Below are 576,716 nucleotides of genomic sequence, written 5' to 3'. Positions count from 1 at the left end.
GGGATCCTGGGCTTTATAAATAGAGGCAGAAAGTACAAAAGCAAGGAAGTTATGATGAACCTTTATAAAACATTGGTTCGGCCACAACTGGAGTATTGTGTCCAGTTCTGGGCACCGCACTTTGTCTAAGGTCTTCACATCCTTCCTAGAGCGCAGAAGAGATTTATTAGAATGATTCTAGGGAGTGGTGGAGGCAGATTCAATCATGGCCTTCAAAGGGGAACTGGATAAATACTTGAAACGAAAAAATGTGCAGGGCTACGGGGATAGGGCGGGGCAGTGGGACTAGCTGGATCGCTCTTGCATAGAGCCGGCGCGGACTCGATGGGCCGAATGGCTTCCTTCCGTGCTGTAACCTTCTATGATTCTATGGTTGCCAAAGACAAGTGTATTTCTACATAATTAATGCACCAAAATATTTTACTGCTCCCCTTACGTGATGAAAATTGCATGCTCCATGGAATGTAAATAGGCTGGGAGTTGGATGAGGTGATTAAATTGCTTTTGAGGCAGGCAGAATTAATCATATACGGCCAACCACCTAGTTCTCAGACAAATCCAGCCATTGATCCAAAATGTCAGCGTTCCTTGCCTGAGCATATTGGATCACAGTGTCTGCCACTGTGGCAGTAAAGAACGCAATTTAAATCCTCCACATGCCACCATGTTCCTAAATTCAGACCTGCTTCTGTGAGGAAGGAATAGGCACTTCTCCATAATTGCTGGTGGAGGCATAGAGGTGGTTAACAAGAGGAGAAAGGACACGATTTCAACCCTCACTAAAAAGTCATTGTTTGCATGCATTGTATTATCAAGAGTGGGGTGCCTATAATGTCCATAGAAATAAAAATAATTTATTTTCTTTGGAAATAGAAGAAAATTTCATTTACAAACGCTGAAATTATGTAGATCAAATTTTTATCTTTTCACAACATTAATGAAAATTTCATAGAACCTGAGATTCTACAATTCCATATGTTTCAATTATAGATATAATTCCTTTCTTTCCTCTATTTTTTTCTAATTGCCTACCTTCCCTCCTCATATAGTTATGATGAGAGACTTAAAAAAAAACTAGGAATGCAGTCATTGAAGCAGAGAAGTTTAAGGGGGATCTAATATGAGTGAAAGGTTATTTCCATTGGCCAACTGATAACAGGGGGTGTAAACTCAGGATGAGTTTGAGAAGCATAATGGGAAAGAATTTTTGTTATACAAAGAGCTATTAGGATATGAAATGCCTTACCACAAGTGGCTGTTGGAAATGAGTCAACCACAACATTTGAGAGAGAATTAGATAAACACTTGAAGAAAAATATTAAAGAGGTGGACTAGGTCACCAGATCTTACTTTAGTTTCCCTGGCTTAGAAAGAGTTAATATCAGCCAGCTCCTGATTGTTATCCAGTGTCTCTTGTGGGTGTATGGGTATCGGGTAAAGATAGGCTGGGGGTTTGGCTGTTGTGCCTCCCACAGTTGAATAGGCCTGTTGACACCGACTCTAAGGGCCCAAGTGTGGAGAATGGGCACTTGAGCAAGGTACTGGAGGTTTGCTGGCACTCATTGAACTGTACATATCAGTCAGCACCTTCAAGCGAGTGGAAGAGCAAATTGTGGAGAAAACAAAATTGTGTCTTCTGTTAGTGGCATTAATTTGCTACCATCTCTGATGACTCTGCTAGCTAAGGCAACGAGTAACTGAGTCATACAAAGCAGAAGGTCCCAGGTCTGTGCTGAGCCTGCTGAAGCAACAGTTGGTGTACTGCAATTGACTGCCTGGGTTGTGAAACCTGGGTTATGAAAGGGAAAATCGGTCAGGATCCTGGGTCCTGATCACTATCCAGTAACTCCTGCTGGAAAATACTCACATATGGACAACAGGCAAAGACAGGATTGGTTTTCACTTTTAGGTTCAAACAGTCTACCGTTACTTGGGTTTAGGTAACTCAAAGAATAGTCAATTGGGACGGGTATCAGAAGGTGCCGATGGCACCATATCCCAGCAGGAGACAATCCTTCAGGAGAGGAGAGAAAATATCAAAAATTTTGAAATGAAAAAATAGTTTGCCCCATGTAATACAACTGAAATGTTAATCGCTGCGCCTTCAGCTGAAAACAACGAGAGACATTTTGAAACTTCTGCGTCCTTGAAATGCTTGAGATTTATTTTCCACATTACTTTGGGAGATACACATGTGCCCTCTGCTGGCCTACAGAAATAACAACATTTGGAGAACTAGTGCCCTCTGCTGGGCTGTAGGGAATGAATTAGTAAATTTACCTGAATGTATATATACACCCTGGAAGACTCTCTAAAAACAGTCAACTGATCTTCGCAAGACATTTGGCTTGCAGTATCAGACTACATTTGGGGAACGTAATGGCTGAAGGACCCAGCCATTTCAGAACACACTGAATCTAAATAGTACCTGATGGAGCTGAAGGCAAGCTCCGTAGAGCTGACCAGAGAGGAATTGTTGATAGCACCACTTTAAAATGAGTGAAAGTACAGTGTCTCTTACAATTTGCTGCCATCAATACAATGTAATCTTAGGGTTTTAGACCCCTTCTCCTGTGGAACAGTCCGCTCACACCTCCTGCAAGTAGCTCTCGTGTTCTACTATGAACCAGGGGCTGCAGCCTTGTGGTTTTATACGCCTACAGAGACCTCACCCTCTAGATTGCTGGCGCCCACTGCACTTTAATGTCTCTCCAAGCCACTTTTGAGGACAGTATCAATATGCCACACTCGAGCTAGCGTCAGATTCCGAATTAAGTAACTCTATTCATTTACAGAAATGAAACACGCAGGACACAATGTTAAAAATGAATATAAATGCATCTTTAAAAATGTCATTTATCAGGAATAAATGCCTTGAGGAGAAGAGGGGAGAAAACTGGGGCAAGTGGGAAAGTTATAATAGGAAGGTGCAAGAAACATTACTGCATTTCATCTTCATTTTTGTAATGTGACAGGATCAAATGATGGGAGCATTCTATATCTGCAATTACTTCCAAGGATTCAGGTTTGAAAAAGCTTAGAAGAGGGTCTGTTGAAAAAAGTAAGCAGAGTAGCTTTTTAAAAGCCAGTTATGTGACAGGATTGGCAATGAAATCTGACAATCTATTAGCAAATGATGGAATCAAACATTGGTAAGTGCAAATTTCCATCCATTGTAAGAAATGTGAACATTACTGATGGATTTTATACCCAATCATGCATGATGCCAACCAGCTGCTCTTGAAGTTCATCTTTTGCACTATTTCTTCAGCCTTTTCAAACCAAATCTGGTAGGTACCTTATTTATCTTTCAAGGAAATGCCTTCGAGTGTGCGTGTGCATGTACATGAGGTGTCCTGTAAAGGAAATTTATATTTCACTAAAAAAAGTAATTTTTAATATGTTAGCTGAGTAGCTTTTGTTACAGAATCACAGACATGTTTTGGCTCAATATGCTGCTCGAAGTAGAAGAATGGTAATGGTAGAGAAAAGAGTGACGAAAAAAATAATTAACGAGGGAAAAAACATCCCCAGCCCCACATTACAAAGAGGGAAATGAAATAACAGACAATATACTACATAACATTGGTGCCCATGACAGGAGATGTACAGAATAAGGATTCTACTAAATTCTATATATACACCTTAGCATCAAGATCAAAACAAAAACACTTGATCAACTGAAAATAAATGTAAGGAATCTTACGACATCAGGTTATAGTCCAACTGTTTTATTTGAAAATCACAAGCTTTCGGAGGCTTTCTCCTTCGTCAGGTGAGTGTGACGAAGGAGAAAGCCTCCGAAAGCTTGTGATTTTCAAATAAAACAGTTGGACTATAACCTGGTGTCGTAAGATTCCTTACATTTGTCAACCCCAGTCCATCACTGGCATCTCCACATCATAACTGAAAATAGAACAGTCATTAGATATCCCCTATCTTAATGAAAGGTAACTTACCTTATGCCCACTCCTCCAGTAAAGGTGAGGACTCCCATTTACACAGTGCCTTTTGTGTCCTCAGGTTGTCCCAAGGTGCTTCACCATCAATGAAATACTTTTGGGAGTATTGTCACTGTTATAATGTAAACATGATGTGGAGATGCCGGTGATGGACTGGGGTTGACAATTGTAAACAATTTTACAACACCAAGTTATAGTCCAGCAATTTTATTTTAGATTCACAAGCTTTCGGAGGCTACCTCCTTCCTCAGGTGAACGATGTGGATTTCCACATCGTTCACCTGAGGAAGGAGGTAGCCTCCGAAAGCTTGTGAATCTAAAATAAAATTGCTGGACTATAACTTGGTGTTGTAAAATTGTTTACAATAATGTAAACAAACATAGCTCCCAATTTGCACACAGCAAGTTCCACAAACAGCAATGAGATAAATGGCCAGTTAATCAGTTTTTGGAAGTGTTGGTTGAGGGATCAGTGTTGGCCAGAACACCATGAAGCATGTTCTGATTCTACTGGGGATGATGGTCTCTCAATTGATAGGAAGAGAACAAACAATGCGGTTTGACTATGAGGAATTCAACATCTCAATCCCATAGAGTTGACTTTTCTTGGGATCCATTTGGCATCTAAGTGACATGAGGTTTTGAATGCAGAGACACCTCTTAATTTGGTGAAATTATAAGAACAGCTTAGACAATAATTTGATAACGTGCGCCATATACTCATGCCAAATGCCAGTGTGGTACCTCGCTTCTTAATAACCCTCCTCAGTGAAATCAAAGATTGTAAAATCATTTTCCATTAGTGACAATAGCTTTAAATACGTAGTAGCAGCAATAGCCTGAAAGTGTAAACAAAATGACCAGATCATGAGCCATGAAAATGCTATGGACAGTGAATATTATTTTTAAAACTGTGAAATTGAAGCAAATTGAGAGGTCCTTTATTTTGAACCAAGGGAGAAGGACTGGAGAACACCAAGCTAAACAATGGTCAACAACTTAAAATTAAGCTAATTTAGGGAATAGGCTGCCACTGAATGTGAATTCAGTTGAAGCATTCAAAGAGGAAGAAAAAAATTGTAATTTGACAGTTGCAATATTAGATTGACTGAACAGCCTTATTTCTAGATTAAATCGTAATGCAATTGAGTTTAAACTCTAAAGATAATAGGAACCCTGGTTCACACAACACAGTTTCAAAGTCATGACCATTGTACCTAAAGGCAAATCGTTTACATCAGGTTCACAGAAAGAAAATCACAAGATTTCAGCTTTTCCAACTTGCCACCAGTATCAAGCAGCCCAAGCTTTGTGTTGAAATAAAAGGAACAGACTTTGGGAATGCTGGAAACTAACAAAAGCCTAGGCTAAACGTGTTCTCCCTGAACATTGTTCCCTTATAGTTCACTCCTATCAGCTCTGATCTTTTATGGTTACATTCCTGAGAATAATAAAAACCTCAAGCATCCGACTTCACTGCTTTTCATTTTAAAAATGAAAACAGCTGACTACCCCATCAGCTCTAACTTTAGAAATCTGACCAGCAATCGGAGGCTGATGGCCATCGCCCAACATCCAAATACATTAATTTTCCAGCGAAGGTCCCTGGATAACAATCATGATCATTGTCTGATTTATTTCCCCTCTCTCGCCTAGAGGTGTATGTCACATTGTAGCCTTTACATTCCCTGCAATAGCTCTCCTCCAGTGCTCACTTTGTCACCTTCCTTAGTCCCCTCGTTTTTATCATTTATGTGCCTCCCCTTGGCAATATCATCCAAAATATGAGGTCAGCTTCCACATACTGACAACACTCAACTTTACCTCTCAGCTTGTTCCATCAACCTGAAGGCCATTACCATTCTCTCCAATTGCGTATTCAGCTCCCATAGGTATCTACACACCTTGGCCGTAGACTCCATTAACCTCCTTGGTTGCCATTCATTAGGCTTATGAAATGTGCAACTTGTGTACTGCTTGGTCCAGAGTTCCACTCCTTCCACCACACCCAGTCTATTACCAAGGTTGCCTATGAGACATCAACTCTGCTCCTACTAAAACCCTAATCCATGCCTTATAACCTCCACATTCAATTTCTCCAATGAAACCTGGGCTGGCCTCCTGGCTTCTACCCTTCACAAATTGCAATTCATCTAGAATGTTATTGTATGCATTGTATCACACGCAAAAGCCTGCTCCCCCCTTCATCCTATCCTCACCAACCGCCCTGGCTTCCCAAGCTTCAGCAAATTGACTTTCAGAGCCTGGTACTGTCCTTTCAAATCCCCCCAGGGTTTCACTCCACCCTACCTCAGCAATCTCCTCTACCTATACATCCCTGTATCTAAGCTTTGCTTCACTTTCTCTGCTCCCTCTTCTGCACCTTTAGTAGCCATTACACCCCCCCAATCACTGGATCCCCCTCCTTCAACACCACCTCATCATCTGCTTTCAAAGGACCTGCTAAACAAGACGTTTCCACTCCCATCCCTTTTCTCCCCCCTCCTGTTCTGTTCAACGACTGCACTTTTTTGTCTAATGTCTCAAAGCATTCTGATGTATTTTGTAGGTAATTTAGAAACTCAAGTGGTTTCTTAGCTCTGGGCCACTAAGTCCAATCCATCTGGTAGGAAAACTCCAGAACAGACAAAAATATCAAGGTTATTATAGTGGCCTTAAGGTAACTTCAACCAAGTAACCCCTAATCTTTATTATATTCTTTGAGAACACCAAAAAGCATCACTTGCCTTGGAGATTTTCCAGTTAAAGCACTGGTTTTTTGAGTTCTAGAACTTAAGAAATCTGCCTAGTGACCCAGGCTCATCTTGAAGTAGGAGAGGACAAAAAGATTTCCTACGTTGTAGATTGGTCTCGACTCTTCGCACTAACATCATCCACATAATAGAGCAGACCAGTGCCAGAATTGAACACGTGCAGGGGGTGGGGGGAGAAGAAAAAAAATCACAGGAAAACTTCTCTAACTTATTTATCACAGGACATCAGCCCACACAATCCCCAAATATCATACAAGGCAAATCACATCCACAGAATATAAAAATAAAACCGAATAGGCTGGAAATATAAAACAGATCTATCAGCAGTTGTAAAGCAAAAATGCAGTTTTGGACATGGATCCTACATCAGAACTGGATCAATAAAGCAAAACACTAAATGGAACTAAACAAAACAATGGGAATCAAAAAGGAAGCAAGATAATGGTTGAATACTCAAATGGGTTCCATTCAAAAGCAGGAAAGAGGTCAAAAGTAATTCTCAGAAAAGCATGATAAACTTAAGAGCAGGAAAATAGCTATAGGGAAAAACTGAACACAGGAAAATAAATTTTAAAAGGCAATATTGGGAATACAAAACAGGTGATCAGTAGCTAGAGAAAGGAAAGGCAGGTGAACACTACCAGTGCTGAGTTTGTGATGTAAGCCCACCTTCCTCAGACCCTTGCACAGCCCCAGTACCTGGCTTCTAAAAAAGTGATGTCACTAAGTCAATGTTTAGATCAGAGGGCTGCAGAGTTCCCAGGAGAAAGATGAAATACTTATACTGCAATTTGCATTGAGCTGGTTTTAAACAGTGTGGAGCAGAATGAAAGGGAAGATCAGGATCACACTTACACAGGTCATCAGTTAAATTTTCCCCTACCAGTTGAGAACAATCCACTCAGTGGAGGTCAAATTAAAATTCACTGGCCCATGTGGCATTGTGCACTGGATGCCCAGAAATAGGACAAAAAACTAGTTTTGTATGGGAACAATGCATCTAATTGTTACAAAATCTGATTGCAGGATCAATCATTGATTAAAGATAATATAGTACCAGTGCAATTTCCAGGATATATTTGCAGACTGATTTTGAATTTTGTAGGGATCATTTATCTTGCTGTGGTATCAAAGCATTTCCCCCACCACCAAACTACAACTTTGCTCAAAATGTAGACATGTTTTCATTTTTGCAAAAAATGAATGTACTCTATGCTGCTATTTGAAATCTTAACCCTAGAACCAGGGGATGGTTATTGACCCTTTGATTCCACAAGGAAATTGGCAGAGACTGATCACAATGCTCTGTTTTCCTCTGCTTCAAATATTTAATTTTCCTTAACAGTCTTCAACTATTCCGTGGCAAAGTATTTCATATTTCAACTATACAGAAATTTCTCCAAACCTCATTTAGTTATTAACCATCCCTACTCCAACCACAATATCTCTTCACCCCATCAAAATTTTTCATAATTTAGAAACTTAAATTACCTCAGCCATTTCTGTTCCAATGGAACTAGTTCCACACCATCTGGCTTAAAAATACTTAATGATTGCTCTTAGACTACAAATCTCTGCTCTTGTACAAAACCAAAATGCTATTGGCCCTTGACTAGTCCTCATTTCCTCTCCCAAAATGTATTCATACTTCTCTGCATTAAATTGCATCAGCCACTTGTCTGCCCATTCTGCTAACCCAAGTCTCAAGATCCACTTATTTGTCAAATCACCTATTCACATCAAGTTGAAATGTCCATTGACTGACTTTACCACCACCCCCACACCACAGATGCTGTTTGACTGAGGATTTCCAGCTTTTTTCTGCTTGTTTTTTGATAATAGATTCAGTGTCTGCTCAAATAACTTCACCAACCTTAGAGAAGGGGAGGAAGAAATTACCAAAGGGCAGTAAGGAAATGAAGGCTCATCAGCAGCTTGCCAACTCATTTACAAATGATAACTAAAGGTTGCAAGTCTGGTAGCATCTGCAGAACCATGAGCCTACAGGCTATTGCCTGGAGGAAGAGATTGGGATGGTATGTAATTGTAGCTGGAACAATTTCCTGCTGAATCATATTGGAGACTTTGAAACTCTTTGAAGACAGTGATTCAAAATCCATTACTCAACATTGGTGGAAAGTACAAGCTCAGTTCCCCCTTGAACCAGTCACAAAAATCAATATTAGGCCAATGAAAGTAGCCTCTGAAATACAAACTACAGTTGCCCCTCAATTCTTGGTTGCATTTTGCACATTAACATGGAATTTCATGAGGCAATTTGAAATAAGATTTCATTTATTTCTTCAGGACTTTATTAAAGTTTTATTTGAAACCAAAGGCAAATGTTTCAACAAGGTGTCCTAATACACCCAAACCAAAGATGGCAAAATAGTTAGATATTAAGACTGTTCTTAAAAGTATTTACATTCTATCAAAATGTAATTACAAAAGTTTACAGACAGGCAGTGAATAAGTTTTATACAAATGTACATGGAAGAGTCAGATGTTTTAAGTGCCAGGTGCTAGACTAAGTTTGACAGCCAGAAGATAGGAAAAGTCACTAAACAGGAAACAAAAACATGGCCAACACTGATGTTAGGAAATGGTCATTCAAAAGTCAAAGGTTACAGCAGGGCTCTCAGTCTGAAATGTAAAAGCATCTTCTGTGGCATCTGGTACAACATTCTGGTCTTCCTCCACCTATGAGAGAAATAAATTTAGAGCTCATGCAATGGATTAACTTGAAGCCAAGTTTAACTTTTATAGAAAGCTTGATTGAGACACCACTACAGTTACATGCAAGAGCCCAATTTTATATTGAAGCTGCCTCTTCACATCTTATTGCAGCTTAAATCAAAATCCAGCATGTGAAACAAATACTTGTTCTGGTATCCAGGAACAGGCCAAGTTACAAATACTGCATTTCACGAGCCACTGATGCATGCAATGGCAACAGACATTGCAAGCTGGTCAAACCTCAAGTGAAAGGCCCACTTGATCTGGATTAGTTTTCATTGCTAATTTGTTCCAACCTCATTCCACTCAGATTTATGCTTCTGCTGTGATTGTGGATGGTTTGTGCCATATCTCCAATACCTGCATTAGTCAGCTGCTGAGGAAAGTTACCATTCAAGTAGGACTAATGTAGTTGTCCTTTATCATGTATGGCCACTAGTGTCCTGATTCCCAGCTTGGTGCAGCTCAGAACAGGAAGAAAACCAACACTGTGTCCCATGCTCAGTATCAGCAGCAACACCGTCACATTTGGTAAATTAGTTTAATTCCTTCACCACTCAAGCTGAATTTTCAATAGGTTAAATTAGGATTGCAATTCACCAATAAGGCCAATAGACAGTGCATTAAAACCAGCCCCCACATCTCAAGTACTTTAACTTACCTCTTCTGAGAAGTATTTCTCAATCAGGTTCAGGGAAGCTTTGTACACAGATTCATTTTCATGGGACTGCAGAGCTTCAATCTTGTCAAGCCCACCACATTCTTCTATCATTAGACAAAGCTTATCTGTTTCATCAACTTTTTCTGCAGTCTGGAGTAAACAAATACAGCAATCTGAAAATTAGGTTGAGGTACAAACTGACTGCCTGTCCAGTATGAACACTGGCTCAGCTTTAGCACTGCAGCCTTTCCAAAAGGTTGCAAATTATGAGGTTGGCTGATCATTCCTTCTAGTTTTTGGGGGGTGCTCATTCTTCAAATTGCTGAATTTGAATCCAATTTTGCCACCTGGTCCAACTAGATGAGCAGTTCTCTAGTTCATTGCCCCCTATTGCTTAGTTATGTAATGGAGCATATATTCCAACTAAATTTCACATCTGAAATTTTAGCCTCTTAAAAGCACCACTAACCAGTTATAACTACAATTTAAAGATACCAGTGAAGCTTACTACTTCATTAGTTTGCAAGACTTCCCATGCAGTGTATTGATAAGATCAAGCTGATTTACAGTATTCATGTCACTGCAGCAGACTAAAGTTTTCCTTACACTTGTAACCATCTTGCACATCAGGAAAAAACTTGTGCGTTAGTTTGAAATTACATCTTAAGTTATTAGTTCAATAACTAGGATGCAGCCAGCTTGCACAGCACTGATGTTTAAATGTACTAAATCAATTAAATTTGTACAAATTGAGATCCATTAAGCCCTTTTAGCACACTAGCTAATATGCTATTCAACAAAGTCCTTATCCAAAAACAGCAACTTAAAAAGTACCATAGGAATTTTACATGATCACAACAACCAGTGCTCTAAGATCACCAATTCCAGCTTTACATTTGGTATTGTAGCTTCTCAATTTCACCTGCTAGGGAGTTACAAGAGGCCAGTTCCTGGGTCTCCATACTACTCCACATCTGACTGAGGTACCCAAGATAATGTAAAGCACAGGGAATTCATTGAGAATTACAGATGAAAAATTGCCTGTGGTTAGGCACATTGGACTCCACTCATACAGTCCCACCTAGTGGCTGTGTTATAGTATTAACATGCTATTGTATTAAACAGTTGCCCTTACCAGGAAGATATTAGTAATAGCATCTAGAATGACTTGGATGGTCTTGCAGTCTTTGACTGCTAACAGGGCCACTAATGGCTCAACAACTCCAGTCTGAACAAGATAGATGATTTGTGGAATTGTTCCACCACTGGTGTAGTTAGTCACAGCCCAGACAGCCTCTTTCTGGGATTTAAAGTCACCCTGTGAAATAAAAGTTGTGAATAAGTTACACAAGTTAATAGAAATGCTGTATAATACAGTAAGGCAGTGCATCTTGTAGATACACAAGAGTCCTGGTTAAGCAGGGGTGGTGGGGGGGAACAGTTTGGCGACAGGGACTCAACATCTCATAAGGCACTGAAGTGTCAGCCTAGATTACATGCCCAAGTCTCTGGAGCGAGGCTGGAACTCAACCTTGTAGAGAAGAGGGCACTCCCATTGATCCACTGCTGACAATAGCTGGTCCAGTTAAGCAGCTCATCAGTGGTAACCCAGGATGTTGATGGTGGGAGAGTTCATTGGTGCCACTGGGGGTTGGGCTGCTCAACACTTAAGCACATTACCTGCCATTTGTCAGACCAAGCCTGGATGACATCTAGGTCCTGCTATAGGCTGACATGCACAGCCCCAACCACCCTGTCTTCATTCAAGGCTTTCTGAATGAGCTGTAGAATTGTCAAACAGCCCTGCACCTAATATGACAGAGGGAAGATCATTGATGAAAGCAGCTAAAGATGCTTGGGACAAGGCTACTGTTGAGGATGCAGTGATGTCCTGGAACAGCAAAGACTGGCCTGACAACCAGGTTCTTGACCCTTCAAGGTTCAAATGAGGAGCATAATGGAATACTCACTAAACACTACTCCTAGCATTCAGTTCTTGCCAAAATGTCTGGATCAAGGCTGATGGTTATTAAATCATTTGTCCACACAGACTTTAGATGGAAATTCAGAGAGGCAGAGCAATCTGATTTTACAAGAAACTGTACATGTTCAAAATCTGAACTAGTTTGTTTCAGGGGCTTATCTAGAAAAGGTGATCCCATGTTGAGAAAATAGTTTTCATAACCAGGGGCATAGGGAAATTGGTTGTACCAGAGCTGTATACTGTTCATTCCTGTATTGTTGTAATTATTCTGACACTGCTGCATTTCAGTAAAGTGCTTTTGTCTCCTGTAGAGAACAATTCATATGATACATTATTTCAGTAAGTAAGCATTCTCAATCCCTGAGTCAACTAAATTCAGGAGAAAATGTGCACTTTGGATCCTAGGGATCACAATGTCCATTTAAGGGAGTAACTGATGTCACTAATGAAGAATATTTTGTGGAAAAATCTGAAAATTCCTTGCTATTCAAGTTTAATGATGCAAGGGTTGGGCAGCTGGAGGGACCCTCTCCTGCCTGAAATAATTGTTACTATGTCAGGATGTTTACTATATTGATTTAAGCAATCACTTCTGTAATGCTGGAGATTAGTTTCCAGCCCAGTTAATTTTAGACTGACTACATTAGCCAAGACTACAGATAATTTACATTACTCACCTTTCTAAGCAATTGAACAAGGTGTGGAACTAGTCCATTGTCAATAACTGCTTGGATTTGTTCTGGCTTCCCAGCTGTAATGTTTGAGATTGTCCAGGCAGCTTCCTTTTGGATATTGGTCTTTGGGTGGACAAGCAGAGCACTAAAATAGTTCAGCACACCTGAGTCAATGACTATCTGTGTCTGGTCATCGGTACCAGTCACTATATTGCCCACTGCCCTGAGCCCAGGAGTCTGAAACAGAGGATTGGTTTAGAGATCTGGAAAAACATTTGCACGAATAAGTGAATCAGTACATGACTATCCTGACTCAACAATTCTCTTATGAAGGCTGCAGCCCAAGAACTGGCTAAATATATCCAAGCACCAGCCTCTCCCAACACCAAATTATTCATTTACCTCCAGGACAAAGAATCAATAGATATCTAACTACCAATTATACATATGTCTGCAGTCCCAAGACCCATTCAGTAGAAGAGTTTCCATTTAATGGGCACATTTGATTATTTTTTTGAAGAAGTCACCAAGATGATGGATGAGGGAAGCCCAGTAGACAATGTCCACTTGGACTTCCCAAAAGCTTGACAGGGTACCACACAAGAGGCTTCGCTACAAGATTTAAGCCTCTGGTACAAGTGGTACTGTATTGAGCTGAATTGTGAACTGGCTGGAAGGCTGTAGGCAGAAAGTAGTTAGATAGATTGGATCAGTTTGGTGACTGGTCACCAGCAGTGTCCCACAGGGATCAGTGTCAGGACTGTTGCTCTTCACTATTTTTATTAATGATCTAAGTGTAGGTGTTTGGGGACAATCGGCAAATGATACCAAGATCTGTGTGCATGTTAGGACTGTAGATAATGTTAATCTGCTTCAGGTGAATTGGGTTCATGGCTGGCAAATGTTTAATTTGAAGCAGTGCAGTGTTATCCATGTGGGCAAGGCAAATGCTTAACAGACAACCTTCAGGAAAAACATTAAAGCAGGTGGAGAAATAAAGATCTGGTGTAGTGCACAGATCTCCAAAGGTTTGATTAGTGTAGTGAAGCAATAGCTAAAGAAAATAGGGTGTTGTGATGCATTTATATGGCAACTGACAAAGACAAAATACTTTGTCCTTGTACAAGACTTGGTCAGGCCTCAGTTGGAACACTGTCCAGTTTTGGTGGTCTCATGGTGGGTGATAGAGGTTTTGGAATGTGTGCAGAGGAGGGCCACTAGACAAATTTCCAATTTAAAGCATCTTAAGTTATCAAGATAGGCTAAACAAGCTGGGACTTTACACTTTAAAGTGTAGAATATGGGGTGATCTGATCAAAGTTTAAGATTCAGGGACAGATTGTGTTCTAGTTGACAATTTGTTCCAATAAGTTAGTGAGGACATGGGGTCACAATTTTAACAATCCCTGTAATATCTTCCAATTCTGATGAAAGGTCTTTGACCTGAAATGTTAACTTCCTTTCTCCACAGGTGCTGCCTGACTTGCTGAGCTTCTCCAGCATTTTCTGTTTTTATTTTATAATTTAAGTTTTATAAAGCCAGATCTAGGTTAGATTTCAGGAGGTGGTTCTTTTCCCAGAGAATAGTGGATGCCTGGAACAGGCCGCCAGCTCATCCAGTGGATGCTGATTTGCTGAATTTCCTTCAAGCAGGAGCTGGACCTGTTTCTGGCTGGGGCAGAGATCAGCTCTTACAAGAAAAGGGTAGGTAATGCATAGAAATCAGGGCCAGAGTGATCTCCCAAGGGGTTGGAGGGGAATTTCCTTCCTCTCCCCAAATTGGCCTGGGTTTTTAGCCTCCCAGGAAATTACATGGCTTATGGGCGGGGAGTGGATATTGATGACATCACATTGGGGGAGACAGGGTGGATAGACCAGAAGGTTTTTTCCTGTCTGCATTCATAAGATTGCTGGAGAGTCCATGACTTAACTTGACTGCACAATTGTTAGTTAACAAGTTTACAATTAAAACATCAACATTGACACTTTTGATTTGGCAGTTCATTGATGCAAGTCACCTGGTGCAGTTTTATATTCAGCTAGACTGGCTTTTACAATGACTGCCAATTTCCAAGTAGGAAAGTATAGACTTTGGAAATGTTGTCACCATCAGTAAGGCATCCTTTAAACTTGGCAAATTAGCAGCAAGGTCATCTGGGAGAGATGCCCACTGAATTACCACAAGCAGCTATGCAACACCGCGACAAGCTACTGGTACTCAATACAGCCCAAGAGTTACTTGCCACTGGCCTGTTCATATCTCATTTGGCTGAGGAATGCTGAAACTCAGTTCATGCTCTTGTCAATTGCACTCCAGCAAAAAAGGTAATGTTTGAGGTTGAACTTTGGCTGTATCCAAGTCCAAGCAACACTCAGCAACTTCCACAATTGAAACAGGTTAAAGAAATGATGCAAGTGCTGCTCAAGTGGTCTGTTCTCAAATAAAGCACTTAGAATTGTAGCCCTTCAATAAGCACAGATCTCCACTGATTCACCCAACAATTCACTGCAACCATCCAGCATACTGATTACATTTTATCAACACCTCTGAATATCCATTTGCTATGAATTTTGTCATTAAGTGATGGTTGGCACAGCACTGTACAGTTAAGATTCTCCTTTAAAATTGCACTTACCAGTATAGTGATTTCACATGATGCCAGCAGCTGCACCAAGCGTGGCACAACCCCAGTATACACCACCACATCAATGCGGTCATTGGAACCATCTGTTAGATAAGAGATAGCCCAGCATGCATCTGCAAGAACTTCTTTGTCATCATGGTGCAGAAGGCGTACAAGGGTTGGCAGAATCTGCTTTATTGCTTCTATTGGTGGAGATGGGCTCTTGTTACGGCAGAGATTTGACAATGTCCAAGTTACGTTTCTCAGATAGCTGGACTGGAATGAGAAATAAAAAATGTTGGACAAAGCACCAACTCAATGCTACCTTTTGTGAAAACTTGTTCATATTTAAAATGTAACACTAGGTTACTACTACATCTAGCAACAAATGCAAGACATTAGTGAACCCATTTTATGGGCCAAGCAAACCTTCTGATTGCAAAATAGGCTAAATTTACAAAAGTGTCCAGTTTATTACATTAAGTTATGCTCCAAATTTAGGAGCAGCAAATAACAATGTTACCATGACACCAGAGACAGCTTAGCCATTTAATTGTTAGCATTAAGTTTAAATAGCAAGCCCACTATGACAAAGACAAAACTCACCGATAATGCTGATAATTCAGGAACAGCCAATAATGCCAGTAATGGGTCAATAGCTCCACACTTGATAACCAAGTCTCTGTAGTGTGATCCATCACCTGAAACAAATAGCTAGGTCATGCTCCAGACAAATTTGAAACAAAGTTGATCTTGTAAGTATTCAAAGCTAATTAAGTAGTAATGTTTTAATGTCCATTTAGTTTTGTCCCCTATTAAAGATAACACTTGTAATTTAGTTGTATACATTTGCAATTAAGTGTGTATGTCAAATTAAATTTCAGGAAAGATGGGGACAACTGTTTGTGGACTTTTGTAGCTTGTGGGATTCCATGATAAACAAACAATTACAAGGATCATGAGAAATGGGGCTAGAAATAGCCACAGCCTTAGAAATTGTGGTCTCGGGGTTCTACTGAGTATGCATGCTGGAGGGCTAGAGTTGCCATTTCCAAAATGGAAGTCACAGATTGGTAATTACAGGCCAGTTGGTTTAATATCTAAAGGCAGGGAGTTTTGGAATCTGGAAAGATGAAGTGACTAATTATCTGGAAGGAGAGATTTGGCCAATTTATCAAACCACTCCCACTGACAAACCTAATACAAAAAAAATCATATGACTTGGTACCATATCACAATGAGTACCAGTACCCCTTCCAAGTGGTCTTTCATGTGTCAGCAGTACCTGGTACTTAATGGCAGGGGGTGCTGCAGCCAAACATGCTATCCTCTGGCAGGACCATGAGTAAATCCTGGCTTTGTCCTGCCCCCTCAGTCCATAGTCTGAGGTGGGAGGAGGAGTCTATTTCATACTGGTTAAAAATATTTAAGGCCAAGTTTATGACATACAACCAAATTAAAAGTCACACTTCATAAATGAACAAACTACAAACAACTTGGTTTTCAATGGTCAAGTCATAACTACATGATAGTTACCTGCAATGTTTCCTAAAGCCCATACTGCTTGTTCACTGATGTGGGGATGTGGCGAAGCTAGCAAATTGATGAAGGCTGGAATAGCACCACCATCAACTACTGCCTTGGTCTGGTCAGAGGTTCCAGAAGCTATGTTGGTGAGGGCCCACGCAGCTTCAAACTGGATGGGGCTACAATCAAAGTTCCCAAGGAATGCTACAAACTTGGGGATGAGCCCAGCCTGAATGATTTTGTCGATGGGAGGATGTTTCTCTCTAGACAGTAGCTTCCTAGAAGAAAAAATTAACAGTTAATTCTAAAGACCCGAGACTACATTACTGTGCTGCCACTTAACAGTCAACACTACAGCTAAATGTCACTCAAGAGAACCATATGTAAAATGAGTGTGCATTCTGGAGCAGCCACTGATGTTACTTCATGCTGCAATACAAACATTTTGGAAATGTTTTGTTTTGGGAGCTACAATCAGTCTGTCCTAGCTAGAGGGCAGTCTTCCTGTTCTAGATAGGTACTGGAGTAGGCCATTCAGCCCCTCAAGCCTGTTCCACCATTTAATGATATCATGGCTGATATGTATCCTAACTCCATTTACCCACCTTGGCTAGCAAAAATCTATTGACTTCAGATTTAATATTAACTGAACTAGCATCTACTGCTTTCTGAGAGAGAGTGTGTACTCGAGGTATCTTTCAGTATGGAAGGACCAGGCCAGAGTAAGGGGGGGTGCAGCTTGTAAAATTAGGGAATGCTAGAGGCAGGAGTTAATTATGAACAGCCAGCATGACTTGTGAAGTGTAGGTTGTACATAAATTTAACTGGATTGAGGAAATGAGTATATAAAGGATGTTACAGATTTACATGCAAGACTAGTTAGAAAAATGGAAGTCATGGTGTGTTTTGGGGAACCTGTACTGGGACCTCTTGCTTTCTAGAGGTATTTGGACATGGGCACAAATATTTAAGTATGGCTAGCAAATAGTGGGTATGGCAAACTGAAGTATGCAAGAAAACAGTTAGGGAGCAGGTACAAGATATGGTCCCATGGGTTCGAGACTATCTAGGTAGAGATGGGCAATAATGCAGCTGTATCAATTTCACCTAGATCCCAAGTGTGTGTAGACATCAGGTGATGACAGGGTAGGGCTCAATTACACCACTTCCTTGGTCACTCAAAACAATCACTGGACAGTCTCATTGTCTATACTCACTGGCCATTTGGACAAGTGCAAAATACCAATTTCCACTGAAAAGCATTTCCCTGCTGCTAAATTGGTAAAACCCCCATTTCCTTCAACCAGAGAGCCCACAAACAAGCCTGCATTGTAGCTATGCTGACAACTCCAAGCCCCATTATGATTATATTCTCTATGCCAAAGAAATAATTCCAGTTATCCATGAAGCAGGGACAGCAGTACACTGGCAGTTACAACACTGAAGTCAAAGGCCATAAAAGCCAACAATCTTTACTACATCATTGTGATGGTGACTGGAGCCACTAGCACAGGTTCTTCGGTTTTATTTTTGAAGGACTCAGGGTTGAGAGTCTGATGTGAGCTCTATAACTGGTGCCGGAATTGTGTATTTGTGCATCATTTGGCACTTTTCTATTTTCGGATTAAGCAAAAATACTCAAAGTAGCAGAGAGGAAAAAGTTCGCCAATTTAAAACAGTCGGATAATTTGTGTTCTAGAAATATATTTACCAATAGCCAATCATATCTAATGCTGCTTTTGTAGCACCATTCTGCTTAAACCTGTAACCAAAATCTAACTCTAGGCTCCGCATTAAGTTTACAAAGGCTACTAAAAACTTTACAGGACAAGAATTCTTCAAATGCTTCAAATTCCCAACAACGCTAGCGGGGGAAGAGGTCTTACCTAGCAGCCTGAGTCGCTTGGAGTTGAGTTTCCAAATAATTGCACTGGATCCCTTCGATTATTTCTTCCAAACGCATGTGCACCTAAAGATTTTTTTTAAATGTTAAATGACGTTGAGCAACCGAAAGCAAAGCTATTAATTCAATGGAACCGCATTACAATTTTTGAAGTATACGGTACCTGAGTGTTGTTCTTCTCCTGAAGGGGAGATACAGCTTCATCAGGAAAACTGTTCACATTCCTCCTTTTAAACAGCTGATCGTCCTTTTTAGCTTTCCGCAGCTCAACGTTGGTTTCGATTCTCCTGCGTCTCAACTCCTTTAAACAGGATCGGAGCAAATTAGGCCATTTGCAAACATGGAACTGCTGCAACTTACAGGCTTGTCACAAAATTGCAACTTACGTTGGCGTCTTTACCCCTGTTCTTAAACTGTGTCAGGCGGGGAGAAGCGTTCTCGTTGGCCGTGGTTGACATCTTCCAACTTCAAGCAACTCGATCAAATCAACTGTATGTAACAAAAATATAGACAGGAGCTCGATACATTGAACAAGGTGCTTCAACGGTCAGGGCAGATTTTGTTCTTAAAGTTAAACTTCAATTAAAAAAAATGGTTTGCAAATATAGGAAAACTTTTACAAAAAAAATATTTCTTGTTAAAAGGGAAACTTCTGCATCCAGTTTAAATTAGCAACCAGCGCTGTTTTTTAAAAAAAAAAATCAGCTTAGCGAATCGTCCGGTTAAACAATGAATGGTTTAAGTAAAATAGTTAAGAAAAACGAAAATTGATTTTAGCTCCATGCAGATGTTTTAATAGGACAAAGATTTAGACGCACACCACGTTTGAATGAGGAAGTGGGGGGGAGGGGAGGGGTCGTCCCCTCGAGTTGTAATTATTAGTAAAACTTTCGATAAATGCTGAACAATAACTTCGATAAATTTAATACACGAGATACTTTGCAACAAAAACACCATTAGCTGCTACTCACGGAAGGCTGTATCTGCGCCGTGCTCACACTCGCTCTGCTCACACTCCTTCTGCTCACACTCGCTCCAACAGAACTGTGCGCGGAGCGCCGCTCCGGCCATTTAAATGTCCCGGATTGCTGCGCTCCTATTGGCCCATTCGATTCAAAGCAATTTTTCAATTGGCTGTTTTGAAAGAAGCCGAGGACGCATTGCCGTGACAACCGGACAGCCAATCCTGGGGAGGCTAATAACAAAAAAATTGCTACTCTGCTGACAGCGCCGTCCCTGGAGGGGCGGCTTGGGTTTTTGCTGTCTTTTTATATATTTAAATCATCATCGTCTCACTTACCCCCTTTCTCCTCTTGTTCTTCCGTGTGGAACTTTGCAATATAAAAATATTTGTTTTTGTTTCGGTAGCTAAAATAAACACTATTCCACCACCCCACCCCACCCTACCTCAACCCAGAAAATGCTGGAAAACACTCAGCAGGTTAGGCAGCATCTGCGGAGGGAGAAACAAGAGTTCGCGTTTCAGGTTTAACAGGTTTTAAGCAAGTACAGAGCCAGGGAAAGGTGGGTGTGCGGTGTGCGGTGAGGAAAGAAATCAATTTTACAACACCAAGTTATAATCGTTTCACATCGTTCACCTGACGAAGGAGGAAGCCTCCGAAAGCTTGTGAATTTAAAATAAAATTGCTGGACTATAACTTGGTGTTGTAAAATTGTTTACAATTGTCAACCCCAGTCCATCACCGGCATCTCCACATCGTGAGGAAAGAACAAAGGGGAAGGTCTGTGAGTGTGGAGAAGTTGTGGGCCGATGCTTGGAGTGGGGATCCCCTATCAATACACGGCCGTCTGGGTGATCTGCACCCCTGGGTCACTTTCCCTTGCCACGGGAACCTTCTCCTCTTTGCCAGATTTCCCATGCTGTAACCATTTGCACCTCCTCTGGACCCATTTTTTGTTTCTATACTTGTCCCATTACCACCCCCTTTTGCCTTACACCACCATTCCTTTTATCATTTAATCACTCCTGCCCTCCATCCTATCACAGACATTTTCCCCTTTGTTCTCCCCACCCCCCCACCTGCACTCCCACTTTTCCCTGGCTCTGTAATTGCTTAAAAACTGTTAATCTCTAACATCTTCCAGTTCTGATGAATGGTCATCGACCTGAAACGTTAACTCTGTTTCTCTCTTAACAGATGCTGCCTGACCAGCTGAGCGTTTTCCAGAATTTTCTGTTTTTATTTCAGATTTCCAGCATCCACAATATTTTGCTTTTGTACTATCGGTTTAGGATTTTTTTTCATGAGAGTTACTGTATTTTCATTTGCATAATTACAATTGTGGGGCAGGAGTGAGATATACTGAAGGGCAGCCTCCCCCAGAACAAAACTCAGTGTAAACCAGAGTTGTGCCATAGTATTTGAACTAATATGGCGGGTGAAAGGAAAAGCAAGAGAGTAGAATATGCAACTTGGAAGGGAAAGTAATCTTTAGATGCTGAAAGGTTGAAAGTGGTTAAACAGGAGACAATAGTAAAAAGAAATCAGGATGGGAGATGGCAAAAAGGAAAATTTGCCAAGCCAAAGGAATTCATTAAAAACCTATGTTTATTAATGCACAGAGTACAAGAAACAAAATTGAGGAACTAAAGTCATTGATTAAAATAGAAAATCATGAAATAGTAAGGACTTGCACAACACCAGGTTATAGTCCAACAGTTTTATTTTAAATCGCAAGCTTTCGGAGCTTACCTCCTTCGTCAGGTGAGTGAAGGGGTCTGAAAATGCATAGCATATATCGTTAGAGAACAATGCCTGTGCAAGTCCTTACAATTGTCCACCCCAGTCCATCACCGGCATCTCCACATCATGAAATAGTAACAACTGAAATGTGGCTCCAGCTGGGTCAGAATTATCAATTAAATATTCCTAGGTATAAAACTTTCAGGAGGCACAGGGATAGAGGAAAAGGTAATGGTATTTGCAGACAAATTAGAGTGTTAACAATATAGTTTTAATTGTAGGAGATTTTAATTATCCAAAATAGGCTTGAATAGGAGAAGTATTTGTGGTGAAAAAGAGGAAGGTTTTTTTTGCTATGTGTTTCGAACTGTTTTCTTGGTTACAATGCTATTACTACAACAAGGCAGCATAACTTGACCTTGTTATGGATAATGAAGCAGAGCAAGCAGGAAACCTAAAAGTTGGGAAATCCTGACCAGAATATAATTAGGTTCAGTGTAAGAATAGAAAAAGAAAAAGAGTACTTGACTGTAAAAAAAAATAACATTTTGTGAGAAATAAAAGGACCTTGCCCAGATCAAACGGCCAGAAAAATACCAAATGGATTTATAGTTCAGTAATGGCAAACAGTCATCGATCTGAAACATTGGGGGTAATTCTAAACCCCAAGAACGGGGGTGGGGTTGGGGGCGGGTGGGAGTTGAAAACAGTTGTTTTTTTGCGTCGCAACTGCAAAATGTTCTGACTTTGTATTCCCAGTGGGAAGCCTGTACTTTTACACGCCGACGTTAAACCCGGAAATAAAGCCGGGTTGTGGTCACGGCCCAAAAAACAACTATTTTCAACTCCCACTCGCCCCCAACCCACCCGTTCTTGGGGTTTAAAATCACCCCCATTAACTCTGTTTCTTTCTCCACAGATGTTGCCTGACTTGCTGAGTATTTCCAGCATTTTCTGTTCTTATTTCAGATTTTCAGCATCAGCTGTATTTTGCGTTTGATATTATATTAGTAATAAACAGGAGATGGAAAGGGTAAAAATCAAGTACATTCCAATAGGGAAAAATGGGAGTGCATTGAAGGCTGGGGTTACATGGACGCCTACAGAGATTAGATCGAATTTGAAAGTAAAAAAAAAAGAAAAATTTAATGCTTACAGGACAGATAATAAAAATGAAAGCGAGAACAAGTGTGAAGTTTACAGGAAAGCTACAAAAAGATTAGAAAGTATGACAGCAAGGTAGCAAAAAGCATATAGGGCAATAAAAGGCCTTCCATAAGCACATCAGTAGTGAGAGCATGATCAAGGTAGGAGGACACTAGTTAAAAGATGAAGGAGGCAAGCTAATGGTAGGGGGAATAGAAGAGATTTTAGACTTTGTACTTTGGCTCATTTTTCACTAAGGATATTGGGATAGTAGAATCAGAGGTGGGTATAGAATTGATAGTGGAGGTTATACTTCAAAGAGAAATGGTACTAAAGTAGTTACTCAAACTTAAGATAGATAAACCACCGGGACCTGATAGTCTAATCCAAGGATCCTGACTGAAGCTAGGGAAGAATTAGCAGAGGCTCTGACTATAATTCTCCTAAAACTCTGTGGAAAATATAATTGTGCCTGAGGATGGAAAGGCTGCTAAATGTGGCGAAGGAGACAGGGATAAGCCAGGAAACTGCAGACCAATTAGTCTTACTTCAGTTGTTAAACTACAATAATATAAGATAAGATAGCTAAGCACTTGGAGAAACATGAAATAATCAGGGCCAGTTGGCATGGCGTTCTACAGGACAGGCTTGACCATCCTTATTTGAAAAAATAACAGAGGTCAGATAAAATAAATCCAGTGGATGTGATTTACATGGATTTTTAAAAAAATATTTGATAAACTACCATGTAAGAAACTTATAGCAAAGATGATGGCACACTGAATTACAGGGAATGTGGCCAAATAGATAAAGGGATGTAAAGAGTTGGTTGGAGGGTAGAAAACAAAAGATATATATAAAATCGGTAAGATTTTAAATGGAGTAGACAAATCCTGGTGTCCAGATACACAGGTCATTAAAGGTAGCACCGCAAGAAGATACAGTCAGAAAAAAGGCAAAGGATTAGAAACAGAGACTACAAAACCAAAGTGGTAATGTTGAGCAGTTTTGGGTACCTGTTATAGAAAGGTTACAAAATCAATGGAAAGGTGCAGCCAGAATTCACTATGATGCTACCTGGGGTGAAAGGGTACAGTTACTTCTTCAATATCCTCCTCAAAATATCTCTTTGACTGTGCTTTTGATTATCTCCTCTAACTCCTCCTCTGTGTCCTGCTTAGTGTCAACTGTAGCTCCTGCAAAGCGCATTGGGACATTTTCTTTTGTGAATGGTACTATATAAATGTTAGGGTAGCTATTGTTATAGCACTGTGTCTCCCAAATACACATATACTCTGTATTTGCTGTTTACTGTATGCTCTCCCATTATTAAAAATGCACCAAGGGAATACTGTGGATAGGTGGGCTAGATGGACCAAAGATCATTTCCTGCCTGAAACTGTTACAATGGGCTCGATTTTCGGACGTCCGAGCCAGCGGGTTCATGGCGGGGTGGGGGGGTGCTCCGAAAATCAGGGATTCCCGAGGCGGGGCCGGAGCCCGGTTCCAACCCGCCCACTTCCGGGTTCCCCAGTGATGCGCGCGCAGCCCCCACCTGTGAGCTGACAGGATCCCACTTAAACCAATTAAGTAGATACTTCAGGTCGTTTGCAGACCTGATTGAAATGATATTTTAGGAGGGGTGGGATTTTCAACTAAACTGAGACTGTTTCCCGTACTGGGGGAAACACTCCCAGTTGAAATGGACGTGTTGCAGCCATCAGCCTGAGGCAGCTGTAAAGGTCCATTTGACAGGAGGTGGGGGGAGACCCTCACTCATTGCAGGAGGCCAATCTGTCACCTTGGTAAAAGTTTGGCCTCCACCACCCTCCTCCTAACAATAAAATTCACAACCTTGCAACCTCAACCCTGGTGTGCAGACACATTTACCTACCTTGCGGACCCCCTCAAACGTACATCTTCCGGGTGGGGGCCGCCATAGCTGCAGTCATGACCTCCTCGGAGGACGAACAGTATCACCAGCCTCGCTGGCCACGGCGTCCACCTCTGACACGTGGAGCTCCACAACACAGTGTTGTGACACATCCACCTGCACAGCAGGAGGGAGGGCAACGGCAGAAAGAGATGCGTCGCAGAAGGCACTACCCTCACCACAGGGTCTACAGACCGAGGCTCAACTTCCTGGACCTCTCTGAGCAGCAGTGCACACGGAGACTCAGAGTCACTCGACATGTAGTCGTGGACATCTGCAGCCTCCTTCATGCCGAGCTGCTCCCGGCTGGCCCGAGCACCATCTTCACCATCTTCTTACCTGTCGCTGTCAAAGTCACCACTGCCCTCAACAACTTCTCCTCCGCATCCTTTCAGTGTGCCACCGGGGACATGGCCGGCGTCTCTCAGCCGTCTGCACAAAAGAGCCCTGCAAATACACCTACACCCACTCTGCAGTGACACAATGGGTGGCATCAGGTGTGGGTCTTCATGGTGATCCTCAGGAAAGGGCATTATTGCACAAACCAGATAAGATTTTCAAAGACGTGGCAGTAGTGGTGATAACAATTTTTATGATTTTTTGCAAAACAAAGGAAAATAAATGAAAAACATGACATGTCGTCTTTCACCCCTGTGCATCCCCTTTGTGCTCACAAATCCTTCGCCTTACGTTTACGGGAACCCTTAGGTGGTGGCTTCAGCAGAGGTAGTGGCAGGTTGCTCTTGTCCATGCCCTGACCGATGAGATGCTTTGCGCGGACGCCCTCTGGGTTTCGGTGCCTGTGAGGGCCCCTCCAAAGACTGCTCCACCTGCACCTGTGCAGGGGCAGACCATGGCCACCTGGAGTGGGGGCAGCATTGCAGGTACTGGTTGAGAGGGGGGCAACGGGTGAGACGTGGGAGCGCTTTGAGTGGCGTCCCCACTTCCATGTCCTCTTTCACCATCATCCCTCTCCTGGCCCAGGCCCACATCACTCCTTCCACCCTGCTGGACGACAGTTTGGAGGACATGCGTGAAGCCTTGGAAGGCCAGTTGTAAGGTATCTGTCAGCCTGTTTAAGGCGGCAGAATGTTGCTCACCCTGAATCCGAACGGCCGTTGTCAGGGCCTGAATGGTCTCATTGTTGAGCTGTGCTTGACGCTCGATGGAGGCTAGCCTTTCCTCCACGCAGACATTCCCGCACCTACCCGCGACACTATCTCAGAGATGCCTTCACATCCCTGTGACAGTATTCTTTCTTTTTATATTCGTTCACGGGATGCGGGCGTCGCTGGCGAGGCCAGCATTTATTGCCCATCCCTAATTGCCCTCCATGCAGGAGTTGGACTCCTCCATCCTCTGCGTGATTGTGGAGAGTGCGCGTGGCAACTGTTCCAGTACCTCAGCAACGTGCTGCTGCCCCTCGATGACTCTCCTTTTCACGGCTGGCCCCTAGGGTTCAGCATCTGGGTCCAGCTGAGCAGAGCCTGGAGAAGAATGCTCCCACCGACGCGGACTCTCCACGGCTGCCCGTGCCACCAGGGTCTGCTTGTGCTCACATGTGCGTGGTGACTCACCATGTGCAAGCCCAACTAAGTGACCAAGGTGTGTGTATCTGCGCTGGTGGATGGCTGGCTCAGATGTGACGATGGACCCCCAGAGGACGGCAGGTCCTCTGAGGAATCGCCCTCCACAGTCACGGCGGTTGCAGATGGCCCTGCAAGAGAACAGAAAGCAATATTAAGCATGTGGACAGATGTTGAGGTGCTGTATATGCCAAGTGATGCTAAGATCATTCACTATCATGAATGCTGAGTGTTAGATTTCTGTCACCAGCCGCTTGTGCGCTCCCAGTCTCGGCGTCCGTCATGGACAGGCACTCCAGCGTGCAGCTTATCTCGAGTGCCTGGTGCTCCGCATCTGTTAATGCCACCTGGTCCTTGCCCTCTCCCGGGCATTCTGGCATCTCTTCTCCTATCAAGGCAAAAAAGAGGCGTGATTGAGTGATGGTTGCATGGTGATCCGCTGCATGCATTGGTGTAGGTGGGGGGTGACCGTGAGGGAGATGCATGGGAGGGTGTGTGTGAGACATAGCCATGAGATTGTATGAGGATTGGGTTGCGTGGTAGTGTTCGAATGGGAACTGGGGCGGTGAGTACGTGCGGGCAAGGTGAGGATGATAGTTGAGTGGATGTGAGGAGTGATGCGAGAGCGTTGTGGTGGCAGTGCAGAAGGGGTTGTGTGGTGGTTGGGGTGATGTGGAAGACAGAGTGTGGGAGAATGCGTAAGTATACTCACTTTGGCTGACCTGGTTAGGTCATTAAATCTCTTCCTGCACTGGACCCAGGTTCTGGACACATTGCCACTGTTGGTGACCTCCTCGGCCACCTCCAGCCAGGCCTTCTTGGTGGTGGAGGGAGGACACTTCCTCCCATCCGATGGGAAAAAAATTTCCCTCCTACTCCTCACCCCATCGAGTAGCACCTGGAGCGAGGAGTCAGAGAACCTTGGAGCAGCCTTGCCTTTGGCCTGCTCCAAGCTCCTAAATTGGTTGTTTGCTGCATGAGGAGCTTTGGAGGACTGCCCCTTTAAATAGGGCTCCTCCTGCTGACAGCCTGTGGTGCGGCTGCGCAGTGCACCTGCTGCGCAGGTCTCGAACAGGAAACCCGGAAGCCAAGGTAAGTGCCTTCAATTAGGCTGCGATCGCGTGCGGAGCACCCTGAATTCACTGTGTGCGTTACCCACGTGCCCAGTCGACCCCTCGCTGCCAACCCACCTCCTTCCTAAAATCGAGGCCTATGTTACTGTATATGTATCCATGCTGCCACATATATGTGCTCCACCACTCCTCCAAGTATTTATTTTACCATATTTGCTATGTGCAGTATACCACCATATGTGTATATACCACCAAAACAACTTACATTAATACCACACTGCCATGTGCATATGTTCTTCAAGTTAGTCATAATTTTCCAAATCTCTCTAGATTCAGAAATTGTGCCTTTGGGTTGGAAGAATGCAAATGTCATTCCATTATTTAAGAAGAGAGGGTGGGTGAAACCAGGTAACTGCAGACCTGTCAGTCTAACATCAGTTGTGGGGAAGTTACTGGAATCTATCATCAGGAACAGATTGAGCTGTTCAAAGAGAGTCAGCATGGATTTGTGAAGGGTAGGTCATGTCTGACTTATCGAGTTGAATTTTCTGAGGAGGTCGCTAACATGGTTGATAGGTAAGTGTCTATATGGACTTCCAGAAGCATTTTATAAGATACTGCAAAAGACGTTATTAGCAAAAATGAAAGTACACAGAATTGGATGTAACCTTGTGATATGAGTTTGTAATTGGTTGGGAGGTAGGAGACACAGAGCAGAGATAAAGAGAATGTTCTCTGATTGGTAGAATGCAACAAGTGGTGTTCCCCAGGAATCTGCATTGGAGACTCAGCTTTTCACCATATATATCAATGACTTGGATGAAGGAATAGAGAATTGTACACTAAGTTAGGAAGCATAGTAAGTTGTGTAGATGGGGGCAGGATGTTACAAAGGGCTAAGTGAGTGGACCAAACTGGCAGATGGAGTTCATTGTGGGGAAGTGTGAGGCCACCCACTTTGGATCGGAGAAAGACAAATCAGAATATTTTCTTAATGGTGAGATGCTAGGAACTGTGGAGGAACAAAAGGATTTGGGTGTCCATGTTCACAAATCACTAAAAACTAGTGCACAGGTGCAAAAAGTAATCAAAAAGGTGAATGGAATGTTGGCCTTTATCTCAAGGGTAATGGAATACAAATGTGAGGAAGTGATGCTTCAGTTTTATAGAACATTAGTCAGGCCTTATCTAGAGAACTGCGTTCAGTTTTGGGCACCAAACCTCAGAATATATTGGCCTTAGAGGTCGTACAGTGCAGGGCTTAAACAGTTGAATTATGAGGACAGGTTGCATAAGTTGATTTGTATTCCCTTGAGTTTAGAAGGTTGAGGGGTGATCTAATCGAGGTGTTTAAAATGATAATGGGACTCAATAAGGTAGATACAAAGAAACTATTTCCCCTGGTGTGGGAATCCAGAACAAAGGGGAGTAATCTTAAAATTAGAGCTAGGCCATTTAGAAGTGAAATCATGAAGCACATTTTACACAAAGGGTAGTGGAAATCTGGAACTCTTCCCCCTCAAAAGGCTGTGGATTCTGGGTAGGGTTTCCAATTCTGGTTAGAAGCATTCCTGGAGGTTTGATCATGTGACACTCTGATCATGTGACATCAGATCACATGATATCTGCAAATGTTATTGCATTTACTTTATAACGGTTGGGTTCCCTGTAGTTGAGTATCTTTGCACGTGGTTTTGTGGCAGTAGCTGTTGTGCGAGAAGTTCAGGAGGCCACCTGTGAGCGGGGAAGAGGGGAAACCAAAGGTGGGGGGAGCGATTCGCAGATAGGAAACCAGAGGTGGGAAGAACTTTGATTCCACCAGTAAGTAACAGTAACTCACTGAAATTGCACCAATAACTAATGGTAATACTGGTAACACTCAGGTTCCCCTCATAATCAACTGTGATAAAACAACTCACTCAAAGTATAATGTAACTGATGGTAATGGGTGTAACCCTCCGATATCCTACCTGTAACTAGTAGTAATCCTATAACCTGCTGATAGAGACCCAGCCACATTCTTCCTGCACTGCACAAGGTGTAGTCAGGCTCCCCAGTCAATGCCACTTTTAATAGGCCCTATTTCCTTGGACTCTGGCTTGGTTTCTGGTTCTGTGTGAAAGGAAGAAAGACTTGCATTTCTACAGCACCTTTCACGACCTCAGAACATCACAAAGCGCTTTGCAGCCAATGAAGTACTTTTGAAGTGTAGTCACTGTTGTAATGTAGGAAACGCGGCAGCCAATTTGCACATAACAAGGTCCCACAAACAGCTGCGTGATAATGACCAGATAATCTGTTTTAGTGATGTTTGTTGAGGGTTAAATATTGTCCAGGACACTGGGGAAAACTCCCCTGCTCTTCTTCGAAATAATGCCATGGGATTTTTTACGTCCACCTGAGAGGGCAAACAGGGCCTCGGTGTAAAGTCTCATCTGAAAGGTGACAACTCTGAACATGGAACCTCAGTCAGAGCCGATCCATACTTGACTTCAGACATCAAAACCAGTTGGCACAGGCCGACCTGATCCAAACCGAGAGATCGCACAAAGGGCAGCCGGCTGGGTGTTTGATGCACTTCTCACAGGGCACGTTGTCCCAATCACAATTCAGCACCAACGTTTCTAAATCAGTCCCTGGGCTAGGACTCAATAAAGGTGATTTTTCATAGAATGATAGAAATTACAGCACAGGAGTAGGCCATTCGGCCCCTGGTGCTTGTGCTGGTGCTAGCGCTTTCTCCTGTAACACCATTACCTTCAGATCCTTCTATATTCTTCCTTTTCAAATATTTATCCCATTCCCTTTTATGATATTCTAATATATACCTCAATAGCCACTCGCTTTGAAGAATCCCCTGATCTAATAGCCATCAGGTCAACAACTTTCCTTCTCTAAACCCCCTTGGTTCTTCCTGTGAGAATCCTTGGTCTCCATCCACTTGTCCCACATTTGCCCAAATAGTGGAAACATGATTTACCCACAGTAAAGTCCCCGGGTTACACTGACCCCACGACTGGCTACTCCTTTCTCGGCACTCACCACGTTACTGTTGCTTCTGGCTCTGCAAGAAATGCTGGTTTCACACCCACCCATTCCCCATTCTGCCTTTCTCTCCTCTCTCCGCTCAAACCCTAATTCCCTCTACTGCCATCCCAGCCTCTCTCTCGCCCCGTCCCCTGTACCCAAGTCTCCCTCTCTCTCCGACCTCCATTCCTGTCACCCTCTCTCCCTGACCCACATTCTCCAGTCCATCTCGCCCCATCGACTCCCGACTCCCCTCTTCGACTCCCAAACCTTCCCCTCACGACCCACCCGACTCTCGATCATCCCCCCAACTCCCATGACTCTCGAGGCCCCCGCCGACTCCCAATTATTCCCGGCACACCTGGCTATCTACAGTGGCAGCCGGTGACGTCATGGAGTGGGAGGGCACTGCGGTGGCGGGCTGTGAGCAGCAGCGCCCAGGAGATACATGTCCCGTTCTGGGAGGCTCCTGGGCAATCCGGGTGGGTTGGCAATCCTAATGCTGGGTCAATTTAAATTTTCAAGACTGAGATTGATAGATTTTTGTTGGGTAAGGGTATCAGGGATCATATAGATTTGAGGTACAGATCTGCCATGATCTAATAGAATGGTGGAACAAGTTGGGGTCATTGAATGGTCTACTCCTGTATGCTCTCTCTATCCTATGTATAGCTACTCTTTCTGTCCTGTCGCTGTATAAGTACCACATGTGCTCTCATATATGTGTGTGTATTCATATACAAATATGCACAGTATATATAGTGTGCTGTTAATTATAGTATATGCTCTATGCATCATTATTCTTTCCTGGATAACTGCGCTGCCACATGTATATTATCTGCCTTTCTTCCACATGTTCACCTGCCCACAGTTTTTACTATGTGCACAGAATCTGTTGTATGTATCCGCACTGCCACGTGTATATGTCCCACTGCCGCTATGCAGCCCTCGTGATGACCCAGTGGCCTAATGGATAAGGCATCAGCCTCCGGAGCTGGGGATTGTGGGTTCGAGTCCCATCTGGGTCGCACTGTTGCACCTTTTTGTAACGCCGCCCCGTTCCCAGTCGGGCTGCTCAGCCCCGGGTACTCAGTCGCGGGCAGCGGCTTACACTTTAAGCGGAGACGCTGCCGGGGCCTCCAGACCTCAAAACCCAAAGAAAAGCGGCGTTTCAACGAGGGAACCGTCGGTTCAGAGGCGTGTTTTAGTGGCGGTGCGGGCCGAGTGCCAGCAGAGGGCGATAGCGAGACCGGCTCAGCGCATAAGCACGGACCGATCCCGCGTCAGCTGGGTGCAAATCTGCCGGCGATTGCCTGGTTCGGTTTAACAAAGCAAAAATAAACCACGAAATTATCATCCTCTGAATAGATGCAATCGTTTTTTAAAAAAAAAGTCAGTACCTTCACAGGCCTGCAACACTGTTCAACCGAGTAGAATAATCATATTGAACCTGATTCAAAGTTTAATTATTGTAATTTTTTTTTAAAAATCGTACAATCCGATGTCGACAAGCAGATTCAATTTTCATTGTTATTAATTGCACATTGTATAGAAAACGACGGATTTCCAAACCCTGCCAATTCCCAAGGTTAAAAAAAATACAAGCAGCTCATCCATCAAACAAAAATGAGTTGATTGTGATTTTTGCAAGTAGCTGCCAGCCTTTGCAGTGTGTGTTTCACTGGAAGCAAATAAACATGTAACAGTCTCGAGCGGTTATACTTTCGGAAAAACTGTAATGAAATTACATTTCGCTCTGTTTTCTAAGGCTGTGAATACTGAATGTAGCATCGTTACTTCTGCAAGAATTTCTTATAATAGAGCATTCGATGAATATGTGAAACAATTCAGATTCTCGAGCCTTTTTGAAAATATATCTAAAATCATAATTTTTAAATATTAAAAAAGCTGTTGAAAATCGCTATTATGTTTATTTAAATATTTTTCGTTATAAATCTAGGGATATTTTTGCATTGTTCGATAGAAATGACAAAAAAAAACGTCCAGGTCTCAGAAGAATAATTCTGAAGTGGAAAACAGAGTGAAATTGGATCGTTTGGCGAAGGTTTATCCCAGGCTGCGTTGTTGTCCCTTATTAGCATAGCTCAAGAAGGGTATAAAACGGAGGGGCTCTTCTCTCCACCTCAGTCACTGGGTTTCCGTTCCAGCTTCAGTATGAATGGGATGTTATTAATGCAGATCTTCTCGATCGTGGTATTTGCAAAAAATATTAATGCAAAAAATAAAGGTGAGCAGAATTTTATCCAATTCACTACGTAAAACAAATTTATATTAATTTTACGATTAATAAACGCTGCTCTGTATTTGAAATTTTACAATCTGCAAGGATTATAACAATTTGCACTACAAAATGTTTGAAGATTTATTTGCTATTTAGGATATGCGAGAAAGGAAGGAGCTGTATAGTTTCTAAACAGTCTGTGAGGCATGAGAAATTGCAGCTATGAATGTAATTTGTACAAGTGTAATACCTTAAAGGGAAAGCACCTTCCTGAAAAAAGTGGTAAACAAGATTTAAACAACTTTGCCAAATGAATGGTGCAAATTGAGACAAAATGTATCAAGGCAAAATCATGATGAAAATGACACTTTGGCTGGTCTCTCTGCCTTTGGCAAGGCAGACAGCTCATTCCCTGGTTATACTAGTGATGTATTTGGAAAAATTGAACTTCTTTAACTAGATGCTGGAAGCTTCCCAGAAATGCGAGAGGGGATATGGCAAGTGTGGTGCTCAGCCATGCAGGTTTAGGAATGTCTCAGGGTCTATGAATGGTCCGTGTTGTTAGTTGATCTCGGCCAATACAATTGGGCTCAAGGTTCAAATCCCAAGGACCTGATGATCTACATCCCAGGGTTTTGAAAGAGGTGTCCATAGAGATAGTGGATGCATTAGTTGCATCTTCCAAAATTCAATAGATTCTGGAATGATTGGAGGGTAGCAAATGTAACCCCACTATTTAAGAAAGGAGGGAGAGAGAAAACAGGGAACTACAGACCTGTTAGCCTGACATCAGTAGTAGGGAAAATGCTAGAATCTATTATAAAGGATGTGATAACAGGGCACTTAGAAAATAATAATAGGATTTGGCAGAGTCAACATGGATTTATGAAAGGGAAATCATGTTTGACAAACCTATTGGAGTTCTTTGAGGATGTAACCAGTAGAATAGATAAGGGGGAACCAATGGATGTGGTGTGTATGGATTTTCAGAAGGCTTTCGATAAGGTCCCACACAGGAGGTTGGTGAACAAAGTTAAAGCACATGGAATTGGGGGTAATATACTGGCACAGATTGAGAATTGGTTAACAGACAGAAAACAGAGAGTAGGAACAAACAAGTCTTTTTCAGGTTGGGAGACTGTGACTAGTGGGGTACCGCAGGGATCGGTGCTTGGGCCCCAGCTATTCACAATCTATATCAATGATTTGGATGAAGGGACCCAAATGTAATATTTCCAAGTTTGCTGATGACACAAAACTAAGTGGGAATGTGAGCTGTGAGGAGGATGCAAAGAGGCTTCAAGGGGATATAGACAGGCTAAGTGAGTGGGCAAGAACATGGCAGATGGAATATAATGTGGAAAAATGTGAAGTTATCCACTTTGGTAGGAAAAACAGAAATGCAGAGTATTTTTAAATGGTGAGAGATTGGGAAAAGTTGATGTTCAAAAGGACCTGGGTGTCCTTGTACATGAATCACTGAAAGCTAACATGCAGGTGCAGCAAGCAATTAGGAAGGCAAAGGTATGTTGGCCTTTATTACAAGAGGATTTGAGTACAGGAGTAAAGATGTCTTACTGCAATTATATAGGGCCTTGGTGAGACCATACCTGGATTATTGTGTACAATTTTGGTCTCCTTACCTAGGAAAGGATATACTTGCCATAGAAGGAGTGCAATGAAGGTTCACCAGATTGATTCCTGGGATGGCGGGATTGTCATATGAGGAGAGATTGAGTAGACTAGGCCTGTATTCTCTACAGTTTAGAAGAACGAGAGGTGATCTCATTGAAATATACAAAATTCTTACAGGGCTCGACAGGGTAGATGTAGGGAGGATGTTTCCACTGGCTGGGGAGTCCAGAACCAGGGGTCACAGTCTCAGAATAAGGGGTAGGCCATTTAGGACTGAGATGAGGAGAAATTTCTTCCCTCAGAGGGTGGTGAATCTTTGGAATTCTCTGCCCCAGAGGGCTGTGGAGGCTCAGTCATTGAGTATATTCAAAACAGAGATCGATAGATTTCTAGATATTAAAGGCATCAAGGGAGAAGGGGATGGTGCAGGAAAACGGCATTGAGGTAGAAAATCAGCCATGATCTTGTTGCGGAGCAGGCTCGAGGGGCTGGATGGCCTACTCCTGCTCCTATTTCTTGTGGTCTTAGGTAAGAGTCTAGGGTTAAAGCGGGGGGGAGGGGGGGGGAAGCAGCTAGGGTTCCTGCTCCAGATTGTTATCCACTGACGTACAGGGGCAGGCAATTAGAGGCAACACATCCTCAAAAAAGAATCCCACATGTCACTCTAATCATCTTGATAAGAAAGTTCAGTAAATCAACTGTAAAAAAACATAAGTATTTCATAGATCTCTGAAAATGCAACAGGTGGAAATATCTCTGCAGTTCCTGTGTCTCTTACTCTGTTTTCTGTGTGTAGAGCTCACACCACAAGTTGGAAGAACAACAGGTAGAAGATCCTCCTCCACAGGACTCCACAGGGTGCTGGACCCTTCAGTAAATCTGACAAAATTGCCACACAAAAACCGGAGTCTTCCTGAGCCTATTTTACCTGCTCTCGATGCCTTTTTTGAGAGAGAAGAGGCTCATTACCAACAATACAAGATGAAAAATGAAAACTCGCATGCAGAAGTTGAACTCATGCCCTTAGTTTTCTTTGAAAAAAACAGCAAAAGGAATGAAAGCGCAGAGAGGCAGATCTACAAAGCAACAGTAAAAGAACATCCCGAGAGGCATGAAAGATGGCCACCGAGCGACCTCCGAGGCCTCGTGGCTTCATTGTATCCAGACAAGTCCAATTTGAACAGGTCGCCGGCTTACTACAGCCTTCTGGCCAAGAGCATGCAGTCAGGTTCTTCAGTGTATCCGGCCCACCATTACGAGGATGCCCGGCTCTACGGTCAAATCAGTGACACCCATCGTGCAACAAAACCAGGAGAAAGAGCGACAACCTTGGACCGCCCAGCAGGACTGGACCCTGAGGAGAATCGACCTAGAAAGACCAATCGGTACAGAACCAGTGAGATATTCATAAACGGCATCAACTCGTCGTCTGTAACCAACCGTCGCACTATGAGCTTGCTCTATCATTTTAACATACTCAGAGAAGGTAATTCTATTTCGGTACCAATGCTGATATTGCCAAGATTTTTTATCCTCAATGTTAACCTTTCCTCTCCTGAAGGCACTAGTCACTCCTGGGTACAATGTCCAGGTGGTCATTATTCATGTGTGATGCATTTGAGTATTAACAGGTTATTTGATTTTGGAGGACTTCAGTGTTGAGCCTGATTGTGTCCTCACCTGATGTTCACACATTGGCCCTTTCCACTAGGGATCTGCGCATTAACTTTCCGAATCCCTGGCTGATTTATTTTCTCTCTTCCGAGCTCATTAACACCGAGGCCAATTATAGCATGCCTGTTTCTTTATGCCTCTCAGGTGAGATCGGATAACTCAGCACAGATCTAATCCCAGACCTTCCTGATCTGTGGGGCTCAGTATTTTCGAACACTGGAGGGAGTGTGAAGAAAGATTTATTATGTAATACACCATGCTAGCAGTCTCCCACCTGACAAGGGCTTGACTTTAGCTGAGATTCTGGGTGGTGGGTTTTAAAGGAATTAATAATGACATTAACAGAAGCTGACAGCTTGTCACTTTCCTGTCCTTTTGACGACCTGAATGGATGATGCAGAGGGGAGGAAATGAACAAAAAGAGGGAGGATTTTTTTTATTTCTCTCTTCATTTTTCTCCTCTTCCCTACTCAATTGAAGATATCGGCTCCTTGGTGGGTTGTGGTTGCACCCAGTACTTCATTCAAGTGTCCATTATTCATTTCTGAGTCTTGACAGTAAGTGTCAGCGTATTATTCAATCATGGGGAATCATCACATTAGAACCCTTTCCTGTCCTCACCCAACATCCACGAGGGGGCTCTGGATAGCAATCAAGAGAGGGAATTGTGCCCGATTTCTTAACCCAGAGGATTTGCACCCGATTGCAGCATCCCTACTGTTGCCTAGGCTGAGAATAGCTAACAGCACAAACTGGGGATCAACCTGAGGCCTACACACTTTCAATGTTTAATTACTCATTGGATAACCTTACTGAGCTTCGAGGGGAGGGAGCGATTCTGCGATCTGGTGCTCCCAGCAGAGAACACCGCTCGCAGGAAGCAAGTCTTGGGAAGCCCACGAAGCCCATGATCTCCCTGGGAGCTCCCATTTGCAGAATTACCCCATATAAATCTTACAGCTTTAATAAATCCCTTTCACTTGTCCTATGGAGGTTGGAATAGATGCACCTCCTAATAGAATTTCCTTGTATCTTTGGCTTAACAGAAAGGAAAGATGAGGAACAGTATTTAATTCCAGCTTCTGCCAATCCCAGGTTTGAGCTGGCAGCTGAGGTATGTGACAACAGCTGAGGGGAGAGGGTGATACACACTCACTGTCACTCCTTCCCCATGGAGAATTACACAGCAGATGGATTCCACTACTTGCTTTGGTGGCACCATTGCCATTTCTAGATCAAATCAGTTAAAGAGGAAAAAAAATGTTAAAAATTACACAGTGGCTGTTCAGGGCCATTAACAGTCGCAGGAATCTTGGGCAATATTTGGTGTTTTTTTTCATCTATTTGCAAATTGATGCGGAAGAATAGCACTTCTGTTGTGCTGTCTCAGATGTTTATTCAGTTGCTGATCCTCGATACACTGGGGTTGATTTTAATTCCTTCCCCGTTTGGCGGAAACCAGGCAGGGGTACAGTTGAAATGGAACAGGAGACTTACCCATTCCTTTCCCGCCCCAATCGGACCGACTACAATTTTAAATTGCAGGTGGCAAGAATGCACCCACCCCAAACCGGTGGGGTCCTCTTTAAATATGCAGATCGGGATCCAATGACATCACCACGACCTGATTTTTTTTTATTCGTTCATGGGATGTGGGCATCACTGGCAAGGCCAGCATTTATTGCCCACCCCTAATTGCTATTTTAACCAGGCCTGAGTGGGGAGCAGTGATGGCTTCCCTGCCAGGCCAAACCTGCCTGGAACAGGAGCCAGAGCCAGAACAGGCCCAGCAAGGTAAGCTTTAAATTTTTTAAAAACAGGTTTCCTTGTGGGCCTGTTGGAGCAGGAGTGCACCTCCAGGCCCTACAAGGAAACTTTGGACTTCCCCTGTCTCAGGCTCCCCCCCCCGACTGGCATTCCCCTCCCGGAGCACTTCCATAAGAGCAGGAGTAGGCCATACGGCCCCTCGAGCCTGCTCCGTCATTCAGTAAGATCATGGCTGATCTTCGACCTCCACTCCACTTTCCCGCCCGATCCCCATATCCCTTGATTCCACTAGAATCCAAAAATCTATCTCGCTCAGCCTTGAATATATTTAACGACTCAGCATCCACAGCCCTCTGGGGTAGAGAATTCCAAAGATTCACAATCCTCTGCGGAAGAAATTCCTCCTCATCTCAGTCTTGAATGGCCGACCTCGTAAACTGCGACCTTGCCCTCTAATTCTGGACTCTCTAGCCTAGGGAAACAATCTCTCAGCATCTATCATGTCAAGCCCTCTAATAATCTTATATGTTTCAATGAGATCAACTCTCATTCTTCTTAACTGCAGACGGAATAGTCCATTCTACTCAACCTTGCGCTGGGGAGTGTTCCTGAGTCCCCGGCCGTGGCCTCATGCTGCCCGATATTAATAGCTGGGCAGTTGCTTACTGCTGACTTCCTGGCTGTTATGGTCGGGAAATTGGCAAGCGGCTTGTTAACGACGCCTGGCTGTTAAAATCGGCTGAGCCCTCCTAGTTACCACTCCCAGAAGGGCCGGTCGCTCACTAGACCGCGTTCCCGCCCGGGAGTTTAAATCGAGCCCGTTGTGCGTAGATTTTTTTGCAACCAGGGCAGGGAGTTCTCCCGATGTCCTGGCCAACTTTCATCCTTCAACCATCCAACACCAAAATTGGTGATTTATCTCAAGGCTGTTTGTAGGATTTTGCTGTGCACAAATTGGCTGCTGCGTTTGCCTACAAAACAGTGAATAAATTCAAAAGTAATTCATTGGTTGGGAAACGTTTTGGAACGCTGTTGAGGGCATGAAAGGTGCTATATAAATGAAAGTTTCTCATTTCTTCCAGGGTCATAACCACATCTCTTTATACACTTAGCACTGAAACAAAGCACATAAAAAGTTTAGTTAGTAAAACATTATGCTGAGGAAAATAGGGATGAGCCGCTTTAATGATTTTATATGTAAAAATTAAAATTGCAGTGGCAATTTGCTGGCTGTGAGCTCTGTATTAATTCATTAATTAATCTGGCTTTTTTTTCATAGATTACGACAAACAGCTGTGTTCAATTGAATGCAGAAAGGAAAAGAACGAAAGAGAATTCTACTGCAACAGTGAGTTTGGTAAGAACAGACTGAGATTTCCAAGAGATTTTGATTTAATTCCTGATCAATTTTTATTAAAAAATATTTTTCATGGGGAAAGATCTGCAGACGAGTGTCCCCAGTGGTGTAGTGGTGATTCCTGGAGTGAGTATACTGTATATCAGATTTTTTTTTGGGGTGGGGTAGGGCAATATATTGTGGCAATCACTGTTAGTGACACTAGGAGATGAACATCAACTGCATTTATTTGATATTCCTTTGCCCACTATTGAAGGGGTTGACCCATTTACATTAAACAGATTAAAATAGGCAAAGGAATGTCGTATGAATTTGTTAAACTTTGTCCACTGTTATTGCCAACAGTAATTCCTAGCATTTGGTCTCAAAACAAATCACTGTTAATAATAATAGTGGTGATTCCTTTAGTGAATATACTCTTATATCAGATTTTTTTTTTGGGGTGGGGAAGGGCAATATATTCCCCAGAACATTTTGATTTTTGACACATTTTTCAGTATTTTGGAGCAGACTCATATTTACCTAAATATTTATTGCTGTGCATACGACTTCACATCACTGAGCTGGACAGAAAACAACTATAATGGTGTACCAGGTATACTGTGAGAAGCTGCTTTTAGGAAAATTATGTACTTACTTCTCAACTCTTCTTTCAACTTGTTTTTTTCTTCATCACTGAATGTTTTTGAGCCTGGCAATTACTGTTAGGAGACTAGGAGATGAACATCAACTGCATTTATTTGATAGTCCTTTGTCCACTATTGATGAAGGGGTTGACCCATTTACATTAAACAGATTAAAATAGGCCAAGGAATGTCATATGAATTTGTTAAACTTTGTCCACTGTTATTGCCAACAGTAATTCCTAGCCTTTGGTCTCAAAACGAATCATTGTCAGTAAGATAGTTCAGTTATAGAAATAGCTCTTCAGTACAGTGATTGTCACAGAGAATTACAGTATTCATCATGAGATGGTCGCCCACATCACCCTGCTTGAGTCATTTGTTGTTTTGTGCTTTTAGATCCCACAAGGAAGATGGTCCAATCTGGTCCACAACTTGCAATGTTTGAGGGGAGTGGGACTAATTGGATGGCTCTTTCAAATAGCCTGCATAGGCACGATGGGCCGAATGGCCTCTTTCTGCATTGTATGATTGTATGAGGAGTGCTGTTCTATTGTCATTTCTCTCTATGATTCATCGCATTAATTCTGTGCCTTCATTAATATGTAGCTCTTCAAAACTGGGTTCAATCAAATTAAAATGAGTAACACTAGGTAGTTTCACCTTAAATAAGAGCCTTACCATCCAAGGAGGTCTGATACAGCAAGGATAAGATGTACCCAATCATTAATCAAGTGCCAGGTTTGAGCAATAAGTGGGGGAATGTCAATTTATTGGCACATACCATCCATTTAATAGTGGGATTTGGGGGTATAATTTCAATTTACCGCCCAGGCATTGTGGATCAACTGCCTGTTATAGAAACCACCTGATTTTCATTACCACTGAAATCAATGGAAATGAAAACCAGGCCGTTTCTGCAATGGGCAGCAATGTCAGTTTACGCCCAGGGGGGCGGTAAGTTGAATATCTACCCCATGGATAATACTTAAGTGTATGGGGGGAAATTTTATGTCATGAAAGTATGGACTATGTATGATTGGAGATTAAGCATAGTATATGACGGTAATGGAGAATGTACATGAATATGGATTATTCAGCGGGAGTAATTATTAAAACTTCATCTGCCAGCAGCACATATTGCAAACACTGCTCATTATTTTCTGATCGGGAAATCTTGCCCAACACATGCCTCAGATTCTGATATACACTGCGGGCAGGCAAAGCTCCTTGCCTACAGCACTGACTTTTACAAATTCGCATGAAGATAAGGAGGTTGAGGTATAAATGAGGATTTAACAGCCTGTTTTATATGTGAAAGATAGGTTAATGAGGACTAAGCATTACACACTACGTTTAATCCTTTCATACCATAGTCTCCAAAAATAGTAAGTGGGCATATTAATATGCCCTCCAAAACACCCGAGTGTCCCATATTTATTTTGTATTTTTAATCACTTTTTTGTTCACCTGGCCTGCCATCTACAGTTAAAAGGGTGAGAGCATGGTTGAGTCCCTGGCCACTATTAATGCCACTTGCCATCCCACTCACCCCTTGCACCGCTGACCCCTTGGATTCCGCCAGCGGATCAACAGTCACCGACTCTCTTCGCATCTCCCTCCAGAATGTCCGTTCACTTACGAATAATGCCCTTGCCATCCACGACCTTATTGTGGATGATTGCTTTAACATCATGGTGTTCATGGAAACTTGGTTCACAGGTGATGACACCTTACCCTATAGCCTCCCCGCCTGGCTATAGTTTGTGGCACCTGCCCCGCCCAGAACTGCCACAGTGGCGGTGTGGCCCTTATCACAATCATACCTTGGTCTCTTCCCCTACTGCTCTGACACCTGTTCTACCCGTCTCCTTTAAATTCTTGTTCTCTGCCGCCCACCCAAGCCCCACCACGTTACTTCTCCGCCTCTCTCTCCTCCTTTAAGACCCTCCCGAAAATCTACCTCTTTGACCAAGATTTTAGAAACCCCTCCTACTATCTTCTTCTTTGGCTCGGTGTCAAATTTTGTCTTATTACGTTTCTATGAAGCATCTTGGGATGTTTTACTACATTAAAAAGGTGCTACATAAATGATGCAAGTTGTTATATAGAGAAAACTGTAAGCTGATACTGGGGGTCGGGGGCGGAGGGTTAGGCACGAGTTATAAGGAGAAACCAAATTGCTTCATGTACAATGGATCACTGTTGTGCACAGCGAGGTTCCACAAACAATATGACCAACATTAATTTATTTTTGGGTATTTGGTTTAGGGAAGTTTGTTGGCTGGGACACTGGGAGAGCTCCCTGTCCCTTTTCAAATAGTGCCATGGGATTTTTTAACATCCCCACCTGAACAGGCACATGGGTCCTCAATGTAACTTCTCACCGAAGGACAGTACCATGGCAGTCTAGATTATTTGATCAAATGCTAGAGGGAGACAAAGATCTACAACCAGCTGACACAGAGGCAAGAGCGTACTCAGCTGACACTTGTAGATAAGCTGAACCCGAATAAGTTGTTTGACATAACCACAAATGTAACAACTGAAAGTATGAGCTCAACCTGAGAAGCAGAAAGATGAATAGACAGCTTAAATTTAACTACTTCACACAGAGGGTAGTGAATATGTGGAACAGACTGCCCAGGGAGACTACAGGGGCATCTCGTTACAGTCAATTCAGAGCAGAGGGTGGATAGCTTTTTGGTGAGGGAGATGATGTGAGGAGCCTTGGAGAGAGCATCAGGGAGGTTCAGGGCTAGAGTAGGGGGAGTCGAAGGGTTTTTTTGGTTTGTTGGGCATGGGGAAGTGACAATAATACAAGCTTAATTATTTTAAATTTCGAGCTCAATAGAAAGATTTGCATTTATATAGTGTCTTTCACATCCTCAGGACGCCCAAAAGTGCTTTACAGCCAATTGAGTATTTTTGAAGTGTAGTCACTGTTGAAATGTAGGAAAATGAGCAGCACGGTGGCAGGATAGAGAGGTAGGATAGAGATTCACTTTGGTGATCCACAATCTGGAATGTTCAGCCACAATAAGTTGCTGAGCAGGCACCAGGCCTTCCAGTTTTCCCACACTTTTGTCCCCATTCTGCACCTTCTCTCCCTGACAGCACAAAGATGATGTGGAACTCCCCCTTGCAGCCCACCTATCCATGGCACAGCAATAGTGAAGAGGCACAGTTTCAGATGATGCTTAGACAATGCTCCTAAACCACTTGATTTTCACATTTTAGTTCACAACATAATCTGAGTCCTGTGATTATGCTACATACAGAAATCCACATGTAATAATAGAGAATGCTGGTAATGCATTAGGTCAGTCAGAATTTACATAAACATAAGAAATAGGAGCAGGAGTAGGCCATATGCCCCCTCAAGCCTGTTCCACCATTTAATAAGATCATGGCTGATCTTCTACCTCAACTCCACTTTCCCACCCTATCGCCATATCCCTTGATTCCCTTTGTTTCCAAATATCCATCGATCTCAGTCTTGAATATACTCAATGACTGAGCATCCACAGCCCTCTGGGGTAGAGAATTCCAAAGATTCACAAGCCTGAGTGTAGAAATTTTTCATCTCCATCCTAAATCGCCCACCCCTTATCCTGAGACTATGACCCCTAGATCTAGACTCTCCAGCCAGGGGAAACAGCCTCTCAGCATCTACCCTATCAAGCCCTCTTGGAATTTTATACATTTCAATGAGATCACCTCTCATTCTTCTAAACTCCAGAGAATATAGGCCCATTCTACTCAATCTCTCCTCATAGGGCAACCCTCTTATCCTAGGAATCAATCTAGTGAACCTTCGTTGGTAGTGGTTGTTGGAGGCCAATCATCTCAGCCCCAGGACATTGCTGCAGGAGTTCCTCAGGGCAGTGTCCTAGGGCCAATCTTCAGCTGCTTCATCAATGATCTTCCCTCCATCATAAGGTCAGAAATGGGGATGTTCGCTGATGACTGCACAGTGTTCAGTTCCATTCGCAACCCCTCAAATAATGAAGCAGTCCAAGCCCGCATGCAACAAGACCTGGACAACATCCAGGCTTGGACTGATAAGTGGCAAGTAACATTCGCGCCAGATAAGTGCCAGGCAATGACCATCTCCAACAAGAGAGAGTCAAACCACCTCCCCTTGACATTCAACGGCATTACCATCGCCGAATCCCCCACCATCAACATCCTGGGGGTCACCATTGACCAGAAACTTAACTGGACCAGCCATATAAATACTGTGGCTACGAGAGCAGGTCAGAGGCTGGGTATTCTGCAGCGAGTGACTCACCTCCTGACTCCCCAAAGCCTTTCCACCATCTACAAGGCACAAGTCAGGAGTGTGATGGAATACTCTCCACTTGCTTGGATGAGTGCAGCTCCAACAACACTCAAGAAGCTCGACACCATCCAAGATAAAGCAGCCTGCTTGATTGGCACCCCATCCAACACCCTAAACATTCACTCCTTTCACCACCGGCGCACTGTGGCTGCAGTGTGCACCATCCACAGGATGCACTGCAGCAACTCGCCAAGGCTTCTTCGACAGCACCTCCCAAACCCGTGACCTCTACCACCTAGAAGGACAAGAGCAGCAGATACATGGGAACAACACCACCTGCACGTTCCCCTCCAAGTCACACACCATCCCGACTTGGAAATATATCGCCGTTCCTTCATTGTCACTGGGTCAAAATCCTGGAACTCCCTTCCTAACAGCACTGTGGGAGAACCGTCACCACACGGATTGCAGCGGTTCAAGAAGGCGGCTCACCACCACCAAGGGCAATTAGGGATGGGCAATAAATGCTGGCCTCGCCAGCGACGCCCACATCCCGTGAACGAATTAAAAAAAAACACCTCTAAGGCAAGTATATCCTTCCTTGAGACAGAAAAATAGGTTAATGATTCATCAGACACTCAAAACATTAATCTTTGTTTTTCAGATACTGACTGGCCCTCTGTTCAATTTCAGCATTTTCTGTTTTTACTGCAGGTTTCCAGCATTCCTGCTACATTTGTATTTTTTTTTAAATGCTGTTATTCCCTATAACCGGAGGTGAGGACTGAAAATAGCAGAGTGTGATACTTTAACTCATTGCCGCTTTAATGCAGTAACAGTGCCCATCTTTCAACAGCAATCAGTGGCATCATCCACGGTATAGAAACCCTTGGTAAAGGGCTGCGGTTGGTGACATTACTGGTGGACAGCAATGGATTCTACCGCATGAGTCGACTATATGTCACGCCTGATGGATTCTTCTTCAAAGCACACATTCTTGTTGTTGATACATTCAACTGTAGAAGATTGTGTCCAGACTTGAAATTTGGTGAGTCCAGCATTTATGATCGTTGCTGCACTTTCATAGGAGTAGAAATGTGTGGGTAACTGGTTGATGCAGTGGGTTAGATACATCCAGCTTTGGGATCTAGGTTAAAACTCACCTGGACCAAATGCATGAAAGTCCTCTATGTTGGTAACGAAAGTGCTACGTGAAATGAATTTAGGCCATGTCTGTCTAATTCCCACTGGCCATGGCTCCACAGCTCAATAGTTCCTCTAATTTGGTTCTGATTAGCACTGTCCCTTAGATAGGCCTAAGGACAGTGGGTATGGGAAATTGAGAAAAATGGGAGATTGGTGCAAAAATGGTGCACTTCTAAGGATAAGAGATTGAGGCACATTGTTGAAGGAGAGTAGAGGAGCTGTGGATATAGCTATGCTATAACTGACATGGGATGACTTGATGTTACCAGATGCCCAACATGGAAAGCATTCCATTCTCCAGCACAGAAAACATCCCTTATTCCAATGAGCACAAAATTAAGAAATGTGCTTTTCTGCTCCATTATCCCAAATCAACTACCTGTTCAACAAATTCAAAATCCTATTAAAAATACTTGTCAGACTCTTGTCAGAAAGTGGTTGTGTGTGGACATCATGTGATAAGTGATTTCAGGCCTGCTTGTTATGGTCTTTCTTGATGAATGGCCACTTGGGAAAGGTACTGTAGTGCTTGCAGAACCATTCCCAACATCAAGAGAAAGACTTGTATTTATACAGCGCATTTAATAACCTCAGGACCTCCCAACGCAGCTAATGAAGTATTTTTGAAGCGCAGTCATGATTGTAATGTAGGGAAACGCAGCAGCCAATTTGCGCACGCAAGCTCCCACAAACAGCAATTTGACAATGACCCGATAATCTGTTTTAGTAATGTTGGTTGAGGGATAAATATTGGCCCAGGACACTGGGGAGGACTCCCCTGCTCTTCTTCGAAATAGTGCCGTGGGATCTTTTCCCTTCACCTGAGGGGACAGGCAGGGCCTCAGTTTAACGTCTCATGTGAAAGAAGGAACATAGGAACAAGAGTAGGCTATGCAGCTCCTCGAGCCTGTTCCAACATTCATTTAGATCATGGCTGATCTGCTGAAGGGAGAGCGAAAACTGGGGGAAAAAAATGACAATGAAATGATATGGGGAAGGAGCACAGCCTTTTATTAATATTCTCTCTGTACATTTCTACTTCTCAGGTGGTAGATACATCATGATGGGTCTGATTTATCACAGGAGATACTCTCTACCCACCTGGGTCCAAGAACGTGTCTCTGGGAGATTGAAGCCAGGAGACGGACTAGTTAAAAGCAGCAGCTACGTGAGAAGATACAACAGAAAGAGGGACCAAAAAGTCCAACTAGTGCGTGACGGGAAATGTGGAGGGGCTTTTCCAGGATCTGGGCAGAAATAAAATGGGCTGGTGTGTGCTTTTTAACATCTGTATCAATAATACAGAAAGGTCATTTTTAAAAAAAACATTTGTTTAGAGCTGTTATTTGTATTTTTTTTTTAAAATGACACACTTTTTTTTCTAAAAAAAAGCATTTTATAATATATATTTTTGATTCCCAGTCTGTGCTGAGCTAGTCAATCTAAGCAGTAGGGGTGCTACAATTGGCCTCTGCAGCCCAGGGTAGAGATGGGAGAACGTCAGCTAGGGTTTCTGCTCCTCATTGCTGTCCAGTGTCATCTGCTGGAAAACATGCTTGTGCAGATGTTGGGTGATTGGGCTCCACCGCGATGCCCTCCACTACTGAAGGGCTTAATGACATATACCATCTAGGCTCACACATGCAAGTGGCCACGAGAGGCTGCTGGCACCCATGAAACTATACTGCCTTCACGAGGGAGAGGAGAAAAAAAACTATTGAACAAACTGTAGCCCGGATGAAGTATCTTCGTATTTTAGTGTAGTTACATTAAGGTTTTTCAGAACCATCGTGGAATGGTCTGCTGTCTGTTGAGCTGCAGTAAAGCCAGTCAGTGTAATTGGAGACAGAATGTACCTGGTTCGACGCACACTTTGTAATTTGCAAATTTGACACCACTCAACATTCCAGCTCCTTGCTGCCCTTTTGATAACGGCACTTAAAAAAATAAAAGAAACTTTCCCAGTGAAAGGAAGAAGATATGTAAAGTGACGACTGTGAGAAAGCGACAACCATTCCTCTTCCTCTGGGAAATTGCCGTTTCCAGGACATCAAAGCGGCCGGGATGGGTGCAGCACGACTGCCCTTTATACTGAGTTGTTTATCTAAAGGCTGAGGTTTCAGGGTCCTCCAGCAGGTCGCGATTGTAACTATTTCACAGAGTCCTTTGGGACCTGAGAGCAAATTTTCTCCATATGGATTGGACACACGAAGAATGCAGACTGTCGTTGCAGTAACCATCACTCAGGCACCCAAGTAGCAGAGTGTGTTTTATAAAGGATACACTGAAAGCTTTCAAGGAAGAGTCGTTATATTAATAGCAAGAAAAATAAATTTCTCTGAAATCAAATATCTTATTTTTCTGCTTGAGGTTTAGCTTCATTTTAATGCAGTTCAAGTAAAAAGAGGATGTTTACAATATTTCTTCCTCCTAGCCACGGCTGAGGCCCCTGCTGTTACCTCCCATCACCATTTTTCCGTTGATGATCTGGGCTTGTCTTCGTCACAGCTGCTGTTGACGTTTCTCTGGGATCAACCACAGGGTGATATTATTCCACGGGGGAGGATGGGTCACCCCTGGCATGTCTCCCTCTGGTACCCCGCTGATACGGAGCATTCCACACCTGCAGACTTCTCCATCTCACCAGCAGCTGTTCTATATCCAAATCATTGGTCTGGAGTGCATCTAATGTAAAGTTAGACAAAAAATTACAGAAGCTCTTTCCTATGCTTTGTTCATCTCTCTCCCATGCTTTGTTCATCCCTGTGTGCTGGTGACTAAAAAGGAATAGTCGGATGAACTATAGTCATAGGTGAATTTGTAGGAATGATTGTGTTGGGGTGAGATGTAAAACTTAGTTTAGATACTCAGTTGCTTTAAAGTTTAGGGGTAGGGGAAGGTACTCTCCTAAATTGCTACTAACTACCATAAAGGGAGTTATTGTACGGTTGTCACATGAATTTCCTGATTTATCTAATCAAAACCCCTCAGGAAATTGGAATATTCATTAGATCTCAACTTGCTTTTCTCTAACGAAAATTGCCCCAGTTCCTCCTCATAACTAAAATCCCTCATTGCAGGGATCATAATAAATCTCTTCAGAATCCTCCCCATGGCCTTGTAATCCTTTCTAAAGTAAGCTGTCAAAACGACAGAATATTCTAACTACAGTACAGGTTAGAGCAGCAATTCATGGTAAGGTGCAGGCCCACAGGTGCTGGCAAGATGCTTCAGGTTATGAGCCTACACAATCAGTGCGAGCAGACTATTCAACCACAAATATCAGCAGAGCTGAATCCAATTCTGTCTTCATAAACATACCCATTACCACCAGAGTCACTAGATAGTGGGAATCCTGGTTGATTTTTTCTCCTAACTGGCCCAGGGATGCTGAAGCCAACTGTATCGGTTTTTCTGCAGCTTCGGCGGAGATCAGATAACTCAGTAGATGCCAAGAATCGAACCTGGGACCTTTCTGGTGCGTACGGTTCGGCCCATCAGGTTATAAATGTACCCACTGACAGACATCTAGAAACCTATTTTGTACTCCAGGACACCAGCAGCCTATGAAAGTCTGCAGGAGCACAAATAATTTACATAATTGTTCCCCGAGTTTATCCTAATTTTCTTCCGATATCATGTGGTAGAATTGGGTAAATGGGCTGTATATTCATAATGCTGTATTATAGAGAAGCAGTGGACAATAATCTCTGGAGTAAGGTGATAATATCCATGAGTTAAAGTAGTTGGATTGGACTGGTGAACCAATAGGCAAAACAAGTGCATAGAACCACAGAAGGGGAAATGCTAAATCTCTGGTGTGATGTAGAAAGGACAATTGGAGACATGTGTTTTGTGGAATAGTGTACAAATGCAACTATTCTTTTGACAAAACTAAAAAGCAGCAGCCCAAGGTGGAGACATATACACCACAGGGAGAATGACTGTCACTGACTGCACAAACAAACATCTTAAGAGGGCAGAAAGGGTCAATTAAATTCACTTCTTTTCCCTCAGTTATTGGCCTGGCTACATCTACTGGATAATGAAAGAATTAATATCATGTGTCTCGTTACAAATAAGTCAAATGACTGTACTTCTGATACTTCAAAATTACTTGGCTTAGAAAGATCTTAATTTAACATGTGCAGTCAATTTTAATTTCAGAGATTTTACCTGCTGAGGACTGCTAACCCACTTATTTTCATGCTACTTTTTCTATATGTCAATTAACTGGACGCTAGATTTCTCCGTAAATCTTTGCTGCTTAATGGCACTAATCCAGCAACAGGAGGATTTAGTTAGATTCTCAATTATCAGAGAGGAGAATTTGGGATCATGTTCCCTTAATGTGCAGTTAATGACCCCTACTATCACATCTAACCTTTGACTGGATAAAAAGCTTGAGGTTATGACCCCCATTTCCTCCATCACTATTAAAGTGATTTAAAACATTTGAGCAAGTTACAATCCTTGAAATTATTACACCTTATGGGATTTGAGCGTTCAAACTCACCAAGATCAAAGAAAATGATACCTGATCTCTGTTTGGGAACAGTAGTCCAAGTCAAATGTAAATTGGCGCAATAAAGTCTTTTTCAATTGAGGCTTGAAAGGATTCATTATGGTCCTTGTGTGCATTCTGCTTGTAACAGTAAGAACCTGCATATTAAAGAATTCTCTTTAAGCTTACCTCAGTGGAAACAAACTATATTTTATTTATTTTGTCAGTTCTCAATCATTTCAAACTAGATTAACTCCACCACCCCCCCCCCCACCAAAATCGCACAACCCTCTGCTGTCTCATTCAAGTGGCCATTTTGCATGGATGTGTTCATTGACTAGGACAGCATCACAATTAGGCCCGAAACGGTTCTAGATACTGACACTTATCCATTCCCTTAAGAGTCTTGAAAGTTTGAATAATCTCTTGCCTGAACCATTTCTTCAGAGTGATCAATCCTACGCTCTTCAGTCTCTCCTCACAGCACCAATGCTTTAAGCTAGGGATCAGTTTGATTGCATTTTCTGCACTGTCTACAATTTCCGGATGTGCCCGCCTTTGCTCCATATCCCTCGGTAGCCTGACCGAACAAAAATCTATCGATCTCAAGTCTTGAAAATTTCAATTGACTCAGCTTCCACGATCTTTGAGGGGAGTTCCAGATTTCCACTACCCTTTGTGTGGAAAAAATGCTTCCTAATTTCACTCCTAAAAAGTACTTCACATGTTTACTTTCCAAAATTTTTGAAAAGGTACAGCAAATGTATCAATGCTCACCACCACTGGGCTCACTTCACAAGTTATTGTACTCAGAACAACATGTGGGTGATATGCCATTGCCACCACACTTATGGGAGGTATGGGGAGCCACGACAAGGATTAGGCACTTCTATCTGACCATTTTGCTCATGACACCGAGTGCAGGAGGCTTGTTTTTAAAAAGGTATACGAGTTGTAGCAACCACTAGACCTGGTCTACTTTTAAAAAAAAACTTAAGTGGCAAAATGGAGGAAATAAACTTCTGTGGAGACTTTGCAGGCTTGTGTGAATTACCAAAGAAAACCTGACTTTATATGTTTTAGCATTCAGCTGAAGTATACACCAATCACAATATAACTTTTGCATTGGTCAGGGGCCATTCCTTAGATGAAATTTAAAAAAACACAAAAGAAAATTGTGGGTTAACGAAAAATTAAGCTGCACAGGATTATTTTCAAAGTTCAAAGGGGAGCGAGTAAGTTGGGGGAAAGAGACGAGAGGGAGAAAAGAGTACTTCAAATGCAAGTTACAGGTAAGTTAGATCAGTGCTAGGCTGGCAATGAAATTTACCTGGTCGGACCTTCTTCAATCAGCATGCAGTGGTGCACGGGGTGCCGACTGGTGTTGCTCCGAGAGGGTCCTGTAACTGAAATCAGCAGAGCAATGCTGAGCGTGGACACCGGAGAGGGTGGCCTTCTGCAAAGCAACAAAAATAACTTTCAAAATTAAACCTACTCTTTAGGCAGCAGCCCTTTTAAAAAAAAAGTATCTAAATGGGGGTGGGAAGCAGCTTTGTATTTTAAGTACTTTGCTGTACAACTCTAAATGACCACTAGGCCTTCATCTCCTGAAGGTGCTAACTTGCGTTGGGAGTGCAGTTTCACAGCCAATCCTCCGGTACTTCGCCCAAATGGCCATACGTGAGCTAGCCTCGATAGCGAATAGTCCATTCAACCGTGGAACACACCACAGCCGAGTCCATCCCCATCCAATGTCCACACACAAACATGCAGCTTAGACCATGGGATAGTAATCAGGACAGGAACACTTGATTTTTGTTTTCATCTCCCCAGCGCAGGGTCACCAATGGCCCCTGCAACACTCCAGCTGCTGCCCTTGTTTACTTCAGACTGGGTGTCCAAACTTGGATCTTCTGGCCTGCATAGCTTAGTACTACACCTGGCAATGTGAGAATTCAGAGAGAATATTTGGATGGCAATTTCAATCCACTTGTTTATTTTTTAAATATCAGAACTTCAAATGCAAGAACAGTTTTAAAGCAGTCTGGAGGTTTCACACAGTCGGGTATCTGCCGTTGCAGATCGGGAGGACACCATGTATCACTATTAATTCTCCTTGTCCTTAAAAGGGGGTTTTATAAATAACCCGACCTTTATGCTCAAAGAAGTAAGGTTCTCCCAACACACTTCACAGAAATAGCAAGGAAAATTATTTTCTTACCTTTGTGAAATTGAGCGCTTCACAAAGTTAAACTGTAGACCTGGTCTCAATTTTTAAACTGCATTAGTTTCTTCTAACACCACAACCAGGGCAAACTACTGAAGTCTTCTTTCACCAAATTGCCATGAATAAAAATTAATTAATGGCAAAAAAAAGCCCCAGATTTGTGTATTCTTTTAGTGTGATAAAAAGATGACACCAAGGTTGATGTCAAAAACATTACTTTATTGTCTAGGATGAAATGTCCTATCAAGTACAAAAGAATTACTCTTCATAGTTGCCACAATCTGTTAAAAACATAGATAGCAATCTATTGCCTACAGGTAGGAAAGATTTTTTTTTGCAACATTACTCAAAACGAATAAGTTCGTAGATATGAATAAATAGTACAGAAATACTGTGATGTGGTGATGAGATGTGCAGTATTTCACAACTCGAGAGTTAGTCCATAGTTTCCCCCTTTTTTTAAAAAAAAAACTCAATACAAATGCATACAATATGCAGCATTTCAAATTTAAAGTGTCCTTACACCTTTTCCAAATTTTTGTTTCCTTTGTTGGAATTCTTGGAGACCTGAAGTCTCACAAATGGGTCATTTTAAGCACGTACAGAAACACTTGTGGGTTTTCTCTGTGGGAGATAATGGTTTCCTCCATTTATTGTTTTCATATACATCAATATTTCTGAACCGTAATACAAAAAAAACAGAAACCAAAAAAAAAATTTCAGCATCTGACAAATTGTTTACATACAAGATACCTTCAGTACACACCGTTTATTTCAATCTATCAAATTTCTGCAGAGTGATTGATAGTTTTCTGGTGCTGCCCCTTCGCCACTGTGGGCAGTCTAACTCGGAAGCCGCCAATGCTGCCGACCGCTCAGCCAGTGGTCACGCGGAGCTCCACTTCGTTCAGATTGGATAGGAAAAGAAAACTTCTTGTTGGATCCCATTTTGCTGTGCTCACATGTATCTGTATGTACGTGTGTGTTTTGTGTGTGTGTACGTGTGCGCGTGTGTTATGTGAAACGACTCCTTTCAAAGAAAGAAAGGATCAAGGGTTTATCACTCACCGTTACCTACAGCAATTACATAAAAAAAAAGACCAGCTTATCTGCAAGTGGGGTCTTTTTATATCAATAGGAAAAAAAAAAGCACATAATTAGTTGACAAACAAGGGCAGCAGATTCTAAAAAAGAAAGCTTCATCTTTTCTCAGTAATAAATAAATACAGCTGTCAAACTTAAACATGTTTGTTTCATTACAGACAGCTTGCAGCCAGCTTCTTCACTGAAGAACTGTGGTGATGAATTTCGCTGGGAAAACTGAAGCCAGCCCCCTGTCATAACTAAAGCGGACAGGACGCTTCGTGCTTCCCACCCCATGCGAGGTGAGGAGGATGCGACAGTCAAACAGGGCTGGTAAAAGGTGGGGTTTTTTTTTAAAATTATAATTTCCTTCCTTCTCCTCTTCTTTTAAACTCTCCCTTTGAGCTTCTAACAAACAGAATGGGGCTTTATCCGATTCAGTTAACTGATTGGTGCTTGAACAACAGTGCTGGTTAAGGTCAGTCAGTCAGGAAAACCCGACTAAGTGTATCTGCCTCTGGTGGCATCAACTTCTTCTCGCTGCACTCTGAATACGGATTCCTGTTATTCACGCTTTGTACGATTTTGTTCATTGTTGTTTGAAGTCTAGAGAGTGCTGCAATCTACGCAGTAGAGTGTAATCTGTTAGGAATGAGACCTACAGAGCAGAGAAGGGCACATTTCAGTATTTATAAAGTAATAATGAACAACTCAAAAGAATACCAAGGGCTCAATCAACAGAATATATGTTTAACAGAAATCCAGCACTTAATCTACATTTCAACATGGCTGTTTGCAATTCCTTTTTCAAATAAAGGAAGGTACCAAATTTATTTATACAAAAAAAGTGTCAATTCAGATTTTTGAGGTTGTTCATTAAGTTTTTTTTCCTCCCATTGCAATAAAATGGTTATCCAGTTCTGCTCCAGCAATAAACTCAATCATAATCTGACAAAGCAAAAAAAAAATGCACACTGGGATTACAAAAAAGACAATTCAATGTAATTCTCAGGTGTTTATAGATGGAAATCCACAGAAAATGCTAACAATTTTACTACTACAACAACTTATATTTATGTAGCGCCTCTAATATAGGAAATCGCCCTAAGGAACTTCACAGGAGCATAATCAGAGAAAAATGAATCCAAGTCAAGGAAGGAGATATTAGGATGGGTGACTAAAACTTGGACAAAGAGGCAGGTTTTAGGAGGGTCTTAAAAAGGAGAGTGAGAGAGATGGAAAGGTTTAGAGAGGGAATTCCAGAGTTTAGGGACTAGATGGCAGAAGGCACGGCCACCAATCAATCGAGGGGCAAAGGGAGTGGGGGTGCACAAGAAGCTAGAATGGAGGAACATAGAGTTCTTTGATGGTTCTAGGGCTGGAGGTGGTTACACAGATAGGCCTTCGAGGGATTTGAACACTAGGATAAGAATGTTAGAACTGAGGCATTGCTGGACCAGGAGCCAATTTAGGTCAGTGGGACTTGTTGTGGGTCAAGATATGGCAGCAGAGTTTTGGATGAGCTCAAGTTTACAGAGAGGGTGGAAGATGAGAGGCTGGCCGGGACAGCACTGGAACAGTCGAGTCTGAAAGTAACAAAAGCATGGATGAGAGTTTCAGCAGCAGATAAGCTGAGGCAGGAGTGGAGACAGACGATGCAATGGAAGTGGACGTAGGCGATCTTTGTGACGGAAAGGAAATGGGGTCGGAAGCTCAGCTTAGGGTTGAATAGGATGCCGAAGTTGCAAACAGTCTGTTTCAGCCTGAGACAATGGCAGGGAGGGGGTTGGAATCAGTGGCGACGGAACAAAATTTGTGGCAGGGACTGAAGACAATGGCTTCGGTCTTTCCAATGTTTAATTGAAGGAAATGGTGGCTCATCCAGGACTGCATGTCGGATAAGCAGACTGACATCAGAGGCAGCGGAGAGGTCGAGAGAGGTGGTGAGGTAGAGCTGAACCTAATGTCATGTCTCTGGATGATGTCACCCAAGGGCAGCAGGTGGATGGAAAATAGGATGGGCCAAGGATAGATCCTTCGGGGACTCCAGAGATAAATGGTACGAGAGTGGAAAGAGAAGCCATTGCAGGAGATTCTCTGGCGACGACTGGATAGGTAAGAGTGGTACCAGGCAAGGGCAGTCCGACTCAGCTGGACAATGGAGAAGAGGCATTGGAAGAGGATGGTGTGGTCAATCGTGTCAAAGGCTGCAAACAAGTTGAGAAGGATGAGGAGGGATAGTTTACCACAGTCAGAGTCACAGAGGATGTCATTTGTGACTTTGATTAGAGCTGTTTCAGTGCTGTGTCAGGGGCGGAAACCTAATTGGAGAGATTCAAACATGGAGTTGCTAGAAAGGTGGGACACAGATTTGGGAGGTGACAACACGTTCAAGGACTTGAGAGGAAAGAGAGGTTCGGGATGGGGTGGTAGTTTGCAAGGACAGAGGGCTCAAGGGTGGGTTTTTTCAGGAGCGGGGTGATGATGGCAGATTTGAAAGAGAGGGGGGACAGTACCTGATGATAGGGAGCTGTTTACAACATCAACTAGCATGGGGGCCAGAAAGGGAAGTTTGGTGGCCAGTAGTTTCGTTGAAATAGGGTTGAGAGCGCAGGCAGTAGGGTCTCATGGATGAGGTTGGAGGGTGTGAGAGGGGAGATGTGAGAGAAACTAGAGAAAGGTGCAAGTTTAGGGCGTAGGCAGGGTGTAACCTTGGCTTGGTGGGCAAAGGGAAGTGAGGAAAGCAGAGGCAGCTGAAGGAATGGTCTCAATCTTAGTAACAAAGAAGTTAATGAGCTCCTCGCACTTGTTGGAGGTAAGTGTGGAGGGCTGATCCCTGTTCCACCCCTCTGCCAATGCCACTCGTGAACTAGTTACCAGGTGGTTTCAAGTGGAACTCAAAGCTTACTTGCCCTTCAATTTTCCTTCCTTTCTTTTTCCCAAAGCACTGTGCCAACACTGACAGCACAAGTCATGATAGAGAACTCTGTTCACGTGTGGGGTTCATGGGCATAAAACCAGCTATCACTTTGTTAGAACATACATTGAAAAGACACACTGATTTGGTACTAAACTGGAGATCTGACTTATTGGGCCCATAGGATGGGCGATGAGAGAAATGGAGTTTTCCTTGCCCAGCACAGACAGCTCCCTCAAGCTGATTTGCACAAAGATATTCTCTCACCTCAAAAGATGTAAAATAAAAATATTTCATATGTTACAATGTCATGTTTTTAATCACAATATTAGGGATTCTACTCGAAACACCCTTTAAACTGGCTTAAGGATTTTCAGAGCAAAACAATCAAATAATTGCGATAGCCAAATACAGTATTAGAATGCAACTGAGCCACTCAGATCAGACAATCCCAGTCTGTGCCAAGTTAGATTCCCAGTTAGCTGATCTCAGCCAGAGTGGCAGTAGGGGCACAACTGCCTTATGGCCCCAGGCAGCAAAGGGAAAAATTTGCTGGAGTTCCCACTCCCAGCTATAATCCAGTGACTCCTGTCGAAAGAGCATGTGTGGAGACCATGGGTTAACAGGAAAGGGCTTGATTGAACACCCTGCCAACACTTACTATATAAGCTCACACATGAAGAATGCCCACTTGGGTAGAGTACTGAAGGGTGACTGGGAGCAATGGTGCGAGATCCAGCAAGCAAACAAGAATATTTAAGCAAGAGCAGCTACAGTGGCATGCCTACCATCAACCATCACAGTCTCACCTGTTTGCCTTGAAAGTCTTCAGTTTTTGTACAAAAAATGATTCTAGAACCTCTGCACATTGATAAAACGGTGAATCACTGGGGTTATAGTAGCGGCAGTTGTCAAAGATTTTGGTCATGTCACCAACAAAGTCTGTCAGTTTCTTGTAGAAGCGATGATGCACCCTTTCTTCCATGGTAGCAAGATCTGGATTGAAAAGAAATCACATGCTTGATTAAAATGTTGGGACAAAATCCAAGTATCCTCTGCTCTTTACAGCAGTGAAGTACTATAAAGTAGGTGTCTTGGAGTGATGACTATCTCCACTCCACTAGTATTTTACTCGGTACTGATGTCTATTGTCTTCTTTGCATCTTAAAATTTTAAAGATGCAGTGATCATAATAAAAATTCAGACAGCAGCGAAAGGAACTACCAGCAGAGAAGAAATATTTTTAACCGTTATAATGAATTACTGATGTGGATGCATGCAGCTGTGTGTTTATGCTACAGATGTCCATTTGTCACAGCTTTCCTGCCAATCATGCAGGCATATATCAGGAGCCAAAAAAAGATAAACACTAAGCACACAAGTAGTTCTTCATAGTTAGAGATCTCAGTTGCAAAATGTTAACTTCAAAATGGATGGAGTGAGGAACATTTTTTCCCTTTCAGAAATCTTCAACTACTTAAGAAGCTAAACAAGAATAACATGAACAAGTTACATTTGAATGCACTCCTATCCAACACAGGTCACAAGTGAATATGGAGACGGAATGACATAGAAAAATGTCCTCTGGCGCTTCTCAGAAGGGTAATCAGAGAAAAATGGACACTGAGCTGAGGAAGGAGATATTAGGAGGGGTGACTAAAAACTTGGTCAAAGAGATGGGTTTTAAGGAGGATCGTAAAAGGAGTAAATGACCACTAGGTTATTGTCAATACTCCTCTCCATCTAGCCAACTGGATTTGAACACATGTTACCCAGGCAAAGCTTTCCCTGCTCCTTGGCTCTAGAGGTTCCTATTCAACCTCTCCTCACTGTCAGACATCTAATTTGACAATACTGACAAAGAATTACAGTTCTTTTATTTTTAACCCAGCAACCTTGTTAAACATAGCAGGACGGTGAACACATTTCCTCATTGCTTAACTCCTGATTAATTTGGAATACATTTCCCCATATGGTGCACAAGTCAACCAGGTCTAATTTTGCATACATGTGACAGTTAACTCAAATAGGCAGAGTCCTGCAAACAGATTACCTGTCTATCCTTCTTGGATGAGACATGAAAGGTGCATTTCACCCGTGGGCCATTGTGGTGACTTAAACAGGGCTGTTAAAATTGGATAGCCATGTAGTGAAGGAAAGAATACTAGAGCCTGGTCTTTAGTTGCTTTCCAAGCCTTTATTCAGAGATTCCCCTTACACACACACACCACATCCTAGCTAAGCTCTCCTATAAAATGGATTTAGAGTCCCCAATTGATACCCACCACCTGAATACAATTAACACTAACTGATATAAATCATACAATTAACAGGGATGGTGGGAGTGGGCAGAAAGATGGCTTAAACTCACCGTCGCACTGCACTCAATATCTCACCATAACTATGCTTCTTAGCGTCACCAAGAGAACTACAATGCTTCTACATTTCTTACTGTGGTCAGCACTTTCAAAACACAAACTCAAACAGCAGATACAGACCAGAAGGTCCCAGGTTTGATTCCCAGTCTGTGGTGGGTTAGCTGGTTTTAGAGGGTGCATTTGGCTTCATAAGGTCACTATGAAGTTTAACTCTAATGGGTTTCAAAGCCACACCTTTTGAATAACTTCTAATTTGCTCACTAGAGGTTCAAAATGCTATCCACTGGGCAGGGCCAGCTGGCTATATTTACTCCAATATAGAAAGTGAATTCATGGCATTAATTTTCCCATTTTGCCCTATTTCTAATGGATTTTCATAGTTCTTTCAACTTCTATCCAGCAATTCCTGCTCGAAAGTGCACACGTGTTGACTTTGGGCGAGGACAGCAGCAGGCTTAACTGTGAAGCTTCCATAGCTGAATAGCCTACCAACACTCAGATGTAGAATGGCCACTTGGGTAAGCTGGCATATGGAATGGTAATCCAGCAAGAGATAGCACCTTCAAGAGAGGAGTGGAGAAACTTTCCCCCCCCAAAAATACTGAAAGACATTTGAAGGAACTTTTATGCCATGTATGAAAATTAAATTGGGCCCAGGCAATTACATGGTAATGTTTTTAACACTCGCTTTTGCAAATTCATTTGTTTTCTTTGTAAAGAGCAAATTCTCCAAGTTCTTTAAGTGTCATAAGTAATAAAGTGCTATAAAAAGCCCACCGGTTTGGATTTAACCTACTGGAAAACATTTGTTATGGTCCAAGTTCCCTTGTGCTAAGTGAGAAATGTTAAATTTTTGTCTTGTTTAATGTCCTGTGGAGGCAGATTGTTATCATTGCACGCCCTGGCCACTGCCTTCAAACAGTCATCACCCGTGAGACCAAAGCTACTTAAGTGTGAAAGACCCAGGGATTAAGCCCCTTTCATCTAGATATTTATGCCCCTTATTTGTCATCAACACAAAAACAAGCTGCTTTCCAAGTCTGTAATTTACAGTCTACTTTGTTGTTTTGATTACTCTTCCACAAATTAAATTCTGGAGACAGAGAAGGATAGGCATGCGTAACTTTAAAAAAAGTCAAAACTGTTCATGTAACAATCAGATTAGATACAATGGGATCAAATTAAGGCTCCCACTATTATACAAACTGTGAATCAGGTCTGCTTTTAAAACACCACTTTGAATACTCCATATACTCAGCTAACTATTATTACACAACCCAGCTTTCTAATCAGTTTTCTGACTAGATACATCCATCTTCCCTCTCCTCCTTGCCCCAGTAACAACCCCGAACGCCACCCCTCCCATCATTCCAATGGCTCCCAACTTTTAGTCCAAGATCAGGTGGGAAAAAGAGAATTTTTAAAAATTGCCATACATGAAATGGGTCCACTCATGCCTGAACACAGTTGTTTTAAAAATAATTCTCCCCCTTCAATTCTCCCCTCCTCTTGAAGCAGCTGACGCATAGAAACATAGAAAATAGGAGCAGAAGTGGGCCATTCGGCCCTTCGAGCCTGCTCTGTCATTTAATATGATAATGGCTGATTCTCTATCTCAATTCCATATTCCCGCTCTCTCCCCAGACCCCTTGATGCCTTTTGCGTCTAGAAATCTATCTAGCTCCTTCTTAAATATATTCAGTGACTTGGCCTCCACAGCCTTCTGTGGTAGAGAATTCCACAGGTTCACCATCCTCTCAAGTGAAGACATTTCTCCTCATCTCAGTCCTAAATGTTCTACCCCGTATCCTGAGACTGTGACCCTTCGTTCTGGACGCCCCAGCCAGGGGAAACATCCTCCCTGCATCCAGTCTGTCTAACCCTGTCAGAATTTTATATGTTTCAATGAGATTCCCTCTCATTCTTCTAAACTCGAGTGAATACAGGCCTAGTCGGCCCAATCTCTCCTCATACGACAGTCCTGTCATCCCAGGAATCAGTCTGGTGAACCTTCGCCTCACTCCCTCTATGGCAAGTATATCCTCTCTTAGGTAAGGAGACCAAAACCACACACAATACTCCAGGTGTGGTCTCACCAAGGCCCTGTATAACTGCAGTAAGACATCCTTGCTCCTGTACTCAAATCCTCTTGCAATGAAGGCCAACATACCATTTGCCTTCCTAACTGCTTGCTGCACCTGCATGCTTGCTTTCAGTGACTGGTGTACAAGGACACTTTGTACATCAACATTCCCCAATCTATCACCATTTAAATAATACTCTGCCTTTCTGTTTTTCCTTCTGAAGTGGATAACTTCACATTTATCCACATTTTACTGCATCTGCCATATATTTCATAGAATAGAATAATAGAATCATAGAAGTTTACAACATGGAAACAGGCCCTTCGGCCCAACATGTCCATGTCGCCCAGTTTATACCACTAAGCTAGTCCCAACTGCCTGCACTTGGCCCATATCCCTCTATACCCATCTTACCCACGTAACTGTCCAAATGCTTTTTAAAAGACAAAATTGTACCCGCTTCTACTACTGCCTCTGGCAGCTCGTTCCAGACACTCACCACCCTTTGAGTGAAAAAATTGCCCCTCTGGACCCTTTTGTATCTCTCCCCTCTCACCTTAAATCTATGCCCCCTCGTTATAGACTCCCCTACCTTTGGGAAAAGATTTTGACTATCTACCTTATCTATGCCCCTCATTATTTTATAGACTTCTATAAGATCACCCCTAAACCTCCTACTCTCCAGGGAAAAAAGTCTCAGTCTATCCAACCTCTCCCTATAAGCCAAACCATCAAGTCCCGGTAGCATCCTAGTAAATTTGCCCATTCACTCAACTTATCTAAATCGCCTTGAAGCCTCTTTGCATCCACCTCACAACCCCACCATCCCACCTAGTTTTGTGTCGTCAGCAAACTTGGAAATATTACATTTGGTTCCCTCATCCAAATCATTGATATATATTGTGAATAGCTGGGGCCCAAGCAATGATCCCTGCGGTACCCCACTAGTCTCTGCCTGCCATCCTGAAAAAGACCCATTTATTCCTACTCTCTGTTTCCTGTCTGCAGACGGTTCTGCAGACCAGCAGCTTACCAGTACCTCATCGAAGCAGTCATGCTTCACGTATACGCTCAGGCAGTGAGTGGGGCAGCAAGTTATTCTACCACTGGAGGCACCACAGTCCTACTAGAACAGAAACATTTGTTTTCCTGTTCACTCCATTCTCATGTCCCTGTACAATGCCCAGGTGAGGGAGGACAGGTAACCTTCTCCCATTCCTGCTTTACAGCCAGCCCTCAATGAGGTGCGTGTGACAAACTTTCATTTCCTCTCCCCTGGCGAAGCACCTTGCCTCCTTCAATGGTATGGCTGAGACTGGACTATGCACATCCCAGGGAACAATTTCAACAGTACAGGGAAAGACACACAATTGGTAAGATTACATTGCTGCTAATTTGGTACCAGGCTGAAGCACAAACAATGAATGACTTACCCATTGGCTCTTTGATGATACCATAATAATCTGGTGCATCATTGGGATCTACTGGTTCCAAGAAGGGCCAAGCCATTTTATGAGCCTATTGAGGAATCAAACAGTTCTATCATTACACTTAAAATCCTTACTGGAATCACTTTCGTATGGAGCTCCCACCTCTAGTCATTTCCATTTTCTTTAAAAACAAAGGTCAATAGCGTGAAATGGATGCAGGCAAGGAAACTGACTGCCAACTCTGAGCTTTCCGGTGAATGACACACTGGTCATTGTGTTACGAACGTCTGCTGCTCATCTCCAGGTCACTTGAAAGAAATAGTGGAGGGCTGCTAGTGCCTGTAGAAACACACCTAGCACAATCACTGCTTTCAGGCGTGCTGAGGAAAATTTTGGAAGTATGAGTTTGTGGGGGGCGGTGATGGAGATGGAAGGGAATTTGAAAGGTACATCGCTCTTGGCAAATCCACCTGTCAAACAGTGGGTGCAGCTACTTTCCAAGGATTGAACAATACACTCCAAACAAGGAACTAAACATGTGGAGCGTGATTCCACATTCTTCCCTCTTGTGGCAACACATACTGGAGCTCCTTTGCCTAACAGCAGCCACTGTTAAGTTTTCTTCAGAAAAAAAATTCAAATTGGCAGCTTGGAAGGTGCAGCAATAGAGTGATAAACTTTAAGTCTAAATCATATCCATAGTGGATATACGTCACAAAAAAACCTTACATTTTGTGTATTCTACGTACGTTGGCATTCCTAAACTTGCCCTTGTGTACAGGAATGTAGAATGAAATATATATTACTAAAGGCTCAATTTATCTACTTTCAGGTGGGGGGAGAAAGAAATAGAATCGAGAGGCACTTAGCACAATCCACAAATGCAACTTTGGGCAGTAAGGCTTTACAGAATAAGTGTCAAGTACAAGTTTAACAATATAATTGCGAAATGTGACTAATCAGAGTTTCATTGACCCCGTGAACCCGGTCTCCAAATCCCATCTCAAGGTCCAAAAGCAATAAGTTAATGTGCACCCTCCTGCAAATACAAGGTTTATTGAACCAGTGAAGCTCAACCTATGCCAGTTAATCATTTCTTTGCTGCTTCAACTCTCAGATGAGTGCGGGAGACATACTCAGACATATCGATCCAAAGTACCAAATGGCAAAAAACTGAATATATTTAAATAAATAGACAATGCGTTGGCATCTTCAACAATCCAGATATTGGTGCAGCCCAAATAAAGGTTCATATAAAAGGTTTTAAATGGATCAGATTTGAACAGAATTTGTACCTCATAATTTAGTTGTTTTACATTTTCAGTTAACACACCTTTAATTTATTTTTTATTTTAGCATGGTTTTGAAAATTCTTTTAAAAATTCACCATTTTACTGGCAATAAATGCTTTGCTGCAGATTTGTATTAAATTCCATCAGTATTTAACCAAGGCACCTTGTGCAGAATGCTCTAGTAGAAGGCCGAGCCTGAACCCTTCATGATTAAATGAGGTTTAGTACTCAGCCAGCTACCAGATGAGTTGCTTTAAATTGTACAACCCTGTCAGTTTAATTTTTTTTTTTGGAGGGGGTGTGGAGAAGTAGCAGTATCACTACTCCCACATCGCAGGAGGATTGTTAGACTATTGCAGAACATCACTATCATAAGCTACAGAAAGCTATTGCCTAGGTTAAGAACATAACATAAGAAATAGGAGCAGGAGTAGGCCATTTGGCCCCTTAAGCCTGCTCCGCCATTCAAGATCATGGCTGATATACCTCAACTCCACTTTCCCTCCTGATCCCCATATCCCTTGATTTCCTTAGAGTCCAAAAATCTATCGATCTCAGTCTTGAATATACTCAGCAACTGAGCATCCTCAGCCCTCTGGGGTAGAGAGTTCCAAAGATTCACAACCCTCTGAGTGAAGAAATTCCTTCTCATCTCAGTCCTAAATGGCCAACCCCTTATCCTGAGACTATGCCCCTAGGCTATCCCGCAGTAGAAGTAGGGGGTATGTTTTTGGTGAAAGTGGAAAAAACATAAATGAGGGAGGGAGGGAGGGAAGAAAGAAAAAGTTAAAGGTATCAAAAGTATTTATTGCATAAACTTTCTCACCTGTAAAGAGCGCAACACTCGTCTAAGACCCTCATAGTCTTTGTCTGTAAGCGGGCTGAGCACAGTCATAGCATCTTCTGTAGACTGGCACTGAGGGCAGACATACTCATCAATGAGATCTGCCTCACTCTGTAGTATGCCAACACAGCGCCCATGGTACCAGTTCTGGCAGCGGTCACAACCAATGTAAAATCTATGGGTTTAAAAAAATACACATACCATTTGCTACCAAACTTCGCAGTTAAAACAAAACAAAATACACATGGGTTAGTTATTATTCAGTTTCTTCTGTCAGGCTCTCCTGATAGCACTAAGTATTCATCGAGAAAGTAGTTGAGCCATGCAGACCAGAAGGTCCCAGGTTCAATCCCCAGTCTGTGCTGAGTTAACTGATCTTGGGAGTAGGGTGTGACAATTGGCTTCAGAACCCAGACTGGAAAGCATCAGTTCAGGTTCCCATTCCTGATAGTTATCCCGCAACCCTTGTGTTAAACAACTTGCCAACACTTCTCATCAAGGCTCACACATGAAGGATGGTCATTTATGCGAGTCACCTATGGGTTCTGGTTGCTTGTGCGCACCAAGCAAGAAGTCAGTTGAGGAGGGGAGGGGAGAAGGTTAGTAAGAAAAAAAAATTAATCAAATTCAAATTAGGACCCAATAACTTTAAAATTGCAAAGCCGTGCAGGATTACATGCAAGGCGGAGGATTAGAGAATCCCAAATTTATATTGGGAAGTTCTTGATGCAAGTCACAAAAATAATTTGCTCATTATGTTTTAGTATTCCAGTAACAAAAAAGATTAAATACTGCCACAACGACACCAGAAGTGCATTACTGCAAGGCTAAGTGATAGAACTTATATAACATTTGTTCTAGAATGCTTTATATTCTGAGACACTATTTTAGACATAATTCTGCTTTTCTTTTGACCTCAGTGCACAAGTCAAATTTTGTCAACTTGAGATTACAAGCCATAACAGAGCCTTCTGTCAACAAAGCAAGACACGTGATATTTGAAACCTGTAAAAATACACTATGTTAGACACAAACCTTCCAAAATGCATAACTCTGAATCCCTCTTGCAGAATTCAAGTTTTTTTAAAAAAAAAAGTAAAAGCACTTCAAACAGTTCAATAGTGAAATCAATAGTTTTTTCTTCTACCTGAATAACCAATTTTTTCCCCAAAGTAAATAATGTTTCTACCAGTTCCCCCAGTAGATTGAAGATAAAATACACTGCTGCAGCTCCCCACAGTGGCTCAGACAGTAACAGAGCCATACAGACCAGGAAGATGCTTGGTTTGATTTCCAGTCTGAGCAGTTAGCTGATCTCAGCTCGGATAGTGACAGAGTGCTCCTGGGTTGTGATGGAAGTGGATAGGGGAAGCCAGGGCTCTTAACCTTGACTGTCATGCCTGCTGAAAAGTGTAATGTTGGGGCAAGGCCATGATTAGGCTAGCTGTATATACCTCATATGGTTCAAAAGCCTGCCAACCTTCACTGCCTAAGCTCATAAATGAAGAGTACTCACTTGGTCAGGTTACTAGAACGCTCAGAGCCAGTGGGACTGTACCCCAGCAAGGAGTCAATGCCTTTGGCAAGGGGAAAAAAAAGTAGTGGAAAAGCAAAGAAAAAAAATTGGGCCTGCTAAGTGGTAACCCTAATTGCTGAATGGAAGAGACCGCACAGCATTATATTGCACATCAGTCCAAATTTAAGAAAAAAATACACAACACTGCAGAAACACCATGGTCTACAGATGGGAGATATCAAAAAAACTGAGCAGTAACAAATATCACAGGTAAGTTTAGTATGATTTCATTCAGTTTGCATCACAACCAGCAGGTAAGAAACATCTAAGGAGGACAATACTGCATGCCTGTCACTCAAAAGGAAAACTTTCACAGGGCGATACAAAGTCTCCGTTGACGTTTCAGCTTACTGTGATTCGTCGTATGGTGTTCTACAGATACAGTAGAGCTCCTCGCTGCTGCCCTCCTGTGCTCGTTTACACTCATTGCAAATGTACTCATCCATTTTTTTAGCCTCTTTTTCTGTGATACCAACACATTCTCCGTGATACCAGTTCGTACAGAGATCACAGCCAATGTAGAACCTGAAAAACGAACACACACATCGGAGTGTGTTTAAGTTTCTCTCTTCCCCCTCCTATCAGCCACAAACCTTTCATGTAGAGGCAACCTGGTGGTGCAGCACACTGGTGTGCTGACGTGTCGGGCCGGAGTAGGAGGATAAGCATTCCGTCCCACAGGGCAACACCCTAATCTCAGCCAGGCTGTTGGGGGAGGCCATGGTCCTCCACAGCGAAGGAGGACGGAAAACTGGAGGGAGAGTCAGCTTAGGCTGCACTGCCACACCTGCCAGTGACCAATGACAGTGGCTCTGGAAAAATATGTCATTTGTCTGTCACCTTAGTTTGGGAATGTTGCATGGCATAGAAAAGCTAAAGGAGAAAACAGAAAAATGGTGCATGGCATGGAGGAAGCTAATGAAGAAAATAGAAAATGGGGGACAGGACAATGCTTTTAAAAAAAAACATTCCAAGTATTTACAGCCCTTTGTAGTTTTGGAAATGCATGCAATTCCTATCCACAAAAAATATTTTATCCCGTTATCCACACAATCACTGAAGCAAGTGGGATGGTCCAACCTATGGATATCTCCTTGGGCAATGTCAGCACCCCCTAACTGGTCTACCAGGAGGCACAACAGACTGATTGAGCCTTATCCTCGTTAGTCCCTCTCTCCCTCTGCTTGTGTGAAATGGGGAAATAAAAAACCCTTTTAGGCTAACAAAAACATTAGCTGTATAAAGCTGGTATTTGGACTTGGGGAGCTTCCCAGATAGCAGCCCATGTGATGACATTGGTTAACAACCTTAGCCACAATTCTGAATAAGTAAAATTCAAGAGGAGTGGGCACTCTAGTCATTTCATGGTTACTGTACTTGAAGCTGCCTTTTTGTTTTTTTTGCTGAAGGTGATATTCTCTTCTACAGGATTATTTCCACCCCGTTCTCCCTGCACAATGCTTGGCCAGTAGAGTGGTTGAGCAACATACCCCAATGGCAATGTCACAAACTGGCAACTGTGATGGCAGCCGGACAGACTTTCTCCCACACTCTGGCCTCTTCTCTTCACAGTGGTACAACCGGAATCGGTAATACAATACTATAAGGAAGTCACTAGCACAGACCTTGCCCCATAACTCTAAAGCACCACGCGTTAAAGCATCACTCTTTTCCAGAAACAAAAATTGGGCATGATTTGTTTCACTGCTTAAGAAATATTCAATCTGGAAGTCTTTACAAGCATTTGTGGAGCAGAACCACACTATGCAGCAGCAAATAGGCTTGCTATTTGCAAAATTCCTATAAGGCTGAATTCCCAACCTCACCCTTCCAAGCTAGAGGTTAGATGCTTCCGCACAGTAAGGGACTGGTCGGTAAGCAACTCTCATGCTGCTGTTGCAGACCTTGGATCAACTGGGCCAAAAACAACACAGGTAGTGCGGCTTCCTACATGATGTCTTGCTTTGGGAAAAGTGCGTGTCTATTATTTTTTGGCGGGGGGTCAGAAAAATGCCAACCAAATTTAAATGAAAAGTAGTACTTGATTACAAATTATTCCAATTTCAGTATGGTTGAATAGTTTCCCTGTTACAGGATTATTAAACATGCATTACCCCTTTTACAGTGAAGTTTTACAGAATCAGAAAAGTATGGAAGAATATATATTAAACAGCAATGATTTTTGCCACACAAATTCTGATTCAACAGGAATAAGAGGATATAGATTTGACACAAGGGCAGAAGGAAGAGGGAAATGCTTGTGCGATCCCTGAAAAAGGTCTTGAACAACAGGGCTAGCTAGATGGGCGAACAACTGCTTTTCATTCCTACCTCATTTTCTTAAATGCTAAGTAGTACTATCACAGACAGATTAAATAGTGAAAAATAAACTTGGTTCATGCAAGGCTGCTGTCTCATAAAACACAGGCAACACACTGGTGCACTGTGTCAGTGTGCTGGAGCACTAATGTGTTGTGGTCCTGCAGGTTTCATCCTCCATGCCAAGTTCCTAGCACTTGCTAAACCAGTTGACAACACAGGAGGTGGCTATTCAGCTCATCGAGTCTGCCAGCTCTTTGCTGGAGCAATTCAAATCTAATCTCACTGCTCTGCTCTCTCCCCATAGCCCTGCATGTACCTCTGCTTCAAATATAAACACTCTTCCCGTTAAAATTTTCAATGGTCTCTGCCATAATTACTCCCTGTGGCAAAGCATTCCATACTCCCCAAGGAGAGGAAATAGTCTTTTTATATTCACCCTATCACAGCCGCAGCTACTTGTTTATTGAAGCCTGGAAACAAGTTGGCTGCATGTGATGTGATTTGGGGAGAAGAGGGCATTGTATCCTCAGGAGTGGGGGGTGGGGGGAGAAGAAAAAAAAGAGTGAGAAAGGGGGAGGGTGGAGAAGGAGGAAAAAAAGGTAATAAACTCCCCACACAAACACAAGTAAAACTTGTTTCATTTCTCCGGTTAATAGCAATTTTCAACTTCCAAATGATAATGGTATGTCACCGGAGATTTTTATATGTACGATGCATGCTTTCCCTTACAAGCGCTCAGAAAGGACTCTACCTTGGTGGAGATTTCAGAGGGTTGCACTGGTGCGGACGTATCAGGAGATTGTGGCCTTGCACGCTAATTTCATGCACCTGCTCGAGCCAACCGGTCTCCTGCACATCCTCTTGGAATAATGCATCAAACCTATGGCAAAAGGCCCTTAAGGAACCGGGAGAAAATTTTAAATATAGGCAGAAGAAATGTTTGTCTATCACATACTTTGATTCATCGTAAGGTGTCTTGCAGATACAATAAAGCTTTGTGTCCTTCTTGGATTCTTTTGAGGTAGTAGAAATCATCTTCTTCTTTTTCGCCTTTGCAGGCTCCTTCTCTTCGTCTCGTTTTCGTTTCTGTGTCACTGTGGTGTGGACCGCATTTGCGGTGGCAATGGCTGCAGTGTGTAGAGCAGCGGCCTGTGCCTTCTCTTTCTCTTTCCTTAATTTATTCCTGTCTTTTTTCAGCTCCTCCTACCAAAAAGGGACAAAAGTTCAGTCATCAGGAACAAATTCACATAACAACTGTGCCGATGCGGCCAAGTGCGTGAGAGCTGGGAGCAATGGCCCTGTATCAGAACACTGCTGCAAATTGTACTCCCTACACAGAGGTTAAAAAAAATCCCACTGAAAGATTTTATAATCACATCAAAAAAAATAGAAAGGTCATTTTCTCAATTTTAGATTTCACCTCCTGGTCTCCTAGCCACGAGAAGGTGGTCGGCCTGCTGCCAGTACCGATGCCTAGAATTCATAGTTTACTTGTGTAGCTTAAAGACCAATCCTGTAAATACCTACCTCCACCCTTACTGCTGGTGATGGCTGACCAACTTGTATTTCATCTAAGTATTAATGGAGATAAGTAACTTTGCGGCAGAGGTGTTGGCACTGTCTGTCTTTTGAACATGTTTGTTTCAGTTGGGCAAGCTGAATTCAGTTTGTGGTTGAACTGCCAGATAGAGCGTCCCTTGGAAGCAACGCATTCCACCCTTTGGCAAAGAAGGAAAGAACTATCACCCAATACCACCCAGCTTGAACTGTACCACCTTCTGTACAATAACAAGAAATCCATGTCCTAGACAATCAAGTGCAGAATTGGATGTGGAAGGTTGTCTGTTTAAAAAAAAAGAGACACACGACAACGCAAAATCGTCGAGCAGAAATTGATAGCCAAGTTCCGCACCCATGAGGACGGCCTCAACCGGGATCTTGGGTTCATGTCACGCTACACGTAAGCCCACCAACGAACAAAAGTTATCTGTTTTTAATACAACGGGTCATTTGCTGTCTTTCTCTTCCTTCCGGATGTTTCTGCCTCTCTCTCTCTCTGTGTGTTTTTTTGGTTGTTTGTATATTCGGTGGCCCTGTAGGTAACACCTCTCTGTCTGAACACTTTGATTGCCTTGGCAATGGGCAGTTGGAAAGACTATCTGTAATCACCAGGTATTGTTCTGTGATTTATAAATGCGAAAGGTTCGAGGATTTCATTTCCACATTCACTTGAGGAAGGAGGAAGCCTCCGAAAGCTTGTGGTTTTCAAATAAAATTGTTGGACTATAACTTGGTGTTGTAAAATTGTTTACAATTGTCAACCCCAGTCCATCACCGGCATCTCCACATCATAAAAAAAGATTTGGGAACGAAATAGGGAGAGTCAAAAAACAAAACGCTAATAGTAAGAATCTTATGAATTATTACAGGAATGCAAGTAATAACATACAAGCAAAATTGAAGCCCATGGGATTAAATGGGCAGCGGCAGCATGGATATGAAATTGGTTAAGAGACAGAAAGCAGAGATTAGTGGTGAATGGTTGTTTTTTCAGATTGGAGGGAAATATAGTGTCATATTCCCCAGGAGTCGGTATTAGGACCACTGCTCTTTTTGATATTTATTAATGGCCTGGACTTGGATACAGGGAGCACAATTTCAAAGTTTGTAGATGACACAAAACTTGGAAATGTAGTAAACAGTGAGGAGGATAACAACAGACTTCAGGAGAACGTAAACAGACTGGTGAAATGGGCAGACATATGGCAGATGAAATTTAATGCAAAATAGTGTGAAGTGATTCATTTTGGAAGGATGAGGAGAGGCAATATAAACTGAAGTGGTACCATTCTAAAGGGGGTACAGGAACAGAGACTTGGGGGTTCACATACACAAATTTCTGAAGGTGGCAGGACAAGTTGAGAAAGCTGTTCAAGAAGCAAAAGGGATCCATGGCTTTATAAATAGAGGCAGCGAGTACAAAAGCGGGGAAGTTATGCTAAACCTTTATAAATCACTGGTTAGGCCTCAGCGGGGGTATTGTGGCTAATTCTGGGCACTACACTTTAGGAAGGATGTCAAGGCTTTGGAGAGGGTGCAGAGCAGATTTACCAGAATGATATCAGGAATGAGAGACTTCAGCTATGTGGTGACCGGAGAAGCTGGGATTGATCTCCTTAGAGCAGGGAAGGTTAAGGGGAGATTTAATAGAGGTGTTCAAAATCATGAGGGATTTTGAGAGTAAATAAGGAGAAACTGTTCCCACTGATGGGTGGGTCAGTAACCGGAGAATACAGATTGAAGATAATTGGCGGAAGCACCAGAGTGGAGATGAGGAGAAATATTTTTACACACTGAATTATGATCTGGAATGCACTGCTTGAAAGGGTGATGGAAGCAGGTTCAACAATAACTTCAAAAGGGAATTGGATATATCTTTGAAAAGGAAAAATTTGCAGGGCTATGGGGAAAAGGCAGGGGAATGTGATTAATTGGATAGCTCTTTCAAAGCAAGATGGGCTGAATGACCACCTTCTGTGCTCCAAGATTCTATAATTCTAGGTACTTCAATTGTTGAGAGATTTGAGCACCACGGAACTGTGCGAAGAGCAAGTAGTTCTTCCATTGTCCTGGCCAAAATCTCTGCCTCAACATCAGCAAAAATATTAAATTGATCATTCATTTCATTGCTGATTGTAGGATCTTGTTATGTGCAAAAATGATAGTTTCCATGTTTGTCACAATAGTGACTACACTTCAAACTAATGAGGTGCTTTGAGACATTTTTGAGAGATGCAGCAACGTGATGCAGGGAGGATGTTCCCGATGGCTGGGGAATCCATAACCAGGGGTCACAATCTCAGGATACGGGGTATGTCATTTAGAACCAAGATGAGGAGAAATTTCTTCCCTCAGAGGGTGGTGAACCTGTGGAATTCTCTACCACAGAAGGCAGTGGAGGTCAAGTCATTAAATATATTCAAGAAGGAGATAGATATATTTCTTAATGCTTAAAGGGATATGGGGAAAAAGCAGGATACAGGGTACTGAGTTAGACGATCAGCCATGATAATTTTGAATGGCGGAGCAGGCCCGAAGGGCCAAATGGCCTACACTCTTGCTCCTATTTTCTATGATTCTATGAGAAACAAATGCAAGTCTTTCTTTCTTTAACACTGTAAACAAACTTAAGTTGATGCTTATTTGTCCCATACCTGCACCTCAATTTGAAGCTCTTTATCTAACAATGCCCTTTTCTTTAGGATCTCAGCCTTCAACTGTTCTTTGTGTTTGAACAACAGCGCTGATAGTTTGGTGGCATTCTGTTTACTGCGCTTCTGCTCCACATTCTCATCTCGCTTTCTTTTCTTTGCCGCTTGCTTTTCTTCTTTGTCAATTTTATCCAGAATATACTTCATGACCTGGTTACACACAATCATTCTGGATCCAAAGAGAAAGAAAAAAAAGTGAAACAGATCTCAAATGCACTTTCCAATGATTTACACCATTCGCTCCATGAAATATTTTGCAAGATATTGTTAATATAAAAAAAAATTCCTTATAATATAATCTCTTTGCATTACAAACCACCACCAGCTGATGGACAGGTTCAGAAAACTTCAATTCTGCGCTAACAACTTGCATTTCCCAGTGTCACAGGCTGATTAAACTCCTTCAGAAATTTTACTGCAGTGAAAACATCTAATTTGCTGCTGTGTGATGGATTTCTCTGACTTTGAACTATTTTCCAACAGCAAGAATATTAGCCAAATATTTGATGGGGAGAGATTATCATAGTGTTACCAACCTTGAGATTGTTTGTTGGAGCAAAATCAGGTCAAATCTATGCAAGTCCCAACAAGACAGAGTCTAGTAATCTCTTAAATATTCCAATTCAAGGTCCTGATGATAATTAATCAGGAGTCAAACAGGTCATTTTCCCTGTGATCTCCCAGGCTACTGTGGTCAATCTCAGTTGTGTTGTTGCAAGAAATCACCAAGCAGAAGCTAGACCCTTGCATAGTCCTTGCAGCTATTATCACAACTAAGGGATCAAACCTGGAACTTTCTTGGTCAGTACAATATGGTACACCATTTTAGAAAAAGCAACTTAAAGATAACATACAGGATGTATTTTTTGAAACAAGACCTCAGCAGGTTCAGGAATAGAATGCTGAAGGGGAAATCCTCACACAATTCCAAAGGGAATGAACTATACAGGCACTGGTTACCTCTCATTATTATTTTACATTTTAAATCCACTGGATAGACAACTTCAGAACAGACTTGCATTTTATGTCAATGCAGAGGGATTTCTGCACAAAATACCTGCTCACAGGTCATGACAATAGGATGTATAAGTTTATATTCTAGTCTTCCTTTTACTTCATCATCCCATCAGTGCCCAACATTCATGAGACTTACCAGTCAGACACTTAAGTCAGTGCTTAATTGTAACATAGTAAAGTTTTGTTGTTTAATAAAAAACTATATACTACTTAACACAAATACTACCTGTGAGGGACACATTAGATCGTGTAATTCAATCTCAGGATTTCAATTAAATATTATTACTGCCAAATTATAGCTGTGTAACTCCCTCAGATTTAATTTTATTTATATTATAAACATATATGCTATATAAAAGCACACAGATAGAATTGTGTCACAGCATAAAATAGAACTTCTCCTATAAGAAGCCAAAACTCAAGCTTTTCTTGCGCATGTAAAAAAAAACCCAGTAAAACAGCCATCAATACCAAGTTGTACTCTCTCAATGAGAAACTCCTTATTAGTAATGGATGACAAAGAAGGCTGGCACATTATAATCCTTAGTAATTGCTTACAGCATTTTATAGTGAATAATCCACCAGTGCATTTTGTTAGAATAAGAACAGGGTCAATTAAAGCATCAGGTTAGAGCCAAGTGCTTTAATTAGCTGTGCCCTCTATTTCACATGTAAACTTTCTGCATCGTTCAAGTCCAACCATTAATACACAGTCCAGGATAAGCCATTTTATTTCATATAAACACTTTTGTTCTGCTTTATCTCACCTTTTTCTCACGGCAATCAAGAATTTGGCATTTACTTGCAACAAAAGAGAACGCTAAGCTCTTTTACATAAATTCTAAGAACCTGTTCCTCAATCCAAGTGTCTTTGCCAAATTCAACGGGATAGATTAGGAGGGAATGAAATGGGGAAGAGTATCCTTTGCTCAAAGTAGTTCATTTTATGGGAATAAAACAGATATGAGAATTTTCTTACCCACAGGGAGACCCAATTGAATCTAGCTGCCTGCTAGGCTGCACTAGTGATGTCAGCAATTGGTAGTCTCGATAGAAAACTAATAGTGAGGGCTGCAACTTTGGATTGAGTTAAGCCACTCTGGAGCTGCAGCATCTTGGGAAACCAGGTAATCTGCATTCCCTGCAATTGCACAGCTCCGCATCAGTTTTCAGGGTGGAGCAAAGTTGCAGCCCCCCAATGTTTTCTATGGAGCCAACATCTATCAGTGATGTCAGGGGCGGCCAAACAGAGAGGCAGGCTCGACTCAAGGATTTACTCGTGGGTAAGAAAAGTAAAGTTTTTACAAAAATGTTGTGCAAAATTTTCTTCAATTATTTTACTTTGTTTCAAACAGGGGAGTACAGGGAACAAAAATATTTCCTGTCCCCTTTAATCAACACTGACCAGCCAATCAATATTAATTTTACTAAACTAAATATATTTACTGTCTATACAGATTAAAATCAAACATCAATGATGTAATGCTTATTGCAACCCACAAACAAAAACATGGCAAAAAACAAATGTTCAAATTGTGAACATGGTACAGATGGCGATTCTAAATTGCACCGATAGGCACCCCTTGAATTCTTCAATTAGTTTACAGCCTCATAACCCCCTCCAAATACCCATTATTCTCTTGGTAAATATACCTCTGGTTTTCTTCCCGTTCAGCAGGTGACATCATCCTACTCTTCGCCTTTAAGTGCTCAATCACAGCATTCTGTTTCATTACCACCTTAATAACAAGAACAAACAGTTAACTTTGACAAAAAGTACAAAACATCTTCAAACTTCAATGACTGGTAGCAAACATTTAAATAATTCCCAAGTGATGGCAGCAACAAACACATAGTAAGCATGGGAAGTGTTTGATCTCTACTGTGTGGTGGTGGGGGTGGGTGGGGTAAGAGAAAAAGAGTGAATGAGCAAAGTTTGGGCACTTTGCTAAAAGAGAGGGAAGGGGAAAGAAAACAAGAACACACCAGGAAATTCAACCAGCACGACACTCACAGGCAGTGACAGCATAGGGTGACAGGCATGAGTTCTGGGGACAAACTTCTTGCTAACATCTGGAGCACTATATCAACTCATTCATTAGCACTACAGTATGGCAGAGGTACCTAGCTGATGTCATGCAAGTGACATTCAAGTCTACAGGGCAAAACAGTTCAGTGGGCATTCTTTACCACATAAGTTCAATGAAGGGGTCACTTCCAGGTGGCTACTTTTTAGTAAAATGCACTGTTCCACTAATTACACTGAGAGCCCCCCCATGAGTGGTTGGTTCAATTTATGACTTCATCTAGTAGGTTTGAACAGAGGAAGCACCACAAACTGATCATTTGACCATCAAGTTTAAACATTAGTTGCAAAAATCTTGTATGTTTTCAGTTTACAATTATAAATTAGTTTTAATTTCTTTCACAGGTTTCATTTGAAAACCTACAAATAGCATGACTGGGTGGACAGCCATTGTGCAGTGTAGTGACAGCCTGGGGAAACCTTCTCCTAGTGTGTCATTGGAGCCTGAATATTGCATGTGGTGGGAGAAGTAGACAAGAGGGAATATGCGTAAATTAAGTAAACTAGACTGATTCAAAACATCAAACTACATCAGAAGTATGCCCATCTGAACCGCTTTTAAAATGCAGTGTTATTTGACTATACCTAGATTCATAATGACCAATATACAGTCCATTTTCTTCCAATAATTTTCATTTAAAAAGCTCATTTCAGAGAGAGATGAAACACAAATTGGTAGGTTGCAGGTTTGTAATTGTGATTCTTTATAAGATGAATTCTTAGTGCTGGCCACACCAGAGGAAGGCAATGAGTGAAGGGAATGATCTTTCTAAAAAGGGCAAGTCATCCCATGCTGTTGCTGTGCACCTGCCAGTGCAAAGGTTGCAGCACAGGTGCTCTGGAGAGAAACTGAGAAAATAAACAAGGAACTAAATTTTGAACAGCTTTCTGCTAGGGTGGCAAGAATTCCTTATTTAAAGCAGGACTATATTGCTACATTTTTCTACTTATCTTGATTTACAAGTAATGGCAGCAATTCCCAGAAGCTTGGCTGCTACACACACAGATTATGAAGGAATGGCAGAATGCAATATTTCATAAGTGGCAATGCTAATGCGATGTGTAACCAAAACAAAACTTAAGGTATGCAGTAAATACATTTCATTCTCAACCAATACGGCTATTACCTGTTTCTGAATGATTTCGTTTTGGTTTGTGGTTTGAAGCATGTGCTCCCTCTTCGCCTCTATCTGCAGCTGTTTCTTCTGCTGCTGCTGTTCACGGATCTGCTGGATTCGCTGGAGTTGCTCCTGGACACTGGCTGCTTGCACACTGACCACATTTTGGATCTGCTGGGCTGCAGTCAGACCTGGCTGCTGAATCTGAACAGGGACCTGGAGTTTGATTTGTTGTTGAACCACACCCTGAGGGAGCTGAGGCAGTGTCTGGGTCTCAGCTGCCACCTGAGTCGGAACTTGGGTTTGAGGTTGAGGGGCTATTGTCTGAACTTGGGCTGGAGGTTGCTGGGCCTGCAGCTGAGGCCGAGGTGGAGACTGTACAGTTAGCTGATTCCCAGCCTGGACTGGTGGAGGAACTTGAACTTGTGGTTGAGCTTGTGTCTGGACAACAGGCTGTGTTTGTGCTGGCGCTGGCTGTATTTGGACAGGTTGTATGGAGGATGGTGGCTGAGAGGCAACTGAAGTCTGAACTGGAGAAGGCGGTGGAGGCTGAGGTGGTGATTGGATTGGGGTTTGTATTTGTTGTACCTGTGTTTGTACCTGTTTCTGTTCCGTTGCAGCTGCAGAACAAGATTAAACATAATATATACAGCATCTGACACAAATTACATACATAATTAGAAAGTAGGTGATTGGTAATTGATACATAATAGGCAATAAAACCAGCATTCCAATTATACAATAAACAGCAACATTATCTGTACAATGATTTGGAGAAGTTAATTTCTAGCAGTGAGTGAAATTATTCAATATGTTAGTAGATATTCATCTCACACAAATGTAATGAGGAGTTAGTATTCGAGCATCATTTTGGTGCTGAGGGATATGTTTTTATTGGACCTGTGCTGTCCATGATTAACAGTAATTTGCTGACTGGCTGCATTGTGAATAATAATGTGATAGATGGTGTAGTTTCAATAAAACATTTAGAAACTGACTTTTTGAGAACATATTACATCGGCATTTATTACCAAGCTACTTCATTTAGCTAAAATGTTGAAAATAAATGACACCAATAGAATTGCCTTACCTGGTGCTGCTGTTGTCGCAGCAGCTATTGTTGTTGCAGCAACTGATGCCGTTACTGTTGGCAGAGGTGTGAAGAGGAATCTCTGAATAGTTCCACTTGGCATGGCAGCCTGCATTAGCTGTTGTCCTGGTCCAGGAATTACTGATACTCCTTGGGGGATAAGCTGAAGCTGTCCAGTAGTTTGCCCCTGCCCTTGAATCACCACAGTTAATCCCTGACCTCCACTCTGCAACAAGAACGGCAGCATGATTACCAATTGAAACATTTTTGTCAGCATCAGCGTGTACCTGCATTTTTAGCAAAATAGCCTCTGTTTACTACTCTCCTCTGTATTTCTGTAGGAGGAATTACTAAGTGACAGCATGTGGACAATGACGAATTAATAAATATACAGCATAAACCAAGAAATTTAACCCCTCACACTACTGCCAAGTCCTGTGAGAACTTATGGGTTGGCTCCATTCTCGCGAAGAAACCTGACTGTCTCACTCAATCTAATGCTGTACATCGCTGCTTAAGAGTCACACTCTCCCAAACTTTGTGGCGTATGAGGCACATCAATTTTAATAGTGGGGTGACATTGAATATCAATATAAAAGCATTTGGTAAGTTCAAAATGTTACCGAAACACATCAATTTAGCATAGTGTAGTGAGATTTTGAAGAATTCTACTCTCAAAACAATACTTAAAAAAATATTACAACCGTTTTCTGTTAAAACTATTCTATTTCCAAAAAAAAATCTTTAAAACATGGAACGGTTCTAATGATTTGGAATCCGCAGGAACTTCAACTTACATTGCAATAATTCAAAGAGAACATGTTAAATGTTGGTGTTATGGAAAAGCTGCTACGGACTAAAGGAGTGGACAGTATTGAGGGGTGTAAGTGGACTGTTTATAGCTAGTCAAAATTTTGCAGTGGTTTTGGCCAACTGGATGTGTACAAGTGAGATAGACTGCTACAGTTGGGTGCAGCAGTTTCAAGTAAATTTAAAATATACACAATCAAATTTCCCTTCCAAACAGAAACCTTAAATAAGCTACTTGCCCTCTTGATTTATAGATATGTAAAAGTTAAGCTAGCAAATCAAGATTTTATTCTTTAAAAAATGTTTTTGCACTTCATATAGTGCAGTATTCCTAGTCATGTTGAAAACCACGCAACTCTTACCTGTCCTTGTGTGAGCTGGGTGAGCTGTGCCATCGTTAATCGGACCTGTCCCTGTTGTGGCCGCTGGGCTGCCTGCTGGCCTTGTGGCGTGGCAGCCCGACTTTGGATAGGTTGCATAGACGTACTTGGAGCGGTCACCATCTTCTGGGTTGAACTTTGAACCAAATTACCCGCACTTGACACAGTTGTTACTGGCTGTGCACGGATAATCTGAGTGACTACTTGTTGGTTTTGAGCTGGAACACAAGTAGAGCAGCAATGTTAATGCCCATTATGACTGGTTCAGTCAGTCCCTTGTTATAATCAACGTTCTGTTCCTCTGCTTCCAATATTGGAAGTAGTGTTATTCTAATAGTCCAAACTTTAGCAAATCTAGTTCAACTTTGAATTAATTTAAACGTAACAAATACCCATCCTTGGTTTACACAGTATGAAGAGTGCTGACAGCCCTTTGACAGATCCCATTATGAAGCTACATCAAAGAGAACAGGAAAGTGATTAAATACTTCGGAAAAAAAAAGGGGATTGGTGAAAGGACGAGGGAATTGAACGAAGTGGATAGCTCTTTTCATAGGCACGATGGGCCAAATGGCCTCCTTCTGCACTGTAAAATTCTATGATTCTAATGAGATGGTCAGAGTCTAGATTCCTACGTCCTTGTCACTGAACGAGGGCCTATAAAGCAAACAGGGCACACAAATGAGGAAAGTGGATAAAAGCTCATTCATATAAAACAAAACCATGCATTACAATTAGTACTTCAATCACCAGTGGGTTACGGGGTGGGGATTTAAAAAACCAGGGTTCCTGCTTTTAATCACTAACCAGTGACCCTTGAGGAAAATGCACAGTTACGAATATCAGAGGAGACAGATTGAGCTTGGCCAGGATGCACCCAAAAGCCAAACAGACACTGTCGAGGCTCATTAACGAAGATCGATCACTTGGGTGTGGTACTGGCAGCCAGTGCTCAGGGAACAATTCCTAAGTGATCAACTTCAGGTGAGATAAGAGTTTGGGGAGGCGGGGGAGGGGGGGGCATTTTGGCACTGTCTTTCATTTTTTAACACTCAATCACATTGCGAAATGCTAGGATAAGCATTTCTGTTCATTGTTTTTCTAGAAAACTGCCCCAAAGGTGATATTTAGCTTCGTTCTAAGAGGCGTGGACTGCAATGAACTCTCATCAGTCAACAGAATGAGCAATTGCAATTATCACACACACTTCAGTACCAGAGAACAGGCAATCTTTCCAGAAAATACATGTACATAGTTATAATATACTCCATTCCACACAGTAAGTGTATACGCATGCCTACTCAAACGTTGGTATAGACTTGCGCATCTAAACAAATTCTTGATATGGTATATGTATTGCTCTATTTACAATTACTGTTTAAGCAGTTCTCCCCCAACCACCACCCCCAGCCCGAGAGAGCTCAGCTGATAAGATTGCAAATCCAAATATCGGTCCTAACATGTTGGTACATTAAACCACTGCACCATAATGCGACTGACCAGAATTTAGTTTAGTTGACAAATCAGACATTTTTTAGTCATATAATTCTAATAAAAACTATTAGTCTTCAGTATTGTCACTCAGTGTTCAAAGTGGTGGTGAAGTTGCATCAGAATTATTGTTAGTCAACTGCTGTAAGGGGAAAAGTAATGGGAAGTATAGCATACTTACACCATCAAACACTCAACTAGCATATTAAATATGTGCACCTGAAAGATTAGATAAAACTAAGTAGATATATCTAACTGAAAATCTCGAATCTTGTGTATTTGCTGCAGAAAATTAAACATGCTAGTCCTCAAGTAACAAGGGCATAGGTTCATTGTTGCTGAGTCACTGAGCTCAGCCAGACTGGTGTGGAGTGGCATTACGTGGAAGCCAGATCAGCAGACGGAAACTTGGAGGGAGTCTCATCTCTGGATCGCTTGTGCCTAACTTAAGGGACATGGTTGCAGTCCTTGAAGCAAGTTGCCCACCTTCTGGAAACACATGGCCCAGACACACGAAGTGGGCTTCATGTTGAGCTGTCTACTTGGAATTTGCTACTTATGTTGAATCTATATTAATGTAATACAAGCATGCTCATAAACTTGTCAAGAACTTCAATCCGAGCTGTGATTTGCTCAAGAAAGCAACTTCTTGTGCTAATATTTTTAAAAGTATAAAAATTAAAATTTGTTTCTATTAATCTCTCGCTCCTTCATCCCAACTCCAACAAAATCTGAGCTGTTGGATTATGAAAACGAAGTCAAGCCCAGAAACACATGGAGCAGCAGGCTTGCTGGCACCTACAGGTGAAGCAGAACAGAGCCACAAGGCTGCAATATGAGTAACAGCAGTGTAAAATGAGAGAGAAGGCGACAAAACAAAAACAGAACAGATGATTGAGCCTGCATGATGGATGGGAAGCACTAATTGATCGGTTGATGTATCATACTGGCAATTTGAGAAGTATAAAATATGAACCTACTGGCTGGGAGTATACCTTGCTGTACCATCAAAGGTGTACGGATAATAGTTTTCCCAATGGCTGCTGTCTGTTGAAAAGGTGCTCTTATAACTGTAACACCAGGCCGTATCTGTGTCGCTCCTCCTGTTGTGAGAACCTGGCATAAAACATTGAAATATTGTAATTTGCAAATGGTAATGCCAAAGCACAGTATTACCAGAGCATGTGCACAAAAGAACTCTTCAGAATTCTTAAGAGCAATTGCCCAACAGAAGAAATCTTAAAACCAGCCAGCTCCCACCTAAACTGCTGAAATTCTTGAAAATTTGTTGATTCCAATAACTATTTGATTGTGACAGGACGAAAATGCTCCATGAACTGTATGTCTGAACTAAAGTGAAGCTGCCTGGGGGACATCCAAAAAGACATAAGGTTATATGCCACAGGAACCACCCTGGGAGACTTAAGAATTTATTTATGAATCCAATCAGTCGCACGGCATTTCAAGTTCTGTAATATAGGATTATAGTAGTCTGGGGAGGTGGAAAGTGCTCTCAGTTATAACATCCCAAATTTTCTTTGGGTGGAGGAGAGAAAAGGGGCGAAGTGCAGCAATAATAGGCAACCTGTGTAATCGGTACATCTACATGATTCCCAGGTTCTGTTGGAGGTGCGTGGTATATTAGACCTGCTGTAAATGCCCACAGCACCACTGCAACAAACACCGAATTGTAACCCCATTTAATACTGTAGACAAAGAAGCAGCTATATTATGAAGAAAATAAAGAATCCAGTCTTATCAGTGTCGAAGAGGCCAGCCTTGACGGATATGGTACAAAAGTGATCAGTACCAAAGCCTATCATCACTGATTTAAAGGGCTGTGATACTGGAGGGGAAATGATAAACGGAAACAATAGATGGCACTTTACTGGCTCGGAATTAAGAGACCGACCAAAAAAGATGAGTTTGATCCCTTAGAAAAAAAGAAAGGATGGATAGAGGTACTTTTTCTTCAAAGTACCTTCCTAATATATTTTCAGGAGCTACTGACATCCCAGAGTGGCTCCATTCATTCACACACTAGTCATTACTAGTCTAGCCTGGGAAAAGTTTCAGAGCTACCTGACTCTGGGAAAGCACATCACTAAGTATGTATGTAGTATAAACATTTTTATAGTTTCTAGTTTTGGCTTTTCCTTTAAACGCAGTCACAACGCTGAAGCGTTTAAAAACCAGCAGCAGCTACACATCCCCAGCCTAAATCGATACAAATGTTGAGGGATTTGGTCATTTGCCTCCGAGGTTACAGGCTTGAGAGATGAACTCTCTTACATAATTCAAACGTAATGATGCTGTGTGATGGTTCAGTTGTGTATGACTGACAACTCCTTTTTGGATTGAGTCGAAAGTTATCAAAATCCAGGAAGCCCCAGCGACTGTCTTCAGGCACATTTAAGCAAATTAAATTGTTCAAATCAGGGATACCCAATTTGGAACCTTCAACAATTAGATCAGACCTGTGTAACTCCCACACTGGTGAGAAATACAAGTATCACTTCGTAAATAAAACGTGAATTCAAAACGGGCAGTCGTTTGTCAGCCACAAAGCAATAACCATTATCCATTTGCATTAATGTCAATTTCAAAGTTGTGGTTATAGCATCTTAAGTGCTCCGTTTATTTCGGGCAGAAACAGCTGTGCTAACTAGTTTGTACCTTGTAAAGGTGCACTGAATGCAAGAACAAACTTACAGCACAGAAGGAGGCCATTCAGCTCATCATGCCCGTACATAAGTATGTAACACCTTGTTAATGTTCAATTACCTTTTGTGTATTCAAGCCCTTCTAATCCCCTCTAAGTGTTGTGGGGTTACAGTTTGTTAATTGACTGCAGTATGATTAAACCTGCAGATCTGGATGAAGCGACACAGAAGGAACATTCTTGTTGATTTTCTGAAATAGCGCTACCCCGTTATACCGGCCATCACGTATAGCAGGCAAATCGCGTTCACACGACTGCGCCCGCCATAAGCGGTGGGGACTGTATTTAAAACAAAACAGATTTACATGTTGTGCAATAATAGTAAGTAAGCATAAATACCTGTACCTGCTGAGTTGTAGTTGTACCCGGTGCATTCTGTCGGAGAGTTACAGTGGCGCCCCTTGGCTGGAATGAAGTAAAGGTTTGCTGGCTGGAAGTAGTGCCTGACGGAATGATTCCCAGAACTTTCTGCTGCACCTGAACTACACCTACAAAAAAAGGGAAAAAAATTCAATATACACCAATTACGATCACCACCTATGCAAATAACAATGGTATATCGTTAGTAAAACAGCTGCACACACAAAGTCCCTGGATTGTGTTCCTGGGAAAGGGATATTACAGAAACTGAAAATCATGATTGATGTCGACCTTTTAATCAACGTCTGTTGTTGGGAAGTTACTAGAATCTGCTATTTGGGACAGAGTGACTGAGCACTTGGTCAAATACGAACTGATCAGAGAGCCAGCATGGATTTGTAAAGGGTAACTTATGTCTAATTAACCTAGTTGAATTTTTTGAGAAGGTTACTAACGCGGTAGATAAAGGGAGCGTCCGTGGATGTTATTTATATGGACTTCCAGAAGGTATTCAATAAGGTTCCACTCAAGCGACTGTTAACAAAAATGAAAGTGCATAGAATTACAGGTAACCTATTGACATGGATAGGAATTTGGTTAGAGGTTGGAACGAGCGAGAGAAGGGATAACGGGTATGTATTCCAATTGGCAGGATGTGCCCAGTGGTGACCGCCAGGGATTTGTACTGGAACCTCAGCTTTTCACTATATTTATCAATCAGTTGGATGAAGGAATAGAGCACCGTATATCCAAGTTTGCTGATGACACCACGTTAGATGGCACAGTAAGCAGTGTAAATGGGAGAAGTTGCAAAGGGACATTGAGGAATTAAATGAGTGGGCAAAACTGTGGCAGATGGAGTTCAAAGTGGGTGTGTAAGGCCAACCACTTTGGACCCAAGATAGATCAGAGCTTTTTCTAAATGCTAAGCAGCTAGGAACTGTGGAAGGAGCAGGAGAGACACTTAGGGGTCTATGTACAGAAATCACAAAGCTAGTGGACAGGTACATAAAATAATTAAAAAGGCCAATGGAATGTTAACTTCCACCCTCCTTGAGATAAAGCTATGTTACAATTGTATAACGCTCTGGTTAGATCGCATCTGGAGTACTGCATTCAGTTTTGGCCACCGCACCTCAGGAAGGATATGTTGGCTTGGACGGGGTGCAGTGCAGATTCACCAGAATGATACCGGGGCTTAAAGGGTTAAATTATGAGGCCATGTTGCATAGACTAGGCTTGTATTCCCTTGAGTAAAGGAGATTAAGGGGTGATCTAATTGAGGTGTTTAAGATGATTAAAGGATTTAATAGGATGGATAAAGAGAAACTATTTCCTCTGGTGTGGGAGTCCAGAACAAGGGGGAATAACCTTAAAATTAGAGCTAGGCCATTCAGGGGTGATGTCAAGAAACACTTCTTCACACAAAGGGTAGTGGTAATCTGGAACACTCTCCTTCAAAAAGCTGTTGAGGCTAGGGGTCAATTCAAAAATTCAAAAGATAGATAGATTTTGTTAGGTAAGGTATTAAGGGATATGGAGCAAAGGCAGGTAAATGGAGTTGAGGTACAGATCAGCCATTTCTAATTGAATGGTAGTACAAGCTCGAGGATGAATGGCCGACTCCTGTTCCAATCTAACGTTTTTCTTCCAGAAAGCTTTGTAATGGCCAAATTATGGAGAACGAAGCAAGCCACTACAACGCTGGAAGCTCTGCCGGCATTATACTCCAGGGGTCCCACTGACAAGTCCAGTTTCTGGTACCTGGACCAGAGAATTCTGATCATCTGTTCCACAATGTTCCTGGTAGCAGCCAAGGCCTCACTGAACCCATTTTCTGCCTCTGCCCTTGGATTGTAAATAGGTGTCATCAGCTGAGGCTGAAGCAGGTTCCCCTAGTTTCGTATCAGCCACTGTGTCACATTTCTGTAGCTGAGTAGTGCAGGTATCCTGGAATGCTCGAGAAAAATCATGGCTACTCTCCAGGTAGCATGCACTGACATGCATAACGAGGTGCTAGCACCACTCGCTAACCAGACATTCAGGGGATTAATTCTTTTCCTGTTCATGAAGTTGATGGAGCATCAATGGCACATTGCGTTTGTCAGCATCCAGCCACTTGGAAGAAGTTGATGGCTTTCTCTCTGCTTTGCTGTGACCGTGTGGAACTGAAGTATGCCTGAACAGGGCATTCATGACGTGTTTAATGCAGCGATGAACTGACTGATGTGACTACCGTCACCAGAGGCTGCCTCGAAGCATCTGAACGCATAAACGTTCTGTTGTCACCTTCACAGCTACAGACAAAGCAGTGCCTCTGGTGCAAAGAGGCTGCAAGTCAGGTTCCAACAGCTGGCAGGGAGGAAATGCAACCTTCTCAGACACTGCCTATAGGAAAAATCCAGATAGATCCTTCATGACCTCTACACTAGAAAAATCCAGCCTCAGGGTTCTGAATGTTGAATGAAATATGGATACAGAATACTGGTGCACCACACTGTACTGCAATGATCCACTTTGTGTGGTTTCAAAAGGTTCACTGCTCTTCAGAAACAAGCCTGCAAGTACAAATGCAGTTGTACTGCACCAATTGCTTTTACACCAGTATGATGTTGAGAGCGGTGCCATCAGGCAGCACTTATGTTCAACGGAGAGCAAGCTCGACATGCGCACGCTTAATGCACAAGCAGAGCTCTGCTCATGTGCTAGTGAGCCAAATTTTCCACCGGCTCTTCCCTTTTATAAAAAGGAGCCCAAGCAATCAGCTGGAATGCCACTGACCTTCCAAACTTTAAAAATGAAATGTAACAAGTTGGCTTTGCATCTCTTGCTGCAGTGAAAGCATTTTGCAGTGATGCTGAACGTGTTATACAAATGTAATTAGTAGCATGTGTAAACTCCTGGAGTTTGTACCCAAAAATACATAGTGAGTACTAATACTAAGTCTGTACCAGCAGCCTAATATCATAGGTCCATGTTAACACCAATGCAGTGTCAATCCAGAGTCATGAGCTCAAATCCTGGCACGGCAGCTGGGGAATTTAAATTCAGTTAATTAAATTTTAAAAATCTGGAATTAAAATACTAGTATCAGTAATGGTGGCCATGAAACTACCGGATTGTCGTTAAAAACCCATCTGGTTCACAAATGTCCTTTAGGGAAGGAAACCTGCCGTCCTTACCTGGCTTATATGTGACTCCAGACCCACAGCAATGTGGTTGATTCTGAATTGCCCTCTGAAATGGCCGAGCAAGCCACTCAGTTGTAAAATCTCGCTTAAAAAAAGTCACAAAAAGAATAAACCGGACAGACCACCTGGCATCGGACACGACAAAGGCAAACCTAGCCCAGTCGACCCTGCAAAGTCCTCCTCACGAACAACTGGGGACTTGTGCCAAAATTGGGAGAGCTGTCCCACAGACTAGTCAAGCAACAGCCTGACATAGCCATACTCACAGAATCATACCTTTCAGCCAACGTCCCAGACTCTTCCATCACCATCCCTGGGTATGTCCTGTCCCACCGGTAGGACAGACCCACCAGAGGTGGCGGTACAGTGATATACAGTCAGGAGGGAATGGCCCTGGGAGTCCTCAACATTGACTCTGGACCCCACGAAATCTCATGGCATCAGGTCAAACATGGGCAAGGAAACCTCCTGCTGATTACTACCTACCGCCCTCCCTCAGCTGATGAATCAGTCCTCCTCCATGTTGAGCACCACTTGGAGGAAGCACTGAGGGTAGCAAGGGCACAGAATGTACTCGGTGGGGGACTTCAATGTCCATCACCAAGAGTGGCTCGGTAGCACCACTACTGACTGAGCTGGCCGAGTCCTGAAGGACATAGCTGCCAGATTGGGCCTGCGGCAGGTGGTGAGCGAGCCAACATGAGGGAAAAACTTACTTGACCTCGTCCTCACCAATCTACCCGTTGCAAATGCATCTGTCCATGACAGCATCAGTAGGAGTGACCACCGCACAGTCCTTGTGGAGACGAAGTCCTGTCTTCGCACTGCGGACACCATCCAACGTGTTGTGTGCCACTGTGCTAAATGAGATAGATTCAGAACCAATCTAGCAGCTCAAAACTGGGCTTCCAGTTCTTCATCCCTCCTTTCCTGGCTCAACATCCATTTTCCATTTGCTTATTCTTTATAATGGAGTCAGTGCTGGGACCACTGCTTTTCTTGATATACATTAATGACTTGGACTTGGGTGCACAGGGCACAATTTCAAAATTTGCAGATGACACAAAACTTGGAAGGGTAGTAAACAGTGAGGAGGATAGTGATAGACTTCAAGAGGATATAACAGGCTGGTGGAATGGGCGGACACGTGGCAGATGACATTTAACACAGAAAAATGTGAAGTTATATATATATATATAAAAACTAGAGGGCACAACTCAAAGGGGTACAGGAACAGAGAGATCTGGGGGTATATATGCACAAATCATTGAAGGTTTAGCAAGGTGGCAGGGTAGATTGAGAAAGTGGTTAAAAAAGCATACGGGATCCTGGGCTTTATAAATAGAGGCATAGAGTACAAAAGTATGTAAGTCATGGTGAAACTTTATAAGACACTGGTTTGGCCACAACCCAAGTATTGTGTCCAGTTCTGGGCACCGCACTTTAGGAAAGATGTGAAGGCCTTAGAGAGGGTGCAGAAGAGATTTACTGGAATGATTCCAGGGATGAGGGACTTTAGTTACGTGAATAGACTGGAGAAGCTGGGGCTGTTCTCCTTGGAACAGAGACGGTTGCGAGGAGATTTGATAGAGGTATTCAAAATTCTGAAGGGTCTAGACAGAGTAGATAGAGAGAAACTGTTCCCATTGGCGGAAGGGTCAAGAACCAGTGGACATAGGTTTAAGATGATTGGCCAAAGAACCAAAGGTGACATGAGGAAAAACCTTTTTTACACAGCGAGTGATTAGGATCTGGAATGCACTGCCCGAGGGGGAGGTGGAGGCAAATTCAATCATGGCCTTCAAAAGGGAACTGGATAAGTACTTGAAAGGAAAAAATTTGCAAGGTACTGGGATAGGACGGGGGAGTTGGACAAGCTGGATTGCTCTTGCACAGAGCCGGCACGGACTCGATGGGCCAAATGGCCTCCTTCCGTGCTTTAACCTTTCTATCCATGAGGCACTGTGGGCCTTCAGCTGCAGCAGAATTGTATTCCAGCACAATCTGTAACCTCCTGGCCTAGCATATTCCTCACTCTACCATTAACAACAAGCCAGGGGATCAACCCTGGTTCAATGAGGAGTGTAGAAGCGCATGCAAGGAGCAGCACCAGGCGTGCCTAAAAATGAGGTGCCAACCTGGTGAAGCTACAACTCAGGACTATATGCATGCTAAACAGCAGAAGCAACATGCTACAGACAGAGCTAAGCGATTCCACAACCAACGGATCAGATCAAAGCTCTGCTGTCCTGCCACATCCAGTCGTGAATGGTGGTGGACAATTAAACAACTAACGGGAAGAGGAGGCTTTGTAAACATCACCATCCTCAATGATGGCGGAGTCCAGCACGTGAGTACAAAAGACAAGGCTGAAGCGTTTGCAACCTTCTTCAGCCAGAAGAGCCGAGTGGATGATCCATCTCAGCCTCCTCCCGATATCCCCACCATTACACAAGCCAGTCTTCAGCCAATTCTATTCACTCCACGTGATATCAAGAAATGGCTGAGTGCACTGGACACAGCAAAGGCTATGGGCCCCGACAACATCCCGGCTGCAGTGCTGAAGACTTGTGCTCCAGAACTAGCTGCGCCTCTAGTCAAGCTGTTCCAGTACATCTACAACACTGGCATCTACCCGACAATGTGGAAAATTGCCCAGATATGTCCTGTCCACAAAAAGCAGGACAAATCCAATCCGGCCAATTGCCGCCCCATCAGTCTACTCTCAATCACCAGCAAACTGATGGAAGGTGTCGTCGACAGTGCTATCAAGTGGCACTTACTCACCGATGCTCAGTTTGGGTTCCACCAGGACCACTCGGCTCCAGACCTCATTACAGCCTTGGTCCAAACATGGACAAAAGAGCTGAATTCCAGAGGTGAGAGTGACTGCCCTTGACATCAAGGCAGCATTTGACCGAGTGTGGCACCAAGGAGCCCTAGTAAAATTGAAGTCAATGGGAATCAGGGGGAAAACTCTCCAGTGGCTGGAGTCATACCTAGCACAAAGGAAGATGGTAGTGGTTGTTGGAGGCCAATCATCTCAGCCCAAGGACATTGCTGCAGGAGTTCCTCAGGGCAGTGTCCTTGGCCCAACCATCTTCAGCTGCTTCATCATAAGGTCAGAAATGGGGATGTTCGCTGATGATTGCACAGTGTTCAGTTCCATTCGCAACCCCTCAAATAACGAAGCAGTCCGAGACCGCATGCAGCAAGACCTGGACAACATCCAGGCTTGGGCTCATAAGTGGCAAGTAACATTTGCGCCAGACAAGTGCCAGGCAATGACCATCTGCAACAAGAGAGAGTCTAACCACCTCCCCTTGACATTCAATGGCATTACCATCGCCGAATCCCCCACCATCAACATCCTGGGGGTCACCATTGACAAGAAACCTGACTAGACCAGCCATATAAATACTGTGGCTACGAGAGCAGGTCAGAGGCTGGGTATTCTGCAGCGAGTGACTCACCCCCTGACTCCCCAAAGCCTTTCTACCATCTACAAGGCACAAGTCAGGAGCGTGATGGAATACTCTCCACTTGCCTGGATGAGTGCAGCTCCAACAACACTCAAGCAGCTCAACATCATCCAGGACAAAGCAGCCCGCTTGATTGGTACCCCATCCACCACCCTAAACATTCACTCCCTTCACCACCGGCGCACTGTGGCTGCAGTGTGTCCCATCCACAGGATTCACTGCAGCAACTCGCCAAGGCTTCTTCGACAGCACCTCCCAAACCCATGACCTCTACCACCTCGAAGGACAAGGGCAGCAGGCACATGGGAACACCACCACCTGCACATTCCCCTCCAAGTCACACACCATCCCGACTTGGAAATATATCGCCGTTCCTTCATCGTCGCTGGGTCAAAATCCTGGAACTCCCTTCCAAACAGCACTGTAGGAGAACCTTCACCACACGGACTGCAGCGGTTCAAGAAGGTGGCTTACCACCACCTTCTCAAGGGGAATTAGGGATGGGCAATAAATGTCGGCCTCGCCAGCGACGCCCACATCCCATGAACGAATAAAAAACACAAGGCTAATTTTATGGTATCTTGTGTGCATTGCTTAGAAATTCTGGATTTTCAATCACTAGTTGCAAGATGCATTAATGCATTGCACTGGAGACTTAAACTCAAGTTTGAAATACACTGTCTGGCAACATTCAAATGGAGGTTCTCTCTCCCTTCTTCTGCCAGAGTGGGACTGCCAATCTTTGGTAAGGAAAGATAGCAGAGTTACCACTACAAGTCACACTTCAGTCCACCCCACCACTTGCTGCTGCCAGAGGTCACAGAGAAATCAGCAGTTTTTCACATCCAAAGTTCAGTGTATAAAGTTAAAAACGAGGAGAAAAATGGAAAGAACACAATGAATATAATTTTACACAGACACATTTAAAAAAAACATTGGAGCCATAGTTATATTCCAGCAGACACTGGTGCACACTTTAAACCATACAGGTCTCTCCAAAACACAAATTACAAAATAATATCCACTCCACCCTACCTCCTTGAGTGGTTGGCACGTTGACTGTGAGGATTTTGCTGTTTGCGGGGAGTGGAAGTTTGGCTGTTATCACCTTGCCCGTCATGGTTACTGGACTGCCTGTGATCTGGAACGTCTGACCCGTGGTGGCAATGGTTGTACCTGTGGTGGCAACTGTGCTGGTGACTAGCAGAAAATGGACAGCGAGAGAAATAAAGAACACTTAGGCTTTCAGGACTTTGTTCGCCTTCTGAGACTTACTCGTGAACAGGTATCAAATGAGGAGAGGAGCCAGTTATTGAACTTTCATATTATTAAATCAGAACTCAGCTGGTATTAAAATTCTGATAAAATTAGATTAAAATTAAACAAATGGGCAAGGCATTTACTGAAAAAGCGTGTTTGCATGAGACTAACACCTATCGAGTGGCTGAACAAAGAAATGGGTTAGTATTAAAATAGCTTTTTAATCTATTTACCCACTGACCAATCTCCTACAAAAATCAAGTACTTATTTTAAACCAGGACTTTTAAAAAAAAAGTTATCCAGTAAGCAAAGTTGCATGCATTTTCCAGGTCTTCTCATTCCCAAACAATAAGGCCAATACATTCTTCATATATAAAAGAACAGGAATAAGCAAGGTGTAACTTTTCAATATCAAACTACTACAAAAAATTCTAATATCCTGTATCCTTTTGAGGGTGCAACCTGGGGGGGCTGTCTACGCTGCAGCTGCCCTTCATGCAAACAAAGTTCACTGGATGGTGATCAAGCGTTGGAATTCTGTCCAATTTTCCCCTCAGCCCCGTGACAGAGGCCAATTGTATGGCCCTCAACATCATGCCACCATGAGATCAGCTAAACTGGGTCTGTGTGGCTCAGTACCACACAGCGCCACTGTACTAACTGAAGTCATTAGCCCGAACACAACAAAAATATTTCACATTTTAAAAAATGAAGTTATCAGATTTTCCTCCTCATTTCAGTGAAGAACCACCTGGCTTCTGTTCGACCCCTCTGCTGGGTGGCACTACTGACATTCAGAACTCAGTGCGCATGCAATCACACTCAGGATCACATTGCTTTATCACTCACTCTCGAATACCAGTGGCTCTGCATCCACGGAGATACATACCTGGCCCAGTCTGGCCCTGTTTGATCCAGGTAGCAAAACTCTGCTGAAAATTCTTGTTTGGCTGGAATGTCACTGTAGTTGGTGAACCCACTTTAGTGGTAAATACCACCTTTGTTCCTGGGGTGACCTGTCCTGCCAATGAGCCTACCAGTAACTTCTGGGGAGTGGAAATAGTGGTAGCAGTACCGCTGGTTGTAGAGGCAGTGCCAGTGGAATTAGGCGTGGCAGATAGTTTTTGTTGCTCAAGACGCTTCTGTTAAGGTACAATAAAAGTTACAATGGGTTTTTACACAGCACCACCACAAATATTTTCAGAACATAAAAATGAAACATGATGCATGGCAATATTCCCGTCCCCAGGTGTAGAATACATATACAAATGAGACATTCCAATGTTCCCATTCTCTCCTCTTTAGCCCTTTGTGGAAATGAATCCCATACTTTTGCACATATGGATTATTGAACATTAAATTGCAATGTCATTATCAACACTATTCTTATGATGGGCATTCATAATATTTCCAAACAATCTTATGGGCATGAAAACGGAACAGCCAGCTTTATTGTTTTGATATTCATAAACCAATGCATGGTACAAATCAGATAACCAATTAAGCAAATGATTTATGGTATGCGGTTACTGAAAAACTTATGACATTCTATGTTTACTTGAGATAAACTTATGACATTCTATGTTTACTTGAGATAAAAAATGCCTTAATTTTAAGTGGCATTAAAAACAAAAATACTAAAACCATTGGTGGAGGTAGTAACTGCGATATCAGCATTTGAGAACTGTCTGGAAAGATATAATGGGAGATACTGCAACTGTATTTTTGTTCATTAAATGATAGAAGTTAAATAAGTTTGCTTTCAACAAAGAAAGAACCAGTTATTTTGCAGCTAGTGTGATTGCACAGTTGGGTGCTAAAATAATGGAGGATTTCAATGCGCAGCATAATCTGATGACAATCTGGTGTCAATGTCAATGTTATGCAACTGGCTAATAATTATAAAAACTACCCACATTCACCACTTTTTTTTATTGCAATTGAAGTCAATTAGACAGCATGCTCGGTAAAGCAAGAGTCTCCCCTTTTATAATATGCACAAGGTACATTTCCCTTGAAAACTCAGCCAGATAAAACCCAACGTCACTTCACCGCAAATGGTGCAGCACAACAGATCAGTTTAAACTGCCAGAAAAAAAAAATTGGCACCGTAAGTGCCAAGCATGTACGTTATAATGAATAGGCTGAACTGCATTCAAGAGAAGAACATCATGGGGTCCAAACGTTGCTGATAAACAACCACAATGCTCAAGTGGTTTCTTATGTCACCTGGATCTCTCACCACCTTGTAACACATTAAACATCTTACCCTACACGTCCTCCACTTGAAGTCATGTCTTTTTGCTGAATCAATATTTTTGAAGGAATAAACGTTTCAGGCAATTTTATTGTAAAATTAACTGAACATTTTATGAATGGACCTTAAAAAAGGTATGGTAGCATAGTGGTTATGTAACTGGACTAGCAATCCGGAGGCCTGGACTAACAATCTGGAGACAGGAGTTCAAATCCCACCATGGCAGCTGGGGAATTTAAATTGAGTTAATTTTTTTAAAATCTGGAATAAAAAGCTAGTATCAGTAACAGTGACCATGAAACTACCGGATTGTCATAAAAACCCATCTGGTTCACTAATGTCCTTGAGGGAAGGAAACCTGCCGTCCTTACCCGGTCTGGCCTATATGTGACTCTCGACCCACAGCAATGTGCCCTCTGGTTCGCTAGGCCATTTCAGTCAGGCAAGGCGGCGGCTCACCACCACCCTCTCAAGGGCAATTAGGGATGGGCTATAAATGCTGGCCTTGCCAGCGATGCCCACATGAATGAATAAAAAAAAAGTAAATTTCAAAATTCAAATGGTAGTGCCATGGCGCAGACCATTTGTGCATAAAGACGGCCAGTGATTTATCACACGAGTTTCTGATTTCAGCCAAGGCACTAGAGCAGGAGGAACAATGGAAGAAGTAGTGGGGGGGTGGGTGGAAAAAAAAGTCACCTCTTTCTATTCTTCTGCAACTTTTAAAGACCAAATTAAGATAGAAATCCAGTGGAGCAGCATTTTACCCATCCCATTGGCCCTGAGCAGTGTACAATTTATGAGACCAAATATAAATTATTTGGCGTGTAACAGAACTACAAGAGGGACTAAGGTTTATTGAGTCCAGTGTCACAACTTTCCATGCTGGGTTTTGATATGGTATTGGATGAGTAACCTCTGGGTTACTCATCCAATACCATATCCACAGTACAACTCTGCCCATGCATTGTAAGGTAACAACACTATATCCTGCGTCAAACCCACCCCAAACCTGAACTGTAGTGCTCAACCACTTTTGCTGGTTGTAAAAGTGAGAAACGTCTCCCATCAGCTTGAGGACTACAATTGCCAACAAAAAAAAGGGGTGCAAATTAGACTTACTGTGCTTATCAATTCTGCTTTTGTAATCTGTATTTTTACATATAGTTTATAGTGCAGGAAGATACAAGATGTTGTGAATGGTCTTATTCCTGAGTTTGCTTTTAAAAAAAAATCAGCACAAAGATCTTGAAAAAAGCTAGACTGGAAAATTGCCAAAAGCATCAGAACAAGAAACAGGTTAAACCAATGAACAGGGATCTGTCCAGTGTACATGAGGGTCTAAATGAGTAAACTTAACAAAAAATGATCACAGTACTAAGGGGGCATCCCCTTATGCAAGAATTTAGTCAACTGCTTTGCTTATTTTCAGAGACGTTATCACTGCATCATATTTACCAAGAAATGCATTGGTGGTTCGTTCTGATGGAAACCATACAAGACTCTTCTCCCTTCAGACAACAGATTTGCACAATATTTCAGAAATGTACCACCCCTGTGATCATGGTAGTATTAAAGCTTCTTTAGGAAACAACATCTTAACTTTGGTATCAATTGGTAACTATGCTTAAAAAGCACACAAGCCACTGGATAAATCCCTAAATTCATTATGGGAGGAGGGAACAGTCTACTCATAATGTTCATAAAAAGACTTGATATAATAAAAATGATCTCAACGCATTAACAGACCAAAGCCAAAAGGAATTTTTGTTTAAAATATTTTAACACTTCTCTACATAACCACAGAACAGCGTTCATTGAGAACATGGGTGACCTACTGTTGGGACACTGACTAGATCACTTTGGCAGAAGGTATATAATCACAACATTGGCAGTCAATTTTTCTACAGTTTCTTCAGGCGAGGCATCTTGCCTCCAAGCTGTCAGTCCCCCAAGAACCCTGACAGGAGACTGGGAACTACACAGGGATATCGGGAGGGCTTGATAGCTTTCTTACCATGACAGGTCACGGGATGCAAGCGCACTAATGCTGTACACCAGCAGCACTAACAAGCTCAAATATTTTACAGCAGTATCATAAAAACGTTAACATCTATACAAGAACCATCCGAGCATTCAAACAGTAGACTAGCTATATCGCCCTCCTACAGTCTGAAAAATTAACCAATATGCATTCCTTTAATAAGTTAAATACAGTGCACTTTAATGACAGGTGGGACTAGGAAACTTCATGCCTTCCCACCTGTTGAGCAGCCAAGCGCTGCTGCTTAAGCTGGGCCTCCAGTTGGGCCTTGAACTCTTCGGACTTCTTCTGCTCACTAACCTTTGCTTGCTGCTCAGCAGCCTGTGCCTTCTCCTTTTCCACCCTGGAATAGACCAAAAAAAGTGGTGATTTTATACAAAAAAAGAAATCAGCCAAATGCTAGGTTAGGCATTTTATTTTTCATTTGTTTAGGTTCTCAGTTTGCTGATTTTCTCCAAAAATAAAGGTACGTTCATGAAACGAATTTGAAAAATGCCATTTTAGCATTTATTAATACCAATTAGAAACAAAGAAAGGAGGCGTCAGCATACTGTCCCTCTCACCTCTGGTGTTTGAATGCAGCCAGACTGAAAGGATCCAATTTAAAAAAAGGTGAGGAATGTTAGTGCTGGTGAATGGAGCTCTTCCCATTTCAGTCACTGTCAGCATCAAGCACTTCCAAATCAAGTATGGCAAAGCTAAATGCAGAGAAAAGCTCGCCGTACTACTCTTGAGACATTTTTTCACTTTTCTGACAGCATAGGCAAATGCAGCTGTGGTCTGAGCGACACTGCCACTAAGTGCAGTTATATGCCTTTGTGAGACTGGATTGAGACTGAACAAGCTCAGTTCACAAGGAATCCTTACAACCAGCGAACAGAGGAAATTTCCATCCCATCAGTCGGGGCTGGATTTGAATTCAGTACTCGAGGTAAAAGGCCAGTGTCAAATTCACTACGCCACCCTGTTCCCTAAATCCAATTCTTAACAGTCTCAAGTCCATAGCACAGGCCTGCGCATAAGCACTAAAAGGCATATCACTAGGGTCATGGATGGTATGAGAAATGGGGGTGTAAAGAAAATATTTCATATTGATGTTCTTTTGAAGCTCAGGTAATGCACATTGTTTGCACAGAATAGGGGGAGCTGCATTTGCCTGTACTGTACGTAACTTAGTAGTACCCAATGCTGACACTGCATGCCCAAGTTGAAAAATAGTCCATTCCCACCTCAGACATCCATGAATGGGAGAGAAAAAAAAAATCATTGTTTGCAGGTACCAGCTTGCAATCTTCAAAGTACATTCATACTTACCAAGTACTTTTATTAATTTCTCTACCCAATTTACCTACACACATCTTTGGATACATGTGCCCATTTCCTCAAAACAAGCACTTCAATTTTCACACACTTATGAAGAGGTTCTGTTACCCACAAAGACAGGGGTATTTTTACCTTCCAATTGTGAATTGCACCATTCATGCTTACAATCTCTGTCACTTATACCACACAAACTGATGGGTAGCACAAACTGTTTTCTTCCCTAATACTGCGATGATATAAATGAAACCGCAGACTGAAAAAGTATCCTTTATTCACGTTCCCATCAAGTCAAAGAGACCTGAGACCCAAGACAATGTATCCTTTAGAGAGCCATTACTTCCGTGCAGTTTTAAAAAATGTACCCAAATTAGATTGACATCCTTTTGATGTCTTCCTAAAAGTTACTGTAACATGTATTGGTCACTCTAGTATCAAAAAATAAATCACACTTGCCTCATGTCAAACTTTTCCAAATTCTGCACAGGTTGAAATTTCTTCCCTCCCCGTTTACAGGTTATAAATGTTGACATTAAGCTATTCAGCCGAAACTTATGTACCAGATTCTACAGTAAAGCGAGTAGGTGTCCAAGCTATGATTTCTGAAATATTTTATAATAGAAACATTTCTTTTTTGTTCGCAAGAAACCAGCATCATGGAATTGAAACACCAGTTTGGAACACCTACTGTAATTACAAAAGCATTTTACGCTAAAGCTTTACTTCAAATGAAATTTTACATTTTTCAACATTATTAAGAGGCTTATGAAGCATAAGTTTAGGACTTCAAGTTAAAACTTGGAAGTTAAACTTCCAACTTCGTTTTAGATTCATCTTACACACTAATTAAATACACATACAAGCAAATCCAAAGTAGGGCAATAAAATGTGCCTATAGTGCCAGTTTCCTCACAAACATTCCAACTACTCACCATAGCAACATAAAATTTAATAATTTTACAGCATAATGAAAATAAGCTACATTCTACTGGAGACATGTCAGCTGCTCAGATTGTTCTGTATTTTTAAACAGAATAAGCCTAGACGTGGACGAAGTCTGCTCTACCTCTCTGCAAAACTGCGAATTTCCCACAAATCCAGTTCTTCCTCTGGGACCCAGGTCTCAATTATAACAGGACCAGTCTGCTTTGGGGCCTCAATCTTCTTTGGCCGTAAAGCACTAGATCGAAGACCTTTTCGCTGTGGTGTTGGAGTTTCTTTAAAATGAGGAGGAAAAAAGGACAAAAATCAATGATCTGTTAACCAATTAGTAACTTTTATTTATGCTAAAATCGCATCAACCGTTACAACTTGCCCAATCTTCATCATCACTTATAATTGCTCTTTTTCTGCTTCCAACCTGTCCCTTAAGCCAAGCGACCAAGGCATCGACATGGAGAAGCATTGGCAGCAATAATTCTCCACCAACAGCTGACAGATAATGTCCTCTCCAAGTTGGAATAAGTCTCACCATCACTCACCCAGGCCCCAAGTAAAGCACCCCAAAAGCACAAGAAGCACTAGTGATAGCGAAGAGCTACCAAAATGCACTGAATAGAGACAGCAATGATTAAAATATCAAGGTTATGATTCAAAAAATTTGGTTGCCACAAGCATGGTAGCCCTGCAGTACACCGATATGCCAGCTGTGTTGGTTTGGATCCAAGGTATCCTAGTTATTTTGTAGAGCACTGCAGAAATTCACTATGGAAGGCGAAATTTACTATGCAAGGAGAGACACCTGTGTCCTTACTGAAAAGGGTAAATAGGGCAGTGGGGAAAGATTTAAACTAGTTAAGGGGGCGGGAGGGGAAAATCCACACAAGGTAAAACATGCGAGAAAAAGTCCAACAGGACATGTAGTAGTAGCCATTAGAGAGATCTGGCTACAAGCAGGACATGATTTGGAGCCAAATATTCATGGCTTTGGATCTTTAGAAAGGACAGGGAAACTGGGAAAGGAGGGGGAGCAACAATATTGATAAGAGACACAATTACAGCAGTAGAAAGAAGAGATTTCAGTAAGGCTGATCAAGCAGTGAAAACAATACGGGTACAGTTAAGGAACAGCAAAGGATGCAAGACACTCGTAGGATGCTCGCTTGGATGTGCACTTGAAGTGCCGCAACCTACAAGGCTACGGACCAAAAGCTGGAAAGTGGGATGGATGGCTCTTTTACAGCCGGCACAGACACAATGGGCCAAATGGTTTCCTTCTGTGCCGTAAATTTCTATGATTCTAGCAGCTGTCCACAGACCTCTTGGTAGTAATGATGTAGTTGGGGGTGGGGGGAAGAATGTATGAACATGGAGATTAGGGAATCATGTAGCATAAACAATGTGGTTATAATGGGAGATTTTAATTTTCACAGACTGGGAGAAGCAGAACAGCTCAAGTAGTAAAAGTAATTAATTTCTATAATGCATTCAGGACAGTTTTCTCGAATATGTTCTAGAACGGACAAGAAAACAGGCCATACTAGATTTAGTGATGAGTAACAAATCAGAATTTGTTAACAATTTGACAGTAAGGGAACATCTTGCATATAGTGACCGTAATATGACTGATATTTGGTTTGAGAATCACCCTTTTCCCTCAAACCTATGTGTTAAATTTAAGTAAAGCAAACTTCGAAGGGATGAAAAATGAGTTTTCGCACTAAAATTAAACCAAAACCAGCAACATCTTCACAGGCAGAATATCCTACATTCAAATTAAAAATTTGTGTCCAAGCTGAACTCTACCTTTAGGAGTTTCAGGAACACCAATAGGACAGATAATTTTCCGAATGCAGTATTCAGAACGGATTCCATACGGACCAACATCTCTTCGCTTGATAATTTCAGTAGTAGTAATATCAGTTTCTGTAGTTTCTGCAAAGTTATAATATGGGTGAGTTGATGCTTAATTTTACCTTACATCTTTACATTTTAATCCTTACACAAAATGTGTTAAAAACATTTTCTGTACTATATTTATGCTTTTGTGCAATTAGCTTGGTCATTAAAAATGCCAAAAATGATCTGAATGAGATATGGATAAATAAATTCAGGTCCCCTACCTGCTTTTTCCCCCTTCCTCTTGGGGTATAGTATGATGGGCAATGCCAACCCTCGGATACCTCATTCTATGGCCAATACTCATGTATCAACCTAGTCTGTGAATTTTGCTCGGCTGCTGGACCACGGAAGCCCCAGTAGACATTCATATATGCACACTTAGTGATGGGTATTAATTTCATAATGACCAGGAGCTACTCACTATCTCCCCCCTCCAAGCCAAGGATGCATGTTGCACCCTGATTACTGTCCCACCTGAGAAGATTTGGTGCAGACTTGACATTGAATCTGGGCTCTTCCTGATTTGTACAGTTCTGTACCTCACCATGTGGTGCATTTGATCACTGAGGCAGCATGAAATCAGGCTGTTCTTGAATAATAACAAACACCATTTGCAATTATTGTAAAGTCTTGATTTTCTCAATTTCTAAGTTTACTCTACTTATGAGAATCTCAATGTGCAGAAATAGCTAGTGTGAAAATGAATATTTGTCCTCATCACAATCAATAAAAAAATAGAACTACTCTATAAATCATACTGGCACCTATTCCCAAAATATGCATTGGAACTACAACGTATAGTCTTACGGGTACCCAATTATACCCAGAGGCTTGAAACTGCCTTCTGGTCAGAAGTGCCAAGCCGGTTTATTTAAACTATAGAATCAAGCAGCAGCAATAATCTACATCTCAAGGACTAAAGCTTCAAATAATAGCAAAAATATAATTTTGCTGTAAGTATCCAAGGCAGTAATTCTGACCTTTCAAGTTTCACTGATTTTTAGTGGGATATAATTTTTAAGGGGAAAAAACATCACAATTCTGGGCATCTCACTTTAAAACAGTAATTTACTCAAGTGTGTATGGAATCTCTCTCATCAATATCCTCATAGAAGTCAATGTAATACTTTCAAAATTCCACCGTTTATGAATAGGGTTACTGTATGTAATTTTATTGCTGACATATTGCATTCAACAAGATTCCACTACTTATGAATGGAACATTATATAGTTTTTGGAATTCTTGAGGTCGTGAAAGGCGCTATGTAAATGCAAGTTCTTTCCCTCTCTTTCTTACTTAGATCACTATATTTTAATCACTTTTTAAAAAGTAAACTAACGGGCAACTACATAGTGGAAATTTGCCATGTTGTGAAGAACATATCAAGACTTATGATTTTTTAATTTTATGGCATCCAACAGAATAGTGCTAAAACACTAACAGTTGCAGATGCTCTTTGCCAAAACTACTGAAGAATGCAACTTTTAAGTAGTGACCACAGATGCTTTAGTGCCTCCCATACCTGTGCGTGCAGTACTGACTCCTGATGGTGGTTTAACTGCCATGTCATCCCATCGTAAGCAAGCCCACAATAACCGCAACATAAGGCTCACACCTGCTAAGGATTTCACAGTTTGCAGTCGATACCTGGGCAAAAAAATATTGGCTTAACACACCATTAATTACCAGCAATAATAAGCTTTATGGAAAATCTGAAGATCACATTACAGATGTTAAAATGCACTTAATATAAATTCATACTTCATACCACTAATGTGGTCTATCATCTGAACTCCCCGGTGTGCTATCAATTTCACGGTCCTACTTATTTTGTTCTTTACAATAGACAACGTAAATAACTGCAAGGAATTTTGACAGAACTGGCACAGATAAATAGAACAAAACAGGTGGGAAAATGAAAAACTATAACATTTTTGCTACATGTTTCCAATGGAAAAGAATTCTCTCTATACCCAAAACTGGAAAAATAGCCACCCCCACATATTAGCTTTTCAAATGCTTATATTTACCTACGTGAAAGCCTTTATGTGCTCTAGCAGGTTTGAAAAATAGTGATAAAAAGCCATGCCTCACTAACAAGGTTGGAAAAAGGAGAAAAGGATTTGAATCAAGACGTAATGGTTGGGTGATGCCAAGCTTGAGTTCTAAACGCCTGCAGATTGCAGGATGAAGGACTGAGGAAAGTAGTGAGTTCCATGGAAAAGTCACCCCCCTTCAAAGTAATTAATTGTACATGAGGTGCTGAGACATAAGGCTCTGCATAAGTGCAATTTATCTTTCTTTTCATATATCCCCATCCAATCTTACATTGAGTGCTGCCATCCTAGCCTTAAAACCCCTTATAAGGCTTTTGTTGCTTTTTTTGAACTGACCATAAATCACCCTAGTTTATTCTGAACGGTAATAGTTAAGAAGCTATTATCCAGTGGAACAATTAACAAGCAGGCACAAAAAGGGAGAAAAAAAAGGCTAGCATGGATTTCACATATAAAGCATTTGGAAATGCAATGACAGTTATTTGGCCATTTTGTGCACATTAAAACCCACAAACAGATGAATGGCCAGTTGATCTGGGGTGTTGTTTGAGGGAAATTTGTTAGCCCAGGTCACAGAACTCAGTGCACTTTATTGAAAGGTGCCACAGGATTTTTAATGTGCAGTTAAATAGGCAGGCAGCACTTCAGTTTATCATCTCATCTGAAGGACAGCGCCATTAAATTTTTAACTTCTACTGATAGTTTTTGCAGTAGAGCACAAGGAAACACTTGAGAACCCTCACTCCCTATAAGCCAGAGTGTGACTTTATACACACAATATCTGGTAACGTAGTGTTTCTATGGGCTGAACAGAAGCCCTTACTACTGTAATAATTTACTGAATTGACACATGCCCTCTTTGTTCTTCCATTATCCAAAGACTAGGAGAACACAATATTCTAGCAAAACTGTGTGACCTAGGCTATGAACTGTGAATCAGTTTTTAAAAATAAAAGTAATGTTTAAACAGTAGCATAAAATCGATGCATCAATTTTCATTGTTATAAAACTTTAACCTTGCATCCCCTTGAATACAAATTAACAAAACGCACGATGCTTCGCTAACTCTCTTAGTATTACTAAGCCTGGACCAGTGTCCATGACATAAAACTTACACTTGAGATTTCAACTAACTATCATGGAGTTTCTATGTGCCACCTCCACACAGTGGAACAAGAACAACTGAAGGATTGGATGTTCGCTGTCTGGGGTATACCTCTCTCACTCAAGTTCAAAACTGGGATACGAGAAAAAAAAGGTGTCTTCTAAACTCAACAACCACCTGCATTTATATAGCACCTTTAACGAAGTAAAAGCATCCCAAGGCGCTTCAAAAGGAGCTTTATCAGGCAGAATATGACAAGCCACAAAGGTATTAGAACAGGTGACCAAAAGCTTGGTCAAAGAGATGAGTTTTAAGGAGTGACTTAAAGGAGGACAAAGGTAGAGAGTCAGAGTTTAGGGAGGGAATTCCAGAGCTTAGGGTCTAGACAGCTGAAGGCATGGCTGCCAATGGTGGAGTGATGAAAATCAAGGATGCGCAAGGGGCCAGAATTGGAGGAGCGAAGAGATCTCTGAGGGTTCAAGGGCTGGAGGAGGTTACAGAGCTAGGGAAGGCAAGGCCATGGTGGGATTTGAACACGTTAAATTTAATGGCAAATTCCATCCATTTGAAAGACGACAGACACCTGCATGAGTTACCTAACATTTGAATGATTTCAGGACAAAGGAGTCAATGTTAAATAATTTCTACTTTTTTTGCCATGAAAATATATTTGCTTAGGTATAATGCCTTTGATGGGGCATTTTGCATACAAGATATGCATCCTTTCAAGCATGAGCAAGAACAAATTAGTGATCAAAATTAAAAAGTGACCAGCTGCATTTCCAAATAGATAATAAATATAAAGACTCTTAAAACTTGAATTATGAGAGAACTTTAATTCATCACAAGCATCTCCAACAATGCACTTGAGCAATGCACAATGGGTCAGCCTAGGTTACTTGATCATGCTTGAGTGCAGAGCTTGAACTCAACCTGCTGACTCTGAGGTGAGAGTGCTATTAACTGAGCTAAGCTGACATAAGAAGGGAGTTCTCTCTAAGCATTTTTACTATACTCTTTCACTTTATTTGATAGATGGGTCCATGTTGTGTTTGAGCAAGTGTGGAGTAAAGGGGAATCAGTAGTAAAAGAATGAAAGAATACACCGTCTAACCTGTTGCCCTGCCTCCTGGGCTTTCCACCAAAAATCTACTCGACATCCCACCTCCCCAAAACAAAACTGGTTGAACTTTGGGTTTTCTGGTATTTGCAGCAGATATAAGCTGTGTATGACTGCAGAGGGCTGCAGCACCATCCCACACAACATGGGGACAATAGCTACAGAAAACTATAAAAGCAGAAGAAAATGATTCCTATGTACAGATCAAACTGAATGCATGTCAATATGGAGATGAAGGGGCTGAACTAAGAAGCACAAGGACACATGGTAGAATTGCAATAAGCACAATAGGATGCCTTGCCATTGGGGCAAAGCACCATGAGAATGAGGAATCAGTAGAGAATAATATAGGAAAATTAGAAAATTACAAGAAAAAAAATAGAATCCTAGTAAATCAAATCCTTGTAATCCAAAAGCAAAAGGGATAAGGTGCAAAAAGGGATCAGGACAGTTTGATTCATTGACCATTTTAAGAATATTATTGCACAACTGTTTTAAAAATTGATTGAGAAAGCCAGCAAGACTGATCTAAACACAGCTTACCCATTAAGGTACACTAAATCTCAAAGCTCAAGAGATTTCTTAATCATTTAGCTTTCCAAAATTAAAAACTTAAGCTCTCTATATTAAAAAAAAGCAATCCAACAGCGTAACAGTAAACTGGGGAATCATTCACTTATGTGAAAGACCGAAGCAACTCATGTCAGAGGCTTTCATAGCCATGATAAAGCAGCTCCCTTAATGACTCAAGCTAGTTAAGTCAGTGAGTAGATGAACCAGACCACAAAGGTCTCGGGTTCAACCCACCAATTGATGCGGAGTTAGCTGATCCTCAGTTAGAGTGGATGTAGGTGCACTAAAATTGGTCTTTTAGCCATGGGACTAAAGAGGGAATTTTTTTTTCTACCCAGTGTTTGCACTTCGGCTGAAAGTGTACCTGTGAGGGGCATGCAAGGGCAAGATCAATCCTAGCAGTGAGGTTCCAGGAATCAAATAGGCTGCCAGCATTTACTATTGAAGTGCAAACATGAATAATGGCTACTTGGACAAAGTACTGGAGGGCTGTCAGCCCCAAGGGATGATATCACATCAAGAGTCAACAGTAAGCAGGGGCAGGGGGGAGAAATGAGGAGAAAATTGGCACAAAAAAATGTAACCTGTGATAGCCACCCCAAAATACTTAACATTGGTCAGGGATGGGAAGAAAGCAATGGTCTTAGCCAGAAAATGAAGTCCAAATACTACCTCTACAGTAACTACTGTTATTAACAGCTTTGAGAGTGTTAATTTAGAATACCTCCATGCAATGCCAAACGTTGGTCTCGGTGATGGATATGGCCAGATGTCCAGAGCAGGTTTTGCATTATAGTTAAATCCCGGAACCTCTCGAATCCCAGATCGCCTGGCAAGTTTCCGTAGGTCATCATTTGGCAGGACAAATATGCTCTTCTTGCTGCTTTTGGTGATAAATTTACGATACGAAGGCAGGGCTGTGCCAGACCTGGTCTTTTTGGGTCGACAAAACCGCATTAGTTTAACTTTGTCCTTGGTGGAATATTCTTTACTTACAGTCATGGTGGTTATTGACGTCCCTCCTGGAGTGGCCAAAGAATCAGTCACTGTGGTTGTAACAACAGTTTTTTCTGTGACTGTCAAGGCATCTACTGTACTGTCTAGTTTTGGTGAATTGACTTTTGTGATTGTTGTTGTTGTGGTTGTTGTTGAAGAAACAGCACAGTTCTTAATAGAGGACACCACTGATGGAATATTGCTCTGCAGAGAAGCAGCCTCAGCTACACTAACAACAGTCTTAGATTCTGTGGAAATGGTTGTAGTTGTGGTGGTCATTTTCGTAATGACCATTTTAACCTCATGATCCCCATTGACACCACCCACATCACTTTCAGATTGGATCCCGTTTTGCTCGCTGAAGCTTTTGCTCAACGTGGAGTCTGCTGCAGGAAGGGATGGAGAAACAGCTTTTTTATGCACCGGTCCATCTATTTCCAATGGTTTCACTTCATTTTCAGTCTCCAATGATTTATCTGAGGTCACATTTAAAAGTCCTGACCCTTCTGAAGAATTTACTATCTCAGAATTATCTAACCTGGGTTCGTTTACCTGTGATAGCACATCATCTAACGTGGGTGCCTTTACCTGTGATAGCACATCATCTAACGTGGGTGCCTTTACCTGTGGGACAGCATCATCTAACCTGGGTGCCTTTACCTGTGGGACAGCATCATCAAGCTCCTCTTTATCTGTTATTACATCATGAACCTTTGAATGAGCAGCTGTTAACATTTTTCCTTCTATTCTGTTGGGTTTCTCCTCTAGATCACCCATGGTTATATCTCCATTCATAACTAGCTTAACTGGTGGCTCTTTTGCTGATGATTTTATTTCATTTTCAGAGTTTACGTTAGGGCAGTTCTTTTCCTTAAGGGGTTCTACGTTATTAACAGCAGCAACAGCATCAGATGGCACCAGTTCAGAGTTTCTCATTACAACAGCCGATTTAGATTCTACAACATCTTTTCCATTAACCTGATCAACAGGGTGCCGATTCTCTAGTTTATTTTCTGTTGCTTCCATTTCAGAAATCTTATTTTCTGTACAGCCCTCGGTGTCCATTTTTTCAAGGCATCTATTTTCAATACGATTGCTTTCCTCGTGAACAGGCAATTCTTTTATACCATTTTCCTCAACAATCATTGGTCCACAGCTTTTTTCAGTAATTGCTTCATCAGTTTGCAGATCCACCTTTTCAGGGTTTATAATTCCAATAACCTCTTTATTTGCCTTAATTTCAGAGTTGCTTTTTTCACGGTTTTCATCTGTCTCCATTGGATCACCACCGCCTTCAGCAACATCCACTTCCACCTTTGTATCTGTGTTCAGATTGCTATGGTTTCCTTCTCCCACCTCTGGCTCACAGCTCTTCCCAAGACTCTCGTTTTTCACATCAGAACTATTATTTACAGAATTTTTTTCCACAACCAACTGCTGAGTGTTGCCTTCGGCACCATTTTCATTGCTTTTTAAATCCAGGTCCTTGGTTACACCACCTGTGACTACTGATTCAATATTATTCTCAGTAGCCTCCTTGGTATGTTTTTGGTTAGACTCTGTATTGTCAACACTCTGTTCCTTCAACTGTGCTAACATTGGATCCTTTTCTTGGATCAAGACTTGATTTTTCTCGACGGCACTTTCTTGAACTGATGCCATTGAGCTTGCAATGTTAGTCTTTGGAGTGATCTGGCCCTCATGTCCTTTTTCCTGCTCTATTGATTCAGGTTTTTTCTGTAGACAGTTTTCAGCCTGAACAGATTTCTGTGGTTCAGTTATGCTTTTCTGTTCGTTTCTTGGCAATTTCATTAAGGCTTCCTGTTTCAGTTTTTCTTGTCTTTGCTTCTCTTCCATTGTAAACTGTTTTACTCGACGATCCAATAGTCCATCTAATTTAGATGGTTTTACTCTCTTTTTATACCAAGTCCTCAGTTGAAAGCCCTCACTCACATTGATGAGATCAGCTGAAATAAATTTTTCCTGTTCTTTCGAATTAGATTCATTTTTGGTCTCATCCAAATTCATTGGTTCCTCCTTTATTAACTTATCACCATCAGTACCGATATTTTCAATGTTGTCTATAAATAAAAAAGTACAGTTAACAGTTGCACCAGGAGTTACATAATGGAAAACTGCCCTTTATCGACGTTCTCCCCTTCTAACATTTCCCATTTATATCATATACCAACCTGGTGACACCTGAGTGCTAACTAGCCAGCTCACAGAATGAGTCCTCTCAGTAGGCCCTGATGGAGGCAAGGAGCTTTCCACAAAGGGGTGGGGGAATAAAATAGAAGAGTGTCTATTAACTCCAAACTAGTGCCTCTTAGTGGCTAACAGAGTGCAGGAATCTTCTGGGTGAGACATTCTCAAACCGGTATTCAGCACTGAATGCCAGTAAGGGTAACGGCACCTTGAAGTGCAGTCCTGAGCATGGCATCATGAGACAAAGGACTGCATTGGGGTGGGGGGGGGGGGTGGGTTGGGATATAGTGAAGTGTAGAAATGCAGTAGTCACAGGGGATTCAATAGTCAGGGGGACAGACTGTCATTTTTGTGACCGTCGACACAAGTCCCCCTTGGTGCATTGCATCCCTGGTGCCAGGGTAAAAAGGACCTCACAGAGGGTGCAGAACATTCTTCGAGGGGGGGGGGGGGGGGGAACAGCCAGAAGCTGTGGTCCATGTGGGTACCAATGACATAGGAAAGAAAAAGGGATGAGGTCCTGCGGTCAGAGTTTCAGGAGCTGGGGAGGAAGTTTAAAAAGCAGGACCTCAAAAAAGGTAGTAATCTCTGGATTACTCCCAGTGCCACGCGCTAGTGAGTACAGAAATAGGAAGATAAAGCAGGTTAAATGCATGGCTAAACATGGTGCAAGAGAGGGGGCTTCAGATTCTTGAGGCAATGGAACCAGTTTGGGACAGAAGGGACCTGTTCAAGACGGACAGGTTGCACTTCAACAGAGCTGGGACCGATGTCCTCATGGGGAGGTTCACTCGTGCTGTGAGGGAGGGTTCAAACTAATGTGGCAGGGGCATAAGTTCCAGAATGTAGCATTAGAAAGGTGAAACAAGGTGCACAAAGGATTGGAGAGACAGATAGCACTAGAGTAAGAAATAGTACAGCATTAGGTGGGATCAGACTAAAAGAATTCGATAAAGTCTAAAATCAGTGTGTGCAAACACGCAAAGCATGGTAAATAAGGTTGGTGAGCCGCATGCGCAAATAGCCACATGGGAATATGATGTTGTGGTGATAATAGGCCACTCAAAAAAAGGCGGTATTGGGTACTAAATATTCCTGGATACACTGTGTTCAGGAAAGATACGGAGAGGAGGGGTGGTGGTGGCAGTATTGATTAAGGAGAATATTGATTAAGTGCTGGAGAGAGAGGATGTCCTTGAGGGGGTCAAAGACAGAATCTATTGTTTCTTAATTCTAACCATATAGAGGCACCATTCCACTACTGGATGTATTCAACAAGCCACCAACTAGTGGGAAGGATATAGAGGAGCCAATTTGCAGAGAAATTACAGAGAGGTACAAGAACCATATAGTAGTGATAATAGGGGTCTTCAATTATCCTAATGTAGACTGGGATAGTAATAATGTAAAAGGCAAAGAGGATCAGTAATTTCTGAAATGTGTTCAGGAAAACTTTCTTGATCATTGTGTTCCTGGCCCAACGAGGCTTTCCTGGATCTGGTTTTGGGGAATGAGGTGAGTCAAGTGGAGCAAGTATCAGTGGGGGAACATTTAGGGAACAGTGATCATAGTATCAGAAGGTTTAGATTAGTTATGGAAAAGGACAAGGAGCAATCTAGAATAAAAATACTTATTGGAGGAGGGCCATTTTCAGTGGGTTGAGAATGGATCTGGCGCAGGTAAATTGGAATCAAAGCTTGGCAGGCAAAACTGTAAATTGAACAACGGACAGCCTTTAAAGAGGAGATGGTTCAGGTACATTCCCATGAGGGGGACAGGTAGGGCAACCAAAGCCAGAACTCCCTGGATGATGAAAGAGACAGAGAGCAAGATGAAATAGAAAAAGCAGGCATATGACAGATGTCAGGTTGATAATATAAATAAGAACCAGGCCGAATATAGAAAGTATAGAGAAGTGAAAAAGGAAACGAGGGGCAAAGAAAGAATATGAGTATAGACTGGCAGCTAACATAAAAGGGAATCCAAGGGTCTTCTATAGGCATAGAAATAGTTGACGGGTAGTAAGAGGAGGGGTGGGGCCTATTAGGGACCAAAAAGGAGATCTACGCATGGAGGCAGAGGGCATGGCTGAGGTACTAAATAAGTACTTTGCATCTGTCTTTACCAAGGAAGATGCTGCCAAAGTCGCAGTTAAATAGAGGAGGTAGTTGAGATACTGGATGGGCTAAAAATTGATAAAAGGAGGTGCTAGAAAGGCTGGTTGTACTTTTTTTAAAATTCATTCATGGGATGTGGGCGTCACTGGCGAGGACAGCATTTATTGCCCATCCCTAATTGCCCTCGAGAACGTGGTGAGCTGCCTTCTTGAACCGCTGCAGTCTGTGTGGTGAAGGTTCTCCCACAGAGCTGTTAGATAGGGAGTTCCAGGATTTTGACCCAGCGACGATGAAGGAACGGCGATATATTTCCAAGTCGAGATGGTGAGAGACTTGGAGGGGAACGTGTAGGTAGTGTTGTTCCCATGTGCTGCTGCCTTTGTCCTTCTAGGTGGTAGAGGTCGTGGGTTTGGGAGGTGCTGTCGAAGTAGCCTTGGCGAGTTGATGCAGTGCATCCTGTGGATGGTACACACTGCAGCCACGGTGCGCTGGTGGTGAAGGGAGTGAATGTTTAGGGTGGTGGATGGGGTGCCAATCAAGTGGGTAGATAAGTCACCTGGTCCAGATGGGATGCATCCTATGTTGCTGAGGGAAGTAAGGGTGGAAATTGCCTAAGTGCTGGCCACTTGGGCAATTTCTAATCTTCCTTAGATAATGGGGTGGTGCCAGAAGACTGGAGAATTGCACATGTTACACCCTTGTTCAAAAAGGGGTGTAGGGATAAACCCGGCAACGACAGGCCAGTCAGTTTATCCTCGGTGGTGAGGAAGCTTTTAGAAACAATATTCTGGGACAAAATTAATAGTCACATGGACAAGTGTGGGTCAATAAAGGAAAGCTGGCATTTATTTGATTAAGGCAAATAGTGTTTAAACTGACTTGATTGAATTTTTTGATGAGGTAACAGAGAGGGTTGATGAGGGCAATGTGGTTGATGTGTACGTGGACTTTCAAAGGCATTTGATAAAGTGCCACACAATAGGTTTATCAGTAAAATTGAAGCCCATGGAATAAAAGGGGCAGTTGCAGCATGGATACAAACTTGGCTAAGTGACACGAAACAGTAGTGGTGAACGATTGTTTTTCGGATTGGAGGAAGGTATACAGTGGTGATCCCCAGGGGTCGGTACTAGGACCACTGCCTTCTTTGATATATATTAATGACTTGGACATGGGTGTACAGGGCACAATTTCAAAATTTGCAGATGACAAAACTTGGAAGTGTGGTAAACAGTGAGGATGATAGTAATAGACCTCAAGGAAGACACATGGCAGATGAAATTTAACACACAAAAGCACAAAGTGATACATTTTGGCAGGAAGAATGAGGAGAGGCAATATGAACTAAATGGTACAATTCTGAAGTGGGTGCAGGAACAGAGAGAACTGGGGGTATATGTGCACAAATCTTTGAAGGTGGCAGGACAGGTTGAGAAAGCGGGTTTAAAAAAAAAGCATACGGGATCCTGGGCTTTATAAAATTGAGGCAGAGAGTACAAAAGCAAGGAAGTTATGCTGAACCTTGAAAGAACACTGATTTGGCGACAACTGGAGTATTGTGTCCAATTCTAGGCACCGCACTTTAGGAAGGATGTGAAGGCCTTAGAGAGGGTGCAGAAAAGACTTACTAGAATGGTTCCAGGGATGAGAGACTGCAGTTACATGGATAGACTGGAGAAGCTGGTGTTGTTCTCCTTAGAGCAGAGACAGTTAAGAGGAGATTTGATAGAAGTGTTCAAAATCATGAATGGTTTAGATAAAGTAAATAATGTGAAACTGTTCCCACTGGCAGAAAGGTCAAGAACTAGAGAACACAGATTTAAGGTGATTGGCAAAAGAACCAAAGGCGAAATGAGGAAAAATGCAGCGAGTAGTCACGACCTGGAATGCACTGCATGAAAGGGTGTTGGAAGCAAATTCAATCGTGGCTTTCAAAGAGGAACTGGATAAATACTTGGAGGCAAGAAATTTGCCGGGCTGAGGGGAAAGGGACTAACTAGATTGCTCTTACAAAGAGCAGGCACGGGCTTGATGGGCCGAATGGCCTCCTTCTGTGCTGTAACCATTCCATAAAAAAGCTGTATAGCTGCTTGTCTGGTTGGACAGAGAATGCTGCATGGCATTTCATCAGATCCCTCTACTTCATTTTGATCAGCAGTAGGTCCCAATTCCACACACAAATTAAAATACCAACATTGAGCTAATTCTCCAATTTTACACCAGAACAGTGAAAATTGATTTTAAAATCAGGAAGTAGAAAGTACTAGCAGGTCAAATGGCCAATATATTTTAATTATTTGAAAATGAAAATCTTTGTTTAAGAAAAAACATGCCCTCTGCTATCTAATGTACTGAAGTTAAGGATTACTGGCATCTTGTTAAATATTCTGTTTTTAAACTTTTCCAAATTATTAAGTGAATAAGGTATTAGGTATGATAGTTTTGCAAGTATTACAGAATAAAAAACTGGCAATTATGAAGTCACTAAGGAAAACAAAAGGGTCAGATCAGTGACAAAATCAACCCAATCTAAGCAACTTCTCTGACTAAATGTTTTATAGAATTGTTACATTACCATGTATGAGTTTTACTAACCAAGACCATTGACACATTGATTTTCACTGGCACATCAAAATTCTAATGCAATTTAACTGTCATAAATTTTATTTTCTCTTTGCCCAACTTTAATTGATTTCATTACTGCATTTCTGGTTTAAAATACAGTGTGCCATTCAGTCAGAAGATACAGAGGACACGATGCATATCTCAGCTTATCATCCATTTCAATTACTTTCATTTAACTTGGTTCAGAAAATATTAATTCTAGATACAAACTACATCAATATGTGATTTGAGCAGTGGTTTCAGTGACATCACTGCATTACTTCATGCTGCCTGGTCATATGCACATATTTCATGCACACATCACAATGCACTTGAACAGAATTGCAACACACAAGTTACAAATATATCTTTCAAACAGAAACACGTACATACTTTTAAAAATTACATTTCTACATGCAGATTTATTCTTGCCTGTATTCTGGAGAATAGCGGCTTGGCTACACTCTTGTGCAGCTCACTAGCACTTTCCCAACCTGTGCCACATGGAGGTAAGATGCAAGACTGCCAGAGATTCCACACTTGGTATGTATGTCATCAAATTCATATGCATCAGCAGGGAGGAGGGGTTATTCACACGCTCATCCTCCAGCACACCATAGTGGCACATTTCTGAGAATAATCAGCAAATTCATCAACGTGGCTGGAGCTGGTGCTATGTGCAGGAAATTTGATGGGGAACGCAACGAATGGAAATAACCAGTGTTTAAAAACAATATGACTAGTTAGTAATGAGTGCTAACCTAATTATTTTTGCTAGTAATGAGTGTCCGGAACCTACATAACCCATGCGTATATACTGGTTACCTTTCTTTTCAGTTTGTTGTGATTCAGGATTTGTATCAATTTCCATCACTTCCTCCTTTTCTTCTACTTTTTCTTCCTCTTCTGATTTTATCTCAAATGACTTGTCTGTGACTGTGTCATTCTCTGGCAGATCCTTGGAGTCTTGAGATGATCGGTGTTTCTTACAGGTTTCAGACTCCGTTTTTACTGTTGAAGAGCATTTATTTTTATCCAGTTCTGAATTATCTTTCAGCACACCTAATAGGTTAACAACAGTTCATTTTTTGAATCGTGTACTTGTATCTTCGTACAAGTAACTTTAAAAATATATGGAGCCAGCTTGAATCGCAACAACAACCAGCATCAAATAGCAGCTGTGGAATAGCTGCCCTTAGAAACAACTTGCCATTATTATTTTAAACTCCATGTACTGGTAAATTTGCATTAGTTGCAAGATGTTTAGGTCCAGCTTTATCTTGGAAGGTTTGCATGCTGAAAAGTGTATCTTTTCCTACAAGAATTTCCGTAACAGGAAATATCCACATACTAGCAAAGACAAATTTAGGCTTCTAAATACCTAGCTCCGGTATAAAAATGAAAATTGTAAAAATAATACTTAAATAATACTTATGCCTGTAAGGTATGTGATGGGAGTGGCGAAGAAAAGCATTTAATCTATACATTTTAGGATAAGGCTTTTAGCCTCTCTATTCTGGGGTGCCTACAAAGAACGAACTAGCATTTTGTCTTTCACAATCTCAGGACGTCCCAAAGCCAAATCAAGTATTTTTGAAGTGTAGTCACTGCTGTAATGTAGAAATCGTAGCAGCCAATTTGCACACAGCAAGGTCCCACGAACATCAATGTGATAGTGACCAGATAATCTGTTTAGTGATGTTGATTTAGGGATAAATATTAGCCAGGATATTGGGGAGAACTCCCCTGCTCTTCTTCGAATAGTGCCATGGGCTCTTTTACGTACACCCAAGAGGACAGACAACAAACAGAGGCCTCAGTTTAACGTCTCATCTGAAAGACGGCACTTCCGACAGTGCAGCACTCCCTCAGCACTGCACTCAAGTGTCAGCCTACATTATGTGCTCAAGTCTCTGGAGTGGGAACCTGGAGGATTGAATTCAAATTGATTTAGGTGTAACAAGCAGTGATTGTTTTTCTTCAAGTCTAATAACTGCAGTTTATGACCTGTAGCTAGTTTTCCAGTTCTTGAAATTTGAATTGCCAAGATATTAAAAATGATTTATGTTCAACAGTATACAAATACTACATGACCACAATCAACCATGTATGCAACTGAAACGTACCTTCCAGCGTCTTCCTATAATGTGCATTAGTATTTCCAGGTAGTCGGGGCACAAAACGATGGACATGAGTTTTACTAATCCACATCCAGCCGCCATATCCTGTTACTCGATATTCTTCTCCCTTTTGTTTCCATACCTATGTGAATATGAAGTTGAATTTATGCCATTTAAAGAAAAATCCCTTCACTTTCTCCTCCCTACCACCCTAGCCCCAGACGATGCATCCATCCTCCCTCAGCCAGAGCGGACAAAGATTCAGATTCTGCACCCACAATAAAAAGTTTTCCAACTGCTCCAAAAGGTACGATTGCCACTCCCTTGCATAGCATTCCCTCCAGCAGCCAGCTGATAACTGACTAAACTCACAAAACTTACGGAAGTTAGACAAATTTGTATTCAAACTTGTGACTTTCAAGCGGAGGCAAGTAGTCCTACTACTGCATCCAAGGAAAACTAGGCATTCCTAACAGCTGTCTCCAAGTTACAGGCAAAACCCCTTCACAGCTACCCGACAACCTACCTGATGTTTCACGGGGAAGGTATACTTCACCCAGGTAGCTTGTTGCATAACTTCCTCTTCCTCCTGTTTTCGCTCTCGTTTTTTGATTTTCTCCTTTTCTTCTCTTTCAACAGACGTTAATCGATAGAACCTGTTACCAATGCAGGAAAATTAACTCAGCATTCCAAAGAACCAAATGGAAATACATGTCACACAGCAAGCTTCCACGATATCAACTCCAAAAGGAGCAACAGACACTCCAAATTTTTTCTTCCCCTTCTACAGTCATGTGAAACTGTTACCCCAGGTGGTTGGTATTGCAGAGATTATATATCATGGACTTGGACACTCGTCCCCAGTGTACACTTCAAATAAAATAGGAGCCTGGAAATTACACTGCAATATCATACCAATGCTTAACATGTATGTATTAAATGCATTATTTTAACCCTTTTATTTCACGTACTATAGTCCAGCTGTTTTGGAAAACAGCACCTTTTGATTTCCCCTAACTTGAATCCTCTTCACCCCATGCATTATCCCGGTCAACAGGACAGAGACAATGCCACTTTGAAGACAAATGGAAAATAAGTATACAAGAGGTAATCTCCATCGACTGATGAGGGGAAGCACCTGGCCTTTGCTCAGCACTTACCCAAGACAACATAACTGTGTTCAACAAATCACAGTGAATGGAATCCTTTTAAAGTTTTGATTCTTTTCCTCATCTCCCATTATTTTTAAGATGAGTACTTCCCTCCCTCTAAGTTTTTCTACGCTGCAAATCATTACCAAAATGAAGAGAATTGGCCAAATAACCAATGTTGTTCTATAACTGGCTGGTAGGAGAAAACAGGAGTGGTTAACTCTGGCCTATCCTTTATAGTCACTTCAGAGAAAGAAGGGACTTCTCATGATCAAGTTGAGGTCAACATTGTGTGCCATTATGCAGAACACAATCCTTAGGTCCACTTCTCCATGACACAGCAAGTAGATCGATAAATGCAGTTCAAACCAGGCCTATTTAAGATACCAAATGACCGAGTGAGTTTATATTTTGTTTATTAATGGTGGGACGATGAATTCACACTCAAATCAAGTTCTTTGGATAATCTTCCTATTTAATATAAAGAATTGACAGTACACATTTGTTAACTGGCATTATTTTTGAGAAACCTAGGTGAAGAATCAAAGCTCAGGCCAAGGTTAAAAAAGTAGGAAAGACAACATGACGAATCAAAAATCACCTGGTATGTCCTAAAGAATCCCGCCAGACTGGAAGCATGACGACAGGTTTGATTGCACACTCGAGGATTGCGAGAGCTAGTGCAAATTCTCTCGGTTTACTGCACATCTGGACTGCTTTTATCCAATTAGATCTAAAACAATTTGTTTAAAAAAAGCTGATTATAGTATTTAACAGGTGTTGCATATAAATCCTTAACATTAACAGTGCAAGTCTGTTCTGCTTCTAAAGCCTGTAATATCTGCAAAGTCAGAATTAAATGTGGTGCTCCCTGCATCAGTGGGTGAATGCACTGTGTGGCTTTGAGCCATACAGATGAGGACGATATATGCTCCAGCCAAATTAGCCAATCTCAGCTGAAGTGGCATGGGGAGCACAAATAGCCTTAATGTACCTGGGCTGAAGAGGAGAAAATAGATATAGTTCACAATTCTGTACCCCTTGTTAGAAACATGCATTTGCATTTCAAGTGGGGACAGGATCAGGTGCCAGTTGTGACTGATGGTCACTACCCACACTCACACCTGAAGCAAGTTTACTTGGATGGGGCAGCACGGGATGCTCGTGCCAAATACAAGACACCAGCTTTAGAAGAGAAAAAGGGAGACAGGGAGGAAAAAAGGATTAAAAAAGAGAAAAGAAAGCAGCAAACAATTGAAGGGGTAAGTTTTCATCACTAGGGAGAGGTACCAAAAGATCTGCCTTTGACATAAGCATCACATACGAGACAAGCAAGTTTTGAAAAAAAATTATGGACTGTTTGCCAAACACTACTTCCAACCCCTCCTGAAAGCAGTGAATGTCCCAAGATATCATTCTCCGGCCATCCCACAGGTACTTTGTCCAAGCAGTCATTTTTCACATGTAAGCTATTTAACCCACAGGGATCACAGTTGAGCCTGACCCCAGATAATGATCAGGAGTGGGTCCTGCTGGATATTTTACCTTCCCTACAACACTGAAGCCAATTGTAGTGTGTCCGCTACAATTCAGCAAGGCAACCTAACTCAGCACAGGCGATAGAAAGAATGATATCTATATGGTTCACTACTTTACCAAACCGAAACATTACCCATGAGCGCCATTGGGGGAGCTTGCTAAACACTTAAGAAAACAGTATCCCTTTAAAACTGCAGGCGTGCCTCATTTCCTAAAGGTGAAGTACAATGAATTTCCTTTATTAGGCTCAAGGGAAGGCGACGTACACTTCTTTCGCCTCCTCTTCCTCCTCATTTTTAAAAAAATTTGCTCCCATCTTTATAGATATTCCTATGTCACAAGCATCCAAGCAGCCCGTTCCCAGACACAACCTCAATTTTTTGTGTACAAGAAAAAGATAATTTGCATATATACCCTAAAAGGCAAAAGAGGCAGTTTTGGGGTGATGGTGATGCGTATAAGCGTGCTTAGAACCACTATTAAATGAAATGAGACGGCTTATATTCAAAGGTAAAGAGAAGTAGCATGAATGAGGACTGGGGTGGGGGAGTGTTATATAAAACAAAGGAGACCAAGAAAACAAGTGTAAAGAGTCGCCAAGAAAAAAAAGTCAGGCATAATTTATTTCCCTGTAAATTTTGATACCAATGTTTCCCAGACTCAAAAGGATAAATTAAGTTCAGGTCCACTATTTTTCATAAAATGCTCAGAAACAGGGAGGGAAACAGAGAGACATTTTAAAGTGTACTTTTTGCACTCATTCAGGTTGGAATTTTAATAACATTTCCATCTTTTTTTAAAAAACTGGAACAAAAATAAAATTCCATCCCAACTGCCAGTAAAACCAAATCAAAAATGGGACATGTATAAACAGATAAATATTTAAGCAAAACTTAAAGCTGCATTACCTCATGATTTTAAAATTACTCAAATTAAATTTATGAACATTCAATTTGAAATGTAATTTATTCATTGAGATACTGCAACATAAAAGTCTGTTCACTATTGATAAAAACACATTCACAATGTACTATCAATCATGGGACAAGTTTGAAACGCAGGTGCTCTTAACTCCTCTATCTGAAAACACAAGAAGTGCGTCCGGAATAACTGTACAGATGCACATATGCCTAACTTGCCTCTGGTCAAAAAGAGATCAATGAAGTAACTCCCTCTCCCCTTCTGTTTGGGCACGTGTGTCCCAGTGAAACCACTTGTCTCTTTTCTTTCAGGTGAGAAATGGACTGAAAGCCATTATATACATACATTTTAAAAAGGAGAGGGGTGCAGTTTCAAGAATTGACAGTTAATATCGTGCTGCCTCATTCCATTACACTTGACTAAATACTTTCGGAAGTCCAACATCCCATGTTACTACACTTTTATAGGATGGTACTACATCACAATTTTTGACACCAGCAGTACAACATTCCTGATGGTGGCCAAACTACAGTCTGCACAATACTCATGACATTTACTAGCTAGTTCTAAAAACATTCACCCCCTCCTGAACTGCCACTGTTGTCTTATGATTGAAAAGGGCTCACTGTTCACTGTCTCCTTTCAAAATCAAAGAAAAATTATGGCAGCACAAAAGCATAAATTGCACTTCAATATGATTAATCTATAAACACACACACATACTAATTCCATTCACCTATGTGAAGCCCAGTTAGGATGCAAGAACGAAGATGGGATATTATTCTCCAGCTGGATAATGGTCAGTCTTAAAGTAGAGATTGTAAGCACTTTTGACCCATGCACAGCACCGTTCCACTTGAACTCGCCCGCAGGGGTCATGCAGAACTTGTGTGAAAGGTGCCGTCGTTTGTCATGATCTTCTCGGTGTTGATGCTTGTTGAGTGCCAAGGTGCTCGTGCTGTATTGGTTTTGGTAGACACGATACTTTCCCTCTTGACCCAACTTAAACAAGTTATTCACAATTCCCTTCATCACCAGATCTTTTCTTGTGCTTAGGCGAGAGACTTCCCCTTGTGAATTTACCACCAGGACCTGAAAAGCAAATAAACTCTCAATATACTATTTTTATTAATACATTCCCCAAATCCCACATAGCCGTTGCTAGTTCACAAATGCTACGTTGGCCTTTATTACAAGATGTGGAGATGCCGGTGATGGACTGGGGTTGACAATTGTAAACAATTTTACAACACCAAGTTATAGTCCAGCAATTTTATTTTAAATTCACAAGCTTTCGGAGATTTTCTCCTTCCTCAGGCAAATGTTTCAAGATCTCCTTGAAGCCTACGCATTTTATCTACGCATAAAATGCGTAGGCTTCAAGGAGATCTTGAAACATTTGCCTGAGGAAGGAGAAAATCTCCGAAAGCTTGTGAATTTAAAATAAAATTGCTGGACTATAACTTGGTGTTGTAAAATTGTTTACATTTATTACAAGAGGATTTGAGTGCAGGAACAAAGATGTCTTACTGCAATTATATAGGGCCTGGAGTATTGTGTACAATTTTGGTCTCCTTACCTAAGAAAAGATATACTTGCCATAGAGGGAGTGCAACAAAGGTTCACCAGTCTGATTTCTGGGACGGCAGGATTGACGTATGAGGAAAGATTGAGTAGACTAGGCCTGTATTCACTCGAGTTTAGAAGAATGAGGGGTGATCTCATTGAAACATACAAAATTCTTACAGGGCTTGACAGAGTAGATGCAGGGAGGATGTTTCCACTGGCTGGGGAGTCTAGAATCAGGGATCACAGTCTCAGAATAAGGGGTAGGCCATTTAGGACCGAGATGAGGAGAAATTTCTTCACTCAGAGGGTGGTGAATCTTTGGAATTCTCTACCCCAGAGGGCTGTGGAGGCTCAGTCATTGAGTACATTCAAAACAGAGATCGATAGATTTCTAGATATTGAAGGCATCAAGGGACATGGGGACGGTGCAGGAAAATGGCGTCGAGGTAGAAAAATCAGCCATGATCTTGTTGAATGGCGGAGCAGGCTCAAGGGGGCACGTGGCCTACTCCTGCTCCTATTTCTTATGTTCTTATGTTCAATACAAATATCTCCAAGCACTGTTCTAAACTGAATTATTTTCATGGAACAGACTTCGAGAAGGTAGATCATTCAGGGTAAATTGACTACTTCAAAATTATCTATTGAGGAGCAAGAGGAGGAGGATTGAGGTTTTAGAGATATTAATAACGTTGCCTGTATTCCACCCTCACCCCCCGCTGCCAAGGAGACAAAAAGGACCGTCAAATCTTTTTAGTAAGAACCAACAAGTAGCAATAGGGAAAAAGTCCAGGATAGAACAAACATACATGAAATTTGGTTGCAGCAAATTTGATAGCCTAAAAGGCTTTTTCTTGCTCCACAGTTTATGTTCTTATTTTAAACTTGGGGAGGGAGCAAAGGTAAGATACCTGGAAACAATTTATAGTCCATTTTTGAAAGAAAAGCTAAAGTCACAGTGAGTTTTAAAAGCAATTTAAATAATCAATGCACATCTTATTTTTGCATAGGAAGCAACATAAAACAAATACAAATCTATTTTTTTTAAAAAAGAGTACAAGCTTTTCTCTCACCTCTCTGCCTTCCTTAAATGATTTGTTTGCCTCATGTGCTGCAGCAGCAGCCTGGGCGCTCTTCAGCTGACTCAACTTGCTGTCAGGGTTCCGTAACCTCGTGACCATCCTAGTTGGGAAAGATGAATCTTTACCAGCTCCAGAAGAATCACCATTTTCGCCATTTGTTTTATCACTGCCGAGTTCTGCTGATTCTATAGCAAATAATCATTGCAGAGGCATCAATGGTGGCGCATATCTCATAGAGCAATCCGAGATATATTGTTACACATCATTTCCCACTCATATGCATCAAGTTCAATGCCAGCCAACCAACAGTTTGTCCATTTTATGCGTTAAGAAAAAAATTTCCAATCTGAAGGAAAAAAATTCCAACCTAATCTTTCAGTATTTACTTCGTTTCTGGCCTCTCGCATGATTCAAGAGTACGGGGAATGTCACTCAATAGTAAAAAAGCAGCATCAATATCAGCCACTTATGTATAATTGCTTCCCTGAACTATTTTGGCCAGCATGTGTTGATTTTGGGGAGGAAGGTAGGAGTTTTTTATTGTTCCATTATCTTTGAAAATACAACTAAACACACATTTTAGACATAGCCTGCAAAGAAAACCTTTACAATATGTAGAAACCACTTTGGTTTACAGTATGGAGATATTACATATGCTTGTGATCTTTAACTGGGATTTCCTCTCTCTTTCGGGTCCCAATTGAACTTGGTACAGTCTAGTTTCCATTGGATGCAAGTCTGGAGCTAATCAAAAAACTTATTACAGTACTAATCTGTGAACCTCTCTTAGAAATACCAGGAGATAGTACAAGAAAATCAGTACAGATAGACGGGAGATTCAATAATCAGAGATGACACATACTGTTTCTTGAAGTTAGGAGGAAATGAGTTACATACAGAGGCTCCATATGGTCAAAAGGGTGGGGAAATCTCCAAAAGTAATCAAATCTCAGCTTTTTTTCCTGATGTATATCAGCTGTTCTTTTAAATGCAACATTAATCATATGGTCTATTTCTTTCCAGGAGTGGGATGGATAACCAGCTATTGTTCCACATTAGGAACATTCAGACGAACAATGGTGTACAGAGGCAAAAGCAGGTTTTAAAGATGGAGTTTTAACATTAAGTGACTCACTTTGAAGAAAATTAGAGAATTTGCAGAAAACCACCTCATGAACCCTTAGAGTGCGAGATTTTTAACACCTACTTGATTTTTTAAATAAGTTTTTGAAAATATTTGCAAACAGACCACAGTGAGGTGGCGAATGTTATCTGTATAACATTTACTACACTCCCCCTTTCACATCAGGTCAATACAAAAGAAAAATCACTCCGACATGGCTTTAATAATTGTATGGTTAACAATTAGATCAGGGAGTTCATTTGCTTGACAACAGTCCAGGTGCTTGTCTGCTATCTCGTCAAGCTTGATAGATTGTTAAAAATACCTCTGTCCTACTTAGGAGCACACGCCCAGGAAAAGTGCCGAGAGGGAGGGAATCAATTATGAAATCGGAAAATACTTTTAACAGCATTGTGTGTCAGTGCATCAAAGCACTGTGTCACATGGTGGTAAGATGTAGGGTCATGTCCACAATTCCCGATATATGAAGATCCTAATCAAGAAAGGACCAAAAAAAATAAACTGGGAGGGAAAAGAAGAGTGAAAAAAAGGCATATTTTTGGGGATGGGTTTCAGGAGAGGAGCTATACGATCCCTCTAATTTTCTCTCAACACAGCTCATCAAATCAGCATATTCTGCAATGTTTTGGGCAGGCAACTGAAACGCAAATTCCACTCATGCTACTTTTGAATTGGCTGCTAACAAGTGCAAAGAGCACCTCCCGCGAAGTTACCATCTCTGGCTGTGGGGAGATGCTTGCCCCAGATACAGCTGTAATCAGCAGTATGGCATCATGCACTGCGACCATGCCACCCACAAACTACTGATGCATTACACATGGAGAATTGACTCTTAACAGATGGCCCACCTTCCTCCACACCCTGTAACATGCAAAATTAAAACCACAATTTTCATCAACTGGACAGAAATCAGAAAAGGGTTCATATTATTCAATGTAAAATCAACCAGAACTTTCAAAAAGATAATTAAGGTTTTGTCCATACCAATTTTTAGGGCTGGAGTTGAATTAGCAAATATAATGTTGACTAACACCGGCCCTGACAAGATCTGTTTTCAAGATATGCCCGAACTCAAATTACTTATGTATTTGCAAGACAGCATTGTTGAAGGAAATAAGTAATGTTCACCTGTGTCGTCTTGACCATTCCCTGAAGATTGTGAGGACCCCTCCATATTCTCTAAATCCTCGGCTATCTTGAAACTGGCATCCTGAGTGGATGTCTCATTGGACAAATCCACGTTGCTGTTACTACTCTCATCAGCAGAGAGCGAGGGAGATGTGGTTTTCGTGGCAGTAGTAGTAGCATCAGTACAATTCTCAATATTATCTTCTAAGGAAGTAGAAAAAAAGCCACACATATTGGTACCTTAGACATCAAAAGCAATTTACACACTTCCCCTTCCTAACCAGCTCACAAGAATTGTCATCAAGCTCACTGGACAATAGGATCAACCATTCAAATGGGTCACCCACTGTGCCATTATGAACATGGTGTTGCATGCAGCTTAAAAATTGGTCAAACCAAGTTCAAGTTCTCATTATAATTTCCTAATTGAAGATAATATAGCTCCTAACGGCTTAAATTATGTGAGCCAAAAACAATTTTTGTTTATTCTTTACAATGCAAAAGTACTGTAAACAAGGACAACAGCAGTTCTCTCTCCAAACCCTTCCTGTTTAAACCACAAGGAAATAACAAACCAAGCTCAATATCAAATAAATCCCAACATAGTTCTAAATGCTGCTTCCCACGCCCCCCCTTCCAAATTTCACCCCTCTTTTACTGAAGTTTCAGATTCATGCTTGGATACAGTGCCATGGCCCTCTGGATCTCAACCAAATTGCCAGTCTTCACATGTAAACCTTCAGCCTGAACATCAAAGGGATATTTAACTCGAGCCTGATCTTGTCCTCACCTGTGCCCACACTTTCCAGCAGAAGTGACAAGAGAGCAATCAGGAGAGGACTACAGCTAATTTTCCCTTTCCTGGCCTGGGTACTGAGGTGAGTGAGAGCAGGCCCGCTGCCACCCCTGCAGAGACTCAATCAAATCTGGGACCTTTCTAGTCTATATAACAGTGTTTATCCACTGAGACAAGAGGAAAGAGAGTTAATTTATGATTCCCTTTAAATCTCTTCATATAAGTGAATTCTGAAATGCCGTGTATTAAAAAGTAAACAATGAAATGATTCAATCACAAGAAAAACATGAGAGGGAATATCGCTTTCTTTTTGTCTAAACAGGTGTCATGCAGCAAATTTTAAGAACATACAATTTTAGAAAGCAAGGTGCTTTAATGACAAGATCAGCGGTACAATATGCCAAGTGTTAAGGAGCAATTAAGTTTTATATTTTTGCAGCTTTGTAAACTTGTTTAAAGTGGGCATTATGAAGACGAACTCAGTGGGCTGTAAAATATCTTAAATTTTGTGATCTTGTAATAGAAAAGAAGTAAGAAAGGTCGTAAGAATATAAATAACTTCAATCAAGAAGTGTGAAATGGTGATGCATTAAGTTAGTGCTTCAACATGCCTCAGAATAGTTAGAGGTGGGTTGGTGCCCATGATTAACCACACACCACATTCTTGATCTAAACTGCTTGAGGGGACAGGTAACAAATAGAAGTTGCATAACTGGTCTTGTTCAAGAAATGGTGTATTATTTGGAGCACAACACATTTAAAAGCAGTTTTTAAAAAAAACAGAACTTAACAAAAGCCATCATAATTTAAAAACTTTATTAACTCCCCTCTTAGTTTTATCCAACAATTCCAATGGAAATAGTCCCAGTATCTCAAGTCTCCCCTTTAACTGTAGTTCCAACCTCTGGTGTCATCCTGCTGAATCTACACTAAGCTCACCAGGTACTTTGTCCTTTCTATAAAAAGAGTGCCCAAAACGACACACACTACTTAACTGATGACCTAGCCACTGTTTTGCATAAATGTGTGACTTAATTGGTCTTGCTTTTTATGCTCCTATTCATTTAAAAAAAAGCTTGCAGCAATGAGTTTTATAAACAGCTTTATCGTCCTGCTAACCTATGTACTCCAGTATTTTACAGTCCTTCTGAAATGCCGAACCTCCTAATTTTGTGTCATTGGCAACTTTTGAGCAAACTGTTCCCTATGCCTAAATAATCTTCCATTTACATTCGCTGCCTTTTGGGTGTTTCGGTCTTGAGAAAAATTAGGTTGGCCAATCTCAACCAAGCTCCCAATGGGTGTGAGCCCACTGTCAAATTATGGTCAATTTTATGCTAACTGCCTTCTTAACCAGATGAACCATAAGGATGGCTGGTGTGAGAAGTGGAAAAGTTTATACTGGTGGAGTAAGTAGTGCTCTTGAGATTGGGGCAGAGGCTTATTATTGGGCCAGAGAAAGGGTTCTTTGCTGTATGATACCTGGCCTAGGAGTGCTGGTGATGGGTGAGAAAATTTGAATACTAAACAAAGCATCCTACTTCCAAGTACCAACATCATTCACTTTGAATACACAATTTGGCAAAAAGAAACTTTGAAACATTCATGCATAAAATATACAGCAAATAAAATGGAAACAAATTTATAGAAAGTATGCCATAAAACTTATTTCACAGGTGCTAAAGACCAAGCAGCCAGTAGCAATACAAGCAAGGCACTTGCAATGCTCTTTGACACAAGTGAAAGAACCACTGTGAGACAGTCAATGGTGCAATGCTCTATTATATATGGATATCTTTCTAGAACAGGTTACAAAATACAATCACAATGAGCCGAATGGCTGCCTTCTTTGCTGTATCATTCTGTGAAAACAGCAGTTCGTAAACAATAATTACAGTTGGATATTTTAATTTTATCTTCAGTTGCTCATTGAATGCAATCCCATTCGTTTTCCCTTCTGGATTATTTAACGTGTTTGTAGTTACACCAGATAGGATTGGAATATTTACTTTAAAATATGAATACCACCAGATTAGAAAAGCAAAATATAAAATCTGATGAACTTGAAATGAATCTGGAGTCTAAGTTTAGTGGAGACAAAAATAGCATCTTCAAAAATACCAATATCCAGAAAAATATAGATACAACCCTATTATAAAAGGGACATTTCACCACTTTGTGTTTTACTTGTTGTTTAAGAAAATAAAGCAATAAAAGCTGCACACAACTTTCTGAAGCACTTTAGTGATTGTCAATTAACACCAAGTCAGTGTTTCAAGCAACATGGGTGTCAAAAAAATTAATGCATGAACAGGAAGGTTCAGATGCATTTCATTGGAAATGACACCTGCTTAATATATGATTACTGAAGATGAAAGATGCAAATTAAAATATTCTGTAACTGCTAGATATCAATTTAAGTTATTTAGGATTCATCTGGTCAGGTGTGAAAGCCATATACAAGATCTAATAGTTTTTCCTCCTCCAGGGACCATTGCTATACAGATCAATAAATTTAATTGATAATGATCATGAAGTAAAAAGTTCTAGAATCTGACAGTACATATTCAGACAGTAGTAATCATCTTCTATTATGCATCAAAGTAATCACGGGGAGAAAGTTTGGTGTGTAGTGTCAAGAGTGCAACACCAAAGGCTAACTGAAAAAAAAAATGCTCTCTCAATGACTCAATGTACTGCCTAGTATGGTACTCAGATATACAAACCAGCAAGATCTAGGTCCAATCCCTGGTCTGCACTAAGTTAGCAGGCTTCAGCCAGGATAACAATGCAAGCAGCAGTGTCCCTGAGACAGTCAGAGAAATAGTTAATCACTGTTCCTGCTTCTGCCTAATATCCAATTAGAAACTGTACATGTGCACACTGGGTGAGAACAGGAACAAACTTAGCAGGAATTTGGGCCTTAAGGGGAGAGAATGAAATCTAAACTTAAAATGAGGAAAAATATGAAGTAGCTACAATAAAAATGCAGTTAAATCACTTATGATAAATCTTATTTCACTGCATGAAAAGGTAAAGAAAACAAAGCTCGAAACTTCAAGCAGTGATTTTATCACAACCAAAAGATAGTTTATATTGTCATGTTCCAGTTTTTAAAAAAAGTTAGATGTTAATAAATACAACATTTGTACTACGAGCTTACTAATGAATAGGATTGCAAACAGCCAGAAAAGCAGCCTGTATTATGAACAAAGAACATAAACGGAGAAAAATAAAAATTGACTGTTGAATGATTCCAAAGGTGAAGGTAATTCGTTCACTTAGAATGTGATCTAGAAAATAACTGCTCCCCCCACTCAGAGGTATGATGGGTGACCTTCTGTACCTGTTCTATCCAGGGGGAGAGGTTCAGATTCGACTGCCAGTTTCTTCTCCTCTGTCAGCTTCTCAGATTCAGGGATTGCCAGCTCACCTTCTCCAGTGTCCTTCGATAGGGAAGGCTTAATTTCCTCTGTAGAAGGATTTTGGCAGCTGCCATCACTCTTCAATGTCTCTGAACTTTCAGAGCTACCGTTATCTCCACTAGGTGCGGGGTCTACAGCAAAACGTAGAACACAAGCACTACCTTTTGAATATGTCCCTGGCTCAATTGTAAGGAAATAGCTGAGAATTTTTGCATAACTGTCACATTTTGAGCAGAACATCACAATTATTTACAGCATTAATTTTCACATTTAAAAAACACTAAAACATGTACTGTAATATTTGTAAAAAATCACCAACTGCTGTCTAACTTGCAAGGACTTTTCAAAGGCTTTTTCCAAAGACCCTCACCATGTCATTTTTATTTCAGCAAAGCTAAAACTGCTACTCAAAGCAGATGAGGAGAGCATAGAAGTATTTTCCAAAAGATCAGCTTGTAATCTTTCCCAACACTGGTAATGTTTCACAAGTTCAGATCTGAACAGTTGTTTCCTTCAAACATACAACATGACAAGAATTGGTTTTGAATCTCACTTTCTATTCAAAGAGCATGCAATGTTGTCATTAGGCTTGTTTAGTCCATTGGTACCAATTTACTGCAGGTTAAAGTTGTACTTCCTATCTACTGCTCTCAATGCATCCTATTAAATTGCTCCCACCACTGTCACCACAACCACCAGTTAGACTTGTAATCACCAGTTCTTCATTCTACCATTTTAAAATGGTACACAAAATGCTCTCTCCCAACACAACCAAGGGTTGGAAGGGCAAAATCAACAATTGTACTGCTGTATGCTACCTTCTCCCTCTCCCAACAGATCAAGTGGATGTAGTACAAATATTTCACACATCCACTGTAATACTTCATCAAAATCCTCCTGACAATGCGGTTTCAATCTGGTTCCAACCGCAGCATGGTGAAACTGAGCTTCAATCAGGTTGGGTCTGACAGTTTTAACACATCACCATGTTCTCATTAAGCAACTGTTCGATAAGATAAACATAATTCAATGATACAGAAAAGTTTCTAGCCTCAGGGTCTACACAGCAAGTAAATTTTTAAAAAGTGCAACTTCAAGCCCAGTGCCTCTGCTGAGATTTCAATTTTAATCAATAAAAATGGCATGATGCACACATTTTCATTGCTTCAAATAATCTTCAATTTAAGACAGACTGGTGCAAACATGGTACAGATTGTTTAAAAAAAAGTATCTTTTGTTCCATCTGTGTATGTGTAATCCAGAACTAACTTCAGTACTATAGCTCTCAAGTCTGGCTTCAAATACTACCATTACAGACATCAAAATGAACATCACCCAGAAGATATTTGAACCCCAAATCTAGATTTAAGATTAATAGGAACAAAGTGTCTCAGTTGCATGCAATCAATTAAGAAAACTGCAGAGACACTGCATCGTAGCCGATGGTTAACTCAGCATGACTTCACAGTGGGTAAACACCATTTACCTTCTGTGCCTTTTTCCTGGAAATTTTCTTCAGTCTCTTTCCTATCCTTGTCCTTCTCTTCAGTTTGCTCTTCTGATGCTTCATTACTTCTTTCAATCTCCATCTGGCCATTATCCCCAGTCTCTCTCCTGGCCTTCTCTGCTTGTTCTGCTGTTTTTCGTTTAACTTCCTCCATCTCTGCTTCTTGTTTTGCTTTCTGCCGCTCCAAAATTTCCTCTGAGGAAAAGAGTGGAGATTTCTTTTAATACTGGAAAGACAGACTAGCTGTGCTATTTTATCTGGTATTAAAAAGCAAAAGTGCGTGTCCTTCAAAACATTAAAATCCCAACCAGACTGAATTGATGCAAGTTGAGCGTAGTTCAACATTGCTGATCTCAATATAAAAACTTGCCCTCCTCAAAAATACAGATAGCTCTTTGTTTGTATACAGCAAGGAGATAGGGGGATACTGTGCAATACCACTGCAGTTTATGTAAAGACATTACTTACTCAACTTTAGTATTCGTGCTTTTCAGGAAGCAAGAAATGTTCCTTTAAAGACGTCTCACAAATGTTTCAGTTTTGTGATTCAATTGAACATTTATTTGTTACTTAAAAAATGTTTTAATTAACTTGCCATAAAGACTATGGGAACAGTTACTGAATAATAATTACTGAATTGGAAACTTGCAACCAATCTTAACCTGTCAATTAGTTACAGATCAAATTATTTCAGAGAGTGAGCTACAGCAAACAGTGCAGCAATTGTAACTGCTAAGTCATGAACAAAGGCACAGGTTTAGAAATGTTGTGCCCTGTCAGGGCAATGCTGCGTCTTGTTGCGGGACTAGGTTTTGTGCCTTAAATGCAGGGTTTCCAACCTTATCCACATACTTCTCCACTTGGGTAGGGGAGGGAAGAGGAGATGTGAGGTGCAGTTGAGGGGGCAGCAATATAGAAAAAGAGAGTCATCCTGAGATACTCATACACTTATTACAAAGACTGAGTTCAGCACCGGAAGTAATCAGGGAACAGCCACTACTCGTGATAAATATTCAAAAAGGAAATTGTTGAAAGTAAATGCGACATGAAAGTAGAAAAAAAATCACTGGGCCCAGGTGCTGTGTGTCCCAGAATAGGGAGGAAAGTTGGAGGGGAAGTAGAGGCAGCACTAAAAAATTTGGAAACAGAAATTCGACATGCCAAAGGATTGGAAGGGCAAATATTCCACCCTTATTGACAAAAAGGGAAAAGAGTAAGTGAGGAAATTATGGGCCAGTTAGTTTAACCTCAGTTGTGGGTAAACTGCCACGGTTCATAATATGGGGTGAAATGATTGATTAATCAGAGACAGTCGGAATGGATCTGTAAAAACCAGGTGGTGCCTAAATTTTTTGATGAAACCAGATAAAGGGAATGCAATGGAGGATGTACATATGGATTAAGGCGCCATATCAGAGACATGTAAAAAATTAAGTTACATGTTATTCAAGTTAATGTAGCCACTCGGACAGAGTGATGGCTAAGGGACAGAAAGCAAAGAATAGGGATAAATGAATGTTTTTCAGGTTGGCAGGACTTGTATGCGATGTATGCCAGAGGTCTGCACAAGGACTTGTATTCCATTTGGTTGTGGGCATAAGTGGATTATTATAACTTGTTGACAATACCAAATTATGGGGTATGATCAAATGTGGGGAAGAATGAAGGAGACTGCACGACCAACAGGTTAGCAGAGTAGGCAATACGTGGCAGATACAGCTCAATGCAGAGAAATAGCACATCTTGGGGAAAAGTTCAGTGAAGGAAGTATACCTAAATGGGAGGACACTTCATAGAATACTGTTCATATTTGTCCTATAATCTACTGCAAATTGCCCTCTGGTAATATTGCTATTGCAATGTCCAAAAGGGTAAAATAAGTCAGTGTAGAGACTTGAATTCCAAAAGCTCTCCCACTTCTGTATTTAGATTTCCCCAGACTAGCAAATAGTTCGTCCATACAAATCAGGCAGTATACAAGGGGGCGGGGCTTTCTATACAACAGCTCTCCTGCAAGAGACTATTGAAAAAAAATCTCAGATGTACGACCCACTAGTGACAGCCTGAAAATCTGTCGAGACCCACCAGCATGAAAAGACCCATTTAACTCACCAGCTCAGTTTAAAAATTAGAGGCTGAATTAAATGCCAGTGAGCAGAGCACATGCTAACTGTAAGAGCAGCTGTGACACTAACAGTTACAAACTTCCTTCAATCTTAGGTGGACGAGAATGTCTGAATATCGGCACTTTAAGAGATGACTATTAAAATTCAAATGTTAGTGAAGGGAGAAACTAGCTGGAGCTGCATGAAAAGTGCCCTCCACAAATGTCTGCGACTTTAGCCATTTCCCCACCTATTGCTTACTAGTTCTGTTTCAGGGTTTAAAGGCTTTTAGCACTGTAAATCACTCTGCTCTGGATCATAAACTTAACAACTGGGCTTCGACGTCAGCCTTGGCTCAGTGGTAGCACTTTCGCCTATGTTCCTATAAGGAGTGAGAAGGTCGTTGGTTCAAATCTCACTCGAGACTTGAACACAATCCAGGCTAACATCAGCGCAGTACTGAGGGTGTACTGCACTGACGGAGGTGCCAAGACAACCAAGGCCACATCTACCCTCTCAAGTGGTTGTAAAAGATCCCATGACACTATTTTGAAGAAGAGCAGGGAAGTTCTCTCTCGCCCATATTTATCCTTCAACCAACATCACCAAAACAGATCTCACCTGGTCACCTTGCAAATTGGCTTTCCATGCATTACAACAGTAACTACACTTCAAAAGCATATCATTGGCTGTAAAACGCTTTGGGACATCATGAAAGGCGCAATATAAATACAAGTTCTTTTCTTGCTTTCAAGCAAAATAATGTCCCTTCGTATCTTGCCAATTAATATCAAAAAGTTAGTGTATGTTTCAGGGTTGTGAATCTGACCTACAACCTGGCTCTGTTAAGACTCCCGCTGGGCTTTGTCTTTGGTCCATTTCTTGTTGTGTACATAAGTAGCCTCACGAGTGCTTGTTCCATGGCTGAAGTCTGTATGTACGCAGACAAAAGTATCTTTTTAAATGTCCTATTTGCTCTCTTTACCCGTTATATGTCCTCTGTCTCTTTTTGGCATTCTCAACTTAATCAGAGGAGAAATTAAAAATATTATAGACCTACCATAAATACAGAGATCCACCATATAGTTTCTTACATCTATAGTGTTGTCCAATAGAAATTGCTGAGGTTACGGCAACACTGCTTTAGCCACAAGCACTAATTTTAGTAGAAAATACCACACACACACACACACAACCATTCAGCAACCAAGTAAAGCACTCGCAACAATCAAAAAACACTCACATACACTTCTTTGTCTTACCATTTTACCAACAAATGCACAAAAAGGTTCAAGTACACAATCATACATCGTGCAAGTTCGGGTATTAAGATCACATGCCCAACGATGGCGTCTATCACTTTTTTTTAAATTTACTATTCAAAAATGCAATTCCTATGTTCCAATTCACCACATGCAACTAGTGGCTAAAGTACTGGACAACACTGACCTAGATCACACTTAACTTAAAAAAAACCAAAATGTCAAGTCAAAACAAAAATTGCAGTCTTCAAGCTATTTGCATCTTATTACTCCAGTGTAGTACAGTGCTGTTGCAATAAGAACATTTCAGCAGCACAGTTAAAAATAACCATTCTGCTGCAATATTTCATTATAACTTCAGAGACCATTGCTGTACCTTAAATCAAAAGGTCTAACCAGCTCACACTATCAAAGAATTGGAAGTGTTACCTCAGGATTTGCACTTCCTCTCACAATCAATAAACTCATTCATCTAGATTTAGCTTTAGCCTAACTTGCTTGCTTCTTCCGATCACATATCCATGGTAAGACGAGTCCTGCATTTTCTCGAACATTTATACAGATGAGGGATATCCAACTTTTTGGAGCTAGGGGCCAGATACATATGTCAAAACCATAAATGGGCTACATGATTTCACAGAAATGCGAGCTCTGATACAGAAAATTCAAAAACCTCCATACACAAAAATTGCAATAGCCGACAAACAAAAAGCAGCACCAGAAACAAAAATTAAGGCCACCCACACACAAAATGAGCCAGATCCCAGATACAGAACCCTCATACACAAAAACTTCCATGCCCTCTCTCTCATCGTTATCGCCATCCTTCCCCGCCTGCAAACCATAAAAAGTGAGAAAAGTCGTTGCTATTCAAATTTCCCAGCTGGAGGACTTATTGGTGCAAAAAGGCTGCTCACCGATAGGTCCAAATCCACCAATAAGGAAGCAGCCCTTTCTAATCCTCCTGGCATGGGAGATTTAAAAGGGCTCCAGCTGATCCAATCAACCATTCCACATTTCTTCTCATATCATCAAGAGGACACGGCAGATTTCAACTAAAGTTACTTTCAGCACCCCATCAAGTTAACCACTGTTTAAACTAGATTTGGGCATTTGATACAAGAAGAAACATGGGCGCGATTTAGTCCGCAGGCTGCCTGTTCGATACTGCTGATATCAATCACAATCCGTTGGTGTCAACCAATGTTTGTCTTCAGTGGTGTCACACCATTCATATAGTTGCAATTAAAAAAGGGTAGTCACAGTGAGCAGATTAAAGGCTTGGTTTATTATTCCCATTTGCGCTTAGTTTATAATATTTACTTTAACTTATACGGTTGACAGTTATTCATTTCTAATCCTGTTCTAGTGAACACCAAGTTAGAATTTTTCAAGAGCAAACCACAAAAGATCAAGAAAAATGAGCCTTGTTCTGTCACAGAAGCAACCTGAGAATAAAGATAATTCAGTCTGGTGTAACAATTTTGCTCTCTTTAGGATGGGAGAGTTAAATCTAGCTGAAACAAGTTAATGTTTTTAGCACTGCTGTCCCCCAGGGACAGACCTGTTTTCTCAAAGAACTCTCACCCACATAAAATAATTACAGAATACTACCATCTGGCGTGGGGCGTTGATTCAGGAGATGTTACTTGTATGCTGTAATGGGACAGAGGAAAGATCAAGGATTTAAAATATTAAGACAGCATATAAACAGACTAAATCCATATATTTGTGTTTTGTGCTTGTAAAAATTAAGGAAAAACTTTAGTTAAGAAGGCATTCAAAACTTCACCTTCGTTTTTATTTTGGGTGCCTATTAGCATTTCTCTGCAACCTAAAGGGTGAGCGCATTCTTTTTGCCACGTCTGTACCAATGAGGTTTCATAACTGGCCATTAAGAGATGCATGAGGGCATCAGACAGCACCTTGCCTATTGATTTGTCTTTCTATCCCTGTAAAAACACTAGGCTTTTTTTCCCAGTAGCACTCCCTAGCTGCACTGATGATGCTGCAGGAAAAAGAAAGCAAAACTGCACCTATTAGCTGGCCATTTTCATTGTTAAACAACAGATTGTGTGCCCTCTTCACATTCTGATTAACCACAGCCAGCAGGCTAATAGAAATGAATGACAAGTTCTAAATTAATGATTTAATTACTTGGCATCAAAATGGGTCCAGTAAAAGTTCCACAAGAAAGTTTGTTATTTTAACAATGCATTAACTAGAACCACAAACACTTAATAATGCTCCTTATTTTTGCTTCAACATACACACATAATTGTACATTACTGTATTCAGCTGCATCTACTCTAACAAAGGAGGTCACTCCCACATATTTTCAGATGTAAACAATCTTACAACACCAAGTTATAGTCCAACAATTTTATTTGAAAATCACAAGCTTTCGGAGGCTTCCTCCTTTGTCAGGTGAATGTCAGGAAATCCTTGAACCTTTCGCATTTATATTCAGAGAACAATACCTGGTGATTACAGATAATCATTCCAACTGCCCGTTGTCAAGGCAGTCAAAGTGTTCAGCCAGAGAGGTGTTACCAACAGGACCACCGAATAGACAAACGGCCAGAACACAAAACAGAGAGAGAGGGAGAAACATCCGAAAGGAAGAGAAAGACAGAAAATGACCCGTTGAATTAAAAACAGATAACTTTTATTCGCTGGTGGGGTTACGAGTAGCGCGACATGAACCCAAGATCCCGGTTGAGGCCGTCCTCATGGGTGCGGAACTTGGCTATCAATTTCTGCTCGACGATTTTGCGTTGTCGTGTGTCTCGAAGGCTGCCTTGGAGTACGCTTACCCGAAGATCGGTGGCTGAATGTCCTTGACTGCTGAAGTGTTCCCCGACTGGCAGGGAACCCTCCTGTCTGGCAATTGTTGCGCGGTGTCCGTTCATCCGTTGTCGCAGTGTCTGCATGGTCTCGCCAATGTACCATGCTCCAGGGCATCCTTTCCTACAACGTATGAGGTAGACAACGTTGGCTGAGTCACAGGAGTATGAACCATGTACCTGGTGGGTGGTGTCCTCTCGTGTGATGGTGGTATCTGTGTCGATGATCTGGCATGTCTTGCAGAGGTTGCCGTGGCAGGGTTATGTGGTGTCGTGGACGCTGTTCTCCTGAAAGCTGGATAATTTGCTGCGAACGATAGTCTGTTTGAGGTTGGGTGGCTGTTTGAAGGCGAGTAGTGGAGGAGTGGGGATGGCCTTAGCGAGGTGTTCATCGATGACATGTTGAAGGCTGCGGAGAACATGGCGTAGTTTCTCCGCTCCGGGGAAGTACTGGACGACGAAGGGTACTCTGTTGGTCGCGTCCCGTGTTTGTCTTGAGGAGGTCTATGCGATTTTTCGCTGTGGCCCGTCGGAACTGTCGATCGACGAGTCGAGCGTCATATCCCGTTCTTACGAGGGCGCCTTTCAGCGTCTGTAGGTGTCCATCGCGTTCCTCCTCATCTGAGCAGACCCTGTGTATTCGCAGGGCCTGTAACATAGGGGATGGCCTCTTTGACGTGGTTAGGGTGGAAGCTGGAAAAGTGGAGCATCGTGAGGTTGTCCGTGGGCTTGCGGTAGAGTGAGGTGCTGAGGTGCCCGTCTTTGATGGAGATTCGTGTGTCCAAGAAAGAAACCGATTCTGAGGAGTAGTCCATGGTGAGCTTGATGGTGGGATGGAACTTGTTGATGTTATCGTATAGTCTCTTTAGTGATTCTTCACCGTGGGTCCATAGAAAGAAAATGTCGTCGATGTATCTGGTGTATAGCATTGGTTGGAGGTCCTGTGCAGTGAAGCAGTAGTCCTGCTCGAACTTGTGCATGAAAATGTTGGCGTATTGGGGTGCGAATTTGGTCCCCGTGGCTGTTCCGTGTGTTTGGGTAAAGAACTGGTTTTCGAAGGTGAAGACATTGTGATCCAGGATGAAGCGGATGAGTTGTGGGATGGCGTCTGGAGATTGGCTGTTGTTGGTGTTGAGTACTGATGCTGTTGCAGCGATGCCGTCATCGTGGGGGATACTGGTGTAGAGTGCCGAGATGTCCATCGTGGTGAGAAGTGTTCCTGGTTCAACTGGTCCGTGGGTACTGAGTTTTTGTAGGAAGTCTGTAGTGTCGCGACAGAAGCTGGGGGTTCCCTGTACGATGGGTTTCAGGATGCCCTCAACGTATCCAGAGAGGTTCTCACACAGGGTTCCGTTGCCTGATACGATAGGACGTCCGGGTGTGTCAGCTCAACAAACTGATCAAGACCTTCGATCCAGACCTTGAAAACATCCTACGTGCTCTCATCCCACGTCCTCCCCGCGTGGGAGACTTCTACTGCCTCCCAAAGATACACAAAGCCAACACACCCGGACGTCCTATCGTATCAGGCAACGGAACCCTGTGTGAGAACCTCTCTGGATACGTTGAGGGCATCCTGAAACCCATCGTACAGGGAACCCCCAGCTTCTGTTGCGACACTACAGACTTCCTACAAAAACTCAGCACCCACGGACCAGTTGAGCCAGGAACACTTCTCACCACGATGGACGTCTCGGCACTCTACACCAGTATCCCCCACGATGACGGCATCGCTGCGACAGCATCAGTACTCAACACCAACAACAGCCAATCTCCAGACGCCATCCTACAACTCATCCGCTTCATCCTGGATCACAATGTCTTCACCTTCGAAAACCAGTTCTTTACCCAAACACACGGAACAGCCATGGGGACCAAATTCGCACCCCAATACGCCAACATTTTCATGCACAAGTTCGAGCAGGACTACTGCTTCACTGCACAGGACCTCCAACCAACGCTATACACCAGATACATCGACGACATTTTCTTTCTATGGACCCACGGCGAAGAATCACTAAAGAGACTACACGATAACATCAACAAGTTCCATCCCACCATCAAGCTCACCATGGACTACTCCTCAGAACCGGTTTCTTTCTTGGACACACGAATCTCCATCAAAGACGGGCACCTCAGCACCTCACTCTACCACAAGCCCACGGACAACCTCACGATGCTCCACTTTTCCAGCTTCCACCCTAACCATGTCAAAGAGGCCATCCCCTACGGACAGGCCCTGCGAATACACAGGATCTGCTCAGACGAGGAGCAACACGATGGACACCTACAGACGCTGAAAGACGCCCTCGTAAGAACGGGATATGATGCTCGACTCGTCGATCGACAGTTCCGAAGGGCCACAGCGAAAAATCGCATAGACCTCCTCAGAAGACAAACACGGGACGCAACCAACAGAGTACCCTTCATTGTCCAGTACTTCCCCGGAGCGGAGAAACTACGCCATGTTCTCTGCAGCCTTCAACATGTCATCGATGTCGATGAACACCCCGCTAAGGCCATCCCCACGCCCCCACTACTCACCTTCAAACAGCCACCCAACCTCAAACAGACCATCGTTCGCAGCAAATTACCCAGCTTTCAGGAGAACAGTGTCCACGACACCACACAACCCTGCCACGGCAACCTCTGCAAGACATGCCAGATCATCGACACAGATACCGCCATCACACGAGAGGACACCACCCACCAGGTACATGGTTCATACTCCTGTGACTCGGCCAACGTTGTCTACCTCATACGTTGCAGGAAAGGATGCCCCGGAGCATGGTACATTGGCGAGACCATGCAGACACTGCGACAACGGATGAATGGACACCGCGCAACAATTGCCAGACAGGAGGGTTCCCTCCCAGCCGGGATAACTTCAGCAGTCAAGGACATTCAGCCACCGATCTTCGGGTAAGCGTTCTCCAAGGCGGCCTTCGAGACACACGACAACGCAAAATCGTCGAGCAGAAATTGATAGCCAAGTTCCGCACCCATGAGGACAGCCTCAACCGGGATCTTGGGTTCATGTCGCGCTACTCGTAACCCCACCAGCGAATAAAAGTTATCTGTTTTTAATTCAACGGGTCATTTTCTGTCTTTCTCTTCCTTTCGGATGTTTCTCCCTCTCTCTCTGTTTTGTGTTCTGGCCGTTTGTCTATTCGGTGGTCCTGTTGGTAACACCTCTCTGGCTGAACACTTTGACTGCCTTGACAACGGGCAGTTGGAATGATTATCTGTAATCACCAGGTATTGTTCTCTGAATATAAATGCGAAAGGTTCAAGGATTTCCTGACATTCACCTGACGAAGGAAGAAGCCTCCGAAAGCTTGTGATTTTCAAATAAAATTGTTGGACTATAACTTGGTGTTGTAAGATTGTTTACATTTGTCAACCCCAGTCCATCACCGGCATCTCCACATCACATATTTTCAGAACAGCACTGGAGGCAGCCTGGGTGTAAAACAGCAAACCTTCTCGACTTGCTAGTTCAAAGGGCTCGTCTAAAGAATATTAAGTAAAACTGGCTGCTTTAAAGGCCAAAAACTCACCCAGCTGCTTTAACTGAAAGGAGCGGGGAGGGAGAAGAGATTCAGGTGCATTTACAAAAAAGTTCAATTAAACTGTCTTAAGTTTATAGAATGTAACATCTAGATAGTTAAAGGCTGAGCTGATAAAGGAACTGGGAAGGAGGTGGTGATTTTTTCTGCTCTTACAATATCAATAGTTGGAAATAGAAGCAGGAAATGCAAAAAAAGGAAGAGGTATTCTGTATAAAAACTATTAGCATTTGACAAAAATAGTGCAGTGGTTGTTAAATATACAGATAATTATTTTTATAGTTACATTATGGAAAGGAGATTTTTTTTCTGCAATGTTCAATTAACGTGTACACTAAACTACACCCAAGTTTCAGATCTAAGTAGGCATGGAGTCAGAGTTCTGGTATTTAACCACCTGAAAAAAATACTTTGAGTTGGTTTTCTGTCAGAGGCCAACTTTCCTGTCTCCAGGTTCACAACCTGATGTTACCATACATACTATATGGTTTCTCTTATTCCTATCCCCCCCCCCAATAAGCCTGCTTGGGTTGGAAAGGTTACCCTCATGCCTTTTCACTCCATTGTTATGCATCTGACAGGAGCATTGACAAAGTACTTCATTAGATCATAAAAAATGTATTTTAATTATACATTCTAAAAGCTTAACTACATATTTCTGATCTCAAAGATCAATTAAGGTGTATTGTTTGTAACAACTCACTCTGGGGGGGGGGGGGAGGAATGACCAAGCAGATGTGATAGGTCAGAATACTGAACAGGCACATCATCACCAGTTACCTTTGTTTGCAATATGCAGACAGTGGGTAAGTTACCAGTTCCATGCTAAAAACCTTTTCTTCTCAACCCCTCCAATTTTCTTCACATTCTCTCTTGAAATCACTGACTCATGCTGGAGTATAGCCAGATAAACACCAGCATCTTTCATCTACCTTCCCCCAGTGGCCATTCTTCTTGGGAGAGCCTGGACAGTGAATATCAGTGGGGTTAATAAACTGTGGACATCACAGCAAGTCCTGCCCTCAGATAAGCCTCACATGGATTTATTTTCCAGGCGTGGTCACTGCATACTAGTCTGGAAAGGGAGCCCATCTTCTCTTAACTGGGGATTCGAAGGCCAAATTTAGCAGCCCAGATGAAATCACAAACCAGGAATTAAACTTGGGACCTTCCTGTTCTATATAACCCAAGTACGGATTCCATGGTACGCTTATCCACCGAGTCACTGGTGAACGTTATTTTGTTTTTTCATTTCCTCAACTACTTCCATAGTGTTTTCCAAGCATTAACACCTCACGTCAACACAAAGTTTAGATGAAATTCCTAAATTTCACTGGTCAACGGTCTTTATCCAACACATTGAGCCCAACACTGCCCAGTGATACCACACAGACTGATGCAAGTCTGTTGCCAAACTTGTGTAAACAGTTGTTCTCTTTCCCTCCAACCCCACCCACCCCCCATCAAAAAATAAACAAATGAGAAAAACATCAGCCACTCTTTGATGCCTCACCTTGGAAACTACTGCATTGATTCTATGGCAAATGTCCACTCCTACTGATTTATTTTTAAAATCATGCTGAAGTAGTTTACAAGTAACCCACTGCCCTGAAGATTAGTTTGTAGATTGTTGCCTACCGCCTTGTTGTGTACGAGCTTGTTTCAGAGTTCCCACAACCTGCAATCCTCCCCAGCCTGGCTCCGTGGAGTCCCCATTTCCTAAATGAACATGAAAGGGGAGAAAAAAAAAGATTGAAGGAAAAACCAAGCTGGAAACCAAAAAAGAACAAAACTATTCCGGGGCTGGGGGGGAGGGAGGGAAAAGTATGACGGAGAAAAAAAAAATTTAGAAAAAAAATTACAAAAAGTGAGATTAAGGAACAAACAAAATATGAAAAAAAGGAACAAAATGAATGAAAACATCAATAAACACAAATCTATGAACAAACGAGGTGTAAAAATGCCCTCAGTGCCCAGCTAACAGTAGTCCCCAGCAGCTGATCCCTTTACTAACCTATATCCAAGTTTCACTGGGTGAACTTTGGGTCAATCTGCAACATACTTTCATTAATCCTTCAAGACAATCCTCTTAAGGCCCTTTTTGTCTTCTACATTCTATCAACATTTTTCAGCTACATTATGGAGCAACTGTAACATTCCACCTTTGATTCCAACTCATGATGGCAAATAATTGGCTTCTTAAAAGATGATATAGTTGGAATATTCTGTTTCAATTCTGTCAGTAAACCTTCATTCAAATGAGTTTCTAAGCTAAACTACCAAAGAATTACCAGAAATTCTCCACTATTCATAAAAAGTGCTTGGCCATTCAAAACAAAATCTTTATCTCAGGATCAGACATTGACCGAATGCAATGTACTATTTGTATGCTGGACACTGCACTCTACTGAAGTTCATATCTTAAAAATTAATGCTTTTCACCTTAATGTTCTTGAATACTGTGGCACCCTTTGAATCACTCCAGATCTGCACTGTATTTGACAATTAAGTCAGAATTTGAAAAATGATAAAGCCATGAGAACATAAACTATGGATCTTAGCTAAACTCTAATAATTGCCGCACGCTTCTTCTGGTAAATTCCCCGACTCAAATCTCATTTGAAGCTGCATATGGTCTCACTGATTGAGCTAGTCTACCTGAAACCACAGGTGCAAATAAAAACCCAGAAATATCTGGGACTGGATAGCTCAGTAAATTACAAGATTATTGCTTCACTTGTGACGTAGTTTGAACCCAGCCCAGATTGGCAAGATAAAGCTCCCAGTTCCGAGTAATTTGGGTCACACCATAAGATTGTTCGCATGCTGCAGTTTTAAGTTACTCAGGGACTGCAAGGGTGGCCTGTTTACGAAACAAGTGCCTCCATGGAGCAGCAGGGGGAGCTCAATATTGGGCCCAAGCCATTTCTTGCAGCTGACTGGAGAGAGGTTTGCACTACACCTGCCCCATTCTATACCCAATTTGGGTGACTTTATGTTGACAGATATGCTAAAAGTAGTGAAGTGTCCCACTGCTTCACAATGACAGTCTTCATCTTAATGAGCACTTCTTGCTCCCCCACCACCACTCCACCTGAGTTAACTGTTGACATGCACAATACTGAAGCTACACCACATTTTTAGACAATTCACTGTTTTAGTACATTTCAGTCCCCTGTATTTTTTTAGTCAAGCATTTCTTAATAGCACAAGTACGAGATAAATTCAGGGCAGAAACACAAACTGCAGTGAGACAATGAACATCATAAAAAGCATGAAAATAAAAATTTAACCCAAAAATTACACAACAGCTTTTAATGCTGTTCTGACCCTCAGAGCTTATGGAATCTTATAAAAGTTATTTGAACCACGCTTTTAAAAAAAAAATTGCAGCTCAAGATAGCAAAAGTGGCACTGGTAACCCTGCCAGAATCATGCTGTGTAAGTGGAAATGATTGCAGGTCCATTTTTAAGGACATCGATTGGAGGGGGAGGGAAAGAGTGTATAAGGCCTTTGCTTAATACACTAATCTACCTCAAGTGCTGTTATGATGAACATAGCTTCCTATCTAATTGAGAAAACATGTTTTTTGCTAAAATGTGTATTTTGTTTGTTTCCCAAATACATAGGGGCCCTCAACGATAACTATAATAGACGGAAGATATCAGCAGAAAACGGTAATGAGCAAATAATTAAAAGTTGCATTGGCTGTTCTTGCTGATCCTGTACTCGGGCATCCTTTTCTTCCATCTACTGCCACCGCTCACCAATCTCTTTTGCACACCAACTGGGTAGTACGTTGGAAGAACACCTACGTATTGAAGTCCCAATGGCGCTGCATCTCCCCGGAGGCCATCATTTCACCTGTGCCACCACTAATCTGCATGCAGTAGCATTAGTGCCACGGCAGGCAAAACAAGTTTTAAAGATTGCTAATGATAAAGTCCAATCTGAATTGGGTTCAGATTGGACTCCCAAATGCTATGCTTCGCTCCAGGAGGTTGTCTTACACCATCTGCAGTTCACAACAAAATGTTGCATAAATCTATTCAAAGATCTGTACTTCTGTCAAAGTTCCAATGCTCTGGGGAAAGTTACAACTGGTATAACAACCAGCTGATGTTACATTAAACATTTGGACTGCTCATCAGCGTTCAAATGTGCTATGAAATGCTGGTGAGCAAAACATGCATTTAATGTATCAATTGATTATTGTAGCAGCTGGCAATATGCTCAGTGGGGAAGATTTTCTCCTTAGTCACTGTCTAGGGAAAACTGTAAACACCTTTATCAATGGGTTGCTGATTTAGTCACACACAATGCACAGAAAAAAATATTCCTCTGGCATCAGGACTCACAGCAATTTAGATCTTTCAATCTGTGCATGTCAGATTTTTTTTTTTAAAAAAGCAACCCATCAATAAAATCCTTTAGATAAATCCCTTTAGCAAATTATTTTGCTCATGCTTGTTCTAATCCAGGTGCAGCAATTGTCTTTGAAGGGCTTAAGAATCAAAACTAAGCAGGCAATACATCAATGACCATTCCCTTAAGCATCTGATGTTACACCAACTGAAAAATAATCTGAATTGCCCAAAGCTAACCAGTTAAGCAGTCAAAGATGTACCCAATGAAGTAGGCCACTGGTCTCCTAACTGTGAAATTTCTCTCATAAGTTCCAGCACTGTCTCCTCACATTACCAGCACTGATTTTTATATCTTCCCTTCTCCTCCTCCTGTACAAATCTGCATAATTTCTTGAGCTGCATATTCTAGATAAATAATTCCTTTGGCCAAGTTGCCAAAAAAAAACTTGAGCTGGCAGCACAGCTTGACGCACTAACGTACTGCACCATGAAAAAGGAAGACATGGGCTCTCCTCCCAACCTTCCTCACATGATGGTTCCCATGTAGGGTATCATGGTATTATTTTGGGGGGGGGGGGGGGGGGGGGGGGGGGAGGAGGAGGAAGGGGGGAAGGAAAGAGATAAGCGGTGACAGATTGGTGAAGTGTTTTGTGTGGGAGGAAGGGAAGAAAAGGGAAAAAAAATGGAAGGTTTTTCTTAAAACATCCAAGTCAACAGATCTTGGCCCGGTTAAAACTAACATTGGAGCAGGACACAAAAAAAAGCATACAAATAGGTGTAAGAAAAGATCAACCATAGCCAGGTACTTCAAACTACTGGATATTAGTCACAAAACCTTGCTGACTAAGCCAGAGTTGCAAAACACTAATACGCCAACTTACATTGATGCGCTGAAGCATATTAAGAGCTGAATTCAAGTTCAGACACTGATCAGGCTTGATGAGAGATGTAAAAGCGTAAGAGCACTTATATGTTTTAAACAATTAAACAGTGTATGCATCTGAAACAAAAATTCTAGAAATCTGGAATCCATCTGAGAGAAAAGGAGGGTTAACATTTTGAACAGCTCTGACGAAGGGTCTCTAGCTGAAACAAAGTTGCCAGGGTTCTCAGTCGATGGTTATCCAGCAACTCCTGCTTGAATTGTAAATTTGAGGTCATTGAACAGTTTGTCAACATTCAACGTAAATGCTCACACTTTTAACGATTGTCACTTAGGGTAGGTACCCGTGACCATCCAATACTGAAATGAAACTGCACCTGAGAAAGGAGTCAACAACTTCATGGGAGCAGGAGTGGGGGGGAAAAAAAATCATTTTTTCCACACTTAAACTTTAAGAAAACATTAACGTTCCATCATTTCTACACAGCAATATGAATTAGGGTTGTAAAACTGGTCGTAACAACTAAAAGCACAGATTAGATCTCTGCTGAAATCGGCCACAAAATCAACTCAATACAAGTAAAAAGAAAACAAGTCAAACAAAAACAGAAAATGCTGCAAAATACAGAGATCAGTCAGCATCTGCAAAGAGAAAAAAGACACGATAACGGTTCTGACTAAGGTTATATGTGAAAAGTTCATTTGTTTAGTTTACAAATGCTGACTGATGTAATCTTTATTTGCAGCATTTTCTGTTTTCATTTACTACTCTATTTTAGTCACTGCTCACATAATTTATTACACACAAACTTTATCAGTAAGCCATTGGTTCTCCCCAATGTACAACAAATCTGTATTCAACAGCTGAACAGAGTACCCTCTATTTATTCTGTAACAGATATGACAGAAGATCAACCTCCATTTTCAAATCTGAAGTATGCATAAGTAAGCAATCCTCTTCAGGTCAACTTCACTTACCATTAGCTGCACTTAGACAAGATTTATTATTGCCACGAACTTTATTGGTCAGGTCTTCTGTAATGTCCATATGCCGATGAATTTCATCCCGCATTTCTTCCAGTATTCTGCAGAGGTCATATTCCCAGTATTCTTTGTCCAGAGATTCAATAAGTTCAGCCAGCTGCATCTTTGAGCTGTAATACCACACTCTCTTATCCTTTTCATCATCTTTATCTTCCTCACTGAAAGAAAATAAATCAATTTATATAAACAAGAGCACTTTGGCATCCAGGCTGAAGTTACCAAACACAGCAAAAAGATGGTAAGATCACATTAGGGCAGGATGAGGCAGTGGCCTCAGGCTGTGATCCCATTAGTTTTGCTCCCCATATTGCACCAAGGTGGTCCAAAGTAAAATGGCCTGTTTACTTATATTACCAATATAACTGTCAAATTCCAAACTACAGCTGCATAATCTATGACAACACCATATTCTTACTTCGGTCATTCTTTTTCCTGCTTTCCAAAAGCATTTAAAAATAGACTGAGAAACTAATCTGGTTTCCCACCTCTGATGGCTATCAAGTGTGTGGACATTAGGAGAGAACACAATCAGGCTCAGCCATAACGCTCCACAGTTGAAATGCGTATGTCATAGGGCATGCTGCTTTAGTCTCCAGTCTAGCAACCTACGTAAACTCAAAGCTAGGGATTTTCACAGAAGCACAGGTCTCCAATAGACATTATTATTACAGGCATTTCAAACACAGAAGATACTATTGTACAGAAGTTTAATCATTTGCCTGCAACTCTTGTAATGTTTTACTATGTTAAGGCTACAATGAACAGCTTAGTGTAGAAACCAAGACGGTGGTCAAAAGGATTTTCAAAACAACTATTTGAAGTGATTTGATACTTGAAAAAAAAATTTGCAAATACACTGGCACGACAGTGTGGCAGAACAAAAAATCTAATAATGTATCTAGCATGCATTATCAGTGATATTAGCAGAACAGAAGGATACTAGACAGAACCTTATTGTACTCCCTTGTATCTCCCATAACCCTATTTTGTTCTTAGAAGAACTCCTGTATTAAACTGCAGCCAACGTCAGATCATATTGTGACGGCGAATGTATGACACCAGGGAGCCCAGCCCACCCAAGGAACAATGAAGTTATCCACATATCATTTGGGAGCAACTCAGTTTGTAAACAGACAACTGATTTTCCTGCACTCAGTGTGAGCTTACAATACAGACTGCAACTTCTAAATGTTACGCATAAATCAAAGAGTATGCCCAAATCCATAGTTCCCCAATAACACGTTCCCTGATGAGACCCTGCAGTAACGGCAGCAGTGTGCACCTCAGTTAAGATTAGTTTCATTCAATGCAACATCCTTCACAGCCAGGAAAATTGTTAATTTTTTTTTACTAAAACAGGTATGGAGGTATTGCAGTGTGGCCAACATGCAGGTCACAAGCTGCAAATGGTTCTTTTGTTGCTTAAATGCAGCTCTTTGATTTCAATATGAACGAATAGCATGGAAATACATCAGATGTATTTGCCATCAATTGGTCCACAGCAACATTGGAAACATAGAAAATAGGAGCAGGAGTAGGCCATTCGAGCCTGCTCCGCCATTCAATAAATATGATAATGGCTGATGCTCTATCTCAATACCATATTCCCGCTTTCTCCCCATACCCCTTGATGCTTTGTGTCTAGAAATCTATCCAGCTCCTTCTTAAATATATTCAGTGACTTGGCCTCCACAGCCTTCTGTGGTAGAGAATTCCACAGGTTCACCACCCTCTCAGGGAAGAAATTTCTCCTCATCTCAGTCCGAAATGTTCTACCCCATATCGTGAAACCGTGACCCCTCGTTCTGGACCCCCCAGCCAGGGGAAACATCATCCCTGCATCCAGTCTGTCGAGCCGTCAGAATTTTATAATGTTTCAATGAGCTCCCCTCTCATTCTTCTAAACTCAAGTGAATAGAGGCCGAGTCGACCCAATCGTCCTCATAAGACAGTCCTGCCATCCCAGGAATCAGTCTGGTGAACCTTCGCTGCACTCCCTCTGTGGCAAGTATATCCTTTCTTAGGTAAGGAGACCAAAACTGCACACAATACTCCAGGTGTGGTCTCACCAAGGCCCTGTATAACTGCAGTAAGACATCCTTGCTCCTGTACTCAAATCCTCTTGCAATGAAGGCCAATATACCATTTGCCTTCCTAACTACTCGCTGCACCTGCATGTTTGCTTTCAGTGATTGGTGTACAAGGACACCCAGGTCCCTTTGTACATCAACATTCCCCAATCGATCACCATTTAAATAATAGTCTGCCTTTCTGTTTTTCCTTCCGAAGTGGATAACTTCACATTTATCCACATTATACTGCACCTGCCATGTATTTGCCCACTCACAACTTATCTAAATCACCTTGAAGCCTCTTTGCATCCTCCTCACAACTCACGATCCCACCTAGTTTTGTGCAGTCAACAAACTTGGAAATATTACATTTGGTTCCCTCATCCAAATCATTGATATATATTGCGAATAGCTGGGGCCCAAGCACTGATCCCTGCGGTACCCCCCTAGTCACTGCCTGCCATCCCGAAAAAGACCCATTTATTCCTACTCTGTTTCCTGTCTGTTAATCAATTTTCAATCCATGCCAATATATTACCCCCAATCCCATGTGCTTTAATTTTGCACACTAACCTCTTATGAGACTTTATCACAGGCCTTCTGAAAATCCAAATAAACCACATCCACTGGTTCTCCCTTATCTATTCTACTAGTTACATCCTCAAAAAACTCCAGTCGGTTTGTCAAACATGATTTCCCTTTCATAAATCCATGTTGACTTAGACAATATCAACGGGATTAGACAGTGTCCTGGATGGCAGGACTGTTGTAGGAGGAGAGATTGGGTCGACTCAGCCTGTATTCACTCGAGTTTAGAAGAATGAGAGGGGATCTCATTGAAATATATAAAATTCTGACAGGGCTATTATCCTTTATAAACTCTAGCATTTTCCCAACTACTGATGTTAGGCTAACCAGTCTGTAGTTCCCTGATTTCTCTCTCCTTCCTTTTCTTAAAAAAAAAGTGGGGTTACATTTGCCACCCTCCAAATCAGCAGGAACTGTTCCATAATCTATAGAATTTTGGAAGATGACAACTAATGCACCCACCATTTCCACGGCTACCTCTTTCAGTACTCTGGGATGTAGATTATCAGACCCCGGTGATTTATCGGCTTTCAATCCCATTAATTTCTCCAGCACTATTTTTTTTTTACTAGTACTAATTTTTGTGTTTTTGCACCAGAAAGGAAGGTATAATTGTTGCAATTCATGCATTCCTTCCTTAAATGTTAGCCATTGCCGATCCACCATCATGCCTTTTAAATGAAGTTTCCCAATTTATCATAGCCAACTCACTCCTCATACCTTCGTGGTTTCCTTTGTTTAGATTTAGGACCAGAGTTTCGGATTGGGCTACTTTACTTTCCATCTTAATGAATAATTCTATCATGTTACGGTAACTTCCCTAAAGGACCCCACACAACAAGATTATTAATTAACCCCTTCTCATTGCACAATACCCAATCTAGGATAGCCTGTTCCCTGGTTGGCTCCTCAACGTACTGGTCTAAAAAACCATCTCGTACTCACTCCAGGAATTCATCCTCCACTGTATTATTGCTAATTTGGTTTGGCCAGTCTATACGTAGATTAAAGTCACCCATGATTACTGTAGTACCCTTGTTACATGCATCTCTAATTTCCTGTTTGACCCCCATCCCCTACATTACCACTACTGCTTGGAGGCCTACAGACAACTCCCAGTGTTTTCTGCCCCTTGGTGCTTCTCAACTCCACCCAGACTGATTCTACATCTCGATTTTCTGAGCCAATATCCTTTCTCACTATTGCTCTGATTTCATCCTTTACTAACAACGCCACCCCACCTCCTTTTCCTTTTTGCCGGTCCTTCCTAAATATTGAATACCCTTGGATATTCAGCTCCCAGCCGTTGTCACCCTGCAGCCATGTCTCCGTAATCGCAATTATATCATATCCGTTTACATCTATTTGCGCTGTTAATTCGTCTGCCTTATTATGACTGCTTCGTGCATTCAGATACAGTGCCTTTAGATTTGTCTTTCTAACATTTTTAGACTTTTTTTTTGTACTATGGCCCTATTTGTCTTACTACCATTTTTTCTTACTCAGACCCCATTTGTTGGTGCACTCGTTTGTATGCTCTGTCCCATCCTGACACAATCTGGTTATCCTTACCGCAAACAATTTCCTGCACTGCGTCCTTGTCTTTTCTCTTTAGCATTCTAGATTTCTCTCCACCAGGACCCCCACCCCCCTTAATTTAGTTTGAAGTCCTATTTACCTCCCTAGTTATTTGATTTGCGAGAACTCTAGTCCCAGCATAGTTCAGGTGGAGTCTGTCCCAACGGAAAAGCTTTTTCCCCAGTACTAGTGCCAGTGCCCTACGAATTGAAACCCACTTCTCCCACACCAATCTTTGAGCCACACATTCATCTCTCTGATCCTATTGACCCGATGCCAAATTGCTTGTGGCTCAGGTAATAATCCAGACATTACCTTTGTGGTCCTGCTTTTTAATTTAGTCCCAAGGCACTCCTGTGCATTCCTGATGTCCAGTGACGCTACGGGCAGCGAAGAAGTCACATCAATTTTAGAAGAGCTAGAAAGCCTATGTAATCAATTCCAGGATGATCAACACGCCAGGATTCGGTAATTGCAGAAAATCCAGAACTATGACTGGAATTTAGTCAAGTCTTCAACAAAAAAAGTGCCAATTGCACAAGAAAAAAAAAAAAAATCCATTGTAGAATATTTAAAGGCACTTTAACTGTAACGAGAGTGCCAGACACTGCAGACCACATGCACCAGGCATTTCCTCAAGTTTTTCCCAACTGGCCGCTGTAATTTTGGCGGAAACCCCGGGAGGTAATTCTCATTAACGGTTTTACGCTAAACGCTGTACGCCTGAATGCAAATAGCCTGGCCTTTGTAGAACAGACAGCAGCGGAGAAACTCTTTTGGTGTTACTCTCCCAAAACCCAAACTGCAATATAAACAGGTGTAACAACTGTAGTTCTTATGTCACAATAAAATCTTCAGTCAGCTCTTGAGCTTTGAAAAGTTAGCTACCCCTCATTTATAAACTGTCCACACATAGCACCACCTCACACCCCAGCTCACCCTTCCTCTTTCCAATTTGAAAAATGATGCATTCCACCTCCTCTGTCCATCAGTGGCAGAGCTTTCAGCTATTGTGCTCCGGTTCACAAATTCTCTCCAAAAAGGCCCTCCACCTTGCTACCTAATTTCCCCTACCGTCAAAAGCCTCCTCAAAATCTCCAACACTTGCCTACCTCGCCCAACTCTTCTCCAAATCCCCTCTGTGAAGCATCTTGGAACCCTCTGCTACATCAAAGACAAAAGTGTGTAGTTGTTGTTAGATTCAGAAGGTTCACAAAACTTCTACACTACTGGATATTTTATTTATTGCTTTTTAAATTTGTTTTAATAAAAAGGACAATGACTTTATTGTTAAAATTGCCAGTTCAGATCGATACCAATAACAGTCTCAAGGAATTCCAGCAAGTCTTCGAATCCTTTTTTGTTAATCATAAGCAAAACAAACATTTTGCAACTGCAAGGGAACAACAGTATTTCACACAACTGCAGTAAACACGACACCACAATACAATTTATTCATTGCAACAGCTTATATGGCCAACACTCCCAATTTTGGTAATGTTGTTTAGAAAATTATTTCACCATCAGAGCCCTAAAATCATTAAAAGCTGTTACTTCATCAGCAAACTTATAGGTCAATACTTGATGTGCTGGGTGCATAGCAATGTGTAAGGTACCTTCATCTGTAGAGTTTCAGGAACTGTCGCATCAATAAATGTTTGTTGCCTGATGTCATGCAGCAGACATCTTAATTACAAAACAATGTATAAGGTTTAAGTTTAAAATTGCCTCCCACTGACAAGGTTATTTTTTAAAATGAAGTAATTTCAATTAAAAGAACATGTTAACATGTTGCTAGCCTACCAAATACCTTCCACTTTTCAAACTTGCACTGTTCAAAGTATGTAGCTAGAGTGAATGAAACACATTCAACTATGTTGCCTCATTCACGTTAACCAGGTTATTCTTGTTACCTACAACGGATGCTCTTCTCTTCTCCGCAATTAGACCACCACTGTGCTTACACAAGTTCTATGGTATACGTACCTATGCGATTCAATGGCACTTGAGTTTGAGAAAACTGGAGCACCACCCAGTGTGTGCAGCAAGTATAACTTGGCTGCCTGCATATTTACCTACGGGAACTTTCTACTGGTTTGATGAGTCAGACTTCGTACTACTATAACAACTTGCATTTTTACAGTGCCTTTAATGTTGATAAACATCTCAGTGCTGCAGAGATGCAAGGAGAAAATGAACGCTGAACCAAAGGAGGAGGAGATATTAGGAGAGGTAACTGAAGATTGGTCAAAGAGGGGGTTTCAAGGAGGGTCTTACACTGCTAAATCAACACACAAATATTAGAAGGATTATAGAAATGGCAATGAGTAGCAACAAAAGGATTCACGGAAGCTTTGCTGGAAAGCCCTGACATTTATTTGGAACATCACACCTGTCAGGAAGGTCACAACACACTTTGCATATAATTAATGCTATTATGTAGATAAATACAGCAGTTATTTTGCACACAGCATGTTCCCACAAACAGTAATGAAGTGAATGATCAGTTAATCTAACTTTTGGTGGTGTTGACTGAGGGAGGACTGTTGGAAAGATACAAGAACTCCTTTCTCACCACGCCCCTCCCCCAAAGTATCATGGGATCCTTAAAGTGAGCCTGAACAGGCAGATAAGGCCTCAGTTTAATGTCTCATCCAAAGAATAGCACCTCACAATCCCACCAGCGTCAGTGTACTGGAATATCAACCAGTACTCAAGCCCAAGAATAGAGCTTGAAATCACAACTTTCCGACTCAGTGTACTACCAACTGGGCCAAGCTGATGCTGTGTAGGCAGTGGATTTACTGAAAGATAGATGGAACCTACAGGAATTTGGTACTCGTTTTGAGGCGAAAAAACAACTTCGTACCAACCCTCAAAAAGACAGCCAAGGACAAATTCCAAGTGCAGTCAAACTGGCTTGGGTATTACAACATACCCAGAGATCTATAAAACATGTGTTTTGAAGAAACTCAGGAATTGAATCTCCAGGGATCCTAAGCCAAATAAAAAAACATTCTAGAATCCTCAAGGAAATAATAGGGCTCAGGTTAAGATTTTGGGGACTCAGTAGATATAGGAACATATTTGAAGAGAAGAGCTGAATTCCAGAAGTAAGGTGAGAGTGACTGTCCTTGATATCAAGGCAGCATTTGACCGAGTGTGGCACCAAGGAGCCCTAGTAAAATTGAAGTTAATGGGAATCAGGGGGAAAACTCTTCAGTGGCTGGAGTCATACCTAGCACAAAGGAAGATGGTAGTGGTTGTTGGAGGCCAATCATCTCAGCCTCAGGACATTGCTGCAGGAGTTCCTCAGGGCAGTGTCCTAGGCCCAACCATCTTCAGCTGCTTCATCAATGACCTTCCTTCCATCATAAAGGTCAGAAATGGGGATGTTTGCTGATGATTGCACAGTGTTCAGTTCCATTCGCAACCCCTCAAATAACGAAGCAGTCCGTGCCCGCATGCAGCAAGACCTGGACAACATCCAGGCTTGGGCTGATAAGTGCCAGGCAATGACCATCTCCAACAAGAGAGAGTCTAACCACCTCCCCTTGACATTCAACGGCATTACCATCGCCGAATCCCCCATCAACATTCTGGGGGACACTATTGACCAGAAACGTAACTGGACCAGCCATATAAATACTGTGGCTACAAGAGCAGGTCAGAAGCTGGGTATTCTGCAGCAAGTGACTCACCTCCTGACTCCCCAAAGCCTTTCTACCATCTACAAGGCACAAATCAGGAGTGTGATGGAATACTCTCCACTAGCCTGGATAAATGCAGCTCCAACAACACTCGAAGCTCGACACCATCCAGGACAAAGCAGCCCACTTGATTGGCACCCCATCCACCACCCTAAACATTCACTCCCTTCACCACCGGCACACTGTGGCTGCAGTGTGTACCATTCCCAGGATGCACTGCAGCAACTCGCCGAGGCTTCTTTGACAGCACCTCCCAAACCCGTGACCTCTACCACCTAGAAAGACAAGGGCAGCAGGCACATGGGAACAACTCCTGCACATTCCCCCCCAAGTCACACATCATCCCGACTTGGAAATATATCGCCGTTCCTTCACAGTCGCTGGGTCAAAATCCTGGAACTCCCTTCCTAACAGCACTGTGGGAGAACCTTCACCACACGGAGTGCAGCGGTTCAAGGCGGCGGCTCACCACCACCTTCTCAAGGGCAATTAGGGAGGGGCAATAAATGCTGGCCTAGCCAGCGATGCCCACATCCCATGAACAAATAAAAAAAAGATAGCAACCATTATCCCAATATTCAAAAATACAAGTTTTAGACTAGAGGAGCAAATTGCAAGGCTCATGCAGTTAATGGCAAATTAGCTAGCTGGATTAAAATGAAAATCAGAGTTAAAAAGAACTCGCAACAGCTCTGGTATGAGGCATGGTGATAAGTGGAGTTCTGCAGGACCAATCATACACCTTTCCAAAATGTCCAGAAACAAGGGCCACCACAAAAATAAGTGTTGAAGTTTTTTCCAAACACCAACTAACTCTCCCAGTGGCCCAGCGGACAAAGGCATCGCCTGGTACAAGATGGAATACACAGAAAAGAAGGTTTCAGGTCTGAATTAATTAATTTCATCCAGGCGAGACTTGGGACCTTGACAATCAGATCCAAGTCTCACCTGGGAGAAATCTTGGGCTAGGAAGGGGGGGAAAAATGGTCAATCGGGGACTCCTGTATTAGTCAATCCTGATTCCTGTCCAGTGACTTTGCTGAGAAGTGCATGTTTCAGCCATGATGCTTCCTTTATCAAAAAGCATGCCAGTATTCACCATCTTGGCTCACACATGAAGAATGGTCACTTTTTAAAATGGAGGTCATGCAGTGGCTCACTCAGCTGTACCCCAGCAGAAAGACTTAAAATTGTCACACCAGCTGCCAAGTGAACTGCTCCACCTGGTCAGTAATTGTTTTTCCCTATTTACATAACAGCTAATTGAGTTTTGCAATCCACTAAGCAGCTGTTTCAAATTAATGGAAATCTAAGCCTTGAATTTAACCTTTTTCCCCCTCACTAGTCACAAACAAAATCACGACAACCAGATGAAGCTTGCTTACAGAGGTTAGATGATATACTGCAATTGCAAAACCAAGTAACAAGATAAAAAGATCCAGTAAGAGTTTGATAATTACCTACCACTGAATTTGAAATATAAAAAACAGGAAATGATGGCAACAGAAAGCAGGTACATCAAAATTTGAAAATAGAAAAAGGTTAATGTTTCAGATGTAAACTGTCAGTACCATTAAACGTGACCCTTGTTAAATCATGCATTAAGTGGGGAAATGGATTGAATGCTGAACCATGTAAGCGAGGAAGATAGTATGTGCTAAGTTATTTCCTTGATCTGTACTGAGATAACCAATCTCCACTTGAGCAGCATGGGAGTGGAGTGAAAGAAGGAAAAAGGATTGCCTGCTCACCATCCAGAAACCAATGGACAGGACCAGACTCAACTGCGATACCTTCCATGGTCTAATAGCCTCCCAGTACCCAACAATCAGGCTTAAACATGGAGAACAGCCACTTGCTCTAGGTACCAGAAGGCCTAAGATGGCTAGAAAAAGATAAGCAAGTCTTCAAGAGAGGAGGGGAAAAAAATTGGTTTTTTTTTTATTATAAAAGATACAAGATGTTTGTTCTTCATTTTTATACTGAACAGATGAATATAACCAGCTGGTGCAAATTTAAGACCAACAAAAAAGGTTTAAAGAAAGGCTTTAATATTTCCATTAAAAAGTTACATCTGTTTGGAAGGGTGGAAAAGGGAAAGGTAAAATTTTATTCCGTTCTCTCCCAAAGCCAAAGACTTTTCTTGGGATACAGTACCACAGATTCTGCAGCTTCCTAATACTTTACCCAAGAGGCCAGTACAGACATGGAGGCCCTGACCAACAGCACTAAGAGGCCACCGAGTGTGGCAAGCACCCAACATCCATGAATGCACTACGGATAACAAATCAAGAGCAGAAAACATTGATTTTCCCTTCCTTCATTGCCCGAGGACACCAGGATCAATTGTCGTGTCCCACCACGATTCTAGCCAAGACTCACTAGCCCATCACAGAAAAACTATACCTCAAAAATTGGAAAGAACTTTGAATTATGTCACTTCATGCACAGTTTATTACCAGTGTCACAGGCTCTTCACATGAAAATATACAGATCACAGGCCACCAGTTAACTAAATTCATCCAGCAGGGTAGCAATGACCATTTTTGGAGAAAAAGTAAAAAATACCCCATTATACAAAAACCCCAACAGAACCAGCCTTTTGTTCAATTTTTCAATTAAGACTTGTGACAACAGCTCCTCAAAAAAGTTACTATCTGGCATTGTGGCTCTTAACCAAGTCAGTGAGTATCCTTGCCCAACGCAATGAGCGTTGGCAGGCAGTTCAACTATTGGGAGAGGCAGAGGAGGGGGCATATCAGAGGAGTCCGATCCTGTCCTTACACAATAGCCGGTCAATTTCATGGGTCAGCGGTCAGAAATTGGGAGTAGGAACTTTGGACAATTTTTGCTCAAGCCTAGGGACGACGAAACTTAACAAATGCCCTCGCTGATAGTCCGTTATCTTACGCACTCAGCACTGACTAAAAATCGAACCAGGATTATCCTAGGCCTGCAGGGCACAGTACCACACATAAAAAAAAGTCCCTTTCCACGTATTAACTACCTACTTTTGCCCCAACTCCATATAAACAACAGATTTAGTAATCAGTTAGTAAACTGTCTAAGTGCATTAATGTGCATATTTTACAACTGCACATTTATAGGAATTATTAAATTTGACCCAAGGTCCATCTCTTTCACCCCCAGGCAAGACCCAACTATTTTGTTAGCAAGTAAACGAAAAGTCCAAAGGGAATAATTGTGTTAAAATTACATTTCCCTCTTTTAATTAAGAAGGATGGTAACATGCTCAGCTGTCTTCTCATCCGTGCACTACTCTCCTTCCACTAGGAGGGCAAGGCAGCCTTGGCTGTAGACTTCTTCACTGCTGCACTGTATTGTGTCCTACAGGCTTTAAAAAAGGGACAGGATGCCTCTCCCCTCAGACTATTTTGGCTGAAATCGATAACCCAGTGCATACTAAAATCATAAGAAATACATCCAACCATTCCATTGCTTGGTACATTAAAGCAACAATTTACCAAAACAAAAATATACTAATCTACAGTGGGACATGTCATCTGGTTAAAAAGGAAGGCACAACAATGTAAAAGACCGGAGCAGCGACATGTATTTTTTTTATTCATTCATGGGATGTGGGCGTCGCTGGCAAGGCCAGCATTTATTGCCCATCCCTAATTGCCCTTGAGAAGATGGTGATGAGCCGCCTTCTTGAACCGCTGCAGTCCATGTGGTGAAGGTTCTCCCACAGTGCTGTTAGGAAGGGAGTTCCAGGATTTTGACCCAGCGACGATGAAGGAACGGCGATATATTTCCAAGTCGGGATGGTGAGACTTGGAGGGGGAACGTGCAGGTGGTGTTGTTCCCATGTGCCTGCTGCCCTTGTCCTTCTAGGTGGTAGAGGTCATGGGTTGGGGAGGTGCTGTTGAAGAAGCCTTGGCGAGTTGCTGCAGTGCATCCTGGGGATGGTACACACTGCAGCCACTGTGCGCCGGTGGTGGAGGGAGTGAATGTTTAGGGTGGTGGATGGGGTGCCAATCAAGCAGGCTGCTTTGTCCTGGTTGGTGTCGAGCTTCTTGAGTGTTGTTGGAGCTGCACTCATCCAGGCAAGTGGAGAGTATTCAATCACACTCCTGACTTGTGCCTTGTTGTGCTTCCGATTGGTGCACCTAACCTTACACATTATCATCTGCCACCCACCAAGTTCCTTATCTCCTGAATACCATCATGAGGTGCTGCTGAGTGGAAATTAGGCACATTCTCAACAGGAGGCAAAGGGCATTATATAAATCAGAATAGCATTCAACCCTGGACTACTTCTAGCAATAGGCTGCTGGCTTACAGTGACAAAGGGAGCCTTGTAAAATTCCTGCCTGAAAAATAAGATCTAAATGAGGTGCAGTTTGAGGTTTTGGGTCATAAAATCAGTGGGCATGTTTCACAAATTCAGTTTCCAGCACTCTCAATGTGGATAGGAAAGTCAGAGGGGAGGAAACGATCAAGATCAGTGAAATGGGGACAAGTGCTTCTAATCCACCTGCAGTTTTAAACACACTAACAGAACTCCATCCATGACAGAAAGATGTCATGCCATGTTATTTAGGCTTCTTACAGGTATATAAATAGGACAAAGAGTTTTGTGTCCATTTTCAAAATGAATCCAGCAACAAAAGAAAAGGCACTTAAAAGTTTGGCTAAAATTCAGGCAGGCTTTTGTGTGCGTTTTTCTCCATTTCCAATTTTCTCCTCTTCTCTCTCTCGATATCAATGCCATCACTTGGGTATGGTCCCAAAATCTGTAGCCTCTCTCCAGTAGCTTGTTCAATTGGCTATTATTCGAGTGTGAGCTTCAATAGCAAGTGTCAGCCTACCATCCAACTCAGGAAGACATCTCAGAGGGAACCATGGCTGATTTTGCCCTTTCTAAGCTCGAGATGCTGCAACTAATGGTACTTTACTGCTGCCCCAACTAAGATCAGCTAATTTAGCACAAACTAGGTATCGAACCCAAGACATCCTAATTTGTAAGTCTCAGAAACTAAGACTTTACTACTTAGTCATTGGGATCGAAGAAAAATGTTTTTAAATTTGTTTAAAAAATGTTCAAAGAGATAGAACATAAATCCATCCACACTAAAATTTTAAATGGGTATTGCATAGCACTGAAGGATGAAGTTCAGACATAACACACGAACTGGCTTGGAGCTCAACAAATTGAGGATGCTAAATTATCACCTCATTGTCAGGTATTTCCTGGTTACAACCATGAAAACATGAGCTTATATTGTATTTATACACGTTCACAATTTCAAAAAAAAACTGAACTTTTGCACTTAATCCCCCTCAAAACGGTACGATTAACCTCAACTTTGATAGAGAAAAGGACAACTTCCTTTGATTGCCAAGACGTCCACTGGCGTCCATAGCTATCGCTTTTAACATTTTCTCTGAATTGTGAAGTGTACTGGGGAAGCTGCTTTATTCACAAGTTTCAAGAGTGCACATGGCAGAATAAACCTCCCAACCAAATTGCTTTTGTACTGTTGTGAAAAATATTGACAACGATGGATGTCTTTGAAATTGGCTACATCGATTCTGGAGGTAAAAGCAGCAGTCCACAAACTCTCAGACTAGGGCCCGTTATCGTCACTCAGTATTTGGCTAACGTGAACTAAAAAAGATGAATTCAACTTTGCAGACTACAGATTATTATATGCAAAATAATGTAGTATGTTACAAAGCAATAACAGAGACAGAGAATGCCATAACCAAGAGAGCAAAGCTCAAATAAGACAACACCATCTCAACAAAGATTAATACACTAGTGTTGAAGGTAGCATTTAGAATACATCCAAACGCAAGGATATATATTGTTTTTAAAAAGCCAGTGGTGTTGTGGCAGACAGCAATGTACAGCAGCCTCTCATGAGCAAATAATGTGATTTTATAAAAGGTAATGATTTAAAAGAATTCCAATGCTCTCCTGGCTGGCCTCCCATCTTTGACCCTCCATAAACTTCAGCACATCCAAAGCTCTGCTGCTTATATCCTGACTCGCACCAAGTCCTGTTCACACATCACCCATGCTCGCTGACCTACAGTGGCTCCAAGTAACTCCTCAATTTTAAAATTCTCACCCACGCGTTTAAATCCTTCCACGGCCTAGCTCCTCCTGATCTGCGAACTCCTCCAGCCCTACAAGCCTCTGAGAATGTTACGTTCCTCCAATTCTAGCCTCTTGTGCATCCCCTATTTCCTTCACCTCTCCATTGGCAGCTGTGTCTTCAGCTGTCTTGGCCCCAAGCTCTGGAATTCCCTCCTTAAACCCCTCTACTTCCGTCAAGAAGCTCCTTAAAACCTACCTTTTTCACCTGTCCTAATATCTCATGTGGCTTGTGTCAAATTTCATCCGATGACCCTCCAGCGAAGGGCCTTGGGCTGTTTTACTACATTAAAGGCGCTATATAAATGCAAGTTGTTGCTGAATGTGAAACATTTTTGCGCATAGTATATTTTGTATCATGAGGGGCCCCGGGAATTAAACAGCACAAATATTTTTAGAACTAGCACTAGGTATTTAAAGCACACAAAGGTAAAGCATTGCATAAATTACGGGTGAAGTGTCTCATGAACCAGCCAGCCAAAACCATAACATATTAACAGCTCATGAATCAGCCCAAGTATATTGACAGCTTTAAGTGGTACACAGGTTGACTTAATTAAGCAATTTCAGTACTTTCTGAAATTGTGTTTTTAAAAAAATTACCATTTGAAACCTAATTTTGGAGAGATCTGCAGGAGTGAATTACTACCAACAGGAAAAATGTTGTTCAATATGGCAAAAAAATCAAGTTTCTTCAAATTTTATTAAATTAACAAAATTTATTTTGCTAATGATAATACAGGTAAAGCCATCACCACAGCTTTCATATTTGGGGATATTATTTTGAAGGGATGCCTCGCTATGCCTCTGTTGCTTGCCTCACCAGCATCCAATTTAAAATTAATTCTACAAATTAAAAAAGATGGGATGAGCTGCTAAAACATGCATGCCAACAATTCTGTTAACATGAGCAACTCAATTAGAGTTTTTAAATATAAAAACATTTTTGCATCTTGAAATATTGATGTGCAATTGCCATTCTTCACTACAGTGGTCAGAAAAAAAAAATCACTGGTTAGTAATTGTAGTTGGACAAAACAGTCTATTAAAACATGTCAAAAACTAATTCAAGTGTAAGATCTTTATTTGAACTCCTCAAATAGCCTAGTAGGTAAACGCACTGCTTCACATAATATTAAGCCACGAGGAGGTCTAGATTGGCTTGATTCAGCTCTCAGCAACAATTTGGCACAATTGACCTTAGCACTCCTGGTCTACAGTTGCCCCTTCTAACCACAATCTAGTACGTCTTGCTAGAAACCATGCCTACACATTGGGAAAAGACAGAATCAAGCTTGGTTGCAGGGCCTTGGTATTCAAATTCACTATCTAGGCTCACACACAAAGAATAAACATGCAGGCATGGTTCGAGAAGGTTGTAACTGCTTATGAGAACAGCACCATTATGGAAGTCAGCGCCTCCTGGGAGCAGTGGGAGGGGAAAAACAACAAAAAGTGTCGCAAAAATAAATAAATCAAGTCCCTAACTGAATTACCTCAGTACTCAACCAAGTGAGAAATTCTGCAATCTGAAAGCACAAGACAATGAAGACAAGGACATTTTTCAGAGTTAAGAATTGCAACAATTAAAAGTATACTTTGATATACCTAATTCAAGCTCTACCAGTTGTATCAATCTATTGTACATTATATATACTTAATAGTGGTTTATCACGTCAAAATGTCTCCAATGGTTCACACAAAGAGTTACTTCTGAAATACAGTGACTTTTAGGCACTTACAGCTACTGTGCTGGCGACATCCCATTAAAAGCAATGAGATAAACATCCAGTTAATGTTTTTGACGGTAGTAGTTGAAGTGTTAGCCAAGACAACATGGCAATTTCCTGCTCTTCAAGTGTGCCAGCTCCACTTGAACATGCAGACAGGGCCTTAGTTTAATGACTCAACTCTAGATGCCCCATCAGAGTTGCAAGTTCAAATCGCAGCTTTGAAGGATATTAGAATTTGCTTGCCTTCAATGGAAAATGTTTGGAGTGAGCAAGACTACCAGTTTGGGCATCACATACTTACTGAGAACAGCAAACACGCCTTGGGTTCAATAACAACTAACAAACTGAAACCTTTAAGATTATGTGAATTATACTTCAAAAACTTTCAAGGAGGTTCAATTTAACTTTTGAATCAAAGTAGCCAGTTTTATTTTGGAATGTATGCTAAAAAGAAATCTATTTTTGTGCAAGTCATCTTGACACACAGTCTCTCCTAAATTACCACTATGCTGGAGCTTTTGAAGTTGGACCAAATGGATTTCTGCTTTTTGGAAAGCATACGCGGAGGGTTGTGAATCTTTGGAATTCTCTACCCCAGAGAGCTGTGGATGCTGAGTCATTGAATATATTCAAGGCGGAGATGGATAGATTTTTGGACTCTAGGGGAAATCAAGGGATATGGGGATCGGGCGGGAAAGTGGAGTTGAGGTCAAAGATCAGCCATGATCTTACTCAATGGCGGAGCAGGCTCGAGGGGCCGTATGGCCTACTCCTGCTCCTATTTCTTATGTTCTCATACACAAGAATCAATTTAGAACTGTATCAAAAGATTCTTTTTTGCAATCATTCTAACAGTGATAATTTCTTCCTGCTGCCTGAATTCGATACCACGTGCCCCTCCCTCCTCTTTATTTCATGAACAAAATATCACAGCACCTTAAAGTGAACAATACTAAACACACTACTTGATACCTAGATGTATCAAAAATGGCAACAGAAGCATGTTGTAACTACATATAAATGCTATTCTGCAGAAATGCAATTTGAACCAAGTGCAAAAGGATTTTGGCCACATTTTCAGTCGAAAATCAAAATTTTTAAAAAATGATTTGAAGACTGATGCCAAACTTGTTTAGAGGCCTATTTACACTGACCAAGACCACATATATTTCTCATCTGAATCAGCTCATGCTACAATGGTATAATAGATAGCGACAAATTGTACTTACATAACAATCCTTCTAGTCAGGAACCAATATTTTCGTCTGTGTCTGTCATATCCTATAGGCTCATGGCGAACATATGGTTTACTTTTCTGGATTTCAGGCACGCAATCACAAACACCAAGCACTTTGTGTGCCACACAGATCTCACACTGCCACTCGTCCTCTGGCACTTCTTCAAGTGGCGGTTTCACACATTCTAAATGGTATACAGCTGAGCAGGTTTCACAGCAAAGCAGATCACCGAGCTTGTGACAAACCCGACAGTGGTCATCATACTGAATCACACCCTCAGACATCAACTCCTCGCGGGCAATGTTCGTCGTCAGGAACTGATCCACTAAAAATTGAAGAACTTTGATTTTATTTTCTATTGGTCCGTAGGGGTATTCATCCTTTTCCTGATAGGGTAGTACATGATGGTATTCCCGGTCGCTTTCGCAATAGGCTCGTACCAGTTCTGGCCACGTCATCCCATCTATAAGGTACAATGTGGAATTGATGCTATCTTTTAAGTCAGCAGGACCAAAGGTGGTGTTTGATGAATCCTCTTCTCGTAAAATTGCTTTCAACAAAGCAATGTGCATTTCTGCAATTAACGTACACTGCTCCTGACCAACCAGTGCAGCACAAAAGTCTTCAAAGCGGAAAGGTGAAAGACGCAACACTGTTCCAAAATTATTCAACACCTCATAAATAGCTATAATGCTCAACAGCTCTTCACTGGGCACCAATAAGTCCTCTGAACATTTTGGAATATCAAGAGGAATAACGTCCGTCTCTTCAAACAGTGGCGACCGTGCCCGATGCACCCTTGTCTGTCTTCTCCTTCCTGTAAACACAGCAACAGAAAAAAAGTTAAAATTCACATAACTTCCCACACAAGCAACAAACTTAGTGACAGCACTATTACTTAAAGATGTACAAATAGATTCTTCCTGTTCCTCCATCGCTTTTCCAATTTTCTCCTCTGCTGGGGTACAGTTCCACATATGTTTTTAGCTCCGTGAGCCAACACTTGTGTGCTGCAGGCTATTTGACTGCAGGAACCCTGACTGCTTTTCCTCCCTCCCTAGCCCAAGACACTGATAACCCAGATGCAGTCTCAGCCAATATCAGCACAGTGGAGGCCAGAGATCAAGCTTTGGGTCTTTCCTGGGTCTGTATGACCACACCAGGACTTGCATTTATTCACTAAGCCAGCAAGAAATGTTACGTTTTACTTTTAATCCTATACTACCACATCAAACCGAAAAAGGGCTGCACCCAAACCATCAACTTTTCCGTTCCCTCCGTAAGATGCTGACTGACCAGCTGTATTTCCAGCATTTTCTGTTTTTGATTTCCAACATCTGCAGTATTTTGCATTTTACTGGAGGAGTTGCTCATTTGTTTTTGACCTGCTCCCCACTTTCTTCATTATTTATTATATCATTCCTACAATAAGTTATTTTTACCAGACACTTCCAGGATGAGGGCATCTGCTCCAAATGCTCCATTGTAGCCACTCCATAACTAGCTGAGAAAATAGGGGGAATTTTAACTCCTGAGCGGGAAGCTAGCTGGGAAAGCGGGCTTTTACGGGGAAGGGGGTGGAGAGCCCGACGCAGCAGAGACCCAGGCTTTCCTTGTGGGACCTGGCAGAGCACTCCTCCTACTCCTGGTCCCACAAAGGAAAGTTTAACACTTGTGTTACAGGGCCTCTTCTGCCTGCAGACCAGGTTTCATCGAGTGAAACGGCTTCCCCGCTCAGTCGGCAGTTAAAATACCATTGAGGTCCCATCTACGTCATAGGACCCTGATCCGCATAAACATGAGGTTCTTGCTTGCTTCGGGTTGGGGGGTGGGCGCCCCTCAGCCACATGAAGAAACAGTGTCATTGAAACTGCCGTCAGGTGGGAATGGAGCGGGAAATTGACCCGCGCCATTTAACTCCTGCTCTGCCTGGTTTCCGTCGGGTGGGGAAAGTTAAAATTCACTTTAAAATGCCTCTGATGTATGGTCCTTCATTTACCAGTTTCCTAAATGGCTCAACTGAAATCCAGAATTGGCCATGAGGGACTATTCCAATATTCTCTCGCGCTGGGATGTCCAAACTGCAGTCCGTGAACCATAGTACTCTCCATGGGCCCCATTAATTCAGCACTCAAACTCAGGCTTGAATTTTGTGGGCTCTTTGTAGATCTGTTACCTTATTGATGGATAAATCCTAGTATCAGCAGTGAGATATATGCAAATTAATTAGGAACACAAAGTTAAACTTGACATGTGGCCTTCTCCCAAGGCTCCAACTAATGATCCACAAAACCAATAAGCTTGGACTTCCCTGCTCTAACATAATGCAGCATAAATACACCAATGCATTAGAATACCATGACATTCATAAGAAATAAAATAAACATTGCTTGTGTCTTTCTCATTAACCAGCAATATGACCCTTTGTTACAAATGACTTAGGCTTTCACTGAACCAGAGAAAGCACTGCCATTCTTGTGTCAACATACCTTTTGTATTTTAAAGAATATTTTTTTGTTTCTCTTTTTTTAAAAAAAAACTACTTTTATTTTGCCCCCTTCAAGGTCTCTGGACAGCGCACATTCTGTACTCCCAAGACTATGGAAATGTTGCTGCAAATGGTTGCTAGGAGGTATATGAGAGCAGTCAGAAGCAGCTTGCCCTCAGATATTCCCTCCCTCCCTGCAGACAAACACATAGGCTCCACCTGCCACCAGGTACTGTTAGCATGACCAGGAAATCACTGGACGACAAATTCACAAGCACAAACCCACATCTCATCACACTGGGTGCAACACATTGAAACACAAAGAGGCTGTCTCATGACAAAATGTAACTTAATTTTCTTGTAGAAAGATAGGAATCATCTGCCAACTCCACAGTCGGATGGTAACAGTGAAAGCAGAGCTGTTAAAAACATACAATCTAAAATACTTAACATAACAGCAAATTATTTGTTGCTCCAAGGCAAATTTTATGTTTTGGGAACCTAAAAACCCCACATATAAATTCCATTCAAGCTATTTTATCACCTTTTCAGATTAAATCAACAACTACATGCACTTATATAGCACCTTTAACATAGTGCAGTGGTAACAGGTACTGCACCAACAATTCAGAGATCATGAGTTCAAATATCATGGTAATTTGTGAGAATGAATTCAATAAATCTGGGACAATAATTTTAAAAAATTTATTAAGAAAGCTGCCAGACTGCTGTTAAAACCCAACTTTGGCCAACACAAAACTCCAGTCCATACTTTGTGATTAACTCTTAATGTCAGTTATAAAAACAATTGCTACCAAGAAAGCAACTAGGGATGGACAATAAACGTGGCCTTTCCAGTGTCAATGTTCTGAGCACAATAAAAATAAACTATGAGACACATTGTGTGTAAAGTTACTTTGTGCAAATGCTGTAACCAGGCAGATTAAAGAAACCATACTGCACAAAAAGTGTAAAAAATGTACAATTTTGCATATTACAAAGTTCAGTACACCGACAAAGTAACATACTGAATCCTCTCACTTTCAATATGTTATTCCCCTTTAAATATGTCCAAATTTTGGATGGCTAATGTTCCTTTCACAAAGGAAAAAGCTTTACAGAAACACTCAAAGTTGGATGTTTGTATCAGTTTTATAAATTTTATTGAGTAAAATGCAAGGAACAAATTTTGGATATATATTCCAATAGCATTATGAAAAGACTTTTTCACACCACATGGAATTTAGTCTAGGGGAAACATAAGGATAGCATTGTATTAACTCTAGTTAAACACACAGCTAGCTGGCTGCTTCACCAACTGACAGCTTAGGATATGCAAGCACAAGAGCACAGGAAAAGTTTTGAGAGAGACAACTAATTACAGGATGCTTCTTTAGCCCAAAAAATTAGATGTAATGGGTGGGGGTTAGGAGAATGAGTGTAGCCTAGAAAAATGGACAAAAAAAAGCCGGCGCTGGCAGCATTCAGGAAAACCAGATCTATATGCAGCCTAAAGGGCGCTCCTTAAAAGGATGTCAAACGGGCCTCCCCCATCCCCACCCCTCCCCCCACCACCTTTAAAGGACTTACCCGAGGGCGGCTGTCGGTGACAGTGGGCCAATCTTCGAGGCCTCTTTTCCAACGAGCTGCCTAGGAATTGGGTGTCCGCAGCATGCCAATTCGCTGATAACAAGGCCCAAGGTTGTGTGCGTGTGCGTGAGATCGATCACATCACACAAAGCTTTTACTGTGTAGCTCTAGTATCTTGCCATACAAAGATAGGTTACACACTGTGAAACCAGGGTCATTATCTGTGGACACTTTTTGTAGCAAGATATTGCTTCTCTCTCAAATCAGTCTGTTTGGCTTATGTCACTAGTTCGGAATCAATCATAATTCTTGAACCTTCCTTCTATGGTATAAGGCAGATAAATTAATAACTGGCTTACGCAACAGGGCATTTCACAGATAGATTTTCTGGACGCAACCTGACATGTAGAGGCTTTCTTCTCTATCATTATTACTCTCCAATTGCTTTTTGTTATTCAATTCTTTTTGCCAAAGACCCTCCATGTTCTCATGCTTCTCATTAGTAAAACTATCATGTGGACTGTCCATTAACAAGATTAAGATTTTTGCATATATTTAAACAGTATGGTAAAACGCTGGTCTGTAATATCTGTTGAGAAATATTCATCTAGTTGCATTGAAAACAGCCCTAATCCAGTACAAACACAAGGCTGTTCTAATGCAAACGTAATGTGTAAACCAGCAGGGGTTGGTTATTTGCTCTCATCTCCTTACAAAAACATTTCTGGCACCATAAGAGTTATGATTATCTGGCCCAGTAACCCCTTTCTTGAAAAGGTACAGCATCTATAATTTGCTTAATTTATGGCATTTTTCTCAATTATTAGTGTGAACCCAACTACACATATTTCTGATTAATGGGTTAACAGTAGGGAGACCAGATCAGTAATGAAATATTCCAAAATTGCAAATTTAAGCTCAGAACAGTAATTTAAAACACTAAGGATACTCAACAGTTCAGCAGTTCCATATACTGAAATAGATGACAGATTACTATTAGCTATCAGTTTTGCAATGTTGTATATGTCTACATGAGTAAGAAACACTTGTCTTAACCAATTTAAAAACATTTTATTTTAAATTATATGGAAAAATGACTTTTTCCTTGAACAAATCCAATTGCAAATCAGTCACAATGGAGTGCAAACAATGCATTAAAATGAGTCCAATGTGAGTCCCCCCACCTCTCACAGCCCAGTGGTAATCGACAACATGGCATTTAGCCATACAAACCAGTACGATAAAAGGCTTGATATCTGGTTTCTATCTCCATTTGAATCCCATCTGCCATGTGTGGCACTATACCCCAACAGCTTAAGATTGGGGGGGGGGGGGGGGGGGGGTGGGAAAGAGAGGAAAGAAAATGGGAGGGTGAGGGGGAAGAATAACTATCCCAATTCAACTCTTTGAATGTGATGCAGATTTATTTTCAAACTATTCCACAAAATGTCAAAGCATGCAGTCAGGCTTGCCCAAAATACTTGTGGTTTCAACAGCATACCCAGTCAGAGGCATGTTTACCCAATCCAGAAGCTGCCAGGCTGAAGTTACAGACCCGCTGCAATTAATATATAACGGCCCGAGATACACAGTCAGTGATGTCACTGGAAGGACCTGGCAGTGAGGAGGCAGAATGTGGCAAATTTCTATTGGAGGTTAACAATTTTGATTATGTAACAGGCTGGGTAAATTGGGTACGAGCACTCCCCAGATTTCCCCTCCTCTACAAGGCTACATCATCCCACTGGAATTGCACAGTTTAACAGACCACTTCTGTCCCTACAGGTACGTATTTTCAGATCACAGAATATTAAAGGATATTCTGATCAGTCATTCCCTTCAGATGAATGAGTACTGCTGCATTTCTGGACTAAAGACAAAGATCAGTAACAACTATCACCAGTGTATGGCATCTGAAATAGACAGTTTTTGAATTTTGCCAAAAAGACACAAACAGTAGATTACAGCTGCTAATCTCAAATGTATCCAAGCCTGGTGTCTTCATGGGTTGCATAGAAAAGTATCTTTTTCTGATTACATTAAACTACACTGTTCTTGTATCATTGCCAACACCTCATTACTTCTCTTGTCGATCCACTTCATTTTCTCCATACATCTCCAAAACCACATCTCAAAGTGCTCTAGAAGCCTGACCACCTCTCTCCTCAGCATTTATATTTCAGCACCACACTCCATATCAAAATCTTAACTAATCTTTTCTTCAGTTCTCTGTTCAGTTGGCCAATCAATATCCTATTCATTCTATTAAATGCAGCTTTTCCCATTAAATGTAAAAACCAAACATAGGAAAAAAAGTGTTGAAATATAAATATTTTCACAACTGTATTAGAACATAAATTGTGCAAGTGTTCAGGTAACACAGGCCAGTGTTTCAGATCTAGAAAAAGATATTTCTTTTTTTTAACAGGTTTACCTTTACTTTACAGAAGCTAAAATGTGGACGTGTTGATCTCGTCATTTCATGTAGATCTTTGTTTACAAGCTAGCTACAAAATTCAAGTTTGAACTGAAGTAAATAACACAAACCGAACGCCCAGCTATCCACAGAGCCGCATTAAGAATTCCTGGGGCCCTGGACACAGAACTTTTGGGGGGGGGGGCCCCCCACCACACAACGGTCCCCGATGCTGTCTTCATTAGCTGTCATTTTTCCACACGTGAATTGAGAGCTGTGGAGACACTGTGGTCACCTACCCTGCTCAGTGGCTCCGACCGGGACTTCCCGCCTTTGGGAGCATAAGCAAGCTGCGTTGGCGTGACCACTCTCCTTAGAACCAGGGTCTGGGAATCCATTCATGCAACTGAAAAGCCAGCAGGCAGCGCCATTCCAAAAAAACAGCTGGCTACATCATTTAAACTGGATTGGTGTTCACAGGCCCCTGGCGGGGGCCCATTTGGCTGGAGACCTTAGTGTGGGCCCTGTAGGCCCTTGTGTTAATGCGCCCCTGGCTATACGACAGAATGTACAATACCACAGAAACAATGGACAAGTGGTAGGCCTTCCCATGAGTTGCTCTGCTCATGAATGCAGCACCCTCTAATTTTAAATTATTTTTCTTCTTTCCCCCACAAGCAGTCTCCCAACTCAAAAGGGAGTGGCAAACTGCTTCCAGATCTACACCAAGCCCAGTATGAAACTGGCTGCTGGGAAGTGCACAAAAGCATGCAAAATTATGACTCTCCACATGATGCCTCCCAGCAAAAACATGACTACGAACACAAAAGGATCACAAATGGTTCAGAAGGATCTCTTTCAAAAAGGTGTTGATTGATGATCAGTGTTCCATTTTGAATTTCAACACAGATTCTCCAAAGAGGAGTCCTCCCATTCTTATCACAATATTTTTTTTTAAAATGTCCTTGCTAAAGAATGATTGATGAAGATTTTTTTTGTATTTTTAAAATGTATTTAAACAGCAAGCCCAACCAACAGCAATTGAGGAAGTTAGCTCGAGTTACTGAACCTGACTCTGAATTTGCTCAATTATCATTTATCAACCTGAGGCACTTCTGCAAATCTGTCATTTTAACTGTGCACATAAATTCTGCTACCTCACTCCATCAGGCTCCCAGCCAGTCCTTCCAAGAGTTAACAGTGCTGTTTAAACAAAATTATGTCCAAAATATTTTTAAGTACATGTTTAGTTATAACTTTTTAAAAATGTTTTACACTTCAAAATTGTTTGCATTGCTGGGATTGTCCCTTCAAATACGAAGATGTTTCAAGTATTTGGACTTCTTCCGTCTACCCGAAAATATATTTTCTCATTTCATTCAATTAATATGTATCGGGGAAGAGGTAACGATCACTAATCAGTTTTGGAAATTCTATTAAGAAATAATTATGAAGTATATTTCCACTTGAAAACAATGGGAATTTTAATGTCCCTTAGCCCTTAAGATGCAGTAGAAAGTCATTTTTGTACAGCTACCAACTATTCATCTATAGTAAAAACAGAAACTGCTGGGAATATTCAGCAAGTCAAGCAGCATTTGTGGAGAAATAAACAGAATTAACATTTCAGGTCAATGATTTTTCATCAGATGTAATGTTTCATCTATAATGGTTCTTTCAAATTCTCCCTCAAAAAAAAAGCTCCTGAATGCTTAAATGCACTGCGTGGTACGATACTGACCCATACAAACCAGAAAGATTACATTTTCAAACTCCAGTCCAGAGCTAGCTTATCTAAGCATCCAGTGCAAATACTACAACTGACCTCAGCACACGTAACTTAGAGGGTGGTGGAGAAGAAAAGCAGGTTTTCTGCTCCCAAAGCTAGATGTTGAAAACTGTTTGTGGGGCGGGGGGGGGGGGCGCTGAGCAGGAACAGGATTGGGCACAATGCAATACCACCAAGGTCGAACAGCTATGGCAGTTCATACATAAAGAATGGCCGCTTGCTCAAGTTATCAGAAGGCTACCAGTGCTGCAGAATTGTACTCAAGTATAAGTCACTGCCTTCAATAGGGCAAGGGAAGAGAAAAATGATTAACTGCTGTGATTCCCCATACTGATTTGTACCAAAGCTCCAAAGAAGTCATGAATTCATTTCAAAATGTTCGGAGACCAGAATTCCTGTGAAATAGTTGTAGCATTTTGGACCTTTCACAGATACCATTGTTACAATTTCCCCACTACTGTACTGCAAGATATAAATAGAAATATTGGGGGCTATGTGATACAGTGGATTAGCACAATGCTTCTTCACCTCGCAATCACAGGTCAAATCCAGCACCAACCATTAGGATGAAGGCTTCCTCTCCCTGCCAACTATGTGAAATGAGATGCTGCAAACTCAACCAAGTTCCTACTGACAAGTCTACAGTACAAATCCACTCATTATTTGTGCAAGTGAATTAGGAATCCTTCAGGAAAGATGTCAAGGCCTTAGAGAGGGTGCAGAAGATATTTACCAGAACGGTACCAGGAATGAGACTTTAGTTATGTGGAGAGACTGGAGAAGCGGGGGTTGTTTTCCTTAGAGCAGAAAAGGTTAAGAGGAGATTTGATAGAAGTGTTCAAAGTAATCAATTCTGACAGAATAAATAAGGAGAAACTGTTTCCAATGGCAGAAGGGTCAGTAATCAGAGAACACAGATTTAAGATGATTAGCAAAAGAACCAGAAGCGAGAAGGAAACTTTTTTTTAAAACGCAGAGTTATGATGATCTGGAATCCACTGCCTGAAAGTGTGGTGGATGCAGATTCAATAATAACTTTCAAAAGGAAATTGGGTAAATGGTTGAAGGGAATAAATTTTTAGGACTATGGGGAAAGAGCAGGGGAGTGGGGCTAATTGGATAGCTCTTTCAAAGAGCCGGCAGAGGCACGATGGGCCAAATGGCCTCCTCCTGTGCTGTAACATACTATGATATCATGAATCATCAAACTCTCACAGAATGCAAAACGTCAGAAGGGAAAGCATTTACACTGGTGTAGTACTAAATGCTTTCTTTTTGGAGGTTGAAGGTCATTATTGTTTAAGGTACCTAAACACTGTGGCTTGATGCAGTCTGTATCCTGGGTGAGTGAAGCTGAAACAAATTGTCTGCGCCAATCTCCTGTTTTTACATTTGAATCTGCCAGCAAATTTCTGCAGACCAATACGATCCAAGGAGGTAGTTCTGGTGACAGATTCGGCAATCCGCTAAAAAGTGGGTCTGCACTGCCGCTGGAACAAGGTAGGGCATGTGATTTTCACTGGCGAGTACCATCATCTGCATGAGACCTGCAGTTTGAAAGTTGATGGCACCAGTAATAGAGAAGTACCTTTACCCCCCATCTGACTACTATACCTAGTTATAGTCCAGCAATTTTATTTTAAATTCACAAGCTTTCGGACCACTTACTGGTCACAAAGTAGAAATATATTGTCATTATTAATTAGATCCTGGTTTTTAAAATCAAAAATCACACTTTAAATGCAAGTACATACTTATTTTACAATAATTTGTATCTGCTTAATATATACACTAAAGTATCTTTCCAACTAGGCTATAACTTATATTAAATCCTGTGGTACCCTTCCGTTTAAGTCCCTATCGAGTTATGCATCACTTCACAAACAAACAGCATGACCAACTCCTTGGCATCAATACCACTCTGGAACCAGCTACGATATACACAGCAGCAAAGCTGCATTAACAACTCCCTCTCAAAATTCTCTGCCACTATGGGAAGTCGCCTTTGCTCCAAAACTGTGCCTTCCCAGTTGATAGAAAGAACTCACCATGCACCAAGAAAAAAATGCCAAAAAGGAAACTATTTCCAACCACATAATGCAGCACTTTAATATGCCAATGTTCTCTGCCCTCAAGCAAGGTATGGTATCCAAATACATCTATATGCTTCCAGTTTTTCTACTAACATTTTTATACTGAAATGTGTTACCAACAAGTCACACCCCTTTCATTAAATTTTACACCATGAAGATAACTTACTGAAGTAGTCCTAACATGTTCCACACACAGCGAGCCCCTGATCTCACCTGGCCCCTTGCACATCCCCGATTTTCATCACTCCACCATTGGTGGCCTTACCTTCAATTGCCTAGGCCCTTAACTCTTGAATTCCCTCCCTAAACCTCTCTGCTTCTCTCTCCTCCTTTAAGACACTCCTTAAAACCTACCTCTTTGACCAAGCTTTTGGTTACCTGTCCTAATATCTCCATGTGACGTGATGTCAAATCGCTCCTGTGAAGCACCTTGGGACATTTTAATATATTAAAAGGCGCTATATAAATGCAAGTTGCTGTTGTTGTCAAGACTAATTCTTGAGGATAATACATTCTTCCCTTACAGTGAAGGCAAAACAAAAGATCAAAAGTTATTCCAGACTGCTATAGTGTCTAATTGCAGTGGCTACAGCATGGTGAAGGGACCATCCTTTTAGCCTTGCCTCTCTGACAGTGAGTATATTAAATAGGGGGGACAAAAGAAGTAAACAGCACATTATCCATCTCCTTTCCCCAAGTGAGCCTTGAGCCAGCAAAGTGCATCCAGTACATGCTTAACCAAGATTAATCACAGAAATATAACTAGCATAATATTCTGGATAGAAACCATGACACATGAAGGTAACTTTTTAAACTCCTGATTGATCACCTTAGATCAGGAAGATGGGGTACATTTGCATCAAAGATTTCCAGTTTGTAAACAATTGACAGATTTTACCTGCACAGGTTTTCAGGCTTAAATTATTAAATTCAACAATTCCGTATATTTTTAAAAATTAACCACACAATTTGTCAGTAGCAAAATAAGGAAGTGAATACTATGCCTTGCTTCGCCATCTGTAATTCTCACCTACTCTTTAGGAGCATTAAGAAAGCATAACTTCTGACAAGCAGGTACCAGTCATGGCTCCGTGGTAGCACTCCCACCTGAGTCAGAACATTGTGGGTTCAAGACCCACTCCAGACACTTGAACACATAATTTAGACTAACACTTCAATGTAGTACTGCCGAAGTGTTGCCTTCTGGATGAGTTGTTAAACAGAGGCCTCGTCTGCCCTCTCGAGTGGATGCAAAAGATCCCATCCCTATTCGAAGAGGAGCAGGGGAATTCTCCTAGTGTCCTGGCCAATACTTCTCCCTCAACCAACATCATTAAAATAGATTATCTGGTCGTTTATCTCATTAAAGTTTGCGGGACCTTGTGAGCAAATTAGCTGTTGCATGTCCCTACACTGCAACAGTAACTACACTTCAAAAGTGCTTCATTGACTGTAAACCGCTTTAGGACATTTTGAGGTCATGAAAAGGTGCTATATAGCATTTAGCATCCACTCATCAGTACTGTTCTTTCCTGGTGCCAATAAGCTGGATGAAAAAGCACAATGCGGCAATAATACAAAAATGGTCTGTTAAACAAGTAATGTGTGTTGGATGTGTTCAAGATTTTAAATTTGCTACTGTAATCCAGTTATTATTTTATTTACGTTATGAACCACTCTTTTTTTTCCTCCTCCTCCTCCTCCTCCCCTCCCCTCCCAAAGCTAAGGGAACAAACAGAGTTTGTTCTTGTACAAGTACAACTGACTGGTTTCCAATAATTACAAGCAGAAGCCTGAGAGCGGGCCACCTGCCTATCCAGCTCCAAATGGTGCAAAAACTGCGTTTTAAAAAGTCACACCCTCAACCAAATAATCAGGACAGCAAATCCTCAATCCATTGTTGCTCTGGCATCCATGCTACCTTCTGGTTTGGTATAGTGACATGGGCATAATTGCACTGCCTTCATATTGCTTGGAAATAGATTCAGACAGGTTAGTTCCCTTGCTTTGTTCACACTGAAAATGGCAGCACTCAAAGGGCAGGTAGATGTCTTCTCCACTTTTGGGTAACTGGCAAAAATGTCACATACACAGTTAGCCTGGCAGTATACAGATGGCATAATTCAGCTGCTTAAAAACTCATCTCTATATATTGCTCTCAAAAGCAGGAGCATCAAATTGTGCTGGAGTAAAAGAACACCCATGAGCCTCCACAAACAACTTGGTGGCCCTTTAACCTCAATCAGAAGGTCATGGGTTCAAGTCCCATTCTAGGACTCGAGCACATAATTTGGACAGACCCTTCAGTGCAGTACTGAGGAAGCCCTCCATTGTCAGAGGTACCATCTTTCAGATCTCAAGCTCCATCTGTTCAGGCTTGTGTAAAAAATCGTATGGCACTATTCAAAGAGTAGGGAGTTCTCCTGGTGCCCTTGCCAACATTTATTCCTTAACTAGCATTACCACAACAGAATAACTGGTCGTTTATCTTGTTTGCTCTGTGCAAACTGGCTGCCGGATATGCCCACACAGCAAATATTCAGATTTAGCCCTGGTACAGGTTGTCAAGCTAAGTACAGTGCTTGGCACAGTGGGATCAAGGAAAAAAAAACTTGCATTTATATATCACCTTTCATGACCGTAGTTATGTCCCAAAGCACTTTTCAGCCAGTGAAGTGCTTTTTGAAGTGGAGTCACTGTTGTAATGTAGGGAAACGGAAATACGAGAAAAAACAAAAATACACCATTACATTGGATGCAGAGGAGTCAGTGACAAGGCAGCACACCAGTCTCAGGGTTCAGATAACAAATTATGGCATCACCTGAACTCTTCGTTTGGATTACTTACCTGTATTCCACTCCCTCCCCAGTGTTGAAAAAAAAACAGATCTACAGAGCATAATCAAAAGTGAAATTTCTAAAATAATAACCCAAAAATCAACTCCGATCAGTGAGCACAACATTAAATATTACAGGCCACTTGCAGACTCATATCAGTGATACAAGGTTCACATAAAGGCATGAGGTATTAGTACAAGGTACAGCTGCTGAACGGAAATGTCATTGATGGAGCTTACATACACCACCTAGAACTATTCCTGCCCATATCTGTAAACATTTACTCAATGAACAGTGTCAAAATTTCCTTTGTTTTTGAAGTCATATATAACTAGTGTATGCTTATAGCGGACCTGTGCTAATTCCAAGTCTATTAGCAATATGGGGTAATGGTCCAAGATCCTGCTTCTGTACATAAGAAGTCAAAATTTCCACTTAGGATTGCCATAGCAAAGCTGGCAGATCAGTTGCCAGTTTAAATCTAGTTTAAAAGAAATATGAAGCAAAAAAAGGAACTGGGGCAAAATACTAAGATGGTGATCTGGATTGTTACATCGAAACTACAGCACAGCAACAGGCCATTGGGCCCAACTGGTCTTCACTGGCATTCATGCTCCCACAAGCCTCCTCACTTCCTACTTGATCAAACCCCATCAGCATACCCTTCTATTCCTTTTTCTCCTCATGTGCTTATCTAGTTTCCCCTTAAATGCATCTATGCTATTTGCCTCAACTACTCCTGATGGTAGCACATGCCACATTCTTACCAATCTCTGGGTAAAGAAGTTTCTCCTGAATTTCCTATTGGATTTATTACCAACTATTTTATATTTATGACCTCTAGTTTTGGACTCCCCCGTAAGTGGAAACATTTTCTCTACATCTACCCTATCAAATCCTTTGGTTATCTTCAAGATCTCAAATCAAGTCACCCCTCAGCCTTCTCTTTTCTAGATAAAAGAACCCCAATCTGTTCAGTCTTTCCCGATAAGTATATCTTCTCAATTCTGGTATCATCCTTGTGAATCTTTGTTGGCACCCTCTCCAATGCATCTATAATCCTTTCTATAATATGGAGACCATGATTGGCAAAATAAAAAGCCATACTTTCCCTGCAATTATACTGCCTGATTAGTGAATTTGAAAATCAGGACTTCACAGTTAGCTGCGTATTCTGGTCCGAGAACAAGAATCCTGGAGAACGAAAATTTGAATTCTGCAAAATTAAAACTAGTTGCTTTAAAAACTTGTCTCTGGCTATTGTAAAAACACTGATCAATCCACAAATTTGTTCCTTATCTAGCAGAGAAAAATGAATTTAGGTAACCTAATCTTAGCAGCACTGCCATGGATTTTGTTACAATAACCAAGATGAAGTTGACTTACGACATAAAAATGATGATTGGCAAGTTATGGGTGCAGTTTCCTTATTCCCCTCCACCCCATTTTCACATTTTTCTAAAGTCTTGTAATTCTAATCCCCCACCCATCAAATCACCATTCCACAAAGAAGTCAATGTCAAACAATTGTCCCCAGCAATGAGGTGCACAAGAGCACAATCTTGTGCCCTCCAATTCTCTTCCCACTTCATCCACCCTCACTTTTTCAGCTACAAGCAGAAGTTACTGTGTTGGGAAATACTGGTTGAGAACTCACATTTTGTCATTTTTAACTATGCCACAATCCAACTTTTTTTTTAAAAAGTCAGGTACACACCCCCTTGCAAGACCAAAGTAACTGAGCAGTTGACTTGTGAGCATGTTGCTTAGCTATGCCACAATAAAGATTTTTTAAAAATAACAACTATACTTGATATTAATAAACTCTTGTCAATTCATAAACACACCAGAAGTGTAACAAGTCTGTTAAACAAGCCAACAGTTTGCAATCACTTGTTACTTAAGTCACTGCACGAATAGCATTAATGGCCGGTAACAGTCTAGACTAACAGTTATTAACCTAAACATTTTCCAAAAAGTCATTTAAACTCTTCTGCCACCTCCATAGGTGGGCAGAAAATAAGAGAAATAACTGATCAGTAGTTGCTTCCAGGCACAAATAACCAACAATCTAATTAGAAGTAATAAGATGAATGTCATTTTAAAGAAATTTGAAATCATAACTATACTAGAGACTGCATTTTTATTGCAAACCTCCCTTTGAAAAATTCAGTGCTTTACAAGAGGACGATGATGTCACTGAACAGGAGGTGAAGAGGAAAGACAGCAGGACGGAAGTACAGATGGAGATAGGCTTTTGAAGGAAGGGAGAAAGGGAGCAAGGTTTCTGAGAGAGTTCCAAAGGGTAGGGATATCATGACTAAAGAACAGCTAGTGACGGTGGATCAGAAGGAGTACGGAAATGAAATGTCGAAGGAATATAAGTTAAAACTGGGACATATAGCAGGAGAAAATTATTTTAGGTGGAGAGCCCGTGGTGGGATTTGAAGTCAATGTGACAGTGTAAGCAATGGTGATGGGTATGCACAATTCTGTACAAGAGAAGTCTCGGGCTGAGTTCTGAATTAACTGAAGTTTGTGAAGCAGGGCATGCCAAGGAGGATAGCATTAAAGAAGCTATTCTTGAGGCGATGATAGCATAGATTTGGGTTTCAGCAGCATGGAGAGGGCACTGTGGGCAGTCAGGCAATGCTCTGGGAGGTGGAATCCAGTGTCTTGGTAACTGACCTGATGTGGGGGAGGAATGTTAACACAGGGTCAAATATAGTACCAAGGTTGTACACCATCTGGTTTGGCCTGAAGAGGCATATGGAACATGGCAAAAAAAAGTCAACACAGCTGAAGCCAGAGGCACCTAGGTGTTGGCAAGAACCAGAATCACAAAGTGGTATTTATATGCAGGAAGATAGTAAAACTACCCAAGCCAAAAAAAAAGTAACAAAATTAGAATATTACCAAGAGGATTTGATCTCCATAATCAAAATATCTTTGCTGTACTAAAAACTGTAGGGAGTGCCAAAATTAACCTTTCAACCAACCATTACGTCCATAAGTTATTGCAGTTCATGAGAAAAGTGAAAACATACTGTGACCTAAAATTATGGCTGGAGTCAATGTGACTCTCAAAAGAAGTTGGCCCTACTCACCTTCCACATTATTGAGAATACAAGGTTGCTTCATAAATCATAAGTTTGTACTCTGAAAAGTTGCAGTCTACCATTTGCAAGTTTCACTATACTAAAGGTAACTTCAAATTCTTAGAAAATGTACCTTAACTTTCACTTTAAGAATCAGAATTAATTTACTATCTTTTCCAAAAAATGTGTATAAACTCTGCAGGATTAACATATGTGATGCAAGATATTTGAAAATAAAATTGCCTTTGGAATTAAATTTACAGATAATCTGAACATCTAATCCTGACAATTAAATGCAATAGAAAAATCTTGTACAAAGTCAATTCTTTTTCCAAGTGCATGACTATCCAAACCTCTGAACAATTTAATAAATCACACTTTTTTAAATTATGAAATGTTGTAAAGCATGAAATGGTATTAGAATCCAAATATTGCCCCCTGTATTTTATATGAAAAGAGAAAACACAGGTTCACGTTTCAACTGGAGAATCATATAAATTTACAGCACAGAAGGAGGCCATTTGGCCCATGGTGTCTGCCAGCCTAATCCCACTTTCCAGCTCTTGGTCCCTAGCCTTGTAGGTTATGGCACTTCAAGTGCATTTCTGAAGGACTCTTTAAATGCGATGAGGCATTCTGCCTATACCACCCTTTCAGGCAGTGAGTTCAAGACCCACACCATCCTCTGGGTGAAAAAAAATTCTCAACTCCCCTCGAATCCTCCTACCAATTACTTTAAATTATTCCCCATTGTTATTGACCTCTCTGCTAAGGGAAATAGGTCCTTCCAATCTACTCTATCTAGGCGCCTCATAATTTTATACACCTCAATTAAATCTCCTGTCAGCCTCCTCGGTTCCAAAGAAAACAACCCCAGCCTATCCAATTTTCCTCAGTTAAAATTCTCCAGACCTGACAACATCCTCATAAATCTCCTATGTACCCTCTCTCGTGCAATCACATCGTTCCTGTAATAAGAACATAAAGAAATAGGAGCAGGAGTAGCCATATGGCTCCTCGATCCTGCTCCGCCATTCAATAAGATCATGGCTGATCTTCAACCTCAACTCCACTTTCCTGCCTGATCCCCATATCCCTTGATTCCCCTAAGAGTCCAAAAAAAAAATCTATCGATCGCAGCCATGAATATATTCAACGACTCAGCATCCACGGCCCTCTGGGGTAGAGAATTCTAAAAATTCACAACCTTCTGAGTGAAGACATCCCTCCTCATCTCAATCTTAAAATGGCCAACCCCTTATCCTGCGACTATGCCATCTCGTTCTAGACTCTCCAGCCAGGGGAAACAACCTCTCAGCATCTACCCTGTCAAACCCCCTCAGGATCTTAAATGTTTCAATGAGATCACCTCTCATTCTTCTAAACTCCAGAGAATATAGGCCCATTCTACTCAACCCCTCCTCATTAGGACAACCCTCTCATCCCAGGAATCAATCTAGTGAACCTTCATTGCACCACCTCTAAGGAGAGTATATCCTTCCTTAGATAAGGAGACCAAAACTGTACACAGTAATCCAGGTGAGGTCTCACCAAAGCTCTGTAATATGGTGACCAGAACTGTACACAGTACTCTAGCTGTGGCCTAACTAGTGTTTTATACAGTTCCAGCATAACCTCCCTGCTCTTATATTCTATGCCTCGGCTAATAAAGGAATGTATCCCATATGTCTTCTTTACCACCTTATCCACCTGTCCTACTACCTTCAGGGATCTGTGGACATGCACGCCAAGGTCCCTCTGTACCTCGACACTTCTCTGTAGCCTACCATTCATTGTGCATTTCCTTGCCTTGTTTGACTTCCCTAAATGCATTACCAAACACCTCTCTGGATTGAATTCCATTTGCCACTTTTCTGCCAACCTGACCAGTCCAATGATATCTTTCTGCAGTCCACAGCTTTCTGCCTTACTATCAACTACGAGGTCAACTTTTGTATCATCTGCAAACTTCTTAATCATGCCCCCTACATTTAAGTCAAAATCATTGATATATACCACAACAAGCAAGGGTCCTAGTATCGAGCCCTGCAGACCACCACTGGAAACAGCCTTCCAGTCACAAAAACACCCTTCGCTTCCTGCCACTTTCCCTTGGATCCCATGGGCTTTTACTTTTCTGACCAGTCTGCCATGTGGGACCTTATCAAAAACCTCGCTAAAATCCACATACACTACATCAAACGCGCTGCCGTCATCGGCCCTCCTTGTCACCGCCTCAAAAAATTCAATCAAATGAGTAATACACGACCTTCCCTTATCAAATCCATGCTGGCTCTCCTTGATTAATCCGTGCCTTCCTAAATGAAGAATATTATCCCTCAATTGTTTCCAATAATTTGCCCACCACCGAGGTTAGGCTAACTACCCTGTTATTAGTATCCTTTTCTCCCTTTTTAAACAACAGTACAACATTTGCAGTCCTCCAGCACCACACCTGTAGCAAGGGAGGATTGGAAAATGATGGTCAAAGCCTCTACTATTTCCTCCCTTGCTTCTCTTAACAGCCTGGGATAAATTGCCAGGCCCGGATGAAATGTATCTACTTTCAAAGATGCTAATCCCTTAATAGTTCCTCTCTCACTATGTTTATCCCATCCAATATTTCACACTCCTCTTCAACTTTAATGTCTACATCGTCCCTCTCTTTTGTGACGACAGATGCAAAGTATTCTTTAAAGAACCATACCCACATCTTCCAATTCCACACATAGAGACCAAAAAGGTAACCTAATGGGCCCTACTCTTTCCTTGGTTATCCTCTTGCTCTTTATGTATTTATAAAAAATCTCCATCAAAACTGTTCTGACAAAACATTAATTTGTTTCTTTCCAGATAAAATTAAATGGCTATCACCAAGCTCCTGAGCTGTTATGAATTTTCAGGGTTTATTTCAAATTTCCAGCAGTCAGTTTTTTCTTTATTCCTTTAATTTTAACAAATGAAACAACTGTGACCAAACAAACATGAGCTTCATTTAAAAATAAAATCTGTCAATGTGAAAAAATACATATCCTATTATCAGGTTAAAAAGTTAATTCCCAGATGTCAAAAACAATTTGCACCTGGACTGTCAAGATTGTCACTGAGATTCTTTTCCTCCACTCCCCCCAACTTATGCAGCAGGTGAACTTTGGGCACATCCCAGCCATTCAACAGTACTACCACAAACTACTCTCCATGATCAAACTAATGCAACTTCAGATCATCGTGACAGTTTAGGTCGATTCAATTTTCCAACAAAAACTTAAGCCACACTTTTTTTTAAAACGTCACTTAATGGCAACTGTTGCATGCATGGTTACAAAGGAGTTTGATGAGCTTTGCATGTGCAATTACCTGACAAGTGTTACTTCCAAACAATACAACCAAATATGGCCTGCAGCTTTTAATCAAATAATTTTAAAAATGGAAAAAAAAAATCTGCCATTTTTAAATGCACTGTCTTGTGAATGATATTACCTGGAGTACTGTTGTAAGTGCTGTGACTCCTGAAGCTGCTCTCTGTGCAATAACTAGCATCGTCCTCCTCTTCCTCCTCCTCGGTGGCCTGGTGATAATCCGAATCCTGCTCGTTCTCCTCCTCCCGCTCGTCCTCTTCGTCGTCGTCCTCGTCCTCGTCTTCGTCCGACACCAGGCTTTCGTCTTCCTCCTCGCTCTCGTGGTCGTCATAGATCACTTTGTTGACGGCCAGCCTGCGGGACCTGCCGCCCCCGACGCCGTGCTGCTGCTGCTGCTGTTGTTGTTGCTGATGCGCCGCCGTGGCTCGGGCCCTGCCCCGGGTGCCTGGTTTACCACCTCTCGGGTGCCTGCTCCCTCTACCGCCCGCTTCGACGTGATTCACTCGCCTGTCCGCTCCTCTGCCTCTCCCGGCCCGGTACCTCAGACTCCCTGCCGGTCCCCCACTACCACCTCCTCCCGCCGCCGGCGAAGCATCGAGCGTCTTGGGCGGCCTACCTCTCCTCCCTCTCATGTTTTTTTTTCCCCCCTCTTTTTCTACTTTAATCCGCAAACCCCTCCCCCCCCCCCCGGTCCGCCTCACTTCCACCCCCCCCCTCCCTCCTCCTTCTTCTTTTCTTCCCTCCCTCCCTCCTTTTCTTCCTTTAATTCCCCCCCTCCCTCCTCAACGTGAACCCTCCCCCCCCCCCAACTCTCACCCCTCCGAAAAAAATTTTGGGGGGGGATTTTACAAAAAGACTCCCCCTCCTCCCTCCGCAGCCGCCGGGAGTGAGGCGCCGAGCTTCGCGCACTCTTATTATTATTATTATTTTTCCTTCCCCCCCCCTTTCGCCTCCTGGTTCACTCCAATCTTCCGGCATCCATGTTGTATTCGGGGATCGCCGCCATTTTTGTCAACCAGTCAACTGGTCACGTGACCACCCCCCTCCCTCCGCGCGCCGGCTCCCAGAACCCGCACGAGCAACGATGCAGACAAATCCCACTCACACAGGGCAAACATCCTATAACATAATAAAATATTACCGATATATATATATATATATTACTAGATCTAATAAAATGCAAGAAAAAATGAAGCATGCAATATTTTATTGCGCACTTTATGAAATAAAATGCATCGCTGCAACTTGCAAAAAAAATTTTAAAATGCAACGATTTTATTTTGTGATCGTTTACAATTCAATCTTGGTGCAGTCTGAATTATTAGCAGCACTTTTTTTTAAAAAAAACTTTGTATTAAAACTGAACGTCCAAAAGAAACGGAAACTTGTCTTCTTGCAACAAACGCGAGAGGCTGTTGTGTTTTTATATTGGTTACTTTTTGTTTCCAACCGGAGGCGACCATTGGACGGGGCAGAAAGTAGAATATGTCCATCGATCGCCTTCGAAATTTGAGCCCCCACACAAAAAAATAATAAATATTATCAAAGAGAGATTTGGGCCACTTCATTCCCCAGTGTTTTATTAGTTTGGGAGGGGGGGGGGGGAGGTTGGAGATTGGCGGCAGCAGCCCAGAGCCAATCAGCGGGCTCGTAACATCGCACCCACGGCAACGCCGAATGAAAAGGGCTCTTCCAGAAAAAAAAATAAAGCAACAAATTCCGCAAAGGAAAGCCTTTAAATACAAAGTTCCGCACATGTTAATTCTTTTTTTCCCAATGGATGCAGTGTGCTCCAAGCAGGAAGTGGGAGTCTGACTTGTGGAAAGGTTTCTTTCCGAATTTTCCCCCCACGGAAATGCGTGCACCTATATATATATAATATAAATACTATATATATAATGTGTGTGTGTCTGTCCTGGGTGAAAAGTTCACTGGCCTTTCGGATTAAAAAAAAATGCAACCCGCCGCAAGCGCGTTTTCAAATTGTTAAGTGTGCGGCCAACTTGATAGCGGAAGTCCCGCCTCCACCTGAAACCCCCTTATTGTTTTACAGGATTTGCAGGAAACTTCCTAATGGAACCGCCGCAAATGTCAATCAGGAGAACATTGTTTTTACTTCTTCCTGCAACACATCTGGTTTCCAATCCCTGAGCGTGACCCAAGAGCGCTAAAGTTCAGACATCTGCCTCGGGAGTGCCTCCTGGGATGAGCTCTCTCCCACTGTCTGTTGGTTAACAGCTTCTTGTTTATCGCAGATCAGTAATGTTGGGTTTCTTTCAAAAGTGTGAAAGGGCAAAGAATAAACCATGGGTCATAAACTCAGAAGAGTAGATAGTCAGTGCTGCATAACAACAACTTGCATTTATATAAGCGCCTTTCATGTAGTAAAACAACCCAAGGTGCTTCAATGGGAGCATTATCAGACAAAATTTGACATTGAGCCACATGAGATATTACAAATAAAAACAGAAAGTGCTGGAAAAGCTCAGCAAGTGAGGCAGCATCTGTGGAGAAAGAAACAGAGTTAACATTTCAGGTCGAAGACCTTTCTTTAGAAGATATTAGGCCAGGCAAAGAAGTAGGTTTTAAGGAGTGTCTTAAAGGAGGAGAGAGAGGCGGTGAGGTTTAGGGAGGGGATTCCAGAGCTTAGGGCCTCGACAGATGAAGGCACGGCGGCCAATGATGATTCAAAGGAAATCGGGGATGCACAGGAGGCCTACAATGTAATATCCAAACCTGTATTATAGATTGATTTTACCCGAAGTAAAAATAGGGTTGCCACATTTTCTATGTCTCAATGGCATGGCAGAGTCTCACTTCAACCAGGTTGAAAGGAACAGTGTAAAATACCAAACCCGTGACAGATGTGTGGCAGCTAATAGCAGGTCGCACCAGCACAGGATGTAGGGAGATTGGCAGCAGCTCCTTTATCTCATGGAGCGTGGTGTGATGCCAAGTGGGAAGCAGCACCACAGAAGCTACGACTCACATAAGTGAGAAAGATTTACTTTAAAAAAAATTGATTTTTGATGTTCAGGTTACATTTTAGAAATTCCCCAGACAGCTTGCTCAGAAAGCTGGTCTATCAAGTCCGAAAACTTAAGGGTGCCAAATCAAAGTAAAAGTTTTTGATAAAATGCAAACCATGACTCTTCTATTTAAAAGGTACTGTAGTGTAATGGTTATGTTATTGGGCTAGTAATCCAGTGTCCTGGACTATTCATCTCGAGCATGTAAATTCAGATACTCACCATGGCAATGTAAGAATTTGAATTCAGCTGTATTAAAAAAAAAGGCTGAAAAAGTAACTCTTTTGGATTGTTGTAAAAATCCAACTGGTTCACTAATGTCCTTTAGAGAAGGAAACCTGCTGTCCTTACCTGGTCTGGCCTATATGTGACTTCAGTCCCACTCCAATGTGGTTGACTCTTAACTGCACTCTTAAAAAACACCCAGTTGTATCAAAACTGTTCACCACATGGCCTACAGTGGTTCAAGAAGGCCGGCTCACCACCACCTTCTCAGGGCAACTGGGGATGGGCAATAAATGCTGGCCTTGCCAGCAATGCCCACATCCTGAGAATGAATTTTTAAAAAGTGCGTTATTATGATTCAGTGGGTAAATGTAAAATGTGGTGATGTCTTGTGCTGAAAAGAGGAATCCACGATTGATCCTGTCATACACTAGCCGATTTCAGCCCTGGCAGTGAAGTGATACAATCAATCTCATTATCCACTGAATCACTCCCACAATAGCAGAAAGGCCATGTTCTGCATTTTACTTCGATATGTCACACTTACATTTTTTCACTTTATGGACCAGTCTTTGATTGGATTTTCTGGGAATTCTAAAATGTAAACCAGACCAGCCCAAAGTCTTTTTTTAAAAAAGATATTTAGGAGTCACCACTATCCCTGGAATTGTACCTACCAAGAGCCATTATCTTTAGAGGAGGAGAGATAAGGCAGAAAAGAAAGAATTGTATGTTTATTACCAATTTCTGTTAAAAGAGGACAGCTAATGAGTAGCAGGAACCCTTGCTTCTCCCCCATTTCCACCACTCCCCAACCACCCCATCTATCTTAAGGACTGTCGCTGCTGTCCCAGCTGATATTAGAAATCAGACCTGGGGATCTGCCAGTTCTCTATGGCTCAGCATCACTCCACGTGGTGCACTGAACACGACATGGCGCAAAAATGGAGAACCAGCATTGAAATCTGGGTTACTTGAAGATTCCATAGGATGTAATAAATACAAACCTTTAATCAGCTTAATTTTCCACCAAGCTCACATTTTTCAGTTTACTTCATGTACCTTCAAACTTTGGAGAATGTAATCAGAGTTGTTCCTAAAACTTGCTTCTATTAGTGGACTACAGATCCAATTGTGTTCAGCAGACTCATCAGTGGAGGCCACCACTGATGTTGCAGTACAGAACTGTTACAATTTTGAGTTGTTATATCCCTGTTTTTTTTCTTAATGGTTTCACAGTGGATCCTGTAAGTGAACCTAAGATCTGGAAGCTGTATCTTTTTTGATGAACTGCTTTTGTAGAGCTCCATTACCCAAGGATTCACAACTGCCCTATTTGTAGTAATATGTTACCAGATTAAATGTAGCCTCACTCTGCGCTACCACACTCATACGAACACCTAAAAATGACAAACAGGAAAAGACTAGCTGGTCCATCAAGCCTGCCCCACACTCATGATGGCTGGAGCATCATGACTAGATATATCCTATCCCCCACTGCAGCCATGTAATCTCCTGAGAGAGGCAAAAAACCCAGGGCCAATAAGGAAAAAAATTTTGGAAAATTCCTCTCATTTCCGATTGATGGATATTAAACACAGATCAGGTTTTATAGGCTAAAACAATAAATATATTTATTTACAAAACTAAACGAAGCATAAAACATTCAGTAAAATACTAAGGAGTATAAGAAAGGAGTGTAAGTACAATTAGAAAAGTCCGTAAATGGTCGATTGTTCTCAATAAGAAACCTCTTTCGATATAAACAGAAAATCTTTGAATGGCAAATAAAGCATGTCTTGTCTTCTTGTAATATTTTATGTAACAGTGAATCTTTTTGTGCCTTATTTTTCAAGTAGGAAACTGAATATGAGTTCTCTCAGTCACAAGAATTTTGGAAGAGGCTCTGAGCTGAGCCACTCTCTAGTTTTTAATCTAACATGTGTCAACACCCTTCATCCTGGGAAATCTCAATTGCTGACTTTGTGAGACCAAATTGAGGAATGACTCATGCTTTCCAATTAGTGTAGGAGGTGGCTGGAAGATGGTTTCTCAAACAGACGAGCAATAAAGAAAGAAAGAACTTGCATTTTTATAGCGCCCTTCATGACCTCAGGACGTCCCAAGCACCTTACAGCCAATGAAGGGTAGTCACTGTTGTAATGTCGGGAAATGCAGCAGTCAAATTGTGCACAGCAAGATCCCATAATGAATAATGAAGATAAATTAAAATCAATTGATCATGTTATCTATAGTATCCGAATAAAGTATATTAAAGGACTGCAAAGCTCAACAAGAATCCAATGGTCCAATCTACATGAAACTACATTAGAGACTGCTAAGATCCACACCCTGTAACAAGTTTTTGGACAAATGAGTTAGCTGGTTAAAGTGTAACTGACTTTGATAATACACCAAAATTAACTTGTATTTTAAATTGTTCCAACCATTAGCAATTTAATTCAGCCAAACAAATTTAGGTTCAAAATACACGGTCTGCTTTTTAACGTAAAAAAAGACAAACCAGCAAATAATTTAAATTTCTAACTACTCCCTCTTGGTTCCATTCCTGTCTACTGCAACACAGTTACTACACCTCTCTGAACACTTTTTCCCCGGGGCTTCATCTTTGGTGCCCTCTTATTTATCATCTGCTTACTAACCCTCAGTGACATAAATTGCAAACATGGGTCATCTCAGCACTGTGAACTCTAAGGACATTGATCCTTCCTCCAACTACCTGTCTGATATTAAGTCATGTTGAAATTTATCTTCAGCTCAATGTGGGCAAAAGTGAAGCCACTGTCCTTGATTCCTGCCAGAGCCTACATGTTCTTGGCACCAACTTATCAACCTCCCCAACTGCTGCCACATATTGAACCTAATGATGCACAACCTCAGAGTTCTGCTTGACCCTGAGCTGACCGTTTAATCCTGCACCTGGTCAGTTACTCAGACTGTAGTCTTCCACTTTTGGAACTTTGCCCGTTAGTTCCCTACCTCTCTTCCGCTGCTGCTGAAACCCTAAGCCACCCCTTCATCACCTCAATATTTGATTTCTCTAATGCGATTCTCACCAAACTCACCATCTCCACTCTACATAAACTTCAGTTAATCCAGAATTCCATGGCCTGTATCCTCTCTTACACAAAGTCGCCTCCTTCCTTGACATACTCCACCTGTTCCTTGTCTCCCATGATATTGACTTCAAGGTGCTCATCCTCATTTTCAAATCCCTCCATGGTCTCCCTTATTTGAGAAATCTTCTCCAGACGTACATCCAAGCCACAAAACCCTGTTACTGTCTACAGATAATTACTTGTCCCCTCCTCTTTACCATAGAAGGCCAATTCTTCAGTTACTGTGCTTCTACTCTTTGGAACTCATTCTCAAAGCCACTTTTCTTTTCTACCTTCTCCTTCCCTGTAAAAACTAACTATCATTCCATGCTTTGGATCGCTCCTTAATTCTAGTCTTCTGTTGGTTCTGTGTGGGAGGCAGGATGGGGGCACAATTCTCGATCTGCATTGCTGATGTATCTCTTCCTATGTTTTAGGTGTGTCCTGGAATGAGCCTTCTGTGAGATGTTTGAATGAAGGATCCTGAATGGAAGTGAGATCCCATTTGTGTTTCTTCCTGTTCGTGTTAGACCCCTTAGACCTTCACAGTCTGGTACCACCCTATTGTCTTTCATCAAATGACCTGAACAATCTTCTTCAGTTCTTCAGCCATGATAATAGCTTTTTCATCTGGGGATTCAGCTGTCAATTGGATGTTGGTGAAACATCTGTGAATATATGAACATATGAATTACGATTGCCCTGTGTGGTACCTTAAGAGAATCTTCCAAGGAATGCATATATAGGAGAATAACAAACCTGATACCATATACTATATAAAATGATACTGCAAATCATAACAAGTTGGTATATATTACATGTGGCTAGTATTTACATGCAGTGAATGATGTTATATATTAACAAAATAACTTACCAAAATTCGAGCAGTCCATGGAGATAGTGAGCACCTCTCATGATGTTAGAGATTACTGCCCCTCTCTTTCAGCAGCAGTCACTTTCTCCTGGTTGGCAGATATCCAACCTGAGCTTCTTTGTTGGACCTTTATTATGCCACCTTTAACAGTGCCATCTTCTTCAGGTCATTCAGTATTCCTGGTAACAGGGCACTCTCTGTTTATCTGGCAGTCCAATTTCTCCAGACACTGTGACGCTCAGGAAGGTTTCTTTTTACATTTCCACAATTCTTCTGCCGGTAAGCATTCTGATTTTGTCTGTGTTAGAAAAATTCCTGCAAGTAAGCTTCCCCAGTGTTGTAGCGGGTTGATGCTGTACTCATCATGGTTCAGCAGTGCATTTACCCAGCAACATCTGTATGACTCATACAGAGAGGAAAGATCGCAGGTTCCAGCCCTGAGATTCTGTGCCGAGTTGGCAGATCTCAGCCAGGGCTGCAATGGTGATGCTACAATTGCCCTAAGCATCTATGGCCTAGGAAGTCAATAATCAGCCAAGTTTCCTGTTCCTGATCATGATTCACTGACCCTGTTGGAGGATGGGTGTACATGGATGTCAGGCAGACAAGATCAAGTCTGGCTGTGATAAGCCCCATGGTTGAATAGTTTACCAACATTCACGGTCTAGGCTCACACATGAAGAATGGCCTTCGGGTTCTGCACCCAAGGCACTATATGGCATCGGAAGCTAACGTCTTCAGGAGTGGAGGAAGGAGAAAGCTGGCAAATAATTTAAAAATAGTTTCAAGGCAGAAATATGTCTTAGTGTTCAGGTGGTGTTGGTGAGCCGTTCACACTCTTAATGTGCAGCCAAAGCTAGAAATCAATAATATACACAAGACATCTTAATAATCAAACTGCTAAATGTAACGGTGTAACACAGTGATATCTTCTGCTGGAATATCACAGGGTAGTAACAGTCCCGTTCTTGTTTAAATATACTTTTCACTCTCTTAAACCAGTATCATTTTGTTTGTACAAGCTAGTGACTGAGCGGGTGACAGCCAGCTTCCATTCTATATAGGTGTAGCCTGTTCATGACCAGCTACCTAATTTATTATTTAAGCTCTTTAAATAAAAGAGGAATCCAAAGTGAAACTACATTATTTTTATTTACATTGTAAAATGATTTTATGTGGAGGTAGCTCTCCTCTTCAAGGGGTACTGTTATATTTCCTGTGAAAATGCTGACAATTATGGTGGTGTATCTAACTCACCTAGACTCCTCCTCTTCTCAAACCCTGTACATGCCACCGCTCCCATTCTATCACGATCAAGCTTCCACAGGCTCTTGCTGCCTCTGAAGTCAGTTCTTGTTCCTCTCTGGGCAGCTCCCTGCCTCGATTCTCTGCCACAACAGCCTCAATACGCTGAAAAAAAAGGCGAAGTGCATAAATAAATCTTTATGTATATGTAAAATATAAAAGCACGTAAGAATGTGTTTTAACATCCTTGGGGGGGGGGGGGTCACATGATATTTATAATACTTACATCATCTAAATCTCTCAGTTGTTGTACTCTCCAATCAAATATACTCAAGTATTATTCCATATATAATATAAAAGATTGTTATTGTAATATAGCATCTGCTCTTGTTGATCAAAATGGAAGATATTCCCACTCCCCAAACAAGTGTTTCTCTCAGAACATAATTGACATTCAACCATAACTGAATGGTTTTATTAAATTACACGCATCCATTCAGTATTAATGATAAATCTAGTGAGTACTTCCTACCTAACAACAGTCACTGCCCTTCAAAGTAATTAATTATATGTGAACCGCTTTGAGATATTTCTGAGACACAATAATGTGTTATATAAATGTAAGTCATCCTTTTATTGCAGTGCAACTTTAAAAAATCATGTTTTTATTTTGCCATCTTCATTAACTTTTTTCCCCCTAATTTTCTCTTCTTTCTGATGCAGCATCTTACAGTTTTACAGACGCTTGCAGCCTATTCATACCCCAACCAAGTAGCTACTAATTATTTGTGAAACCAGGCAGCGAGTGTCAGCAGACTATTCGACTGTGAGTGGCGGGGGTCTGTTGCCAATTGTGCCCCTCCATTGTCCCTAATGAAATGAGCTAAGTCAGCTCAGGCCAGGGGCTGAATCAGGGATCTTCCTGATTTGCATGACTCAGTACCACACTGGGAAATGCATTTACTCACCGAACCTTCAGGGAAACTCTTTTATCATCTTTTTAATTGAACTTTGTTTTCATGGTATTAAACTTAAAAAGACCTTTAAACCCGCAGCATAATTTGACAAAATATGGAAAGTTATTTTCGGATTCATTTGTTTGCAGTTTAATTATAATTAATTTTAATTCTAACCATTTATCATAAAAATGTTTTTTGTTATCGACAGGAAAAAAAGATAACAGAAATGAACTGGGTGCAACATCACGAAGCATTTCTTGGCTTTTGTATTGGTTTCGTGGGATGTTGTTATGATCATTTATGACGAGGGCGAATAATGAAAGATCGTTGAGTCAGTGAAATGATAAAAGACAGGTTGTGATCAAAATGGAACTATTAAATAGTGAAACATCAATTTACAAGTGTCTCCCCTGTACCTGTATTTGCCAACCCTCGGTCACTGGATGGCGTAACCTGTGCGGACAGCAAACTGATGTCCGGGGACGCGGCTCATTTTATTTATTTATTTGATAAGATTTTTTTTTGGCTAGTTCACAATCACACAAAAAAAAAACACCAAAAAAAAGTCTTCGATAAATGCGACAAACTGAATCAGGTGACAAGGCATGACCGAATTGGGGGTGGGGAAGAAAACAATCAAACGAAATACTCGAGCAAAAAGCAAAAACGTTGGAGATACTATTTTGGCACGAACTGATTCCTCGGACGGCAGGTCCGCGGGCGAGATGAATGAGAGGGAGCGGGTCCTTGTAACCTGGCATGACCCCCTCGCACCGATTGTAACACTCGCGCTCGCGTGCCGGAATCCGAACGCAGCCCCTTCGAACGTTCCAATTACTGCGCCACCAACGTTCTGCTACTACAGTAAATGGCAACGAAGTATCATTGTTGTCGGTAGTCGTGGCCGAGTGGTTAAGGCGATGGACTAGAAATCCATTGGGGTCTCCCCGCGCAGGTTCGAATCCTGCCGACTACGAGCCAGTTTTTTTTATTTCAGAAACTGATTTTTAAAATTTCTGCGGCATTCTCCCCCCACCCCCGCACGCTTTTACACAAATAACAACAACAACAAAAAAAAAATCACCAGATCACAATTATTCCGTGGTTGAAAATCGAAACAAGCGCAGAATCCATATCGTGATTATTTTAGTTTCTTTCAAAACACCCACTTTATCAAAACGAGTCCAAGGTTCTCTCATTTATCAACTTTCTTCTTCGTATTGACCTTTTGCAGCATCTGCTGAGAGAACCCCTTCATTTTAAATTTGTGCATATATACCGTGCTTTAAAGTATCCAGCGTAATTTGAAAGCAATAATGGTAATTGGTTTAAAGTTGCTACATTTCTGGGGAACTGAGATTCTTCAGAACCTTTGGCAGCAGGCGTACATTGTGAGTGCTGCCCCCTACCGAGGTCATAATATATAGCCATGATGTGGAGATGCCGGTGATGGACTGGGGTTGACAATTGTAAACAATTTTACAACACCAAGTTATAGTCCAGCAATTTTATTTTAAATTCACAAGCTTTCGGAGATTTTCTCCTTCCTCAGGCAAATGTTTCAAGATCTCCTTGAAGCCTACGCATTTATACATATTGAACAATAATAAATGGTGTTTACAGACTGCCTCTGCAACTGCCCGTTGCCAAGGCAATCACCGTGTTCAGACAGAGAGGTGTTACCTGCAGAACCTCCGAATACACATTCAATAAAAAAACAAACAGGGAAAAAAAAACAGAGAAAAAAAAAACACAGAGAGAGGCAGAAACATCCGGAAGGCAGAGAGAGCCAGCAAATGACCCATTATATTAAAAACAGATAACATTTGTTCGCTGGTGGGGTAACGTGTAGCGTGACATGAACCCAAGATCCCGGTTGAGGCCGTCCTCATGGGTGCGGAACTTGGCTATCAATTTCTGCTCGACGATTTTGCGTTGTCGTGTGTCTCGAAGGCCGCCTTGGAGTACGCTTACCCGAAGGTCGGTGGATGAATGTCCATGACTGCTGAAGTGTTCCCCGACTGGGAGGGAACCCTCCTGTTTGGCGATTGTTGCGCGGTGTCCGTTCATCCGTTGTCGCAGCGTCTGCATTGGCGAGACCATGCAGACGCTGCGACAACGGATGAACGGACACCGCGCAACAATCGCCAAACAGGAGGGTTCCCTCCCAGTCGGGGAACACTTCAGCAGTCATGGACATTCATCCACCGACCTTCGGGTAAGCGTACTCCAAGGCGGCCTTCGAGACACACGACAACGCAAAATCGTCGAGCAGAAATTGATAGCCAAGTTCCGCACCCATGAGGACGGCCTCAACCGGGATCTTGGGTTCATGTCACGCTACACGTTACCCCACCAGCGAACAAATGTTATCTGTTTTTAATATAATGGGTCATTTGCTGGCTCTCTCTGCCTTCCGGATGTTTCTGCCTCTCTCTGTGTTTTTTTTTCTCTGTTTTTTTTTCCCTGTTTGTTTTTTTATTGAATGTGTATTCGGAGGTTCTGCAGGTAACACCTCTCTGTCTGAACACGGTGATTGCCTTGGCAACGGGCAGTTGCAGAGGCAGTCTGTAAACACCATTTATTATTGTTCAATATGTATAAATGCGTAGGCTTCAAGGAGATCTTGAAACATTTGCCTGAGGAAGGAGAAAATCTCCGAAAGCTTGTGAATTTAAAATAAAATTGCTGGACTATAACTTGGTGTTGTAAAATTGTTTACAATAATATATAGCAACATAATTCATTGCAAGTGCTGTATTGTGCATTAGGAGACGATCCGACTTATTCAAGGGAATTTCTATAAGCCCACGTGGTAAAACCAAAGCAATTGATTGTGTTCCAGATTTTGTCCCAGTGGCCGGTTTTATTGGCCTAAATTTATGTTGTAAAAACAATTGTAGCACTTCAAAATACCAAAGCAGAAGTACAATGACATCCTCCCAGCCCAAGAAAAATTATAAGTAGGGAAGCTTTACTATGGTGCATGATGGATTTGTAAAAATCAATTATTTTCTCTCAATTGAAGGCATCATGAGGTGGTAAGACACAGGTTCAACAGCAACAATTTATACAACGCCTTTTACATAGCAAAACATCTCAGGATGCTTCACTGCCAGGGGGTCAGACCTGAACAAGACTAGGAGGGAAATTAGCGGAGGTGTCTGAGCTGTGGCTGAAAAGAAAGCTGTGGTGGGCAGGAGATCGTCTTCCACCTCCCGATGGGCTGCCCCTTTGCGCAGAGGGTGTGGAGAGAGAAGCGTTGGTATCTGTCCTGGTTCATCCCAAACCGTTCGGTAACACAGGACTCTGTGCTCTACGGACTGTTCCACCAGACGCACACCTAGACAGATATCACCTGTGGCTGGAAGACCATCAACTGGGTGAAAGAGGCCTTTTGGTCCGCCTAAAACATGCTGGTCTTCCAGTTGAAGGAGCTGTCCACGACCGAGTGTTGCCGACTGGCACACTCCAAGGTCCAGGAATTCGTGCTGTAGGATGCACTGAAGCGAGGTGTGACCTACGCAAAGGCTTTATGGGGAAAGGCCACCATTTAAAGCCCTCCCGCCATTGTATACTGAGGGGCTGGAATCAGGGAAACCCCCCTCTGGCAGAATGTAAAATGATCAATGAATGTAACAAAATGTACTGTATCTGTAACTGGTAACGACTGTACTGAAATGAGGCACCCTAGGGTGCCATGAACTGTATCTACAATATATGGTGTGTAATTATTGATTGTACCGGCACTGTTGATTTGTACTGTATGTATCTTTGCAAATTGTATGACCTGCATTGCATTGTTTGAAGCGTGTCTTGAATTGCATTGTATGTACCTTTACAAATTTTATGAATAAAGTTTATTTTGAAATATATAAAAAAGACGTAGCAAGGCAGATGTTTTAAGGAAGAATTTGAGCATGTGGGGCAAGATAGCTGAAGGCTCTGCTACCAACGGTAGAGCAAAGGGAGGGGAACACATAATAAGACAAGGTTGCAAGAATGGAGGATGGGAGCAGGGATAATTGAAAGAAAGAAAGCATTTATACAAGGTACAATGTGGGTGGCATAGTTCCGGATAAGTTGCAATCTATGAAAGGTGAAGCTTAGGAGGCTGTAGATGAAGGCATTGGATTAATCAAGTCTTGAGATGATAGAGTCATGCATAAGGGTCTCAGCAATGTAGACATTCAATTGAGGCAGAGGTACGTGATATATCAGAAGCTAAAATAGGATTGGCAATGGACTGGATGTGGGGTTTGAAGCTCTTCTCAGGTCAAGCAAGATATCAAAGTTGCACACCATTAGGTTGAGCTAGAGGGGGCACCCAGGATGGGGGATGGCATCAGGGGCTAGCATTGAAGGCAAAGCACCTCTGTCTTGCTTCAGTTTGTGCTTGCAAATCCCAACACATTGAGTTCCCGATCTCAACCATTGTGGTGGGGCACCGAGCAAGGGTCAAGTACATCCTCTTTGGAGGGAAGGAAAACCAAAAAGCCATTCTTTCCATGTTGCTGTCACATATTTTGTGATGGTTGGCCAGAGAAGGGGTTAGGTTTAATCCTTCTCCTTTCTGAAGTCATTGATTTCAGCCTGGGTGTTTTAACTGACCTCAGCACACCTGGGTTAGAGAATAGAAAACTGGACAGAGTTTCAACTCCTGATTGCTATCCAGTGGCTCTTGCTTGAATTGCTGGTATAATGACCACTTGGATCATGTATCATGGTAAAATCAACAACAATGGAACCAGACTCCAGCAAGGAAATCAACACCTTTAGGATAGGGGAGGGAAGAAAAATGGCAAAATGCATCATGCGCTGCAACTGTAATTATAAAATTTAGACTGTGGATGGTCTGGCAGTGTGGCACCGTTGGGTAAGATACAGCTATGTACTGTGTTCATTACACAACCTTTCCTTGGTCCATTTTTGAATTCCTTTGTAAATCTCTTTATCCATTTTCTTTCTCATTGTTTAATTCTTTTTCCTCCTGTTTCAAATCAACCGAACAGAAATTCTTAGCATTATTGTAGTGATGCCTTTCAAATTAACATTAGCGATCTCTCCAATGCTATCACAGACTGACTGACTAGCACCTGCTGGGAGAAAGATGAATTGGAATAGAAGGTCAACTGAAATTCAAGCAGGACACTTAGGTTGCATACCACTTGGTTCAACCCGAGGGGGCAGCAGGGAGGTTGATGGAGCTGGAGTCAGAGGCGTGTAGGTATGGTGCTAGAATGAACAGAAAAGGATGGCTTTAGTTTTGCTGATTTTGAATTTGAAAATTTCAGCTTCTCTAAGATTTGGTATTGGATAATATGCCATGGCTGCAAACAAGTAGAATTGGGAATGGTTAGCATACATGTGACAACTGGCCCTATGCTTGGGAATATCGCTGAGGCGTAGCATTTGGATGATAAATAAGAGTTAACCAAAGATAGAACCCTGGGGTATCTTGCAGGTGACTATTCAAGAAAATATAGAGGCAGGAACAGAACCAGGAAAAGATTGGTGCTGTGAAGCACTGGGGGCGTGCCCTGTCACAGTATTGTTGATGAATTTGACAAAGGCTGCCTTTATGCTGTAGGCAGGTCAGAAAGCCAAGACCGGGCTAGGAGCAGGCAGGTGATGCGGACGGTTTTATGCACCGTCGGAAAGGGTAGTTTGGATATTAGCAGCTGTTTGAGTAGAGGGGGATCTAGATTGAGATTTTTTTTAAGGCAGATGCCTCCGCCACAGTTCATTGATCTCCAAAAATCAAATGCGATAAATCAACAATATTCACCAAGGTTATAGCTGCAAATCTAAATTCTGATCAACCTCATGATGCAGAGCAGGAAACCCATGGAATCTCTGTCAGCTATATGTTATGTAGAAGTTTTAAATCCTTCATTTTAATCACTGTGGTGTTCACACAAAGATAGGAACTTGACCTGATCACACACAGGTGAGAAATTATGTCTCAGCTAAATGAATTTTTTGTGGAAATTTGGAAGCTTCGGTTTGTGAATCAAGTCCTATCCAGGAATTGAGCACATAATCTAGGCTGACACTCCAGTCCAGCTGAGGGAGTGCTGCATTTTTGGTGATGTATCCTTCAGACAAGACATTAAATTAAGATCCTGTATTTCTGTTCAGACAGATAGCAAAGGACCCAAAGCACTATTCTGTAGAACAGCAGAGAGGTCTCCTGGACAACACTCCTCCCTCAGAAACCGCCACAAAATACAGATTAACAGCCCATATTGCGATATTTCTAAGGGATGTGATAAGGCACTGTATAAATGCAAATCTTTTAACAGATTTAAAAGATCCTTTGCCTGATTTTCTGTTGACCAAAATGAGCCATTCCACGGTGCAGCTGTCTTGAAGCAAAGCCTTCCCTTCAACAGGGAGAGGAGCAGGGCAAAAGTCCCAATACCTGCTACCCGACCAGATGGTCACGATCATACACTCCTAGTGCCAAAGCTTCTGGCAGTTTAAGTTTAGTCTGGCAGTATGGGCAGATTAAGTTTAGTCAGGTCTTTTCTAGATTGCTACAGGATAGTTAGGCATTTAAGCTTTGTTTTGGGGAGGGATAGGGCTGCAGGCAAACGAAGAACAGATACAGGAGTACAAGAAAAGTAGAATTTCAATTCAGAATAAAATACAACACTTACAAATATTTATTGAAAATTAACACTTTCACACTATAAATATAACTCAAAGCAGGCAAATGAAAAAGTATGAAATAAATTTCTTTATTAACAAATTTGTACAAAGCTAAAAAAGTTCTATCACTTCAATAGAATACAGCCCATCACTCTTCTGCGGTTTCAGTTGGTGTAGTTTCTGCAGACTTCCCTCAATCTTGCTGAGCTCAGAGTAAAATTTAACCTGCCAGAGACAGAGGTAAAAAATGTTAGAAAAAAGAGCAACTGCCAGTGATTCTGAATCTGCTCAAGATCACATTACACGATTAGTACTTGTCCACTGTGTAGTACGTACAGCCACTTTTACATTGGTGCTTTTATAGTTTGGATTTCGAGTGACTGGTGTAATTGAGCTGGCTCCTGCCATTTATGATCATTGTTCCCTTATCCCAGCAGCAGACTCATGGACCCATGAAAAATTGGGTCTTCAGGTCTGTCTTTCCTCAATTTGCAAGACAAAGCAGGTCTGAAACTGTTCAGACTGTACATTTGGGGAGATCACAGCAGTGGTGATCCATATTAAACACTTAAATTTAAGATCTTCTCACTTGTTGAATAGATCAATACAATTCCAAATCTATCTGTCTGGCCTCATCTTTTCTCTCCTTCATTGATATTTGGAGAATCATGAGTTAATTAAGCCCATCAGCAAATATTTGTAAAACACATCATATTTGATCAACCGTGCAGAATTTTTGGAAGAAATAACAAGAGGATTGATAAGGGAAATATGGCGGATGTAGTTTTATGTGGATTTTCAAAAAAGCATATGATAATGATCGCAAAGAGATTTGTGGCAAAGATAATGATACATGGAATTAAACAGAATGTGGCTACAAAGATAGAGCTGGTTGGGGGGCAGAAAGCACATGGTGGAGTAAAAGTAAGTTTCTCAGGCTAAAAGACAAGGTGAGTGGTGTTCAAGCAGTGGTCTGTGTTGGGGCTTCTGTTACACGCATAAATAATCTAGATTTAGAAACTGAGGGAACAATATCAAACATACAGGCGACATCAAAATGGAGGGTGTGGCAAATTGTGACGAGGGTTGCAAGACTGCAGGAGAACAGCAGATGAGCAGAATGGGCAGGTTAGTGTCAGAAGCAATTCAATGTAGAAAAATGTGCAGTACTATATTTTGGAAGTAACAGGGAAAGGAAATACATTTTAGAATGGTAAGATTTTAAATGGAGTAGAGGTTGAAATAAATAGATTAAAGGTGGCAGTGCAAGTAGGTACGGTCACAAAGGCAGCAAACCGAATCTTTGGTTTTGTACCTAGACACAGACAGAATAAAAAAAACCAAGGTGACAATGTTGAACTTGTACAAGATCTTATAAGTGTTGTGTACAGTTTTGGACACCCCATTGTAGGATATAAAAGCAATGGTAAAGGTGTAAGTTCATTAGGACGATACCAGGGATGAGGACTTAAGAAGTTTTTTATCCCCCCCACTAGAGCTAAGAAGCAACCTGAGAGGTCTTCAAGATTCTGAAGAGTTATGTTAAGGCGAATAGTGATAGATTGTGTCCATTGGGCAGCGAGACAGTAATGAGAGGACACAAACACAATAAAAATTAAGGAACAAGGTTGGATTTAAATTTTTTTTTTTCCCCAAGAGGGTGGTTAGAATGTGGAATTCCCGATTACAAGCTGCGGTTGAAGCAGAGTCCATATATTCTTTAAAAAGGGAATTAGATAGTTGCTTGAAAATGAGGAATATTAAATAGTATGGGGAATGAGTAGAAGAGTGAGATTAGATTAGGCGGTTGAAATGGAGAAAAATACCTGTCCAGACCTGAAGGGAGGGAGGCATGTTTCTGGGGAAGAGATGTGTAGAGGGATTTGGAGAAATGATAGGGTTAAAACAAACCAAAAAAGGCACCGTGGGACCAAATGGCCTTTTCCTGTTCCCGGGATTTAAATTTAATATTCTAGTTATTAAACACCAAGCCAAAAAAAGGAATTTTTTTTAGTGATGACAAAAAGGAAAAAGTTCCAAGAGAACAGGTTAACATGGCAACAAAAAGGATTAATCATATTACAGCAAACCTCTCAATGAGAGTGAACCCAATATCAAATAGCAGCTAGTACCAGAGAACATAGAATGTACTTTCAGCACATTTGTATGTGGTTTACCTGGGATCTGATAAACTTGTGAAGATGGGTAAGTAAACCACGTGCCTCTGTTGACATTACCAGCACCGTAAAGTGAGCGTCCAGCAACAGAGATATCCAGTCCAAGACCTGAAATGATTGCCAGCAGTCAGCAACTGTTCACGACTTCAAAACACTTCTACAGTAACCAATCACTCTACTCAGCATTATTGGGCCATTTTTCCCCAAACACACTCAGCTCCTGAAACAGCCAGTGGGAATAAGTGCACTACAAACATTCAAACCATTTTTCTTTCCAATGCATTTATGTATTTGTTCAGGACAAACAATGAGATGATTCAGTTACATAATGGCACTAAGTTATTTAACTGCAATATATATTTTTTTCTCAGGACACAAGTGACATTGGCAAGGTGCATTTATTGCCCATCCCAAGTTACCCTGAGTAGGTGGTGGGTCTTCTCCCCTTGTATTGCTGCAGTCCTTGTGGAAGTGATTGTTTGTATATCAGACTGACTTGCTAGACCATTTCAGAAGGCATTAAGAATCAAATATGTAATAATGATAGGGCAGGGGGTAGCGGGAAGGACATCACTGAACCAGTCACATTTTTACAACAAAACAACAGCTTTCATGGTTTTCTTTTCTGATGTTAGCCCATAAATTGCCAGGTTTGTTGAATGCTATTTTATAACTTGCTATAGTGGAATTATGAACTCGTGACTTCTGGATTGGTAGTCCAATCCCATAACCACTGTGCAAAGTTCACTCAGCACAGTGCAGGGTCAAGCCAGAGATCTTTCTGATCTATATAACTATTATCAGGTGGTGCATTTGATGACACCTTGGGATGTTTCACTCCGTTATAGTCGCTATATAAATGCAAGGAGCTATTGTTACATTTATCCACTGAAGTATTATAGGTTTGCATTTTTGTGCTTTTAGACAGTGCATCACAAATGGAAAGATGTAAATTCTTTCACAATTTCCCAAACTCAGCCAAGTGTTAAAGAAATCACTGATAAAAACAAAAGACAACAATATCTTGAGCCACACAAAACCAGCTATATCAGCATTAGCAGATTGAGTTTGCAGCAGAAAATGTAGTGCATAGAAAATGAAGCCTTTTATATACCTGATTGACTGTGGGATTCCTTTCCCCTGGAAGCTCAGTATTGACAGTTTCACAATACTTCACATAAAGATACTGCATATACTGGAGAAACAACTGAAAAAAAAAAATCACCATTAAAAAAACATTAATCCCGTGATCGAGTATCTACGTCCAATAAATGAGCAAAGACCAGCAGGACCCGACGTTCAGGAGGCGAGCAGTCCATCGCTTTACCTATCAGTAATCCAGTGAAAAAGCTGCCCATCTTTCTAACCCAATTGGTTAGATATGCTACCGCGTGAATAGAGTTTCTAGACTTCGGTGTTTGCATCGTAGCAATTTTTCATTTGCATCAAATCAAGTTCGTTATCAGTGCTCTCAGCTTTCCGAAGACAAAAAAGTAAAAACGGGAGCAAAAAAATTATGAAAACCAGAAACCCCAAGAATCGGCCTAAAGCTGTAAAGCCAAGGAGAGCAAGACTTAGATCAATACATTTTTTCCCCCAATGTTAACAAATAAAGGCCAAGTTAAAATGTTTCCAAATTAGAGCGGGGGTGGGGGGCAAGAGTGGCAGTGCAATCTTCAATTTAATTCGCACCTGAAATAATTGTGCCCTAAATAATTTCCATAATGAGAACTTCAGCTATTTTAAAGAAAGATGATGGTGAAGGAAGTGCCACTGAGGTGACCCCAGATCATTGAAGCCAAGCGTTTCCTCCCCAATTGTTTAGTGCTTAAGAAGAAACTTTACTATGGCCCACAGTAAGGGTGTTGGGCTGCCAATCTCTTCGCTTCAGTGCCCTGGATTATGTAGTTAGTGTATAAAAGTGTAGATTGCACTGCACTGAGTTCTCCATATCAGTCCTACTGCTGTGGGAGACACCAAGGATAGGTCAAAGCAAAAAGGCAACAAGCTTGCAATTAATCTTCCTGGGCTTACACAATCACTGGTCCACTCAGTTGAAGAATTCAATGGCTCATGACTACATTTATACACCATTGCATTTCTGCAGTACTGTACTCACCACCACTTGAGGAACAGAAAGATCTTTGAGGTGAGGCAAAAGGAAGGCTTCACTGTATGAGGACAGCAGAATTTCATTTCTGTGCATTGCAGTTAAGGAAAGGTTTGTACAAACATCTAGGGTGCACACCAGGACTTGAAATCTTAAAACTAATGGTCAGTGTGAAAGAAAGTCTCATACATGATATATTACACATTATTAAAAACAAGTTTTTGAAACAATCACCTTCTATCCATCTGATTGGCTCATGTGGACCCGTGATGATGCCATGTCTGATTACATCAATTTAATTGGTCGGGAGGAAGTGTGTGAGCCTTTCTTCCAATTAGCTGCTGGCAATGGTCACAAGATATGTTACTTTCAACAACTTGCATTTATATAGTACCTTTAACCTAGTAAATCCTCCCAAGGTGCATCACAGGAGCGATTATCAAACAAAATTTCACACTGAGCCACATCAGGAGGTATTGGGACAGATGTTCAAAAGATTGGTCAAAGTGTTAGGTTTCCAGCAATCCGACTTGCCTTTGTGTTACTCTTGCACTATTTGGCCACACAAGCTGCAGCTGCAGAGACTCCTGGGACTTTCACAGAGAGCTGGGCAGGAGTGTCAATCAGAGATGACAATGAGAAAAAGCTGTGAGGTAAGAGAATGGAAAATAGGCAGAAAGACAGAGGATGGGGGTAGAAAGACTTTGCACGCCATACACGCGAGAAGATCAAGTGCGGTACATTATTCCCGCAGTCTCCGCTCTTTTCTGCTGAAGGTGCCAATCCTTATTGGGGCAGTTTCATAGAAGCCAGCAGCCCTTCGGTACCTCATTCAAGTGGCCATTCTTCATGAGAGAATTGAGCCAGTAAGTGTCTATTGACTATTTGACTGTGGAGGAGTATCACAGATGAGCCTATATCTGCTCGCAGCCAACTTCATACGCAGACGTTTCAGCAGGAATCACTGTATAGTGATCAGGAGTTCAGAACCCTGATTTTTGTGCTTCCTAGCCCAGGAATGCTAACATCAATTGTAATACCCCAACTGCTACCCTTGTTGAGATCAACTAAGTCAGTAAAACTTATAGTCATAGAGTCATACAGCACGGATAGAGGCCCTTCGGCCCATCGTGTCCACGCCGGCCATCAAGCCCAGTCTAATCTAATCCCATATTCCAGCATTTGGTCCGTAGCCTTGTATGCTATGGCATTTCAAGTGCTCATCCAAATGCTTCTTGAATGTTGAGGGTTCCTGCCTCCAAAACCCTCTCAGGCAGTGAGTTCCAGACTCCAACCACCCTCTGGGTGAAAAAGTTCTTTCTCAAATCCCCTCTAAACCTCCCGCCTTTTACCTTGAATCTATGTCCCCTTGTTATAGAACCCTCAACGAAGGGAAAAAGCTCCTTAGTATCCATCCTATCTGTGCCCCTCATAATTTTGTACACCTCAATCATGTCCCCCCCTCAGCCTCCTCTGCTCCAAGGAAAACAAACCCAATCTTCCCAGTCTCTCTTCATAGCTGAAGCGCTCCAGCCCTGGCAACATCCTGGTGAATCTCCTCTGCACCCTCTCCAAAGCGATCACATCCTTCCTGTAGTGCGGCGACCAGAACTGCACACAGTACTCCAGCTGTGGCCTAACCAGTGTTTTATACAGCTCCATCATAACCTCCTTGCTCTTATATTCTATGCCTCGGCTAATAAAGGCAAGTATCCCATATGCCTTCTTTACCACCTTATCTACCTGTTCCGCCGCCTTCAGGGATCTGTGAACTTGCACACCAAGATCCCTCTGACCCTCTGTCTTGCCTAGGGTCTTCCCATTCATTGTATATTCCCTTGCCTTGTTAGTCCCTCCAAAGTGCATCACCTTGCACTTTTCCGGGTTAAATTCCATTTGCCACTGTTCCGCCCATCTGACCAACCCATCTATATCGTCCTGCAGACTGAGGCTATCCTCCTCACTATTTACCACCCTACCAATTTTTGTATCATCAGCGAACTTACTGATCATACCTTTTACATTCATATCCAAGTCGTTAATGTAGACCACTTGGATTTGAACCTAGGGTTTTCTGATCTTTATGGCTGGGTACAAAGTATAATGTCTTTATGCACTAAGCCATCAGGGAAGCAGAGCAAATACTCATTTTAAATGGTAGTCATCAATCACATTTTATCACAGATACGAGGTACATACCAAAATTATAGGAAACATGTTGAGTTTTGATTGTGTTTGGCTGAAAAATAAACTGACTACCTAAACACAATCTAATTCCTGCTGTACTGTGCTAAATACTTTAACCTAGTAATTTTATACATATTATCTTTGGTTGCTAAACAGTCGATGTTGTATACTCAAAACAAAGATTTAGATCCACCCTTTTTGTTTTTTTGACAGCATGTAAATTTAAATGATACATTTGAGGAAGTAGAGGAGACTCCAAAGTCCTTGCACCATACAGTGCCCCACGCCCAACAGCAATATGATGGGATAGAACAGCATTTCATCATCACTGAACTAACAACCAGCAATTCATTTTATGCCTTATCTCTTTTCTAAAGCTTTTTTTGCAAGGAGGTTTGAATTCTACTGTGTTCTCTCCTAGGTCCTGGGCCACGCACCATCTGTGGCGAAAAGGTTTGGAGGACAGCCTGTTTCCAGGCTTCTGCACTGCTGCCAAGGTCAGATGGTAAGAGGAGGCGATGAAGAAGACATCCTCAGATTCCACACTTCAGCCCAACAGCACTCCATGTGGAAATGCAAAGATAAAACTAGTGTGGCATATTGTAATATGGGGACTGGCTCTCCTCATGATTCCTTACACTGCATCGCTAATCCTTGCTGAGACAACTTGGATAAGACAGCAAGAGGAAGCCAGGTCCTTGCCTGGAGGCAGCCAAGTCATCCAAAGTTGCTTTGACACACCTCCCAGCAGCTAATGATGAGTCATTGGCAGAGGCCTGGAGTAATTTGCTTGCCCTCTTAGCTAGGGATAATGTGAGAAGAAAATTAGGGAGTTACAAATAAATAAGTCACAAAGATGTGTCACTTCTTGTTGACAAGTAATGCCATGGCCAAATCCCTGTTTTGCTTTGGTGTTAGGTCAAAAAATAGTAATCTGAAGAATTTCATAGGTACTGAGCGAAAGACTACTGGGTATATTAAACTTTTCAGATGTGGAAAAAGGATACAGCAAAGCTGCCTTTTTAAGGCCGACTGGACACGTGAGTTTTACATCAGACTCCGAAGGATTGTGGGTTTGTTTTCCCGCTGGAACATCACAGCTGTCCTCTTCCAACAAAACTGGACTGAAGCCATTCTCAACAATTTGCATCTTCTCTTCTGCTTTTGAAGGACTCTGATCTAATTCAATATACGAGGCCACATTGCCTAAATCCACAATTACCTTTTCCAGATCTGAATCACTGACACTGAGAAAGAATTAAAAACAAATTAATTCAGTCACCTTTAATTATAATTTACATTTTCAGTATAATTGCAAGAAATAACATGAGTAACAAGTAAACTATTTTTAGGAAGCTGATAAAATACATTTTGTGGGCAAAGAACAGAGTCCACTTTATAAGCAGCTGCCTGAGCACCAGTAAGTGACATTCTCCCTCCCAATGCAGAAGTACTTGAGGTAAAGGATTGGTCATGTAGGGAACTATGGTGCAAAACTGTCTCCTTGCACTCTGCAAACACTGTAGCATCAGCCTCAAAGGCTATTTTTTTAATCTGTAACAGAGGCCAAAAAAAAGACCACACAGGCCCATTCTTTGCCTGCAGTTGGTAATACAAGTTTTTTTCTGATCTCAAGAGGATATTCATTATACATATGCACACAGACACAGACCTCATTAAATGCCATTTAACGTATCCTGGATGTATTGGAGCTGATAGCCAGCTCAGAGGTATAATTGGATTGATAGACTATGTGCATGGGTAAAGGAACAGCTGTGTAAATAAAACAATCTTAAGAGCCATAGTGTTCTTGCTATCTAGAGCATAGTACCCACACAGTTTAAAAAATAGCATTAACTGCTTTCATGGGATTTATTAAGCTTTACACTTGCAACAAAACGGAACTACCGATCTGTAAGCTGCCCAAATGGAGTTCACTGAAGTTAGTCCAATATAATCAATTTTGTGAATGTGTCAATTTTAATGAAACAGTGCTTCAACAACACCTGTGTAAAATTTGTGTCATGCACTTTCATGTAGCAATATACTACAGCTTAATATTTACCTGAGGAAAACCTTCAAACAGGCACAAGTAACAGCCTCGGGGATATCTGGGAACTGCTGAAGACTGAGCTGCAACAGGAAATAGTCTGCTTTATCCAAGGCAACAGCTACCAAATCTGGACATAAGCTGAAAAACAATTTATAGTTTTATAGGACTGCAACTGTTTGTCTTATTTTCCAACAACTGAAGAAATCCCCTACTCCCATCAAAACTGAACGCAAATAGGCATGGGGCTGCCCCCGTCTCCCCCAGTCTAACCTGGACGGTCTGTGCCAATAAATAAGTACCAAAAAATTTAGAGTTGGTGTTAAAAAACACTGTGTCTTAGTACTTGCTTCACAGGGAAGCAATCAGCTAGGCATTATCAGTAAGTTGAGAGTTAAGAATGGTTTTGCATGATAACTTCGCTTTCCAAAGTAGAAAAAGTGTGAATTGAGTATTTTTGACACACCTAATGGCTGCACTACTGGATGTATCTTTCTTTTTTCACAATGTGGAGCTGCCAGGAGCTGAAATGTTATCAGGTCCATCCCCCCTTTCAGTTACTATCTTTTGGATGCCCAGAGTTACTGCAAATCACTCAACTTAGTCAAAAGGGAAATAAGCTCTATGTTGCTACCAGCTAGAATACCCTAATCCTGCTCTTAGCAAATCTGTCCGGTAGAAATGGTGTGGTCTAAGGACTCTAAGAGACGTCAAGTAAATTGGAAGTTGGACTGGTGTCAAGCAGATTGTGCCCCATTCAAAAAGTGGCTTAATCACACCCAACCCACCCACTAGTTGTGGCACATTGATCTGGCTACCGCTCCTAAAAGTTAGGAATTCCTGGGTCCAAGTGACAGAATGGAGCAGCCCCTCCCCTATCTGTTCTGGTATCTAGCTATAAGCATTATAATGTTATCTTTAATTCTTATCTGTTACATGAATTAGTTTCACCAAAGGTGTCAGGGACAGGTAGACTCCATCTGATTTCTGGCTCTTTGAAAGCAGCAATTTTCCTTTTCAGAATGTGTTCTGTTTGAATTTGAGGAAGTTGATTATGTTTTATACAGGTTTCAGCATAACTCCTGCTCCCCCTCTCATAAAATCCACTTAATGAGCCACACATCTTCGGCTTAGGCCCCTCACCAGTAGAATTGCCAGTTGTCACATTATTTTATTGGTGCTGTGAATGACATGATGGTATTTGTGCAGTAGTAAAAGAGTCACACATCACTACCCATTAATTATACTCTACCTAGTTGGGAGTAAATTGAAAAAAATTAAGTCTGTATCAGGCAGTGCAAAAGCGATTTGAAGCAGTGCCAACAGAATAATAAACCACATGGAATGTAGAAATATGTCAAACAGTTTGTATCACAAAAATGAAAAATTCAACATAGTTCTCATTTTTTCTTTTAAAGTGGTATTTTAACACACAGTATGGCGAAGTGATAAGACACAAGTTCAAAACTGAATCCTCATGCCCAGCCATGTGAGAAAGTTAACAAGTGGAGGGCCAGGTGGTTCCCTCAGGTACGCTGTCCTCTACAGCAGTTTTCAGATTGGTATTGGCAGAAGCTCGGAATCAGGACACCTGTATTCTTGGCCATGGTGCAGTGAGGCCCAATCCGGAGAAAAAGCAGAAGATAAATGAGTTAAACCCCAACTCCCATAAACCCAAATAAGGAAACCGACTTATTGCTGAGATGCATTGTAAACATTAAGTGGCCTGCACTTTTGGTTTCACGGAGGGAAAAAAGAATTAAAAAAAAAATTTAACAGAGAATCCTCACCTGTAAGAAAGCATCCGTGTCTGTAAAAGCTGCACGAGTACTTTCTGGGGATAGAACTTCACCTGCGTCTTACACCTGCTTACCAGGTTCGTAGCAATCTGTGCAACAATTAGCTGAGCATTGTGTTTCTGCAGGTTACTCAAGAGCTGCTGCAGTTGTTCATCTATTTTCTCGTTTGTACCAGTCTGTGAAAGAATACAACATAATGCATTAGTATGGCCAGTGACAACTAAATGTCAACACACAACTTACTTGAGTAACACTAACCCATTCTCAGCCGGGAACTGATGTATGATACTTTGTCGCATCAGTATCAGTGCAGGAAAAAGGGCTTCACAATATACAACCGCTTGGATGCTCCCACCAATATTCCCCGAGACCCAAAATACGGACTGAACTGAAATGAGTGGTTTCGAAATCAGGATGGTGTGAAACGTAGGGACTAATGGAAGCTGAGGCAATTAGCCCAGCCCTTACAGCTGAACAAAATATGAATTGTTAGGTAACTCAATTGTTCAATAAATAACTTCCCTCAACAGCGGCTGAAGCTGTGCTATTTAATATTCTACAGTATTAATTTAGTATTCAGGGTGTAAGATTTAATTTTATTCTAAATGGATTTGAATAAAATGACGAACACGAAGATTTTCAATTTAAAGTGACTACCATTTTTCATAATTATATATACAAAGGAACTGTTAAGAGAAACAAAAAAAAATTAGCAACTCTATCTGATTAATGGATGTACTAATTCCATTCTTTTCATACCAAAGACCTTTAACTACAATTTTGTTTTCCAGAATACTTAGACCAGTCCAAATATAATAGATTTTAAAAATCAGCAACCTGTCAGACTGAGTTTAATTACTATCACAAGAAAACAAATTTGAAGTATTTCAGGTTCATGGAAAAGTTGTCGATTGCTGTCATGATTGAATAATGTAATTAGCAGGTAGTGAAAGAGGGACTGCTGCAGCAGCAACAGTGAGGAGTGTCACTAAAGCATCCATACCGCTTGTAGCTTCACAATGGAATAGTGTTCATTGGAAGAAATGTCCTTAGAATGCTGTCTCAGAGCAGCTGCTGCTGCCTTGAAAATAATTTTTCAAAATACACATCACATGCGCCAATAATGCTGGGGTGGGGAGAGGGAGAGAGAGAGACAGAACACAGCTTTGTGCTGAAACAAGGTTTCTCTTTAGATCTTTGGTGTACCTCAATTTCAGTCAGAAACTGATCCAGTGAGACGGGTTGTGACTGGGTTCTCACAACTTGACTTTTTCTGCTCCTCAGCTGCAACAGGAAATTTAAGATTAAAGAAATGTCTGTACAATAGTTTCTTTTTCACATCTGAAACCCCAAATTTTCTGTTACTGAGCCTTTTCACCAGTAGACAACCCACCTGGAAATATATCTTAAAAATGGACTCTAAGACTTTAGTGTACTAATGCAATTAACCAGCACATTTACAAATAAGGGATCTAAATTCAGTTATCTCTTGTTCTCAAAGAATATTTCCATTGTGTTTATAATTATGTAGACCTCAACATAGACATTTTGCATATTACACAGAATATATCACAGTAAGTGTAAAATGGGACTGGCAGTTCAATACAGCATCTTTTACCCCTTCCCTTGCTCCGATATATACCATTCCCCAGCTGAGAACAAATGTAACTTGCTCTTTAACTTCAAGGCACAACTTGGTCAATTTCACCTCCTAGTAGCGCTGAGCCCCTGCTCTGAAATCAGTCAAGAACAGGAAGCAGAGTGAAGCCACATCCTGCGCCAACTACCCGCAACTAATGCACCACCCCTAAGCAGCACACTGTCAACAGATGGATCAAAAAAGCAAAACACTCGCAGTCACATGCAGTGCAAGAAGTAGCAACAACTTAGCTAAGCAACAAACAGGGAAGATTTATGATTTAATTTATAAAATGTTGACAGATCAGTAAATATGGCTACTTCCGCATACAAGAGTGCAGTCATGATGATTGATGGTCAAGAATTTTGTTTGCATGCCAACTTCATGGGATTACACCATCACCCCTGTACATTTCCCACAGCTATGAATGCTCGGTCCCCTTGAATTTAAAAGGCTTTCATCTGCACACTTCAAGGTTTCCCATAGGAACATAATACAACACTCCCAACATTTTAACTAGCCCCGAGCAGCAATCCCACATACACCAGTCCTCCCTACCAACCCTTTACATTACAATCTATATTAAGAATTTTGTGGTTGCAATACTGTACTTCATAGACTATAGAGTCCCTCCACTGTTAGAGACTGATCCAGTGTTATGTGGTTAGTCTGGACTAAACAGGTCACCACAATCAGTTCCATAAGTACACAAAACCACCAATTAATTTTTATCTCTATGTCCACACTTAACCTTTTTCTCCACTTTATTCCCATAACTATTTACTTCATTTATATTTTTGTTCCAATTTTTAATTTTTTTTAGCATTCCCTACTATTTTTAAATTGTTTGTATTCTGTGCCAATGCCACACCGGCTCAGCTTATCTGCTTTTCCCGACCCAAACTTCCCCACTGGGAATTACCACACCACACAGCCTTTCTGCTCTCAATGACCTGAATCTCCCCTTCCCTCTGAGCTTGCCGAACGTTGAAGACCCAGCCCATTAGGCCTTTTTCTCTCACCACTGTATAGACCAATGCTGTCCAATTTATTAGCTACTAGCCACGTGTGGCTGATTGGGAATCTAGATATGGAAAATTGCATTTCTGATTAGTAAATAAAAAAAAGTAATAGACACTGTCATTGGGCATTTGATCTCAACACTCATTTGCTTGCCGGATGCAAGTGTATTTTAACCTTTTTGTGCATTTGGTGGTAGAACTGTATGATGAAAAAAGCAGAGCGTGCCAGTGTTTTTGATGGCTGTGTGTTCTTTACCTCCTTAGTTACTGAATGGTGGTAGATGTTTGTTCAGTAAATACACACATGAAGTACATTTACCTATATTGTGTGTGCACGTGTTAGGCGTTTTCTTCTAAAATTAGTGCATGTGGCTAAAATAGTGTTGTCGTAGCCACACTTGTGGCTATTCAGCAATTTTAATTAGACAACACTGGTATAGAGAGGTCACTGCCCACTCAGGCTTTCTGCACCATCAGATCCAAATTACAAAGTGAGTCTAAGGAGGAATGAAACAGAAAGAAAACAAATTCAAAAGGTAAAAAGAAATACAATGAGAGAGATGAATGAAGTGTCATAACAGGTACACAGACAAATGTTAAATGAAGAGCATACACAAAGAGAGCAGAAGCAAAGTAAAAGACTTCTAGAAAGAACGAGGTAGAGAGAGTAAGGCAAAATGTGCAAATGGCTTGCTAGACACAAAGAGAGGGGGGGAAGGAAGCAAGCAAGCAAAGAAAGAAAGAAAGAAAGAAAGAAAGAAAGAAAGAAAGAAAGAAAGAAAGAAAGAAAGAAAGAAAGAAAGAAAGAAAGAAAGAAAGAAAGAAAGAAAGAAAGAAAGAAAGAAAGAAAGAAAGAAAGAAAGAAAGAAAGAAAGAAAGAAAGAAGAGAGAGACAGACAATTGGAGATAAGCAGAAAGATAGTTATATAAAGGGAGAGAGATACATTTGATTTTTCTTTCTAGTTATAGACGATCAACTGGTCAACTGTTCATTCACAGCAAAGCACACCAAGATGAAATTGAAAGCACATGGTTACATTTCTCTTGGGTTCCGATTTATCAGGGGTGTGCGTTACAGTTTCTTGCAGTTCAGGGGACTGTTCGTCATGAAGCATCGCTCTCCAGCTCACAACTGTGGAAACAGTTTTCACTTCTGTGGAGGAAAAGAAGACAAGATGCAAGCTGCTCCCATCAATTGTCAAAAGAATTTAAACTAAAATTAGCAGGCTCAGTGTTCACGACAAGTATGTATTTGAACAGGAAAAGGGGGGAACCTTCTCTCCAGTACCTGTGATTCAGTGGTTGTGGAGCACACTGGAACAGCCTGGTTGTGTGAAAGGTGCTATAAATATACAAGTTTTGTTTTACCGTGACCAATTGGCTATTCTTCATTTGTAGGTCAAGACAGTGTGTGGAGACAACCTATTTTGACACAGGAGGTGCCACATTCAAGCCTGATAATATCGTCACAAACACACTCTCAACATTACAGGGACTGTCCAATTTTCCTCCTCCACAATCCAGGATCAAGGAGACAAGTTTAGTGCCTCCACTGTTGCCCTTGCTCAAAAATCAGCCACCTGGAACAGGCCATCCAAAAACAAATACAAAGAAAATGTTCTTACATCCACAAATACAATAAAAAAAATATAAATGCTAAAAGTTGAAGACAAGGTGAAAAATAACATTTCTGCACACTTTAAACAGTGGTGACCTACCTGCAGCATTTGGTGGTTTTAGTTTGCCGAGGACAGCTGCCAGAGAAGAGGTTTCACACGTAAATGGGATCACAGTCAGCACCTTTCCATGAGGCACAAACAGTTTCCCACTGTAACACCACAACTGAAGAATAAAAGATTTAACTTTCAAAAATGTCAAGGCAACAAAAATAAATCTGCAATTCTGGCACAAAACCTTTCACCACCAGTGTTGTTTTGAACAACTTCCATTACAAATTCTAGCCGCCGCCCCCCCCTACACCAAGTTAGAAGGATGGAATGGTCCACCTTGAGACCACACTACTTGTTGGTTAACTTATCAAGGGCACAAAGCGCAGGAATCAATCCCACTCCCATTTCTCCACCATGCCCAAAGGACCTGGGCAAGAATGGTAAGCATAAAACCAACCACCTTCAATAGATGTAGGTGGCGGCACATGGAATACATCAATTAGCAATTACAGGAAGACAATTTATTGAACCATACAGGGATTTGGGGGAAAGGGGATAAAGGAAGGCGCTCCGCTTTAAGAAACCATAAAGTGAGCTCTGAAAGGTGAAACTGAAGTTAAGATCTCAAATGCCCCATCCACTGAAGCCAAATATGGCAGCGCCAGCATATTACATAGAACGTACAGCACAGAAACAGGCCAGTGTTTATGCTCCACATGAGCTTCCTCCCACCCCTCTTCATCTAAACCTATCAGCATAACCTTCGATTCCTTTCTCCCTCATGTGCCTGTCCAGCTTCTCCTTAAACACATGTGGAGACTGGTTATCCCAGGAGTAGACCCTGCAGCAAGACTGGAAATAAGGTGTTCTCCTCACTTAGGTCACCACAGAGGTAGTTCTACACAAAACATTTTCTATTTGCATGCTTCCAGTTAGTGGTTTTAAAGCGTAACACACTAAGTAAGACGGAAAGACATTATTGGTGTATGGTTATCTCTCAACATTCAGTATTTAGAGGAATAAAGTCCCCTTAAACTAAAGGCAACATAGAAAGAAAGGTACCTGTCCACAGCTTCCCTCTGGGAACTCCTTCCATGCCTGGAGTGTTTGGAACCTTGTATTCCAGATACTCAGAGAATCTGAAAGATACAAATACACCACTTTACACAATCAGAGTGCTCGAGAGCAGCCATGCATCACTGCTAACGTACTTGTCTCAGTCACTACCTTTCAAGATGAGAGAACAACTCTCTTGAATTCTGCTGAAATGAAGAAATTATCTGACAATGTTAAAGGTGAGAGCCTGGTGAACTGAAGTGCTGCAGTTTAAAACGAAGCTCACAGCACAAAACTACCCAAAACAGCACATGGGTAAGTTTCTTTTTATTCATTCATGGAATGTGGGCGTCGTGGCAAGGCCAGCATTTATTGCCTATCTAATTGCCCTTGAGAAGGTGGTGGTGAGCCGCCTTCTTGAACCGCTGCAGTCCGTGTGGTGGAGGTTCTCCCACAGTGCTGTTAGGAAGGGAGTTCCAGGATTTTGACTCAGCAACGATGAAGGAATGGCGATATGTTTCCAAGTCGGGATGGTGTGTGACATGGAGGGGAATATGCAGGTGGTGTTGTTCCCATGTGCCTACTGCCCTTGTCCTTGTAGGTGGTAGAGGTCGCGGGTTTGGGAGGTGCTGTCGAAGAAGCCTTGGCGAGTTGCTGCAGTGCATCTTGTAGATGGTACACACTGCAGCCAAAGTATGCCAGCAGTGAAGGGAGTGAGTGTTTAGGGTAGTGGATAGGGTGCCAATCAAGCGGGCTGCTTTGTCCTGGATGGTGTCGAGCTTCGAGTGTTGTTGGAGCTGCACTCATCCAGGCAAGTGGACAGTATTCCATCACACTCCTGACTTGTGCCTTGGAGATAGTGGAAAGGTTTTGGGGAGTCAGGAGGTGAGTCACTCGCCGCAGAATACCCAGCCTCTGACCTGCTCTTGTAGCCATAGTATTTATGTGGTTGGTCCAGTTAAGTGTCTGGTCAATGGTGACCCCCCCAGGATGTTGATGGTGGGGGATTCGGCAATGGTAATGCCGTTGAATATCAAGGGGAGGTGGTTAGACTCTCTCTTGTTGGGGATGGTCATTGTCTGGCACAAATGTTACTTGCCACTTATCAGCCCAAACCTGGATGTTGCCCAGGTCTTGCTGCATTATCTGAGGGGTTGCAAATGGAACTGAACACTGTGCAATCATCAGCAATTATCCCCATTTCTGACGTTATGATGGAGGGAAGGTCACTGATGAAGCAGCTGAAGATGGTTGGGCCTAGGACACTGCCCTGAGGAACTCCTGCAGCAATGTCCTAGGGCTGAGATGATTGGCCTCCAAAAACCACTACTATCTTCCTTTGTGCTGGGTATGACTCCAGCCACCGGAGAGTTTTCCCCAATTCCCACTGACTTCAATTTTTACTAGGGCTCCTTGGTGCCACACTCTGTCAAATGCTGCCTTGATGTCAAGGGCAGTCACTCTCACCTCACCTCTGGAATTCTGCTCTTTTGTCCATGTTTGGACATAGGCTGCAATGAGGTATGGAGCCGAATGGTCCTGGCGGAAACCAAACTGAGCATCGGTGAGCGGATTATTGGTAAGTGCCGCTTGATAGCGCTGTCGACGACACCTTCCATCACTTTGCTGATGATTGAGAGTAGATTGATGGGGCGGTAATTGGCCGGATTGGATTTGTCCTGCTTTTTGTGGACGGGACATACCTGGGCAATTTTCCACATTGTCGGGTTGATGCCAGTGTTGTAGCTGTACTGGAACAGTTTGGCTAGAGGCGCAGCTAGTTCTGGAGCACAAGTCTTCAGCACTACAGCCGGGATGTTGTCGGGGCCCATAGCCTTTGCTGTATCCGGTGCACTCAGCCGTTTCTTGATATCACATGGAGTGAATTGAATTGGCTGAAGACTGGCTTCTGTGATGGTGGGGATATCGGGAGAAGGCAGAGATGGATCATCCACTCGGCACTTCTGGTTGAAGATGGTTGCAAACGCTTCAGCCTTGTATTTTGCACTCACGTGCTGAACTCTACCATCATTGTGGATGGGGATGTTTACAGAGCCTCCTCCTCCCGTTAGTTGTTTAATTGTCCACCACCATTCACGACTGGATGTGGCAGGACTGCAGAGCTTTGATCTGATCCGTTGGTTGTGGAATCGCTTAGCTCTGTCTATAGCATGTTACTTCCGCTGTATAGCATGCATGTCGACCTGAGTTGTAGCTTCACCAGGTTGGCACCTCATTTTTAGGTACGCCTGGTGCTGCTCCTGGCATGCTCTTCTACACTCCTCATTGAACCAGGGTTGATCCCCTGGCTTGTTGGTAATGGTCTCAGTGACGAGGGATCAAGGACTATGTACGAGAACTTGGGCAGAAAATAAATCTGCAGCTTAACTTCGAGAAATACATTTCTAATTTCCAACTACCAACCACAAAGATTCATTGATACATCAGGAATTTACTTGGGGTTCAACCCTACTGTAAATATCACGAACTAACACCTGGAGGAAAAAAGTTTTTAAAAATGTGAACGGTGACATTTCTCAGCATCAACTTGCTGCTCATTATATGCAAACAGGTCTATCAGTTCTCAAGCTGAAGGATGCAATTTTCCACTAGTTTTTTTTTAAAAAAACTGCACGTACAGCAGTTAACAGAAGGTACAAGACATTTGTACCTTCTTGAGAATATATCGGTTGTGGTGTCAGTTAAACTCCATCTTACTAAGTTATGTTTCTCCTTTGCCCCAAATGGATCTGCTACATTGCAACTGTCCAAGGCATCAGCCTGGTCTCAGGATCTATCAATGATATCCTGAAACCAGCTACCGAGGGCAGACCAGGCTCATTGTCCGTCGATTTTTCCTTGTTCTGTTCTTCACTTTCCCCAGAGACATATTGAAATTGATACCATGACAAAAAGAATTCTGGCACAGACCTGCACCCCACAATCTTCTGACGCTGCACATTTACACTCGCACACCTTGAAAATAACCTTTTCTTCCGTGGTCTGTAAATGTATTAGTATCCGTGGTGTAGCAGGTACCTTTGACAGTGCACTGAAGGGAATGCGGAGCTCCTAATACAGCGATATGAGTGCCATCCAGGACCAGGACAGCAGCGTGGTCTAGAGAATCCGCACAACTTGGCAGCTTTAACAGCAACGACTGTGGTAGGACCTGCTCTTTCTCGGCTGAATTCCTGTTTAATGACAACTGCATCTTGTAGATACAGCCACTGGAATCTGAGGCAAAAGAGGAAAAAAAAAGTTTGTTACGAGTATATCCACTGCACATAATTTGTTTTTAATACACACAATAGCACGAGTTACTCATCTACTGAAAAAGACCATACCGAGTGGATATCTGATTAACCTCAATACTGAAATAATTCCATTTCCACACAGGGGACACAGATTTGGGGCCAGCAAAATAAACTGAGTGACATCAACTGTTGTAACTCATTTGTGCCAGATGAACGTGTGGGATGAATGGTTTAATTTGGATAAAGCAATGGTCCCACAAGTGTCTTGTTTCTGCAGCAGATAAGTGGCACTGATAAATCTTTGAGAAGCAATTTACATTCATCTTTGCCATTTCAATTTTTGTTATTTGATGAGGAGCACACAGTTTGGGACATTCTGGAATCCCACAAGATTGCACAAAGTATCTGCAGCGGAACTGAAATGGCATCTTGAGCATCAGACAGAAAGTGGTCAATAAATATATAACAATGTCAAAAAAGCCCCATTATCAGTTTTAAAAATTGGCAACGATGAAATACAAAAGAAGCTGCAAATAAAACAGCTACATGTGCAGTATGAGAGATCGAAAAGGTAAACAATCTTAAGCTATATCCCAATATATTCCGACTACGGATAGATGAAAAAAATTGTTCTTCGCTTTCTCTTTCCCCAATCATCCGTGTCATCAGTATCTGAAAACAGTTTCAACTGGTTGAATGATCTCCATTCTAACTCTATTGAGGACAGTGGATTTTAATGATGGCCTCTCAACAGACCAGCAAGTTACTTTGGCAACGACAATGAAGAATTCTCAACTGCTATTGAGACCTTGTGGCCCAATTTTTGAAAGCTGGAGCAACAGTAACACTGAACTATATTATCCCCTTGGAATTAATACCATTTTACACTATAAATCTTATTTTGGACTTATTCTGATAACAGCATTAATATGACAATATTTTAAGCATAAAGTCAGTAGCCCTTGTTGCACTTCCCTTCAGACCCTCCAAGGATACGGCTCAAGTACATACTCATTCAATTTGCACTGGTTCCAGCATAATACTACATCAACTCCAGGCAACCTAGTATCGGAACGAGCCCAACACCACCTCCCAACCAGTGGACATGTACTGATAACTATCTGGAATGTATCCATAATGAAGTGTTCCAATTTCACCCAAAGTGTGAAGTGTTTCTGCCATGCTCAGGTCCATTGCTGCTCCAAATTTCAGAGGGCACTGTAGATATTAGATAGCAGGTGTGTCTTTCACACATGCGGTACCAATGTGAAACTTTTTTTGCAGAATAACAGCACAAGAATATTTCAAGGAGCCTACAGCATCTTATCTCAAATGCCTGCTACATACAGTGATTGACCATCAAAGATAGTACACACACGTCCACTGTAACTATCCTAGCATGGCAGTGCGAAAAATAATTACATTACACGGTTTATTATAAAACCATACACTAGCATTTTCTAAAATAAGTTGCATGTAATGAATTGGAAAGAACACAACTTACATAAACACATCAGGGTGGTACCCTCTTGTTCAAGGGATAGCACAAAGCTCAAAGGACAGCCGATCGCTTCTCCTGAACACAATTTAAACTTGTGCTGTACATTGGGGTTTAGCTTCTGTGCATATAGATGGAATGTCCCATCCTATAAATAAAAATAATCTCTGAACCATTAAAGTATTAAGAACTCCACCTCTGAAAACAATAAACCCATATCAATTCAGCACTTCCACATCCCAAATGAGGTCAAATAATTGCAGTGTGGAGAATGGCAGAAACTAGTATTGAACCAGTTAATCGCATAACTATCCAAATTGAGAGATTTGACAATTTATTTGAGTTATTTTCTCCCATTTCGCCAATAGGTCTCCATAGATCTTGCACTATTCATACTGAGAAAGTCGACAGACAGCATACTCCAAGTCCTTGGGCAACACTCCCCTGAAATTGGTTGAGAGAAAGTGTGCAAGAGTGATCTAGGATGACCTTCTGTCTCCTGGGAATTGCCAGGCCTCAACTCAGAACTTCACCACGGTGACTTGGCTCAGATTAGGGACCCAGCGCTCTCATTTCAGTATTATGCGCTGCTTTTCAAACAATTATTATTTTTTTAAAAAATCTTAAATAATTCACTGATACTACTAATGTTATGTCACTTGTCATATCTCACTTTCACACTACACAGCTACAACTAACTGGGAACTGGGGTTGCAGTTGACAAATTAAGTGTTCAACAACTAATAAATTAAAATTAGCAAAATAACAGCCACATTAATTAGTACACAGCTGTACTTGACAGAAATGTCAACTTTTAGCCATTTTTTGCCCCACAGTTCAGGCAGGATACCACTAAGGCTGAGAACAGTAGAAAAGACAAAATAAATTCAGCAAGTAGTGATTAGGCAACACCAAACTTGGGTTTTAAAAACTCGCAGGTTGTAAGGAGGTGGGAAAAAATGAGTTCAAGTTGGGATGGCGTGATGAGTCTTCATTTCAATAATGTGAAGAATGCTCATGTACTGGAGCGGGGCTTGAGCCCACAATCATCTGACTGAGGTACGAACGCTATAGCAATCTGACACGAAAGGAATATCAGGAAGATTGATAGGAGCACTCATCACAGAAATACGATAAAATAAAGAGAGATGGTGGTTCCCAGCATCTTATAAGGAGTTTGTCATCAATGAATGGACCATTTTCTTGATGAACGTGACATACTCCAAAACTTAATATATATATTCGTGAGATGAGGGCATCGCTGACAAAGCCAGCAGTTATTGCTCATCCTCAGTTGCCCTGTGAAGGTAGCGGTGAGCTGCCTTGTTGAACTGTTGCAGTCCACGTGGCGAAGGTACTCCCAACAATGCTGTTAGGTAGGGAGTTCCACAATTTTGACCCCAACAATGGTGAAGGAATAGCGATATATGTCCAAGTCAGGATGGTGTGTGACTTGGAGGTGATTATGTTCCCATGCACCTGCTGCCTTTGTCCTTCTAGGTGGTGGAGGTCGTGGGTCCGGGAGGTGCTGCCGAAGAAGCCTTGGCAAGTTGCTGCAGCGCATCCTTTATATAGTACACACTGCAGCCATGGTACGCCAGTGGTGGAGGGGGTGTATATTTAGGCTAGTGGATGAGGTGCCGAATCAAGTGGAATTAACCCAATGTAATTCTTGCATACCTTTTCGGTGACAAACAATAGAACAGGATTTCCAGCTTCCAGTAAAGTGTCACTCCACCTACAAATAAAATGGATTATATATTTATGTAAACACTTCAGCAAACAAAACAGACTGCTACATCTCAGTTATATAAAAATATTTCCAAGAGTAACAGAGACCCAGAAGCAAATTTAAAAAGCAGTTTCGTAATTGCCTTGTAATTCACTTAGTGGTGTCCAGCTGTGTATATTAAGGAAGGTTGGGCAAGGAATGGGGGAGGTGGGCGCTGAGATATTTGATTCCGCTGGGGGCAGCAATTGCGTGCTGGTTGGCATCAACAACTTGAAGCTAGGGAGGAGTGAAAAAAACAAATCAGGATTTCTGCTTCTGATCGCCATCCAGTGCTAATGCAGGTGTGTTTGATAAGGTTGTTAAGCTTGGCTGGATGGCCTCCACTGTTGAATGAACAAATGCTACTTGGGTGAAATACCAGAAGGTCGCTGGCTCCTGGGGAACTGCACTCTAGCTGAAATTAGCAAAGTCAGCACTGAACAAGAATCAAAACTGGGGCTTTCCTGGTCTGTATGGTTAACTACCAAACTACCCAGCGCATTTATCCAGCACACCGTCAGGAGCGCCAAATTCTCAGCCGTAATAATTTATCTTCTCATCAAACCCCCCTCAAAAATACAAGCAGGTCTTAATCATTCTACACTGCCAAGTCACATTAAGTTTCTCTGATCTGGAAAAACAATATCATTTAAGATATGAAGAACATTGTTATAAACTGGATAGCCTAGTGGTGAAGGATAGAATACTGGAGTCTGGTCTTCAGTTACTTCCAAGCTCCCAATTACCCACACCACACCCGAGATAAGCTCTCATATGTGGATACGAGAGCCCCAATTGATACACACCACCTGAATACAATTAACACTAACTGATATAAATCACATGGATACAATTAACAGACATAAACTAAACAAAAAGATATGCAAAAAAGTTTTCTTTTTAAAAAAAAATCCTTGCACACAGCACTAACTTTAATTGTAAACCTTGCTGGATACCTCTACTGATACCAACCTTATGACTTCATCTTCTGATAGGACACTTTCAATTTCCTGCTGTGGAGCTGACAGAAGGGCATCAAGTTGTCTTACAACCCCTCTCTCGAAAAGCACCAGAGGTTCAGTATCAGGCAATGTGTGTATCTGGTGGACATCAGCTGCTAACTGAAATGCATTGTAAGTAAGAATCAGATGGATTAACATTGACTTAATTTCCTTCGTAACCTTTTCCTCTTGAACAGCACCACAAATATGTTTCCCAAGTATAACTGAAAAAAGGGAGCTATAACAGACCGGTTCTCCAATCATGCCTCAGGAATATGACTGGAAGCACAAAGGGCATAAAGAAAAAATTAAAGCTAAATGATATATATAAAGCCAATTAAATGGTGTACATAACCTGGGACACTATAAAATTACTCCTACTGAATAAGTCATTTTCTGTGGCCAGGGAAGTTTCTCTGTAGATTGCATTATTGATTTTCTTTCTTGCTGATTTGTTAATATACACTTTTTCTCCCGAAGTCCAATTTAGATACTTTCTATTCCTGAGGAAGTTTTACCTAGTTCGAAATGATTGCCACTTTTTAAAAAGTATGACACAGAAATTTGCATGTGTGACACAGGACGTACGTGAGAGAGAGAGAGCGAGAGAGAGAGTGAGTGAGAGTGAGAGAATGAGGGGTTTGGGTGGCAGAGCAGGAGGAAAAGAGGCAGACTCTTCCAGGGGGGAATCATTACATGTAGAGTCGGGAGGGGAGTGGCTGTTGGTGATAGGGACATTAACTAAAAATTCACTTAGGGGCTGCCTCAAAGCAGAAGTCTGAACCCAAGGAGCAACGGGAGCTTGGAAGGAAACTGCCTAAACGGTAGACTCCAGGTTACCTGTATTGGGATAAAAAAGTTACAAATCTGATTTCAAGTTTACATTTTTAATTTACTTTTACCAAAATGCTGGACACAATTGCAGGCTCAGAACCTTGGGTTGTTCCACTGACACCCAGTGGTCACAGCCCATAACTGCATGCAGACTTCAACTCTCCAGTCTGACAGCAGCTATTATGTTACATTATTGTGAACTAAAAGTTTAATATTGAAACCCCCATCACAGAGCCACCTGCAGGCATAACGTAGTGCAAGTAAATCTAATGTGAAAATGCTTTGAAGACAGTTGACATAAAACATATTTTGAAATTGAATGTTGTGATCCACCTATCATTTCAATATAATAGGTATGTACGAGAGAAAAGAGAACAAGGACAGACAGACCCCCTCCTCTTTCAGGTGTGTGATGTAGCTTACAAACTACAGTCTGCAAAATTTGATGCCAAGACTTATTTCGACTTGGAGATGCACGGATTTTCTCAACTGGTGAATAAACTTCTTTGTATTATGTCTGAACACTCCTTCCAGAAACAGCATTTGTCTACTGTGCTACAGAAAAAAAGTGAATTAAGAGACAAAATGTGACCAGGCAAATGGCAATCTCCTAATTGGAGATAAAGGGGCTTCCTACCTTGAATACTGCCCCTTATTCAAATGCAAAGTATTTTCACTTTTCTGATGTATTGCCGCAGAAACTCAATTTCCAAAATAATACAAGTAAAATTCAAATACTATTAAATTCATTTTGCACTGCAGAGTAAATAAACTACCCGTCTCACATATACAAAGAAAAAAGAAATCATATACCTCGCGTATGGGATTGTGCAATTTGCCTAACCATTAGAATTGCTTAATAACTCGCTTGTAAATTAGACTATAATCCTCAAGATCACATATTGTGTATAACGCTCAGGGTGGTGTTGAATTCTTTACAATAGAAACTCATTTCTAATAATAAATATTACTTTACAAAGCTGGTACATGTTACTTTGTATTCTGCTTCAGGTAAAGTGAACCCCTCTGATTCTCAACTTACTGTTGCTTTAAATGTTTTTTCCAGATTAACATCTTCATCCTTCCATATCCTTAATACCTAGAAAGCAATGAGATTAAAACATTAATGTTAAATGTACAGACAGCAAATGATAAGCAATCTGACTGCAATCGGTTCCTTTTTTTGTGCATGTTTGTGCTCATGACAGTGTGTAGAATGTCAGGGCCATTCATTCTTGGTACCTGTTACCAGCATTAAGCACTCCTAGGCTAGCTGTAGCAGGAGCTAGATGCAGAGTTAATGCCTTGTCCACTCTGCCCCAATCTTAGAAGAGCAGAAGTAGCTGCACAATGGCACCCACCTGATTCCCCACACTAACCATGATCATGGTTGTACTGAAATTGTCAATTTGTTCCAAATTATGGTTGATTTGTACTATGGACCCTTCACTCACAAGGAAATTAATGCAATCACATATCACGTAACATCCTTGCAGCAGGCAGACACAAAGCTTTCATCCCATCAGTTGGACTTAATCCTGGGTTACAGATCTAGGAGAGGGGAAAGACGCCTACTGTGGAGTGGCCTGACTATGGTCTTACTTTAAAAGAGCAAAATTGAAACCAAATAACAGATCACATTGCCCCAAATCAACAAAGAACAATGGAAAAGCTGAGAGAGAAAATAGTAACTCATCATGGGTTATGAAATCCTGTACGTGAGCATGAAACAATAAAGGCTCTAAGGGGAATACAAAATATTTTAAAAACTGTAGGTTTACCAAATCCCTATTTCTAATGTTACAGTATCCATTTGCAACCAGAAGTAATCTCCATTTTTATCTGATTACACTTTTGTGAAGTGCAGTGGGATGTTTTCTACATTAAGGGTGCTATACAAATGCAAGCTGTTGTTAATGCACCCTGGCTCATACAGCCTGGTTGTGATTGGGAGTAGGAGATAAAGGAGGGAGCTCTGCACATGAATGTTGGCACACATGCAGAGCTCTGCTCTAAGCTGTTAAAATTTGACTGTACTGAAAGTAAGAGAGAGAGTGTCTGCAATCTGAATTTAGTTGAAGCAGCACTTTTTAAGTTCATGAAGTGCACAGGATGTCCAAAGGACTTGCTGAGCACTTTTAGCCTGGTTGACAACGCACTTATGTTATAACATGCCTTGAATTATATTGCAACTTTACTAAATATGCCCCAAGAAGCAGAACTACCTCAATCCTCAATTTCTTTATATTCCTTACCTTATTATCATGAACAACAACATATTCTCCAGTCTGGCTGTTATAGATAGCAGGGCAGGTTATTTTTTGGGTTTGCTTGACCGTCCAACTTCCAAGAGGCCTTTGGTCCGACACCTTCACAACGCCAAGCAGAGAACACAAGAATGCAAATTTTATTGACAAACGCTTTTCTACATTCTTAAAACTTAGGCTGCATACTCTAAATGCCAATGATGGTTTGGCAGCGTGGAAAAGTTCATCTTGAGGTCTTAGGGTAATGGAAAAGGCAGCAGGGGTGAATCATCACGTGACAGGCCCCAAGGTAAGTGGCACTTTGGAGGCATGACTGGGAGGACTCATTTGGCGGCAAGTATCATACAACCATAAGTCTTATAGCATGTCAGAAATAGGTGACTGGAAAATGGTACCGAAAGCACAAATTTTATTATAAGTATAAAAGATAGATATTCTTTAAAATTATCATGTCACTTTTCAGACAGCTAATGTCACTAGGAACTATGTGATATTATCAATCATTATCATATGCAAGAACTGCAGCAAAGAAAGCAGCTTTGTTTACAGTCATCACTAGATGACTCTCGTGTCAATGTAGATAAGTCACCCGATCCGGATGGGATGGATCCTAGGTTTTTTTTTTATTCGTTCGCGGGATGTGGGCGTCGCTGGTGAGGCTAGCATTTATTGCCCATCCCTAATTGCCCTCGAGAAGGTGGTGGTGAGCCGCCTTCTTGAACCGCTGCAGTCCGTGTGGTGACGGTTCTCCCACAGTGCTGTTAGGAAGGGAGTTCCAGAATTTTGGTTTCCACCCTTCCCTCAGGTTGCTGAGGGAAGGGTGGAAATTGCAGAGGTATGGCCATAATCTTCCTTAGATATGGGGGTGGTGCCAGAGGACTGGAGAATTACAAATGTGACACCCTTGTTCAAAAAAGGGTGTAAGGATAAACCCGGCAACTACAGGCCAGTCAGTTTAACCTTGGTGGTGGGGAAGCTTTTAGAAACAATAATCCGGGACAAAATGAATAGTTACTTGGACAAGTGTGAATTAATAAAGGAAAGCCAGTACACATTTGTTAAAGGCAAATCGTGTTTAACTAACTTGATTTGAGTTTTTTGATGAGGTAATAGAGAGGATTGATGAAGGCAATGCAGCTGATGAGTATATGGATTTCACAAGGCCTTTGATAAAGTGCCACATAATAAGTCAGCAAAATTGAAGCCCATGAAATAAAAAAGGGCAGTGGCAGCATGGATACAAAATTGGCTAAGTGACATGAAACAGAGAGTAGTGAACAGTTGTTTTTCAGACTAGAGGAAGATATACAGTGGTGTTTCCCAGGGATCAGGACCACTAGCACCACTGTTTTTAAAAAAAATATATTAGCGACTTGGACTCGGGTGTACAGGACACAAAATCAAAATTTCCAGATGAGACAAAACTTGAAGTGTAGTAAACAGTGAGGAGGATAGTTACAGACTTCAAGAGGCCATATATAGGCTGGTGGGATGGACAGACACATGGCAGATGAAATTTAACACAGAGAAGTGCAAAGTGAAACATTTTGGCAGGAAGAATGAAGAGAGGAAATATAAACTAAATGGTACAATTCTAAGGAGGGTGCACGAACAGAGAGACCTGGGGGTATATGTGCACAAATGTTGGAAGGTGGCAGGACAGGTTGAGAAAGCAGTTAAAAAAGCTTACGGGATCTTGGGCTTTATAAATAGAGGCATAGAGTACAAAAGCTAGGAAGTTATATTGAACCTTTATAAAACACTGATTCGGCCACAACTGGAGTATTGTGTCCAATTCTGGGCACCACACTTAAAGAGAAACTGTTCCCATTGGCAGAAGGGTTGAGAACCAGAGGACGCAGATTAAGGTGATTGGCAAAAGAACCAAAGGAGACATGAGGACTTTTTTTTTTATGCAGCGAGTAGTTACGATCTGGAATGCGCTGCCTGAAAGGGTGGTGGAAGCAGATTCAATCATGGCTTTCAAAAAGGAATTGGATAAATATTTGAAGGGAAAAAATTTGCAGGGCTACGAGGAAAGAGCGGGGGAATGGGACTAACTGGGTGGCTCTTACAAAGAGCCTGCACGGGCTCGATGGGCTGAATGGCCTCTTTCTGTGCTGTAACCATTCTATATCACTCTCTGGCCTCTTGCTGGTTCCACCTGATCCAACTGCTTCCAGCCTCGAGCACTCGACTGCTCCACTCTCCCTGAATTGGGCATGTGTTCTGCTCTCCCATTAGTAATGCCATTTTTTTTTAAAGTAGGAAAAGCTTGAAATATGCATCCAGTCAGCACCTTGGAAAGAGAAAAGGCCTTGACACATCCCTCAGATGCCTTTTTTAAATGATCCATAAAGGTTGCCCCAGTGTTGTCAACAGAGAAACAAATTTGTAAGTGCCCCCTTGTTTTAAGGAGGCATAATTATTCGTAAAATCATACAGCACAGAAGGAGGCCATTCAGCCCATGCCTGGTGCAGGCTCTATGAAACAGCTCTCAAATTAGTCCCACTCGCCTGCTCTTTCCCCATAGCCCTGCAAATTGTTCCTTTTCAAGTATTTATCCAATTCCCTTTCCAAAGTCACTACAGAATCCGCTTCCACCGCCCTTTCAGGCAGTGGATTGCAGGTAGAATCATTTAAACATGGAAGTCTAAATTCAACAAAGCCAAAAGGGAAGATAAACTAAACCCTAATATTAAGCGTGCCGATTGGGTCACTCTGTTTTCTGCGCGTTCAACATTTTCTGTTTCTCCCCTAACATTCCTGGTTTTATCTCTTCCATTTGCCGATGTAATAAGGCCGGCGGCATCGACAAGACGCCACGAGCGTCCCATCGCCCCCTCCCCCGGTAACGATGCCAACGCAACGACCCCGAGACCCAGTCTCGAGCCCAAACACATTCCAAGGCCCCCGCCCCGCCCCGATTTTCCTTTACCTTGTAGACGGTAACTGTCCGGTCTTTGTAAGTGACAATGACGCGGTCGGGCCCGGCCGACCCCACACCGCGCACGGCATCGCCGCTGTGGAGACCGCACAGCGTGAACTCCTCGCACAGCCGCGCCATCTTAACCCGCCTCCTCCACCGCGCCTGCGCACTGATCTCCAAACCCCGCGCCTGCGCACTGATGTCCAAACCCCGCGCCTGGGTCTCGCAAACTCCCGCCACAGCGCCCTCTAACGGAATGGAAGATCATACGCTGCCCTTGGGAAGACGTTGACTTGTCAAGTCTCATTCATTCGTTAGGAGATGGACAAGGAGAGGAGATGCTCACTTCTTGTTTTCTGAGTCTGGATGGGGCAAAATTACACTTTCGAGCTGCGCAAGGGTATGGTAATTTCTGAATAAAATGGCAAATACTTTACCTATTAAAAAGTGGGAGGAGCTCACTGATTTCTTCATTGCAAGGATAGATATCGTCCATTCAGTTGCCTTTGATGCTTCCCCTTCCTCCAGTCCCCTCCCACTGTAGTCCTGAAAGCCCCATCTCTCTCTCTAGTTTCCCCGAAAGCCACCTTGTCCATGAGACTTATCTCCTGCTCCTTTGACCCAATTCGCACATAATTCCTGACCACTCAACCTCCTAATGCTAGCTGATATTGTAAACGGTTCCCTCTCTTCAGGCACTCTTGCCGTCCCTTTTGGAACTGTCATTGACACCCGTTGCTCAAAAAATCCACCCTTGACCCCTCTGTCCTCACTATCACCCTATCTCCTTACATCCTTTCCTCTTCAAGGGTTTTAAACATGTTGCTTTCCAGATTGGTGCTCAACCCTCCCCCAACTCCCAGTGTTAAACCCTCTAATCAGGTTTCCTCCACTCCCAAACCATACCAGCAATAATCAATCACAAATTACATTCTTGTGAGTGTGGTAGTGGTGCGTTATCCCTCCTCTATCTCTTTGCAGCCTTCAGTACGTTTTACCATACCATTCTTCTCCCGTACTTCTCCATTGTGCAGCTCTGTGGGACTGCCCTTGATTGGTTCCACTCTTACCTATCCGAACGTAGGAAGATCATCTCTAGTCATTAGCGGCGTCTACAAGGATCCATCATTGTCCCTCTCCTCTTTCTAATCTACATGCTTCCCCTTGGTAACATCATTGACAGGCATGGGGTCAGCTTATAGATGACATGCAGCTCTATCTCTCTCAAAACCTCCACTACCTATGTTGTCAGACTGCTTGTCTGACAATTAGTCTCGGATGAGCCTTAACTTCCTTCAGCTAAACATCAGAAGAATAAGGCCATCATCTTTAGACCCGTCATAAACTTTGTACCCTCACCACCGACTCCATCCCCCTCCCTGGCCACTGTCTCAGGCTGCATAAAACTATTTGCAACCTTGGCGCTCTGGTCAGCTCTGAGCTGAGCATCTGAAACAATATACTCTCCATCACAAAGACTGCCTATTGCCATCTCCATAACATCACTCACCTCAGCCCACCTGCCACTGAAACCCTCATACATGCTTTTGTCACTTCATTACTTTGATGCTCTCCTGGCCAGCCTCCCATCCTCCATGAACTTCAGTTTATCCAAAACTCTGATGCCCATATTCTATCTTGTTCGCCCATCACCCGTGTCTTCATTGACCTACAATAGCTCCAATACCTCAAAATTAAAATTCTCATCGTAGAATCATAGAAAATTTACGGCACAGAAGGAGGCCATTCAGCCCATCGTGTCCACACCGGCTGAAAATGAGCCACCCAGCCTAATCCCACTTTCCAGCACTTGGTCTGTAGACATGTAGGTTATGGCACTTCAATTACACACCCAGGTACTTTTTAAATGCGTTGAGGGTTTCTGCCTCTACCACCTTTTCAGGCAGTGAGTTCCAGACCCCCACCATCCTCTAGTTGAAAAAATCTTTCCTCAGCTCCCCTCTAATCCTTCTACCAATCACTTCAAATCTGTGGCCCTTGGTTATTGATCTCTCTGCTAAGGGAAATTGTTCCTTCCTATCCAGTCTATCTAGGCCCCTCATAATTTTGTACGCCTCAAGTAAATCACCCCTCAACCTCCTCTGTTCCAAGGAAAACAACCCCAGACTATCCAATCTTCCCTCATAGCTAAAATTTTCCAGTCCTGGTAACATCCTTGTGAACCTCCTCTGTATCTTCTCTAGTGCAATCACATGTTTCCTGTAATGTGGTGACCAGAACTGTACCCAGTACTCAAGCTGTGGCTGAACTAGTGTTTTATACAGTTCCAGCTAACCTCCCTGCTCTTATATTCTATGCCTCCGCTAATAAAGGAAAGTATTCCATATGCCTTCTTAACCACCTTATCTACCTGTCCTGCTACCTTCAGGAATCCGTGGATATGCATTCCAAGGTCCCTCACTTCCTCTACACCTCTCAGTATCCTCCCAATTATTGTGTACTCCTTTGCCTTGTTTGACCTCTCCAAATGCATTACCTCACATTTCTCCGGATTGAATTCCATTTGCCACTTTTCTGCCCACCTGACCAGTCCATTGATATCTTCCTGCAGTCTACAGCTTTCCTCCTCACCATCAACCACACGACCAATTTTTGTATCATCTGCAAACTTTTTAATCATGTCCCCTAATTTAAGTGTGAGGTGATGCACTTAGGGAGGGCAAACAGTAAAAGGGAATAGGCAGTAAACGGGAATATATTGAGAGGGGTGGAGGAAGTGAAAGACCTTGAAGTGCATGTGCACAGGTCCCTGAAGGTGGCAGTACAGGTAGATAAGATTGTGAAGAAGGCATACGGAATGCTCTCCGTTATCAGCCGAGGTATAGAATACAAAAGCAGGGATGTAATGATGGAACTGTATAAAATGCTGGTAAGGCCACAGCTGGAGTATTGTGCGCAGTTCTGATCACCACATTACAGGAAGGATGTAATTGCTCTGGAGAGAATGCAGAGAAGATTTACAAGAATGTTGCCAGGGCTTGAAAATTGCAGCTACGAGGAGAGATGGAGAGATTGGATAGGCTGGGGCTGTTTTCCTTGGAGCAGAAGAGGTTGAGGGGAGACTTGATTGAGGTGTACAAAATTATGAGGGGCCCAGATAGAGTAGACAGGAAGTACCTGTTTCCCCTAGCGGAGAGCTCAAGAACTGGAGGACATAGATTTAAGCTGATTGGCAGAAGGATTAGAGGGGACATGAGGAAAAACTTTTTCACCCAGAGGATGGTGGGTGTATGGAATTCGCTGCCCAAATTGGTAGCAGAGGCAGGGACCCTCAACTCTTTTAAAAAGTACCTGGACCTGCACCTTAAGTGCTGTAAGCTGCAGGGCTACGGACCGGGTGCTGGAAGGTGCGATTAGAATGGGCACCTGGTTGTTCTTCGAGCTGGCGCGGACACGATGGGCCGAATGGCTCCCTTCTGTGCTGTATCTTTTCTATGGTTCTATGGTTCTAAGTCCAAATCATTAATATATACCACAAAAAGCAAGGGATCTAGTACTGAGTCCTGCGGAACTCCACTGGAAACATTCTTCCAGTCACAACAACACCCGTCGACCATTACCCTTTGCTTCCTGCCACTGAGCCAATTTTGGATCCAACTTACCACTTTCCCTTGGATCCCATGGGCTTGTACTTTTTTGATCAGTCTGCCATGTGGGACCTTGTCAAAAGCGTTGCTAAAATCCATGTAGACAATATCAAATGCACTACCCTCATCTACCCTCCTTGTTACCTCCTCAAAAAATTCAATCAAGTTAAGTCAGACACGACCATCCTTTAACAAATCCGTGCTGACTTTCCTTGATTATTCCGTGCCTTTCTAAGTGATGGTTTATCCTGTCCCTCAGAATTGATTCCAATAATTTGCCGATCACCGACTTTAGACTGACTGGCCTGTAATTGCTCGGTCTATCCCTCGCTCCCTTTATAAACAACGATACAACTTTTAATTCCCACCATGGCCTCACCCCTATCTCTGAAATGTTCTCCATACACCCCCCACCCCACAAAAGTCTCTGTTCCTCTAACTAAGACCCCACACTCTTTGTCCCACCATCGATGGTTGTGTCTGCAACCACCTACACTCTGAAATTACCTCTACTCTCCCTCTCCCCTAAGACCCCCTCAAAATTCACCTCTGACCAAACTTTTTGTCACCTCCCCTAATTTCTCCTTTTGCTCAGCCTGTTTTTTGCCCCTCGTGTCATAGGATATTTTTCTATTTTAAAGGAACTATATGATGCAAGTTAGTGTAAAACATTCTGCTTACTGACTGCCTGGTCCCCAATGAGAACAGAAGCAAATAAAATCTGGCAACAGTTAATAATGAACATCTTTGATTCTCTTCAGTTTCTTGCCATGGATTATAATTTCAACCTTGATGAGAGCCTTGCTTTGCTTAGTGGTCATCACATTTGATCACATGGGAAAGATGACCAGAATGATGGATTTCTGGTATCATAGTAGGATCATAGTATGTTACAGCACAGAAGGAGGCCATTTGACCCATCATGCCTATGCTAGCTCTTTGAAAGAGCTATCCAATAAGTCCCATTCCCCTGCTCTTTCCCCATGGCCCTGTAATTTTTTTCCCTTCAAGTATTTATCCAATTCCCTTTTGAAAGTTATTATTGAATCTGCTTCCGCCACCCTTTCAGGCAATGCATTCCAGATCATAACAACTCTGCATAAAAATGTTTCCTCATGTTGCCTCTGGTTCCTTTGCCAATCACCTTAAATCTGTGTCCTCTGGTTACTGACCCTTCTGCCACTGGAAACAGTTTCTCCTTATTTACTCTTATCAAAACCGTTCATGATTTTGAACACCTCAATCAAATCTCCTCTTAATCGTCACTGCTCTAAGAAGAACAGCCCCGGCTTCTCCAATCTTTCCACATAACTGAAGTCCCTCATCCCCAGTACCACTCAGGTGAATCTCTTCTGCATCCACTTGACATCCTTCCTGAAGTGTGGTGCCCAGAGTTGAACACAATATTCGATCTGAGGCCTAACCAGTGTTTTAGAAAGGTTTAGCATAACTTTCTTGCTTTTGTACTCTATGCCTCCATTAACAAAGCCAAGGATCCCATTTTTTTTAACAGCCTTCTCAACTTGTTCTGCCATCTTCAAAGGTTTGTGTACATATTCCCCCAGGTCTCTCTGTTCCTACACCCCCTTTAAAATTGTACCGTTTCGTTTATATTGCCTCTCCTCATTCTTCCTACCAAAATGTATCACTTTACACTTCCCCGTGTTAAATTTCATCTGCCACTGAAGTCTGTTATTATGCTCCAAATTGTTCACTACATTCCTGAATTTTGTGTAATCTACAAACTTTGAAATTATTCCCTGTATACCCTAGTCCAGGTCATTAATATATATTAAAAAGAGCAATAGTCCGAATACCACTGTATACTTCCCTCCAGTCTGAAAAACAACCGTTCTCCACTACTCTCTGCTTTCTGTCCCCTAGCCAAAGTTTTATCCACACTGCCACTGTCCCTTTAATCCCATGGGTTTTAATTTTGCTTATGAGTCTATTATGGTACTTTATCAAATGCCTTTTGAAAGTCCATATACACATCAACCGCACCACCCTCATCAACCCTTTCCGTTACTTCAGCAATGAACTCAATCAAGTTAGTCAAACACAATTTTCCTTTAACAAATTCATGCTGACTTTCATTTATTAGCCCATACTTTTCAAGTGCCAATTAATTTTGTCCCGGATTATTGTCTCTAAAAGTTTCCCTACCACAGACATTAGACTGACTGGCCTGTAATTGCTGGGTTTATCCCTCTCCTCTTTTTTGAACAGGGATGTAACATTTGCAATCCTCCAGTCTTCTGGCACCGTCCCCACATGTAAGGATTGGAAGGTTGTGGCCAGAGCCTCTGCAATTTCCACCCTTGCTTCCCAGACAGGAAACAGAGAGTAGGAATAAATGGGTCTTTTTCGGGGTGGCAGGCAGTGACGAGTGGCGTACAGAAGGGATCAGTGCTTGGGCCCCAGCTATTCACAATATATATCAATGATTTGGATGAGGGAACCAAATGTAATGTTTCCAAGTTTGCTGACGACACAAAACCAGGTGGGACCATGAGTTGTGAGGAGGATATAAAGAGGCTTCAAGGCGATTTAGACAAGTTGAGTGAGTGGGCAAATACATGGCAGATGCAGTATAATGTGGATGAATGTGAAGTTATCCACTTTGGAAAAGCAGAGTATTGTTTAAATGGAGATAGATTGGGGAATGGATGTACAAAGGGACCTGGGTGTCCTTGTACACCAGTCACTGAAAGCAAACATGCAGGTGCAGCAAGCAGTTAGGAAGGTCACACATTTATTTCAACTATTTCAAAAGCAATTTCAACAAAACTCTGAACCTTGATTAAAAAATTAGGTGGGTTGTGGGGGGATTTGTGGGGGGTTGTGGTGGGTTAAGGGGGGCTGCAGACGTTGGTGGGGGGGGGGGGAGCTGTGCATCCTGTACAATCGTAGATATTATTCACTGGGAGCGGGATCTTTACACTACAGATAGTCTGACAACTGGCACTGTCAGAAAATAAGAGGTACAAAAGAGAATTTATAAGGTTAAAGAAATGGAAAGTCCTTGCATTGCCCTGCTCCTTGTCCTCTGCTCAAAAACTCTTAACGCTCGAACTAATGTTTGACACCTATGGTAATTCTATATAACAGTCCAACAATTGCAGCCTGGACTTGAACCCGATAGCAATACTATTCCTACAGCTCTACATAATTATGATTTAGGGCAATTAGAGATGGGCAATAAATGCTGCCCTCGCCAGCGACGCCAATATCCCATGAACGAATAAAAAAAAAAGGAAGGCAAATGGTATGTTGGCCTTCATTGCAAGGGGATTTGAGTACAGGAGCAAGGATGTCCTACTGCAGTTATACAGGGTCTTAGTGAGACCACACCTGGAGTATTGTGCGTAGTTTTGGTCTCCTTACCCAAGAAAGGATATACTTGCCATAGAGGGAGTGCAGCGAAGGTTCACCATACTGATTCCTGGGATGGCGGGACTGTCGTATGAGGAGAGATTGGGTCGACTCAGCCTGTATTCGCTCGAGTTTAGAAGAATGAGAGGGGATCTCATTGTAACATATAAAATTCTGACAGGGCCAGACAGACTGGATGCAGGGAGGATGTTTCCCCTGGCTAGGGAGGTCCAGAACGAGGGGTCACAGTCTCAGGATACGGGTAGGACATTTAGGACTGAGATGAGGAGAAATTTCTTCACTCAGAGGGTGGTGAACCTATGGAATTCTCTACCACAGAAGGCTGTGGAGGCCAAGTCACTGAATATATTTAAGAAGGAACTAGATAGATTTCTAGACACAAAAAGCATCAAGAGGTATGGAGAGAGAGCAGGAATATGGCACTGGGATAGAGGATCAGCCATGATTATATTGAATGGCGGAGGAGGCTCGAAGGGCCAAATGGCCTACTCCTGCTCCTATTTTCTATGTTTCCCTCACCGAGGATGCATCCCATTTGGACTGAGTGATTTTTCTAATTTGAGTACTGCCAACCTTTTGAGTACCTCCTCTTTATTTTTATCCTACCCAATATTGCTCCTGCTTCCTCCTTTACTGCTACACTGGCAGCATCCTCTTCTCTAGTGAAGACCGATGCAAAGTATTCATTTAGTACCTCAGCAATACCTGCTGCCTCCAAAAGATCTCCTTTGGTGTCTCTAATCGGCCCTACCCTTCCTTTTACTACCCTTTTTCGATTTATGTTTATAAAAGACATGTATGATGTCTGTATGAATTTCCAAACTTTAACAGATTGAGTAATATGTTTGATTACTCCAATAACAGTATACAGGCGACATATCTCAATTCAGAGAGAAAAAAATCTTTTATTTCTTTGAAAGGTAAATCTGCTCAACAGCAATGTGGGTTTTTTCTACACTCTGGTTTATTATAACATGCTATGTAACAAACTATTACAGTGGATCCATCAACCCAGCTAATAAGATAAACCAGTCAGAGGATAACCTTACCCTTAAGTTAACAAGTCACCAGAATATTTACATCGTACTGATTATGTACAGTACTGAGCTATGCAAAACTCTGTTCAATGTTTATCACAAGATGGATTTTCCATTTTGTGAACCCTAGCACATGCCACTGACTATCTGAAATAAGGTATTTTTTCATGCCCCATTGTTAAATGTCTCTTTTCAGCATCCTTATTAGGTACTTATGGGTTAGGTACTGAGAGAACAGCCAGGCGACATTATCAGATCTCAACCAATGCCACTTTTTCCCCTCTCAATTTTTTTCTCCTCCCTCCTGAGGGCACTGATTCTCCATAGACACCAGCAGCTCTCCAGTAACTTACCCAAGTGGCCTAAACACTAAATGTTGGCAGGTTAATTAACTGCTCACCGGATGTCCACACTTACACATTCCAGCAGAATCAGAAGAGCAGGAGGGCAGAATGATTTTTCCCTTCCTTAGCCCGCCCTGGGCGTCCTAACCTGTTGACCCAACTAAGATCAGGTAACTCAGCACAGCCTGCGGATGGGATCTGCCAACCTATTCGTCTGCATGGATCAACACCAGACCAATTTATCAGGGGATTTCTTTTTTTTTTGTTTTCAAATGTGTTATGCTGAACTGAAATTCCAATTTCCTGGATGTGGCTTCCTCAGAAGTAGAAAGTTCTAAGTATGGGCTGAATAACGACGCTTTATGGCAAAAAATGTTCCTCACTCTAAAAGAAATCAACTGTACCAATAGCTTTACTTAACCAGAAAATTATACAAAACTTCTTTACATTCCAGTATTCAAAGAAAATATTCATAGTATATAAAAACAGAAAATGCTGGAGAAGCTCAGCAAGTCAGGCAGCATCTGTGGAGAAAGAAACAGAGTTCATGTTTCAGGTTGATGTCCTTTCGTTAGAACTGGAAGATGTTAAAAGAGTTAAAGTTTTTAAGCAAGTACAGAGCCAGGGAAAGTGGGGGATGGAGAGGAGGGGAGGAAAGAACAAAAGGGGAGGTCTCTGATCGGGCATGAGTGATTAAATGACAAAAGGGATGGTGGTGCAAGGCAAGGAAGGTGGTAATGAGACAGGTTAAGAAACAAAAGATTGATCAGGAGTAACTGTAAATGGCAGCAGCAGAACCATTACCAGCACTAGCTGACCGAAAAAATAGGAGCAGTGGTTATGATCTGAAGTTATTGAAATCAATTTTGAAGTGCCTAAACGAAAGATGAGGTGCTGTTCCTCGAGCTTACGTTGAGCTTCATTGGAACAGTGTAAGAGGCCGAGGACAGAGAGGTCAGAGTAGGAGTGGGAAGGGGAATTAAAATGGCAAGCGATCGGCAGATCAGGGCCACGCTTGCGGACAGAGTGTCCGCACCAGAAACGTTAGCTCTGTTTCTTTTTCCACAGATGCTGCCTGACTTGCTGAGCTTCTCCAGCATTTTCTTTTTTTATTTCAGATTTCCAGTATCCGCAGTATTCTGCTTTTGATTTCATAGTATATAACATTTAAGGTTATGGTCACTTACATACGTGGAAACTATAAGAATTGGTTTGTGGAAACACAGCCATTAAAAACGGCAAATATACAACTTGGGAAATTCAGGCAACCTGGATATGCTATTGTGAAAACTGTTTCAACAACATTCTGTTGGGAAAAATATTTCTTTCAATAACTATCACTACATTTATATTTAAAAAATGCTTTAAAATACACATTACAGGCATTTCCCATTGAAAAGAAGGAAAGTGCACAGAAGGAAATTGTGTTGCTGCGATATCTAAATCCTCTTATTAATCTGAAATGGTTTCCCTGTAGAATTGATCCCAAACTGTGAACAAATATAATCTTGTTAAAAAGGTGATTTTCACACAATGCTCAACAATCTGTTTTTGCAAATAGCTCCAGTTTTTCCAAAGTACTTTTTTTCTTCCTTATCTTCTTTAGGTCTGGTACACAATATTCTCACAACAAGGGAACGGGTGATATGACTTGCTTCCAGGCTCTTGGTGTTAGTGCTCCATTAACTGGCCACTAGGAGTTTCACAAAAGTAGCTTTGGATGGGGTTTGAAACTCAACCTTTTCATTTTCCCATTCTCCTGGTCGACCCTTAGTAGCTCTCCCTGCTGGCACGATTAAGTGGGAAAAGGTGGGCACAGACTTGTATTCTGTCAACTTGAACTCTGCTGCCGAAAAGGTTCAAAGGAAAGAAGAAAGAACTTGCTTTCATACCTTATCAGATCCTCAAGATGACTGAAAGTGCTTCACAACTAAAGAATTACTTTTGAAGCACAGTCACCGTTGTTATGGAGCAAAGATTAGCAAAAGAATTGACTCCACCAATGCCTCATTAAGTTTATCCAGGGTAGCTGATTCATGCAGACCAGGAAAGTTCAAGTGTTGATCTTGAGTCTGTGCTGGAGCAGCTATTGGGCTGCTACAATTGGCCTCACCCCTCCTGGGCAAAGGGGATGAAAATCAGTTATGGTGCTCCCGGATCCATCAACCCCAGTTACAAATGTGCAGGTGTAAACACCAGATGTGGATGGTATTAGGTTCAACTCCATGATCGAATGGCCTGCTGAAGCTCACGGTCAGGGCTGACATGAATAATGGCCATATGAGCAAGGTACAAGTGCCTGTGGAAACATACCCCTGGGGGGAGTTTCACTTTCTGGAAAGTAGGTGAGGGTGAAAAAAATCAGTGCAAAAAAGAAAGAAATCTTGTTGCCGGTGAGTCTTTGAACTGCGGCATTGCTTGGTGAGTGAGTACACAAGGTAATAGCAAAATACAGTGCCACTATTCCAAAATAACGGCACCAAAATGAGCATGGCTTTAAACAGACATCAAGAACAACCTGAACATATTAAGGTATTAGAATTTTCTGCTTGCTTCAGAAAATACTATATTTTGCAACAGTATAAATACCATGAATTTGGTCCTTTTGCTAATATGGTATTGACAGTAAAAATAAATCCAGAAAATCTAAAAATATTAGATACAAGGAATTCATTGCAGAGTAAAATCTTTTACATTTACAAAGATAGAGTTAGATTAGTGCAACCAGCGTGCTTTCATGACTGCCTGCATCAGGCAAACAGATCTGAATCTCACTCTACCAATTCAGACAAAATCGTAGTAACATATAGTACACTTTTGGTTAAAGATACAGCACAGCATGCAGAGCCAACGAGAGAGAAATTCTGCATTAATTTCTTTATCCTTACGCGTGTTCAGTTTTCCCAAAGTCTCCGCCCTGTCTTCACAGCTTATGCTGTGCACTCTGTTAAGTTTTCAAATGTTTATTCTCAGAATTGTGTTAAACGTAGCGTTAGTTCAATATACAATTATGAAAGACAAGAGGGAGCAATTAAGTCCTGAGACTAGGAAAAATAAATTTGCTAAATATTAATTTTATACACGCATTACTTTAAACAATTGAAAACTAGTGATAATGGAGGAGGAAGATTTCTGCCATTTACACATTAATGTGTTTGGGTGGGAATATTAAAATGTAACAAATATGTATTTTTTTTAATGAAAGCATTTTTTGTCCAAAAGGCATTGCTTTCATGTAAGATTTTTTGTTTCATACAATTTTGTAAAATTACTCAGATGGCATAACTTTTGTTTCGCAGTCTCGCTTGCCCACTTGTTCTCCAAAATGATAAACCTGCCTGATATTCAGGTGCATGACCATCAATGATCATTTGTGTTATGTTTTTAAAAAAGAACTTTTTTTTAAGCGAGGAGAGGGATGTGGTTAAAGTTTACACCTGATTAGTGGTGGAATTTCTACATTCTACCAACAATGAAATTTGAAAGCATTCTGGTATTTTAATATACACGATGCATCAAATATTATGGACCAGTGCTCAATGTAAAGCCTTTCGGTACATCATGGATATGCCAAAGATAGGCAAAAAGTAAGTTGTTTTAAATTCTTTTTGTTTTGTGTGGGCAACTTAGGTTGACCGATTTAATAGAATAAATCCATCACATGCACAGCTTAAGCTCTATTTACAAAAATATGGTGTTGGGTTCCTTTGCAATTTCTCCTTATTATAAGCTGCAAACACGTTTTGTGTATCTGCTACTGACAATGCATTCACTCAGTATAATCTTTTAACAGCACCTTATCTCAGCAAAAGAAATGAGCAGATGGTTTTAAAATATAACACTGCACTGTCCTGCATTCATCACACCATCAATCTCTTCTCTTTTGGCATGTAGGTAGGGGCCGAGGAATAGTAATGTTGCAGTGACTGTGCAGGCTGTAGCTTTAATCTTCTCAACCAAGTGAATTAAAACATACTGGAAAATGCTTCACTAGTGGAACTGAGGTTATGTGAAAAGCATCAATAGAAACAAATTTGTTCTTTTTGAAACACGTCTTGTGAATGTGTCGCTTATTATTAATTCCAAGAGGATTATCAGTGCAGGTGACAAGTACTTTACATAAGGCAACTTAATATTCATCTTTATCTAGTTTTGGGTGGGTGACCTCTGTGTGTCACTCTCCCTGTTTAGATTTAGTCTGCTGCCACTACCTGTAGGTGTGGAGGTACTGAGAACCAACCCTGTCTTTGCACACTTGCATATCATGACAGTCACAGCCACATGTGCTTTGACATCCTTTTTAAAATAGGGAGCCCCAAATTTTACAAAGTATTCGAACTACAGCCTTTAATACTTAACTCAGGGAGCCATTCTTCATGTGCAAGACAGAGTGTGAAGCAAGATATCTGACCATCATTTGGCCGAGCCTGGCTCTGTCCGCAACCAAGATAGTGCAGAAGTTCCAGCAGGGATCACTGGATAACGATCAGGAGAAGCAAGCCTGGCTGACTTTTCCTCATCCTAGCCCAGTGGCACTGAGGCCAATTGCAGAGCTTCTACTGGCTCATCACAGATTCTGGATTGAATCAGGCACGTTCCTAGCTCAAGAAACATCGAGCAGTAAATTTACCCGCTAAGTCACTGGTGGAGCACAGATTTGTTATTTTACCTTCTGAAATCAGAAATAGGGTTGGTAACCAGAGGACACAGATTTAAGGTAATTGACAAAAGAACCAAAGGAGAGATGAGGAGAATTTTTTTTACATAGCTTGTTGTAATGATCTGGAATGCACTGCCTGAAAGGATGGTGGAAGCAGATTCAATAGTAACTTTCAAAAGGGAATTGGATAAATACTTCAAAAGGAAAAATTTGCAGAGCTACAGAGAAAGGGCAGGGGAGTGAGACTAATTTAATAGCTCTTTCAATCAGCCGGCACAGGCATGATGGGCCGAATGGCCTCTTTCTGTACTGTATCATTCTATGAAACTCTGCAAATCAGTTGATAACCTAATCAACAAATTTTGTTTGTGTCAGATGTTAGTTGTTAGGTTTGGGTTTTCTGGCTTCAGCAGATACTGTGATGATCCATTTTGAGCTGATATTCAGAGTTTTGTCATCAAACCTTCTGACAGTTCAGAATACAATAATGATTTTTCCCAATTGCTGCGTAGATTCAAAGTAGTGCCCCGGCCCTGCCCCCCACACGGGCGCATGGGTAAATGCACCACCCAATGTGGAACAGACCAGGAAGATCCCAATTAACTAATCTTGGCTGGGGCAGCAATAGGGACTGGTCAATTGACCGTAACATCGCAGAATGAGAGGGGAGAAAATCAGCCTCCTTCTGTGCTGTATGATTCTATTCTATAACCTATCACTGGTGAGTTTTGCTGATGATTGCCAAAGAATCTCCATATGGAACCAGTTTTAAAACAAAAGATAACAGGTTCTGATTGCTGTGTAACTTTACAAACCTGGCTAGCTAGTGTGTCCCACAGGAGGTGGACAAATGTAAGGACTTGCATAACACCAGGTTATAGTCCAACAGTTTTATTTTAAATCACAAGCTTTCGGAGCTTACCTCCTTCGTCAGGTGAGTGAAGGGTTCACTCACCTGGTGTTATGCAAGTCCTTACATTTGTCCACCCCAGTCCATCACCGGCATCTCCACATCATGCCTACAGGAGGTGGGTAAGTTACTTCTGCCTTAGGTCATCAAAGCACATCTGCCATGTGTCTGCTGACCTAACACAAATAATTCCCGAGCTCTGTGCAGGAGCTTATGAAATGTGTTTGAATTTTACTGCACTGAAACACAACGGGGTTTGTGCTAAACATGTAGGGGTAAATTTTTCCAATATGTGCCAGCAAACTCATCCATCAGCAGCAGGTATGGGAAAATCACGGGCTGTTGTCTGTGATTTTATGCCCATGGAAATCAATGGAAGGAAAAAGTTGGGAAAGGCATTCTTGAATTTCCAATATGCATTGGGGGCAGGAGAGTTTGCTCACCATCAGCGCAGAGAGAATTTAAGCTGATTTACACTGATATTTCCCTTTGGGGAGAAGCTTCTTGTCCAATAGACAAAGACTGTGAGCAAGGAGCACATTATTTTCTTTATGAACTACACTCAGGGGCCAAAGAAATAGGCCATTCGCATGCGAGTTTGAAATTTTAAAAAAGAGTGACGGATAAAGAAGAATATCATCTAACACTGAAATCTGAAAACAAAGCCCCTGGTCAGAGGCAGAAATTAGTTGTGCTTGGGCTCAGATGGCTCGCCAGAGGCATCGTTATCAGGTATGGTGGAGGTGCTGCGCTTCTCCCGAAGATCTGGAAGGGTAAGTGTTTCCGGAGCAGACTTTTTCCGAGGACGATCCTTGGGAATAACCAGGAATTCTGGAGCTTCTGAGGAGAGTGGTGTGGTCGGGGCACTGGAAGGTGCGCTGCGGGTTAACGAAGGCATAACGATATTGCTGATAGTAATCGCAGGAGGAATAATTCCAATTTTTTTGTTGGTGGCTTCCTGAGTCGCTCGTTCAAATTCTCGAACTTCGTTCATTGTCATGTCTTTCAGTTGAAAATAAAAGGGGAAAGGATATCAGTATAAATTTTAATGTCACTTACAGAACAGTATATTAATTCCAGTTCACTACTTATTCATTGTTTTTGCTTGAAATAAAATATGATAGAACATACAAGTAACTTTTCTTTTATTGTTCTAAATGAATGGTTTATTAGATACATTTTTAAATAATAGTTTTTCATAAACCTATAAAATAATGAGTGGTGCAGCAAGTTGGAGCGACAACATGCTATGTCATTATATCGCAGGCTGCAGATTTGCACCCACAATTTCCCTCACAGTAGGTTTCTGATCTTGCTGTTTAAGTATTAATTAAATTTATGTAAAATAAAACACAAAATGTACTGAATGAAGTGCTCACTTTCAAGTCCATGAATACAAACCTGTGATTCTTCAGAAGTGCTATTGTAACCCCAAAGGCATCTTGTACATATAACAAGCTTTGAACTGTCTCAATACATCACAGTTCACTTACCACTGGTCTTCTATCTTTTTTATGAAGCTGTCTCTATATATATTTTTTCCTGTCATGAGCAAGTTACTTTTTCCAAGTTAATATACTGTAAAACTGGCATTGTTCATTTATAATCAGCTTTTGTATTCCAACTGAACAGGATTTAAAAAAAATATTTAAGACATATTTCTTGTGTAATACTATTAACTCATCAATTCAAATTGTTCCCAGTGCAACCATCTTTTTTTTTATTCGTTCATGGGATGTGGGCGTCGCTGGCGAGGCCGGCATTTATTGCCCATCCTGAATTGCCCTTGAGAAGGTGGTGGTGAGCCGCCTTCTTGAACCGCTGCAGTCCGTGTGGTGAAAGTTCTCCCACAGTGCTGTTAGGAAGGGAGTTCCAGGATTTTGACCCAGCGACGATGAAGGAACGGCGATATATTTCCAAGTCGGGATGGTGTGTGACTTGGAGGGGAATGTGCAGGTGGTGTTGTTCCCATGTGCCTGCTGCCCTTGTCCTTCTAGGTGGTAGAGGTCGCGGTTTTGGGAGGTGCAGTCGAAGAAGCCTTGGCGAGTTGCTGCAGTGCATCCTGTGGATGGTACACACTGCAGCCACTGTGCGCCGGTGGTGAAGGGAGTGATTGTTTAGGGTGGTGGATGGGGTGCCAATCAAGTGGGCTGCTTTGTCCTGGATGGTGTTGAGCTTCTTGAGTGTTGTTGGAGCTGCACTCATCCAGGCAAGTGGAGAGTATTCCATCACACTCCTGAATTGTGCCTTGTAGATGGTGGAAAGGCTTTGGGGAGTCAGGAGGTGAGTCACTCGCCGCAGAATACCCAGCTTCTGACCTGCTCTTGTAGCCACAGTATTTATATGGCTGGTCCAGTTAAGTTTCTGGTCAATGGTGACCCCCAGGATGTTGATGGTGGGGGATTCGGCGATGGTAATGCCGATGAATGTCAAGGGGAGGTGGTTAGACTCTCTCTTGTTGGAGATGATGTGGAGATGCCGGTGATGGACTGGGGTTGACAATTGTAAACAATTTTACAACACCAAGTTATAGTCCAACAAATTTATTTTTAATTCCACAAGCTTTCGGAGGCTTCCTCCTTCATCAGGTGAACAGTATGGAAATGACATTTTCGAATCCTTCGCATTTTAAAATCACAGAACAATGCCTGGTGATTACTGCCCGTTGCCAAGGCAATCACAGTGAGCAGACAGAAAGGTGTCACCTAAAAAGGCCACCGAATATACAAACCCCCCCCAAAAAAAGAGAGAGATCTTCCTTCTCTCTCTCTCTTTTTTTTGGGGGGGTTTGTATATTCGGTGGCCTTTTTAGGTGACACCTTTCTGTCTGCTCACTGTGATTGCCTTGGCAACGGGCAGTAATCACCAGGCATTGTTCCGTGATTTTAAAATGCGAAGGATTCGAAAATGTCATTTCCATACCGTTCACCTGACGAAGGAGGAAGCCTCCGAAAGCTTCTGGAATTAAAAATAAATTTGTTGGACTATAACTTGGTGTTGTAAAATTGTTTACAATTGTTGGAGATGGTCATTGCCTGGCACTTGTCTGGCGCGAATGTTACTTGCCACCTATCAGCCCAAGCCTGGATGTTGTCCAGGTCTTGCTGCATGCGGGCTCGGACTGCTTCATTATTTGAGGGGTTGCGAATGGAACTGAACAATGTGCAATCATCAGCGAACATCCCCATTTCTGACCTTATGATGGAGGGAAGGGCATTGATGAAGCAGTTGAAGATGGTTGGGCCTAGGACACTGCCCTGAGGAACTCCTGCAGCAATGTCCTGGGGCTGAGATTATTGGCCTTCAAAACCACTACCATCTTCCTTTGTGTTAGGTATGACTCCAGCCACTGGAGAGTTTTCCCCCTGATTCCCATTGACTTCAATTTTACTCGGGCTCCATAGTGCCACATTCGGTCAAATGCTGCCTTGATGTCAAGGGCAGTCACTCTCAGCTTACCTCTGGAATTAAGCTCTTTTGGCCATGTTTGGACCAAGGCTGTAATGAGGTCTGGAGCCGAGTGGTCCTGGCGGAACCCAAACTGAGCATCGGTGAGCAGGTTATTGGTGAGTAAGTGCCGCTTGATTGCACTGTCGATAACACCTTCCATCACTAGTGACAAAGCTATAAGCACCAACAGCTCACACTTCTGTGTTCTACAACTCAAATACTCTCTTCAGAAACACCCACCTTTGGAAGGGCAAAATCTGTAACTGCAGTGCTGGGTGTTTTTTTTTTCATAGTTCAGAAGGATATAAAACAAATACTTTCTACACCCACCGTTACACTTTACTGCAATTCTAGTGTCAGCACCATATTTTACTATTATTTTTGGTAGGGTTACACAAATTTAGGGCCACATTTTAATAGATTATAAATTAGTATGGTATTTTGGGATCAAGGATTAATGACAGACACATTCGGACGGATTTCAACCCTGAGCAGGTTTCGAGTGGGCGGGGTGAATGTGAAATGCACCCGCTGTCATATATTTCAGGCTCAATGTATTTTAACTCCGGTCTGATCTGCATGCCGCTGGTCAGCTGCCCACTCAAAACGGGCTGAAAGCGGCAGCTGGCTGGCAGGCGGGCCAGAGAGCAATTTTGGGCAGCCTGGAGCTCACCCACTGGCACACAAGTAAGTCGCCGGAGGGGTAGGGTGTTCGGCAGGGCCTCGGGTGAGGTGGCGGGGGGGAATGGGAGCCTGGGCAGCAGAGGTCCAGGTTTTCCTGTGGGGCCCAGAAGAGCATTCCTGGCCCCACTAAGGAAAGTACTTTACTTACCTTGGATGGCCTCTGTTGCCTTCAGACCAGGTGTAACTGAGCGGGGCGGCCATGGCAGGTTCTTCGCTCAGGACAGGTTTAAAATGCCATTGGGGTCCTATTGATGACACAGGACGCCGATTAGCATTTATGCACGAAGCTCCTGCCCAGAGTCCAGCGGGTACTTCGTTTGCTGACTAAACTAGCGGCGTTAAAATCGGGAATGGAACGGGAAATGGAGCCGCTTCATTTTAACTGCTCGTCTGCTCCGTTCCTGCAGAGTTAAAATTTATTCCATTATTAGGAAATACTGTAGAAAGATTTTCCATTTTGACAATCTCAACTTTGACCCCCTGCAGCTCATGCACAGTGTTCCATTTGTCTTCTACTGAAGAGTTGTTGAACAACCTCCCCCAATCCATTTCAGTTGCTCCTTCATTTCTTTGAATTTAGCCCTTTTAAAGTTATGCCTGGCTTCTGCTCTTAGTTATTTCTGACTCCCAGATCTTGTTACACTTAATAATTCTGTGGTCACTGTCCCCCAAGGGTGCTGCAACTCCCATTCTGTGTACATTTTATCAGTCACTAAAGAATACCAGGTCAAGATGAGCATTGTCTCTCAAGGCTTCCTTGACGCACAATTCAAAATCCAGATACTTAGGACAGTAATTGGTATTTTCATTAATTACAGACTGGTGAATGACCAAATTACAATAATGACCAATGAACCCGAGTCAAACACCATGACTGGCTAACACTGCATTGTAAAATCCCTGGTATACTCCCTGAGAACATGATCTTGTAGCTGTAACAGTGTTCCCTGTCTGTCTCTGCAGAAAGACTCTGGGGGTAATTTTAACCTAACTCGTCTGGCGGGAAACTGATGGGATTGGATTGGCCATCTGTTTTACACCCTGCTGACTTTCAGCTTACAATGAAGATAATGGAAAGAAAAATTGGGTGTGTGTAAGATGGGCAGTTGATCCTATCCCATCAGTTTTCTGCTGGTCAGGTTAGGTTAAAAATACCTCTCTGCTGTTGATGCGAATGTATTGTGATTAGCATCTCTGATATCTGCATAATTGCTATGTATTATTTTATTTATGCATCAAAAAATATCCTGTTGCTGCTCCAGTGAGATAATATGGCATTGAGCCATTGACAGCAAGATGATCTCCAAGTTTGATCCCGGTCTGTATTTACTGCTACTCACTGAAAGTGCATATATGTGGAAGTCAGGTGAGAACAGAATTGGGCTTGGCTATGATGGCCTCCACAGGTGAATAGTCTGCTGAAATCCATTGTCTAAGCTCATATATAAGGAACTTCCATGTTGGGTGAGGTACAGAAAGGCTGGCAGCACTCATGAAGCTTCAACCCAGCATGAGCCACTGTATTCAGGACAGGAGGGTGAAGAGAGCAAATGCCCAGCTGTGCTCAGTATGGGACCCAATGGCAATAGCAAACTCCAATATGTACATAAATGGCAAAGGGGTTACACTGATTGTTGCAGCAGCAGCTTTGTTCAGTGGCAAAAAAAAATTCACTGAACATACAAAAGCCCCACTGTGAGACTTCTCGTTCAATATTGTCTAATTTAATAATGCCATTGTGTTTTACAGATTATATTTAAAGGGAAAACATTTTGATATCCATAAATCTCTAAGAATGGGAAGTTTTGTTTTAAATGTACTCCAGTAAAAATGTAACATACACTTGCGTTGCCATCACTCTGTATTTCATCCGTGGAAGGAGAATTTGTGGAAGGCTGATCAAACCAAACTTTTATGTTCGTTTGTTCATGCATATTTTTCTCATATTTCCGCACGTCATCCATAGTCATATCTGCAAAAAGTTCAAGATGTTTCTTGGCATTTTCTATTGCGGACATTAAACTCAAGGCATGTAGTGGTTTCTGGGCGGAAAACATTTAAAAAAAAAAGACGACATTCTAGGTGCAGACATGGAAGGTTCCAGAAGCAGCAGGGCACTAGCTTTATGTACATCAGGTCATAAAGTTAGTTCGGCCAGTCGGAGAAAAAAGTGCTGGGAAGAAAAAGGATAGCAGCAGAAGGAGTGCTGTAGGGAGAGAATTAGGGGAAAGATTGGAGCAGCGCAGGGTGGTGTTTCTGTAAGGTACAATCGGTAGGAAATGTGAAAGTATAAGCCAAAAGGATCTTCTAGAAAATTGCTTTCAGAAGATCATCAGAATACCTGCTACAAGACCTCTAGATAAACAGACATTTCAGGTTTTGTGCCATCCACTTATCCATCTGTGTATCAAAACAAGAGAAACTCTTACTTACACTAAAATTGTACATCCATTATTAAGAAAATCGATACACTTAGTAAAACTGTGAAAACAATGACTAATACCTACCTTTTGGAATTGCCTTCACATAGTTTTATAAACAGGTGATCCCTTAATATAAATACAAATCCAAAGCATCATCGAAATGATCATTAAAATGGTCAACAGAAACGGGTGGTCTTTATACATAAGTGGTCTTTAAGACAGACTTCACTGCATCTACTACCTGAGGTACCCTGCAGAAATGTAGATTACATAGTACGGAATAGGTTTGCAGTGATTAGTATGTGTAAAGATTGCTAATTAGTAAGCATGAAAAGCATAGAGCTAAGAAATTCTGTCATTCAGAATATTCTGTTCTAATAAACTCACAAGACCGTGTCAAAGACTTACGTTCATATTTCAAGGAATTTTGCTTGTAGAAGATTTTACTAAGAGGTTAACTATAAAAGTGGAGAGCTCCACAAGCATGGCAATGCTTGTTCAACAACATTATACAGTTTTCCACAAGGCTGTGCTCCAGATCAGAGCCGAGCTGTGGAAAGGAGATTCAGAATAAAGCCTGATGTTTCCCTACAGAGTATGGGGGCAGAGGAAGTCGTGGATGAGCCACCCATAGCTGCTGCTGACTGGGTATAAAGTGGCATAGGGAGAGGTCTGGAAGCAGCAGGGGATTCTAATTTCAGCAAGGGAAGCATTTGGGGTGCAAAAATTGACCTCAATGTCTCTAGGGTAGGGATGGGGAGAAAAATCAGCCAGGGTACCCACAGCATTACTACCGAGTAACTCCTGCTGGAAATATACCTGCGTGAATATCAGGTGTGGACAGATTTGAGCCAGACTGTGATGCCCCCACAATCAAATTGCCTGCTCTCACTCAGTGTCTACGCTCATACAGAAATAATGGCCACTTGGATAAGTATTGCCTCCTGTTCAACTATATCCATCATTAGCTTCAGAAAGGAAAGAGTAAGAGAAAAAAATCAGAGTGTAAAATGAAAATGGGGCCTGATTTTGAAACTCTCTTTTTATAAGGGGTGCTAAAAGAGGTTCAAACATACTGAATTCTTTATCTTGGCCGCCTCACTAGATAGATTCCAAATGTCGGTCAGAAAATTCCTCACAGCGAAGGGGAAAAATAAGTAAGAGAGTGAGGTACGCTGGGTTGTTCTCCCATATCTTCCAACAGCCCTATTTTGTGAGCAGCACTGATACAGCTTGAGACCTGAGAGTCTGTCTGACCTGTTACCTAGGGATATGGAACAGAGGGGGGAAAAAGGAGTTGGGGTGCAGATCAACCATGATCGAATTAAATGACAGAGCAGGCCCGAGGGGCCGAATGGCCGACTCCTGTTCCTAATGCTCCGACCTCAGGAATGATGCATGGAGGAGACCTAAAGGCTAAAATTTAAAACTGGTGCTAAAAAAGGGTAATATTGTTAATAACTGTATCATTTTCAAGTAGATTTTAGAAGAAATCTTTTTTCAAGTCAGAAAAACCTTCTAATAGCAAGCCTTTGTAAATATGCTTTTTTAATCATGTCTTCATGCCATACTTTGGGTGGCAGACATGGTGGTGAAAAGCTGGGATGCTTGACAAACAATGATGGAACTAAGCAGTTCTACTTACCATACCACTCATCTACCCAGGCAAAAGCTTGTCGGTGGCCTATCATCAGAATATCCCGGATAACCTGATAACACAAAAATGTCATTGAGCAATGGATAAGAATCCCAATGAAACCTGATTACAAATACAAATCATCTCATTTTTAATTTGTTTTATCTCATGGAAGCCGTTCTCCCTCACTAAGGTTTAAAACGAAGGACAGGAGACAGGGGGCTGGACAGAATTCCACTCACCCCAAATTAAAGGGAGAGGTGACCTCTACTAGGCCCCCGCTCTCTCCGATTCCTGAGCTTGGAGCTATTATCATCACTTCCCGACGCCTACCGACATCGTCCACATGATGGATGCCAGGAAAATCCGTCAGTGACCTGGGCTCCACATCCCTGCCGCATACGGTGGCTGGGGAGGGAGCAGCCACCAGCAGTCTTGGTGGGGCAGGAAATCCAGATCAGAGCAGTAAGGTGGCAGTAGGCCTCACCGCTGGAATTTTCCCTCATTCCACGCCACTATCCTGCCTGATTTTGGCAGCATTACACAGGACTATCCAGCCCAGGTTGTCTACAGGAACCATGCAAGTTTGATTGATTTGGAAATTGGTCAGTGTAAATGGGCAAATTGAATTGTATGTTGTTAGGGCATTGTCAGGTACTCAGAACCTAAACATGTGAGTAATTGTTCATTAGCCATTCAATGTAATAGTACTGATGATCTCAAGTAAAAGACAGCGCCAATTTCAGAGGCTCTTAAACTGCATAAGAACTGTGGAAACCTTCTGTAATTTTTAGTTATGGCAACAGTGTCCAAACTCCATGGACAAACTGGAACTTGTGTCATTCAGCTACATGATATCATCTTGAAGGTCTATAAAAGAGACAAACCTGACTGTTCCTTCCAACGGATCTGTTACCTGCCCGAGTCTGTACAAAACACTATTCTGAATCGGGGCTTCTGATTATTAATGTCTTAGTAACTGATTCTAGTTCTATTTTTGAAATGTGCTACCGATTAATATTTTGCTGCGTCGTTTCACGTCTGTGTCATTTTGCCTGTCAATAAGTCTGATTGAGTAGTTTTAGCCTGTACGAGTCTCATGACATGTTGGGGGAATAAGGGCCATTTTTGGGCACGGGTAGCATGATGCGCTATTACCCCACGCCCAATGACCCCTGCGCAGGCAGGATGCGAGTTTCGTCTGACCAGAGGACTCACCTGCAATCAGCGTTCCATTCCGGGCTTTGCACCTTGAATCAATGCAATTCGCACTTTCCACCACCACCTGGGGGAGCTCAATCTCTTAAATGGACGATGTTTCTTAGAAATCTCTTAAAGGTTGCTAGTACCTGTTATTTGCTGAAAATAACAGTCTACTGTTTGCACGGAGACTGAACGGAGATCAGACATCGCACACGTAAAACACAGATGCAGATCCCATCTCTATGTTTACACACTGATGACCTAAGTCAAAACATTGAATAAAGGTTGCGCACTACTAAATCCCACATCCTCCAATCTGCTCGCCAGACCTCACCAATCTGCTGATCTGAGTTGGTACCAGGCGTGCACCTAATGATGCACTAGAGGCCTTGGTGCAAGAGGTGGACAGAAGGAGGGACATCCTGTATCTGCAGGAGGGGGGGGCGGGGAGGGAGGGGAAAAACATGAGGCCCTCCAGACAGAGACTCAAAAGACAGTGGGAGGCAGCGGGGGACGAAGTCAATGCCAGGCGCACAGCATCATGAAGATGGATGCAGTGCAGGAAGAAGTTCAATGCTTTGACACGAGTGGTCAAGGTGAGTGAGGTCAACTGTCAAGTGGTGTCTCCTACCAACTGCACCACGCACCACACCCCCATCATCCACATACCAACAAACTCACTCTTTCCATCAGTACTCAACTCTTCCAACCAGATGCTTCCTCTCACCCTTACACATTACCACTGTTTCAAGCCGCCACACACACTGGCAGCTATTCAACCATGACAGGCACACCACCCAGATACACGTCCCGCTTTCTTGCAGGAGAAGGTGGCGCATTTCAGGAGGCAGCAAGTGGCAGTGGCATTTAGCCCCTCGAGCCTGTTCCACCATTCAATGAGATCATGGTAGACCTGTGAACTAACTCCATATACTCGCCTTAGCCCCATATCCCTTAATACCCTTGGTTCACAGAAATTTATCAATCTCAGATTTAACATTCACAAGTGAGCTAGCATCAACTGCCGTCTGCAGGAGAGCGTTCCAAATGTCTCCCACCCTTTGCGTGTAGAAGCATTTCCCAACTTCACTCCTGAACGTCCTGGCTCTAAATGTTAGGCTATGTCCCTGCGTCCTAGTATTCAAGTCTAGGAGACCTCCAAAAACAGTTACAAATGTCTCAGCAGCCAGAAGCAATAATCCAGCCACTAACCTGTAAATCCTGCAAGGTCCCTTTAAATAGAGCTAATCGGGGTGTCCTCCAGGCACTTGAAGACACGTTCAGATGTTCGGGGTTAAGACTGTGCGTTGAGTTGAGCGTTAAGTCCCAAAATGGTGTCTATCACTTTAAATCAGCGTTGCACACTGATTGAAGCCATTTTCTCCCTACTTTACATGATTCCAGCGTTTGTTATCTGCGCCTCCGCTAACTCCTATACCAAGATGGCGTCCGGCGCACGTCATGCTGGAAACGTGCGTCGCATCCAAGACGCCATCTTGGATGTCAGAGAGGCCTTGTAGCGCTGAAACAACGGACGCTACACGGCCCAATTTATTGCCCGTTATTTCTTACCTTCAAAGGTGATGGGAGAATGTTGCGGGTGTCCTATGTATTCTCCAGTATGTAGTTTACTGAAATTGGGGGTTAATTATTAGACCTGGGCTACACTAACTCATACACAGTAGAGAATAAGACAAAGATTTGGGTTCATAAAGAATTTAGGCTGCTTATGGAAACTGTCATGAATAAAAGAGCAAGTGTCAGGCAAAATAGCAAGGAGGATATATTTTGTTCTGTGTTAAAAATTCTTTTACTAAACCGGGATGAAGAAATAGTAAAATAATTTTTCTTTAAACTTTACATACAAAGGAAACTATAACCCCAGGTATTTTGGCGACATTTTACTTTTCCCAGTGTTCAATACAAAAACATGGCTATTATAAAGCACATGACTTTCTCATGTAGCCACTCAAGATGGATCAGCTAGTTCTAAAATAATAATAAGGGGTGGGTTGGTGCCCAATTCGCTGATTCATGAGTGTAAGGTTTACAAGATGGAACAATAAGGGCATCCTGATCTATCCACATAATGAGCCACAGAGTGGCAGGATGTGACTTACACCCAAGCTCCTAATTTCACTTAATGACTGTGAATAATGGGAGGCACTTCTTCCTCGTCCCATACAGCGCCAGTTGCACATGAGTGGTGACAAAGGCCTGGTCTACCTGCCTAATCTCCCAGCTGGGGATTGATGAGTGGGGCCAAGAAGAAAGAGAAAAAAGAAAAAGATACGCTAGAACCTGATTTGAGAGACCCTTACAGAATGGATGGTCTGCAATGCTAGCAATGTTATCTGAATGGCGTCTATGATTTGTATAGTGCATTGCATATTTAACAAAACCAGGAAAATTGTACAATTTATTTTGGTGGCTGGTTGCTTTTAATTAAATGTCTGAATATGATGTATTGTTTCAGCCAAGAGAGCACATGTTCAGTGCAACACAGCTGGGTCATGTGGGGTTTTGTGCTCTGATGCGCTGTGTCCCAACAGAATTTGAAGAAAAAACATATGTTCAAGAAGAGCTGATACTCAAGAGATTAAATAAGCAATAAATTGACCTATATTTCAATACAATACAAAACATGGCTATTATAAAGCACATGACTTTCTCATGTAGCCACTCAAAATGGATCAACTAGTTCTAAAATAATAAGTGGTGGGTTGGTGCCCAATTCACTGAGTGTGGCTACGTGAGAAAGTCATATGCTTTATAATAGCCATATTTTGTATTATACACATATTTCACCCTTTTGAACTTTCCCAGTACACAAAATGGAATCTTAAAAGGGATCCTACTAATGAGACAGCATCTCTATAAGCAGTCCTTACAAGATTCCCCATGTAACATCAGTAATCGTGTTTCAAATATAAACCGTGTCTCTGAAAAATGTGGGGAAAAAAATGCAGTTTTTGATGAAGTTGTTGAAAATGTTCATGACAAAATAACTGAAAAATATGACAGTGTTTTATTCACTTTCCCTTTTGTCATCTTCTTGCATCATCACCAATGAGTGAGGAATGGGGGGAGGGTGGTGGGGGGCAGTGAAAGAACAAGAGGTCTCTGATCTCAGGCCTGATAGTTCTGTTTCGTAATCTGATACCAAGTGATGGGACTCTTTCAGATTTTGTCTCACTGACTGTGATACCCAGGGATACTGTTACTGACCTCCATGTTCAGGGTGACTCTTGCTAACCTTGATATTCATGGATACTATTATTGACCCTGATGCCTAGGGCTACAGTTACTGGTTGTGAAGTTACGGTCTAATGTAACTGACTACTGGACAGGCACAGGCTGTTCATTTTATTATGCTGCTATAGTATCCTATAGAGGGCACTAGAGGGAATTACATCAAAAGTCCACAGTGAAATGTTATGCTGTTACTGTATCTCATTCTAGGCAGCATGATGCATTTACTGACATGAAGGATGGGCTGTAGATTGAGTACATGACTGTCACTATGTATATGCTCCTTCAATTTACAGCACCTCAAGAGTACTTCTGTGTCGCTTGACAAGGTTTTTTTTTACACAGGAATAGACACAAACTGGAGGAGGGTTCAGAAGTTACAAATCTTATGTTCCCCTGGAGGACATCCTTGCATATAATAGCATGGATGGAGTAGGAAAAGATGAAGCTGCAAGCATTCTTCAACGCCAGGATCGGTATCATCTAGCAATTATATCTAGCGCTCTTTCTCTTCCATTCTCACCCAGACATACATAAAACCACAAAAACATCACACACAGTCAGTATTTTGTTATGTGAGCTCTAATAGAAAGTGTGTCCTTGAGATTATAACATTTGTCTCTTTTCTGTCATTGTAGACCTAGAACAGAAGTCTATCAGAACTACCAGTGGCCAAGGACAAAAAGGCATGTCACAGCATCCTGAGTCTCTCTTACTAACATGTGCAAGCCCCAATATCACTACACACATCCTGGAGGTAGCATCGGGTGAGTCACAATGTATAGGTGAGAAGGAGCAAGTGGTGGTGGCAGAAAAGAAAGAACCTGCTGCCAGGAATGGCCCATGGCCGGCATCAATAACCCTCTCTACTTTGGGAAATGCAGCAGTTCAGTGACATTGGATAGACATGTCACAATTCTGTTGCTATTCAGTGGAAAAGGAGAAGAACATGTTGACACTGCAGATGATCCATATGCTAGCCTGGAAAGACATACAGGCAGAAAAGTTGAAGGCAGTGGTGAGCTTGCCCGCTATTGACTGTGCTATCCCTATGTTGAAAATAAGTCGCAGAGCCCTTGCAGCTGATGACAAAACTGTGCAGATGGCTCAGTGTTGATACGGAGCCTGTGGAGCCAGGTGTCCTAGGTCATTGCCAGGTAGGTGTGACAGGGCCTGCAGATATGGTTGGTGGCAAAAATGGGCAGTCTAGCTCGACAGTCTCTTGATTTCATTGAAGTCAATGGAAAAGAAAATCCATGGTGTAAAATGGATTGCTGATTCAGTATGAGCCCATTTTGCGCTACTGGTGTAGACCAATTTCACCCAATGATATTAAACCATCATCATAAATTAGAACAAACAAATATACACAGCTCCTAAAACAGACCGTTAATATTATGTATTGCAACTGCAATTAGTTACAAACCTTTCCCTGGTTTTTCACATTTTTCTTATTTTTTTGACTGACCTTGTGCACAAATTGTTCTACTCTTGTCTGAAGTCCCCAGACTTCAAATTTAGCAGTCACCAGTTTATAGGAGCACATGACTGGCTTCTGAGTTTCCCTCCAGCCTTCTTTCAGCATGCCTCGCTGTGTCTTCTCTGACTTAAAATACCTGAGGTCCTGAAACACAGTGAAATGTCACAGTAAGTCAAATGAATTTTATTTTTTATGTTTCTCAGCATAACTGTACAGCCATTAAGGTTACTGTGCAGGCTACAATTCTGGAAGAAGAAATATTTCCATTAAAAAACGGCACATAGATTACAAACGATGCATAAGGTACACAATAATTTTATACCCAACATTAAGTTACATTTTCTAGTTCACAGGCCACAAACACCTCATGAAGACAGAATGTATGAACTGAATTTTACATTTCCTTACAAAATAAGGGGTGTTTACTTTTTTAATTCCTCTTTCCCTCTAATTCTCCCTCCAGCATGTGATAATACCCCAGGCAAACTGCCCCAGGCGAGGATGTGCTCAACAGTGATCTGTGGAAACTCATCTTCTTAATTTCCATTCCTTCCAGTTGAGAAATGTGTAAGCTTTACAAAGCACTTATTTCTGACAGCACAGCTAAGACTGGGAATTGACGGCACATGGGACTGTCAGTGTGAACCTGTGTCCTACCATTCTACTTCACGGTGCCTGGTGATCTTGCACTGTTCTACTGTGCCACCTGCAAAATACTTTTTTTTAATAAAGTACTTTGTTTCTTTTCTCCCCTCTGCATCTTTGGTCTTCCTGCGCTAGACACTACCACCCCAGTCAAGAGAGCAGGCAGGTGACCAGATGCCAGGCCTTTAACAATGCCCCTTTATAAGTATTGCCCACATCCAATTCTACTTCCAGTTTTCCCCTATATTTCTGCGGGAAGTGTTTGGTCCCTGCTCAGTGCCTTCAATAGATGAGATCAGGGATTCGCTTTACTTGGAAATGCAGCCACAAATGCTTGCACTGCGATTCATAGAATCATACTGCACAGAAGGAGGCCATTCGGCCCATTGTGCCTGTGCTGGTTCTTTGAAGAGCTATCCAATTAGTTCCACTCCCTTGCTCTTTCCCCATAGCCCTGCAAATTTCTCCGTTTCAAGTATATATCCAATTCCCTTCTGAAAGTTACTATTGAATCTGCTTCTACCACCTTTTCAGGCAGTGCATTCCAGATTTCATGGCACAATGTACTGAGCCATTATGCCTGGTTGTAGGAAATTGGTAAACCTTCTAAAATATGTGCAAGTTTCCCAGATTTCACCTTATTAAATTCAAATTATATCAGACTGACAACAGCGCTATGAGTAACTAAGATATCTTGGTATGTCTTTTGGTAACAAATCAATACAAAAAAAGTTGTGTTCTTATTTATTATTAGAGTTTTTGTATTTCTATATGTGTGTTGTGAGTTTGCCTCTTGCCATTTGATTGCACTGGCTCTCACTCTCTCTGAAATTGTACTGTGAGCACCTATTCATATTCTTGCCACATATATTTGGGTTGTGTACTTAGATCATATTTTCTGGGTGTGTATTCAATCCGTAAGCAAACAATTTTTCTGTTCATTTCAAGCATATCATTTATTTTCATTGTCAAAGTCTTTTCATTTGTTCCAGTCTGTGGTCCGCGTGGTATTAACACATCAAAGCAAAGCTGATCGCTTAATGGTTTTGTGGTTGGTAATATATCTGAGAACAATCCTTAGTTATAAATTATTTTTTGCATTGAAGTGTGCTAGACATATCATCATTTAATTCTGTGCTTCATTCTGCATCTGATAATGGATATGATAACATTGATATTAATAATCTGGGGCTTCAGTTTGTTCTCAGAGACAGGGACAGATGTGTGGATGTGATTGTTTTCCATGTCTTCAATAGATTACCCGTAAGTTTTATGTTGGTAACCGTAAAAGTTTTATTGAAAACCTAATTGACCTCATTGTTTTTTTCCCACACTCCATTATTTAACCACCATCTCCTCTCATGTGGTACCAAATAGGTCCAAAGGAAAACAAGATTTTTTTAATCCTCCGACTTTTATTTGAAGTTTAAGGTTAAGCAAACACAAGGGTACCTGTACCATTAAATTAAAGGCAGTACCCCCGATCTCAGTCAGCTGCTGTTGGGAACGTGTTGAGGGCATGTCAGATCCTTTCTTGGTGCCCTTTTGCATTTGGGGGAGCCCCTCCAAATATTGACCTATTCCTGGGACCCCTTGTTGTAACTTTTGAAAGATAGTGTCAGCCACCCAAAGAAAACGAGTACTGTCATTGCAGAAAACATGTTCTATTGTGTTACAGTTAAAAAAAAATGTGCTAGTATGTCAGCAAATACAGAAAAAAAATATAGACTAGACTAATTCTCAAGACTGTGCTTGTGGAAGCCCCAGACAGAAGAAATCTGGTGGGCTTTCAGATTCTCTAGGCTCCCCTTTCACCTTCCCTCGGGTGAGTGTCAAAGGCATTGGCATGGGAGAATCGGAGGAAGAGTAGTTCCTGGGCTGCTACAGTGGTCAGTTTCAGAGTCATTGGCATAGGCCTGGGAACAGGCTATCAGAGTTGCTTTCACAGCGATGAGCGATGTGCCATGCAGGGAGACCAAGAACGGAGGAAGAAAAAAAGTCTCAAAATAGCATCACCATGAAAAAAAACAATTTAAGAAAATAGCCATGAGATGAACTAAGCTCCATCCAAGGCAGGCACAGTCATCTCACCCCGTAATAGTCCCATTTTCTGGTTGAACAGTATTATGTTCACAGCAACAAAATAAATAAATTCTGTCAATTATTTAAACACACATTATAAACCAAGGGCGTTCAATGTCAGTGCTCAGGATCAAGATTTTTTTTGATAATCTCCTTCCACATTTTGCATAACCAGTAGCAAGAAGAACTACAAAACTGTAAATGTTTCAAGAACTTTTAGAAATACAGGGCTGAACTTTCCCCCGGTGTGGACTTTGGGTGGCCTGCTGGTGGAATGCACTCGTCCATCGTCTGATAGTATCGGTGGGAGGCATGGTCCATTTTGAGGGCCGAGCCTTATTGGCATTCAGTTGGCGGGCTGTGAGTGAAAAATGAGTGCCCTGGGGCAGCCCACCGGCTCTGGGTTGCCGCAATATCGGAGAGCCGGTCAGCCTCTGGGCCGGAAGAAAGTAGGTCCATACAGGGGGTGGTGGAAAAAAGGGTCCCCGTGTGGCAGCGACCCAGGCTGCTTTTGTAGAGCACGGGAGAGCACTGCTGCTCCTCCTGGCTCCACATTAAATGTAGTAAAACTTACCTTTGGGTTCCTCTTTAGCTGGACTACCAGCTGATACTGGGTGGAGCAAGAGCAGTGCACCCTCCACTCACTACTGTCCTAAAATGGCAAACGGAGTCCTATGTTCCCAGCATTAAGCCCTGGGGGTAGATTGGCAGCCACAGCGTTGGAAGGTATGCCTGCTCATCCTCCCTGTCTTTGTTGACCTACATTGGCTCCCGGTCCCCTGAATTTAAAATTCTGATCCTTGTGTTTAAATCCTCCCATAGCTTTGGCCATCACTATCTCTGTAATCTCCTCCAGTGCTACAACCTCCTCCCCTAAACTTTTTTTCCAGACTCCAGTCTCTTGTGCATCCCCCATTTGCCCCACCATGGGAGGCTGTGCCTTCAGCCACCTAGGCCACAAGCCCTGGAATTCCCCTTCCAAACTCCTCCACCTTCCTTTCTACCTTCAAGGCCCTCTTTAAAGGCCACATCTTTGTCAACCCTCCTAATATCTCCTTCTTTGGCCCAGCAACCGTTTTTCCCTAATGCCTCTGTGATGTGCCTTGGGCCGCTTTTCGATGTTGAAGTGATATATAAATGCAAGTTGTTGTTGGATCACCTATACGTACTATATGTTAGCTTTTGTTGTACTTTTTCTTTATTTATTCTAATTATAAATAATAATCTTACCTGCTTTTCTGCCTAAGAATATTAAGAAAATAAGAAATAGGAGCAGGAGTAGGCCATCCGGCCCCTCGAGCCTGGTCAGCTATTTAACATGATCATGACTGATCTTCTACCTCAACGCCATTTTCCTGCACCATCCCAGAATCCCTTGATGCCTTTAATATCTAGAAATCTATCAATCTCTGTTTTGAATGTACTCAATGACTGAACCTTGTCAGCGTTCTGGGGCAGAGAATTCCAAAGATTCACCACCCTCTGAGTGAAGAAATTTCTCCTCATCTCAGTCCTAAATGGCCTACCCCATATTCTGAGACTGTGACCTCTGGTTCTAGACTCCCCAGCCAGGGAAATCATCCTCCCTGCATCTTTTTTTTTTTTATTCGTTCACGGGATGTGGGCGTCGCTGGCAAGGCCGGCATTTATTGCCCATCCCTAGCGAGATTTTTACAACTGAGTGGCTTGCTAGGCCATTTCAGAGGGCAATTAAGAATCAACCACATTGCTGTGGGTCTGGAGTCACATATAGGCCAGACCGGGTAAGGACGGCAGGTTTCCTTCCCTAAAGGACATTAGTGAACCAGATGGGTTTTTACGACAATCCGGTAGTTTCATGGCTATCATTACTGATACTAGTATTTAATTCCAGATTTAAAAAAAAATTTAATTAATTGAATTTAAATTCGCCAGCCGCCGTGGTGGGATTTGAACTCATGACTCTGGATTTTAGTCCAGGCCTCTGGATTACTAGCCCAGTAACATAACCACTACGCTACCGTACCCAGATCTACCCTGTCGAGCCCTGTAAGAATTTTGTATGTTTCAATGAGATCACCTCTCATTCTTCTAAACTCTAGAGAATGCAGGCCTAGTCCACTCAATCTCTACTCATACGACAATCCCGACATCCCAGGAATCAGTCTGGTGAACCTTTGTTGCACTCCCTCTATGGCAAGTATATCCTTTCCTAGGTAAGGAGACCAAAATTGTACACAATACTCCAGGTGTGGTCTCACCAAGGCCCTATACAATTGCAGTAAGACATCTTTACTCCTGTTCTCAAATCCTCTTGTAATAAAGGCCAATATGCCATTTGCCTTCCTAATTGCTTGCTGTACCTGCATGTTAGCTTTCAGTGGCTCACGTGCAAGGACACCCAGGTCCCTTTGAACATCAACATTTCCCAATCTCTCACCATTGAAAAAATACTCTGCATTTCTGTTTTTCCTACCAAAATGGATAACTTCACATTTTTCCACATTATATTCCATCTGCCATGTTCTTGCCCACTCACTTAGCCTGTCTATATCCCCTTGAAGACTCTTTGCATCCTCCTCATAACTCACATTCCTACCTAGCTTTGCATCATCAGCAAACTTGGAAATGTTACATTTGGTCCCCTCATCCAAATCATTGATATAGATTGTGACTAGCTGGGGCCCAAGCACCGATCCCTGCGGTACCCCACTAGTCATGGTCTGCCAACCTGAAAAAGACCTGTTTATTCCTACTCTCCGTTTTCTGTCTGTTAACCAATTCTCAATCCATGCCAGTATATTACCCCCAATTCCATGTGTCTTCCTGTTTCTTTTCAATCTGAGACTCATAAGTAAAAGTCAGTTCCTGACTCGCAAGCTAAAATCAGCACCAAATCATGTTCTTTTTAGTGAACAGGAGACTGAACTTCAAAGTTTGACCTGATTACAACAATGGAGCAAAGAGGTTGAAATATTCAGACCTATATTTGGAAGCCTGAAGTGAGTATCATGAAGCTAACACTGTGGGGTGAATGACAGTCAGCCCAATCCTCTCCTCACCTGATCTCTTTAAATAGAAAGGAAAAAAATAAAGACTTGCATTGCTATAGCGCCTTTCTCTAGCTCAGTATGTCCCAAAGCGCTTTAGAGCCAATTAAGTACTTTTTAAGTGTAATCACTGTTTTAATGTAGGAAACGCGGCAGCCAATTTGCACACAGCAAAGTCCCATAAACAGCAATGAGATATAAACCTGATAATCTGTTTTAGTGATGTTTATTGAGGGATAAATATTGGCTAGAACGCCAGGGAGAACACCCCTGCTCTTCTTTGAAATAGTGCCATGGGCCTCGGTTTAATGTCCTATCTGAAAGACGGCACCTCCAACAGTGCAGCACTCCCTCAGTACTGCTCTGGATTGCCAGCCTAGATTTTATGCTTAAGTCTTTGGAGTGGGGCTTGAACTCACAACCTTCTGACTCAGAGATGAGAGTGTTACCACTGAGCCATAGTTGACGCCTAATGTGCACAAAAGTCATTGGATAGCAATCAGCACAAGGAATTCTGGCTGATTTTCTCCTCTCTGGTTCTGCGATGTTAAGGCCAATTGTCCAGTCCCTAGTGCTGTCCTGGCCAAGATTAGTTAATTCAGCACAGGCCAGAACTAAATCTGGGACCTTCCTGGTCTGTTTCACATTGGGTGGTGCATTTACTCATTCGGCCTTGTCGGGGGGAGGGAGGGGGCACTTCTTTGAATCTACAGAGCAATTGGGAAAAATCATTATTGTATTCTGAACTGTCAGAAGGTTTGATGACAAAACTCTGAGTATCAATTCATTCTGGATCATCACAGGACTGCTGAAGCCAGAAAACCCAAACCTAACAACTAACATCTGTCACAAACAAAACCTGTTGATTAGGTTATCAACTGATTTGTAGAATTTCATAGAATCATACAGCACAGAAGGAGGCCATTTAGCCCATTGTGCCCATGCCGGCTCTTTGAAAGAGCTATCCAATTAGTTCAATTCCCCTGCCCTTTCCCCATAGCCCTGCAAATTTTTTCTTTTCAAGTATTTATTCAATTCCCTTTTGAAATGTACTATTGAATCTGCTTCCACCACCCTTTCAGGCAGTGCATTCCCGATCATAACAACTCGCTACGTAAAAAAATGTCACCTCATCTCACCTCTGGTTCTTTTGCCAATTACCTTAAATATGTATCCTCTGGTTACCGACCCTCCTCCCAGTGGAAACAGTTTCGCCCTATGTACTCTATCAAAACCCCTCAAAATTTTGAACAACTCTATTAAATGTCCCATTAACCTTCTCTGTTCTAAAGAGAACAATCCCAACTTCTCTCATCTGTCCACATAACTGAAGTCCCTCATCTGTGGTACCATTCTAGTAAATCTCCTCTGCACCCTCTCGAAGGCCTTAACATCCTTCTTAAGTGTAGTGCCCAGAATTGGACACAATACTCCAGCTGAGGCTAACCAATGATTTATAAAGGTTTAGCATAACTTCCTTGCTTTTGTACTCTGTGTGTCTATTTATAAAGCCAAGGATCCCATATGCTTTATTAACAGCTTTATCAATTTGTCCTGCCACCTTCAAAGATTGTCAAACAACTTTCCCTGAACATGACAACTAAATAGCAAATAAAATACCTTCTGCCAGTGCAACACTAATTCAGTGAACTGGTCAATTAACCAATTACCAGAAATTTGTTGCTATCTATAAAAGCTTCATGCAAACAGAGTCTATTGACAGACCCGGTAGGAACTTGGGTCTCAGACCAGTGTAGTATTCAATCTCTGTAAAGTTTGAAACACTAAAAGGATTGAAACTGGGGAAGAATTACAAAAACAAAATCTTACCAGTGAATAATATGGGTTTTGAATTTGTTTCAGGCATCTAAATTAATCAAACATCCTGTTAGCCAAATGTTTACTCAACAAATCTGTTACTAATTTATTAAAATTGAAAGATGCCAGCTTAATTTGCAGTATATTAATGAAAACTAGAGGAAAGGGAAAGGGCAACATTAGTCTGAGGATACTGATTGCATTGTCAGCTTTAATTACTGAAGGCACAGATTACTCAGACAGAACGTCATCTGTTGAAGAGTCAGATCAACATTAACTGTTGGAGGTTAATTGGATTGATCTAAAATGGACTTGTATGAAAATAATGCACAGTTTTCAATATTTGTGTGAAATCATACTGAAAACAACAACAATTTGAATTTATACACCATCTTTAATGTATTAAAATGTTCCAATACGCTTCACAGAGGTGAAAAACAGCCATGCAAAAAGAAATAAGAAGGCATGGTTGAATAGGTAGGTTCTGATGAGGCTTTTGAAGGAAGAGTGAGAGGTCGCAAGCAAGAAGAGTTACAGCTGAGAATCCCTGAGTGTGGACCCAAGACAGGTGAGGGCTCTGAGTCCACAAATGGAGAAGGGGGATGCAAAGGAGGCCAGAGTTGAAAGAGTGGAGGGTGTGCACCGGTACATAGGGCTGCAGGAGTAGGGAGGGGCGAGTCTATAGAGGGATTGGTGTATAAGGATTTTGAGTTCAATATGGTGGGGATGGGGAGCAGTGGAAATTGGTAAGGACAGGGGTGATAAGGGAACAGGTCTCAGAGCATAAAACATATAAAAATACATTGTGGATTTAGCTTCTACCCCTTGTAGCCTGTTCACCATGGCGCATTCGCCTTCACGTGGCTTCAAAATTCGAGAAAAGGAGAACATATGAAAGTCCTCACATGGCAAACCAAACAGAAAGAAGAGTTCCAAACTACCATTAACTCAGTGCAGCAAGTCTTTCAAACATTATTTCAACTTTTTTTTGTTGTTTGAATTTGCCAAGTAGCACTACTATGTGATTTATAACATTGAAAGGAAAAATAAAAGTACAAACCAATGATGAACAGTTATCGAGAGGAATTTGGGCACCCCCTCGTGAATTATATGTAATACTGTGTGGTGGGGGAGGAAATTACTAAAAATAAAATCCATCCTGTCAATTGATACTCGGAAGAAAACAGAGCCATTTCAAGGAATTTGTTGAATATAGAAAGCTCCTAAAGCTGTTTGTGCAATCTGATTTAACAGATGGTGGAGACCTGAAAAATTAGATTGAAGAAGTAGGTTTTATATGATTCCTTCCCTGGCTCTGTACTTGCTTATAAACTGTTAAATCTCTAACTTCTTCCAGTTCTGACGAAAGGTCATCGACCTGAAACATTGGGCTTGATATTAGGAGGGCTGCGGGTTCGTGGCGGGGCGACTGGGCGCGTGGGTAACGCGCCCGGTGAAATCAGTCTGCCCCGCGCGCAATCGCAGCCTAATTGGATCCACTTGCCTGGTCTTCCGGGTTCCCCACTGCTGAGCTGCGCGTCGGGCGGACTGCGCATACGCAGTAAGGTCTGTCAGCTGGAGGAGCTCTATTTAAAGGGGCAGTCCTCCACTGACTGATGCTGCAACAAATAGGAAAATATACAGCATGGAGCAGCCCAGGGGGAAGGCTGCTCCCAGGTTAATGATGCCTCACTCCAGGTATCATTGGATGGGATGAGGAGGGGGAGGACAGAGATCATCCCCCCAGCGGGTGGGAGGAAGCCAAGAAGGCCTGGCTCGAGGTGGCAGAGGAGGTCACCTGCACCACCAACATATCACGCACCTGCATACAGTGCAGGAGGCACTGCAATGACCTAAGTAGGTCAGCCAAAGTGAGTACACTTCCTCATTTCCCTACACTCCGTCTGCCACATCACCGCCCCCACCCCATATCTCCTTCTGCACTGCCAACACTACTCTATCACATCAGTCCTCACACCCACTCAAACCTCATCCTCATCTTGCCTGCACTTACTCACCTCGCCAGTACTCATCCCGCCACTACCACTCAACCCAATCCTCATACAATCTCATGGCTCTATCTCATACTCACCCTCTCGTGCATCTCTTTCACGGTCAGCCTCACTCAACCTGCCACCACCTGTGCTGCAGCCACAGGGCATGCATCACATATGTGCAGTAGGAAGCGTAAGGCAAACGTGTCGTGAGCATGAAGGGGATGCACAAGGGTGTTTGAGGGTTTGTCATGGTTTTTACTTATATTTAATTTCTGACCAACTCACATCACATATTATATTGTCACCTCTACTGCCACGTCTTTGCGAATCTTGTCTGGTTGTGCAATAATGCCCTTTCCTGAGGATCACAATGAAGACCCACACCTGATGTCACCCATTGTGTCACTGCAGAGTGGATGTAGGTGTATTTGCAGGGCTCTTTTATGCAGACGACTGAGAGACGTCAGCGATGTCCCCGGTGGCACCCTGGAAGGATGCGGAGGAGAAGTTGTTGAGGGCAGTGGTGACTTTGACAGCGACAGGTAAGAAGATGGTCCTCGGGCCAGCTGGGAGCAGCTCGGCATTAAGGAGGCTGCAGATGTCCACGACTACATGTCGAGTGATTCTGAGCCTCCGTGTGCACTGCTGCTCAGAGAGGTCCAGGAAGCTGAGCCTCGGTCTGTGGACCCTGTGGCGAGGGTAGTGCCCTCTGCGAAGCATCTCTCTCTGCGGTTGCCCTCCCTCCTGCTGTGCAGGTCGATGTGTCACAGCACTGTGTTGTGGAGCTCCACATGTCAGAGGTGGACGGCGTGGCCGACGAGGCTGGTGATGCTGTTCGCACTCCGAGGAGGTCATGACTGCAGCTACGGAGGCCCCCATCCGGAAGATGTACATGTGAGGGGGTCCGCAAGGTAGGTACATGTGTCTGGACCCCGGGGTAAGTGTGCAAGTTTGTGAATTTGATTGTTAGGAGGAGGGTGGTGGAGGCCAAACTTTGTCCAAAGTGACAGAGTGGCCTCCTGCAATGAGGGAGCGTCTCCCCCCACCACCTGTCAAATGGATCTTTGCAGCTGCCACAGGCTGATAGCTGCAACACGTCCATTTCAACTGGGAGTGTTTCCCCCAGTATGGGAAACAATCCAAGTTGTTTCTAAAATCCCACCCCTCCTGAAATATTCCCTTAATCAGGTCTGTAAACGACCTGAAATACTTTAAGTGGCACCCCGCCGGCTTTAATTGCCTGCGGGAGTCCCACATGCGGGGGCTGCGCGCGCACGTCGGTGCGTCTGTGGGGAACCCGGAAGTCGGCGGGTTGGAGCCGGGCTCCCGACCCGCTCCGGGATTTCCCGATTTTCGGAGCCCCCCCGCCAGGAACGCACCCGAAAGCGAGTGCTAATATCGGGCTCATTAACTCTGTTTCTCTCTCCATTGATGCTGCCTGACCTGCTAAGCGTTTTCAGCATTTTCTGCTTTTATTTCAGATTTCCAGCATCTGCAGTATTTTGCTTCTGACGTTTATAGAATCATAGAATGTAATAGCACAGAAACAGGCCGTTTGACCGACAGACAGCTTCTTCCTGAAGTGGGTTTGTGATTAACTGAGTTTCACTGTTATAAAAAAATGAGATGATTCCAAAAAAATTCCTAGAAGATTGAATCTGATCTATAAAAGCGATATGAAGTGGTCCCATTTTTGGGTCGTGTTTCCATAGAAGACTCACATTCAGATGTCAGATAACCTACCAGAAATGTCATAAACCAATATTCACCATTTGATAAGGTGACCAATTGCTATTTGAAATCATTATAAAAATAATACTATTAGAGAGGGGGAAACTCCAGGGATAGGTACTGTGATTGGTAAAGAAGGAATCAAACAGCACCCCTCTTAATAACCAGTTAAAATAATTACCATGGACTTTAATATCTTTTAGTTGATCATCTTTGAATATTTTAATTTAGACTGAGTGTTGATGACACAATGAGGGTAGGTTGGGGAACTGGCTGAAAGGAGACATTAGTAATGAGCCCAATAGTATGAGAAAGATGAATTAGTACACACAAGCGAAATTACGCAATTGTATACCTTAGAGCTTCCTGATCTATCTGGAAGGATCAGCTGGCCTGGCCCGATACCCTCTATTGCAGGCAAAGTAGCTGCCTGGCTCTGTCTGGAGCAGTACAGCTGGGAGACTTGCCTGCAAGATCAGGATCATGCCTACTGCTGGTGATCCACGATCCTCCTGGATGGGTTGTAATGTACACAATTTCTGAGGCAGCTATTTGGATGAACACTTCTCCATTGATGTTAATTGCATTCACTTATACTGTTGGGATCAGTAGCTCCTCCAAGCCAGGTGCGTCCAACATCTGGTGAGGGGGAAAACTGGAGGGAGACTTAAACCTTGCTGCTCTCCTGGACTTGTTAGCTGTCAGTTACACAACATGGGCAGTGCAGGATAGCATAAGCCTGAGAACAGTACATCGTGTGGGGGGGGGGGGGCGGGGGGGGGAAAGAACGGAAAGGAAATAATTTACAAAAATGAAGTAAATTATTTACCCCTATCTATGATGTTAGTGGTGTTATAACATGGCTTTACAGACCAGATACAAGGCACCAATTTTGGTGTGTTTAGGCACAAAGCACACTGACAAATCCTCACAAATAAATCCCTGTTCTTCTACATTTGTCAAACATCTCATTAGTTGGGTTAATTAAGACAAGGGATCACTCTGTAGTTTAATGGAATATGCTCACACGCTACATGACATATCATAAACACTCCTCAAATGGGTATTATGTGGGTCACACATTATCAATGCCTGGATACCTTTTGATCAGCAATCTAGTTGTGGCTAATATCAGCTGGGGACTGAATGGAGTTGGTCTGAATTCCATGAAGCATCAAAGTTATGTAATTTTTTTTAACCACTTCAAATTCTTAGGTTAAGAACTTGCTTGATTTCTTTATTTCAGCATTTGTGGGAACTGATTTGAAACTGCTCTATTTCTAATAGAGACTTCTATTCACATTGATTGGAAAATGAAAAAGATAAATAGAGATGGTAAGGTTGTATAAAATGCATTTAAACCAACCAGTACATAAATTGGTAAATGATAAAAACACTTTGTTTTGTTTCGGTGCCCACTGGGCTAGGAAATTAGCCGATGTAGAAAATGTCACTTTAGAAAAATAATTTTAAAATTACACACGGGTGTGGGCTTTAGTACTATGAAAGAAATTGTGGAGAGACGAGAAATAAGAGGATTCGTGCTGATTCTTTGCCAGGTCTTGATGTAGCACGGACTTAGAAGCATTTTCAAGAATAAAATCAAGATTACGCATGAAAAGCAACTCAATTTTATGGCAACACAAACTATGACTCAAAATTTGGAATAAAGGTCATTTTGATCCAGAATTATTCGCTGACTCGACTACCTGATGAAAACTAAAGAATCTAAAATAACAAAAGGATGATTCCCTTCTCTTAAACTCGATTGGCCCAGGCAATGACCATCTCCAACAAGAGAGAGTCTAACCACCTCTCCTTGACATTCAAAGGCATTACCATCGTCGAATCCCCCATCATCAACATCCTGGGGGTCACCATTGACCAGAAACTTAACTGGACCAGCCACATAAATACTGTGGCTACAACAACAGGTCAGAGGCTGGGTATTCTGCGGCGAGTGATTCACCTCCTGACTCCCCAAAGCCTCTCCACTATCTACAAGGCACAAGTCAGGAGTGTGATGGAATGCTCTCCACTTGCCTGATGAGTGCAGCTCCAACAACAGTCAAGAAGCTCGACACCATCCAGGACAAAGCAGCCCACTTGATTGTCACCCCATCCACCACCCTAAACATTCACTCCCTTCACCACCGACGCACAGTGGCTGTAGTGTGTACCATCTACAGGATGCACTGCAGCAACTCGCCAAGGCTTCTTCGACAGCACCTCCCAAACCCACAACCTCAGGGCAGCAGGCACATGGGAACAACACTACCTGCACGTTTCCCTCCAAGTCACCATCCCGATATGGAAATATATCGCCATTCCTTCATCATCACTGGGTCAAAATCCTGGAACTCCCCACCTAACAGCACTGTGGGAGAACCTTCACCACACGGACTGCAGCGGTTCAAGAAGGCGGCTCACCACCACCTTCTCAAGGGCAATTAAGTATGAGCAATAAATGCTGGCCTTGCTAGCGACGCCCACATCCCATGAACGAATAAAAAAAAAGTACTGGTTACTCCCGTATTCATGGCTCCAAGTGAACTAATGCAGGGGAAGGGTACTGGTGAAGTGCTTAATCTGCTATTCAGATTAGCTGACACACTGGCATAAGATTTTTTTGTGTGCACTAAGTGTAGCAAAATCATAAACCTGTTTCTAAAGAATGGGTTCATGATTTTGTTACACATCGTGCACAGAAGAGATCTTCCCCGGCTGACTGCAGAGGTGATATTAATGGATTATTTCTGTACTACTTAGTTGAGTGAAAGATGCTAATTGCAAAGGTTAATTGATGTATTGTTGTGCTGTTCCCTCAGCAACTCAGACAATAGATGCACAGGTTTTTCAATAAAAATATAATGGGAGGGCAGTAGAGTGTTAGACTGACATAGGGAGATGCTGGCTCGAGGCTAGGTCCTCACAGGAAAGAAGCAAGTATCTGAGGAAGAGTCCCCCTGTGCAGTTGTGCACTTCCTAATGGGTGATCACAGACTGACTGTTGCAGGTTCCTGGGAGTAGGGCACACCTTGCTTGTGGATAGTGTGAAGAAAAGATAATGAGGTGTCGATGATGGCCTTAAAATGAAACGTCTCAAGGTCATACAGCGTCAGCGTTACTTTAGAGTTACAAAATAACACACTCTTACGTTATGTGCACCATAATTATATAATAACCAACAGAGGCAGGCGGGACATGGAATCTAACCCATGCGTGTGGTATAAATCATATTACAGAATTGTGAAGTCTATAAATGACACCAATTTTTCTTGCAAAGGCCAGAAAGAGTCAATGGCTCATTTAATAACTACACTATGTGGTGTGGCAGAGGGCTGTATCGGCAAAGTAGATCCAGCTTCAATCTCTGATCTGTGTTAAGTTAGGTCTTGCAGTTGCCCTCTTGTAGAAAGGGGGTAATCAGGCAGCACTCCTGTTCCTGATTATTATCTAATGATTTCTGCGGGAAGGTGCGCGGTCATTAGGTGATGACAAGATAGGGTTCAGTTGTGATATCCCTCATGGTTGAAAAGACAGCTGATGTCACTGTCTAGGCTCCAACACATGATCAAAGTAATAGAAGACTCCCAATATCCACACAACCATAATCCAACATGAGTCACTGTCTATGTGAGAGTTGAAAAAATGTTTAGGTGCACTGGGGTTTAAGAGGTTGGGGAAATAAAAAGACTGGACTCAAAACGAGATATACAACATGAAAAAAATTCAGCATGTATCGGAGCAGGTTAGAAGATATTGAAGTCTGACTAGATTAATGTCAGCTTGTTATTTTACTCCCCATCGCGTCCACTGTGTAAAATGTCAAGGAAAATATTTTCTTACAGTGGGATAAAAGTTGATTACTAACTGCCTGAAAATGAGCATGATTTCAAAATGCTTGTGTAACAAATTTAATCTAGTTTGTAACAGCATCATCAATTCACAAACTCACTGTCTCATATTTTATAAGTTGTATTATCTCCAGGCCTACTGCTCGATTATTTTATTTCCTTACAGATTAAAAACCTATCCAGTTTTACACTCTCATTAAAATCTCTCCTAAAAAATAAATCTGCTCCAGTTAATGCAATTCTCAGTCCGAATACGACAAAAAAAAGTTAAAGGAGAGGGAAGTGTTATTTACAGCTTTCCTGAGCAAAGGTGCAAAATTAGGCATCTCATCCTGTCAGCCAGCACTGTCTCAGGTGTGTAACAGTTTTATCCAAAAGCTGTAATACATCTGTCCACTTACCTCGGTACCTTTGTAGTAGCGTTCAGGAATTTCATCGTATGCAATATCAACGAAACACACATCTCTTTCAATGTCTTTTGCATCAGAATTGAAGATCTGCAACATATATGTATATAATATCTTTAATTATGCAACATAAAACAGAATGTAGTTGGTCAATGATCAATATGCAGAGAGTAACAGACACCTCGAAGTTAATTAGACGGTTGCAATTCAATCATGGAACTGCAAGTCAGCAGAACAGGTGGAAGGTATCACATATTGAAAAAAGAATGGGTGATATGCATACTCAGTGAATGGTGTTGAACTTGCTAGGGGACGAGAATGAAAGAGGTCTTGGCATGATAGTACAGTCAATACTTAACGTCCAGTAATTGTGCAGCAGCAAATAATAAAGCTGACAGAATGCTGAAATAAAAACAGAAAATACCTGAAATGCACAGAAGGTCTACTAGCACCTGAAAAGAGAAAAGCGGACTAATATTTTGGATGTAGACTCTACATCAAAATGGACAAAGGGTCTACAACCAAAACATTACCCATCTTTTCTCTTTTCAAATGCTGGCAGTCCTGGTAATTTTTTATTTCTTTGCCCCCCCACCTCCCCAACTCAATGGAGCTATATTGCTAAATTAGTGGTGTACAAGTGTGAGGTCATACTGAAGCTGCACAGTTGCCCGGTCAGGCCACGTCTTGAGTACTGCATTCTTCTAGTCACTGAGACATTGGGAATCACCGAAGCCCTGAGACAGTCCACATAAGGGTGATGAGGCTGATCGCTCAGGTCAGAGGAGTAACTTACAAGTTTCGGACTCTACAACCTTGAATGGAAGTGAATGAAAGTGGTAAAGAAAATGTAATCCAGAGCAATATTTTAAGTTAAACCACAACAGCAGGAAAGGGGGACATAAGTACAAAGTAGTAAAAGGCAAGTTTAGGACTGATGCCAGAAAGCAATTCTTTACACTTGGAATGGTTTTTGGCGTAGGATAGTGGAGGGAAAAACACAGGAATAATTTTTGAAGTATTTAGGTTCTCGGAGAGGGAGACTGAAGGATGAGCGGGATGGCCTCAATGTCTTCACTCATCTGTACTTATCATATCATTGTGGATGTTTTTAGATGACTTTAGAAACTCATAGATTTGTAATGAACATTACATGATCCTGGAGGTAAAATTCTGGGTTTACATTGACTGACAGGTATTGGTTACGGTTTATAGCCTTTACAAGATGATGCATATTTGCTTTAGATGTATTTTCCTACTGTTGGAGAGTGACTGCAGTCCATTTGCTCAAAAGGAAGGTTTCCAATGGCATTTGAAGATCAAAACAATACCGTATGACGTAGGATAAAAGGTTTTACAGATTTTATGATGTCGGCCTGAAGGTATATTAGATCAATGTGACAGGGCCTGTCGTATTACCAGTAGATATCCGGAAAATCTCCCTGCTTGTATAGGTTATAAAATGCTCTTTTTGCTTTAGGCCTCTCAAATTATTCATGCGCTTGTCTCTAATAAATGGTAGCCATTCCGTTTCTATTTTATCTTGTAAAACAGGCAACATCTAGCTTCAAAGAGCTTTTAAGATTATTTTTGGGACTTTCACTCAGAGCTGCCAAAAGAACGATGGGTAGAAAATGAAAATTGATAAAGTGGATGTGTACAAGTATTTTGGGTAAGGCCAGGCTAGGAAAGCCAGAGGTCATGATTATAAGCTAAATTTAACTGAAGGAATAACTTTCTGCTTAGATAGAACTGTCACATCATAGAATAAATTGCTCCCTATGGCACTTAATACTGACTCAGTTGTAACATTTGAAGGGGATAAGATTCTGCAAGGGGGGGGTAAAGGGATATACATTTACGGTCAGAAAACTATGAGGAAATGTCAGATTAGGTCCTAAAAATGATTTGGATCTTGGAGTGAGCTGGATTATAAGCGTTCTACAAACCTTGTGTTCTTGTGGAACATTGCGCTGGGTCAATATTAGGTGTTCTTCCGAGGTTGGGATAAACTTTACTTTGCAGTTAACCCATGCTGTACCTTATCTGGGAGTACTTAATGCAAAAAAAAAGAAAAACATTCCATTCTCCAGTAATGACATTCCTCACCTTGGATAACATTTAGGGCAGCTCTTAAAGGGATACAATATTCTTACATGTGGGAGAATATCTCCATTCTAAAATATGTACCCTCCTCCCCCAAACCACAATAAAATAATTTGTTTAAAAAGTCCACCAACTTGAGAGAAGTTGTTTGTAGTTGGTATTCTGAATTTACGAATCAATGTTGGGATCAGTATTCAATACCTGGAAGAATGCTGATTCCTATTTAGATCAGTGACAGCTGGCCAGAGATGGATCCACCAGATTCATCTTCCCAGTCGGCCTCATCTGGCCTAGATACCACATGTGACACGTTTGGAGGAGGTTGTATTTTGTAATACAAAACATTAAGAGGGGGGAAATCTTTATAAATAATTAGCTGTTATCCCATGGCATTGCTCATGGACATAAAATTTGAAAATACACTGTTCCTTTCTCCTACTATTACCGTCATCCTGATTGTATTCATCTAATTATTTGTTTCCCTCTTTCTGTCACAAACCTTGCCCCACACACTGGGGCCGATTTCAATTTCAGGCACACAATGGGCACTCAGGGGTGAAGTGCACCACTGCCTTCGTGTTGTTAGTGCTGGCTCGGGCCTCATTTGCATGCTGCAGGCGTCAAACTGGCACTCCAAAGCAGCTTGCTGGTTGGGGAGAGCGGGAAGTGGACCTCACACCAGCCAGCAGTATTTTTGTGGGTTCAGGAAAAGGCACTCCTGCTCCTTCTGGTCCTACAAAAATAAAAATTAAAAATATCTTTGGCCATTTTTTGAGCGGCCTCCAGCAGTCCCTGGTTGGGCCGCTCAATGTCGGTACAAAAAGGGCGGAGCGTGGGCTCTATGTACATCATGGGACCTCGATATGCATAATAGAAGTGATCTCCCTCCTGAAACAGGTGAGCACTCTGGCCGCCCTTCTCAGGACTCTGTCCAAGATGGCCATGGTAAACGGGGCAGTAACCCGATGCCACTTTCAGATACTATCAGCCCATTTACACTGGGTGGAATTGGCCCCACTGTCTCTCATTATCATCCCTGTCCCTCCTGTTTTCCTTTGTGCTTCATTATTAATCATTCTCCAAATGTGTTGTTTGTAACTAATGCACAGGGGAAACTATTCAGGTGTATCTTTGTGTATAAAGAAAGAACTTGCATTCATATAGCGCCTTTCATGACCCCAGGACTGATGCAATATTTCTGTAGAGTTGACAGTAAACAGTGAAATTATTTTAAATTTACATGGGGGTCTCCCACAGAGTCACTCTCAGTCCTACTTATCAGGAAGCAGGAAGCAGGGGGCAGGAGAATTTTTCAGGCTGGAGGCTGCAGTATTGGAGAGGAGGGCACAGAGGCTGTAGCATTCAATAGGAGGGAGGGAGCAGAACCGAAGATTAAGCACTTGGGGTCAGCCTGTTGTTAAGAAGGAGAGAAGGTTGGAGCAATTGGGAGTCGCCTTGCTGTGACGGGAGAAGCCAAGCCAAAGCTGAAGCACTTGGTTTGGATCTGGGAGGGATAGAGGTAGGGAAGGCGGGGAACAGAGCTGGATCGCTGGACCTGGGTCTGGAAGGCCGCAGAGCTCAGACAGAGTGGGTAAAATGCTGGGGTTGCGGGAGAGAAATGGAAAACTATCGTGGCTAAAAGTAGGTTCAATTTTCCCCCCCAACAATCTGATTGGTCTGCGGTGTCAAGTGATTAGTATGGACTAATCAACAATGCTAGAAGTTCACTATACCAGTAGAATCATACAATATTACAGTTAGCAGAGACAAGATTTTTAAAGGTATAACTTTGACATCAGAGCCTCTGTGTGGAGTGCCAATGCCTGAAATCATTTTAAATTAATGTCCTTAAAATATTATATGTTGGGACTGTATTAATACATATATGTTTAGCACCAATTGCACTGTGCGGTGACAACTAAACCAAAGTAAAAGCAAAAGTACCCGAGTAAAGAGCAGAAAATGATATTGAAACAAATATATAAAAATGAAAGTAACTGTGAAGAATAATTTTGTCTTGGCTATCAGTAAAGGTTGAGCCTTGGAAGTGTCCTAAACTGAAATAACAGCAATAAATTAATTTAAATGTAAAAAGGGAAAAACAGTCTTGCTGTTTATTTGCTCCTTAATCCTCAAAAGTTTTCTAGCAGAGAAAAGGCTTGCAGTCAGTCACCGATATAGCTTCTAACGTTCTGGGAGAGAATGTGAACGCTGTGAACCATGCAATTCAAAAGTGGTGACATGGTTACCAGCCATCAATCAGACATCTTACTATGGACCAATCACATGCAAGATGTAATGTTTACGTGGCTACTGCAGAACAATGAGATGTCTGGACATGGAGAGACATGGATAAACATAATTATGTTTATTTATAAAGATTTTTAAAATAGCATTTCTGGGACAGTATCTTCTCCAGAATATTGTTGCGCACTCAGTATTACAACACGGGTGCAGACCTCCTTGTATCAGACACAGCAAGCTGGCCACAAATCATTGCAACAATTCTATTATTTAAAAAATACAAAATCAAAAGAACTATTTCCAAAAAGGGAAAATGTTAAATAATAACAGTCACCATTAGATGGAGCCTGAGAACCATTTAGGGGGAAAGCATTCCGATTAACCCATTCTAACTTTACTTTTGGCCATTTTAGACATTAACACTATCAGTCTCTGGCCGGATCTCCTACACGTCATTCGCTATTTTCAGCCGAAATAGGCAGATGCACTGATACAGACGTGTGCCAGTGCCATTCTTGAGCCAATTGTCCAGAAGTGTTTGAAAGTAGGCAAGAGTGACTTGTCCTCCGATGTTCCCTCCTTCCCTACAGGACACTACATTCTACCATTCAATGGAACAGCATCTGCAGCTCCAGTGCGCTGAGCCAGTTATCCTGTATTGATACCAGGATTAAAGGCAAGAGGTAGAAATATTTCAGAAAAGTACATCAGTCCTTGCATTTGGTAGCAGAAAATATTTTGCTCCAATTTAATTCTGTAAGATGTAACTGGAGTGATTTGGCGATAAAGTCAAAGGACAATTCCATAAATGTCAGCAGTATTCCTTTTGACAAAGCACCATCTACAAGGCACAAGTCAGGAGTGTGATGGAATACTCTCCACTTGCCTGGATGAGTGCAGCTCCAACAACACTCAAGAAGCTTGACACCATCCAGGACAAAGCAGCCCGCTTGATTGGTACCCCATCCACCACCCTAAACATTCACTCCCTTCACCACCGGAGCACTGTGGCTGCAGTGTGTACCATCCACAGGATGCACTGCAGCAACTCGCCAAGGCTTCTTCGACAGCACCTCCCAAACCCGTGACCTCTACCACCTAGAAGGACAAGAGCAGCAGGCACATGGGAACACCACCACCTGCACTTTCCCCTCCAAGTCACACATCATCCCGACTTGGAAATATATCGCCGTTCCTTCATCATCACTGGGTCAAAATTCTGGAACTCCCTAACAGCACTGTGGGAGAACCTTCACCACATAGACTGCAGTGGTTCAAGAAGGCGGCTCACCACCACCTTCTCAAGGGCAATTAGGGATGGGCAATAAATGCTGGCCTTGCCAGCGACGCCCACATCCCATGAACGAATAAAAAAAAAGTAATTAGGATGAATGATCTTAATTTCTTTGGGTTATGACCTTAATTTGAATAATGCAGAATTAGTTAATTTCGCTATAAATGTCACAAATTGCAATGATGAGAAAATAGTATTGCTGGGGTGTGCTGGAGAACTAATGTTACATACTTATCCTAGAGACAGGCAAGAATACAAATGATCAGGGATTGATATTCTATTGCTCAGTGGGCTGGGATGTTTCTTCTGCTTATCTGGTCACAAAAGAAAATAACGGTCCAGATCTAATGAATGAGTATGCAATTAGTTATTCTACTATGGTCATGGGCACCATAATTTAAGCCACTGAAGACTGCTATAGAAACTTACTTACAGTCCAATGCAGAGCAAACCTCTGTATTTTGTGTCAGGCCCTGAATGTTTTGACACTGCATCTCCCACCCCACCCCCCATCACCACTAATTTTTCATTCAACTACACTAACCACTGAATGCACTGTATTTTTCCATTATGAAATCAGTTATGAAGGTGATGGATGAACAGGGCTGGGGAACTGATCATTTTGCTACTCATCAGCCGGTGACACAATAAAGCGCTTCAGGGTCAGATAAAGAACTGGTCAGGTGTTATGTCAATACCCTCATACTGACATGACAATATGGCTCTATCTCAATGTCAGACCACATTGTTCTGTTCCTTATCATCTTATCATCTCTATCCTTTTAGTACTTGGAGTTGGAATGCCAAACCAATGCCAAATTCAGCGACACTTTTGTACTGGGGACACTGGCCATTGTGCATTAACTAGAGCTTGCAAAACTCATTGTATTTGGATGCCAAGAATTCTTTAGGTGGTAAATAATGTTATGAGTTTAATTTTCATGCTTATTGTTCAATTTCTGTATTTAACCAAAATATGCAATTGTGACCATACAGAATTTCCGTGTGTCAGATTACTGGGAAAGAAACATCCATTATATAAATATCTACTAAATAATGGTTGCCTAAAGTGATGCTGGCTGAGGGATAGTTAGATTTATTCAAAGGCTAATCGCAGGTGAAAATGACAACTGCTCATGCAGTCTTGATAAATCCAAATTTAAGTATATAGGAACAGGAGAAGGCCATGCAGCCCCTCGAGCCTGCTCTGCCATTCAATTAGATCATGGCTGAATTTAATTAGATCATGGCTGAGATTTGATAGTTGTAGTTTTAAGAGTTTTTAAGATCAGTCCTACAGAGGTGGGAAATGTCTTACCTTTAGCACACCTAGATTTTAATACAGACAATACCAGTAACAAAAACAGTCTGTACAGATAACACGTGACAAGACTGTAACAACAACTTGCATTTATATAGCGCCTTTAACGTAGTAAAACGTCCCAAGGCGCTTCTTAGGTGTGTTATCAAACAAAATTTGACACGGAGCTATATAAGGAGATGTAAGGACAGATGACACATTGAGATATTAAGACGTCACATACCACAAAACCCAAAGGTCAGTTTATCAGCGTTATGTAAAGGCCTCGTTGGGTCACGTTATTGAAACAAATACAGTGATATTCTCTATAATATATACAAATGGAGAATAATTTTCCAAGTACATGCAGGCATTGGGGAAATCTTGCTAGCTGTCATCTTGGAAAATCAAGGGTGTACCGCTACCTGTACACAAGGTTTCCCATTACCAGCATGTGCCTGGAACATCAGCTCCACAATATACACATAGGTGAGCAGCAGGTTCACAACATTTTCAATACATTTTTGTTAGTTTTTGGTGGACAGTGAGGGAAGTGGTTCCAATGATTTAATTGCATGATTTGACTGAAGTGCTATTGCACTGTGTTTTCAACGGCATTGATAATATGGTCTACTTCACTGCATGTTAAACTGCAGATCCTGTGGATATTATGCAGTTCCTCTTTCATTATGGGGCTCTCCTATATCTTAACCTCAGCCATTTAACAATCTCCGAATCTGTCACTGAGTACTCTCCAGTACCTCAGTAAATTTCAATACATCAATCTCAGCCATTATTGTGTCTGCCCTGTATCTCAGTCATTACAGGACTCCCCTGTGTCTCAGTTATTGTGGGGCTCTCCTGTATCTTGGTCATTATACACTCTCCTGTATCTGTCATTACAGCACTTCCATGTACCCAAGTCATTGCAGCACTCACCTGTATACAACTCACTGTAGCGCTCTCCTGTGTCTCAGTCATTACAGAATTCTCCTGTATCTTGGTCATTACAGCACTCCATTGTATCTCAGTCTTTACAGCATTCCTTGTATCTCAGTCGCTGCAGCATTCTTCTGTATCAGTCACTGTAGTGCTCTCTGTGATCTCAGTCACTACAACACCACCTTGCATCTTGGTCATACAACAATCCTTTGTTTCAGTCTTTACATCATTCCGCTGTATCTCTCATTGCAGTGCTCTTTTGTGTCTTAGTCACGAGCACTCTCTGTGCTGCCAGTCATTGCAGCATTCACCTGTATAGCAGTCATTACAGCACTCCCAATTATCTCAGTCATTGCAGCATTCCTTTATAACTTGGTCATTACAGGACTTCCCTATATTTCAGCCATTGCAGCCCTCTCATGTATCTCAGTCCCTGTAGCCCCCTCCTGCATCTCAGTAGCTGTCAGTTTCTCCTGCACTCAATCTCAATTGCAATGTGATACTAGTTGATCTTGTAGCTTGTCCAAATATCTCACCCCCGCAGTACTTGATGACACCAATAAAAGGGCACGTTTAGAAGAAGCAATTTCATACGAAAAATACAGATACCATTCTCCTTTAAACATATTTTTCAGCATTTTACTCCTTTCCCATTATCCTGTAGGGGTATCAAAGAATCATACAGCACAGAAGGCCATTCAGTCCATTGTGCCCATGCCAGGTCTTTGAAAGAGCTATCCAATTAGTCCCACTCCCTTGCTCTTTCCCCTTGGCCTGCAAATTTTCTTTTTCCCTTTTGAAAGTTACTATTGAATCTGCTTCCACCACCCTTTCAGGCAGTGCATTCCAGATTATAACGACATAACATATGGAGACTTTGTCTTGAAAAGAAGGGGAAGCACTGTAGAAAGGCACTGAATTTATCTATCAACTGATTAAGAAGATGGGGTTTGTATTTAACAAGCAAAGTCAAACAGAGATTGACCTATTTGGTCTAAATGACTAGAATTAAATGATTTGAGGATTTTTTTATTTTTAAAGCTATTAAGGTATTTTTCCCCCTACTTCTGTATTTTCACTGCACCAATGCACTATCCTCAATCTAGGGAGTGCCCTCCAAACTGATGGAAAAAGCATCTGAGTCGTGGGAGCTAAACAGTGATAATAAACTTGAATTGCTTGAAAAATAAATAATTGCAAAGCATTAGTTACTTACATTATTATTCGATCCATTGTTGTCTTCGTACTTTGTTTCTATATGAATGGAGAACTTAGGCAAAAAGGAGCACTGAAAAACAAAATTAAGTGAATTAATCACATTTTTGTTTACATTCATGGCAAAACAATGTTCAATGTAGAAGCATAATGAAGGCAACTGGCCTCAAATTCCATAATAAATTAAAAAAATAAGGGGGGTAATTTTGACTTCAAAGGAAATGAAAATCGGAAGAGGTGTATAATGGGCGGCTGATTCGATATCGCTCGCTATACACTATCGGCCAAAGTCAAAGTTACCCCCAACTTCTCGAGCGATTCACTAGTTTACACCGTTTCTCTGGGATTTCCGCCAATCTTCTGCTGAAGTTACGGTGGACGATCGGGAAAACCCCATGGAAATTCAAACCCACTGTATATGTTTAGAGATTCACCATTTCCAAGTTTAAAAATTCACCATTTCAAGCTTTTAAATTGTTTTTTTAATCAGCTTCCTCGAATGTCAATTATCCCTTTCTTCATCCACCTGACTTGATACCTCTGCAGCTAAGAGGGCAGATGCACAACATGCTCTCAGATGATGCCAATGTTCTTCATAGCCAGTCCTTAGGAGGCACCAGGGACCACTCGCCCTACCAATCTTGTAACTCTCCCTCCCCTGCAGGAAACCACCGGTCTCTATTTGTTGCTGTCAACTGAGAACAGAGCAGATAGGGAATCAAACCTGCATCTATCACCACTATGTCACTGAGCAATAATGTTTGAACACTTAGCACCTCCCTCCAGACAGTTCTTCAAATTTAAAAATTGTTAGTCACTGCTGATAAAGAAGGTATTGACTGATATGCAGTGTGTTAAAAGATGGCAGCTCAATTGAAGGATGAGACCATAAAGCACAAGAATAAAGCTTGAACGGATTGTTCGTTAGCTGCATCCCATGACAGAATACTTCCTGTAATCCATGATCAGACCTAATATTATTCATACTACACTAGTAAACTGTCCATGGCATTGTCCAAGGTCCGTTAATGAATATAAGCTTTTTATATACAAGATGGTGACAGAATTGGGAGACACACATCAGGCACTTGCTCCACAGAGCCACCTAGTGCCCAGAGCTTGTATTGACATTGTGACATCTGAAAATTGAATAGAAAATATTGACAGAGTAAATGTTGACACAAAAGCTTAGCTAAAAATCATAACAAGAAATAAGGTTTGTGGACTTTAAGTATGCATCTATTGTCAGATTTAAAATATAGATGGAGACTTTCTTATACAGTTTTTTTTTATGGTCCCTCTTCTTCTGATATCACAGTCAAATTATTTAGGACTGTTTAATACTTAAACAAAAGAAACAGCTAAAATAAAAAAAGTAAATGAACTGTCGTCTGATAGCACAAAGTTAACTGACACAAAATAATGCAACTATAGTATGTGCACACTCAGAAGGTATGACACGAGCCACTGGACGACAGAGTTTGAGTTATAAATTTCACTTCTAACATTTCCTTCTTCTCTTAGCCTATTGTAGGAAAAAGAAAACAAGAAATAGGTAATGAAAATGCTTTTAAAAATTAAGGAAACACGAGATGATGTTCTGAATATGGACTATTTCTTCAGAGAAAACTGGAACAGATCTACATTTAATGTTACTGTTGTACTTTAACATACAGGAATATAAAAAAAAACCCTGAACTTCATCCATTTGGAAAGATGTACATTTCTAGTTATCTCAAGATTAAAGAGAACCTGAGAGAGAAGTGACCGCAGCTCAAACAATAGTCCTGTGTCCCGTCTGTCAGGGCGAGCTAAATATAACTTCCTATTCAAATCAGGCATTACAAATACTGTCAAATGTATTTGCTCCCTGTAAAAAAATGTCAGATGTTCCCCTTGCCAGCAACTCCTTCCTAAGGAATCATGGCATCAAGCTAATTCATCTCAAATATCACTGAATTTGAGGACTGGGATTCAGACCGCCAATCCCCAAAACAAAAACTGGCAGCTAAGGAACAAGTAGGTGTAGCAAATGTGCTTAAATTAAGCACAGCTGGAATTGAAATGACATTATTAACACTATTATGAATATTGCAATGAAAGGAGTGAGTGCATTAAAATTGATAATTCTGCTGTTTAAATGTTTACTAAGAAATACAGTGTCACCTGTCAGCATCCGGTTAATATGAAAAAAAAGTTTTCAAAATTATCAAAATTTTCTGGAAAATCCGAGTTGCTTTGGAACAGAGTTGAAAACATATTATAGATTAACAGTTGGCTCCAGTGGTGGAAAGAGAAGAGATCAGCTGCAGAGAAGGAGATGACAATACTTTAATTAAGTATAATGTCATGTGGCAAGTGGCATCATGGTTTTCCTTCACAAAATCAGTCATGCACAGGCTCTGGGCTGGAGATGCTGACACACAAAATAAAAGAACAATTCTGTATAAAAGAACTATAAAAGAGCAATTCTTGAAAAAAATCTATGAAAGAACAATTCCATATACAAATCTATAAAAGGACAATTCTATATAAAAATCAATGAAAGAACAATTCTATATTAAAGGTCTATAAAAGAACAATTCTCACTTGTAGCAAAGGAATCCAGGATCTCTTCACCATTTTTTAAAAGTTTGACAATTTTCAGAATTGTGTAACACTGGGGAGATGTATGATTTCTCACTAAAGAAGTTTGAGGGAGGTAGATTAAGGGAAAGGCAGTGTGGCCCGACAAGGGAAATGTATCAGTGGTTTCTCTCTCTCTGCTGCATTTTCATTGGCACTGAAAGGTAATCTAACCCTACCCCCACCTCGTGAAGGGATTTATAGCATCTCGATGTCCAATGGGGAACTCGATTATTGTCACTTCCAAAATATTGGTAACGAAATAGATTTTTTCAAATTAACATTATTTTGACAAATAGTTTAAAAGGTCAAAAATTCCATTACTCAATGCCCTGGGTGAGACCTAATATTTCTAGGCCTTGACCAACAGAGAAGTCTAATTGATGAACGCATCAAAGTCTAATTGATGAACTAAAGACTAGAAGTGAAACTGCAAAAAAAAATCAAGATGGGACTATTTGGTGGCATGCAAACCTCCATCCAGATGTGATGTATTGCTGGGTTTTTGTGATCGAAAATTAACATATAAATTTACAAACTGATTTGGATCTTGAAAAACTGTATAAAACAAAAAGGCTGTGGTTTCCTTAACCCCTAAAAGGTGATACCGTTTCTATAATAGCACTGTCCACAATGACAAACCCAATTGTAACTAGCTGGACATTTTGCCTTCCACCAAATGTTCCCTACTATTTGTTGCACTATATTTCAGTTGTATCTCTCTTTTTGTGTCTTTCTGTGTCACCTTGCTAAGAACATAACAAATAAAGTATGTATGACAGAAGGGAGGAGGAGTGGATATATTTAAAATACCGAAAAATAATGGCTTAAAAGAAGAAATATGATCAGAAATCATTCATTGTACTCAAAGCTCCAATGGATATAATGTTAGTTTTCACTCTGGCAAAGAATATGATTGTCAAACCATTGATATTTCATGATAGAAATAATGTACAAAGTTGCACAATAAAGCAACCCCTGACATTGCTTAGTCCTAGTTCTATAAACCGATGCATTATTTTATTTTGCAAATAATTTTTCTGTATTCTCGACTCCCAATCAATACAATCGAAGGATAATCAAAAATTTGTATAGGCAGCTCCCTGGAAGCAGTTAAGTGTGCTACCGAGAGCAGAATTTAGCCATACAGACCTGGAAGGTTCCAGGTCCAATCCTTTGCCTGTGCTGACCTAGCATATCTCAGCTGGGACCACAGTGGGCACACGACCATTGGCTGAAGGGAGGAGAAAATCAGCCAGGCTTCCTGCTCCTGTTTATCATCGAGTGACTCCAACTGAAAGTGCGCAAGTATGGGTGGGAATAAAATGGGATCCAGGTTGGCTGCAATACTCTCTATGATCAATTAACCTGCCATATTCAGTCTCTAAGTTCAAACAAGAAGAATGGCCATTTGAGAGAAGTAATGGAGGGAGTAAGCGTGGTTAGAACCATACCCCAGCAGGAGTCAAGATAGGAGGGGAGAAAATTTGAAGGATTTCAAAAAATTTCTTAAGATATGACCTTGTCAAACTGGAAATGATGAATGTTGTACAGATACGTACACTCAGCTCCAAGGCACAGAAATTAAACAGCAGCAATCTGCACAATAAATTTCTAAAAATTCTTCATTCCTTTTGACATCATGCCCATTGGAATGTTTCAGGAACTCTGATGGTTGATTATAAATGGAACAGATGTTACCAGAGTAATTATTTTTCTATCATAAAATTCACAATTAAAGTAGTTTGGGGATATGATTTGTCTACACACCAGCAAAGAAATAAAGATTCTAACTGACAGCATGTTGTGGGAGCAAAGGCCACATCCATACCGACTGTACCTCATATCTCTGACCTTTACACTTCATTAGCTTCAATATTTCTTAAAAATACTGTCTCATCATTTCGCTAACGGGGCTAAGACAGTAACTATAAATGCTGGTGACAGGCTTCTGACATTTCTTTCGAAGTATCCTCAAACTTTGTCAGACACCAGTGTATTCCAATTTAAAGTTCTGACGAAAGGTCTTCGACCTGAAACGTTGACTCTCTTTCTTTCTCCATAGACGCTGCCTGACTTGCTGAGCTTCTCCAACATTTTCTGTTTTATTCCAATTTAAAACTGGGAGATGAATGCGTATGTTGAAATGAAAACAAAATAAGCTGGAAATACATAGCAGATCAGTCCGCATCTGAAAGAGAAGGGGAGGTTAACATTCTGGGTGCAGCCCTCCATCCTTCAGCTGTGCATTTCCAGCATTTTCTGTTCCCCCCACCTCTCCAATTTTTAACTATTTGCAGTTTCTCTTTTTGTTGCAACTGTAAATGTTGCTGTGATGGATCCTATTTTTGTGACCTGGTATTCTGCATTGTTTAAGGGATGCTAGAGATGCCAGTGTCTGGGAAAAACTATGAGGGGATTTAGATCACCTCCACCACAAAGTGTGGTCTCCTCAAACACTTACCCTGTCCTTCCCTTCCCTTCTCTTACCTTCCCCAGGGCTCTGTCTGCCCTCTCAGGTGAATGTAACAGATCCCATGGCACTATTTCGAAGAAGAGCACAGTAGTTGTCCCCGGTGTCTTGGCCAATATTTATCCTTCAACCAACCTAAAACAGTTTATCTGATAATTATCACATTGCTGATTGTGGGACGGGGATCCCGGAGGGAGCATTGCAGGAGCCTCAGCCTCTGCACTTGTCCAATAGGTTCTTGCAGCCCTTGTGGACGAGTGCAGGGACTGCAGGGAGGATAAGCAAACTGGCCACGGCACTGTGGTTCAGGGGGCCATTCAAGTCAGGGGAGGAAAAAGGAATGTGATTGCAGTAGGCGACAGTATAGTTAGGGGGATACACACTGTTCTCTGCAGCCAAGAGCGAGAGTCCCCGAAGGCTGTGTTGCCGACTCGGTGCCAGGGTTAAGGACATCTCCTCGGGGCTGGAGAGAAACTTGGGAGTGGGAGAGGGAGGATCCAGTTGTCGTGGTCCACATACGTAGCAACGACATAGGTAGGGCTAAGAAAGAGGTTCTGCTGAGGGAGTTTGAGCAGCTAGGGACTAAATTAAAAAGCATAACTACAAAGGTGATAATCTCCGGATTGTTACCTGAGCCACGAACAAATTGGCACAGGGTGAATCAGATAGACCATAAGAGATAGGAGCAGGAGTAGGCCATTCGGCCCTTCGAGCCTGCTCAGATCATGGCCGTTCTGATTTTTACCTCAACTCCACTTTCCCGCCCTTTCCCCATATCCTTTGACTCCCTTGCTGATCAAAGATTTGTCCAACTCAGCCTTGAATGTATTCAATGACTCAGCCTCCACAGCTTTTTGGGGCAAAGAATTCCAAAGATTCACGACCCTCTGGGAGAAGAAATTCCTTCTAATTTCCATCTTAAACGGGCGACCCCTTATTCTGAGACTATGCCCCCTAGTTTTAGATTCCCCCATGAGGGGTAACATCCTCTCAGCATCTACCCTATCGAGTCCCCTCATAATCTTGTATGTTTCAATAAGATCTCCTCTCACTCTTCTAAACTCCAATGAGTATAGACCCAACCTGTTCAATCTTTCCTCATAAGACAACCCTTCCATACCCGGAATTAACCGAGTGAACCTTCTCTGAACTGCCTCCAATACAAATATATCCTTCCTCAAAATAAGGGCACCAGAACTGTACGCAGTACTCCAGGTGTGGTCTCACCAGAACCCTGTACAGTTGTAGCATGACTTCCCTGCTTTTATACTCCACCCCCTCGAAATAAGGGCCAATATTCCATTTTGTTTTATTCGTTCATGGGATGTGGGTGTCGTGGCAAGGCCAGCATTTATTGCCCATCCCGAATTGCCCTTGAGAAAGTGGTGGTGAGCCGCCTTCTTGAACCGCTGCAGTCTGTGTGGTGAAGGTTCTCCCACAGTGCTGTAAGGAAGGGAGTTCCAGGATTTTGACCCAGCAACAATGAAGGAACGGCGATATATTTCCAAGTCGGGATGGTGTATGACTTGGAGGGGAATGTGCAGGTGGTGTTGTTCCCATGTGCCTGCTGCTCTTGTCCTTCTAGGTGGTAGAGTTCGCAGGTTTGGGAGGTGCTGTCGAAAAAGCCTTGGCGAGTTGCTGCAGTGCATCCTGTGGATGGTACACACTGCAGCCACAGTGCGTCAGTGGTGCAGTGAGTGAGTGTTTAGGGTGGTGGATGGGGTGCCAATCAAGCGGGCTGCTTTGTCCTGGATGGTGTCGAGCTTGGAGCTGCACTCATCCAGGCAAGTGGAGAGTATTCTCACTCCTGACTTGTGCCTTGTCGATGGTGGAAAGGCTTTGGGGAGTCAGGAGGTGAGTCACTCGCCGCAGAATACCCAGCCTCTGACCTGCTCTTGTAGCCACAGTATTTATATGGCTGGTCCAGTTAAGTTTCTGGTCAATGGTGACCCCCAGGATGTTGATGGTGGGGGATTCGGCGATGGTAATGCTGTTGAATGTCAAGGGGAGGTGGTTAGACTCTCTCTTGTTGGAGATGGTCATTGCCTGGCACTTGTCTGGCACAAATGTTACTTGCCACTTATGAGCCCAAGCCTGGATGTTGTCCAGGTCTTACTGCATGCGGGCACGGACTGCTTCATTATTTGACGGATTGCGAATGGAACTGAACACTGTGCAATCATCAGCGAACATCCCCATTTCTGACCTAATGATGGAGGGAAGGACATTGATGAAGCAGCTGAAGATGGTTGGGCCTAGAACACTGCCCTGAGGAACTCCTGCAGCAATGTCCTGGGGCTGAGATGATTGGCCTCCAACAACCACTACCATCTTCCTTTGTGCTAGGTATGACTCCAGTCACTGGAGAGTTTTCCCCGATTCCCATTGACTTCAATTTTACTAGGACTCCTTGGTGCTACACTCCGTCAAGGGCAGTCACTCTCACCTCACCTCTGGAATTCAGCTCTTTTGTCCATGTTTGGACCAAGGCTGTAATGAGGTCTGGAGTCGAGTGGTCCTGGCGGAACCCAAACTGAGCATCGGTGAGCAGGTTATTGGTGAGTAAGTGCCTCTTGATAGCACTGTCGACGACACCTTCCATCACATTGCTGATGATTGAGAGTAGACTGATGGAGCGGGAATTGGACAGATTGGATTTGTTCTGCTTTTTGTGGACAGGACAGGCCTGGGCAATTTTTCACATTGTCGGGTAGATGCCAGTGTTGTAGCTGTACTGGAACAGCTTGGCTAGAGGCGCAGCTAGTTCTGGAGCACAAGTCTTCAGCACTACAGCCGGGATGTTGTCGGGGCCCATAGCCTTTGCTGTATCCAGTGCACTCAGCCGTTTGTTGATATCACATGGAGTGAATCGAATTGGCTGAAGACGGGCTTCTGTGATGGTGGGGATATCGGGAGGAGGCCGAGATGGATCATCCACTCAGCACTTCTGGCTGAAGATGGTTGCAAACGCTTCAGCCTTGTCTTTTGCACTCATGTGCTGGTCTCTGCCATCATTGAGGATGGGGATGTTTACAGAGCCTCCTCATCCTGTTAGTTGTTTAATTGTTCTTCACCATTCACAACTGGATGTGGCAGGACTGCAGAGCTTGGATCAGATCCGTTGGTTGTGGAATTGCTTAGTTCTGTCTATAGCATGTTGCTTCTGCTGTTTAGCATGCATGTAGTCCTGTGTTGTAGCTTCACCAGGTTGGCACCTCATTTTTAGGTACGCCTGGACTGCTCCTGGCATGCTCTTCTACACTCCTCATTGAACCAGGGTTGATCCCCCAGATTGTTGGTAATGGTAGAGTGAGGAATATGCAGGGCCATGATGTTACAGATTGTGCTGGAATACAATTCTGCTGCTGCTGATGGCCCACAGCACATCATGGATGCTCCACTTTTGAGCTGCTAGATCTGTTCTGAATCTATCCCATTTAGCACAGTGATAGTGCCACACAACAAGTTGGATGATGTCCTCAGTGCGAAGACGGGACTTCATCTCCACGAGGACTGTGCAGTGGTCATTCCTACCAATACTGTCATGGACCGATGCATTTGTGACAGGTAGATTGGTGAGGACGAGGTCAAATAAGTTTTTCGCTCGTGTTGGTTCGCTCACCACCTGCCGCAGGCCCAGTCTGGCAGTGTGTCCTTCAGGACTCGGCCAGTAGTGGTGCTACCGAGTCACTCTTGGTGATAGACATTGAAGTCCCCCACCTGGAGTACATTCTGTGCCCTTGCTACCCTCAGTGCTTCCCCCAAGTGGTGTTCAACATGGAGGAGGACTGATTCATCAGCTGAGGGAGGGCGGTAGGTAGTAATCAGCAGGAGGTTTCCTTGCCCATGTTTGACCTGATTCAATGAGATTTCATGGGGTCCGGAGTCAATGTTGAGGACTCCCAGGGCCACTCCCTCCTGACTGTACATCACTTCTGGTCGGTCTGTCCTACCGGTGGGACAGGACATACCCAGGGATGGTGATGGAAGAGTCTGGGACGTTGGCTGAAAGGTAGGATTCTGTGAGTATGGCTATGTCAGGCTGTTGCTTGACTGGTCTGTGGGACAGCTCTCCCAATTTTGGCACAAGTCCCCAAATGTTAGTGAGGAGGGCTTTGTCGGGTCGACTGGGTTTGGTTTGCCTTTGTCGTGTCCGGTGCCGAGTGGTCCATCTGGTTTTATTCTTATTATGACTTTTTTTAGCGAGATTGTACAACTGAGTGGCTTGGTGGGCCATTTCAGAGGGCAATTTAAGAATCAACCACATATTGGCCAAACTGGGTGAAGATGGCAGGTTTCCTTCCCTACAGGGCATTAGTGAACCAAATGGGTTTTTACGACAATCCGGTAGTTTTCATGGCCACCATTACTGATACTAGTATTTTAATTCCAAATTTTATTTAATTAATTGAATTTAAATTCCCCAGCTGCCATGACGGGATTTGAACTCCTGACGCCGCATTATTAGTCTGGGCCTCTGGATTACTAGTCAAGTAACATAACCACTATGCTACCATACCGACAAGTCCCCTGGACCCGATGGCTTGCATCCGAGGGTCTTAAACGACGTGCCTACAGAGATAGTGGATGCATTGGTTGTAATCTTCCAGAATTCACTAGATTCTGGAAAGGTCCCAGCGGATTGGAAAACCCCAAATGTAACACCCCCAATCAAGAAGGGAGTGAGACAAATAGCAGGTAACTATAGACCAATTAGCCTAACATCTGTCATTGGGAAAATGCTAGAATCCATTATTAAGGAAGTAGTAGCAGGACATTTAGAGACTCATAATACAATCAAGGAGAGTCAACATGGTTTTATGAAGGGGAAATCATGTCTGATAAATTTATTAGAGTTCTTTGAGGAAGTAACGGGCAGGGTGGATAAAGGGGAACCAATGGATGCAGTATGTTTGGATTTCCAAAAGGCATTCGATAAGGTGCCACATAAAAGATTATTGCACAAGATAAGAGCTCATGTTGTTGGGGGTAATATACTGGCATGGATAGAGGATTGGCTAACTAACAGAAAACAAAGAGTCGGGATAAAAGGGTCATTTTCAAAATGGCAATCTGTAACTAGTGGGGTGCCGCAGGGCTCAGTGCTGGGGCCTCGACTATTTACAATATATATCAATGACTTGGATGAAGGAACAGAGTGTCTTGTGGCCAAATTTGCTGATGATACAAAGATAGATGGAAAAGCAAGTTGCGATGAGGACACAAAATGTCTGCAAAGGGATATTGACAGGTTGAGCGAATGGGCAAAAATTTGGCAGATGGAATGTAATGTGGGAAAATGTGAAGTCATCCACTTTGGGAGGAAAAATAAAAAAGCAAAATATTATTTGAATGGAGAAATAATATAAAATGCTGCGGTACAGAGGGATCTGGGTGTCCTCGTACATGAAACACAAAAAGTCAACATACAGGTGCAGCAGGTAATCCGGAAGGCAAACGGAATATTGGCCCTTATTTCTAGGGGGATGGAGCATAAAAGCAGGGAAGTCATGCTCCAACTGTACAGGGTGCTGGTGAGACCACACCTGGAGTACTGCGTACAGTTCTGGTGCCCTTATTTAAGGGAGGACAAAAAGCTGTGGAGGCTGAGTCATTGAATACATTCAAGGTTGAGTTAGACAAATTTTTGATCAGCAAGGGAGTCAAAGGATGTGGGGAAAGGGCGGGAAAGTGGAGTTGAGGTAAAAATCAGATCAGCCATGATCTCATTAAATGGCGGAGCAGGCTCGAGGGGCCGCATGGCCTACTCCTGCTTTTATCTCTTATAGTCTTATGGACCTTGCTGTGTGAAAGTTGGCTGCTGCGTTTCCTACAGTACAACAGTGACTACACTTCAAAAAGTACTTCATTGGCTGTGACACATCTTGGGACGTCCTGAGGTTGTGAAAGATGCTGTAAAAATGTGTCTTTTTTTCTCTTTCTTCCCTTCCCCAGAACGTAGCATCATTATACACAACCATCAAAAGAGTATTGCAAAAATGCGTGTCGTGGCATCTTGGAAGATTTTTTGACACATTTGCAGAAAAATAAAAGGATGGAAGGTATCATTCTGATACAGAAATCCCTTATTAACAATTACTCAAAATGCCTTAAAAAGGGATTGTCACCCTCAAAAAGAAGTACAGGGAGAGTATTGTATTACAGCACACAGGTGCCCAATGTACTTTGCCATGAGTGGTAAGATGTGAATTTGCACCCATGATTCCCCATATCGTCTCAGCCATGCCACTGCATGGATGCTATGGTCCACAGTAGAGCTGTATGGTCCCCAGGGGAGAGTAGGTTAGAAACTTTCTCTTGGTCAGATGGTGGATGGTAGATGCTAACACCTTATGCATAAACATGAATTAAGATTTAGATTCCATAGTTGTCAGTATAATACTTAAGCTTTACAGCTACAAAGGCACTCCTTGCACATAAAACAAACAAACAAAAAGACTTCTGTAATACCATTGTTCCGAGAAACCACCCAGAATGAAACAGGAATTGCAGAAATTTAAATTGATATATTTGTTCTAACAAAAGAATAAGTGATTACCTTTCTACTCAGAAAGGGGATATTTGCATTCCTTACTGTCACTTGGGGCCAGACTAATTACAGCTCCAAATGCTTTAAATGCTTTCTCCATTTGTTGTCCTCAGCTTCTTTACTGAACAAAGATTCTGTATGTGGCAGATTACTTTAGTGTGAGGTACTCATTAGCGTTTACAACAGGCATTTAGGGGCTGCTCAGTAAATCCATGCATTTAAAGATGATTGAACAAAGGTTATTCTATTTCAGCTGAAAAAACAAAGTGTACGCAATAGCATTGCCAAGCATTCTGATTGCGCTGCATTTTGGCACAGAATTTGATATTGTCACATGTGTATTCAAAGCTGTAAGGAGCCTTACACCACCAGGTTATAGTCCAACAGATTTATTTAAAATCACAAGCTTTCGGAGGCTTCCTCCTTCGTCAGGTGAGTGTGGGATTCCATGAAAGGTACCACATATATCGTTCTCTGACATCATATTCAAAGCTGGACAGAGGTGGGATATTTTCAAAAAACATAGTGCGTAAGTGGACATGGATTCAATTGTGAATATGTGAACTTTAAACTTGCTGAACCCGCACACGCATCAGTATTTTTTAAATGCAGCAATCAAAAAATACTTTCCTGTCAAACTTTCAATTATGGAAATTACCGAGTGCCCCCCAAACCCTATTTCAGTTCCACAGTTACTAATTACAACAAAGAATGAAAGTCAGTTTGACATGATAATGTTACTGACACAAAATGTTACTGACACTTTTTCCCCTTAAATTATTTTCTAACTCTTTTTAGATCCTCTTGTCCCACTCACTAACTGGGTGGGAAATGAACCACCTGCCTATGCTGCTAGGAGGTATGCAAAAGCAGGCCAGGGTGTTACCACTCGTCCTCTCCTCATAATGTCCCCTCTATGCTGTGAGGAAGCACTAACCCACTGCCTGACAGCCTCTCCTGATATGCACATCAAAGAATGGAAACTTTCTGTGTGAGGAATTGCAGGAGTAAACCCACCTCCCGTCACTCTGGTGGGGAATTAGTGTTCAGTATATCTGCAATCATAATTTTCAATGGTCAAAAGTCATTAATGCCTAAAAATTATGTGGTGAGCATAATAACCCCGCTTTGAAAAGGTTCAGACATGGTATGCTCCACTAACCAAAAACTAGTAAATTCAGATAAGTATAAAAATCTTTACTTGGTTTGTAGCTACATTACTGCCAACATAATTTGAAATCAAATTCACCAAGATACAGATAGCACTGTATGTGGTCAGAGGTCTATTATTTCAACTGATTGTGTGCTAGGTGAATGTTTAAATGTGTATAATTCAAAGGCGGTTGGCTTATACAACAGGAGCGTGTGTCTATGATCCACCAAATCCAGAGCTCCCAATCTTAGTCATCCCAAGATGGAGGGTTGCTGAAGCAGTGGCTCGGAGCTTCTGTGCATAAAGACAAGAAAATAAGAGGGAGCGTATCTCTGGCCTGTTTCCCACACCTCAAAGTCTGGTTTCAGAGCAACATCTGGCAGATACCTTGGAGCCGGATTAGTGTGTACCGTGGTATGACCCAAGCAAGGCAAGAAGGAAAGAAAATATCTTAATAAAACAATAAAAAGAGAGCGCGACCTTAAAAAGAAACAATTCATCCGAGTGGTCAAATTCAACACCTGGTTGATCACTGAGTACGATGCAGGCAGTGGCCTTTCAAAGCCTTTAAAATGGGATTTTTTTTTCTGTGCCAGTAAACTTCACCTTTGTGGGAGGATAAGGTCAGAACCACTCACCAAAAACTGCTGCTGTAAATCTTTGCTATTTTTTTCTTGCTATAGTTGGATGTTTCCTTGCTGGAAATATTACATCCAATTGATATTTTCCACGCAACTAATATTGTGGTTCTCCCCTTGGGTGTGAGTCATGGTGTTGAGAGATAGTTAAAAAGCAAGTAATTTATTGATTCTTTAAATACAGTACTTTGCAAATTAATACATTTTGCAATGTAATCACAATCCTCAAAACCCAGGGTTAAATTTGTAAAGCATCCAAACAATTTAATTTACTCTGGTAGTGCACCATTTAATGCATTTGAGTAAAATTCTTCTGTGTACTATTTTAAAGTAGTTGTTAACCAGTGTACTACCAAAGCAGATTAAACTCCTGGGTGTATTGGCATATATCCTGCAACAAGTGGGACATAAAAATACAGCAGTATGGTAATTCACTGGTACTTAGATATTTTGGGGTTTGTTCAGAAAACAAATTGAGCACAAAAGTTGTAAACATAATATTCAAATCAGACCTTAAATCCAACCTCCACTGCCTTTGTAGAATTCTAGTCCTGGGTTTATTTTCTCCTGTCTTATTGCACCGTTGCCATAACTACCCCATTCTGCTTCCCACAGCTACCTTGCACCACACGTAATTAAAATGAAAAAATGTTTCTGTACTTGCATGCATTGAAATGCTTGACATATATACATCAACAAAATTACATGCACTGAGAACCAGCAGCATAAATGAAGCTTCTCCATTCAGTCTACCTGTACAAATTCACTGTGCCCAAATTAATCCACAGGTGGTTACACTAAAAAGTAGTCAAAGCTTCCTTAAATCTAACCACTCTTGCCTCACTAAGGATAATGAGGCTACAGGAAAGCTGTTTCTGATTAACAACCAAAAATATATAGGGTTGATAGGCCATTGTCACAACATCATAGAATCAAATTTAATTTCTCCAGTTTTAGGCTTTGTGCTTACTTAAAATGGGTAAGATTTCTCATTTATGGGCAGGTTCAGGGAGGCCAAAAGAGGAATATGGGTTGGGAGGCATATTGCCAAATTCCTGCTCGTAAAAACCCCTGTTGCATTACTGCTTGGTCCATGATGTTGGTGATCTGCAGTGTCTGCTGATATGTCTGACAAATTTGCTTGAGTTCTTTGAGGACATAACGTACAGGGTGGATAAAGGGGAACCAGTGGATGTAGTGTATTTAGACTTCCAGAAGGCATTCGACAAGGTGCCACATAAAAGATTATTGCTCAAGATAAAGAATCACTGGATTGGGGGTAATATTCTGGCATGGGTGGAGGATTGGTTATCTAACAAGAAGCAGAGAGTTGGGATAAATGGTTCATTCTCGGACTGGCAACCAGTAGCCAGTGGTGTTCCGCAGGGGTCGGTGCTTGGTCCCCAACTCTTTACAATCTATATTAACGACTTGGAGGAGGGGACCGAGTGTAACATATCAAAGTTTGCAGATGATACAAAGATGGGAGGGAAAGTAGAGAGTGAGGAGGACATATAAAACCTACAAGGGGATATAGACAGGCTGGGTGAGTGGGCGGAGATTTGGCAGATGCAATACAATAGTGGAAAATGTGAGGTTATGCACTTTGGCAGGAAAAATCAGAGAGCAAGTTATTATCTTAATGGCAAGAAACTGGAAAGTACTGCAGTACAAAGGGATCTGGGGGTCCTAGTGCAAGAAAATCAAAAAGTTAGTATGCAGGTGCAGCAGGTGATCAAGAAGGCCAACGGAATGTTGGCTTTTATTGCTAGGGGGATAGAATATAAAAACAGGGAGGTATTGCTGCAGTTATATAGGGTATTAGTGAGACCGCACCTGGAATACTGCATACAGTTTTGGTCTCCATACTTAAGAAAAGACATACTTGCTCTCGAGGCAGTACAAAGAAGGTTCACTCGGTTAATCCCGGGGATGATGGACTGGTATATGGAGTGAAGGCAGTCAGTGAAAGTGGGGCCCATCGGTTGTGGCTCGGACCGCTGAAGACTTTAAATATTTTTGGCCAATGGATACTGGCAGCAGCCTTCTGGGGGGGGGTGGGGGTGGTGGGAGGGGTCAGACATCCCCCCATATGCTACCCTAGTGATGCAGACACCTGCCATTGACAATATAATGAGGTGATCTCCCCCATACCCTACATACCGGCATGGTCAGAGTCACTGGTGGGCCAACTTCAGCACTTACGCTGGGATCAAAGATTTCTGGATTTCTGGGGCCATTACCTGACCGTACTCCATATAAGTTATGAACAACGTGCGTGGCAAGGGGTCCAGAGCAGGTCCATGCAGAACTCCAAAAGTTACTGCTCCTCACCAGAGGTTTTTCTATTTAGCATAAATTCCATGAGCTTTAATCATCTTTGTAGGCCTCATCTGTGAAACTTTACCAAATGACTTCTGTAAAGAAAAGTAGATTATTTCCACTGAATTCCTTTCAGTAACCAGTCTTGCTGTCTCCTCAGAAAAATTGAGCTTAGTGAGGCTTGACTATTTGCTTGTAAATCTATGTTGACTATTCCTTATGGCCTCAGCAAGCTTTAGATTAGCACTGCAGAATCTCATTTTAGCCATCACCAATGTCAGATTACATGGTCTCTAATTCCTGGGTTTTTATGCTTTGTGTTCCCTTCCAAGTCACACACCGTCCCGACTTGGAAATATATCGGCCGTTCCTTCATCGTCGCTGGGTCAAAATCCTGGAACTCCCTTCCTAACAACACTGTGGGAGAACCTTCACCACACGGACTGCAGCGGTTCAAGAAGGCGGCTCACCACCACCTTCTCAAGGGCAATTAGGGATGGGCAATAAATGCTGGCCTTGCCAATGACGCCCACATCCCATGAACGAATAAAAAAAAACTCCTCTTTTCTGAATGTCACAATAATATTTACTAACCTAAATATAGGTCCAATATTTATGGAAATCCAAAAAATGTTAACCAGAGTCGCTCTTATTTCCTCTCATGTTATAATGTATTATCTCTGTGGCTAGGCTAACAAAGCTGAGACTAAGCGCATTTAACATTGAAAAACAGGTGGGTTTGGGGCGGGAAGGGTCATTCAAAATTGCAACCATTCCAGACCCACCCCCAACCCACCCATTTCTGGTTTTCACCAGGGCGGGACAAGGGGCGGCGACCAACTCCCAGAAGACGGGTTGGTGACTAAAACCTTTCAAGGAGGCTGCGGACCTCCATTTTTGCAGAATTTGCAATCTCAACCCCTGGGGACTGGGATTCCTGGGCCTTCTCCTTCACGCCACGTGAAAGGAGGTGAGAAGGCCCGAAACTGCAGGTAACTGCCTTTCTGGCACAGCTTGTGGGCCCGGAGGAGCAGGAGTGCTTCACCCAGGACCAACAAACCTAACTGCAACGACCCCTCGCAACGATCGCGAACCCCCCCACCGTTATTTCTGATTCCCTCCCCCATGATTGCGGACCCCCCAATCGATTGTGGGCCCGCGTGACCCCTGACCTCCCCACAATTGTGGACCCCCGATCCCGACACCCCTGTGACTGACCCCCGATCCCTCCCCCCATAACTGACTAACCCCCATGACCCCCCACCCCCATCCATACAATCAAAGACTTACCTGAACACGTCCTCTCCCTAGTGCTCTTCCGCCCAACTGAGACCAGCCTGTCAATCAGGCCGGTCAGATGGATGGCAAACCGACAAAAAAAATAAAAGACGTCCTTATGTCAAAATCCTAAGGACATCCGGGAAACCTGTACTTCCGGGTTCCCCGTCTACAATTTGACACCCCCTGCCCCCTTCCTGGCTCGGGGTCAAAATCATGCCCTAAGAGATACTTAAAACTCCATGGAGTAATTCTGACTTTGGGCGATAGTGTAAATGGGCAATATTCGATGAGCCACTTGTTATACATCTCCATTGTGGAGATGGAAATCGGGAGAGGTATATAACAGCAGCTGATCCAATATCACCCGTTCTACACTAGTGCCAAAGTCAAAATTACCTCCTCCATTTCTTTATCCAATCTTTCTCAGTAGAAATATCTAGTCAGTAAGCGACAGTAAATGTTTCTAAAGCCTCCCTGGTTTTCTTTTAGAAATTCCCTTTCTCTCCTCTTCCCCTCCGCTTTCCTTTCTCTCCCCTACCCTACTTTTCCTCTCACCTCATTTTCTGTTCCCCCCCTCTCTTCCTTCTCTGTTTTCTTGTTTCCCCTTTCCTCTCTTCTCCCACTCCTGTAAGGAAAGTCTGTTTTGAAGTCTCTTTATATTGTAGTAATGTTAACTTTTAGCTTTTGCCTGTTAAGTGAGTCTCTGATAGAAGAATGAAAGTGTAGTCGCAAGACAGATGTCAGGAAATGCACACAAAAATGGACTTCCAGGTAGGGTCGTTGATGTAAAAATCACTCAAATCCTGCAACTAGCTGTTTTTTTTCTACAAGGTTTAGCTTTAATAAGATTTTTACTAGATAATAAACTTTAAAGAATTCCTTTCATGCAGAAGGCTAATCTTTTAAAAAAATGAAAATTTCTACTGTCTTATTGGAATGTATAACCACAGGCTTTGTACTGATCCTTCTCTGTAAAACAATTTCAGATGCTCTTTAACACTCATCTATTTGATTTGTGGTTGTTTTTATTGTCTGTAATCTGTATATATTGAATTGAATTAGTCAGCCATCTGGTCTCTCTCATTTCTGGTTTTCAAAAGTACATATTTGCTTTTTTATGTGTTTCTTGTGTCAACTGCAGAGCCCCTATAATTAGTATTTATGACTAGATAGACACCAGATAGTTTTGTTTTATTTGCTCACCCTACTTTCTACTCTGTCAGTTGAATGCCAAACACTCCCAAATCCTAGACTTGTTTACTCCCTAATTATATTGTAGTGAAATCCAAGGTGAACACTGATTGATATTAGTACTCCATATGATCCTGATTTTCAGCTCTGTTACAATGATGCCTCAGATAAAGCATGTACAATGTCATGAATCCCAGATGAACCGATGAACTGGGCTGGTTTCCCTGATGGATTTAAGTGGATTTCAATGTAGTTTGCAGAATCAGATATTTGTATTGCTCCATCTGAACAGATGGGGACAAAATCTCTCTGGATATGATGCAGTAAGTTCTCAAGTCCATAATAAAACCTCTTTGGTATGATTCAACAAGCTTGGATGGTGTTTCATGATCTCACAAGTACTTGTATGGAATATTGTCCTTAAATGCAACACCTTTATGAAGGTAGTGCAGTGTGTTACCACATGGGGCTTTCACTTCTTGTTCCTGGGCATGAATTTAGCCCAAACTGATTAAATGAATCTTGCTGTCTACAAGGATCCCAAGTGAAATCGGCATGGGCAATATCAACCCAGTTCCTATGGGCATCAACCCACAGCATAGATATGTCACTAATTAGTACTGTTTTGACAGTCTCACTCTGACTAACCTTTGAAGAAAAAATGATTGAGGGAACACCTCCTTTCATTCTGCCCTCCATCTCTACACTTCATAATTTATTCCCCATCTCTTGCCCAACCCTTACCGAACATATCAATGAAGACTGCGAGTTGCTCCTTTGATCCCTTTCAGACCCATTTCCTGTCTGCCCAACTTCCCCTCTTCAGCCACTTGCTCACCAGCCACCAACACTGTCCCTACTTCCTTCAAAATCATAATTTATCACTGCTTCCTCAAAGAACCCACTCTCAACCAGTCCATCCTTTTCAATGACTGAAATTTCTCTCCAAAGTCCTGGAATAAATCCTTACCTGTTCACAACACAACAATCCTGCTTCTGCCCTGCTCACAGCACAGATTGCTCTGGCTTTTTGTTTCTACTCATCCTCTTCAAAGTCCCTGCTCCTTTCAATGCCATCAACCACTTCACTCTCCTTCAATGCCTCCACCCTGCAATCTATTTCTGTGAAATGATTCTTTTTTTCAACCATGCTTTTGGCATGCTCCTAATTTCTACTCCCATTTACTCTCCTCTTTGGCGTTCATCTTCTTTCCATTCTGTACACCACTCAAATACTTTTCTTACATGCGAAGCACTATTGAAATGTGAGCTGTTGTATTGTATCTAGTCAATGTCTTTTTTTTAATGGATGGCTAATGTGGGAAATACAAGTGTTGCATTAGGGGATACAGTCAGAGGTTTGGCTTAAGGCACATTGTGGGGCAAGTCCGAGGCAGTTTTTCTCTACGGCACCTGACCTCAGGAAGCTTGTTGCTGACGCGGGGTACTTTAGTGGGAAAATGCTCCACTTCTCCATACCAACACCCTTCACCCTGATAATTATCAAAAAATCAGCAAAATTGTTCTTCTGTTTCTTCTTTTTCTTTTGCTAATTTTCTTTTTCCCTCCTCCCCCTCTCAGACTGAAATAAATGGGAACAAGAAATTACAGGAAAAACTCGGGGCCAAGCTGTAGAGAAAATCACAGGAAAATGTTTCACTTCATTGAGTGCTACTCAACCACCAGTGGTAGTTTGACAACCAAAGTAATGACCCTGAGTGCATTGGTGATGTGAAATGTCATCCAGGCCGTCAACAGAGATCTATCTTATAGAAATGAAATGCATCAGAAGCGATGTCAAATTATTCATTTTGACAAATGAGCTGGAAACTCTTTCACAGTTTGTTGAACCAAACTAACCCACTGCAAACCTCCAAAGTACTGCGAATTGGACTCAATGAATTTCTGTTTTGGTAAAGTAGAAACAGAAATCAATTTCACTCCTCCATTTTGAATACCATGGTAGTACAAAGCATATTTTTACATAATTATTATTGTACAAACACAAAGGAACCCGTTGAAAAATCTGGGATCATCAGTAGCAGTACAGCATGTACATTAACATACTGGGCTTTGGAGAGGTGGGATGTGGGTTCTGTTACCACAATTTGCTTTACATGGTGAGTTTCCAGACTCAAACAGGTCATTTTTGTGGAAGGGAGGGCCAAAGTGCATCCCCAAGGGTAGAGAGCGGGGAAATTACAGGCCGAGTTAACCAGTGTTGATCTGACACACCTCACAACAGCTGGTACAAGAATAGCATCAGTAGGTGTCTGGGAATAAGTTTGCCTTCCCACCCTGCCCACTTAAAATGGTGTGGAGATGCCGGTGATGGTCGAGGGTTGACAATTGTAAACAATTTTACAACACCAAGTTATAGTCCAACAATTTTATTTTAAAATTCACAAGCTTTCGGAGGCTTCCAGGAAGGAGGAAGCCTCCGAAAGCTGGTGAATTTTAAAATAAAATTGTTGGACTATAACTTGGTGTTGTAAAATTGTTTACAACTTAAAATGGTGGGGGAGGACCTAACAAACTAAAAATGAGAAGCCCCAACCAGAAATGATCTTGAAAATACTATCACACAAGGCAAAGGGAGAATACAGGAACAGATTTACTTGCTGGTATCTGTTCTGACCAGCTAACAATAGGTATTATGGCAACTAAACAAAAGAATTCCAAGTAAGCAACAGAGAAATAAGTTCAGGAGTTCTGTTCTCTAAAGCCAGATCAGTATATATTACTGTGTAAAGATGCATCAAAATCCACCGATGATTTGTGATATATGAATAATAACATTCATGCATCCAAAGATCAATGCCCATAAAAATCATACAACATTGATGAGCAGTCATCCAAAAACTACTGACAATAAAGAAAAGAAAGAACTTTATTTAGCGCCATTCACAACCTCAGAATGTCCCAAAGCGCTTTACAGCCAATTAAATACTTCTGAAGTGCAGTCGCTGTTGTAACGTAGGGAAATGCAACAATTTGCCCACAGATTGCAATAAGATAAATAACCAATTAAACTGTTTTAGTGATGCTGGTTGTGGGATAAATGTTGGACAGGACATCTAGTGAACTCCTCTGCTCTTCTTCGAATAGTGCCATGGGATTTTTTACATCTGCCCAAGAGGGTAGATGGGACCTCGATTTAATGTCTCATCCGAAAGACTCCGGCAGTACTGCACTGGAGTGTCAGACGAAATTATGTGCTCAAGTCTCTGGAGTGGGGCTTGAATTTACGACCATCTGACTCAGAGGTGAGAGTACTACCACTGAGCCACGGCTGACACCTTAATGCATTCTTACCACACAATAAAGGAAAAGAAAACCAATCTGCTCCATATATTCCACAGTGTTTTACAGACACTCATAAACGACATGACCCAACTTCTGCCTTTATTAAAAACTGGTCCAGATACATTGGGTCTATTGCCCTAATTCATCAAAATCCTTGATATCCATAGGCTCTGTACATCAGAGTGATTTTTATCCCCGTTTCCTGGTGGGAACAAGGCGGCAGCAGGCCAAATATCGCGGTGTACTTCTTGGCCCTGTTTCTGCCAATGTCCAGCCTGCCACAATTTTGGAGCGGACCGTGAAACAGGTGGGCAATGCTCCTGCCCGAAACAGGTGGGAGCCTACTTGAATGTGCAAATCGGGGATCTACGACATATGTAGGCCAGGAAGAGCACGAATGTTTCTCCTTGCCATACAAAAATCTTGCTATCCGCTGCCAGTCCCTCCATGCTCCCTCCTTTAAAGGCCTACTTCCAGCTTGACTACCATGGAGGAGCCGCCAGATTTCCCCTCCACCCGACCAGCGAGCTGTATGTCAGCACTTGCTGAAAGTACTGTAAAGAGGCCCAACCATAAAAATGGTTCGGGCCTCTCACTGGTGCCCACCGCCTGCCTGATTTACAGATAAAAAATCTCCCTCATCTTCTTTATTCAATACATTCATTCAAAGTTTGGCAACGACTACCTTTTTGTTTTCCATTTATATAAATAATTTGGACATAGGCACGAGAGGAATGATATCAACATTTGTGGATGATACCAAATTGGAGGGCATGGCAAACTAGGAGGAAAAATGCAGGGAAATGGAGGCAGATTAGCAGAGTGGGCAGATAGGCGGTGGATGCAGTTTAGTGCAGAGAAATGCCATTGCATGGTTCAAATGCTTGCTTTGATCCTGTAACTTCTGAGAGTTTACAGGGGTACTAGCATGACAAGTACTGCTTCACCACCCTATGTACCTGTCAAGGCCTTAGAGAGGGGTGCAGAAGAGATTTACTAGAATGGTACCAGGGATGAGGGACTTCAGTTATGTGAAGAGATTGGAGGTTGGAGAAGCTGGGGTTGTTCTCCTTAGGACAGAGAAGGTTAAGGGGACATTTGAAAGAGGTGTTCAAAATCATCAACGGTTTTGATAGACTAATTAAGAAGAAACTGTTTCCAGGGGCAGAAATGTCAGTAACCAGAGGATACAGATTTACGGGGATTGGCAAAAGAGCCAGAGGCGACATGAGGAAACATTTTATCACGCAAGTTGTAATGATGTGGAATGCACTGCCTGAAAGGGTGGTAGAAGCGGATTCAATTGTAACTTTCAAAAGGGAATTGGATATATACTTAAAGGGAAAACATTTACAGGGCTATGGGGAAAGAGCAGGGGAATTAGATAACTCTTCTAACGAGCCGGCACTGGCATGATGGGCAAAATGGCCTCCTCTTGTGTTATACCTACTATGATATTATGATACCAAGTCATCGTCACGCAAAAAACACAATGAAGTAATAATAACATGAGTGAGTCATTCAGGGAGCATAAATTTCAAAAGCTGTGACATCCCACAATGTATCTTTTATTTAGCATGCGAATACAGAAACCCTAGATGTTAGGACCCTTGTGTTGGAAAACAGGTTTACTGGTCTTTAAATTCTTAAAGGTGAAAAACTTTTCTTATAACTTTTTTTTAATTGAGCAAGCAATTTTGCAAAATCTTTTTCTTGTCAATTAGTGAAGTTTTCCCAATAATAGAAGTGTAGGTGTGACATTTTTTTGAGGAGGTGTTATTTGTGTAACAGCAATCACATATCGTTATATATTTAAAATCTGTGCTCAATAATTGCAACATGCCATTGCACTGAGTGAATTACAACAATTTGTGCACATGAAGAATTGTTTTCTGATTCCTTTGGTACAAGTAAGTTGCTGTTTTTGGCCAATATAACTGACTCAGACTTCTAAAATGGGCTTCTGTAGATTTGGAGGTGGAAACAGATCAGCAAGAATCATTAAGTACATTGGGATACTAGTTTTGAGTCAAAGGGGGAATTTTAACCCCTACTGCCTTCCCACCCCAATCTGGCTGACTGCAATTTTAAATTGCAGGTGTCAAGGACACCCACCCAAAGCCGGCGGAGTCCTTCTTTAAATATGTAAATCGGGCTCCAATTATGTCATCAGGGCTCGACTTTTTTTGTATTCCGTTCATGGGATGTGGGCATCGCTGGCAAGGCCAGCATTTATTGCCCATCCCTAATTGCCCTCGAGGAGGTGGTGGTGAGCCGCCTTCTTGAACCGCTGCAGTCCGTGTAGTGACGGTTCTCCCACAGTGCTGTTAGGAAGGGAGTTCCAGGATTTTGACCCAACGACGATGAAGGAACGGCGATATATTTCCAAGTCGGGATGGTGTGTGACTTGGAGGGGAATGTGCAGGTGGTGTTGTTCCCATGTGCCTGCTACTCTTGTCCTTCTAGATGGTAGAGGTCGTGGGTTTGGGAGGTGCTGTCGAAGAAGCCTTGGCGAGTTGCTGCAGTGCATCCTGTGGATGGTACACGCTGCAGCCATAGTGCGCCGGTGGTGAAGGGAGTGAATGTTTAGGGTGGTGGATGGGGTGCCAATCAAGTGGGCTGCTTTATCTTGGATGGTGTCAAGCTTCTTGAGTGTTGTTGGAGCTGCACTCATCCAAGCAAGTGGAGAGTATTCCATCACACTCCTGACTTGTGCCTTGTAGATGGTGGAAAGGCTTTGGGGAGTCAGGAGGTGAGTCACTCGCCGCAGAATACCCAGCCTCTGACCTGCTCTGACTGCAACATTACCCTGAAGCCTGAGCAGGGAAAGTTGCGAGCATTTACCTGACTTCTGGGGACTGTTCCGTCGACTCCCCAGCGACGGCCTCCTGCCGCCTGAATTTCTGCTCCTGCCCGCTGGCCAGGCAGTGATTCCCACTGGGTTTGGGTGGGAGTCCGGTCTATGTTATGGAAATGAGGCCTGGGAGCTAAAATCTCTCCGGGCCTCAGGGGGTACCGGCATGCAAGCTTGCTGCTTGTCCCGGCCCTCCCATGCACCGATCCCACCTCCCAGTAAAATTGTCTCCAAGTTTCAGCTGGCAAGCTGCCATTTTTAAAGAAGTCATTTGCATCAATTGTTTTTCAGAGGTAGGTAGTAACCAGCACTAGAGGTTTACAGCATAAAGGTTTTAAACAAGTCTGGTAGCCCAACTTGTTTTTATATAGATTTAGCCAAGGGAGTCCTGTTGGACAACAACTCTTATAACAAACACAAATGCAACTGGTAGAAAATGATACTAGGATTCATAATTTTCTGCAACAGAAATAGGCAACAAGCAATTCTGCCAAAGAATCAGGACCGGAAACAGGAGTGTACTTTGAAAGCAGCAATTCACACTCCAGTACCCAAAAGGAATAAAATGGGCAAAATTTGAAATAATTATTTGGTACAGACTAAATACCAATGTGAAAATATTACAATACCTGTACAAACGTGAAAAATATTTATATGGCTCATATTTCTTTTAAAAAAGACAAGATCTATGTCCTTGGATAAGTCAAAACTAACCATCAAAGAAAGCAACAGCAGTTAAGATAAATTTACCTCACCAGACTAAAAGCAAGCGCTGATTAGTGCACAGACTAATGTACATTGAAGTTGTTTGTTTGGAAACTTTAAAATGTCTGCTCATGATGTCAGTGTCACATGGGAGTACATGCAGCACATGACATTTACCAACAGTGAATCCCATTAATGCATTTCATAAGCACCAGTTAACTTGACGATTCAGAAATGTCCGAAGCTCACAAAACTATTTAGCAATCCTAGTGGAGACAATAATGCCCCTGAATATCCACCAGTAATTCATGTAAATTGGAAACTAGTTACTGCAATACATGACTTGCAAACTTCAGCCTGATCCGTACATTAGATATAAAAACAAAAAATGCAGGAAAACACTCAACAGGTCAGAGACCATGTGCTCAATTTTACACGTAAATTGCGGGTGCACTGGGGGAGGGGGGCTGTGAAAATTGCAGAAATGCAGAGCGGGTTCAGAAGCCGGCTCGAATCTGCCGACTTCCGAGTTCCCAACGGATGCAATTAAAGCTGGCGGGATGATAGTTAAAGAGTCAAGGCACTTTACTTGTGACATAGTAGGTAGTTAGAATGATTTTTTAACTTACCTGGGCGGCTTTCCCACGGCTTCTGATTCACGCCTAAACCAGGCGTGAAGGGCCGGATCAGGCAAAAAGATATGAAATAAATTAAAGAATAATCCATTGCATGGAGTTAAAACACAAAATCAACCTACCTTTCACTCTGCTCTGATGTCCGATATCTCCCTCTCCGCTCTCCCCCTCTGCACCCCCCCAATCTTCCCCTCTCCCCCAATCTTCCCCAACCCCCCCACCCCGATCTTCCCCTCTCCCCCCCACCGATCTTCCATTCCAGCGTGGATTACGTCTTGCTCTCTCTCTTTCTTTCCCCCCCCTCGCCTTGCAGCTCCTGTCGGCAGCCAGCCTGTTGATCAGGCTGGCTGCCGGGCACGAAACCCGGAGAGAACTTTAATCACCACCAATTACGATGCGATTGCGTTGGAAATGGTAAGTTTTGTTTATGCGGGTTTGCCATGTGTACCTTCAAACCCCCCTCCCCCCCCCACTGCTGCCAACCTGCCACCATTTCAAAATTGAGCCCCATCTGTAGAGAGACAAACAGAGTTAACATTTCAAGTTGATAACCTTTCATCAGAAATGAATGTTCAGAATGATCAGAACTCATCAGCTCTGATGAAAGATCACAGACCTGAAGCATTGGGCATGATTTTGACTCCGAGCTGGGAAGGGGGCGAGGTCAAATTGTGGATGGGAAACTCGGAAGTATGGGTTTCCCAGACATCCTTACGATTTTGACAATTGTTTTTGGCTGGGGGGGAGGCGGTTGGGGATGATTGCGGAGGTCCGCGATCGTTTGGGGGGGGGGGGGTCCGCAATTGTTGCAGGAAGGATCGGGGACGGGGGTCCGCAATCATTGGGGGAGGGGAGAGATCGGAGGGGGGTCCATGTTTGTTGGCCGGGGGAAATCGGGGTCGGGGGATCCACGATCGATGGGCGGGGGGAGGGGAAGATCGGGGGTCCATGATCGTTGCAGGGTCACTGCAGGTAGGCTTGTTGAGTCTGGGGGAAGCACTCCTGCTCCTCCGGGCCCACAGCTGTGCCAGAAAGGCACCTACTTGTTAGTCTCAGGCCTTCTCACCTCCTTTCACATGGCGTGAAAGAGAAGGCCCGGGAATCCGGCCCCCCGGGGTTGAAATTGGAAACTCTGCAAAAATGGAGGGTTTTATTCACCAACCCGCCTCCTGGGAGTGGGCTGGTCACCCGCCCCTCGTCCCGCCCCAGTGGATACCGGAAATGGGCGGGTTGGAGGCAGGTCTGAAATGGTTGCGATTTTGAATGCCCCCCCACCCGCCCCCTACCCTCCCGTTTTTCCCTTTTAAAATCATGCCCATTATCTCTGTTTCTCTCTCCACAGATGCTGCCTGACCTGCTGAGTGTTTCCAGCATTTTATGTTTTTATATCAGATTTCCAGAATCTGCAGTATTTTGCTTTTGTTTTTCTGTACATAAGATGTTTGCTGAATGGTATAAGAATTGCACTGTATGCCGCCAATGCTAGTCAATGATTAGCAGTTCAGGGTTACATGTCACCCGATTTCCTCCCGCTCTACGATAGAGCATTTGATCTCCACACAGCACCTCCCCAAGATGGAATGGTTGAGATCAGCAAATCACAGTCTGCAGAATCATAGGTATCAATCATTTTTCCTATTGCTCCTGTGCACATCATGCTGCAGCACCAATTACCATATCATTTTTGTTGCGAAAATAAGAATTTTCTTTTAAAGTATTTTATATTTTCTTCTGTACCCCTTCTTTGATCTCCCTGCAAAATGTGCCCCACCTGCCAAGGTGGTGGCTATTCGGTGACCTGCTCCTAGACTTCTCCTGATGCTATTCTGTAACTAGACACTAGGAGGTAGATGAAAACGACCCACAATGACTCTCCTACCAATTTTCTTTCTCACCTTGTGAGAAACACGTGGTCTCCACTTGGCACCTTCCGACAATGATATGGCTGAGGACTTGAACTCAGCATGTGGGAATTGCTGGCATGAAATAGTGACCCACCGCTCCATGGTGTAGCATGTCGGTATTCCAAACTGCACGACCATGCACCCTGCACTTTTAAATACTTTAGAAACATATCTAATAGCTCCAAAAATTGACAAAGAAACACAGCTGTATTGTGTGCCTGTGTGTGTGCGTGCGTGGGGGGATGTTTTTAAATGTAATGCTGATCTATTAATAAAGTCCATTTCCATCTTATAAAGAGATTGGAAAATTTCCTGTTGTCAGTATGCAAATTTCCTACTGCTGTGGAAGTACAATAACAATATTTGCAAATTCCTCTTTTTGGTTCTTGGATACCCTTAAATGATTTACCTTTTCTTCCCTAATTGTAATATAGGTGAACGGGACACACACCTGACTAGAAGCTTACAAAACAATGCAGGAGAATGAAACAACTGAAGAAAGGACCAGAAGTGAAGGAGGTGAAAAGGAGTATCAGAACTGAAGCAGAAGTCGAATAAAGAGCACAAGAGAAATAGAAATGAAGGAGTAAGAGAGAAACATGCATGAAATAGAGGGAGAGTGAGAGCAAGAGAAACAGAAGTAAAGAAAGAGACAAAAGGAAACTGAAGTGAAGGTAGACAAACAAAAAAATGGCGCAAAGAGAAACAGAATGAGGGAGGAGAGAGCAAAGCACAGAAGTGAAGGGGAATAGATAAACTTTCTTTTGCAGGCTCACAGGCACCAATATCCTTAGCTAGATGGATGCACAAAATTCTGATAATTTCTTGGTGGCCTGGTCGGGCGGGGGTGGGGGGGATGCGGTGGTGCTCTAGCCTTAAGAAAAGTGAAGGGATGAGGCCCAGCCAGGAAAAGTTTGAGAACTAAAGTACTACATCATCCAGCTCCTCCCCCTGCCCCAAAACACTCCTTTTAAATGATGTGGAGATGCCGGTGATGGACTGGGGTTGACAATTGTAAACAATTTTACAACACCAAGTTATAGTCCAACAATTTTATTTGAAATTCACAAGCTTTCGGAGGCTTCCTCCTTCCTCAGGTGAATGTGGAAATGAAATCCTCGAACACTTCGCATTTATAAATCACAGAACAATACCTGGTGATTACAGACAGTCTTTCCAACTGCCCGTTGCCAAGGCAATCACAGTGTGCAGACAGAGAGGTGTTACCTACGTGGCCACCGAATATACAAACAACCAAAAAAAAAACAGAGAGAGAGGCAGAAACATAGAAACATCCGGAAGGAAGAGAAAGGCAGGAAATGACCCGTTATATTAAAAACAGATAACTTTTGTTCGCTGGTGGGGTTACGTGTAGTGTGACATGAACCCAAGATCCCGGTTGAGGCCGTCCTCATGGGTGCGGAACTTGGCTATCAATTTCTGCTCGACGATTTTTGCGTAGGCCGCCTTGGAGTACGCTTACCCGAAGGTCGGTGGCTGAATGTCCTTGACTGCTGAAATGTTCCCTGACTGGGATTTTACAACTCATCCGCTTCATCCTGGACTACAACTCATCCGCTTCATCCTGGATCACAATGTCTTCACCTTCGATAACCAGTTCTTTACCCAAACACACGGAACAGCCATGGGGACCAAATTCGCACCCCAATACGCCAACATTTTCATGCACAAGTTCGAGCAGGACTCCTTCACTGCACAGGACCTCCAACCAATGCTATACACCAGATACATCGACGACATTTTCTTTCTATGGATCCACGGCGAAGAATCACTAAAGAGACTACACGATAACATCAACAAGTTCCATCCCACCATCAAGCTCACCATGGACTACTCCTCAGAATCAGTTTCTTTCTTGGACACACGAATCTCCATCAAAGATGGGCACCTCAGCACCTCACTCTACCGCAAGCCCACGGACAACCTCACGATGCTCCACTTTTCCAGCTTCCACCCTAACCACGTCAAAGAGGTCATCCCGTATGGACAGGCCCTGCGAATACACAGGGTCTGCTCAGATGAGGAGGAACGCGATGGACACCTACAGACGCTGAAAGACGTCCTAGTAAGAACGGGATATGACGCTCGACTCATCGATCGACAGTTCCGACGGGCCACAGCGAAAAATCGCATAGACCTCCTCAGAAGACTAACACGGGACGCAACCAACAGAGTACCCTTCGTCGTCCAGTACTTCCCTGGAGCGGAGAAACTACGCCATGTTCTCTGCAGCCTTCAACATGTCATCAATGACGACGAACACCTCGCTATGGCCATCCCCACACCTCCACTACTCGCCTTTAAACAGCCACCCAACCTCAAACAGACCATCGTTCACAGCAAATTACCCAGCTTTCAGGAGAACAGCGTCCACGACACCACACAACCCTGCCACGGTAACCTCTGCAAGACATGCCAGATCATCGACACAGATATCACCATCACACGAGAGGACACCACCCACCAGGTGCATGGTTCATACTCCTGTGACTCGGCCAACGTTGTCTACCTCATACGTTGCAGGAAAGGATGCCCCAGAGCATGGCACATTGGCGAGACCATGCAGACGCTGCGACAACAGATGAACGGACACCGCGCAACAATCGCCAGACAGGAGGGTTCCCTCCCAGTCGGGGAACACTTCAGCAGTCAAGGACATTCAGCCACCGATCTTCGGGTAAGCGTACTCCAAGGCGGCCTTCGAGACAAACGACAACGCAAAATCGTCGAGCAGAAATTGATAGCCAAGTTCCGCACCCATGAGGACGGCCTCAACCGGGATCTTGGGTTCATGTCACGCTACACGTAACCCCACCAGCGAACAAAAGTTATCTGTTTTTAATATAACGGGTCATTTGCTGTCTTTCTCTTCCTTCCGGATGTTTCTATGTTTCTGCCTCTCTCTCTCTCTCTCTCTCTGTTTTTTTTTGGTTGTTTGTATATTCGGTGGCCATGTAGGTAACACCTCTCTGTCTGCACGCTGTGATTGCCTTGGCAACGGGCAGTTGGAAAGACTGTCTGTAATCACCAGGTATTGTTCTGTGATTTATAAATGCGAAGTGTTCGAGGATTTCATTTCCACATTCACCTGAGGAAGGAGGAAGCCTCCGAAAGCTTGTGAATTTCAAATAAAATTGTTGGACTATAACTTGGTGTTGTAAAATTGTTTACAACTCCTTTTAAATAAGCTGAATGGGTATGCCTTCAATATTTAGGCACAATATTTGATAATTATCTTTAATAGTCTGGAAGGAGTAAAAAATAGAATGTATCACATTAGAATATCACATTGTTATACCTGGCAGGCAGTGTTTGGCAGGCAGTGTTTGATGGCATCAAATAGTTACATAAATTAATTGCTCAGTGATTGCTTTACTGAATGTTAAGCGTAAGTCTCAAATGATACTAATGCAGATGCTTAATTGCTGATGAGATTTTCAACCAAATATTTCTGACCAAATTTTTATCAGGTTAAATATTTATGACGTCCAGGAAATACTGACCAACTACTTATGTTTCAAAGTTCTATTCAGCCTTCAGAGAAAATGTTTCACTCTCATGTCTTTGAAACTGTAGCACTGATACTTCTATGACTAATAATTACATTAGATTTTTTTCTCATTCTGGTGATGGCTGATTATTCAGCAAAAAATTATTTGTGGTATCGCAGTTCTAGAACAGAAACAAATCAAATAGACATAACACTGTTTATCCCCTCACTTTGCTCCTTCGGGCAAGAATTTCTGATACTGTTAAAAAAAAATTGCTTTTTTCAAACATGAATGTTATCAAGGCTATTTGAAATTTTTAAATGATATTTTGATTACTGTTCTTCTGAAGTATTCCTTTGATCATATTGCATTCCTGCTTTTCTTTGTCACATGTGAATGAGTCACAAAGGTCTTTAAGAGAAAAAGGTTGATGGCAGCACAGTCATGAGTGCAGTGTTCAATCTATTCTAACTTTAGACATAACACCGTGCAGAATGCAGAACAAAGGGCTGACCAGGTACAGAATAACAGACAGCAATGATTGCAGGGCTGTAATCTTATTGATGATGTTATAAATCACAAGAGTGAAACCTAAGCAGTTTATAAGTGTCATCGGAATTAATTTCTGACAGTAGCTTGCAGTCTTGAAAATCATTTCCTGTTGTCTTATTATATTCAGTATCTGCTGAATATTTTTTCAATCTGACCATTCACAGGCCCTGTTCTGAAATATCTGGACCCTTGCAAAGTTTTCCATATTTGGAAATAAGGAAGCTGCTGACAAGTTTCATATTTGCAACAGGTTTAAACTTTTTGATTTTTAAGCGAGTTATGGTTCCCTAGGATACAAAACATTTCCCCCTTGTCAGCACTAGTGATTAAATGAGAATTGACAGAAGCTGAGATAAAATCTTTCCTTTCATGCATGGTTTTTAAGCAAGCACAATTTTAGTCCCTTGCAGGTTTCTGTGACAAACTGACAGCCGAGAGCAGCATGACATGCACAGAAAGCTACTAAAAATACTTGTGTCATTACACCTGCAGGTTCACAGAAAAAATAATTTCCAGTTTATTACAAAGCCATTCTATGTCCACTATATACTGTATAAAGGATAAGAGGTACCTCTAAGTAAATTTGCAAAACAACAGTTCAGTTGAGGTGTTCAGACTGTGTCATGAATCATGACACCAAGAGGTTCATGAATGTCATCTGAACCCAAGAATGAATTATTGATTTAAATTATTTTTCAAGGATAAGTTATCATTTGCAATAAATAAATTGGCAAATTTTCTCCAACCATTTTAAAAAACTTTTGAGGTCTGTTTATTTTGACTTAGAGACTTTCTGAGGTTTTATTTAGAAAAATGCAGCGGTGTAGCGAATGAAATTATTCAGGCTTTCTCCCAACACCTTTAACTTGTGTTCATGGTAGAAAGGCAGTTTCCATAAGCAGACTGAATCTCCTGTGAACTTAAATATTATTTATGCTGTGAATGGGACAGTGTGCCCCCTGACTAGAAAAAAATACCCCTTAACTATTGGATGCTGCACAGGAGATCATGGGGAATGCTCACCACATTATCCTATCCTCTGAATTGCAATAAATACTAACCTGTCAGACTATCTGCTAAAACGTGTAGGTTATTTACAAGAGTTGAAACTATGTGGCACTTTTTGTCGCTCTGATACCGCCCCGTGGTTGTTTTAACACCAGGTGGCCGAGGCACCCCCCTCATAAATACATGCAAATCAGGGTCCAATTACTCAAATTGGACCCCGAGACCACTACTGGCCAGATCATTCACTGTAAACTCTCTGAGGAGCAGTAAAACCTGCTGGCGCCTCTTTCCTGCCCGGGAGTTTAAATTCCCACTCACGTGCCAAATCTACTAACTGAATTGAAGATTGCACGAAAACCACACAGATCTTGTAAAATTTCTGGCTCTTGAAAGACAGACTCCATCGTACAAAAGGAAAGACACCTTACGAAGGATTACTGTGTGGCATATTAATGAGAAGTTTGACACACATCTTGGTCTTGCACCTGCTAAGATCTTGTACAATGTATACTTTGAACTTCTCAGAACAAAGCCAACCCACCCATCTGCCTAATTACTGGATGAATCAATATGTTTGATATCCATTTTGAAGATGGGCAAGGTATGTCAACACCTATCTCAAAATAAAATACAGTAATTCTCCCATAGGATGAAAACTCTGCTTTTGTCATAGGGACAAAGGGGATTTTAAATCTTAGGATGTTGGATCTGAAGGTAAATGGATTTAAGGATTATGATCTGAATTGTAGCCAGATTACTTTCAAACCGTAAGCCACTGGAGAATTCACAGTGTGGTATATAATATAAAACACCAATTTACAAGTATAATTTTGCTTTAATAGCAATAAGGAAAACAGATAAAATTCTGATAAAATATTTACTTCAATTGCTTTTATTGAAATAGTCTTCAGTTACACTGATAGAGTTACTGGTTCCTCATAAACTAATCAAACTTACAATCATAGAACACAGAAGATGGCCATTTGGCCCATCATGCCTGTGCCAGCTCTTTGAAAAGCTATCCAATTAGTCCCACTGCCCTGCTCTTTCCCCATAGCCTTGCAGTTTTTTCCTCTCCAAGTATTTATCCAATTCCCTTTTGAAAGGTACAATTGAATCTGCTTCCACCACCCTTTCAGGCAGTGCATTCCAGAAAATCTGCGACAGTTTCCTACTGTTGTAATTTTCTACATTTTTTAATATACCTTGCACATAAATTTAACTAAATGATACATCAGTACCCTTTGGAACATGTCTCAGAACAGAATTTTTTTACTTTTCCAATGCCATACGGCACTAGTATCGTACAAGGATTTGCAGATTGCTTCAGTTTTTCATTTGCTTATCCATTGTTGTTCTTTCAGAACAGTTGCCAAACTTATAAGGATGTACCACATTGTTATATCACATCACAGTGGCATATGTGCACCATGATCAAGGCCAAAGCACTCTTCTCTTCTTTTATGTCATGTTGACTATTGCTGAGAGGCAACATAGCTTGTAAGATCCATTGTTACATTGTTTTTATTGTACTATTTTATAAAGTACAATATTTTTATATGGGGGTAATTTTAACACCCCGGACGGACTGGGGGTGGGGGGAAGGTTAAATTTTCAAAAATGAGAAACCCAACCCCAACGCACCCACTTCCAGTTTTAAAGGAGGTGGGTTGGGGGCGGGTGACTAACCTGCTCTCCAGATGTGGGACCCTAATTTAAATATTTTAATGAGGCTGCTTGCCTCAAATTTTAGCTCTGTTTCAGATTTAACGCTGGCTGGCCGGGTTTCCCAGCCCATGGGAAACCCAGCAGCTGAAGTGAAGCAAGAATGATTGGATCAAACAGATAAATGCCTTTCCAGCACTGTTTGTGAGCCAGTGGGAGCAGGAGTGCTACCCCCCCGCCCCGGGCCCACCAAGAAGCAAACCTGCTACCCTCCCTGCCAAGCAGCTGACCCCTTCCCCAAGACCAGCTGACCCCTCCCCCACCCGGCAATTGGACACCCACGATTTATCCATGCAACCACCACCCGATCGATCTCACCGCCCCCCCCTCCCCCACCGATGTCTCCGGACCCCCCCCTTCCGATGTCTCCGCCCTCCCCGATCTCACCGCCCCCCCCCACCCCACCCCCAATCTCTCCAACTCCCCCAATGTCTCCGGCTGCTCCAATCGATTCACAGCCCCCCTCCGATCTACCCACCCTGATCCATGATCTCGCCCTCCATCCCTCCATCCTTTCTGCCCCCTGGCTGTGGCCAGCCAGCCTCTCAATTCAGCTGGCTGTGGCCTGGAAATGGAGTCCAAAAATTTAAAGCAAGTCCTGCCGTTAAATTTGGCAGGACCTCCGGGAAACCCGTATTTCCGGTTTCCCGGCCGGTACATCTCCCCACTGCTTTCCCGTAAATATCAGGGCTATGATGTCAGCTGTGGCTCAGAGGTAGCACTCTCGCCTCTGAGTCAGAAGGTTGTGGATTCAAATCCCACTCCAGAGACTTGAGCACAAAATCTCGGCTGACACTCCAGTGCAGTACTGAGGGAGTGCTGCATTGTTGGAAGTGCCGTCTTTCAGATGAGACGTTAAACCGAGGACCTGTCTACCCTTTCAGTTGGATGTAAAAGATCCCATGGTACTATTTGGAAGAAGAGCAGTGGAATTCTCCCTGCTATCCTGGCCAATATTCATCCCTCAACCAACATTATTAAAACAGATTATCTGGTCACCTAGCCCATTGCTGTTTGTGGAATCATGCTGTGTACAAATTGGCTGCTGTGTTTCCTGTATTAAAACAGTAACACTTCATTGGCTATGAAGTGTTTTGAGGTCATGAAAGGTGATATATAAATGGAAGTCTTTCTTTATTTTAATTTGATTATTCTCCACTGTTGATTTTAAAAGTGCACAGTGGTTAGATAGATTGGAAGAATCTGATTGGCAAAGGTAGCCTGGAAGATGAGTTCATAGAGTACTTTCGGGACAGTTCCTCAGAGCAGCATGTTCTAGAGCCAACCAGAGAGCAGGCTATTCTAGATCTGGTAATGTGCAATGTAAAATTAGAGTATGAGAGAAAGCTAGCTAGAAATATAAAAACAGATAGTAAGAGTTTCTACAGGTATTTAAAAAGGAAAAGTGTAAGTAAAGTGAGCGTTGGTCCTACAGAGAGTGAGTCTGAGGAATTAATAATGGAGAATAAGGAATGGCATCCATCTTCACTGAAGAGGATACAAATAACATGCCAGAAATAATTGTGAATCAAGAGGTGAAAGGGAGGGAAGAACTTAAAAATATTTACAATCACCAGGGAAAGGGTTTTGAAAAAATTATTGGAACTAAAAGCTGAGAAGTCCCCAGGTCCTGACAGACTTCATTCTAGGGTCATAAAAGAAGTGGCTGCAGAGATAGTAGATGCATTGGTATTAATTTTTCAAAATTCCCTAGATTCTGGAAGGGTCCCATCAGATTGGAAAATAGCGAATGTAACTCCTCTATTCAAGAAAGGAGGGAGACAGAAAGCAGGAAACTACAGGCCAGTTAGCTTAACATCTGTCATAGGGAAAATGCTAGAATCTATTATTAAGGAGGTTATAGCAGGGCACTTAGAAAATCTCAGTGCAATCAGGCAGAGTCAACACGGCTTTGTGAAAGGGAAATCGTGTTTGACTAATTTATTAGAGTTCTTTGAGGAAGTAACAAGCAACGTGGATAAACAGGATCCTGTGGATGTGGTGTATTTGGATTTCCAGAAGGCTTTTGACAAGGTGCCACATCAAAGGCTACTACACAAAGTAAGAGCTCATGGTGTAGGGGGTACCATATTAACATGGATAAAGGAATGGTTAGCTAACAGGAAACAGAGAGTAGGCATAAATGGGTCATTTTCAGGTTGGCAAGATGTAACGAGTGGAGTGCCACAGGGATCAATGCTTGGGCCTCAACTATTTACAATCTATATCAATGACTTGGGTGAAGGGATCGAATGTATGGTTGCTAAATTTGCTGATGACACAAAGGTAGGTAGGAAAGTAAGTTGTGAAAAGGACATAAGGAGTCTACAAAGGGATATAGATAGGTTAAGTGAGTGGGCAAAAATTTGGCAGATGGAGTATAATGTGGGAAAATGTGAACTTGTACACTTTGGCAGGAGGAATAGAAAAGTAGTATATTATTTAAATGGAGAGAGATTGCAGAACCCTGAGGTACAGAGGGATCTGGGTGTCCTAGTACATAAATCACAAAAAGTTAGTATGCAGGTACAGCAAGTGATAGGAAGGCAAATGGAAGCTTGTAATTTATTGCAAGGGGAATGGAATATGAAAGTAGAAATGTTTTGCTACAGTTGTACAGGGCATTGGTGAGACCACATCTAGAATACTGTGTGCAGTTTTGGTCTCCTTATTTAAGAACATAATTGCTTTGGCGGCAGTTCAGAGAAGGTTCACTCGACTGATTCCTGGGATGAGGGGGTTATCTTCTGAGGAAAGGTTGGACAAGTTGGGCCTGTATATACTGGAGTTTAGAAGAATGAGAGGTGATCTTATTGAAACATATAAGATCCTGAGGGGTCTTGAAGGGGTAGATGCTGAGAGGATGTTTCCCCTTGTGGAGAGACTAGAACTAGAGGCCACAGTTTAAAAATAAGGGGTTTCCTATTTAAGATGGAGATGAGGAGAAATTTTTTCTCTGAGGGTCGTGAGTCTGTGGAACTCCCTTCCCCAGAGAGCAGTGGAGGCATGGTCATTGAATATTTTTAATGTAAGGAATCTTACAACACCAGGTTATAGTCCAACAATTTTCTTTTAAAATCACAAGCTTTCGGAGATTATCTCCTTCGTCACCTGACGAAGGAGATAATCTCCGAAAGCTTGTGATTTTAAAAGAAAATTGTTGGACTATAACCTGGTGTTGTAAGATTCCTTACATTTGTCCACCCCAGTCCATCACTGGCATCTCCACATCATGAATATTTTTAAGGCTGAGTTAGATAGATTCCTGATTAACAAGGGAGTCAAGGTTATAATAGGTAGATGGGAAAGTAGGGTTGAGGTCACAATCAGATCAGCCATGATCTTATCAAATGGCAGAGCAGGCTCGAGGGGCCAAATGGCCTACTCCTGCTCTTAATTCGTATGTTTGTATGGTTGTTAAGGATTAGGATCTTTGGTATATGAGCCTAGATGTAAGGCCCCCTATTATCCCTGGAACAGTACTTATGTGAATGGACATATTTCTTGAAAGTTGTCTGAAGGTAAAGTGAAATGCTGCTAAAGTGATCAGTTTGGCCAGTATCCCAAATGATCACGAGAACTAACTGATCAATATATCCGAAGGTTGCAATCCCTAATGTGTACAGCAGATCCCATGATTGATGATGTGCACAGTTAAACAGCTCTGCTCGGCACTCATTTAAACAGTTGAATAAGTAGCTGCTATGCCTCTCTTCGCTGAACAGCTGCTCAGAATTTTATAAAAAGTATCTTCGTGCTTTTATTTTGTTCCATTCAGTGCGCTCAATCCGAAGCCAGCACTTTGACTAGAGCACTATTCAGCTGTTTAAAGTGCTGGTCAATGCCCATTATTAATACTATTATCCATTCATATACTAGATTGTGCAGTTTAACACTGTTATAGTAGGTCATTGTCTTTCAAGAATGGGGAACTGCCGTTAAAGCGATCACTACAAGCAAACTTCAATGATCAAAAAGAAATAACTTTAATTTCTACAGCGCCTTTCACAATGTCAGGATATCTCAAAGCACTTTACAGCCAATGAAGTACTTTTGAAGTGTAGTCACTGTTGTAATGTAGGGAATCGTGTCAGGCAATTTGCAAGGTTCCACAAATAGCAACGAGATAGATGACCAGATAGTCTGTTTTAGTGATGTTGGTTGAGGGGTAAATGTTGCATCAGACATAAAGTAGTATCAGATGGGTTGTGGCTTTGGAAAACAGATTTTCATTGTCTTCCGACCACATATCCACTCCATCACCAAGACTGCCTACTTCCACTTCTGTAACATCGCGCATCTCAGCCCCTGCCTCAGCTCATCTACTGCTAAAACCCTTATCCATGCCTTTGTTACCTCTAGGCTTGGCTATTCCAATGCTGTCCTGGCCGGCTTCCCATTTTCCACCCTCCATAAACTTGAGCTCGTTCAAAACTCTGCTGCCTGTATCCTAACTCGCACCAAGTCCCGTTCACCCATCACCCCTGTGCTCGGTGACCTACATTGGCTCCCAGTCCGGGAACACCTCGATTTTAAAATTCTCATCCTTGTTTCCAAATCCCTCCATGGCCTCGCCCCCTCCCTATCTCTGTAACTTCCTCCAGCCCTACAACCCTCTGAGATCTCTGCGCTCCTCCAATTCTTGCCTCTTGCGCATTCCCGATTTTAATCGCTCCACCATTGGCGGCCGTGCCTTCAGCTGCTTAGGCACTAAGCTCTGGAAATCCCTCCCTAAACCTCTCCGCCTCGCTGCCTCTCTCTCCTCCTTTAAGACGCTCCTTAAAACCTATCTCTTTGATCAAGCTTCTGGTCATCTGTCCTAATATCTCCTTATACGGCTTGGTGTTAAATTTTGTTTGATAATTGCTCCTGTCAAGTGCATTGGGGCATTTACTATGTTAAAGGCGCTATATAAATGCAAGTTGTTGTTGTAAGTGATCGATCACTACAGCAGTGGTCAGTATAACAGGATTCCACTGTACCTTCAATATAATGCAAACCATCATTGGGTTTCCTCCAACATTTTTTTCATTTAGATAGTACACACATTATTTTGTAATTCCTGTTGGCTCAGGACAATATTTCAAAACTAATTTTCCTTCTGAGTTGTCTATGTTGTTCCTGTGTGAGTGCTGCAGTGTCCTTTCTGCAGAACTGTCTAAATTCTTAACCCCTCATTTTAGTATCTTTAAGGAATCTATACATGTGATTATTCAATAATAATTTGCTAATTTGCCCATTTGACTGATGAAACTTTATTTTGCTCACTAAGTTTATTTCTGCAAAATAATTTACTTATTTTTTTATAACTAAGTGCCTTGAACAAATGATGGCACACAATCCTCTTTATTGCTTAATTAATTTTCTATGTTTCAAATTTACTTCCTTCTATAATCTTCAGGTTTTTAAAACCCAAACTCGGCGTTGCCAAATTGCTACTTTCTGATTCACTTAATTTCCTCTGTTATTCTTTTCAACCTCAGTAGTGTAATGCACCGTGGGCCCTGCCCCTTCATTTGAGTTTTTCAATAATAATAATAAACATTTCTTTTTCAAAAATCACTCTTATACTTCAAGAGAAATGAAAATCCATAGTTTCCGGATGGGTACTCCTCCCATGTATAAGTTAAAAATATCAAAAGCAGCATATCTCCCATCTGTTAGGAGGTGTTGTCAAATTCAGGAAGGTATCATATTCATAGAAATTACTGCTTCAGATCTACACTTGTACCCCAAGCTGTTCTGGTGATATGTTGTTGGGGCAGTCTGGTGTACACTCGAGTAGCTGCACCAGTTTTTCAAGGAATTGGTGCCTTGGACTGAGCTTGGAAGCCAATCTGAAAATGCCTGAGCAGGGAAAAGCTAGAGCTGGAATTATTAAAAAAAAGATTGGCCAACTGAAGTCATTACATATGACTGCATAGAAGTTCCTATCCATATGTTCATGTTTTCCATTTCCCTCCACTGCTCTCCTGAAGATGGTGAATTATGCTGAGGCACAGTTATATAGGTGCCAGCAGCCCTTCACACCTTGCCCAAGTCGCCATTCTTCATGTGTTAACTAAGGCAGAGCATGCGGGAAGGCTATTCAGTTGTTGGGTATCACAGACAAGCCCAATCCTATCTTCACCTGGCATCCACACATATTCAGGTTCCAGGTTAACATTCAGCTGAGCTAACCACCCCCCTCTTGCCCACCCCACCCCTCCAGCCCATGGAGGTTGAGACTAATCTCACCGTCCCCTATCTCATTACAGACCAGGAATCAACTTAGGGCATTCCTGGTTTCCATGTTTCAGTTCAGTACCATAGCAGATGGTGCATTTACAAACTGAACAATCAGGGTAGCCCATCTATTTATTTTTACGCCTGCAAAATAAAGGAAAATGAAAAGTAACACATAATAAAAAAAAATCTTGCTTTAGTATAAACAGAACACACAGATGATAATTGGCTTCTGATTTTTACACCCACTTGTTACCAGAAATAACAAAACTCAGGAGTCTCCAAGAATTTTGTCTCCATGGCCCGCTTAGGTGCGTACCATGTAGCCTTGCAGCCCACAGGTAAATATAGCTCAAGCTGCAGATACAACAATATAGGCGTTCTAATTTTTCCACCAATTGAGACAACAACACTAAGTAAGGAAGGCCTTTTCTAACCTCCAGGCCCATGAAATTCGAATAAGAGAAATCAGTGAGTGAGAAATATAAACACAAATAGAACTGAGTTGTTTAGACCTCATGGGCTCGAGAGCTCATGCCAGAGCTCGAGGACTGGAAATGGCCTACAGGCCATAGTTTAGAAAATCCTGTTATAACCAACTCCCCATCTCTGTCAATCAATCAACAGTAGGGGAAGTGGAGAGAGTAAGCCAGATTTGTAATTGTTCTTTGAAAATATGAGGAAAATTAATTTTCTACTTCAACAAAGATACAATTTAACAGTACAGACCACTAATAAATCAAATTTGGCAGTCCACCAAAAATGATTGTTACCCAATGTATGTAATCATGAGCCCATTCAGCCCTTTGAGTAGAAGCACATCTGTAGGGACGTTAGATAATAACGTCAACATAAGAATGTGATCTGTTTCAGACCTAAGCTTACAATGACAGGAAAAGTTTGTTCAGATAACTAAAAATAAATTTCTGTTACCAGCATAGCTTGGAGTGACTTGCCTCCCAATAATTCAAATTACTAAGAATGTACAGCACAGAAACAGGCTATTCCACCCAACAGGTCCACGCCGGTGTATATGTTCCACGTGAGCCTCCTCCCACCCTTCTACATCTAACCCTATCAACATATCCTTCTATTCCCTTCTCCCTCATGTGTTTATCTAGCTTCCCCTTAAATGCATCTATGCAACAAGTTTATTAATTCTTTGCTGAGATACAGTTCCAACGGGTGCCAGTCAAATAGCTCGCCCAATTGGCCATTCGTTCAAATGTGAGCCTTGATAGTGGGTGCTGGCAATCTGTACAATCATGAGGACTATCGAGGCTGAGCCTTATCCAGTCCTCATTTAACGTCCCTAAACATGTACTTCCAGCAGGGGTTATTGGATAGCCATCAGGAACAGGAACCCTGTTGTTTCTCCTCTTCCCTAAATTAGAGGTACTGAGGCCATCTGTAGTGCCCCTGCCGCTACCCCAGCTAATACCCGAAATCAGCTGATTCAACAATGACTGCTGATCATGCCTGAGGTCTTCCTGACCTGTATTGCTCAACTACTCACTTGCTGAGCCATTGCAGAAACTTACAAGTCTGACTGTCAACATTTCAGACAATTATGGTCCTCAAATAAATCAGAATTGGATTCAATATGTGAAATAACAAACTGACTTTTTAAATGATCACTCCTTACCAATTTTAAATATTCAATTAAGTATTTTACAATTCAGCTACTAAACAAAAATAAAATAATGCATGGGATACTTACTGTGTATTCTGTATCATGTCCCCACCAATAAAAGAGTACATAGAGGGAAAGATAAAGACACGCAGTAAATATAAGTGGCTTGGATTTATTATTCACAATGAACACTTAAAGTACACACAGCAGTTTAAAAACCACAAACTGAGTATTATAAGCTACTGTTAGTACAATCTGCTTACCATGATGAAAACTGCAATCCAAAATATAATTAAGATTGCTACACATATAGCTTATGGGTTGGGGGGTGGGAGGTGGGAGGGAACAGAAAAATCATAAACATTCATCAAGGTCTGTTTTATCCGTTTGATTTCTGATTGGTTGGTTATTACTTCCATGGAAATGACCACATTTTGATGACCAATTTTGATGACCAATCAGACCACTGTTCTGATTGGTCATCAAAATGGAAATTTAGTTAAATGATTCAGAAAATTCACTGATAGGTGAGATATATGATACACAATGTACTTACTATGTTCAGTCCCTTTTCATTGCCATTTGCTTTTGTTTTTTGTATGGGAGCACAAATCCTCCAATTCTCTGGGGCGTTCACCAATTATGGCTAAGAAGGCAAATGGGCAGCCATTTCCACGGCTAAATGTGTTGAAACTGCGATGCACTGCTCTGCCTCCAAGTATAGTTGTACTTTTGGAAAGTTAGACTAAAGGTTCTCGTGGCTCAGGTCTACAAACACTCTGCCTCTATTAAACTTCAATTTCAAGAAATACACTCATCTGGTCCCAGAATTGTAAAAATAGAAATGTTATATCAAGAATAGCGATGGAAATGGTGTCTATTATTACATATCTGAAATCCAATAAAATACTCAAAGGAACAATAAACTGCAATAAAAATGGTAATTGAATTCTCAAGTAATCATGAATAAAACATAACAGATGCACTTATGGCTGAGAGCCCTATCAAAGGCTGAACAGAAAGAAGCAGTGAATATGTTTTGTTTTCATGTTACAGCTCTCAAATGAAGAAACAAAAAAGGATGATTAAATACCACAGGATAGCTCTATTTTAATGAATATAATACTTCCTGCAAAATGAAGAAAATGCTGATCTTTTTTGCTTTGAGTCAGTATCTTAAACTCAGTTTTGTTGTGACTAATTAGTGCTGATCACAACAATGAGGAGAACCTTATTGGAAGAGCTCCTTAGTTCAGCAATACGTGAGATAATAATAATCACTCTGAGTTAATGACTGTCTCCCCCGATATTAATTTAACTTCTCCATGCTCTTGGGGTCAAAATTTCCTCCAAGCTATTTCCCAAGCGCTGTCGACAGCACTCACTGTTTAAAGACGGTAAAGTGTGCTAGAACTGCTTTCAATGAGAAGTACTGCACTTCCATCCAGTTATTATAAACAAGTCATCCACCACTGAATTTTGATGACTGATTGGCATTCAGGACTGAAAAGGCTGCTGAGTAGTACTGACTATTTGGAGGGACTCAGTGAAGGAGTCAGAGAATGAGGCCTGATATGTTGGGTCTCTGTGCAATTGCAGTATAGATCAAAATCAAATCTCTTTTAAGAGACTTTGTGATGACGACGTGGGGGGAACTCTTTGCAATGCAAATATTCCCCGATATACTTACATTCTTTCAACAAAAATATATTTTAAAAGTCAACACTTTGTCAGAAAATGCCAAATTAATTGTAATTTTTTGGTTTAAAACAAGTTGAATTAATGATATTGATTCTTTAAAGATGTGATTCAAATTCTAACAGTACAGTCTCCCTTGCGTTAGAATATGGTTCTTTCAACCATGAGCACCTGGAATCGATTTCACCTGTCTACCCCACCTCTCTCTCTCCCTCTCACACAAACACAGACAGATCTCACCCCCAAAGTCCTTCTGGTAATTGTTAACCATCACTGAGCTCTTAAATGAGTTCTCTGCAGACAGAAATTGCAGAACAAAACTGCTTCAACACTGTGCTAATTAGCCGAATTGTGGTAATCTTAATCTAAGAAGCAACAGGAGCAATGAGTAATCAAAACAGAAAATGTTAGAAACACTCAGCAAGTCAGTCAGTATCTGTGGAGAAAGAAACAGAGTTAACGTTTCAGGTCAATGAACCAGTTCTAACGAAGGGTCATCGACCTGAAATGTTAACTCTGTTTCTTTCTTGACAGATGCTGCCTGACTTGTTGAATATTTCCAGTATTTTCTGTTTTTATTTCAGATTTCCAGCATCCGCAGTATTTTACTTTTGATTAGGAGCAATGAGTGTAGGGATTTAAAATGCCATGCTGGTGTAGCAGGGAATTTTCATGACATGGGGGATGAGGGAACTATTGAGGCAATGTATGGGGGATCCCTGTAGGGTAGATTTTAACTCCAGGTGATTTTCGGGCTGGGCTGTTGGCGGGTGAGTGGGACACCCTCCCGACAACATGGGCTCGAATTTAGCAGGCCTGCGGGTTCCCAGCGGGTGGTCCTCCGGGAGCGTGGAAAACGCGGACGGCTAATTGCGTGCGTCCCCCGCGCGATCGCGGGATAATTGAACAGATTAAGCCCTGCTTCCGGGTTCTCCGCTCCCCAGCTGCGTGCCGGCCGGCTGCGCATGCGCAGTGCCGTCGACGCGATGTAGGAGCTCCACTTAAAGGGGCAGTCTCCCAAGCCCCTCCTGCTGCAATCATTAGGCTGGTGATGATGGCTCAGCCAAGGGGAAAGGCTGCGCCACGTTTTTCCGACCTTGCGCTGCAGCTGATGCTGGAGGGCGTGAGGAGGAGGAGGGACACGCTCTTCCCGGCGGATGGACGCAAGTGCCCTGCCGCCGCCACCAGGAAGGCATGGGCAGAGGTGGCGGCGGAGGTCAGCAGCAGGGCCAACACCCCAAGGACTTGGGAGCAGTGCCGCAAGCGCTTCAATGACCTGACTAGGTCTGGCAAAGTGAGTACACCAATGCACCCTTCCACAGCCCGTCCCCACCATCACGCCAAACAGATCACAACCCCTCCTGCAGAGCCATCACAGCGCTCCTGCAGCAATCCTCACAGCCACTCACTCACCATCCTCGCCGTGCCCGCAAGTACCCACCGTCCCTGTCCCCACCCGAACACTACCACACACCCAATCCCTATGCAATGGGATGGGCATGTGGCACACGCATCCTCCCATCCATCTGCGCCACGCTCAACCCACCCACACCGATGCTCGATGCGTCTCACAATGCAATACGCACCCACTCACACATCTGTGTTTTGCCTTGACAGGAGAAGAGGAGCAAGAACAATCGGGAAAGGGCACGCACCGGATGTGGCCCGCCGCAAGTGGTAGAGCTCACCGACGCAGAGGTGGAGGCGCTTGACCTCGCCCGCACGCGACATTGCCTGTCGGTGGCTGATGGCGAGTGTGTCGCTGCAGAAACGGCCGGTAAGGGAAAGCTGACACTCAACACCCATGATCGCGAGTGACCGTATCATCACCTGCCATCAGGCGCACCGTAAAGTTGGTCCACATGCCTCATAGTGCCCTCTGTTCTCTTGCAGGGCCGTCTGCGAGTGAAGCGATTCCTCAGAGGGCGATTCCTCAGAGGACATGGCGGTCTCTGAGGGTGCATCGTCACATCTGAGCCAACTATCCACCAGCGCAGAGACACGCACCTCGGTGGGTCCCCCTCGCCAACTAGTTGGGGTAGCACTTGGTGAGTCACCGCGCACGAGTGAGCATGAGCAGACCCTGGTGGCAGGGGCAGCCGCGGAGGGTCCGCGTCGGTGGGAGCACTCATCTCCAGGCTCTGCTCAGCCGGACCCAGATGCAGAACCCAGGGGGCCACCAGTGAAAAGGAGAGTCGTCGAGGGGCACCAGCTAATTGCTGAGGTACTGGGAGAGGTGCCGCGCGCATTGTCCACAATTGCGCAGGCAATGGAGGAATCCAACTCCTGCATGCGGGCATTGGTGGCGCAGGCACAGGAGGGTACTGGCGACACAGTGTCGCGGGTAGGTGCGGGACTGTCTGCGGTGGAGGACAGGCTGGCCTCCCTCGAGCGTCACGCACAGCTCCAGATCGAGTCCTTGCAGGCCCTGACAACGTCTGTACGGATTCAGGGTGAGCAACATTCCGCCGCCATCAACAGGCTGACGGATACACTAGGGGTGGCCTTGCAAGGCCTCACACATGCCATCCAAACTGCCGTCCAGCAGGGTGGAAGGGGTGATGTGGGCCGAGGCCACGAGAGGGATGATGGTGACCGGGGACATGGAAGCGGGGACGCTTCTCAAGGCGCCCCCACGTCCCACCCGTTGCCCACCTCTCAACCAGTACCCGCAATGGTGCCTCCTCTCCAGGTGGCCGAGTCTGCCCCTGCCCCGGTGCAGGAGGAGCAGTCTGTGGAGGTGCCCTCATGGGCACCGAAACCCAGGGGCCGTCCGCCAAAAGCATCTACCCGGTCAAGGCGAGAACAGGAGCAACCTGCCACTACCTCTGCTGGAGCCACAGGGGTAGCACCACGTAGGGGTACCCGCAAAAGAAATCCAAAGGCGTTATAAGCACAAAGGGAATACACCAGGGTGTCTATTAATTTGTACACTTTTTTTTAATATCATGTCACATTGTACATATTAAATACGATATTCTCACCACTCCTGCCACCTCTCGTCCATTCTTCCGCGGCCTGTGCAATAGGTGCGTTCCGTGCAGGCCATCATGGCGGCGAACACCTGCTGCCGCCCATTGGGCACACTGCTGTGGGTGCAGGAGTACTGGCAACAGTCTTCAGTGGAGAGGGCTGGTATGGCCGCTCGCATGTGCAGGTGAGGAGATGCGAGCGCCTCGCACTGTCTGACTCTAGGAGAACCGTTGACGTATGAGTGCCTCCCTGGCCCGGCGACCATCCCGGTGAGTCGTGGTTCGGCGCATGGGTCGTCCACCATCCTCTGGCGCGTCCTCCTCCTCCTCCTCCTCCTCGCCGTCCTCAATGTGGGTGGCGGGTGTGGATGGGGCCTCCTCCAGCGGCACCCCTCTCTGTTGGGCCATGTTGTGCAGGGCACAGCAGACAACTATGATTCGTCCCACTCTGAATGGTGTGTATTGCAGCGCTCCCCCAGAACGATCAAGGCACCTGAAGCGCATCTTGAGCAGCCCTATGGTCTGCTCAATTGTAGACCTGGTAGCAGTGTGGCTGTCATTGTACCGACGCTCTGGCTCGGTGATGGGGTTCCTCAGAGGCGTCATGAGCCACGTGTGTAGGGGATACCCCTTGTCGCCGAGGAGCCAGCCGTTGCCGGCGTTGGGTGCCTGCAGGATGGGCGGGACGGTGGACTCCCTGAGGACGAAGGCATCGTGGCAGCTGCCGGGGTATCTGGCGCACACGTGTAGGAATCTCTGGCGGTGGTCACAGATGAGCTGGGCGTTCATGGAGTGATACCCCTTCCTGTTGATGAACAGCCCTGGCTCATGCGGAGGTGCCCGTATTGCGATGTGGGTGCAGTCGATTACACCATGTACCCGTGGGAAGCCAGCCATGGCATGGAATCCAACCGCCCTCTCCATCTGGCTGCGCTCGTCCATGGCGAAGTTGATGTAGTGCGAGGCTCTGCGGAACAACCCATCGGTGACCTGCCTTATGCACTTGTGTGCAGAGGACTGACAGACCCCGGTGGCACCCTGGAAGGAACCGGATGCGAAGAAGTTGAGGGCAGTGGTGACTTTGACGGCGACAGGTAAGAAGATGCTGCTTGGTCCATCAGGGAGCAGCTTGTCGTTAAGGAGGCTGCAGATGTCGGCGACTACCTGGCGATTGACTCTGAGCCGACGTATGCACTGCTCCTCGGAGAGGTCCATGAAGCTGAGCCTCGCTCTGTACACCCTGTGCGGAGGGTAGTGCCTCCTGCGACGCATCTCTCTCTGCGGTTGCCCTCCCTCCTGCTGTGCAGTTGGGTGTGCCACAGCACCGTGTTGGGGGGCTCCACGTCTCCGAGGCGGACGGCGTGGACTGCGAGGCTGCTGGGGCTGGTCATGCTGTTCGTCCTCCGAGGATGTCAACGCACCACCCATCTGGCAGGTGTTGGTCTGAGGGGTTGTGCAGGGTAGGTGGGTGGTTTCTCGCTCTAGGGCTGCGGTTTCACGTCGGTCTGTCCTCTGGCTTGGCGGGGGGTGGTGGAGGGCAGGGGTTGCCCTATGTGACGCGGTGGCCTCCTGCGTGGGTGAGGGCTCTCCCACCCGCTGTGGAGTGCACCTTGGCAGCTGCCACAGGCTGCTGGCTGGAACACGACCGGTTGAGGGAGGACTGTTTCCCCCAGTGTGTGAAACTCACTGCCTTGAACCTAAAATCCCACACTTCCTCTTTTGACAGCTGCTTCAGCTCATTAAATGACCTCAACAAGCAAGGTAAGTACACTCAAGTGGAACCCCGCTGGCTTTAATTGCCTGCGGGATTCCCACCAGCGGGGCTTGCGCGCGCAGCCCCGCACGTCAGCGCGGTACTCGGAAGTGGCCGGGATTTTGGCGCGATCCGGTCACGTGACCGGATATCGGGATTTTCGGGGCCCCCCCGCTGGAAACCCGACGCGAAAATCGAGCCCCATTAGTCTGAGGCTTGGACCATTTTGATGGATGAGCCTCATTTGAATCTCATTGGTGGTCTGCCACGTAATTACAGTGGTGACGGGCAGCCCGCTCAATTGGAGGGTGGGATTTTTGGCGGACCAACTGCCCATTTAAAGAGTAAATACACCTCTTAAATCAAGGTGTCATTTAACTCAGGTGAATTTGTTTTGTTGTCCCTGGGAGGATTGTAAGTTTCAAAATGTCTCAGGTAAGAGCGCCTCAGGTTCTCTGGCACAGTGGTAGAGCTTCTTGTGAAGCAGGTGAGTTGCACAAGAAGCTACTGTTCCCCTCAGATGGTAGAAAGGTGCCCAAACAAATGCTACAGCAGGCATGGAGGCAGGTAGTAACACTGTGAACCATCACCCCCCAAGGTGTGGATTCAGTGCCAGAAGTGCATGAGATCGTTCTATCTCCATTTCTCTGCATGACACTTGGCCACAACACTCTCCCCCAAACACTCTGAACACTTCCCACCCCCGCACCACATGTTTCACCACCAATCACAAGAAGACACTATACTCACTCTCCTTCTCATTTATATTTCATGCTCACCTGTTGCTTTCTGCCCTCACAACAGCCACTAGCAGCATTCTGTTATTACCTGGTAGCAAGTGCGAAACACTGCCCTCCTCCACTGATTGCTTTCCAATTTCACAGGGCGGCCACTTTCTTGCAAATGGCCACCTCCCCATTCTACTCACAACTTGTTGCTTCTCCATTTCAGCATGCACGCTATATGAAGTTGCCCCACACGTCTGCAGAATCATTTTCTTTACAGCTACTCTCACTAACTCTCCCTCTGTTTCTACAGGACAAGCTGGTTCGTAACAAAATGGAGAGGACCAGAATCAGACGTGGGCCAGAAAATGTCCAGGCCTTCAGCAAGATGGAGCTGCAAGCGATAGACGTAACCAAGGATGCATAGCAGGCAACATCAACAATTGCAAGGCTGGAGACCGCGTTCAGCAGGGTGTCTGCCTATTACTTGTACCCTTTCCCTTTTCTCAAGCAATCACTCATTCAGGCAATGCGGCAATCTGATGCTGTAAGTCCTGCCAATCATTTGCTGTCTGTGTCTAGCTTTTTGGTGCCATGCTGAGCCTTGTCTCCCTCCCCTTTTTTTGCTTCTTTTCAACATCTGGAGCATGCAGGAAAGGACTCAGAGGAGAACAATCCTCCTGAAGAAGTATAAATACTTGCTCCATCCCTGCCAAGCATCAGCACAGAAATTGTCACCCCAGGTGGGACAGATAATGAGTTATAGGGGTCTGCACTTGGTGAATCATACGAGCGAGCCAGGGCTAGTGGAAGGTACTGCCCAGGAGATGGCTTGCCGGAGGGCAAGCTTGGCTCTTAACTCCGCTGAGTGACAGAGATGCTGACTTTAGAGGCCCAGCCTTCAAAGGAGAGTTGGTTTCTGCACATATGCAGTTATACGAGATATTGGAAAGCCAACCAGCTGTTGCACCATGTCTAAAAGTATGGAGTTCGCTTCCACCTAGTGTGGTGTAATGTCACAGGGCATCAGCATTCTGCAATCTACAATGGAGCATGTGGTCACTCCTATGGATGGAGCAGTCAGGCCCTCACATCTGGAGTCTGTGTTACCAGTTCTTGCAGCTTTGATAGAAGCTCAATCTGGTGCCATTCAGGGTCTGTGTTCCAATATCTACATCATCTTGGAAAGGCTGGTGGACCACATGGATAGAGGCCTCAATCACTTAGCTGATCTTCTGCAGTATGCTCTCCCGTAGATCAGTGGGAGTGAGCCACAGCCCCATGGGAGTGGCAGTGGTGCAACGGGAGTGGCATATGTTGCCCTCTCTCAGGGCGGCAGAATGTTTGCTCCCTCACCACTTCCTCAACCAATACCCAGCATGGTGCCAGAAAGCCGGCTGGGCCAGAATGCCCCCGCAGCAGCCAAGGTGCTGCAGTCTGCAGCCGGACCCGCATAGGCCTGAGCTCCTAGAGGTTGCTGACCAAGTGTGTGTGAGGGGCCCTCATTTGAGCATCAGGAGCCTTCCACCACCCGTGTTGAAGCCACTAGGCTCGGTAGAATAAGAATGGTAGGACAGTGAAGAAATCACTTCGGAAAAGCATTATGGTTAACGCATGGGTGACAAATAATGTTAAGGCTCTTGTATCAGCCATAGAAAAATTCACAGCGTTTGACTTTTCAATTTTGTCTGCAATGTTGTTCCACTGAAGGTACTGAGCCTGCGATGTCAAGTGTCATATATATAAAACAGAGGCTGTAGATTCCATAATGTATGCTGGAAAGACCAGTAGAGGTGGCAATGAAGAGTGATAATCTGGTGGGAGAAGGAAGGTTTGAAGGGAAAGAGTAAATCAGGTGAGGCGTTGGGCAATCAACTGATTGTGAGTAGCTCTGGTTGCAATCTAGTGCCGTCATTCTCCTGCTTCTGCTCTGTGTGGGTCTTCATTGTCAGATCCGGAAGATCTTTCTGCTGTTGTGGCTTCATGTGCATTCCATGTTGCAGAGTGAAGTTGTGCAGAATGCAGTACACAGCCACAAATGCGGGTTTTACTGCAGAGCTCCCAGACCTGAGCAGGCAGTGAAAACATTGTTTAAGAAGCTTGGTTGTACATTCGACGTGTCTCGTTGTAAGGAGCTGTACAGGCCTGTGACAGCCTCTCTGGAAAAACGCAGAAAATTGCAGTTATGACTCTAGCCCCATAGAAGCTTTGGGCTGGGTAAGTCTTCTGCGAGCAGTGCCCGCTCATGTGCAGCATCTTGTGGTTCCCCAGCCTTTTGCTGCTGCTCCTGTTCCTCCAATCACGCTGGACTTTCGAGGATGCCACCCATCCTTAGCCTCGTGCTTCTTAAGTGCATAGAAGTAGAATAAATGTGAAATAATGCAACATCCAAAGCAAAGACTGCTGTGAAAATCCAGCTAACGCAATTGCCAACAGATGCTAGTGATCTGAGTGCTTGCAGATGAGTGCCCCTTTAAATGCCCCTTCCAATTCGTTTGAAGCCTGTACTGCCCAGGATTACTGGGCGGTATTTCCACTATGGCAAGTTAAAATGGAATTGGGGTCCTAATGACATCATAGGACTCCAATTTAAATACATTAATGAGACTCCTGGATGCTTCAGACAAGTACCTGGGCCACTCTTCAAAACTCCATTGACAATATGGTGGAAGGGAAACGGTGTGGTATGTCCACCACAGTGATTTTAACGCTGCTACTGCCTCATTTCCGCCAAGCGGAGGGAGTTAAAATCGATCCTAGACTTTAGACAGTATGATACTATCAAGGGACTAATTGTGGACAGATGATTTCTTTACCAATACTGTCATTATTCATCTTGATCAACACACAACCGAAATTCCAAATTTGAAAGGTGTTGAACACTATAGATTTGTGCCCACTAGACTAAGCTCAGTTTAATTGTAACTACTGGACCTTTCATCTGCTTTCCTCCAGCTGAGTTCGAGCCCAGATATCTATTTGCATTTTTCACATCACAACAGGAATTTAGAATGGTGAATGAAGGTCAAATATATTTTTACTTCACAAGCAGTCTCTTCTCTTCCTCCACCACAAGTCACGACCTTGTTTGATGTCCTATTTTTTTTCTTCCCACTCCATTTATAACCAAACCACTCCATTCTCCTCCCATTGTTCAGTTACAATGATGCCTGGTCTCCTCTCTTCACCTACTCATTGGCCCAGCCCAGTTCATCTCACAAATTCTAATTGCAACTCTCCCTAGTATCTTCTCTTCCAAGGCTACAATCCTGCCCAGTATCTTCCAGTCTGCCTCCCAAAATTCTTGATCTCCTCTCTCCCTTTTCATTCCTTCTCCAGTACAGGTTTTAGGTTGTCAAATGCTGCCTGTATGAAGACATGAGAATGTTAAGGGTGTCAAGAATAAAGTGATGTCTTCCAGTAACTGAGACTATTGTGTTAGCTAATTACCACAATCTCATTTACAATATTCAGCACATAACATTAGTTACAAACCTACAAAGTGACAAGATATATCTGAATGTGCTGCAGGCTATAAAAGAAGGATTAAATCTAAATATCGAAGTGTTGCACAATCAACTACAGATATATGACCAGACAGGCACTGAGATTTAGAAAAAGTACAAAATTACCTAGAGACAATGAAATAATTGCATAATGGAAACTACCAATGTAACAATTTGTATATATCAAAACCGTATCTTAGTAACACAAATCCAGAGCTATCTCCAGCGTCTTAGAAACAAAGATAACTCAAGGACAGCACTGTGACACAGAACATCGGTGCACATGCATGCTGTACAATTGAGTTTTAGGAGAGGGAGTTTGCCATTACAGGCACAGTAAATTCCCTGTTTCTGCCATTGAGGAAGTAAGGAAGTAAAAGATATGAAATCAAAAGGTGAGTCACCCTAGACCTTGCAGTTTGTTAGGATGATTGCAGAGTAGCACTGGTAGAATGCTGACAGCTGAATGCTTTCCTGCTCTCAGCAACAAAATGGTGCGCAGTCCAGGGGCAGAAGAACAAAGAGGTGGGGTGGGGCAGACAATGAAATAACCTGCAAAAATGGGGCCAAAAATCACCTAAGATCAAGTTTAGATGATTTGGTTACAATTTGATATTGATCGTGACTGAGCTGTGTGCACAAATCTACACTGAGCTATCTCTTACAATTACTTCTCTAATTAACCACAGAACACTGTAGTGTTACAAAATTATTCACATATTGAAAAATCCTATTGTTTTAAATACCAATAAGTAAATAAGCTGCATTTTTGAAAGTGTCCAACAGTTCTGTTTTAGAATATTCCAGATCAATGAAAATTGATTAAAAGATACTAATATAACTCATCCCAGCTAAAGCTAATAACAACAAACACCCTTTTGAACGATGAGTTTCATCAGAGTTGCTCCATTAATGAATGGTCTGTGTAGTTGCAGGTGTTACATCAAAGAAACTAAAGCATGGAATCTTAAATAAACTTGGCATTTGGTTTTAGAAGTGGTACTTGGAAACTGTAGCTAAGTAACTGCGACAGGCTGGTCCATCAGCTCAGTAAAGAGTGTCCTCTCTTTCTCCTCTGCAATAATTTGCATGGCAATTATGTTAAGACAGAAATTGCTAGGTACATGCATTTCTGATATATACAAAATGCATTTCTATGACATCATTACATTTATTAAACAAAGCAATGTATGTACATCCTACTTACATTAACACCAAGCTTTGTGGGCTGGATTAGCATGGCTGATAGACAATATATGGGGTCGGGGGCCAGGATATAAGGAATAAATGAGAAAAGGCCCTTTGGCCCATCCAGCATATCCTGTTGTTTAGCTCATTCACTCTGCCTTGGCCCAAAGCCAAGATTTTTCTATTCCCTGTAAAATAAAGATCCACTCTTTCACCTTTCGAATGCTTTTTTTTAAATGAATGTGTTCTAATTATTTATTTCTGTCCTCCACTCCTAAACAGGGTGACTGATTCTGGGGTATGGTTCTGTGGGCAGTGGCAGCCATCCGGTACATTTCCCAAAGGGCCATTCTTCATTGTGAGTCTAGGAGACAATAAGCTGCAAGGAGTTCCTAAGCCCCAGTCGAGGAACGGAACTGAATTAGCACACACAATTGCAATAACAAGATAGGCAGCAAACAGGCAGCACTGCATAGTGGTATGTCATTAAATCATGAGATGCAAGTCTGTGCTTAGAAGTTCACAATCTTGGCTCTAACATTAATAGAGAGACATTTCCCCACAAAATGGGACGACTGGAAGACAATTCTTCCGAGGCCACTTCCCAGAAGACGGAAGCAACCTGAGAGAAGGCCATGTTTCTAACTTCTTAGGTAGGGCTGGGAGAAACTGGAAGAGAAAATATCCAAATATTTTAAATGACAAACCTATTTAATGACAATATCAATTATTCAGTTCCGTTATATTGTCAATCTCACTAACTACTCCAAAATAGCTTCTCAAAGATCTCATCAGCATTTACTCTTTAAATTAAAATATTTTTTTAAAAGTAGAGAAATAGAGCTGAAGTTAATTATATTTAACCACAAGATCCACAAATGATAGCAGTACGGCACCAACATGATGATTTCTGGTGTCTTATCAAAGCATCCATATGTAATGTTTGAGGTATGACTATTTGACACTGCAGCAAAGAAAATGGTCTTGGGTCAGAAACCATGGTAAACTCACTATGTGCAAGGAATGGCTTCCACTTAACACAAAAAATTGTTATTTCTACATCCATGTTCACACTTCAATAAAAATATAATTAACCACTGCAAATTAAATGCAAGTTATCAATTAGTTAAACCATTTTGATTGCATTTGATTCATTTGCAAATTACTGAACCAGTGCAATCTTATTAAAAAATGTCAAGACAAATGTTGGTGATATTTGCATTCACAATTTTAAAAATGTGCCAACAGATACCAATGATCACAAATCCTACATTATACAATAATATTGAATATCCAATTATCTCACTGTAACTCCAACACAACACTAACAGTCATATTATGAGGTGCATCATACATTTGCTGATGTCACAATGTTGTGAAATGTACTTGTTTATCTCACGAGCTAGCCACTGCATTTGTCTTATGAGGTCGATTGCTACTTGATGCCAATTTATGGTGTGCATATTTAGCATATTTTACTGTACTTCCTCCCCCACACCCTTGACTGACAGAATCTGATTCAATACAACTGATACAGTGTTGTGATATAGCAACATTTTGTTTTATTTCCTCTGCATACGGTACCACCCATGACAGTCGCTGTTCTATATTTCTAGTTTGCATGGGCACTTAGTGAGATACTTTCATCACAATGCACTTCCAAAAACACAACAAAATAGTATTTATTTGAAAGAGTGATGTACAATGAAGTATTAAGAAATTTCAGAAACTTGAAGGGGGCACAGCACTGTTTTCCAACTTTTCCAGGCTCTGTCCTAAACACTTGGTACTCTGCCTGTTTCTCTAGTCCTCTCCCAGCTGTTCACTCTCCTTGCTTATGTGTATCACCTCTCCCAGTTATTCAGTCCCTCTGCCTGCTTTCTTCATTTTTTAAAAAACCAGCTATTTGCTCCGGGCCTGCTTCTTTTTTATTTGTTCATGGATATGGGCGCCGCTGGCAAGGCCAGCATTTATTGCCCATCCCTCATTGCCCTTGAGAAGGTGGTGGTGAGCCGCCTTCTTGAACCACTGCAGTCCGTGTGGTGAAGGTTCTCCCACAGTGCTGTTAGGTAGGGAGTTCCAGGATTTTGACCCAGCGATGATGAAGGAACAGTGATATACTTCCAAGTCAGGATGGTGTGTAACTTGCATCCTGTAGATGGTACACACTGCAGCCATGGTGCACCGGAAGTGATGGGAGTGAATGGTTAGGGTGGTGGATGGGGTGCCAATCAAGTGGGCTGCTTTGTCCTGGATGGTGTCGAGCTTCTTGAGTGTTGTTGGAGCTGCACTCATCCAGGCAAGTGGACAGTATTCCATCACACTCCTGACTTGTGCCTTGTTGTTGGGGAGTCAGGATGTGCGTCACTCACCGCAGAATACCCAGCCACTGACCTGCTCTTGTAACCATAGTATTTATGTGGCTGGTCCAGTTAAGTTTCTGGTCAACGGTGACCCCCAGGATGTTGATGGTGGGGGATTCGGCGATGGTAATGCCGTTAAATGTCAAGGGGAGATGGTTAGACTCTCTCTTGTTGGAGGTGGTCATTGCCTGGCAATTGTCTGGCGCGAATGTTATTTGCCACTTATCAGCCCAAGCCTGGATGTTGTCCAGGTCTTGCTGCATGCAAGCACGGACTGCTTCATTATCTGAGGGGTTGCGAATGGAACTGAACACTGTGTAATCATCAGCGAACATCCTCATTTCTGACCTAATGATGGAGGGAAGGTCATTGATGAAGCAGCTGAAGATGGTTGGGCCTAGGATACTGCCCTGAGGAACTCCTGCAGCAATGTCCTGGGGCTGAGATGATTGGCCTCCAACAACCACTACCATCTTCCTTTGTGCTAGGTATGACTCCAGCCACTGGAGAGTTTTCCCCCTGATTCCCATTGACTTCAATTTCACTAGGGCTCCTTGGTGCCACACGCCGTCAAATGCTGCCTTGATGTCAAGGGCAGTCACTCTCACCTCACCTCTGAAATTCAGCTCTTTTGTCCATGTTTGGACCAAGGCTGTAATGAGGTTTGGAGCCGAGTGGTCCTGGCGGAACCCAAACTGAGCATCGGTGAGCAGGTTATTGGTGAGTAAGTGCCGCTTGATAGCACTGTCGACGACACCTTCCATCACTTTGCTGATGATTGAGAGTAGACTGATGGGGCGGTAATTGGCCGGATTGGATTTGTCCTGCTTTTTGTGGACAGGACATACCTGGGCAATTTTCCACATTGTCGGATAGATGCCAGTGTTGTAGCTGTACTGAAACAGCTTGGCTAGAGGCGCAGCTAGTTCTGGAGCAGAAGTCTTCAGCACTACAGCTGGGATGTTGTCGGGGCCCATAGCCTTTGTTGTATACAGTGCACTCAGCCGTTTGTTGATATCACATGGAGTGAATCGAATTGGCTGAAGACTGGCTTCTGTGAAGGTGGGGATATCGGGAGGAGGCCGAGATGGATCATCCACTCGGCACTTCTGCCTGAAGATGGTTGCAAATGCTTCAGCCTCGTCTTTTGCACTCACATGCTGGACTCCGCCACCATTGAGGATGGGGATGTTTGCAGAGCCTCCTCCTCCCATTAGTTGTTTAATTGTCCTCCATCATTCACGACTGGATGTGGCAGGATTGCAGAGCTTTGATCTGATCCGTTGGTTGTGGAATTGCTTAGCTCTGTCTATAGCATGTTGCTTCCGCTGTTTAGCATGTAGTCCTGTGTTGTAGCTTCACCAGGTTGGCACCTCGTTTTTAGGTACGCCTTGTGCTGCTCCGGGCATGCTCTCCTACATTCCTCATTGAACCAGGGTCGATCCCCTGGCTTGTTGGTAGTGGTAGAATGAGGAATATGCTGGGCCATGAGGTTACAGATTGTGCTGGAATACAATTCTGCTGCTGATGGCCCACAGCGCCTCATGGATGCCCAGTTTTGAGCTGCTAAATCTGTTCTGAATCTATCCCATTTAGCACGGTGGTGGTGCCACACAACATGTTGGATAGTGTTCTCAGTGTGATGACGGGACTTCATCTCCACAAGGAGTGTGCAGTGGTCACTCCTACCAATACTGTCGTGGACAGATGCATCTGCAACAGGTAGATTGGCGAGGACGAGGTCAAGTAGGTTTTTCCCTCGTGTTGGTTCGCTCACCACCTGCCGCAGGCCCAGTCTGGCAACTATGCCCTTCAGGACTCGGCCAGCTCGGTCAGTAATGGTGCTACCGAGCCACTCTAGGTGATGGACATTTAAGACCCTCACCCTGAGTACATTCTGTGCCCTTGCTACCTTCAGTGCTTCCTCCAAATGGTGCTCAACATGGAGGAGGATTGATTCATCAGCTGAGGGAGGACGGTAGGTGGTAATCAGCAGGAGGTTTCCTTGTCCATGTTTCACCTGATGCCATCAGATTTCATGGAGTCCGGAGTCAATGTTGAGGACTTCCAGGGCCACTCCCTCCTGACTGTAGATCACTGTACTGCCTCCTCTGGTGGGTCTGTCCTGCTGGTGGGACAGGACATACCCAGGGATGGTGTTGGAAGAGTCTGGGATGTTGGCTGAAAGGTATGATTCTGTGAGTATGGCTATGTCAGGCTGTTGCTTGACTAGTCTATGGGACAGCTCTCCCAATTTTGGCCAGATGTTAGTGAGGAGAACTTTGCTTGGTTTGCCTTTGTCGTGTTCGGTGCCTAGTGGTCTGATGCGAGGTGGTCCATCCGGTTTTATTCTTACTATGACTTTATGTCGCGAGATTGCACAACTGAGTGGCTTGCTAGGCATTTCAGAGGGCGATTAAAAATCAACCACATTGCTGTGGGTCTGGAATCACATATAGGCCAGACTGGGTAAGGACGACAGGTTTCCTTCCCTAAAGGACGTTAGTGAACCAGATGGGTTTTTCCGACAATCCAGTAGGTTTATGGCCAGCATTACTGATTCTAGTTTTTTCTTTATTCCAGATTTTATTTAATTAATTGAATTTAAATTCCCCAGCAGCTGTGGCGCGATTTGAACTCATGACTCCAGATTATTAGCCCAGGCCTCTGGATTACTAGTCCTGTATTACTGTCCCTTTCCCAGCTACTTGTCCTATGTGCCCACTATTAACACTCTCTCCACTTCTCACTTTCTCGCCAGGCAACGGAGAGTTAGCTTTAAGGAAGATGGAGTTCACTTGTGCTGCTCAGGCAGAAATGTGTAATACAGATATTTAAAATTGATGTCTGGTGATGTCTTGCAAACAACCACACTCTTCAAGGGAAAACCTTCTGCTGAATTGCATATTAAGTTGTGTGTTGAGTAACTGTGCTAAATCTTACCTGTGATGGTGTATGGATAATAATTCCAGGCTTTTTCAGTGACGTAAAAGATCCTTGGAACCACAGCCCTAGCCCAGCTAGGAAGTTTGCTGTAAATAAAGCAAGAATAGTTACAATGCATGAATAAATATGAATATCATTTATTTCAAGACTTCAAAATAAAAAGTTAATTCCAATTAATAAGTGTTGTGAAACATATAAGGAGAATATGCTCATGGAATAACCTGTATTATTACTGGTGCATCGTGTGTAAGTCATCCCTCGCTATATTGTCTCTGGTTACAATGTCATCCTTACTAAGTTCTACAAGACACATTTCCTCCTCTTATATTAACCTCTTACACAATGGCCTTACATTTCACACTGAACGCATTACAGATGTTTAGATTCCTCACTGCTCATTATAATGCCATCACTGAGGATCCATAGTGGGTCAATTTATAGAATCTTACTCAAGGATCGGTGCTTGGGCCTCAGCTATTTACAATCTATATTAATGACTTGGGTGAAGGCATGAGTGTAATGTATCCAAGTTTGCTGACGATACAAAGCTAGGTGGGAAAGTAAGCTGTGAGGAGGACACAAAGAGTCTGCAAAGGGATATAGACAGGTTATGTGAGTGGGCAAGAAGGTGGCAGATGGAGTATAATGTGGGGAAATGTGAGGTTATTCATTTGATAGGAAGAATAAAAAAACAGAATATTTTTTAAATGGTGAGAAACTATTAAATGTTGGTGTTCAGAGACATTTGGGTGTCCTCGTACAAGAAATACCAAAAGTTAGCATGCAGGTGCAGCAGGCAATTAGGAAAGCAAATGGCATGTTGGCTTTTATTGCAAGGGGGTTGCAGTACAAGAGTAAGGACGTCTTACTACAATTGTACAGGGCTTTGGTGAGACCTCACCTGAAGTACTACGTACAGTTTTGATCTCCTTATATAAGGAAGGATATACTTGCCTTAGAGATGATGCAACGGAGGTTCATTAGATTAATTCCTGGGATGAGAGGTTGAGTAGAATGGGCCTATCATCTCTGAGTTTAGAAGAATGAGAGGTGATCACATTGAAACATATAAGATTCTGAGGGGGCTTGACAGGGTAAATGCTGAGAGGTTGTTTCCCCTGGCTAGAGGGTCTGGAACTGGAGGGCACAGTCGCACAATAAGGGGTTGGCCATTCAAGGCACAGATGAGGAGGAATTTCTTCACTCAGAGGGTTGTGAATCTTTGGAATTCTCTACCCCAGAGTGCTGTGGATGCTCAGTCATTGAGTATATTCAAGGCTGAGATTAATAGATTTTTGGACTCTAGGGGAATCAAGGGATATGGGGATCGGGCAGGAAAGTGGAGTTGAGGTTGAAGATCAGCCATGATCTGATTGAATGGCAGAGCAGGCTCGAGGGGCCGAATGGCCTACTCCTGTTCCTATTTCTTATGTTCTTATGTACAGCATAGGAGGAGGCTATTTGACCCATTGTGCCCATGCCAGCTTTTTGAAAGAGCTATTGAATTCGTCCCACTCCCCTGCTCTTTCCCCACAGCCCTGCAAATTTTTTCTTTCAATCTGCATAATTTCCTTGAGGTAATAAAGACTTCTAATAATTGTTTGAATTTATAATTTGCTATTTTAGTTTTATTGATTTATCTCTGCTTCAAATCATCACACAGAAATGCATTGTATGCAGAATCAACACCTAATCAACTGTAGCTGTTTCAGCACAGCAATTCACCTTGCTACAGCTTATGGTGCACAAACACCAAAGAAAGGTGTAATAACAGTAATAGATAAAAGTAATCCATGCAAGGGGCAGTGAGGTTCTGGTTCTTAATTGAGAAATGTCTTCAACTTGATCACTGATTTCAATTTTCTTCTAGAAAACAAAGTCTGAGAGGGAATAAAGGTACAGAAGTTAGTTTCGAGGCTCTGTCTATACCTGTGCTGAGTTAGCCAACTTCAGCAGTGAGAATGCATTGACTGGCAGTCTTTAGCATCTCAGATTAGGGAAAAACTATTTTGGGTTCATGCTCCTGATCATTATTCCATGAATTGAAAAGATAAAAAGAGAAGTAATATATGTAATGAAAAAAAAACAAGAAAGGAGTGAAAAGGCAAAAATCTAAAATCACTGCAAGGGTCTTTAATTTTTTTGTTTTCCAAAATGTCTTATCCAGGGGAGTGACAAGGGTGGGGCACAAAGTTAACATGCAGGTACAGCAAGCAAAGTCAACATGCAGGTACAGCAAGCAATTAGGAAGGCAAATGATATGTTAGCCTTTACTGCAAGGGGGTTGGAGTATAAGAGTAAGGAGGTCTTGCTGCAATTATATATGGCTCTGGAGTATTGTATACAGTTTTGGTCTCCTTACCTAAGGAAGGATATACTTGCCTTAGCCGGGGTGGAACAAAGGTTCACTAGATTGATTCCTGGGATGAGAGGGTTGTCCTATGAAGAAAAATTGTGTAGAATGGGCCTATATTGTGTGTAAGTGCATGTCCACAGATCCCTGAAGATGGTAGATAAGGTGGCTAAGAAAGCATATGGGATATTTTTCTTTATTAGCCGAGGCATAGAATATAAGAGCAGGGAGGTTATGCTAGAACTGTATAAAACACTAGTTGGGCAACAGCTAGAGTACTGTGCACAGTTCTGGTCACCACATTACAGGAAAGATGTGATTGCACTGGAAAGGATACAGAGGAGATTTACGAAAATGTCGCCAGGACTGGAGAATTTTAGCTATGAGGATAGATTGGAAAGGCTGGGGTTGTTTTCTTTGGAACAGAGGAGGCTGAGGGGAGATTTAATTGAGGTGTATAAAATTATGAGGGACCTCGATAAGAGTGGATAGGAAGGACCTTTTTCCCTCAGCAGAGAAGTCAATAATCAGGGGGTATAGATTTAAAGTAATTGGTTGAAAGTTTAGAGGGGAGTTGAGGAGAATTTTTTTCACCAAGAGGGTGTGGGGGTCTGGAACTCACTGCCTGAAAGGGTGGTAGAATGCAGAAACCTTCATCACATTTAAAACGTACTTGGATATGCACTCGAAGTGCCGCAACCTACAAAGCTACAGACCAAGAGCTGGAAAGTGGGATTAGGCCGGTTAGCTCTTTAATGGGCCGAATGGCCTCCTTCTGTGCCATAAACTTCTATGATTCCATATTCTCTGGAGTTTAGAAAAATAAGAGGTGATCTCATTGAAACATATAAAATTCTTAGAGGGCTTGACAGGGTAAATGCTGAGAGGCTATTTCCCCTGGCTGGAGAGTCTAGAACTAGGGGTCATGGTCTCAAGATAAGAGGTTGGCCATTTAGGACCGAGGTGAGGAAAAATTTCTTCACTCAGAGGGTTGTGAATCTTTGGAATTCTCTACTCTAGAGGGCTGTGGATGCTCAGTTGTTGAGTGTATTCAAGACTGAGATCGATAGATTTTTGGACACTAAGGGAATCAAGGGATATGGGGATAGGGCGGGAAAGTGGAGTTAAGGTCGATCAGCTGTGATCTTATTGAACGGCGGAGCAGGCTCGAGGGGCCGTATGGCCTATTCCTGCTCCTATTTCTTATGTTCTAATGATTAACTTACCAGGGACAAGGGAGAGGCAAGGGAATAATTATGTCGGTCAATAGCAACACAGGTGTTATGCCAGGTGAGTGAATTTGTATAGACTAACACTGCCACTTCTTGAAATCAGTCTCCAGGATTTCTCACATCCTAAAACCACTCAGTAAAGTTTGCCCACTATCACATTGTACCATGTATATTATACCATGTATACTGTAAATAACAAATATAACACTTATATTCATGGTTTAACCAATGAACAAAACAAATTAAATTAAAATCAGATGGAGATACTGAAATGATTTTTTATTGCGTAACTCATTAGGAGTGCTTCTTCCTCCCATGTTAGCTGTCACTAAATAATCACTGACACTGAAAACTCTGTCAGCCATGAAAGTGGAAAAGGATTCACATCAGGCAACATAAGAATTACACTGCAATATCTTGCGATTGGCAGCAGTGGCAAAAGGCGTAATGTTAATAAGAGTCTGTCTGAGGGAAGAAGCTACTTTGCCGTCGGGGCTTCTTCCGCTCCGCCGCCATAACTTTGGTGAATAAGCTGTTACCAGGGTTTCTGTCCAATGTCCACTGACGTTATGATGTGGAGCAGGAGAACCCCTGAGAGAATTTGCAGCTTGTATATCTGCAAAATGAAATTAAACTTTGTCTGGATTTATAATTCCAATAATCAATGAGACCAAGAATCAATAGTTAATTCAATCTCCTGAACCTGTATTTTCGATTTCGGTCTGTGCTTCTCCCTATAAACTGAAGCAGTTGGGGAAGACACATAGGGGTGGAATTTTATTTGACTGGTTCCATCGGGCAGGAAGTGGGCAGGCTGAGCAAGCCCACTGCACACCCAATGGAAGCAGTCCGAAGCCCATCCAATTTTCATGGTTGGACCTTTATCATTTCATCAGTGAGCTGTTTGCGCATTTGGAGCAGCTCACCAATTGCAGGGGGCTGAAAATCCACTGCAGAGCCCAAACAATCCAGGTAATTTAAGGAAGCAGGGGCTGGAAGATGGTCTTAAGGGAGGGCCACAAAAGGCCAGGCATTTTTCCGGGGCTAGGAGGTGCATTAACGCACAAAAATCATTTAGAAACCTGTTTTTAAACTTTTTTGGAGCAGCCTACAGCGGTATTTGAAAACCCGCCAGGTAGGCCGCTCAGTGTCATGTACCAATGGGCGAATGTGCGCAGCGAACACGCCACCCATTGGTACTTCAAAATTGCATCGAAATCCTATTGATATCATAGGACCCTGATTTTCATGGGCTAATGAGACTTCCACCTGTTTCCAATGGGTGCCTGGGATGCCCATTTCAATGCTCCAACCAAAATGGAGGTAAGCCAGATGTCAGCATCTGGCTTACCTACAACAGGGCAGTAAGTATTGCACTGCTATTTTAATCACAGAGCTGAGGGAATGAAAATCAGGATTTATTGTTTAATATATACAATTTCATTAAACTCTTATGAACTGTCAATAATATTTTCAGGATGTATAAAATTGTCATCTGTATTGGTTTTCAACTGCTTGCCTTACGAAATGTTCACTGATGTGAACCGGCCAACAGAATAATAGGTCAGCATTTATAGTAACAGTTGGAGAACCAGGGAATGATTGGCAAATGTCTCAAAATTATAGTTTCACTTTTGATTTTTGCACAGGCCAGATGGCTATGTTATGTCGAAAACATTTGGTTGAATTTACTGGTATGGCTGAGTGATGACTACTTTTGGTACGACAATCTGCTTTATTTTCCTACGGATCCTGAGATCAGCCACGTGTTTTAATCAACTTACAGCCTCCATTTTCAAAGTGCAGTCTATTCAATCACTAAGTATTGTCACTAGCATGTAATTTCAAACAATGTTTAGGTGGGTAAACTGTGAATTTTGAGCCTGTTTAATTTTAGTAAGGTATAAACCTAAATCTAAATTTTGAGAGGACCATGCTGACAAGTAGATCAGGTTTCAGCCTGTCGGATTGTAGTCAAATAATTTGATTTTTGAGAGGTGGGAGTTGAATTTGGACTATCAAGGTCAAGAATGTTGGTGTTTAGAATAACTACCTTTCGATTTTTGGAACCCAGTGTCATTATCAAGCAGACCCAGGTTAGGTTTGGGATGGGTGAGATATTAGATGAAACTCCATCCACACTTAGCTTAACCCCAAACTCAAAGTGAACTCCCAAAGTCAACAGTGTGATGTTTCGACTTCCAACAACAGCTATCCTAATGGCCTCACTAAACAACAATCTGCATTTATATAGCACCTTTATCGTAGAAAAACATCCTAAGACACTTCACAAAGGCAAAGAAGGAAGGATTAGGAGGGGTGACCAAAGCATAGACAAAGAAATGAGTTTTAAGGATGGTCTTAAAGGAGGAGAGTGTAGTGGAGAGGTAAACTGGTTTAGAGAGGAAATTTTAGAACATGGATCCTTGGTGGCTGAAAGCACAGCTGCCAATGGTGTGGCAAGCCAGGGGATGCACAAGAGGCTGGAGTCAGGGGGATGCAGGAGGGATTGTAGGGCTGGAGAAGGTTACGCAGATAGGAAGTGGCGAAGCCATGAAGGGATGTAAACACAAGGATGAGAATTTAAAATTTGAAGTGGGGGAACAGGAGCTCTAAGTGACAGTGCCAATTTAGTTACAATTGGTGCTAAACATGAACATTCTTCTGCTGTAGACTTGCATCTACTAGGAACTAGGCAGAGACTGCCCAAACTCATTTCATTTCACAATGGATTCTTATAACTGGCAAGGAAGAAATAGGAAACTTTCATCTCTTCAGTCTGGGCCTAACTCAAATCCAGGTCCTTGATGTAAAAGGACAGTGTTCTAATTCACAATGTTACCAATCTCCAGAGAAATTCTGATGTTTTGGAAAAAAACAGAAAAAGGAGAAAAAAACCTTTAAACTGTGCTGGACAACTAGATGACAGGTTTGAATCTTGTTCATGGTTGAAATTATAATTAGGAAGCCAGCCATTAGGAAAAGGATCACAGAGATATATCTTTCCTCTCTGGAAGATTTTTTTTATTCGTTCATGGGACGTGGGCGTAGCTGGCAAGGCCAGCATTTATTGCTCATCCCTAATTGCCCTTGAGAAGATGGTGGTGAGCCACCTTCTTGAACTGCTGCAATCCATGTGGTGAAGGTTCTCCGACAAGTCTTGCTTATTTTAAATTTCAATAAGGTACAACAGTCTGTTAAGTACAAGACACAGTTTCACCCTCAGGACCTCAAATAGTTGCAAAGAATTATGATTAACATCCTTTTAGTTCTCAGTTTTTCTTCTACTTTACTCTGACAGACTGAAAGTCGTAACTTGCATATTTTCTCAGCCTTCATGTAGTTTAGGTGATAATCACTAATAATATTTACATGGAATGCTCTTTCCTTGTAACTTGCTGTCAAATCAAATTTAATATCTCTGCAGTACGAGTCATGTGATTCAATTGCAGTAAACAGAATGATTAGAGATGTTGCTTTAAGCTGTCGGAATTCACTAAATTTCTATCTATTGCTAATTGATCGCCTTTGGTATTGCCTATGGGCATTTACAAAAAATTGTGCATCCCTCTTCCTGTAACTGTTCCTCTGTTTGTTTTCCGTTCCCTAATTATCTGAATTAGAATAAAGCAGCTGACAAGCAGAGAATTATGTCATTCAGCCTGAAGTAAGTTTCTTTATATCACATGCATGTGATCTCAAAAGTAATGGGCTTATTCTTTTTGTCAAGGGATATTTGAATTCTCCTGGGGCAAGTCTTTCACTACTGCAGCGCAGATGCATTATCATCTGTTCCTTTACGCACTCTAGCTTACCTCTTCCACATGGCTTGAGATTCCATTCCGTCATTGTCTGTCCTTTCCTCCACAAAATTCAGCATTGAATGTTCATATTTGAATTTTCTTATATGAAGGAGACCAATTTTATTTATCCTCAAACCTCCGAATGATGCAATTACACATCATAAAACTGAAGGAGGAGGATTACATAATACAGTTTTGGTTACAATATTGTACATGATCTATTTTTAGAAGTGATGGAAACATTTTTTCCACCTCTGCTCAATATAATTCCCCACTCCAATATTATTCTTCAATTAAATAATGCATTTGTAGGCTGCTCTTAAATCAGCCATTAAGAGATATTTAAGAGTGATGTGGTTCAACTTGTTCTTGGTCATCCCTCCTTCCTTCTAGGGAAGTGTGGCCCAGATGAAATGGCTAGAATTCCACCATTTGTGGAATTGCTGGGAAAATCTTGTACCTTAACATTCCGTGGTGTAGCATATTGGTACAACAATTCCCAGCACTACTGAAATGCACTTACTCAGCTTTTTTTCATTCTCCAGCTGAAAGATAAGAGGCTGGATGAGATGATAAAAAAGTTTAGTTTTCATCTTTTATATTGATTTCACCTTGCTTATTTACAGTTCAGGTAGTACATGTGTATAAATGTAATGACGAATGACATGGTTATCTGAATATTTCCATTAGGTTTTATTTTAAAGCTGTTTGGTGCATTGTTCTTGAATTATATAGCAAAATACTGATACGATCCAGGCTTTCTCTGACGTGTTCACATCAAAAAGGCAATTTCCATAAGCCATCTGAGCCTCCTATGAACTGAAACCTGAAGCCTTATATGTGCCATGGGACTAACAATTACCTCTTAACTATAGCATTTAACACCAAAGACTACATTCTCCTATCTACTTTGAAAGGTGGTACATATTGCTTGTTTGTTATTGTTATTGTTGTTTTCAGGCTAAAAATAATAGCCATGTTTATTTATGAATAACATACGAAAATGATGGGCATGTTGAGACCATCTGGTCCATCAAGCCTGCCCCACACAGTCGTGATGCCAGAAGTATCTTCATTAGACAATCCCGACCCACCAGCAGCCGTGTAATCTCCTGGTTCTAACCGGAAAAGAAAGAAAGCAGCAAATCACAAGACACCGAATGAGTTAATAAGCCATTCAACAGGTATAAATATTGAAAAGTTTGTTAATGTGGCAGTGATGAGTGCAATATTCATGTGAAATAGCACAAGGTCCCGATCATCACTAAGATGGAGAAACGTCAGCAGATTTTTGATGGGGAGAACTATGTAAAAGAGACTGTAAGTGTGACAGGATGTCACAGGAAAAATCAATGCAGTGCCAATGACGCACAGAACCTGGCAAAAGATACGGAAAACAGTTACACAATTTAAACACCACAAAGACAAGCCATGGATCTTGATATATGTGGCGGCGCAGGACATATCGGCGCATGAAAGAATGCATTACTTAACGATATATTCAAAAAGATGCTGCACTGAGAGACAAATGTGGCAGATGGAGCAAGTAAAGTTATAGCAGTGCAAATTGCAAGGTTATGCCTGATGGAAAAGAGGGAATTTCCCTAGGCTAAATGACCCTGTTTCAATCCCTATTGCCCCCACGCTTAAAGGCTAAATGTGCATTTTATTGGAGGTAACAGTGTGGAACAGGTGGCAGACCCCACATGGTAAAAGGCTCACTCTTTATGTGACTCACTATTGTCAATCTGTTCAAGAAGGAGAGCTTGGAGTATGTGTGGGATTTATGGAGATTGGAGGAGAGTGCAGAACTCATGGTATCTATCATAATTATTCAGATAATCTCCGATTTGCCGTATTTCACATCAACAGGTCTGTACACACTGGTTGCGCACAAGTTCATAATAGTGCTGGTAATGACAATGCAGTACCCTGATAAGTGCCCTCATTTACTCAGAATATACCATATTCACAGAGCAAAGAGAATCCAGTTATCCTTCATCTTAACCTAAAGGGCACCAATCGCCACTGGACACCAGCGCAGATGTACACAACGTGGGAGAAGTTTCGAAGGGTGTTGAAAAAGAATGACAGGGTGAGTCACAAAACACTGATGAGGAAGGGCTGGAGTGGTGGTCATTGGTTGGTACATGATGCGGGCCCTTCCTGATTTGCATGGGGAGACAGACAGTGGGCCTACTGCCTCACGCCAGCACAGTTCTGTGCCATTACATAATCCTGCAAAATTGCCAGTAGGCACCATCTCGGAAAGCAATAGTGACTCCAGCAGAGGTACATCAGGGTTGGTCACAAATACAGGGTAGTGGGCTCTCTGTATCCCATGCAGCTTACCAGTTGGATATGCAGCCATTCAGTTGTGCTGCTGCTTCAACCAAAGAAGTACTATGTAGTAATACACGGGCACAATCAACACAAAGAATTCATGGCACACCAGAACCAAAGGCACCAGCAACATAATTAAAAATGTACACCACTACCACTGCACAACTCCACAAAATTAATTAGTAATGGGATTAAGACTTTTGCTCATATGCAGGATAAACACCAACACAATTGATTGGGCTAAACGGCCTGTTTGTGTGTTGTAATTCTATTGATATCTTGCAGTTTGTCATTCTTTTGCTGTGCAGAAAAGAAAGCACCAAATGTAAACTTAACAAAACAGTTTTATGCAAAAAAAATAACAGGTCAAGCAAACAGTAGTTCACTGATTGTAAATATGACCAATAGAAAATGACACAGTAACGGAAGAGCTCACTGCGGAGAACATGGCGGAGAAACTACGCCATGTTGTCCGCAGCCTTCAACATGTCATCAATGACGACGAACACCTCGCTATGGCCATCCCCACACCTCCACTACTCGCCTTTAAACAGCCACCCAACCTCAAACAGACCATCGTTCGCAGCAAATTACCCAGCTTTCAAGAGAACAGCGTCCACGACACCACACAACCCTGCCGCGGTAACCTCTGCAAGACATGCCAGATCATCGACACAGATACCACCATCACACGAGAGGACACCACCCACCAGGTGCATGGTTCATACTCCTGTGACTCGGCCAACGTTGTCTACCTCATACGTTGCAGGAAAGAATGCCCCAGAGCGTGGTACATTGGCGAGACCATGCAGACACTGCGACAACGGATGAACGGACACCGCGCAACAATCGCCAAACAGGAGGGTTCCCTCCCAGTCGGGGAACACTTCAGCAGTCAAGGACATTCAGCCACCGACCTTCGGGTAAGCATACTCCAAGGCGGCCTCCGAGACACACGACAACGCAAAATCGTCGAGCAGAAATTGATAGCCAAGTTCCGCACCCATGAGGACGGCCTCAACTGGGATCTTGGGTTCATGTCACGCTACACATTACCCCACCAGCGAACAAATGTTATCTGTTTTTAATATAACGGGTCAGTTGCTGTCTTTTCTATGTTTCTACCTCTCTATCTCTGTTTTTTTTTGTTTGTTGTTTTTTTTGGTGATTTGTATATTCTGTGAGACCTGGCAGGTAACACCTGTCTGTCTGCACACTGATTGCCTTGGCAACGGGCAGTTGAAAAAACTGTCTGTACTCACCAAGCATTGTTCTGTGAATTATAAATGTGACTTCATTTCGAGGATTTCATTTCCACATCGTTCACCTGAGGAAGGAGGTAGCCTCCGAAAGCTTGTGAATTTAAAATAAAATTGCTGGACTATAACTTGGTGTTGTAAAATTGTTTACAATTGGAAAAAAATCAGCGTTCATAACCTCACAAACCCATTTCCCTGCAATTGGAATCATATTCTAGCTAGGAATCAAAATCTTCAAGAGGGGAGAGGATAGAAGAAAATTGACAAGGGAAAAGAAATTCTAGACCTTCACTGGTCATTTTGGTTGGTCCAATCATCAAAAGCTAGTATAAATTCACTGTCAAACAGCAAAGTAACAGTAATCCCCACCCTGCACAATAAGCAGCAATTCCTGTATTACAGAGCAAATACACATCCACCCCATTCCCACCATTGAGCAGTTAACTCCTGGATTAACAGCAAACTCAGAAACAACACCCAACAACCCCTCCCAATCAGCAGTAATTCCTGGATTGGACAACAAACCACCATTCACCCACCCAATACACCTTCCCTGCTGAGCAGTAAAGACTCCCCAAAGCCTCTCCACCACCGACTAAACCTAAAGGAGCTGAAGACAAATGTAATGGCTTCACTGAACCCAAAGCTGTTCTTGACATCTTAGGGCTGATTTCCCAAATATATGCTGCCGGCAGGGAACGTTGCCCACTAGCCATGCATATCAGGAAGTCAAAATTGTACTTCCTGTGATTTTCTGTCCATAAACATGAATGGATGGAAAATTGTGGGCATATTTCTGAGCATGCTGACCAACTGGTGACGCTCCCCATTGGAAGCACACATAAGGCAAAATGGCCATGTAATATTATTACATTTGTTATCTCCATGTTCTTGCTCCCAGACAAAAAGAAAAGAATAAAATCTTTCCAATACAAATCTATTTAAGAGTTTACCGAAAACAGGACCATAAAATATAGGAGAGAGCTATATTATCAAATATTGTAAGACGTTTTACTGAAGGATAAACATGAAAACTGATCACCAAAAAAATGGAGGACATGGGGGAATCAGAGAATAAATCAGTCCCAGCCCTGCCGCTCTGTTGGAGGCCCTAAACTGCATGACCGTAATTAGTATTGCATACGCACAGAAAGGATCAAATACAGAATACTTTCCTGGGTGAATCTTAGTTGTTGATCACTTTGGGCATGTGTGGTGGCTTATTCTGGAGTGGGAAACCACAGGTGCAAACCAGAACTCCAATCATCCATGATAGAACACAATGAGCACCAATAAACTGCTAGATGTGCAGGTTTTCAATGTGACATATCACATGCATCATATACCAATAATCACATAATAGCTGGTGTATATATTGCTCTTTTGTGAAAATGTAATCACAACAGAAAATTAAAGAAATCCTACAAAGATTGTTTGAAGGTTATTTCATTCTGAAGGGACACTAAATCCTGACACTGGTATTTCGTCAGCTACAGGAAAATTTGCAAAAATCAAATGATATTTTGTTATTGATGATATTTATTTAAAATTCAAGTTCTAAAAGGGTTATACTCTGATAAAGTGCAGATTTTAAAGGACAGACTTAATCACATTCTAATGCAGAATTCTGTGATGCCTGTCCATCATTTTCAATGCACAAAGCAATCAGTCACTATGATCTGCAAGACACTAATTCCTTTTTGAATGAATTGCATAAGACACTATTTTGACATGAAATTTGCAATAAATAGTATTTAGCATTCTCAAGATTCCCAGGAGATGGATGTTCTAAGTTATGTATGTATACATATTACACGAAAAATCCTGCAATTCTTCAGTCTTTTTCCACCGGCTTCACTTTGCTTACTGAAAAAGAATTGTAGGACAGTATACACTTCAGAAGAATGAAATAACTTTCAACGTTGTAAGTCCTAGATTTTAGTTAATTCATAAAATAAAGATGTTTGCAAAGGGCCACTTAATACCTTTCTTTGTCCTTTGTATCATGTGCTTGCTTTGGAAATATACACCTGGAATTTCCAGAAGATTGACAGAACCTCCAGAGGGATGGCTTAAGTGACTATAAACAATTGTTTACACCATTTCCCCAGAGTTTCTCTTCATCTTCAACTTCAGTTACAGTGGGAGAATCTTGCAGAAATTCTCCCCTTCAGTTGTTATAGAGAGAAATTTTGAATTATGGGACTGGATACTACAGTGGGTTTTAGGACATTATTCTTCTATCTTTGAAAAATTGAGTTTGTGCAGCCACAAGCCAGTTTTGAGTAGGAATAATTCCAGTGCATAATCCAGCACAATTTGGCAACATCAATCAGAGAGACTGGTGTGTAAAATGGAAATGTCATGATGGTGCAAAAGGGGCACTTTTTGAAGCTGCGGTTGCAGAAATGTGGAGGTAGCGTTACCCATCACCTGATGTGTGCTATAACTAATTTGAGAGTGCGTGATGCTGACAATGTGAAGAAAAAGTGGAACAATATTCAAATTCATAGCTGTGACATTATTCAGATTGAAGAGTACAGAAGTTCACTCAAAAAGAAAAATGTTTTGGAAAAATGAACCATAGGGTCGATTCCGTGATTCTTCCAATTCTGAGAGCTCACCCACGTATCAACAACTTGCATTTATATATTTTTTTATTCGTTCATGGGATGTGGGTGTTGCTGGTGAGGGTTGCTGCCAGCATTTATTGCCCATCCCTAGTTGCCCTTGAGAAGGTGGTGGTGAGCTGCCTTCTTGAACCGCTACAGTCCATGTGGTGAAGGTTCTCCCACAGTGCTATTGGGAAAGGAGTTCCAGGATTTTGACCCAGCGACGATGAAGGAACGGCGATATATTTCCAAGTCGGGATGGTGTGACTTAGAGGGGAACGTGCAGGTGGTGTTGTTCCCATGTGCCTACTGCTCTTGTCCTTCTAGGTGGTAGAGGTCGTGGGTTTGGGAGGCGCTGTCGAAGAAGCCTTAGCAAGTTGCTGCAGTGCATCCTGTGGATGGTACACACTGCAGCCACTGTGCGCCAGTAGTGAAGGGAGTGAATGTTTAGGGTGGTGGATGGGGTGCCAATCAAGCGGGCTGCTTTGTCCTGGACGGTGTCGAGCTTCTTGAGTGTTGTTGGAGCTGCACTCATCCAGGCAAGTGGAGAGTATTCCATCACACTCCTGATATGTGTCTTTTAGATGGTGGAAAGGCTTTGGGGAGTCAGGACATGAGTCACTCACCGCAGAATACCCAGCCTCTGACCTGCTCTTGTAGCCACAGTATTTATGTGGCTGGTCCAGTTAAATTTCTGGTCAATGGTGACCCCCAGGATGTTGATGGTGGGGGAATTCGACGATGGTAATGCTGTTGAATGTCAAGGGGAGGTGGTTAGACTCTCTCTTGTTGGAGATGGTCATTGCCTGGCACTTGTCTGGCACAAATGTTACTTGCCTGGCACAAATGTTACTTGCCACTCATGAGCCCAAGCATGGATGTTGTCCAGGTCTTGCTGCATGCGGGCTCGGACTGCTTCATTATTTGAGGGGTTGTGAATGGAACTGAACACTGGGCAATCATCAGCGAGCATCCCCATTTCTGACCTTATGATGGAGGGAAGGGCATTAATGAAGCAGCTGAAGATGGTTGGGCCCAGGACACTGCCCTGAGGAACTCCTGCAGCAATGTCCTGGGGCTGAGATGATTGGCCTCCAACAACCACTACCATCTTCCTTTGTGCTAGGTATGACTCCAGCCACTGGAGAGTTTTCCCCCTGATTCCCATTGACTTCAATTTTACTAGGGCTCCTTGGTGCCACACTCCGTCAAATGCTGCCTTGATGTCAAGGGCAGTCATTCTCACCTCACCTCTGGAATTCTGCTCTTCTGTCCATGTTTGGACCAAGGCTGTAATGAGGTCTGGAGCCGAGTGGTCCTGGCGGAACCCAAACTGAGCATTGGTGAGCAGGTTATTGGGTAAGTGCCGCTTGATTGCACTGTTGACGACACCTTCCATCACTTTGCTGATGATTGAGAGTAGACTGATGGGGTGGTAATTGGCCGGATTGGATTTGTCCTGCTTTTTGTGGACAGGACATACCTGGGCAATTTTCCACATTGTTGGGTAGATGCCAGTGTTGTAGCTGTACTGGAACAGCTTGGCTAAAGGCACAGCTAGTTCTGGAGCACAACTCTTCAGCACTACAGCTGGGATGTTGTCGAGCCCATAGCCTTTGCTGTAACCAGTGTACTCAGCCGTTTCTTGATACTATACGTGGAGTGAATCGAATTTGCTGAAGACTGGCTTCTGTGATGGTGGGGATATCGGGTGGAGGCCAAGATGGATCATCCACTCGGCACTTCTGGCTGAAGATGGTTGCAAACACTTCAGCCTTGTCTTTTGCACTCACGTGCTGGACTCCGCCACCATTGAGGATGGGGATGTTTACAGAGCATCCTCCTCCTGCTGGTTGTTTAATTGTCCACCACCATTCACGACTGGATGTGGCAGGACTGCAGAGCTTGGATCTGATCCGTTGGTTGTGGAATTGCTTAGCTCTGTCTATAGCATGTTGCTTCTGCTGTTTAACATGCATGTAGTCCTGTGTTGTAGCTGCACCAGGTTGGCACCTCATTTTTAGGTACACCTGGTGCTACTCCTGGCATGCACTTCTACACTCCTCATTGAACCAGGGTTGATCCCCTGGCTTGTTGGTAATGGTAGAGTGAGGAATATGCCGGGCCATGGCATTACAGATTGTGCTGGAATACAATTCTGCTGCTGCTGATGGCCCACAGCACGTCATGGATGCCCAGTTTTGAGCTGCTAGATCTATCCCATTTAGCACGGTGATAGTGCCACACAACACGTTGGATGGTGTCCTCAGTGCAAAGACGGGACTTCGTCTCCATGAGGACTGTGCGGTGGTCACTCCTACCAATACTGTCATGGACAGATGCATTTGCTACAGGTAGATTGGTGAGGACGAGGTCAAGTAAGTTTTTCCCTCGTGTTGGTTGCTCACCACCTGCCGCAGGCCCAGTCTAGCAGCTATGTCCTTCAGGACTCGGTCAGTAATGGTGCTACCGAGCCGCTATTGGTGATGAACATTGAAGTCCCCCACCCAGAGTACATTCTGTGCCCTTGCTACCCCCAGTGCTTTCTCCAAGTGGTGTTCAACATGGAGGAGGACTGATTCATCAGCAGGAGGTTTCCTTGCCCATGTTTTACCTGATGCCATGCGATTTCATGGGCTCCGGAGTCAATGTTGAGGACTCCCAGGGCCACTCCCTCCTGACTGCATATCACTGTACCGCCACCTCTGGTGGATCTGTCCTGCTGGTGGCACAGGACATACCCAGGGATGGTGATGGAAGAAGTCTGGGACGTTGGCTGAAAGATATGATTCTGTGAGTATGGCTATGTCAGGCTGTTGCTTGACTAGTCTGTGGGGCAGCTCTCCCAATTTTGGCGCAAGTCCCCAGATGTTAATGAGGAGGACTTTGCAAGGTTGACTGGGCTTGGTTTGCCTTTGTTGTGTCTGGTGCCTAGTAGTCCGATGCCGGGTGGTCCTTCCGGTTTTATTCTTATTATGACTTTTTTTAGTGAGATTTTACAACTGAGTGGCTTGCTGGGCCATTTCAGAGGGCAATTAAGAATCAACCACATTGCTGTGGGTTTAGAGTCACATATAGGCCAGACCGGGTAAGGACGGCAGGTTTCTTTCCTTAAAGGTCATTAGTGAACCAGATAGGTTTTTACAACAATCCGGTAGTTCATGGCCACCATTACTGATACTAGTATTTTAATTCCAGATTTTATTTAATTAATTGAATTTAAATTCCCCAGCTGTTGTGGCAGGATTTGAACTCATAACTCCGGATTATTCGTCCAGGCCTCTGGATTACTCGTCCAATAACATAACCACTATGCTACCGTACCCTTATATGATGTGGAGATGCCGGTGATGGACTGGGGTTGACAATTGTAAACAATTTCACAACACCAAGTTATAGTCCAGCAATTTTATTTTAATTTCACAAGCTTTCGGAGGCTTCCTCCTTCCTCAGGTGAATTTTGTGTACCCTTATATAGCACCTTTAACGTAATAAAACACCTCAAGGGCGCTTCACAGGAGTATTATCAAACAAACTTTGACACCGAGTCACATAAGGAGATATTAGGACAGGTGACCAAAAGCTTGGTCAAAGAGGTAGGTTTTAAGCATCATCTGTAGGTGCACCTGGCAAATCAGGCGAGGAGGCCCAAGTACCTGATTTGCGAGATGCCAAAATCAGCAGAACCAAAAAATGTTTGGACATTTTGGAGGCCTTGCACAGAGCGTGAGGCTCATTTTATCTTGTAATTGAAGTTCTTTTTATGTAAATTAGTCCCATTAATAAAATCTGCAGTCTTTTTCAGCTGTTCACACTTTTGCTACTTGTCCTTTTTTTCCCATTTATCCTCTGGTGTGGGCGATGCTGGCAAGGTGCATTTATTTCTTTTTGAAATTAAAAAGAACTTCAATTACAAGATAAAATGAGCCACATGCTCTGTGCAAGGCCTCCAAAATGTCCAAACATTTTTTGGTTCTTCTGATTTTGGCATCTTGCAAATCAGGTACTTGGGCCTCCTTGCCTGATTTGCGAGGTGCACTTACAGATGCTTGTTAAAACCTACCTCTTTGACCAAGCTGTTGGTCACCTGTTCTAATATCTGATGTGACTCGGTGTCAAATTTTGTTTGATAACACTCCTGTGAAGCGCCCTTGAGGTGTTTTATTACGTTAAAGGCGCTATATAAATGCAAGTTGTTGATAAGTGGGTGAGCTCTCAGAATTGGAAGAATCACAGAATCAGCCCTGTGGTTCATCTCCAGTTGCCCTGAGGTGGTGATGCATTTTCTTCTTGAACTGCTGCAGTCCTTGTGATGATGGTGCTCCCATGATGGTATTAAGTAGAGAATTCCAAGGTGCTGACCACCCCCCACTTCTCATATAGCTGTTTTTGCATTACCTTTGGAGCATTACCTTCAGTTACTGTTTTTTGCTACATCTTTGCATTACAAAACTCATTTTGCAGAGACCTTTTGCCACAGAACTGTTGCTGATACCAGCTTCACGAACAGTAACTACTGTGCTCAACATGGTGATTCTACCAGCCATCCCAATGGCAGTGATGAATTTTGAGAAGGAAGAAGAGTTCAGGCAGAAGGAACAAAGTCAGGTACCATACTGCTTATTACATCAATGTCTCTTTTGAAAATAAATCTACATTACAATCAAGGGACAATCAGTTTATTTCCATTTTACAGTTCGTTTACTGTTTATTTCCTTCGTGCTTGCCCATGGTAACGGTATATCTGTGAGGTATCTTCTACATAATCTTGTGCTCCTTCTAAGTGTTACTTTGGTGAGAGGAGTAAATGTGGTGGTACCCTACTGCACCTCCTGACCTGGCTGTAATGCTGTAACTCTTTATACTGGACTCTGAGATGGCCCTTGAATTACTACCAGCAGTTCAGTCCCCTCGCTGGCTGCTGGTCCTGTCCAGCAGCTGCCACTTCTTCAGTCCTTTGAAGGGGCTGGTTGGGTTGAGCAGATTGGCATCACAGCAAGAGGTACATGACTCATCCCTGCTCCTGGCCCCCTGCATGCCTTGGCTGCTGGGCACCCCTTGCAGATAAACAGGAATAATTATGGAGAATAGATCCAGGGTCACCACTTGGAAGTCTGAACCCCACCATCAAGGTTTACTTGAGCTGATCCCCTACAGTCTCCAAGCCTGAAGGGCCTCCTGCACATTGTCTCAATAACCACAGTCAAAGTCTTTGGAAAGGAATGTGGGTTGGTGCTTTGGATCTCATTTCTCAGGGTCTCCTCCGCAGATGGCTCTGGAGTTGGCACACGCTCCATGGTGAACTGAGGGTTTCCCAATCCGTGTCATGAGTGTACAGATATCAGCACTGCAATTTTGCAGTCTCTGACATACCATTCAGGGAGCTCTGAAGAGTCTCAAGCCAAAAACAATAACAACAGCAACAACTTGCATTTATAAAGTGCTTTGGGTCAGACCAGGTAGGGGTGCAGAATCCCTTCCCTGAAGGACATTAGAGTACCAGTTGAGTTTTTATGATATTCCAGCAACTTTCAAGCTTACACTTCTGCTGCTAGTCCAGAATCATTTAATTCAATTTCACAATTTGCCACAGTAGGATTTGAACTCTCAACCTCTGGGTTGCTAGTTATGTTAGCAGTCAGAAAATAATCAAAGATGGCATTGATCCTTTGATGGATTTATCAGGATAGGTTAAGCATGAGGATAAAGATATGGCTGATGAGCTGAATAGACACTTAACATTGGTTTCCACTTCTGAAGGCAATGCTATGATCCCAATAGTGCAAGTTCAGTATGCAGCTAAATTGATTCAATAAAAATGATTACTGAAATGATCTTAACTAAGATTAAGGCACTTGCAGTTGATAAGGTAGCAGGCCATGATTTCACTCACTCCAGAGTGCTACAGGAAATGGGGGATGTCTTATGTGAACCACTAGCTGACATATTCAGTAATTCATTGACGTCTGAATTGGTTGACATGGAGTGGAGGGAGGCTCATATGAAGGTAAAGGTGAAGAAATCAGACCTTGAAATTATATACCTGTGAGTTTAACATCCATTGTAGGAAAGTGGTTGGAAGCATTATATGGTGTGATTTATGATTACTTGGGAGTTTCAGCTGTGACTAGAGATTTCCAGCATGGCTTGAGGAAATGTAGGTACTGCCTCACTAACCTGATTCAGTTCTTTTGAGAAAGTGACCAGTATGATGGATGATGATACTCCTGTTGATTTTATGTACCTTGATTTCCAGAAAGCGTTTGATCAAGTATTGCATAAAAGGCTACTGGAGAAAATTAAATCCTATAGAGTATCGAATTGATATTATGCTGGATGGAGAACTGATGAAATCTCATTGAAAAAAAGACTTGCATTTATATGGTGCAGATCATAACCTCAGACGTCCCAAAGCTCTTTACAACACTTCAAAAGGTACTTAATTGTCTAATGTAGGAAACATGGCAGCCAGTTTGTAAACAGCAAGGTCCCACAAACAGCAATGTGACAATGACCATATAGTCTCTTTTTTGATGATGTTGGTTGAAGGATAAATATTGGCTAGGGCACAGGGGAGAACTCTTTTATGTCCACCTAAGGGGGCAGACGGGGCCTCGATTTAACATTTCATCGTTAAACCTCCAACAGTGCAGCACTCCCTCAGTATCATGTCTCTGGAGTGAGACTTGAACCCACAACCTTCTGACTCCGGCAAGAGTGCTACCATTGAGTCATGGCTGAGACATAGGCAGAAGATTGTTATTAATGCAGCCTGGTCAAGGATGGAGTTCCACACCGTTGTGAGCGTTGCTGTTTAAAATTTTCAGTAATTATTTAGATGAGGACATAAATGGTATTATTCAATTCATAGATGACATGAAAACGTATGCAGGCGTAAGTAATTTACACCAAATCAATAGGCTACAGATCAATTTAGACAAATTAGGGAAATGATTCATCCTATACTGCAGATGTCCTTTAATGTGGAAAATGCAGTGTCATGCATTTGAGATTGTGAAACTCCAGGCATGATAATGCCATGCAGGGATAATCTGTTAAGAGTAACAGATCAAAAAAGAGACCTGGGGTAATTGTAATCACTTAGTAAAGGTGAACAAAACAGTGTGATGTGGCCATATGGAAAGAATGCAAGGTTTGTACAGCTACAACCATTGAGTGTCAAACAAAGAACACTATACACTTACGCTGCAAGAGGCTTTGGTATATCTAGTTTTGGTCTCTGCTCATGGTGAAGGATATCAAGCTCTGGAAAATGTGCAGAAGAGGGCAACCAGAATGACACCTCGGCCAAGGCTCTTAGTTATATGGACAAGCATCAAGAGTTAGTATTATTTACTTTAGAGAAACAAAGACTGAGTGGGGGTGTGATTGACCCACCCTAGCCAGTTCTCACTTACCTCCTAGTAACCAGTTATGGAGCAGCATTGGCATCTCCTTGGATTCTGGTTTGAACTTGTGTTCTGTTTGATGCTGACAACTCTGAACTGGGAGCCTCAGTCAGAGCCGATATGTACTTGGACCTCACACGTCATAACCAGCTGGCACAGACCGACCCAATCCAAACTGAGAGATCACACAAAGGGCAACTGGCTTGGTGTTTGGGGCACTTCTTACATGGCACTTTGTCCTAAACTCAGCTCAACACCAACATTTCTAAACCACTCCCTGGGCTCGGCCTCAATAAAGGAGAGTTTTCACAAAATGACAGAAATTGCAGTACAGAAGGAGGCCATTCGGTCTCCGGTGCCTGTGTCGCTGCTCCTGCAACCTCATTCCCCCCACAGATCCTTTCTTCTTCTTCCTTTTCAAATATTTATCTCATTCCCTTTTTAATGATGTTTTAGTCTGTACGTCAATAGCCACTTGTAGTGAAGGCTCCCATGGTCTAATAGCCCTCAGTTCAAGAACCTTCCTCCTCCCTTCCCCTTCGGTTTTTCTAGTGAGAATCCTCAGTCTCCGTTCCCTTGTTTCCCATTCACCCACCAGTAGAAACAATCTTTCACTGTTTACCCTCAGTAATGTCCCCAAGTTTCACTCGCCCCTTTACTGGCTGCTCCTCTTTTGGTGCATCTCCCACACCACGTTGCTGTTGCTGCTCCTGGCTCTGCAGGAAATGCTGGTCCCCACATCTACCTCATTCCTCAGTCTCCCTCTCTCCCCCGCCCAAGCTCTATTCACCCCCGTCCCCAGTTCCCTTCTCTCCTCAACCCCCTATTCCCTGATCCCCCATCCCCGGTCCCTCATTCCCTCGTCTCTCTCCCCACCCCCATTCCCGTCTCACTCTCCCCATCCCTTATTCCCCCATCTCCCTCTCTCCCTGATCCCTATTCCCCAGTCTCTATGATCTAATACAATGGTAAGACAAGCTCGAGGATCTGAATGGCCTACTCCTGTTCCTGTGTTCTTATGAGCCTATATTATCAATGTTGTACCTGCAAATTCTCCTTGAAGAAATAGAGCATAGGAGGGAGAGAAACTGCCGGGTCTCCATGGGATGAAACCTCCAAAAAATGTCTTGTGCCATGTGAAGTGAGGTGGTAGGAAAACTCTCTCACCCCCAGGACTGCAGACGAATGCTGCAACAAGTTCAAGAACCTGACCAGGGCAGGCAAGAATTTTAAAAAATGACTCCAAAAATTTCTTTAGGCTCATAAATCCTTACTACCACTTGTCTCAGCTGATCCTGCAGCAGCTGCAACTTATATACCTCACTTACTCCTGGTACATGCAAGTGTAAAACCTGTAAAATCCATGGCTGCAGTGCTGCTGACCCTCATTATAATATATGCTAATGAGCTGACTGGTGAAGCATCGCGGGAAAGGCCAAACTGTATTAGGAAACTTGGGGGGACCAATCTTAGGTGGATAACCTGCGCAATAGGTTTCTGCCTCATTGTGGTGCCTCCCTCCCGCAAAAGATGCCCTGATTTTGCACAGAATAATTGCTGAAAACAGCATGGAAATTGAGGGCCAAAGTTCTGTTGTCAAAAACAGTGCTGGAGGCATTTTACTAACGGACCTCTGTGAATTTTAATTACTATACTTAACAACTTTTGATTCAGAATGTTGTATCTTGCAAAGTAGTCCATCGTCAGTTTTGATAACAGACATAAAATATTTATGAACTCATTAAATGTAATCCATTACTCTGTCTGCTTCACTTGCAGAGCTTGTCTCCACAGAGTGCACCATAAAATTCAAAAGTTATTTCCTCGTAAAGGCCAGCATATTTTTTCCAAGTAAGATTCATTCTTTCTCATAACACAGCAGTTTTATTGAGAGTAATTTCATCTAAACAGCAAAAGATCCCTTCCCATAACTTGATGCACACAGAGACTGTTCAAGTAAGAGCACCAATTGAGGCACTGGCATGCCAAAGCAGCAAAAAGGCACTTTTCTTATATAGTGTTAAGGATGAGAGAAGGTATCACATTATCTAAAAGGGAAATGAGTAACAGCAGAATGGTGGCACAGTGTACCGAAGCTTTAGCTACTCTGTCACATTGTGGTAGGGAAGGGATCTCCATCCACAACACACTGATTTCACAGCTCAGCCATGCTGCTGGGGAAAGAGCTGAATGGAGGCCAAGCACTTACTACTGGCATAGATGGAAAATTAGGGAGTCTTTAAGCTGATCTTGGAGCACTGCCATTGAAGGTCTGGGAGCTGGCCATTTGTCTGCCTCCTGAGCACAAATGCTAGACCAAAGAAGAAAGGAGAATTGTTCTTCCCATTTCAAATTTGAAGAGTCTCAATCAACAAAAATTGACAAATGAATGGTCATATGTTCAGTATAAGTGGACAGAAATGTCATTGTAACAGCAGTCTCAATTGGCAATGCTGCACTGAGTTGTACAGTAAATGCATAAGATTGTTAGAATTTTATTGTTTATAATATGTGTGCAAAGAGCTTATGGAGTTCTGGTATCTCAAAAATTGCTCAAAGCTCATTTCTATAGGTTATGCTTGCAGTCTCGTAATGCACTTTCTACTATGCTTAATTGTCTGTGTGCTTGAAAAAAATACTTATTTTAGCTGGTTTTGTAAATGGTTCCCTTTCCTCCAGTATCGTCTTCTTTCATTTCAAAACGAACATTATTACCCTCCACCTGAAAAAAAACCCTCAACCCCTCAGTCCTTGTTTACTACAGTCCCACCTCCAACCTCTCTTTCCTCTCAAAGGTCCTTAAAGGTGTTGTTGCCTTCCAAATCCGTGCCCATCTCTCCCATAACCCCCGTTTGAATCTCTCCAGTCAGGTTTTCACCCTTCCCACAGCACCAAAACAGCCTTTACTATGATGCGTTATCCCTCCTCGACCTCTCTGCAGGTTGATCACCCATCCACCTCCAATGACTCTTCTTCGTCTCGAGCTCACTTGATTCCACTCTTACCTATCCAATTGTAGCTATAGCATCTCAGTACCTTCTCACCCCAGTGCCTCTAGAATATCCCAAAGATCCATTGTTGCCCCGACCTCTTCCTTGGCGACATCAACTAAAATCATAGGATCAGCTTCCCTATGTGTGCGGATGTCACCTAGCTCGACCTCTGGACACCTCCACTGCCTCTGTGCTGTCACTTGTCTTTAGCCCTAAATTTTAACATGGAGCCAGGAAGAGGGCGGGGGAATTCCTGACTGGAAACCCAGAAGTACAGGTTTCCCAAATGTCCTTATGATCTTGACGCTGTGGGGGTCATTAGCAGGGGGGTGCAGAGGTTGGGGGGGTGGGGGATTCGTTGCAGGTAAGCTTGTTGGGCTTGGGGGAAAGCACTCATGATTCTCCGGGCCCACAAGCGGTGCGATAAAGGCACTTACCTGCTGTTTCGGACCTTCTCGCCTCCTCTCACGTGGCGCGAGCAGAAGGCCCGGGAATCCCGGCCCCAGGTGTTAAAAATAAAAAAGCTGTAAAAATGGAGCCCCGCAGCCTTCTTGAAAGCTTTCAGTGATCAACCAGCCTCCTAAGGAGTGGGTTGGTCGCCCGCCCCTCGTCTCGCCTCTGTTAAAACTGGAAGTGGGCGGGTTGGAGTTGGGTTTTAGATTTTTAAAATTTTTATTGCACCCAACGCTCCCATTCTTCCAGGTTAAAGTTTAGGCCTAAGTCACCTTCAGGGAAGTGACCTCAAAGTGTCCTAAAAATGGTGTCCCAGAAAAGGTGTTTGCAACAATCCTGCTAAACTCTGGGAAAACAGTAAGAGTTAATGCTAAAACCCATGGGTACTCCAAGACAGCACTGTGAGGATGAAAGGATCTTACACAGTCAGCATCTGGTTCCAATTAGTGGTGAGAACCAGGTAAGTTCAGGCTCATCAAGGTTAAATGGATGGTTATATTGATTGACTAGGATTAGAAGTGCCTGGGATGCCTGATCTAAATGCTTAAGTGAAAGAGAGAGGCATCCATATCGTGGACCATTATTTAATATCAGATCAAATGAAAAGAATTTTCACAAATGTCCTGAGAGTGATTTAATTCTTATCAGTACTGTTTTACCACGATTATTTAAAGCCAGAGAAAGTGAAAGTAGTTTCTCAATGAAAGAGCAGATCTGGCTTTTCTCAAGTAATTAACATGGGCTTGTCTAAGGTATTGTCACTAAATAACAGAATGCTTGTCATGAGGTGCATTTCTCAGATTGGTCAATAGATAGGAAAAATAATTTTTCTTTCCTTCTTGGGGCCAGGAAGAGCAGGAGTGCCCCCAGAACCTGATCCTGTCACCTGGCCACGGGCGGCCTCCAGGCTGCGTGATTTTTCACCACTTCCCACCTCATTCTGCTGCGGGCGGATGGGAAATTAATTTGCCAGCGTGTATTCCCACGGGAAGCCCGCTGGCAGTTCAAATCTAGGCCTTTACGTTTAAGAACTCTATTAGCCAGAGGTGGGCATATATTTCAGTGCTTCATGCAATACTGTAGTTAAGTTTTTGAGGACAGATGTAAGGTTAGTGCAATCAAGAGAGAACAGACACTGGATGCAGGCCAAATTATTACAATGAGAAATGGAGATTCATCACACTGACGTCCCCAGAGACTGATCAGGAGGAGGCAAAATCACCAATTCTAATACGAAGACTTGAAAGGACGAGGTTCTATAACATCCAAAAATCTTTGCTAAAGCTGCAAACTTATCAGCAAAAAGGTGAACTAATTTTTAGACTTTTAAAATATCCAAAAGACTAGCTATTCAAAGTTGTTAACTTGTCAGCTATACAAAAAGCGTAATCTAAACTAACCTTGTTGACTTTATGTCAATCATGGATATTGAAAATAGTATCAACTTTTAATAAGTAAATCCCACTTGAATTGCTGTTGTAATCTTAGATATTAATTCTGTCAATTAATAATACATAAGTACCTTGAATACTCTTACTATTTAAGAAGTTGCTAATTGTATTATCAAAAGTGTGAAAATAATAAATGTTAGTTTGTGATTTCACCTGACTTCCTCTTTCATGAGAATAGGAGTTGATGGTGTAAATGTTAATGCAATTTGGACTGGTTGATACAAGACTGTTCAAGTGAGTTCAATTTAGGCATCTGGTATTTCCCTCGATGTGAACAGTTAATTCGTAAATGGTTCATTGACAAGAAGTTAAGGTGAAGCAGTTAAGGATTTGTTTGGTGCTGCTTAATTAATATTCCTTATAAGCTTTATTGTTTTTATACCATGCTCACTGATCACACCTGTTCTCACTAACACAAACTGGCTCGCGGTTCCCAACGCTTCATCCTTATGTTTAAATCCCTTCACGGCCTTACATCTCCTTATCTCTAATCTCCTCCAGCCCAACAACCCCACCCTCCCAATACTCTCCGTTCCTCTGATTCCAGCCTCTTGTGCATCCCCCCCTCCCTTCACTCCACCATTGGTGGCCATGCCTTCAAATGCCTAAGTCCTGGAATTTCCTCCCTAAACCCCTCTGCCTCTCAATCTCCCACTCCTCCATTGAGACCCTCCTTCAAATCCACCTCTTTAACAAAGATTTTAGTCACCCCTTGTAATTCATCTTTAAATCATCATCTGTTTTCCTTACACCGCTGTGAAGCACCTGGGGACATTTTTCTGCATTAAAGGCACAATGCAAATGCAAGTTATTGTTGTTGAGAGAAAACAGTGAAATAAAATGCAACAGTGGAGCACCAACATATTTTAGTTTTTAAAAAAGCAATCATCTCTCTAATGACACTCGTAGCAGTGCCTCTTCAACAGACTTGCACACAGTGTCAATATTTCTTCATGTTTTAGTCAGAGCTGATGCTTGCCCTATGGTGCCCAACAGGTAATTGAATAATCTCTGTTAAGCTCTTGTTAGATTAATAACATTTGCATCATATTTTAGCCCCAAGCCTAAATTCAGCAAAAAAACCCAGCATGCAGCAGTCAAATTGCTCTTTAATTCAGCTGCTCTGCTACAGGTGAGACAAAATATTACAAATTTGGATTTGCCTTAGATACTCTCTCAGGTTCAGTAGTGTTAGTTATCATTGTAAGCAGTCTGAATGTCTTACTTTTATGGGAGTTGACTCCCACTGTCCTATATCTACTTGTATGGTACGATAACCCGTGGCGAAACAATAGCATCCATTTGTGAACTGAACAGGATAGTCACAGCCTTTGCATGTTACATAGAATTTAAAGCAAAGGAACAGGCCATTCGGCCCAATTGGTCTGTGCATGTGTACTTCTTCAATCTCTCCAAAGATCGACCAACCAAACACTTGGTTGACAAGGTCAGATAGGAATTATTAAGCTGTTTTATTTCACAATAAGGTGATCATACAGAAGTACCGTTCTAACCGGACTCACTTAATTCAACCAGTACAACTTACTTTCATATGATATTACAAAATAAAGAACATGCCACACACCTCTCCAGACCAATGGGTTGTCTTACTTGAATTAAACATGATGAATTATAGATATCATCTGGCATTTTTAACCTTAGTCTTGGCAAAAGCCTCATAGCTTTCACTTCATAAGTCTAACTGACTGCCTCTGTCTGTGTCTCTGTGTTTTATCTTCCTTTGTTCACAGACAGGGATCAAAGAAACAGTGGGTGTTCTTTTGATTATCGAGACAAGCAAATGAAATGTTTATTATTTACACTCTATGGACAAACAACATCAGAGCTAATTTATTAGCATCTTAACGACTGTCTCAGAGCTTTTGTTTTTAACTGGCAGAAATACACTGTTTTAAAACACAACATTTAAAGATAACTTTTTCTTCCCAAACTTTTCTTTGGAAAAATGATTAAAGATCCCAAAATGTGACGCAAACCAAATAGATGGCTTGATGCGGGGGTTATGCTGTGTCACCTCCAATATAATAACAACTTGCATTTCTATCGTGCTCCTCATATAAAAGAACACATCAGAGCACTTGAGGAGGAAAATGGTTGAGTGCTGAGCAAAAAATAAACAATTTAAGAGTGCTGGGGAACACTGAAGCCAAAGTATTACAAATTTTGGGTCTGCCTGAGATATTCTCTCAGGTTCTCCCATGAGTAGTCCCCATATCTTATGTTAATCATGTGATCGTGTAATCCAGGGGCCAGAACAATAGTACCTCCGTGTGATCAGAACTGAATATTGTGTCTTTCACGTGCCACTAGTGAAGAGGACCGTGGAGCTAGATCGTGTCAAAGATGCAGAGCTCCAGGAGTACAAGAAAGAATAGTGAGCTACAGTTGCTGTTCTAGGACAGAAATGTAGAGCTTGGGTTAGATTTAGGACTAGGATTAGATCCAGCAATTAAAGTAGCATTAAATTTAGTGACATTCATAAAATAGGGCTCCTGCCCGAAATAAAATGCAGAGCTCACGGGGGAGGGTTGGTTATGGTGGAAAAATCATATTGCATGACACCGAATGCCAACATAGCCAAAACAGTAGAATACAAGTCAGACATGTGCTCTGGTCAGCCCACATGTTGAATATTGAGGCCAGTTCTGGTTGCTAAGAAACATGGGAGGTATTCAAACATTGGAAACATTGCAGAGAAGAGCCCAAGGCTGAACCCTAGTGAATGGGGTCTTAGTTACGAGAAAAGATTGGAGAAATTTGGGCTTTTCAGCCTACAAAGGCGGTGTCTTGAGAGGTGATCTTATAGATGCATATATGATTGTTAAAGGAATGGAAAAAGTAAATCCAGATTATTACTTTAAATTAAATTGTGGGAGTAAAAACAAGGAGACAGATTCAAATTAGTAAAAGGTAATTTTAGGACTGAAACTTCTTTGCACAACACATGGTATGGATCTCCAGTTGCAGTAGTGGAGGTGAAAATCCTGGAATCATTTAAGAAACAACTGGATACTACAATGGGGGGGAAGGTTATTAGGATCTTTCAATTGAGCTGGTTGACTGGCCATCTTCATCTGTAATAATCCTGTGAGATTATGAAATAGGAATGCTGGCAACAGCATCAGCATAATCTTTTGCTTTCACTATTCCAACCCAGGCGAACACCGCTGCTCTCAACGAGACTTGACAATACTAAAGATTATTCATTGCCAACAATGGAAATAATTATATCAGAGCAACATGCAGAGCATGGTGGGTGCTGCAGGGGGGAAAAAACCTGCTTTCTGAATGTGAGTAATTTCTTGAATCACATCTCTGAGTGGAATACTTTGTCACTTCTCAGAACTGTGGCAGGTCACAGATATAGAAGCCTCACGGCCATTCAGAATGTAATTTCCTCTCAGCAAAACCACTTTTTCCCTGAATTTCCTCTCAATGAGATTTCTTTCTGCGTGAACTGCTTTCCTGAAACAAACTACTGCTTCTCTTCTATGTGTCTGAGGTAACACCAAGGTCCAAATATGTCAAGATATGTTCCAATTCCCTTCAGAAGATGGCTTACAGTTCTGCTAAGTATAGAAATCTTATTACTTACACCAGAGAGCTAACAGTAATTAAAATCAGCAGTAGAATTAAAAAGGTATGTTGTGTTGGCATTAATATCAGTTTAAAGAAGAAATATAACATGATCTGTTATACTAACATTTGTTCTTGTTTTAGAGAAGCAATATTTTAATTAGAATATTTTATATCTTTTTCCTCCATTTTAACTTCCTCTCCTCCTGCTGACCCCACTCCCTATCGCTGCTCCTGACACCCCCTCCATCACTGCCAGTCCCAACCCCCCTCGCTCATCACCACCGCTCGAGACCTGACTTCTTCTCCCAACCTGACACCAGTGATCCCCAGTCCCGATCTCCCCTCTGCTCCCAACTTCACCCAACCCCTGCGATCCCCACTCTGCTCCCGATCTCCCGTCTGTTCCCCACCCGACCCCCACAATCCCAGCCCTGATCTCCCCTCTGCTCCCAACCCGACCTTCCCAATGCAACCCCCATGATCCCTGCACGGATCTCCCCTCTGCACCTGACCTGACCCCAGCGATCCCTGGCCCCGATCTCCCCTCTGCTCCCGACCCAACCTCCACGATCCCCGGCCCCAGTCTCCTCTCTGCTCCCAACCTAACACTGATCTCCCTTCTGCAACCGACCTGACCAGTCCCCTGCAATCCCCGACAACACTCAGCTGATGGCTGTTGTGATGTTAGCAGCGGCCCAAACTTGGTCTCTTCACTGGATGGCATTACGCAGGCATTATTGAAATTAGGCCCGAGGCGCAATATCTGGAGAGCCTCGGGCCTCACCATTCAGGCACGGGTGGGGTGGGGTGGGGAGGCGCGAACATCCCCCGTGCGTCCAGAAATGGTTGCAGCCCAATTTCTAAGCCATTGTTTTGGAACAAATTCTTGGGTCCATTGCACATTGTTTGCCAGCCTTGCCTGCATAGAACATGACACACTGGGGGAGTACTGATGTCATGGAGCTGCTGGCTGCTCTTAAAGCAGTGCTTTATTTGAAAGCAAAAATGAATTGGGGAAGAAAGGCCCGATTCATAGATTCACTGTTGAAGGGCATACTGCTGGAGGTCCTGCAACAAAGTGTTCTATGCTGAGCAAAGGGCTACCCAGTCCTTCCATTTTTGCATTGCCTCTCTGTTTAAAACAGGTGCTCAACATCTGGAACACTGCTCAGGTGCTCCAGGTGTAGTTGTCCATAATATGCATAAAAAAGGAACCTTAATGAGCCTTGTGCACAGTGTGCTTGACAACGCTTGTGAACCACACCATGGGGTGCTGAGTAGACCTCAGTGGCTGATTGTGCATGGTTACCTCACACTATCGTACTTCAGGCACCACAGACTGCATTATCAGCCAATGTGACACATGCTGAATCTACAAAGCTTGTAAATTGTGATGTATTAATAGATCAATGCACTGTTTATTAGATTGATAAGCAATCTTATTCCTTTCAAGGAGAAAAGCAAATTGAATTTGTTGAAAATGTTTAGCTTCAAGGAATAGGCATTAGGTAGTGAGTCAAACTTTGAAAGAAATGACTGCATATATGCAGCTTGACTTTTAAAATGCTTAATGTACTCATTCTGAAGTCATCTTTCTTGCACAACCTTTTACGTCAACATGTTACTGCTGGAGGGTGTATCAAAATATAATGTAAGGACAGAGCATGTGTTTGCTGAAGTATACATGAAGATTTCTCTTTTAGACTTATTCCTGCTTTTAGTGCTGTATAAAGGCTTACAATGCTGAAGACAAGAAATCCAGTTAACCATATTATATATATGAATCAAGCATATTTTGTTACAGCTGTATGGTCTCTTATACCTTGCTGTATTTATCAAAACGAAGGAGCTACTGCAATAATCTTATTTTCATTGAATAACAATCCCATCCACTTAAGAGCAGAGTTGTGAAATCCAATTGTTTTTAAGTTAAGAGTCAGCAGCATGACAGAGACTTCAAGAAAGATGATATGCAGGCTGGCCAGCAGAAATTAATGCAGCAAATAAACTGCTCTCTCTGTCATACACCACAGTTGGTCCCATGTTACATCAGTCCTTTCCATGCAGCTTTCCTTGAAATCCATTTTCAGTGTAGTGGCGATAGACAGTGATGACATTTGCAATTCCTCCAATGTGGAAGACTGCAATCACCTTAATTTAAATTATTTTGAAGGTCTGAGATGCACAAAATATTTTAATGTCTTTTTAGAACGATTCTTGTCAACGTTAATCTTTTTGTGGAATTTGTCACCTCAGGATGGCTCCAAAACAGTGGAAATTATATCTCCTCTTCCCCCATACATTTTTACAAAATGTCCCAGGAAGAAAATGGTTACCATTGGAAACTATAATATGTTGGACCAGTTGAAGAAGGCAAAAGAGCACAGGTGTTCAACAATCTGGTCTCTAGAACATAGGTCATTTAGCCCCTCGATTGGTGGCCGTGCCTTCATAGCTGATCTGAATATAGCCACATATAACTTGTTGTCATAATTTAAAAAAGTGATTAGGTAGCTAGTAATTTAGACTCAGATTGCCATTATTTTACAGGAACAGGAAGTTGAAACGATTCAATAAGGTACATTTTTAAACTTTGTCTGTAGGATGGGCTAAGATTACAACAATGAAGACAGAAGCGGTAGGAATGTAAGTACACGTCACACATAATGTACCAGGATGAGAATGGAAAATTGTAGGTAGCCCTGTGGATTTGTGTACCAACTTGTTACACCAAGGTGCAATTGGATACAATACTCCTCCACTCTCCATACCTCAAGTTCCCAATCTTGGTTGTGCTAATTCAGAGAAGTAGAGTGTAGGCCAAAGACTCATCAAAATGGAGAGAAGAAAAATCAGTAGTTAAATCACCTAGGGCCTCTATTACATACAACCTGGCTGCTTGTTTCAGAGCAACATTGGCAGGCGCCTGTTAGCAGGTCACCTGCTTGCTCTTTCAACCAGAGGGTAGTTTGTAGCATAGCTACAAAACCAAACTAAAAATAAAGGGAATGGAATAAAATAGTTGCGAATCAGTGAGAACAGAACTGAGATTGCACTTAATAGATGTGTTCAGTACAATTCCCACCAATTCTCAGTTTTCATATCCTATTCTCTTACAAGCTTGTACAAGTGCTCATATTTGCACTTTTAAACGGAATGCTTTCCCGCACTATGGTTTTCATTTCCACAAGTAATACAATGCAATTAATTAGTATTTTGTTCAAATAACTAATGGGCGAGACAAGAGTTATAAAACATGAAATGCCATAGTATTTTGCATTAATTGTAAATACAAATAGATATTATGACTTTCCACCAGGCTACAGCGATCATTTTAATTCACAGTATCACAGTCTGCATTTACCTGTTGAGGTAAACTCTCTTTTCTGTGTACTGGCCCTTGCCATGAGTAGGATCCTCATAGGGTTCATTCTGCACCACCTCCACACCCTCTCCTCTGTCACTCTGCTCATGGCTGTGCTTGCTGATCATGTACAGCTGTCCAATTCTGTACTGGAAAAAAACAGAAAGAAGTTTATTCAATCAACAGAATATGTTGCGATGTGGAAATGGGCAGAGGCCAAATGAAAGAAAATATGAAGTATGTCAAATGCTAAAAGAAAGCAAGTCAGTCTATCAAACAAAATTCCTGGGGGTAATTTTAACTTTTATTGCCGGGTGAAAAATGGGTGACAGCGAACAGCCGCCACTTTTGCACCTGCCCGATTTGAAGTCAATGGTATAAAACGGCCGCCGATTCACTATCAACAACTTGCATTAATATAGCACCTTTAACATAGTATAACGTCCCAAGCTTGACAGGAGCGTAATCAGACAAAAATTAACACCCGAACCAATATTAGGGCAGGTGACTAAAAGCTTGGTCAAAGAGGCAGGTTTTAAGGAGCGTCTTAAAAAGGAGAGAGATGGAGTGGTTTAGGGAGAGAATTCCAGAGCTAGGGCCTAGATGGCTGAAAGCACGGCTACCAATGGAGGGGTGAAGGAAGTGGGTCATGCACACTGTCGCTCGTTTTTTGGCCAGCGTTAAAATTAAAATGACCCCCCATGTGTGATAGCTTATTTTCTGTGCGACTCACACATCAGATTTAAAGTTGCTTCGGGATTTCATTTTCTTACCAACTTTCCTTGGTAAGAAAATAAATCAGACATTACTCCATTACTTGATCTATTCTAGTCAGTATTCCTCAGTCAAGAGGGTAGTTAAGCAGCCTGATCCTTTACGAGGAATCTTCAACATCTGAAACGGCAGCGAGGTTAGAAGAGCTGCCTTGCCACCCGCTCAAAGCTGGCGTCGGGAGGGCTGAAATATCTTCAGGTTTGTTTGAGCCTCATTTGAATATAGCTAGCAAAATTGCAGGCATCTAATGAGCGCTCTGCTGCAGCTCACTGGTTGTGTGAAATCTTGAGCCAGCCAGCCGGGGTGGGTGGGGGGGAAGGAGAAGCTGATTGAATGCAGGCCAGCAGCAGACTGCAGTATTTTTATGGGGCCAGCAGGAAACTTCCTGCTCCTCCTGGCTCAAATGGGCACGTGTGTGTGGCGCATGCCCCACCCATTTGTACTTCAAAATTGCAACTTGGGTCCTGCAATGGCATAGGTCCACGATTTGCATATTTGAACAGCCTCCAGCTTCTTTTGGGTGAGTACGTTGGTCGTCCATTTACAAGCCTGCTTGAAAATTGCATCAGATAGGCCTTCAGCATCCAAGGGGCAGCTGAGGAACCCCACGACCCCCACACCCGATTTTCAACTGTCGGATGCCTGTTTTTAAGGCGAGAAACAGGTGGAGTTGGTCAAGACTGAGCAGACTGGCGTTCTTTTCTCTAGAAAAGAGAAGACTGAGGGGTGACTTGATAGAGGTCTTTAAGATTATGAAAGGGTTTGATAGGGTAGACGTAGAGAAGATGTTTCCACTTGCAGGGGAGACCAGAATTAAGGGCCATAAATATAAGATAGTCACTAATAAATCCAATAGGGAATTCAGGAGAAACTTCTTTACCCAGAGAGTGGTAAGAATGTGGAACTTGTTACCACAAGGAGTAGTTGAGGCGACTAGCATAGATGCATTTAAGGGGAAGCTAGATAAACACATGAGGGAGAATGGAATAGAAGGATATGTTGGTAGGGTTTGATGAAGAAAGGTGGGAGGAGGCATAAACACCGGCGTGGACCTGTTGAGCCGAATGGCCTGTTTCTGTGCTATACATTCTTTGTAATTCTTCGTGGCGCTGTGAAATTCACAAGGGGAAGTAATCATTGGTGTGGGTAACCAAGAGGAGATGTGATGCAAGGCAATGAGAAGACACAACAATATGTGACACGAAGAGATAAATGTGTTGCTAAGGTTTTTCTTTGTCACGTATATGTTTAGTCCAAGAACGTAAAGTATTTGGAAATGTTCTTCATGGTTTTACACAGTTCTCTAATTCTGTTTCACAGCATTCACATTTCGAGCTTTTTATAAAACCTTTCTTGGCAGATGCTATTTTTAAAAAAACTGTATACTTTGAAGGCAGGAAAGTTCTCTGAGCATCCAAAAGGGTTAAAGAGCTATAACTTGTCAGTGAAGAGAATTAGCGCTTTCGTGCTTCTGCCAAGGTCCATTTGTCACAGAAAAGACCAAACAACACTGAAAATCAAAGCCGATCTTTCATGCTACACTAATTTTTGTACATTTAAGAATTTCTAAGAAACATTTGGGGCATAAAAGCCTCGGGTTCAATAGCAGTCCTCTCAGACTCTAGAATTTGTCAGTGAAATTTTACCTGAAGTGCAGTTATTTTATGTTCCTGTTACCATGGCAATAAAATGCCTCTAGTTCTGTCTTCACAGAAGGGTCTGTCAGCCTATCAGTTGATTAACAGAGTATTTCAAGTTGATAGTCAAGAATTTCTGACGTAAAACCATAAAACAGAGTGACAGTGTGTGAAGAAAATGTGTTAGGGCAACGTTCAGGCGTCAACAAACCCCATATATCCGATGTAAAACAAGAAAAGAAGTGTCAGTTTTGTAGGAGCATATTCAAACATTTGTCAGAAGTACTTGAAGATGTTTTCAAGCTAAATTTCATGATTGCAGATATTCCAGATTTGAAATACTGTAGATGGCCCCCAAGGAGTAGCAATAATAGCCTACCTAACTGAACTGAAGCATTGTTATGCTAATTACACAAAGGTGATTTAAGAAATGGCACCTTAAATAATATCTGTGAATAAGAATTTTAGTGAAATTTAAGTAATTCCTCACATCCCTAAGTTCCCAATCTCCACTGTATTGTGTTGTGTGGCAGTGTTGAAAGGATTGGAGTCTTTTGTCTTCTGACTATTCCTCCCTTCCTTCGGAGAAGTATCTCAGCTGTGCTCAAAGAGCCTTGGGACATTTTGTATGTTAAAAGTGGTATATATATATATATATGAAAATTGTTGTTGCTGCTGCTGCCTGACAGTTCCCTTAAATGTCCCAGCTTGTTGGCTCCTTCGGTTGCCTCGCTTTATGGGAATTGTGGTATAAGCTTTTATCCTACTGCACTGATACAGATAAACTCTACTTGCACTACAGTTAATATTTATACATCCAGCTTTAGTTTGCTAAACGGTAATATGTCAAAACAGTATTTTAAAAGTCTTCTTGGTAATTAAACTATTTTGCACTTAGCATCATTGTGATACAATATTTTTATTTAAGCCTGCATACAAATCCTTCTGCAATTATGAAACAAATAATAAAACCAGTCTTGAATACTACCATAATACCCTTAAATGCACCAACTTTCAAGTCATTGAGTACAACCAGTAAAATAGAACGGTGGGTGACACATTGCCACCTGACCTTAGCGTAGGAAGGTGTCAAACATGACAATTTAACAAAGAACAGGACAGCTGAGAGGAAAATGTAAAAATAAAAATTCAACTAGATCAGTGGATAAGTCAATGTAGGGCCCTCCTGCACAACTCTTTACTGTTATGGAGTGACACTGACAGAAGCCAAGAAGTTGGCTTTCTGCCTCATCTTTTTGCCCAGGTTATGGTGGATGATGGTGGAAAGGCCTTTAAGAAGGAAGGCCAATGAAGATGTTCCAATATGCAACATCTTCAAAACTATTGAAACTTGTATCAAACGGCAGCCACAAATCAGCACCTGGTTCATAACTATTGGGTCCTCAAACCTTTCTCCACAAGGGTAAATATTTCCATAGCTTGCATGGAGTGCTTCATACAGAATGACAGGACTGTAGAAGCTGTGTTCTTTCTTAAAAAAAAAACTAAACATTTGACTGTCGCTTCTAACCCGACCTGTCATTAAAATTTAGCTTTCGTCCGAGACCAAGAAAACATTTTGTGGGTTAAGCTATTTGTGCAGTAAGCCAACAAGAATGGTTTTAATATTGGATTTTTAAATTATTAAAACAAACACTTATGTGCCTGGGCATTACTTTTTCTATAATTCATAGTTTTGGAAAGATGTCAAGGCCTTAGAGTGGGTGCAGAAGAGACTTACTAGAATTATACCAGGGGCTTCAGTTATGTGGAGAGACTGGAGAAGCTGGGGTTGTTCTCCTTCGAACAGAGAAGATTAAGGGGAGATTTGATAAAGGTGTTCAAAATCATGAATGGTTTTGACAGAGTAAATAAGGAGAAATTGTTTCCAGTGGCAGAAGGGTCAGTAACCAGAGGACTCAGATTTAAGGTGATTGGCAAAAGAGCTGACATGAGGAAACATTTTTTTATGCAGCGAGGTGTAATGTTCTGGAATGGACTGCCTGAAAGGGTGGTGGAAGCAGATTCAATAGTAACTTTTAAAAGGGAGTTGAATAAATACTTGAAGGGAAAAAATTTACAGGGCTATGGGGAAAGAGCAGGGGAATAGGACTAATTGGATAGCTCGTTCAAAGAGCTGGCACAGGCACGATGGGTCGAATGGCCTCCTCCTGTGCTATACCTACTATGATTGGATTTTTAGAACAAATATTACACTAACCACTATGATGCTAATATCCAAATTATTAATTCTTAATTTTCTAATATCATTAATGAATGACATGATGATCAATCCCCTTTTACATCCTTTGCATTCAATAGTGTTGTCTTTTTGATTGCCTTTGCTCAGAAAACTCGAATCGTTTTCCAACAGATGGCATAAAGAAGATTTTGACACATTGGTTTTCTTCTCAAACGAACATATGGAATTACAGAACCAAAAAATACCATTGAGTCTACACCTTCCAACAGATCATGGACATTTTGTACTATTGTGGCCCTTCATCAACTTATTTTCTCTCCTGAAAAGACAAATAGGTGCAGATAAACTTTCTAAGAAAATGAAACTTTATGATTTCTTCCTAACCTGCAGGAGACTCACCTAAAGTTATAATTTATAATCCTGATTGGTTGTATCCACAGGTGAAATTCCCATGGCCCAAATAAATTAAAGCTACAAAATATGTCTGGAATATTTAATTATCAATGTTTATACTTATCCCTGTTACCTTCAATCCCTTTGCAGAATTATCTCTATGTTTTTGAACAGGTCAGATAGTCTTTCAAGATGTCCATTTAAAGGCCTGGTGTCAATCTTTCTTTTCCATAAAAAATTTAAAATAGTACACAATGTCATAACAAATAAGTCTTCACTTCATTTACTTTATTTTCACAAAGTTTGATAGAAAAATAAAGGCTTGACATGCACTAAATCTCTCATCTATAAAGCAATGAATTATAGAAACCTGTGAGTCCCTAGTTTTGTCAGGTTTCTGAGTAACAGTTAAACCTGATTAATGAAACAGTTCATCAAGAAACTGCAAATAGGCCCAGTGACCTTCTTGATCTGACCACCATCTAATAAAAATGTTAGGAAATTTAGAAAGGCTTTATAAATCTATGACTAGTAAAATGGGAAATCAAAGGCAAGGGTAAGTAACCTGATCATCCTGGATGTTTCTCTTCTTTTAACAACTTTATCGATCCTCCTGCCACATTACTCAGATGACATCACCATAAGAAAGTCTTCAACCATTCTAGACTGGCTGAACATTTTCATTAGGCCCCTGACCACCTTTGTGTATTAGCTTGCAATAAATGCTCATAGTAAATTCATGGAGGAGTCAATCCAAATGTCTTCTTTTAAAAGAATGCAGCAAGTTACACAACTTGTATGAAGAAGCAGAAGAGAGAATTTAATTTAAAAAACCAAGAAACAATGCTGTTGCCTGCAGAGAAAACCACTCCTAAGAGTTACAAATCACCCTATGCAAAATCTAGAGAAATTCCTTACTACTCCCCTTACAGGATGCTGATTTGCCTACTACACTATTTGCCTCTCTAGCTCTCTCACATCTTTCAGGACCTGATCTGACAATTTTTCATCCTTTCATTTGTTCTTTGTACCCTGCCTTTTACAAACTTACTCCCAAAAACTATTTCCTCACTTTCAAATGCAATTTGTTTTTCTAATGTTATCCCTTCATCCTTTTAGCCACTTTACTTTCTGTGGCAAGTTTTTCTCCCCTCGTTGGGACATGCGACCTTCTACCCTGCCTACCCATCTATGCACCTGTTCCTTGCTCAGAGGTTGCCAGGCAACCGATTCCCAGGCCACTGTCAATGTTGCTCTTCAAACAAACAAGAGTGGTTCAAGTGACTCTCTCTCCAGTTCTCCTCCACCTATGTGGGGAAATGCTTGGCTTCCACTTAGTGTGCCAGTCAACTCATCACAATGGAAATTGCAGGTATCACAGCACTCTTTGGTACAATATAGTGGACCACGTTTTATATATAATTAACAGTAAGCATAAAAATCTATGTTACATTTAATACTGACGCATGCATGTTACCACTTCCAGTATTTAATTTCAGCACATTATACTGATTCAGATCCTGGTTCATCCCCTCAGACATAAATTACTGCAGAAATTAAAAAGCTAGTCTTCACCTTACTACTCCTTTTTAAAAATCATTGCAAAAATCTAACGTATCTCTGTGGTGGTGTTTATGGGTCAGAGGCTCACGACTATGAATACCCCATTCTTTCTCTGTCTGCCTAGATCTGCCACTGTCGCTAATTTCCTAATGTCCCTGCTGATGTGCTTTCATTAAATCATAGAATGTTACAGCACAGAAACAGGCCATTCAGCCCATCACATCTGCACACCTGGTGTATTTTTCTATGAGCCACCTAGCCTAATCCCACTCCCCTACTTGCTCTCAAACCCCTTTAATATTATTTTTCAAGCAACTATCTCATTCACTTTTAAAAGAAATTATGCACTCTACTGCAACAATGGTTTGTGACAGAGAAGCCCAAATTCTAACCACAAATTCTAATTGGTGGCAGGACTGAAGAAGTTAGTCATTTAGTGGAATTGAGACAGACTGTGGTAGAAACCAGTTTTATGAGTCCCTGAAACGTGTGTTTTGGGAAGTTGTTTTTTGTGCATAGGAGTGCGTGAGTGCGTGTGTGCCACAATCCCCCCTCCCTCCACTCAGTGGCATAGTCTTCAGTCATCATAACCCTACATGCTGGAACTTCTTTTATATATCCTTCTACTCTGCTACATTGCTCCCCATCTTCAAAAGCGTCCTTAAAAATGATATGACTATGCTTTCAGCCACCACCCCTTACTTCTTTTAATTTCTCTTCAGTGTCCATTTCCCCCTTTTATAAAGCACTTCAGGATTTTCTGCTACTTTAATTGTACTTTGTAAGTGCAAGTTGTTGTTGAGTCTTAACAGGAATTAGGAGTATCTGTGTAGAATCACAGAATGTTACAGCACAGAAATGGGTAACTCGGCCCATCAAGTCTCTGCTAGCATTCTCCTCCACCACATGAGCCATATCCTGTTCATTTCCCTAATGCCAATTGAATAGTTTTGTCCTGTAGACTCGATGCTCGCTGTAAAACTGTCAAAATTCACTTTACTTAGGATCTTGCCAGCCATCACTGTGGATTTTCAAATCATCACTCTGGGTTGGATTGAGACCCAGGTCCTAGAGATAACAGATCAGTGTACAGACCCAATATACCATACTATTCTTTGCATCTTTTCATTTTTGAGGGGGCAAGATTCAGATTCATTTTTCTTTTCCACTTTTCTAACTAGTTATGTTCCAAAATGTCTTTTTTCTTGCACTTTCTACTCATGTGAACAAATTATTTTTACTTAACCATTTCTAGCAAGTAATATTTTCAGCAATCTGACATGCAGCCTATCTAACAAATAGTCTCTTGGTTCACAGAACTGTATTTTCTACTAATCCTGACTTAAATTGAGTAGGTCCCTGACTAGGGTCAGTGGAATTTTTGTACATCTGACTATTTCAAAACTTATGCCTTATGCCAATGTCCTTCGACCTTTGTTCTTAGAGGAAGTTGGTATTCTGGTGTGTAATAATTCTAAAATATATTTCATTATGTTTTGTGTCTCTTTTGGTAATACCTAAAAAGAAAATCTCATCCAAAGTGCCTCTTTCAAAAATCATATTAAAATAAGTTACCAGCTTCACTATATTTTTGTTTTTTCTGCAGCTTTTTGAACATTTGTGTTCATACTGATTAATTAATCAGAAATGGCTTGTACCACTTAGAAACGTTCTTGTCATGCCCAACCTGTTGGTGTAGGTGAAGCACACTGAGCAATGTCATCTCCGTCACATTATTCAGCCTGCATGGAATTGAATGTTTCACTGCAGGCAAGTATCTATATATTCGGAAAAAGCTGAACAGCCCAGTGTGTTTGGTCAATATAACCAAGCCGTGCAAAGGTTATACCTACCTACTGGTGAATTTTCTACTCATCTCAGGGTCGGTAACCAAAGGACACAGATTTAAGGTGACTGGCAAAAGAACCAGAGGTGACATGAAGAAACATTTTTTTACGCAGCAAGTTATGATCTGGAATGCACTGCCTGAAAGGGTGGTGGAAACAGATTCAATAGTAACTTTCAAAAGGGAATTGGATAAATACTTGAAGGGAAAAAAATTACAGGGCTTTGGGGAAAGAGCAGGGGAGTGGGTCCAATTGGATAATTCTTTCCAAGAGCCGCCACAGGCACGATGGGCAAATGGCCTCCTTCTGTGCTGTACCTTACTATGATACTACTAATGTGGGGTGGAAATTATACCAAAGGAAATGAAACAATGCTACTGAACCACTGGATCAAGATATTGGGTAGGTTTTGATGGAGTCGACACAGTAGTTTTGGTTTCTGTGTCTGTAAACTGGGATTTTCGCACTTCATTTACGCAGCTATGAGCATAAACGTAGTGGAAAAATCCGAACACGACAAGGGTAAAAGTCTGACATTGTGATGGAAGCAAATTAGCACACATACTTGAAACGACAGGTTTGCTGAAGCACCCTGAGGTTAATGACTACATTTCTCTCTCTTTGTCGTGCTCAGTTAACTCCTCCAAGGCAATTCCACTGGTGATATCATCAGCAATCAACGTTCACACAAAGAAATAGAAACAGACAGAAATATAGGATATTAAATTAGTAGCTCTTTGCTACTGTTTTTAAGGGGTGCTGATGTTACAATTCCTTTTTCAATATTATCTCAGCATCATAATTTTATGTGAAAGTGTCACAAAATTACAGAATAACGGAAAGGTAACTAAATGCCAGTTCCTAACATTATGTGTATTAGAATAGTTGATTTTAATATTAATTTTTGCAATGATGAAAAACGGACATCAGTCATTTTTTATGATTGTGAAGTGCACATGTTCAGCTAAATTTGTCACAATATCAAGACAACTTCTCACAAATGTTTTGAAATGACCCTAGTTAGAAGCTGCTTATACATGAATTATCAGGTGAGGCTTTTTTTTGTGGTGATCCTCTAACTTTTTACCGAAGTTCTATTTGGACTTGCGTCTCTGCTGCCAAAAGGATGGATGGATAGCCTTCTGACAACACCCTTGAGTACTAGGAATTATGAGGTCAGGCTGCCCAGGGGTGGGTACTAAGCACAAGGCTGATGTTTTCCCAAGATGTGGAGGAGTGCAGAAGAGAAGCGCATTCAAAGGTCAAATCACCCTGGCCTAGTGCACCTTGGTCACTTATCAAGAATTACACTGGCCGAGGTCTGAGGCATGGTGCTCAGTGAAGGGAAAACCAGGACCAGGCAAGCTGAAAATTTTGTTTTTACACAAAGAAGCTTGGAAATGCTTTTGCAATATTAGCAGGTGAAATTACACTTTTTGATGTAGAGTCAGCAATTTAAAAAAGACTATGGGGGTGATTTTGTTTGCCTACTGCCCCGTTCACACTGAAAATCAGGGCAATCAGCAGACAAACAAAAGAAAATCTCTGTCCCATTAACTGCCTAAGGCCCACCTGACTCAAATTTAGAGTGCCTTATTTCAATATTGAAATAGGGGTCCTATGTTGGGTGCAGGTTGTAATTTTCATGCAGCAATGAGCGGAACATGTGCCACACACACACTATCCATTTGGCATTGCTTAAAGGTACCGTTGCAGGCCGCACAACAACAGATAGAATCGGTCATCTGAAAATTGTCTCCTATGTTGTCAAAACGTGAAGCTTTCTGGAAAGTCCAGGCACAGATCGCTCGTGTAATGCATTTCAGACAGTATTCTGTTCTGCTTAAAATGCTATTAGCTCATTCATCCCCTCATAGAATTTTATTCTTAATGTTCTTGATGGATGACGCTACTGCATATATTAAATTTTCTGGTTCACTCCTGGGAGTTTTATTGTAAGTAATTTCACTAATGGTTTAGGATTATGAAAACAAATTTGGGAACCTCTCTGTAGATAATTTTGATCCTGGCTTCGATGAGAATGTTAATAAAGAACAAGCTGCACCTTTACACTAATGATAGTTCATGGTGTTTGGAACTGTGACTGACAGCAATTTAGGGGAAAAAATTCAATAGGGCCTACTGTTGGACGCAGGTAGCGTGATCCGCTATTAACCTGCGCCCAATGGCCCCTGTGCAGGCAGGACAAGAACTTTGTCCGGTCTCAGTACTCATGGTCAAGCTGCGTTGAAATCCAGGTCTTGCACGTTGATTCAATGCAATTCACATTTTCCACCAGCAAGCACAGCTCCAATCTCTTAAAGGGAGGATGTCTCTTAAAAGCTCTTAAAGGTAGCCAGTACCTGTTATTTGCTAAAAATAAGAGAGTCTGCTGTCTGAACTGAGGTCAGGCATCATATACGTAAAACACAGATGCAGGTCCCGTCCCTATGTTTACACACTGATGAGTTATGTTAGAACATTGAATAAAGGTTGCGCACTACTAAATCCCATATCCTCCAATCTGCATGCCAGACCTCACCAATCTGCCGATCTGAGTTTGTACCAGGCCTGTGGGAATATGTGCACCAAGGTTCTCTGATGATGCACTAGAGGCCTTGGTGCAAGAGGTGGACAGAAGGAGGGACATCTTACAACCGCGGGGGGGGGGGGGGGGGGGGGGGCGATGGCAAGGGGCCCTCCAGACATATGCCCAAAAGGCAGTGGGAGGCAGCGAGGGACGAAGCGTATGGCATCATGAACATGGATTCAGTGCAGGAAGAAGTTCAATACTTTGGCACAAGTGGTCAACGTGAGTGAGGTCAACTGTCAAGTGGCGTCTCCTATCAACTGCACTACTAGCCGCATCCACTGCTCCACGCACTACACCTCCCATCACCCACATACCAACAAACTCTTTCCATCAGTATTCAACTCTGCCAATCAGATGCTTCCTCTCACCCTCACACATTACCACTGTTGCACGTCGTCCACCCACAACTCACAGGCCACACAAACTGGCAGCTATTCAACCATGACAAGCATATCACCCAGACACACGTCCCACTTTCTTGCAGGAGAAGGTGGCACATATCAGGAGGCAGAAAGTGGCAGTGGCATTTAGCCCCTCGAGCCTGTTCCGGCATTCAATGAGATCATGGCCGACCTGTGACTTAACTCCATAGACCCACCGGAGCCCCATATCCCTTAATACCCTTGGTTCACAGAAATCTATTAATCTCAGATTTAGAATTCACAATTGAGCTAGCATCAACTGCCATTTGCAGATGAGCGTTCCAAACTTCTACCACCCTTTGCATGTAGCAGCGTTTCCTAACTTCACTCCTGCACGTCCTGGCTATAAATATTAGGCTATATCCCCGTGTCTTAGTATTGAAGAATAGGAGACCTCCAAAGACAATTACAAATGTTTCAGCAGCCAAAAGCAATAATCCAGCTAATAACCTGTAAATTCTACACAGTCCCTTTAATTGGCACTGGTGGGGGTCCTCCAGGCACTCTAAGCCACGTTCAGATGGTCATGGTTAAGACTGTGCATAGAGTTGAGCTTTAAGTGCCAAAATGGTGTCTATCACTTTAAATCAGCATTACAGATTGTATCCATTTTCTCCTTACTTTACATGCAGTCGGCGTTTGGTATTTGCACGTGCGCTAATTCCTATACCAAGATGATGTCATGCTGGAAACGTGTGTGCGCAGCCAAGTCACCTTCTTGGATATTCGAGAGGCCACGTAGCACCAAAACAACGGGCCCCAATTTAGCGCCCACTTTTTTTGATTATATATGGAGTCAACTGGATGTCCGTTAGTAAATTAGAAGCAAATGAAAGCTTCAGATGTTACCATAAACCACAAGAGCAAAGCTTGAGTTTGATGTTTGCTTGCTGAACCTCAAGATTGTGAACTCACCTTCAATTCAATCAAGGTCATGAAATCAGTACTTCAACATGCTGTGCCTCTGTACTATCTGGAGAATTTTTTTCTTAAATGACTCAATTCATACAAAGTATAGTGTACAAATATGGAACATATATCAGATTCTTAAGAAACTGCAGTGAAAAAGGGGAACAAAATAGTAATCTAAATTACTTGGAACTTCAGCTCATTTATGATAAAACTTGCCATTTTTTATGACCCAATACTTGATCTGTATAGTGTTTATTTTGAGGTGTCTGCTATGTGGAGAAATACTACTTGCTGCTTTGAAAGTTCTACAAACTGGTACAGTGACGCAGTTGAGTGGGTCCATCTATTAGTTTCAAACATTAGAACTGGAAGATGTAGCTTTTATTGTTTGCTTATAACAGAACTCCTCCCCAACCACTTAAAGAAAAATCGACCAAGTATGAATTATGAGAAACTGAGAAAATTTTGTTGCTTGTCCATTTCTGATCATTAAAAAAAATGTAAACAATGAGTAATGATGATAGCATCAGTGGAAAAAGTGGCCTTAAGGAGTTATGGGGTCCAATATTGCCAAGGAGCTGAATGAAAATTTCCAGCAAAATTTATTTTTAAAATGACTGGGTTACATTGTCTGGCTCAGTAACTCCTCCGTGCCAAGTCCCTTGATGAGTTTATCTGCAATCACTAGTCTGAAGAGTTAAAACACAAATATTCAGAAGGAAGCTAAAGGACTTAAAAATAAGCTTCTTTCTAGTGGCTTGATTTTCAAAGGGAGCCCTGCTTGTGAGATTAAAGCTTTAAAGAATTAAATGTAAGATCAATGAAAATCAGAGCACATTTATGTTTTCTAAAAGGCAAAATCTCCCCTATATTTGTGGCTCATACATAGTGTTGGGACAAGTATCCTACAAATATTCAAATGGAAAATGAAATATTCCAAAATGTCCTCAGCCATCCAGACTGAAGTTAATGAGTTATGCTTATTTGAAGAGTGATTAGGGCTTCATTGTCAGCTGCAAGGTGAACTGAATTTAGTATTACACATCAACAGCTGCAGCCAATCCAGTTTATTTTCTGTCCAAGCCATTTATTTATAGAGAAAAAAGCAAGCGTTCACTTTTTCCATTAGTATGTTCAGTTGTCTTAAAGTAAAAGGCTTACAGGATGCTTTGTTATTTTTAAAGGATAATTATCTTCCAACTTGGCTCCCTTAGTTTCTGTGAGTTATGCACTGCCTGCAGATGGATGATCTGCTCCTGGGTTTTCACAAGATGTTGGTGAAAGGATCAGGAACACGTCTCCATCTTCCCTTGTAGGTGCATGGCCTCTGTTGGGTGCTTCTTCACAAAAGGCTGATATCTGTTGCTCACCAGAGTGGGCAACTGAATCCACATCCCACTTCTTCTTGGCCCTGCAGGTTTATCCTCCAGTGTGCCACTACTAATAGTAATGGATACATTATTTAGAACATGCCTTCAAACGCTTAGAAATGCTGAATTTTCACACTTCTTTTATCAGTTTTTAGCCAAGCTGCAAGTTAAGCATCTCATGACAAGATGGTAAAATGTTGGTAAAGGCCCCGATGTTAGCTGATATTTTTAATAGTTCCTCCTCCTCAGATACTGTCCCCCTCCCTTTCAAATCTGCCATCATTACCCCTCTCCTCAAAAAACCCACCTTTGACCCCTCTGTCCTTGCAAACTACTCACCCCATCCTCCAACCTCTCTTTCCTCTCCAAAGTCTTGAACGTGTTCTCGCCTCACAAATCCATGCCCATCTTTCCCGCACCTCCATGTTTGAACCCCTCCAATCAGGTTTCCGCCCAGCCACAGTGCTGAAACGACCCTTATCAAAGTCACAGATAACATCCTATGTGACCTGTGACCATAGTGAACTATCCTCATCCTTCTCGACCTGTCTGCAGCCTTTGACATGATTGACCACGCCATCCTCCTCCAACGCCTCTTCTCCGCAGTGCAGCTAGGTGGGACTACCCTCGTCTGGTTCCATTCTTATCTATCCAGTCATAGCCAGAGAATCACCTGTAATGGCTTTTCATCCTGCTCCCACACCATTACCTCTGGAGTCCCCCACAGATCTATCCTTGGCCCCCTTCTATTTCTCATCTGCACGTTACCCCTCGGCGATATCATCCGAAAGCACGTCAGGACCCACATGTACACAGACGACATCCACCTCTACCTCACCACCACCTCCCTCAACCCCTCCAGTGCCTCTGAATTATTACGCTGCTTGTCCAACAACCAGTGACGTGCAGAAATGTACTCCAATTAAATATTGGGAAGACCAAAGACGTTGGGCCCGATATTAGGAGGGCGGCGGGTTCGCAGCGGGGGGTCGGGTGGGCGCGTGGGTAACGCACCCAGTGAAATCGGGGTGCTCTGCATGCAATCGCAGGTTAAATGGAGCCACTTACCTGTGCTTCCGGGTTTCGCGCTGGTAAGCTGCGCAGCATAGGCTGTCAGCTGGAGGAGCCCTATTTAAAGGGGCAGTCCTCCACTGACTGACGCTGCAGAAAATAGGAAAAATTACAGCATGGAGAAGCCCAGGGGAAAGGCTGCTCCCAGGTTTAATGATGCCTCACTCCAGGTATGGGGTGAGGAGGAGAGGGAGGACAGAGATCTTCTCCCAGGCGGGCAGGAGGAAGCGGCCTGGCTCGAGGTGGCAGAGGAGGTCACCTGCACCACCAACATATCGCCCACCTGCATACAGTGCAGGAGGCGCTGCAATGACCTAAGTAGGTCAGCCAAAGTGAGTACACTTAATCATTCCCCGACACTCCATCTGCCACATCACATCTCCTTCTGCACTGCCAACACTACTCTGTCACATCACCCCTCACACCCACTCAAAGCTCATCCTCATGTTACCTGCACTTACTCACCTCGCCAGTACTCATCCCGCCACTACCACTCAACCCAATCCTCATACAATCTCATGGCTCTATCTCATACTCACCCTCTCATGCATCTCTCTCACGGTCAGCCTCACTCAACCTGCCACCACCTGTGCTGCAGCCACAGGGCATGCATCACATATGTGCAGTCGGAAGCATAAGGCAAACGTGTCATGAGCATGAAGGGGATGCACAAGGGTTTTTGAGGGTTTGTCATGGTTTTTACTTCGATTTAATTTCTGATCAACTCACATAACATCTTATATTGTCACCACTACTGCCAATTCTTTGCGAATCTTGTCTGGTTTGTGCAATAATGCCCTTTCCTGCGGATCACTATGAAGACCCACAACCAATGCCACCCATTGTGTCACTGCAGAGTGGGTGTAGGTGTATTTGCAGGGCTCTTTTGTGCAGACGGCTGAGAGACGTCGGCGATGTCCCCGGTGGTACCCTGGAAAGATGCGGAGGAGAAGTTGTTGAGGGCAGTGGTGACTTTGACAGCGACAGGTAAGAAGATGGTGCTCGGGCCAGCCAGGAGCGGCTCGGCATGAAAGAGGCTGCAGATGACCACTACTTCATGTCTAGTGACTCTGAGCCTCTGTGTGCACTGCTGCTCAGAGAGGTCCAGGAAGCTGAGCCTCAGTCTGTAGACCCTGTGGCGAGGTAGTGCCTTCTGTGACGCATCTCTTTCTGCCATTGCCCTCCCTCCTGCTGTGCTGTGTTGTGGGGCTCCATGTGTCAGAGGTGGACGGCGTGGTCGCCGAGGCTGGTGATGCTGTTCGTCCTCCGAGGAGGTCATGACTGCAGCCACGGCGGCCCCCATCCGGAAGATGTACATTTGAGGGGGTCCGCAAGGTAGGTACATGTGTCTGGACACCGGGGTAAGTGTGCAAGTTAGTGAATTTTATTGTTAGGAGGAGGGTGGTGGAGGCCAAACTTTGTCCAAAGTGACAGAGTGGCCTTCTGCAATGAGTGAGGGTCTCTTCACCGCCCCCCACCCCACCCCACCCGTCAAATGGACCTTTGCAGCTGCAACAGGCTGATGGATACAACACGTCCATTTGAACTGGGAGCGTTTCCCCCAGTACGGGAAACAGTCCAAGTTGTTTGCAAAATCCCACCCCTCCTAAAATATCATGTTAATCAGGTCTCGAAACGACCTGAAATACCTAAATAATTACTTTAAGTAGCACCCCGCCGGCTTTAATTGCCAGCGGGAGTCCCACATGCGGGGGCTGCGCGCGCATGTCATCGCATCACTGGGGAACCTGGAAGTGGGCGGGTTGGAGCAGGGCTCCGGACACGCCCCGGGAATCCCCGATTTTCCCAGCCCCCCCGCCATGAACACACCCCTGGGGGGTGCGAAAATCGAGCCCATTGTCTTCAGTCGTTGCTACAAACTCCATTCCCCAGCCACCGTGTCCATCCCCCGCCCTAATCACTGCCTGATGATGTACCAGACTGTTAGCAACCTAGACGTCCTATTTGAGCCTGAGATGAGCTATCGATCCCACATCCTCTCTGCTGCCTACTTCCACCTCCGTAACATCAGCCATATCTACCCCTGTCCCTATCGTTCTCCGATTTAAAATTATTAATTGAGCTAGCATCTACTGCTTTTCGTGAGAGAAATTTCCACATTTCTACCACCCTTTGCTTGCTGATCTACACTGGCAATGCCTCGATTTTAAAATTCTCATCATTGTGTTCAAATGCCTCCATGGCCTTGCCCCTCCCCACCTCCTTCAGCTCTACTCACCTCCTCCAGGCCTGCGCTCCTCCAATTCTGGCCTCTTGCACATCCTCAATTTCTACTGATCCACCATTGGCGGCCATGCCTCCAAGCGTCAAGGCCCTAAGCTCTGGAATTCTCTCCCTAAACCTCTACGCCTCTCTAACTCTCTCCCTTCCTTTTAAGTTGCTCCTTAAAACCTACCTCGGAGGGCTGCAATGTGTGGCAAAGGTTTTATCAGGAAAATTAATATTTGTAATTTGTCAATCTATATAAAACGAGCGACTTGTTTTTAAACTGCATTGAAATGACAGTATAGAAACATAGAAAATAGGAACAAGAGTAGGCCATTCAAAATTATCATGGCTGATCGTCTAACTCAGTACCCTGTTCCCGCTTTTTCCCCCTATCCCTTGAGCTCTTTAGCATTAAGAAATATATCTATCTCCTTCTTGAATACATCTAATGACTTGGCCTCCACTGCCTTCTGTGGTAGAGAATTCCACAGATTCACCACCCTCAGTGAAGAAATTTCTCCTCATCTCGCTTCTAAATGGCATACCCCGTATCCTGAGATTGTGACCCCTGGTTCTGGACTCCCCAGCCATCGGGAACGTCCACCCTGCATCTAGTCTGTCTAGTCCTGTTAGAATTTTATATGTTTCGATGAGATCACCTCTCATTCTTCTAAACTCTAGTGAATATAGGCCTAGTCGACCCAATCTCTCCTCATACGTCAGTCCTGTCGTCCCAGGAATCAGTCTGGTAAACCTTCGTTGCACTGTCTCCATGGCAAGGGCATCCTTCCTCAGATAAGGAGACCAAAACTGCATACAATACTCCAGATGTGGTCTCACCAAGGCCCTGTACAACTGTAGTAAGACATCCCTGCTCCTGTACTCAAATCCTCTTGCAATGAACGCCAACAAACCATTCGCCTTCCTAACTGCTTGCTGCACCTGAATGCTCGCTTTCAGTACAAGGACACCCAGGTCTCGTTGCACCTCCCCTTTTCCCAATCTATCACCATTCAGATAATAATCTGTCTTTGTTTTTTTACAACCAAAGTGGATAACCTCACATTTATCCACGTTATACTGCATCTGCCATGTTCTTGCCCACTCACCCAACTTGTTTAAATCACATTGGAGCCTCTTTGCATCCTCCTCACAGCTCACATTCCACCCCAGCTTTGTGTCGTCTGCAAACTTGGAAATGTTACATTCCGTTCCCTCATCCAAATCATTGATATATATTGTGAATAGCTGGGGCCCAAGCACTGATCCCTGCGATACCCCACTAGTCACTGCCTGCCACCCGGAAAAAGACCTGTTTATTCCTACTGTCTGTTTCCTGTCTGTCAACCAATTCTCAATCCATGCCAGTATATTCCCCCCAATCCCATGTGCTTCAATTTTGCACACTAACCTCTTGAGTGGGACCTTATCAAAAGCCTTGTGAAAATCCAAATACACCACATCCACTGGTTCTTCCCTATCTATTCTACTAGTTACCTCCTCAAAAAACTCCAGTAGATTTGTTAAGCATGATTTCCCTTTCATAAACTCATGCTGACTTTGTCCAATCGCATTAATGCCTTCCTAGTGTTCTGTTATCACATCCTTTATAATAGACTCTAGCATTTTCCCCACTACTGATGTTAGACTAACTGGTCTGTAATTCCCTGTTTTTTCTCTCCCTCCTTTTTTAAATAGTGGGGTTACATTTGCCACCCTCCATTCTGTAGGAACTATTCCAGAGTCTATAGAATTTTGGAAGATGACCACCAATGCATCCACTATTTCCAGGGCCACTTCCTTTAGTACTCTGGGATGTAGATTATCAGGCCCTGGAGATTTGTCAGCCTTTAGCCCCATTAATTTCCCTAGCACTATTTTTTTTTATTAATACTAATTTCCTTCAGATCCTCCCTCTCGGTAGACCCTAGGTTCCCTAACATTTCTGGGAGATTATTTGGGTCCTCCTTTGTGAAGACAGAACTAAAATATGTGTTTAATTGTTCTGCCGTTTCTTTGTTCCCCATTATAATTTCCCCCATTTCTGACTGTAAGGGACCTACATTTGTCTTCACTAATCTTTTTCTCTTGACATATTTATAGAAGCTTTCACAGTCAGTTTTTATGTTCCCTGCTAGTTTACTCTCATACTCTATTTTTCCCCTCTTAATCAATCTCTTTGTTCTCCTTTGCTGAATTCTAAACTGCTCCCAATCCTCAGGCTTGCCGCTTTTTCTGGCAATTTTATATGTCTCCTATTTGGATCTAATACTATCCCTAATTTCTTTTATAAGCCACGGTTGAGCCACCTTTCCTGTTTTATTTTTCGCAGACAGGAATGAATAATTGTCGCAATTCCTGCACACGTTCTTTAAATATTAGCCATTGCCTATCCACCGTCATCCCTTTTAGTAAAGTTCCCCAATCTATCCTCGCCAACTCGCACCTCATACTTTCATAATTTCCTTTATTTAGATTCAGGGTCCTAGTTTTGGATTCGACTACTTCACTCTCCATCTTAATGAGGAATTCTATCATGTTATGGTCGCTCTTCCCTCAGGGACCCCGCACAACAAGTTGTTAATTAATCCTTTCTCATTGCACAGTACCCAGTCTAGGATTGCCTGTTTTCTAGTTGGTTCCTCAACGTACTGGCTCAGAAATCCATCATGCACACACTCCAGGAATTCCTCCCCCACAGTATTATTGCTAATTTGGTTTGACCAACCTATATATGTAAATTAAAGTCACCCATGATTATAGTTGTACCCTTCTTGCATGCGTCTCTAATTTCCATCTTAATTTACTACAAAAATACTTCAGCTATTTCAGGGAAATGCTGATTGATTTTTCCATACAGTTTTGTTTTACAAGTAGTGTGCTCAGAAAATATCTTGGGTGAAATTCATCTTGGGGTGCTAGCGCAAAATGGGCGATAGCGAATCGACTTCAATGAGAAAGAAAATCGGGCTGAGTGTAAAACAGACTGCTGAAACATGATTGCCCAAGACGTGTTTCACTCCTATCGTGCAAGTTCCAAAGAGATTTTCAACAAAACACAGAGCATATTATTCATTTGCTCTGGACAATACTACTTTCAGCGTATGAATATATAAAGAATAACAGTTGGTTTGGGGCAGTACAACACCGGCATGGTTTACATAGTTATCAAAACCCCTAGGGATTAAATTACAGACTATAACTTTCTCCAGCCCAACTGTGTTTTATATATATGTATGTATGTCATATTTTTTATACATGCACACATACACAGATTATATAATTTTTCCATTATAAGTGTTGACTGTGTACTGTACCACTTTAAATTGTGTGCTTCTTGTGTGAGTGCTGGGAATCTCTGAGGATGCAGTTATAGTGCCACTTTCGTGTTAATGCACAGCACATCACTGAACACAGGTCCCAACTGACTCCGGAATGCAGCAATGTGAGGCCATTTTACACCTCTTGGGCTTAGATTGTCTGACATCCAGAAGCAGTCTTATAAAAATTTTTTGTGAAAGTGGACATTCCAATGCATACTCTCAAAATACTTAAAATATTAACAGCTGGAAACTCACATACACAGAGCCTACTTCTAGCGGCCAGACTGCAATTCATAGCAAACCAATCTAATATGTCTTTCTGGCAGCAAACTGAATTGCACACTTACGGGCCGATTTTCGGATGGCCGAGCGGGTGCATTGGGGGTGGGGGGCTCCGAAAATGGCGGAATCCCGGAGCAGGTTCGGAGCCCGTCTCCAACCCGCTCACTTCCGGGTTCCCCAATGACGCGCGCTCGGGTGCGCACGCAGCTCCCGCATGCGGGACTCCCACCGGCAATTAAAGTCGGCGGGATGATAATTTAGATAGTTATTTAGTTAGTTGAGGTACTTCGTTCTGTTCTACAAGTTCCAAGTTCCATCCCACCATCAAGCTCACCATGGACACACGAATCTCCATGAAAGACGGGCACCTCAGCACCTCACTCTACCGCAAGCCCACGGACAACCTCACGATGCTCCACTTTTCCAGCTTCCACCCTAACCACGTCAAAGAGGCCATCCCCTATGGACAGGCCCTGCGAATACACAGGGTCTGCTCAGACGAGGAGGAACGGGATGGACACCTACAGACTCTGAAAGACGCCTTGGTAAGAACGGAATATGACGCTTGACTCATCGATCGACAGTTCCGACGGGCCACAGCGAAAAATCGCATAGACCTCCTCAGAAGACTAACACAGGACGCAACCAACAGAGTACCCTTCGTCGTCCAGTACTTCCCCGGAGCGGAGAAACTACGCCATGTTCTCCGCAGCCTTCAACATGTCATCAATGACGACAAACACCTCGCTATGGCCATCCCCACACCTCCACTACTCGCCTTCAAACAGCCACCCAACCTCAAATAGATTATCATTCGCAGCAAATTACCCAGCTTTCAGGAGAACAGCGTCCACGACACCACACAACCCTGCCACGGTAACCTCTGCAAGACATGCCAGATCATCGACACAGATACCACCATCACACGAGAGGACACCACCCACCAGGTGCATGGTTCATACTCCTGTGACTCGGCCAACGTTGTCTACCTCATACGTTGCAGGAAAGGATGCCCCAGAGCATGGTACATTGGCGAGACCATGCAGACACTGCGACAACGGATGAACGGACACCGCGCAACAATCGCCAAACAGGAGGGTTCCCTCCCAGTCGGGGAACACTTCAGCAGTCAGGGACATTCAGCCACCGACCTTCGGGTAAGCGTACTCCAAGGCGGCCTTCGAGACACACGACAACGCAAAATCGTCGAGCAGAAATTGATAGCCAAGTTCCGCACCCATGAGGACGGCCTCAACCGGGATCTTGGGTTCATGTCACGCTACACGTAAGCCCACCAGCGAACAAAAGCTATCTGTTTTTAATATAACGGGTCATTTGCTGGCTTTCTCTGCCTTCTGGATGTTTCTGCCTCTCTCTCTCTCTCTCTCTCTTTTTTTTTCCTGTTTGTTTTTTTTTGTTGAATGTATATTCGGGGGTTCTGTAGGTGACACCTCTCTGTCTGAACACGGTGATTGCCTTGGCAACGGGCAGTTGCAGGGGCAGTCTGTAATCACCATGTATTGTTCTCTGATTTATAAATGCGTAGGCTTCGAGGAGTTCCTGACATTTACCTGAGGAAGGAGGAAGCCTCCGAAAGCTTGTAGATTTCAAATAAAATTGTTGGACTATAACTTGGTGTTGTAAAATTGTTCACAATTGAGGTACTTGACAGACCTCATTGACTGGAGATTTTGACAGGGGTGTAATTTTGAAGGATCCTCAGCGTGTTTTCCGTGCTGTGGGAAACACTCCCTGTTGGAGCAGACGTGTTTCAGCCAGCGGCCAGTGGGAGATGCAAAGAATTATTTGATAGTTGGGAGGAATATCTCATTTATTGCAGCAGGGCACTCTGTCACTTCAGACAAAGTTCTGGCTGCAACACCTTTGTCTTTCCACTCAAAATTATTAATTTATACCCTAAACTCTGCTGTGCAACACATTTACCTACTTTGCGGACCACCTCAAACTCACACCATCAGGATGGTGGGGGGGGGGGGGGGCGCCATAGCTGCATTCATCACTTCATTCGAGGCCTCATCACCAGGCACGCCATCCACCTCGGCCACGTGGAGCTCCACAGCACAGTGCTGCGCCACAAGCACCTGCACAAAATAGTCGTACAACTACACATACACCTACTGTAGGGTGACCCAATGGGTGGCATCAAGTGTGAGTGTTCATGGTGAACCTCATGAAAGGGACTTATTACACAAGCCAGTCAAGAATGGCCAAGATGTGGCAGTAGTGGTGACAATAATAATATTTAATGTGCCATTAACAAAAATCAAATATAAATAAAAAACATGACAAACCATCAAACACCCTTGTGCATTCCCTTTGTGCTCACAAAACCTTTGCCTTACGCTTCCGACTACTCCTACATGGTGCTTCCCCTGTGGCTGCAGCAGAGGTAGTGGCAGGTTGCTCTTGGTTATGCCCTGACCGATTAGATGCTTTGGGCCTACACCCTCTGGGTTTCGGTGCCCGTGAGGGCCCCTCCAAAGACTGCTCCGCCTGCACCTGTGCAGGGGCAGACTCGACCACCTGGAGAAGAGGCAGCATTGTGGGTACTGGTTGAGAGGGGGGAAACGGGTCAGACGTGGGAGCGCTTTGAGTGGCGTCCCCACTTCCATGTCCCCTTTCGCCACCATCCCTCTCCTGGGCCAGGCCTATGCCCACATCACTCCTACCATCCTGCTGGACGACAGTTTGGAGGACACGTGTGAAGCCTTGTAAGGCCAGTGCTTGTGTATCTGCCTGCCTGTTTAAGGCGGCAGAAAGTTGCTCACCCTGAGTCTGAATGGCCTTTGTCAGGGCCTCAATGGACTCATTGGTGAGCCGTGCTTGAAGTTCGATGGAGGCTAGCCTTCCCTCCATCGCAGACATTTCTGCGCTTCCCCGTGACACTATCTCAGAGATGCCCTCACATCCCTGTGACAGTATCAGAGATTCCCTCCTGTACCTGTGCCACCATTCCACTCATGCAGCAATTGGACTCCTCCATCCTCTGTGCGATTGGGAGAGTGCGCATGGCACCTGTTCCAGCAACTTGCAAATGTACTGCTGCCCTTCGATCATTCTTCTTTTAAAGGATGGCCCCCAGGGTTCAGCATCTGTGTCCAGCTGAGCAGAGCCTGGAGAAGAGTGCTCCCACCGACGCAGACTCTCCACAGCTGCCCCTGCCACCAGTGTCTGCTCGTGCTCACTTATGTGGTGACTCACCACGTACGACCCCAACTAAGTGAGGACGGGGACCCACTGAGGTGTGTGTATCTGCACTGGTGGATGGCTCGCTCAGATGTGACGATGCCCCCTTAGAGGCCGGCAGGTCCTCTAAGGAATCGCCTTCTGCCATCACAGCGGTCGCTGAAGGTCCTGTAAGAGAACAGAAAGCAATATTAAGTATGATGACAGATGTTGAGGTGCTGAAGATGGCAAGGCATGTTAACTTCATTTGCTATTGTGAGTGCTGAAAGTTAAAGTTCTGTCACCAGCCGTTTGTCAGGTGGCAGTCTCGGCGTCCCCGACAGACAGGCACTCGAGGGTGCGGCTCAGTTCAAGAGCCTCCTGCTCCGCGTCTGTGAGGACGACCTGATGTTGCGGCCCTCCTCCGGTCTTCGCCCTCTCCCGTGCATTCTGGGTTCTCTTCTCCTATAAGGGGAGAAAGTAGAGAGGCGTGAGTGAAGGATGGTGATGTGGCCAACCGCTGAATGCATTGGTTTGGGTGAGGCTGACTGTGAGAGATGCATCAGAGGGTAAATATGAGACAGAGCCATGACATTGTATGAGGATTGGGTTGAGTCGTAGTGGTGGGATGAGTACTGGGGAGGTGAGTAAGTGCAGGTAAGTTGAGGATGAGGTTTGAGTGGGTGTGAGGAGTGATGTGATAGAGGAGTGTTGGCAGTGCAGAAGGAGTTGTGGGGTGGGGGCGGTGATGTGAAAGACAGAATGTTGGAGAATGAGTAAGTGTACTCACTTTGGCTGACTTGGTTAGGTCATTGAAGCGCTTCTTGCACTGGATCCACGTGCGGGAGATGTTGCTGCTGCTGCTGGTGACCTCCTCGAGCCAGGCCGCCTTGGTGGCAGAGACAGGCCACTTCCTCGCGTCCGCTGGGTAGAAAATATCCCTCCTCCTCCTCCTCTTCCCATCCAGTAGGACCTGGAGTGAAGCATCATTAAATCTGGGAGCAGCCTTTCCCCTGGTCTGCTCCATGCTGTACTTTTGGTTGTTTGCTGCAGGAGCAGCATTGGAGGACTGCCCCTTTAAATAAGGCTCCTCCAGCTGACAGCCTGTGATGCGGGTACGCAGTCTGCCCGCTGCGCAGGTTGATGACGGGAAACCCGGAAGCCACGGTAAGTGCCTTCAATTTACCCGCAATCGCGTGTGGAGCGGACGGATTTTACTGGGCGGGTTACCCACGCGCCCAGTCGCCCCCGCCCCCCATTGCCATCCCGCCTCCCTGGTAATACTGGGGCCTTAGTTTCTCAGATAAGTCGTGCAACATAACTGCAACGTGAGCTCTGGTATAGTGTGAGTGTGTTAGAGAGAAATAAAGAAGCTGGGATTAAATTGAAAAGCTTTTGTGCCATTTCAGCAAGAATTTATTTCAAGACAGCTACATCAATTGACAGGAACATAATAATTCAACAGAGTTGATGACAAAAGTCTTCAGTAGTTCGTTTAAGAGTCAGCATTACAGAGAATATTTTCACTTACAATATGTTATTCATCCTGCATACACTTATACACTGATATTTGTAGCTTAGCAACTTAAACCTTACCAGACAACACATGATTATATTCTGATTATGCAACATAAGAGTACAATTTTTTGTTGCAATAGGTTTGTTGTCTTATGCAGTATTGCCATTCTGTTAAAGGTGTATTCATGGAAGAATTTTACAAACAAACTTAATTTCATGAGCAGCTGGAAAAAGCCTAAGGCATAATCAATGTTACAGTGACCACTAAGAAACAGCCTAAACTGGCGGCTACATTGCTTGGCCTTTGAGATAATGCATAGAATTACATAGAATGTATAGCACAGAAACAGGCCATTCGGCCCAACAGGTCCATGCCAGCGTTTATGCTCCACACAACCCTGTGAATGTCTGTGAAATACAATTTTCAACATTTGGTTTTCCCCTCAATAAATCTCAAGATAATCCTGAACAGGTGTCTAATTTTGTGTTAAACTATTTAAAAACAATTGCATGTTTCCTCAGCTATATGGACATGATTTAATTCTTACTCTTACACTGATGGTACACTGCGCAGAATTTCACCTCGACATCCTACAGCCCATTCAGTATAAATTCATTATGTACAGCACATAATTATATCAGTAACTCTGGCTTTATTTTTGCGGGTTTTCCAACATTTTCGAATTATGTTATACGGTAAGAGCTATCTTTGTAATAGCTATTAATTTTCCTTCCCATGAAGACCTGTTATTTCACATCTTCGCTCACACTCAGAGCTTGTTCACTGACATGTTATGGGGGCAGGTCACGTATGCTTCAAAGTAACTCCATTCATTTGCATGTAATTCACTGCTTGTATAAACGTGATTGGTGGAAGCAAGCCAAAAGTCAGGCTTTAACTTGAGATTTTATTTATTTATCTTCACATCATCTGCCCTCTCAGGTGGATGTAAAAGATCCCCTGGCACAATGCGAAGAAGTGCAGGGGAGTTCTCCTCAATGTCCTGGCCAATATTTATCCCTCAACCAACACTACCAAACACAGACAATCTGGTCTTTTATCTAATTGCTATTTCTGGGACAATGCTGTGTGCAAATTGGCTGCCATGTTTGCCTATGTTACAAGTGACTGCACTTCAAAAGAAATTCATTGGCTGTGAAGCACTCTGGAATATCATGAGGACATAGAAGATGCTAAATAAATGCAAGTTCTTTCTATCTACAAGAACTAGGTTGAGTTTGATATGACAATACAGATTTCCTCTCAGTCCATGCTAAGTCTACAAGATACCGTGGCTTTGAATGCATTCACCATTGTACAACACTGGTGTCTATGCAGAGATCAGATTTCTACCCAAAGCTGACACGCTGGACCAAAGAAACCACCAAAGAAGACTCTGCTGGCTGCAAAAAGGGCCAACTCTAAAAGATGTTTTCTGCAGTTGCCAATACATTTCTATGGGCTTGGGATTTGGGAAGGCTTCATCTGTCCTTCTGTCTGGCTGTCAGCAGCCATCTGTTGTGGGACTCAGGCCCTGTGCTTGATCTACAGAACAGAAAATGCAGGGATTGGGGCAAGCATTCTTCTAAAAGAATGCATTTACAATTGTGATAGAAGCAGCTGATGTAGAAAATCTTCCCACTTTGTTTACGATTTCATTAAAGCATTGTGATCATGAGGAAATCATTTTCCATTATAAGTAGATAGAAAGAAATTGCACTTTTTTCAGTTAGATACCAAATTGTTTATTATAAATCCAATAAATAAACTGGTAGATGTGATGTGCATAATGAAGTTGTACAATAGAGAGCAGATGATTATTCCAGTTTCACATTTTACAGAAAATTTATTTTATTTTTGATCCAGTGACTATTGGTAGATCTGTAGGTCTTTGTAGGAAGATTCAAAGTACGTCAGCTACTTGCCTATTCAATGAAACCTGGACCAATGTGGAATTAATCCTCAGGGAGGAATATAGACTTTTAGAACAAGAAAAAAGTATGTCTGGACTTCTGACACTGAAGAGTAATTCGTAATACACTGTGAATAGAATTCTCCAGCTTTTGTGCCATCAGATCTCCAATACTCGTCCAGAGTTTTAAGAAGCTTGACTAAATTCACAGAACAAGCAAAAATAACATTCTTTTAAATCTCTCCGCATTCTATTGCAATTTCTCAGCAACACAGCTGAAACGAATCAAATACCAGATTTAGTGTGTTGCATAGATATTGCTGATGGGAATTCAGCAACAATATAGATATATTCACTGGTTGCATTATATTGTCAGTATTTTACACAAACTGAAAGGAAAAGGATTTTTATAGCACCATTCACAACCTCAGGACATCCCAAAGTGCTTTATAGCCAATTAAGTACATTTGAAGAATAGTCACTGTTGTAATATAGCAATGAGGTACATGACCAGACAATCTGTTTCAACAATGTTGGTTGAGGGATAAATATTGGCCAGGACACAGTGAGAACCTCCCAACTCTTCTTCGAGGAGCGCCATGGGATCTTTTACATCCACCTGAGGGGGCAGATGGGGCCTCGGTTTAACATCCCATCTGAAAGACGACACCTCCTACAGTGCAGCACTCCCTCAGTATTGCACTGCAGTATTAGCCTGGATTATGAGCTCAAGTCTCTGGAGGGGGGCTTGAACCCAAGACCTTCTGACTCAGATGAGAGTGGTACCACTGAGGCAAGGCTGACACCTTAACAACTGTTCAAAAATTTGTCATTTTCCTATTATACAGTTTTTCTCCAAAGCTACACAGCCACTATATAGATCTGAAATCTCTCTCGAATCAAACATCTACTGTTTGTAAGTCATTTCACCTTTCCATCAAAATTATCCCCCTGCCACAAACCATCAAGGGCACAGATAGGAAATGTCCTCTTCCATGGCTTCATACTCAGCCACCAGTATTCAGCCACGAGAAGATGTACAAGAGTAGCCGACTGCACCATTTTGATTTTTAATAAACTCCAAGGGGGTGATTTTAAACCCCAAGAATGGGTGGGTTGGGGGCGGGTGGGAGTTGAAAATAGTTGTTTTTTGGGTCGCGACTGCAACCCGGCTTTATTTCTGGGTTTAAATTCGGTGCGTAAAAGTACAGGCTTCTCACTGGGAATGCAAATTCCTAAAATTTTGCGGTTGTGACCCAAAAAACAACTATTTTCAACTCCCACCCGCCCCCAACCCGCCCGTTCTTGGGGTTTAAAATCACCCCCTATATATCATAAGCTACAGGTTTGAATCGATATCCTACAGCTACTGCCATTGCACAGCTTACCTCTGCAGATTTGTTTTTTTAAAGTTCTCTGTTTAATAGAATAAAATATTAGGTGTGGATATTTGTAACTTTACAGTTAGATTACTGAAGATTACTGTGATTAGTGATTGAGATTCACATGCATTGGATCCAACAGAATAGATTACGCTTCCAGTTCCCGTGGTAAAACAACCTGCACTGCATTCTGGCCATTTAACAAAAGCACCCTCCAAAAATCATAATAACAATAATAATAATCTTTGTAAGTGTTCCATTCACCTCAATTGTTATTTTCCAGAGCATAGAAGGCTGGATGTTTGAAAAGGTTGCACTCATTGGGGGTTGTTTTGACTTTGGGCAATAGTGTGAAACAGGCAACAGCTGCCCGTTATCCACTATTGCCCAAATTTCACTTCCATTACTTCAATGCAAATGAAAATTGGGAGAGATGTATAACGGGCAGCTGATCTGATATCGCCTATTTTATGCTATCGCCCAAAGTCAAAATTACCCCCATTGTTTTAAAACAAGAACCAAATATTACATATTTAACATTCTTTCTATCAATGACATTGGCCTCAACATGGAATTAGGAAATATATTCCACTTACCTACAGATTATTATAAGAGAAATCTGTTTTTCAAAACAAAATCTATTCCTTTCATAATTTGGGGAAAACTATTGTTGAAAAAAATGAGAACATATTTATCATATGCATAGAAATACACAGAAGTTACAACACAGAAACAGGCCATTTGGCCCAACCAGCCCAAGTTAGCGTTTACACTCCACATGAGCAAATAATCCTAATCACATTTACCCACCGTGTTTCCATATCCCTTCATCCCCTATCCCTTCATCCACCTATCCAATCTAATCTTGAATGTTAACATAGTTTCTGACTTAACCACTAACCCTGGACATGAATTCCACAACTGCACAACTCTCAGTGTAATGAAGTTACTCCTGCTCTCTGTTCTAAAACTCTTGCGTTGGCCCCCTTGATTCCAATTCGTACTTGTACTTTTGTAGCCAACAATACGCTTTTTTTTTGCAGTGGAAGGTATCTTCTTTCATCCTCCTCCCCATGTGGCCCACAAGATGGAGATGTTCACCACACCACTGAACTTGATTGTAGAGGGCTACCCAAGTACAAATCAGAATCAAGAAGGCCAATTTTTGTGGTGTTAATATATCCTGTATGCACCAGTTCACAGGACGTAACAGCACAGAAAAAAAGGGCAGAAGCTCGTAATGCCATGCCTCTACTGTTATTGTGCATAAAGCAGATTTCTTGGTGCAGAGGCAAGAAGCTCCCACCTGTAACAGGGAGGAGCGTCATAAGATTATAATGTTATGCAAATTTTGAAATTACACCTTCCATATCATTTTCCGGTCATCTTGTGAGATCAATGCCAGTTGCAAATCTCACCCTTGTTGGACACTGAGTTGGATATAGCAATAAATTTAAAAGGAGCTGGTAAAAACATTTATTCGAGTTTTAAGGCCATTTCTGCACAGTTTCTTTGTTTTGTTTTTTTCTCCGAACTTACGTTCCCATCAGCCTTAGTGCCAATTCTTTGCCCCAGCACCAAGGTTTCTGATGACAATGCTTTTCCTGATGTATTTGGAAGATGGATAATAATCAATGGAGGGATGCCTGGGAAGTTAGGCTGTACAAGAGGTTTTCTTCGCTCACCTACTGGTACCCACATGCCCGTATCTGCAAACAGTGGTAACCAGCACTTGCTGTGGTACATGCGAAGACTTCTATTCCCAAAGGGAGCTGGGACAGCTGAGGGAGACAGTGCCGCAAAGATATCTGAATCTATGACGAACTGTAATGTTGGATAGTTATTCAGAAGCACCTCAATCACAGTATATGTAATACTTTCAGTGGAACTGCATGAAAGAAGGCATGCCAAGGTGAACTTTGGCCAACAAAACCTAAGTGGCTGCATCTGCTAATTGTAAGCATTGATACACATACCTGGCAATCAATTGTCTTCACATGGTTCGGATCAGCAGAAAGCCAGTTGCATTTATGCCAACTGTTGTTAAAACACCCACTGTGATCATGCAGAATAGGGCTGGCACAGCCAATGATAGTATCGGTGAGTTGCAGATTCCAGTCTACTTATAACCTCTTTATAGGTAAGCTGCAATATGAACTTAAAAAGATTGTGCCATGGAATTCTGCAAAAGGGCAACCTAAAACAGTACCATTTACTGGCACAGTGGGTTTCCTTTTCATTTTTGCCTATCACTTCTTAACCGCCCACTCCTCCCTCATCCTTTAGCATTGGCAAAGTCAGCCAATAGGTTTCAGGAGACATTTCTTTTCACAGAGAGTCATCGGTCTCTGGAATAAGTTGCAGGCATGTACTGTGATTGCAAATTCACTGCAAGCATTCAAATGGGAGCTGAATGAGCTCATGAGTGTGGCCAACATAAGTGCATTTGGAAGTTAGCTCGGTATTTGGGGGGTGAGTCTCCCAGTCATCTGCTGGAACTTGTTTGATCACCATCGGGGGTCAGGGAGGAATTTCCCAATTTTTCCTAAATTGGTCTATGGTTTTTTCGCCTCTCCTGGCTGATGGTTGAGGGGAGAGGGGGCTCATAGTGTACAGAAGTTACATCATGACAGTATGGGACAGGATTAATGGACCAGCTGATCCTCTCCTTTGTTTTCGTATGTTTCAAAATGCCTTTTGAGCCTTTCAAAAGCTGCAGGAATGTTTGTCCCCCTGCAAGAAGCAGAACCAGGCATACTTTAGAATGAGGTATCAACCTAATGAAGCTACCATAAAAAGGACTACACACCAAATACAAAAGGCTATCGATAAAATGGTCCCACAATCAACAGATCATAGCCTGATCACATCCAGTCGAGAATGATGATAGACAAACAGGCAACCAAAAGAAGGAGGGGCTCCAAGAATATCCCCATCCTCAACCATGGTGGAGCCCAGCTCATGAATGCAAGGGACAAGGCTGAAGTTTTTTTAAAAATTCGTTCATGGGATGTGGGCATCGCTGGCAGGGTCAGCATTTATTGCCTATGCCTAATTGCCCTCAAGAAGGTGGTGGTGAGCTGCCTTCTTGAACAACTGAGTGGCTTGCTAGGCCATTTCAGAGGGTGATTAGGAATCAACCACATTGCTGTGGGTCTGGAGTCACATGTAGGCCAGACTAGATAAGGACAGCAGGTTTCCTTCCCTAAAGGGCGTTAGTGAACCAGATGGGTTTTTACGAGTTTCATGGCCAACATTACTGATACTAGTTTTTTTTTATTCCAGATTTTTATTTAATTAATTGAATTTAAATTGTCCAGCTTCTGTGGCAGGATTTGATCTCATAACTCCAGAATATTAGTCCAGGCCTCTGGATTACTAGTCCAGTAACATAACCACTATGCTACCGTACCCTAGTGTTTTCAAGTGTGTTAAGTCAAAAGTATCAGGCTGATGATGCTACTCAGCCTCTTCCTCAGGTCCCCACCATCACAGATGCCAGTGACCTGCCAATTCAGTTCACCACCTGATCTAAGAAGCAGCTGGGTGCACTGTACACCGCATAGACTATAGGCCTTGACATCCTGGCTGTAGTGCTGGAGACGTGTGCATCACAGCTAGCTGCTCCCTAGCCAAGCTGTTCCAGTACATTTATGACATTAGCATCTACCCAACAGTGTGGAAGATTGCCCAGGTATGTCCTATCTGCAAAAAATAGGATAAATCTAACCCAGCCATTTACCTTTCCATAAACCTCCTCCCAATCATCAATCATCATCCAAGTGATGGAAAAAGTCATCAATGGTACCATCAAGTGACACCTAGTCACGACGTTAAGTTCGGACCTGCCAGAAATATTCAGCTCCAGACGAGATAATGGGCTTTATCAAGATATGACGGAAGATCTGAATACCAAAGGAGAGGTGAGGGTATCTGCCCTCAACACCAATTTAGCATTTGACCAAGTATGGCACAAAGGAGCCTTAGCAAAACCGAAGTCCATGGGGGTCAAAGGGAAAAGTTTCCAGTGGATGGAATCATATCTGACGCAAAGGAAGACCGTTGTGGTTGTCAGAAGCCAGTCATTGCCGCCTCAGCCCAACTATCTTCAGCTGCTTCATCAATGACCTTCTTTCCATCATAAGGTCAGGAGTGGGTCCACAGTGTTCAGCTCCATTCACAACTCCCGTGATGAAAGCAGCCCATGCCAGCCTACAGCACAACCTGAATAACATTCAGTTTTGGTTTGACAAGTGGCAGGTAGCAATCATGCCACGAAGTGCCAGGCAGACAATCTCAAGCAGGAGAAAGCTGCAAAAGTGTTGTAGACATAAGTAACAAATGCAGAGGACCTCAATGATATATATGCTTTTTGTTTATTTTGGAGCTACTTTGCAGTAATGGCCTTTCTGCAGCAAATTATTCTGGCATAATTTCAATGATCACAACGTACCATGTGGGTACAGAGAAAACTCTTGCCACTTTACAATAAACATCTATCTATTAAAAAGTTTTGTGTCTATATGAATGTACTTGCTTTCCGGCAGTATCACGACAAACATGAGAAACAAGCCATTCTTCCTTTCTATTTGCTGCGTGCTCTGCCACAGCAATGCTGACCGCGAGGTTGCCAGTCACTGACCATTACCCAGCATCAATAATTCAAGCTCCACACTACTCAAGCAACGCAATAGGATATTTAATAAAAGCAAAATACTGAGGATGTTGGAAATCTGAAATAAAAACAGAAAATGCTGGAAACACGCAGCAAGTCGGGCAGCATCTTATTTCCTATTTTATTTCAGATTTCCAGCATCCACAGTACTTTGCTTTTGTTTTAGTGTTTAATTCACTGCCACTTCTCTTCCAGGAATGCCAAACTTAAAGAAGTTCTGCCCTTCTCGCCGATGGAATTTTCGTTTGTCTCTTTTACCCTGTTCACCTTCATTGCCATTTGTTTCCCTTCTCGTAATAGAAACAGAAAATAGGAGCAAAAGTAGACCCTTTGGGCCTGCTCCGCCATTCAAAATGATCATGGCTGATTGTCTAACTCAGTAGTATCCTGTTCCTGCTTTTTCCCCATATCCCTTGATCCCTTTAGCATTAAGAAATATATCTACCTCCTTCTTGAATACATGATCGTGTTTGCTTAAACTCGCTTTCACAGCTACATCTCTTCTCAGCAACTGTCTTCAGCTCAGACTGATTCCACATGGCTTCCAACTTAAATTTCACCCTTCAGGTATTGGATCCACCCATATCACAGATACCTCCACGATATTCAGTGTTCCTCTCATCACTGCTCTTGCCACTTCCTGAGATCTACGCTTAACGTCATGCGCCGCTACATGCATGCTTTCCACCTACTCTCTACAGCAGTTCTGATGAAGGGTCGTCAACATGAAACGTTAACTCTGCTTTTCTCTCGATAAATCCTGCCTGACCTGCTGAGTGTTTCCAGCATTTTCTGAGGATATTTGCGAGAAATATTTGCGAATAGCACATTCCTTGTGATACTGAACTCCAATGAATGTATATGTTCAAAGTATATAGCTGGACTATAAAACTACAAAAAGTAGTCCTTTAAACATATATTATATAGATGTATATATATAGAACTGCATCATTCAATTAAATAAACTCTAATCATTTCTTATCAAAATACATGGTACAATATTAATTTCTGTTAAATGATGTGAATTGAATGTTGCCTGTAATGGCGAAAAAAGTTTATACATATAGATATTACAGTGTGCAGTATATTCCAGGGCAGTAATACATTGAGGGATTAAAATGGCAGTGATAAATCTTTCAACTTCTCTTGTTTACGACATTATCTCAGCCCTTCAACGTGTAACTGTCTCATAATATGCTGCAAATTGTGTGTTACATTTAAGCGATATAACTCTTGTGAGGAATTAAATCAGCTCAAAGGCATTCTTGGGTAAATAAGGTGTTTTTTTGCCAATGCAGACTATGTTAACCAGAAACAAGCACATAATTTCTTAGGGGGTGAATTTCCATGTTCTCCCACCTGTCCCGCGGTAACTTCACTGGAAAAGCCACGCAAAACATGGAAATAAGGCATAGTGATGTTTTTCTAGGGTTTCCACAGATCTTATGCCGAAGTTACGATGGACAAACAGAAGAATCCCTTCCCTAAATTGACCTCCTTAATCTCTCCTTCTCACCCGTTTTTAAAAATAAATTTTCTTCCTGTAATGTCCCATCATGCCACACACTATTTCTGCCTGAAAACATAACAGGCCACTTGCTTCCAAGATGTTGGCATTTTCAAATCAAATTGCTTACCAGTGACCCCTGCTTCAAATCTCGTGTTTGATGTGTAAGGTGGGGATAGAAGTGGCCTTAGCTGTGATGCTCCCACAGGTGAATTCATGCCCAACGCTCAATGTTTTGTCTCACGTGAAGAATGGCGATTTAGGCAAGCTATCATAAGGCAGCCAGCAGACATGGATTATACCTCAGCATGAGTCACTGGTCCAAGGAGCAGTAAGGGGAGGGAAATATTTTTCATTCTGGACATTTTTGTACGTCCAAAATCCAATCCTGTTGGAGTAGTCAGTGTCCATACACAAAGGAATTTTAAAGAAAGCATTGAAAGAGAATAGGGAGAAACAGATCAAACTGGCTTATTTTTAATAAACTTTTTCTCAGCTAATTTTTCTCTATCAATTTTCTCTCTTCACTTTCTGTAGGTGTTGGCTCTTTACTGGGATACAGTTCTGTTGGCATCCGAGGGCCTCTGGTACCTCACTGAAATGACCATTACTCACAGATAAACCTGGACAGTGAGTGTTAGCAAGCTATTTGTTTGCAGGGTAATTACAGTTGAGCTCAATCCTGTCCTCACCTGATATCCACGGGAGTACTCGACAGCACAATCACTCGGTAGTGATCAGGAGCAGGGACCCTTTCCAACATTTATTCCACAACTAACACCATCAAAAACAGATAACCTAGTCATTTATTTCATTGCTATTTGTGGGACCTTACTGCAATAAGAATGCCGTAATAACAAATAATTACAATTAACTTCTAAATCATTTTTTGTCTACTTCTGTTAACATAGATAAAAGTTTTTATTTAAATTAAATAAGATTCTGCAGCTTATGTGAGTGTTTAATGCTGACACTACATGCAAAAAGCAGCTCATAGTTGCACTGGGGGGCATAATTTTAACCTAACTTGCCCAGCGGGAAACTGAAGTCGACGGAAAGTAAAATTGGACGGGATGTAAAATGAGAAGCCGATCAAAGGTGTTTTATAAATACATTAAGAGTAAGAGGTTAACTAAGGAAAGAGTAGGGCCTATTAGAGACCAAAAAGGTAAACGATGTGTGGAGGTGGAAGATGTGGGTATGATTCTTAATGAATACTTTGCATCTGTCTTCACAAAGGAGGGATGATACAGGGATTGAAGTTAAGGAGGAGGAGTGTGAAATATTGGATGGGATAAACATAGTGAGAGAGGAAGTATTAAGAGGATTAGCATCTTTGAAAGTGGATAAATCACCAGGGCCGGATGAAATGTATCCCAGGCTGTTAAAAGAAGCCAGGGAGGAAATAGCAGAGGCTTTTACAATCATTTTCCAAACTTCACTGATACAGGCGTAGTGCCAGAGGATTGGAGGACTGCTAACATTGTACCGTTGTTTAAAAAGGGAGCGAAGGATAGACCGAATAATTACAGGCCAGTCAGCCGAAACTCGGTGGTGGGCAAATTACTGGAATCAATTCTGAGGGACAGGATAAACTGTCACTTAGAAAGGCACGAACTAATCAAGGACAGTCAGCACGGATTTGTTAAGGGGAGGTCGTGTCTGACTAACTTGATTGAATTTTTCGAGGTGGTGACAAGGAGGATCGATGAGGGTAGCGCAATTGATGTCTTCTACATGGATTTTAGCAAGGCTTTTGACAAGGTCCCACATGGCAGATTGGTCAAAAAAGTAAAGGTCCATGGGATCCAAGGGAATGTGGCAAATTGGATTCAAAATTGCCTCAGTGGTAGGAAGTAAAGGGTAATGGTCAATGGGTGATTTTGCGACTGGAAGGCTGTTTCCAGTGGGGTGCAGCAGGTACTGGGTCCTTTGCTTTTTGCGGGAAACATTAACGATTTGGACTTAAACGTAGGCAGCATGATTAAGAAATTTGCGGCTGACACAAAGATAGGCCGTGTGGTTGATAATGAGGAGGAAAGCTGTAGACTGCAGGAAGATATCAATGGACTGGTCAGATGGGCAGAAAAGTGACAAATGGAGTTCAATCCGGAGAAGTGTGAGGTAATGCATTTGGGGAGAGCAAACAAGGTAAGGGAATACACAATAAATGGGAGGATACTGAGAGGTGTAGAGGAAGTGAGGGACCTTGGGGTGCATGTCCACAGATCCCTGAAGGTAGCAGGGCAGGTAGATAAGGTGGTTAAGAAGGCACATGGAATGCTTTCCTTTATTAGCCGAGGCATAGAATATAAAAGCAGGGATGTTATGCTGGAATTGTACAAAACACTAGTTAGGCCACAGCTTGAGTACTGCGTACAGTTCTGGTCACCACATTACAGGAAGGATGTTATTGCACTAGAGAGGGTGCAGAGGAGATTTAAGAGGATGTTGCCAGCACTGGAGAATTTTAGCTATGATGACAGATTGGATAGGCTGGGGTTGTTTTCCTTGGAACAGAGGAGGCTGAGGGGTGATTTGATTGAGGTGTACAAAATTATGAGGGGCCTAGATAGAGTGGACAGAAAGGACCTATTTCCCTTAGCGGAGGAGTCAATAACGAGGGGGCATAGATTTAAAGTGATTGGTAGAAGGATTAGGACGGAAATGAGGAAAAATATTTTCACCTAGAGGGTGGTGGGGGTCTGGAACTCACTGCCTGAGAGTGTGGTAGAGGCAGAAATCCTCAACTTATTTAAAAAATACCTGGATGTGCACCTGGAGAGCCGTGACCTGCAGGGCTACGGACCAAATACGGGAAAGTAGGATTAGGCTGGGTGGCTCATTTCTCAGCCGGCACAGACATGATGGGCCAAATGGCCTCCTTCTGTGCCGTAAATTTTCTATGATTCTATCCAATCCAGTCAGTTTCCCACCAATGGGTTAAGTTAAAATTACCACCTTGAGCCCGATTTTAACCTGGAGTGGGAATCGAGCAGGTGGGCAGGCAGAAGCTGAGGCGAGCGCCAAACCCACCCTGACTTCAGCAGCATGAGTGATTTTAACTCCTGGGCTTCACCTGCATGCCCCTGGTTAGCTGCCCACCCGAAACAGGTGGGAAGTGGCAGGTCACCTGCAGGCGGGAGTGGAATTTAAGCCAACCGGGACTGAGTGAACAGTCGTCGGCAAGAAGATAAGTCGTGAGGAGGGGGGATTTCGGGTAGGTCAAGTATTCGAGAAAGGGGGTGGGGGATACAAGGATGGGGCAGCCTAAACTTTCCTTGTGGGGCCCTATGAACTTAATCTTCATTCTAACACAGTGATACTTAAATAATGATCAAGAATACTGGTTTGTTTTCATGGAAAAATGTAATTGAAGAATTTGATCCCCAAAAAGAAAATGAACCTAAAATCCCTTGTAGAAAAAAAATCGAATTTAACTTCATCAGAAACCAGTGACCCTGGCAATGATGCATTGTTTCGTGACTCACTTTTTATTAAGCATCAATCCTTAACCTAATCTACAGGATCACCCAATTTTTGTCTGTTGCCTACTTAAATAAAGTGAAATAAAAACTGTCACTTGGTCTGGATAGACTGTAGAATATTGCAACTAAATTAAATAGAAATGCTTTCCCTCTGACAAGCCTCCAGAGAACAGTAATTCACTGTGTAGGGAACCATAGGCTTCAGATATCTTCCTAAAACATTTCTGGTACTAACATCAGTGGGCATTAGATTGTAGTGGCACCATCATATTCCCCATTACTGGGGAAAGAGGGAGCTGTTCCGATGGGACAGGCTCCACTTAAACGGGGCTCAGACCGGCGTCCTGGCGAATCGAATAACGAGGGCTGTGGACAGGGCTTTAAACTAAAAAGGCAGGGGAGAGGAGTCAGGTGAGAGGAAATTTAGAAATCTAATGAGAAAAGTGAAGACAATAGAACAGTGTAGTGACTTGGGTAAAGATAAGCAGAGTGTGGCAGGAAGGGGCAGAGAGTTTACTAATAATAGTGCAACAAGTAAGGTCAAAGCATGAAAAAATGGTAAAAAGTCAAAATTAAAGGCTCTTTATCTGAATGCACGGAGCATTCGTAATAAGATAGATGAATTAATTGCACAAATAGAAATAATTGGGTTTGACCTAATAGCCATTACAGAGACATGGTTGTAAAATGACAAAGGTTGGAAACTAAATATTCCAGGGTATATTACATTTAGAAAAAAACAGGCAGAATGAAGAAGGAGGGGGTGTAGCCCTAATAATAAAGGATGACCTAAGGACAGTAGTGAGAAAGGATCTTGGCTCGGAGGATCAGGAAGTAGAATCAGTATGGGTGGAAATAAGAAATAATATGGGGCAGAAAACACTGATGGGAGTAGTTTATAGGCCCCCTAATAGTAGCTATACCATTGGACAGAGTATTAATCATGAAATAATAGGAGCTTGTAACAAAAGGTAATGCAGTAATCATGGGGGATTTTAATCTGCATATAGGCTGGGCAAATCAAATTGGCAAAGGTAACTTGGAAGATGAGTTCATGAAATGTATTCGAGACGGTTTCCTGGAGCAATACGTCATGGAACCAACCAGGGAACATGCTATTTTAGATGTTGTACTGTGTAATGAGATAGGGATAATTAGTAATCTCACAGTAAAAGAACCTCTGGGAAAGAGCGATCATAATATGACAGAATTTCACACTGAATTTTAAAGTTAGATACTTAAGTCAGAAACTAGAGTCTTAAACTTAAATAAAGCTAATTACATAGGTATGAGAGGCAAGTTGTCAAATTAAATTAAAGAGTTTGACAGTTGAAAAGCAATGGCAAATATTTGAAGAAATATTTCAACATTCTCAACAAATATACATTCCATTGAGAAATAAAAACTCCACAGGAAGAGTGATCCACCCATGGCTAACTAAAGAAGTTAAGGAGGGTATTAGATTGAATGAAGAGGCCTATAACGTTGCCAAGAAGAGTAATAAGCCTGGGGATTGGAAGAGTTTTAGAAACCAACAAAGAATGACCAAAACATTGATAAAAAGGGAGAAATTAGAATATGAAAGTAAACTAGCAAGAAATGTAAAAATGGATTGTAGGAGCTTCTACAAGTATGTAAAAAGGAAGAGAGTAGCAAAAGTAAACGTTGGTCCCTTAGAGGCTGAGACAGCAGAAATTGTAATGGGGAATCAGGAAATGGCAGATGCGTCAAACAAATATTTTGTCTCTGTCTTCACAGTAGAAGACACAAAAAGCATACCAAAAATAATGGGGAACCAAGGGGTAAATGAGAGTGAGGAACTTAAAATAATTAATATCACTAGAGAAAAAGTACTGGACAAACTAATGGGACTGAAAGCCAACAAATCCCCTGAACCTGATGGCCTACATCCGAAGGTTCTAAAAGAGGTGGCTGTAGAGATAGTGGATGTATTGGTTATGATCCTCCAAAATTCTCTAGATTCTGGAATGTTCACAGTGGATTGGAAGGTAGCAAATGTTATCCCACTATTTAAGAAGGGAGGGAGAGAGAAAACAGGGAGCTACAAGCCAGTTGGCCTGACATCAGTCGTCAGAAAAATGCTGGAGTCCATTATTAAGGAGGTGGTAAAAGGGCACTTTGAAAATCATAATACAATCAGGCAGAGTCAACGTGGTTTTATGAAAGGGAAATCGTGTTTGACAAATTTATTAGAGCTTTTTGAGGATGTAACTAGCAGGGTAGATAAAGGAGAACCAGTGGACGTAGTATATTTGGATTTTCCGAAGGCATTCGATAAGAACATAAGAAATAGGAGCAGGAGTAGGCCAATCGGCCCCTCGAGCCTGCTCCGCCATTCAATAAGATCATGGCTGATCTGATCCTAACCTCAAATCTAAATTCATGTCCAATTTCCTGCCCGCTCCCCTTAACCCCTAATTCCCTTTACTTCTAGGAAACTGTCTATTATTGTTTTAAATTTATTTAATGATGTAGCTTCCACAGCTTCCTGGAGCAGCAAATTCCACAGACCTACTACCCTCTGAGTGAAGAAGTTTCTCCTCATCTCAGTTTTGAAAGAGCAGCCCCTTATTCTAAGATTATGCCCCCTAGTTCTAGTGCCACAGAAAAGGTTGGTACACGAGGTAAGGGCTCATGGGATTGGGGGTAATATATCAGCATGGATAGAGGATTGGCTAACGGACAGAAAACGGAGAGTAGGGATAAATGGGTCATTCTCTGGTTGGCAGGCTGTAACTGGTAGGGTACCGCAAGGATCGGTGCTTGGGCCTTAGCTATTTACAATCGATATTAATGACTTAGATGAAGGGACAGAATGTAATGGATCCAAGTTTGCTGAGGATACAAAACTAGGTGGGAAAGTAAGCTGTGAGGAGGACACAGAGTCTGCAAAGGGATATAAGTGAGTGGGCAAGAAGGTAGCAGATGGAGTATAATGTGGGGAAATGTGAGGTTATTCACTTTGGTAGGAAGAATAGAAAAACAATATTTTTTAAATGGCAAGAAACTATTAAATGTTGGTGTTCAGAGTGACTTGGGTGTCCTCGTACAAGAAACACAAAGTTAGCATGCAGGTACAGCAAGCAATTAGAAAAGCAAATGGCAAGTTGGCCCTCATTGCAAGGGGGTTGGAGTACAAGAGTAAGGAAGTCTTACCACAGTTGTACGGGGCATTGGTGTGACCTCACCTGGAGTACAGTTTTGGTCTCCTTATCTAAGGAAGGATATACTTGCCTTAGAGGTGGTGCAACAAAGGTTCACTAGATTAATTCCTGGGATGAAAGGGTTGTCCTATGAAGAGAGGTTGAGTAGAATGGGTCTATTCTCTCTGGAGTTCAGAAGACTGAGAGGTCATCTCATTGAAACATATAAGATTATGAGGGGGTTTGATAGGGTAGATGCTGAGAGATTGTTTTCCCTGGCGAGAGAGTCTAGAACTCAGGGGCATAATCACAGAATACGGGGTCGGCCGTTCAAGACTGAGATGAGGAGGAATTTCTTCAAACAGAGGGTTGTGAATCTTTAGAATTCTCTACCCCAGAGGGCTGTGGATGCTGAGTCATTGAATATTTTTTAAATTATGAGAAACTATTAAATGTGGGTGTTCAGAGTGACTTGGGTGTCCTCGTACAAGAAACACAAAAAGTTAGTATGCAGGTTCAGCAAGCAATTAGGGAAGGTAAATGGCATGTTAGCCTTTATTGCAAGGGGGTTAGAGTACAAGAGTAGATGGATAAATTTTTGGAATCTAAGGGAATTAAGGGACATGGGCCTTGGGCGGGAAAGTGGAGTTGAGGTCGAAGATCAGGCATGATCTGATCGAATGGCGAAGCAGGCTCGAGGGGCCGTATGGCCTACTCCTGCTCCTATATCTGATGTTCTTATGTATGTACGAATGGTACCATCCACAATAAGGGTTGTCGGGGTTTAAGAATTTTAATGATAATTTGGACATCAATTGTAAATCTAGCATCCACTAATTTTGTTACGGTTAATCTTCAGGAAGATATCTGGAGCCTTGAATTACACACCTGGTGTTCCTGAACTCAAAAGGGGGAAGGCACTGTGAGCAGGCCAAACGTTTCCCACAGGGAGAGGGTAAATCGCCTTGCTGCACTCCTATATCTTTCAGCAGCTTAGCACAGAGACAGAGCAGGATAAGCAGATGCCTGGGAGTAGTCTGCTCATCCTCTTGGGCAGGAATGGTATGTGGCAAAGAAGTGGGAAATTATCTTTCAAAAAAATGGGGAAAAGCAAGTTATTTAAATCTGATGAGAGCTAGGTTTTTGAGCTCAGGTCAATTGTTTTGGAAGTTACATACCTAGGAGTTGGAAGCTCAGGGGTCAGAAATGGTACAGTTGCATGGAAAGGACAATAGGCAGCCTACTGAATACTATTACCATTCAAAGATCCTTAAATAGTTACCAAATTCTGTATGCACATCTCGATTATCAAATATCTCCTTTCATTTTCAAACTCAGACAAAATAAAATAAAAAGGTGTTTACAGCTTCGTCTTGCTTCAATTTTCTTGTCAGTGATATTTTGAAAATATTAGAACAGGATTTTCTGCTGGTCCAGAAGGCTTAGATTTGAATCCTAAATGAAATCTGATTGGAAGTTCAAGAAGCCCACAGCAGGTTTTCCAACTTCTCTGATGTAAGGAGTCTTACAACACCAGGTTATAGTCCAACAGTTTTATATGAAATCACAAGCTTTTGGAGGCTTCCTCCTTCGTCAGGTGAGTCACCTGACGAAGGAGGAAGCCTCCTAAAGCTTGTGATTTTCAATAAAGCTGTTGGACTATAACCTAGTGTTGTAAGACCCCTTACATTTGTCCACCCCAGTCCATCACCGGCATCTCCACATCATAACTTCTTTGATGGGAAAGGAATAAAAAATGCTAATCTGATTGATAATACTAACCTTACTGATATTGCTTCAAAGAAATCTTCTTTTGCTGCTCATGGAGTGAATTGGCAATGGTCAAAGAGAGTGGCAAATGATGATTGATTGAAAATATTTTGCCATGAGGATTTGTTTGTATATATACATATACACACAATAAACAACAGCACAAACTAACAGTGGATAAATCCACAGTGGCCGCTGGTGGTACTTTTACTTTTTTGTGATCTTAATGATTGAAGCCACTTTGTTTTCAGCTATCTAGACACACCTACTAATCGCTAAAAAAAAATCAATATTCTACTGATTTAATTAGAATAGCTAACAGTGATAACTGGTTTATCAGAATGTTAACACTGCAAGGAAATGGTCTTCCTGTTCATAGTAGTAAACCTGGAGGAGTTGACAGTTACTTTTACACTAGTTTCCAAGAGGTCTGGTCACTTTACTGATATTACAGGGACTACTACACATTTACATATGCCCTCTGCTGTATGGTACAAGACAGAAAACAAGGACTTTTAATGGGACTTAACAGCAAGTTAGTAACAGCTTCCCCAAAATCCTAATAAGCAGCATGTTAGTGAAAGTCAGTTGCGCTATTTAATTGAATGTTTGTTCATCATTAGGTTTTTTAAGCAGATACATGAATTGAGGAACAGGCCAAAAAAAATTGAACTGTTCACCCAGCTCGTGCTGTGCTTGGTTATGATCTGTCTGGAATGTGATATTTTCCATGGATCCTATGACTGCTTTACAACATATGGTGCTGACATGCAAGCCACATGATGCACTCATGGATATAAATAACTTTAAAAAAAACCTCTGACCTCATAAAATCTTGGATGTTCAAAAATTTTCCAACATACAGCACATAAATATCAGCCCTGGAAAGTAACATATGGTGCAAGTGCTGTATTTTCAAATACATGTGTCAGGCAGCATCCTGCACACCGCTGTGACTGCAAAGTGAAGTGGTCTAACAATAAATTCATGTGTAATTTTCTTATTGCTAATTGTCAACCCTCTCAGTCACATGAAAAGGCAGAACGTGATAAGAAATGTTGTGAAGGTAAAGACATGAAAACCTGCAACTGTTTACGCCATGATACAATGTACCTTATAGAAGTGTGCATTGTAGTCCTGGCAGTTTCTGAAACTGACCCTATTTTTAAAAAAAAGGTAAGACTTCTCTGTGGTCCCCAGTTTTTCGTGAAGGCTTTATTATAAAAAACAAAATTCCATGCTGCTTGTGTATGGGATTGTCAGCTGCAGATGACTAGAAACCCATCCCCTTTGTTGCCTGTGAACATTTAGGCAGATTTTCCACTCTCAGAAGTATCCAATCCATCTTGGGCCTAAAAATAGATAGGTTATGTTATATATAGAATAAAAGATGGTCTGGGGATACACTGCAATGATATACTGTACATGGTCCTGAACTGTTTTTGGAATCCAACAAGAGACCACTTATGTCATAGTAATACATCTCAAATCATCTCTTATTAAATGCAATATATTATATTTAATGAAATTTTAATAACTAAAATAGCATGTATTATTTGAAGGAACCCTCATAAATACCAGCTATATAGATCAGTGGATCACAGTTGTCAATTGACTGGGTAAATATTTACCATTAAAGACAATGGATAATATGATGGACAGCAGAGTTGTGGCATGCCGATGAGTTCAGCCACAGCATGGTAATTTAATTACCTCCACTGGTAAGCACCCAAGTCAAGGCAACATGCTTTCTCTTGGAAGAGAGAGAAAAATCAGAAAGCATTTTATTATTACTCAATTTATTCTACACACTTACAAAGCAGCATTGGCTACTTCCTGGGAACAGATCTACATCCCGTACTGGTTGATAAACATTAGGCAATGTAGATAGGCTGGATGAAAATCACAAGAACTAACCCACTTCTCCAAGCCTTCTTGTCCACTCTGTGTGTCCCTTGGCCTGACACAAATACTTCTTGGTCCACCTACTCTACTCAACTCACTCCCACCTATGCCCAGGCCCCCTACCCACTCTATCTATGCCTGCCCTTCCCAGGCTTTCAGTCCTAAACCCCAAATCTAGCTCTTGCTCCCATTCCCTATTATCAGCAGTTCCCATCCAACCAGATAAGAGTTTCAATTCTTAGAATTTGCAAATCTTACAATTTTACAGACAGCTCAAGGGGTAGTTCAATTCAGTTACATTTGTAAATTGATTGATGCTGCTTTCCCGAGGTCCAGGGTGCAATTGGTGGCTCTCATGTAGCTTTGCAAACCTCAACAGAAAGGGCTTCCACATCCTGAATGTACAAATTCTGTTGACAACATGCAGAAGATCCTACATGTCATTGCCAGGTGTGCTGCAAATTGTCATGATGCATTCACCCTTCCAAATTCGGCCCAACCTGACCTCGTCAGGCAAGGAAATCATGCCAACGGATGGCTTCTGCGTGATCAAGCTTAGCTCCTGCTCCCATGGATAATGAGCCCACTGAGTGACCCAAACCGGCACAGAGGAGCGCTTCAACAAGGCACATGCAAGATTGGTAATTGAGGGCCATCAGGGTCTCAAAGGCATGCTTTCGCTAGCTGGACAGACTGGGAGGGGCTCTGTAGTATGTTCTAGATTGTGGGTCACAAATAGTTGTAGTCTGCTGTGTCGTGCACAACTTTACCATATAAAAAGGGCTGGACTTTCACAATGCATGTAAAGAAGCCCTGGTTCTATTGGAGCCAGAACTACATAGAACAGAAAATCACAATGACCTTCATTCAGAGGACTCTTCAGTGACTGCTGCAAGGGGCATCAGAGTACATCCATTACTCAAGCCTTCTCTTCCCTTTAACACAGTCTAACTTTGATACCAAAGCCTCCTCCCCTTCTTCCCTACTTTCAAATAAAGGCGCCTTCCCTCAAACTACTACCCATCCTAAAGCATAACTTCACATCCAGAGCCAGTGCCACCTCCATTCAGGTGGAATTAATGACATTTCTGGTAGGTTTGCTGCCATGGTCATCAGAGGGCCCATTTTAACTTGGGCGGGAGCCAAGGCAGACGGCAAACCGTCTGGACCTCCACAGTGTGAGGCCCATAAGATTTTCACCCCAGGGCTTCAACAGTCTTCCACCTGAACCCAGCGGGAAGTGGGAGCTGGCAAGCGGGCAGGAGCGGGTTTCGGGGGGCAGAAAGTTTCTGTCAGGGCCCCGAAACAACAGTCCCCAGCACTCAGCTAAGTCAATGGGAGGAGGATCGGGAGGGCCTCACGGTCGGAGCTGGGAAGTCCGGGGCAGGGGAGGCCCAAGTATTTCTTGTGGGGCCTGGAGGAACACTCCTGCTTCTCCTGGCCCACAAGGAAAAATCCGCTTTCCTTTCTGGACCTCCTGGCCCAGGCTCCTCTTGCTGCCAGGTTGGCCGGGTGGTGAAGCAACACCGGCTTCCTGGTGCAGGTCTCTGGTTAAAATTGCTTGGGCCCCAGTAATGTCATTGGAGCATGGTAGGGGATTCCAAGAGAAGGGGATATAAACTTAAAATTAGAGCTAGGTCATTTCGGAGTAAAATCAGGAAGCACTTTTTCACACAAAAGGTGGAAATCTGGAACTCTCTTCCCCCAAAAGGCTGTGGATATAGGTTTTTGTTCGGTCAAGGGGTATGGAACAAAGTGGGTAAATGGAGTTGAGGTAAAGATCAGCCATCATCTAACTGAATGGCAGAACAGACTCAAGGGGTTGAATGGCCAAATCGTGTTCCTATGATTTACACCAATAATTTCTTGAGTGGATATGAAAACAAAATTTAAAAAGGGGATAATAAAAAACCAAAGTATTACTGGTTTTCATCATTCTTTCACCAGCTGGCTTTTTTTGTTTTAAAACTCACAAATTTTCACGTCTAATTCTTTACGCTGATCTTTGTCACAGAAGTCTGGTTAACAGAATAATTTTGAACTTTTGTTTTAATTCAACATGAACTTCCATTCAACAAGTGAAGAGTGCTTCTCCAGAGCTCTGAACTCATCTCAGCTTAGTAAACAAATCATAAATAATATCATTTGTGAAATGTCAGATATTCAAGTTACATAAGCCATCCATGTCACCCATCAAGTGTCATTTGTTGCTGACCCATAGGAAACTTGTTCTTGTGACATAATTATAAGTAGAAAATATAGATTGGCAGCTTTAGTTTTCATACCATATAGTACAACTCATCAATGTCCAGCTCATTCCTGCCAGACATCTGTACACACATGGCATACTTGAAGTATGATAATTATGTAATGGAAGCATCTATTCAATTACTGTAAAAGGGTGAACGTCTGATGGTGGAAGGCCACCTAAAATGACATTTGATCCCTGCAATATTTCTCTTAACAGTTATGTGTCTACTTCAAATACAAAGGGCTCGATTTTAAAAGAGCGGCAGGATGGCAGCAGGGCGGTCAAGGGGTGGCGGCAAACTCGAATAATAAAAACTAACCGTTGCCCATGCGATCGCACTTAATTGGTGCCCCTTAACCTTGTTTCCGGGTTTGCCGTCTGAAAGCTGCACAGTGGGCAGACTGCGCACTTGCATGACAGGCTGTCAGATGGAGCATCTTGATTTAAAGGGCCATTGCTCCGATGGATTTTGCTGGAGCAAGGAGCAAGACCCAATGGAGCATCACAAGGGCAAGACTGCTCCAAGATTCAGCAATGCCTCACATCAGCTGCTGCTGTCCAGGGTGAGGAGGAGGAGGGAACTATTTTACCTGGCCGACAGGAGGAAGTGCCCTGCCTCTGCCACCAAGAAGGCCTGGCTCGAGGTGGCAGAGGAGGTCACCAGCAGTAGCAATATCTGCAGCACTTGGATCCAGTGCAGGAAGTGTTTCAATGACCTAACTAGGTCAGCAAAAGTGAGAACACTTACTGATTCTCCTGCATTCCGTGTTCCACATCACCGCACCCCCCACCCCCAATTCATTCTGCACTGCCAAGACTACTCCATCACATCACTCCTCACACCCACTTAAGGCTCACCCTCAACTTACGTTCACTTCTTAAGCACTTCCTCACCTCCCTATTTGTGACCCCACCACTACCTCTCACCCCAATTCTGATCTAATGTGATGTACCTATCTCATACTCAGCCTCTGATGTACCTCTTTCATGGTCAGCCTCACCCAAAGCAATTCATTCATCGGCTGACCACTTCACTATCATTCACTCACATGTCTTTACTTTCTCCCCTTCTAGGAGAAGAGGGTGCAAAATATATGCGAGAAGGCGAGGACTGGAGGGGGGCCACAACAAATAGTGGTCCTCAGAGAGGCGGAGGAGAAGGCCCTGGAAATCAGCCGCACCCTCGAGTGCCTGTCTGAGAGGGACGCCGAGACTGGCACCCCACAAACCTCTGGTGACACAACTTTAACATTCATCACACACGTGAATTGATGTTAACAACAATTGGCACATTGAATATCTCAGTATGCTCATTGCAACATGACACATCTGTGATGATGTTTAATATTGCCTTCTGTACTCTTACAGGCCATTCAACGACCGCAGTGACGGGAAAGGCGATTCCTCAGAGGAGCTCCCGGCTTCTGAGGGCACACCGTCACAACTTAGCGAACCATCCACCAGCGCAGATACTCACACCTTGGTGGGTCCTAGTAGTCAGTTAGTTGGGTTGGCACCTGGTGAGTCACCACACACAAGTGAGCACAAGCAGACACTGGTGACAGGGGCAGCTGTGGAGAGTCCGCGACAGTGGGTGCACTCCTCTCCAGGCTCTGCTCAGCTGGACCCAGATGCTGAACCCCGGGGGCCATCCTTTAAAAGGAGAATGATCGAGGGACAGCAGCTGGTTTGCGAGGTACTGGAACACACACTCCAAGCACACTCTCCACAATAGTGCAGAGGATGGAGTCGTCCAACTCCTGCATTAGTGGAATGGTGGCACAGGTACTTGAGGGAATTTCTGAGATAGTATCATAGGGACGTAAGCAACTGTCTGAGATAGTGTCGCATGTAACTGCTGAAATGTCTGAGATTGTGTCGCAGGTAACTGCGGAAATGTCAGAGATGGTGTTGCAGGTAAGTGCGGAAATGTCTGCGATGAGCGAAGGCTAGCCCCCGTTGAGCTTCAAGCACGGCTCACAATTGAGTCCATTCAAGCCCTGACAATGGCCGTTCAGACTCACGGTTAACAACATTTTGTCGCCTTAAACAGGCAGACAGAAACTTTACAACTGGGCATCCAAGGCATCATACATGTCCTCCAAACTGTTGTCCAGCAGGATGGTAGGTGTGATGTGGGCCTGGTCCAGGAGAGGGAGTATGGTGAAAGGGGCCGTGGAACTGTGGACACAACTCAAAGTGCTCCCACGTCTCACCCATTACACCCCTCTCAATCAGTACCCGCAATGCTGCCTCCTCTTCAGGTGGCCGAGTCTGCCCCTGCACAGGTGCAAGTGGAACAGTCTTCGGAGGGGTCCTCACGGGCTCCAAGATCCAGAGGGTGTAGGGTGTATGGTCTGGCCATGGAGATGAGCAACCTGCCACTACCTCTGCTGCAGCCACAGGGGATGCACCACGTAGCAGCGGGAGGAAGAGAAAGGCTAAGGTTGTGTGATCATGAAGGGTATGCACAAGGTATCTGACAGACTGTCATGTTTTTCATTTATATTTGGTTTTTGTTAAAGTCACATTAAAAGTTATCATTCTCACCACTACTGCCACGTCTTGCCCATTCTTGACAGGATTTTGTGATAGCGCCCTTTCATCTGCTTCATCATGAACGGTGACACTTGATGCCACCCAGTGAATCATTTGACAGTGAGTGTATGTGTAGTTGCAGGATTGTTTTTTGCGGCGGGGGGTTAGGTGCTGGTGTTGACACTGCTCTTTCCAGGTGGTGTGAGGACTGGACTCTTCTCACTTTCTGATTTTACAAGAACCTTTCACATATGAGCGACTCCCTGACTTCACAAGCAGCCAGGTGAGCCGCTGCTCTGCCCATGGGTTCGTCCTCCTCCTCCTGCCCCTGTTCCTCCTCAATGTGGATGGTGGATGAGGACATGGGGCCTCATCAATCTGTACCCCTCTCTGTTGCATCATGTTGTGCAGGGCACAACACACTAACATAATGCGACTCTCGCTGGTGCGTATTGAAGCGCTCCCCCAGAACAACTGTGGCACCAAAATCGTATCTTTAGCAATCCTATCACATGTTCAAATATAGAACTGGTGACGATGTGGCTGTCGTTGTATCGACGCTGTTGCTCACTGATGGGGTTCCTCAGAGGCGTTATGAGCCACGTGTGCAAGAGGTATCCCTTGTCCCTGAGGAGCCAGCCCTTAAGGGTGTTCGGTGCATGGAAGAGGCCCGGGATGTTGGATTACCTCAGCATGAACGAATCGTGGCAGCTGCCAGGGAATCTGGTGCACATGTGAAGAAATCTTTTGCGGTGGTCACAAATGAGCTGAGCATCGATGGAGTGAAAACACTTTCTGTTTTTGAACAGTCCTGGCTCGTGTGGAGGTGCTCAGATTGCTATACACGTGCAATCGATTGTACCCTGCACACGGGGGAAGCCAGCCACAAAGTGGAATCCCACTTCCCTCTCTGGCTGGCTGAGGTTGTCCATTGGGAAGTTGACGTATTACGTGCGAAACAAACAGTCGGTGACCTGCCTTATGCACTTGTGTGCAGACGACAGAGACTCTGGCGATGTCAATGGTGGGACCTTGGAATGATCTGGATGCGAAGAAGTTGAGGCAGTGGTCACTTTAACTGTGACAGGTAATGAGATGCCGCCAGGCCCAGTCGGGAGCAGCTCGGCACGAAGGAGGCTGCAGATGTCTGCGACTATGTGGCGACTCACTCTCAGCCTCCGTATGAACTGCTCCTCAGAGAGGTCCAGGAAGCTGAGCCTCGGTCTGTAGACCCTCTGACGAGGGTAGTGCCTCCTGCAACGTCGCTCCCTCTATTGTTCCCCTCTGTGCTCTTGTGCTGGTGCTTGTGGCGCAACACTGTATTGTGGAGCTACAAGTGGCGGAAGTGCACACCATGCCTGGCGAGGATGATGATGTTCCTCGTCCTCGGATGTACTGGTGAATGCAGCCATTGCGCCCGCCATCCTGATGGTGTCAGTTTGAGGGGGTCCGAAAATTTGGTAAATATGTGTAAACAGAACAATTCTGAATGGAAACCAAGAATTTTCAGTCTAAACACAAAGATCTCCCAGCCAAAAGTTTGTCTGAGATAACTGAGTCCCCTGCTGCAATAACTGACCTTTTATCCCCATCTGTCAAACAGGGATTTAAATGTCCAAATGGCTCCCAGCTTTAACACGACTCGTTCCCCATGGTACGTTTCACGCAGCACGGGAAACACGCTGAGGCAGCGTTGAAATCGCTTGCCTTCATACCTAATTGTATTTTTGGATTTTTAAACGAGGTTAACTAGTTGAATTGCTGCTTTAAATATCGTCCCACCGGCTTTAATTGCCTGCCGGACTTCCAGGTTCAAGAATGGCGCATGCACCCAGATGACTCTGGGTCGTGCGCATTCTTAGGCGTGTTAGAGCGGGATTTCTGCCCGCTCCGAGAAGTCCCGATTTTCTTCGCCCCTCCCCCATCGCACCCACACTTTCATTTTAAAATCGAGCCCAATGGGTATTTTCTCAGATGAAATGCTAGTATCAAGTTTTCTGTATACATCAGTTGGGTATCATTGTTAATTATCTATATAACCAAAAGTTTTGCACTTGTAATTGTACAACATGTCCATACCCCGTGGGAAATTGAGCATGTTCGTAGAACGCGAAGCATCCAGATTGCAACTCCTTTCTCAAAGTAATCTCCAGACTCAGCCTCCCTGGAGTGCCGCCAGCCCCTGTCTTCTCGAGTGCCGCCAGCCCCTGTCTTCTCGAGTGCCGCCAGCCCCTGTCTTCTCGAGTGCCGCCAGCCCCTGTCTTCTCGAGTGCCGCCAGCCCCTGTCTTCTCGAGTGCCGCCAGCCCCTGTCTTCTCGAGTGCCGCCAGCCCCTGTCTTCTCGAGTGCCGCCAGCCCCTGTCTTCTCGAGTGCCGCCAGCCCCTGTCTTCTCGAGTGCCGCCAGCCCCTGTCTTCTCGAGTGCCGCCAGCCCCTGTCTTCTCGAGTGCCGCCAGCCCCTGTCTTCTCGAGTGCCGCCAGCCCCTGTCTTCTCGAGTGCCGCCAGCCCCTGTCTTCTCGAGTGCCGCCAGCCCCTGTCTTCTCGAGTGCCGCCAGCCCCTGTCTTCTCGAGTGCCGCCAGCCCCTGTCTTCTCGAGTGCCGCCAGCCCCTGTCTTCTCGAGTGCCGCCAGCCCCTGTCTTCTCGAGTGCCGCCAGCCCCTGTCTTCTCGAGTGCCGCCAGCCCCTGTCTTCTCGAGTGCCGCCAGCCCCTGTCTTCTCGAGTGCCGCCAGCCCCTGTCTTCTCGAGTGCCGCCAGCCCCTGTCTTCTCGAGTGCCGCCAGCCCCTGTCTTCTCGAGTGCCGCCAGCCCCTGTCTTCTCGAGTGCCGCCAGCCCCTGTCTTCTCGAGTGCCGCCAGCCCCTGTCTTCTCGAGTGCCGCCAGCCCCTGTCTTCTCGAGTGCCGCCAGCCCCTGTCTTCTCGAGTGCCGCCAGCCCCTGTCTTCTCGAGTGCCGCCAGCCCCTGTCTTCTCGAGTGCCGCCAGCCCCTGTCTTCTCGAGTGCCGCCAGCCCCTGTCTTCTCGAGTGCCGCCAGCCCCTGTCTTCTCGAGTGCCGCCAGCCCCTGTCTTCTCGAGTGCCGCCAGCCCCTGTCTTCTCGAGTGCCGCCAGCCCCTGCCCTCTCGAGTGCCGCCAGCCCCTGCCCTCTCGAGTGCCGCCAGCCCCTGCCCTCTCGAGTGCCGCCAGCCCGCCCTCTCGAGTGCCGCCAGCCCGCCCTCTCGAGTGCCGCCAGCCCGCCCTCTCGAGTGCCGCCAGCCCCAGTGCCTTTGAATACTGCCAGACCCCAGATTCCAAGTGCTGCCAGATCACAGTCCACCCCCTTCCCCATGTGCTGCCAGAATTTGGCTCTCTTTGCAGGAGTACCGACATGTCCTAAAAACCCTTTTTGCTCCCTCTTTTCATGGGTGCTGCCAATCCCCAGCCACTCCTCCTCCTCAAACTATCCATTCTACATCAAAACCCAGCCCAAGCCCTAGACTGTCCACTCTCACCCAAACAGCTGCTTCTATCCCACATACTAATCGCAGGTCTCAGCCCACAGTCCTTCCCAGCCCCAGATTCTCTTCGACTGACTCTGGAACAGCCTGCCTCAGTCACCCCGGTAACGTTGGCCGAGTCACAGGAGTATGAACCGTGCACCTGGTGGGTGGTGTCCTAGTAAGAACGGGATATGATGCTCGACTCATCGATCGACAGTTCCGACGGGCCACAGCGAAAAATCGCGTAGACCTCCTCAGAAGACTAACACGGGACGCAACCAACAGAGTACCCTTCGTCGTCCAGTACTTCCCCGGAGCGGAGAAACTATGTCATGTTCTCCGCAGCCTTCAACATGTCATCAATGATGACGAACACCTCGCTATGGCCATCCCCACACCTCCACTACTCGCCTTTAAACAGCCACCCAACCTCAAACAGACCATCGTTCGCAGCAAATTACCCAGCCTTCAGGAGAACAGCGTCCACGACACCACACAACCCTGCCACGGTAACCTCTGCAAGACATGCCAGATCATCGACACAGATACCACCATCACACGAGAGGACACCACCCACCAGGTGCACGGTTCATACTCCTGTGACTCGGCCAACGTTGTCTACCTCATACGTTGCAGGAAAGGATGCCCCAGAGCATGGTACATTGGCGAGACCATGCAGACGCTGCGACAACGGATGAACGGACACCGCGCAACAATCGCCAAACAGGAGGGTTCTCTCCCTGTCAGGGAACACTTCAGCAGTCATGGACATTCAGCCACCGACCTTCGGGTAAACATACTCCAAGGCGGCCTTCAAGACACACGACAACGCAAAATCGTCGAGCAGAAATTAATAGCCAAGTTCCGCACCCATGAGGACGGCCTCAACCGGGATCTTGGGTTCATGTCACACTACACGTAACCCCACCAGCGAACAAATGTTATCTGTTTTTCATATAACGGGTCATTGACTGTCTTCGTTCTGTCTCTCTCTCTTTTTTTTTCCCCCTTTTTTTTTTGGGGGGGTTGTATATTCAGTGGCCTTTTAGATGACACCTTTCTGTCTGCTCACTGTGATTGCCTTGGCAACGGGCAGTAATCACCAGGCTTTGTTATGTGATCTTAAAATGCGAAGGATTCGAAATTGTCACTTCCACACCGCCTGAGGAAGGGGAAAGCCCCCGAAAGCTTGTGGGATTAAAAATAAAATCGTTGGACTATAACTTGGTGTTGTAAAATTGTTTACAATTAGAAGGACAAGGGCAGCAGGCACATGGGAACAACACCGCCTGCACACACCATCCCGACTTGGAAATATATCGCCATTCCTTCATCGTCGCTGGGTCAAAATCCTGGAACTCCCTTCCTAACAGCACTGTGGGAGAACCTTCACCACATGGACTGCAGCAGTTCAAGGCGGCGGCTCACCACTACTTTCTCAAGGGCAATTAGGGATGGGCAATAAATGCTGTCCTTGCCAGCGACGCCCAGATCCCATGAACGAATATGAAAAAAAAAGATGTTGAAATATTATTAGAGTAGACAGCTCCAATTGAAAAGCTAGCACCTTCACAGGCATAATGGTCTACTTCGGTGCTGTAATTTCTATTAACTGCCATCTAACCAAGCATTAGTCTATATTTAGGACAGCACCTATGCATATTCCTCCTTTTCTAAACTCAAGTAAAACTTCTCATCTGCACAGTTGTCCCACAGTAAAGGACACCCAAAACAGCTAAAGTTCAATAAATGCCTCAAAAGAATTGTTTTAAAAATTCATCAAAAGCAAGCTTCAAACATTGGACTTCACAACAACCAGACCTTATTGAGAGCTTTCAATGTACAATGTGCCATGAAGTGGTTACAGTTTTCCTCTCTTCTTGTATCGGCTTACTTAAAAGCTAACATTTTTAAAGTTACATTGATTTTCTTAACAAGATTTTAAAAGGGATTCTACCTTATTCAAGTTCAAGCATTTAAAGCTTTAACGCACAAAAGTAGCAGCACGTGCTCGATAGGTAAATATTTGTTAACGTGAACAGTTAAAAGCAGTTGTAATATTATTTCTCTATTAAAGGTTACTCAGTAATACTGCAGGCCTTACGTCAGAAACAGATGATACACACTCCTTAGCACTATAGAGTGACAAATCCCCAGGACCAGATGGTTTCCATCCCAGGGTTTGAAAGGAAGTAGGTGAGCACATTGCAGATGCCCTTACTATAATCTTTCAAAGTTCTCTAGATTCAGGAACTGTCCCTCTAGATTGGAAAATTGCACGTCACTCCACTTTTTAAGAAAGGAGAGAGAGGGAGAAACCAGGGAATTATAGACCAGTTAGCCTAACATCTGTTGTGGGGAAAATGCTGGAGTCTATAATTAAGGATAGGGTGATTGAACACCTCGAGAATTTTCAGTTAATCAGAGAGAGCTTGCATGGATTTGTGAAAGGTAGGTCATGCCTGACAAACCTGATTGAATTTTTTGAAGAGATGACTAAAGTAGTGGAAAGGGGAATGTCAATGGATGTTATTTATATGGACTTCCAGAAGGCATTTGATAAGACTGTTAGCTAAGATAGAAGCCAATGGAATCGAGGGAAAAGTACGGACTTGGTTAGGAAGTTGGCTGAGCGAAAGTTGGTTGACAGAGAGTAGGGATAATGGGTAGGTACTCACATTGGCAGGATGTGACTAGTGGAGTCCCGCAGGGATCTGTCTTGGGGCCTCAATTATTCACAATATTTATTAACGACTTAGATGAAGGCATAGAAAGTCTCATATCTAAGTTTGCCGATGACACAAAGATTGGTGGCATTGTAAGCAGTGTAGATGAAAACATAAAATTACAAAGGGATATTGATAGATTAGGTGAATGGGCAAAATTGTGGCAAATGGAATTCAATGTAGACAAATGTGAGGTCATCCACTTTGGATCAAAAAAGGATAGAACAGGGTACTTTCTAAATGGTAAAAAGTTAAAAACAGTGGATGTCCAAAGGGACTTAGGGAGTCAGGTACATAGATCATTGAAGTATCATGAACAGGTGCAGAAAATAATCAATAAGGCTAGTGGAATGCTAGCCTTTGTATCTAGAGGACTAGAGTACAAGGGGGCAGAAGTTATGCTGCAGCTATACAAAATCCTGGTTAGACCGCACCTGGAGTACTGTGAGCAGTTCTGGGCACCGCACCTTCGGAAGGACATATTGGCCTTGGAGGGAGTGCAGCGTAGGTTTACTAGAATGATACCCGGACTTCAAGGGTTAAGTTATGAGGAGAGATTACACAAATTGGGGTTGTATTCTCTCGAGTTTAGAAGGTTAAGGCGTGATCTGATCGAAGTTTAAAAGATATTAAGGGGAACAGATAGGGTGGATAGAGAGAAACTATTTCCACTGGTTGGGGATTCTCGGAGTAGGGGGCACAGTCTAAAAATTAGAGCCAGACCTTACAGGAGCGAGATTAGAAAACATTTCTACACACAAAGGGTGGTAGAAGTTTGGAACTCTCTTCCGCAAATGGCAATTGATACTAGCTCAATTGCTAAATTTAAATCTGAGATAGATAGCTTTTTGGCAACCAAGGTTATTAAGGGATATGGGCCAAAGGCAGGTATATGGAGTTCGATCACAGATCAGCCATGATCTTATCAAATGGTGGAGCAGGCACGAGGGGCTGAATGGCCTCCTCCTGTTCCTATGTTCCTTTAACAGCAATAGAAACACACAAAACAAAAGGGATAGAAATATATTTTACATCTAAAAAAATCAAAATCAATACATATTGTAATCTAATCGATGTCCCATGACATTCCTCACAGGCAACAGGAAAAGTAAATCTTTTGCAGAATAAATCTATCTTTACTGTACAATTGTAAAAAGTCTTCATTTGGCAAATGTATTGATCACATCAGCTAGATAAAACATGATATGTTCTTATAAAATATTTCTCGATTTACTGGACAAAATCCCCAAAATATTTACTTGAAATGTTTTGTCTCTGGTTAGTGAAGTGCCTGAAATATTAATAGTAATATTTATTTTTATATACATTTATACTTGCTACATTATAGGGGATCTCTTGCAGTTCTGTTCAGGGATCTTGGAGGCATAGGAGTAGGTAAATGTCCAAAAGGAAATGATTAATTTTATGGGTAAGTTTAAAGATGAATTATTTCAGTGTATTTTTATGTTATAATTTGTTTTTTTTAGATGCATGTATAATTGGCTGGCTGAAAAAGAACATGACCACTGAAGTAAATCAGAATAAATTGATTCATCGATTTGACTGGTTGCATGAGTTGTTAACTAGTAGCTTTGTTTATCTATCTATAGTTGAGTGAATCAGTACAGTTAACAGATCATGGTTATGTGAGCCAACCAGAAAAGTGTAACAGATTTTTTTATGCTAGCATTACATTAAAAGTGTGAGATGTGCTATAGCCTCGAAAATTGCAGTCAAAGTTTATGATAGCATCATAAAAACTTAATTAAATCACTTCTTTATAATCACTCCCAGATACCAACTGTTGACTTTCTCCCCCTTAAGTTCTTTAAAAGTGCTGGATCTAGGGCTGTCAGGAACAGACCATTTTAGCTGGTTCATATTTGTCCAAAAGAATGTATTATGCTGACAGTTACATTTTGGATCTATTCAATAGCCTTTTGGTATGAAGTTCAAAACTGATTATATTGTTGACCTGGGAGAAAGCGTAGATGTGACTGAGCAAGGGAAGGAAAGTAGTGCCACTCAGTATACCTTGATTCAGCCAGCTGTAGAACTCATCCCATATAGAAAACTCAATCTAACAGAAAGTGCTTGTCCCTGAACAGCAAAGATTATGTAGATAACAGCTGCACCCACCCTCCTCCAGGTTCAACCATCTGCAGTTTGGGCATCACTGTGTACTTGGAAAGCCAAACATAATATCTTAAGTGTGAACAAACAATAATTCCATTACGTAGAGAACTGTTATGATCTGGAATGCACTGCCTGAAAGGGTGGTGGAATCAGATTTAATAGTATCTTTCAAAAGTGAATTGGATAAATACTTGAAAGGAAAAAAATTACAGGGCTATGGGGAAAGAGCAGGGTAGTCGGATTAATTGGATAGCTCTTTCAAGGAACAGGCACAGGCACAGCACAGACACAGTCCTTCTGTACTGTAACATACTATGATACTATGTCTTGGGAGTTGAAGGGGGAAAAGTCTGGGTAATGCTGTTTTGCGAGATATCATAATCTTGACAAATGCATGGTTTAAAAACACTTAACACTTCGACAGGACTGAGATGGGTATTTGAAAAGATACCTTTATTTGGGAGGAGAATATTTATTTTCTTTACCAATTCAAGGGAGGAAGAGACAATCCCATCTGGGAAGATTGACCTTTAAAATTCTCAGCAGGGAGGATAGTTGACCCAGTGCAACTCCTCTCAGAAATCAACATAATACCTTCTTGGATATCTGAAACTCTTGTCTTCTGTCCTTGAATATTTTTTCTATAATGTTATAGAATAAGATATATTTACATTATAGAAAAAAATATACACACACATAACAGTGGCAAAATTATTTCTAAGTATAAATATGTTGTCTCATTTACTATTGTGATTGTTTCATGCTGATCATTTTTCTTTGAATGCTAAGAGTTAGTTTTCTTAGGCAGTCCTGCACTTCAATGAACCAGAACTTGAAATTATATTTGAAGTATAGGAGATAGGATGAACATTCGTCTTCTCTATGCTGGAAGGACCTGTGTGTTAAATGCTACCCACCTTGATGTGCTTGATATCTAAATACATAGCTACATATCTGGCTTAATCATCACCAGTTACTTTATCTAGGTCCTCACGCAAGTGATAAAGGGAGATGCAGGAGGACTCCAGTTCCAGATTAATGTAGGTCAGCGCTCTACCTTGCTGAAACTGTTTCCCCTTTTTGCCACAAATCCAACACAGAGTTGGATGTGGATCTTGCACATGAGCTGATGAAATTCCTTGTTTCATGCCATGTGTTCTGAACCATGAAAGGGCATTCACTGTATGCCACATACTTAACCTGCATTGGAACTTCACTCTCACGGAAGAAAAAACAAAGCACCCTTTGCCCTTTTTCAGTGCATTTCAGAAGGAATGTCTACGGGCTTAACTTGTCATCCACCAGAACAATTTGGTACCGATACAAATCAACAATTGGCCCCTTGTATCTTTCAATCAATACCTTGGAGACTCTCTCGAACGATGCAAAGCCAGAACACCACACTTGGGGAACCAACTGTTCAAGATGGTGAGCAGGATGCACTAATAGTCAGTTGAGTCGACCATCAACACCATATCATTTGTGAGAAAAAGCACCTCAATTTTTTCATAAATTTCCAGAACAGACATTCCAAGACCACCCATGGCAATGTTATCCAACATACCAATGATGAAGGCATTGAATAGGATGAACAAGCGCCTCAATTTCAATAGAGTTTTCCATCTGCATGGATCTTGGAGCTGGATTAAATCCTACTCTTTTCTGATAACACTCCGGCCTCCAAAGCAGTGGATGTACACATCACAACAGCCCAAATAACCATCTTAAGAACCTCCGGTAACAAGGTTCCTCTGTAGTTTATGGTCTCACTGTGATCCCTATTCATGTGGATAGATCGTGTTCGAGAAGGTTTGCGAGTAATCAAACAGAATCCCATTTACCAGCCTCTCAGAAGGGCACATCAAAAATGAATAGCACGTCATAGTACTTCTCCAAGACCAGTGCCTTCTCTTCCCCATCCACCACCCCCCACTACCCCACCCCTCCGAAGTAGCTTTCAGGGATTTGATATAAATACCATTCACTCGTGAGCAGAAGAGTGGAGTTAGACTTGGTGGTTCGCGTGGAGATAAACACTCTTGCAGATTTAAAAGCCAAATGGCCCGTTTCTCTGCTGGAACATTCTGTGATTCTATGACATTGTAAAACTTCGAAGTGCACAAAAACAATTTTCTATTAATTAAGTAGCAATAAATCGTATTATATTCATGAAAGATTGCTACAAAAACTGTCCTCCCGTACGTATTTACACACATACACATTAAGTGGTAAAGTTAGAAGATATAACATAAATAGGTCCCGAAATTACAGGGGCACAATCTGGCAGTTACAATGAGATCACACCCACTGGTGCCCTTCAGCGCCTACTCTGCTAGAGCATGTGGGGTCAGTGGTCAGCATCTTGTGCATGCAGCCAACAGGCACCTATTCCACTATGGGCATATCACAAGCACCTGCCAGCCCCATGCCACTCAAAGCTCAGACACCTGCTGCCATCCGGGGGCATGGGGTGGTGCCTGGTCTCCCCATTTGAGAAACAATGTTCTGCCCCTTTTGTAAGAAGGCTTATTTTTAAAAAATCTTTACTTCAGAGATCCCACTTGTGCTCTTCTGGAGACTGGCATATTTCATCTCACTGGGTGTACCAGCCTCCAACTGTACACCGGATCTCACTGAGGTCAAGGAAGTGAGAACTCCCAATGTAAGTAGTCTATGCCCCCTGCTCTGCCCTCTTTGAATCAATGGCCAAGTAACCGGTGGGTGGCAGCTCTGTCCCTTACAAGACCAAGCGGGAACTCCCAGCATGGGCTGGGATCCAGGCTATCCTGATCCCACCACTGCACAAGCGCCAGAATTGTGGCGGGACTGCAACATAAGGGCCGATAAAATTTGGCCTCAGTGGTTTCCATTCATGCCAATGACCGTGGCTGCTTGAAAGTTCTATTCTGTGTTCCCCAATACACTGCAAACTGTTAGGAAAGGGCAATATTCCATGCTTTCTGTGTATTAACTTGACAATACAGGTTATAAATGGAAAAGATTGTCAGAATATATTGCTAATAATGATAAAATATATATTGTTTCAATGCCGAGTTAACATATATTCTCACTTCTGTACTGCTGAAAATAAACTGTTAGAGCAACTTAAGAGGCAGTTGCAGTTCTCAATTATAAACAATTCTTCTACAGGCATGTAAACAGTAAAAGGGTAGCAAGAGGAGGGGTGGGGCCGATTAGGGACCATAAAGGAGATCTACTCATGGAGACAGAGGGAATGGCTGAGGTACTAAATGAGTATTTTGCATCTGTCTTTACCAAGGAAGAAGATGCTGCCACAGTCTCAGTAAAGGAAGATATGGTTCAGATACTGGATGGGCTAAAAATTGATAAAGAGGTACTTGAAAGGCTAGCTGTACTTAAAGTAGATAAGTCACCCGATCCGGATGGGATGCATCCTAGGTTGCTGAGGGGAGTAAGGATGGAAATTGCGGAGGTACTGGCCATAATCTTCCAAACATCCGTAGATACGGGGATGGTGCCAGAGGACTGAAGAATTGCAAATGTTACACCCTTGTTCAAAAAAGGGTGTAAGGATAAACCCAGCAACTGTAGACCAGTCAGTTTAACCTCAGTGGTGGAGAAACTTTTAGAAACGATAATGCGGGACCGAATTAAGTCACTTGGACGTGGGTGGATTGATTAGGGAAAGCCAGCTTGGATCTGTTTAAGGCAAATCATGTTTAACTAACTTGACAGAATTTTTTGATTCGGTAACAGAGAGGGTAGATGAGGGCAATGCAGTTGATGTGGTGTATATGGACTTTCAAAAGGATTTTGATAAAGTGCCGCATGGTAGGCTTATCATCAAGATTGCGGCCCATGGAATAAAGAGGGCAGTAGCAACATGGATACAGAATTGGCTAAGTGACAGGAAGCAGAGAGCAGTGGTGAACAGTTGTTTTTCGGACTGGAGGGAGGTGTACAGTGGTGTTCCCCAGGGGTCGGTACTAGGACTACTGCTTTTCTTGATATATATTAATGACTTGGGCTTGGGTGTACAGGCCACAATTTCAAAATTTGCAGATGACACAAAACTTGGAAGGGTAGTAAACAGTGAGGAGGATAGTGATAGACTTCAAGAGGATACAGACAAGTTGGTGGCACGGGCGGATAAGTGGCAGATGAAATTTAATGCAGAAAAATGCAAAGTGATACATTTCAGTAGGAAGAACGAAGAGAGGCAATATAAACAAGAGGGCGCAACTCTAAAAGGGGTACAGAAACAGAGAGATCTGGGGGTATATGTGCACAAATCGTTGAAGGTGACAGGGCAGGTTGAGAAAGTGGTTAAAAAAGCATACGGCATCCTGGGCTTTATAAATAGAGGCATAAAGTACAAAAGTATGGAAGTCATGATGAACCTTTATAAAACACTGGTTCGGCCACAATTGGAGTATTGTGTCCAGTTCTGGGCACCGCACTTCAGGAAAGATGTGAAGGCCTTCGAAAGGGTGCAGAAGAGATTTACTAGAATGATTTCAGGGGTGAGGGACTTTAGTTACGTGAATGGACTGGAGAAGCTTGGAACAGAGACGGTTGCGAGGAGATTTGATAGAGGTATTCACAATCATGAAGGGTCGAGACAGAGTAGATAGAGAGAAACTGTTCCCATTGGAAGGGTCAAGGACCAGAGGACATAGATTTATGGTGGTTGGCAAAAGAACCAAAGGTGACATGAGGAAAAACACCTTTCGGAAACATTTCGGAAGGATAGGAAAAAAGGTAAAGGTGGTGGGGTAGCTCTGTTAATAAAGGATAAAATTGGTATAATAGTGAGAAATGATCTTGGCTCAGAAGATCAAGATGTCGAATCAATTTGGGTGGAGGTAAGAAATAGCAAGGGAAAGAAATCACTGGTGGGAGTAGTATATAGGCCCCCTAGCAGTAGCTACACTGTAGAGCAAAATATTAATCAGGTATTAAAAAGGTAATGCAATAATCATGGGCGATTTTAACTTTCACATAGATTGAACAAATCAAATTGGCAAAAATAACCCTGAGGAGGAATTCATAGAGTGTGTTAGGGACTGTTTCTTAGACCAATACGTCGGGGAACCAACCAGGGAACAGGCCGTTTTGGATCTGGTAATGGGTAATGAAACAGGATTAATTAATGATCTCAAAGTAAAGGATCCCTTGGGAAGCAGTGATCATAACATGATAGAATTTCACATCCAGTTTAAGAGCGAGGATCTTGGGTCTGAAACTACTGTATTAAACTTAAATAAGGGCAATTATAAAGGAATGAGGGCGGAATTGGCTAAAGTGGACTGGGTAAACAGATTAGATGGTATGATGGTGGATAAGCAGTGGCAAACATTTAAAAAGATATTTTATGACTCGCAACAAAAATATATCCCTGTGAGGAGGAAAGACTCCACAAAAAGGGTGAACCAACCATGGCTAACTAAGGAAGTCAAGGATGGTATCAGGTTAAAAGAAAAAGCATACAACATGGCAAAGATTACTGGTAAACCCAAAGATTGGGAAAACTTTAAAAACTAGCAAAGGATGACTAAAAGAATAATGAGGAAGAAAATAAATTGAGAGAGTAAACTAGCAATAAATATAAAAACTGACAGTAAAAGCTTGTACAAGTATATAAAAAGGAAGAGGGTAGCTAAAGTAAACATTGGTCTCTTAGAGGATGAGACTGGGGAAATAATGAAAAACAAGGAAATGGCAGAGGATTGAACAGATATTTTGTATCTGTCTTCACAGTAGAAGACACTAATAACATATCAATAATAGTAAAAAATCAAGGGGCAAAGGGGAGGGAGGAACTAAAAACAATCACTATCACTAGAGAAAAAGTACTAAGTAAACTATGGGTCTAAAGGCTGACAAGTCCCCTGGACCTGATGGCTTGCATCCGAGGGTCTTAAAGGAAGTGGCTACAGAGATAGTGGATGCATTGGTTGTAATCTTCCAGAATTCACTAGATTCTGGAAAGGTCCCAGCGGATTGGAAAACCGCAAACGTAACACCCTTATTCAAGAAGGGAATGAGACAGAAAGCAGGTAACTATAGACCAATTAGCCTAACATCGGTCATTGGGAAAATGCTAGAATCCATTCTTAAGTAAGTAGTAGCAGGACATTCAGAGACTTATAATACAATCAAGGAGAGTCAACATGGTTTTATGAAGGGGAAATCGTGTCCGACAAATTTATCAGAGTTCTTTGAGGAAGTAACGGGCAGGGTGGATAAAGGGGAACCAATGGATGCAGTATATTTGGATTTCCAAAAGGCATTTGATAAGGTGCCACATAAAAGATTACTGCACAAGATAAGAGCTCATGGGGGTAATATACTGGCATGGATAAAGGATTGGCTAACTAACAGAAAACAAAGTGTCGGAATAAAAGGGTCATTTTCAAAATCTGTAACTAGTAGGGTGCCGCAGGGCTCAGTGCTGGGGCCTCAACTATTTAAAATATATATCAATGACTTGGATGAAGGAACAGAGTGTCTTGTGGCCAAATTTGCTGATGATACAAAGATAGGTGGAAAAGCAAGTTGCGAGGAGGACACAAAGTGTCTGCAAAGGGATATTGACAGGTTCAGCGAATGGGCAAAAATTTGGCAGATGAACTTTCATGTGGGAAAATGTGAAGTCATCCACTTTGGGAGGAAAAATAAAAAAGCAAAATATTATTTGAATGGAGAAACACTACAAAATGCTGCGGTACAGAGGGATCTGGGTGTCCTCATAAATGAAACACAAAAAGTCCACATACAGGTGCAGCAGGTAATCCGGAAGGCAAACAGAATATTGGCCTTTATTTCTAGGGGGATGGAGTATAAAAGCAGGGAAGTCATGCTACAACTGTACATGGTGCTGGTGAGACCACACCTGGAGTACTGCGTACAGTTCTGGTGCCCTTATTTAAGGAAGGACATACTTGCATTGGAGGCAGTTCAGAGAAGGTTCACTAGGTTGATTCTGGGTATGGAAGGGTTGTCTTATGAGGAAAGATTGAACAGGTTGGGTCTATACTCATTGGAGTTTAGAAGAATGAGAGGAGATCTTACTGAAACATACAAGATTCTGAGGGGACTCGATAGAATAGATGCTGAGAGGATGCTACCCCTCATGGGGGAATCTAAAACTAGGGGGCATAGTCTCAGAATAAGAGGTCGCCCGTTTAAGACGGAAATTAGGAGGATTTTCTTCTCACAGAGGGTCGTGAATCTTTGGAATTCTTTACCCCAAAAAGCTGTGGAGGCTGAGTCATTGAATACATTCAAGGCTGAGTTAGACAAATTTTTGGTCAACAAGTGGAGTTGAGGTTAAAAATTAGATCAGCCATGATCTCATTGAATGGCGGAGCAGGCTCGAAGGGTCGAATGGCCTACTCCTGCTCCTATCTCTTATGGTCTACACAGCGAGTGGTTAGGATCTGGAACGCACTGCCCGAGGGGGTGGTGGAGGCAGATTCAATCATGGCCTTCAAAAGGGAACTGGATATGTACTTGAAAGGAAAAGAATTGCAGGGCTACAGGGAAAGGGCGGGAGAGTGGGACTAGCTGGATTGCTCTTGCATAGAGCTGACGCGGACTTGATGGGCCGAATGGCCTCCTTCCGTGCTGTAACCTTTCTATGGTTCTATGATTCTACAAGCAAATTTTAAAAAAACATAATACGTTCAAATATTTTTCTCACAACTACAAAATTCATTATACAGAAGTAAAACAACAGGGTAAAATAAAAACTTTAATGATTTATTAAACTAAATTTGAAAGTTCCCTATATGTATTTGTATTAAAGAACTGAACACAGGAGCCTTGAAAGAGCACAGACTCACATATGAAAGCAGAGTTAATTTGGCCTATTCTATTTGCAGCTTCGCTATCTGAAAAAAGATCTAAGAAAAACAGCCATATGACTGTACTAATTACAATCACTAACATAATATTAGTTTATTCTTTGTCCCTGTACATCCAATTTCAAAAATAGACAAAACTGAAAGATCGCCTTTCGCATCTCCTGCAGACAACAACGCATAGCACAAACTTGCCATTTCATGGCACCCAACCCCCTGTCATCAGCAAAGGTGACAGGCTGATGGTGAGTACAAGTTCATGCTTTTTAATTAAGGTCCAGTTAAGCCTGATGTTTGCTTTTGATTAATTCATTCAATATTTGAATTATTTCAATCCATGCTGTGTGATTGGATTCCAGCAGGGAAAAAAACCTATTTAAAAAAACAAAGTTACACACACAAAAATGTTTTCTCATCAGTTACTCGTGGAAAAAAACACAAAGCGTACAGAGCCGAGAGTTATTTTAAGCTTACAAAGAAAGTATCAGATAATAGATAGCATTGACACCAGCAGTATTAATTGCTTTTAAAATATTTTTAGAGGCTACATTGTATTGGGTCATTCAGGTCTTCCGAGCAGCTTGTGGAAGGGAGTCAAGCCACAGGTGGCCAGCAATGTGTGGCTGCTTTATTCACACACTGAGAATGACAGCTCCATCTGGTTAGCAGCAGCACTGTAGTGTTGGAAATTAATTTTAAATTACATATTCTTAATTATCAAGTTACTGCTGGTTGAATTGTATTGCCACTTAAGCAATATGGCTTTTTACAATCTAGAAGATACAGGAGCTGTACCTCACTTATTATTTTGAACCATCATTATGGTGGATTTACACTACAAGTTCAATGGTGCACAGAGGTTTCAGCTTCGCATGACACTGAACTTGTGAAGCGTCAATCGGGTGTGAAGGCCGGCACTGACTATGAAGTGAAAGATAGTGAGTCTCTCTCTTCCAGTGAGGCTCAGTCCACTTCGCGCCAGTATCAAGTTGAGCCCTGACTCCAGATTCAGACTGCATTTACACTCACCAACTACATGTAAATGAGGCCCAGGCCTCAAAATGGCTCAGGCATAACAACATGCAAGTGGTGAGCGCACCCCTCTCACCGACCACCATTTGTGCGCCTCAAATTAAAGTAGACCCTAATCTATTGGCCAGTTGCAGTTTAAAATATTTTTAACACTCTATTTATGTAAGAATGGTAGGAAGTCCATCAGGCAGTTGAGTATCACATTCAGAGTCAGAAACTCCTTCATTTGAGTCCTGACATGGTCCTCAGTCTTTCATCCTTCTGAGGTCAATAAAAAGAAATATCTTAACATTATGTGGCGAAAGCATAAAACTGCACACAGTGCTGACCACACTGTTGAAGAATGTGTTCTTGGACAATCCTGCTTATTTTGCAATGATAATAGGGATCATGTCTAATAAAGCTAACTTCCAAGGCCAGTGAAGGAGGAAATATTACAGGGGCTAGCATCTTTGAAAGTAGATAAATCGCCAGGCCCAGATGAAATGTATCCCAGACTGTTAAGAGAAGCAAGGGAGGAAATAGCGAAGGCTCTGACCATCATTTTCCAATCTTCTCTGGCTACAGGCGTGGTGCTGGAGGATTGGAGGACTGGAGGACTGCTAATGTTGTACCGTTGTTTAAAAAGGGAGAAAAGGATAGACCGAGTAATTAAAGGCCAGTCAGCCTTACCTTGGTGGTGGGCAAATTACTGGAAACTATTCTGAGGGACAGTATTAATCATCATTTGGAACGGCATGGATTAATCAAGGACAGTCAGCATGGATTGGTTAAGGGAAGGTCGTGTCTCACTATCTTGATTGAATTTTTGAGGAGGTAACAAGGAGGGTCGATGAGGGTAGCCTGTTTGATGTAGTCTACATGGATTTTAGCAAGGCTTTTGACAAGGTCCCACATGGCAGACTGGTCAGAAAAGTTAAAGGCCAAGGGAAAGTGGCTAGTTGGATCCAAAATTGGCTCAGTGGCAGGAAGCTAAGGGTAATGGTCGATGGATGTTTTTGTGACTGGAAGGCTGTTTCCAGCGGGGATCTGCAGGGCTCAGTACTAGGTCCCTTGCTTTTCGTGGTATATATTAATGATTTAGACCTAAATGTAAGGGGCATGATTAAGAAGTTTGCAGATGATACAAAAATTGGCCATGTAGTTGATAGTGAGGAGGAAAGCAGGAAGATGTCAATGGACCGGTCAGGTGGGCAGAAAATTGGCAGATGGATTTGAATCCGGAGAAGTGTGAGGTAATGCATTTGGGGAGGGCAAACAAGGCAAGGGAATACACAATAATTGGGAGGATAGAGAGGTGTAGAAGAACAGAGGGACCTTGGAATGCATGTCCACAGATCCCTAAAGATAGCAGGATGGGTAGATAAGGTGGTTACAAAGGCAAATGGGATACTTTCCTTTATTAGTCGAGGTATAAGAGCAGGGAGGTTATGCTAGAACTGTAAAAAACACTAGTTAGGCCACAGCTAGAGTACTGCATACAGTTCTGGTCGCCACATTACAGGAAAGATATGATTGCACTAGAGAAGGTACAGAAGAGATCGACGAGGATGTTACCAGGACTGGAGAATTTTAGCTATGAGGACAGGTTGGATGGGCTGGGGCTGTTTTCATTGGAACAGAGGAGGCTGAGGGGTGATTTAATTGAGGTATATAAAATTATGAGGGGCCTAGATAGAGAAGATAGGAAGGACCTATTTCCCTTAGCAGAGGGGTCAGTGACCAGGAGCATAGATTTAAAGTAATTAGTGGAACGATTAGAGGGGAGCTGAGGAGAAATTGTTTCACCCAGAGGGTGGTAGGGGTCTGGAACTCACTGCCTGAAAGGGTGGTAGAGGCAGAAACCCTCAACTCATTTAAAAAGTACTTGGATGTGCACTTGAGGTGCCATAACCTACAGGGCTATGGACCAAGTGCTGGAAAGTGGGATTAAGCTGGATAGCTCTTTCTCGGCCAGCACGGACACGATGGGCCGCATGGCCTCCTTCTGTGCCGTAACCGTCTTTGATTCTATGAGCGCCTCATCTTTCAATTAGGCACTTCACAACCTTCTGGACTCAACACTGAATGACTTCAATAACTTCAGAACATAACCACTGCTCCCATTTTTTCAGACAGCAGGTGCTGGTAATGGTTCTGCTGTTGCCATTTACAGCTCATCTTGAACCATCTTTTGTTTCTTTCCTTGTCCCATTACCACCCTCCTTGCCTATCATCCCTTTTGTCATTTAATCACTCCTGCCCTCCACCCTATCAGAGACCTTCCCTTTTGTTGTTTCCTCCTCTCCCCCCTTTCCCTGGCTCTGTACTTGGTTAAAAACTGTTTAATCTTCAACTTCTTCCAGTTCTGATGAACGGTCATCGACCTGAAACGTTAACTCTGCTTCTTTCTCCACAGATGCTGTCTGACTTACTGAGTGTTTCCAGCATTTTCTGTTTTTATTTCAGCATCCACAATATTTTGCTTTTGATTCAGTACCAGCCTCAATATGGGGTTGGTGGACTTACCATCCACTAACACCAACACTCTGCCTGCTGCCACTTTTATAGGGGCCTACCGCTGGACGGCTGAAGCGCCTGCCCATTTCAGGCAGAAGATCCCTTTTAATATGCAAATTGAGGTTCTATAATGTACACAAAACCTTGATTGCCATTTTAGGACAGAGCTGGTCAGAGTGCACTCGGCAACCAGTTTTACTGGCAACAGAGCCGAAGAGGCCCCAAAAAGGTACGTTTTAAATTATTTTTGTGGGGCAAGGAGAAGCAGTCAGGTATTTGATATATCAGTGCATCATCCATTTGTTGGGATTGGGTTTCATTCTTTCCGAAGAATTTAAAATACCCACGGGCACCACATCCATTCTGCATATTTCAATATATCAATATAAGACCAATTTTGTTCTGCTGTTTCTTTTACACAAATTGATTAATGTCTGCAAAACTCAATTATTTCACATAATGGTAATGAAAGGCACTGGCCCAGAAATTGCCTTTAAAATAACGGTGAGCCTAACAGTGCTCACTATCATTAAGGGCAAAATCGAAGAGCAAATTCCAGCGACCACACATGCGCAGTTAAACACGGAACACCGGAACTTGCTCTTTCTGCTTCACTGGCGATGTGACAACTTCGCCCTAAAGGGATATCGCCAGCTGCAATCAATAGAATCAATGGACCTGTGCCAACTTGCTCTCCTGCCCAGCTGGAATCAAACAAATCTCACCACAAAACAGGTATGCTCAGTTTTTTTAGGTCTAAACTAAGTTTTAACAGTGAGGTAAATCTTAATGACTGTCAAACAACCTCTCTGGCACTAAAAATTAACTTTTAAAAATGTGGAGTCTCACTACTCCTGATTTTAATAGTTTTTGGACATTTAAAAAAAATGTTTCATTAAAAAATTTTTTTTTACTTTTTCCTTCTGTTTGTTTTATCACAATCTTTTAATCTTATCCTCTCTCTATTTTGCTTTCCCTATGTTATTTTAGCATAACTTATCGGGCACATCCGATAGTTTGCACAGTTTGTGAATGAACTGCACTTCCTGGTTCTCACTGTGTGGCTTGCTTCAAGCTGATTGGTTGAGGGGCTTCGCGCTCCTTTCACCACTCACACAGTCCGGGAAAGAATGTTGATGTTTTTTGAAGTCACAATTCAAGGAAGTTGCCGCTAAATAGAACGAGGTATTTTAATGGGTGAATTTAAATCGAATGAGCGGTGACCATGGCTGGTTCGCCGCTCGGAGCAATTTACGGGCCATTATGTTCACAAACCTAAAATTATGATGTTAAAGAGACCCTTAAGTCACAAACAACTAGTGTTAAATTACCCAATACTGTGCTTACTGTAAGATTTACAAAATGTCAATTTGTTTCACTATGCTAAGACAAAATTAATCTAATACTTATATATACTTAACAATTACAGTAGTTGCTTCAGCTGCAAGATGCTTTTGATCAAGTTAACACAGAAGTGCCAGTTGTCAAATAAAACTGAAGTCTAGTTTCATGGAAACTAAAGTACCCCCTCAATGAGAAAATTTAAATAAGAAAAATAATCCAGAATGGTCAATGCTGCAGTGTGTTGGTGTACCAGAGCACTGTACCATGGGCACACACTATCACACATGGTGAGATAGCGATCTCAGCAGATCCACAAGAGGGTGGTGCAGAGCAGAAGACACTTAACATAAAAAGTTCTACATTTTATGTTAAAATTTTTCATTTTCTTTTAGTTTCCACCAATGTTACTGTCAATCCCTGACCAAGCGAGCAGTCAGGAAAGAAACCAGCTCGCAGACAATCACAAGATAAGATCTGATGGATGAACAAGAGTGGCATCGGCAGAAGCCTCAAAATAGGTCAACTGCCTGCCTTCACATCTGGTACACAGCATGTGGTGAGGTGGGTTCTTAAAATAAGAGAGTTACAACAAACAACAAAGATAATATGGAATAAAAATAAAACGTCTGAGACAAATGTAAACTGGCTTAATAATATGTGCAGCACTATGAATTGAGATGAATTTTGTTGAATACTGATATTTGGATAAAGATTTCATTGTAAAAACTATCATTTTTTTTTCAGGTCAGTTCACACTATTTTTAGTCTCATTTGATCTAATCTCATAATCCAAAGCAAGCGGGATGGTAGGATTACATCAAAGGAACTAGAAATTCATTTGTTCAGACCGCAGAATGCTTAAAAACTACATATTTTTGAAATGAAGATCTAACATTGAAACAGAACATTTAAGTTAAAATAAAATAATATTGATTCAGGGGATGGGTATGTCAGCATTTGTGGGATGAGGGAGGAGAGAGATGGGGTGGCGTTTGGGGTAGCAACCCACCTTTGGAATACCACGCAGCTCATTAACCCTCGAGCCTAAAACTAGCACTACTAATAATTCTGTCTTCCAGGTAATTAACTGGAAAACACATATAAAAGAGATTCGAACAACTTGACCACAACATATTAAAGATTATAATAAGATCCTGGTAGGAACCAAGAGGAAGGCGTCTATTTGGACATGATGTTCACATTGCTCACACAAAATGAGTCATGAAGAGTTGAAAACCTGTCGCACCTGGCACTAACGGATCATGTAAGGCTGCAATAAGAACATAATATACTCAATGACTCAGCATCCACAGCCCTCTGGGATAGGAATTCCAAAGATTCACAACCCTCTAAGTGAAGAGATTTTTCCTCATCTCAGTCCTAAATGGCTGACCCCTTATCCTGAGACTATGACCCATAGTTCTAGACGTCAGGGGAAACAACCTCTCAGCATCTACCCTGTCAAGCCCTCTAAGAATTTTATATCTTTCAATGAGATCACCTCTCATTCTTCCAAACTTCAGGGAATATAGGTCCATTCTACTCAATCTCTCCTTATGGGACAACCCTTTCATCCCAGGAATCAATCTAGTGAACCTTTGTTGCACCCCCTCGAAGGCAAGTATATCATTCCTTAGGTAAGGAATCCAAAACTGTATACAGTATTCGAGGTGTGGTCTCACCAAAGCCCTATATAATTGCAGCAAGACTTTCTTACTCTGATACTCCAACCCCCTTACAATAAAGGCTAACATATCATTTGCTTTCCTAATTGCTTGCTGTACCTACATATTAAATTTCTGTGATTCATGTGCAAGGACACCCAAAACCCTCTGAATGCCAACATTTACTAGTTTCTCCCCTTGTAAAAAATATACTGCTTTTCTATTCTTCCTACCAAAGTGGATGATGGCCACATGGAATAGATCTGAGCTTCAATCCCAGCACAACAAATCACTGCAGGTATTCTAAAATGTAATGAACCCTACACATGGCAGAGAGATTAGACGTGGACCTGCACCATTCTTTAAATTCTGCCACTTGCCAGGCTAAATCTGGACACTAACTTTTTCTGGAACTAAATAGGGTTTCAACCATTGTAAATGAAGACCCTGTTCAATGACTATTTTATCAACTAAATAAATTCAGGCACTGGATGCAAAATCTGACTCCCCCATCCAAGCAGGACCTGCCTCGAGGAATAAAAACAGATTTGGCTTATTGCCAAGATCATCAAGAACCAAGGCTGATAGGGCTAGTACAGGCTGATCAGAATGAGTTCTCCGTAGTCTGCATGTGCCTTTGTAGAGGATTAGGGAAAGAGAGGAATCAGGTGGAGAAACATCGGTGTCCAAGAAAAAGAGAAGCCACTCCATTTCCACACAGATATGCCTCCTCCTAGCCCACAGCATGACTAAGACAGCTGAAGATTGCCAAGGGATGCAAAGTCTTGCCCCATTTGCAGAATATTCTTTAAGTCTCCCAAGAACAAATCTTTCAATCATGGGAAGGATAAGAAGACAATTGAGGGTATCACCCTTGAGTTATCCACTCCCATCAGGTAATGGGCCAAGGCTTTTTCACAGGACCAGACATCACAGTATCATGCATGGCTTAGTAAATGGAAATGAATTCTCCCTTCCCTGCTTGTTGATGTAATGGACTACAGAGATATTGTGGGGAATTTTGACTTTGGGCAATAGTGTAGAACAGCCGATATCGAATCGGCCGCCCATTATACACCTCTCCTGATTTTCAAATGTAAGGAATCTTACAACACCAGGTTATAGTCCAACAATTTTATTTGAAAATCACAAGCTTTCGGAGGCTTTCTCCTTCGTCAGGTGAGTGAAAACTGTTGGACTATAACCTGGTGTTGTAAGATTCCTTACATTTGTACACCCCAGTCCATCACCGGCATCTCCACATCCTGATTTTCAGGGAGAGATGTACAATGGGTGGCTGATCCGATATCGGCCGCTTTACACCATAGCCCAAATCAAACTTAACCACATTGTCTGTCCAAATGTAGAATGATTTTCTCCAGTTACATAGCAGAAAATGCAGCTATGCCAGCATAGTGCCTGAAAATCCAAGCAGTTGCAGGTTATTCTACTTTCTCTCTATGCTCTATGTAGACAGATGTCTACAAGACCTCAAGTGGAAGGGTTGGTTGGCTGGATCTAACCAGAATAATCCATCACTATGCGATGTCTGGCAGCCCACTTGGGCCCCAAGAGAATGTGTTTTGGACAAATACTACAAATAAAAATGATTTTGTAAACTTTCTTGATTTGTTTCTATAAACATAAAAATCATAACAAATATTAAAAAGCACAAACTAAATGTTTCATTTCCATTTATCAATCCAGATCTTGCTTTATATATTATAGAGATTGGTATAGTTCATTGCTTTCTTGGTTGATAATGCAATGTTGCCAGTAAAACAAACAGTCACCTTCACTGTCCTCACCTGCTCCTTCAGACAATTTTTATAAATTGTAACACTATTAAGCTCTCTTAGGACTTTTTTGCCATTGTTGGAGTCACACTGGATCTGCAGAACTCTCCTTGGCTACTTATTTAAATATTTACTGGCCTAATCCTGCTCCCGTCTATTTTTGTTAAACTGGACTTGGTCCATGGGCCTCTTCCTGGTCATTGTTGTTTAGTTTGTAACATTAAATGTAAAACAGTGGATGTTTAGGAATGATTATAGAGATAATTTTATTGAGGATTTCAAATGACATCATAAACCGCAAGAACAAAGCTTAAAAGGTACGTAAATGCCTTGAGATGAGATTATAGCCTCAAAATCACAATTTTTATTATAATCTGTGTTATGACGCTCACATGGCTTATGTTTTGTCAATTTTTTTGCTGGCAATGCTCTCACAGCAGATGCTCTGCTGCCTCATGCCATTAATGTATAATGGTGACCACAATGAAAGACTAAAATTCTATTGAATGATAATGAACAATTATAATTATCAGCAAATAATGCCAAGGCTGTAATTTAATTTCGGAGGTCACATTACCTCCCAAGTATATGTTATTCTTAATATTTTATTATAACTTGAATAGTATACCTTATTAAGAAACTACATTTTAAAGAAATAATACAATAATAATTTCATAAACCTTCATATATTTTTATATAGAAAAATAACCAAAATAGTTAAAAATCACAAAAAACAATTGTTTTATTTATGTATCAATATGGATCCTTCTTTAGATATTAAATGATGATGGTATAGTTCCTCTCTGCCTTTGTTAAAAATGAAGATCCCACCAGGGCAAGATATTTAAGCAACTTTTAGCCCACATTCCAGAATTCTCATACATCATCTCAAATCCAAATCCCCTGCTGTCAGACAAAAAAATTAAGTTTGTGGGAATTATCAACTAAATGATCCGTTACAAATTTAGGTCTATCGTAAAATACCTTCTCAGGTTCAGTGCCGTCAGCCAGTAAATGGTCTGAGTAACTTACTTTCATCAGAGTTGACTTACACTACCCTATCTCTACTTGTACAAATAGTGTAACGCAGAGGTGAAATAACAATACCACTTTGTGACCTGAACCAGAAATTCATGTCTTCCACATGTCTACTACTTCAATCTCTCTGAAGGCAGACCAAGCAAGCATTTACTGAGATGAGGCTTGCAGTGAGTGAACATAAAGAGCAATTGTGATCTGATTCCTTAATTCAAATCATTACAACTTGTCTTTAGGTATTGTCCACAAGTTCACAGATGACACAACAATCTGTGATAGTGTTAGGGCTCTAGAAGAGAATAAAAGACTACAATCTGATCTCGATGCAATGGGGAAATGGGCCCGCATCTGGCAGATGTCATTTATTGTAGATAAATGCAGTGTCATGCACGTGGGTAGAGCGAACGCCAAAGGAACCTTGGCGTGAGTTTCTGAAGGACCACGACAAGTGCTGTGAAGCTACTGCAAAAGCAAATAATGTACTGGGGTATATAGCAAGGAGAATTCAATATAAAACTAAAATAACTGTAGAATTCTTCTTAGGCTTCATCTGGAATACTGTGTTCCAGATGAAGTTTTGGTCCCCTCACATTGTGGGTGATATAGAGGCCCTGAAAAAGGTTCAAAGAAAGGACACTAGAATAATCCCTAGTTTAAAAGCCTTTCGTCCTATTTCTCATCTATATGCTGCCTCTCGGCAACATTATCCGAAAACACGTCAGTGCACATGTGGAACCTGACAACACCCAGCTCAACCTCACCACCACCTTTTCTCAACCCCTCCACTGCCTCTGATTTGCACGCAGCTTGTCCGACATCCAGTATTGGATGAGCAGAAAAAAGCCATTGTCTTCGGTCCTTGCCACAACCACCGATTCCATCACTCTCCCAGGCCATTGTCCGAAGCTGAACGAAACTGTTTGCAACCGTGACATCCTATTTAACTCTGAGCTGAGCTTCCGAGCCCATATCCTCTCCATCAACAAGACTGCCGACTTCCTCCTCCATAACATCACTCATCTCCGCCTCTGCCTCTGCCTCTGCCTCAGCTCATCTGCTACTGAAACTCTTATCCATGCCTTTGTCACCTCTAGACTCAACTATTCCAATGCTCCACTGGCCAGCCTCCCACTTTGCTTCCTCCGCAAACTTGAGCTCATCCAAAACTCTGCTGCCTGTATCCTAACTCGCATCAAGTCTTGTTCACCCATCACCCCGATGCTCGCTGACCTACATTGGCTCCAGGTCCAGGAATGCCTCGATTTTAAAATTCTCATCCTTGTTTTCAAATCCCTCCATGGCCTCACCCCTCTGTTCTCTCCTCCAACCCTACAACCCTCCAAGACCTTTGCGCTCCTCCAATTCTGGCCTCTTGTGCATCGCCGATTTTAATCGCTCCACCATTGGCGACCGTGCCTTCAGCTGCCTAGGCCTGAAGTTCTGGAATTTCCTCCCGAAACCCCTCTCTCCTCCTTTAAGACGTTCCTTAAAACCTACCTTTCTGACCATGTTTTTGGTCACCTGTCCTAATATCTCCTTACGTGGTTTGGTGTCAAATTTTGTTTGATAACGCTCCTGTGAAGCACCTTGGGATGTTTTACTACGTTAGAGGTGCTGTATAAATGCAAGTTGTTGTCAGTTATCACTATAGGCTTGTCAGTTATCTCAAGGCGGCCTTCGAGACACACGACAACGCAAAATCGTCGAGCAGAAATTGATAGCCAAGTTCCGCACCCATGAGGACGGCCTCAACCGGGATCTTGGGTTCATGTCACGCTACACGTTACCCCACCAGCGAACAAATGTTATCTGTTTTTAATATAACGGGTCAGTTGCTGTCTTTTCTATGTTTCTACCTCTCTATCTCTGTTTTTTTTTGTTTGTTGTTTTTTTTTGGTGATTTGTATATTCTGTGAGACCTGGCAGGTAACACCTGTCTGTCTGCACACTGATTGCCTTGGCAACGGGCAGTTGAAAAAACTGTCTGTACTCACCAAGCATTGTTCTGTGAATTATAAATGCGATTTCATCTCGAGGATTTCATTTTCACATCGTTCACCTGACGAAGGAGGTAGCCTCCGAAAGCTTGTGAATTTAAAATAAAATTGCTGGACTATAACTTGGTGTTGTAAAATTGTTTACAACAATGGAATAGGCCACCATCAATATTATTGACAAAAGGCATGCAGCATCGAAGATGGCGAGGCTGGATGTAAGGTACAGCAGGGTGTTTAGGCATCTTCCCTTCCTTTCCTATTTTGACTTAACTCTCTGTCACACGCTCACACAGTCACACACTCAGCATGGCAATGTGGTGCTGCAGTGTGCAATCATTGATCTGTTTGTGGTTATCCTGGCCACTACATGCTAACCTCTGTCCCCTCTTTCTAGGTCCATCAAACCACTCAGTTGTTCCAGTCACATAGACTGTGGAGGAGAACTCCTGAGAAGATGAATAGTCACTCGCTCCCACCCTTCCAGCAAGGACAATGAATTAGACAGGTTTGCACTCGGTGATTCACTGAGCACAACTGAGCAAGAGCACATGTCGGTGATGGGTCCTTGGTTTAACAGCTCATATGAAAGACAGTGGCCTCAATATTAACCCTCCCATGACTGGCGAGAGAAAGAGTCAAATACGGGGAACACAACCCCAACACACAGCACACGCGGCCTTTGTTAAGGTGGAGGATATGGGGCTTCCGAGTGTTCCGCCCTGGAGAGGCGGGACACTTAATTAACCTTTTTAAATCAGGCTGCCATAGTGCAATTGAATAAAATTCACTGTTGCTGCACTGGTTTCTCAGGGGTCGGGAAGTGAAAGGGAGTCAGGAGCTGCTGGCTCCACAAGGTAAGTGCCTTTTTCAGCACTCCTTGCGGGTCAGGAGGAGCAGGAGTGCTCTCCCCGGCCCCTCAAGGAAGCCTTTGACCTCCTCCAGCCATGATCGCCAGCATCCCCCCACCACAGCATCAATTATGCAGCTCCACCCAGCGCTAACAATTGCTGACCCCTCCCCACACACGATCGTGGGCATTCTCTCCCCAGTCTCGATTGCCGGGCTCTCTTTCCCCCCCCCCAACCTTCCGACCGCTGGGCTCTCTTCCCCGCCCCCCCACCTCCGATCGCCGGGCTCTCTTCCCCGCCCCCCCACCTCCGATCGCCGGGCTCTCTTCCCCCCCCCCCCACCTCCGATCGCCGGGCTCTCTTCCCCGCTCCCCCACCTCCGATCGCCGGGCTCTCTTCCCCCCCCCCCCCCGCCCCCACTCCGATCGCCGGGCTCTCTTCCCCCCCCCCCCCCCCGCCCCCACTCCGATCGCCGGGCTCTCTTCCCCCCCCCGCCCCCACTCCGATCGCCGGGCTCTCTTTCCCCCCCCCCCCGCCCCCACTCCGATCGCCGGGCTCTCTTCCCCCCCCCCCCCCCGCCCCCACTCCGATCGCCGGGCTCTCTTCCCCCCCCCGCCCCCACTCCGATCGCCGGGCTCTCTTTCCCCCCCCCCCCCCCGCCCCCACTCCGATCGCCGGGCTCTCCTCCACCCCCCCCCCCCCGCCCCCACTCCGATCGCCGGGCTCTCCTCCACCCCCCCCGCCCCCACTCCGATCGCCGGGCTCTCTTTCCCCCCCGCCCCCACTCCGATCGCCGGGCTCTCTTTCCCCCCCGCCCCCACTCCGATCGCCGGGATCTCTTCCCCCACCACCCCCAGTCCGATCGCCGGGCTCTCTCCCACCACCCCCCCAACTCCGATCGCCGGGCTCTCTTCCCCCACCCCCCCACCCAACTCCGATCGCCGGGCTCTCTTCCCCCCACCCCCCCCCCACTCCGATCGCCGGGCTCTCTCTCCCCCCCACCCCCTCCCGATTGCCGGGCTCTCTTCCCCCCCCTCTCCCGATTGCCGGGGACCGTCCCCAAGGGTCGCCGGCTGTGGACTCCTGTCGCTGGTGTTCCCTCCCGGCCGCTAGTCAGTCTGTCCATTTGGCCTGCTGCTGGGCGGGAAATGGAGCTAAAAAATGTTAATGAGGTCCTGCCGTTAAGTTTGGCAGGACCTACGCGTCTCCAGCCTTGCAGAGTTCATCGGTCATTTTCGGCCTCACCCGCACCCTCCCCACCTCCCCATAAATATTGGGGCCTGTATGTCTAACTATGCAGCACTCCCTCAGTACTGCACTGAAATGTCAGCCGAGATTATGTGTTCATGTCCTGGAAAGGGACTTAAACCCACAACCTTATGACTCAGGAAGTGCTACCAAGTGAGCCAAAATTACATCTAGTTTAGTACTCAGAGTCCAACATTTCTTCTGTGAACTGAAACAGATCACAGTGCCCAAGCTCTGAGGTAACTCTCACCTACAGAGCTTGGATTATGAACAGATCTGAAGAAGTGCTGTTTTGGGATACAGACATGCTCTGCATTGGAACACTCCTGGATAATAATCAGTTGAGGGAACCTCAACTGATCCTTCCTCTTCCTAGCCCAGGGGCACTGAGATGACGAAGCTCACTGAGCCCATCCTCGTACACCCATCAGGAACAAATACACAGTACCCCATCACAGCCTCCAAATATTTACTAAATTATTCCAGGATTTTTGCCTCTGCTACCCTATGTGGAAGTACATCACATCAGTTACTTATTTTTTGCACAATGAAGAATTTCCTGACATCAGTCCTAAATTTGCTTTTTGCCATTTTGAACTGGTGATCCCTTTTCCTACTGCCAGTTTAATTTGAAATAATGTTTCTAATTTACCATTTCAATACCATTTACTATCTCATATGTCTCTACTAAATCTTCTCTCTGTTGTATTCTTTCAAGGCTGCACAGCTCGTTTCAATTCAAGACTAAATTTTAATGGCTGCATCAAACCAATGTTGCGGGTTTTTTTTTCCACTGAAACCTTATGCCCACATCCAACACCAAACTATAGCAAAGATTATGAAGAATTGGGACCAATGGCGAGGGTTTGAAAAACCAGCGTGCGGCACTGAAGCTACTGAACCATTAATTTTGTAGGTCTTATTTACAGCTTATTCCCTTGTATAGCAAATGCAATACATTCCCAAAAAATAAATAATTCAGACCAAGTTCATTCCAAAACCTCTGACATCTGTTGTTCATTTGCTTATGAATAATTTATAAACATGGATAAACATGTCTAATTAAATGAATGTACTGTAACAGCCATAAAAATAAATGGCTGTAATAACATCATGCCCACACATGAAGTACTCTCCAACTTATCAACAATGCTGTTCAATGGCATGGTGTTATTACCAGATTAATGTTGCAAAATACTGGATGCTAATTTCAAGGCTGAGAATCATGAGTAGACTGACCTCAAAAACTCCCATTTCTATTATTGAAAACAAATTTGCTAGACATTTTGGCCTCCTCCCCACTTTGTAAGGTAACAGTAAGGCTGTACTAATCTTTGGTTTCCATACAATTGGCTTCTTGGTTGTAACAGAAGCAAATTAAACACAAATTAACAAAAGGTTTTGACTCGACACGGTCATTTATGAGTACCAATTGTGGGGGAGCATATTGTGGCTGGTTTTATCAAGTGCGCATCGTGATTCTGTTTATCAGGCACTGTTTGTGGTTGAGTTTTGTAATTCCCCACAAATTCTGCTTCCTTGCAAATAGCTCTATTTCAATATTGGTAATTTGATAATGCTTTAATTTCTAATATACCAGTCAGCATGTATTACACTTTGATGAACATTGACTAATATCGCTTGTGTTGGTGACTGGGATTCATTGTTATCGACATTTTTATTCTTTTTGTTAATGCTCTCGGAATTTTCTCTCCCCTCTTCTAATGAAGGCGCCTACACCTTGCTGGGATATGGTTTCATGATGCCACAGCACCTTCAGTACTTTGTCCAGGAGACGATTATTCATTTGTGAGCTTAGACAGTGAGTATCAACAGACTATTAGACTGTGAAGGCATCACAGTTGAGCCCAATACTGTCCTCACCCAACATCCACAAATGTGCACATACAGCTGGTGTTGCCGCAAAACGATCAGGAGCTGAGATCCTGACCAATTTTGCCCTAGATTAGACTGTAATAATACTCTGAAACTTCCTGGTACTCATTTGATAAATTAGCTAGCTCAGTCATCAAAGAGGCTTGTACTCATCTTACACTGACAAGAGAAGCCAGTGAATGTGCAAGTGTGACTGCCCTGTAGATAGATTTTTGAAGACATCCGTTTGCTTGTTGCATGTGTTTTTATTCTATTATTATTAAATGATGATTTGCATTGTTTGCAAGAATTAGAAAAGCATCAATATACCATATAGCAGGGCTGTCCAACATGCACTCCAAGGGCCACACGTGGTTCCTAGATTCTGGCAATCCAGCATTCCAAGTCCACGCAATTTACTGGCACGTATATTCTTATTTGCTGGTTTATCCTGTTTGAATTTTGTGAGTCTGAAGTTTTGGAAAGGGCCTCACTAGTCGATAAATGCTAAATCACAACATCTTCTATTGTTAGCAACTTGAGATATATGCAAATTAAAAGGAATATGCATTTAAGCCTTCAATGTAGCCCCCAAGGGTCAGTGGTGCTTACTTTGCAATCTACAAAGACAAAAAGCTTGCACACTCCTACCATAGAACAAAATTTGTCACATATTGGCTGTGTGAATTGATGAAAATACTCAGTGGCTAGTCTTAATATTTTGCCATGTGTGGATTTCTTTTAAAAGTTGGTGGATGGGGTGTGCAGTAATGCATCAATATGTTGCACTTGTGGGCACCCACATGCTGAGATCCTAATATAGTTGAGGGAAGACCAATGGGGAAGGTAACTGCCCTCATTGGTGACAGTAACAATTTCAGTTTTGTTCCCTCCAAATCAGTCTTCGCAGTGGAGATGGAGGCTTGTTTCTAGGTAATATAATGGCCAATGATGATTTCCTGTTCTTTACCAAGGGGCATGAAAACTGAAAACATGTATTGTAACCAGTTATATCATCTGGTGTATGAACTGATTTTGGGCAGCAGTAGAACTGAAGCTCCAGTAGATAGGGTTTGGATCATCCTAATTGGAGCCAAGTTTGATCTCCTTTGATGTTGGTTACAGTATAAACAGAACGATATTCTCTAGGTACTGTTCCATACTGCATTAAAATTCATAGCAGCAATTAATTTCACAGCCACTTATTAACACAACAATGTCAACTAAACCCTTCATTTTGTAAGGTAATTGCTATATCACCACTGGGTTTATTAACAACAATGAATGTTTTTTTTAAACTGACCCGAACACTATCAGTGATTCCTGTTCTTGGATCACATTTCAAGCCCAAAACTGCAGGGAAGAAATAAAGTGGATCGAAGTGTAATCTCTTTTAGTTCTTTATTGAATACTTTTTCCCTCTGATTTCTCTCAATATTTTTACCTTCCTGCATAACGGTTGTAGTTCCTTGCAGCTTTCATCTTTTCCCCACATTTCTGTTCCTAAGCAACATTAGAAATACCTCAAGCTATGGGTTCTCCTGAATGCTAGGTGGGTCTACAAATGCGGTCTCAGGTTAACAGTGCTGATTTCAGTAAAATAAGTACACTCTAATGATAATATCTGGTACTGTATTCTGGAGGAGCCACCAATGGCCGTACAACACTCAGCATACTATAGAACATGCGTCAGTTATCGAGATTTTGGAGAGGTAGTGTTTAGGATAACAATCATTTAGTTCAAAGCAATACTTAATTTAATCAAATAAAATGCAAGCACATGTAATTAAATAACTAACTAAGCCATAGCTGAAATTGCTCTGTGTGTCTGATTTAATGATATTTTGATAGTGTCTGATACAAGGGTCATAAGACCTGAAACGTAAACCATACCTTCCTTTTTCCACAGATGCTGCTGGCCTGCAGAGTGTTCCCAGTCTTTTCCGTTTCTATTTTTGATATGTAGTGAGTTGGGTACATTTCATAACCTGTATGTACTCTGGGGTATATCACCTTTAAGTTTTTTTTCCAAGTGAACATAGTTAAAAATAGGAATCGCTGTGTCCCCAGAAATGTTTTTTTTAAAACTATCAAGCACTTATTATACCATTTCTAATATATGATATACAAAATGTACGATCTGAGCAATTGGGTTTCCACAATAGAGGACAGAAACCAGTGCAACCGACACATGTCTAAAAAATAAAAGAGCTAGAGCAGCAAATGGAGGTTGTTCTCCCTTCAGAAGAATAGTAGGAAATAGGCAATGTAAAACCACCTCGAACCACAGAGACCCAGCAGTCCCAGATTCGATCCCTGGTCTTTGCTGAATTGGCTGATCTCAACTGGGAACAATGGCAAGGGTGCAACAACTGGTCTGTGTCCCAGGGCTAGGGAGAGAAAAATACAATCTAGGGTTCTTACAACTGATCACCATGCTGTGTTGAAGACTGGAAAGTGCACGCCGTAGACAATGAACGAAAAGCGGAATGGGCTTGGTTATGGTACTCGTAACAGTCAAATAGCCTTCAGACACTCAAGAATGGATTTTCCTGATCTTTGCTCAACAAGGTCAGGGCAGGACTTCTGCCCGCAGCCCACACCCTGGTCCAGTTTCCTGTATTGGGGGTCATTAGGCATCCATTGCATGCTCCTGGTAGATTTCCATCAGCAACCGGGAGCCCGCCAGTGGACGGCAGGAATATCCAGGTGGTGCTACAGCAGGCCCACTACTGCAACACCAGAAAAAAGGGGAGCCAAATTAAAGGGACAAAGAACCACAAAGACTTCAATACATCTCTCCTGAAGGCCTCACCCATGGCTGAAGCTATCAGCAGGATAGTGCTGGGGGCTGAAATGGAGGAAGAGGAGGCCTCTGCTAGGCCCTCTCCTTCCATTTGCAACATGTGGATCATTTCTGTTGCTGGGCCAGCCACGGCTTCATTTGGCAGTCCCAGGGAGTGTCAGAAACATGAGCAGACAGAAAGGAAATAGGCCGGGAACCCAACCCACCACCTCCTTCCTGTTGGCATCTGCATGGGGCAGATAGGAAATGAATGACCAGCCTGATTTTGGTTGGGACAGGGGAGGACTATTTACCCCTCAATGTCTACGTTCACACAGGAACAAATCACTTTGGTATGGTATTGGAGAATACTCAGTGCTTGATAAACTGTATCTCAGCATAAGAGAGAGTCTTCAGAAGGAAAGGGATGAAAATTGGTGTTGGTGATCTCATCCTGCGAATTTCCTGTATAATTTAGATATACAAACAATCCGCTTTTGACTTGTAAATCTAAGCTCTCAGAAGAAAAAACTGCATCATACATGGATTAAACAATGAACTCTGGCTCCTAAACTTGTAGACACTGATAAGCTGTATGACTCTATCTGTGACAAGGATTACAGATCAGAGGCTGAATCAAACAGCCATCAGTCATTTCAAATTAACTACTGTTTGGTAATCTTCAGCAACTGAGTATGTCACCATGATTGACTGACCTAGAGCTTTTTTGTTTATTTAGTTTGCATTTACTTTTCCTTTAAGATCTTCCTGGGCCATGCACCACTCCCTGGCCAACAGAGAGAACAGGCCAACTCTGCTGTAGTCAGCCATTCCTTTCAGTCCTTATGCACTAATATCGTGCCAAAAATATATACAAGTTTTTATTTTCCTTTCAAATATCAGCACTGACTCATACAAAGCAGAAAATATAAATTTGTTCTTGAAAATCTTTGGCACAGCATCACAATAGGTGAGGATCCTAACAGAATATTAGGCCTATCATATGATGCACTTGAAGACTATTTTGGCGCAACATCACAGTATCCCTAAGGCAAAGTTCCCAACAAAATTTGAAGGACTGTTCCATCGGTTGTTCAATGTGTAAAAAGGAACATATGTCAAAAGTATATGTTACATTTAATAGGAAAGAATTACTTTCATAGCACTGTATAACATTGTTCTGAATGAAGTTCTTTAAAAATTGTCTCTTCCTCTCATTTTTCTTGCTGCCCCAAGCCATAATTCAATTCGTGAGCATAAAAGCAGGTAGGTGATCTGCTCACAGACATTTGTAACCAGCTAGTATGAGCTATATTGGAGCAAGACCTGCCAGGTAGTTATGCAATGTAACGAACTGTAGGCATGAAACAGTGTTCGACTTTAGCACGGCAGGTTGGAGCACCAATATGCTGTATCAACTATCAATGCAAATATTCTTTCCTTTAATTTCTTTTCTTTGTGCATCTGTAAGAGCTGTCACATTGTGGGGGTTGGGTTTGTGACCTTCTTAAATTAAACTAATGCCAAATCCATGCAGATCCAATTTCAACAACATATCTTAGATCTTCAGTTACCTATCTACAACTCCAGCACCCTTAAGGAGAAGTCTAAGCAGGTGTCATATATTCCCTACAGTCCACACCAAATGGCCTCATGTGACGTTACCTGTTGCTGTTTTACATTTCATCCTTTGGATCCACAACCTTTGGAACTTTTCTTTCATCTGCAGCTTCTAGTTTCTCCTCCCGTGGGAGGGTCACTACTCTAATAAGCGACTCCCTTTGAGTTCTGTTCCACAGCACAGAGTCGAGATGTAGATTTATCAAAACAATTTTGGTGGGATTGGCTTTGACACCCTTTGACATCCATGGTTAAGTATCATCTCTTTCCAACAGGCCTCAGTTATAGTAACTTCCTCTGTTCTTCTGCAAACACAACTTATCTCTTCAAACCAATTTCTGCATCCCCAAGCTCTGAGTTACCAATCTCACACTTGATTGTGGATCCAGGTGCGCCTCCATACTGAGTGACCCCCTTTCATCACACAAGCCACACATCTGAGCCTCACTCTGCCCCCAGACAGATAGATTCACTGGTGCAGGTAATGCATTATAGCCAACTAGCCTTGGTGCTAATGTATTCCTCAGTGGCAGCTTTACATCCTCTACTCCATCCAAACTAATCCACAAGATTTACTGACCCATCTAAACTGTTCTCCCCAACCTTGCCACAGTTTGAATAAATATAAACAACTTCAGGAGCATAACATGCTGCACGGAGATTTGCTGGAGTTGGGTTTTAGATCCGCAATTCCCCATGTGTCAAGTTCTTTATCTCCAAGAGGCTATAGGGGAGCACCACCCACATATGAGCCATTTCTCCAAACGTCATTTTAAATTAGAAAATTGACCTTTTAACTATGAGGCCTAGGTTCAAGCCTAACCAAACTGAATGGATGAAAGTCTTACCACTCTGTCTTAAGAATCTGCTATAAACATCTGCGGTACATAGGGTTTGGGTAATTTCAAGCCACCTACTAGTGGGTATAGGTGCATAACCCAAATCATTTCATAATTTGATACAAGTTGGCACTTAATTGGAAATCTCACTCAGAGAGGCTATAAATATAGCTGATAAGGGAAATGGAAATATCAACCTGGTGCAGTAAGGGGTGCTTTTCTAAGGTTGAGGTTACAGCACTTTGGGACAAAGCAGAGGAGCTTATGTTCCATACTGGAGTAGACCAGGAAACTTTGGATGTTGAACTAAAAATGTTCCATTCTTCAGTACTGACACCTTCACCAAAAGTAACACAAAAAATTGAAGTGCCTGTGTGCCAGAACATCACCTTTAAATGTATTTAACCATTCAAAGCTGATTCAAATCAATAATTCAATAGCAAAGCTTGAAAATAAGCTGTATGGTACTTGCATCTTCTATGTCTAAGAGCTCAAAGGGCATTTCCACCAATCCTTGGAAAATAGATCAACAGCTGTAAGCATCATATTTAGATTTGCTATTTGTACTGTCTGGTTTACTCTTCAAAAAGCCTCAGACTAGAAACAGATAATAATTGACATGCTGTGTCCCAGTATCCCATAGTCTGCCTGTCTTTTTCGGTTGATGATTTCAAAGGACAGGCTGGTGGGAACAGAGGACAAAATTTAGGAAGGAATAAATTTGGAATAGATATCAGGAAGAACTTCTTTACTCAAAGGGTAATGCTTGAAATTATTTGCCAGGCAAGGCTGTAAAAATACAAGATGTTAGAGGTGTTCAAATTGCAGTTAGATACTAGCTGTAAAATTTAGGGTACTAGAAGATGAGCATCAATGGCCTGAATAGCCTATTCTTGTCCTTGACCTTTCTAATGACAGACACATGCTGTAGGAGTTGCAAAAGTGTGGCCAGGGGTTATCAGTCCTCTATTTCTCCTCCTCTCCCTGTGGAAAAGTCCTTGGTAGCTTGGCAGAATTGCAAACAGAAACCCACTTCCTACCACCATGACTCCCCCTACACAATCATTAATTTGAAGAATGTCCATTGCTTTCACAAGTTAACACAAACCCAATGTTCCAGTGGACATTCCACACTATAAAGCAAAGATGGTTATGGCATCAATTCCTCCTCCTAATAGTCCCCACATTTTTGCCATTTTTGTGTCTGAATTTTCTAGCCACATTGTAATAATAAAAGTTACGATAAAGAATATCAATTATATTTTCTTTTCTCAGCATTATCCATGCGCATACTTATTCATTTTGCTGAGATATGAAATATCAGTTTAAGTGCAGATTATTACAAATTGTTTTGGTCTGGGCACATTGTCAGTGATGGCAGTTACTATAAATTATCATTAGTACAGTTGCAGGAAGTTACCATTCATGTAGGCTGTTCATTCTTGATGCAGAGCTGTATTTAATCTGATTAAATGTCAGATGAAGTTGCACCACTCATCAGTGTAATGAGTAGATTAGTGTGATTTTCCAACCATCGTACTGTTTACATACTATGTCTTCATATTCGGATAATTTATAATCTAGTTAAGAAATGGACATTAGTAGCCCATTCATTTTTGCTTTTAATTATTCCTTTGCTCCCTTCCCTTCTTCATGCTGCCTTACAGCAGTATGGCCTGGGAATCAGGGCTGCTTTTACATCTGTCAATATCACTTGTATTTCCCAGTAGGTGGCACAACTTGGAAAAGTCAGCGACATTATTAAAAAAAATTTTCCTCTTCCTATGATAGAACAGTCCACCAATGCAAAATACTCCACTTGGTGGCCTAGCTGATCACCAACAAAAAGTCATTCATAAGATATTACCCAACCATAAAACAACAATCCAGCTTGGAGATGAGCCGAGGACCTTTTCTGATTGGGAGCCCAAAATGCTGCTGCTGGAGCCACAAGAATGCAGAACACCCAGATCATAAAGTACAAAACTTATTTCTTATAATTTAACCAAAATCAAGAGATTGTGGCAAGAATGGAAACAGAGCTGTTGGCAAACTTAATGGGCCGGATCTTGACAAATAACGGCATGTTAAAGACGCACGCTGTTATTAATGTGCAAATGTGCAGCCAGCAAGTTTAGGGGATGAAGAGATACGCCGTGAGTTGCGAATCTCCAGAGCTTGCTGGTCAATTTACGCTGTTCCACCATTTACTTTGCCAAAATGGCATCTCACCCTTAGCCTCCCCGTTATTTTTAAGAACTTGCTGGATTTGCACATTAATTGCCCACTAAACTCACAAAGAAAGTTAAGTCTAGTTATTAAGAGCATAAGTACCTTTTTATTGACATGATAATTGTTAATGCAATGCCAATCAACCAGAATGGGAACAATTTAAATTGTTCAATTTCATTCCTGCATGTAGACAATTGTTGTTAGAGATTTTAAAAATGTCAAATTTTTAATTTTTAAATGTATTTCTTACTTTTCCTTTCTGTCTGTTTTTTTTCTCTCTCTCTTAATCCAATATTTCTCTCCCCCTCTTAAATTATCTTTCTGTACCTGATTTGACTCTAATTCACCCGCCATTCTCCTCTTTCTTTATCAATCCTTAAATCTCATTTGTTAAGGAGATACGCTTTTGGTCCTGCCGTTAACTAAGATCCCAAATGTCCCATTGCCCTCGCCATGCCGTTATCAGCTCGCACTTCTAGCAAGTTAAGCCGCAAAAATTTTTGAGCGGAACAGTACAGGAAAAAATCTAACAAATGGCGTATGCCGCATGATGCCCTGCTCCAGCAAAATCCAGCCCAATGATTCTTATTGGGAAATAGGTCTATATAAACGAGTATTTAACTATACATTTGTAGTTCGATTCAACTGATTTATAATAATTATTACAAAATGGTTTAACCAAATACTTCTTTCTGATTTTGACAGAATTTATAATTTAGCAGTGAATTATTACCCTGCCAACAGAGAATGGTGGAAACGTTCAGTGTCAAGATCAGTGAGGCCAGATGTGATCACCATCAACTAATACTCATTTAGTTAAGGTAGAAAGTTTATTGGTATGTATTTCTGCCATAAGCTCCAAAAATTTGAAATGGCTATATATATTTCTTCATTTTTCAGATCACAAACGATTTAAAGCTGAACTGTCACCTCACTTGATCTCGCCATCAAACTGGTGACAGTGACCATAATTTGGTGAGATTTAAGGTGGTCATGGAAAAGGACAGGGAGGGGCCGGAAATAAAGGTTCTAAATTGGGGGAAGGCCGATTTTAATAGGATAAGGCAGGATCTGGCCAAAATGGACTGGGATCAGCTGCTTGTAGGAAAATCCGCATCGGAGCAATGGGAGTCTTTCAGAAGGGAGATTGAGACCATACAATGGCAACATGTTCCCGTAAAGGTCAAGGGTGGTTCCAAGAACTCCAGGGAACCTTGGATGTCAGGGGATATACGAGAATGGATTAGGAAAAAAAGGAGGGCTTTTGGCAGATACAAAAGGCTAAAGACGGAGGAAGCCCTAGAGGAGTACAAAAAGTGCAGGGGGATACTTAAAAAAGAAATTAGGAGATCAAGGAGGGGCCATGAAATAACACTGGCGAGCAAAATAAAGGAAAATCCTAAGATGTTTTATAAGTATATTAAGGGTAAGAGGATGACTAGGGAAAAAATAGGGCCCATTAGGGACAAAAATGGCAATCTGTGTGTGGAGCCGGCAGATGTAGGAGGGGTTCTAAATGAATTTTTTGCATCTGTTTTCACTATGGAGAAGGACGATGTCGACATAGAAATACGGCAGGGGGACTGTGATATACTCGAACATATTAACATCGAGCGGGAGGAGGTATTGGCGGTTTTAGCAGGCCTAAAAATGGATAAATCCCCAGGCCCGGACGAAATGTATCCCAGGCTACTGTGTGAGGCAAAGGAGGAGATTGCGGGGGCTCTAACACATATATTCAGAACCTCTCTGGCCACAGGGGATGTGCCAGAGGACTGGAGAACCGCTAATGTAGTACCATTATTCAAGAAGGGGAGTAGGGAAAAACCGGGGAACTACAGGCCAGTGAGCCTAACATCAGTGGTAGGAAAGTTATTGGAAAAAATTCTGAAGGACAAAATTAGTCTCCACTTGGAGAAGCAAGGATTAATCAGGGATAGTCAACATGGCTTTGTCAAGGGAAGATCATGTCTGACTAATTTGATTGAATTTTTTGAGGGGGTGACTAGGCGTGTGGATGAGGGTAACGCAGTGGATGTGGTATACATGGATTTCAGTAAGGCCTTCGATAAAGTCCCGCACAGGAGACTGGTCAAGAAGGTACGAGCCCATGGAATCCAGGGTGCCTTGGCACTTTGGATACAAAACTGGCTTAGTGGCAGAAGGCAGAGGGTGATGGTCGAAGGTTGTTTTTGTGACTGGAAGCCTGTGGCCAGTGGGGTACCACAGGGATCGGTGCTGGGTCCCTTGCTGTTTGTGGTCTACATTAATGACTTGGATATGAATGTAAAAGGTATGATCAGTAAGTTCGCTGATGATACAAAAATTGGTAGGGTGGTAAATAGCGAGGAGGATAGCCTCAGTCTGCAGGACGATATAGATGGGTTGGTCAGATGGGCGGAACAGTGGCAAATGGAATTTAACCCGGAAAAGTGCGAGGTGATGCACTTTGGAGGGACTAACAAGGCAAGGGAATACACAATGAATGGGAGGACCCTAGGCAAGACAGAGGGTCAGAGGGATCTTGGTGTGCAAGTTCACAGATCCCTGAAGGCGGCGGAATAGGTAGATAAGTTGGTAAAGAAGGCATATGGGATACTTGCCTTTATTAGCCAAGGCATAGAATATAAGAGCAAGGAGGTTATGATGGAGCTGTATAAAACACTGGTTAGGCCACAGCTGGAGTACTGTGTGCAGTTCTGGTCGCCACACTACAGGAAGGATGTGATCGCTTTGGAGAGGGTGCAGAGGAGATTCACCAGGATGTTACCAGGGCTGGAGCACTTCAGCTATGAAGAGAGACTGGGAAGATTGGGTTTGTTTTCCTTGGAGCAGAGGAGGCTGAGGGGGGACATGATTGAGGTGTACAAAATTATGAGGGGCACAGATAGGATGGATACTAAGGAGCTTTTTCCCTTCGTTGAGGGTTCTATAACAAGGGGACATAGATTCAAGGTAAAAGGCGGGAGGTTTAGAGGGGATTTGAGAAAGAACTTTTTCACCCAGAGGGTGGTTGGAGTCTGGAACTCACTGCCTGAAAGGGTTGTGGAGGCAGGAACCCTCACAACATTCAAGAAGCATTTGGATGAGCACTTGAAATGCCATAGCATACAAGGCTACAGACCAAATGCTGGAATATGGGATTAGAGTAGACAGGGCTGATGGCCGGCGCGGACACGATGGGCCGAAGGGCCTCTATCCGTGCTGTATAACTCTATGACTCTATGTTTGTCTGACATCGAGTGTTGGATAAGCCACAATTTTCTCCAGCTAAGCATCAAGAAGTTCTGCACCAACTCCATTCCCTGCCCTGGCCTCAGTATCAGATGAAATACTGCTTATTTCTAACTATGTAACATTGCTGGCTCCACCTCTACCATTGCCCATTTGCTGCTGAAACCTTCATCCATGCCTTTGTGACCTCCAAACTCATTTATTCCAATGTTCTTATGTCCAGGAGAAAATAAGAAATAGGAGCAGGAGTAGGCCATCCAGCCCTTCAAGCCTGCTCCGCCATTTAGCAAGATCATGGCTGATCTTCTACCTCAAAGCCATTTTCCTGCACCATCCCCAGATCCCTTGATGTCTTTAATATCGAGAAATCTATCGATCTCTGTTTTGAATGTACTCAATGACTGAGCCTCCACAGCCCTCTGGGGCAGAGAATTCCAAAGAGTCACCACCCTCTGAGGGAAGAAATTTCTCCTCATCTCTGTCCTAAATGGCCTACCCCTTATTCTGAGACTGTGACCCCTGGTTCTTGACTCCCCAGCCAGGGGAAACATCCTCCCTGCATCTAGCCTGTCGAGCCCTGTAAGAATTTTGTATGTTTCAATGAGATCACCTCTCATTCTTCTAAACTCTAGAGAATACAGGCCTAGTCTACTCAATCTCTCCTCATACAACAATCCCGACATCCCAGGAATCAGTCTGGTGAACCTTTGTTGCACTCCCTCTATGGCAAGTATATCCTTTCTTAGGTAAGGAGACCAAAATTGTACGCAATACTCCAGGTGTGGTCTCACCAAGGCCCCATATAATTGCAGTAAGACATCTTTCCTCCTGCACTCAAATCCTCTTGTAATAAATACCATTTGCCTTCCTAATTGCTTGCTGTACCTGCATGTTAGCTTTCAGTGACTCATGTACAAGGACACCCAAGTCCCTTTGAACATCAACATTTCCCAATCTCTCACCATTTAAAAAATACTCTACATTTCTGTTTTTCCTACCAAAGTGGATAACTTCACATTTTTCCACATTATATTCCATCTGCCATGTTCTTGCCCACTCACTTAGCCTGTCTATATCCCCTTGAAGCCTCTTTGCATCCTCCTCACAACTCACATTCCCACCTAGTTTTGTGTCATCAGCAAACTTGGAAATATTACATTTGGTCCCCTCATCCAAATCATTGATATAGATTGTGAATAGCTGGGGCCCAAGCACCGATCTCTGCGGTACCCCACTAATCACAGTCTGCCAACCTGAAAAAGGTCCGTTTATTCCTACTCTCTGTTAACCAATTTTCAATCCATGCCAGTATATTACCCCCCCAATTCCATGTGCTCTAACTCTGTTCACCAACCTCCTGTGTGGGACCTTATCGAAAGCCTTATGAAAATCCATATACACCACATCCACTGGTTCCCCTTTATCTATTCTACTAGTTACATCCTCAAAGAACTCCAATCCACAGCCTCCCTATTCACCACTCTGTAAATTTCAGCTCATGAAAACTCTCAAATCCCGCTCACCTATCACCCTTGTCCTCACTGAGCTACATTGCTTCCCATTTCTCCAATGTCTCAAATTTAAAATTCTAATCCTCATGTTTGAATTGTTTCATGCCTCATCCTCCACTATCTCTCTAACTTCCTCCAACCCTACAGCCCCTCCCCCATGCTCTCTGTTCCTCTGATTCTAGCCTCCACCACTATCCTTTCACCCCAATATTGACTGCCGTTCCTTCAATCACTTGGGCCTCCTGCTCTGGAATTTCCTCCCTATACCTCTCCACCTCACTTTCCTCCTTTAAGGCCCTCCTTAAAACCCACCTTTTATTCAAGTTTTTGGTCACCCATCTTAATATCACCTTCTTTCGCTCAGTGTTCATTTTTCTGATTACCCTCCTTTAGAGATCAATTTCCTCCCTCTACCACCCCTGAAGAAAATTAATCACTATTGTTAAATATCTTTCTAACCTTCATTTCTGCTTCTCAACAGATATTGATCCAGCTCATTTTCAAAGGTGACAATTAATTCAAATTAACTACCTCCTCTGGGAATTTGATCCACATAGCCACTATCCTATAAGGAAAACAAATTGTTTCTGATCTCTAACACTGTTCAGGGTTTGTGAATTTTGCACATGTATTCTGTAGCCTTTTGCCTATCGTCCAAAGGAAATAGCTTTTATAACCTTGAAGACCTGTATCATGTTTCACCTCAGTTTCTCTTTTTTTCTCCAGCAAAAATAAGGCTTTCCATAACTTAGTCCCTTAAGGCTTGGAATCATCCTTGTCACTCTTCTCTAAACCCTTTCCAATGCATCTGTATCCATTTTGAGACAAAACTAAAATTACATGCTAAACTTCAGAAGTGGCCTCACCACTAATTTGTAAAATGTCAATATAATTTGTTCTGACTTTTTGTCCAATGTACATCCAATTTGCCTTACAATGACCAGATGCATTCAGAGTATGACCATTGATCACTCCTTTTTCTTTTCGACCTCTGCCAACGGGTTCCTTCCATATTATGTACATTTATTGTTACCTCTTCCTATTTGTATTATCCTACTTTTATTCATATTATGCTATTATGCTCTAACTGCCATATCTGAGCCCATCGACAAATTGGTCAAAGTCTCTCTGAAGATAGTCAGTATTCCTTCATCTTGTTAAATGCCCACAAAGCTTTGTGTCCTTTGTATGATCACCAAATTTAATACGACTAGGCACTATTGCTATACTCTTCACAAATATAGGGTTCCAAAACAGATCCCTGCAGATCACTACTGATTACTTTTTCCCAGGCAAAGCATTTTTCATTTAATCACCACCCACTGTCTTCTGCTGCCAAGCCAATTCTCAATCCATCTAGACAATATTTTAACTATTCGATGCATCTTAAGCTTCCTTACAAATGCCTCTTGAAAGGCCTTCTGCGATCTACTGGATTACCATCATTCACCAGCTTACTTAGGCCCTCAAAGAATTCCAGTAGGTTTGTAAGATATGACCTACCACTGCTATAACTAGGCTGACTGCTCCCTTTGATACCCCTGTTCTTTAAAACGTTCATTTATAACATCCCACAGAATGACCTCAAGCATTTTTCTTCAAGATAAATGTCACGCTAACTGTTCTATAATTTCCAGGCTTGTGCTTCACTTCTTTTTCAGTGCTGGGAACTACTTTTTGCCAATGTTCATTAATCCATTTTTGGAGAGACTGGACTAGAGCAGCGCTAAACACTGAATAGTCCATTTGTGGTTTCTGCTTCCATTCCAACACTTTTTGCTCACATCTACTTTTTCACTAAATTAACAAAGAAAGCAATTTCTGCCCTAATATGAGTGTCTGTACTGTACGAAGGTATTAAAAATAGGCAGGTTGATGTTGAAACCTCAATTCTCCAGGACAAAACATACGGAATCCATTATTACCATTCAACTGGTTTTACTACTGTTTGAGCTGCTACCTGATAGCTATTGGAGAACTATCTGCTGCTGCTAACAAACTGAAGGGACTTACCAGTTTACACCATTGCACATTACAGAGTCTTGTAAGGGGATTCTCAATCAGGTCCAACTGTCCTCAAGCTAATTATGAATGTACAGCACTTTGTACTATCAAACACCATGGTCAGTCTATAGTGTGAATACAGACACTCTCATTATGGTGAATTAAAAGTCAAGTATTGCACCATCAGAAAATCAACAATCACCAAAGATCTGTTCTTTCGATAATGAAAGTGGTTGCTATAAAAAGTAAATATTTAGTTAAATCATTGAACATAAAAGCAACATTTTTACATGAAGATCAGAAATAATGAGATTAATTTATTTACTCAAAGAATGCTACATAGCATATTCTTTATAATTTAACTTTTTTTTAAAAAGTACTTGAAATTTACAAAAAGCATTATTGTAGATGTTAAAAAGCATGTTTCAAAGTATATGCATTTTGGAAGTTGCAAAGGACTTTCAATACAGGAAGGAGAAAATTCAGCCTGCTTCATTCACAAGCTTTGTGCTACAGTACTTTTCCAATAAAATTTGCTCCTAAAATTTTTTTTTAATACCACCCCACAGCTTAATGTTTCTCTCTCATTTCATTTTATTTTCCTCACTGATTTTTTTCCCACCTCTAACCTGAAAGCTAATCATGTAGCAAAGGTCACTGGACCACAATCAGGAGTGGGAACTCAGGTTATGTTTTTGCTTCTTCAGCCCAGAGACACAGAGACCAATTGAAGCAGCCTTACGCCCCTCTCTTCCCCCACCTAACTCAGCACAGATCAGGAACTGAATCTTGGACTCTCAGTTTGTATGGCTCAACATCTCACTGAATGAAGTTGCGGAGCCATCTGATCATTAAAAAAATACTTTCTAGAATAACAAAGAAAGAAATTTTTGAAATGTTAAATATTATTACCACATACAGTCACTATTTTCAACATCAGATTTAAAAGATTGTCTGAAATATGATATAGGAAAATGCTGTCAAAATCTTGAAACATCTTTTTCCTTCCATTTCATTCCCAAGTCACTCCAACTGAATTCTGGCAAAATGCATGTTCCACCAGCGAATCAATCTTACCAATTTATACCTCTGAAGTTTTGTGTACGTGTAACAGTGCACACTCTCCTTCACAGGCTTGACACTTGCTACTTTATCCCTGCAATGTACACCATTGATGGAAAGATTCCAGTGCTATTTAGTCAACACCCATCCAGCTACGTACTGGATCAGGCTCAGCTGCATGCTCCAAGTAGACACACAAATACTGTGCTAACCCAAACAGTCACAGACCTCACATTCTGCTCCTTTTCCTTCAACAAACTTATGAGTTTCCCCCTTCTCCAACTCACCCCACCCCACCCCACCCCCTACTCCCCATCATTGACAAAAGTAACTTAAATTTAAGTATTTTACACTATGCAGTTTACTTCCTGGTAGTCTGCTATTGAAAAGCTCAATACAAAAGTTGCAGTCACATTATACCTTTCTATGTTCAGCCCCTGTTTTACTATCACCTATATTATTCTTTTGCAACAACATTTTCTTAACACTCACCTAAATTGCCTGATTTTTTTAAAAATAAATTTGTACAGAACTAAATTATGCTCCATATTAGAAAACACTGGTAGCAGCAAGTTTAAGATGGAAATTTAATCTCAAGGTCCTGCTGAGTTATAAACTGCAAGAACAAATATTATCCAAGCCAGTCGATTGAATTTCTGCTTGATACTGCCAATTTTCTCTTATCTTATACTCCGTATTCTCACATATTGTTACCAACTGCATATAAAATATTCAAATCCAGCCCCAAATTCTGTTTGAACTAAATAACTAACAGGATAAATACTGTAATAGTAAATGGTCAGTTCACTGCTGGTTCAGTGCTTCAAATAATGTGATTGCAATGAACATTCCAGCATAATTAATGCTTGAATAAGGCAAACAGAAACAATTGAAGAGAAAAGCAGAGGAGAGGTTCTCTCTTCTCACATTAAAACACATTATAATTTCTAACAATCATAAGACAAGACAAAAGCAAGTGTGGGGTAATTGTGTCTCCCAAAGAGCAATAAGGAAGTTTAAAAACTCACAGGAAGCACAAGCGAAAATATGTCAGTTTAAGAACTTTCAGGAAGTAGAAGTAATTGTGTCAGTTTAAGCACGCAAAGATTCCCCTTTTGATCTAACTTCACTTGCAGGAAAGCATTAATTAAGCACCAATGCATGTTCTCTTGACCAATCCAAATGCACATCCCTTTTTTCCATTGTATCTTTTTATCTCATCCTTTGCTCTGTCTCCCATTTCTTCACTTTGCTTCTTTTTCCATCTGCTTGTCCTATCTTCCCTGTCCAAAAGGCTTCCAGGCCACTTTCAATTCACTCCTCCCTTAACATACCGCTAACAGGTATGCAACAGTGACTCATATCATATGGTCAGGATTTTCCACTTCCCTGCAGGGAACCATCTCTCCACAGAGGCTCAGTTGAAATTGGGAGCTCACGACATAAGGGAATTGCAGGAATAGAGCCACATTAGTATGTTTATGCACCAATATAAAGTACTATCAAGTTTTTTTTTATTCGTTCATGGGACGTGGGTGTCGCTGGTGAGGCCAGCATTCATTGCCCATCCCTAATTGCCCTAGAGAAGGTGGTGGTGAGCCGCCTTCTTGAACCGCTGCAGTCCGTGTGGTGAAGGTTCTCTCACAGTGCTGTTAGGAAGGGAGTTCCAGGATTTTGACCCAGCTACGATGAAGGAACAGCAATATATTTCTAAGTCGAGATGGTGTGTGACTTGGAGGGGAACCTGCAGGTGGTGTTGTTCCCATGTGCCTGCTGCCCTTGTCCTTCTAGGTGGTAACGGTCGCAGGTTTGGGAGGTGCTGTCGAAGAAGCCTTGGCGAGTTGCTGCAGTGCATCCTGTGGATGGTACACACTGCAGCCACTGTGCGCCGGTGATGAAGGGAGTGAATGTTTCGGGTGGTGGATGGGGTGCCAATCAAGCAGGCTGCTTTGTCCTGGATGGTGTTGAGCTTCTTGAGCGTTGTTGGAGCTGCACTCATCCAGGCAAGTGGAGAGTATTCCATCACACTCCTGACTTGTGCCTTGGGGATGGTGGAAAGGCTTTGGGGAGTCAGATGGTGAGTCACTCGGGGCAGAATACCCAGCCTCTGACCTGCTCTTGTAGCCACAGTATTTATATAGCTGGTCCAGTTAAGTTTCTGGTCAATGGTGACCCCCCCAGGATGTTGATGGTGGGGGTTTCGACGATGGTAATGCCAGTGAATATCAAGGGGAGGTGGTTAGACTCTCTCATTGGAGATGGTCATTGCCTGGCGCGAATGTTACTTGCCACTTATCAGCCCAAACCTGGGTGTTGTCCGGGTCTTGCTGCATGCGGGCACGGACTGCTTTATTATCTGAGGGGTTGCAAATGGAACTGAACACTGTGCAATCATCAGCAAACATCCCCATTTCTGACCTTATGATGGAGGGAAGGTCATTGATGAAGCAGCTGAAGATGGTTGGACCTCGAACACTGCCCTGAGGAACTCCTGCAACAATGTCCTGGGGCTGAGATGATTGGCCTCTAACAACCACTACCATCTTCCTTTGTGCTAGGTATGACTCCAGCCACTGGAGAGTTTTCCCCGATTCCCATTGACTTCAATTTTACAAGGCCGCCTTGGTGCCACACTCGGTCAAATGCTGCCTTGATGTCAAGGGCAATCACCCTCACCTCTGGAATTCAGCTCTTTTGTCCATATTTGGACCAAGGCTGTAATGAGGTCTGGAGCCGAGTGGTCCTGGCGGAACCCAAACTGAGCATCGGTGAGCAGGTTATTGGTGAGTAAGTGCCGCTTGATAGCACTGTCGACGACACCTTCCATCACTTTGCTGATGATTGAGAGTAGACTGATGGGACGGTAATTGGCTGGATTGGATTTGTCCTGCTTTTTGTGGACAGGACATACCTGGGCAATTTTCCACATTGTCGGGTAGATGCCAGTGTTGTAGCTGTACTGGAACAGTTTGGCTCAAGGCACGGCTAGTTCTGGAGCACAAGTCTTCAGCACTGCAGCCGGGATGTTGTTGGGGCCCATAGCCTTTGCTGTATCCAGTGCACTCAGCTGTTTCTTGATATCACGTGGAGTGAATCGAATTGGTTGAAGACTGGCTTCTGTGATGGTAGGGATATCGGGAGGAGGCCGAAATGGATCATCCACTCGACACTTCTGGCTGAAGATGGTTGCAAACGCTTCAGCCTTGTCTTTTGCACTCACGTGCTGGACTCCGCCATCATTGAGGATGGGGATGTTTACAGAGCCTCCTTTTTCCGTTAGTTGTTTAATTGTCCACCACCATTCACGACTGGATGTGGCAGGACTGCAGAGCTTGCATCTGATCCGTTGGTTGTGGAATCGCTTCGCTCTGTCTATAGCATGTTGCTTCCGCTGTTTAGTATGCATGTAGTCCTGAGTTGTAGCTTCACCAGGTTGGCACCTCATTTTTAGGTATGCCAGGTGCTGCTCCTGGCATGCTCTTCTTCACTCCTCATTTAACCAGGGTTGATCCCCTGGCTTGTTGGTAATGGTAGAGTGAGGAATATGCCGGGCCATGAGGTTACAGATTGTGCTGGAATACAATTCTGCTGCTGCTGATGGCCCACAGCGTCTCATGGATGCCCAGTTTTGAGCTGCTAGATCTGTTCTGAATCTATCCCATTTAGCACAGTGATAGTGCCACACAACAAGTTGGATGGTGTCCTCAGTGCGAAGATGGGACTTCGTCTCCACGAGGACTGTGCGGTGGTCATTCCTACCAATACTGTCATGGACAGATGCATCTGCGACAGGTAGATTGGTGAGGACGAGGTCAAGTTGGTTTCTCCCCTCACATTAGTTCGCTCACCACCTGCCACAGGCCCAGTCTGGCAGCTATGTCCTTCAGGACTCGGCCAGCTCGGTCAGTAGTGGTGCTACCGAGCCACTCTTGGTGATGGACATTGAAGTCCCCCACCCAGAGTACATTCTGTGCCCTTGCTACCCTCAGTGCTTCCTCCAAGTGGTGCTCAACATGGAGGAGGACTGATTCATCAGCTGAGGGAGGACAGAGGTGTTAATCAGCAGGAGATTTCCTGTTGTTGCTATTATTTTTACAGAGGGATGTATCGGCAATATTTCAAATGAATCCTATTTAATTTTAATTAAGAATAGGTGTACTGTGGTGTCTGTTTATTCCTTCACAACAGCATCTTGCCAGCTGCTCCAGCAAGACTACTTGCACTAAAACTGTATATAATATCTGTACCTCTTTAGCACAAATCAGCTCAAGCAGTTGGCTGTATTGATATTCAAATACAGCCTCTGCCACTAATAGTTGGGAAAACTGTCACTTTACACGCTACAGTGGGGTGGAATAATCTCCCAACCCTATTCTTTCAATGTATTTTTTTAAAAACAGTTACAATTATTTCTGAGAGCACTTCCACGGTCGGGGACAAGACTCTTGAAAATTTGGTGCTCAAGTTCATGCAAAGGCTTAATGGATAAGTACATTGCTTGGTGTGGTACTGAGCCATAAAGAGCAGGAAGGACTGAGCTTATATCCTGAATTAGCTGCTCGAAACCAGAGTGGTGGCTGAGGTGTTATAATTGGCCCAGGGTGGAGAAAATTGAGTCAAGATTCTAATTTCTATTCTGTGACACCTATAAAGTGAACTGTGGATGAAAACAGGAGTTGAGAATTCTCGTGCCCTCCACGGTCAATTAGCTTTCCAGCACTCACTGCCTGGGTTCATAAATGAGGAATTGCTGCTTCGTCAAGATGCTTGAGGCCCACTAGTGCCCACAGAAAGCTGCCCCAGCACAAATGAGCACCTTCAGGAATGGAGAAAATGGAGTAAAAAAAACATGAATTTACTCAAGGAAAAAACAATGTTCTATTCAACTACTGCTCAAAATTTATCTGTAAATTTGGAGCATCTCAAATGGGGAGCAATATTATTCTGATTGTGCCTTTGGATTGGAAAATTCAACAGCCACTCCATTATTTAAGAAGGGAGGGAGAAATCAGGTAACCACAGACCTGTCAGTTTAATATCAGTTGTGGGAAAGTCATTGGAATCTATTATCAGGGATAGGGTGACTGAGCATTTGAACAAGTATGAGCTGATCAAAGAGAGTCAGTATAGATTTGTGATGGGTCGGTCATGTCTAACTAATGCAGTTGAACTTTTTGAGGTCACTGGCATGGTGGATAGGAGAGTGTTTTTGGAGGTTATATATATCGACTTCCAGAAGGCATTTGATAACGTACCACACAAGAGCTTATTAAAAATGAGAACGCACAGAATTGGAGGTAACCTTGTGACATGGGTTGTTAATTGATTAGGAGGTAAGAGACAGACTTGGATGAAGAAATAGAGAGTTGTATATCCAAGTTTGTAAATGACTCTAAGTTAGGAGGCACAGTAATTTGTGCAGATGGGAGCAGGAAGTTACAAAGATGAAGTGAGTGAGCAGAACTGTAGCAGATGGAGTTCAATGTGGGGGAGTGTGAGGTCATCCACTTTGGATCCAAGGAAGACAATTTGGAAAAAATTCAAATTCAAAAACACCACCACCCATGGTTGCATGGCCGAACCCGCTCTTGCTAACTATTTACCAGAAAATATCAACACAGATTCAAATAATGTTTCATAACATAGCTCCCGGCTGGCACATAGAAAAGATGAGTACATTCCTGGAGGAGACTCAATGGTGTCAGTGGGTTGCGTTTGCTTTCACTTGATGCATTTGCAGCCAGTTGAGGAGCAAACATTCAATACAGTCAGGAGTTGGTTCAAAGCAAGGAGCTATTATAAGACAAAAGGGACAAGTACTTTATGTTTCCACCAAGAATGATATTCTCAATCAACTTGTGGGCCTTACCTAAGCCAAAAAACAGCCTTCTCCAATGCAGGAGCCTGGAGTATGGAACAACGGTTTGCACCCACAGTCCCCACTTCATAACTAACTTCCAATTTCAGCTGTCACATCACAAGAATAGTAAAAAAAATTCAGGCGAGTCAAATGTTCTTACATAGTTCCTAGCAGCAGGTTAAAAAGAGAAGCATGGGCAACGGCCTCGAATGAGAGTACCTAACTTCTTAGCTCAGAACTGGTGTGTGCCAAAGGAAACCGCTGTAAAGTTGGCAAATAATGTCACTAAATCCAATAAATAAAACTTTCATGTATTAACAATTGCTTAATACATGAGAATCGCAAAAAACTATCACTTTAGTCCATCAATCACACTGTAGCATTAAAATCTCAAAACAACATGGTGAGTTTATATGAAAATCTTAGTTCTCATTTATAATTTTCCATAAAATGTATTTTCTACAAATTGTTGTGAAGTGAACAGTTATAAAATGCTGAAGTCATAATACAAATCTTGGTAGATTTAATATTGATAGTTTCAAGGATATTTAAACAGGTTTTCTCAACAGCATATCGCAAACCATACGATAGAACACTGAATAGTAATTTTGTTAGTTAATTACATCAATTCTTCACAAGCCAAAAAAGTCTACATGCTCCTCCTTCGAACATGACTCTGCTTTTCCGCTGTATGGTTTCAAAGCTTTGTGTATTCTTTAGTATTTGTACTGGCACTGCCCCAAGAATCACAACCTTTAAGCTTGTTGCATCTTGGCTCATCAGAAAACCAGATAACTAGCAGCATTACCAAAATACTACATGGATGTGTTTGAATTTTTGAATTAAACACCAAAAACCACTTGTGCAAATGGTTGCACTTTAGTAACTGAAACAGGAATAACATAACCATTGTCTTGTCTAGTTTTAAGTTGTTATTGGCTGCTTTGGTACAGAAGGAGGCAAATGCCAGATGGTCTCACAGAAATCATGCTCCAGTCTAATTCGATACTTTGGAAGATTTATTGGAGTTTGCTTTGAAGGAGGAGCCAATCTACATAATTCAAACACAAACAAAACATTTGATTTGCTCAGAAAGGTATATGATTGACAGCTTTTTGAATTGAACAGACATTTATGCAAATTCTGCTTTGCTCCAGTTTCTGTTATCAGCTTGCTCCTTTTAAATTCTGAGTCAATCAAGGGCTTTCATACAGACAAGTGGCTTTCAGCAATCTTCAGAGTGATGTCTGAAACTTTCAAAGTGTTGGCTAGCCAGATACTCCCTTTGTTGGTAAGAATATAAAAAGAACTATATATGTATATAAAAGTTATTAGTAGTTTAGTACAGAATTGTGATCCATTTATTATTTTCCTTATACAAGGTGCAGCATAGTCTAACACCTATATTACTGTTATTTATTTGCTTGTTCATTTAATGTTCAATGAATTCTTTTGGCAGTTAATGCCTAAAATAAGGGTTACTACTGTGCCATTCTGCTGCTTCTCAAAGACTTAAGGAGGATCCAGTGAAGGCACAGAATAGAACCAGGAGATAAAGAAATCGGAAAAATAGTTCTTGTGTTCATTATCCTGGACATGCTATCAAACTTAGCCAAATATCAGAACAATTGCAAACACACTCAAGGGCATAGGGAGCATCAGAGAAATCTGAAACACAGAAGCCAAAAATATATAGAGTAAAAAAAAAGGTAAAAAGACCCAAAACATATAACTTCACTCATAATCTGTCAACTTTATGGGTTTTATCAGCAGTAGCGAACTGGATTGACATGCAGCTCCCTCTGCCAGCAGCGCTGATCTCCTCCTTCAGTCAGGACCTACAGTACTATGGGTTCCCAAGGCACTTCCCGACTGAAGAAACACAGCAACGTTGCTGCAAGCCGGCGATGCATGTCAATCCAGTCCGCTCCGACTGACAAAGCCTGTTATCTCCTCCCTTATCTGTGGCTCTATACTGGGATGAGCGCAGAATAATAGCTCAGCTTGGAGCAATTGACTAACTAGGCTTACAAATGCTGAGCCTAAGGTTGCCAGCACCTCTGTCCCCACAGTTGGCTGCCAACCAAAAAATTATTGGATCCCACTCCCAGAATACAGCAATGTCATTAGCATCCCTTTCCATAATGCCCCAGACACATTGGCTACCTCTAACATGATCACCCATCAATTCTCCTTGCTTCTACTTGCTGCTCAGTTCCTGCCTGCTGCCGCTTCTAATTTGTACCCTGATGTTGTCAACACCCATAGTTACAGAGATAGAGAGAAAGAGGCAAAAACAGAAATGTAAAAAGGGGATTAGAGAAAAAAAGGAATGGAAAAATGAAGAGGGGGAGAGACGATAGTAAAAGATAGACAAATGACTGTGGAGAAAGATACAGAAATGAAGGTGGAGAGAGGCACTAAAGTGCAAGAGAGAGAGACTGAAATGAAGGAGGTGAAAGTAATTTAGTGTGCATTTAAAATACAACTTTATCATCAAGACAAAGTTTCTGTTTCGCACCCAAGTTAGTTAAGTGCACCATTAATCAGATGCAGACCACTGTTCCAAAAGGATGGATACCAATGATTTACAATATATAATATTAATTTACAGCAAAAAACCACAATGAAGTGCTTACAGACCATAGCACATTACTTTTGTTATGAAATAACATTCTTAGTCCAATTACTCAATTTTCCGCAACTAAATTCCAGCTACTGTGTGTCGAGTTCAACTTTCTTTCGTTAAAAGGAAATTAATATAAATTAATAAATGAAGGCAAGAAATAATCAATTAGTTTTATTTTATTACCACTAATGCCACTGCCCTCATCTCTCACCGTACTCCCGTATTTTCTGTTGTTATCTAGTATTTTGCTTTAAGTTAACAGCTTTTTAAATACAAGTTGCATGTTGAATATGTTACTCCGCTGACTGAACCTTGTACAGATGCTCCATAAATACTTAAATCATTTCTCATATCTGTGGCGTGACCAGCCAAAAATTTATACCTGCAACATTAATCAGCTGGAATTTCCACTTCTGCACTCACCTGTCTGCAATTTTACTTTAACTGAAAAGTAAATGGGCAGCAAATCATGGGATGGTGAGTGCAGAGGTAGAAAACTCCAGCTGTCAATTCTGTAGATTTCAACCAGTAGTGTAACACAGCACCAATAGCTTCACTTACCATGTCTTCTTGTACTAAAAATTCTCCCAAATTAGTTTCCCCTAAAGAGCCACAATTATTCAGTTTTGTACCAATGTTTTCCAGAACCAACTATGATACAGAAAATAATTAAAATTGAGGAATGCAAAAAACATCAGAGCCATTTAAAAACCATTATCTGATCCCCAAGGTTGAATGATATCTTTAAATCATTCCATAGTATTAATTATTAGTACTATTCACAATATGTAGTTTAATTTTATATGGGGAAGTTATTTTATTTTTAGGTCTTTTTTGTAGCAGCATTGGTTATGCTGACCCTAACTGCCAGTTTGCTTGGGTCACTGATGCATGAGAAAGTCTACACTGGAATATTTTAATGACTCGAGTGTTATGTTCTCAAAGTTTATCAAGAAATAATCTGCAATCAAATACCAATAAATTCAACATCATATACATGTGTCATACGATTTTTTTTTGCAAAACTGGTAAAATAGTTAAAATACTACATTTAAAAAAATCGTGGTAGTAGTTTATGTAAATATGCAAATACCCCAGACACTTCAGTCTGAACTGTTCTGATTCACTTCTTGCAATTAGTAAAATGTATTCTGAGCACAGGAAAAAACTTTCCCTGATTGAAATTCAGCAATTCGAAGTCCATGAAGGTAAATTGATTGAATGGCCTTTTCTCATTCTGCTTTCTTATGATCAGAAAGCAGTAATATGAGCTGAATTTCAACGAAACGTTACACAGGCTTAGCTCCCACATCAAAACAAGAAGGTAACTGATTAATGCATCTAATCAATGTTATTAAACATCCTCTTGGAGTATTTTGCATAAGTTTTAAATAACAACAGTTGTATATATATTTTCAACTTTTACACTATTTCAGGTTAGAACACTGGCTTCCATTGAAAAAAGTACGTTCACGATCATGGGTGCAGTCATCCCTATTATTCAAAATGAACTCTCATCCATGTCCTTCAATATTCCCCAGATCAACAAATTTCATGCCAGAGCAGGGAGATTTACTTCAACCGCCTGTCTCTTTTATGCCATGTTTATGGTGCAAAACTGCCTCCATTTGAAGTCGTCCTCATAATGTTTTTCAGCACCCGATACTCTGGAATTTGTCCTGTTTAATTGTGAGGTGGATTTCAAAGCACCAGCAGCAATACTAAAAAAAATAATCCTTTAGTGTCACAACTTGGACCTTAATTTTCTGGCTGCAGATCTTCTCTGATGTCAAGAACATCTGCAGAAGCCAGTAATGAAGAAAATGCATGGCTGGGCTGTGCTTATGAGTAGAGTGCTCAGGCTGTCTATGACCAGAAAAAATGGTGGCATTTGGCACCCATTTAATAGATTCTGCAAAGCTGCATTTCCAGTAGCATAGGAGGAAGACAAACCTCAAGCTCGTACTTCGGACCACTCACGGTACTAATACCACTTCAATTTATATTACAACATTGTTGCCAAAGTCAAGTATATATGGCCTCGTAGGATGGCTAAAAGGGCATAATTCAGATCTTAGGGAGATGAAAGGAATAACCATGATGGGGAAAGGGGTGAAGGTGATCGGCAAAGGGGTGGAAGTGATTGGGAGGGGGGAGGCAATCGGGAGGGGGACAAATGGGCGCGGTTTGACACTCCTGCTCCTCCCAGCTCCACATTCAGTTAAGTATTTTTTTTAAAACATACCTTTTTGGTGGCAGGCTCACTGGAGACGGCTGCACATAGACTTGGTTATCGCAGCAGGCCCAGCGCCAGCTGTTTACGGGGCAGCCCAATTTCAGGAAGGGAGCCCTGAAACAGGCGTTAAGCCCCCTATTTGCAAAGGGCCCAACGCCCGTTGCAGGCACTGGTCCTGAACGCCTTTACTTCAGCCTTAACCAATATGGTAGGTGGCGAACATCCAGCATGGAATGTACACGCCATAAGTGTGCCGCCATATTGGACACTTAGGTGCCCATTTTACACCTGTAAAATGGGCGTGCGTTGACAATTTTCTAGGCCAATGTCTCCAAATTTGTATTATTACATTTGATAATGTAATCATGTGCAACTCCTGAAGTGAGAAGCAGAGTATTATTATGCTATTCCTGTAAAAATGAATTTAAGACATACACACTTTGTAAATGAATTACAACGGTTAAGTGGAACGATCATTTTGTGCTGTCTGTACTTTTGTGTCTCAGACCAGGTATACACTTAGGAGTAGATTTTCCTCTTTCTAAGCATATCGGGCACAGTGAATAAAGGAAAATCGAGCAAGGAGGAGAGCACATCCAAGAAAGCGCCCACCTAATTTTCAGTCCATTTAAATTAAAAGTTGGAAAACCGGACATGCAATCCTCCCCGTCCAATTTTCCTCTATTTGCTGTGACCAGGTGATCCAATACACCCAGGTAAAGGTACAGGAAAATCTGCCTTTTAAATACTTTGATATGAAATTTCCATTTATTAACACACTATAAATGAATATTAGTTTAATGTCTGACATACTTTAGAGCAAGATGAAGACAAATCTTTACTCCTTTGAATTTGGCTTCAAAAGCAACTTTTAACTTTGAACCTTTGATCTTGAAGAATTAATTCTCCTCCCCTGCAATTATGTAAGTACTATGTTGCTCAGATGTAAATGGTACTTTTTCCCCCAGAGATCAGCGATTAGAAACTGATGGAGACACCTACTGTAAATATGTAAAATAAGTAGATTGAAGATTTTATTTGTGAATGTTCAAAGTTTTAAAAAAATCTTTGTTCCAGCATTATGAATATTTACACACAATGAGTGAAACTCAGAAAGAACCTTAAGATTTTCATTTTTATTGAGAAGTCAAAGTGAAAGGCTGGGACCCAAAGTACAGGACACCACAAGGGCTGAAAGAGAGTAGAATGTGTATCAAATAAATCAAGTTTGGGCATACAATCTAGGCTGACACTTCAGTGTAGTATAAGGGGTGTTGCACAGTCAGAGATGCCGTCTTTTTCATGATACGTTAAACCAAGACCCCAAATACCCTCACGGATGGATGTAAAAGATCCCATGGTACTATTTGAAGAAGAGCTAGGGAGTTCTTCTCATGTCCTGGCTAATATGTATCCCTCAACCAGCATCGCTAAAACAGATTATCTGGTGAATTATTTTTTGCTAGTGAGACCTTGCGGTGCAAAATTTACTGCCGCTGAACTGACTAGAAGCTTAACTGGACCAACTATATCAACAAATGTGTCCACAAGAGCAGGGCAGAGGCTAGCTATTGTGCAATGAGTGGCTCACCTCTTAACCCTCTCAAAGCTCCTCCACCAACTACAAGGCTCAAGTCAGGAGTGTGATAGAATATTCAGCACTCACCTGGATGGGTGCAATTGCAACAACACACAACAAACTCAATGCCATCCAGGACAGAGCAGTCCATTTGACCGGCATCTCTGCCAATGACCTCAATATCCTTCCACCGCAGGCGCACAGTGGCTGCAGTATGTAGCATCTATGGGATGTACTGCAGCGATTTGCCATGGTTACTTTGACAGCACCTACTTTGCCCACCATCTCTACCACCACAAAGGACAAGAGTAGCAATGTCATGAGAAGATTATCACCTCAAAGTCACACACTATTCTGACTTGGAGACATGCCCCATTCCTTATCACTGGGTCAAAATCCTTGATTTCCCCACCCAATACTATTGTGGGCATGCCATCACCACAACCACTACAGTAATTCTCAGGGCAACTAATGGGGAATAAATGCCACCTAGCTAGTATCACCCACATTCTAGGAACAAAAAAAAAGTCTGTAATGTTGTTATGTTGCAATTTAAGAGCATTTATTCAGAAGGTATAATATATGCTCTTAAATTGCAACATAACAGCATAGGTGTCAGCTGTGGCTCGGTGGGTAACACTCTCGCCTCTGAGTTAGAAGGTTGTGGGTTCAAAGTCCCACTCCAGGGACTTAAGCACAAAATCCAGGCTGATACTCCAGTACTGCACTGTCGGAGGTGCCATCTTTCAGATGAGACATTAAAACCAAGGCCCCGTCTGCCCTCTCAGGTGGGCGTAAAAGATCCCGTGGCACTATTTCGAAGAGGAGCAGGAGAATGCTTCCCCAGTTATCCCTCAACTAGAACAGTTTATCTGGTCATTGTCACATTGCTGTTTGTGGGAGCTTGCTGTGTGCAAATTGGCTGCTGCGTTTCCTACTGTAAAAAAAAGTACTTAATTGGCTGTAAAGTGCTTTGGGACGTCCTGAGGTTGTGAAAGGTACTATGTAAATGCAAGTCTTTCTTTTATGTAAGAATCCAACAATGGAAAAAAAATTAACTACTTTTTTTTCATACTAAAGGCAGTTATTCTCCCCCTTGATTCACTGCACTACTCTTTGAATATTTCTGCTTGTCTGTTACACTAACATCCACTTTCTTATTTAATCACCTGGGCATTGTAAGCATTTATCGTTAGTAATAAATAGTTAAAAATAAGCACCAATGCAATGAAGACTGAAAGTCAAGATATGAAAATTAAATAATTGCAGTTCTTATAGGGGATACTAAGAATAATTTATAGCAAATAACAAACAAATATGCAGTCCAACCAAAGAATCTTGGTAGAAATTCAGGGAATGACAGAACTGTTTACAAGGATTTCTTCTCATCAGTATTCTAAAAATATGCAGAAATATGCCATAGGGAATAAACAAATTCTTTGGAGCACAAAAAGAGTGTCTAACAAAAACAGAAATACACAGAAAAGTGTTGGAGAAGACCAGTGGCACAGCATTACAGTACCAACATGTGGGCTCTACAAAGGGAAGGATTGCAAGGACTGGAAAATTACAAATTACCAACGAAAGTATTGTAAAATAACCCTGGAGCTACTGACCAATGCTAACATGAGGGATGTAGTTTTAGCTGTGCTGATGGCTCACCGATTTTATCCAGTGCAAGGCTGACCCATACAGATGCTTGGTTTAATCTTCCGTCTATGCTGAGTTAAGTTCATCTCAGCCACAGGGGTGTTGGGTGTTACAAATGACCTCAGTGCCCTGGGTAAGGGAAGGGAAAAAAGTGTTCCTGCTCCTCATCACTATCCAGTGACTTCTGAGAACAGACTCATGTGCATGTCATATAAAAGATTGGCCTTTTCTGCAATACTCACACAATTGAATAGGCTGCTGACATTCATTGTCAAGGCTCACATATGAATAATGGCAACTTGGGTGAAGTTCCAGCGGATGCCTAGTGTGAGTGTCGCTGTACCCCAGCAAGGAGTAAATGCCTTTAGGAGAGGAGGAGAGGGGAGATAATTGTACAAAAAAAACAATAAAAGATGAATGTGTGAATTATTTTGATCTAATTTAATAAACAGACTCTTTATTTGAAATATTTAATCCAGATGTTAGAATTATACAATCGCAATTGGCCAAATGGACAGCTTCATTAATATTTCATAAAAGACAATCTTCATCGCTTGCACAAACACCAGGTTCTTTGTCATGCAGAACAGCAATGCTTGAATGTTTAAACAGTTATAAATAATACAGAAATTTCAATGTGACATGATCATCCCTCATCCCTCTGCATCTATTCTACCTTTATGTAATGCTTATTATGTATTATGGGATGAAATTATGTACTGTCTCGCCATTAAATTATAAAAAATAAGTTTCTTGAGTAAAATCTAACCACATTTAAGGAAAATCAAGAAAATACTTACTGACTAAATAGAACAGACTTAGTGGTTAAAATCAGTTTTAAAACAATACAGTAATCTGCTAATGTATGGTGTATCACTGTCCCTCTGTCCCACCTCATGAAAATTATAACACATGAACAAATGATAAAATTCCTAGAAAACCACTAGTAAACAATTAATTATTTGTAAAACTTTCTTAGGCAGTCTTTTTTAAATATAAAACCTTTTCCCCATCTTTAATGTCTGTTTTTTTCTTATCTTCCTTAGCTCCCTCATGCAGGGCATGCACCATCTCTTGATCAAGATCATCAACAGATCACAACATCCAATCTGGCTCTTGATTTGGCTACTATAAAATGTGCAAAGGAAGGTTTGAGGTGATTTGTCCTCCCGTTTCCCTCCCTCCTCGCTGGGAATCACGAGAACTCTGGTGAGCACCTCTTTCTGCTGCTTAACTTGGCTGAAACCAAAACTGATTATGAGCAATGACAGACACAAACATGGCTCTTCCCACTGCACAATTGATATGCCAACTATACTTGGTGTTGTGATTCTTTTTAATGTCCTCATGGCTGAAAAATTAGGCACTCACTTGGAAGAATTAGTTGCTGGATAGTATGTGACATACGAAAGGAATGTAGATTGTTATCCAAAGAGTATTATAGCAGGTAAGTTGTCTTTTTGAAATCTTTCTTTGGCTTGAATTTAACTTCTGAAGCTGTCTATAACTGACAGTAGAACAATTTAAATAATGCTGAAATAGCAACTGATGGATCGAGGATAAAAATGAATTTGCAATTTGACAAGCAATTCAACTTGGTATGATCTTTTGTAGTTCGTAAATTACTCCCATTAAATTTAGATAGTTGGTGAAATTGTATTTGCCTAAAAAAACAAAATGAAAGGGGTGAAATTAGTTTTCGGCAGTAGCACAAAAGCGATAGCGAATCAGCCACCCGTTTTACATTCCACCCAATTTTCTTTTCCATGATGATGAAAGGACATCACCTCACCAAAGTGGCCATTCTTCATGTGCAAACCGCCTTGCACTACCACCGAATACCAATTTCACCCCCGAAATGTCTGGATTGTTTTATTATAGTAGCTAACATTTTGCATCTTGCTAACTTCTACAAAATAATAAATTTTCTATTAAAAGTAAAAGAAGAAAAATGACTTGATGTGACATTTTAGGTAGTACGCTATTTACACTTCATAGCAACTGAAAAGAAGTCCTGAATTCAGGTTTAATGCCTCTGTCACATAAAATGTAAAATAAGGCGCACAACAGATGAGATTTGCAATTCCAATTCATTTTTGTAATAGACCAATACGTATTCAAATTTGCTGTTAGAATCAAACTTAGTTTCAGACTCAAGCTTAGGGTGAAGAAAGTTTCTACCATCAAAAAGACTGTGCTGAGACTTGAGCCTGGAAACTACTGCTGGTTACGTTAGCGGATGAATGCTTAATATTTTCTAACATTCCTTTATCCACTATTTTAATGGAGGCATTAGTCCATTTAAAATAAAAGGGTTAACTCCTGCATTAAAGCAATAGACAGAGGAGTAGCTTACATGCATTATGGTTAGGTGAGGTTCGTCCACTAATATCTGCAACAGTAAGTTCTAAGATTTGATAACTGAGCCGAGAGGTACAATCTCTTCCTAATTCGGATAACAGCTTGCTTACAGAAATAAAATTGCTTGATTCAGAACAAGTACTGTATCACTGATTCTGTAAATACTGTAATAGTACAAGGATAGAACATTATGAATTTGCATTGGCATACACTGACAACTGATATCCAGTTTTGTCTAACCCGACTAAGTAAACAAGATCTGAGCTGCTGAAAACCATATCTTCCTTCTATTGAGTTATGAAAATGTGGGTAAAAGCTTTGTAAAATTATAGCATAATGAGAACAAGAAAAATAGGAAACAACCTTGAGGAGATTTTTTCTGAATAGGGCTCAGTAAAATTGTGTCCTTAAATTAAGAAAAAGAACAGAACTTGCTGGCACAAATATTACAATAATAGCCAGAAGCAATGCCGTCATCCAGGATATAAATTGTACCTCAAATGTCACTGTCAGTTCACACTGTGAGTTTGGACAACACAACATTCAAGTTACATGCCGGTGCGTCACTCTCGCAAATTTTGACCCCTGATGGCAAGAAGAGAGTATCTGTTAGAAATTTTACACTAACTAGTCAATCTCCCATGCATAGTACGAGAGTTAAGACCAAGGGCAGTTTGCAGGCAAAGCGGGCTTGGGGGACAGGGGATAAGTGAACAGGGGCAGAGAGAAGATTGTGGAGGCTACAAGAGGCCCGAAGGGAAAGGTGGAGCAGGATAAGGGGAGGGCAATGGTAAAGCAGGATGAAAGGTCAAAGGTAGAGCATGGTTAGAGGTTGGGTCAAGGGGAGAAGGTAGAGCATGGTTAGAAGGTGGAGGGTGAACATAGTTAGAGAAGGAAGAATAGGTTAGAAGTCAGAGGAAGGGACAGAATGCATGGGGTGGGTGGAGGGGGAAGTTAGAGCGCAGAGGAGAGTTAAGGACCTGGGTAAGGAGGGAGAGAATTAAAACCAACCAAAGGACACCAGAGCCCAGGGGAACTGGCTACACTGTACCAACCAGTGACACCTGTACAGTAAGCCCAGCCAGAGAGCACCTAGGGGGGGGGGGGGGGGGGGCGGAGGATGGGGGACGAAGGAGACAGACTGTAGGGGGAAGGGGTAGGGACTCAATACTAGTAAGAGGTTTTTGTGCAAAAAGTTAATAGAAAGCAGAAGACTCAATAATATGAGGAAATTCTTGAATCGAATCTTCCACTTGTGTTTCCTTTTCTCTACTGAACATGTCTGTAGCAAATGTTTAACCATTTGCCTGGGGCAGAGAGGATTATAGTTAGAATGGCCCAAAATGGCCGTGGACCTGCTGACTGGTGGGGGTGGAGAATGGGCCCTAAACCAGCTGACTGGGCAGTGCTGCTAGAAATCAACAGGGCTGCTAGAAATCAACAGGGCAGCAAACTTGAGGAAGTGACCGACAGGCAGAGAGATTTTGAAACTTCAGGGACAAAGCAGAGAGCCATGCTCGTTTAAAACAGCAAAGGGAAAAGCAGAGCAGGCCCGAAAAAAAGAGCCTCACTAGACCTCTGAAACAGCAGGGAGCGAGCCTAGATCTAGAGGGAACAAGCAATATCCAAGTCCTGTTCCCCCATTATCCCTGTGCTTGCTGACCTACATTGGCACCTGGTCTGGGAACGCCTCAATTTAAAAATTCTCATCCTTTTTTTCAAATCCCTGGCCTTACCCCTCCCTATCTTTGTACCTTCCTCCAGCCCTACATCCTCCGAGATCTCTGCGCCCCTCCAATTCTTGCCTCTTCCGCATCCTTGATTTTATTCACTCTACTATTTGTAGCCATGCTGTCAGCTGCCTAGGCTCTGAGCTCTGGAAATCCCTCCCTAAACCTCTCCACTTCTCTACCTTTCTCTCCTCCTTTGAGACGCTCCTTAAAACCTACCTCTTTACTGTTCTAATATCTCCTTATGTGGGTCAGTGTCAAATTTTGTTTGATAATCTTTCCTGTGAAGCACCTGGAGATGTTTTACTACGTTAAGGCACTATATAAATGCAAGTTGTTGTTGTATTAATATATACCAGAAGGTCAGAGAGAGGAAACATGGGCAAATTTTAAAAAACTTAAAAAAAGATAAAGCTCCATGCAAAACCTTTAGCAAACTATGACTACCCTGCAAAGTAATCACTTCATGTATTTTATATCACTAAAATCATGAATGTGACATGGCAGGTAAGGTGTGATATCTCTAACATTAAAGCTCCTACCATATCACCACCTGGTGGCACAGCCAAGATTTACGGCAACGTAGACATCTACCCGTAGAGGTTTATGTAGGACTTATGAATGAAACATGCGACACATACCAAATTTAATATATTATAAATAGATGGGTAGGATCCCACCGCTGTCAAATCCCATGTTAAAAGTTGAAAAGATTTTACTTAGAGAAGATCGTATATCGTACATTCCATGCTCCTTTAAAAATACAATGCTTCACTGTAAAGAAAGCTTGGGGCAGTAACAGCCCACATTATTTTTGTGCAGTGCTGCTCCCCCTGGTCCCACAAAAATAGGTTGAATTGTACCGTTTTGGGGCCTCATCTGCTGTACCCCCAAAAAAACTGGTCAGAGTGTGCACACGGCTTTTGAAAACCGATAGGGTTACTGAACAATGTCAGTTTTGCTTTACAATAGCAAACAGGATCCGAATACGATTGCTAAGTACTGGCAGATGGAGCTGGAAGGTACATTCAAGAATCCCAGGCTATTTAACAGCAGATGTGCAGTCACCACACTTTGGCTCCAACCATTCACAAAGTGTGCAACCCTGCCCTATCTCTAAAACAAAACAAAATGGAACGCTCCTTCTTAACTGGAGTAGTCAGGTAGATTAGCAGCTTCTGATTTGGAATCGATATTTGTACCAAATTTCAAGGCAGGTGGTGCTTTTACTTAGGGATACCAGTGGACATAAGTGTACTTAAGATAGAAGGAGCCAAAGGAAGTATTCTTTGAACCATACCAGACATTCTGACTTTACTTGGTCTTTACCATCACAGAAAATAATTGGGTAGAGCCACTTGGCACTCATGTTGAATAAGTCAACAGCTGATACCGAAGAGCACATCTCTTAACTGTTGTAGATGATATTATGATTGTCTCCTGGGAAGAGGGCATAATCATTCCAGCTGGGCAGAGCATAGGATTAATTCTTGTAGTAAACTCAACAAATACAGCACTTAATTCCACAAACGGACTATAGATCAATTTGATCTCTGATTAAAAGTGTGCATAGAACCACAGGTGACACTTATGAAGGATAGTGTATTAAATGTCAGCAAAGCTGTGCATAGGACCACAGTTGAGCTTCATGAAGGATAGTGTAATGACTGTCAGTACTGACTGGCTGCAACTATTGCATTCTTCAGAATCATTACTTCCTGAACTCCAATGACAACAGAAGTAAAAGAGACATTGGAATTCTGCTTGATGTTCCTCCAGAATCTTTAGTGAATAGTACATTAAAGCTGAGCTGTTTTACAGACCTTCATGTTACATAAATCATTTATAATTTCAACCAAGACATTGCAGTGAGAAGCAGTGCATTGGTGCTGCTTGTTGGTGCTCCAAAACATTGGTGCTAACAAAGAACAATAAGATGCAATTGTGTACCTGCATGAGATGAGTCCACAATATTGGCTGCAAAATCAGGATTTGGCTTGTTACCAGAAAGGGAGCAAAATTTTTTAAAACACTTCTTAAAAAAAAAACTTAGCAGGTCACTGCCATGCACCTTCTAACTGCTGGTTCACAAATAGTATTGGCAGAGGCCAAGGAGCAGGTTGCCTGCCCGCCAAACTGGGGATGGTTGTAGGCATGGAAAGACCTAAAAGTTAAGGGGCAAAAAATAAAACCTGGAAGCTCTCCCAAATCAATGCTTATAATAAGATGGAGGATGTGCTGTTTTATAAGAGCATTATACTATACAACACACAATGTATTATTCTGCTCCCAACGTGCAGCTGTATGTTCCTGCACAGTTCAATGAGCTTCAGCTGTACATTATAATGTCTTTCTTTAAATAAAATGTAATTCCTGTAGCCAATTAGCAAGTATTTTCTGTGCCTGCGCAGGTTTATTAGAGACTGACTGATCTTGGTCGATGTTCAAGTTAGTTAAAGGTCAGACTGGTTTATTTTTTAACTTTTTTTTAAAAAAGTGTGACACATAAATTTGCATGTGTGCCCGTGGAAGCGATGGACACAGGCACACATTAGAAGCAACATTTTCACATAATAGCAGATTTCCTGTGGTTTTCTCACGGCGAGTCAGAGGATATACTGTTTTATCACATGTAACATATGATAGATTATAAAGGACACTGATTTATGGTGATTGAATAGCGCAAATTGTGTTTTTACAACAGAATATTGTGGGGAAGTTAGTGGTGTTTTCATTCTGATCCGGAATGGGACCAGAGTCCTAGCTGCCGTGGCAGGATTTGAACTCATAACTCCAGAATATTAGTCCAGTAACATAATCACCCGAGGTTATGTTAAATTTGTATCGGACCTTGGTTAGACCACATTTGGAATACTGTGAACAGTTCTGATCTCCATATTAAAAACAGATATAGAGGCATAGAAGGTGCAAAAAAGATTTACAAGGATGATACCAGAACTGAGAGGTTATATCTATCAGGAAAGATTGAGATGTGGCTCTTTTCTCTAGAAAAAAGACTGGAGGGGTAACCGGATAGAGGTTTTTAAGATTATCAAAGGGTTTGATAGGGTAGACGTAGAGATGTAGAAGATGTTTCCATTTGCGGGGGAGACCAGAACTAGGGGCCATAAATATAAGATAGTCACCAATAAATGCAAAAGGGAATTCAGGAGAAACGTATTTACCCAGAGAAAGATTAGAATGTGGAACTTACTTCCAAATGGAGTGGTTGAGGCGACTAGCATAGATGCATTTAAGGGGAAGCTACATAAACACATGAGGGAGAAAGAAATAGAAGGATATGCTGTTAGGATTAGATGAAATAGGGAGGGAGGAGGCTCATGTGGAGCTGAAACACTGGCATGGACCTGTTGGGCCAAATGGTCTGTTTCTGTGCTGTACATTCTTTGTAATTCTATGTAAGATGCTTGAATTCCACGATTATGTGCATATTTGTTACAGTCTGATCAGTTTACTCATAAGTGATGAATTAACAACCAAGGGAACATTAGAATTGCAGCAAAATGCTACTTAATATCGAAAGCATGAAATGTAAGGAACGATAATTCTACAAATAACAACTTGTGCTTCAGGCATTATATAATAGTCTTCTTAAATGTAGAATATTTCAGTACTTTTTGAATCACTACAAATTTAATGAATTTATTAAATTAAGGAATTTTATACAAGAAATACAACTAAATATTTTTTTCTGACAAGATTATAAATATATACCTGGTATCACAGCGGCACAAGATATCTAAATCGTAGAATAATTCAATGCAATTTTCCCCCTGGAATTGTTGACATGTGGGATCTTCTGTCTCTACTTGGCTGTCTGGGTGAGGTGCAGAGGTAGAATGGGAGATGAGAAGAGATGCACTGTTACTGCACATCTAAAAATAGATTAATTTATGACTATCTTTGACTGTGGTCTAGAACCAGGTTGTCTTCCAAAAATCTTTCATACAAATAGCACATGATATTGAATATAAATTAATAAATGTAACCTACATATTTAGAAGTGCATAAGGTGGTGGTGATGAGGTGCATACTTGATGTTCACAAACAGTACTTCCTGTAACACATTTTATGTCAGCATTAATAATGGCAGCACTGTCCTGGAAAATGTTCCCCAGTCTACCCTCGCGTGAACGTAAAAGAGCTCTTGGCACTTTTTTGAAGAGGAGCAAGGGAGTTCTCCCCAATGTCCTGGCCAGTATTTATCTTGCAACCAACATCACTAAAACAGATTATCTGGTCATTATCTCATTGCTGTTTGTGGGATCTTGCTGTGAGCAGATTGGGTTATGCATTTCCAACATTACAACAAATGACTATACTTCAAAAGTACTTAATTGGCTGTAAAGCGCTTTGGGATGTCCTGAGGTTGTGAAAGGCGTTATAGAAATGCAAGTCTGTCTTTCTTTTCTTTCAATGCAGCTGAACCGCTCTCCCCTACCCATCTCTGCTAAATTCTGGATATGTAACTCGAATTGGTGCATCTTGCATACTATCTTACTATGTATTCTCAACCTTAAAATGGTATGGGATACAAATTAAATAAAGGCCACTTATGTAAAAATTTCACAGAGTAATGGACAGTTGTGGAATTCAATCCCTAAAGCAGATCAGAGTTAAATGCTTGGCTCAAAGAGTGGTGTGGGAGGAAGGGGTTTCAATTCATGAGGCAATGGCACCATTACTGGGGAAAGAGGGAGCTGTTCCGATGGGACAGAGTCCACTTAAACTGGGCTCGGACCAGTGCCCTGGCGAATTGAATAACTAAGGCTGTAGATAGGGCTTTAAACTAAAAAGGGGGGGGCGGGGGGGAGGAGTCAGGTGAGGAGAAATTTAGAAATCTAATGGGAAAAGTTAAGACTATAGAACAGTGTAGTGACTTGGGAAAAGATAAGCAGAGTGTGGCAGGAAGGGGCAGAAAGTTTACCAATAATAGTGCAACAAGTAAGGTCAAAGCAGGAAAAAATGGTAATAAGTCAAAATTAAAAGCTCTTTATCTGAATGCACGGAGCATTTGTAATAAGATAGATGAATTAATTGCACAAATAGAGATAACTGGGTTTGATCTAATAGCCATTGCAGAGACATGGTTGCAAAATGACCAAGGTTGGGAACTAAATACTCTACATTTAGAAAAGACAGGCAGAATGGAAAAGGAGGGAGTATAGCCCTAATGATAAAGGATGCCCTAAGGACAGTAATGAGAAAGGATCTTGGCTCAGAGGATCAGGAAGTAGAATCAATATGGGTGGAAATAAGAAATAACAAGGGGCAGAAACACTGGTGGGAGTAGTTTATAGGCCCCCTAATAGCAGCTATACCATTGGACAGAGTATTAATCATGAAATAATAGGAGCTTGTAACAAAGGTAATGCAGCAATCATGGGGGACTTCAATCTACATATAGACTGGGCAAATCAAATTGGCAAAGGTAGTCTGGAGGACGAGTTCATGGAATGTATTCAAAACGGTTTCCTAGAGCAATACATCATAGAACCAACCAGGGAACAGGCTATTTTAGATCTTGTATTGTGTAATGAGACAGGGTTAATTAGTAATCTCACAGTAAAAGAACCTCTGGGGAAGAGCGATCATAATATGACAGAACTTCACACCGAGTTTGAAAGTAACATACTTAAGTCAGAAACTAGAGTCTTAATCTTAAATAAAGCCAATTACATAGGTATGAGGGGTGAGTTGTCAAAGGTAGATTGGGAAATAAAATTAAAGGGTTTGACAGTTGAAAAGCAATGGCAAACATTTAAAGAAATATTTCAATATTCTCAACAAATATACATTCCATTGAGAAATAAAAACTCCACAGGAAGAGTGATCCACCTGTGACTAACCTGCCACGATCCCACACACACGATCGGCCGACTCTCTCCCCATGTCCGACTCCCCCCCCCCACCCCCGCACTGCAGTCTCCGAACCCCCATCCCATGGTTTCCGACCCCCCACCCACACAACTGAGCCTCTGATGACCCCCCAGATGCCCTCCCCCTCCCGCCCAATCTAAGACTTACCTGGCTGTTCTCCTGTCCAACTGACAGCCAGCCAGTCAGTCTGGCTAGCCTGTTGGGCGGGAAACCTACAAAAAAAATGAAAGATGTCCTTACGTCAAAATTGTACGGACATCCGAGAAACCCGTACTTCCAGGTTTCCCCAACAGGAGTTCCCCGCCCTCTTCCCGGCTCCCTGTTAAAATTTATCCCCACGTGTCCAAGTCCCAGCTTTTAATTTTAACGTTCCCCGATTACAACTTCAACAGCCCCTTCCTCTAGCTCCACAAATTTCTGTATAGCTCCACAAATTAGATCAGTGACACTCCTCAGCTGCCCTGCCACAAAGATTACATGAATGCTAGGAATCCTTTTCTCTTCCCAGACAACTCAGCAGAAATGATCAAAGCTGTACCTCTAAGGAAGGCTAAAATGAGAGAGCAATTTAGCTGCAAGTTTAACATAGCTATTATAATTACTGGCCACCCCTCTGACCATTAGATTTTATTGGTGGAATTGCTAGTGGTCAGCAACAATTAGCAAACTAAAAATAAATGCTGTAAAATTCAATGCACACATTGCACTTTCATGCAGTTTATGAACTGAAAACCAAGTTCTGATCATCAGTAGTGGCGTAATAATTTTTTTAATGAAAGTGGAGTAACACTCTTGGTACCCGGACTAACGTTTCAAATTTGGCCAGGATCAGGCTCAATGTGATATCAGATAGTTTGCTGACACTGTCTCATACATTTAGAATGGGCATTTGGGTAAGGTAGCAGAAGGGCTGTCAGGACCTGTGGCACATTACCCCAGTAAGAATTGATGCCTTCAGGAGAGAAGGGGACAAAATTAGAACGGTGGTGGGAAAAAAAAATGTAAACTTTCATGTGAAACAGGAAATAACAACATAAAATAAATGGGAAGTCATTTTAAGAACTAGTGCCAAATTTGATGACCATTTATAGTGTGATGGCCGACATGAGTTTGTTATTATACACAAAACTCAAATTCTGTGAGCCAGACATTGTCTAGTTAAAAATCATTGACATGTTCTTCCGACTTAGGAAAAAAGATTATTTAATGTTCAGTCTCCTTTACAGCATTTTAATGCTACTGTGCTCAATATCAACAAAACCGAACATACCACTTGGATGTTTTTCCATTTTACACACTTATCAGTCCCTTCCAAGTCACACACATCCTGTGGCCAATAGGGCGGGTCAGATGGCCTGCTCCCAAGCTACTGCTAATGTTACCCTTTGTCAACTACCAAGACAGACACGGAGAATCAACATTTCCAAACAAACCTTTTCTCCTCCATTCTCCCACCTCCGGCCGCTCGCTGCCTCCACAAAGCAGTCTATGAGGCTGGAATCTCAGTGGAGTAGAGGACAAGCCTGCACCCCTGTAGTCTGTGAAATCTGTCGTATTGTGCTTTGGTACCTCATTTGGATATTATGGTTATGTAAATGCCTTTCACTCTGCCTGTTCTCTCTATTTAAATATTTGATAATAGATAAATGAGACAGAGAGCAAACAGGTTCAGCAAAACCAACAACCACTGACTCTTTGGCAATGCTTTGCAGGCTAGTTTTAAGCGAAGGAAATACAGTAAGTCAACATGTGGCAATACTTCCTTCACAGAAATGTTTATTCAATTCAATGTGATTACTTAATAATTTAACATGGATTTCAAGAGATGTCACATGAATATTTTTAAAATTAAAGCAATTATCTGTATAAAACCATACTCACAACGTAATAGAATTTATTACCTAATCTCCCTCTATGGTCTTTTGGGAACTGTAACATTGCATTATGATTACAACTAGAAGCGATCAGGTATACTTTCAAATTGCTGCTGTAACTACACAAACATGCGGTCGTACTAAAACCTTCTGTGCATTTATTTACACAGAGTTAATCCCTTTATTTTAAATGGGTTAAAACCTGCATTAAAATTGCAGCGGTATTTAGTACAGCAAGTTAAATGTATGTACAGAAACAGCATTGGTTGAAAAACATATCCCAATATTTGTCAAACACCATAGCTGAGACTCATAGTTTCACTGTGAAATTTGATTTGCTGGAATATGAGAATAGGAAAACTTGGCGGATTCCCATAATTTCTGTATGTGTTTTGCAATGGAATGACAACAGTATAATTCCTAATTTAAGTTACTCAATAGTAAATTATTTTTATTTCAATTGAGAAATAAAGCAGGAAGATGATAAAGAGCCCTGACAAGCTAAACTAATGTCAAGCACTTAATTCCTGGAATAGAAAGGACTGGGTATGAATTCCGTAGAGAGCCAGAGAAATTTAGGGAGAGAATTCCAGAGCCCTCCTCGATAGCTGAAGGCATGGCCGCCAACGGTGGGACGAAGGAAGGGGGCACGGACAAGAGGCCAGAGTCAGAGGAACGCAGGGGGAGGGGAGTGTCGTAGGGCTGGAAGAGGTTACTGAGATTGGGAGGAAACCATGAACGTGTTTAAACACGAGGATCAGAATTTTAAATTGGAGACTTTGGGAGATCAGGGGCTAATGTAGGTTAGCAAGGACAGGGGCTTGGTGAGTGAGGCAGTGTGAGATAGGATGCAGGCAGCTGAGTTTTGGATGAGCAGAAGTTTGCGGAGGATGGATGATAGGAGCCCAGTCACAACATTTGAATAGTCAAATCTGGAGGTGACAAAAGCATGGATAAAGATTTCAGAGTAGATGACGAGGCAGGAGCGGAGGCAGTTTAATGTTACAGAGGTGATAGTCTTTGTGATGGAAAGGATATGGGGCTGAAAGCTCTGGGTCAAATAGAAAACCAATCTTGCCAGCAGTTTGGTTCAAGCGGAGAGGGGGATGAAATCGATTGCAAGAGTACGGAGTATGTAGCTGGAGCCGAAGATGATGACTTCAGACTTCCCTCTGTTTAACTGGAGGAAATTGCGGCTTATCCAAGACTGCATGTTGGACAAGCAGTCTGACAATGCAGAGGCAGTGGAGGTGTCAAGACAAGTGGTGGAAAGGTAGAGCTGGGTGTTGTAAGCGTAAATATGGAAGCTGACCCCATGTCTTCGAATGATGTTGCCAAGGTGCAGCATATAGATGAGCAAGAGGAGGGGACCAAGGATAGATCCATAGGAAACTCTAAAGGTAACGGTGCAGGGTGCAAAGAGAAGCCATTGTTAGAGATGCTCTGGCTATGATTGGATAGATAAGAGTGGAACCAAGTGGGGGCAGTCCCACCGAGCTGGACAACGGAGGAGAGGTACTGGGAGGAGGATAGTGTGGTCAACCGTGTCAAAGGTTGCAGAGGGGTCAAGGAGGGAGAGTGCACCACGCTAACAGTCACAGAGGATGTCATTTGTGACTTTGATTAGGGCCCGTTCAGTGGTGTGGCGGCGGGGCAGGGGAACCTGATTGGAGAGGTTCAAATCAGGAGTTGCGGGAAGGATGGGCACGGATTTGGAGGCAACGTGTTCAAGGACTTTAGAGAGGAAAGGGAGGTGGGGCGGTAGTTTGCAAGGACAGAAGGGTTCAAAGTTCTTTCAATCACAACTTTCCTCTATGTTAAGGCACAACATCCTGTGGCAATTCACACAATTTCACCTTACGGCACAACTTCCCATCAGTTTCACCATTTACCACTCACTAGAACTTCAATTTGTTTTAAAGTGCCAGTGGACTGTTTCTCTCCATCTACCTAACACTGAAAAAAGTTTCCAGCTGGTACAATAACAGTTGGCCTTAGAGTTGGCAGATGCTCTGCTCACTGGCATCATTTAAAATTAAAGTCAATTAAAGTGCCAGTGAGTGGAGCAGAGGTGAGTGCCTGGTGACTGTAAGACAAGCCTTTACAGCAACCAGTTGGTCTTACAGGCTTATCATAGATTTAGCTCTGTTCCATCCACTGGAACTTTAAATCAGACTCTAATTTTAAATACTACTGGTGAGGGAAGTGCCCACTGACTGTATGACCGGCTGTTACCATATCAGTAAGAAACTTCTTTATTGCTTGGCAGGCACAGAAAAGTATAACACAGCCAGTGAGGTGAGAGTCTGACTGGGTCTGTCACACACACCTGCAAGAAAAGTATCATCCACAACTACCCACAATTTGTGCTGTTTACCTACATGACAACAGTCACTGCACTTTAAAAGTAATTCATTGTATGTGAAGCACTTCTGAGATGCTTCTGAAAGATGTGATAAAGTGCTATATAATGTTCTTCTCTTATTTCCTATAACTACCGAACTACTTAGCTCCATTAGTCCTGCCTTTTAAAACTGAATCTCGGCATAGGCATATCAGTAACTCCTGATTTACCTCATCTCTTTTAGGGATCATCTGCTTGACTAGTCAGTCTGCAGAACACAGATGTATCAAGCAAGTGACAAGTACAATGTTTGCACAGGGCAACACTTTCATCATTTTCCCTCTGGAAAGGAAGCATTAGCTGCACTGAATGCAGAGCTTTCAACAGTGGCAGGATTCCATTGAGTTCAGAGCATCATAGATGGCACCTATAAAAGAATCAGGACTCCTCATATCAACCCCATGGCCGACATGAACAGAAAAATGTTTACACTCAATAAACATTCAAATAGTATCAGACCACAGAAATATTGTGCAAATTAATGACCTTTATCCAGGAAGCAGCCGTACTCAGTGGTAATCCACAGTGCTCACATTAGGAGAAGAATGTGACACATCGAATGGATGGCTTGCAGGCCGCTACCCCCACTGAGAAACCGAACAGCAAAGGAGCACCTCATACAAGAACCAGGAGCAACTGCTTGGTATTGTCCAGCAGCCTGCTACATCTGCAAGACAAGTGTCCCGTGCAAGCATGGAACAATGAATATGTGCAAAAGGGCAGTGGTTGTTTGTAAGGTAGAAGTTTCTAAATTATATGTATGCTATGCTTGATGGGTCCGACAGGAAGTGTGTTACAGTGAGTGCACTTATCTTCACCTTCCTCCTGATAACAGCAAATGATTTCCTCATTTACAGCTACATATGAGCCCTGCATTAATTCAGTTAACAAGCTCCTTCCAGGCAGCTTGCACTTGAGTTTTTATTGGAAGGTAGTCATCAGCTTAAATAGGCCCACCAACCTTTGGTTCAACTCCTGCAGCAGGACCTCCAACTCTTATAGAATCATAGGATCATACAGCACAGAAGGCCATTCGGCCCATCGTGCCTGTGCCAGCTCTTTGAAAGAGCTATCCAATTAGTCCCACTGTGCGGTTCTATCCCCGTAGCCCTTTTGAAAGTTTTTTTTTTATTCGTTCATGGGATGGGGTGTCATTGGCAAGGCCAGCATTTATTGCCCATCCCTAATTGCCCTTGAGAAGGTGGTGGTGAGCCGCCTTCTTGAAGCGCTGCAGTCCGTGTGGTGAAGATTCTCCCACAGTGCTGTTAGGAAGGGAGTTCCAGGATTTTGACCCAGCGACGATGAAGGAACGGCGATATATTTCCAAGTCAGGATGGTGTGTTCAAGTTCAAGTTACTATTGAATCTGCAGTGCATTCATTAAAAACTCGCTGCGTAAAAAAAATTCTCCTCATCTCCTCTCTAGTTCTTTTATCAATTACCTTAAATCTGTGTCCTCTAGTTACTGACCCTCCTGCCAGTGGAAACAGTTTCTCCCTATTTACTATATCAAAACCCCATATAATTTTGAACACCTCTATCAAATCTCCCATTAAGTGTCTCTGTTCGAAAGAGAATAATCCCAACTTCTCTAGTCTCTCCACATAACTGAAGTCCCTCATTCTCTGCACCCTCTCTTCAGTATTATATTTCTCCTTTGTGCCATTCAGAATATTACTTGGGTTTTCTGCAACTCTACAATCTCTCCTTTAACAATGATTTGCAGCCCTTTAAGAGCTGCTGCTTTGCTGGATTTTACACCCACCCCTTCCCAGCCAACTATGCTACAAGTCAAGCACTCTCCGCATGTTTTCATGTGCCAATGGTCTATTCAAATAAGGGGGAGGCTATAGAATCATAGAATCATAGAAGTTACAACATGGAAACAGGCCCTTTGGCCCAACATGTCCATGTCGCCCAGTTTATACCACTAAGCTAGTCCCAATTTCCTGCACTTGGCCCATATCCCTCTATACCCATCTTACCCATGTAACTGTCCAAATGCTTTTTAAAAGACAAAATTGTATCCGCCTCTACTACTGCCTCTGGCAGCTCGTTCCAGACACTCACCACCCTTTGAGTGAAAAAATTGCCCCTCTGGACCCTTTTGTATCTCTCCCCTCTCACCTTAAATCTATGCCCCCTCATTATAGACTCCCCTACCTTTGGGAAAAGATTTTGACTATCGACCTTATCTATGCCCCTCATTATTTTATAGACTTCTATAAGATCACCCCTTAACCTCCTACTCTCCAGGGAAAAAAGTCCCAGTCTGTCTAACCTCTCCCTATAAGTCAAACCATCAAGTCCCGGTAGCATCCTAGTAAATCTTTTCTGCACTCTTTCTAGTTTAATAACATCCTTTCTATAATAGGGTGACCAGAACTGTACACAGTACTCCAAGTGTGGCCTCACCAATGCCCTGTACAACTTCAACAAGACATCCCAACTCCTGCATTCAATGTTCTGACCAATGAAACCAAGCATGCCGAATGCCTTCTTCACCACCCTATCCACCTGTGACTCCACTTTCAAGGAGCTATGAACCTGTACTCCTAGATCTCTTTGTTCTATAACTCTCCCCAACGCCCTACCATTAACGGAGTAGGTCCTGGCCCGATTCGATCTACCAAAATGCACCACCTCACATTTATCTAAATTAAACTCCATCTGCCATTCATCGGCCCACTGGCCCAATTGATCAAGATCCCGTTGCAATCCTAGATAACCTTCTTCACTGTCCACAATGCCACCAATCTTGGTGTCATCTGCAAACTTACTAACCATGCCTCCTAAATTCTCATCCAAATCATTAATATAAATAACAAATAACAGCGGACCCAGCACCGATCCCGGAGGCACACCGCTGGACACAGGCATCCAGTTTGAAAAACAACCCTCTACAACCACCCTCTGTCTTCTGTCGTCAAGCCAATTTTGTATCCAATTGGCTACCTCACCTTGGATCCCATGAGATTTAACCTTATGCAACAACCTACCATGGTGGTAGTGGTTGTTGGAGGCCAATCATCTCAGCCCCAGGGCATTGCTGCAGGAGTTCCTCAGGGCAGTGTCCTAGGCCCAACCATCTTCAGCTGCTTCATCAATGACCTTCCCTCCATCATAAGGTCAGAAATGGGGATGTTCGCTGATGACTGCACAGTGTTCAGTTCCATTTGCAACCCCTCAAATAATGAAGCAGTCCGAGCCTGCATGCAGCAAGACCTGGACAACATCCAGGCTTGGGCTGATAAGTGGCAAGTAACATTCGCGCCAGATAAGTGCCAGGCAATGACCATCTCCAACAAGAGAGAGTCTAACCACCTCCCCTTGACATTCAACGGCATTACCATCGCCGAATCCCCCACCATCAACATCCTGGGGGTCACCATTGACCAGAAACTTAACTGGACCAGCCATATAAATACTGTGGCTACGAGAGCAGGTCAGAGGCTGGGTATTCTGCGGCGAGTGACTCACCTCCTGACTCCCCAAAGCCTTTCCACCATCTACAAGGCACAAGTCAGGAGTGTGATGGAATACTCTCCACTTGCCTGGATGAGTGCAGCTCCAACAACACTCAAGAAGCTCGACACCATCCAAGATAAAGCAGCCCGCTTGATTGGCACCCCATCCACCACCCTAAACATTCACTCCCTTCACCACCGGCGCACTGTGGATGCAGTGTGCACCATCCACAGGATGCACTGCAGCAACTCGCCAAGGCTTCTTCGACAGCACCTCCCAAACCCGCGACCTCTACCACCTAGAACGACAAGGGCAGCAGGCGCATGGGAACAACACAACCTGCACGTTCCCCTCCAAGTCACACACCATCCCGACTTGGAAATATATCGCCGTTCCTTCATTGTCGCTGGGTCAAAATCCTGGAACTCCCTTCCTAACAGCACTGTAGGAGAACCGTCACCACACGGACTGCAGCGGTTCAAGAAGGCAGCTCACCACCACCTTCTCGAGGGCAATTAGGGATGGGCAATAAATGCCGGCCTTGCCAGCGACGCCCACATCCCGTGAACGAATAAAAAAAAAAAATGCGGTACCTTGTCAAAGGCTTTGCTGAAGTCCATGTAGACCACGTCCACTGCACAGCCCTCATCTATCTTCTTGGTTGCCCCTTCAAAAAACTCAATCAAATTCGTGAGACGTGATTTTCCTCTCACAAAACCATGCTGACTGTTCCTAATTAGTCCCTGCCTCTCCAAATGCCTGTAGATCCTGTCCCTCAGAATACCCTCTAACAACTTACCCACTACAGATGTCAGGCTCACCGGTCTGTAGTTCCCAGGCTTTTCCCTGCCGCCCTTCTTAAACAAAGGCACAACATTTGCTACCCTCCAATCTTCAGGCACCTCACCTGTAGCTGTCGATGATTCAAATATCTCTGCTAGGGGACCCGCAATTTCCTCCCTAACCTCCCATAACGTCCTGGGATACATTTCATCAGGTCCCGGAGATTTATCTACCTTGATGCGCGTTAAGACTTCCAGCACCTCCCTCTCTGTAATATGTACGCTCCTCAAGACATCACTATTTATTTCCCCAAGTTCCCTAACATCCATACCTTTCTCAACCGTAAATACCGATGTGAAATATTCATTCAGGATCTCACCCGTCTCTTGTGGTTCCGCACATAGATGACCTTGTTGATCCTTAAGAGGCCCTACTCTCTCCCTCGTTACTCTTTTGCCCTTTATGTATTTGTAGAAGCTCTTTGGATTCACCTTTGCCTTATCTGCCAAAGCAATCTCATGTCCCCTTTTTGCCCTCCTGATTTCTCTCTTAACTCTACTCCGGCAATCTCTATACTCTTCAAGGGATCCACTTGATCCCAGCTGCCTATGCATGTCATATGCCTCCTTCTTTTTGACTAGGGCCTCAATCTCCCGAGTCATCCAAGGTTCCCTACTTCTACCAGCCTTGCCCTTCACTTTATAAGGAATGTGCTTACCCTGAACCCTGGTTAACACACTTTTGAAAGCCTCCCACTTACCAGACGTCCCTTTGCCTGCCAACAGACTCTCCCAATCAACTTCTGAAAGTTCCAGTCTAATACCATCAAAATTGGCCTTTCCCCAATTCAGAATTTTAACTTTTGGGCCAGACCTATCCTTCTCCATAGCTATCTTAAAACTAATGGAATTATGATCACTGGTCCCAAAGTGATCCCTCACTAACACTAGCTATAGCTTTAGAAAATTTCATTACGCTGGCCCTGAGCAGGCACGGACTTGCATCATGGGTCAATGCAACCCCAATTTCACTATTCTCACAAAATCAGGGCTTTTCTATTTGTTTTAAATCATGCCCACAGTGCCACTGTGACTTGGTTATGGCTGTCTTCTTGTACTCAAAGAAGGTTTATGCGACAAACATGTGAAATTTTCTGTTACAGGAACTTGTTGACCTTTTATTTATGGAATATTAAATGTCTTACTATCCTTGGTTTAACTATCATACCCAAGAACTAAAAATTAGTAAGATCCCTTATTCCTCCTCTTCATTTTGTCATTGAAACCTTTGGCAGAAAATAAGATGTAGTTTTTCTCAGATCCAATGAATCTCCCCCAAAGATAGCATTATTCGCTAACAAGGTATCAGCTTGATTTGGAGTCCTGAGGGTTCTAATAACCACTTAGTGAATAAGAAAGATGATCATTTAAAATAAATGGATTATCACCAGTGCTAAAATATTGCAATCGGAAAGTCTAAACTACTATTCTTAAAACTGATATGCATGGACACTATATTGTGTTGCATTTGTGTGCCTTTTAGATTAATGAAACTCATGTTGTTTTCCATGATTATTCTTAATCCAGCCTTCATGTATCTGAGCAAATCTGAAAAGATAGGTTTCTTAATGGGTGTAATTTCCTCTAAAATGGCCAGATGATTTTAAGTATTAATATAAAAATTTTTACAATGTGTGCACTATACTCCATGCCACTTCTATAAGATAATGTTGTCAGTTTCAGAAATATGTTGAAGATATCAATCATGCCCCCATACAAAACTTGTACTTGCCTTTTTCGGAGCGGCCTGCAGTGTTCTGCCCATTGGCACCTCAAAATTGCATTGCAGTCCTATGGACGTCATAGGACCTCAAATGGCATATTATAATTCGGCTCCCGCCTGAATTAGCTGGGCACCTAGGTCATCCACGTGAAGGCTGCAACGAAAATGCTGGTGGGTGGATTGGAAACGGGAATATGACAGCCCAGGTAAGTGGTTTTCCACGATTTCCAGGGTGAAGCCGCCCCATTCCTGCCTGACGGAGTCCCTCAAAATCGCAGTCAGTACTTTTATAACTACATAAATAGCAAAAAAGATGATTTTTCTCAATTAGACCCAAAAGAACATTACGGTGGTCAAGTGCTAAAAACTGAATGACTCACACAATTGGCAAAGCATCGGTTTTTCAAATTGTTCAAGCCAAGTCTCGAAAATACCTAATAAATTTGCAAAATTATTGAATTTCAGCCAATTGAAATGTCTGATGACAGGAAGGTGGAGATCGGTACACCTCATAAAAGTGAAATGTAGAAGGAGCAGTGGTTTCTGTTCGACATTCAGCTCCTTTGGGATTATATTATTTATATATGTATATTTTCAATATATCTATACTTATGGATACATTTTTATTCTTACATCTTTCCAGTGCTAATCCAGCCTCATCCATGAGTTATGAAATGCTGTAGTTTCACTACTATTAACTGTGTTAGTATGTGATTCTAAAGATAATTTACTGTGACAACCTTAGAGAAAATTAGCATAATTACTGATATTTATACACTGTGAATTAAATTTTCAAATGTTCTACATTTCCTTACCTTTTACAATATTTTGCACTTGCTGAATATCACAGAACATCAGTTTTGTACATATTGCATGGTAGAAGCTACTATCAAATTCAGTGCGTCAAATGATGAAATAGCCAGCTATCCTCAGTTGTCATATTTAGTCAGTCTAGAGGATAATTGTTTAATACTGGGTTTACTATACTATGTCTGAACAATCCTTCTGTGATTGTACGGTTGGAAGATGATAAATGTCTGCCTGCTACTATAAATATGGTTTGATAGAAAAATTGCACTTTGGGAATTCTCCATAATTACACCATTGAGGTCAAGCAAACAACCAAAATATTAGGTCATGGTAGCCCTTGAAAAAATAACCAGAATATATAAAAAGTACCAGTGACGAAGATGTTGGTCATATGAATGAATCACACCTTAATGAAGATTTTCTCACATTTTTATCCTCTTCATCTTTCCTTCCCTGAGAAGATATGTACTTTCCAAAGGTTCAAGGCTAATCCTTTGATAGACTGACGGTAATAGGTGTCCTCACCTAGAGGTGCACAGGTGACTTGCTTCTACTTGTCTATGAATCCTACTTTTAAGATGGCCTTTAGAAGACCCACAAGAGTACCCAGGCTGACATACTTGTAGATTTTTTTTCTTTCTGCAGAAATGCATTACCTTTTCTCAATGCTCCTGATATTGTTTGGGTTTTGTTGTGTGGGGGCAAAAAAAAATCACAAGGTCATACATGAGGGTCAATTTTAACAACCACCTAGCAAAACTGGCAAAACCAGGCAGGTGGGCAGTTAAACACAAGGTCCCATTTCAGACTATTTATGATGTTAACCTGCACGGTTTCGCCGGCAGAGGCCTCATAAATTTATGCAAATCGGATCCCCTTATGTCAATTGGACCTCAATGTAATTTAACTGCCATCATTTTGACAGAAGAGCCATGGAAACCCCAGAAAAATGGCATAAGTGGCAGTGAACAAGCAGGACAACACCTACGGAGATTCAACCCTAAAGTGTTTGCCTACATAACAGCAACTGCACTTCAAAAACGATCCACTGGTTGGAAAACAATGTTTTGTTGAATTGCTTCATTTACATTTTTACATTTGCACAAAATTACTGCCTTTTTACTGCAGGACCTTCAAATAAACAAATTGTGAGATAGAATTTGTATCAGCTGTCAGGTCTAATCGTAGCTAGCAGGAAAGCATTTACAAGTCACCAAGAAGAGCTGAATGAAATAATGGCCATGGAGACACCCTCCAATTCCCAGCAAATTTCCAGCCCTGGGATTGTGAGCATGCCAGAGGTGGGTTCGAAAGCATCCAATGGGGAGTCATGTCATACTGTGGTTGAGAGTTGTTGCTGTTGGCATCCTTCCAACAATAACAAAACATTTTGGGTACGGTAGCATAGTGGTTATGTTACTGGACTAGTAATAATCCGGAAACATGGGTTAAAATCCCGCCACAGCAGCTGGGGAATTAAAATTCAGTTAATTAAATAAAATCTGGAATAAAAAAGCTAGTATCAGTAATGGTGATCACGAAATTACTGGATTGTCATAAGAACCCATCTGGTTCACTAATGTCCTTTCGGGAAGGAAACCTGCTGTCCTTACCCGGTCTGGCATATATATGACTCCAAACCCACAGCAATGTGGTTAATTCTTAACTGCACTCTGAAATGGCCTAGCAAGCCACTCAGTTGTACAATCCCATTACAAAAACCACTCGGACTGCAGTGGTTCAACTAGGCGGCTCATCCCCACGTTCTAGAGCAATTAGGGATAGGCAATAAATGCTGGCCTTGCCAGCAACGCCCACGTCCCATGAATGAATTTAAAAGAAGACCCCTCTTCCGTGCTTTAAATGCTGGACTCTGAGGCCTAAATGGTAAGCCCAGCACCCAACATTCAAACTGGTTAAATGGCAGGAAATACGGTGGAGGCCAATATTTCCTTCATTTAAATTTAATTTGCATGCATCTGCCCACATACAGGTGAGCATGTTGAGGTTACCCGGTCTTCCCACTGAGAAATTAGGTGGGGGAAAAGAGATAGGCCAAGACATGGCAGACATGGTACCGTCCCAGAACTAACAAAAGATCATTGGGGGCCAGGTAGAAAGTTTAGCCAACATCTTTATCCTCCCAATCTTTAGACCTCAATAAAATCACTGTTCATTCAATACTGGTAGAATTTCTGATGAATAGGTCTGCTAACACCTTAAGCACCAAGAAATTTTGTGAAAGATAAAATATCAAGAATTTTTATTAAACTATAATATCAGAAAACTGACTTTAACAAATTGCTCACCCCTTAAGCTTTATTCTGACATATTTCCAATTTGAACCAGAAAGTGGATCAACAGCAGCAAAAATGCCCAAAAATACATCTAAATGTGACAGATATGATTTTTCAATCCAATATGTTTCCACTGAATTTTTGTCCTCGAACCACTTCAAAACCGTGTTGCAAGGTATGTGACGAGGCCTACTGACACCATCAGTTCCTCCCTTGCAAATGAGAAAAGAGCTCCTGTAATGAGTCTATAGAGAAACTACAATAAGGCATAACATAATTGCCTGTTACCGCTCATTGTAAACTCATGCTATTTTTGCAGTATAAAAGTGTATATTTTTGACGGAACAATGCCCTTCAATAGCTCTATAATCATCATTTTCAGGCTTGCAGATAGGAACAAAAGGAGCTGATCTATTTAAAAGAAAGTCAATGTTGGATGCTTTACTCCACCTATTTGAAATAAAAAGTTGTAAACACTTTACTATTGTGAGGAACTCCAACAGTGGACCTCACACAGAACTGATGCAACAGATCATCCTAGAGTTTGACTTTGTAACTATTTAAATGGAAAGTCATCTCTGAAGCAGATATGCTTTATGGCAACTATTATTGTTAAGGTTTTTTCCCAAACCTTTTAATTCACGCGCTTAACAAAAAGGTAGTTTCTAATAAGCAGACCTATGCCTAAGAACCGAAACTTGCACTGTTATGCGTGAGATTAGTGTGCCACAGGAATCACACTTACCCTTTTATAACAGTATTTTGCACAGGAGTTTATAGGAGTGGCCCATATGCTTCTGTCAACTCAAATGTTGCAAATATCACACTATCAGACGGTTACATTCAGGCTAAAATGAATAGTTATTATTTATTTATCAGAGAGGTAATTACACAGAGGTAGAAACACACGAAGAAATTAGCAGTATTGTAGCCGAGTTACATTATACATAAAATGATTCAACAAGAATGGAGGAGTCTTGAATATTTACGAGTTCACTTCAAAAATTTTACAGTCGCTGATAATCTGCTACGTAAGGCAGACTCCATGGAGTCCCTCTATACCACCTTCACTGGACTAGAGAGTGGGTAGCAGAGAACTAAAAACCCTCGGACTGCTATCCACATATGTTCTTGTCTTTTCTTTTAAGAAAAAAACTGATTCTTCCTCAATAGTCAGGCAATTAGAATTGTTACATTTGTTACATTTGAGACAACTGTCTTACTTTTAAGACATCTTCCAGTTCAGATTCGCAAACATCAATATCTCTAGCCCCAAGTAATATTCTGATGCAATTCACAAGATGGCCCTCAATGGAAACATGAATGGTTCTGAATTGAAAGATAAAATATCAAGAATTTGTATTAAACTATAGTATAAGAAAACTGACTTTAGCAAATTGCTCACCCTGTGAGCTTTATTCTGATATATTCTCAATTTGACTCAAAATCTACTGCTGTAACTTCAGTGGGATATTGGAAATATCCCTGAAGAAATGCAGAAACAGCCATTTACACGATTTCTCCAGGGATTCTGCCGCTCTCCCTTTAGAGAACCCCCACAGAAATTCCAGGTACATAATCTGGACAGTTCTGTATATTATCCACCCCCAATATCAGCTAGTCAACTGAAATCAATTTTGAAATATACTGCTGTATGCAAAGCTACATTAAAAAAAATTCAAGAAGTTTTCCTGTTTGAGTCATATTGGAGCTCTGCTTCCATTCACAGCAAATTTGGTTGAAAATTAATGGATTCCAAAATTCTGACCTTTTGCTCAGTAAATATGTATTTATTTATTAACAAATAATTCAACTTAGTATCTTTTATATCTAAACACAAGGAAATATACTCCACACTGAAATCTTGTTTTAGTCCTAAAAATAATCCTAGAATTTCTATCAACACTTACAATTTCACATCCACTCTCCCCCACTACTCTGCTCCAACAGTTACATTTATCACAAAAGAAAAGTATCGATAAAACAATAACAAAGGTGGACTAGTAAATCATAGATCAATTAACTTTACAATATATACATGTCACTGTTATCCATATAAAAGACAAAAATGATCCCTGAAGAAGCTCGAGGATTAAATGTACCCTCCAAAGACTCAGGGCTAAGCCTCTGGAAGAATTACTGTAATAGATACAACAGAGATATTTGAATTTAAAAATTAAAAAGATATGGTTAGTTGTCATGAACAAATAATGATTATTAAGCCATTGTCTCAATAAAATACTAACATCTTAATATAACATTTTCTATTTATAAAAAACACAATGCAATATGGCTTGCAGTTATTCAAACTGATTCACTGCATCTTTACTTCCTCCCACACGTTTGAAAAACCTCTCTCAACATAAACTACTGCATATCCTCTAACTTATTAAATGCCTGAAGCATGTTTTTGTTTTGTACAAATGAAAGAACTAGGCAAGAGAGGATCTGGAACCCCAACAGCCGATGTTGAACTCATTCACACACTATAACTGTACAAATGTTGCTAGCATACGAACAATAACTTACATTTATAAAGCACTCATGTGAAACAATGTTTCACAGCACTTTACAGAGGATTAAGTGGACACAGTGCAAGTAGTAAGGAATAAGGGGCATGGGTTGGGAAACCAAAGGCGAGTTAAAGAGATAGGTTTTTAAAAGGCAGGGTAAAAGGTAACAAGGCAAATAGTATGGCATAAGACTATGGAGGGTTTTGAAAACAAGGATGTGGCAGCCAGTTGAGCCTGGTGAGGACAGAGATAATGGGTGTGAAGGATTTCATTAAAGGGAGGACAGAGTTCTGGATTAAACACATGAGCCCTGAAATTCCTGATGAACCGCTGTGGCACCAGAAGCACAGCAGGGTGGGACTTCTACACACCGACTGGCCCCAATGTTGACTGTGTCCAAAATTCCAGAGTCAGCAAATTTATACACTCTGGGCGGGCACGTACACTGTTTCAGCGCAACTAAGGTGCTTGTCCAGGAGTGGGTGAGAAAAAAAAGGAAAGATTTTGCTGCAGCACTTTGCCTAGCATCCCAGTGCCAGCCAGGCAGAACAAGATTACAAGAAGGACAGAAAGGCCCAGAATTAAAATTTGCCACTTTCCCAGCGGCTTTCGATCTTTTAAAAAGCTGTAGGACCCCATTTCCACGGGGATTTAATCCTAGCATGCACTGTTTGCCTGCTTCATGCAGGTATGCAGTGTGTTGGGGGAAACTGAAGCAGAACTGGTGGAATTTAGGATGTCTGACTTCATCCAGCCAGTCCCACCTCTTCCAAGTGTCATCCCCACAGAAGGGGGGAGTGGGTCCAAGAATTTCCGATTACAGACAGAAAAGAGCAGAGACCTGGTGAAACTGGGTTCTGCTTTATTCCTACTAATAACACCTGCCCAGATGCTCACTGAATGAAGGACTAGGATAAATCCAGAGTTTTAAAAATATTTATTCAAAAGAAATAATCAGTGGATGCAACAGTTCATCAGCAGCAAGTAACTAAAGCTTTTCTAACACATCTAAGAAGTCAGTTACCTTGATATTTCAGAAACACTTTCCAGCTGGTCTAATCATCACAGTAGTGAATAAACTTTTTGGTATTCATTTTCAGGCCTAATTTGGTGAGAACTTCCTGAGAAGCTAGCATTTCTGCAATAACTTTCTAAGGGGGAAGAATTCCTCCTTGTATTGTGTTGCCAAATCATAAACACAGTTATGAAGAATGCAGTCACAATTTTGATACACAGTGCACAGAAGAAATTTCCCCCTCTGAATTTCCCAAATTCCAGTTACCTCAGCTTTTGTCCTTTCTCCTCAAGTCAGCAACAGTCTTTCAAAAGTATTGCACTACCTGCAGTAAATTTGTCTTAACTTTCCAATTATTACAGGTTTACTGCAATGGTCCCAATGCACATTTACTGCAATGGTTCCCATTACAATTGTTTGACATTTAGAAAGTTCTGCGCACAGCACAAGATGCTGCAGCATGGAGTGTTAGGATGTAGGTTAAAACTCACAATCGTCCACAAATTAATATCCTAGTCTGAGGAAGTCAATGAAAATAATCAAAATGCATGCAGTTGAAAATACTTTGCACCAGTACAGACAATCTTAGATAATAAACAGATAATACCACAAACTAAATTTGATTAAAACAGATGACACAAATATAAGATATATCAACATCGGGTTTGCCATCAATTTACTTTAGGTTGTCTGAAGTAAATCTTAAAATAGATTTGGATACTCTAAATTAAAGCTTTGTTCATACATAAATTTTTGTCACAGCTCATTTCATTGAAAGCCCACAGCTTGTTTAGCATTTTCTAATTTTATACAGTCATTGATCTTTTAAACTGTCAAACAAGTCATAACATTGTGTATTGATTAATAGGTCTTCTGACTAAATAAATGGATGAATACAATACTGCTCTTTATGAATAGGGTTTATCAAAGTAGACAACTTGAATTTAGCCACTATTGTGATTAACAATGCACCTACACTTTTGAGCTGTCCTCAATGTTAGATCAGGGATTTTGAGATTTGGGTTCCATTTGGATTTCCACCACTCATTTCCAGCAACCAAATATCACATTCCAGGCTTTCAATAAAGAAAATGTTGATGTAACAAGTGTTTACACTCCCAAAAAATTGTTTTGTATGCTTTATAAATATAATGTTCAATATTTACTAAATTTTCTAGTGAGATGTAATGGAAAATCATTAATGCTGTACCAACTCATTTGTTATTATATTGATAATTGTCCAGCGTGGACACATTGGGGTAAATTTTCATTTTCACCACAGGGGCAATAATCTGGCAAAGCGGATCACCTGCCCATTATAGAACCCACCCAATTTTCATTGCATTGATTTCAATGGAATAAAAATCAGACATGTTATATAACAGGCTCTGCCAGATTACCACACTTGCGATGAAGATGAACATTTACCCCACTAAATCCTATCTATACTGCCCAATGGAAATGTCAGCTGTCCATTGGATGGTTGGACACAAATCTTGGTCTAAAGCAGTTCTTAACCAGTCATTACTGGCACCGCTCACACCTCTCATACAATTTGATACAAACTGTTCTTTGTTTTAATTTTTGGCTCCTGGCACTTAGTTGGAAGCAATAAATTCCAGGCAAAATCATTACCTTTTGAGGTCTGTTTTGCATATATTTAGAACCCCAATTTCTACAAGTAATAAATTTATCAAAAAGTATTACTGCAGCTCTTTTAAAATCAGGGCAACCGGTTTGGATTCAAAAAAATTAGGAAACACATTATTCACTTATACTCTTGTTTAAACAATTTATCACAAAAGCAGCTAGCAGATCCTGAACGAGTGTTTGTTGCTATGTACATTTCCACTGAGGCTAGTTATAAACTGTTTTGAAAAATTAAACATCTATCCTGTCTTGCCTTAATGCACTCATCTCAAGTTGCACGTATGGATTTGAGTTCTTCATTATGTCGAATATGATTTTTGCTTTTAACTGATGAGGATTAAGGACTTTCTTGAAATCAACAGAATGAAAAAATCAGGTTGGTTCTATAATGGGCGGTTGATCTGCTCCACCAGACACAGTGAAGACAAAAATTTACCAATGCATTACAACTGTAGAAAAGGGATAGATAAATGATTTTTCAGCCTTATTGCTAGAAGGCTAATGTAGGTCTTGGTTTTAAAAACAAGGAACAAGTTGCCTAATGGCTCAGCGATTTTACCCACTGAGTAACTTGGATGGCCACAAGTTCGGTCTCTGGTTTGTGCCAAGTAAGTGATCTAAGCTGGAGCAGTGGTAAAGGTGCTACAATTGGTATCAGCAGCACTTAGTTAGGAAATCATCCAGGGTTCCTGTTGCTGATAGTTATCCTCTGCTGGAATTGCATTGGTGTGGACTGCAGATAACCTGCTTAAGGCTTGGGTGCAGTCAAACAGTCTGCCAACATTCACTGTCAAGACTCATACACGAATTCAAAAATATTTCATTAAAAATGGATGGACATAGAAAACCCTAGTTTGTACTATGTTAGCCAAACCCAGCTAGGCTAATGCTTGAGCACTACAATTGGCCTCAGTTTCGGTGAGAGAAAAAATATTGGCTTAGTTTCTCAATCTAGATTTGTATCCAGTGACTTCTACTTAAGGCACACATATGATGGCATAAGGTGAGGTCAAGATAAAACCCTGATGGACCAGTTAAATAACGAAGGCACTCAGTGACCAGCACAAACAGGAAGAATAGTCATTTGGATGATGTGCTACAGGACACACCCCAACATGAGTCACCATCTTTACAATAGGAGCGATAAGGGAGAAATCTGGAGAAATGTTATAAATTCAGCAAGACTGCATTATTAGTTTTGGTACTGAATCACAGGAACAAGTGATGAATTTCTGCGTTATTTCCTGTCATTCAACACTAAGCTACTGTAAGCAAATGTTAGCAATTCAGAAAATAACATCTAAAATACACAGCTATACATGTACCCCCTCACTTCCAGGTTTGCTGTGGCAGAAGTTCTTCTTTACGCTGCATGAGACAGAGTAAACCATGTGTCTTTTTTTTAATTACATAAAGCATGGAAATCCCTATACTACCTAACCTGCACCACCTCAACTGACATTAGGAGCAGGTCTTCTAAATGGTTGCTGTGGAGGCCATTGAGGAATTGGGCAAGAGACTTGTGCCAGCCTGACAAGGTAAGGCCTCACCTAAACTTCCCCTTCTCGCTAACACTTTACACTCAGTAATTAACGGGCTGCCACATCTGCCCCTCTGCTACGAGGAGCACTATTGGCTTTGCTACTATGTGCATAGCTGTTGGTTGTATATCCTATGCTAACATGTGTTCCCTTTTCTTTGGGTTGGGATTTCCTAAGATGAAGAAGCTGGCAAGAAGGCCCTGCAAGCACCAGCAGAGAAGCATTAACTTCACGAGAAATCAGATAGGGGGTGTCAGGAGGAAGCCTCTGTGAAGCAACAAGCACCAATGAGGAAGAGACAGGTGAAGATGATAGCAGACAGCAGCAACAGGAAGGAAGGGACGGTTCGGGCCGATGAGCAAGTACTGTGTGACCCACACATTTGTATCTAACTGCAGCTGCATACCAGGTTGCACTGATTAATCAGCAGAAGCTCTTCATATTGTGCTTTTAAGAATCTTCAGTGCTCCTTGCATAGAATGGCGGAGAACATCCAGCAGTGTTTTAACATCTGTATATGTGTGCAAAAGGTTTCGGGAACCTCCGGGGCACAATGGAGGGAGTGGCAACTCCAAGGCAACCTGCGGGCAAATCCCCAAGGACAGAGAGCCTGAATGCTGATGCACTGTTGCTCAACAACACAGTGTGTACTGCTATTGAGACCTAGGGCTCAATTTACAGGATGCTCTCACATGTGGTCTCCAGAGGGGATTTAATGGCAGCCATGGGTCTATCCCCACACATATTTACAATGGGCAGACAGCAGCTGGGTCATGACAGTAGAAGAGACAAATGAGAACTTGACCTCTCTGATTGGTGACCCATCTTCCCCAGCCATCCAGCCCCCTTAAAAAGACTGCAGAACAGCTAAGTAGGGGGAGAAACAGACACCAATGCAGATGCCAAGATTCTGGCAAGGGTCATGTCACGACCAAGCAGAAAAGGCATTTGCCACAAACGAGTCACCACTGAAAAGCAGCTCCTCCCACTGAGGTAGCACATACAAATAGCAGAAAAGTAGGAAGTATCCTACACTTTCACCAACGGCAGGGAGTCAATCACTCATGCTAGGACACACAGAGTATGGAAATAAACTGGTTGCACCTTCTTTGAATTATTTATGGATGGATTTCTGGACTGAAGGGACATATGTTGGTGTTAAGAGCTAATATGTTGATTTGTTATTGAAGGCATGTGGGATTTGGGATATCATGTTGGTATGGGGCCAGTGTATTGCACAGTGGACTGTAAAATTGTTCATTAAGGAGCTCAAGGGCAGCTTTTAACAAAGTTCTGTCAATCACTTCACACGTGAGACTGACTTGCATCAGTCTCAACCAATTATCTTTCCTCCTCCGCAGCCAAAGCTCCAGGCTAATCTTCCAGCCCTTCTTGCTGCATGGGTTCCCATATGCAAAAGGTGAAGCTTTGCAACACATGGCGGATGATCTTCGATACTTTCTCATGGCAAGACAGTAGAACCCCACCTGATCTAGCCAGACATCAGTAACACTGTTTTAACATGCATATTGTACATTCCACCAGAACCTAGGTGGAGGCATGAGCTATATTGTATTTTCACTCCACCTTTGTGTGAGGGTTCCTGTCTGATATTAATAGCTATGCAGCAAAGGGCATCCATAGTCCCACAGTTGACATCCATTCATTCTAGCCAATCCTTGAAATTGTGGTGGCACTGTGAACTTTCGCAAGATGAAACCATCATGATTTCTGCCAGAGTATTGTGAAGTCACTTGAATTATTCTGTTGTGGTGGTCCAGTGATCAAATGGAATCCTTTGTAATTCATATATGCCCCACAATTGTTATTAGGCATGCTGATGGCTACATGGGTGCCAATGAAACCCCACACTTTTGGAAACTCAGCCTTCTGGTAGAAGTGTTGTGCTTTCTTGAGTTGTTCCCTTCCTTCCATGAGGAAAGTGACATATTGCTCCAGCAAACAAGGTATCAATCTGATTACCGCTGTATGGACTTCTGACTAATTTGGCAAATGTCACTTATGCTGGCTTGAAATGAGCCACTGACATAAAAGTTCAGTGTGGTTCTGCTTTGACCGTAATGGGCAAGATATAGTCTGCAGCTCAGGCTTCAGCAGGCAAAATAACTCCGTGACAGCCTCCCTGCTGAAACAGAAATTGAGGGTAAATCTCTTGAGAAATGCCCAAACAGTTGTGCCTGGATCAGAATATGTAATTTCTGGGCCGCCTGTGGATGGGCACCAGAAACCAGGGGTGAAGGCACGTCTGTCTTTCCTCCCTCCTCCAAAACCAGGACAGCCAATGACAGGCCCAATGGAATATCCATGCTAAGCGCTGTGCTTGCAGCTGCAGGAGACAAATAGTTGCAGCAATAATGCTGCTGTAGGTATATACAAAGAGATGCTGAATTGCAGAAAAACAGTGGCAAACAAGAGAAAAAATATAAGTACCAGTTCAATGCACAAAGTTCAGTTTAGCAAACCAAAAATGGCAGTCAAAATGCAAGTCCCAAAAATATGGCAACCTAGCCTTATGTGGTGGAGCTCTGGATCGAACAACTTAGAGGCCTCCTGCTGCTCATTTTATGTGAGCACTCAGTGAATTAGGAGCAGCTTTACAGAGGACTACAGGGAATTTGTCACGCCATCAATTTAAATAATTTTGTTGGGTGTAATAAGGCAGCACACATACACTGCCACAAAAACTGAATAACTTCTTCTCCGACTGAACTGGGAGTTCAGCACCATGTGCGCCAGGGCCTATCAGCCTGATTTGGCATGCCTTACGCACTGCCAGTGATGGGCTGCTCCCAAGCGGACCATTAGGAATCAACCTTCATATCCGTGTGCACAATTAATCCTTTTCTACAATATTCAAGAAAGAAGTTTAACAAGGTTTTTCTTTCCTTTCAGAGACCAGTTGCGTTGTTTATATGCTCTATCACAAAACACATGGAAATATTTCCCTTACAAAATGTCCCATATAATTTACTTGATCTACGTGTATTTACAAAGCACACACATATACAAAGATCATGCAAAAATGTCAGCAAACTGGACTGGTTGCCATTCTGTTCATATACCTTATCACTTCAAGTTACTAATCCTTTGAATTCTTCAATATGTATTATTAAAACCTTGAACACCTTTTACAATATAAAGGTCAAGGTACTGCACTATTAGATCCCATCCAACCTAAATCAATATTTTCCCTTAACCTGTTACATACCAATTAGCACTATCAAACAGAGCTGTACAAACTCTTTTTAAAATAATGTTGCTAGGTTCTTTACTTGGATCAGTGACATCCATAAGTATTGGCATCTTTCACATTTTTCTAAGAATTAATGGCCGAATGCGTGTATCACTGACGATTTCCCTGCTTTGTTCTTTTAATACAAAAAACAGGGCAATTACATTTTAAAAAATGAGATGACGGTAAAAGTTAAAGTTCACAGTATCTTGACTAGAATAAAGACTCATTCTAATGAAACATTCTAAACTTATTTTATTCGAAAACTTAAAAGGGGGAAATGAAATCAAGGTTTATATTAATCTTTGTAGTGTGTAGTGGCTCCACCTGAGCTACCAATGTTTGAGACCAGCAGGGTAAACAAGAAGAGTTTCACTCCAGCGCCATCTGGTGATAGCAGTGGATGGATGAATGTATTATACTACACGATAAACGTTTTCGCATTTTTATGTTTACCATGCGATATTCTAACAATAAAAAAATGACCTTGTTTTTAATGCCGTTCAATCGATGCAGTTAAACGCCGTACTGTAGTCGTGTATAAAGGATAGGAAACCGTATTCAAATAGAAAATCTAAACAAAGGCACCTTACGTCCCAAAAGCGCCTTTGCTGTGTAAGTAGCTAGTGCTACTCACTCCCTCAGCGACGTCTTATTATATTTCGTCAACTACCACTTTCACCGATTTTCTTCAACTTATTTATTTCTTTTCAAAGGAAGGCATTATTAAATAGTAGTACTTCCAGTAAGGCGGGGAAGCTTTCTCGTGCGTTCAAGACGCAACCCCGTGGTTAGTGCAGAGCGCAGTCATATGATTTCCGTTATATGTGATAGTAATGCTTTAAAAAAACATACATGTATAACCCGAAACAAATTGAACGTTTGCTAATTCTAACAAGCGACCGGAAACGTGCTCAAATCTATCAAGCAATTAAGCCATTATCCGGGACAAATACTACGTGAAAATAAAATAAAGCCCAAATTTGGCTGCAACTACACACATCAGACATGCATTTTTTTTTAGAAAAAGATGACCATTAAATATTTACCGTGAGAGCTATACTTACCTCCTCTACTGTCAGGGGCATGCAAATCCTGTACTCCTTCATCAACATAGTCCTTTCCTCGAGAGACTCTTTCCCTCACTCGAAACTCGTAATATTACTCAGGGGATACTGTAGTTAGAACGGAGTCACTGCACCGCAAATGAGGTGAAACAAATCAACCGTTAGCTTCTGAAGAATCATGCATCAAAACACAATCGAGTCGAGTCTTCGCTATAATCTTCCTTTCAGATCTTGTTTCAAGTTCAGATCATGTGAATGCAGAGAGTCGGATTGGACTGAAACAGCTCCTTTCCGAGCATTACGCGTGATTGTATGTTGTTTGAGGGGAAAAAACAAGGAAGAGATCACTTTCATTCCAGCAGAGCCATCGGCAAGACAACCTTAAGGATGCACTACCCACCAAAACGTGAATGCGTTAACATCACACTTAACGACACAGCAGGACTTTCTTGTTCCTACAGTCTTTCCTTCCTAGATTAAAGCAAGCGAGGCTTATTTCCTGTTTCAGGAACTCTGAACGACTGGGTATCTCCCTCCTACAACTCAGCAAATCAGCCTGGCTTTTACACCAGCTCTCCCCGCAGATCTTGATGGGTATTATGTTCCCGATGACTAACAGTTGTAGATTCTGCACAACTCCCCGCAGTTTCGATCGGTGACGACAGCAGGAAGGATATTGACTCCGTCCAATAGGAAATAAACTACTCTAGAATGTGGAGAATTCAAACAAAAGATCATGTCATTGATATAAAGCGATTTTTAAATTGCTTTTCCACATGGGAATAGTTTGTTCAATCATGCAAGCATTTAACATCTTTAAAAAAATATGATGGATTCTAATGTAATGCAATTAACGTTTTCAGACCTGGGTTGGTCCAATAGTTTTTTTCAATGTACATTAAATACATGAATACTAACATGTCTGTCGTGGGTCAAAACAAAGTTATTAATAAATTTTAACTAATTAGTATCAACTGTTATTAATTGCTGTGCACCATTTTTAAAGAAAGTTTTATGGTGATCTATAATTTTTATTTCACCTGGTGTTGCAAATACTGTATCTTGAAATGTTTGTTTGGGCTAAGTATTTCTAAAATATCATAGCAGGAACTAATTTGACTCTGAACACCTTAAAGGCTTTTTATCTGCCAGTTGGTTAGGGCAATTGTGTTTCTCCTGGAACAACCCAAGCTGTTTCCAATGGCAATGCATCTCTGCTGTCACATACAAATCAAGGGTGCATGCCAATAGGATACATGATCAAACTGATACTCAGGATGTTTACTGATTACTGTTTTCTTACTTTGACAAGAATTTTACTTCTTTAATAAAATGGATGTTAATTACTTTAAGTGTAAATGCATACATGTTCAAATATACCTTATCACTACTGTGGGCTGCAAAGCTATTGTGCATCACGAATGGTACAGTGCATCTACCTTTTTGCTGTGCTCCTCTATTACTGCAGAATCAAGAACCAAACAAACAGACACCAGTCCCCAAACTCCAGCACTCTTCTGCCTGACACCATCACAACAATCTCCCTGGTTAGAAAAACACTGCCCTCTAGATTTACACATTCAGTCCCCATACCCTAAATAAACTTGCTTCCAAGTAATCAAACATACTCTGGCTTCCAATAGTTATGTGCTGACCGCTGAACTCCAATAACCAAATTTGCACTACCATGTTTTCCTCCTCCAAGTGACACTGGACTCCGAAACTCAATCATTCTTGTCCCTTAATTTCTCTCTCGCACAAGTAAACACACACACTTTTATCCATATTCAATCACACTGGTCACCTTATGTATACAAGCCCTTTAAATTACACAACACTCCATCTTCACTCCAACTTCAAACTCCACCATCTTGGCCCTGTCTCACACACACACACACACATACTCTACCCTCTTCAACACACTAACTATTCATTTAGTTTACTCTGGCCTTGAATAGCAACATCTCTCAAATTAATCTAAACATTAAGCCTTCATGATCCTCACACCACAACATAGGTAGCCAAATTATGATACTCCAGAAATGTGGCCAACCCCCAAGCATGTCACAGTATGTGCAAAACACAACTACAAAATGTGTCATTGTTCATTGGCTTCAAAGTTCAACTTTTTTTGAACATTCGCATGAACAGAGGCATACTCTCACTCCTTCTCTCTCCACCTTTTTCTACATCTTGTTCTCTCACCTGTCCACTTAATACATTTTCTGCTGTGGAACACAAAACACAAGCTACAACAGGTAATTTGAACAGTTGTCATTTTTCTCACTTTTGCACAGACATACAGATACACATGGATACAGCATTTTTTTAAATTACAAATTTTACTTCAATTAAGGTTTTGAAATTTGTCCTTTTGTTTTTAGAATAAATTAGGTGCATCGCACATTTCCAGACTGCACAATTCATATTCAGCACACGGTGTCACAGTTGGGCAAAAATATCAAGTCCATGCCCAGTCATTTGAGAGACTGAGGCCTTCAAGTAAAATCTCAAATGAAAGCATTGAAAGACTTAAAAGATAATTCAATGGATAAATTTAATTGTGTTATTGTGAAAAAAATTTTCATTTTTGTTTTGTTGAAATTCTTATTTTAAACATAGAAATGTCAGTTACTGAGAAAAAAGTTCAGAAAGCATTGCATTTTTGGGCACCCAGTGATCACATGGCACAATCAGAGTGACAAATTGTTATAGGCAAATCCCATCATAAATGTGAACATTGAATTTATAATGGGAAACGGTTGGCACAAAAAGTGTGACAAGACGTCAATTAGCACAGGCAGTGTGTGAAGATGCAACGTTTTCAATAAGAGATAGATATACTAGTCAATCTGTCGACATGGCAGGTGATGGACAGCACCTACTATTATTTAAAGCATCTTTTCCAAGATAGATGTAGGTCCTATTCTACTGATGTAATCATAACAACATTCCAGTAAAAGAATACCATTCCTACAAAGTGGTGTTTGCAAATATAACGAAATTGAGAACATATATGAACATAAAAAGTCACGGATGAATAAAAGTCATTAAACCCATCGAATTTGTCAGTTAATCATTTGCACCATAGTCGTTGATGACTAACGTAACTGTTATGACCAAGAAATCTAAGCTACTGAAGCATCTCGGATCCCATTTCTCCTCAAAGAAATATGAACAATCTCAGGTGATAAGAGTTTTGAGGCCAACAACACTGTACAGGATTTTTACACAATATCAGTCACCTCACAAATTGCTTTTATTCCAAAATTATTTTATATCCACTTTAACACTAAAGGGAAACTTATCCCTCAGCCTCCTACACACAAATTTCTACTTCACAAATATTTCTGACGAATAAATGGAAAAAGCTCAAGGGAGAGCCTCGCGCTATCTTTCAAGCCCAAGGGGAAACCAGCAAACGCCCTCAAAACGACGGTTGCGGCGCTCCTCAGAAGTCACGGTTACCTCAGAACTAGGAGGTGGTGGTGGTGGGGGGGGGCGAAACAAATAATAATCTGGTTTACAAAAAGTTAATGAATAAAAGTGACTTTTCTCCGAGTCTATCCTCGTCGTATTATCTATCCGTTTCTTGCACGCTTCATTAACGCCTGGCGCGCGCCCGAAAGTTGTCCGGTAAACGGCGCGGTTTCGAGTCTCGCGACACCGAAGAACGCGCGCCAAAGAGCCAGCGCGAGCACGGCGCGGTCCTTCCGGCGTTGTTGGGCGGCTTTGACGTCGCCTGCCTGTTACTGGGTTACGCCGGCTTGCGGCGCAGGCCTGTGTGAGGTGATTGTTCCTTCCATTCAGTGTAAAAAAAAAGAAAACAAGAGAGAGCAGGGAAAGGAGGAGGGGAAATAAATAAAGTAAGCGGCAGCAACAATGGCGGAAGCAACCGAACGAGCAGATGGGAAGATTGTCAAAATGGAGATGGATTATAGTGCTACTGTAGACCAGCAGCTCCCAGAGTACGAAAAGATCGCTCAAGTAAGTCAAAGGCATTTGTCATAGTCACTGAGTCATGCGGCTCCATTGATCAGACTGAACTAGGCCCTTGGAGGTAGTAGGCCGCAAACCTCGGACTGTCTTAGAAAACTGAACGCAGGGGTGGCCTTTTTTATTTAGTATTTCTTGGACAGCTGTACGAAGACACTGAAAACGTGGAAGTAGCCTGCTTTTTTAGAAAAAAAAATGTTTGTTTACTGTTGTGAGAAGCTGCTGAAAGCAAATTCAAGGCAAACATTTAACATCTAGGTGTAGTGCCTTGGGACATTTTTCTCCGTTGAAGGGGTTCTATTAATGCAAGTTGTTGGTATATCTGATTTGCCATATTAGTTGATTGACCTGTAGAAATGTCAAAAGATAAAGTTCTGGGGCTCCTGACAAACCTTTGACATGACTCGTGCAGCATCGTGATCAGTTAGACTGCTTTTGAAATGTTAAGTGTTACAAATGCACGAAGTGGGTCTGTCATTCCTTATAACCCCGCAAAAATTGGTTTTCCTAGCTAATGGGACGTTTCACACTGTATGCACGGTTCTGTATGATTTTACAACTTTAAAAACTTGGTGTTTATTTATAGAGGCCCTGTGTGCAAGATAAAAGATGAATAAAATTTATATGCTACGAATGGCTTGAGGTATTAACTCTCGTGGAATTACATATAAGTTACAACATGAAAACAGGCCATTTGGTCCAGCTAGACTGTGTCGGTGTTAACCCTTCATTCAAGCAAACATTCTTAATTACATTTACCTATCCTATCTTGTCGTCCCCTTTTTCCTCATCCACCTATTCAATCTAACTGAGTTGCACTTGGGCCAAAATTGGATATAAATTGACTGTATTTTTTTGTTAACAAAATGTATATGGTATTAAAAGGAGAGCATTAATTTTAATTTTACATGTAAGCTATGTTGACTTAGATTGGGAGGGACTACTGCTCAAGCTGAGAAATGGAACTTTATCCATTCCAAGCCCTCGGGTATAGCAGAGGCTAATGTGGGGCAAAGCTCTCTTTTCACATTGTACCAGTGTGATTCTATTCTCACACCAGACATTTAATGTGGGTTCTGAATTCAACTGCCAATTCAAGGATAGTTTTATGCTGTGGGTTCATGTCCATTGTATGAGTTGAGACTATGTGAACTAATTTCTCGTGGAATGCCCAAGCTGCCAGAGTGAGAGAATCTTTAATTTCTTTAACTATACTGTTTTAAATATGACAAAGAACATGAAAAAAATAATTGAGTTAATTTCAAGGGTATAATAGGATGCTGTGTTACAAGATAGTAACACATTGAGGGGTGCACTTGATGTCCGAACCCCAAGAATAAAGCTTGAGAGGTTTATCACATATATCACACCAGAGACTAACTAAACTGGAGGTGTTTTAACTTATTTCTGGCAACCAAGAAAAATAGTGTTGGTATTGTAGTGATCTGGTCTTCAAACGTTTTTTATGTGGGGGACTCCCTACTAAAATGCCACCACCTGCATTTTTATAAAATAGTGTATCCTCTGTTTCACTGAGCATTGCCACAGAAGATCTGCTAGTAAGTCAGTCAACACACACACACTGTCGTTCTCTGTTAAAAGTTTGTTAAGCCAAAAACAATCTTTTTAAAAAAAAAAGCGATTGCTTCTGACCTGCATTTCTAACCTCCATCAGTAACTGAGGAGCATATCCAAATCTCCAAAGTTTCTTTACCAACAACAGTTGAATTCTGAATGACCTTGGCCTTTGTTTGTGGCCTTAATTTTAAAAAAAATTAGGCCCATGTGACCTATAACTAACCCGAGCATTGATTTCCAGAATGCAATGGGGAATTGACCTACACTAAGCAGCATAATATACCTTGTGGTTTAAGGCTCCTGTCCTTATAAAACAACATATCATCTGACTTATCATGAGAAGTGCCACAGGAGATCCACTAATAAGTTTAAAATATCACAGACTTGTTTATAAATTGTTCTTTGTAAGAAGACAGTGGGCCAGAATTCACTGTAAGCGGCACCAGCTGTTCGTTAGACTTGCCCTTGCCCACCTCCATATACTTTCCATGAGTTTTTGCCCTCAAAGTTGCTGTACGTTAGAGATCCAAGCAGCACAGCACCCTCTACAGGCCATCTGGGACCTGTGTGAACAGGACAAGTAACTGTGTGACTCCTTAACCAATCAGATTGAAGAATCGTTAATGACCAGCGCAGAGTCTGAACCAGGAAGTATAAGTTAGAATAGTGTATTCAATGTCAAATCAGATACAGAAAGTGAAATAAAGGTTGGATTAAGAGAGTGAGAAAACAGAGACAGAAAGAAAAAATAAAGAAAATGTTTTTTTCAATCACCAACAACAATTAAAAGCTGAAGGAATGAGACTCCACGCTTGTAAAAGTTTTTTTTTCAGTGCCAGAGAGGTTGTTCAGAAATTAAGACTTATCACCCCGTTAAAAAGGGTAGTTAGACTGAAAAGGACAAGCCCTAATTTTCTGTGGCGAGTTTAGTTCGTATCTACCATGCAAATACAGGAACTTCACGCCGTTCAATGTATTTGAATGGTGAGTCAGACAGCGAGATGCCGTTTTCGTGAAGCTGGCAGCAGAATGGCGCATCTCGGACAACAACTTCGGATTTTCACGTTTAACTGCGCATCTGCCCTCGCCTGAAGTTGCTGTCCAATTTGCGCATAAATAACGGTGAACGTTGTTAGCCTCACCGTTTTTTGACAGTAAATTCTGGCCCAGTATAAGTAAAGTCAATCTAATTATGGCTGTCTGATATGGAACTGCAATAAATTTAAATATTGGGACAATCCATTCAGTTTTTGTGTCCTGTGGAAATCAATCGATCTTCCTGGTTCGATTTAGTAATCTAAAAATGTTAGAAAGAGTGTAGTTTTGCGTAGCAGTGCCAGAGTTCTGAATTAATAACATTTTAATCCAGGGCTTCTGTCTTTCTGAAAACAGTCTATTTCTCTTAATTTGAAGTTGCTTAATTTTAATTCTGTTAATTTGAAATGAAATCATGGAAAAACAGCTCCCATTGAAAATGCATTGAAAGTTTGTTGCTTAATTCAAATTATTGGTGAATTCAAATTCCTACCCCAACTGAGTCATGAGCAGTGAAATCTGCTATGTAATTCTAAATCGGCCTGGTTCAATCTGACCAGAGCAATTGATCTTCCTGTGCTATCCGACAGCATCTTACGAGAAAAGGCAAATTAATTCGCTGAAGAAATTGTTTCTGCATTGTGGATCAGCCACTTCAAAATCCACGATCCAGATTCATACATGGGGAGGCAAGGGACACACCCACAACAAGCATTGACAATGAAGTGTGTGATATAGGTTCCTGAAATTTTATCTGATAAGCCCAAAACCATCTTTGAAACTGGCCTTTTTTGTAAGCAGTATCTAAGCAGCTTACTAGCTATCATCGAAAAGTGTTCAGGTAGGGGACGAAGCTAAGCAGCGAATTACCATCGTGGTTTGTAATAGCATGACTGGGGAAAAGAGAAAACTGCTGCTGATTGTGAATTCCGTACTCCCCCGACAACCCCCCCCCCCTCCTTGCCATGTGATGTTTCTGCCGGTTGTTAGAGTTACAACAAAAATGCATGGATCAATGGTGCTCCTTTGAGAAGTGACTGGATCACTTTGACTGAAGTACGGTATCACAGTGCAGAAAACCCGTCTTGATCGTTGACAACTATGGGATTCACGTACCTGCAACTATAAGCAGAATCCATTGCCAACTGCTTTCAGTGCTGTGAATTCATCCTACCAGCAGAGGAAGCAGCTCTGTGACACTGCCCATGATTCCACACAGGCACTGTGAAGCAGTGCACCTCTTTGAGTGCGTAAGTTGTGACTGCCAGCAGACGTGAGTTTTGAATCCATTGTCAGTGTGGGTAAGGGCGTCCTGATAATTGGATTTCTGACTAACATGTGTGAGAGGATGCTGTTGCGAATGGGAGTGATAGTGAGGAAGAGGGCCAAATCATAGGGCACAGAAGGAGGCCATTTGGCCCATTATGCTTGTGCTGGCTCTTTGAAAGAGTTATCTAATTAGTCCCATCCCCATGCCCTTTCCCCATAGCATGACTGAAGAAAAGAGAAAACTGCTGCTGATTGTGAATTCCAAACTCCAGCAGGACAGACCCACCAGAGGGGGCGGTACAGTGATATACAGTCAGGAGGGAGTGGCCCTGGGAGTCCTCAACATTGACTCCGGACCCCATGAAATCTCATGGCATCAGGTCAAACATGGGCAAGGAAACATCCTGCTGATTACCACCTACCGCCCTCCTCATCTGATGAATCAGTCCTCCTCCATATTAAAGCACCACTTGGAGGAAGCACTGAGGGTAACAAGGACACAGAATATACTCTGGGTGGGGGACTTCAATGTCCATCACCAAGAGCGGCTCGGTAGCACCACTACTGACCGAGCTGGCTGAGTACTGAAGGACATAGCTGCCAGACTGGGTCTGTGGCAGGTGGTGAGCGAACCAACACGAGGGAAAAACCTACTTGACCTCGTCCTCACCAATCTACCTGTTGCAGATGCATCTGTCCATGACAGTATTGGTAGGAGTGACCACTGCACAGTCCTTGCAGAAACGAAGTCCCATTTTCCCACTGAGGACACCACCCAACGTGTTGTGTGGCACTATCACTGTGCTAAATGAGATGGATTCAGAACAGAACTAGCCGCTCAAAACTGGGCATCCATGAGACGCTGTGGGCCATCAGCAGCAGCAGAATTGTATTCCAGCACAATCCGTAACCTCATGGCCAGGCATATCCCTCTCTCTACCATTACCAACAAGCCAGGGGATCAACCCTGGTTCAGTGAGGAGTGCAGAAGAGCATGCCAGGAGCAGCACCAGGCGTACCTAAAAATGAGGTGCCAACCTGGTGAAGCTACAACACAGGACTACATACATGTTAAACAGCAGAAGCAACATGCTATAGACAGAGCTAAGCGATTCCACAACCAATGGATCAGATCCAAGCTCTGCAGTCCTGCCACATCCAGGCATGAATGGTGGTGGACAGTTAAACAACTAATGGGAGGAGGTGGCTCTGTAAACATCCCCATCCTCAATAATGGCAGAGTCCAGCACGTGAGTGCAAAAGACACGGCCGAAGCGTTTGCAACCATCTTCAGCCAGAAGTGCCGAGTAGATAATCCACCTCTGCCTCCTCCCGATATCCCCACCATCACAGAAGCCAGTCTTCAGCCAATTCGATTCACTCCATGTGATATCAAGAAACGGCTGAGTGCACTGGATACAACAAAGGCTATGGGCCCCGAAAACATCCCGGCTGTAGTGCTGAAGACTTTTGCTCCAGAACTAGCCATGCCTCTCGGCAAACTGTTCCGGTACAGCTATAACACTGGCATCTACCCGACAATGTGGAAAATTGCCCAGGTATGTCCTGTCCACAAAAAGCAGGACAAATCCAATCCGGCCAATTACCGCCCCATCAGTCTACTCTCAATCATCAGTAAAACGATGGAAGGTGTCGTCAACAGTGCTATCAAGCGGCACTTAATCACCAATAACCTGCTCATCGATGCTCAGTTTAGGTTCCTCCAGGACCACTCAGCTCCAGACCTCATTACAGCCTTGGTCCAAACATGGACTAAAGAGCTGACTTCCAGAGGTGTGGTGAGAGTGACTGCTCTTGACATCAAGGCAGCATTTGACCGAGTGTGGCACCAAGGAGCTGTAGTGAAATTGAAGTCAATGGGAATCAGGGGGAAAACTCTCCAGTGGCTGGAGTCATACCTAGCACAAAGGAAGATGGTAGTGGTTGTTGGAGGCCAATCATCTCAGCCCCAGGACATTGTTGCAGGAGTTCCTCAGGGCAGTGTCCGAGGCCCAGCCATCTTCAGCTACTTCATCAATGACCTTCCCTCCATCATAAGGTCAGAAATGGGGATGTTTGCTGACATCAAAGTGTTCAGTTCCATTCACAACCCCTCAGATAATGAAGCAGCCCGTGCCCGCATGCAGCAAGACCTGGACAACATCCAGGCTTGGGCTCATAAGTGGCAAGTAACATTCGTGCCAGACAATGACCATCTCCAACAAGAGAGAGTCTAACCACTTCCCCTTGACATTCAACGGCATTACCATCGCCGAATCCCCCACCATCAACGTCCTGGGGGTCACCTTTGACTAGAAACTTAACTGGACAAGCCACATAAATACTGTGGCTACAAGAGCAGGTCAGAGGCTGGATATTCTTCAGTGAGTGACTCATCTCCTGACTCCCCAAAGCCTTTCCACCATCTACAAGGCACAAGTCAGGAGTGTGATGGATTACTCTCCACTTGCCTGGATGAGTGCAGCTCCAACAACACTCGAAGCTCGACACCATCCAGGACAAAGCAGCCCGCTCGATTGGCACCCCATCCACCACCCCAAACATTCACTCCCTTCACCATCGGCGCACTGTGGCTGCAGTGTGTACCATCCACAGGATGCACTGCAGCAACTCGCCAAGGCTTCTTCGACAGCACCTCCCAAACCCGCGACCTCTACCACCTAGAAGGACAAGGGCAGCAGGCACATGGGAACAACACCACCTGCACATTCCCCTCCAAGTCACACACCATTCTGACTTGGAAATATATCACCGTTCCTTCATCGTCGCTGGGTCAAAATCCTGGAACTCCCTACCTAACAGCACTGTGGGAGAACCTTCACCACACGGACTGCAGCGGTTCAAGAAGGCGGCTTACCACCACCTTCTCAAGGGCAATTAGGAATGGGCAATGAATGCTGGCATTGCCAGCGGCGCCCACATCCCATGAACGAATAAAAAAAAAAGCCCTGCAAATTTCTCCCCTTCAAGTATTTACCCAATTTCCTTTTGAAAGTTGTTATTGAATCTGCTCCTACCACCCTTTCAGACAGTGCATTCCAGACCTTTATTAAATTTCCCCTTGACCTTCTCTGCTCTAAGGAGAACAACCCCAGCTTCTCTAGTCTCTCCACAAAACTGAAGTCCCTCATGCCTGGTACCATTCTCTTAAATCTCCTCTGCACTCTGAGGCTTGGACATCCTTCCTGAAGTATGGTGCTGAGAATGGGACACAATACTCCAGCTGGAGCCTAACCAGTGATTTATAAAGATTTAGCATAACTTCCATGCTTTTGTACTCCATGCCTCTATTTATAAAGCTACGGGTCCCTTCTGCATTTTTAACAGCCTTCTCAACTTGTCCTGCCACCTTCAAAGATTTGTGTGTGTATACCCCCAGGTCTCTCTGTTGCTGCACCCCCTTTAAAATTATAGCATTTAGTTTGTATTGCCTCTCCTCATTCTTCCTACCCAGTGAGTTGACGGAGGTAGAAGAACCATAACCATGACATCCAGTTCTGTGCAATTGCTGGGGAAGTGGCAAACAACTAAACCAGATGTCCTGATGGAACTTTGGTTCTGTGGTAAATACTTTTCAAATGTGTTGTCAGCAGAAAGCAAACCACAATAGGACTATTTTGTGAAATAACTGATCTTTGTGTTCTGCAGCTTGTACAGTGCTCAAGTTTTGATCACAAGCATTTCAATAGTTGCTTTGATGTTTTTTAGTATTCCTGTAGGGATTTGCTGCGCAGTTTCTTTAAAATTGCTTAATTTGAATGACTGGCTAATTTTTTTTGATGAAAGCAATTTTAAGTTAATAGGAGTAGATTGTTCCACTTGCGGGAAAGACCAGAACTAGGGGCCATAAATATCAGATTGTCACTAATAAATCCAATCGGGAATTCAGGAGAAACTTCTTCACCCAGAGAGTGCTTAGAATGTGGAACTTGCTACCACAAGGAGTAGTTGAGGCGACTAGCGTAGATGCATTTGAGAGGAAGCTAGATAAGCACATGAGGGAGAAAGGAATGGAAGAATATGCTGATAGCGTTGTTTGAAGTAGGGAGGGAGGAGGCTCATGTGGAGCATAAACACTGGCATGGACCTGTTGGGCGGAATGGCCTGTTTCTGTGCTGTACATCCTATGTCACTGTGTGCAGTATGGGAGAGGAGGGAACACTGATTAGTTTGAAAGCAAGTTAGAACAGAAATTCTGAAAAAGGTTTACAATTGTTCATGGCATTGTGACAGAAATATTGCAACAAGTTAACTGGGAGACAATTGTGATTATGTTTTAGGTTCTTGCCAAATTAAATATTCAGATCCAAATATCGTTAAGATCTTTTAATTTGAAACCATAGTCAGTTGCAGCAATATTAAATTGCACTGGTGGTGGTTGGGGGGGGTGGGGTCGTGTTTGAATTTTAGAGATAATGGTAATGTAGAGGTTTTAACATTTTAATTATGCTAAATTGCTGGAGTAGCAATTGGCAATTTGTTAAAGCAAAAAAAAAGTTATAGTTTTGTCCATCAGATCCTCTAACTTTGTGCTTTCCGTTCGGTTACCCAGGTGTCATTGTTCAGGTTAAAACACTTCAGAAACAGTGGGTTGGAACACCATCTTTTCATCTGAGACGTGTATTTGGGTCAACCCAGACTCATCGGTAAAAGTTGTCTCTGATAGCTGTCTGGGTCATAAGTAAACTGAATTTAGAGCAAACTCTGAAATAACTAATTGGCATGAATCAACAATGCAGATCTATTCATATCTGAACACCAACACAAACATTTCCACTCACCAGGCCACAAGAATAGCTGATAGGAAAATTAAAATGATGAACTGATGCAGTAAACAGTACTTTTCTGAGATTGCAGTTAAGTCACATTGTTGACAGAGAGTTGAGAAAGCTTTGCATTGCACTTAACTCTAATCACTCCTGACCTGGAACTACTTAATTGTGATACAAGTTGAAAAAAGTGGGGGAAAATATTCAATTTCTTAACATGGACTTTCTCACACTGACAATTCCTTCCTCTCTCCCATTCCCAAAACAAACTTAATGAAAGTATATGAAATGAACCATATCTCTTTATGAATTTGTTGATAACCCCAGTAGATGTCACTGACCATAAAATCATGTAAGTGTGAAATTGACTCTGGGTGATCTATGTTTGAAGAATCAAACTTGTAAATTGCTTTCATCAGGTTTGTTTTGTTAAAGCTCTGAATTACAAGGAGTGAAATCTCTATTTTCTTATTATGGCTTCCTAACACATGAGCCAGAGTATTCTTTTCAAAGGGTTGTTAAAGCAGTACAGATCAAAAAGGGATCTAGATATTAAATGAGAGATTCAGGACAGAGTAGGTTGAGCTTAAAATCACAAGAGAATAATTTCACAGTTTATCTTAAACAAATAAATTCTGCACCTGTTGGTCCTGTCAAGAACTGGCAAATGCTCCCAACTGGGATATTTTGAGTTTTGTGTATTTCATTTTGTAAAGAACCTTTGGTGTAGGTTAGTGGTTTATGTCTGTAGCAAAATTTGTTTTATTTTGACTTTTCCTTCAAGAAAGGATTTTAAGTTTTTGTCAACTCCAGCCTTTTGCACAATGGAAAATATTCCCTTTTTAAAAGTAACGATAATGCAGCAGTATTGGAAATTGTTACCAAATTATGGTAAAACTGATTTCTTAATGTTTGTTATTGATATTTGTACAAATATCAATTTCATGATCAGTATGAAATGGTGACTTGGAAACAGTGAAGTGAGAAGAATGTCAATGAGCAGACTGCCCTGAGAGCTAACTGGGTTGGGCAGCTGAGCTAGGAGGGAGTGTGATGTGAGATCTTGTGACCTCTAGCCAGCTTAGTCACAATTACTGACTGAAGAGCTACTCCATAGAAGTAGCCAACTGCACCACAGGACAATTTGGATTAATTTAATTAGTTATGTCTGTAATTAAAACTCTTCCAATATACCATGCCATCACTAGTGCAACTGCAGTTCCCCACAAGGAGTTTCCAATCTCAAATATTAGACAGATCAGGTGAGTCACCCAGGATGCATTCTTGCAACTTCCTGGCAGTTGTTTACAGAGCGGCTGGGAGAAAGTCAGCCATCTGCTATCCTCGTTGCCAATGAATAGGATGGTAACCTGAAAGTGAAGGGAAAAGAGGTCACAAAATAAATACAAGTGAGAGAGGCCGTTTGGATCAACTCAGCTGTTCCATCCGAGGGGGTAATTGCAGACCCCCATCAAGTCACCTAACTATCTTGAATGAATCTAATTTGGGACTACCTTCACCACACGGACTGCAGCAGTTCAAGAAGGCGGCTCACCACCACCTTCTCAAGGGCAATTAGGGATGGGCAATAAATGCTGGCCTTGCCAGTGACACCCACATCCCATGAACAAATTTTTTTTTAAAGTTTTTGCCTCCACCTTTCCGATCAATCTTTGCCTGCAGGAATTCATTCCGATATCTGTTCTAACTGTCCTTTCACCAGTTATAGCCAGTAATACCTTGTTCTAATGTCTTAGTTTACTTTGAAGTAGTGCTCTGGATAAACCGTACCTGTGTGTACTGTTTACTGTCTTGTTTACATCAAGGGCTGAAGAGCCCCAGTGCTCCCAGTCTTTACTTGTAACTTAATCCTTCGATGTAAAGATCAGTTTCATGATGTAAAGATCAGTCTCTCTTTGCACTTTTTCCATTGTTTTAAATGTTTTGTCTTGATGACCAAAACTAAATTCAATACTCAAGGTACCATCTGACCAGAACACTAGTTTTAACATGACATTCTCCAACTTTGCACTACTGTTTTAGCTGTATAGTTAAGCATTCCATTGGCTTTGTTAACTACTGCTGTGGCACAGTGATTATGCCCCTCAATCACTTTCAAATTCATCGTTCACTATTTTGACATTCATGGTGTTCTTATGCCACCTATTTTTCTTTCTTGTTGTTTGTGCACAACTTTACACCTGTACATATTCAATTTTATCTAATATTGTTCTAATTTATGTAACTCACTTTGTAGTTAAGCTGCTGTCTCCCATTCAACTGTCCCTTGTAGTTTGGTATCATCTGAGAATTTAATGAACTTGCTTAGAGATGTAAACAATTTTACAACACCAAGTTATAGTCCAACGATTTTATCTTTAATCCCACAAGCTTTCGGGGGCTTTCCCCTTCCTCAGGCGGTGTGGAATTGTCACTTCCACACCGCCTGAGGAAGGGGAAAGCCCCCGAAAGCTTGTGGGATTAAAGATAAAATCGTTGGACTATAACTTGGTGTTGTAAAATTGTTTACAATTGTTAACCCCAGTCCATCACCAGCATCTCCACATCATGCTTAGAGATGAATCAGGCTCACATTTAAAAATACGACTTATGATGATGCATTTCACTGTACAAATTATATCCTATGTAACTGTGACCATGGTAAACTATTCCTTCTCGACCCGTCAGCAGCCTTTGACACGGTTGACCGCACCATCTTCCTCCAACGCCTCTCCTCCATTGCCCAGTTAGTTGGGACTGCCTTTGCCTGGTTCCATTCCTATCTATCCAGTCGCAGCCAGAGAATGTAACCTCCAGCCCTACAACCCTCTGAAATTTCTGCGCTCCTCCAATTCTGACCTCTTGCGCATCCCTGATTTTAATCACTTCACCATTGGCAACCGTGCCTTCAGCTGCGTAGGCACTAAGCTCTGGAAAAAAAATTATGTATTTTTCTCTCTCTCTCCTCCTTAAAGCCGACCTCTTTGACCAAGCTTTTGGTCACCTGTCCCAATATCGCCTCGTGGCTCGGTGTCAAACTTTGTTTGATAATTGCTCCTGTGAAGCGCTTTGGGACGTTTTACTATGTTAAAGGTGCTATATAAATGCAACTTGTTGTTGTACACTCTGCATAGCAAAACTGAAATACGTGTCTGGACAGTTGCAAAACCTCACTTTTTTTGAAGGTTGGATGTGGGAAAAGGAGAGAGGGCTGGAGATATGAAACACTCAAAATGTAAACTTAATGGTTTACCTTCTGTGTGTTTGAAACCGATTTACTACCTTGCTCTGGGGTTAATAGGAATAATTCAGTTGGGGTACTTGACTTATTGATTGGCTCTGACTTCATAGATGCTTTTTGCTGTTGGATGAAAGCTGAATGCTGGAGCTCTAATTTGGTTCACTGTGTCTGCATATGGTGCGCTCTAGGGATTTCAAAGCTGGCCGAGTGTTGGAATGTTGTGGTTGTGATCCCGATGCAGAGTGCCCTCTCTACTTCAGCCTATGGCGTTAAAGACTTATTAACCTGTGGCACTGCAAAGATGGCATGAAGTGTTATATCAGATGGGTTCTACTATCTATCTTGTATTTCATTTTAAAACATGTTGACTTATTCCACTACATTGTTTCTTTCTGAAGTGCAAGCGCTGTTACCTGTTGTTTGAAGTTGTTCTGAGTTCACCATATACTTCAAAGACATATCTTGAGATTCATGGAACGAAATAGTGTGAGTTATACACTCCCATCTACTCAAAGTATATGGCTGTGCTTGTAGCTTGCTGTGCTACTGACGGGGAGCTTTGAGATTTGTTGGATAGATGTTACATTACATTATTTCTCTGGGTTTATATTGTAATGTTACATTTATATCATGTATTACTGCCTGCACACTCACGTTGGCCTTTCACTCACTTTTTATAGACTCATCTTGTTCATCTCCTTTTCCACACCATGGTTTAAGCAATTGCCACTGAAGTCCACAATCTTGCTCCAGGAGATAATAATTAAACCGCATTAAACAGTGCAGCCGAATGGTTGAGTTCTACTGGACACGTAGACTCCCAGCCAACATAGCACACCAACTCCCGCCTGTCTGTCTGTGTGTCTTTGTGTCTTTGTCTTTCATTTCTGTTCCAATTCTAGCTGCTACTTTGGCCCTGGCCTGTTCTTTGCTGACTTTTTTTTGCTTGGCAGTAGCAGGAACTCTGCTTGTCTTGGGTAGTGGTTGTCATGTGTATTCTGTTTTGACGCAACCTGAGTTCCATGTTTGGGCAGAGTTTTTAAAAAAAATTTGGCAGTTGTTGAATTTAATTGATGGGTTAATTTATTTAATTATTTATTACCTTTTTCTGATCACCTGAGAAGGTGTAAACAACTACATATTACAAAGATGCAGCTGTGCATGTTATTTCATTCATCTTGATTAGTTGATTAGACCAACCCAACAATGTGGAAAATTGCCCAGTTACGTCCTGTCCACAAAAAGCAGGCCAAATCCAATCTGATCAATCTCTTCTCAATGATCAGAAAAGTGATGGAAAGGATCACCGACATTGCTATCAAGCGGCACTTACTCACCAATAACCTGCTCACCAGTGCTCAGTTTGGGTTCCGCGAGGACCACTCAGCTCCAGACCTCATTACAGCCTTGGTCCAAATGTGGACAAAAGAGCTGAATTCCAGAGGTGAGGCGAGAGTGACTGCCCTTGACATCAAGGCAGCATTTGATCAAGTGTGGCACCAAGGAGCCCTAGTAAAATTGAAGCCAATGGGAATCAGGGGGAAAACTCTCCAGTGGCTGGAGTCATACCTAGCACAAAGGAAGATGGTAGTGGTTGTTGGAGGCCAATCATCTCAGCCCCAGGACATTGCTGCAGGAGTTCCTCAGGGCAGTGTCCTAGGCCCAACCATCTTCAGCTACTTCATCAATGACCTTCCCTCCATCATAAGGTCAGAAATGGGGATGTTCGCTGATGATTGCACGGTGTTCAGTTCCATTCGCAACCCCTCAGATAATGAAGCAGTCTGTGCCCGCATGCAGCAAGATCTGGTCAACATCCAGGCTTGGGCTGATAAGTGGCAAGTAACATTCGTGTCAGGCACTGACCATCTCCAACAAGAGAGAGTCTAACCACCTCCCGCTGAATCTCCCACCATCAATATCCAGGGGGTCACCATTGACCAGAAACTTAACTGGACCAGCCATATAAATACAGTAGCTACAAGAGCAGGTCAGAGGCTGGATATTCTGCGGCGAGTGACTCACCTCCTGACTCACCTCCTGACTCCCAAAGCCTTTCCACCATCTACAAGGTACAAGGCAGAAGTGTGATGGAATACTCTCCACTTGCCTGGATAAGTGCAGCTCCAACAACACTCGAGAAGCTTGACACCATCCAGGACAAAGCAGCCCGCTTGATTGGCACCCCATCTACCACCCTAAACACTCACTCCCTTCACCACCGGCACACCGTGGCTGCAGTGTGTACCATCTGCAGGATGCACTGCAGCAACTCACCAAAGCTTTTTCAACAGCACCTCCCAAACCCGTGACCTCTACCACCTAGAAGGACAAGGGCAGCAGGCACATTGGAACAACACCACCTGCATGTTCCCCTCCAAGTCACACACCATCCCGACTTGGAAATATATTGCCATTCCTTCATCGCCGCTGGGTCAAAATCCTGGAACTCCCTACCTAACAGAACTGTGGGAGAACCTTCACCACACGGACTGCAGAGGTTCAAGAAGGCAGCTCATCACCACCTTCTCAAGGGCAATCAGGGATGGGTAATAAATCCTGGCCTTGCCAGCAACGCCCATGTCACATGAACGAATTTTTTTTTTTTAAAGTTGTATAATATAGATGGTAAGCTGTTTCCCTCCCTAACTGCCCGTGTACCTTTCTCATGCCCAATCCTACACTAAACAATCCATATGTCTCTTTCCTACCTATTAGTCAAATTGAGAATTGAACATGGAATCAGATTTTATAAGTCTGGGATACAGGAGGGAGGAGTGATTGGGCCAGAATTTACTGCAGCTGGCAAACGAACGGCACCTGCTATTCGTCAGATTTGCCCATGCCAAGTTGCTGTAGTGGAAGATCTAAATGGCATAGCTCCCTCTATAGGGCATCTGGGACCTGTGTGAACAGGGCAAGCAATTGTATATCTCCTTAACCAAACAGATTGAAGAATTGTTAATGAACAGTGCAGAGTCTGAACTAGGAAGTGTAAGTTAGAATAGTGAATTCAATGTCAAATCAGATACAGAAAGCAACATAGAGGGGGAAAAAAGATGGGATTTTAAAAAAATCTCCAACAACAATTAGAAGCTGAAGGAGTGAGACTCCATGCTTGTAAAAGTTAATTTTCAGTTCCAGAGAAGTTGTTTAGCAGTAATTAAGACTTATCACCCAGTTAAAAAGAGTACTTCGACTGAAATGGACAAGCACTAACTTTCTATGGCGACTTTAGTTTGTACCATGCAAGTACAGGAACTTCACGCTGTTTGAATGGTGAGCCAGACAGCGAGATGCCATTTTCGGGAAGCTAACAGTGGAACGGCGCATTTCAGACAGCAGCTTCCGGATTTTCCTGTTTAACTACGCATCTACCCTTGCCTGAAGTTGCTGGTCGATTTGCGCATAAATAACAATGAGCGCTGTTAGCCTCACCGTTATTTTGACAGTAAATTCTGGCCCATCATGTTGTGATGGGGAGTAAATCTACACATTTACTTTGTGAGAAGAGCTGTTTGTGGAGAAGGAAGAAAAAGTGTGTTTGAAAGGGACAGTTAATACTGCTTTGTATTATATCTGTTTTTCCTGTAATAACTTTGATTTTGTTTTTATTTAGGATGGAAGATTGCAGGAAGCTATTGATAATCTTTTGTCATTGGAAAAGCAAACTCGAACAGTAGGTGCAAGTTAAATTATCTTGTGAGATTAAAATCATATTAATCTAGTAAATTTAAAAATGTAAAATAAGTTCATCAAATTGTGCTCGTTGCAATAATACAGTACATTTCTTTAAAGTTCAACTAGCCAACTCATGCCTATGCTTTAATTGCACGTTTGGATTGGATCCAAGTGGAAGTGTGGAAAAATCAAATTGAGCATATTCTGCTTTTTTAATTTGCAGATTTTTGGAGGGCTCCCGACAGGCATACATTAAAAGGAGTTTTACTGTACAACAATCTAGGGTTCTATTTAGTCACCCCTATTCTCTTTTGTTGACCAATATTTTTTTTCAAAAGTTCTGTCTTTTAATGGGGAAGCAAAGTCTAGGAGGAATATTTTTCATTCCCAACTATTCAAGCTCAGTGATAGTGCCCTCTCCCTTGAATTTGAAGGTCATAGGTTCAAGCCCCACTCAAGAGACTTGAGCATAATCCAGGCTGACACTTCAGTGCAATACTGAGGGAGTGCTGCACTGTCAGAGGTGCTGCCTTTTGGATGAGATCTTAAATTGAGTCCCATCAGCCCTCTTGGGTAAACGTAAAAGATCTCACTGCACTATTAGAAGAGGAGAAAGGGAATTCACCTAGTGACCTGGCCAATATTTATCCCTCAATCAACATCACTAAAACATATTATCTGGTCACATATTTCATGTGGGATCTGGCTGTGCGCTTCCCTACATTATAACAGTGACCACGCTATGGGACATCCTGAAGCCGTGAAAGACACTATGTAAATGCAAGTTCTTTCCTTTATTCCCTAGTTTATAGAAAATAAATATGCTTATGAAAATCAAGTTTTACAATTTTTTTGAACTTCAATTTTCTAACCCAAGGAGACCCTCAAATTAGATTTCCCTCTCTGCTTGGTCACTCAGGTGACCTCATCGGGGAAAGAGGTTCTGTATGAAACATGTGGATTCTGAATTGTTTTTAAATGTTGTCCTCAGTGTGGGGAACTCTGGAAATACTGTTTATTGCCCATCCATAGTTGCCCCAAGAAATTAGGAAATCTGTGCACTCAGTTGAGATTGCAGATTTCCCAGCCAATAGCATGGTTTCCCAGTGGCGGGTGGAGCTATCAGGACAGGTTGAAGCCATGACTCCTTCTCTTTCCTGTGCAGCTGCTCCAAGATGTTTCCTATCGGGTACATGACTAGAATGGTTGACCTTTTTTTAATAAATATATAAAAGTGGGGAATAATTTGAATAAAAATATTTCCCCTCCCCAGAGATTCCTTCCCTTTTGAGAAATTTGTCTGTTATCCTGAATAATTATGCTTTAATAAACAAAAAGAGACAACAAAAGAATATTAAAAAAATGCAGGAGGATTTATTTTACTTAAAGGGTGGTCAGTATGAGGAATAGATTACCGCTGCAGGTGGTGGAACAGGAAACCTTAATAGGTTAACCTTAAAGGAGTAGACAACAAATTAGATTCAGTGTTATTGGAAACACACCAAGGATATTTGTGGATAGGTTGGCGAGATGGACCAAAATTGTTCCCCTGCCTGAAACTGTTACTATGTTATTATGTAAAAGCCAGCTATATTTGCATAAAAGACAAAGTTCGCACGAAGTTCACAAGTGCAGTGGTTTACAGTTCCTTCCTTCCCTCATGTGAAATGACTGTTGACATTTGCTAGCCCATCTGATGCAATTCCTTTAATGAATTTTAAACCATTGAGAGTTTACACTGCGTTTGGTTGGTTCATGATTATACTGAGGTTGTTGCTATGACCTATTGGTCTGAATTTTTGCATTATAAATTCTAGGCCTCTGATATGACGTCCACATCAAGAATCCTGGTTGCCATAGTGAAAATGTGTTATGATGCAAAAGATTGGGATGCGTTGAATGAAAATGTTGTACTTTTGTCTAAAAGGAGAAGTCAGCTAAAGCAGGTATGGTTCACAGATTGTGCAGAACAACCTACTAAAACTGTTGTCTATTTTAACTTCAAAGTAGAAACACACTCCCAGTTGATGTTCTTTTATCAGACAAATACATATGAATACTCTAACTGAACACTGAGGGGAAAAAAACTTCAACTATCACAAATGTTTAATTGGCAGGCTTGGCATTTGTCTCCCAAGTCAATTAAGTTCCACAGACTTTTCTACTGATCCTTTGCAATACATCTGTATGAGGAGACTGAATTCCTTGTTCTTCCTACTATCAATGTGGACTTCAGTGAGTCTTCCTTTAACTGAAAACAAAAGTGATGTAGGCTACAGAGCGAACGTGGACTTTCGTATTGTTAATGTAGCCTTGTTCAGTTTTATTTGATATTTTTAATTCCCTTTCATATTTTTCCCATTCTCTTTCATGCCACACATCATTCCCCAGCCAAAAGAGTAAGCAGATCCTCACCTTGCCTTCTATCAATTTCTCTCCTCTCTATAGGAACATAGGACAGGAGTAGGCCATTTAGCCCCTCAAGCCTGTTCTACCATTCAGTGAGATAATGGCTGATCTATAATTGCCCACTCAGTTCAAAAGAGCAATCAAAGGTGACTAGCCAGCTGTCCCCTTTTCCTTGCTTGTTATCACATCCAGATACAGTTGGGAAACAAATTGCATTGAATGTCTTCCATGAGACAGCCTGTTGCTATAACAGTACATGCGACCTCAAATCATCTCCATTTGTTCTTAGCCAAAAACAACATGATGATAAGCAATATAAATTTTACTTCAATTTTTCTATCCCCCCACCTCCTTCAACATTTTCTTTGCTCATGGAATACATCACTTCCTCTGCGGGTTTGTGTTCTTCAGCGGCTTTTGTGAACCTGTCATAATTAACCACATCATCGCTGTTTGGTTGTGTTCTGCAATGATATACTACTATAAATTTTGTGTAGGCATTATATATCTGCAGTTACCTTTTTAATTGTTTCCCATTACAAATGTGCAAGCTCCCATCAACACTAATTCCATTAATCGAGCAGAGATGCAGAAGGATACAAGCCCATCACTTATAGTCAGTTTCATTCTATGTTATGCAGTTGCTGAAAAGTGTATTTGCACAAGAACTTTGTTCACTTGAGTTTATATTATGTAATGTCAATGATTTGTTCCAAAGTTTCAATATCTTGTTTTGTGTCTTTGTTTTGAGAATCCTGGGTTTTAATTAAGTTCAGAAAATGCAAAATAGTTCAACATGTGAAGACTTCGAGGTGGTGATACTTGTTAAAACATGTCATACCCCATATAGCCTCTGTCTCACTCACACACACACACACACACACACTTGTAACCAACTAAGCAGTTTTCCAATTTGTATTAAAATATTGCAGGTGACACGAAACTCAGAAATGTAGTAAACAGTGAGGAGGATAGTAACATACTTCAGGAGGACATAGACTGGTGAAATGGGCAGATTAAATTTAACGCAGAGAAATGTGAAGTGATTCATTTTGGTAGGAAGAATGAGGAGCGGCAATATAAACTAAATGATACAATTTTAAAGGGGGTGCAGGAACACAAGAGACCTGGGGGTGTACGTACACAAGTCTTTGAAGGTGGCAGGACAAGCTGAGAAGGCTGTTAAAAAGGCATATGGGATCCTAGGCTTTATAAATAGAGGCATATAGTACAAAAGCAAAGAAGTTATGCTGAGCTTTTATAAAACACTGGTTAGGCCACAGCTGGAATATTGTGTCCAATTCTGGGCACCACACTTTAGGAAGGATGTCAAGGCCTTAGACAGGATGCAGAGGAGGTTTACTAGAATGGTACCAGAGATGAAAGACTTCAGTTCTGTGGCGGGACTAGAGAAATTGGGGTTGTTCTCCTTAGAGCAGAGAAGGTTAAGGGAAGATTTGATAGCGGTGTTCAAAATCATGAATGGTTTTGAGAGTAAATAAGAAGAAATGGTTTCCAAAGTAGAAGGGTCAGTAACCAGAACAGACCGATTTAAGGTAATTGGCAAAAGAAGCAGGGGCAACATGAGGGGAAAAAAAAATTACACGGCGAGTTTTTACAATCTGGAATGCACTGCCTGAAAGGGTGGTGTAAGCAGATTCAATAATAACTTTCAAAAGGGAATTGGATCAATACTTGAAGGAGAAAATTTGCAGGGCTATGGGGAAAGAGCAGAGGAGTGGGGCTAATTGGAGAGCTCTTTCAAAGAGCTGGTACAGGCACGATGGGCCAAATGGCGGCCTCCTGAGCAGTATCATTCTATGATGCTATGGATGTTCACAACCAGTATCTCAACATTCTGGTTTTAATTGAGTCAAAAAGGGCAGTTTATATTCTGCATATATTCAGAAATTGCTGTGTACTCCTGTTGCGGAGGTTTCCAAAGGTTTTGTTGATCATGACGTTGGGTTGTTCAGTTTTTTTTAAATCATCATTCTTCTCCCACTATGTATCGTACTCTGGTCAATAAGATGTTGTGGGACCCTGCTCCCACATCTTCATTTCCACTCTAACTCGTCTCCAGGAGGTGCATGAGAGTGGCATGGGGAAATTGTCCTTCTCTTTGCTGGAGATGCCTGCTCTCTGTTTAGCCACGGTTTCATCTCCTGTGTTGTTAGTTTTCTCATAGTTATAAGAATCAGGTACCACCGTGCCATATTCCTCCCATCTGTGGTACCATGCTTGAACGTACTGCATCCTGTTGTTTACTCATTTTTAAATAGGAAAGGAATCTCCAGCTAATAAATTATAATGTTTCTAGTATGTGAAAAAAAAATCCTGAGCATGATATTTCATCAACTTATTAATGTGATTGCTATTTTTTTCAGCAGCTAGGTTTACAGAATTTATAAATGCTTTTTCTTTTTTCTTTTTAATCTTGCCTGTAATAAAAATGAATGTAAATAATAAGAGTTCTTCCTAATCTTGTGAATGTACTTGAAAAAAGAGAAAATTCATGTCTTAGGTAATTTTCCTCACATTTCTAAATGACTGAAAGCTACCACATTGCATGAGGCTAGATGCTGGAGCATGTTATCTCTCATTAAAAGTAGTAAAAAGGTTTTTAGCTTGTTCACAACAGTAATGTCAGTTGATGGGATTCAAATAAAACTCTTGCTTTTAGTTCAACTTAAAAATGCTGTTCATGCTGCTTGTGATGCTAAGTGCACTTGTAGGACGGGCTAGAATCAATAGACTGTCAAGCTTTCAATGTAACCAGTGTTTGTAAAGCCATCATCATTTGCTTTGTTTATTATGCAGGCAGTTACAAAAATGGTCCAGGAGTGCTATACATACATCAGTCAGATCACTGACCTGCCAATCAAATTGAGATTGATTGACACTTTGCGCACTGTCACAGCTGGGAAGGTTAGTATGTTTTAACCTGTTCCTGAAAGCATGTTTCCTGTAAGACCTACCTCTGAACATGAAGTGATTTTCTTTTGCTACTTAACCTTTGATGAGCATATTTTTCCTCAATGTATGCTATATCATTTTTGCATGTAACCAATAAAGACGTTCGCATTGATGTTTGGAAGGTTAGGCAATTGAATATATTATCAAGGTGTCAATACAAAACCTTTCCTAAGCCTGCTTGTTTAAAGATGTCCAGACTTGTGTTAAAGTTATTAAATGTATAATCACTATTCATAAATCAATTATAAAACAGTGAAATTGATCTGGAGGCTAACAGCACTATAGATTGTGTTGAAATAAATCTGTAGAAATTGTTATAAGAGGGCTGCAAGGGTCTGTGGGACCATACCAAAGCACGCGTCACAATTAATTATCGGTTGAGGAGGAATATAGAAAAGGATGTCAATACAAATAAAGACTTGCACTTATATAGCACCTTTCATGTCTTCAGGACATCCCAAAGTGCTTTACAGCCAATGCTTTTACACTTTTTTTGAAGTGCAGTTACGTCAACAAGTTGCACAAACAGCAAATTAATGAATGACTGGATCATTTATTTTTGATGGTGTTGGTCAAGGGAAAAATCTTGGCCAGGACACTTGCACAGAACTCCCTGAATAGTACCATGGGTCTTTTATGTTTTCAATTGAATGTTTCATCCAAAAGATGGCACCTCCAACAGTGCTACACTCCTTCAGTACTATAATGAAGTGTCAGCATAGATTATGTCCTTAAGTCCTGGAGTGGGTTTTGAGCCCACAATCTCTAACTCAGAGGCAAGAGTACTAAGCTAACTTGACACTTGAAAAAAGGAGAGGAAAAAGTCTTGAATGTCGACACACAAAATGTGTAGAAGTAATTTCCTTTTTAAAATTTAAATTTTGCATGAATAAACTTGTATTTTCCTGTTTTAAGATTTTTATTGGTTTCCAAAAGGTTGTGGGAGGAGTTATGGCCTTCTCTACTGAAAGGTAGTAAATCATTGCTGGTATATGGTTGCACAGACATTGCTTCCAGTATGTCTATCTGAAATTTGATGGCTATTTGTCCATAGGGACTGTCACATCCCATCCTAGCCCAAACCAAATATGCACAAACATACCCTTCCAGAAGCAGGAATGCTGGGTTGCTTCACGTGTTTTGTGTTTTTTTGCCTCCCTGGCCCAAATACGCAGGGGCTAGTTATTGAATCCCGACTACTAGCCCAAAGGAGAGCACTGATCAGGAACTGATTGTGGGTCCTTCCTAGTTTGTGTGGCTCAATGCTCTTATCACTCATTGAACCAACAGAGAAGGAATGGATGTGGTTATTTTTACCAAGTGTGTTTGTACTCAATTGGAACAATGTTGCTACTCCCCAGATTATTGTGTACATATTACTTTTTAATCAAGTCCACATTAGGTTCCCACAGACTGTAGATCATACTTGCAACCTTCCTGGTTTGTATCATTACATTTTTAAAGAAGATTTGAAATGTCCAAGGACATTCGATTGTGAATCCAAATCTGGATAGTGCAATAAAATAAATACTTTGTATGAAATAGCCATTAATTATTTATGTTTTTCAGATTTATGTGGAAATAGAGCGTGCTCGCTTAACAAAGCACTTGGCAATGATAAAGGAGGACGCTGGGGATCTGAAAGAAGCTGCTGCCATTTTGCAAGAACTTCAGGTGAATGTTAATAATAACATCTCTGCTCATAAAAGATGCTTGCTTTATTGATGAATGGGGTTCTCTCAAAACAATTGTGATCTATTGAGAATTCCTATTTAATAAAGCATGTCCTTTAAATCCCTATTGGATCTTCTGCAAAATTGCAAACGATGGAAGTCTTGAAAATGCCTTTTCAGTCCTGACTTTTTTTTGTAATTTCAAGATGTTTGGGCCATATTTTACAACTTGAAGACAATGAGACAGTGGAGATAAGAAGTTTTTTTTTTCTTCTTGTTCTGCTTTCTCCCCTCCACAGAGAAATTACAATTTTGATGTTGGACTTGCAGCATTCAACTTCAGACGAGTTGTCAGTTTTGCTATACCTGTTTCATTAATTAATTAAATGCAGACTGAGTTGTTGGAAATAAAAGTGTCCTCTTGTTGTCCCATGAAGTTGATTGCCAAAGACATATTGGACCAGAACTTGCGCAGAGCAGCGTGGCAATGATCGCTGCAGCTCCTGCGAATTAAATTAGCGAATGTACTTACTGCCGGCTCTGTGGCGTCGACTTGCGTGATTTTGACTTTTTTAAAAAGGTGCGCAATCAACCCAGCCTCTGAGCAGGGTAAGTTGATGTGCATGGAACAGTCTGTGAGAATAGAAGGCACGCCCACAAAATCTGTCAGGAAGAGAAGACACGCCCATAAACAGACTTCATTCATTTAAAGTAATATTCTGGAAGTCATTGTAAATAATTTTTAAAAGTTATAAAAAGTGAAAGAAATAATTGAATTCAATTCAAGAGTCAGAAGGGAAAAGTTTTTTTAAAATGTACCTTTTAATTTTTATGATGGCTTCTGGGTAATTTGAAAACTTTTTTTGCATGATAATCTGAAAATTCATGGAGATTGAAGCTTACTATGTACAAAGTAAAGCACTAGATGAGTAGAGAGATGTATTCGCCATCTTGTGGTAGGATTTGATATGATGGATACATTTGCAAAGTGAAGAGACTTTGTATAATTTTGTTTTTTTTAATGAACTTTCACTTGGACTGTTCATAAGTATTTCTAACGCCATAATAGATTAAAAGAGGGAAGGAAAGTCTAAGGAGAGAGAAAAAGTAAAAAGCTGGAAATTTGGAAAAAAAAAGGTAAGGCTGGAATTAAACAATAGAATAGTCATCATCTGAAAAGAAAAGGTTAATGCTTCAATCTTCACTTCCAAAACATAAAACAGAGAATTCAACAAAAACAAAAATTGACTTTTTGTTTCATCTAATTCCCCACCAGTTGTATGATTTTGAGATGCTAGGGCCAGTTTGAAGTCACATCCGGTCTTTCTTCCCATTCCCATTCCACCCATTCCCCAATTGTTTGCAAAGGAGTTGTAAGGAATATTGTTTGTAATACTTCATCTTATTGAAGTCACTGGTGTACTTTGAAGAAGAAATTCTTCCCCCAGAGTTTCCTCCTCTAAGTCATTGCTAGTGCTTATTAGATAAACTGGGGAATACTGGAGTTCTGATGTAAAGGTTTGAAGTACATATCAAATCCTATTTAACATGGTAATAGCCTTCAAGAACATACTGTACCTTGAATCTTTGTTAATGTACATTTATTTAAGGTCTGTTCTGTACAAATCCCTAATGTCAAAACCATTTTTTCTTTTTCTCTATCTTAGACTTCTCTTCCACCTTTTTAATTACCCTTTCCTGTCATTCTCTAACCCACTTGACCTTTTAAAAAAAATCCAGTTATGTTGGAAATTTGAAATTATTGATCTATTTATTTAAAATAACTTTACCATTCAAACTTCAAATTCCAATGAAAATGTTGCCTGATAACGTCATTGGCCTGTTAAAGTTGCAATACATATTTCCCCTGCTCTGTGTTAAAATCTATAGTTCAAGTTTGACTTAATTTTCTTTAAGGATCATTCTAATCAGGTCTCCAATTTAGAAGTTTTACTTATTCACAACAGGTACATATTGCTCTACAAAAATCCTTTTCAAGTAAATTTCATGTATTAAGAAACATGAAATTTACTTGAAAAGGATGTTGGTAGAGCAATACAAGTACCTTAATTTTCATTACACCATTTTTAAAAAAGATTTTCAATTTTTTTGTTCTCTTATACCAACAGGTTGAAACTTATGGGTCAATGGAGAAGGAAGAGAAGGTTGAGTTTATCTTGGAACAAATGAGACTTTGCTTGGCTGTTAAGGATTATATTCGAACCCAAATCATCAGCAAAAAAATAAACACAAAATTCTTTCAGGGGGAAAATACTGAGGTAAAGGATGTGTAATTTCAAATTCTTTTGATTCATTGATTAAGTCATGCAGAATTGAGCATTTGCCAGCTATAAAAAGAGCTGAAATAGTTTTTTTGCAAATTGATACTGCAGTGTTGGAGTATCTTCTTGGTGCTTTGTCAGACTGTACCATGGAATTGTAAGATGGAAGTTATCTCTCATTGTCTTGGTTGTACTGTCTGGGTGGAGGCTTGGTGCTGCCCAGTCGGGAGGATGGAGAAATTGGAAGGCAACTTGCCCCTCATTATATCCTAGTGGTTGGTGCGAGTAATGTTAATAGAGGTAGAAAGCAAGTTTGACGAAAGAATACAAGTTCAAAACTCACTATACCTCAAGCAGAGTTAGTGACGGGGTTTGGGGAGGTGCAGGGGGAGTTTTTCCGACAGGATTTGTGAAACAAACTGAGAGGAGGTTGTTGATTCAGGGACATTTGGCCCCTTTGAAAAGGAGCTGAATTGATAACTCGTGAAGTGGGATTAAAAGTTAGAGAAATTTGACAGCACTCCTGTTTTGTTTTTTTTTGAAGAGATACGGGAAGGAAATGTACTCTAAATCAACAGGTGGTGTAAGCGGGGAGTTCATGATACAAATAATCATGCATGGCCTGTGGATTGAGCAGGCTTGATGGGCTGAGTGACCTTTTTATTGTGCTGGATTTTCTTACGTTAAAATAGATATATCTTTGATCATTTTCATTTTAGCCTTGGTCTCCATCTGACTAACGCTAAAAGCAATTGCTCTACATACGATTATTAATACATCATTCCTAAGACCATTTTTAACTGAACAGATCTGCAATAATTTTGATGCAGTTTGGCATCTTTTACAGGAGCTGAAGTTAAAATACTACAACCTAATGATTCAAGTTGACCAACATGAGGGATCCTATCTGTCCATCTGCAAACACTATCGTGCCATCTACGATACACCCTGCATCCAGGCCGACAGCACAAAATGGCAACAGGTAAAGAGCTGGTACTGGTTGTGAAGGAGTGCTGTAATTGACTTGTTAGCATTGAATGCTGCTAGGTTTCCATTATTTCTTGCTCATAATTTGTATGACGGGGATAGGGCAGGAGAGTGGGACGAGCTGGATTGGTCTTGCAAAGAGCCAGCACAGAGTCGACGGGCTGAATGGCCTCCTTCTGTGCTGTAACCATTCTATGATTCATACGCTGTTTCTTGGTCCATGGATGATTCTTGATCTTCTTATGACTCGTAACTGTCCAAGATGAAAGGTGACCTGTTCACTGAACCACCTGTGAGATTTTTTGAATGCCAAAACTTGTTCTTGCCTGTTGCTGTCCATTAAGAAATTCTGATGAACAATAGAATTGTCTCATGGATACTCTTACATATTATGACAATTGCTCTGAGGCCAGAACCTGCGTAATTCATATTGAATACTTATGTTTCCTCCTCCCCAGTTTCATCCAGACCAGGAGAAGATATTCATGCAGCCAGTTAGAGGCTTCTGGCATATTGATGCAAATCTTTGGCAGCATCTGAAGCAGAAATTAATCCCATTTTCTCTCTGTACCTGAGCATTCTGACACAGCCAAATTCTGAAAGCAAACAAACTCAATAGTCCTTCTGTTCAGAGGCAACTAAGAGGCAGAATGGCATTGTTCACATGTTACAGTATAAGTTTGCAGTTATAAAACAGCTCTCGATCGTCCATTTGCACAGCTAGAAATGGATAGTGTAACTCACCATTCAAGGCGGTTAAGGCATTGAAAAGAATCAGGGCCGGCAGAAGATGGAAAGGAAGAGAAACAGCAAAAAGAAACCTTGAAGCAGTGTGCAAGGAAGATTAAATCCACAGAAAGGAATAATGAAACTGATAGAAAATTCAGGTCAATCTGGGTGCCAGAAGAAAGGGTATCTTTAAGTCCTGGGTTGTCTTTGTTCTGATGCAGCAAGAAGTCTGTGTTCCATAGAGAAGTAGTATCACATGGAGAAGAGGAAAAAGAAAAGGGAACTCCTAAGATAGTTAACTGAAGTTTTAAATGGCATATCAGAGAAAACTTAACGTATGTTTTTTAAAAAGGGAAGACTAGGCAAGAGGACAAGTCAGCTTTAAATATATTAAAAGGGACTGAACCTGAGACAGGAACATTAACAAATAATGTATAATATCTAAAATCCAGTTTGAAAAGAAATATTTACATAGTTGCTTGTATAGTTAGATATTTATGCTTTTTAATGCTCCTGTATAAAACATTTTTTGCCTTTCTATTTACAACAAAAGCAATGAACATTTAAACCAAATCCCTAACTCCTTTTTTTGCAAATAACACACCATGTTACAGTTCTGCAAAAGCTGGCATGTGGAACAGGTTCTGTTGCTGATGAGTTGCGAGTTCACAACTTTTCATGTAAATAGATTCTGTGCTTTATGGATTAGACTCTCGTGGCTAACAGAAGTTATTTAAACATAGTTCCTGAGATTAAAAATAGTGTAACGAAAGATATTGATTATGTAAAATTACAAATTAAAGTTTACAATATTGTGCTTTTTTTCTTGCAATCAGTTCTGGGTTATAGCATGATAAATGAACTGTGATTTTGCCAATATTTTGAATCTTTCAATATGTGGATTATCACACTTCAACTATCTAGAGAGTCCTACCCATCCAAATCTGCCGTGACACTTCTCATCAGCAAACAAAAAAGCAATGAAACCACTTCCATCAACGTCATGATAAATATTATTTTAAAAGATGATTTGAAAAAATATTGCACAACAAAAGAACTGGCTTTCATCAAATCTTATTAATGTTGCCTTTTGTAGTGTAATACAACATATTTATTTTAATACTTTTATTGAACATCTTGAAATAAATTAACCTCTAGAGAATTCTGTCTTGCTCAAACAATGCCGTGCAGTTCCTTGGGGATTTGTCCAGGGAGTTGCATGATTTTGCAGGCTACTGAAAAATAAAGAGGTCGGGGGGGGGCGGTCTAGAGTGGGAAGGGAATACATTTCATGAATTTATGTGGTGGAAACAATACATTTCTGTAGAAAAGAGCAGCTGTTGTTTATTCCCTGTGTTCTTTGAAGCAACCTACTCCGCTGTGTGGAGCAGTTTGGTATGTGAAGTGTATGCAATAAATGTGGGCTCTCTTTCAACCATTTTGAGCATTCAGTATTTCACAATTGCAGTTAGCAATTGCAATATTTATTCTGGAGACCAGAACAGTACTACTACTCCCAGGTTATATATTCTGCTGATCTTTGTATATCTAGTGTGGATCTTTTTAAGTTGCCTAAGTTTTAATGATCTCTTATATTTAACATTCAGGCTCTGAAGAGTGTTGTTCTGTATGTGATCCTGGCCCCCTATGACAATGAGCAATCTGACCTAGTCCACAGAATCAGTCTTGACAAAAAGCTTGAAGAGATTCCAAAGTATAGGTAAGATAAAGTTTAAAAGGAAAACAAAACTAACTTCTTGATTGTCCTATCAACATTTTCAGATTTTCCAAACCACTTACTACTTTTTCATCTTTGTTTTTTTTTGGTTTAAAAAATTGTTTTCATAATTGGTGAGTTGCTGAGTAAAAGAAAGAACTTGCACCTTTCATACCCTCTAGATGTCCCAAAGCACTTTACAGCCCATGAATTACTTTTGAAAAGCAGCCACTGTTATGTAAACAAATGCAACAGCCAATTTGTGCACAACAAGGTCCCACAAACAGCAATTAGATAAATGACCAGTTATTCTGTTTTTTGGTTGTGTTTGAAAGATAAATGTTGGCTAGGACACCGGGAGTACTCCTCTGCTCTTTGAACAGTTCCATGGGATCTACATCCACCTGAACAGGCATGCAAGATCTTAGTTTTAATATCTCACCTGAAAAACAGCATCTCCAACAATGCAGCACCCCCTCAGTACTGCATAGAAGTGTATGACCAACATGTGTGCTCAAGTCATGGAGTTTGGCTTGAACCCAAGACCTTCTGACTAAAGTGAGAGTGCTACCACTGAGTCAAGGCTGCAAGTGAGTTTATATAGTGAACAGTTTGAGCTTTACAAACTGGGAAGGTCCCAGTTTCACTCCCCGATGTGTGCTGAGTTAACTTATCTCAGCTGGGATGGTGGTTGGCCCACCGCAATTGGCTTCATCACCCCTGGGTTCGGAATGTGAAAATCAACCACAGTTTCTGCCTCTGATCGCTATGCATCAACCTTTGCTTAAAAGTACACGTTTGGATCTGGCTTGGATGTGCTGCTGAACACTTGCTAATGTTCGCTGTCGAGACTTGCACATGAATAGTGGCCACCTGAGCAAGGTACAGGAAGGTAATTGTCCCTTGTGGAACTATACACCAGCAAGAAATTGACATCTTCAAAGGAGATGGGGAAAATATTGGTCAGAGATTACATTATAAAAATCAGCTGTAGTTTGTAATATTGAGGGGACATTATAAAGGAGGACAGTATGAAGGTTATGTTATTAAAAAAAAGTGATAATAAGTGTAGTTTTTTTTCACTTGACTCAGCAATTTATTTGCTTGTTTTATGCTTCTGGGAGAACAAAAATTCACGTACATTTATATTGAACGTAACTGGAGGGAAACCCTTTTATTACAATACCAGAAAATACATTTCAATCTTTTATGCTTGCTGTTGTGAGCTATATAATTGGGATTAGGGATTAGCTACGTATTAGGGTCAAATTGTGCATTTTTTAAAAATATATGCGTAGGTTACAGGTCAGCAGATTAGCTTCTCCTGGAGAAAAGTGCCATGTAGCAATGGTCTGGGAGGGAGGATATGTACAAAAAATTGGGGGAAGAGAGATAGAGAGGTTTGTATTTTTAAAAAAAAGACTTAACCAGTTTTAATATTTTTAAATCAAAGCAAATAAAGTTTTAAAAATATATAGTTAACTTATGGCCAAAATCATGAAAATAACTGTCATCATATCTAACATTAAAGACTAATAACAAAGAGCTATTTGATAATTTAGAACTGGTAAATATATTAAAACCAGAAAATAAAATTGGCATGGCTAGAATAACTTGCTGCCATGTTGTTGTATCAGACAATTAAATGTGCGCAACTAATCAGAGAAAGCTGACAAAGTAAACACCCTGGAGACTGTAAATAGGCTGATAAGTAACTGTATTGTGCATGCACCATGTCAGCTGTGGCTCAGTGGTAGCACTCTCTCACCGCTGAGTCAGACATTCATGGGTTGAAATCCCACTCCAGAGACTTCAGCACAAAATCTAGGCTGACACTTCAGTGCAGTACTGAGGGAGTGCTGCACTGTCGGAGGTGTCGTCCTTCTGATGAGAAGTTAAACCGGGGCCATGTCTGCCCCCTCAGATGTAAAAGGTCCCATGGCATTATTTCGACGAAAAGCAGGGGCTTTATCCCCAGTACCCTGGACAATTTTCATCCCTCAACCAACATCACTTTGTAAAAAAAACATTATCTGGTCATTATCACATGGCTGTTTATAGGACCTTGCTGTGTGCAAACTAATGGGGTTTGGTGGAGCCATACCTGTTTTATACAAAAGTAGCCAAGAGGTTTTGCTTGTAAGCCTCACCTTGTGCTACAATCTGCTGTTTCTATGGCGTGATTCTAACCAGTTATTAATTTTTTTCACCTTTTTATCCATTTTTATTCAGAGTAAGCAACCTTTGGGTTGTAATTGCTAGATTTGCAAAGGGTTAATTTGTTCTGTTCTTATTTGGGCAGTAAGTGGTTTTTAGGTTACACCAGCCTTCATGTTAGAATACGCATTCTGATTAGCAGAATGCCAAATGTTAATACGGAATTCAGAGAATCCAGTGGAATCCTGTTTAATGTCGTGAGTTGCATTTGAGAAAAGATGCAGTTTGAAACCAGAGGTTCATATGCACTGAATATACTGACTGTGTAAGGAGCATGCAATGAGTTAGGATTTGATGATTTGCCATACAAGATTGCCAGGGATTTGATTGTGTATAGTTAAACTCTGCTGTATTTTACCATCTAAGAGCAACATTATGTTTCTGTTCTGCAGGGATCTGCTGAAGCTCTTTACCACAATGGAACTTATGCGTTGGAGCTCACTGGAGGATGATTATGGCAAGGAATTGAGGGAAGAATTACCTGAAAATGCTTGCACAGATGTATTTTCTAGCACAGAAGAGGGAAATAAGAGATGGAAAGATCTTAAAAATCGGGTAGTGGAGCATGTACGTGTGATGTAATTTTTAAAAATTCATTTCTGAATCCCATTATATTTCCTAAATATTATAGCAGTGGGAGCCATAGCTCTGCCATTGCGTGCATTTTAAATTGTTGCTTCTTGGTGGTGTTTCAGCTGGCTCAGTTAGTAGTAATTGCCTGGTGTGGTACAAAGAATAGTGGATCATCTTGTTTGAATCCTGGTCTGTATTGAGTTCCCTGATCTCAGCAGAGGTAGCAGCAAGGGCGCTCCAGTTGGTCTTGCAGTTTTTGTGCGAGGCAGGGGAAAAAACAGCCATGGTTCCTGTTCCTGACTTCTATTCAGTGGCACTTACTGACAAGTATGTGGGTATGATGATCCAGTAAGGAGGAGATTGGAGTTGCCTGTGATTTCTTCTCTCTCATTCCCTCCCCACTCCCACAGTCCAACAGTTTGCTGACTGTGCTCAATATTTAGGCTTGCACATGGCATTCCTCAAGTTGTACCCAAGCATGATCCAGTGTAAAGTGACGGGGAATGTTAAAATGGTTGTAATAAACATTCCAGTAAGCCTTTTGCTGGAATAAGGAGACGCAGTTGACTAAGCATGAGCCACATCTCAAGATTTCACCATGTACAAGTGGTTGCTCGTCCAATAGGATGGCAACAGAATAATCTACCATACTAAAAGTTTTGTGTGAGCACACATTTCTTCTCCGCAAACTCCACTTCCTGTGGTCACACTTTTTATTTTAATATTTAACATTGTAAGTGCTCATTTATAATGGGAATCCCCTATGTCAACATGTCTGCGTAGTGCTGTAGTTCCAGTCTGCAGCCACTAGGTGGTGGTAAGTTCCACAGTTTCCGATACCACTATAGCCCATGACGCACAATGAGAAACATCATGGGAGATCAACTAGTCTAATAAATTTTAAGCCGCTGTTTGTTCACACTGCACTGTGCGCTGAGCTAGAACCATTCTACAGGTAATTACAGTCAAGGTAATCTGTACCTCCTGCCCTACTTAAAATACATTAATTTTTATTGACTTCCTATAAACTTTTGATTTTTAATGTTGATATTTCAGAATATTCGAATAATGGCAAAATATTACACACGGATCACAATGAAGAGAATGGCAGAGCTTCTTGATCTTTCCGTTGATGTGAGTACCAAACTTTCTGTAATCTATAAGGTGTTGTCCCTAGGATTTCAAGAAAGCATAATGGTGTGAGTGTGTGAAATTTTCACACTGCAATCACTTCAACCATGAAAATTGCCCAGCAGTACAATTATAGGTTTTGTCCTTCCAAACTTGGGTTGTCTCTGGAGAGATTATTTTGAGCTGCATAACAATAATGTGAATTACTGTGGTGGTAGTGATGGGAGAAATTTAAGGAGATGAACTAAGAGCATCGCAGAAGAAATGTATCACGCAACATTAAAGCATATTGGCTTAAATGCATTTTTCCCCTTCGTATAACAAATTGGTACCGTTGCACTGAATAATGGTGACCACACTGCTATTTTTAGTGAATTAAATTTGAAATGCCTGCTGATTCGATACAGTAGCCTTTCAACACTTCTCTCTCAGTCATGTTGTATCATAACTTGCATCATGACTGTTTACCAAATTGGTCCAGCAACTTGCACCCAAGTAAATGAGTAGCATTCTCCCCACCCTCAAAGACAAAGGGGGGGGGAAATTAACATGCCACGTTACGTTGTGTAACAAAGTAACAAAAAAATGTTCAGATGTTCAGAAATACTATAGATTTAGGTGAATTGCAAACTTGGCACATTTTGGACTGTGTAATGTGCATTAAACTTGAGTGATGCCGTAACTGCCTTGAAACTCTATACAGAATAAGCCACAATGAACAACATTTTTTTTTAAAAAGGCAATGACAGCAAACCATGTAACTGAGGAAAACAAGTACACTGCCATCACTATTTACTTTCTTGCAAACCACTATAAAGTCATCTGACTTATCACATGATGTATGTATGGGTACTGCATTTACATTTATTAGAATGAGGACATAGAGATGTTATTTGGGGCAGACCTGATGTCAAATGAAGCAGTTCTGCTGCTTGTTGCATTTAACAATAGGTCTGTCTTTTCAATCTGAATACATTAAGGAGAGAATAGGAAGTTGAAATGGTGATGGACATCAGGATATGGAGAGAGACCTGGTGGAAGAGCAAGAGAGAAACTACAAAATGAAACGGTCCATGCCGTGGGCTAAGAGGAGAAGCAGCTTCTGGGGAAAAAAGACCAGTGCTTTGTCAACGTGTCTGATCTGCTGATCATAAAGAATCTCTCACCACATCAGTGGAAATGTCCTGGTGGAGAGCACATGAACTTACAGAGAAGCATGCAAAAAGAATGAAATAAATCAATTCTTAGGCCACATGTAGTGTATATTAGTACGTCCCATTTAATAAGCTGCTACAAATTGGAGGGTCACATTGTCGTCAATCTGTAAAATGCCACTGTTACGGTTAGTCATTTCAAGCCTTTTACGGTTTTGAGTTCATGTTTATAGACAGTCTTAATGCAGCCAGTTTGTAAAATTTCTCCTGTGGAACATTGTCAATGTACCATTGCAGTGACGTAAGTGCACTTAGTGTAATTAAAACTTCATGACATTGCATTGGGGGAATTCTGTCCAAAAAGTCTACTCCAAGCCTTGTAACAACTAGTTCTAAATCAGAAATCACCACAATAGGAAGCAATTGAGACATCAGTAAATGTACAGATATTTCCCTTCGTAACATTTAGGATTATTGGACAATAGAGTAAGCTTTCACTTTGCTGATTTTTGTTATTTTCTAATTTTACTCCACGTTTATATTTTTTGCAGGAATCTGAGGAGTTTCTTTCCAATCTGGTAGTAAACAAGACCATCTTTGCGAAGGTAGACAGGCTAGCGGGAATTATCAATTTCCAGCGACCCAAGGACCCCAATGACATTCTCAACGACTGGTCACACAAGCTGAACTCTCTCATGGCACTTGTGAACAAAACCACACACCTTATAGCCAAGGAGGAGATGATCCACAACCTCCAGTAGAGGAAGAACGTTGGTGTGTCTTTTGAAAAGACATTTTAAGATCTAAAATAATCCTTAATAACCATGCAAAAAAAATTTTCTTTTTCTGCTGCACCAAAAGCAGCTTCTGATTGTCTGGTGCATGGTCCATGTGGTTAAATATCTAAGGATAAGCTTTGATAGTCGGGTTGATTTTCCTCTTTTTTTTAAAAGTAGTATAAACTGGAGTTTAAATAAGGTGGAGTGTTTGCATTTTGTGATATGTACTGTAAATGGAACAAACCATACCATCAAAATATTGTCACCAAACTTTTCAATTGAAAATTTCCAATGTTTTGTATTATTTAGATCTGTTCATTAAACCAAATTTTAAAAGTTACAAATTTCCTTTCCAGTAATTACTGTGTTCTACCGCATGTTAATTATGCTATTCCATTTACACTGCAGTGAATGTAAAACTGAAAAATACTGAAGTGGAGAAAAATTCCATGTATTTTGCTGCCCTTTCCTCCTCTGATGAAACATTGTTTGACCAGTGCACTTGATGTTTTTAGTTGTGTAACCATTGCTAACAGAACACTGATTTAACTGTTTGGCCATATTTGTTTAACAACACCCTTCCTTCCCTTCTGTTGTAAGTATTTATAGTGAGAGTAAGTAACGCAGCACACTTTCTGATATAACTTGCATTGTTTATGGTTCCCCCATTGAGAAACCTATAAAAATTTCTCTTGAACGCCACTCTTGATGATCAAGTTTTCTTTCTTTAATGGCTCCCAAAGATACTATTGCGTGAAGAAGATCGAAGATCTATTGTACATTGAGTTTGTATTGTTCAATCCATAATATTCAACTCATCGTGAAGAAATTTCACCAAATAGTTGCTGTTCCTTATGGGTGTGACGAAGCACAGGATTTTTAAACTTTTAACAGCTGCTTCCTTTTCATCGCACACTACACAAATGTCCCTTGAACAGCCACACTGCCAGTCATGAGCAGCAGACTTAAACTAACCAATTGGCGCCATCCCTCCGCTCAGAGCCAAAGCCATCCTTTTTTTTTGCTTTCAGATGTGTTTTACCCAGAGAGTGGTTCGAATATGGAACTCACTACCTCAAGGAGTAGTTGAGGTGAATAGCTTGGATGCATTTAAGGGGAAGCTAGATATGTACATGAGGGAGAAAGGAATAGGTTATGCTGATAGGAATAAATGAAGAGGAAGAGGCTCGAGTGGAGCATAAACACCGGCATGGACCCCAGTTGGGCCGAATGGCTTGTTTGTGTGCTGTTAATTCTATGTACTTTCCATTTTGGAGTTTTATTCACACCCTCCCAAGCAAGTGGATCGGTGAAAACTTGTGCACATCCTTCTGCTGATGGAATTCTTTGTGAGCTGCTAGGAGATAGAGGAAAGTCACCGGGATAACTGGCTCTCCAGTTGTTCTCTTTTGGCAGAGCCTTTAGTTCCAACCCACAAAAGTACAGATGAGATGAGAAACGCACAATGTGGGGAATTGAATGTAAGCCCACAACCTACCATACAGCTCGTGGTACTGCATGTTGGAGTTCTAAGCTATAGGAAGAATGTGTTTCTCATTGGATATAGTATTATGTATCCCGTGCATCTATTTTATACGGTTTAAGTTTCTGAGGTTCAACGGCCCCTAAAATGCCATTTTGCCAAAAATTGAGCAATTGGTAAACTATCCCAGGGGGCTTTGGATGCTCAGTCGTTGAGTATATTCAAGACTCAGATCAATGGATATTTGGACACTAAGGGAATCAAGGGCTATGGGGATAGGGTGGGAAAGTGGAGTTGAGGTCGAAGATCAGCCATGATCTTAAAGGGTGGAGCAGACTCGAGGGGCTGTATGCCCTACTCATATTCTTAAGATACATAATGGGGAATGCCAAATGTGGAATGAGAAGATGTAATTTGACCCATCAATCCCTCCTGGACTCTGTCTAATGTTAGGATCAGTTTTGAATACTTCTGGTTTGCGTAGCTCAGTACCACCCATGGAGCCATCGCAGGAGCCATTCTAAGTGTTAGAATTCCACTGTACTTCCCAGTTTGTGACGTGATACAATGCCTTCATCTCGATCAGCCCACCCCAGATTTTGTTAATCATTCGAGTTGGATGAGTGCCACATTGGAGCACTTCACAGAAAGGGACTGAAAACCCAAGGGCCAGTCACTCCAAACCACCCTTTTATTGTAGGGTAGCATTGGAGGAGGCCTCGGAGCAGATCTCCAATCTAGGGAATGGCATTTAACATGGGGGGGAAATAAGCCAGGTGACAACACTGCTACTTTTTGTGAATGAAATTTGAAATGCCTGCTGATGATTCTATACAGAATAAGCCACAACTGTTCATTTTTTAAAAATGCATTGACAGCAGGACACATACACATAAAAAATGACATTTTAAAAGCAGCTAAGATATTTCTGAATATGCTAGAATGTCGAAGAATGTTGGAGCTTCCTGCATGAATCAGAGAAATTACAGTGTAGGAGAAGACATTTGGCCCATCCAACCAATGCCACAGCAAGCTTTTCAACTGGAGTTATCAACTCGTATTTCCCTGTCCTTTCTCATTATCTTTTAATATGCTCCCTTCTCAAATACTTACCCAATTCTGTTTTCAATTATGTTGTAGTCTTTCTTTCAATAGCCACTTGTGGTAAAGTATTCCATGTTCTCGTAACCCCGTGTGTGGAAAAATATCTTCTAACTTTGCTCTTCCTTATTCTAGTGGTAATTCTTAGTAACTTTCCGATTGTTACTGATTTGCTAACCTGCGGAAACAATTTTTCACTGTTTACCCTCACAAAACCTTCAACAATTTTGAAAACGTTGATTAGAATTACCCGTAACAAAAACCCAATTTTTTGAGCCTCTCTTGATCGCTATAGTCTCATTCCTCGCATCATTCTAGTGAATCTTCATTGTACCCTTTTAATGGTTCAAATATCCTTCCTATAATGGGATGCCCAGAACTACACACCACATTCAACTCTGGCATCACTTCCTCGCTTTTATATTCAACCTGCTTATAAATAAAACTTACATTTCCATTTGCTGTTTTATGGCCTTTTTACCTGAACTCCCACCTTTGAAATATCTATCTGCACCTCCAGATATCTTTGGATCTTACTGTCTAGTGTACACATCTTGCACTATTTTTTCTGAAATGTACTAATACGCATTTCTCTGCACTCAACTGTATCTGCCTCTTATCTGCTGACTCTTCTAACATATCGTCCTGTATTCTACCTCACAGTTTGCTGTATCCCATCACAAGTATCCTAATGTATCATTTGCTAATTGTCACCAGCCTTAAGAGTTCACTTAGCTTCTGTTACCTTATCTTTATTAATTTCCCCTTGATCTTCATGCCACCATTCTCCTTCTAAGTGGAAACCAACCTGCTCCCAGACCATTGCTGAGACAACTCCTTAGCTAGGAATTATAGGACATTGATAGAGATTGAAATCTTTTATCAATTTTCACCCCTCTGTGACAGGTTCAAATCTATCTGTAAACACTGCCACTTTCGAATGGAGGTTCCCCACAATTCTGCACACTGTTCTCAACTACTTAATTGATGTGAGACTTTCCCAGAGAAATTATTTGACAGGTAAACACTCTTGTTGCTTACATTTACTTCCTGGAGGCCTAGTCAAGCAACTAAATTAGGTAATGACATTATGTGCCAACAACCACGTGTGATGAAAGGAAAATCTACAAAAGCAAGGGAGGCAAAGGTCAAAATTAAAAAGTATTGATTGCATCTAAAAACAAGACTAGCTTTTATCAATCATGATTGAAATTTAGGTTAAAAATTAAATGTTTCAAATTTTGTAAGTTATTTGGTCGAGTGGACATTTAAACAGTCAAATACTTACCTCATTGGTTTTATGATTAAATTAGTTGCAGACCAAATGCAGTCATTAGGACAAATAAATTGCTGTTGCTCAAATCCAGTAATTTTCACTGCCTCTGGGACTTGTCCTTGAACGGCAATTCATAGCATATACATCAATGCAGACATTTACAGGATGTTGTATTGCCCTTGTGATCTTTCAAAAGTTCTGTTTCTCAACGCACTACAATAAGTCAATTGAATGAATGTTCCACTGAAGATTTGAGGTATTTCTTGGAAAGCTAAATTTTTGTAAGTAAATGAATAGTAAAAGCAGCAGCTGAATTCACACACACACAATAAAAACAGAAACCCTGATTTAATAAGCTGCGCTTCTCTCGGCAAATCTTTCTCCACTCATAGGAACAAGAGACAAGAGGGTTATGGGGTGTTTAGAACACTGATAATAGGAACATTGATTTGGATATATTATTGATTTAACAAACAGTTCAAAATTAAATTCTGCCTCATAATCTGCATGAAACTAAGATAACCAGAAGCTCTGGCGTACCTGCTCTTCTATAATTCTGCAACAGAATTCACTTAAGAATTAAACTTACCGTCAACAGTGCCGCTTTCTGGTTATTGATTTAAGAAGTCATGTTTGGTTTCCACTAAAATAACTTGTTACAGATGGTTTCCTTCAAAAGTCAAGATCAATCAAATAATCCAACACTCGTCTAATCTCCATGAGATGGGGGAGCGAGTTGAAAACAAAATATAAGGCATTACAGTTTCAAATTATTTCTCGTCTTGGGGATTGTGTAAATTACACGACTTTTTCAAAAAAAAGCAGAATAGATAGTTATTTACAAAGCAATTTACTCCAGTGGGAAGGTGGATTTGTAACTAAGACACTTGTTCTATAACTACCAGGGTGTAACCAAATATGCTGGATAGGAAAGCAGAGATAAAGGCATTTTATAAACTCCTTCCCTGCCCCCCGCCTCCCCCCCAAAAAATATTTCCACTCTCCTCTCCTGAATGTTTACTCTTTGTAGGGTAAAGTTTCTTGGGTGCTGGCAGTGCTCTGATATCTTGCCCATTGTCAATTCTTCATATCATATCTTTCAGCAATGTTTCAAAAGTGCTTCATGTAAAACATACAATGAATTACTTTAAGTACAGTAACTTGTGGAAGCAAAAATGATAGCCATCAAAACAAGATGCTATAAACAGTAATCACATGAATGATCAATTACTGTGAGTTTTTTTTTTGGTTGTGCTGGTTGAGGGATCAATGTTGGCCAGGTCTCCAGAAAATTCCCTGGTATTCGAATAGTGCCATGGTATGTTTAATGTCCAACTGAACCACAGATCCAGGACCTCAATTTAGCACATTGTCTAAAGGATGGCAGCTCTTGCAATGCAGCACTCCCTCTTACTGCGGTGAAGTGTCGACTCAGATTGTGTGCTCAAGTCGTCTGACTCAGGTGAGAGAGTGAGCAACGGACCGCGGAGGACCTCACAGTCAGGCCAGATCTTGTTCTCATCTGACAACTCCACACATACACTTTCCATTCTGATGAACAGTTGTGCCTGAAAGGTTGACGTGTCCATTCTCCACAGATGTTGACTGATGTGATGAATGTTTCCAGCATTTTCCAGGGGCTTTTTTGTTTCAGATTTCCAGCATATGCAGTATTTTTTGTTGCTTTTTTAATCTAGATGTTTTGCCCATTGATAGTCATGTTCATGAAAAAGTCCCTTTCCGTAGAAGTGAAGGGACATTTATCCACTTTAGGCGCCCAGTGTCAACATTAAATGCTTGCACATCGGAATAAAAGGCCCTTGCCTTACAGCTTTCTCTCAACTGTGTTCCCAGCCTCAGAAAAGAACTCCCTACTGCATCAGAGGGAATTTTTCCATTTTCCAGTAAAGTTGTGGCGTTCCTTGGTAAGTGCACGCCATACAATTGAGATGTGTGATGGTTTTCTCACCCCTTAGGAGTATTTTGTGCAGAGCTAAAAGCTCTATTGGATTTAAAGCAATAAAATCAGCAACAGTGTATTCGTGTCTATTCATATTCACTCCACTGGATGTCGCAACGCGCACAGATTAGCTCCATTGAATTGTCTCTTGGTCTGTTGGTGTTTTTTATGAGCCCGCGTCAGATATTTTAATGTTAAATTAGAATGTGACAACTTTCATACCTCGAAGCTGTAGTTTGTAGAACTTTATTGATGCGGCGAACAGAGATACATCATCAATGAGGTGACTGATCAGAGTCGAGTTGTCCCTCTTGTACTATTTGTCGCCGGGAACCCTCGGTCTAGGATTCAGGGCGGCCACAGACCTGTAAATGGTTTATTGATTTATTATTTTAACAGTCAAACGAGTTTTCTATTGAATGCATCCTAAACTCTATCGCTTAAAAGCATTCGTGTCCCGCATTACTGCTTTGTTTCGGTATCGGAACTCTGTCCCAATCATTGATAAGAATTAAAACAACCACCCATTAGATTTAAATCTCTTACACTCGCCTGATGTTGAGCGCAAGTTCCAGCAGCAGAAACTTGTATCTTGAACTCGATGACACGTCCCTGTAACAGTGTGTTTTGGGGTATGTGATAAATCAGGGCGTCCGGTTACACCTTCTGCTCACAGCCGCCAACATTATTTTCTTTTGTTCCCTTCCAGAAGTATTTTTTTTTGCGATTCTCATTTTTTCTTATCCCGAGAAGTTGTGATTATAAATGTATCAATTTATCAAAACTGAACCGTGAAAGGACTGAAAGACACCGCCTTTGCTTGTTTGTACTGTTCACACCGTTTTACAGGAGTGGCCGGGAGTTAACACATCCCCCGAGCGGTGACAGGATGAATTTCTCCCCCTAAACATACCTTTTCATTGGACAAAGATTAGTTTCCCGGGTCTCACCTACGCCTGCCCGGATTGAATAGTTTGATTTGGCTCATCTAAAGGAACAGGTTTCAGGACTGCGATCTCCTGAGTTGTTGCCTCCCGCGACACGGCAGATTAAAACTTCGAAAATGTAAACTGACCCAAAGTCTGTTTTTAATTTTTTTTTATTCGTTCATGGGATGTGGGCGTCGCTGGCAAGTCCAGCATTTATTGCCCATCCCTAATTGCCCTCGAGAAGGTGGTGGTGAGCCGCCTTCTTGAACCGCTGCAGTCCGTGTGGTGACGGTTCTCCCACAGTGCTGTTAGGAAGGGAGTTCCAGGATTTTGACCCAGCGACGATGAAGGAACGGCGATATATTTCCAAGTCGGGATGGTGTGTGACTTGGAGGGGAACGTGCAGGTGGTGTTGTTCCCATGTGCCTGCTGCCCTTGTCCTTCTAGGTGGTAGAGGTCGCGGGTTTGGGAGGTGCTGTCGAAGAAGCCTTGGCGAGTTGCTGCAGTGCATCCTGTGGATGGCACACACTGCAGCCACAGTGCGCCGGTGGTGAAGGGAGTGAATGTTTAGGGTGGTGGATGGGGTGCCAATCAAGCGGGCTGCTTTATCTTGGATGGTGTCGAGCTTCTTGAGTGTTGTTGGAGCTGCACTCATCCAAGCAAGTGGAGAGTATTCCATCACACTCCTGACTTGTGCCTTGTAGATGGTGGAAAGGCTTTGGGGAGTCAGGAGGTGAGTCACTCGCCGCAGAATACCCAGCCTCTGACCTGTTCTCGTAGCCACAGTATTTATATGGCTGGTCCAGTTAAGTTTCTGGTCAATGGTGACCCCCAGGATGTTGATGGTGGGGGATTCGGCGATGGTAATGCCGTTGAATGTCAAGGGGAGGTGGTTAGACTCTCTCTTGTTGGAGATGGTCATTGCCTGGCACTTATCTGGCGCGAATGTTACTTGCCACTTATCAGCCCAAGCCTGGATGTTGTCCAGGTCTTGCTGCATGCAGGCTCGGACTGCTTCATTATCTGAGGGGTTGCAAATGGAACTGAACACTGTGCAGTCATCAGCGAACATCCCCATTTCTGACCTTATGATGGAGGGAAGGTCATTGATGAAGCAGCTGAAGATGGTTGGACCGAGGACACTGCCCTGAGGAACTCCTGCAGCAATGCCCTGGGGCTGAGATGATTGGCCTCCAACAACCACTACCATCTTCCTTTGTGCTAGGTATGACTCCAGCCACTGGAGAGTTTTCCCCCTGATTCCCATTGACTTCAATTTTACTAGAGCTCCCTGGTGCCACACTCGGTCAAATGCTGCCTTGATGTCAAGGGCAGTCACTCTCACCTCACCTCTGGAATTCAGCTCTTTTGTCCATGTTTGGACCAAGGCTGTAATGAGGTCTGGAGCCGAGTGGTCCTGGCGGAACCCAAACTGAGCATCGGTGAGCAGGTTATTGGTGAGTAAGTGCCGCTTGATAGCACTGTCGACGACACCTTCCATCACTTTGCTGATGATTGAGAGTCGACTGATGGGGCGGTAATTGGCCGGATTGGATTTGTCCTGCTTTTTGTGGACAGGACATACCTGGGCAATTTTCCACATTGTCGGGTGGATGCCAGTGTTGTAGCTGTACTGGAACAGCTTGGCTAGAGGCGCAGCTAGTTCTGGAGCACAAGTCTTCAGCACTACAGCTGGGATGTTGTCAGGGCCCATAGCCTTTGCTGTATCCAGTGCACTAAGCTGTTTCTTGATATCACGTGGAGTGAATCGAATTGGCCGAAGACTGGCTTCTGTGATGGTGGGGATATCGGGAGGAGGCTGAGATGGATTATCCACTCGGCACTTCTGGCTGAAGATGGTTGCAAACGCTTCAGCCTTGTCTTTTGCACTCACGTGCTGGACTCCGCCATCATTGAGAATGAGGATGTTTGCAGAGCCTCCTCCTCCCGTTAGTTGTTTAATTGTCCACCACCATTCACGACTGGATGTGGCAGGACTGCAGAGCTTTGATCTGATCCGTTGGTTGTGGAATCGCTTAGCTCTGTCTATAGCATGTTGCTTCCGCTGTTTAGCATGCATGTAGTCCTGAGTTGTAGCTTCACCAGGTTGGCACCTCATTTTTAGGTACGCCTGGTGCTGCTCCTGGCATGCTCTTCTACACTCCTCATTGAACCAGGGTTGATCCCCTGGCTTGTTGGTAATGGTAGAGTGAGGAATATGCCTGGCCATGAGGTTACAGATTGTGCTGCTGCTGATGGCCCACAGCGCCTCGTGGATGCCCAGTTTTGAGCTGCTAGATCTGTTCTGAATCTATCCCATTTAGCACGGTGGTAGTGCCACACAACACGTTGGATGGTGTCCTCAGTGCGAAGACGGGACTTCATCTCCACGAGGACTGTGCGGTGGTCACTCCTACCAATACTGTCATGGACAGATGCATTTGCGACAGGTAGATTGGTGAGGATGAGGTCAAGTAAGTTTTTCCCTCGTGTTGGTTCGCTCACCACCTGCCGCAGGCCCAGTCTAGCAGCTATGTCCTTCAGGACTCGGCCAGCTCGGTCAGTAGTGGTGCTACCGAGCCACTCTTGGTGATGGACATTGAAGTCCCCCACCCAGAGTACATTTTGTGCCCTTGCTACCCTCAGTGCTTCCTCCAAGTGGTGTTCAACATGGAGGAGGACTGATTCATCAGCTGAGGGAGGACGGTAGGTGGTAATCAGCAGGAGGTTTCCTTGCCCATGTTTGACCTGATGCCATGAGATTTCATGGGGTCCAGAGTCAATGTTGAGGACTCCCAGGGCCACTCCCTCCTGACTGTATATCACTGTACCACCACCTCTGGTGGGTCTGTCCTGCCGGTGGGACAGGACATACCCAGGGATGGTGATGGAAGAGTCTGGGACGTTGGCTGAAAGATATGATTCTGTGAGTATGGCTGTGTCAGGCTGTTGCTTGACTCGTCTGTGGGACAGCTCTCCCAATTTTGGCACAAGTCCCCAGATGTTAGTAAGGAGGACCTTGCAGGGTCGACTGGGCTTGGTGTTTTGCCGTTGTCGTGTCCGGTGCCTCGTGGTCCAATGCCGGGTGGTCCTTATTATGACTTTTCGTAGCGAGATTTTAGAACTGAGTGGCTTGCTAGGCCATTTCAGAGGGCAATTAAGAATCAACCACATTGCTGTGGGTCTGGAGTCACATTTCGGCCAGACCGGGTAAGGGCGGCAGGCTTCCTTCCCTAAAGGACATTAGTGAACCAGATGGGTTTTTACGACAATCCGGTAGTTTCATGACCATCATTACTGATACTAGTATTTTAATTCCAGATTTTTATTTAATTAATTGAATTTTAAATAATTAATTGAATTTAAATTCGCCAGCTGCCGTGGCGGGATTTGAACTCATGACTCTGGATTTTAGTCCAGGCCTCTAGATTACTCGCCCAGTAACATAACCACTATGCTACCGTACTATATTCCCAGTGGAGAGTTCGGGGTGATGTGCCCCACAGACAATAAGCCTGAAGGGCTAGCCATGTTCACATTGCAAAAACCCAGAACAGAATTGGTGACCTACAATTTTGTCGGTCTACAGTGTCCTCGGGATAAGAGCCAGGCTTGTTCACACTATACGGAGTCCGGTCCAGTCTGGGTCTCCCTTCTTTGTTGCATTCATATAGTAAAAAGCACCTTAAAACGCCAATAATATTGGATGGCCAAGAAGCTAATAAGAGGGTAGCAATTGCAAAAGAATTATTTAACAAGGCAAAGAACTTTCTGTGTAAATGTGAGATGTAAAAATAATAAAATCAAACTGGTAATAAATAAAATGTTTTAGTGTTTGTTGTGGTCAGCAAGTGAAAATGGGTCCTTGAAGACTGGAGGTGTTTGAGGCATGTACTGAAATTTAGTTGGATAAAAAGGATGACTAATGAGAGAGGCCTTGAACTGACCCAAGTAAAGGGAGAAGTAATGGGACTGATTATGATAAGATAACCTATTGTGGGCACTTTAGTCCCGAGTCACAAGAAAATTGTGGGGCTGTTACTGTCCGGAAAAGTTGCACGTAACAGATCAAGAGGTAAAGAAGAATGTAGCTGGATGATGTGAAGGGTTTAACATTTACAGTGACACAATCGACCTGTACAAGAAAGACAGAAGGAAGAAAGAAATTGCATTCCCAAAGCACTCCATAGCCAATGAAGTACTTTTGAAGTGTGGTCACTGTTGTAATGCAGGCAAACACGGCAACCAAATGTGGCACAGCAAGGTCCTACAAACAGCAAATGAGATAAACTGATAATCTGTTTTAGTGATGTTGGTTGAGGGATAAACATTGGCCAGGACACGTGGAGAACTCCCCTGCTCTTCTTCAAATAGTGGCACGGGATCTTTTACATCCACCAGAGAGGGCAGACGGGTTTAATTTCTCATCTGAAAGACGGCACTTCTGACAGTGCAGCATTCCCTCAGTACTGCAGTGAAGTGTTAACCTGGAGGTTAACCATCTGACTCAGAGGCAAAAGTGCTATCACTGAGTTGAAGTTGATACTTACAAGTACCAGAAGATAAGGAATGCATTAGTGACCAATCTCTAGATTGGAAGAGGCATGTAGAGAGAGCTGCTGTCTGTTTGCATCTGTTAATGTCATATCTGTTTTGTAATGTTCATTTGTTTATCATTATTAAATCTCTGTTTTATATTAATCTGTAATATATGACAATAGAAGGGCTGTGTGTGTAAAAGGGAAAAGACAAACTATTGAATACACACCTGTTGTAGCCTTTGTGTCTGTAAACTTTAGAAATCACATATGAAATGATTTTTAAATTAAAATTCCTCCTCAGGATGGCACTGTGACCTCTAAAAAAACAGTATTACAAGAGATCCTGTAATTCTTATTTGCTCCACAGTGGTGCTGCAACTTCTATCAGCCTGTTAGAACAGACAAAAGGCATATCGGACCGAAATTTCCTTGGAGATTTGAGCCATTGTAATGGCGCACAAACGTTGCCACGCCTGATTTTCGATCCCAGGAAATGATATGGAGTGGCATAAGTAATGGTTGAAGTTACTTACGCCACTCCATATAATTTCCTGAGATCGAGTTTGCTGAATTAAAGCCACTGCCACTCAGACCATTGCAGAATGGCGCTGGTGGGCTGAGTCTACAGGAATCATAACAGGAACGCATTTAAAAGAGGGAACATCGCTTCTGGGCAACATAATACAGTTGCGATCTGAATTTAAATTTTCTTGACCGGGTTGGTCAAAGCAGACCCCACATTTTAATGTAATGCAAATGCGAATGTTAGTTATACTTATTTCTGACATTGATACATATTTTAATTTTTTTAAAGTTAGGGTAACCCTTGGAACACTGTGAAACTGCCTCTGGGGGATGACTGCTTTCTGCATTGCTTCTGAAATCGCTTTCTAATGTCAATCAGCACTCTTCTTAAAATTCACAGCAACCAGCCAGAGCTTCGTGATATGGTGTGAGAGTTACAGAAGAACTGTTTATTCTTATGCCAATATTTATTCATGTTTATCTCTTTTAGTAATTTGCTGCCGGATATAAATAAATAAACAAATAAATTAGGATGAAATTCCCTCAAAAAGTCAATAAGCAAAATGAATTCTTAACTATCCATTCACCATGCTGCTCCCGATCTGCCATTATGTTCGCTGCATACATTCTAATTATTTTTCCAACAAATTTTGGTGTAAAATCACCACTGGAGGATGGGGGGGGGGTCGGGGCGGGGGGGGGGGGGCGGGGCGGTGCACAATAATGTATAGGCTATGGGGAAAGAGCAGGGGAGTGGGACTAATTAGATAGCTCTTTCAAAGAACTGGCACAGGAATGATGGGCCGAAAGGCCTCCTTCTGTGCTGTATGGCATTCATCGCCAATATCGCCAGTGCAGCAAATTCCGGCTCATCATTTCCTCTGACAAACCATAAGCAATTTCACAGGAGATTCACGAGTAAAAAGTTCTTGCATTTGAGATCCGAATTAATTCTATGAGCGCAGGGAGGTCTAAACTGTGAACATTGGAAAAGCATATCAAGGGGGGTCAAAAATTGAAATTTTCAGCATATATATTGACATTATTTATAATTAAAGAATTTGCATTGGTATAGTGCCTTATCATGTGTGTCCTCATTCCTCAAAGCATTTCACATGCAACTGCAGCGCCCAATTTTATCCAGCAAGGTCCCGCACAAAGTAATAGAAAAGAATGGCCAGTTGATCTGTGTTTGGTGATATTGCTGGGGGAGGGATGTTGGCCGTGACACTAGGAGAACTCACACTCTTCATCAAGTAGTGTCACAGCATCTTTAATATCTGCTTGAAAAGGCAGACAGGACCTCAGCTTAATGTCTCATCCAAATGACAGCACTTCCAACAATGCAGCACTAACTCAATACCACACTTAAATGTAGGCTTTCATTATATGCTTCAGTCCTGGAGCAAGCCTTGAACGCATGACCTTCTAACTCAGGCAAGAATCAACTGAGGCAAGCCAACACTTAAACTAATCTTGTAAAGAGTGAATTTTGTTGCACCATTCACACTGTACACATATAACTGTTGATGGTCCAGCATTGTTAAAATCATATTTTCTTTAACAGTAAAATAAATCACAATCATAGACGGACAAAACTGTACACAGGAAAGGACAGTCTTCAGAAAACAGAAGGGTTAAAACTCTTTTGGGGTTTCAGCCCACAGAAAGTAAAGTTTTACAGTCTGATGCTTTGGGGATCAATTTCCGTGAGGGTTCTCGTGCTTGTCTGCCAAAACTTTGACATAAGATTGGCGGATAAGCAGCGTGAAAGCTGTTTAGTGACATTTCTCTGGAGTTGCTGCTGCACTAACGCCGAAGTTATGACACACGAGCAGGAAAACCCTCATGGAAATTCACCCCATTTATCTTTTTCCTTTTCTGGTGGTATTACATCCCTCTATTTTGCCTACCAGTCTCCCTGAGCCTTACATTACCTGCTACCGAGTCTTCACCACTATGATCCTTTGATTATCACCTTTACCCTGAGCCAACACCTGGGAACACTTTCCATTAAATTCCCTTACCCATTGGAAGGCTTCTGGTCTCTGCTTCGGATCTGATCGGTGGGCTATTGAACTGTGTAGGCCATCACAATTTAGCCCAGTTCTGTTCTCATTCAGCTCCGTTGCATCAAAGGTTCCCTCTATTTTGTACCAAAAATGTGCCTCAGCCCCACCCTAGGAAGAGCACCTCCCCACCCAGTGTGACATTTCCATTTTCCATTTAGAAATATAGGACCATTAGGAACAGGAGTAGGCCATTCAGCCCCTCGAGCCTGATCCACCATTCAATTAGATCCGTGCTGATCTGCACATCAACTCCATTTACCCGCCTTTGCTGTATATCCCTTGAAAGTCTTATCTAATACAAATCCATCTATCTTAGTCTTGAAAGCTCCAATTGTCCCAGCATTTATAGCCTTTTGGGGGAGAGAGCTCCAGATTTCTGCTACCCTTTGTGTGAAAAAGTGCTTCCTGGTTTTGCTCCTGAATGGCTTAGCTCTAATTTTCAGATTATGTCCCCTTTTTATGGATTCCCCCGCCAGAGGAAATAGTTTCTCCATACCGACCCTATCAAATCCTTTTACTATTTTAAACACGTTGATCTGATCACCCCTCAATTTTGTAAACTCAAGGAAATACTAGCCAAATTTATGCGACCTGCCCTCATAATTTAACCCTCTAAGCCCCAATATCATTCTGGTGAATCTGCGCTGCATCCCCTCCAAGGCCAATATATCCTCCCTGAGGTACGGTGCCCAAAACTGAATTTTTCTGTCTTGGGTCCAAAGTGCATGACTACACATTTGTTCACATTGAACTCCATTTGCCATAGTTTTGCTGACTTGCATTGTCTATGTCTCTTTGCAACATCCTGCTCTCATTTGCACTATTTACTGTCCCTCCAAACTTAGTGTCATCTACAACTCTCTGTTCCTTCATCCAAGTCATTAATAAATCTGGTGAAAAGTTGTGGCTCCAGAACAGATCCCTGGGGAACACAACTTGTCACACATGAGCCATCCAGTATCCTCCCTGAATGAGATTTCGAATTACTTTCAAATTAGATGGTAGCCATGATGTGGAGATGCCGGTGATGGACTGGGGTTGACAATTGTAAACAATTTTACAACACCAAGTTATAGTCCAACAAATTTATTTTAAATTCCACAAGCTTTCGGAGGCTTCCTCCTTCCTCAGGTGAACGGTGTGGAAAAAAGAAAAAAAAAATTTTTCCACACCGTTCACCTGAGGAAGGAGGAAGCCTCCGAAAGCTTGTGGAATTTAAAATAAATTTGTTGGACTATAACTTGGTGTTGTAAAATTGTTTACAATTTTCAAATTAGAAGCAGATTTGTGCGGCAGGTCCATGTCCACGACTAGAATAGACTTTCATTCCATTAGTTTGTTCAGGTTGAACTAAGTCCCAAGGGTGAAATCCCATTGCACCGTCTAATCCACCATCGGGATACAGGGGAGGCACGGACACGATGGGCCGAATGGCCACCTTTTGTGCTGTATCTTTTCTATGGTTCTATGGGAGTTCTGATGTAGCTTCATTTTCAATTTAAATTTACTACACTAATTTATTTAAAGGGTGCAGTGCATTATCAAACATTCACCAATTGTTTATTAAATTGTTTATTACTCTGCATAAACCAACAAAAACAAACTCTGTTTGAAATATAGATCATAATTGTCTCATATATTCCCCCAATCTAAGATTAATGATTAGTATTTCTGTGGATGCTTTAGGAAAGTACTTTGCTTTGAACAGCAATCGCTATATATCATATTTAATTACAGTAGTCTCAGGTATGTACACACACGACTGCAACAAACTGCCTGCTGTAGTGTTGAGTTCAATTGTTGGAAATATTAATGGGGAACCTGTCTTCATGAAAAAAATCTTTGTCAATTTCTTTTTCTGTAAACATGACCTGGCAACGTGAATTGCATCAAACCAAATTATCACATCATTTGTGTATGATGAAAATGCCACTGGGCTTTTCTGCCTGTTCTCCTTTCTGTAGATTGGAAAGGTCTTTGTCAAACATCTTTTCATGAAGGTAGTGTCTCTGAAATAGCTATTTTAGTAAAAATGTTGGAGCTACAGAATATTTTAAAATGGACAATCAGTGACACAGTGTGTTCAGCCAGCAAGTACCTGAGCCTACAGGCCAGGAAAGCCCCAGTGGTCTATGCTGAGATAACTGAACTGACTGATAGCAGAGGCTCAGTGCTCTTAGATGGGAAAATGCACCAGCATTCCCACTCTTGATTGTCATTCAGCAACCCCTACAGGACGTGTAATTGTGTAGATGTTGTGTGAGGATAGGATTGGATTTGGCTGTGATTCCTCCCTTGGTAAAATAGCCTGCTGATGATCACTGTTGAGGCTCATACATAAAGAATAACTCTCAGGTGAGGTACTGGAAAGTTCCTTATCCCCATGGAACCTTACCCTAGCAAAGTGTTCATACCTTCAAGAGGGGAGAGGAGAAAATTGGCAGAAAAAATTGAGAAACTTCTGGAATGGAGCGTAAAAACTCCTAACACTATTGTAGTTGATTATAGCTCTGAGTTCTGCTATTCTGGTCGACCATGTGATTGTTCTACGTGCTGTAAATGTATTCCCTGTGTGCAATCAACTTCTTTGATTTGTGTGATGAATAGAGGCAGAGGTGAGACTGAATATTGGAAAGTTTCTCTCCTTGACTGCACAGATCCTGCAACAATTAACTGGGATTGTCTGAATTATTTTTATTTTTTTCTGCCAATTTTCTTCCCTCTTCCTCTCCTGAAGGCTTTGACTTCTTGCTCGGATAAGTTTCACGGTGCCAGTTGCCTTCTTGTCCCTCACTGGTCATTCTTCACGTGTGAGTGCTGGCAGGTTATTTGACTGTGGACCCAATCTTGTCCTTACAGTGTCAGCCGTGGCTCAGTGGTAGCGCATTCGCCTCTAAGCTGGAAGCTTGTGGGTTCAAACCACACTCCAGAGACTTGAGCACAAAATCTAGGCTAGCACTTCAGTGGAGTACTGAGCAAGTGCTTCATTGTCAGAGGTGCTGTCTTTCAGATAAGACATTAAACCGAGGCCCTGTCTGCTCTCTCAAGTGGATGTAAAAGATCGTGGATGTATTTTGAAGGAGAGCAGGGGAGTTCTCCCCGGTGTCCTGGCCAATATTTATCCCTCAACCAACATCACTAAAGCAGATTATCTGGTCATTATCACATTGCTGTTTGTGGGACCTTGCTGTGCCCAAATTGGCTGCTGCGTTTCCAACATTACAACAGTAACTACACTTCAATATTACTTAATTGGCTATAAAACACTTTGGACGTCCTGAGATTGTGAAAGGCGCTATATAAATGCAAGTCTTTCTTTTTTTCCCTTCTCATCTGATGAATGCCTATTTCCTCCCCCTACTGATCACTGGACCAAGAGCAGGAACATTGTCCAATATTTCATTCAGTACCCAAATCAAGATTGAGATTGAGGCCAACTGTAGTGCTCCTTTCATTGCTTCAGGAATTGTCTTAATTTTAACTGGAAGCATCTCGGACATTCCCAAATTTCATGCTCAGGTTGCCACTTTTCATGTGGGAGCACAATGGGTTCTTCAATAACTTTTCATAGCTGACACTCACTGTCTGTACTTACACTTGAGGAATGACCATGTGGGTAGGGTACTAGCTGGTCACCAGTGTCCATAGAGCTGGTTCTGAGCATCATTTGTCTAAATCCTACCAAGTCAAGTGTCCAATTGAACTTCTAGAGGCAGTCCCAGTAAGTGATGAATTGGATCAATGAAGGAATTAATTAAATTTTGATGTGCTCCCAACTGCTCAATGAATGCATTACATCATTTGTTACTCAGCTGTACATCCCAGGAAGATCCCAGGCATGATCCCGAGTCTGTACTAAGTTAGCTGACATCAGCTGGAGCTACAGATACTTTATTACAATTGGCCTTATTATCCCTGAGATAGGGAGAGGAAAAATTGAATAATTTTCCATAAGGAAATCCTATTTTTCTGGAAGATAAACATTAGACAAGTGTATGGCTATGGTTAAGGTTTGACCTATAGTGTCTGAGAACATCTCTAAATGTGCCCACAACCATACAATAATAAGTGTTACTAACCAAGGGGCAGGACTGAGAGTTAATGAGAAAGAATGCCTCTTGTGAATGCCTGTTGCTAATGATTGAAGAGCTGACAAATATATCATATAATGTGTAGAATACATCACGTAATCTAATGTATATATGAAAGGCGTGTACCTTGCACATGCCCATCATACTTCAAATGTCACACTTCAAAGTGTCAAATAAAAATATACCTAAAGCCACCCATTTTATATTGTTTTTTCTGACCCTGATGTCGTAGCCCAGAGGGTAGGAGCCAGGATTTATAAGCCACTCTATAGAAACACCCCCGCCCCCTCTAGTTGACCACAGGATATATCTATTTAGACCACGTCCCCATGTGGAGTATCTGAGCAGAGATCTTAATAGGGCAGGACAGGGTTAAACACTGCTCCAAGTTAGCTATGCTCAGTGGTAGCAATGTAGCCTCTGAGTCAAAAGGTCGTGGATTCAAACCACACTCCAGAGACTTGAGCACAAAATCTAGGCTGACAGTCCCAGTGCAGTACTGAGGGCAGTGCTGCATTGTCGGAGGTGCTGTCTTTCGGATGAAATGTTAAACCGAGGCCCCGTTTAGCTTCTTAGCTGGATGTAAAAGATTCCATGGCCCTATTCGAAGACCAAGAGATTCCTCCCTGGTGTCCTGGCCAATATCCCTCAACCAACATCACTAAAATTCAGATTATCTGGTCAAGATCACATTGTTGTTTGTACAATGCACAAATTGGCTGCTGCGTTTCCTACATCACAACAGTGACTACGCTTCAAAAGTATTTAATTGGTTGTAAAGAGCTTTGGCACATCCTGAGGTTGTGAAAGGTGTTATATAAATGCAAATTCTTTCTTTCATAGAATCATAGAAAATTTACGGCACAGAAGGAGGCCAATCAACCCATCGTGTCTGCACCGGCCGAAAATGAGCCACCCAGCCTAATCCCACTTTACAGCACTTGGTCCGTAGTCTTGTCGGTCACGGCATTTCAGGTGCACATCCAGGTACTTTTCAAACTTTCTTTCTTTTATTATTGTAATCGGACTCGACTCCAGACTGCAGGCTGCCCACAAGAAACGCCAAGGGCGATCCACTGGGGGAGGTCCACGCGTACAGTAAATAATGGATCAGGAATGTGTGATGTTTCAGTAGGAGATGGAGTGGATACACTGAATGTTTGTAGAGATGGAGTGTAGGGAAGTGAGTGTCAGTGAGTACACATTACAACTAACGCTGTATGTGGTTTGGGTTTACCTGCTGTCAGGGACAATGGAACGGGTGTACTTTTTGTTGTAGCGAAACAAGAGAATTATAAAAACACAGAACATGTGCAATGTCAGTCAATGAGAGGCTAATAATAAGCCTAAAGTAAATAAGTATCTAAATTATAAAGGATACTTGACCCCACCCTCCCCCACATCCAGTTAGAGATTTGTGTCCAATTTCAGCTATATTTTGGGGGGAAACACAGGGTCCAAACCTTTTATAAAAGAAGGACAGGGGTTTGACAATCGGCGCCTGTTGATATTTGAACTTTCACATGATCTGGATTTGGTTTCTTGTCCATACCTTTGCACTCAGTGTGTCCCAACTGTTGCAGGTCACCATGTGTCTCACCATCAGAGCCCCTTTAAACACATGAAATTCGAGTACTATTACAGATTTCTCTGAAAGGATGGGTCATGCACTGGTTAATATAATTATTGACACTATTTTTCCAATTCTCTGATCTTACACTGGAAATAGGCAGTCTGCCTAATGGTTTAAAGTGTAAATTCAAAAGCTGGACTAGAGATGGTAATACTGTACATTTTTTAATCCCTCTACAAGTTGTCAATTATTTACCAATGGTTATATTTAAGAACCACAGCATTTCCTGCCTGTTAAATGTTTTAGATTGTGAGAAGTATATTGTCATGTAAAACTGGTATTTTCCAGAAGAAATGCTTGAACTAAAGAAGTTTTGCTGCAAAATTTGTTAAAAGTTCCTCTTGTACCATCCCTACCAATTGGCAAATTTCAAAATCAAAAATAAAATTTAATTGATCTCCCTGACAAAACAGTTACACTGCAAGAAACTGTAACAATACCCTCTTTATTTCTGTGGGTTTTTCTTATCTTTCTTTAAATGCGAATGCTGGACATGTTGCCAGGGGCATTGGATTTTCTTCTCCTTTCTGTCTCTTTTTTCTCTCTCCTAATCCAATCTCTCTTTCCCTCTCTTTATTTCTCTTCCAGTATCTAATTTGACTCTAATTTACTCTATTTCATCTCCGTCATTCCTCTGTTTCTTTGTCTATCCTTAAATCTCATTGGTTAAAGAGATAGACTGTTGGTCCTGTCGTTCACCAAGGACCCAGATGCTCCATTGATCTCGCCACGCCGTTATCAACTCGCATTTCCAGCAATTTGAAACGCAAAACATTTTTGAGCTGAAGGGTGAGGGAAAAAATCCATCTCACAGGGGCACGCCGCGAGATGCTCCACTGCAGCAAATTCTGGGCCATTGTTTCAGATGTGGACCTGTCATCAGAACCGTAATCCAATACCTGAGCTAGGCAGATCTGCAATATGTTAATGATTGTCCAGCTAGCTTGGCTCATCAATGGCTCCTGGAGGGGTAATCTGTCAAACCAGTACCATACCCCACAGACCAGTGCCCTAAGGAGTCGAATGATCCTGGCTGAACAAACAGCGGGAAGCTGCACAATTTTAGCCATTTAACTCGAGCACACTTAGGCCTTCCAAAGCCTTGGCTCTTGCCAAACCATCCCTAAGTTTTCTGATCTTAGTTAAGTGGGATGTGTCCTAATAGGGACAGCGTGCACTCTGTTTCAGGCACTATTTATGTGGATTTCACAGTAGCTTGGTTTGGAGACTCTTAACCATAGTGATGGAATTCTGTGCTGCCGGATCAGAAAAATATGTAGAGCAGCCAAAACTGGATGCAATTTTCCATATGTGGTTTCACCAATATTTTATAGAGGGTTGATATCACATCCTTAGATTTACATGGGAACAACTGAACATTCTATTTTCCCTTGCAACCATTGCTGGCCAATGTAAGGCTGCTTACATATTATTCAGCAAATTTATTACCATAGAATCATAGAAATTTACAGCACAGAAGGCGGTCATTCAGCCCATCGTGTCTGTGCCGGCTGGAAAAGAGCAATCCAGCCTAATCTCACTTTCCAGCTCTTGGTCTATAGCCTTGTAGGTTACAGCATTTCAAGTGCATATCCATGTATTTTTAAAATGCAATGAAGGTTTCTGCCTCTACCACCCTTTCAGGCAGTGAGTTCCAGACCCCCACCACCCTCTGGGTGAAAAAAATTCTCTTCAGCTCCGCTCTAATCCTTCTACCAATCACTTTAAATCTATGCCCCCGGTTATTGACCTCTCTGCTAAGGGAAATAGGTCCTTCCTATTCACTCTATCTAGACCCCTCATAATTTTATATGCCTCAATTAAATCTCCCCTCAGCCTCCTCTATTTCAAAGAAAACAACCCC

The 576,716-nt window shown here is 42.2% G+C and overlaps 6 protein-coding genes and 2 non-coding genes across 19 annotated transcripts; 4 read left to right on the top strand and 4 right to left on the bottom strand.

Moving 5' to 3' along the window:
• Positions 1-8,646: 8,646 nt before the first annotated feature.
• Positions 8,647-19,912, bottom strand: kpna2 (karyopherin alpha 2 (RAG cohort 1, importin alpha 1)). The gene is made up of 11 exons (XM_068003914.1): positions 19,817-19,912; positions 19,232-19,334; positions 19,009-19,146; positions 18,829-18,911; positions 16,952-17,220; positions 16,022-16,116; positions 15,428-15,691; positions 12,795-13,028; positions 11,269-11,451; positions 10,134-10,283; positions 8,647-9,436 (listed from the first exon to the last, which is right to left on the bottom strand). The coding sequence occupies exons 2-11, from the start codon at positions 19,301-19,303 to the stop codon at positions 9,347-9,349; spliced, it is 1,578 nt and encodes a 525-aa protein (XP_067860015.1). The 5' UTR covers positions 19,304-19,334; positions 19,817-19,912; the 3' UTR covers positions 8,647-9,346.
• An 11,358-nt stretch (positions 19,913-31,270) lies between these two features.
• On the top strand, positions 31,271-31,343 carry trnar-ccg (transfer RNA arginine (anticodon CCG)). The gene has a single exon. It is a non-coding gene; the product is annotated as a tRNA-Arg (tRNA).
• Positions 31,344-32,281: 938 nt separating this feature from the next.
• LOC137341357 (uncharacterized) lies at positions 32,282-49,718 on the top strand. The gene is made up of 5 exons (XM_068004480.1): positions 32,282-32,563; positions 34,989-35,678; positions 38,913-38,990; positions 44,755-44,946; positions 46,151-49,718. The coding sequence occupies exons 1-5, from the start codon at positions 32,491-32,493 to the stop codon at positions 46,363-46,365; spliced, it is 1,248 nt and encodes a 415-aa protein (XP_067860581.1). The 5' UTR covers positions 32,282-32,490; the 3' UTR covers positions 46,366-49,718.
• Positions 49,719-52,033: 2,315 nt separating this feature from the next.
• On the bottom strand, positions 52,034-182,118 carry bptf (bromodomain PHD finger transcription factor). 12 transcript variants are annotated; one of them, XM_068003902.1, is made up of 33 exons: positions 181,581-182,118; positions 161,780-162,605; positions 144,677-144,900; positions 140,086-140,166; positions 128,645-128,860; positions 127,080-127,289; positions 122,938-123,141; positions 120,657-120,850; positions 118,751-119,106; positions 116,156-116,287; positions 114,930-115,059; positions 114,410-114,545; positions 113,109-113,345; positions 105,083-107,435; positions 101,026-101,150; positions 99,407-99,535; positions 97,728-97,878; positions 95,561-95,684; positions 91,930-92,182; positions 90,815-90,979; positions 83,086-83,234; positions 81,020-81,140; positions 78,516-78,751; positions 77,344-77,569; positions 76,263-76,873; positions 74,703-74,788; positions 71,976-72,201; positions 68,717-68,964; positions 65,791-65,964; positions 63,846-64,038; positions 61,731-61,815; positions 56,645-56,831; positions 52,034-53,576 (listed from the first exon to the last, which is right to left on the bottom strand). In XM_068003902.1, the coding sequence occupies exons 1-33, from the start codon at positions 182,089-182,091 to the stop codon at positions 53,564-53,566; spliced, it is 9,312 nt and encodes a 3,103-aa protein (XP_067860003.1). In that variant the 5' UTR covers positions 182,092-182,118; the 3' UTR covers positions 52,034-53,563. The 12 variants fall into 12 exon arrangements, with proteins under 12 accessions (XP_067860003.1, XP_067860004.1, XP_067860001.1 ...); XM_068003903.1 differs by having other exon boundaries at positions 83,092-83,234; XM_068003900.1 differs by having other exon boundaries at positions 81,005-81,140; positions 181,581-182,117.
• Positions 182,119-191,804: 9,686 nt separating this feature from the next.
• trnas-aga (transfer RNA serine (anticodon AGA)) lies at positions 191,805-191,886 on the top strand. Its single transcript has one exon. It is a non-coding gene; the product is annotated as a tRNA-Ser (tRNA).
• A 5,743-nt stretch (positions 191,887-197,629) lies between these two features.
• On the bottom strand, positions 197,630-226,991 carry nol11 (nucleolar protein 11). Its single transcript, XM_068003898.1, has 18 exons — positions 226,842-226,991; positions 223,891-224,004; positions 222,678-222,734; positions 220,773-220,921; positions 219,710-219,767; positions 218,036-218,177; positions 216,314-216,511; positions 213,281-213,357; positions 212,267-212,390; positions 211,586-211,701; positions 209,094-209,171; positions 207,879-208,063; positions 206,104-206,229; positions 205,046-205,285; positions 201,861-201,939; positions 200,856-200,948; positions 199,742-199,849; positions 197,630-197,789 (listed from the first exon to the last, which is right to left on the bottom strand). Exons 1-18 carry the CDS (start codon positions 226,968-226,970, stop codon positions 197,676-197,678), a joined length of 2,187 nt encoding a protein of 728 aa, XP_067859999.1. The 5' UTR covers positions 226,971-226,991; the 3' UTR covers positions 197,630-197,675.
• Positions 226,992-234,721: 7,730 nt separating this feature from the next.
• LOC137341043 (cytoplasmic phosphatidylinositol transfer protein 1-like) lies at positions 234,722-517,603 on the bottom strand. The gene is made up of 9 exons (XM_068003897.1): positions 517,025-517,603; positions 371,898-372,046; positions 339,023-339,111; positions 321,962-321,969; positions 279,584-279,655; positions 270,476-270,571; positions 254,904-255,059; positions 248,990-249,053; positions 234,722-241,789 (listed from the first exon to the last, which is right to left on the bottom strand). Exons 1-9 carry the CDS (start codon positions 517,070-517,072, stop codon positions 241,473-241,475), a joined length of 999 nt encoding a protein of 332 aa, XP_067859998.1. The 5' UTR covers positions 517,073-517,603; the 3' UTR covers positions 234,722-241,472.
• A 3,135-nt stretch (positions 517,604-520,738) lies between these two features.
• Positions 520,739-555,943, top strand: psmd12 (proteasome 26S subunit, non-ATPase 12). Its single transcript, XM_068003896.1, has 11 exons — positions 520,739-521,011; positions 536,553-536,612; positions 538,432-538,560; positions 541,844-541,951; positions 543,569-543,673; positions 545,802-545,951; positions 546,802-546,936; positions 549,278-549,390; positions 551,997-552,171; positions 553,234-553,311; positions 555,014-555,943. The coding sequence occupies exons 1-11, from the start codon at positions 520,907-520,909 to the stop codon at positions 555,221-555,223; spliced, it is 1,368 nt and encodes a 455-aa protein (XP_067859997.1). The 5' UTR covers positions 520,739-520,906; the 3' UTR covers positions 555,224-555,943.
• Positions 555,944-576,716: the final 20,773 nt, after the last annotated feature.

Source organism: Heptranchias perlo, chromosome 23, assembly GCF_035084215.1.
Source record: "Heptranchias perlo isolate sHepPer1 chromosome 23, sHepPer1.hap1, whole genome shotgun sequence".
NCBI classification, from domain to species: domain Eukaryota; kingdom Metazoa; phylum Chordata; class Chondrichthyes; order Hexanchiformes; family Hexanchidae; genus Heptranchias; species Heptranchias perlo.
Note: the sequence above shows the minus strand (reverse complement) of the source record. Positions and strands in the feature narration are given on the sequence as shown.

What these genes read in the sequence shown, in the direction of transcription:
- kpna2 (XM_068003914.1), bottom strand. Translation starts at nt 19,303, where the DNA reads ATGTCAACCACGGCCAACGAGAACGCTTCTCCCCGCCTGACACAGTTT. An exon ending in AGGAGAAGAACAACACTCAG is followed by an intron (nt 18,912 to 19,008) that starts GTACCGTATACT and finishes AAAAATCTTTAG; the next exon opens with GTGCACATGCGTTTGGAAGA. An exon ending in TTGTTCAATTGCTTAGAAAG is followed by an intron (nt 11,452 to 12,794) that starts GTGAGTAATGTA and finishes TTTATTTCACAG; the next exon opens with GGTGACTTTAAATCCCAGAA.
- nol11 (XM_068003898.1), bottom strand. Translation starts at nt 226,970, where the DNA reads ATGGCGCGGCTGTGCGAGGAGTTCACGCTGTGCGGTCTCCACAGCGGC. An exon ending in CAGAGGGAAGCTGTGGACAG is followed by an intron (nt 212,391 to 213,280) that starts GTACCTTTCTTT and finishes TTTATTCTTCAG; the next exon opens with TTGTGGTGTTACAGTGGGAA. An exon ending in TGTTTGAAGGTTTTCCTCAG is followed by an intron (nt 205,286 to 206,103) that starts GTAAATATTAAG and finishes ATTCTTTCTCAG; the next exon opens with TGTCAGTGATTCAGATCTGG.
- psmd12 (XM_068003896.1), top strand. Translation starts at nt 520,907, where the DNA reads ATGGCGGAAGCAACCGAACGAGCAGATGGGAAGATTGTCAAAATGGAG. An exon ending in AGTACGAAAAGATCGCTCAA is followed by an intron (nt 521,012 to 536,552) that starts GTAAGTCAAAGG and finishes GTTTTTATTTAG; the next exon opens with GATGGAAGATTGCAGGAAGC. An exon ending in TTCAGGGGGAAAATACTGAG is followed by an intron (nt 545,952 to 546,801) that starts GTAAAGGATGTG and finishes CATCTTTTACAG; the next exon opens with GAGCTGAAGTTAAAATACTA.
- bptf (XM_068003900.1), bottom strand. Translation starts at nt 182,091, where the DNA reads ATGAGAGGGAGGAGAGGTAGGCCGCCCAAGACGCTCGATGCTTCGCCG. An exon ending in CCAGGAAAAAGGCACAGAAG is followed by an intron (nt 127,290 to 128,644) that starts GTAAATGGTGTT and finishes GTTTTGCTGTAG; the next exon opens with ACCCCGCACCTAGTGGAGAT. An exon ending in TTATAGGAAGACGCTGGAAG is followed by an intron (nt 113,346 to 114,409) that starts GTACGTTTCAGT and finishes TTAACCTATTAG; the next exon opens with GTGTGCTGAAAGATAATTCA.
- LOC137341043 (XM_068003897.1), bottom strand. Translation starts at nt 517,072, where the DNA reads ATGTTGATGAAGGAGTACAGGATTTGCATGCCCCTGACAGTAGAGGAG. An exon ending in TGCCCCTGACAGTAGAGGAG is followed by an intron (nt 372,047 to 517,024) that starts GTAAGTATAGCT and finishes GTTTTTTTCCAG; the next exon opens with TACAGAATTGGACAGCTGTA. An exon ending in ACAATGGATCGAATAATAAT is followed by an intron (nt 270,572 to 279,583) that starts GTAAGTAACTAA and finishes TATATGTTGCAG; the next exon opens with ATCTTCAATTCTGATGCAAA.
- LOC137341357 (XM_068004480.1), top strand. Translation starts at nt 32,491, where the DNA reads ATGAATGGGATGTTATTAATGCAGATCTTCTCGATCGTGGTATTTGCA. An exon ending in TATTAATGCAAAAAATAAAG is followed by an intron (nt 32,564 to 34,988) that starts GTGAGCAGAATT and finishes TTCTGTGTGTAG; the next exon opens with AGCTCACACCACAAGTTGGA. An exon ending in TTTTAACATACTCAGAGAAG is followed by an intron (nt 35,679 to 38,912) that starts GTAATTCTATTT and finishes TTTTTTTCATAG; the next exon opens with ATTACGACAAACAGCTGTGT.